The 467,278-nt window shown below is 42.2% G+C and overlaps 6 protein-coding genes, 2 long non-coding RNA genes, 1 other non-coding gene and 1 pseudogene across 10 annotated transcripts; 7 read left to right on the forward strand and 3 right to left on the reverse strand.

Moving 5' to 3' along the window:
* Nucleotides 1–21,728: 21,728 nt before the first annotated feature.
* On the reverse strand, nucleotides 21,729–271,375 carry LAMA3 (laminin subunit alpha 3). 2 transcript variants are annotated; one of them, XM_028523555.2, is made up of 75 exons: nucleotides 270,877–271,375; nucleotides 241,855–242,007; nucleotides 210,129–210,246; nucleotides 209,301–209,419; nucleotides 207,913–208,083; nucleotides 205,168–205,259; nucleotides 201,888–202,003; nucleotides 199,061–199,179; nucleotides 186,107–186,197; nucleotides 184,040–184,171; nucleotides 182,602–182,664; nucleotides 174,660–174,794; nucleotides 161,589–161,726; nucleotides 156,226–156,272; nucleotides 155,200–155,299; nucleotides 154,479–154,531; nucleotides 154,151–154,256; nucleotides 153,332–153,431; nucleotides 150,253–150,409; nucleotides 147,938–148,070; nucleotides 145,057–145,199; nucleotides 142,838–142,935; nucleotides 142,218–142,371; nucleotides 135,004–135,164; nucleotides 131,844–131,952; nucleotides 130,029–130,126; nucleotides 129,005–129,149; nucleotides 127,274–127,400; nucleotides 127,051–127,190; nucleotides 125,375–125,490; nucleotides 123,984–124,195; nucleotides 122,827–123,034; nucleotides 113,179–113,323; nucleotides 112,059–112,199; nucleotides 110,582–110,743; nucleotides 107,754–107,852; nucleotides 105,427–105,510; nucleotides 99,855–100,085; nucleotides 95,782–95,895; nucleotides 90,604–90,713; nucleotides 88,086–88,166; nucleotides 81,195–81,301; nucleotides 78,285–78,335; nucleotides 77,232–77,383; nucleotides 73,492–73,602; nucleotides 73,269–73,380; nucleotides 72,888–73,055; nucleotides 71,729–71,925; nucleotides 70,430–70,546; nucleotides 69,596–69,750; nucleotides 69,152–69,293; nucleotides 68,203–68,305; nucleotides 66,299–66,415; nucleotides 66,036–66,215; nucleotides 65,391–65,533; nucleotides 61,773–61,943; nucleotides 60,204–60,355; nucleotides 59,884–60,046; nucleotides 56,818–56,951; nucleotides 55,831–55,975; nucleotides 52,970–53,089; nucleotides 52,422–52,555; nucleotides 46,328–46,445; nucleotides 45,812–45,952; nucleotides 43,389–43,528; nucleotides 42,678–42,809; nucleotides 41,139–41,292; nucleotides 37,373–37,542; nucleotides 34,124–34,307; nucleotides 32,014–32,154; nucleotides 29,007–29,166; nucleotides 28,774–28,904; nucleotides 26,880–26,973; nucleotides 24,842–24,961; nucleotides 21,729–24,099 (listed from the first exon to the last, which is right to left on the reverse strand). In XM_028523555.2, exons 1-75 carry the CDS (start codon nucleotides 271,147–271,149, stop codon nucleotides 23,954–23,956), a joined length of 9,999 nt encoding a protein of 3,332 aa, XP_028379356.1. In that variant the 5' UTR covers nucleotides 271,150–271,375; the 3' UTR covers nucleotides 21,729–23,953. The 2 variants fall into 2 exon arrangements, with proteins under 2 accessions (XP_028379356.1, XP_035865101.1); XM_036009208.1 differs by lacking the exons at nucleotides 99,855–100,085; nucleotides 105,427–105,510; nucleotides 107,754–107,852; ... (33 more) ...; nucleotides 241,855–242,007; nucleotides 270,877–271,375 and adding an exon at nucleotides 98,506–98,856 and having other exon boundaries at nucleotides 23,954–24,099.
* Nucleotides 50,838–50,944, forward strand: LOC114507110. Its single transcript, XR_003685388.1, has one exon. It is a non-coding gene; the product is annotated as a U6 spliceosomal RNA (small nuclear RNA).
* Nucleotides 81,628–81,728, forward strand: LOC114507209 (annotated as a pseudogene).
* LOC118496696 lies at nucleotides 204,021–209,101 on the forward strand. Its single transcript, XR_004899253.1, has 2 exons — nucleotides 204,021–204,252; nucleotides 208,796–209,101. It is a non-coding gene; the product is annotated as an uncharacterized LOC118496696 (long non-coding RNA).
* Nucleotides 271,376–297,641: 26,266 nt separating the features above from the next.
* On the forward strand, nucleotides 297,642–348,031 carry ANKRD29 (ankyrin repeat domain 29). The gene is made up of 11 exons (XM_028524153.2): nucleotides 297,642–297,778; nucleotides 298,074–298,320; nucleotides 308,101–308,211; nucleotides 318,787–318,885; nucleotides 322,453–322,551; nucleotides 325,367–325,465; nucleotides 332,170–332,268; nucleotides 337,695–337,793; nucleotides 339,324–339,419; nucleotides 341,603–341,701; nucleotides 345,868–348,031. The coding sequence occupies exons 1-11, from the start codon at nucleotides 297,642–297,644 to the stop codon at nucleotides 345,949–345,951; spliced, it is 1,269 nt and encodes a 422-aa protein (XP_028379954.2). The 3' UTR covers nucleotides 345,952–348,031.
* A 14,424-nt stretch (nucleotides 348,032–362,455) lies between these two features.
* Nucleotides 362,456–406,486, forward strand: NPC1 (NPC intracellular cholesterol transporter 1). Its single transcript, XM_036009442.1, is given in 26 exon segments — nucleotides 362,456–362,678; nucleotides 368,972–369,016; nucleotides 369,019–369,088; nucleotides 369,838–369,948; nucleotides 372,129–372,304; nucleotides 380,888–381,055; nucleotides 381,646–381,895; nucleotides 383,725–383,798; nucleotides 384,275–384,645; nucleotides 385,819–386,045; nucleotides 388,799–388,899; nucleotides 391,240–391,342; nucleotides 393,657–393,846; nucleotides 394,299–394,481; nucleotides 395,260–395,374; nucleotides 397,079–397,206; nucleotides 397,303–397,443; nucleotides 398,492–398,581; nucleotides 399,018–399,208; nucleotides 399,792–399,907; nucleotides 400,552–400,681; nucleotides 402,032–402,232; nucleotides 403,137–403,368; nucleotides 404,086–404,199; nucleotides 405,129–405,291; nucleotides 405,946–406,486. Coding segments are annotated over 26 exon segments (3,996 nt in total). The 3' UTR covers nucleotides 406,029–406,486.
* LOC114506260 (DNA-binding protein inhibitor ID-2-like) lies at nucleotides 376,674–377,283 on the forward strand. The gene has a single exon (XM_036009209.1). It carries the CDS (start codon nucleotides 376,774–376,776, stop codon nucleotides 377,176–377,178), a length of 405 nt encoding a protein of 134 aa, XP_035865102.1. The 5' UTR covers nucleotides 376,674–376,773; the 3' UTR covers nucleotides 377,179–377,283.
* RMC1 (regulator of MON1-CCZ1) lies at nucleotides 406,346–427,539 on the reverse strand. The gene is made up of 20 exons (XM_028523854.2): nucleotides 427,216–427,539; nucleotides 426,494–426,570; nucleotides 423,662–423,746; nucleotides 422,792–422,848; nucleotides 421,653–421,739; nucleotides 417,844–417,984; nucleotides 417,444–417,547; nucleotides 416,096–416,185; nucleotides 415,899–416,004; nucleotides 415,055–415,166; nucleotides 412,438–412,482; nucleotides 412,149–412,202; nucleotides 410,850–410,978; nucleotides 410,216–410,322; nucleotides 408,601–408,720; nucleotides 408,268–408,345; nucleotides 407,816–407,920; nucleotides 407,652–407,720; nucleotides 407,348–407,573; nucleotides 406,346–406,587 (listed from the first exon to the last, which is right to left on the reverse strand). Exons 1-20 carry the CDS (start codon nucleotides 427,315–427,317, stop codon nucleotides 406,508–406,510), a joined length of 1,974 nt encoding a protein of 657 aa, XP_028379655.1. The 5' UTR covers nucleotides 427,318–427,539; the 3' UTR covers nucleotides 406,346–406,507.
* LOC118496697 lies at nucleotides 419,156–425,873 on the forward strand. Its single transcript, XR_004899254.1, has 2 exons — nucleotides 419,156–419,426; nucleotides 425,624–425,873. It is a non-coding gene; the product is annotated as an uncharacterized LOC118496697 (long non-coding RNA).
* Nucleotides 427,540–438,193: 10,654 nt separating the features above from the next.
* On the reverse strand, nucleotides 438,194–459,341 carry RIOK3 (RIO kinase 3). The gene is made up of 13 exons (XM_028523904.1): nucleotides 459,086–459,341; nucleotides 453,735–453,850; nucleotides 452,986–453,131; nucleotides 452,785–452,892; nucleotides 452,484–452,593; nucleotides 450,896–451,039; nucleotides 450,165–450,292; nucleotides 444,951–445,148; nucleotides 443,602–443,761; nucleotides 441,934–442,014; nucleotides 441,756–441,845; nucleotides 440,830–440,937; nucleotides 438,194–439,866 (listed from the first exon to the last, which is right to left on the reverse strand). The coding sequence occupies exons 1-13, from the start codon at nucleotides 459,146–459,148 to the stop codon at nucleotides 439,759–439,761; spliced, it is 1,560 nt and encodes a 519-aa protein (XP_028379705.1). The 5' UTR covers nucleotides 459,149–459,341; the 3' UTR covers nucleotides 438,194–439,758.
* Between the last annotated feature and the right edge of the window lie 7,937 nt (nucleotides 459,342–467,278).

Below are 467,278 nucleotides of genomic sequence, written 5' to 3' on the forward strand. Positions count from 1 at the left end.
ATGCAACAGGTGAAAAAGGGAAATTATTGGCGTTGGCAGCTGGCACTGGGAGAGGGGTCCCACTGGATGGAGGAGGGGAAGAAACTTCTGAAGAAGACTCCTCTTGCTTCTCAACTTCCTATTTCTAATTCCTTCTCCAGCATGTCCTGCAGGGGTCCACCTGCCCTGAGAATGGATGGAGTTCCAGAATGACTACATTCCTTGCTCTTATTCTTGGTCAAATCTCAGATCCTGATAGAGAAATCCACTGTTTTGCATCAGTATGTTTGTTTAAAAGTAATTTTTAATACTGCGTCCTGGGGATATATAGTCATCCCTTTGAAATCAGAGATACTTCCCCTAGTTCTGACTGTAAAATGGCAGACGCTGTTAAAACAAAACAAAACAAAACAAAACAAAACAAAACAAAACAGTTATATGTAACTCTGAGCTGTCCGTGAGTTGGGAACTTAGGCTGCCAGGAAAATTCTTCCTGTCTGATGAGGGGGGCACGACCTGGGGAGTCGTCTGCATGATGTGTGTGGTCTCTCTCTCCCGAGAGAGGGCCGGGAGGCCAGTTTTCTCTCTTATACAAAGAGGCCATGTGGACTGTGATATGGAGCTGCTATTCTTCATATTCTAGGGATACAAACAGACCTTTACAGCATAGGAGTGTTTGAAATAAACATAGGTACATACTAACTATAAGGAAGTAAAGCATATTAGTAACTATTACAATACATAACATCCTTATCAATTAAGAGTGAAGATGGGCAGAGTGCAATTTTAGGAGATGTAGGCAGAAAAGGACTTCCTGAGAAGGGACTTTTAAGCAGAGCCCTTTGTGATGTAAGAGAGCAAAGCCATCACGAAGGTGTGAGGGGAGAGGGGAGCCAGGCTTGGTGTGGGCCCTTTGCTGCAGACTCTGGGGAGGGTATTAGCATAAGGCACATTGTGTGCAAATTCGCCTGAACAGAGAAACTGTCTTCTCTAGGAGATTTACCATCTCGGCTGCTTGTCACTGTCTCCTCTGTCACTGCTCTGCCGTCAGCAGGCAGGCTTCCTGGCAGGGAAACATGGAGAACAGGTGCTGGGATGCAGAAGGGCCGGACTTGCATAAAGAGGAGAAGCTGGAGTGGGACTTGGCCTGGCTCAAAGTTGCCACAGTTATGGGTCCTGGGAGGGTTCCAAACACACTGCAGTGAGATGGAAAGGCAGCAAAGACGAGCTTCACATATTTCAAAATTCCATTCCCGGTTCTGGGGCAGACCCTCCGTCCCCTTCCCTCCCTCCACCCCACGTTCACTCCTCCTTCCCATCTTTCCCATAGGAACACACGATGATGTAAACCCTGCCCTTCTTCGTGGTGCTCTTTCAGCACTGGTGTGCGCAGTGACTCCAAGCAGAGCATTTTAATGCTCAGCTTTCCCCTGCTTCTGGACTTGCTCTTGAACCTGCTGCCAGCTTTAGTCCTTCAGGTACCAGAAGCTGACAGGGAGGCATGGAAACTAGCTGCCTGTCCCCTGCCCTGGTGACTGAGGATGGTGACTGTGGATGGTGGTGCAGGGACTTACCCTCTAATTCCATGCAGACTTAAAGTCTTCTTTGAACAACCTTTTGCTTTTCGAGCCCATACTTCTCAAAAATGCAATGTGTGAGCCTGTGTTGGGTTGCTGCAGTGAACAGCTTTGACTATATCCAGGGCTCCCCTGCAGGAGCTTTTTCCATCCCTAATGCTGAGCAGCTGCAGACAGCTGCCCACCCATCACCCACTCAGGGACTCAACTGCAGAAGTCCTGCGTCACAGAAGCATTAGAGCGGAGCCCCGAGAGCTATTTATAGAAATCTTTCTCTTATAGCAGATACATGGACACAAAAGAATTTCTGAGCCAGAACTAGTTTCCCTGTCACTTATGGCTTCCAACAGCCCTTCGTTATTAATTCCCCTGAAACATATAACCTGCACCCTTCAGACTTCAGCAGGGCTCAGTTGTGCCGTGAGCGGCTCTGGCATGGTCTCCACCTCTGGATCTGCCACAATGTCTGGAAATCCACCCTGCCTTGTAAATTACTGTCCAGCTCCCACATAGTGGTTAGAACACTCTTACAGATGCAGTAACACATTCTTGAGGATCTGAAAACAGGAGGAAGGTAAATAACTGAACAATTGTGTGTTGGTAGACATACACATAGTGGAATCTGCAAAGCTCTCTGTAGAAAATGTTTTTGATAATAGTTCTTTCTAATACAGATGGCATTATAGGTGATATTCTTTCCCAAACAGTATCAGTTTAATAAGTGTAGTAATATTGTACTAATAGTAATTAGTATTAGTACTACTTATAAAGGTAGTAATAATACTACAGGCAATAATAATACAGGTAATGTCATTTCATTAACAGTATCAATTTCATCATTAGGCAACACAGACTAGTATATTTTCAAAAGATCTTAGCTCATTAAAATAGCTCAGCTCCATTTCATTTTAATGTTTCTTTATGACATTGAATTCCTTCCAAATAGCATTAATCATGGTGATATTTTTGGTGAAATAATCATGGTAATTATTTCAACATCTTGAAATAATCAATCAATCAAATATGTAATTTAAAATGATCACATAATTCTTAAATTACCAGAAGTCACGAGCATGTTAGTTATTCATTTGAGAAAGGTACAGATTTTTACAGCTCACAGATTTGCCTAGAACCCTGGAGTTTCAGAAATTGTAGTTGACCCCTGACCTGATTCCAGAACCACAGAAGACGAGGTACAGGGGTGCAGTGGGGTGGGGAACATGAGAACTACAAAGGTCAGTAGAAAGTGTGTCCACTACCCTAATCTGAGTGCCTGACTAAACAACACCTGACACAAGGACTTGGCTATAGGTAATTATTATCCTGGAAAGTAAGAGTTAGGGAGAGACTGGGAAGCAATATACATATAAATAATTAGGGGGAAAGAGTGTTTTTGTTATCAGTTGTGGTTTGTGGTTAATTGTAAGTTAACACAAACACAGTGGCTTGACACAACAAACGACGCACAATGTAACTCTATCATCTCGCAGTTCTGTGGAGCAGAAGTCCGAATCGGGTCTCACTGGGCTGCAACCACAGCCTCAGAAAGGCTGCGTTCCCCTCTGCGGGCTCTCAGGGGCGATGCTCATCCCTCTGCTTTTGTTTCTAGAGGCTGCCTGCACTCTTTGGCCTGTGGCCCTTCCCTCCATCTTCAAAGCTGGCAACGCCACACCTCTCTGACCCTTCTTCTGTCCTCGCAGTGCTTCCTGACCACAGCTGGGAAGAATCCCCTGCCTTTGAAACCCCGCATGATTCGATTGGGTCCACCTGGCCCATTTTGGCTATTCTCCCCAACTCAAGGGCTTTCAGTTAATCCCACTGGCAAACTCCCTTTTGCCAGGAAAGGTAACATGTACAGGTTCTGGGATTAGGATGTGGCATCTTCAGGGGCCATTATTCTGTCTATAGGAGGGGGCAGCAGACAATAGGCAGAGGTAGGGGAGGCTCTCTTCTTCTGGTATGCTGAGGAGCACACAGACCGCCTCTACTGCCCACCTGAAGTAAAGAGGCCACAGAATTGATCTACCAGCTCCTGTGCCCATTGGTTGAGGGTTTCTCCTGGAGATATCTCACCTGGACCTTCAGGCTGTACCTGTACGTGGCAAGTGGGCTCCGGTGGGTTGGGACACAGAGCACACGGGACCCTGACAGCACAAAGTGAGAAGAGCTTGTGAGGGAGGGTCTCCCATGCCTGCTCTGAAAACAGAGTTAGCCGAGCAGATGCAAAGTGGGCAGCAGGCACCTGCTCCGTCCATGGAATGATGGCCCTGGTGACCTGAGAATCACTTAGGCCTGGAACTTGAATAATGGAGCTCAAACCAAGCTCCACCCCCTGCTGGGAAGCCTTCCCAAGGGTTCAGCCCAAGGGATCATTTAGGAAATGAAGGTTTCCTAAACCTTTGTTTTTCCATTTGTTAGAGGAACCCAGTGCGTTCAGGTGGTATGTGGGAGCTCACCGACTGTGAGAGAGTATGCACGACCCCAGACCCCGGGGTGAATCGTGACTGGTCTAAATCAATCCGTTGTGGTCACTTCATTCTCCCTGGGGAGCAACTGGCACAAAAGTGGACACTAGATACAATGAGATCCAAGAAACAGTCTGCTTTCTGGTGAGAAGAAAGCCTTTTGCCTTTCTTCACATTTTTCGTGCTTCAGACAGCATGAATGAGCCACCTGGACTGGCAACGCCTTTCTGAGATGATAAAACAGCAAGCGTGATGATGAAAGTCCAGCCGAGCAGAAGCTCTGAAGGCCTGAGGCCTTGATGTTGTCGTGAAGCAGCTGAGCCAAACTTTCACGGAAGAAAAACGAACCTGTACTTTTTTAAATGCTATGACCAATCTAGTTTTCTGCTTCTTGTGGCCGAACAGGTTCTTAGCTGAGTTAGGCAGTCCAGAAGCGACGTTTAGCACAAGGCCTGAGGGTCACATGTGAAAAGAGCCAGGGCGAAGCGTTCAGGAAGAAGCGGGTTGGTGAGGAGAATCGGGGTCTGATGGCTGGAGGGTGGGCTGGGTGAGGGGGGGAGGGGTCTGAGTCGTCCTAGGAAGAAAGCAAAACTACACAATGTCTGTACTCAGGGGACTTGCGTGTGGCCACAGGGGACTGTAAATCCCATGTTCTGGAATGTAGAAACAGAAAACTTTAAGACCTCATATTTGCATAGGTCTATTAAAATAGAGTTATTAAAAATGATGCTGAAGCCAGAAACTGCGGGCCTGTAATAAGCAGTTGTTAGCAAAGAAGCTTGGGAAGCAAGGAGACTGCTGACTCGGTTGTCTTTTGAGGAGACAAGCTCTCAACACTAAACCTTTGACAGCTAATTGTTAAGAAGAGAGGTGAGCAGGATTTATAGGTCACTGGACTTGGAGATGCTTAGTATATAAATCCTAACTCCTGCTGGGTGAAGGCCCCATTGTGTCAGAGTGACTTGTTTTGTATTTGGGACTGTGGAAAAGTCCTGGCTAGGTTGCTAAAAGCAATGCTAGAGACATCAGGACTCTAAAAGTGTGATGCCATCTCTTTTAGAATGAAACCATCAATCCTAAAGCAACATATTAATTGAAAGGAGAACATTACACTCAACCCACTACTTATAATTCCTCAGGGTCTTGAGTTCTTTTTATTTATTTTTTCCTAAGAAAATATTGGGTTGGCCAAAAAGTCTATTTAGTTAATTTCTGTGAAATAAAAGACACATTTTTCATTTTTACCAATAACTTTACTGATTTGGATATTTTGAGTATATTGGCTGTCTCCTGATGTTGGCTTCTAGTGCATAGAGGTCAGGGGTGCTGCTAAACATCTTCCAATGCATAAGACAGCCCCACAGCAAAGAATTATTTGGCCAAAATGTCAATAGTACCAAGAAACTTCTCAAACCACTTTGACACAATCAATCAGTCACAGCACATTCTCCATGCATAAATCTTTTTTTTTCTGCATTTCAGTTGCATTTTTACCTTCCTTGAAAAAAATAAAGCATGATATGCCAAAAACATTGCATAATTTCTTTCACCCTCAATATTAAAATGGCTACACAAAAATTCAGCAATTTTGATAAGTTTTAAAAAAATACATGCTGATATGACAGCTGTCATAGTACAGACAAAATTGTTTCAAATGATGTTAAAGACAACTAAACTCTACTAGAGCCATTTATGGAAAAAACTAAATGAAATTTATGGCCAGTTCAACATCAAGCCTTTGGATTTTGCCTTTCAGGCCTGATTGAAATAAATGACTCTCCTAACACATCCATTGTAAAAAAAATGCCTCTAAATTTGTTTCTTAATGAAGAATTTTCTTGACTCGGATGATCTATTTGATGTGTTAAAAAAGAATACATGTACCTCACCTTGGCTGCAACATGGTGATGTACGAGGGAGTCAAGGCTGATGCAGGGAGCACAGTTAGGAGCTCAGAGGAAAGACGGACAGCCTGGTAGAGATGGGGGTCCGGGGAGGGCAGTGAAGTCACGGACGCATAGGCAGATCTGAGATGCATGTAGGAGACAGACCTGAAAGGACAGGATGGAGGAACCAAAGGTGATGCATCGGGTTTTAGCCTAAGCAACAAGCTAGACCGTGATGCAATTTTCTGAAACTGAAATTCAGGAGATGAAGAGCTTTGCATGAATAAATGGTTTAGATCTGGGCACATTCGATCCAAGCAGAACTACCAAACAGGCAGTTGGATGTACTTAAGTCTGGGGTTCATCACAGAATACAGCGAGTGCACCGTGGAGGGAGCTCATGTGGGGCCCTGGGGCACTCTTATGTTTATAGAAGTTTGATACCAAAAAGAATAATGCCAACCAAGTTTTCTGGCCTGCTATACTCTAGCCTCTTTTGGAAGCCCTGCAAATGCAAAATTTCACTTAGACGCACCCTGTTGTAGAAACCCGTCACTCTATAATTCTCAAAAGATACTCTGTGGTTGCGAAAGTTCAAATAATGGAAGCTCCTGCCAACAGTGACAACCAGGTGTCAACCCCAGACAACAGCCAAGCCCTATTAACGGTGTGACTCAGATTGTTAAAAGCGGGCTCTGTTTGGGCAACTAAGGCTCCTTTGAAAAGCAGGCCTTTGAAGGAAGACGTGGGCTTGGATCGCAGACCGCTGCAACGCGGTGTTTTCCTATTTGTGCGCAGAGGTCACTCCAAGCCATGAGTGGGATCAGGGCTGTGCGGAAGGGCTGAGCTCACTTGTGTGCTAGCTGTTCTTTGTCGTGTTGGGGTGAGGGAGCCTCCAAGGAAACGCACGGTGCTTTGTGTGCCAGCCCAGAACAGGGTGAGTAAGGTTGTTTTGGAGAGGAATTACTATTTTCAGCTGAAGTCTTTTGCTTAATTATCTGTTATAAGTATGCTAATTTGGTCAGCTGTCTCTAAGTGGACAACTTTACCCCTAATTTAAAAGCTTCCGACTATGATGGAAGAATACTTTCTGGAGGAAGCAAGAACACCCACCCACCAGAGGGGAAGTGTGACTTTGTTTTAATTTGTTATTCGCAAGCTTCTCTAACCCCCTTTTCATGAATGTGCAAATCAAGGCCCTGCAGATATGGTAGGCAGTGACAGAGACAAGTGAAGACAGGTGGGTACAAAGGGTCACCAAGGTGAACAGCCCTGGGTGCTAGCAAAGGACAAGAGTGAGAAAACAAGAACCTAGGCCCCTGGGGTTTAATCCCACAGTGTACTGCTGGTCAGGGGGTTCAGAACTTCCCCTGACCTTTCCTCCCCTGACGAGCTGCTAGTCATGCAGGTTAGACCCCCCTTTGAGGGGACCGAACAAGGGGGCTGGCGAGAGAACAACCCTTCAGCATCAAGCCCCCAGTCCAAGGAGGTTCTGACCGGCATCGAATGCATCTAGACCTGAGCTGTTTCAGCTCCAGGCCCAGAAAGTCAGCCAAACCACACAAGCGATGCCACCAGGACCAGCTGCAATGACCGATGACCCCTTGCCCTGGCACCCACCAATCAGTGGAGACCACGACCCTAAAAAAGCCTACCTGGAAAGCTAATAAATATTCTATTGAAATCCTCCCCTGGCACCTCCCCTAAAACCTCCACCCTTAGAAGCCCTTTGGACAGAGGACCCACAGCTTGGCCTTTCCCCTCTTCTCCTGTCCCACGCCCCGAGTTACCTTTCCCTGCCTCTGTCCTAAGCTCCAAGGGTCCTTCTTTGCCTCTGTAACTTGTTTCCTGAGCCCACTTCTACCACACACTTCTACTTCTTGGGCTTTCTAAATAAAATTTCTCCTATAGTTTTAGTCTTGGCTCTGAATTGTTTCCAAGCCAGAACTCAAGTGCCGAGGCTGCTGAACCGAGGACCGGTCTGACTCCACCAGTCCAACCCCTGGTGCTGGTCTCACCGCAGCCGACACAGATGTCCTGACACACCTTCCCACCACCCCAGTGCCATCAGAACTGAGTGGGAAATGGATGGCCATCTGGGTGTCAGAGAGGATTGGTGGATTAGGCTGGCAGTCCTTCTTCATACCCTTGGAATATACTCTTGAGGCCTTCATTTGTCTTCGAGCACACAATACTAATAATAAATAAGATGTGATGTTTCCCTCTTGAGGTTCAGCGCTCTTAACTCAGGTTAGTGCAGGAGTGATCCTGGATGTGTGTATTAAAATGTAGGTCTTATGTATACATGTATGGTGAGACCAGCAGATAAAAGGCACATGCTCACAAGTGAGTCTTTCACTGCCTCCAGCAATTGACCCTGGGTGGGGCTATCCCTCCAACATCAGTAAGCCTCTCCTCACCCAGGTCAAAGCGTCAGAAACACACGGTTAATACAATATAAATCATAGTTCTCTGAGGACTGGACATATTACCTTGGGTCTTCCTCTCGAGTCTCAGTTTACCCTCCTAGGTGAAGTAATAATACCTTGTACTCAAGGCAATCGTTGAGATTAAATGAGATTGTAGACGAGAGGTTGGCACAGTGTCCGGCACCTGCCAGGTGCTCAATGAATGGCACGCACGTTTATTCAGTGGTGGCTGGACCGTGCGTTCTAGCTGCAGAAGTTGGCACTGCCCTGGTTACATGGTTTGAGGGTGGTTTCATGGCACTGAGGGAGGCAGGACACCTGTGCCTCTTGAGCAGCATTCTCCTGGTTAGAAAGGAGTCCCTCCCCATCATTTTTTCTTTTTAATCATTTTCAATACCCAAAGAGGTGCTTTGCACATAGGTTGTAGTGTCAGTTTTATGAATCCATAGGTTGCACTGAATCCCTTTACCTTGGGGAAATTTTGGACGTGAGAGAGTAAGTGGTTTCCTTAACTTGCACCAACTGGATGAGTAGTTAAGACTTTTCTGAAAGTCTTCCACTGATTGATTAATGGATCAATTCCCCCTTAACCTTTGGTAATAAAAGACATGATGCCAGTGAGGGTGAGGTCTGGAAATCTTTCCATTTTAGTTCATATCCCACTTGTGCCATTTCTTTCCTTCCTCAGTGAGTGTTCATGATGCCCGAGGTGCAGGGAGGAAGCAATTTACATAAAGGAATTTAATGGAAGGGAGCAGAACTGATGAAGCTCAGGGAGCCTCACATTTTTCTTGTGCTGTGCCCAGTGTTCGCTCTCATTTTAGGTTTCTCTCCACTTTTGTGAGTGTGCAAATGAAAATACCAAAAGAAGAAAATGACGCCTGAGGCCAGAGAGAGGCTGCCCTGGAGAGTAATTAGTTGCCTATTTTAAATTTCCTTTTCCTTTGACCTGAGGGCTCTATGCAGCTCATAATTATTCTGCAGTGTTTTCAGACCAAAGGGATGTTATATCTCGGGTTTGTGGAACAATTCACAGCACAACAATAGTGTGGATAATGAGGACTTAAAATATTCCCCTATCAGCTGACCCTATCTCTCAGCTGTCATCTTTCTCTGCAGTCCCAGCTTCTCCTGGTTCAAGGTCAGAAGCAGGTCAGTTTCAGGTACAGAGAGCTGCTCTTTTAAAAAGGCCGTGATTGTCCCAAACCTAGTCCTTACTACCCACCTTCACGTACCCTCCAGCTTGTTTCCAGTTTGTGTCCCAGTTCTATAACCCAATGGCCAGCATGGTGCAGGGGAAACACATGTGCTGTGAAGTCAGAGGACCTGGTTTTGAACTTGGGCAAACTGCTTAAGCTTTCTGAGCCTGAGCTTCTTGGTCTGTGGGATGGGGTCAGTGGCACCCAGTCAGGTATGTTTCTGAAAGAGATGAGGTCAGAGTGCAACTCCTGACTTGCCCAAGCCTCCCCTGGGGCTGCAGTGGCTTCTCTTGGTGTGTGGAGCACAGAGGCCTTTCCCGGCCAATGTACCCTCCCCTATACCAGGCACAGCTGGGACTGAAACCCTTGAACAACTTCTACCCAGGGAAAGTGGGCTGAATCCATTATACAAATAAATATGCCCGGTTGGAAAACCTGCCCAAGATTATAGCGCCAATCTGTGATAGGGCCAGGCCTCCAGTTTGTTGGCTGAACCCAAAACTTACATTCTTTCCTCTATAGCAGGGGCATGAAACCCAAAGAAACCCACTTTAGTAGTTGAGAGATTAGTGAGAACTCAACAACGAACAAGCATGAACAGCAACAATGAAATGAAAACGTTCCAGCTGACGCTGGAGAAGGGCTTTTCCTGAAGGGCTTTTGGCCTCTGGGCCCTTCAGTGTGGATGGATCATCATGGTGAGTGGTCCGCCCGACCCATCTGCTCCTGGGACTTGTTGGATCCTGTATTGTAGCACCCACTACAACTCTGATCTGTGGTCCCTCAGAAAAGACCAACCTCTTGTCACAAAAACGAATGACCAAGGGATCAGACAGGGTAGCATCCAGCATACTCCTGATGCGCTCAGGATGGAGTCAGCCAAGCTGTGGCTTAATGAGGCTGGCAGAGTGCCTCCCATCACCAGGTGTGGGAAAGCGGCTTCAGTGATGAGAAACCTGACAGCTGGCTCGCTGAGCCACCTTGTTGTGCAGCCACCTCCTCCTCCTCCACTGTCTCCATCCCGTATCCAGCCTTGATTGCTCCAGCTCTCAGGGTCGTGCCTGGGGACAGCTCCCATAAGCTATCTGGTCATAGGCTTTCAATGTCCCTGAGGTAAAAGCAGAGCTTTTGATGTGCAGCAGCTTTTAGCAACTGGGCAAATACTTTGCAAAAATAAAAAAATAAAAAAAATAATGCCTGCAGCAGGCAGCATAGCATGATCAAGACCAGAGGAAGACAAGGGGTCAGCTTCCTCTTCCCTGAACCAGAGTAAGGGTCAGCCTGTGGTAGGGCTAGAGGAGACACGAAATGGTGCTGTAAATGGTAACACACTAGGCAATCAGACCCTAGGAGTTGTTTTTGCAAAAGGTTCAACCACATCCTGTGCAAGACAACCAGTGGCGGAGGTGATTGAACGAGGTCAGAAGCAGCTGATGTTATTCAGAGGGCTGCAGGTTCCTGGACTGCATCCCTCGTCTGAGGCAAGGAGACAATTTAGTGGCCCTCGGCCTCCCATGATTGAAACATAACTGGGAAGGGCACATTCGGTACACACACTTTCCTGGTCACATACCTCCTCTCTCCGTTTTCCCACCACCCTTATCGGAACTCCCACTCTGTGTGGTGAGTTGGTAAGTCCATAAGGTGTGTTGGTGTGTAGCTTTTCGGACCCACTGCCAACTACGTGGGAGCAAGCAAACACTGTCTTGGTCCTGGTGCCTTTTCCTGCTTGTGTTCCCTGCTAGTGCCATGAGCAGCACCCACATTTCAATCAGGCTGAAGTACCTGCCACCCCACAGGTAAGAGAAACTCAGGACCATACTGGTCAGGTGTGATCACCTGAGTCCAGGGATCAATGTGTCTGCCTGTGACTGATGGCCCATCCACTCCTCCCTGTCTACCTAAAACAATGTTGGAGTTCTTCAACCTCAAGACTTCGCAGACATTCAAAAGGTTTTGTTGAAAAGGCCACTTTAAAACGGAAGCTATGCATGTGTACTGTAGTTAAGGAAACATGTATAAAACAAAGTCAAAAGGGTTTCAGTGGCCATCTTATACACTTCCAGCTTCTCCTCACCAACGGACTGGAGAGGACTTGTCCGTGACCGGGGTTAAGATCAAGGCTTCTCCGTCCCGGCTGCACATTAGAATCACCTGGGCTGCTTCAAACAGGACCAGTGCCTGACTCTGCACAAGGTCAGGGCTCTGGGGGTGAGGGATGGACACCTGTACTGCAAAGAACTGCCCAGATGCTTCTGCTGCAGTGCATAGGCTGAGAACCACTGGCTGAGGTGAACCAACCAGGCTTTATATTAAAAAGGGTAAATGACTTAAGTCTTGGCACCTGCAACATGGAAAATGAAAATAGAAGAAAAAAAAGAAAGGAATTCACAGGCTTTAGTCTTTATCTCTTCACCCATCTCAATGCTAATCATGTGACTCATTGACACTGGAAACCTACCTGGTTGCGAAATGATGACCACAGTAAGTTTAGTTAACATCCCCCACCTCCTACACACACACACACACACACACACACACACACATGCACAGAGAAAACATTTTGTTTCCTTGTGATGAGAACTTAAGATCTACTCTCAACAACTCTCAAAAATCATTTCATAACATATATGTGTCAAATCATTAGGTTGTACACCTTAAACTTATAAGGTGCTGTATGTCAATTATAACCCAGTAAACTGGGAAAAAAGGTAATAAAAAAACTACCAAAATATATCCCATTGTAGGGTAAATGGAATTAGTCAGGCTCCCTCACCCAGATATCTGGGCAACTAAGATAAGCAGTGTTCCCATAACCTTAAGTGGGCCCACATGCGCAGAAGCACTGTTACACAATCTCTTGGCACTCTGCCGGCTTTGTTTGCATTTAGTATATAAGGAGTTAGTAGTGGCTTCCCGCTGGGGGACACATGGCTTGCAGTGTGTGTGGATTGCCCACCTATGAATAACGGTATGTCAGGCATCCCAATGGTTCCATGTATATTCTTCCATCTGCCTGAATCCAGAGTGGACCTGCCAGGCCTTGACAGGCTGCAACACACCCGTAATTAACCCCAAGTTCTCCTCAGTAACCACTGTACATGTACTCGGCAAGTTGACCGACCCTCACCCTGACCACAATGCTCACTGACAATTTCCTCGCTCTCCTTAAGCCTCCTCCTCTGAACAACCTGGTCTTAATTCACTGGGCAAGTGGAGGTTCTCTTAAGTTCCCCACCCAACAGTGTTCTCTCTCTGCCCCTACCCTCACCTCTCTCTTCGGGGTTTAGGGCAAAAGGGCTCCTCTTTTCAAGGCAAATCCCTTCAAGAGTCTCCGAGTCCATTCCCTGCCCCTGTACCTCTTCAGTGACATTGATTATCCTCCCTCTGCCCTTTACCTTTAACCTTTCCCTGTAAACCAACTTTTTCCCAGTATACAAAACACTCCATCCTACCTCTTAAATAAAAACAAAACAAAGCAGTCCACCTCATCCACATAGCCTCTAAGTGCTTTTTCCTTTTCATCATAATCAAGTTTTTGAAAGAGCAATTTCCATAAACTGCTGACACTTTCTCACTCCCATCCAATCCTCTTCAATCTACTATGAACCAACTTCTGGCCCTATCAAGCCAGTGAAATTTCCCTCACCTGAGGTACCACTTGCCTCTTGCTTGCTGAATCCAATGCCTCACTGCAGCGAGCAGGGATTACCATGCCCCCAGCACCATCTCTTCACTTGCACCTGCCTTCTTGTGGCCTTGCTCTCTGCACATGCTGCTCAGGATTCTTACCAGTTCCCCCAAGCCATTCTTGCTCCCTTCTCTGTGCCTTTGCACGTTTACTATAGTTAAGGAAACATGTAGTTTCCTTAAGGAAAAATGAAGTCTGCCTGTAATGCTCGTTCCCACATTCTTCATTTCTGAATTACATACAACCTAGCTTGGGTGCCTCTCCAATCTTTTATTGATGGGTAGAGTTATTTCCTAACTGAGATGCAAGCCAAAACCTGGCTTCCAGCATTGGACATCACTATGGTGACACTTCCTGTGTAACATTACATGTCCCCAGCTGTAGCAGCTCAGGGGCTTTGTCCTGCTCAGCATTCTACTGTAAGGCTGCATTAGACCCTTACTTAAATGTAGATTCTCTAGCCCTGGCTGGTGTGGCTCAGTTGGTGGGAGCATTGTCCCGTAGACCAAAAGGTCATGGATTCCATTCCCAGTCAGGGCACATACCTAAGTCTGCAGATTCCATCCCAGGTCAGGGAGAGTGTGGGAGGCAACTGATCAATGCTTCTCTCTCACATTAATGTTTCTCTTTCTCTGTCTCTCTTTCCCCACCTCCTCCTCTCTGTCTCCTCTTCTTCTCCATTCCCCCTCCTGCCTCCATTCCTCTTTCTCTAAAAGCAATGAAAAAAATTCCTTGGTGAGGATATAAATAAATAAATAAATAAATAAATGCAGATTACAAGAAAGATAACTGGTTGGATGCTAGTAATAGGATCATTTCCTAAGCAAACCTACCTAAAATGAAATGCGAAGTCCTATTTAATGCAAGTACTTATTCTATAATACTATATTCCCCACATTGCCTAATTTTGAGAATCATCTGGTATATTAATTAAAAATATGGATTCCATGCCCTTTCTGGTGTGGCTTGGTGGATTGAGTGCTGGCCTGCAACCAAAGGGTCACTGGTTCAATTCCCAGTCAGGGCATATACCTGGGTTGTAGGCCAGGTCCCTGGTAGGGGGCATGTGAGAGGCAACCACACGTTGATGTTTCTCTCCCTCTCTTTCTCACTCCCTTTTCCTCTTCCTCTCTCTCTAAAAATAAATACATAAAATCTTAAAAACAAAGCAAAACAAAACAGATTCCTGGATTCCTCTGATACCTACAGAATCAGAATCTCCAGGGCAGGGGCTCATCCTGATGCATGTGTTTTAGGATCTCATTATCTTCTGGAAGGAAGGAAGCCAATTACCTGCCAATTACCTATTGAAAGCACAACACTGTGCTGGCTGAACTGGAAAAACTAGGATGTTTGAGCAACATCTGAGATCAAGGCAAAACTAAAGGCTTGTTAAACCTTCTTCTCATGAGTGAGCTCCTAGCTGTTCCCATTCACTTTGCCCAGGATTGGATTTCTTCAAATGCACTATCATTTTGCACAAGGCACATAGGGGAAAAGAGAGGTGGGTTTTGTAGGTCCAGGTAACATTTTTCCATCCTAGTGCTGCACAGAATTGCAACTGTGATCCAAGTTTCAGGGCCTCTGGTTGAGTGGGGTCATTAATACTCAAAAAAAGGTTAAGTACAGTTGGAAAACTGTCTCCAGCCTACTGGATGTTTATGATATGACCCTCATTGCTTCATTATCAGGTGGGGCCCTATCCTGATGAAAGGCAGGATTTTAAATAGGTAATTTCTCTCGTCCTTACCCAGTGAACTCATGTGGGCCTCCGGCAGCAGGGGTGGAATATGTATTACAGGGTGTTATGTACTAAATGTTTGTGTGTCCCGCAAATCCATATATTGAAGGTCTAACCTCCGACATGACCTACTTGGAAAGGGAGACTTTATGAAAGAAATAAGGTTAAATGAGGTCACAAGAGTAGAATTCTAATTTGATAGGATCAATATTCTTGTATGGAGACATCAAATAGCTCTTTCTTTCTCCTGCTCCCCTGCCCCGCACGCGCTGAGCCCTTGTGAGGAAAGACGATGTGAGGACACAGCAACAAGGCAGTTGTCCACAAGACAGAAAGATCTCTCACCACAAACTGAATTGGTCAGAACCGTGGTCTTGAGCTTGTAGCTTCCAGAATTGTGAGAAAATACATTTCAGCCACCTCATCTGTGGTGGTCTGTCATGAAAACTCTGACTAAGACAGTTTTCCTGAAGCAGGAAACACGTGTCCGAGTTGGGGGACAAGAAACAGAGCTGCCATCAAGCTGGCAGCCTGTGTGTAGGGAGGTCTAAACACAATGAGGTCCCATTAGAGCACCACCCTTATCCTGGTTGGTGTTTTCTCGGAAGCACCCAGGCCACCAAGCTGACTGTCTCTATGCCGGATATGCAGCCAGGTTCCCAACTCGGGGCTGCATTTCATTTCCAATTTATAAGAACCCTATGTGTGTATTCATGATATATAGATAATAAAAATACACATGGCAAAACACAGCTATGTGAACACCATTATGGTTAAATTGTTGACCATATCTTATTAATTAGGACAGATTCCTAGAAGAATGCACGTTTAAAAATGTTATCTGTTGTCAAGTTGCTACATTCTTCCCCCCAAAAGATAACAATATGCAACCCTATTACTTATTTATATATTTAATTATTTAAACCTTTGTCAGTACTGTTGACAAAACCAATATATTTCATATGTTACATTTAATTGTTAATTAGATTGAGGATAGTTATATGCTTGGGGGAAGATCATTTTGCAAATTATTCTGTTCCTTGGCCATTTTACTCTTGGGGTATTTATATTTTTTATTAGTCTGTAAGAACTTTTAATTTGTATGAATATTAAAGCTTTCCCTTTTATATGTTACAAATATTTCCCCAGTGTTTTCATTTTAATTAAGTTCAATGCATTTCTTGTCATACAGAAGAAATATAATATTCTTATGTGATCACATCTATCAATATTTTCTTTATAATTTATTTATTTGGTGTCTTGTTTAGAAAAATACTCGACCTAAGAGTAGTGAACACTTCTAACATTTTCTTCTAGCACTTTTATAGTTTTATTTCATTGACTCTTTAACCCATCTGGAATTACTTTTGGTAGGGGATGTAAGGATCTATCTTTATCTAATTTTTCCAATGGTTAGCCCATTACTCACCTTCAAGGGGATGTATTATTACCTTAGATAAAAAATGGGGATGGTTTCAGTCGCCCCCCCCCCCCCCCAGATAAAAAAGCAAAAGAGGAGAATCACTGGAGAAGTGAGGAAAGGAGAAAGCTAATGCCAAAAAATGCAAGATGAAGCTCTTAGAAGTGAGCCACTGCTTGTTCCTAAGGGCTTCAACTCCTCTTTCCCCCAGTGTGGTTAGGAAGGGACGTGGCTGTCTTCACTTCATCTAAATGTTCCTACCAAGCAGTGAAGACATGGGGCTGAGGAGACTTAATTTCCAGTAATGACTTTGACACTCAGGAGCTGCATGATGCTTAGAATTTAGATAATCTTTCTTCTCTTTTTCACTCATTGATTAATTGAGAATGTATGTTTACCATATTTTTCAGACTATAAGATGCACATTTTCTCCCCCAAATTTGGGAGGAATAATGGTTGTTAATGCTGCTGTTGAGTTCTGTTTACATTTACATTGGTGAAATACTATGTTATTAAATATTTTACAACATTTTTGCTTACAGTTTTTTTTCCAATTTTCCTTCTCTGAAACCTAGGTGTGCCTTATGGTCCGAAAATATGGTGATTTATTTCTGTAAAGTGCTATTCAGATATAAGGTATCATGGGTACAAATGAACAATTTTATCCAAAAGATAGTCCCATTAGTAAACAAGTCAAAATTTACATCACAACCTGATTATTTAATTCTAGTAAAAAAAATGCACCCTCATAGGGCAGAGAATTTCTTGATATTGGTAGGCACAATGGACATGAAGATAATATTTGTTGTTTTTGTGACAAACAAGAACTAGCTATATCACAAGAATGGTATTGTCAAAACCTAGGACAAAATTTCTCTTTACTTCTCAAAGTAAAGTTTGGGGTCACCTGAAGCAGACCCTGATCAAGGATTTGAGTGCAGGTAGTTTATTTGGAAGGTGAAGAAAGTGGAGGAGGAATGAGTACAGCGAGGCACAAAAGAAAAGGCAGCCGATGAACCGAGCTTTTGGAGCCAGCCCCCACTCTGGGTGACTGGAAAGTAATTCTGCTGGAGAAACTCAGGGAGCCAGCGCAGAACGTTCACTTTCCAAGGGCCTGGGAGCAAGACGCCAATTCCCAAGAGTCTGCCTGCCTGCCGCACAAGTGAACGCAGCTGACTTCAGCAGCCTCAGGCCTCAAAGAAATGCCAGTGCTGGCCCTTTGGAGGTCAGGGAGGTGAGCCCTGAAGTGGTGAGAAGTGAAGGGAGAGAAGCTGGCAACTTGCTGTGTCGACTACAAAGATTTTTGTCTTCATTTGAAATATATCTTACACAGCAATGATCTACAATGTAAAAACGAATTTACTTTCTCCATTGTTTTCTTAGAATGGCAAATCAGGAAAAGTGATAAACATAGTCACAAAGTAGAATAGGAAATTTTTTTAGATCCTTAGCTTTCATACTTTTGGACATCTGAATTCCTTCCTAGAAATAACTGAAATCATGAGAATATCCAACTTCTTGTACTTCGCCATGTTTTATACTGTTGTTAATAGTGATACCAACAATGATATCAACAATGATATAACATCTTTATAGCCATCATTTCATTTAACTTTGAGAGAAGCCTTGAGAAGGCACATAGTTTTTTTGTTTCTCAAACTTCTAGAATATTCTAAACCACAGGACAGAAAGCTTGCATGCTTGACACTCAACTGAAATTATGGGCCCAAGGGAGCAAGCAGTGTCCCAGATTCAAGTGACTTCAAAGAGCAAAAGTTTTTCTGAAAGTGGGGTGGCTTTCCTGAGGATCTTTCCTCTTTTCTTGGACTAGTGGGAAGAGATGGATTATGGGAAACAGTGAAGCAGGAGACAAACCCCACTGGGATCTGGGTTTATCAGGAGCTGTCACAGCAGCAGCTAGATTTGGGGTTTAGGCGGTGACCCAGGAAGAGAAGTCCCATGAGGCACGTCAGACCCTGGCAGAGGCCTCCCCTGAACCAAGGACATTGCAAAAATATGACACTGACAATCTTATTCTCTTTTGACAGCACTACAGTTGAATGATAGATATGCTCAGTCCCTTATTTTTCAGAACACAGACTTCTCTCAGAAAGAGTATTTCCTGTAGGAAAAGTAATTACCCGCTGAGAGTTGCCTTTTGTACAGACATGCCAGCCTACATCGTTGGACATCCAGGTCCATTATGACTTTCCAGAAATGCATGCTGCCTAAGTATGAAATGATTAGTTGCTGATTAATTTGCAAAAGCTTTTTTGAGCTAGGAATGGTTTAATCAGTAAGTGTGTGTGCTCTGCTATCTGTGTGCATTCATGAAGACTGAAGTGCTGCAGAAAGTTCCAGTTCTTTACCCTCTGAAACTCCTACTTCTCATGTATTCTCATTTTGTCAAGGACTCTATGTAGAGTATAGTAGACCACACATTCAAAATTTATGGGGAATGAAATCTTTGGCAATGGAAAGGTACACTTTACATTCTGGGGTCACAGGAGTCTTTATGAGCAATGGAGAAGATAACATTTTCAGTAAACAGTATTCATCATCTCAGGACTCTCTCCTCTACTCTGGGAGAAGAATCACCTCCATCCCCAGCATGATTAGCAGGGATACTCTAATCTTATCTGTTTTCCACATTCAGGCATGCAGGCCTCATGCTGGAATTTTTACACAGAGGAATTAAGTTATATTGTTTGGCAAATTAAAAAAACTGGAACTATGACACATCTGTCACCTACTACCACCACTCTTACCACTATCACTGATGTTGAAACAAAAAAGAGTTCTTTTAGATTTCTCTGTGGGGGAGCAGGGTGCTGAGAGGCATGGAGGCTTCAGTGTTTACCCATTTAAACCACAAAAGACTCCAAATAGCCAAAGAAATCTTAAAAAAAAAGAACAAAGTGCAAGGTGTCATGCTCCCTGGCATCAAGCTATACTACAAAGCTAAAATAACCAAAACAGTATGTCACTGGCATTAAAAACAGATATATAGATCAATGCAATAGAATAGAAAGCCCAGAAATAAGTCCTCATGTATATGGCCTATTAATATATGACAAAGGAGACAAGGACATACAATGGGGTAAAGACAGTCTCTTCATAAGTAGTGCTGCAAAAAGAATGAAACTAGACCACTTTCTTACATCATATACAAAACTAAACTCAAAATGAATTAAAGACTTAAATGTTACACCTGAAACCATAAAACTCCTCAAAGAAAACATAGGCAGTAAACTCTTTGATATAGCTCTTAGTAATATCTTTTTTGAGATTTCTCCTTGACCAAGAGAAACAAAAGATAAAATAAACAAATGGGACTACCTCAAACTAAAAAGATTTTGCACAATGAAGAAAACTATCAACAAAATAAAAAGACAACCTACCAAATGGAGAAGATATTTGCTAATGATACATACAATAAGGAGTTAATATTCAAAGTTTATAAGGAACTCATACAACTTAACACCAAAACCCAAGTAATCTAATTACAAAAGTGGTCAGAGGACCTGAATAGACTCTTGTCCAAAGAGGACATAAAGATGGCCAATAGACATATGCAAAGATGCTCAATGTTACTAACCATCAGGGAAATGCAAATTAAAACCACAGTTGAAATCTCACTTTACACCTGTCAGAATGGCTATCATCAATGAATCAACAAATAACAAGTGCTGGTGAAAATAAGGAGAAAAGGGAAGCCTCGTGCACTATTGATGGGAGTACAGCCTGGTGCAGCCACTGTGGAAAACAGTATGGAGATTCCTCAAAACATTAAAAATATACCTGTGATATGGTTCAGCAACTCCACATCTGAGTATTTATCAAAAGAAAACAAAATACTAATTTGAAGTTACATTCACCCCTATGTTCATTGAGGCATTTCTAGTAATAGCCATTCCAAGATATGGAAACAATCTAAGTGTCTATCAATAGGAAATAGATAGAGAAGATGTAGTAAAAACACACACACAATGGAATAAAAGAGAAAGAAATCTTGTATTTGTGACAAAATGGATGGACCTAGAGGGTTATTATGCTAAGTGCATAAGGCAGAGGAAGACATTGTAATTTCACTTACATGTGCAACCTAAAAAAATGAACAAACAAAACACAAACATACTCATGGAGAACAAGCTGATGGTTGCCAAACAGGAGGGCGTGGGGAAGGTGGGAGTTTAAAATAAATAGATAAATAGATGATAGATAGATAGATGATAGATAGATAGATAGATAGATCACACTGCAGTATGGCGCGCGCATGTGCACACACACACACACACATACAAAAATAAACCCTGGAAATCTTACCTGAGCGAATCCTTATGAAAGCTTCAATCACAGAGAAAGCAAACTTACTGGGGGAGGAGGTTGAAGCTGCTAGCCAGGGGTATGACTGAGGTTCGGCGCCTGCTCTGAGAGCCCAGTACACCCTGCAGACCCTCAGAAGAGGGCCTGGCTCCTTTCTGAAAGCACATCCCAGGCCTGGCATTGGTTTGGAGCTTTCAAAGAGTGACATGTTTTGCAAACCTGGCTGGCTGTGGCTCAGCGCTGGTTCTTAAGACAAATGATAAAACTGCCTACTCTGTAGAGGCAGTTTTGGAAATTGCCCATCAGAGCCCATCAGCTGACCACGCACTTCCAGGTGGTGTGATTCTGGATGAGCTGAGCCTGGAGCAAGGTGCAGTGCCATGCCAGCCTGCTCCAACAGGTGCAGCCTGTCTTGAAGACTATAGGAAGCTCTTGGTGAGTTTACATGTAGTGGCATCAGTGGCTACAGCCAGTTTAAAAAGACATAAGTGTAAGTGAATATAACCTATTAGGAAACAATTTGGCAATGGCTAACTACAAATATAAAAACATTATGTGCTTTGGCCTCGTAGTGTTACTTCTAAGAACTTAGCCAAGAAAAATAAATAAGTTTACATTCTATGACATTCATTTTAGGAGGTTGGTTAAACACATTATGGTAAATTCATTTGATGGATTACTCTACACTCAAAGACCTAAGAAATAGGCACCATGTAGTTTTTTGAAACCACATAAAATATATATAGTATAATTGTGATTTTGTAAGAAAACACAAAGAATAATAGACATATAATTAAATATAAACAGATTTCTGAGTGATTAAATTTTGGGTGATTTTATGCTTCTTTACATATTCCAATTTTTCTATAATTTACATATACACCATTTGTATTCAATAAGAATGTTATTTAAAAATCCTTCCACTCATACCCTGGCTCTAAATCACCATTCCTAAGAAAGCTGGCCCTTCTGGAGCTAGCACAGTGCGGGGCAGGGGGCGGGGGGGCGCTGGAAGAGAGGAGTGAGGGTGGTTGGGAGAGGGGAGGTTGGGCTGGGGGTTTTGCAGGCTGCACTGTGTGGGGCATGGGAGCAGAAAGGAGCCCAGTCAAAGTTCTGGGTGGGGAAGTGAGGCCACTTCCTGTCTGGGAGAAGGGCATGTCAGCATGCCCTGCCCAGGACCACTGCTCTCTGCCATGGAGTTACTGTGAGTGTGGCAAAAACTCAACAACCCTGAGAACTGATGAGTGAGGTCAAGGGGTGCCCAGAGGGAGGTTGAAGCAGCCCAGGAAGGCACACAATTGCTTCCTGGTCACTTGGTGCCCCTGGAGAGACTGTTGCCCAGGGAGAGGGGCTGAAAGCTTTCTTACAACCCAGGTCCCACTCCTCTGGACCAAAATGAAATCAACCTTGGACATGTCATGACCTGGCCAGTCGGCCCCCAGAGAGCTCACAGCCCCTCCGTAGACTGTCACCCTGAGGTCGGCACAGAAGGTACCAGTGCTGATATTTGTACACGCTTGACAGTTTACAAATAATTCCCATGCTAGTTCCATAGAGGAGCTGTAAACATTCCATTCAGAGAACACACGTTTGCAATCTGAGAAGAGCCATGGTGAGGGCTTTCTCTTTCCCCAACTGTAATTCCATCTGTGACACTCTCTTCTGCCTTCTGGTGGCTGAGATTACAGTCAGCAGAGGCAGACAGACAGCTGTTTCTCAAGCTACTACAAAGTGATGGGAAAACCATGGTATTAGTGAAGAATTATTTGCCCCTTTATAGTGAATCTGGAAAGTGCTGATAAATAATCAGCACTAATGAATACTTTGTAGATTCAGTTAAGGCAACACCAGGAACCCAAAAGAGAGAATCACCTGTTTAGTGCAGACCTGCCAAAGACAGGTGAAATAGATGCTCTTCGTGCAGACTTAGTGTCTGAGTGGTAATCACCTGGTGAAATTTTCACCTGAAAATCAGTGTTTTCTGAAAAGACATGACTCAAGGTCATACATGACCCAGCATAGCTCTCTAAAGTCCACCAGCTAGCCTCTGCTGAACAGTCCCTGTGATGGGGACCTGCAACTTCCCCAGGGGAACATTTGTGTTCGCACAGACATGTATGTCAGAAAGCACGCCCACAAGACTGCAGTGTGAGGGCCATAAAAGAGCACTGAGTTGAAGGGAAGATGGCTCAGCCTCAGAAGTGGTGGGCACAGAGCTGTAAGAACACCCCCTGGGACTACGATGTTCAAATTTCAGAATTATGTGTTATTTCCTCCTGATGAGCAAACACTGTGTAGAAGATACAGACTATGAGTACTTACATAGTCTTCTTTATTAGGGAGAGTAATGCTGGGTAATAATATTAGCCTAGAACATGGTTCATTATTTTGTAGATAAAACTAGCAGCGATTCATCCTTCCCATTGACTACTGTTAGCTTGCCATACAAAGCTTTAATTATAGTATGTATATCCATCTCAGCTTCCCTACTAGATAGTTTTAGCTCTTAGGGAATTGGTCATCGCAAGCTAGAGTTGACTGATAGCAGATTGTATGTGGGAAGCCAAGTGGATTAAAGGTTTATTAGATTGGTTTATTTGCTATTGTATGAATATTACGTGTTTCCCAACTTGGACTGCATATTCCTTCAGGGCAGGAATTACTTCTTATACCTGACTATAGACCCAACACCAAGCACACACACTACCTACCAGTATATGCTCAATAGTTATTCGTAGAAAACTGTGTTGCAGGGGGCACACGTACATTGAACAGGTGGCGAAGAATTATCATGATTAACAAAGACCATCAAGTCACTGGCTTTATGTTAATAAAACATCATAAATTAAAGAGTACACTGCATTAATTTAACCTCATAAATTATAACCCCTTAACAGATATAAAATTTTTGTATTTTTAAAGTGCTTTAAAAGATATTTATTTTTAACCAGTGGAAAATAATGTTCTTTAAAAGACATTTCATTTTTAGTGAAAAATAATATTACCAAAAGCATATAACAATTTGTTCATTGTCAAGAAATGGGATTTTTATATAAAACACAGATGTTGCAGTGAATGCCAAAATGATGGTTATGGGTGGTCGAAGTTCAAAACTAGATTTGCTATTAAATCCACCCTCATGGTGTCTTAAGTCAAGAATGACCTTGAGCAGGGAGAGGGAGGTGTGTTGGGAATCAGTGCCTTTCAAGGTGAATTTCCTCACTGTGTAACTGGTTTGAGTCAGTGGTTGGGACAGCCATTCAGATTCACAGTCCCCTGAACTTCCACAGCTTCAGTGACAGGAATGGGGATGTGGTTGACTTGAATATTCTTTAGGCAGCCGAAAAATGATTTCCAGACAGGGAGCTTCAGGGTCTTCAAATTGGCTGAAAGAGCAAAAGGAGAGGCATTCATAATTCGTACTGTCAAATGAGTGCTCCCAATCTAAAAACTAGAGTTAAAGGGACCCAGAGTCTCAGCTGACCCAGTCATTTCCTCCATTTAAACAGGTACCCAACGCCCCACCCACTGCGATAAATCAGCACAAGGCAATTGTTCAAATTCTTCAAAGAAGGAGATTCCACAGCCCAAATCAGTAGATAATAACTCTGAATGCAAGTGCTTTTTATGGGTCATGGAAGACCCGTGAAATTAATGATTGAACTATTTGGAGGGACACAAAATGATGAAGATTGACAAGACTCTTTTCAGGCAAAATTCCAGTCTTGAACTTGTCTCATCTCAACCTGCCTGACTATCCCACTCTGGCCCCACGAATCTTAATAACTCACCAGGAAAACTTAATGCCTGGAGAGGAGAGGCCAGCTTCTCAGCCCCCTTCCTGATTCTTTGCTGATATCAGGCTTCTTGGTTAAGAGAGGCTTGTAAATTATAGACATGGGACAGGAGGAAGCAGCAGCAATGTGGCCTGGGCTACCATGAAATGTGCCCATTGCTGCAGCTGGGTGTCCCCATGTGCTGGAGCAAAGGGCCTCAGCATTCCCACTGTACAGTCAATGGTGGCATTCCCGATGACCCAAGGCTGGGGTAGCGTATTCTTTGGTTTAAACTGGAAATGTTAAGAACTGACAAGGGACAACATGGTATGGAAGTCATGACGAGAGTTACCTGGGACACCTCCTATGAATAGTGGCTCCTGAGTGCCAGCAGGTGGGAAGGGGAGCCGTCCAGCTGTGTAGCTATTGTCTGCATCCAGCTCCAGCTGCAGGATGTGTTGCTTTATGGTGACTGCAGGGGAAGCAAGCTGGTCAGGTGGTGCCTGAGGAGAGCCCTGCCCACTGTCCAATGCCTACACTAGTGTGCAACCACTAGCTTCTTTGAACTCATTCCTGTCAGACCGGTGGGGCACTGTTCTCAGGAATTCAGTCAACCAGACATACATTCAGTTCATTTCTCCACACCAGGTGGTGTTTAGGCGCTCCCACATTTATTACAGAATTTAATCCTTAAACTTTATGAGAGAGGTATTATCACTCCTATTTCCCACATGAGAGACTGACTCTCAGGCATTAAGGAGCTTGACAAGATGGCTTGGTCATAAGTTGTATGGTCTCCTGGTCTCCTGTCCAGGGTCTCCTGTCAGGCCCTGGTCTCCTGTCACCAGAAGCCATGCTTATGTCACGTGATCTCAGCTTCTTCCCAAGAGGACACTGACTTCAGGAAACTAACTCCAAAGACAGTTGCTTTTGTGCCTCTAAGTAATTCTGCCCATGTTAATAGTCTTCACTGACAGCAAAGTTGTTAGCTTTCAAATTAGGCAAGAAAGGGCTAGTTTTTTACAAAGATATTTTAGCCAGTATAGGTTAATATATCTCCAAACTTGTGCCCACAAATTCTTCATAACACAGCAGAGAGCAGGCCCAGAGAAAGGCTGCACCTGCGCTCTGTCCAGTGGTTTGTCTCAATCATTTGCATTCATACTAAACGGGTATTTAAAAAAACCCAACACTGAACTTCAACAATAGTAAGAGCAAATATTTACTGAGCACTTACTACATATTGGACATTGCTAAACACTTTACGTACACTATTCCACTTAGTTTCCACAACCCTGGGAAGTATATACTCTTTTTATCTCCATTGTACAGATGAGGAAACAGACTATGAAAAGCAATTAAGTAGTAGCTTGCTCAAGGTCCCACAGGAAAGGCCTGGGATTGAGATTTGACCACTGTTCTTTTTGACTTCAGACTCACAATCTAAGTCACAGCGTAATACTAACAAACACAGCTTATCAGTTTCGTGGGCTCAAAAAACAAAAATGTCAGTATGTTGTGGAGAACTGGAGGCAGCACCCAGGAATTACATAAACATGGTGGGGGTGAGAAGGGACATGTCCTCGCCATGTTGTGGACCCTGAGAAGAAAGAGTCATTTGATGTGCAGCCTAAGAAGGAATTTATTTGCTGACATGGACTCCTCATGGTCAACCAAGGGCCCAAAGTTTATGACTAATAAGGGCCTAGAGGCCATCTGCTGACAGGGCTCCTTGCATACCCCGCATACTGAGAAGAACCTCAGACTGAACCCTCAGCTTCCTGTGCAAGCAGAGGGGTCCAGCTTCTTGACTTCTCTGGGCCATACATTAAATACATTGTGACACATAATCACAAAAAAAATCATAATGTTTTAAGTAAGTTTACGATTTTGTGTTGGGCCACATTCATAGACATCCTAGGCCGCAGGTTGGACACCCCATATGTCCTGATTGTTTGCGTCGTTTGAGTCAACCATGGCAGGTTTCATCTATTGACCAATGGACTAAGATCTGCCTTACCCAATCAGATCTATACAAATTGTATCCTCATTTGTGTCTGTATTTGACCAATCAGAACCTCAAAGTTTAGAGACATCATTTGCATAAAATTGGGAACTTTCATTATAAAAGATTGCTTCCCCTCTGTCTCAGGGGAACACAATTTAGGTTGCTACCTGAATTTATGTCTCCAGGGCTGCAGCTCCTTTTGCTCAATAAAAGCTTTTTTATTCTTTATTATACTCTAAAATTAATTTTGGTTTATAGTTTTAATCTGGTGGGCTGACCTTGGTCAGACACTAATGGATTCATGAACGCAGGCTGCATTTGGGACATTCAAGTCATATGAACAGGGAGATTGTTTCAGTGAAGAGGCTACCAGACGTCATACCTGCCACTGAGTGCCATTGTCCATCACACAGAGACTGCTTTGGTGTGACCGATGTCAAGATGCCACCTGCCTCACTGTCCATAGATGCCATGACCTGCAACACACATTGCATTTTCCAATTTCCTATAGAAAGACAGGTGGAGCCAACTGCCTCTGGCCTCTTCCCTCCCCAACCCTTCCACCCTGACAGCCCAAGAGCACTTTAGGTACAAGTCCCCCCGCCTACACCGAGTGATCACATGGGGTCCAGGACTTTGCAGGAATCCTTCTGCTGCATCCTTCAAAGCAAGCAAGCTGCACACTTAGAGTTCTGCCTGAAGTTGGTGCTAAAGGCAATAAGCTCTTCCTTCTGCATCAGAACTCCTCCCATGTCTGGTCCTACTTGGAGGTTACTGATTAGCATGGAAGATCTCCTTAGTCATTAGATGTGACAGTGGCTTGGTTTAGAAGGACATGTAAAATTTGGAAGGCAAAAGTGCTGGCTGAGGCTTACATACTGCTGCTAGGGCCAGCCCATTAAAATAAGGCCATCAACGCATGACTTATAGAAGGGTTGGGATTCACGGAATCCTACAAACTAACTGGATTGGCACAAGTCATGTGTCAGGGGTCAGGCACTCAGCGTGTTACTGTGTAAAATCTTGCATTCTCATTCTCTGGGCCAGGATTCCCCAAGCGCCGAATGAAGGTGAATGAAATGAGAGGACTAAGTGTTGACAAGTAATTTATATTTAATGTGCATGTAGCTAGACAGTGCAGCCTATTCTCAGGGAACTTTCTAGCTAAACAATGTGACTTCTGTTATGGAGGTCATCAGGCCTTGATTTCGACTTCTGTGATTATTTCCCCTCCAGAAGCTCTCACTGGAGACTGTCCCCAACCCCCCCCCCCTCCCCCAAAAGCCAGCCTTCTCCCAACCCCTGGCAAGCAGATAGCTGCTCGCATCTCTGGCTGCTCAGAGGCCTGCTCAGACTTAAATGCTGAAACTTTTTTTTAATAAAGTGTTCTTCTAGGAGTTTGGATGATTTTATTTTCTTCTGGGTGTTTTCCCCTCCCATTTAATAAAGTGTGGAAGGATGCAGGTGGAAGAAAATTGCACATTATCGATCTTTGCCTTGAGGCCTTAATTAAGAGAGGCTTCCTAGAAAAATTTGGTTTTAAAGAGATTTTTGTGAAGAGAAAAGCAATATAAGTGGGTCATGAAAATAAGATATTGAGGGAGCCTGTGAGCAATGGGACGGATGGAGCTGTAGAAATAGACCCCGGATAAGGAATCCATGAACCGCAAAGGAAGCCAGTGGAGACCTGGTGGCCAGTGTGGCTGCAGGACCAGGGGGCCCGGTAAGCTGTGCAGAGAGGACGGAGGGAATCTGAAACAGATTCAGTGGACAGGGCATGGGCACAGGTGTGACATGGTGTAAACATCGGGTGAGAAAAGGTGTGCCATGAATTCTGGCACTGCCCTTAGGAATAAAAGTAGAGATGAGACAAGGGGGAGGGGTGGAAGAGAAAAATGACCACTTATGGAGTAAATGGCAGCTTCTATTCTCCTGATAGATGCCCTAAGATACAAGCATTATTATCTACACTCTAAAGATAAAGAAATTGAGTCTCAAAGAGGTAAAGTAGCTTCCCTAAGGTCATACTGCTAAGTGGTGCAGCTGGAATTCAGCCCAGCTTGTTTGAGTTTTCCTACTTTTAAAGATGAAGAACAGAAATTATGATATGGTTACATTAGTTGCTAAAGGGAAGGGGTGAGTCAGCCCTAAAGTCAGGTCTCTTAAATACAAGCTTGGATTCACTGTCATTACTTCCCCTAGTATGGTCTCCAGAAGCAGAACCTGCTTCTAATGTAAATTTGCACGCTCTTCCACATCATCATGCTGCTACGCACCTTCCCTGCTTCCATGTAAACACACAGGTGCCTCCCGGGTTGACTGCCGACATGTATTAGCATTCCGGTAAGACTTCTTGGACGAATGCTGAAAAGGAGCTTAAATTCTGGCCCCAACAACACAGAGTTAGCTTCAAAAGAAAAAAAAATGAACAGTTAAAACATCATAAGTCAAGAAAAAGGATGGAGTTCTTCAGACTCAAAGATATAAACTCTTCCAAACTGCTTCTTACCTAGTTTGATGTGACCCTCTTCTTGGGAGAAATAAATGCCTTTCTCCAAAGAGTCAGTCAAGCAGGGAGACACCCCAAAGCTTTCAGAGGGGGTGTCTAGTGGTTTTGAATCCAACTGAAAGTTCCTTAGGCATCCCACAAAGTTCTTTTGGGGAAGACTCTGCAACAATGCAGAAGAGAGAACAAACTTCATTACCTGCAACTTTCAGATGCCAAGGTTAAGGGCGGGGGCAGTTGTCTGCTAAAGGCAGAAGGTTGGGGATTCATTCCTTCTGTTTCAAAGGGTCATGTGAGCTTGCCTTCCACTTGGCTCCCTGCGCACAGTACCAGGAACAACCTGGATACCAGACATCTTGGTGGGCTGTCAGAGTTTGAAGGTGCTATGTGTGCAGAGAGCAGGCTGGTGGAGGTTGCCTGCGAGTGCTGGAACAAGGACAGGTGGGTGCCCTGACTCTGGGCCACGCAGATGGAGCCGCAACAGGGGAAGTTCCACATCACACGTCACATATCTCACCCTCTCTTTGCAGGTACAAACCACTTCTTAGGGTTTCATGAGCTCATGTGGTTGCTTAATGCAGGGCAGCTGACTGAAGAAAGAGGCCAAAATATTCCCCAAACGGTAAAGTATAAAAAGGTTCCCTACACCACTGGGCTCCTTGAATGCACTGGAATTACTATGAGACACCGTGTGCAGCGTTGGTGGGTTTGCGTGAAGCCCAGCCTGCCCGACACGCAGGTGGGCCTGAAACAGCAACCCTCCCCCGGGTCCTAGGGATGCACTTCTGAGTCCTGGGCTCCCTGAAATCATGCACCAGATATCCTCTACACATGCATTTTCCTAGGGAGTGAGACTGTAGCTTTCATAAAATTCTCAGAAAAGGTGAAGAATCACTGAATTAAATCCCTAAACTCCCTTCTAGAATCAATCCCTTTAGGACCCTGGAAGCCTACGTGACAGATGCAAGGCGTGATCATTTTAAGAGAATAAGGGGATATTAGAGCGGCATGTGGTGTCAGTGTCGACGATAAAGTAATGATTGGGCTTCCTGTGAAATTTTTAGTCTCTTCAGATTTTCCATCGTGTACAATACTAATGAGCCTGTAGCTCAGACCCAGCTCCGACTCTCCAAAACAGGCCATCGCCTGACACTGAGACTCACAGGGGTGTCCAACCTTTCGGTGTCTCTGCGCCACACTGGAAGAAGAGGAGTTGTCTTGGGCCACACGTTAAATACATCATGACACATAATCACAAAAACCCTCAACATTTTAAGTAAATTTAGGATTTTGTGTCACGCCACAGGCCAGACACCCCCACAGGTCTAGAGGCTGGGGCTGCAGGCTTCAGTGTCCAGCGGCACGCCAGTTTGGCGGCATGGTGGTTGGATTGCATGTGGCCTGCCCTTCAGCAGGATTTGGAGGACGGTGACCCAGTGATAATCTTTCAGGGTGAGGGAAGGCTGCAAAAAGGACCTTGGCTTGTAAGAATGCTATAAATGGGGTTCTACAGACTGTCCAAGATATCAGGGTGCTGGGTGTGAGGTATCCAGGTCAAAAGAATACCCGGATTGTGCCCCCCATCAGCTGCCCCGCCCTGTGGTCTCTGAGAGGGAAATAGGTACAGAGGCTTCAGGAAAGCAAACAGCAACACTGAGTATCCCCCTTAGCAATTAATATGTTGTACATATATATATATATATATGTGTTATATAATCTATTGTGTTATATATTATTTATGATATAAATATTATTATATATAATAAAGAAAACCAATACTTTATGACTTGCTGGGGCTTTGACCCGAACCCCAGTGCAAAACTCAAGGGGGCCAGGCTGAGCCCTGTGGGGACATCCTGGCCTAGGCAAGGTCAGCCTGAATGCACAGAATCCACGCTGGCGGAAACGACCTGCTTTAATTATGCCCATTCCCAGGCTCAAATTTGGGTCTTGGCCCTTCCTCCACCACTGCAAGCAAACATCGCACCGGAATGGGCCACCACCCATGGAGAAAGAGGCAAGAGGGGCTGAGCACATGGCCGTGCATTTAGGTAGAGGGCAGTTCCTAGGCCTGAGCTGCTGACAGAACCATCTTAGTCAACTTTGTCAGGGAAAAAAGCAAATCTGAGAGAACTGAGAGTGGGTACAGCTTCCCCAAGCAAACTAGGTGCAATCTGTGCTCTGGCAGCGTGGGGAGGGCACTGCAGAGCTCAACCTTAGATCCGTGGATCCATCAGTGCCATTGAACTTGAAAGATCCAGGGACATACCCCTCCTTCTTGGGAAATGAATGGGCTTGTGACTTTCCCTTAGCCCAAAGTTCCCCCCCAGTTTTGTTCTTGATATAATTTTATTTTAGACACCAAATAACATTAAAACACATATTCAGGGCAAGGAACAAATTTCTGTTTTGTGCAAATATGTTTTAAATGACTCCCGATCACTTGTCAGGCTGCTTTTTCTCCACATGAAGGGAGTGCAGGCAACACTGTCTAGCCAGACTTTTTAAATACTTTGATTTTCACATGTTTATTTTGGTGGTTACCTACTATTTATGGTTAAGAATAGTGGGTTTCCATTTAGGAGAGAGAAAAGGAGATCCTTTAGAAACAAATTCAAATTAAACAGTGGGTTCATTGAGAGCAAACTATTAAATGAATGTCTCACTGGGTATGGCAAAGATGGTGAAGGTGGCGTAACCTGCTAAAGTCTGAAAAATCCCCATCTACAATGTAAAACCTACGTTTCTGCATTCCCTAGAGGAGAATCTAAGAGAGCCACATCTCTAAAGCCACAGAGAAGCCCGGGGCTCACTCCTTCAGGGCCTGCCCGTGTCTTAAGCTGCACCTTTAAAATGAAAGTCTGGGAATGGGGAGGGTGTTATGGACATTAATTAGGTTATTTTAAAAATCATTTAGAGTATTTTGATAGTCCTGAATACCTTGTATAATTATAATGATTATGTTATAAACTGAATTATTTATCCATGGCTCTGAAGCATAACCACTCACCTTCGGTTTCCCTGAAGGAGATGATCCCAGGTAAATTGGTGTGCTGAGGCTGAAGGTGGAATTTCCAGGCCAACTCGCCTCCCAGGCCCTCAGACCATCTACAACCAAGCGCCACTTCTCTCCATCTTGCCCGAAGGCCACCTTAAGAGTAAGGACAATAAGTTAATCACATTTTTGCCTTTGACAATTGCTGCTGTCACAGGAAATTTTTAAAAAGTGTTTTTATGTTCCTTCAAGTAGCTTTTAAAAATCAGAGCTTTTTCTCTCTAGGGTTGTCATCATCATCGTCATTGTCATCATCATCATTTTGTAGTGTTATATTAGATATTAAACAAGTAAGCCAAACATGTGAGCAGGACAAGAAAAAGACCCAAGGTTGCTCAAAAGTGAACTAATAAAGATATAGTTAATCTGAAAACTTATAAAAAAACATAAACAATTGAGGAACTAACAGAACATAAATATACATACACCCATGTAACCAAGGGGAGTAGTAGCTTATGCAGACCTAGGAGCGGGGCGGGGAGTCACATGCTCCCTTGAGCGGGGCTCCTAGAGGAAGGGGCCAGTGGCTACTTCTCTGTCAACAAGACGAGCAAGTGTTGTAAACTCTCTGCTAAAAGTCAAGATATCTGGGCTCCATGGTGGACCTGGTGGCTATGAGACTGTTCATTAATGGCTCCCCAGTTTATACACTCAGCTGCCACCTCTGGCCCCTACCCTCTCCCCACATGTCTGACAGGCAGCTCGGCTTGAGGATGCTCACGTCGGAAGTCTGGCTTTGACCCAGCTCTACACTGCTCCTTCCCCGGCCACATCCACGTCCTCCCCATCTTTTTCATCTCAGCAAAAGTTTCACCATTGACCCGATTGCTGGTTCTAATTAATTTCAGGACTCAATATTGCCTCTTCTTTCTCTCACACTCTACATACAATCTACATGGATGGTCCACTTCTCTCTATCTCCACCACAGTCTCTCAAAGCAAAGGCGCTAGCATCCATCTGATCTACCTACCTCTACTTTTACCCTCTTTTAGTCTCTTCAGCTAAGGAGAGTTTTGAAAATATAAATCTGTTCATGCAATGGCCCATTTTTTTTTTTTTGGTTTTAGACTCTTCAAAAGCTTCAGAGACACTCAGAATAAAACTTAAAATCCTCACCCTGGTCTTCAAAGCTTACATTATGTGGGCCCTGCCTTGCTTTTGAATCCCATTTCTTATCCTTTCTTCTCTGTTTGCTTAGCTAACTCCTACCTCAGGGTCTTTGCACCTGCTGTTCCCTCTGCCTGAAACACCCTCCCTATAACTTCACGTGGCTGTCACATCCCAGAGGAGGCCTTTTTTCACTACCCTATGTAAAACAGTCTCTCTACTCAGTTACTTCCTTAGTTTGCTTTACTATTTTCTCAACGCACTTACCAGTGCCTGACATTATAGCTGGTGGAGGTGTTGTTTATATGCTCCAGGATGGCAACTCATTAAATACTTGTTAACTGAGTACAACCTGTCAAATGACTTAAGTTTTCTGAGTTTTAGTTCCCTTATCAGAAAAAAAATGCAGGTCCCTTCTTGCCTTAAACTGTACTTCTTTAAATCTGGGATGTCTGAAGGTAACAGCTAAGATGCTAGAGATGTGGCTTGTTTTTTTTTTAATCCTTGTCCAAGGATACATTTATTTATTTAAGAATTCGAGAGAGGGGGGTGGAGAGAGAGAGATATATCAGCTGTCTCTCATTCAAAACCTGACCGGGGATCACACCTACAACCTAGGTATGTGCCTTGACCAGGAATCAAACCCACAGCCTTTTGGTGCACGGGACGATGCTTCAATTAACCTAGCCACCCAACCAGCACAAGATGTGGGTCTTTCTACTTGTGCTATGGGGAAAGCTCACAGAGGGGACTGGAGACCTGGAAATTGCTCTGAAAGAGAGAAATGGTCCAGGAGACTGGGGTGGGAGCAGGCAAGGTGAGTGAGACACCCCAGAGAGACACGGAGGGGACTGAAGGAGCAGTGAGGAAAGCCATCTTGGTGTTGAAGATGGCTTCCAGGCACAGCGTGCACAGCGGTCTCCAGCACTGAGGTTCCAGCACCGCCCCTGCGCTCACCGTGTGCCACTTCCCGTCGTTGCACTTCCTTTTGCTTTTGAGCCTCAGTTTTTTCTCTTCTACTCCCAAAGCAAGGACCAGCCGTCCCTTTGAGAGATAAAGAGCCAGAAAGGAGTTCTTGGTGCCCGTGTAAAACACAAGCCCTCTGGAGGATGTCGTCTTCATGTCCACAGCAAACTGTGGCCTGCAGGGGAAAGACAGCAACAGGCAAGGAAGGAAAATAGAGGTTTTTAGTGTTTTAAAATCTTCAAAGCTGGGAGAGAGGGTGAGGGGCAAACTCCCCAACTCCCAGTATTTAAATAAACAGGCATGTGCTGATTAAATGACCTATTGAGGAACTTTTTAAAAATCCTCACCTGAGGATATGTTTATTGATTTTAGAGAGAGAAGGAGAGAGAAAGGAAGGGAGAGAGAAACATTGATGTGAGAGAGACACACTGATCGGCTGCCTCCCATACATGCATGCCTCAACTGGGGATGAAACCCGAAACCTATGTGTACGTGCCCCAACTGCCAATTGAACCCACAGCCTTTTGGTGTAGGGGATGACACCCCAGCTGAGCAACCTGGCCAGGGCTCTGGGAACTCTAAAAAGTCATTATAGTCAGCTGTTAAAAGCTGACTGTGTTGTATAAGTTCCTCGCTGAGTCAGGCAATAATGTGGAAGTTCCACACCAAGCTTAGCTAACAGGGTAAGTCCCAGCACATGGCAAGGAGGAAGATGCCTGACTTTAAAAAAAAAGAACAACATTAAAAAAATTACAGTAGCACTGGACAGGTGGCTCAGTTGGTTGGAGTGTTGTCCTTTACACCAAAAGGTTGTGAGTTCAATTTCTGATCGGGGTACTTCCTAGGTTGTGGGTTTGATCCCTGTTCAAGACATGTATGGGAGGCAACCAATTGATGTTTCTTTCTCTCTTTCTCTCCCCTTTTCTCTCTCTCTATAAACAGATTCTCAGGTGAGGTTTAAAAAAAGTATGCTAAAATACACATAACATAAAACTTACCATCTTAACCATTTTAAAGTGTTCAGTTCAGAGTATTAAGTACACTCACACCATTGTACAGCGCATTTCCAGAACTCCTTGCATTTTGCAAAACCGAAACGCTGTACCCATTAAACAACTCTGTTCTTCCTCATCCCCTGGCCCTTGGCAACCACCATTCCATATCCTGTCCCTGAACTTCACCGCTCCCAGCACCCGCTGCGAGTGAAACCATGCAGTGGCTTTGTGAGCAGCTTATCTCACTAAGCAGCTCCCCCTCACGTACTCTTTACACCCTGTGAACAGGCGTTCCATTTTGTACCCATACAAGGAGAAGGTGTAAGGAGGAGTTGGGGGATAATTTGAATAACGAGGATTTGATTTAAGCATCGGGTAAGCATTTTCTTTCTGTAAGACACATTTAACACTGAGGCACAGGGGTGGAGTTCTACCTTCACCCACCCACCTTTGTTTCTCGGACCTTAATACTCCACCTCTGATAAAACAGGAATTAAGCAAGCATCATACAGTAAAAGCAGAGAAGCAAAGTTAATATTCATTTGCATGGTGGTTACATATCATATATACACCTGGCTAAACAGGCTTTACTTCCAATGAAAGCTCACATTCATTTGTCTATCCATCCACTTATTTATTCATTCATTTAACAAACATTTAACGAGTGTGTAGTATGTATAAGGCACTGTGGTGGAGACAGAGAATGCAGTAATGGATGTCTCACTCCTTGAGCAGTTTATGGCACACAGGTGCACTGCAACAGGTGCCCAAGGCACAGCAGGAAGGCGTGGCGGGAGATACAGGTGTTAACAGGCTGCCAGCACCCATTCCTCGTGGTCCATGTCTAAGTGCACACCCGACAGAGGGCAGGAACCAGGTCCACCCTGCTTAAAGCTTCATCCCCAGTGCCTAGCACTCAGTAGGCACTTAAGAATTAGTTACTAAATTGAATTAAATGGTATATGGAAAATTTGGAGGCAGAACAAGGAAGCAAAAGAAAGAAAATCACATTAACTTCTCTTTGCTTTTTAATTCTGTGAGGCTGAGCAAACAATGAGATGCACTTTAATTCTTCAATTAGCAAGTCTCCTTAAGGGTAATGTTCTTCATGGTTTTTTAAAATCTATATTTGTTAAATTAAACCAACCAGATGGTGACACACCTCAATATTTCTTGTGGTGTACCTGCATTAGCACGGAGGTTTGGAAAAACGAGAGTTAGGCAGTTTAAGGGAGGACAGAACTTGCTACAGAATTTAAGTACTTTACATATGTGGGCTTGGTTAGTAGACTTGACATTTGCTCTCCAGAATTATTCCTTAGAGCAACTTTCAGAAAAGACTAACTGATTAACACCCAAAAAAGGCGGCGGCAGGAAGCCTGACTCTCGGAGCTGCACTGTAGTCTGAGGCCCTTCCCACCCACCCCTCCCTTCCCCTCGCCTCTCACCGTTGGCAGGCTCCTATCTCAGCTAAAGGCTCTCCTTGCCTGCTCCTGCTTCCTGCCCCCTCCCCCTTTATCTTCCACAGGAACAATGAATCTCCTGCACATCTAACCCCATCCTGACATCTCCAGCCTAGAGGAAGTGGCATATGGCCCAGGCTCACACAGCCAGCAAGGGGCTGAGCAGGGACTGAAAGCCAGGTCTCTTGGACCCCCTGGAAATTCTGCTCCTACAGGTAAGTCATAAAGGAGTTTTTGGCACATTTTCATTTCGGCCTCTTTCAAATCACATGAAAATGACAAACCTTGTTTTTCTATTTTTCTGACAGAATTAATGTCTGTGCTCCTTCCTTCTTCCCCAAAAGAGATGCAACTTGTTAGCACAAAAAGTCCAAATGTATCCTATAAAAATGATCTATCTTGCAGAGAGTCTACTGAAAAGAATGATTTTCCTCTGATTATGGAATGCAGGAGAAGAAAGGTGGTTTGTCATGGAAATAAATAGCAGCTTTGGAAAGAATTATCAGCCTTATTTTTAGAACACTGTCAGTTCTAAAGCAGAGCTGAGCCGACTGTTCCAGCCCTGAAGCCGCACGTCACGTGTGCCTTCCAGCTGCCGGGCGGGAGCCTGCTCCAGCAACCATGCTGCGTGTCCTGTGCAGGCCGGCACCTCTTTTCATGAAAGCGGCGGTGCCACCATCATCAGTGACAGGTGTAGAGTTTCATGCCAGCTAGCCTGACCTGGGGTAAAATTATAGAGTTAGGTTCTGAGTTGGCGTGGGGGCAGGAAAACTAAATAATACCTTGGTTTTAGCAACTCCTGGGGAAGCATGAATATCAAGTGGCTGGTGGGACTGTCCCCAAACCTGAGGGCTCCATGACTGGCATGGGTCCTGGGAGGTGATAGGCAAGACTGAGTATTCTGCCACAGCTGCATGCTCCTTGGGGAGGCCACTGGTGTGTCCTGCATTGGCTGTGTGGGAAAGAAGCACAAAATTAGGGCTGCTAATTGTCATGGGGAAGAATGGAGAACACTTATCTTGCTAAGTGCTTAGCAGTTTTTACCTTGGATCCTAAGAGAGGAATTCAATACAGATGAATTCATCCTTGGGAAGAAGGGTGTCATACCCATTCTACAGAAGTTTGCTCTCTTTCCTGATAGCGCTGCACTTGGAACCAGCCATGTCCAGAGCCCCTCTCCACCTTGGGGCTTCATTGGAACCACAGTGTCCCCTGAGAGCCAGCATTTGGTCGGCAGCACCTAAACAGGCAGCCGGTGGGATGTGGAGCTGCCAACCTGCCACCTCCCCTGGGCCACTCACTCAGGCTTTAGCAGGGGGGCAGTGAGAGGATCAGGAGAGCAGGGTACCAAAACTGCGGGTGCTCACAATCTATCCTCACTTTCATCAAACTTGACCCAACCACAGCAGTCTGAGCTCGACAATGCTTTGAACTTATGAACGGGACTGAGTTTTAATGCACAAAACAACCATAATAAGTATCAGATGTAACTAGAAAAACTGTTGGAAGAAGTGAAGACTCGCCAGCCCTCCCCTGCTTTTCTCCACTGCAAAGCCTAGATTTCAATGACATGTCCATGCCTTTCCCGGGCAGATCAGTGCTTCTGGTGCTGGGCATTGCCATGTAAGATTATGTCACCCTCGGCTGTGCAGGACAGAGCCCAGATGGCCATGCGGGAGCAGGACCCAGTCCTGACGTGCCATGCCTCAAGCCCTCCTGCGTCCATTAATATGACACAGGGGTAGCCCCCTTACTGGTTAGACCATTTTGCAGTGGGTTTTCTGGAGCTAGCAGCTGAAGGCTTCCCAACAGATTCAGATTCCTTCAAGACCAGGTTTTCCTCCCCAACCCCATTCCTAGATAAGATTCTCAGAATGCAGATCAGTTTCTTAAAACATTCTATGCTTGCACATTGCTGAGTGGAGATGTTTGATCACTCAAAAGTTAAGTGAATTGCTTAAAACGAGAGCCAGTTCTGGACCCGACTGCAGCTGAGGATCTGGAGCTCTGTCACAAAAGCATTCCTTTTAATGGCTTCATGTTAATTACAGGAAAATGTCAACATTAGATCAGGCCACCCAAGATATGTCTGATTTGCTTTGAGTGTGATTCTAAGCTTACCTCCCCCAGTCTCTTTTCTCCACCAGATTTGCCCTGTTCACCAAGTTTCTTAAGTCTGCAGATGCCACATGGGAAGAGCATGTGAAGGTGAAGAGCACATGCTTTGGGACTCCACAGCCCTAAGCTTCAATTCCGAATCTACTATTCACTGACAAGACAAGTCTTTCTTAACTTCTCTGAGACTCAACTTCCTGACTTGTAAAGTTGGCATTTTATTCTGCTCCCAAAGGGGCGTGGTGAGGACGAAAGAGATGGTATGAAGACTTGTGATGATCACACAGAATGTGCACAAAACGTCTTTTACCTGTGAGTTCCGCCCACACCCCGCCTCCCCACTTTGGACCCCTGCTCCTGTGGCAACAACACTCACTTGTCTGAATTAAACCCATACCCCAGACCCAGTTCATGCATCACCTCCTCCAAAAAGACCTCCCTGATCTCTGCAGCAGAAGCATTTCTGCTACACCATGTTGCAGATTTTGTCCCTTTCACTTAGTTTATTAATATGAATAATAGTAATAGCTAATATTTATTGCATGCTTATCACATGCCAGGCACATTTTTATGTGTTCTATGTTTCTTACCTCATTTAATCCTCACAGCACCATGAGATAGTACTATTATACATCCTCATTTATGTTGCAGGAAATAGACCCACAGGGAGGTTAAATCACTCAAGGTCATATGCCTGGTAAGTGATAACACCTGATACAAACCCAGGGTGTCGGACCCAAAGTCATAGGACACAAAGCTCTGTTGACTTCTCTCTGTTACTGGGCTTGGCAAGGCAGAATCAATGTCTTATTCCACCTAATCTTGGGGCTTGCACAAAATAGGGGAAATTTAAGTACAGCATATTTACTGGAGTCTCCCCCATCAAGCAGGAGATACCATGCAAGGCCCACTCAGAGACACCTGACAGTCTCCTGCCAGCTTTCTGTACCCGAATGTCCTGCAGGCACCTGCCGCTAAATATGCCACAAAGTTCACTCATCCTCTTTCCCTCCAAATACTTGTCCTATCCTCTTTCCACAATGGCATCTCCATCCATCCAGTACCCATACCAGACTACATGCCTCGGAATTGTATTAACTCCTGCCTCTCCCTTGCCACCCACATTCAATTACTCTGTCATGTATATTTTATCTTTTAAATAGCTTTGAATCCATTTCCGTCTCTTGGTCTCCATCACCACTGTACTAATTTAGTCTCTCAGTAATTTTCAGCCTCACGGTAAAAAAAAAAAAAAAAGAATATATGACTTCATTCCCGATGGGGCAGGTCTAAAGATAATCTTTCCATAACTGTGAAATGATAACCCTTTGGGATTTATGAAGTATATTCCTTCTTAATAGCATAAAACATTTCTTATTTTGTACTATCTATTAAACTCCCCCAAGTCATTGTACAGCAGGGAAATATTGGCAGACAAGCAGTGTGTGGCTGACATTAAGTGAAAAGCGTGCTGTACAGAAGCAGATTGGTTTTAAGAGCACGCAGGCTCTGGAGTTAGGCTGCCTGGGTTTGAATTCCAGCTCTACCCTCCATCTGCGGGAGCTTAGGCATGTTGCTTGCCCTTCTAAACCACAACATCCTTTTCTGTGAGAGGTGGCTGGTAATAGCACTTCTCTCACAAGGTTACTTGTGGATTTAGTGAGAAAATCCTCTTAAAGAGCTTAGGGCAATGCCTGGCACATTGAGGTGCTCAGCGTTTTTTATTAATCATGTTAATTGTAACCTTAGACATGGGGTGTTCACACCATCGACCTCAGGCAGGACAAGGAATTCTTTAAGTCCTAACCCTGTGTTCAATTCCTTACGATGTTTCTGCTGCTCCAAACAAGGAATTTTGTTTCCTTTCAGCCCCTTTTAGCACTGCACATTAGTATCACCTCGGGGAACTTGACTGACTTTTGCCATCTGGACCACTTGACTTAACTGGGTGGGATTCAACCTGAGTGTTGGGATTTTAAAAGCTCTTTGAATGTTCACAAGTGCAGTCAAGGTCAGGCCACACTGGTCTCAGCAAGGCCTGGGTACATTGTGCATCTGTCACAGAGGCGGGACAGAGAGGTGTCTGTGGGGAGCAGGTAGGGGCATGGGCCCTGAATTCTAGAGACAATTACTCTACCTGCTGGAAGTGTCAAAAGAGAAAGACATCAGCTATAGAAATTTGGGAACAGAAGTCAAGACTCAGTCTGTTCTGTGTCTGCAAAAATTGCCAAATTTTCATTGATACAAAATAAAACCTAAAAAGAAAACCGCCTTGACATTTTGGCATAATCTAACTGTGGATAAGCCATTGATCCCACTTCCTGCAGGCACTGAGCATCTTAGGGTCAGGTGATCCACACCCTGCCCACCCCTCCCCCAACCTCTCCCATGAGATGGTGAGAGGCAAAACCCAGGGTAAGGTTTGGCACTTACCTTGTTGATATTGAAAGTCATGGCTCTGTTATACCTTGTAGAACCTTCAAGCAACATTAGAAAAGGTGGTTTGTTTAAGCTGCAGCCTCCCAGGGACACATCTTTCTGCATAGATTTAGTGGTCAAATCTAGGACTTCAGGATGCTGTGATAACCTGGAATGAGGGAAGAAAAAAAAGCCACTGCCAAACTTGGACACATCAAGGAAGACACGCTGGCAGGGAGAGATTGTTCTGAAAACACATTCTCACTGCCAGGGTTTCTGGGTACCCTTTCCTTCAACTGCCCCTTTACCTGGGAGCACCACTGGCTCCTCACAGAGGATGAGCATGCGCTCTGCCCACCTGTGTACTCCCTAAAATACCCAGCACTGCTCCTTGCCTGCAGGAGGGCTTGAGAAACTCCTCTTTTTCTTTTCCCTTTGCTTTTTCTTTCTGAATGGTCAGGGTTGTGGCAAAGCCAGAATACTGCAGTTCTTTCTTTAGAACAGGTGTCATGTAGAAATATGACAACAAAATATGCAAAGAGGAGAAATGCAGGCACTGGATGATCTACAGCAATGATTTTCAACATTTTTCATCTCATGACACATATACACTAGTTACTAAAATTCTGCAGCACACCAAAAAATGTCCAACCAAAAATAGGTATCATTTTAATTCATTCACACTGAATGGCTATTGTTGTGTTGGCTATTGCCATTTTGTTATTTGTTTGTTTGTTTGTTTGTTTGACAACCTAAGGGAAAAAGAGGTCAGTAGGTCTGACTAAGTGGTCAGGTATTGCATGTTTTACAAGTTCTTGTGGCACACCAGTGTGCCACACAGGTTGAAGGTTGCTGGTTTAGAATGATGGTGAACATAAGGAAACCTCAGAAGTAAGTTTAGGAAAGGGTTTTTCTTGCTGCATTTGAATAGGGAAGTACTACAGATACATCTGCTTTTTCTCATGATTGTTGTCTGAGCCTTGAGGGGCAATAGAAGCTCCCAAGCTCCCAACAGGCTGCCTGAGGTTCATGACCAGTCCTGGGCTCTCCCTCTGTCCTGGGGAGGGTTTTGCCTCTTATTTAAAAATAATCATTTTATATCACAAGGACAGAACATTAAAGCATTTGCATGCAAGCCTCTGGCTCTACTCTCTCTGGAATGTCAACGCTGTGGCGGTTTAGTCTCTTAGAATTGCACTGGTCCACACAATCCCTGGCTTGAGAACAGGGAGAGCTGATTAAATCTAACTGTGCAACCTTGATTAAAATGAAGTAATATTTCAGTGTGAATATTTTTCAGAAACATAATCTGAAACTTAATGCTGTAACACCTTTTCCAAGGTTACATGCCAAAGCTGCTTCTACAAAGGAAGGCTGGGCCCAAGTGTTTTTTTTTTCTTTTTCTTTTTTCGTTGTTGTGAGTTTGTTTTTAATGTGTGTGTCATGCCAGAGAAGTTATTCTCTGAACGTGTGTGGCAATCCAACCCCATAACAACCAATGACGCCATCTGCACTGGCAGGCCGTTCTCATCACACAGAGAAAAGGGCTCGCACCTCAGGAAAAAAACATTGCTGATACAGCCCTCAAAACTATTCCCACCCAGACGCAGAGAGTGCTGGGAACTTGAAGAGCCTTGTAGCCTTTGGTTACTTTTCAGAAGCTGGTCATCAATGAGAAGCCGGAGTCTGAAAGAGGAGGGAAGAAAACAAAGGTGAGAAGCGCAGGGGAGAGGAAAAGGTTGTCTCCTGTGGTCAACTTAACTGTCTTCAGTGCAGACTCAGTGTCTTTTACATACAGCAACTCAGTGAACTGGACTTATTTTTAAAGAGCATTTACAGTTTTTCCATGCATTTCTTTTTGCACACATTTTTATTAAAGTCTCCTACACATTCAGAAAGTGCATACATTGAAATTGTATGGCTCAGTGAGTTCTGCAATGTGAATACAGCAACATCACCAGCGCCTGGATGGAGAACTAACCAGCGCTCCAGGGACTGTGCTGGCACAGGGAGCTGCGGAGCTTCCACTCTCACTACGTCCCTTTTCCTCTCCCATTTGGAATATATCACAATGTATGTATCTGTCCAGTGTTGATTATTTCTTAATGAGGAAGCTGATATAGAACCAGGAAGAAGGCCCAGACTTACTAGTAAAATAGTGTCAGTCTCCAGGACAAATATTTCACAAGAAAGATACTAGAAACTACCATTAAACTAAATAAAATAAAATCCTTAGAGCTCTGGCAGACTTGCCATTCTACTCACCCAGAGTTGTCTGTTATAACAGACACGAAGTGCAGTAACCCGTCCATGTATGTCTGTGGAGATTTTAAAATCGGGCCACTGCTGTCCCTGGTGCTGAGTTCAATGTGACCGTCTTCCAGGGTGACGTGGAGGAGGCTCGTCTGAAATCATTGCAGGGTGTTCCCATCAACACAATGAATTTGCATTTAAGGATTGTGAATGTATCAGTCCTGAATTTACAATCAAAACTGTGTATAAAACAGTTAGGGTGTTTTGACCCAAATATTTTGACTTTGGTATTTGGATCTAAAGATTATTTTTAAATATTTTAAGTCCATGTTCATGAATATAAAAATCTTATGCAGATTATTTCAACACTGGTGGATTTGTCAAAAGCATTTTATGGACCTACATTCATAAAGCAATTTAGTTTCTCCATTAATTATGCAAAACAGTTAAACCATTTTTAAATTTTTCTATTTTCACTTTAATTTTGCTAAAGTTATTTTCATTAGATCAATTCTTTCCAGAATAAACTTTAGAATGAAGACTTGACCCATCATTTTTTTCACATGTGATTATAATAATGAACTCTTATGTTCAGGCATTATGAATTTTTAATTTTTTGGTCATAATTTCTAGGAAGTTAAATTTTCCTATGTCAAACTCTGCAGATCTAAATTCTGGCAAGATAATTTGATTGCTTCTGTCAATTCTTAATTTTAAAAAATCATGGTAGTTTTAGCAATTGTCATTTTAATTTTGTTGATGTTTCCTCTACCAAGTACAATTTTTGCAGTTTTCAGGAAGATGTAACTCTTCAGTGGGGTTTTAATTTAAAACAGTTTTTATAGTGATGGCTGCACCCATGTCACTTTCATTTTATGTTGATTTTTTTCCATTGGCAATATTCATCGTGAATTAGGTAAAAGAATGCTGACTGATACGTATTTCTTAGCTAACCCATTATGAAGTTGAGGGCCATGTTCCTAGGATATTTCTAGGATTCCTGCATAGCCTGGTATTCACCTCATCTTTTACTAAGTCAATTAAATCTGCCATCTGCTTATGATCATTTTGTATGTTATGTACCAAGTGTCCCTACCCTTGGCAGAAGAAACAAGTGTTCCGTGTCAAAAGAGTAGATCAAAACATCCTGTTTTGATGGAAGAGCCATTCTCACAATCTAAATGTTGGCATGTGCCTTCCTTGCACTGGTTTTTGAAAAAAGTTCTCTGAAGGCTGATAGCAAAGATGTCAAGAGAGAAAAGGCTTCCTTTTCTTATATATATACGTGTGTGTGTATATATGTGTATTAAATCTTCACCTGAGGACATGTTTATTGATTTGAGAGACAGAGGCAGAGACAGACAGACAGACATAGATGTGGGAAAGAAAGATTGATCAGTTACCTCCCACATGCTTCCTGACCTGGGATCAAACCCACAGCCTAGGTGTGTGCCCTGACAAGAGATCGAACCCACAACCTTTTAGTGTATGGGTCGATGCTCCAACCAACTGAACCACCTGGCCAGGGGAGGAAAGGCTTTCTAATATGACACATTCACAGAGTCAGCTACCATCCTTCCTTTCCACAAATACTAGATGTCTGTTGTGCTCGAAATCCTGAAGAAACAAATGTAAGAATGGCAGTATGCTATTTCTACTTCTCTTTTTAAATCCCACATGTTCCACAAGGGGATTTCTAAGTATCAGTTGACTCCCAAGCCTATGTAACTGCACTAGCTAAATCCTCTTAAATTATAGAGGGTATCTCTTTGCTAAAGAGATTTTCTGTGGCTCTGTCATACATGAGCAAAGAACAAGGGACCTTCTTTTCTCCCATTTCTCAGATGTAAATATTGTCCAACTAGCTGCTGCAAAAAAATGAGGGCTATCTTTTGTGATATCAAAAAAGAATAATGGGGATACATTCTGATTTTTTCATTAGATCTAAAACTTTAAGCTACATTATTATTTATAACAGTTATAATTTACTTTGACTCAAAATATAAATCTAAAACGAATGAAAATAAGCCCATGAATACACACAAATTCAATTCTGTGAACTATAATATACTTTCTAAGCCTGATTTCCTTTAGGACCTAACCTGGGATGAATATTTCAACTTCCAATTTATGTTCCAAATCTCTCTATTGTATAGATGGCAAACATAAGTCCCGGGGCCAAATCCGGCCCTCCACCTTGTTTTATCTGGCCCAGCACCTTGTTTCTACCTGGTGGCAGCGCTGAACTCTCCCTTAACTGTTAAGGAGGAGTTACATGTATACAGCCCTAATATTACATTCGGCCCTTTGAAGGCAACCCCAAGGCTGATGTGGCCCCCAGTGAAAATGAGTTTGACACTCCTGCTCTATTGTTTCTGACATCAAACTTTGAGTTAAGTTTAAATCTTGTTCAATATTCATGCCATGTTTCATACCCCTGCCAGATGACTTAATAATGTGCCTCTGGGTTGAAAGGTCTGAAACCCAAAGGAGGCCTGGAACTGGCTGGGCAATGAAGAGTCCAAATAGGTGAAGCTCAATTGTCCTCCCCTGGAGAATGAGGCAGACCGCACGAGCTGAAATGCAAACACAGTAAATTACTAGCATTGCAATCATTTCATGGCTTAAAATCCAACCTTATTCTATGTCTTCTCACAACAACTGATTAATGTGGTTCACGACATCTCCTGAAGAAACTGATTTTGCTTTTCTGAATGATAATTATCAATCATCTATAGGTTTCTATGTGTATACTTGGTATTCCTTCTTTCTTACAAATTTCATATGCAAACCTAAAGAGGTTTTGCAAGCATGTGGGGAGTGTGTATGAGCCAGCTCTCAGTAACAGTTCTGTGCTACCAGAAAAGAGTCCGAAGTCAATGTGTTAATGAATACCAAAAACAAGTTGGTTGGGGAGCACTCCCTCGTACGGCTTTGAACTCTTCACTTACCTCCCAGTCTTCCGAGCACTTCTTTGTTACTCCCACAGTATCATTCAACCTCACTACGCCACTGGTTTTCTTCAGATTCTTCATGCAGCCTCGGAAAGCAGGTGTAGAAATGTTGAATCTGATTTGGGGCACACAGAAAGGACAGGGATGTACCAGACCAGGCTTACCTGAGACCTGGAGCTGAAACACCCCACTTCGCTACTTCTTACCCATAAACAAGTGTGTGCTTTAGGGTTACCTGTTCTCATGGGATTTCTATAAAGTTACTTATTTTGTGATGCTGGGAAAATCTACTTTCTTTCTGTGTGATTCTGCATTCTCCGCTTTAAAAACAAACACTGTAGTGTTGACAGAAGGATGGCCAGTGTCCCCCAAAGGTATAGAGACAGAGAAGATACACAATATCTCAAATTGCTCCCCATCCTGTGCCCATGCAGGAGTCATGGCAATATGTGGTGAAGAGAAAGTATATTAATAAATCAATATACTATAAATATTCATAAGCATATATTAATAACTTAATAAGTAATTTATTAGAGTCAGGAATGCTCTAGAAAATTTTTGCTCTTTTTTTCTGTCCACCTTTGAGTTAGCCACTTTTAAGTTAGCCTTTCCCCTGTCTGTTTCTAAGTTAAACTTAGAAGAAACAAACTGTTACTTTTTGGTTCTAGACAATTATAAAAAATGTGGCTTGATATTTAACCAGTGCCAAGCTGGGACAGAGGAAGCACTGTCTGGCCTCATATGCTGTGTCCACCACCTCCTAAGGGGTTGTTGTGAGGATTAAACTAGCCAATACTCAAGCAATGCCTGCAACCAGATGTGGATGTGGTCATGAACGCTCAGGAGGTGCTTCTCAGAGGCGAGAGAGGCCTGCTCTGGAGCCATGGGCTCTGGAGCCAGACTCCCTGGGCTCAAGTCCTGTCTCTGCTGCCTGACCAGGTGACCTACCTTTGCCGTGTCTCCATTTTCCCACGTATGCAATGGGATATGTAATCTGTTTCCCAGGGTTGTCAGGAGTTTAAATGAGTTAATATGGGTAACACACTCAAATGGCACTCAGTATGGAGCAGGGACTCAAAATGTGATGGCAGACTCAGTAACTCTTCCCATAATACAACAATTATAAGGAGAACCATCTCTAAAGCAGCTCTTCCCATGCAGCTGCCTTGGCGTTTCCCTTTTGATTTGACTTCTGGCTCTGTTTGATGGTGAATTCACATAAAACATTAACATGCATGAGCCAACTTGAGTCCAGGCAAATATTTGTGTTTCTTAAACAAATGATGTACTAAGAAGAACACATAGCTGATTTCATTATAAATCCCTAAGGCAGCTCACTTTTCTAAATGGAAGGGTGTCTGCATTCATTTTTATTCAATTCATTATAAACAGTTTAGCTACATGCAGTATGCATAAAATTAAATTTTATTAAAGGAAAAGGAAGAAATGAATCCTCACTGGAATTGCAGCATCAGCCTAATTATTGAATAAAGATGGCTTTTTCCCTCAGAAGAGGAGGAAAGTTCATATGGATTGCTGGAGCTTGTCTATTTATATGAACATTTAGATCCACCCTCTTTCATTTCAGTGTGCTTTAGGCACATCAACATCACCTGAGGCCCTTCTTTCCAGAAAGTACAGGCTGGAGGAAAAAGACAGTGGTGGAAAGAAAGGGGGAAGAAAGGGCACTAACAGACACGGACGCATGTTCTGTGCACGGCTGTGCCATGCCGTCCTCACAATGACCTCTGAGGGATCTACTTTCTGATCTCACATTTCCTGAGCATGTACCACGTGCCTGGCACTGTGCTCACTGCTCTGAATCCCTCAACCACCCCGAGAGAGAGGCAGTTACTGTGCCCACATTACAGGTGTAGCAGGAGGCTAGGGGAGCCTGAGTAACCTGCCTGAAGTCATGCAGTGGGAAAGCGGCAGCACTGGGACCTGAGTGGTCAGTGGAACACACAAGCGTCACCTGAAGCCCTCAAGCCTCACACATGCACAGCTTGTGCACTCACAGCACTCGGAATGATCATGGCTCTTTCCTGCAGAATATTTATCTGCATCAGAGATGATGCGATGGTAGATTTATTCCACTATTCTTTGGGACATCCTTGTTACTCTGAGTCTTTGAGAGCGTAGAGTTCCACATTTACTCCAGGATGCAGGGACTACACACACTTGCTAGAGGAATGGGACTGCAGAGGGGTACAAGCTGAGGTATTCATGGGCTGGTACTTTGGGCTGTGTATGCACACCATGGACCCCACTCGGTTCACAAAGGCTCAGCCAGGTGCCAGCCTGCTGGAGGCAGATTTCAGAGGGCAGTAAGAGCAAAATGTAATCCTAAAGCCAGGGCTGGGTGCTTAGGAAAATGTCCAAGACATCCTTGACTGATTTTACTTTTCAAATTATTTTCATTTTAAATGTTTTATTATTATATTCAATAATGTTTTATTATTACACTCAATGTGTCAGTCCTCGGGAAAAGCTTCTTGTTGGTTCGGGACTCTCTGGCACTGTCAGAGATGGTTCTCCCTTCTCATGGGAAACAAGTGGGGTTAACAGGTTGCGGCTCCTGACTAGAATCCTAAAGGCAGCATTGCAAGCACTGGGTCCTACTCCCAGAAGACACACTACACTGAAAGGAGAAAACAGAACACCCACAAAATCTCTTGGTCAGAGCTGCTTTATTTAGAGATTACTCTAGCTTGCTTTTCTCCACATTAGATTTAAGCACTTCCTACTGCCTGTAAGAGCCTTCCATTCATGCCAGGGCTCGGAATGAACCCCTCTATGCCCACCTGCCCCCAGAGGCCCATGTCACAGGGACTTTCAGGACTCTCTGGACTATCAAGGAGGACCAGAAAGTGTTGAATATATTGCCTAGCATTTTATTTGTGGGGGAGTAAAAGGCCAGTGAGATCTTTCGACTGGCCTCTATGTCCTGCATTTTCCATGTTCTTATGATTTGAATTTAAAAAATCAAAGTGTAAATTTGCCCAGAAAAAGGAAGTTGTCCCTTGTTTGGAAGACCTTAGGACAGGTTACTACAACAAGCGTATATGTGTATACTGATGCATATGCATACCTACATCCATCTGTGTGTTGCTTTAATGGATAGAGATGATGACAAGGGAAAGGAAGGCTGAGTGCCGACTTAACCCAAGGTCAGGCAGCTCTTTGATGGCTGAGCCCAAAACAGAACCATTTCTTTGGATTTTCACCCAATACCTTTTCCTGGTCAACTTTGCTTGCCTGGCCCCTACATGGCTGTCTGGGGGCCTTCTGCCCTCAGACTAGTGCAAACCACTGACCAATGTACTTCCTCTGAGAATTCCTCACTGCTCTGGGTGAGCCCACCTGCCTCATAACCTCAGTACCCAGCTGTACCCAAGCCTGATTCACACCCTCTTCTTCTTGGACTTCTCTTCAGAGGTCTAGACCTTATGTCTAACCCCGTCTTGGCTTCTTCACTTGCTAGCTCAGGACAAACTCAGCACCCTGCTCCTCCCTCCCTGCTCTCCATCTGCCCAAGTGCTAGGTCACAAACCATGTGCAGTTCTTGAGCACTTTTCTCCTTTACTCCCCAAAGCCAAGCCACCATTCAGTACTGCCCACTCACTGTCCTAAATATGTTGGGAATCCACTCCTATTTCCTTACCTGCATTGCCATTCCCCTGGTCAGGCCACCCTCTTCTCTTACCACCGTTAATACACTCATCTTCCAACCACTCCACCTGCCTCTGCTCTTTCCCCTTTTCATCCAATTTCTACCTCAAACCAGAGTGAGCTACAGAGAACCCAGATTTAATCATGTCCTTTCTCTGCTGAAGTCCTCCCAATGGCTCCTTACTATGACTTTAAAGATCCTCAGTGGTCTGGCCCCTGCTTTCCACACCAGCGCTGTGGGGCAGCCCTGGCCTGCTTCACAGTGTCCTCCAGCTCTCTGAAAGCTCACACTTTCTCTAGTGTGTGGCTCTTCACATAAGCTGACTGCTAGCGTCTTTCAGGTCTACCCAGAGGCCAATTTCCTGAGGCCCCCAACTGGATTAGATTCCCTTCCCAGGACCCCCAGCATCCTGAGCTTCCCCTCTTGTGGCATTGGTCACATTTCTACTATCTCCTTTCACCACAGTTGTGGCTCTGCCCTGGTCATCACTGTCTTCCCAACACCCACCACACTGCCTGATGTCACGGGACACTCAATGAGTAATGAACAAATAAATCATAACCTCAGATGTACACAATAGTTCCACCTTAAGTTTCTCTATTTTATTAGATTTAATTGAATAAAATCAAGATTATTGACCCTTCCTCACTAGCTATTCATGATTGAATTGCTATTTAATATTGATGATATTAAATATTAATATCACCTTTTGGCTCCTAATTTCTTCATCTGTAAAATTCAGAGATTACATACCATGACCTACAAGGTCTTTTCCAGTTCAACAATCTAAGGAGTGAAAAATTTCACTCCAAACTCTATTAAAGTGCTAAAATTGTGCTCACTTCAGCAGCACATATACTAAAATTGGAACGTTACAGAGAAGATTAGCATGGCCCCTACGCAAGGATGCCACGCAAATTTGTGAAAGCGCTAAAATTTCTCACCTGCATTTTTATTTTTGGGGATGACCCTGAAAACACTGAAACAAAGATTAGTGCCTCCTTGCTAAGGATGGAGAGATGCTCAAATGCATAAGGACTGTAGAAGGAAAAATACCTTTGGGTAACACCTTGTAATTCATATAAAGTAGTCCTTCCAACTGATTGATAAATTGGAACAAAGTTAACTAGCCTCAGATCTCATTTAAGTAATTATAATCAAACATTCTGGGGTTCCCTTAACTAGACACTAACCCGCCCAGGGTATCTTCTTTCCGTGCACTACCATCAGCTCTCTTAAACCCTTTTTGGAAGATATAAACAAAATGTAAACGTTTTTCTTAAGTACATTCTCAAAGTGTTTTTTCCTCATTCAGATTAAGCTTTACTTCCTTTTAAGTGAATTTAATTCATTCATGTATTCATTAGTCTGGGAAACAGGTTTGCATGTATTCTATGCTCAGTAACATGCAGAGGGGCAGGTGGTACAGGTGTGCCTTACATTCTAGAAATACCCACCAAAGGCAGCAACCCCAGTCCAGCTTCTGGTGCCCAGGGACTGCTTCTCCAGCATGGGGTTGCCCATGCTGTCTTACATTACCTTTTTTTTTTTAATCCTCACCTAAGGATATGTTTTTTATTAATGAGAAAGAGAGAGAGAGAGAGAGAGAGAGAGAGAAAAGAGAAGAGAAGAGAAGAGAAGAGAAGAGAAGAGAAGAGAAGAGAAGAGAAGAGAAGAGAAGAGGAGAGAAGAGAGGAACATTGATGTGAGAGAGAAACATTGATTGGTTGCCTCCTATACGTGCCCCAACCAGGGACCAAATCTGCAATCTCTGTGTGTGCCCTGACTGGGAATCAAACCTGTAACCTTTCAGTGCACAGGATGACCCTCCAACGAACTGAGCCATCTGGCTAGGGCATCTCTCACACTACCTTTAAGGACCCAGGGCCACAGCCTCCATTCTAATTGGCAGCATTGTCACCACCATCTATGTTCCTGTGGCTTCTCTCCTCCCAAGAATGATGGTGGGGGGGGGGGGCACCCTCACTACCCCATCTAGTATTTATAGCCTGTTTTGCTCTATTGTCTAACACTGTTAATACTGAAAAGCCAACTTTTTGTGTTTATTATCAGTGGAATTTAAAAAATGCGAACTAATCAGTAGTGATCCTAACCACTAAGAGATGCAATCTGCTTCCTTAAAAAATATATATAACATCTAGCCCTGGCTGGTGTAGCTCAGTAAATTGAGTGCAGGCTGCAAACCAAAGCATCGCAGGTTCGATTCCCAGTCAGGGCATATGCCTGGGTTGCAGGCCACGGCCCCCAGCAACCACACATTGATGTTTCTCTCTCTCTCTCTTTCTCTCTCCCTTCCCTCTCTAAAAATAAATAAATAAAATCTTAAAAAAAATAAAGGCACATACAGGATATTTAAAAAAAAAAAATATATATATATATATATATATAACATCTTACTTTTCCCTGATTGAAAGTGGAATTCCTCCTAGATAATATGTGTCGAAATCAAATATTTCCCCTTCAATTGTAATGTGTTTAGAATTCACACTTATCCACATACTTCTGCTGGCGTTTCTAATTCGGATCTGAATCTGAAATACAAGGGACAAAATTCAGTGAGCAATGGGAAATACAGGAATCCTGTTCACAATGCTTCAGAGTGACTGTATTTTTGTCTTCCTTCAAATTTATTTATATACATGACATAGCACTTCTGCATTATAAAAATGTAACATTAAAACATTTAATATTTATATTAATATTTAAAAATTAATATTTACATATTTAAAGCATTAATAGAAAAATTTGCATTTGAAATTGTGTTTTACATATGCCATATACACGTTAACATATTTCATGCCCAAATGTTCAAATTTTAAAAGGACATGTCTCTCAGTTAATAATTACAAGTTCATCTGGTAATAGAAAAGTGTTTTGGGCACTGGCTTAATTTGAAAGGACTAAGGATATTCAACAGTTTAAGTAGACAGACTCAAAAGATATACCAAATGATCATTCCCATCGTTTATGATGTCTCCAACTCCTCTTTCCTTTGGTGGCTCTGAATTCAGTTTGTATTGCACCAGGAGACGGCCTTCTTCTACATTTAGAGAGACGAAGTGATCCTGGAGCAGGGAAACAATGTCGATTACCAGGGGACTCAACAGAGGAAGAGCTGCCACTGGCTCTCAGCTGCTCTCAGGTTACAGACTGTTCTCAGCTCCAGCTGCCTCCTTAATTAAAAGGGACAACAGTGCTGCAATATCCAACTGCTGGGATGGGTACGATGGTTAAGTGTTATGAATCTTGGCAAGCATCATATACAGTGATTGGCACATAGGGAGGATGCAATAAATGCTAGCTACTATGGCTTTGTTTCATAGGAATCTATAACCAGCATGTGCAAATGGAAACCAAAAAGATACAGATCATTAATGTCATGAGGAAACATGACCACTTCTCTTGGGAAAATGTATGGTTTTACTCCAACCCCAGGCATTTTCCACCATCTGTTTTCTGACTTATTGTTATGTCTCAGTCTCATTTGCTGGCTCACTCCCCTCTGACCTTCAATTTAAGTGTTAGGGGTTTTTTGGGGATCCCACACAGGACCTCTTCCCTTCCACCACTGTCTCCGTCTCACAATCACAGACACTCCTGTGGCTCCAATTCAGGTGTGCCCATGAAGCCCAGATGTTTTTCCCCAGCCTGGCCCTGCCTTTGCAGCACCAAGTCTTACATCTGATTACCTTACTGTTGTTGCTGGCATGACTCACAGATCCTCAAACTCAGAAATACTCTAACACAACTTATGATATGTGTGCCTATCGCCTGCTGCCAAGCCTGTCTCTCTGCCCTTCACACTGCTCTCTCTCCTTTCTCTCACTACTAATCACTTTCTGAGCCGGCCACGAACCCACTAGAAGTCATTCTTGATTCTTCCCCTCCCTCTCCCATCCAGTCAAATCTTGTCATTTCTTAGCTTTCTCTCCATTTCAGGCTACCTAGTCTCAGCCACTGTCCTTCAGGGGGCTTGCACAGCAATGACGCACTGCCCCTCCATGTTCACTCTGTGCCCTCTCCAATCCATTTTCTATTCTGTCACCAGAGCAGTCTTTTGAAAATGCCTGTGTGAGCAACATTACCCTTTTTTGCCCTCAGGATAAACCCCTAACTCCCCATCAGATGCCCTGAGCCCATGACCACCCCTCCAGTTCAATTTCTCTGTGATCCCTCTGGCTCTTTGTGTCCCAGCCATGTGGGACACCATTCCATCCCCCATGCTCCCTGCCCTTCCCATGCCTTAGTTTCCTTCTTGCCCCTCCCACCACATGGATCACCTTTCTGCCCTCTCCGATTTACATACTGTCTCATACTTGTCCTCTAGCTCTCAGATAAAGCATCCTTTGTTTAAGAAGTCTTTTCTGTTACACATCTTCATTTCACCTCAAACTTTCCCTCTATATGGCTCATCACTATTATGATGATGTTAGTTGACCAATTAATGAGCATAAATCTGTTTAATATTTGTCTTCCCATCTAGCACACAAGGTCCTCGGGGGCAGGAATCATGTCTGTCTTGGTTGTTTTGTATCCTCATCATGGTGTAAGACACATACTTGAACCATCATCTCCCGTAGGGCTTGAAGATTTGCTTTTATACCATTACCTGTTGATAAGAATGCCTCTCTTTGAAGTCTACTGCCAGAGTCCTCATCTAAAAGAAAAATCAGTCCTTAGCTAGATCCTAAACCTTGCCCTTAGGAGCCAGTTAGGGTTCATCAGACTCATAAATAACAGAATAACATGAACTCACAAGAGTAATCAGCCAACCTTCGTAACAGCGGCACTCTAGATCATTTTCTCTTATTTGGTTGTCAACAACATTTTGTAAGTTTTCTTCTCATCTAAGTAGTATTTCTGGTTCTTAGTCTCACATAACTTCAAAACGTAGTACAAAGAAGACCTCATTTTGGAAAACAGCTGCCTTGTCCTGAAGATGCTGTGTGACTTCTCAGCTCCGCATTCTTTAGTCAGGTCAGGACCTCCCCAAACCATCAGAAATGGTTTAGCCTTGGAATCTCCTGGAGAGTCCAGACCAACCCCAGAAAGAAGTGTTGGACCAGGTCTATGTCCTCACCCTTCAGGTAGAAGGGTCTGGTAAAATCCCAAGTGCCTTGTGAATTCCACGTTCTTAGACGGGAGATCCCCATTTCTCCAGAAATGCTACCTAATGAAGCACCTACAGAAGGGCTATTTACAGGAGCAGACAATGCCCAGCCCCTCTACCAGCAGATGGCACTAATAATCATCACAGAGCATAACTTTGGACTTTTCTAAACTAGAAGATTAAAGAATGGCCTCTAAAAATCTCAGCTGCTTGATAACAGAGAAGCTTTCACATCTTGGATAGTCAAGGGTCAAGCTGATAAAGACAATCTCACATAACCTGAGAAGAGTACGATGGAGGTGCAAACAGCCGAAGGACAAGCAGTCTAGCTCCCAGAGTCCCCAGGAAGTCTGTGTGTGTTTTTATGCAGAATAAGTACGTTTTTAGGCAAGTAGTATTTTTCAAAGAATGAAATTGACATTGAGAATTGAGTAGGAAAGGGGGTGATTTCTCCTGATTTTGGTGGCATGTTCTCGAATTCATTATTACTTGCCTTAGTAAGACACACATTCCCACAGCCAAAGAAAGTAGAATTGGGCCAAGGGGAAGGATGTGGGTAACATTTTGCCCTAGATCTGGAAGACATTGCACAATGTCTTCCAGATCTAGTTGGTTGTTTGTAATAACCCAGTTACCCCCAAATTGATCAATTGAATGGACATATTTGCTAATATTTAGATGTTTGTTATAGGTTACCTGGTTTTCTGCAAAGAACAGCAAACCTCTATCCACAGTGGTCTGAATCGTCTGTCCAAAGGTTGGAAAGTGGGCTCTTGGTTGAGTTGGAACTCGAGCATAGCCTGTACCTTCAAAATAATTTCTGTCTGATTCTTCCTTTCTCCTGTCAATATCAATCATTGTAAGTTAGAACACAGCAACAAAGGACTACCACACAATTGTGTTTACTGACACAAGATGCTGCTATCTGAAAAATGGAGCAAAACATATGCGATCTACTTGTCATTTCTTAAAAAGAAAACATCTTTAAAAGGTTAAAACAGCCAGCCATTTCTCCTGAATGTGCTCTTATGCTCTTATGATAATTAAACCCTAGTTCAATAACAATAATATTTGAGTCCCTTTTGGAAATATCTACTTAGAAAGATGTAGCCCAGCATCTGAAGAGCTTAAAATGTAAAAAAAAAAAAAGAAAAGAAAAGAAAAAAAAAGAAATTATTAACTTGAAATATAATAATTTTATTCTGACTAATAAATACACAGTCTGTTTCATATTAGAATATTCTAAATCTTTTAACTAGAGGGAAACTGAGGAGTTGAAGTCAGCAATTTTCATTAGATCAGATGTCAGAGTACCCAAAAAGTCATGGTGTACTTTGTGGAGCATTATTTTTTTAAAAATTACAGCAAATATATACTTTTGTACCTAAATCAGGTACCGTCGACACAGAGCATTTTGTGGTGGGGGATACCAAAAATTTAAGTCAGATTAGCTTTTTCTTTAAATTGAGAAAATCTACCAATCTAACATACAAATTAAGAAAAAGTTACCATTATTCGATTTTAAGGCTAGACTAGCACTGGTGCAGGTAAGCAAAATTTAAGAACTACTAGCTCAAATCAACCAGCGACACTGACAGCATGTCAATGGCCATCTTTTATTATGCATTATACCTGCAAGTTATAAAAATCACTTTATAGAGACAGTTTCCAGGCTTCATTTACCTTCTACAAGGCTCCACTTCAGTTGTATTGAGATTGAAAGTTTTTCTGAAGTTGTACAAGCTCAGAACATTTTCATTGAGGTCATCTAATTCAATACAACCTCTGTACAGAGGGAATCTAATCCTTTCAGGAGGCTGAAAAAAATGAAACAAAAAATCTAAATGAACAAAGGATAATGATCAGGTTGACCAAGAAACAGTATGAATCTGTCACTTTTAACCATGAAGATACCAATAGATGGTTAAGAATGTGGACCTTGGAACCAAATGCCCTGGCTTTACTATTTGTTAGCTATAAGACCTTGGGCAAGTTATTCAACCTCTTTGTCTCAGTTTCCTCATCTGTGAAGTGGGGATGATAATTAATGATGCTTTTTAAATTAATATACTTAGCATAAATTACTGAGCAAGGTAGTACTCAAGTGTGAGCTATTATCTCTAAATAAGTTTTAAGAATATATAGTCAGGCTTCTAGTCAAGATGGTGGTGTAGGCAGACATAGCCCACCTCTTCACATAATCACACCGAAATTACAACTACAATATAGAACAACCATCACTAAGAACCACTGGAAATCAAGTTAAATAGAAGTCTGACAACTACTGAATATAGGACCGCATCCATCCAGAGTGGTAGGAGGGCACAGACACAGCACGGGCTGGTCCCACATCCATGTGTGATGGATAAAAATTTGGGAGGAATATCTTGGGGGGAAGGAGTCCTAGCCCCACACCAGGCCTCCCAGTTCAGGGTTCCAGTGCCAGGAAGATAAGTCCCCACAACTTCTGACTGAAAAAAAAAAAAAGTGGGGATTGAGTCGGTGGAAGAAACTGCTGGAGCCCAAAGCAGCTCTTCTTAATGAACCTACACATGGACTCACCTACTCAGACTCCCTTCCTCTGAGCTCCAACACACGAGTAGCAGCTTGTAAGGCACAAGTGGCATATTGGGAGAAACTGAAGTGTCTGCATCAAGGCCAGCACAGGCCATTGTCTCTTTTCTAAACCCTCCCCCAACAGATCCAGCAAGCTGGTGCCATATCTGGGACTCCATCAATCTGGCTAACACTGTTTGACACGCATTGGAGATCTCCAGAGACTCTGCCCCACCCAACTTACAGGCCCACCCAAGCTGCTTTTCCATATGAATGGTGTGTCTTGGCTCATGCTTCATAACTTCCTAAATCATATCAAACAAGCAAAGCTGGCCTCAGTGAGCCCCAGGCCTGATGCTAGCAGCAGCCAGCCTAGATTCACACCTTCATTTTGCCTGGAAATCTCCAAGCCCAGCAGCCATCCTGATTGCTTTATAGCCCAGGCAGGGTGACCCTGGCAAAACACAGGTGGGGGCTGACCTTGGCCTGTACCTCCCAGGAAGCCCCAGGGCCAGCACACACAGTGGACAGCTGTAGACCATGTAGGAGAACCACAGGATGCAAAGCTGATCCTCCACGGAAGGTGGAAGTTGGTGGTAAGTGGTCATAGCCAATACTTGCAGCTGACTGGCCTGCATAAATCCTTCCCATGATCTGCAAACAGCAACAAGGCTCAACTACAAGAGGAGGGTGTTCTCAGTCCACATGAAGGGTGTATCTCAAGTACCCAGCTTGGGTGAAACGGAAGACTATGCCACTCGACCCTACAGAACACCTACTACATTAAGCCACAGTAGCAAGACATGGAGTCAAAGCAGCTCTACCTGATACATAGAAACAAACACAGAGAGACTGCCAAAATGAGGAGACAAAGAAACATGGCTCAAACGAAAGAACAGATCAAAACTTCAGAAAAAGAGCTAAACGAAATGGAGATGAGCAATCTGTCAGATGTAGAGTCCAAAACACTGGTTATAAGGATGCTCAAGGAACATAGTGCGGATCTCAATAGCATAAAAAAGATCCAGTCAGAAATGAAGGTTACACTAATTGAAATAAAGAACAATTTACAGGGAAACAACAGTACAGTTGATGAGGCTGAGAATCAAATCAATGATATGGAACATAAGGAAGCAAAAAACAACAACAACCAATCAGAACAACAACAAAAAAAAAGAATCCAAAAAAATGAGGATAGTATAAGCAGCCTCTGGGACAACTTCAAATGTACCAACATTCACATCATAGGGGTGCCAGAAGGAGAAGAGAAAGAGCAAGAAATTGGAAATCTATTTGAAAAAATAATGAAAGAAAACTTCCCTAATTTGGTAAAGGAAATAGATAAAATAGATGTACCAAAGGTTAAAGATAAAGAGGGAATCTTAAAAGCAGCAAGAGAAATGAAGTTAGTTACCTACACAGGAATTCCCGTAAGACTGTCAACTGACTTCTCAAAAGAATATTTGCAGGATAGAAGGGATTGAGAAGAAATATTCAAAGTCATGAAAAGCAGGAACCTATAGTCAAGATTGCTCTACCCAGCAAAAATATCATTTAGAATTAAAGGGCAGATAAAGGGCTTCCAGACAAGAAAAAACTAAAGGAGTTCATCATCACCAAACCATTATTACATGAAATGTTAAAGGGACTTAAGAAAAAGATTAAAAGAATGAACAATAAATGGCAAAAAATAAAAATCTATCAACAATTGAATCTAAAAAACAAACTAAGCAAACAAGAAGAACAGAGACAGAATCACAGATACAGAGAGCATTTTGATGGTTGCTAGATGGGAGGGGGATGTGGGGGAATGGGTGAAGAGGTAAGGAAATTAAGAAGTACAAATAGGTAGTTACAGAATAGCCATGGGGATGTAAAGTACAGTATAGGAAATGGAGTAGCTTAAGAACTTATACACATGAACCATGGACATGAACAATGGTGGAGGGACTTGCTGAGAGAGTGGGGGGTGCTGGGTAGAGGAGGAGCAAAGGGGGAAAAATTAGGACAACTGTAATAGCCTCATCAATAAAATATAATTTAAAATATATAAAATAAAATTACATGTAAAAGTGAAAAAGAAAGACTATATAGTCAAACCCATCTTTTATATGTGATAGGTAGACAAAAGAGGTCATCACACCATGTTTAAACTTAGATACTTTCACTCAATGAAATAACATTTGCACTTACTGTAAAGTCAGGTGGGTAACCTCCAACATAAAATACAACATTTTCAGGATCCAAATTGAGGAGTGTGTTGCTACTTCCACTTTCCATATCATGGAATCGAGGTGTAGCCGGTTTATTGGACGTGGCTTGGGAGGTGTAATTAAGTGTTGCAAACTGATAAATTCTGTTTCAAAACAGATAATAAAGTTATATAAAAATTTATGCAAAAATGAAAAAAATCAAAACCAACATTCTAAAAATGGGGTCCAGCAACATGTCCAACTGAAGTATGGTGAGTGTGAGTCAGATTAACAAAGAGCAGCAGTCTATCAGGCTTGTACCTCTGAAATTTCACCCGGTCCATAACCGCCTCCTGAGTTTCACTCTTGGTCAAGATCTGGTCCACCTGTAGTTCAGCCTCGCGTTCTCCCAGGTTGTAGATACACTTGAGCTGGCCATTTTCGACTGCCATGCCGATGTAGTCCCTAGAGGCCTGCAGGCATAAAGTCTACCTCAGAACACTGACACACACATTCTCTCGACTTCCCATCTGAAGGGAGTGCATTTCAAATAGCTAACGGGTTTTACACAAGAAGCCTTGGGCAGGAAGGATAAATGAGGTGTGTCCTTGTACAGAATAATACAGACAGAACACTTAACATTAAATAAAGTCTGAGATGTTGTTGCTCATGGTATAGTGCACTCATTTATTCTACAAATGTTTGCCAAGTGCCTCCTGTAAAGAGGAACCAGATATGGACTCTGGTGTCCATTAGGTTTTAGTCTGGTAAGAGAGATAAGCCATTTTTGTTTTCCCCGTACCATACAACATTCTCTGAACACTGAGTGCATGCCTCTGTTACAACACCTACCACCCTGTCTCATCACAGCTACATATGTATCTTTCTCCCATTAGAATACAAGCACTTTAAGGTGGATACAATTTTTTTAAATTATAGTAAAATATCCCATTTTTACTAGTTTTAAGTGTACACTAAGTACACTTAAGAAACAGATTTTTGTTTATTATAAATACAGGGTGTGGCACCTAGTAGGTATATGGTACAAATTTGTTGAAGGAATAAGTAATGTGCATTTTGTCATAGTACAAAGCAAAAGGTCTTACCATAAGAAAGCTACAAATACAGCACCAACACTTTGAAGCAGAAAGAATGATTATAATTGCATTGATTTTAGGAATCTAAATATGGCATCCACTAGTGACAACCAACCATTTCTTAATTGACAGAATTTTCAAGAAGTGTGTTTCAGATATTTCTTCTCCAAAAATTGTATCCTAACCCAATCTGTGATTAGCTTTTCCTTGGACAATTAGGATGAAGATGTGTATTTTGAGTGGAGGGATTAATGCTAAAATGAACTCTTTGAAAATGTCTGTGAGAGCAGTGGTTTGTGTAGCATTTAGAATTATCGAGATGCGGCAACTGGATTTCTGATTAATTAGGTAGGAGAGGCTTCCTCTGCTCTGGTCCTCATCCACAGACAGCCACCACCCCACAGGCTTGAGGAAGGGCTGGGGCTGGACATTCTAAGCAAGAGAAGAGGGTCACAGTTCTGTGAGGAAGAACTGTCAGTGTCCATGAACCCTGATACGGCTGCCCTTTGCGTGGGGAGAGAGGCCAATCTGTAACCCCAGGCACGTGTGTGCTCATGGATATGCATATGGTGCCCATGTGTCGGGCCCATCTGGTGAGGCCTCTAGACCTGCCAGCAGATACCAGCCTGTGATTGACAGAAGTCTTCTTGTGGCTCCATCAGAGGTGGGGACGTTTGTTGATGCATAGGTGGGATTTCCTCCTGCTATGCCAATGGCAGTGACACAGTGTTCTCATGCATTTCAAAAACTATATTCTGTTTTAAAATAAGAAAAATGTCCAAGCAATACTCACATCTTTATTTCCAAGGTACATCACAAACATATTTTCAGTTCTTCCATTTTCTCCTGACTGAGGTCTTTGGAGAAACAAAGAAAGAGATGTGTAGCCTTTCAACTCTTCCAAGTCATTGGGCAACCGGACTTCGACGCCAGATTTACCATTGAATCTCATGGGGACAGCGACCTATGAGCGACAAGAGCTATGGTGTTAGGCCCTGGCTGGCGTAGCTCAGTGGATTGAGCACGGGCTGTAAACTAAAGTGTTGCAGGTTCGATTCCCAGTCAGGGCACATGCCTAGGTTGCAGGCCATGACCCCCAGCAACCGCACATTGATGTTTCTCTCTCTCTATCTCCCTCCCTTCACTCTCTAAAAATAAATAAATAAAATCTTTAAAAAAAAAAGAGCTGTGGTGTTAACCATTCTACCTCGGGGAAAGTGGGTGTGTTCACAGTGGTAGCTTGCGACTTTGCAGCTACTCCTTTTCAGTGCATACCAGCCTTTCCCAAGCTGTCGTGATCAGAAACAAAGGAGTGTGGACGTCTCCCAGGCCTGGACTAAAAACTCACGAAACTGTTTCAGGAGCTGATAATCAAGCATTCGTTTTCTTCCTGTTTATCAGCCGGGGGTCTTTGAGAAGTTATTTAATTCTCTGTGCCAGAGATATTACCATTATTATACTCATAATTCCAACCCTGGAAGTTTTTACGCAGATGAGTTAACATATATGGAAGCACTTAGTGTGAAGTCTGGCATATAGTAAATATATAATACCTCAAGAAAAACATTTGTAATCTTCACCTGAGAATATGTTTATTGATCTAGGGGGAGAGAGAGAGGAAGAGAGAGAGAAACATCAAAGTGAGAGAGAAATATTGATTGGTTGCCTCCCATATACAGCCCAACCAGGGGTCAAACCCTCAACCTTTTGGAGCACAGGACAGTACTCCAACCAACTGAGACACCTGGCCAGGACAAGAAAAAATTTAATGGAACTTGTAAAGGAACTGTTTTCTATGAACATATTACATGTGATGGTTGCAGTTATTACAGGCATTCAGCCCTACAAATGAGTGTATCAAGGCCTCTAAAATAGTGCTTCCTAAACTCTTTAGTAAGGACCCTTATTTTTGTCTAATCCACCCTGGACCAAGTCTTTTTAAAAGATATATTGAAAATTAAATTAATATAAAAGTGAAATAAAGAAGGCATTTATTCCTCTGATCCCATGTTTGGATGTTGACGCAATTCAAAATTATTAAAAGTTTTGACACATCCCAATTTTATACTTGTGTGTAAAAGCCTGGTAACAAAAGCTCTCTGACTACAGCTGGTTTGTGGACCGGCTTTGGTAGCTCTGCATTAAAACACAGAAAAAAAAATATTCTCAAACAATCTAAAGAATGACACTCCTGGAATGATACCTATGCCAACTATAGATTTGACCTATGAAGCAATTAAGTATTTATGGAGGACCATGTGTATGCAAGGCACCGTGCAGTGGTGGTGGGGGTGCTTAGTGATGGGTGCGCCAGACTCTCTCAAGTGTTCGTGACTGAGCTCCCCTCACCCACGTGTCTGGCTCATTTCATGCTCATCTCTTCTTCTCACTCCCGAGCATACCCAGCCACATCCTGAGTACTGCCTGGCATGACCTTGTGCTTTTTTTGTCACCTGGAAAACTCCTACTTGTTAAAAATTAGTTTTAATTAAGCAAATATTTCAAGAATACAAGAAAGGATGGAGAGCACACCTGTATATGCAATACCATTCTAAGAAACTGAACACTGCTGATATAATTGAAGCCCCCTGGTACCCCACCTTGTCCCTGTTCCCCTCTCCCTTCTCAGAGGTCACCACTACCCTAAATTTGGATTCCCAGCCAGAGTCCCATGCATGTTTGAATATTGTTACTAAATATGCATTTGTCTATAAACTGTAACTAGTTTTATTTTTCATGTTTTAAATATTTTTATGAAAAATGGTATGATCAAATTGTGCATGCATTTTTACAACCAGTTTTCTTTGCCTCACTCTGTTTTTAGATTTATCCATGTTGATACACCGAGCTCTAGTGTACTCACATGTATTGTTGTATGGGCTTTCATTGTATAAATTTATCATAATTTCATCCATCTCCTATTGATGGGTATTTGAATTTTTCCAATTATCTTTTTGTTATTTAAGTTGTATTGCATTGAGTATTCTTGTATGTGTCCTTTTGTACTATCCTGAGCCTCTCCAGGTAGAAATGGTTATTTCTAAAACCTGCACAACACACCTATATCCACCCTCTTAGAGTAGTCTGTCACCAGCTGTCACTCAAGGCAGCTGGGGAGCAACCTGAGTCCAGGACTCCAGCTTAATAATAATCTCTGTGTCCTTGGCACCCAGGAGAGTGCTGTGTAAGCCAGGAGTTCAAAAGCACTTGCTGATTATTTTTTGTTCCCCACTTACATGATACTTTTAGCCAGGAACTGTTTTACATTAACTTATTTAATCCTAACACTCTCATGAGGTCTGTACTATCATTTACTCTGCTTACAGATGAAGCAACTGAGGCACAGCAAGAAGAAGGGGCTGGCCCAAGGTCTTGTAGCTTGTATGTGACAGAACTAAGATCAAACCGAAGGTGGCCTGGCTTGGTCTGACCAAAGCACCTAACAACAGAGAAAACAGATGATCCTTCCTGGCGTGGTTCACTAGCTCTTGACCACTGTGCTACTACACACTTCTGATTTTGCTGAATAGATTAGTGAATGAACATAGAAGAGCAAAAGCTAGAAACACATTCTTTTTCATTTGGTTTTCATAAAGCATGCAATGGGTACAAAGAGAGTACTGTCTTCCTAACTGTGCCTTGAACTCCTTGTTTTCCTGCTAAAGTTTTCATATTGACAACACTTCTCTTTCCTACAGAAAATGGGCAGAATTTCAGGCTCACAAGAAGTAACACGGAGCCTAGAGTCAATGACAGTGCCTCCCGGGCAGAGATATTCTGACTTGGATCTCTAACCCTCTATTTCCAAATATCTCACAGCAGGGCTGGCTAAAAACACAGGATATTTTATTAATTTTATATTGGGACAAAACAAATAATGGGAGAGAAGTATCAGAAATGCAAGTAAATTATGTCAGGTTAAAATGAGAAAGACTGATGGATCAGAGCTAGAATGAGGGAAAATTGCTGTAATTCTATGTTCAGAACACTGCCCTTCCTGGTAGGAACTATTCCTCCATCCTCGATAAAGGTGGACTCTACAGCTGCCAAGTTACAGTGAGAAAGTCGGTCCTGAGCAGTAGTATCATATCAGCACACTCTGATCACAGAACCCTTATTTAAACTTGTAGTTTTCCAGCTGGGGTCTGGAGGAAAACCTTCTTCCTGTCTGCATACACTCAGTGGGAAGGAAACTGCTTCAGGCCCCTGGCGTACCAGATCATTTAGGGGATGAAGGGGAAATGCACTTTTGAAGAACAGGAGGAGGTCAACTTTCACATTTTGAGCAACCAAAAAATTAGGGCAAGAAAGACAGCAGATTCTTGAGTAAATAAATGCCTTCCTTTTCTTTATGAATGTGGTGACTTATCAGAGAAGGAGCTTGGTGGCCTGGCAATGCGGGCACACCTACCTTGTTCGCGGCATCTCTGGCCTGCTGAATGAGCTCTCGGATGCGGTCCACGTTATCGGAGATGTTGCCCAGTGGCAACAGCTGTTGGTTGATACTTTCAATCTTGCTCAAAAGATCGGGCAGCTTGTTGGTTAATCTCTTTACTATTGGTGAGATTACAAAACAGAAATTTATAATTACAAGCTGAGAAAGGTTACATATAGATGTTCTCATTCACAGTACTTGTTAAGTAGTATGTTTGGGTCCCAAATGTTGAACAGAATGACTTGGAATCAGGTAATAGCTTTTCTAAACATGTCAGGGATTTTACTCAGCAATGTAGAAATCAAATCATCTTTTTTGAACACTATAGGAAAAATATATCTTTGTTTTCTAATCCTTAATTATCAATCATAATTTAATACCTCATGATCCAAGGACCTATACCTCCACTTTGTAAAATGGAAAGCTAACAGCAATGTTCATGGATCCTACCTGGTCCTTCTAACTAATAGAATATCCATATTCCTTGAATGTGGTATATGACACTGTTTTCTAATGTTTTAATTTCTAAGATCATACTTTATCATGGAAGAATTTAAACTGGCCAAAGCACATAACAATGGAGAAAGTGGGTCATCTTTCCTGGCCAAGAACACCTGCTACCTGAGTTATCCGCGTCGGTGAGAGCCTTGTTGAAGTCTTCACTCTGTGTTCTCCCATAGGTCTCCTTAATCCTTTCCACATCTGTCTGAATGGGGTTGAGCCCATCCAGAACCTCATCTGTGATGTCGTTGGCATTTCTGACCATGTTCCTTGCATTATCGATCATACCACTGATATCATCTAATGCACACACAAATAGGGAGGTGTTAAGTATCTAAACTATTCAACAGAAGAGGCCAAGTATGGGTTCAGGAAATGCTGACCTCTCTCTATCCCATGAAGATCATCACGGATGGTAGTAATATTGGTGTCTATCACCCCTTTCTGAATGGTCATAATTTTCAGAGTTTGCTGTAGCTTGTTCAGAGCTGGACTGATTTCTAAAACAAAAAATAAAGCATTAGGAGGCAATTACTCTATGAATTTTGATCCTGTGTTGATATTAGTGGCCCTTAAGTAGCTAGTGACTGCACAGCATTGAGCAGACCTACATTTAAGGGAACCTCCCACAGATGCCCACTGCTTGTGCCTACACCCACAGCTCCAGGGACCTCTGGTTACAGAGGTCAGGAGCACAACCTCCTAGGAATACACATGAAGGAAGGGAAAAGGTTAAAATAACAAAGGAGAGGGCTTAACTTCCACTCTGTTTAGGACTGAGGTCTCAGCTTAGTGAAGGAAAGGGGTATGTTTATCTTGTTCAATGCTGTGTCCTCAGACAAAGTGCTGTGTCTGGCACTAGTCAGGGCTTGGTATAAGTACCTATTTATTGAATGAGTGAGTGAATGACTGTGTGAATGAATGAACCACTGTATGAATGAGTGAACTCATGAATGAATAATACAGAAAGTATGCTTCTTCAGTCTCAGAGCATAAGAAAGAAGTGTTGTTACCAGAGCCTTACCTAAGCAAACACACATACAAGTAGACATGGTTCATTTCCAAACATTTAAGGAAATTCAATGAAAGCACCAGAACACACAGACATTCCCAGTTGATAATATTGGCACTTTGGGATCATGGAATATGATCAGTGAATACTTTAAGACCAAATTGATAATAGAAGGCTTAAATTATGATTCCGGAACTGGTTTAAATAACAATAGAGACAAAAACCATATGATCTCTCTTGTACATAAAATCTAAAAACAAAAAAAACTCACAGATACAGAGACTAGATTGGTGGTTGTCAGAGGTGGGGGTAGAAGGAATGGGTGGGGGGAGTCAAAAGGTAAAAAAAGATAGAGCTGGCAGAAAACAAAAGAAAAAAGTAACAATGTAGTTAGCATCCTAAACCTATTTAAAACATTGATCCTCATTTCTTAGCTCAAATTTTATAGACATTAGATGTCATACAAGAAAATTTTCATTGTTGAAATTTGTTAGGCAAATGATATATGCTAATATGTATTTTTAATATTTTATTTAAATTTTATAGAGAAAAGAAAGGAAGGAAGGGAGAGAGGGAGGGAGGAAGAAAGGAAGTTATTTAGTCATCAGTAGAAGGCATCTAATCACTCTGGAAGGACTAAGAAGCTGAGGGAGGACTGCTCTGCTGTGAATAACCATGAGGAACCAGAGAAAATCAAGAGACAACATTTTCAGAACACAGGAATTTGGTGAGATTGAGACAGCTTCTTTTTTAAAAAATTAAATATGTGAAAAATTTTCAATGATAAAATTGATGGTTAAAAAAATTCTCACACTTCTCAGTGGTGATGGTTTTTGGCACTTTTAGTTGCTAAGATTTCAGGACTTCAGAAATAGTGAATCAGTTACTCTGATGGCTGGAAACTAATGATCCTGACCTTAAATAAGAAATCAGAACTTCACAGACCTCTATGCAATGTGGTTTCCCAATGCCATGGTCACAAGTAGATTAAATTAAACAGCCCCTTGAAGACCAGGCCAAAACAGACTTTTTGCCCTCAAGATTTATTTATATTCATGTGGTTCCAGTTAATTCAGTATATGTTAGAATATTGGGTAGAAACATCAAATCTATGAAATAAACCATGGGTTTACAAATCTGCATCAGTGCCGAGATTTGGGAAGGGTGGGTTTTTTTTAGGACTGCCTTCCCTGGTCCTATAGGTTGTTTTCAAGACCCTAGGTATAATCTGATTACCAGCGGGGCAGTGGGGGTGGGGGTGTGTGCCCTGCGTACCTTGTTGTAGCTTCTTCTGTGTTATCTTGGCTTCATTTAACAGTTTATCACTGTCAGAACTCAGGGTTTTAGCTTTTCTTAGCAGATTTTCCTTTATCACTGTCTGAAAGCAAAGCATTTATCAGCCTTAAGTATGTGGTACAGTTTAGGAAACACAGAGTAAGATTGTATATCCTACTCTAAAGCCCCTTATCTATAATCTTTAAAGAATGAGGTTTGAAGGTGAGGAAGAGCTTTAAAGAGACTGTTCCTTAAAAGACAGAGTTAGGGACCTAGGTGGGCAGCTGTGGCTTGGGGAAGTAGAGCCATCTCTAGTGACAGACTGATGAATCATATGACACTTGTCTCATTTGTTCACTGTCACCTGTGCTCCCTTTGCAATAACTGAAGACAGAACTAAGTTGCTCTTAGGTTTTTAGTCTTTGGAGGATAAAAGTCTTCAACCTTCCAATAAGGCCTTTCCCCTAATTCTTTGATATTTGATATTTTGTTCTTTACTTTTAAATACAGGAATAGTATACGGTACATATAACATCCCACAGGACTCCACCAACATGCCTAAGTGTGGGACAAAGAACAGGAAAGAACTGGTTATCAAATTGTGCACAGACTTCTTGCTCTCCTTTGTAAATGTTAATACTTAATCACAGCCTGAACGCATCTCGATAAGAAGCAGGCTATAATATTTGTCTTGGTTCAAAATTGATAATTAATGTAATTTCTACCTGGTTGTACAAAATTTTAAAAATTATGCTACATCAGTCATGTAACTATAGAAATGGGCCTAATTTGGAGCAAGTTCAAGTCTATTCCATATAACAAGTTCTGATTTAAAGTAATGCTTTTTGTTTTATTATTAACTTTTGTCCCTCAACACGCAAAGAAAGAAAATAAAAAAGCGAGTCATCTCCAGAGCACAGCTTGAGAAGGCGCCTGTGCGGGTGCCCACCTGGTAGGCAGACTCAGATGCACTGCTGGCCTTGTCAGCAGCATCCTCGGCCGCTTTGATGGCGTTGAGGATGTTGTCATAGGCCATGGCCGCATCCACAGCACGGCGCACCAGCTCATCAGCACTGACGTTCTTCTTGATCCTGGAAGACATATAGAGGTTAAGTGCTCCAGCACCCCCCCCCCCCGCCCCCCCCCCCCCCCCCCCCGGCCTGTCACTGAGGCTGCGGATTCATTTGGCAAGAGAGACCGGAGGCTGTAGGCCCTGCAGCTTTGCCCCAAGGATGCAACTGGGAATCAGTCCCCTGTTGCAGGTGGGGTTTCAGACCTGGGTCCTGGGCCAGCCCTTCACCTCGTTCTGGAGACCTAGCCCACCCACCCACGCTGGAGGCTTTCACAGGAGGCCCCAGCAAGGCGAGGTTAGGCCTCCAGGGCCCACACTCACTCCTCCAGCTGCTTTGCCAGCTCCTGTAAGGACTGCGCATGCTCCTCTGCCTCCACCACCAGCGACGCTTTGTTGGTGGATTTGGAGAGTTCTGTCACTTTGTCACTTAGTTCGCGTCTTACTTCATGTACAGTGGCAGCTAATTTCTTATATTCCTATTTTTCCAAGTAAACAGAGACAGTGTCAGTTTAAGCAAAGTATGTACGTGCCATTTTCTTTTTTTTTTCCATTTTCTTGAACTGTCATTAATGACATGTTTCCAAGAAGCAGCAAGAAGAAATTTGTTTTCTAAGCCCCTTTACTGCACCAATTAATCTTTGATTACTTCAGACAGTGGTGCCGATAGCATTCTCCCAAGTTTACGCAGCATTTGAACATTTTCCTTACGGTGAGCGCTCCCTTCAATACATTTTATAATGGCATGCTGTTATCGTTAGTGTAAAGTTGTACTAAATTAAAACACTTCTTTCTTATTTAGAACTAGCGATCATAAAAGATATTTTCAAAATGCCCATTGGGTTAAGAAATATTGTCAATCTTTTATCAGTCCTTAAATGTTTTCTGCTAATAAAGGTATGCTCAATATTTTAAAAGTGGCACTTAAATTTCTTAAATTATGAAAGTACGGTTTGCTCATCGTACACAAACCAGACAATACAAACAGGCACAAAGAAGATACGTCACTCAAACCCTCATCCAAGGGAGCCCACCATGGGCACTTCGGTATATTTTCTTCCAACTAAAAGACATACACTGGAATACAAAAATAGGTCAGCCCGTCTCAGCTTCCTTGCAATGTTTTTCAGTTTTCTAGAGAACAAGGTTTGTCTCTACCTCCTGGCTTTTCTCCATCAGCTGCAGCAAAACATTGGTTTGCTGTAAGGAAGAGTCTGCAGTGGCTAGAGACTTGGTGAAATCACTCTGCAGGGAATTCATGTCTTTAACTTGTCTCTGGAGAGAATAAAAAGAACATCTGCTTGAGCTACAGAACACGTTATCAGCAGGCACAGGCATATTTATTGGACAATAGCATATAAGTAATTTCAGAGTCAGAACATTTTCCTGAACTTAAAGATCCTCCAGGCAACTACAGAATGAGGGGAAATCATTTCTTTCTGCAGTGCGGGTGTGGGGTCATAGTAGTGACCTCAGACTATGTGCCAATGAAGCAATAGTCACCATGGTTGAAGGTTTCTACACTGGGGTCATCCTGGACATTGAGGAGGCTATATAATTAAGCTCTGATCTGTGGAGAAGGATGATGGATTTGTAACTACATAAACCAGCACCAACCAGCAGCACATCCATATGCCACTCCCCATGAGGATGTAGGTGAACTTCAACAACAGGGCACATAGGACCTACAAATGCCAGGCTAGGAGGCGGTCAAAGTTCAGAGACCCAGAAAATTGGATCCTGCTCCCTTGCCTTGGCAAAATCAGGACTTCAACAGAGGTGTTACTATCGAAAGAGACTTTGGGAATAAAGTGTACTGCCATCTGCTAAGATATTATTTATTCTCTTTTACCAAGTTCTTTTGGGGAGTCAGTCCTATGTTATTCCACTTAGATCTTACTGTCATTTCATAACCTCTCACACTTTTGTTATTGGTTTAGTATACTATGTCCCTCATTCAAAAATATGTACTATAGAATTTTGAGCTCTAAATTCTGCCATTGCAGCTTTTGCATGAGGCTTATATTTAATTTGCTTCCTAAAAAGCAAGCAATGGCTTAAAATGCCCTTTGCTGGTGATTATGATAATGATGTTTACACATCTGGCACAAGAAGGTATTTAAAACATTATATACTTTGAATTCATAACAATATTAATTTAATTTCTCATCTACTTGGTAACATTATTCCATTAATATTCTGCCAGGGAAAGGGACCAATTTGCTTTGTTTTCTCTGTGGTTTAAGCTCAGAATCTTTTCTGGCAACTGAACAGTAGGAATAACCTTGGTTTTGCATCGATGCCTCATTCCTATTTGATTAGAGGGTTCACCAGACAGGGAGGTGCATACAGACTAGATGTACAGACAGGTCCCTATGCCATTTAATCAACAATGGAGGTCCATCTCTCTCATCCTTGTCATTAATGAAAGTGTACAGATCCCAAATGTGAATTCACCTTGAGGGATTCCAAAGTCCTTTCATTGTCTTGGTTGAGGCCAGTGGCCTTCTTTGCCTGGGCAGTTGCGTCCTGCAGCGCAGTACGAAGGTCAGTGACTTTGGCTTCATAGTCATTTAAAGAATCCTGTATGCTCTTCACAAGTCCATTGCTCTCTATCTGGTGGGTTTCCAGCCAGCTCCTGATCCGGTTCAGCACTGTAACACATCACTCTATGTTTTCCACTTAAGAGATGAGTGTGTTGCAGCTAAGTTATAAAAACTACAGAAGGAGAATTGAGTTTCTAATCCCTTCATGGTTTTCCTTTCATTTGCAAGGGGATAAGATAGGGAACTAACATTTATGTGTACCTGCTCTGTGCACTATACTTATTGCCTCATTTAACTTTTATGACAACCACATGAAAACAGCAATCATTCTCATGTTTCACATAAGGAAATAGAGATTCTGAGAAATTAGTTGACCACCTAAGATTGCATGACTAGTCAGCCTAGGGATTTGCACATGCTTTCCTACTGTTATTTCTATCTTGTTGCAGGTAAATGCTAAGGCTAATTTTAAATTTAAACAATACAAAGGCTAAAAGAAAACTGCTATTATCTGTAGCAGTTATCAACAATTGATAACATTATTTTACTAGAAAATAATGAATAATATTTGAACAACATGCACCAAACTCATATTTCTCAGTTTTGAGCTGATTTGGCACTTTCCTTAATTAAAACTTTAGCCATATTCAATTAATTTCTACTTCATAAATTTTTTTGTAATAATAATGCTAGAATCCATTTGTAATTTAAACCCCAATGGTGGTGAGATGACCATTCAAAAATGATATCATGAGAAAGTTGGAACTGAAAGAAGAATAAGATGCAAAATGCAGTAAAAATGCAAAAAGAGATATCAGCACCTAATATTTTAGGAGAAGAATCTTTCTTGCTTTCTTTTCTTTCCCCCCCCTTTTTTTTTTGCATGATGTTAAGATGTTACATTCTACACCCTTTGAGTAACTTGGTTGGCTACCTGTTGTCACCACATGATGCTCTCACAGTAATATACCCTGACATGAGGACAACCTCCACCCGTAACTGGGGACTCAAAATTATACTTTCAAACCAATTAGAATGGACTGGATGCAAGAGTCTGGGAACATCCTTACAGAGCTGAGCTTCTCTTTTTTCAGCTTCTGCTTCTCTAAGGTGCTTTCCAAAGTCACGGTTCCGCAGTTCCCTGATCATGCGCTCTGCTTCAGCCAACTTCCTGGGAAGATCACCAGAAGGCAAGTTGTTCCCTCCTCCATCTGTCCCAGAGATCTGCCTCAAGAGAACTGGAAACACGGAGTAGTTTATTAACCTGGGGGTTCTGGACACTAGCAGACTACTTAAGAAAAAGGCACATATTTTTATGGGAGGGTTTACATTAGTTTTTTAGTATCATTGCAGGATCTTCAAAATGTTGAACCCTTAAAGGAAAATTCTTTTGGTGTGTAAATAAAGGCTGTGCAATATAAAAAAATTAATTGGGTTGAGTAACTCCTTACTGTGCACATTTCGCATGACATTTTTAATCTTTGTGTCCAGCTCTTTTGCGCTCTGGGTCGTCCGATCAACGTTGTCGTACAATGTTTGTACTTTTCTGGAATTCGTTTGAACCTATATAAAAAAAATAAACAGATTAGCAACAAACTAAGTTAATGGCAGGAGGGAAATTAACAATATTTTGAAAGCAAAAAAAAAGTTAATGTTATTGACCTAACACATTACCTTTTCTTGCAAAGTGTCAAATTCACGATTCAAATTACTCAGTTCTTTTTCTAGGCCAGCCATTTTTGAGCCCTGATTTGAAATGGCAGAACGGTAGCTGAGCAGCTGATTCTGAAAGGCAAATACAAAGTTAATCTCACTTTAGAGTAGAAATCTGAGGTAAATTCTATCAACTTGGTAAACCTGGTGATGATATGAAAAGATTCACTTAGCAAGACCAATGCAGGTTCCACAGGGAAAAAAACATGGTTCTTTGAAATAGGCTACAGGAAGAGTCTACTTTCTGATTGAAATTGTGATATGGCTGTACAATAAAAGTAGCAAAACTAAAAACTGTGAAAAGACAAGAGATACTTTACTTGAATGAATGACCGGACCTTATAGAAATGAGAGTGATATCCCTTACCTGACGTATTAATTTCCAGATTCTATAATAAGTTCAGTTGTTTTAAGTTGTTATATTTAATCTTATAATGCTAAAAACAGTGCGTATGGCTATTTTATTGAAGGAACAATTAAATTCAAAAAATGTTAGAGCAGTAGGGGAACTCAGAGCTCATTTAACTGAATATCCTCAGATTACAAACGGCAAAGCAGAAGCCTGCAGAGGCTGGGTGACTTGTGCATGCCATGGCTGTGTAGCCAATCACTATTGCTTCAGACCAGCCCCTATCCTTTTTGGGGTACTAAGCTGCTTCATTTGAGAAGGTGACATTGCTGTACATAATATCTAGAATAGTCATTATTTTCAATTTTTTTGGAAAAAAATTGTTAATACCTTAAAATTTTTTATAAGAAAAACCATATCATTACCTCTTTTTGCCAGTGTTGGGTAAAAGAACACAGGTTTTGTAGCTCAGGTACAAACCCTAGGTTCACCCACTGAGCCTGACCTCCTTCATCAGTATATTGGAGATTGTAATATGAAGCTGCTGTATTGCTTATGGTAATAAGTGAGCTGATGTATTATAAAACATCATGCATACACAAGCGATAAAAATGTTAGTTCTCCTCTCACACTTAGTTTTTACTCAATTTTCACAGTGTTTTTGTGATATAGCAAGGAAATAGTCCTATTTTAATTTTACTCTAGAAGAACAGAGACACATCGTTTTGTCTAATGCTAGTGGAACACCTGGTTAAAAGGTACAGTGGGTAAAGCGTGGTCTCCAGAGTTTGATCTTAGATGGAATTCTAGAACAACCACATATTAGCTGTATAATTTTAGGTAAGTTATGTAGCTTTTCCATGCCTGTTAAAAAAACATCACCATTTCCCTACAGGATGTTGTAAGAGGTAAGTAAAGCTTTCAGCACAGAGCCTGGCACAGAGGGTGGGTACTGAAACTGCAGTGGCTTCGTTTCTTCTCAGAGCGTGTGGGCCTTTTCCCTTTTCCCTCTATACTAAGCATGTGAACCATGGATTAAAATGGTCCTTATGGGAGTGTTATTTTTTTGCTATGTATACTCAGCTATAGTCATTAATGAATTTAGAATATGTTCTTACTTCAAAAGCACTTATTAAACTTTCCCCAACACCTCTTTCTCTATGTCTAGTTCACAAAATTATTTTACTTCAATGAGTATATATTTTTTTCATTTCCATGGTTTTTTATTGGATCTTTTTATGTCTACCTCTTCTTGTTTGGCTTCTGGTTTTAAATTTCTTATGTCTTCTATAGGTTGTTGTTGTTCTTCAAAGTCATTTCAGATTGTCCCATGATTTGCATTTTCTCTAAAGGGAACTCATTGCTTGGCTGCTACTTCTGTTAGATGTCCTTCCCATTGATATTTGTCTGTTTCAAATATTTGCAACTCACTGGCATTGTTTGCGAGCTCATTCTGAGTGGGAGCGCTCCTCCCCTGCACTCTCTGTGTCCTGTCAAGTGGTCTTGTGGTTACCGCCACTCCAAGCCCAGACCTCCCAGTCTAGGACCAGATCTCATTTTGTCAGCTTAGGACTTGCACAGTGTGGTGTTGAGGACGTCACATTCCAGTACAGACCCTAGTCTGAGAATCTAGTCTAGGTCTCAGATGTCAATCGGTAGCTTTTCTAGGTTCTCCTATAGCCATTGGCCAACCATGAGCATTGGAAAGTTTCAGGGTTTTTTTTTCTTTTCAGCCTTAATTCATGTGAGGGGAGCCTGACTCTTGCCCTGTGGGGCACTTTAGACCATATTACTTCTCAGGACACCCTCTTCGCCACCTTCTTTACAAGAGAATATATGACATTCTCCCAGGTGGAACACATTCTGAGCATTGAAATTAATCGCAACACACTGCAAAGAACCAGAATCAAATAAAATATGTTCTCTGATGACAACAGCATTAAGTTAGTAATCAGTAACAGAAAGTTATCTGGAAAATACTCAATTTGGAAGTTAAACAACACACTTCTAAGTAACTCAGGGATCAAAGACGTCACAAAAAACTAGAAAATCTTTTGAATTGACTGAAAATAAAAACACAACACTTTAAAATGTGTGGGATGCTGCTAAAGTGGTGTTTGGGGGAAATACTTAGCATTAAATGCTTATAAATAAAAACAAGAAAGGCTTTGAATCTATAAAATGAGCTTTCCTCTTAAGGAACTAGAAAATACATAGCAATTTAAGCCCAAAGTAAGCAGAAGGTGGAAAAAAATACAGATGAAAACAGAAATCAGTAAAATTGAAAATAGAAAACAACAGAGAAAATCAATGAAATAAAAAAACATGAACAAACCTCTAGCCAGAACAATAAAGGAAAAAAAGAGGCAAACACAAATTATCAATATCTGTAATGAATGCGAGGGCATCACTACAAATGTTTCAGATATTAAACGGATAATGAGGGAAAATTATGGACAATTTTATGTCCATGCATTTGGTAACTCAGATGAAATGAAAAATTCTTTGAAAGACATGAATTACTAAATATCACTCAAGAAGAAATTGATAATGCAAATAGTCCCATACTTATTTTTAAAAACTGAATTTACAGTTAAAAAAAATAACTTCCAACAAAGAAAACCCTAGGCCCACATGGCTTCATTGGAAATTCATCAAACATTTAGTTTCAAACATTTCTCTATGAGAAAATTTACCCCAGGAACATTCAGTAAGGTGTGTTAACGTAGAAGAGTTATTCTTGTGTGTTTACTAATACTTCCCATTGGTAAAAATGTATTCTTCTAAGTGAAATAAGTCAAAAAGAGAAAGACAAATACTGTAGGATTTCACTTAAATGTGGAGTCTAAAGAGCAAAACAAATGAACAAATTCAACATGACAGAAAACAGACTCGTGGATACAGAGAACAAACTGGGGCTTGCCAGAGGGTGTGTAGGGGGTGGACAGAAAAGGTGACGAGGACTAAAGGGTACGAACTTTCAGTTATAAAACAGGGAAGTCACATGGAAGTCATAAACAACACACAGAAAGTAATAATACTGTAATAAGTTTGTATGGTGACAGAAAGTAACTAGACTTATCATGGTGATCACTTCAAAATGTATGTGAATATTGAATCACTTTCAGATGTTATACATCTGAAACTATTATAATATTGTAGGTCAAGTACACCTCAATTTAAAAGAATCTAACCTTCATTTAGATCAGAGGAAGGAGGAAAGCCAACCCTCCCAACAGCCTTAAGTGGAATCAACCTCTCCTTTCCGGCTGGAGGAATATTCATTCACACAGCATCTATTCAACACTTATCTAACCTGGGCCAGCTCCATCTGGACCCAAAGGCTACTTACTCTCAGGTCCTTGGTCTGGGTCTCCAAGTGCCCCATCTGTTCTAGAGTGTCCGCACTGACACTCAGGTCCTGTAGCTGAGACTTGACTTGGCGGAGCTCGTTGCCCATGGTGGCCAGGTCATTCAAGAGTGTCATAACACAGCTGTCACAATCTGTAGGGGCCACAATCAAAGGCAAGTGTTCTGCAGGCTGGAGCCACAGGAATGCAAATGGAGCACAAGCGCTATGCAGCCCAGTGAATTTGCACATGGACCACCACAGGCAAACATCACAACCCTAGACTTCTCAGGGAGGGGTGCACACTTTGAAAAAGGGAGATCTCCAAACAGGATGCATTTTAAAAAGAAGCGGTGGGGTGGGGGAAATGAGTGAAGGTGGTCAAAGGTACAAATGTTCAGTTGTAAGCTAAATAAGTCCTGGAGATGTAATGTTCAGCATGGTGACTACAGTTAACAATACTGTACTATATATTTGAAAATTGCTAAGAGGTTAGATCTTAAAAGTTCTCATGACAAGAAAATAAATTTCCAACTATGTGAGGTGATGGATGTTAACTAAACTTATTGTGATAATGAATTATTTTATAATATATATTATATATCAAATAATTTTCTTGTACACCTTAAACTAATACAATATTATGTGTTAATTATATCTCATTAAAACTGGAATGAAAGAAGAAATGGTGAGTCTAGACAATTAGTTGCTTATTTTACATGTGAGAAAGCTAATACTAGTTTTTAGTTATTTATTGCTATTTACCAGGCATTGTAACAAGAGATTTACAAGAATTTCCCCAACAACCCTGATGAAGTTGATACAGTTATTATGTCCATTTTGCAAATGATGAAACTCAGGCTGAAGGAGTAAGGTCACTTGCCCAAGGTCATACAACTCTTAGGTGATAGAGGCTAGGTTTGACCTTAAATAGTGGTCCTCCTACCTCCTCTCCAGCTGCTTTCCCAGGCTGGACACTGTGTATTCTAGCATGGGGCTCACGTATCTCAAATAAAACCATACAACTTGGGAAGGACAGGTGTTTTCTTTACTCACCATCACATTCTTCTCCGGGGCCGCTATCTTTGGGTTCCTGGTTTATGCAGTCTGACATGAGGGATAACCGGAGAAGACAGTGTAACTGAGCATATTCGTCATCTGCTTTTTGACTTGGCTTTCAGAAGAGCCAATTTTGCAAGATTTGAGTCACAAAACTATCCATCATCAGCAGCTCTTTCCTTTCCTATCTCCCAGCAGTCTCGCTGCAAAAACTTCTCTTGTGACCTCTCTGATTATATACTCAGTTTCTTCTCTATAAAGGGCTATGCTGTTCTTATAAAATCAAAACTCCTAATCATTAGGGTTGAGACTTTCTTCATTTGACAGCCTCCTATACAACTCTTAACATCTCTTCCAATACCATTTAAGAACATTCAGTAAACATCATTGACACCTCTGAACATCCCCTGTGCACCATAGTCCTGTGGTAGGTGCAGGAAATCTAAAGATACCACCACAAAAATCCCTGCTGTGCTGTGGTTTAATGGTCCCATGGGGAAGGCAGACAAGCTACACAATGGGGGAACAGATGCTGTGAGAGAGATATGCACACAATATTAGTGGACCCACACTGCCAACTGTTATAAATATAAGCCAAAATTTGAGGTTTTCCACTATAGCCAGGAAAGCCTACTGGTCATCCTTGCATACTGTTTACCCCCTTCCACTTCTCTTCACCCAGACAGTGCATTCTTACACTGACATATCCCCTCATTTCACTCTGTAAAATCACTGAACTTCACCATAAGAAAATGCTAAGGTTGAAAAGTTCCTAGACATGCTACAAGGAGGCTTTTGTGTTTGTTCTTCTCACCAGCAGGCAATATTCCACACTTTGTGTGTGTGTATTTTATTACACATTTACTTTTAATTGTAAAAAATAATATAAATTTACTATGGAAAACTTGGCAAAGTCAGAAAAATTAGATAAAAACATCACCCTCGATCCTACCACTAAAACACAATCAATGTCTCCTTTATATATATTTGTACACATTTTCATATAGTATATATAGTCATAACTTTCTCTTACTCATTTTTTAAAAAACCATTTACTCATTCTTTCCTGGATATATGGTTATGTCACTTTTATTTCCCCAATTAGATCATAAATGCCTTATAGCCAGGAAGGAAGTTTGGTTTCCTTTACAATCTCCCATAGCACCTGGAACAGTCTGGGGGTGGGGGCGACTTAAGTGCATGATTGACTTATCAGTGCAATTTTCTCAACAAGTCTGAGTTTTGACCACCAAGAAATCTATACACTATTAATTGAAAAAAAAGAAATAATGAAAAAGAAAAGGAAAAATCTCACAGGAACAACTGAGTCTCACATGTGAGCATTTTCTTCCATCTTTGGAATAATATTTACTGTCGTAACTTCACAGTGCTTGTTTTTGTTACTAGAGGAGGGAAAAGAGGGTTGCAAAGACATCGACCTCATGAGTAAGCCATGGTTTAGTGTTGAAGCATCTCCTTGAGTCCCTCCAAACACAGTAGAACTCAGTTCCTTTTAAAACAGTGATTTTATCTTTAAGCATTTGGCACTTCTTGATCATTTAAAATAGATCTCCCTCTAGCTTCCACTCTTTGGTATCTGTTCTATCCCTGATGCCACATAGAATTCAACCAACCCTTCTTCCTCCCACCAGCCTTTCAAACAGGTACTTTCCAAGACTTCTCTTCACTATCCTGGTTTATCAACCCTCCTCCATGTGACATGGTTCTAAGTTCCTTCATAGTCTCACCCTGTTTCTGAACAAACCATAACTTGTCTATCGCCTTCTAAAGATAAAAGCCTCACGTGAGGACTCACAGGAGCAGCATGCCAGAGACTGGAAGCCACCTGGTTTAAACACTAGAATTCAGTGAAGATAGTATGAGGTATCCTAGGATCCACATTACTCTCCTGAGCCATATTGAACTTATTGCTAAATAAAAACTTAGTCTTTTTATATCTCCTACTACTAAGTCATATCTCACTCATGACATACTTAAAGGTTGATTTTTTTCCCATTCAACTATAGGACCTTATGCTTATCCCTAACATAACATTGTCTGGTTAGAATCAGCCCATTATTCTAGGCTGTTGAGGCCCTTTTGAACACTAAACATGTCACAGGAGGCATTTGCTCTCTCTGGGTTTCATGTCATCTGATACTGTATTTCCACTCACATCAACAGTCTTGAGTTGATATTGAAGATGGAGCCAGGCTGAAGCCCTGAGACATGAAACTAGACACCTCATTCTAGATTGAGAATCCACCCATTTACTCTGCGTTCCTTCAGGAACAGTCACTTGACCAAATCTAATTCATACATCCAGGGTTTTGTTTACAACTATAAGATGAAAGACTTTAAGGGTTCAGCATTGCACTATATCAATGGCATTTTGCTGAGAAATCACATTAATATTCAAGGAAGAGATAGTCTTCCTTTCTCTTCCAAGTTGTTCCTAATGAATCCATACTATTCCCAGTAATTACCTTTTCCTTGATACGTAAAATCCACCTCAATTATACCGCCCACATCCTGGACATTTATTGCTATCAGAGAAAGAGTACTTTGACTTCAGATATGCACACAACGCTGCTGTGACAATAACCTTATGAAACAGAGCTCTTAGCAACACCGTCAAAATAGGGTATGAGGTTGTTTTGGCTATAATTAGTTGAGTTACACAAATAATTTACTTGAAGTAAGTTATAAAAACAACTAACTTAAAGTAAGTTATTCACCAGAGGTGAAAATACCACCTAAGCATTCCACAGTTTATCAAAATAAGAGGACATTTTGTTAGCTAGAATTGGGTATTATGCTTTTTGAAAATGTTTACTTGGGTTCTTCACTTGCTACTTTATACTAGTCTGATAAATGCAGATTAACAGAGGTATGAGTTGATCTTACCTCCAGTCAGGGGGTCACAACTTCCCAAATGACCATTGTTATTACAATTGCATGGCTGGCAGCTACCTCCAAATTTCTGGGGATTCCCGAAATATCCTGGTGCACACCTACACAAAAGACAGAAAAGAACTGAAATAACAAAGCATATAGAAGAAAACATAGGTACTAAATTTATGGACCTTGGTACTAGAGAATGTTTTATGAATTTGGCCCCAAAAAGCAAAGGAAGTAAAGGCAAAATAAATGAATGGGACTATTAAACAAAAAAAAACTTCTGCACAGCAAAAGAAACAGGCAACAAAACAAAAAGGCAAGCAACTGAATGGGAGTTGATATTTGCAAGCAACAGTTCTAACAAGAGATGACTATCCAAAATATATAAAGACCTCCTACAAATCAACACCAAACAAACAATCCAATTAAAAATTGGCAGATCACTTCTCAGCCTTTTAGCTAAGATCAAGTGTAGTATCTGTTCTTACCAGTTTGAAAATGGGTAGAAAACTTGAATAGACAGTTCTATCAAGAACACATATAAATGGCCAACAGATATAGGAAAAGATGCTCAGCCTCACTAGCTATTAGGCAAATTAAAGGTACAATGAGATACCACCTCACACCTGTTAGAATGGCTATTATCAACAAGACAGGTGTGAACAACTGTTGGAGAGGTTGTGGAGAAGAAAGGACCCTCATTCACTGCCGTGGGAATGTAGACTGGTACAGCTGCTATGGAGAAGAGCAGGGCAGTTCTTTAAAAAATTAAGAATAGAGTTACCTTATGACCCAGAAATCCCTCTTCTGTGTATCTATCCAAAAAACTTGAAAACATTTATTTGCAAAGATACATGCACTTTTATGTTCACCGCAGCTTTATTCACAGTGGCCAACAGATGGAGACAACCGAAGTGTCCCTTGATAGAGGACTGAACAGAGAAGATATGGTACCTGTATATAAGGGAATACTACTCAGCATAAGAAAAGATGAAATACTGCCATTGCAACAACATGCACAATTCTTGAGAATGTTATGCTATGTGAAATAAGTCAGAAAAAGCCAAATACCATATGATTTCACAAATATGCAGATATAAAACTGAAACTCATAGACAACAGATAGACAACCTCATGGTTCTTCCTTCCAGAGGGATGGGGGTGGGAGGGCAGTAGAAGGTAAAGGGGGCCGAATATACGGCGATGGGAAATGATTTGACTTTGAGTGGTGGGCACACAGTGCAACGTGCACATCATGTGTCACACTTACAACCTCTCTCACCTTACACACCAATGTCACCCCAGTACAGTTAATAACATAAAATTTAAAAAGTAAAGTGATTATAGGTAGGTAAAAATGCCAGTTTAATTTTTAAATGTCCCTGCTGAATGAGTATAAATAACTGATTCCATCACATCTTGCCCCTGAGAACATGTCATTTTAACACTCTAGAACAAGTGGGAAGCACATCGAAAGCCTCCCTGCTACAGGCAGGAGTGCCACGCTGTCTTGAGGAAAAGCATGTGTATAAACGTTTGAGTTATGATATGAAATAGCCGCTCTTCCCATGGAGTGCCACTTTGACATGGAACAACTGGGAGGTAATCTGCAGTTATTCGGACTTGGCAGATGTTTTCTCTAAGGTGAACAAGGAAAAGTATTCATAACAATTGTTTCCAAAGATAACAACTGAGCTTTCAGGCAAAAGTTCGATTTTTAGAAAACTGGAATTCGCTAGCTGAGTTTGATACTTTCTAATTCTTATTTTTTTTCTGATAAAATGAGTAGTGATATGGATGAATATGACTTTTTATATCATACAATAAAATATGTAGGTATTTGGAAGATCTATATGACTCATTGAATCAATGTTTTCAAATCATCAGTACATGATATTACATGCATGTGTAAAAGATCCATTCAAAGTGCAAGATAGGCAATAGGTTTTAATGTAATAGATTCCACATGGCAAATGACCTTTAAGAAAACACAGCTTGCCAAGTTTGGGTGTAGTATCAAAGGAAAATATCCACAATCATCTGAAAAAGCTCTAAGCATTACTTCTCTCATTTTCAACTACATATCAGTGTGATGCCAGATTTTCTTCATTTATTTTGACCAAAACATGTAGCCTCAACAGAATGAATGCAGTCCCTGTGCCCTGTTGAGTCTAGCCTCAACAGCTGGCCAGACTCCGCAGCTCCCAGCTCACCCAGTCCTCTGCCAGGACCCCTCACTCCTGCTTGTTGGAAAGGCTATGTCCCTTACACAGCACTTTTCATTGACTACTTGATCATCCAGTAACATTGGCTCTAAGTATTGTTATTATTGTCACTAATCTGGGGCACAGGTAACTCCCATTAACCTGGCTGGTAAGTGGCAGTCCAGAGACTCAAACCAAGGTAGGTCAGCTCTGGAATCCAGCCTCCCACCTATTATATTTCACTACTTCTGTGCTGGAACATTCTCCAGTTGAGGGAAATGCTGTATCTTCAATCCAGAGTTGGTTCTTTGGTTTGAGGTTAAACCATCTTCTCCAAACCAGCTAAAAAGACCTCTTGCCTCTTTATTAATTCCTTTAAACTAAAATTTATCCTTTTAATCTTTCCACTAAACCAAACTATGGGCTGAATATGTTCCCTGCCTACCCCCCCCAAAAAAATACTGAAAAGAGGAGAAACACTCAAAGAACTCATTGTTTATTTCACCCAATTTTCTCAACCTTTAGCTTCCTTTTGGAGATATTATAACCCTATCAGAGGAAGATAGAGTAGCTTTTCAAGAATGAATGTGTCTCAGTACAGAAATACTTATGGCTTGCGTGAGAGCATGATTGTGGGACGCAGGCGAGCTTGCTTCCTTCCTCCTTGACCCCAAGGAGGACAGACTCCTCAGCTAGCCCTACAGCCAAATGGCAAATCAACAAAATGCACACAGGAGCCAGTGGTTGGATCAACATGGAAATCAGTGGTGTCTAAGGCAGCCATGTGCCCCAGAGCAGGCTGTGAGCTGGGAAGCCTTTCCTACCCTCTCGCCCAGACTGGCTGCTCCCTCCCCTGCCCAGCTGCTGTATATACTCCTGCTTTTTCTTCATGCAGCCCATGTCGTCATCAATGCACAGTTATGGTTATGCTAGGACTGATGCCTGGTGCACAGTGGTTACTCAGTAAGTGTTCAACAAATGAAAGATTTTGACATTAAAGTGGCATTTACTTGTGAAAATATTTTTTAACATTTCAAAGAAACAATAGCTTGCTTTCTTGAAACATCAAATGTAATAAACATAAGCCAAGAGAAGACTTGTTAATTAAGAATTTCCCTTTTCAAATCAGCTGTCTGCCAGATGGGTGTCTCATCCAGCCTATTGTTGATTTCTGCTTCATTGATGTGAAGGACCATAAGGAAGACTGAATTAGGATGTCTCTCCCAAATCCCACAGCTTTTAAATCACAGAGCCTGGAAGATCTTCCCAAGTCCCATTGTCAACCCCACCCACCCTTTAAAAAATTTACTGGGGTGACATTGGTTAATACAATTATATAGGTTTTAAGTGTACAATTCTATGCTACATCATTTGTGTATTGCATTGTGTGCCTGCCACCAAAGTCAAATCTTCAATCATCATCAAAAGAAATCACCAACCAAACAACAAGGCGACCAACCAAATAAAAGATATTTGCAAACAACAGCTCAGACAAGGGGTTAATATCCAAAATATATAAAGAACTCATACAACTCAATACCAAAAAAAAATCCAATTAAAAAAATGAGCAGAGGACTTGAACAGACACTTCTCCCAAGAAGACAAACAAGTGACTAACAGATATGTGAAAAGATGCTCAAGTTCACTAGCTGTTAGGGAAATTCGAATCAAACCTACAATGAGACACCACTTCACCCCTGTTAGAATGGCTGTTATCAACAAGACAGGTAGTAACAAGTATTGGACAGGTTGCAGAGAAAAAGAAACCCTCATTCACCCACTGTTTGCTGTCCAGAATAGCTGTCTGTCCATCCCTCAACCTTCAAGGATGGTCGGATGTCTCTCCTACTGCAGCCTGACTCTGCCCAGTTATGTTCTCTCTCACTATCTTATTGGCCCGTTTGCGTGTTGTTCTACCACTAGACTATAAAAACCCTTGAGGGCAGAGTGTCTCTAGTGCTTAGCACAGCACTAAGTGTATACTGAGATCTCCATATACTTTCATCAAAGAAGAGAATGAATAATAGATTTGAGGCAAGTGTGGGCAATGTTTGCTGAAATGGAAAGCAGAAGAACCTTGAATTACTGCTTTTTACTATAATAGGAGAGTTCCAGACACTTGGCAGACAGTTCCAATAAAGCACCTCCCTTCCTCCTTGATGTGTATCTTCCTCCGGGCCCTTTCTTGCATTACTTCCCTTACCTGAGCCGCCTTGCAGCTTCACTGGCCCCAGTCACCCCTTTAACCTACTTAAGGCCCACGTAGTCCATAAAATGTTTTAGATAACCCCAGTCTAGAGAGGCCCTGTCTCACTATAAAATTCAGTTAAATTAAATTTCTGTTTTTTTTTTAATTTGGTAAAACTCTTCTAAAGTTTATCCAGAAAAATAACATGTCAGAAGGAACAAAAAAAATTGTTTAAATAAGGATTACAGGGGGACTCTTGCTCAATCAAATATTCACTCAAAGGCATTTTGTATTTCAGAAATGATACAGAAGTGATAATGGCACAAGAGCCAGATAAAATGTACAGAAACAAACTCAAGTTTATATGGACATTTTGTACACAGACATTGAGCTTTAGTGAATTTAACTAAAGGTACTTGGCAGAAGGGGCGAGTATGAGAGTGAGAGAGTAAGAGGGAACCCAGATGCGGTGTCTGTCCTGTCCCCATTCACTCCGAGAGCACGCAGCCCTCAGTGAGCATGGCATGAGGGATGGGGAGCTGCTCCTTCCCCAGCTGATCTAGTTTGCTTGCGCTTCTCCCACAGTGAACAGCTCCCCGTACTGAGTGGTCTGGCGTGTAACCAAGTACTATGTGTATCTCAGGTAACGTGGTGCCTGGATTATTCAGAGATGGGATATTGGGATAGTCAAGGTTATTTGCCTTACATGTTGATCCTAAATCTACCTACCGTGTGAGATGCAATACCAACATAAAGATTTAAAGGTAAGAAATAAAACCATAAAAGTACCAAAAGAGAATATGCATAAACATTATATCACCTCTCTGTGCAACACCAGTAACTGAAATCTGAAAGGATAATAGAATAGATAGAAATCTAGTAAAATATAACTGCTGCATGTCTAGAATTGACAAAAACAAAATAAAAAATATACAAACTGAGAAGAGTATTTGCAACTTAAAGTAGTAAGGATTAATTTCTTCTAAAAGATGTACAGGCCAATAAAAACAAACATTCCACTGGAAAAAAATGGATAAAAGACCTGGATAGCAGTTCAAAAAGTAAGATTTATGAATGGTTAATAAGCACAGGAAAAAACCCCACAATTTAATTATTAAACAAAGAAATGGAAATTAAAATGATAATAAATGTGTTCCTATTAAATTGGCAAGTATTTGAAAACTCGATCACTTTTAGCATCCGCCGGGGGCAGGCGGATGCATGCAACAGATGCAACTTTTCTGGAGGGCAATTTTGCAAAATGTGTCAAAAGCCTGAAAAACTTACTATCCTTTGACCCAAGGGGTCCACTTCTATAATTATGTCTTGAGGATTTATATACACAAAAATTTAGCTAAAAGGATCCACTCTTGGTTGTGCTTTGAACAGCAAACAGTAAAACTATCTCAAAAGCAATAGTAAGGGGGATGGGCCACTTCAGTGGAACTCTTGGTACTGACACAGTATTATCAATGAATACTTACTGATATGGAAAGATATTACCAACATATTATTAGGTGAGAAAACAAGTCAAACAGAAAGTAAAATAGAAATCTACTTTCATTTTTGAGGAGAAGTCTGTGCATACAGAAATAATCTGTAAAACCTACAATAGGCTTTCAACAGAGGTTTCCTGCAGGTCACAGGATTGTGACTGCAAGCGAGCAGGCCTGCAGTGGGCGGTGCAGGGGTGTGGCGAGCCTTGTGGGTTCTTTGCTCACCTGTGTTACGTCATTTTTATAAAAAGTATGTATAGATTTCATGATAAACTTATTTTAAATTTAAAAACATGTTGCCCATATGATTCATTTGTGATACTGTTACTTTTCCAAATATGTGTGTGCTGTCTTCCCCACTAGCTTGTAAGTACCTTCTACAGCCTTCACAGTACTTGGCAGTATCCTATGCATGGTAGCTAATCATGAAGTATTGTGTGGGAATATTGAGGTGTGTGTGTATAAGAGTGTCTACAGCTGTGGATGTGGATGTGTACATAGGAGTGTGTAGAGTTTGTGTGTGTGTACAGGCAAGTAGGAATATGTGTGGGGTAGGGGTATGTATATGTAGGGGCAGGAGTATGCAGGGATAAATTTATATGGAGGTAGGTGTATGTAGGGCCATGGATGAGGAGGAAAATGCTGAAATATGGAGGGAAAGGGGCATATAGGAATATGAAGAGAAAGGAGTATGTAGGAGTGTATGAGGATAGGGGTATATGTCGGGGAGTATATAGGGCTATGACATTATGACATATTGGACCTTATTCTCAAACTTCTGAAATGAACAGAACAGGAAAGAGAAAGAAGTTAATGATTTATTAAGTGAGCGGTCTTGGGTTTTTCCCAAGAGAACTTTTTTCAGCCTCAGTGAAACTAACAGCCCCACCCTCAGCTCTGAGCCACTACAGGGCAGAGCCCCACCCACAGCCCAGGTGCCTGCAGCCACCTGCAGAGCCCACCTCCACCTGTAAGATGGGGGTGGGGAGGAGGGAGGAGCAGCACCCACCTTTCACACTGGGCTCCTGTGTATCCAGGTTTACAGGAACACTGCACACTTCTCCCAGTCACAACACAGCCGGTGGCAAAACTTGAAGGAAGATAGAACAAAGCCCTTGTGAAAATATGAATTGATAGGCATTGTGCTCTTTTTTTTTTTTTTTTTCCACAAAGAACTGACTTGCGTTAAGTGAAAATAAAAACCAAGGATCTGGCTACTCTCCTTGTGAAGAAAATTTTGCCCATTGAGACTTGTAGAGGTAATGATGAATTATTTCAGCTAGCATTGGTAAATTTTGTTGAATAAGGACTGAAGGCATTTATTTTTGTTTTATTTTTGGCCTGAAGAAATACATTCCTTCCCATAAGATGGAACAGAGCAACCCACTCTGGAAGAGATGATTACAACAGGGTTTTTCCAGGAATCACAAGGAATAAAACAAGCCTGGGCAGAACAAAAGAACAGAGAGTTCTGATTCTTTAAGAAAATTTTCTGCTTGTTTATTCGAGTTCTTTTAAGCTGGGCACATTGCCTTCTGGGAAGAAAAGGCTGTGGAGAGGCCAGGCCCTCAGAGCCGGAGGGACTGAGGCCCAGAGCACAGCTGTCACCCATGTCCTGCTGTGGGCACAGGCATGGTGATTTCCACATTTTAAAAATCAAGTTGTGGAGCTTCAATTCCTTTTTTTTTAGTTCTGAACTGGTATCCATTGGAGAATCTTTTAAAAAAAAAATTCAATGAAGAGATCATGGAAAAGCCCTGTTGTCTTGTGAAATGTCTCTGTCTGCAGTGTAAACATTTCACTGATGTAAATCTGAGAAGAAATAATTCCATTTATCATTTGCTAGTAAAAAAAAAATATTTGGGGAAGCTTCTCTTGGCCTGTGAGGTGGATACAGAGTTACAGCTCTAAAGGATAGCTAGAAATTCGTCAGCAGTTAGTAATATTGCTAGAAGGAGAATTAGGTAAAGATAGGGCTTTACTGATAAATCTGAGGAACTGCGTGTCACTTCAACTGCGTGGAACCTGGACGCTGACCCTGATTATAACCATACACTTTGCCACCAAAGATGAAAAGCTTTTCTCAAACATCTGGTGGAAACCTCACTGCTTTCTGCTCTGTCTCACTTCTGTTCAAACAAGCCTGGGCTGGTGTCGAGGGATGGATCTCTTTACAAATAAAGCTGCAAGACTGGGCAGGCTTAAGGACTATCAAGTCCATAGATAGCAATGCAGGGTGAACGTTTCAAATATGCATCTCCAGAAAAGCCACATTTGGGCAAGTGACTTCTGGTAATTTTAAGACGTGGCCAACTTCTCTGCTACTTGGCTGATATCAATCAGCCTTGTGGTCCACACTTGTTCCAGAGCCTGTGTACTCCTGACACTTTATCAGGATCTTCCTGATTTTCTTGCTTCTCATAGTTACTTATTCTATTTTGCTTGGACCCAAGTGAACACGCCATGATGAGCAAGAATATAACAAGGTACCGAGCACAAACAGAATATGGGTTACTATGGGGGGAAATGGCGGCTTGCTACCTGGAAACCTGTCTGCTATATTGGAGGAATCTGAGCGACAACTCAGATCGCACCGCTCTGTGGCTCAGGACTGCCCCGTGGCTTCTCTCACACTACAGGGAAAATCCAGATGCCTTACTCCCGCATGTGAGGTCCTACAGGATCCAAACCCTGCCCGGCCAGCGCCATCTCCTGGCCCTCTCTCCCACACCGCACTCCAGCCACTCCTGCCTCTTCACTGTCCACAAACACAACACCACAGGGGCTCTGTCTTTTCCTTGCCTGGGACCCACATTGCTAGGACACTGCCATGGTTTACTCCATCTCATCATTCATTGGTCCCAGCCCAACGACGTCAGAAGACCCTCCTACCACCCTCTCTAAGGAATCTACTCACTCACTATCAATTACATAACCCTTTAATCAATTGTATAACTTATCTCTTTCTAAAAGCATACTTCTTATTTATTCGTGCACATATTTATTGAGTGTGACGACTCCCCCCTTCCATATTCTCCAGACAGAGTTCCATGAGTTGCGAGTCTTTGCCATTCTTCTCTACTCCGGTTGCCCCAGCATCTAGAGAGGGCTAAGTCCCAGCCCTGCAATGGGTGCTCAGTAAACACTTGTTTAGTCATTGAATGAATAGCAAAGGGAAGAGAAAAAGGAAAAACCCAGAAGCATACAACTTGGAAGACTACTTTTGTCTTGCACTTTTTGTTTGTTCTCTTTTTCTCTTTTTACATTGCTGCTTTATTGAGATAGAATTCCCATAGCACACAATTTACCAGTTGAAAGTGTACAAGTCAATGGCTTTTAGTATAGCCACAGAATTATGCAACCATTACCACAGTCAATTTTAGAACATTTTCATCTTCCCCTAAAGAAATCCATATCCCATACCTTTTAGCATTCATTTCCCATTTTCCCTACACCCCCACTCCAGTCCTAGGTAACCACCAACCTACTTCCTGTCTCTATAGATTATTTTCAAGCTTCCACAGTACCTGTTTGAATGAGGACATGGGCAGACGCTGCAGGACCCCTGGATGGCATTTCCATAGTAACCTTCTTTGCAGCGCTCACAGTGTTCCCCCGCAGTGTTATGCTGGCAATTCTTGGGACAGATAAACAGTATAATTAATAGCAGCCAACTGAACGTTTATTATAATTGAGATCATTGTCATTTTAATTACTCACACACTTATAACTCAAGTCCTCTGACTTGTATGGTGATAGCAGTTTTGCTAACCATATATTTCCCTGTGTATCCAGTTATTGTTGATGCAAAAAAGGACGTAAATGTCCTTCCACCAGCTATTTGGGGTTTAATGTTGGGAGGAGGCATGATGAAGTGGAGAGAGACCAGCTGGGTTCAAATCCCACTCCGTCATTTCATAGCTCTGGGACCTTGAGCAACTTCCTTCACCTCACTGAGCCTCAGTATCTTTTATAAGTCAACTTTGTTGGTGTATGATTCACATACAATTCCAATTTTCTAAAAAGGTATGCTAAGAATAATACCCACTTTCCAAGGTTGCTGGGAGAATTTTATCAAGTATAGTAGGACCTCAACAAATGTAAATCCCTTCCCATTTCTATTCCTTAGAATGGTTTCTATGAAAATTAACTTGATTTGACTTTGTAATTCACAATGATATACCAAAAAGCAATAAAATTGAAATAAGTTTTTAACACATGGCATTTGTTAAAACAACAAAAAGTTGCACTGTATCTGAAAAAAGCACTCGATTTAATTTTAATGTGTCAAACAAGAAAGACATTAATTTTATCTAAGCTTGTGTTTATGTGAATCTAATTATTTTCATTTACAAATCAATGTCTGATGAAAGTTGTTCTTCAGTCCGGCATTGGGATGATACAACTTTGCAACTAGCCAGAATACTGAGACAAAGCTGAGTAGATTGTGTCAAATTTATTTAGTTTGTGGAATTTTTAGCTCAGTATGATCTTTCTTGGCTTTATTCTAGTAATAAAGATTTTAATGCACAAAAATAGCCTGGCAAACACTGCTTACCAGAGGCATTTGATAATTCAGAGATACCTTGTGTTTAATTATACAACCTGAAATAAGCACACTTTTAAAAATGTGCTTATATATGTCATGTCTGTATGCAGAGACAGTGCTTGAGTAGGGTGTGAGTTTTAAGCAATGTCTGAAGTCGGGCTGGGAAAAACAGTATGTGTGTACATCCTAGGTGGGAGCGGCCCTGCTCTGAATAGCAAAGACTGTCCTTCAGTCATCAAGGTCCTCAGTTTGTTGAGCTTCAACAGGTCTGTCTTCCACAAACCTTTGAGTAACTGAGAATTACACAGTCCACCCCGATGTCAAAAGATCTTTTCTGGACATAAAATTGTGCTATATGCACAAGGGATTAGTAATTGTATCAGAAAATAGGCGGGCCTCTAAAGGAGGATACTGGTTACCTGTAAACATTTGATCATCACCAGAAAGCTCACCCCCGTCCTGAACCCGCTCCTCCTTCCCCAACTGTCACCACCGAGTGGGGTTTTCCCACTGGCACGCACACTGGAAACAGGTCCACACTGCAGTGTGTCCGATCCACAGCGGAGCCTCTCAGGGGTGTCAGGTGAGGTGCAGAAGGCTTCCTCCACCTTTTCTTTGCCTGGTGGTCCCAACTCTCTCAGATAGCATCCATCTTTTGAATTAATTAGTTTCTTCCCACGTTAGTTTCCTTTCTTTTATAACTCCAAATGACAATTTTAAAGAAGACATGCTTGAATAGGTATATTTTAGTCCTGTGACTATTTAGTTCTGAGCTGAAAATGCTAGAGAGGCAAGAACAGAGAGAAATAAGAAGTGCAGTGAGGTCATCTGTATTCTACTAAAAACACTGGATGCTGGGAGAGGGTCGTGCAAGGGAATCCGCACCTGTGTTGCTTGATAAAGTCCCATGAGCACGTCTGAAACAACCCCTCATCCTCAGGTGAGCGCATCTACCCTAGAATTTGTCTGTGTCAGTCCTGCAAGTCTGAGGCAGCTGCCTATCAGAAACCCTGTGCTTCATTATGAAAATGGATGTGTGGGTGAATGAATGAATCCACACCCACCTCCATAACTTATGCTGTCCTAGCTGCATTTGATACCAAACATCTACTGGGTGTTTATTCTATGCTCAACTATGCTAGATACAGGGATGCAAAAATGGATTGGTACCTGACTCGGGTAGCTAGAACCCTGTGAATAGACATATTCAATGCAATGTGAAAAGTATGATGACAAAGGTGTGCCAGCAGCCCATAAGTGCAAGAGGAGCCTTAGGAAAGGGCTTCTGGAGGTGATGATGCCTTCTGCATGGAGAATAGGAGAGGAGTTAGCTGGGTGGAAAAGTGAGGGAAGGCCTTCCATGTACAAGGATCCTCAGTGCTGCAGGAGCACAGCAGCATGTGCCGGCAACACGAAGCAGCTGGTGCTCTGAAGGGTGGAGTGCAAGGGGGGCGCATGCACCTGGAGAGGCAGCATCAGCTGTGAGTCTCACATAAATCAGTCTGCAGGAAGGAGAGAAGATGGGTTTAAATGGTGGGGAATAAAAAGAAGAAAAATAGAAGAAAGATGAGAAGAGAAAGGGGAAGATATATGGAACAGACAGGAAGATGAGGGGTGACTGAGTAGTAGACGGCAAGGGGAATGGGAGACAGGAGAAATGGTGGCGGGAGAGAAAGTGTGCAAGGAGAAGAAGGAGCGGCAGGGCCCCAGTGGGGGGAGGGCATTACCAATGGAGGTGGGGGGGTGCGGATCACCATCTTCACAGATCCCTTTGGCACCGAAAGAGCACCTCCTACTTCTGCCTCTCAACTGGACAAATAGTGCTTTCCAGCAAGGCATTGATATACTTTCTTTTCAAATTTTATTCTTGAAAAGACATGGAGATTTGAAAATGTGTGAAGGTCCCAGATTTTGGAAATTGATTTTGGATCTTGAGAGGCAAAGGTCACCATGCAGAGGAATCAGCCCTTTTGATAGCGTCCCCATCACTGTTCAGTGAGAATGAGGGGGAGTCCTTGGCGCCTATGCAACCGCCACATTGGAGAGCAGCATCCGCACCCAGTGCCTCTGCCCAGCAGTTCAATGAGTGCAGAGAAGGTCTCCGTGCCTCTGTGAGTGTACATGTATGTGAGCATCTGTGTGTGCATGCTTGTGTGCACGCACACAGTCTCCTCTAGACAGCAAGCCTCGTGAGAGTGGGGATTATCTCTGCTGGTTTTAACTTTGGCATTTAGCATGGCCCCTCCCACAAGAGCAAGTGCACAGTAAGGGTTTCCTGAATGAATAGTTTTTAGAGGTCACGTGGGCAGTAGGGACAAGTAAAGACAGAGCTAGAGAGAAAGGGAATGGGAGAGAAAGTCTTGTTTGGTTATACAGCCTGTGAACTATAACTCTCACTAGTGATCCTTCCACTGGGTGAAGGGACTACAGAGTAAACTCCCTTTGTTCTTTGGCAGCTTTTATAAAGTAGATTCAACATCTAGCAATGGTTCAGTGACAAGATAAATATCTGTATCTCATTAAAGCGTTTACCTGTGTTCCACACAACACACACAATCAAACAGAAAGTATTATAAAAGAATAGATATGAGGTGAAAAACATTATTTTTCAATGTCTTTAGTTCTTTTTGAACTCATAAGGTCAAAATCCTACCAAATATTCTATCCAGCTCTTCACAGTTTCCTGTCTTGGCCTGTCCTGTCTTGTAGAGGAAGCAGTTCCCTGGGACATGTTGACTTGGTTTAAGACAGTCTAGGAACCAAACTATTGAAACACTCCAGTTGCATTACACAATGCAAAGGAAATCCATGCCAGAAGAAGGTATTTCAAGCAGCACAACCTAAGTGGGGGGCTCTGAGTCTTGTGGGTACCCACACTGTTTCCCTTCCTTGGAACTGTCCATCCTCTAACTGGGGAGACCCTGGCTCCAGGGAGAGGGATTCTGATGAAAAAGAAGTCGGTAGAATAAAAAAAATATGTTCTGCTTTGTGATACAAAAGTTTCCTGAGAATCTAATTTTCTATGGGAGAATTTTCCAAAATTTTCCAGAAGAAGATTGTTTTCCAGCAGATAAGCCACAGACAGCAGGGACTCTGCTCGCCTGTTTTCCTACATCAGGCCACCTTGTCTCATCAGCCGTGAGGACATGCGCTGGACGGAGTGTGCACGTTACGCCTTTCTTAGCTTCTCCTTCTCCCCTGGTGGCCTTCTTGAGTGACTGCTCATCTGACAGCCACAAAACTCCCCTCCAATAACCTCCTGCCACCCGGCCAGAACTGGAGCCCATAGTAATGATGCTTACTTATTATATCCTGGCAAGAGTTAAGTCCCAGGATCCACCCATTGATATCATTGAGGGAAGTAGAGATTTAGAAGCTAAGGTATAAATGAATTGTTCAGACAGGTGTTCTCCTCTGGCGACTCATGTTGAAATGGAGGAAAAGTGAAGTGCAAAATCATTCAGTCTGATAACACTTTGCCTCCTGCATTTATTGGGTTGGCCAAAAAGTTCATTTAGTGTTTTCCGTAAAATGGCTCTAGTAAGGGTTCAGTTGTCTTTAACTTCATTTGAAACAATTTTGTTAGATTGTATTTTGACAGCTGTCATATTAGTGTTCATTTTTTAAAAACATCAAAATTGGTGAATTTTTATGTAGCCATTTTAATATTGAAGATGAAAGAAAACATGTATTTTGACATATTATGCTTTATTATTTCAAGAAAGGTAGAAGTGCAACTGAAACGCAAAAAAAGTTAGTGCAGTGTATGGAGAAGGTGCTGTGGCTGATCGAATTTGTCAAAAGTGGCTTGTGAAGTTTCATTCTGGAGGTTTCTTGCTGGATGGTGTTCCACAGTTGGGTAGACGAGTTCAAATTAATAATGATCAAATTGAGTCATTAGTTGAAAACAATCAATGTTATACCATGCGGGAAATAGCCAAAATACTCAAAATATCCAACTCAATAAAGTTTGTGAAAATGAAAAATGTGTCTTTATGGGAAAAACTAAACGAACTTTTTGGTCAACCCAATACATAGCAACCTCTACTTAGGGTTTGGTAGGAGGTGTGACATTTGATGTTTCAGGGCCTAGCAGCATGGGAAACAAGAAGACAGAGACTGCCTGCAGGTAGCATTACAGTATCAATTTACTCACAATACATGTTCCAGAGCCATCCTGGCATCGATTGGAATGTCCATTGCAATTGCAGGGAACACACCGTCCAGTATACGTGCCTTTGTTATCCCGATAGTATCCAGGGCTACAACCCTATTTTTCAAACAAAGTGTTTAGTCAAAACAAAGAAAGAAAAAGATTATCTAAAGCATGTAACAATTCTGATTGTCAAGCATTCGCTTCTTAAATCTTCTTTCCTTCAGTCTATGTGTGAACTTCTACTTTCCAACACTATGCGGGTCTCCTTGATTTTTTTCTTTTTTTTTTGTCAGGTTCTGGTGTGTGTGTGTGTGTGTGTGTGTGTGTGTGTATGTGTGCCTGAGTGGGAGACGTGAGGTGGGGAAACCAGAGGAAGGGGGAGTTTGGAGGGTGGGTGTGGACATGGCTCTCACACCAACTGTTTCCAGGGTGAGTGGACGGGGGCACCGGTGAAAGAACAAAGGGGATCAGGACCTCAGCCTTAGTGGGGAGGACCTCGAAGCAAATCCCTTCATGTTCAAGTTCTCTTTGGTAGCTGTTCCTTCTCCAAGTACAGGTTTGTGCTGGCGGGTACGGCAGTATGAGGGGAGGGTGGCGCAAGGGGTCTTCCCTGGGATCTACACAATCATGGCAGGCATGTGGAGTCCTTTCCCCTCCACTCAGCAGCCCAGGGGTACAACAGGGAAGCCCGGGGAGAGGAATGTGCCTGCCTTCACATACAGGACTTTTCGGGGGTATCTGGTTCTGGCTGCGCACACAGACACCCAGCTCCAGGAAATCCCCCTGTGGCCTTCTCTTGTTCAGTGTCGCTTTGATCATTTCTATCTCCAGTACATTGTCTGCTTCCAATGTAACATGAGTTATCATTTTTATATGGATGAGAATAATTATACCCTTTTGATGAACTGATGTACTTTTAAAAAGCACTCAGTAAAGAATGTCCCCAATAGAACAAAAGCAATTATTCTTACACTAGCCACTAAAAATTATTTGCATTTATGTCTTTAAACAGAATTACAGACATTTTCATTATTTCAGTAGAGTGAAACAGTGTGCTGGTTAAAATCAAATGTTGCCCCTAGTTTCTTTCACTCATCTCCTATTTGCCCTATCTTTAAAGAATTGGGAAAAATTAATATTTCAAGGTAAAGGGTCTTTTCTCCAATCCTCTTTAAATAGCACATATGCCTGTAAGACTCTGAAACTACAGGCTGGGGAAATCTTGAAATGAACTGTTCGTCCTGATTCATCTACAGTCACCAAGGTCTCTTGAGGTCAAGCTGGGAGAGGAAGAAACCAACGGGATGGCAAGGGGGCGGGAGAAAGCCTCCTGCACTCCCCAGAGTGGAGTATTCCCATTGCTGCGCTTCTTCCGAAGTCACCAGTGACTACAAATTGTGCACAATAACAAGACTATAATTTCCAATATACTTTTCCCTCTGCCACTAGAACTACGCTTAGGCAAAAGAATACATTGCAAAAAGTGAGATTACTTTATGTGTTATATGAATAGGCTTGTCTAAAGGAGAATCAAAGTATGAAAGGAATGCTCTTTAGCTTTGAAAACTAAACTGAGAGATACGTTTTAAATAAATTCAGCCAATGATGGTATGATCATATCTGCAAACAAACAATCTCTGCTAATAAGGGGAAAATACCCTATAATTATCACATATATCACATTACATACTTACACAATCGTATTTGGTAGAGAACAAATTATCCAAATAAGTAAGTATATCAGGTTCATTTGTGACAACACACCCAAGTATGTAAAAGCCTTAATTAAACATGCTTTGGGGGGAAGGGTAGTCTAACCTGAAAGTAAAATCAAAAGTTGCTTTTGATTTGAATCAGAAGAAGTAGTCTGCAGGCGTTATGTGTCATGTCACTCTCAGATAAAACATTTGTCAGTTGCTGAAATATAATCACTTTCTCACCTCTCTAAAGCACACAAACTCCCCATTTTACATGAAATTCAGTTCAAGTATTCAGACTGCATTAAAAACTCACTGTATTAAATAACAGTGAATGTATCCTAATATATTATTTCAGTAGAAGGGTTTTGCAGCTAATCATTTTTTCAGGATAACTTGTCCGATAAATTTTTATAGTACAAATGATAAAATTGTGTCTCTATCAGGTTTCCAAGGCTATTCCAGCAGCCAGACATACGACCTGTGTCTCTGTGAGCATACATGTAAGATCCAGGAAGTTTAAAGAGAACTTTAAAGTTTAAAGTTCTAACAGAATGTGCAAGTGTTTAATGCCTGACAAATTGAAGCACATCTGATAGGTCTTTAACAGACTCGATCTCATCAGTTTTTAACACATGGATTTCACTGATGTTAATGTCTTACTTTATGGATAATTTTTCTTCCAGGCAGAATTTGAAAGCCTATAGACATTGTACTTTTTTGTCTTGAGGCTTGGGCTACTCTCCAAAGGGCACAAAGTTTCATAGCATATTAACATCCCACAAGAATTCAAACCCTGTGCCGTCTCGGCATTTCCAGGTGGGCTGATGTTTATAGGGCTGTGGTTAACAACTCAAGAGAGCAATCTGTTAGGTGCTGCAATAAACACTGCCAGTCAGGGGGAGGGGGAGACCATCGGCCCCTCCCCCGGCCCACGCCTGACTCCATTCATCACCCTAACTTAAAATGTCACAAAGCTGAGAACCCCTCCCCATCATCCCACACCAAAGTTTAAAAGCGGCATTACCTGGCTGGGTTTAAACTCCACATAACTTGATTGTAGGTTACTTTGACCAGGAGGCTGAAGAAAGGCTACCCTTTGCTGCTGTGAATCGTATCCCAGACACTGCCCCAGGGCTGCCCCAAAGATCCACAGCCATCCCGCGTTCCGGGCTGACCACCTCACTGCTGGGGGCATCCTGGTCTCTGGGTGTCCTGCCGGCTGCACACAAACCTCTGCCTCTTCCTCTTATACCAGCCCTTCCTGCTCAGAGCCCAGGCCCGCCTGACTCAGGTAAGGCAGGCTGTCTGCGGCAGAGGCCCCACCTGTAAACTTCACCCATGAGTCAGCCGGTGAGAGAGCATACATAACAGTTCCACAGGGAAGCGCACCGCTCTGTAATCCCTGTGAGGTGGGGCGGGCAGCCCCTTCCTCCCACCTCGCCCCACAGAGAGCTGCACTGGCCGATTAGAGAAGCTGTAAATCACAGGCTGAGTCATGGGCAAAGAACATGCCCTGGGCAGCAGGGTGGTAATCCAGAGGTTCCACTCTTTCCCTTGGGCTATGTGTTTTATTTAATCAGGCTAGAAAAGACATAGAAGGCAGGCAGAATATTGTAGGCACCTATAGGCTAAATGTTGCAAGATATTTCTGTGGTCTCCAGAAAACCACTGCAGGTAAGATATTTGTAGATTAAAAAAAAAAAACTTATGTGGAGATCACCTTGGGATTTTCTGCTAACAGGGAGTCAGGAGAGAGGATGAAGGATGTCTATGGAATACACAGAATGATACTCATTTCCTAATTATTATACTAACCATTGTGATTTTCTCATCTCTTTAGGAAGAGAACAGATTTACAGCCTGAGATATGAGACTATTTCATTCCATGACACATTTAAATCACTTGAGGACAAGTCAGTTTGACTGGATTTCAAGTGAGGACCTTTTGTGAGCTAGAAAACTGGACTTTGATTTCTCATCAAAGAACTATATACCATGGACTATACCTGTATTTGGGGGAGGGGGGCTATGGGAGGGAGACCATGGGTTAGGGAAAGGCATGAAAACCCCGGGTCAGCTACTGGGAAAGCAGCAGCTCAGACACTGGGGTGCCAGCTGACAGGCTCTTTTCAACTTCTGGGAAAGTCCTGAATTTTACAACCCCCGGGGATCTGTCAGCCTCCTGTGCCTTTCTTTGGATTCTGAGACATTGTGATTTCTTTTCATGTTTAATGCCTGAAGGTGGCCCCGGTGGAGAAAAGCTAGAGCCCAGCAGAAACTTGGGCGATGGATCCAGTGTCCCGCCCCACCCGGGATGCCGGACGGCAGGCAGGAGTCCTTGGGCAAAGTTTGTGGAGCAGGAGAACTTCCTACCTGACATGAGTCACCAGTGTAGTCGGGGGGGCAGGCACACGTCTCTACATGGTGCGCTCTGCGTCCACTCCCCATGTCTGAGGCCTCCTCCAGCCCCACCCCACTCAGGGTGAGCCGCTGCGTCTCCGTGAAGTAGAGGCCCCGCAGGCGCATGTCCTCCAGTCTAGACAGCACCGTCATCAGCTCCTCCCGAGCCACCGGGGCACCGCTGCTGGCGTGTCTGAAGTTCCCCTGCACAGGAAGACAGAGAGCAAGGTCTCCCTTGGGCCGGCTCACTTCCAGGGGTTTCAAAGAGGCAGATACCCAGGACGAGTCCAGGAAAAGGCATATAAAATACATGACAGAAAATAAAATAACATAAGTTAAGTATAAGCTAGTGGGTTTACATTCAGAAGTCCAGATGACCTGGGTTATTCCCAAGAAGAGAGAGTACCATGTGAAAGGGGGAAAAATGAAGGTAGGAAATAAGAAACAATAAAATGAAATAAAACCTTTCAGTGCTGTGCTTGTTCTAAAATGCACTGTGCAAGCACGCAGTGAGTGAGAAAGAAATGGGAACAAAAGGTATATGGAAACTAACTGAGTCATGCAGCTGACATCCTTAAACATGCATAATTGTGTCAGAAGGTACAACCTTTAATTGAACACACATTTGTATTGTTTTCCTTTTCATTCTGGTAAAAACATAACATAAAAGTGATCACTGTAACCATTTTTCATTGTATACTACAATACTGTTGACTATATGTACATTGTTTTAACAGAGACCCCTAGAACTTCATCATCTTGCAAGACTGCAACTCTATACCTATTAAAAAAAACTACCACTACGTTCCTCCCCCACCTCTGCCACCCCGGACCCTGGCCACTACCACGGTGCTTTCTGTTTCTGCGAGTCCGAGTGCTTTAAATACCTCTTACGAGTGAAATCATGCAGCATTTTGTTTTTGTGACTGGCTTATGTCACTCAGCACAATGTCCTCAAATTTCACTCATGTTCTAGCCTGTGACAGGCGTTTCTTTCTGTTTAAGGTGCGATAATAGTCCAGTGTGTGTGCCACCTGTTCTTTATCCATTCATCTGTCAATAGACATTTCAGTTTTTGCCTCTTGGCTAATATGAGTAAGTGTTGTAATAAACATGAGTATGCAAATGACTTCAAAATCCTGTTTTCAATTCTTTTGGATATATACCCAGAAAAGAGACTGCTAGGTCAAATGGTAATTCTATTTTTTAAATTTTTTGAGGAAACTCAAAATTGTTTTCCCCAGAAACTGCAGTGTTATAGGTTCACCAACAGTGTACACATTCCAATTTCTCCCCATCCTTGTTAATCCTTACTAGTTTATGCTTTTTTAATTAAAAAATTTTATAGTGGCCATATTCATGAGTGTGAGGTAGTGTCTTGTAGATTTGATTTGCATTTCTCCAATGATTTAGTGAGGTCAAGCATCTTTTCACATAAAAGCTAGTACTTAAACTTCAGATTCTGTTGCCTCCTTTGAAGAGTTTTCACATCTCCTTAATGGGCATAATGATAATACCTCATCTCTTAGGACTATCATGAGGATTAAAGTCAATTAATGATATAATATGTACAAAGTATTCAGCACAGTGCCTAGCATATAGTTGATATTTAATAAATGGTAATTATTAACACATACATGTAATATTTATATAATTTCAATTTATATTTTAACGCCTTAAGGTATATTTTATATACAATAACATTGCCTCATTTTAAGTGTACAACTTTTGGTAAACTTATAGAAGCATGAAAGCATTACAATGTAATTTTAGAACACTTTCATGCTCCCAAGAGAATCCCGTGGCCATTTGTAGTTACGACCCTTTCCCACCTCTAGCCTGAGGCAATTGCTAAGCTACATTCTGTCCCTACAGACTTGCCTATGCTGAACAATTCACATAAATGCCAACTTCATTCCAGCAGTTGGCTTCCATTTGCTTCATTTCTTCCCCTCTCCTTTGTGCTACTATCATACAACTCACATTTTCATACACTGTATGATCACCAATACAGATTAATAATTATTTCCTATACAGTTGTCTTTTAAATCAGATAGGAGAAAAAAGAGTATGAACAACAGATATATTTATATTGCCTTTTATATATACCTATGTAGCTACCTTTACCAGTGCTCTGTTTCGTATGTGGATTTAAGTTATTGTCTAGTGTCCTTTCATTTCAGTCTGAAGGATTCCCGTTAGTATTTCTGGTAAGGGTGGTTGGCTATTTGATGAATTCTCTCAGTTTTGTTTGTAACAGGATGTCTTTATTTCTTCTTTATTGTTGAAGGACATTTTGCTGGACATATAGTTCTCTGTTGACAGTGTAGTTCTTTCTGCACTTTGAAAATGTTGTCCTACTGTCTTCTGACTTCTGTGGTTTCTGGTAAATAGTCAGCTATTACTTCTACTGAGGATCCTTGCATGTGATACAATGCTTCTCTCATGCTGCTTTCAAGATTCTCTGTCTTTTGTCTTTCAGCATCTTGACTACAATGTTTCTGTATGTGGATTTCTTGCATTTATCACACTTGGAGTTTGTTGGGGTTGGGTGTGTAGATTAATGATTTTCATCAAATTTGGAAGTTTTCAATCATTATTTCTTCAAACATTTTTTCCCCTTTCTCTCCCTCCTCTCCTACAGCACTCCCATTATGCACAGGTGGGTACATTTGTTCTGAATATCTCTAAGAGTCTGTTTGTTTTACCTCATCCTTTTTCCTTTCTGTTACTCAGATGGATGATCTCAACTGACCTTCTTCAAGTTTTCTGATTCTCTCTTTTTCACAATCAAACCTGTTGCTGAGCCCTTGTCTTACTCAGCTCTGGCTGCCAAAATAGAATACTATAGACGAGGTAGCTTAATAAACAGATATTTATTTTCTCAGAGTTCTGAAGGCTAGAAATCCCACATGAAAGCACCAGCCAATTTGGCTCCTGGTAAGAACTCTCTCCTTGGCTTAGAGATGGTCACCTTCTCACTGTGTCCTTACATGGCAGAGAGACAAAGTGAGATTCTTGATGTCTCCTCTTATAAGGACATACTACAGGCCATATATAATACTACTGGACCAGGGCTCCACCCTTATGAGCTCATTTAACTTTAATTATTTCCTTACTCCAAATACAGCCACACTGGGGCATCAAGCATTCAACATTTGAATTAATTTGGGGTGTGTGTGTGGGGGGGAGGTGTACAATTAAGTCCATAGCAGCCCTTATAATGAATTCTTCATTTCAGTTATTATATTTTTCAACTCCAGAATTTCTATTTGATTTTTTAATATAATTTCTATTTTATAAATTGATATTCTCTATTTGGTAAGACATTGCTCTCATATATTCCTTAGTTCTTTAGACATGGTATCCTTTAGTTTTGGGGGCTTACTTAGAGATACTGTTGATTTGTTGCTCCCCCCCTTTCCAGTATATAAACCATATTTTCTAACTTCTTTACATGTTTCATAGCTTTTTTGTTGAAAAGTGGATATTTAAAATTATAAAATTTGACAGCTCTGGAAATCATGCCCCACCTTTGCAGGATTTGTTGCTCTTGCTGTTTGTGTATTTATTTACTGACTTTCCTAAACTAATTCCATGAAGTCTGTAATCTTTGTACTGTGTGGCCATGAGAGTTAGCTTAGTAATCAGCTAATGATTGAACAGAAATTTTTGCAAATGCCTGGAAATAAAAAGCCTCCTAAGCTTTGCAAAAGGACTCTGTGGGCCTGTTGGGGGGACCCTACACAATACTCAACCAGGCAGCTGATGACTCTGCTTTAGCCGTCATTTCTTGTTTGCACATAGCCTCTAGGTCAGCCCCAGGCGAGGATGTAGGCCTTCTCAGGTCTTTCCTGAGAATGCATACAGCCCCGAGTATGTGAATCCTTCTATGTTTCCAGGATTCTGTGGCATCTTTTCAAAGCATATGGATATCATATTCCCCAAGTTTTTATTTTAAGCTTTGATCATATTCCCCAAGTTTTTATTTTAAGCTTTGTGATTTGCCTATTGTTTACTCCAACTATTATCCACCATCCCAGGCAGCCAGGAAGTGAAACAATTGCCTGTAAATGTTTCCAACACTCCCCAGAAGAGGATTTTCATGTCAGGAGAGTTCTGAGTCAGGTCAAATAAAGACAGGCTTAGAAGTGGGATCATCCAGAAACCCCCCAGACAGGTCCAGTCATGACAATTCTCTGGAAATGAGGCTTTGCAGAGCTCTAATACCAGGCTACTGGCTTTTACCTTGATGCTGGACTATTGATTTTCAAGATTATTGTGAAGCTGTGGAGGGTGAGGAGATGGAAATAGAGCAGGTTGAATACCAGCCACAAAGCTTGTTGTTCTTTCCAAGATTCATCTTTTTTTTTTTCTTACATAAATGCTTTCCAGATTGTTGCAAGCCTTTGGTTAATTTCCAGAGTTCTGAAATAGTTGACTTTGACCGTTTAGGCCAGTTTCCCCCTCACTTTTATGGAGGAGAGAATTTTAGGAGGTTCTTACTCCACCATTTTGCTGGCATCACCTCTTTCGTATAAATGAATCACATGGTATGTGGTCTTTTGTGCCTTGCTTCTTTCACTCAGTATCATGTTTTTGAGCTTCACCATGTTGTGGTAGGTATCAATACTTTGTTTCATTTATTGCCAAGTAGTTTTCCATTGTATGATGGATCTGTACAGCATAGTTAAATTATGTCTGCAAGCCCTGACTGGTGTGGCTTAGTGGGTTGGTTGTTGTCCTGTAGACCGAAAGGTTGCTGGTTTGACTCCAGCCAGGGCACATGCCTGGGTTTTGGGCCAGGTCCCCAGCTGGGTCTGTGCAAGAGGCAACTGATTGATATTTCTCTTGCACATCGATTTTTTTCTACTTTTATTTCTCTCTCCCTTCTCCTCTCTCCAAAAATAAATAAAATCTTTTTTAAAATGTCTGCAAGTTCAAGATACTTGAAAAAGTAATACCTTGAAGTCTTCAAGTTCAAGGAATTTGAAAAAAACACCACCTTGAAGTATTGAAAGTATTTAGGAATACACATGGAACATTATTTTAAAGGAACAGTTGTTACCAAGTAGGTGTAATATAATATTTTGTGATTCAATGAGCTCTCCTTTGCTTATCCATATTACTCATTTCTTTGATGTTAGATGTATTTTTAGCTTTCCATCCATTCATGCCGAGCAGTTGTTGGACACTCGTCAGGCCCCAGGCACTGCAGGGGCACTTAGGACGAGAGGGAGTGACAATCATCACACTTAGACGCTCACGGGGAGTATCAGATAAGGATACTTAACTATAAGACAGGAGAGGCAGTCCCCAGTGCCACAAAAATAGTACAAACAAAGCCCTGTGAGTTTGAAGTGCTATCTATTTTATATTTTAAATTTATATATAGAAATTATATTTATATTAATGTGATTAATATAATTAGTACTTTAAATTCATAAAATGTTAAAAACTCCTCTCAATTGTTTGAGAGGAGTAAGTGGTAGAACAAAGAGGCCCCTCAGGGACCCTTCCTTACGTCCCTCCTTTTGGTACACACCTCCACCACCTGCACCCGGCCGTGATGCAGTCGGTCCGGCCGGGGGCCACTTGGCTCCTCGTGGATGATGGACATGCGCTGACCCTGTTTAAAGAAATCCACAAATGCTTTAATGCTGTGGCTGGGGTATTTTGAAGTTCACAGTTGAGCTAAGAACAAATTTGTATGACTCTGCATTATACAAAATGCCTGATTCTAAACAGTTCTTTTGGGGAATAAATTGACTGGCAAGAGGATTAGTGATGGAAGCAGAGTAATATTGCCTGATACGGTGTATTTCACAAGTAGGGAACCCCCAAATTCTCCTGACTGAAAGTGGCTAAAGAGATAGAAAAAATTTTCTAAACAATGCCTGTAGTCAACACATGAGGAACTGTCTCCATTACCACCGACAGGAGCTGACAGTGGTAGCAAGAAAGTGCTTTGGTGGGTGGGATGGACAGGAAGGTTAGCAGGGCCCTCACCCCACCCTGTGCAGCCTGCAGGGCCGGGGAGCTGCAGGGCTGGCCCCTGGAGGGGGATTTGGCCCCATAGCCCTCACCTTCTGGGACCCAGCCTCGCTCACTCAGCCTCTGCACCGCCCTCCCTATTACAGAGGCTCTTGAGTGTCTCCTAACAGGGCACAATGGGGAAGTCAGCACCCACCATCAGCACCCCCACTCCAAACACACACACACACACACACACACACACACACACACACACACATGCCCCAGCATTGCTGGTGTAGTACCAAACCTGAAAGGAATTCATTAGAGCCAGTGGTGCAGAAAAAGGAGCATTATCTGTGATCACAAACCATTTAAAACCTTAACTTAAGAAACATGATCCAATGGGCTGTTAATTACAGCAGTTTGGAATGAAGCAGCAGAGTAATGTTTCATGAGTCTAAATTTTTTTTCTATGTTTGAAGGTAAAATTAAGGGGACATTTTGATCATCACTTCTCCATGAATTCTAACAGTTTGCATAATAAGCCCTTTGGCAGTAAAATATAGGTATACCAATGGCCTGAAGTTGAAATACTCTGCAAAAAAAAAAAAAAAAGAAAAAAGAAACTGAAATACAGCACTACCATGATGGTATTTTTCTTGTTGGGCTATTTTTACTTTGACTGTAACTCTAAAAAGGTTGGTGCTTCATTTCTAAGGTGTTTTATAAAGATTCCTTTTGAGCTTTTAAAACAATAGTTCAGTAAATTTTGTTGCGAGTATACACAGCTCATACCTGGCAGTGTCTGAACGTGAAAGTCCCACCAAAATGTGAGGCCCTTGCCTGTGCTGAGATTGTGAGACTTACTAGCCCCTACTGCACAGGGAATGACACAGAAACACTTCAGGATGCTGGAATTGTGTCACATTGATCACAACACACAAACCAAAAGCAGAGTCAAGTTTAGGCTAAGGCATCTCAAGTACATTGGAGGCGACTCAGTACAGGACATGACATTGCCCCTTCCCTCAGGAATTTCCTAGATTGCAGTTCTACACTATGTGTTGGTACATAGTGTGCGATGTCACTTTTCTTCTAAAAAAAAAAACCAAAGTGGCTTCTCACTATCTACATCAGGCCAAATTGCTTATCATAGCATTAAACACCCTTCTTCCTACCCTGCCAGGCTTGTCTTTGATGACCCGGCACACAATGCTAATACAGCCAGGTTGGACTGCTTACCCGGTAAGCACTGCCCCTCTGCCTCAGTTTACCTCATTCTTGGCCACTGGAAGGGTGTTTCTTCTCTCATGCCAATGCTTAAAGGCCCGGCTCAAAGCTAACCTTTTCCATGAAGCCTTCTGAGGGTCTCTCAACTACGTAAGTCTCCACTTGGACCCCAGATCCCACACAGCCCTGTTTGGACTTCGCCCCACATGCTTACTGTTCTGTGGATTGTAGCTTTTTGCATATTTCTCTTCTTATCTCCCCTTTTGATGACACCCGTTTTGAGGACAGGGGATACCTGTCCCTTATGAGCCTAGAAACGTGGTCTTATAAACAGGAAGGGCTCAAAAACATTTCTGAAACTAAATTGAAAGATAGAAACATAAAAAAAAAGTTCATTTAAAAGTTCATTTAACATGAGAAGCAAGGGTGAGATACTAAGTACATTGGGAGGGGACAAAAGAGAAACCATTTGGGCCTGGGACAGTCAGGGGCAGAGGGCCCTGAGGAGGTATTACATGTTCTAAACTTCTATTTTAGTTTCTGCAAAATATCAGAAATGGCTTAACCTAAACGTTTCATAGGCCCCTTATCAAACCATCCTAAAATCGAATCAGCACCAACTGCAACTGTTGCTTCCTGTTACTCGGGTCATGTTCTGATACCTACGCTGAGCCGCACATCCGGCTGCTTTTCTAGAAGAACCATATCACCAGGTAGGCCGAAGGACTTGATTTGGTAGGTGAGGTAGCCACCATATGAGGAAACCTAAAATTAAAATGACATCATCAATAGCACAAACATTCAAAGAGACTACGGCAGCATTAGCCCACATAGGAAGTTCACAGGTACCTAGACCTGGAAAGATACACCATCCACCTGTTAACAGAGGTCATCCTTAGAGAGTGGATTGAAGATGGCATCTTAATGTTCTACGTTATGCTATTTTATATCCATTAAAATGTTTAACATGAACATGATTGAGTTTTACAAGCAAAGAATAATTCTATTATAAAGAAAAATAATAGCCACACAGAAACAAATAAGACCATTTTATTCCAGACAACTACTAAACCAAAGCATTTATTTAGTCCACAGCTATTCTAAGAAATCTAGGCTATTGGTTTCTTATTTAACTGAGAGAATTGCTTAATATCTATCAGTTGCAAAATGAACTTCTAAAAATACATTTTCCAAAGAAACTTCCCCTGAGAGCAGACAGTAAGTATTTCCTAAGTGAGTATGCATTCTCCTGAGCACAAGGCCATGTCTCACTACTCCGTCGAGGACACAGACCTTCTCTCAAGGCACATGAGCAACACGATGGTGATGGAGACACGGAGGTGAATGGTCATGGTTTTCTGGCAGCACCTTCACCCCTGGTTCTGCTGCCTCCCACCTTTAAAGGAAAAACCAGCCAAGAAGGAAGGACTGACTAAGGGATGGAAATCAGAGGCAACAGTGACAGCAGAGCATGCAAGACAAAATGCCCCTACAGGAGAATGCAAACAACTTGCAGCAGGGAATGAGCAGCATTTCTGGGCTCCCAATCCACTGAGGTTTTTCCCTAGAATCTAGACCTCAACAAAGCTTTACAGAGTTATGATCTTAGAGTCTGGAAGAATTCTAAGGTAACATGGTGAATCTTCTTACTCAGTAGAGTTGACCCTCAAACAGCATGGGGATTAGGGGTGCTGACAGCCCTTCCTGCATAGTTGAAAATCTGTGTATGACTTCTATCTCTCCAAAACCTGAACTACTGATAGCCTACTGTTCACCAGAAGCCTTACTGACCTAGATTTTGGACTGATAACACATATTTTGTATGTTATGTGTATTATATACTATATTCTTATAATAATGTAAGCCAGAGAAAAAGAAATTAGGAAAAAAGCTATTAAGAAAATCATAAGGAAGAGAACATACATTTATAGTATGGTATATATTTATTGATAATATAAGTTTATGTCATCTGTTTACCAGATGAAAAAAATCTACATATAAGTGGACACCCACAGTTCAAATCCATGTTGTTCAAGGGTCAACTATATTGCCTTCTTGATAGCTAAGGTAATTTTTAAAAATATGTCCCCATATTCTCTGATATCTTTTTTTTTATGAGGTGGAACTTAATTCCCTCCTCTTGAGTGTGGGCTGAACTTAGTGACTAGCTTCTATGAACAGGATATGGCAGCAGTGAGGATATTGTCATTTCTGAAATTAGGTTATAAAAAGACTATGGCTTGTGTTTTGAATCTATCTATCTATTTATCTATCTATCATCTATCTCTATTAGCTGTTTTAGAGGAAACCAACTGTCGGGTCATGGGGACCCTCAGGTAACCTATAGAGAGAGAGCTTAATGTGAAGAAGAACGGAGAGTTCCAATTTACAGCCAACAAGGAACAGAGACCTGCTGACAACCATGTGAGTGAGCTTGGCAGTGGATCCTCCCATCCCAGATGACCACAGCCCTGGCTGACGTTTTGACTGCACTCTCATGAGAGACTTTGAGCTATCTGCTCCTGGGCTCCTGATCTGTAGAAACTATGCAAGACCATAATTGTGTGTTGTGTTAAGATTCAAAGTTGTGGGGTAATTTAGTACACAGCAATAGCTAACCAGTACACGGGCCCACTATGTAGAGGTGAAGAGGAATATTATGTGAGACAGAAGTGGGGTTATGTGAGAGAAGCAACGGTCCCCATACTCAAAGGTCAAAACCCATAGTCCAGCAACCAAAAGTCAGAATTAGAGACCTCAGGCCAACAGGGCCCTAGTGTTTAGTCATTCTGAAGGTGAGATATGGCATTACTTGAGCTGGCCATATGAAACCCATCCCTTCTTGACAGGTCTGCCCTATGCCACCAGGTGTGCATGTCACCCGATGCTGTTTCTACAGGCAGACCACACTTCTGTCCTCATGAATGAGAGCAGCTGGCCAGGCTCTGGAACAACAATTTATGCAGCAAAGGAAAAGCAACTAGTGCGTGAGCTCCCTAAGGAGTGTCTAACTAACCGCACGTGATTCTGCTAATGAAAGCCGAACTGGCACAGAATCTTGTGCTTCTTTAAATAAGCTTATGAGTCACCTTTCAGCTTTTGTTTTTCTGACAAGAAGCCTTTCTTCCTCTTTAAAACAAAGAATTCTCAGCATGGACATTTAAAAGTATACATGTCCCATTTTCAACAGATATTATTTAAATGGTTATTTCCTTTGGCATTAAGTAAAAAAAAACAAACAAGAAAAACATAGTGCATGACTTCCTTTGCTAATGAGCTAGTGCGTGTGGGGTCCATGCATTTCTTCTGGTCTCAGCCCCTCCCAGTGAGGGGCAGTGTCTCCACTACAATTGCAGTTAACCTAATTTCTTCAGTTTTAGTAACCTGAACTTCCTGTGTGTGCTTTCTTCCAGACACTCGGTGAATGGTGCTCTTACCCATGCATTGCGGGAGGAGGCCTGCAAGGGTGTAGAAGAACAACAAGACGTCGTTACCTTGTCCCCCAGGTAGGAAGGAGGGGCGACCCAGGTTGCACTGTGAACAGTTGAGGGCAGCTCCTGGAGGTCAGCAACCACGCTGCTGCTGCCAGGGTTGAAGGACACAGGGATGTCTGTTCCATCTGCTGTCTCCAGGCGCCAGCCCATCATATCCACAAACTGGAACGCAAAAGCAAGGGATGGAAACGTGCGCCGGTGACTTCTTTGGTGATGGCTGGATTATACAGAATTGAAGGAGCCATAGGGCAGCCACCTTGCCTCAAAGGCTTCCTCCTGGCTTGACCTCAGTATTCTCAGAGGGCAGAGACCCTGTGGATTTATCTTTGTATCCCAGCACACACCCTGGTTCTTGACTTCTAGCAACTGTCCAATAAATGTTCTAATACATAATTAAGTATATGAATAACTCTAAGTATATGAAAGTATATGAAATGCTCTAAAACATAATTAAGTATATGAATAACAGCTAGTCCAGTGAGCACATTTTAATGGTGAGCTCCTTAAATATAAAGTATGATATGAGATACGGTGGTCTGCTTTCATTATTTTGCTCTAAGCAGAGCATCATAATTAAGTATTTCACTGACCACAAAGGAAGCCAGGAGTTAAATTATGAGAGGAAGAAAAAGAAGGAACTGACAAGGCACAGATTAGAAATAATGCTTCCAGTTTCCCCTGGAGGTAAAGAGAGGAGACTTCGGAGTAGATTTACAAACTAATTTTTTTTCTAATTACAAGCCTACACTAGTCTTAGGAGGCAGGCAATAAAATATGTAAAATCATCTTTGTTTGAATAGTTGTTGGATATAAGCCATTGCTCACAGAAAGAAAGCAAGCACTAGACTACTGGTTCATTGAATAATGAAAGAAACAACAGTTTTGGTTTCATGGAATTAGTTTAAAAAGCAGCCAGAGAAAAGATATGGTAAAATACATGAGAGGGGAAGTAAAACAGGAACAGGAAGAAGATAAGCAGATGAGAAGCAAGGGGGACGAACAATAAAGTCCATTTATTTAACAAGTGTTTATTGAGCATCTACTGTGTTCCGGATGCTGCTGTAGACCCTGGGAATGAATCAGGAGCTCACATTCTAGTGGTGGAGGAAGGTGGATAATAAACAAAATTTAGAACCAAATGTATGATACAGCAGGGAGTGCTAAATGTTGTTGAGTACACTATGCAAGAAGGGCAAGTGCACAGAGAATGACCAGGGCAAGCTGTTTTGTTGGGAGAGGTGAAGGAAGGCCCCTGTGAGCATCAGACACTCGAGCAGAGACCTGACAACCTGAGGGACAGAGCATGAGGACATCTGTGGGAAGAACACTAAAGGCTGAGGAACAGCAAGGACCATGCTTAAACTTTTAACAAAGTAATATACAAAAGCTTCCATGACCTTTATGTTTTACGCCAATTCATTCCTTCCTCATTTGGAGGTACTAAATAAAAACAGAAAGACTCTCACTCCTTGCATACCTTAGCTCTTCTTTTATGTGTACTGTGACAGTGATTATTTATTCCAAAACAAAAGCAGCTGGTACAGCCCTTGGGATTTGCTGGGTCCAGGTAGAACGAGCCTTCTCTACACACATTACATTCTGCACCTGCCACATTCTCCTATTAAAAAACATGAAGCAAAAGATCATTCCTTCTAAAGTTTCCCTGATTGCAATTAGCAACTTGCACAAATGTAACACCAATACAAGATGTTAGGACATGGATGCTAACAGACATTAAGACACATAATTGTCAAGCTTTTTTTTTTTATTTCAATCATTGTTCAAGTACAGTTTTCTCCCCCCTACTCCCATTCCAGCCCATCCACCCAACCCTCAATTGTCAAGCTTTTAAAAAAATATTCCATTTATTTATTTTTAGAGACGGGGAAGGGATGGAGCAAGAGAAACATTAACCGGTTGTCTCTCACACACTCCCAGCAGGGGAGCTGGCCTGCCACCCAGGCATGTGCCCTGACCAGGAATCAAACCAGCGACCTTTCAGTTCACAGGCCACTGCTAAGTCCACTGAGCCACACCAGCCATGGCATAATTATTAAGCTTTTATACCATATTAATTGTTTAAACTTTCATACCACACACAAACAGACTTCTTAAGTTTTTTAAGATTCCCCTTGGTATCTTGAAGGTAGGGAATCAACACCAGAAGGACTCACAATATGACAGGATCCATGCATCCCACTTACTGCCCCCTCAAAACATCTGCTAGGACTCGGAGCTCTCCTACCACCTGGAAAAACCCCAGGTAGCAGAGACGGGCCAGGAATAGGCCTCTAGAGAACCTTTGAATCTCTTGAAAGTGTAGATAGAGGTTTGTGCTGGTTTTTCTGGAGAGGGTCTGTACTTGTCATCAGATTTTTAAGGAGAGCTACAGCCTCTCTAAAGGATGAGAGGGTTGAGAGGAGCCTTCCCTTCTAACTTTTTCCATCAAATGAGAAAGACTATAAAATGCTGCACACATTGTGAAAATCTGTTATGAGTAGTCACATTTCCCATATATTCTTCTATGTTGACTCCATATGAAGAACTTCCACACTGATCACTGGCTGATGTCCTTGGCATTGGATGTTCATTCTTACCTTGCAGAGGCAAGCCCCGGTCTCCGGGTCACAGACTCCTGGCTTTGTCCCATCTCTGTTGCAGTGGCAGGGCATGCACTCAGGGAAGTGGTAAAACCCAGACATACATCGGTCACACTGCCGCCCTGTGATTCTGGGCTTGCACCTACACCCAAAGCAAAGAAAGCAAAGTTCCTGTTACCTTCAAAAGTTCTAAAGTCCACTTCCTCTGCAGCGGACCAGTTGCTGTACAAAGCCAGCTGAACAGACAGTGTCTGCCTGAGGGGCACTTACAGTCAGAGGCAGAATGGAAGAAGCAGATAAAAGACTTAAACAAAGCAGGTCAAGATGACTATGTTCTTGAGGATGAAGGGGGTTGAAAAGCGCAAACCTCCAGTTACAAAATAAGTAAGTCAAGGAGACTTAATATATAGGATGGTGATCATAGCTAATAATACCATATATTTGCAGGGAGAAAGTCTTAAAAATTCTCATCATAAAAAAAATCTGTTACTGTGTGTGGTGACGAGGGTTTACTAGACTTACTGTAGTGACCATTTTACAATATGTACAAGTATCAAATCATCATGTTGTGCTCCTGAATGTAATACAATGTTTTATGTCAGCCACACCTCAGTTGAAAAAAAAGATTACCATCATGGGCAGGGCACTCAGAGAGTCAGGCTTCGAGCTAGGCTCTGGGGGTGCAGGACAGACATGGCCTGTGAGCCTCAGCAGTGAGGTGGAAGTGTGAACATCACACGGGGTCAAACAGGGGGTCAGAGGAACAGCACTGACCCAGCCTCCCTAGGGAAGGTGATGCCTGAGCTGCACCTAAAAGTTCAAGGGTCATGGGGTTGGATATAGGGTGGGCATTCAGGACAGAAGGAACAGAGCAAGATGCTGCTTGGAGTGTGCAGGGAACACAAGTGCGGTATTGCCGGGGCAGAAGTACCAGCAGGGGATACTGAACCATGAGCCTGATGAGGTGGGTGGGAACCAGTAGACAATCACTGGCGTGGACCTAAGCTCTGAGGAAGGCCCTGGCAGTGAGCTCCGAGCCACCAGCAGGTACATGCACCTGAAGCATGAGGCTGGGTGAGAAAACAAAGGCCTGATGGAGTGAGAGGAACAGTGGGCTGTGAGCAGAACTGAGAAGCCCAGCACTGGAGAGGTGGGGAGAGGGAGAGGGGGTGGGTCCCATCCTTTGGTAGCTTGGGTGCTGAGCTCCACAGCTGAAGTCAGGTGGGATCTACTCACTGACCCTTTCTGGTGGGTCTAAGAAAGCATCAGCAAGTGTGCTTTTTGGTGACACATAGTGAATACAATTTAATATGAAATATTTCATTAACGTACCACCAAGTGTAAGTGATCCCCCATCTCTTAATTCCCATTAAAACATCTTGCCACAGTGCCCATGCCAAAAAAGATAAATATAACTTAATATGACTGAGTAACCTTGCCTTTGGCAAATAGTTGTTTATAATCAGATAAAGGATTTTGTATTGGATTAAGAGCACAGACTCGGGGACCAGGTGGCCTGGGTTTGAATCCCACCTCAGCTACTTACTGGATGTAGAACCCTGAGCAAATCAATTTCTTTACAACTGAGTTTCTTCCCCAGTGAAAACGGACATCACAATACCTACTCCACAGGATTCTTGTGAGAATACAGTAAAATAAAATATATAAAACCTTTAGAATAATCCCATGTGCACATGTAAGTATTTGATTCTATTATTCCTGTTATGACATTGGCCAAGGGGAGCAGACAGGTGTCCCTGTATCCCACTCATCACACCTAAAAAAGCAAAGTCAGTTTTCCCTGCAAGGTCTCCTGACAGGTCCAATGTCATGTCTCTTCTTCCCAGACCCATCTCCATCACCTTCTTCCCCCTGTGGGAGAAGAAGGTGCCTGTGGGGATTACTTTCACAAAGAAACATGTAGTCTCCGGAGAACATCTATAGCAATGTAGGTAGGAGGTGTAAATGTTCTGCTCAGAGTGACGAGCCTAGTGCAGTGGATGATAAACTTTGGAACAGGGTAAGGGACCTTTCTGGAAGCTGGATAAATTATGGGCCATCTTCTCAAAAAAGAATTTATCACCCACTCACAGATTATACAGTCTCTCTGTCTCTCTGTCTCTCTCTCTCTCTGTCTCTCTCTCTCTCTCACTCTCATTAACACACACAATTTTTGCATTCACTCCCAGAGGGTTCCTGGACCTGGGGTAATAATATCTGCTCTCTTGGGAATCACAGAATAAATGCAATCAGACAGTCCAGCAAAGAAAAAATGGACTATTCCCAGATGATTCCTTATTCCTGGAGGAAGCAGTGAGTGTACAGCATGAGAACTCTGGCACCTAGAGATGGGACACCAGAGAGACAATCAGGGTTGGAGAAAGGTTTTCATGTGAAGAGAGATGTCATTGAGGTGGTGCTGTGCCTGCACACAGGGTGGCACTCACCACACCACATTGTCACTGTTGGTTAATACAGACTCTCTCACCAGGCTGTGACCCGGGACAAGCACTATTAGTAGGTGTGTGTACCTTCTGCACAGGGCACAGCATCTGAACTCAAGTAGTTACTAGATACAGTCTGAGCAATAAAGCACTTATATCTATAGAATTTAAGGCAACAATAATAATAATTCACAAGGAACTGAAGGAGCTGTTTCATCATGGTTTAAGACACATGCCAGAAGATAAAAATCATAAACATATATGCATTTACCAGCATTGTCTTAAGTTTTGTAGGCTACTAATAGTTCTATATATTCATGACAAAATTATAAGGAAAATCCAGTGTGATTTTGTATTAATACATTCCTCTTTGACTAAAGGGATGGAGAGAGGGAGAGACTACAAACTACAAAGCAGGAAAAGGTAGGTATTAGGTGACCATCGGTATCGCTCAAACATGAAGTGGGAAAAGAACTTAGCGGGTGGCAGCAGGTAGCAGAGAGCCATGGAAAGGAAGGCGGATAATATATATCTTGCCAGAAGTTGATGTCTGACTGACTTTATGAACAAGGCGTTGGTTCTAAGATATACTGGAAGTTCAGGCTTTGAGGACTGGGAGGAGGCTGTCAACATTAAGCAGAAATTTTTTAAACACCCAAAGAGACAAGTGACTTAAAAGGCAAGACAATGGCATGGGTTTCAGATGCAGGGTAAGAGTTGTAGGATTTTGGAGTTGTAGAGCCCTTAAAGACCATCTCATCTAACATTTCATTATACATATGGGGGACAGGAGCTCAAAGGCTCAGAGGACTTGCCCAAGGCCACCCGAGTAAAGCCAGTAAGAGAGCCCAGGTGGAACTGATTCACAGTGGAGGTGGGATACGACAGGCCTCAAGGATCAGGACTGGAGCTCTGCCTGTGGGAACCAGCCAGAGTGGGGGTGGCTGATGCCTGGAGAATAAGGGGCTGGGGGGTTCAAGGGGACAAAGTGTGGAGGGAGAAAGGCAGACTATCAGCTAATACTTATTGGTGCTCGTGTGTGTCACGTACTGTTTAAGGTTTTCTGCAGGGGATATTTAATCCTGCAAAGAACTTCAAGAAGGAGGTGCCTCCACTCTCTATTTCACAGATGAAGAAATAAGGCACAGAGGGCAGTAACAGGATGCCATCACCTAGACAGTGAGTGGCGGTGGCAGGTGCAACCTTGTGCAAACACCCTACACATGTCTGCTGTGTCTGGGGCAGGAGGGGGTTGAACCAGTGAAACAGCCAGAGAAGAATCATTCAGAGAGATAAGAGAAAGATACTGTTATTACCAAAGAGGAAAGGTGACAAAGGGAATGAGGTGAGAGCTTGACGCTGCATTGTAAGGCAGCATCCCATCCACCCTGCTCGCCCCACAGGCAGTGTCCCAGCGCCTGCATGCTGCCCGGAGTTCACCATTCCTCTTATTCCACGGGGTGAATCCAAGGATTTGCTTCTCTAAGTTGTTAGAGCTTGTGGATTTACACCTAGCTGGAAGCACTTCTGTTCCATGAACACCAAGTCTACGGCCTTTTCTGGTATTTTGTTTCTCCACCTAACATTTAGTAAATCTGTGTGGACTGGCTGCAATAGAGGTCACCCAAACAGGCTTTTCTATTATCACTGCTCTTCTGAAAAGGCACATTTGTGCAGGTGACTTCACTGAATATCCAGGTGAACTGCATCTCCTTTAATCAGTCTTACAATAACCTGAAAGTGGTTGACATCATGATAGTTTTTAAAGGCAGTGATTACTAGTTTCCCTGTATCTGCTACTGATTGGCAAAATCTGAGAATACTCTAGTTCTTTTGTTTGTTCAAAATATCTGATGGCTTACTTCCTCTTCCATTATTATTTTTTAGTTGATTTTAGAGAGAGAAGACAGAGAGAAAGAGAGAGAGAGAATCATTGATATATTGTTCTACTTATTGATGTGTTATTGGTTGATTCTTGTATGTGTCCTGGACAGGGGTTGAACCTGCAACCTTGGCGTATCATGGTGATGCTCTAACTAACTGACCTACCTGACCAGGGTCCCTTCTCTTCCATTATTAAAAGCCTATGTATATGTACTTCTTTTCTTTGCAATTATATCTGATTAAATTATTGTGTTGCTATAAAACATGAAATTTTGATTAATATAAGCATCTTTAAGACTTCAAACTAGAGTTGGCCAAAATAATAGACTTTTTTGCATTTAATAGAATACAATTTTGCAATATTTTCTGTGATACAATCAGAGATTGAAGAAGAAATATAATCAGAATTTTAAATTTAGGTGGGATATTAGAGATAATTTCACCAAACTTCACTTTACAGATTAGGAAACTGAGGCCCAGGAAGGTAAAGTGACTTGCCCAGGGTCTCCTGACTAATTCATGATAAGGGTGAACTGAGAACTCAGTTTTATGGCTCCAACTTTACTTATTCCCAATTACCTCTAAAATTACAATACCAGTTTTCATTAAGATGGAGTACTGTAGATTGCTGCAATTATTTTTGTAATTCATTTTAAAGTAGTTAACCTTTATAACAGATTGATTTTCTTTTAGTATGTTTAACACCTATTGTCAAATAAAATTTGAAAATTCTAATTATTAAGCTTTGCAATTTCTGATAATTTGTACAACTGCAAGACTGTTGTATAACTAAAAAGCAAGTGTTTTGTTGTTTTTGTGAACTCCAGGTATCTTTGATTATTTCTTTTATATAAATTTTAGGTTCTTCTCTTCTAGACACATTCTTCATTTCCCTTAGGAATCTTTCTGTGTGCAAAAAGTATTCTTTCCTCTAATATTGTCTAAAGAAATAGTGCTTTTAGGCAATCAAAAGCTTTTTCACCATGAACACTGGAATTATCACGAGCCATTTCTGGTCATAGTCATGCAGCTAACTGGAAGCTTTTCTTGCATTATCTGCCAAGGGTCCATTTCAAAACAAATCCACTTTGATTTCGAATGAATATGTCATTCCATTAGGGTATTAAGCAACCACATCTTGGTTTAAGTGTGATGCAGGGTGATGAGGTTCCATTCCTAGGATGCTCTCTTGGGTTTGGGCAAAACTACATGATAGGTCTCGGTCCTGAGTTAGGAATTTTTCAGACTACTAACTGTCATTGGTTAGTGAAGTTTGTTAAACACTTCTTACAATTTCTACCTAAAATACTATGATAAATCTCTCCATCATAGATGGGTCCTTAACTGATTTTACAATTTGTAATGCATTCTTGGTTGTTTTTTACTATGGCAGCAGCATTGAGACGCTATGTATGAGGCTCTGTTCCCAGCAATGTATTCTACTGCACCAGCTACTTCTTTTAAAATTCTCCCACTTGTTCTCACACAGTGAATTCTATTGCATCTCTTCCTGCTGAAAAACTGCTTCACCATCTCCTTGGTTCCTGTGTCAACTAGGATTAAACACCGGTACTTCCTCTAGGACTCACACCTAGCTTTTCCTCCTGTGTGTCTGCACCTTCTCCTTGGGATCATCATTCACTTTAACCTATGCACTTGGTTTCTAACCCTCCCTCCCAGCCCCACACTCTTCACTTGGGTGTTCAACTTTCAAAAGAAAAACTCAAGGAGTCATTCTGGAAAAGCAAAACTTGGTTGTAACTCCTTACATTTATTTTGAGGCTTAGTAAGTTTTTATTCTTCATTATATATGGGAGCACTATAGTGTTTTTAGTATTTAGGGCTCTAAGTATCTTAATGCAGCTGTGATTGGGGCCGCTGCAGAATCCTGGGCTCTACTTGGCCAGGACTTCCATTTCCCAATAACCCTTCCATGTACTCCTGTTTATCTTGTTCTCCTGTTCTTCCATCTTCTTCTTCTTCTTTTTTTTTTTTTTTTGCAAGGTTATGCATTGCTTAGTCTGCTGTTCAAATGGAATCTTGTCCTTTCAGCCTTCCTTACACCCAGATTCCTGCTATAACACCCTTGAGTAAGTAAAGGACTTTAACATCCTCCCTCCCCCACTTACCCTGCTTATTTGTCAGACTTTTCTTTCTTTTGAAGGATTTGTACAAATCTATTTTGCATAAAGACATTGAATTATTTTCTTTGATTTGTTCTTCAAATATACTAATGTGAAAGCCATTGTTCCTAATTCAATCTGCCTCCTTTTTATAACACCTGGATTTCCTTTTCTGAAGGCATTTTTAACTCTACAGTTTCCTCCAGTCTGATGGGTGTGCTAGGGAGCTTTGAGGGGCATGTGTGAGTGTGTGTGTGTGTGTGTGTGTGTGTGTTGGAAAGAGAAACTGCAGAAGCATGTCAATAGCAACAGACTGGCTTGGTTGACTGTCTTCCAGCTGTTGTCTAACCCTCTCTCCCCTGAGCCCCTTTTCAAGCCCAAGATGGCAGGTCATGTCAATGCTGCTCTCTTAGCTTCATGGAGAGGAACATTCAATTCTTCTTTTCCTTGTGGATGTTCCCATGGAGAGCCACACATTTTATTCACAAATACTCTGGAGGTCTGGTGTCAAATGTTTATGGCTGATTATCACTTTCCTGCCAATAAAAGGGTTTTGTTTTTCAAGAAAGGGACATGGAAAGAATGAGAACATAAAAAGAGAGGTCAGTGGTAAGGGAGTGATGGAAAATAATTGTGAAACATTTGCTATTTGAGGGGAGAAGGCTCTTGTAGATGTAGAAAAGATGAAGAGCATAGTGACGGTGTTGGCCAGGACAGAAAAAAATGATACCCTTTGGTGAAAGAGTGGAAGAAAAAAAGAGGTAATAGGAGCACAGACAGCTTTGTGACATGAAGAGTAGGGAGATGCTGAGGGAAACATCGAATAGCCCAGCTGAAATGGGGCAGCGTGGCCACATGACGGACCAAAACTACAAGGTTCTGCCACTTTTTCAGCTATTTTTTGGACCAAGAGTTGAAACAGAGGAATGGAGGCAATTTTCCCTGGAGAAGCAAATCTAGATCAATAATGAAGTCAGAGGACCACATACAACTTCTCTCTGCTTTCTATTAAGTTAGTCAACTCATGATTGGCACATATCAGTCCTTTGAGCTTCCCATAGGGTCACAAGATGCTTCTCCAGTCACAAGATGCAAGCAACCCCGGGGCGCAGGGCATCCTTTTGTTCTGCAGCATTCCCCAGGTCCTGGGAAGCCTGTACTTCCACACCAGGGGCCATTCTCCTCAATCATCAGTGACTTACTGGAAATAAGTTACACCTCTTCACTGGCCCATAGGTGCGTTCAGGTACACAGTGCAGAGTATTGAGTAATGAACTAAGTGCCTATCTTCCTTCCAGAGAACAGCTTAAGCACTGAAAGGAACAAAACCTAATATATGTTAATAAATTGTGATGAAAACTAGATATCACCTCAAAATTCTTTGTGCAAGTCACATTCAGCTTGTGCTCATAGTTTGAGAAGAATAAGCAAGTGAGTTGGCTCAGGAAGGATTCACACTTGTGGGTTTAAAGACTTGGAATGTTTCATGACTCAAGTTTTCGCTCAGTTTCCTTCCTGGTGGTAAAAGGAGTCGTTAGGCACTGGGCAGCAATTAAGGTGTGGTTGAGGGATCTTTCGTAGGATATGTGAACCCTGCTGTAGAGAGTTGAATTTTGTCCCCCAAAAGATATGTTCATGTTTCAATCCCTACTGCCTGAGAATGTGGCTTTATTGGAATTGGAAATAGTTTCTTTTCAGATGTAGTCAAGTTAAGAGGAGGTTATACTGGAATAAGGTGGACCCTAATCCTGTGTGACTGGTGGCCTTATAAGAAGAGAGAATAATGCCATGTGGCAGCAGAGGCAGAGATTGGAGGGATGCATCTACAGGACAAGGAAAGCCAAGGACTGCTGAGAGCAAGGCATGGGACAGGCTCTCCCCTAGAGCCTTTAGAAAAAGCATGACACAGACAAGACCTTGATTTTGGACTTTTAGCATTTAGAACTGTGAGAGAATAAATTTCTGTTGTTTTGAGCCACCCAGTTGGTGGTAATTTTTTACAGAAGCCACAGAAAACACTACAACTGCCCTCAAGTGCCAGCAGCAGAAGCCCCTCCTGGCTCTCACACCTCAACCACAGGGACACTGATCCAGAAACATCCATGTGCCTCGGTGTGTGGGCAGGGAGAGGGAGTAAGCATAGGGTGGGTGGTGAACCATACACTTTCTCCTGCCTGCTGCCATACTGGCCCAGATTTTAGAAGCTCTGGCTACGTAGCCCACTATGTAATTATTTCCAGCCTCTTCCTCTAGGACGCTGGATCCTGTTCTTCGTTCCTATCGCTACTCTCCAGTCCTGCTATCAGGCTGATCACCTAGAATCATGTGACGCTGGCTTCTAGTGTTCAGTGCAGAGCCTGACCTGCACCTGTCTGAGCCAGTGTTTGCCATTAGTCTCGTAGCAATTGTGCACTGGACTTATCAGGGTTCCTGGGGGCAGCCCCATCCTCAGGCAGGCTCTCCAGCGTGTACCTGCCCACCCTGTCTCCCTTCCGACTCCCAAACAATGCCCACTGAACCCCCACACTGGCTCAGACAGGTGTAGGTCAGGCTCTGCACTGAAAACTAGAAGCCACCATCACATAATTCTAGGTGATCAGCCTGACCTCAGCAGCACTGGAGAGTACTGATAGAGGGTAAAGAATAGGATCAGGTCTCCTAGAAGAAGCTGGAAAGAATTACATGGTGGATTATGTAGCAGAGAAACTGAGCCAGTAAGGCAGTAGGCAGGAGAAGTAATACAGTTCACCACCCCTTCCAGCTGGCCTGAGTTAGGGAGGCAGGCCTGACGGTGTCAGTCTTTGTCATGCACTGTCCTTCACGAAGACTGGCAGCTAACCCCAGAATAAGGTTTGGAGCCCATCCCTGAGTATGAATGGATAGGGGCCCATGACAAGGTGACACAGTAGAAGAAAGTGATAACTTCAAGTAGACATTTTGACACATACGATGAGAATGATACTGGGGTGAATAGGCAAGGCAGTTTGTGGCCTCAGGCGACTGGCCATCTGCCCACCCAGCCTCCACTGGGTTAGCTGAGGGGACAAGTTACTCCACACGTGTAACCCATTCTGACTGGGCTGAACAGGGACAGCCCTCAAACCCATGAGAAGTGGGAAGTAATGACCAGTGTGTGGGCAGATGACATGTCCCTTCCCATAACAGGAACAACAGGTCCATCCACCTGAGCTCACCTGCACTGCCCATGGTCCCGGGTGCACTCCGGGGAGCCAGCCCCAGCAGCAGTGCCCCTCCTGGAGCAGTTGCAGCCTTCGCAGCCAGCCAGGGGGTGGAAGCTGAAGGAGTGTGCATCACACACCTCACACTGGGGCCTGACCGTGCGGGGCGGGCACAGGCACTTCCCTGTCATCTCCTCACAAAGGCGCCGGCCACAGTTGCATGCTGCCCGGGGGATAAAGAGATGCAGTGTAAGAGTTAGATGCTGTATGGCGACCTATAGCAGGACTGTACCAACTGCCAGGGTTTCCAGAAGCTCCAAAGGGTCTGGGAGAATGTCTTACTTTTCCTTTGTTAGGGCCAACTACTGATCATAGTTGACATAAAGGTCTTTTTTTAGGGCCAAGAGCAACCACATCCAATGTTGCTGGTGGGTACAGGGTATGATGCAGTATGTGAACACCATACTGGCTCCATGGCTGCTACTCAAAGGAACCCACCGAGCTGCCCATATGTGCCACTCTAACGTGAGGCCTCTCGTCCATCAGAGGTTCTGCTCCTCACAGGCTCCCTGACATGTCTCCATATCACCCAGTGCACTGAGCCTGGGGTCAGGGCTCGACTCAGCAGTAGGGTCCCCTTAGGGAAGGGCTGGTCTCCATGTGGGGATTCTGTCTACACCACACCTGCCCCCCTCATGGCTGCCATGGAGCCTGAGCTGACCCTACATCTCAGGCAGCAGGACGGTTCTTAGATAAAGGTCCATAGGCTTCTTCTTCAGTGGGGAGTATGCGCTCTGACCCTGCCTTTCTTCCCATTGCAACTTTGGTGGTATTGCAAAATCTGAAAAGGCTTCCTCTAGGAAGGAGATTAAGCTGTCCATTATTTTGATGCTTAAAGCTACTTACACTCACCAGCTTTCCCAAGTGCATGGGTCACATCCCCCGAGAAAACAAATATTTACCTTGCTACTCAGAGTGTGGTCCATAGACCAGCAGCTTGGACACAATGAGTAGTGATTAGACACACAGACCCTCAGGCCACAGTCCAGGCCTCCTGAATCAGAAATTGCATTTCTACAGGATCCCCAGGTGAGTCTCCAGCCCAGTGAAATTGGAGAAGCCCTGTCCCAGATGGGCATCCTTCACCTGGGAGGGCCCGAGGATACACTTACGCTTGCAGTGTGGGAATCCGTAGTAGCCGGTTTGACAGCGGGTACACTGCTGACCAATGACGCCTGGCCGGCATGGGCACTGCCCACCCTCTGGGCTGCAGTGATGGCCAAGGGCCCCTGTGGGGTGGCACTCACAGGGCATGGCACCCTTGTGGTAAAGGGCCACCAGGGACCTGGCAGAGTCCTTACAGAATCCAGAGGCTGTCTGGGGGCTGTGGAGGCAAAAACAACCCATGGTTCTATCCCAGGAGGTGGGCCCAGAAACAGTCCCCACCTTCCCCTTCCCACCTACTCCACCAAGCAGGTCCTTAGGGAGGGACTGTGACTCTAGAGTCTGGGGAAACTGATAGAACACCCCAACCCGGCACTCACAGCCAGTGGCACCCCTTCCCCCCCCGCACTGGTCCACTCCAGAACACCTCACAAGACTGGTGGTGGGGACTTGGGTGGCTGGAATAAAAGGGTAAAAATTTACCTGTAGAATGAATTGTATGATATGAGAATTATATATCAGTAAAGCAGTTACAAAAAAATTATACCTCCACGTGTAAAGATACACCAATAACAATAATGAGGGAGAGCCAGTGAATTGCCAACATTTATTGAGTGTTGCATGCTAGAAGCTTTTCCTTCATCTCACTGTACCTCACAACCACCAGTTAGGCCTAAGACCCATTTCACAGACAAGGCAACTGAGGCTACCAGAGGTTAAGCAACATTCCGAAGGCCACAGAATTATAGAGTGGCCGAGCAGGCATTCAAATCCATAGCTATTTGACTTCAGGGCCTTTGCTCCTAATATTTCCTATACAGGTGGCTTCTGCCTATCAGGCTGCCTGGAGCACCTGGGTTCCTCAGAAAACCCACAGTGGGCCGGTGGGTCTGCAGAAGAGAACAGGAGCTGATTCAGGGCTGCACTTGGCTCTTAGCACTCAAGGACTCAGGTGAGAAGATGGGGAGGCCCGCCTTTCTGCGACACTCCTCGCTTAGCCAGATGACAAAGCAGAGTAGGACTCAGGGCTGGTTTGGCTCCCAGTGGAGGCACCCCGTGTGGTTGGTATCTTTAGGAATCTGAGATGGACAGCAGGAAGCAGCAAAGAGGAAGAGAAACCCCTGAGCAGCCCGAAAATCCCAGTTTGGAGAGTGAACCTCTGTTGAGACCATAGTTGAGAGCTGGGATCTTGCCCAGTTGTGCACGACGAGGTCTGTTGTTGGACAACGTGTGCAGAGGAGAGCACCCCCTTCCCCAGGCCTGGGACCCCCCGCCACTTTGTCAGGCACAGAGAGGAAGAAGACAGGCCCAAGATCCAGCAGCTCCCTCAGCCTTGCTCTGGGCAGGAATGCGGGAGAACCTCATGTATTCCAGGGCCTTTCCACAAAGTAATACTTACTCAATATAAAAACTATTTCCTCCACAATTGGTGATAAACTCAAATGACTTGTCCACTGAGTTTTTGTGAAGTATCTGGTAATCGTAATTCTCCGCAGGCACCAGTAGAACACGGACCTACAGGGAACGGTGACCATGTCTTTGGATTTCCAACCACAGGGAGCACCTGCCCTTATTCTTTATACTCTCTGTACTGAGATCAATGTTCTCTATTGATAAGCCCAAGACCAAATGAAATAGGATTCATGAAAAAAGAAACACAAGAACACTCCTACACTAGTATTAAAGGCTCAATCTGTGATCCCACGTAGGAAGTGATCATGTGTGCAGGGCAAAGCCCTTGGAGCACCTGCTCAGCGAGCAGCAGCCCGGGATGCTGGGCAGGGATGGGAGAGCTGGGGGTTGAGCAGGGGCCTGTCCAGATGTCCAGAATCCCATGGGGTCCATGCCTGGGATGCCCCTGGATCTACAGGGATTGCTGTTTTGTATTTTTAAAGGTGAGCAAACCAAAATGGCAGAACCAATGGTGAAACTCATACCATAGTTTAACCCTGAAGTATATATCATATCAGACACTGTATTGTGAATTATTATTGTAGCCCCATTTTTTTAAAGTCCTTCCTGGTTCTCTGAGCCTATATAAATGAGACTGTGTTAATAACAAATGCTGTAGGAAATTTCAAATGTCTTTGTCAACTGTTCATTTATGAACCAACAGAGAGACTATTGGTTTCACGTTATTCATTCAATAGACATTTGCCAACAACCATGTACCAGTTGGTGCTCTAGGCACGGGGGAGACAAAATAAATAAAGTCAGCCCCCTGTCCTTAGGAAGATGTCATTCTCAAAGAGAGATGGAGGCAAGAGCAAGGACTAGTGGGCCACAGAGCAGGGCCTGGGCAATGCTGCCTGGCTCTGTGGAAGGTTTTATGGGCATTAGATGACTGTGATTCCATCAACCAAAGTAATAAACAAGGTAGAGGCACCTGGGCCTGTGCAGGTAACACAGGGAAGGGGTACCTGGGCCTGTGCAGGTAGCAGGCTAGGCTTGATGCACTTGTGAGATCTCTGATGACAGAGATATGCAGTAGACAGTCCTGTGTTGGGTCTGGAGCCCAGGAAAAATCAGAGATGAATTCACAGATGTGGGTGTCACTCTCACAGAGGACAGAATAGAATCAGCAGGCACAGAGGATGTCACTCAAAGAGAAATAATAGAACAAGGAGCTCAGGATTCTACCCGAGGGACGGCAACCTATGGGGGCAGTAGGAAAGAGAAATCACAGAAGAAGCACTCGAGAAAGTGGGGGAAAAGACAAGAGAATGCAGCTATGGAAGGCACAAAAAGAAAGTTTTAAGAACAAAGGCATCAAATGCTTCAGACAGAGACCAGTCAGAGGCGAGTGAAGTGGGGCTGATAGACTGTGAGGCACTCACTCACCAGGGCTTCTTGCAGGGGAGTTTCTTCCTATTTACGTCTCTGTTATTCCAGTTTTGCTTGATTTTAATTGTCACATACTTTTTTTGGTAAATGATAATTGTCAAATTTAAACACTTTTCTATAAATATGTCTTCAATTTCTTGGAGGAATTATTGTCTTGAGCCAAACAGACACACAGAATGGCTGATCAAGGCAGTCATGTGAAGAGCAAGCTGAGGGACAAGCAGAACTCACCAATATTAAGGACTTTCCTTCTGGGACCTTCACAGTCACAACCACCTCAGGCTCCGAGATGTCAAACTCAACCTGGTCTTCAGCAATCACTTGGTCCTGGCAGCCAAGCACATGGGGGCAAAAAGAGGCACGGAACACACCTGGGCAGAAAGAAGAGGTCCTGTCAGAGCACTGCGAGGCCTAGACAGGCAGGCCGCCATGGCGCCACCTCCCTGCAGCTCACCTGGCCGCAGCTGCCCTCTGTCCACAGACACCTGTGCAGGAAATGTCGGGTGCACTGGTTGATAAAAATGGACGACGATGACATATCGGCCCCGACGCTGCACGAGTCCTCTCAGAGTCACTTGGTTCTAGGAGAAAAGGGAGGAAAAACAAATACTCAAGTTGCAGAGCTATGAATAATTAGATTCACAGGATATTTTGAGGTTAAAAACCAAAACCTGAGGTATTACAGGTGAAGTAAAAACCTTCCCTGGAATGTTTACAACAGTTGTGTTTGTACAAACACAGAAACAGTCCAAATGTTCCTCAGTCGCAGAACAGATAAACCAACTGTGGTTCAACCATAATGGTTGGAGAGAGTGGAATTTGGTACAGTCACTTTGGGACACTGGCAGTTTTGCCAAGGTTGAGTATATAACTGAGTAATTGCAGTTCTAAATACCTACCCAAGAGAAATGCACGTTTGTCAAAAGGCAGTTCAGGAACGTTCACAGTATTCAAGTACTACTTGTAACCATGTAATAAAGAGTCAGACTCCACTTTGCATGTTTGCCCACTGACGGTTTGCAGGACCATCATTACCTTCTTCCCTTTTGCCCCACACCTGGATGAGCCAATCAGAAAGCCCAGGCGCTCATCCCTTGGCACAGGCAGGAAGTTCAAACCACACAAATTCTAGCCCACTGGGGAGGGATCCCTTCCTCTGAACTCCTCGCCCCTCCCCTCACACCCACCCAATCACACTGAAAACCCAAGTCACACCACTCCAGTTCAGGATTGAGCGTGAGCCCTGCTGTCCTCAGAAGGTCTATATGAGCAACAAGTCCTTTCAGATCGTCAAAACAAAACAAAACAAAACAAAGCAAAACAAAAAAACCTACAAAAATAACAACAGAAGTTTATCCTTATCTTTCAGAGGAGAACTGTGACTCATGGAGGGCAGGGAACTTACTGAAAGCCATATGTTACCATACCTAGTAACAAAACCAAGACTAGAGCTCTGTTGTCTTGATTTCAATTCATTTTCCTCTACTATTTTCAGTTTCTTTTCCCATATGAGACTTTACTAAATTTTCTCTCTCAGATCTGTTAATTTCCTAATTGAGTCAATGAAAATGGACACAAACTATCTCTAGTGTTATAAGGATATAGCAAAACAAATGTTGTCTTGTGACTTTGTTTACAGTGGAAAAAAATGCTCTAGATTTTTATGCTCTAGATCTTTATGCTCTAGATGATTAATCAACAAATATTGATTGAGAATTTTCTTTCTGTAAGGCATTGTGCTTGTGCAGCTGGTAATATAAAAAAATTTGTTAGCCACAGCAGCTAATCTAAAAGTGCTTACACTCCAACTTGGGAAGATAATAAACTCAACAATGTTAAATAGCAATAGCCCATGAAAATATGAAGTATCACAAGATGGGCCATGAGAAACCGCCAATGCTTCAGACAGAGAAGCAGGAGGGAAAGAGAGCATCAGGAAGATGTGGTCGCAGACAGGATTAACCAGCTGCCTGCACATCTGGAATCCTCCATCTGAATTCACTGGGAGGATTGTTAAAACATAGGTCCCTGGGCCCCTCCTTCAGCTTCTGATTCAGTAGTTTTGAGGAGGGGCTAGCGAATCTGCATTTCTAACATATTCCCAGGTGATGCAGAAGCTGCTGGTCCAGGGCCACAATTTGAGAACCACTGGTTTAGAAACAACACATTTGGAGGAGTGTCCTACCTGAGGTGCCTTCAAGGTGACACCAGTAACAACACCAGCAGAAGGTGAAGGATCCTGGGGCAGGAGAGGGGGAGATCCATTGCGTGGGACATCCAAAATCAATGCTGCTGGAGGAGTTTTGGGGGACAGAGAGAGGCAAGCAGCCCTGAAAAATAGAATATTTTAAAATATTATTTTAAAAGTAACCTAAAAGGGAGAGCCACCCATTGGTGAAGATATAGACATTCAGCATAAGACTGTGAGGTTCAGAAGGGTCCAGTCTTGGGGGAACTAGAGGCTGGGGCTATCTTTATACTGGCCAGTGCGTTCCAGCGCCTTCTCAATACCATGAGCTAAAACAGAAAGAAAAACCCTTAATTTTGAGGGAAGGTAAACTGTATAGAAACTTCCTGAAACTTTCCTTTCCAGAACCAAAATTCATTGTTAACTGAGACCAATGCAATGGAACATTATTATTCACACCTGTAAACATCACCGTTGACATAAAACTGTGTAAAAACAAAAGAGCAAATACACGCCATGGCTTTAGGCACATCCTGAGTCCATTGCCTTGGTAGTCCACAGTTTTAGCCATGGGCACATATTTTGACTGTGTTTATAAATTATTTTTGAGTCTACATCACAGCAACTCTACCAAATCTCAGTAAGTGTTGATTAGCTAATTCTCATAACACAGTTTGAGGAGGGTCATTATTTTCATGGCTTTTTAAATGAAGAGCCTCAGACACAGGATTAAAGGATCAGGACAAAGTGAGCTCAAAATAGAACCCACAGTAACTGCCCACAGGAGCGAGGCAAAACTGTCTCCCCCAGGCGCTGCTGTGTCAGCTTCCTGACATTAGAGGATTCTGGAAAGACTTCTGGGATAAATGATATGCCTGTTTGTTTTTTTAAATTCATCATTGGCCTTTAGCACCTTGACCTATGGTGACTTCTGAGGTCAAGTATATACCTGAAGATTTACAAGCATTATAGTATCACTCAGAGCATAATAAATAAGGGACTGAGGAAGAAAATATATTACCTTTGATTAACAAATGGCCCATAACTGGCAATGCATTTTACTTGAGGTTTTAAATATTCAGTTGAGAATTCTTCAATGGGTATGATACAAATTTGATGCTGTCAAACAAATACAATGCAAAAAGGTAAATTGCAGTTATCAGCAAAACCAAGGGTATGGTGAAACACATGCTTTAAAAAAAGCCATTAAGTAAAAGCTTCATCTAGAAAAACTATACTTATTATTTTAAAGTAGTAAAAACTGCATGATGCTATTCCCCACGGCACCCTTATGTGCAACAAACCCTTCTTACTGTTATTCAAGGCCAGTGACTAAAGTGCTCTTGGAATAATTACATAAGTAAACAAAATCATATGAAAGTTCAAAAACAATTCTTTGTCAGTGACTTTTGGTACCTTTTTTTCTTTCCTGCCCTGAGCGCTGAGGCTGGCTTTCCAGACCTCTTGGTGGGCGGGGTTGGGAGGGGGGGGGATGAGGGGAGCTGGGGGCAGCCAGGGAGCCTGTTATTTGGAGTGAGGGCTGCTCCTGCTGCAAATTATCCTTCTTAACAGGACATGACTCACATCTCAGGTACATTTGGGTTTCGTTGAAGAAACTGTCCCCAGGGCTAGTTTTTGAGTCATACAAGAAACTCAGTTTTTAATTTACTAATATATTACATTTTAAATCAAGACTGAATTACATAAATCTATTCAGAGTAGGAACAAACATTTTTACTGAGCATCAACTATAAGTCAGGAACCGAGACTGGGGGGATCCTGCAAGACCATGAAAGATAACATCCCTGCCCTCATGGAGCTTATAATTCTACCAGCCTTGACTCTCAATGATACTTGACTGTTTCAAAAAGGACAAACTTGTTCTTCAAAGATGAAGATTCAGCCCCGTTATAACTTCCAAAGATGAAAAAGTTAAGATTCAATTGGATGGTTATGTTTAAAAAGATATTTGTAATTTTAAAAATATAATCCTAAATTATTATATACCTTAGAGAGTAATTTAAAAATTTTGAATTCCAGGTACTTTTTAGAGAAACCTCGAAGGTTTTAATACTGTCAGGCATAAATGCTTAAAACACATTAGAACAGGCTGCCTGGCATTTCCCAGGGTGTGACGTGTGCTTGATATTAGCAGTAACAGGAAGTTCCTTCATACTTAGATAATCTTATGCTCCCTGAGATATTTGTTGTAAATCTGACCACCCCTCCCTAGCCCAGGTCTCACTGTCTCTGTTTATCATAATCCTCAACATTTAAGTTGTGCTACTAAAAGGGTGGCCATGAAACATACTTAATTTGCGAAACTTGGCATTTTTAATCTTAAGAGTATATATCAAATTAACTGAAGAATGCTCTTTTTGAAATAGAGTAACAATAGTCTGGGAAAAATACCAGATGATTATAACCTTTAAAATGCTGAAGGAATTTGCCAGCAACTTAATAGTTATAATAAGTAGTAAAATGAGAAAGAATATAGAGTAACAAATGCATTTCTCGACACCAGCAATAATAATAAACTAGGTAATATAATGCCAAAAGTTATTTCATTCATAATAGTAACAAGGAATAAAAATTAATGAAGTAGGTTTTGTGAGATGTGCTCAGATTTGATGATTAAACTTTATTGGCTGTTAGAAAGATGCCTCAAACAAAGAAGAGGCAAGATAGATTTCTAGGTGGGAAGAATAAACATCACAGAACTGGCAATTCTTCACAGGGTTAATTTTGCAAGTATAAGAAAAACTCAGTCAAAGTTTTACAAGCTTTTTAAAAACATCGGTATCAACTGAATGCTTCTCAAATCCAACAGGCATACCAGAAGGAAGTGGGCCAGGCGTGCTTTGAGCCGAATGTCTGCATCTGCTAACAGCTCAAGAATGGCGATGCGGCTCCTGCCGTCAGTCACCGCGCTCCGGCAGAGGACGCTGCAAGAGGAAACAGTCTTCTTAGCCTGGCTCCACTTGTCCCCCTTACTTTGTGTCTTCCTGTGGGGTGGCTGATTGCTCTTTGGTTTCTCCTGTTGTACTCCAGTGGGCAATGTGAATTTTCCTGCATGATGCGTTTGACTGGGTGCAGCTCACGATTAGCATGGGAAAAGAACCTCCCACGGTGGTCCCAGGTGCACCTCTCAGGGCCAAACTCCTTGCCTACCTTTTCCACTGGCTTAATGCAATATGTATTCAATACTTTGCTTAGTCATCGGAAGACAGGGCCTCGGGGTCAATTATATCTGGTTTTTAAGATGCAGTGTTCTTGAAAATTTACTAATATCCTTGGTACTATTGGTAATTAAAGCTGCCCATTGGCCTAGCAACCACCATCTCATGCCACATCAGTGTGTGTGGCTTGCCTTACATGACAAGGTGGATACCCAGAGTTTGCCTCTGGAAGCCTACTCTGTTCCTCCTCACCCTTCCTTCCTCATTTCTATGAGTGGTGCACCTTCCCTCCATCCCATTAGGTCACATACAGAGTTTAGGAACATTTAAAAGATCACAGTTTTGAGCCAAGAATATATTGTAATGGTAAAACCCATAAAGGAAATATTTCTTGAATAATATTTCTGACTTCATACTCGATAGCAACTTTTCTGTCTGTAAATATAATTTGGACTGAGTGACATACTAAAACAAAATGACCATCTCTGGGAAATGCAGGCTGTGGCAAAAGCAGGTTTACAGTTGTTTGTATGGAAAGTAATACAATAATTAATAATAATGCAAGAATAAACTCTGTGTTTCATGTACTCACAACTGTAAAGCTACTTTTGCCTACCCTATATTTGAAATAATTTATGCAATGACTTTTGGGGTGAGGATTAAAATAAGATAGCATATAAGGAGCCAAACACAGTTTGTGGCACAAATTAGAAACTCAACAAACAGTCATTTTCTTTTCCTTTTTGCTCATGTGTGTGGAGGTATGAATGTTATCAGCTAAAATGCATTCCTTTTGGATTCAAGCATAATCCTGGGAGTTAAATGTGTTAAGTGATTCACTTAGATTTAGATTATCCTTATCCTCTGTTAAATTCTTACTAAGACTAGACTAACAGTAATAACTGAATTGATTTAATCATTAATTATCACCTCTCTTATGGAAGGCAGACTGGATTTGTCACAGGACTGTGTGGAAAGATGGTATTCCCACTGGAGCCACTACTTTTCTCACTTGAGACATGCTGGTGGTAAAGGTTCAGATCTCAGTAGGAGATGCTGCAATGTTGAAAGGGCCTGTCATTTGAAATAGGTTGTTATGGGTCAAATATTTTCCAATTTCATATTTTTGGACTCCAGCATATGTAGCCCGTTCATTTTTACTAGTCTGCATGACAGGCCAAACCGAGAACAAGGAAATATTTTAGACAAGTGAATAAATACCATGGGACCTTCCTGGGAGTGGTTAAATACCATGCAAGTGATTCCTGGTCTAATACAATACTGTCTTGGAACCCATATCATGGAGACTGGTATGGAGAACTTTGGTGTTGTCATGTCCACAGCCAAAATGACCTGCTGAGTATCCTGCAATGTGTTGTTCAGACAAAGGTAAGGAAACAACGCTTGTGGGATCCTGGAAGGGTGTCCTTTCTTCCTTTGGTTTTGAAACCACTCCTCTGCTTGGCATAGACACCCTTATCCTCTTCTGAAATAATTCAGAGAGTTACCAGGAACGCTTCCTTGTGTCCTCTTAGCCTTCTCTACTTTGTATCTCATGGAGTAGGGATCAGGCCATGTGACCCAGGAAGAGAGCTGATCTAGAGGGTGGATGTGGACAGACAGGGTGTGAAGAAGCCTTGCCTCAGGCCCCGTGGCCAACAGTCACCAGAATTCATGCAGAGAGGTGACCCGCCCATCTGGGAGTGTACATTCCAGTGGTTGCTGATGTCACCTGTAGATGAAACTAGTATTTGCAAATAATGAAAGAAGACTCAAGGGAACTTTTTTGGCTCATCTGGTGCTCCAATTAAAAATTCAAATACGATTGTATTCTTTGTTTCTTAAATCATTACCCCAGAGAAAGGGTTAGATTAGATTTTTAAAAAAGATTTTTAAAAGAAGAAAGCCTTCATAGTTTCTTTTTCAGGGTTGCTGAGAGTGTGATGTTAATCCAATAACCATTTCATCAAGTCTCATAAAAATTTCCATTCTAAGCTACTAAAAGTAACTATTTCCATAAGTTCTTTCATTTGCAAAACAGGGAAAATATCCAACTACTTCAGGTCATCTTGGGTTCGACAATAAGCAAGATGAAAGCAGAGACAACAAAATGTTCAAGGCCTTGGCCATGAACTGGGTGGGCTCATTGCCATCCTCCACCCGCTGCCTCTGAGTTCCAGTGCCTAAATGGCAAGTAGAACGTACAGTGAATTTCACATGGAAACATCCTTTGCACTGATTCTTTAATTAAAGCATACTCTGAACATTTGCCTATATTTTGAAATATTATGCCAAGAAAACCAGAAAACAATAATAAATCCTTGTCAGAGCTCTTGGAAAAGCTGAACATCAGAATGAAATGTTAAAATCCTTTGTCAAATTATTTTTCACCTGACAATCATCAAACAGTCATTATCTCCAGTCCTGAAGGGCGCACTGGGGAGGCAAGGAGACAGAGAGTGAGACTTTTCCCTGCCCCACACACCCATGTACTCTGCAAGCATCTGAAGTGAGAACACTGAGTCCATTACACCACTCAGGGGTGTCAGAGAATAAAATATAAAGGCTGTGCTGCTTCACATAAATCTGAGCCAAAATGTTCAAGAAAACTCAACATTTTCAAGACACTGCCTACAAAGAAACCTCTCCCTACCCACACTGGGTAATGATGTTGGATCACTCCACTAGGCACCTGCTTCTTTTCAAGATCAGCTTCAGAAAGAAAACAACTTTCCAATCCAGATAAAAACCCAAGTTTCCAAAGCAGAGCTCCTGACTGTTGGGTTCCAGAGGAAAACCCAGGGCAGGACCGATTACCTGTACTTGCAGCTGTAGATGTTCACCTGGCCATCCAGGACAGACCCAGGGCTCTCCACGTGCACGTCAACCACAGACAGCTGGTCCGCTTCTGTAAAATACTCGACCACAACCACGTAGTGCCCAACCTGTGGGACCCGCAGCTGCAGGTGCAGTTCCACCTGTGAGAGAGCACGAACAGACAGACGTGAGATGTACTGGATGCGTTCCCATGGGCAATGGTGAAAACAGGGCTGAGTAGACACCTGGAAATAGTTTTCTATGTCATCATTGTAAGGCAGGTGACCCTATAGGTAGGGATGCCAGATAAAGTACAGGATGCTCCATTAAACATGAAATTCAGATAAACAACACATAATTATTTATTATCTTCAATTCAAATTTAACAGGGCATCTAGTATTTTTGTTTTGTAAATCTGGCAACCCCACATTTAGGAGCTTCTACTCTTTCTACTCATACATTTGCCTTGCTTCTCAAGGTAAAAGATACTTCACAAGTTGAGGTAAAAAGAAATTTCCAGTGGGAGATAAGAGGAATGGAAGTATGCCTTGAGGCTCGTTAACTGCTCTTTAATTTAAAAAGAAACTTTTAATTATACCGATGCAAATAATGTAAAGGGATACACACAGTCTCCTCCTGGGTAATGATAAACAAGAGCTCGGCTTTCATACCCCCAAACTATTGCCTATGTCTGGAAATGCATGTGTATGTGCTTTAAAAAAAATAAAAAGAAAAACTGTTATCAGAACAGGCGTTTATGGCTGTTTTTGCACCATCATGGCAGAGCTGAGTGGTTGCGACAGAGACTGTAGGGCCCGCAGAGCCAAAGCACTTACTGTCTAGCCCTTTACAGAAAAAGCAGGCCTGTCCCTGACATCACCTATTGTCTAAGAACTTAAGAAGTTGGAATGTGGAATCGTGCTGCCTCTGGCTGAGTGACCTAGAGCAGTGTGCCTCAGAGTCCTCCTGAGTGGAAACGAGGACAACAATAGCACCCGCCTCTTAAAAGCACATGAGGATTAAATGAATGCACACATGAAGAGTGTTTAGAACAGTGCTTGGCATGTCGTGAGCACTATATAAACAGCAATGATTATAACTGTGATTATTGCTTTTTGCCATGACTTGCTTTATTTCCTCAGTAGTATTTCATGTGTCTATAGTAGTACATACAGACACACTTCACTTTTCTAATGGCTGCCTATCATTCCATAACGTAAATGTAAAATAATTTGCATAACTAATCCCATATTCATGGACACTCAGGCTGTCTCTCATTTTCCCTCTAACACAGACAATGTTATATGATCACCCATATATATGTATACATATACATATACATCTCATTATGCTAGTACAGCTGTAAGATTCCTAGAAATAGAACTTGTGGGTCAAACATATGTGCATAGTTAATGCCTGAGCCAACATTAACACCACATTCCTTAGCAGTTTAACCCACTTCAGCTCATAAGCTCAGGCCCAGCCAGTGTTGCCACATTTAATTAAAATCCGCCAGCCTCTTGCCCTCGGGAAACTCACATTTACTCTTCTCCCTGCACAGCTCTGAACCACACCACAGCCATTTTCCACAGTGATTTTTCTATCACTTAAATAATAGAAAGACTTCCCTCGGGGGGGGAATGTGGATCACCCACACCACTTTTCCATGTTATAGAGTGAAGTACGATGCTGCCATTCGTCTGTCCCCGTCCGTGTGGAGAGGTTATTCGAAGCATTTCTCCCCCGGGCATCTCCAAACAAGGGCTTGTCTGTCTTTACCCCCGACACAGGCCAATGACGTATTGAGTTTTCTCCCAGAAGTCATTATTGGCTGCCAGTTCTGTCATAGCAGTATTATAAATTCCTATTACTTTTTCCACTCTGAGTCCTATGGGTATGGTTTTTGGAAGACTTGTAGGAAGGGTTTTGAATATATTTGATGGTAAAAGTGGGTTTTGAGAAACTCAGAGGAAAGACATAAAAGATGGCAAAGAGAAACTTTACTGTTTGCTGGTTATTATCAGTTATTTATTTTTTAAAAAAGGGAACTTAAAGAAAACCAGTGTCAACCTGGTGGAATCATTCCAATTTTATGGTGCGGAACTGCCCTTACCTAGTTATCAGTGTTTCAGGATAAAGGCATAAAAGGTGGGCGTATCAAATGTGCTGCGTACGCAAAGACATCTAGCATGTCTGATGTCACAGTGAGGACTCAGAATGATTTGGTCAACATATGCTTGGTAAACACTTGTTCTGTGCCAGCCTATCACAGGGTGATGGTATACAAAGGGAAACAAGACAGACTGGGTGTCTGCCCTCAGACAGACTCTAATCAAATAATTATATAACTGGGTAAATACAATGTTATATTACACATATGAGAAATGCTTGGAAGAGGTGCTAAGAGGGGTGCAAGAGCTAGTCAGAGAGATGAGGAGAGAGGGAACACTTCCTAAAGAAGCAGTAACTTAGCTGAGTGCTGGAGGACAAGGCCACGTGGGGAGAGAAGAGCATTCAGACAAAGGGAAACAGCCCACAGTGGGAGGTTACCCAACAGCATGCAGTGCTGTAGGGCAGCTTCTGAGGTCAGTCCGAGAGAGTGAAGGCAGGCCACAGAGGTGAGGAACAGAGCGCAAGGGGAGGTTTGATAAAATGAGGAGGTAAGAGTGGCAGCCTTATATATAGGCCATTAAATTTTCTTGTCCCTATCCTAAGAGCAATAAGATGTTATTAGAATGTATGTGTGAGAGTCAGTGATGACTCAATATTTCTATCAAAACGAGCATGCTGCCCATAGTGTGGAGAATGGATTGGTAGGTACAATGGGCAAGAACTAATGTGGGTGAGCTAACCAGGAGGCTACTGCCAAGATCCTTATAAAAGATAATGGTGTATTGAATAAGAAAGACAAATAAAGACAAGTGGAGATATTCAAGAAAAGCCCATCTTAGAACTTTCTGGTTAAACATGATGAATCAAACATACATATTTATTAATCTTTCCTCTCAGAACTCCACAAAAGTAAGAGTCAAATTTTTAAAATCATAAGCCCTTAAGGAGAAAGGGAATAGGAAAGAGGAAAAGAACAGACCAGAGAAATCAACAAAAAATTTTGCAAGCTAGAAAGTAAATGATGTTAATTAAGTACATCAGAAAGAGCTGAAACCTAAGTATCTCTGTGGGGTGAGGGGGGAGTAAAAGAAAATATTAAAGAAGTCTCCCAAAGTATAAAACAAGATAAATAAATTGGAAAGGTGGATTAAAGATAAAGAAATAAATTATCAAAGAAATAACTCAAGAAAATTTCCCAGAATGATGGACAGAAGTTTCCAGGCCAAAATTGTCTGTTGGGAGCCCCACACCCTGATTGACGCACCACCTGTATGGAGGCACATCCTTGTGAAACTTCAGAAAATAAGAAACAGATGACCCCAAAAGCTTAAAAAAAAAAAAGCAGGTGGCATCCATGGAATTGGAAATCAGAATGTAGTATGTCAACAGCAACATTTGACACTAGAAGTCATTGGGGAAATGTCATTGAATTGTGGAGAAAAATTATTTTTAATCTAGAATTTTATGTCTGACCAAAGTAAAAAATCAAGATTGAGAGTAGAATAGAGAAGTAGTATTTTCAGATATATGAGGTCTCCAAAAAAATGTACCTCCTATGTGTATTTTCTCAGGAAACCATTGAAGGGTATCTACCAAAATGAGAAAGCAAGTTGAGAGAGAGAGAGAGAAAGCTCCAAGGTTCAGGAAAGAGAGGACCTGGTACAATGAGATGAAAAGAGTGTCTGGGATGGCGGTGTGGTGGCGAGACCCTTCAGGAAATGGCTGTGCCTTGCTACATCCAGAGGCTACATCCAGAGACTACATCCAGAGTAAAGAAGAGCGATGAAGGACTCCAGGAGAGCTGTCTCCAAGGAGAAATGGAGGAGAGAAAGGGAAGCAAGGAAAGGAAGGAGGAAGGAAGGGAGAATATGTGATGTATTTGAATTGAGGTAAAATTTATGCTCTATCTGAAGGTCTGGGAGGAAAGCGTGAAAATACAATTTCTAGACAACAACAGAAAGTTGGACATGGGTTTACAATGGGTAACTAAGCATTTTAAAGTCATGTCAAGTACAAAAAGAAAACAGAATGCTAATTAACTTTAGGCTTCATTGGAAAAATTTATACTGTATTCTGCCATGTATAATGTCACTTTTTGCCAATTTTTTAGGGAAAAATAAGGATATACATTATACATAAATATGATAATTACATATACATAATATATACATACTAATGTCTAATAATGGGTATAATAATTCTGTGTATAATGCGCTAAAAAACGTAGGTGTGTATTATACACGGCAAAATATGGTACTTTAAGAAGAAATGTTTAGTGGTACAAGTGACCACTAAAAGATCAGAAAACAATCTTGACTTACCAAACACTTAGGGAGACAGAGTAAACTGTATCACTCAAACAGAAATCCAAAAAAAATTTTGAAAAAAAAAAGAAATGAAAAGCTAGTAAACAAAATAAGATGATAAAAATAAGGCCAAGTATGCCAGCAGTCACCACAAACATAAATGGATTAAAGTCACACTGTAAACCAGAAGTGATCAGATTATAATATTAAAAATTCTACTTCTGTATTTCTTTACAAGAGACAGAGGTGTACAACAGGTGTGGTCTGACTCGCAAAGAGGAACTATCCAGTTCTCTTCCTCCAAGAAAATGAAGAAGGGAGACGCAGGTGGCAGTGAACGCCAGCACTAGGAGGTCACCGTGAAATGGTACCAGAGCAGCCTTCCTGATGAGTGTGTGAGACAGCTGTCCGCAGGAAAAGGAGGCCACTCGTAGCAGCTCAGGTGACCAGACAAGTACACGGAGAGAAGGGGAGGCCTCTGTCAGAACCAGGGAGCTCTACCCCTCACAGGTTTCTGGGAGACCTGAAGCCACTCGGTGCCTGCCCTTGGAGCCCTCCCAGTCCTCTCTGTCCGTTAGAAAGCCAGCAAATGGCAGGGAAGAACGGTCTGGCCCAGTCTTGTTGGCTGTGGCCTCTTCCTCCACACTCTGGGGCTGATCGGGTGTTGTTCCTGCCTCCCCACTCCCTACTCTCTTTGTCTTTTTGTAAACAGAAAATGGAAATTAAAAAGTTGTTTCACACACACACAAAAAGAAAGGAAAACCAACTAAAAACCCTCACAGCCCTTCATGTGAGCTGGATTTGGTGGGTTGCTTTTCTTTTCAGCCCACAATCCTAACAAGAACACATGAAGAGCAATATGGCTAACCACTCCTGAGCAGTCGCTGTGGGCTGGGCGCCCCAACAAGAGCCCCTCAGAGACGACCTTATTTAAAAGTGCCTATAAGGTAGCTACTACTCTTATCTGCATTTTGAATACTAGGAAATTTAGGCCCAAGGAGGTTTCCCAGCTAGTTATGGTGTCTCAACCACCCAAACGAAGGGAGGATGACTACATTGTTCCAGGTGGCTTATCACAGCCCAAAGTTAGACATTATAATGAACCAGATTTTGGCTTAATATGAAAAAGGACTTTGTAATAACTGTGGTTTATTTAAAAATGGAATAGGCTAGTCTTCCATCTATGTTAAGTATTTCAACAGAGCTAAATTAATAGCTTACAAGGATATATAAAAAGGAATCCTTCAGAGGTAGGGGAATCAGATGATTTCTAAGACCTCATCTAACACCATTGGTCTCTGAATTTTAGCACAATGATTAATTAGTGTATCCAATAGAATTTTCTGTGATGGCAAAAATATTCTATAATCTGTCCAATGGGTGGCCATTAGACACATGATTACCGAGCACTTGAAATGTGACTAATGCAACCAAGGAACTGAATGTTTAACTTTACTTACATTTAATTGACTCAAATGTATATAGCCACACAGGGCTAGCGACCACTGCATTAGACAGCACGAGTCTATAAGCATTTGGATCAAACTGTAAAAAGGACTGCTCAATAAAACTGGACAGCTCAGGGCTTAGTTTTATGCATCATACAAACACAACAGCTCAGTGCTGTGGCTCTGGGCTAAGTCAGAGGCAAGGACACTTCCTCATGAATCATCAGCATCACTTCCTGGGGGTTACCCCTTCCTGACTATACCTTCTGCTGTCTGGAGAACACATGCACACATGTATGAATGTATGTGCACATGTATGTGTGTATGTAGATATACACATATGTGTATACATGCAGCATGAAGTAGAGAAGGATACAGTGAACTAATTTAATATTAGAATAGAGTGGAGGATCATTTCATTATTTCTTCATGCATATCTATATTGCTTTACTTATAAGTATTAACTATTTTTGTAAAATAAAAATTCTAATAAAATAAAATAAAATGAGGAAGGAACTTAAGAATATCCTTAAAATCCCAAAACTGCTACCTTGAAAATGTTAGGAATGTACTTTTCAAAAAGGTACACATCTAAATGTTCAGGGAGAATTAATATCATATATAGTTTCGTTCCACAGATTTAAGCCCCCGAAGGAACATTTTCCTCAAAGACACAGAACAGAGAATGCTGTGGGAAGGAATGAAAATACAATGAAGTTTTTGTTCAGGACTTCATTTTGAAATGTTGCACTATGTGTTCTTACTGTTATTGTTGATAAACAGTACTTCTAACTCAAATCTTAAATTAGTATAGTCTAAAGTTGTTGTGAGGCTCCTGAAGTAAAAGGATGCCGAGACCTGCAGTAACCTGTCCTCTGAGCTACGAGGGAGGCGCCTTGGGGTGCAGCACTTCCAGGGGCTGAGCTCAAGGAACTCAGTTGTTACAAATTGCCTGGCCTAAGGGGTTGAACAGTCAGGGAGCACTGTGTCCTTTTACGGTAAGCCTAAAGCCGTAGGGTAAGCCGTAGTTTCTGGAGGCCTTTTAGAGAGATCCTGCCCTGAATCAGGTAGGACAGGATGCCCCCCTACAAGTCCAGGGAATCAAAAGGGAAGGATTCTGTGGTTGCCCATGTTTAGGAAGTGCTCCAAGACAAATGACCATAGCTCAGTGTGGTATACCACCCAGCCCTAACCCAAATCAGAGAACTTTGTACACCTTTAATTAACATGTCTGAGAAGTCCTTCCAGGTTCCCCTGAATATGAGAAGCAATCGAAGCCAAGGATTTTCAGCAGACACAGATCGGAAGGTAGTGATAGCTTTGACAGTAAACAAAAGGCTGCCCCACCTCTCTCCCGCTGAGGTCCGCCATGACTGGGTGTGCGGGGGTGGGCTGCCTCACTGCCAAGGGTCTTGGCTCCCCATCAAGCAGGAAGTGTCTGGCCTCACAAGCCAGGGCACAGGGGAATCGGGTCACTGGCAAATGCTGGTAGAGCAAGCAACTTCAATAACAACAAAACACAACAGTTACAACTGAGAACAAAACATAGAGCATCAAAGTGCATCCCCGATGACCCTTATCCAGTCCATTCATTCATCATTCTTCCAACGCACTCTTACTGAGTGCCCACTACAGGAATCAGGAGCAAGTCTCTGTCCACATGAGGAACGGAAGGAACAGAGCTACTCCCCTCACTGGAAGCATGGCCTCGAGGGTATTACTTGGGCATGCCTCAGCATTTCCACATGCTAGAGGGTGGGAGTCACACTTAAGCACCAGCTACTGTGTACAAAGTGCTTTGTAGTTCTTGGTGAGAGTTGGTTGACTGCTACAGAGAAAACAAATCACAATTAAATAATCATCCAAGCACCCTGCTGCAGCTGTGACCCTAAGACCTATTGCAAACCCTTGTACCAAAGTCTCCTGAATCAGAGGACCCCCATGACACACTCGCTGCCCATACTCACTTCTCGTGGGGAGGTCCTGTGTGGGCACATGGCTCTCTGACGGGCAGCTGCAGCGCAGAGGCCTCATAGTAGTCTCTGGGGAGCAGCACCAGGTAGTCCTAGGAAATAAAGGCCAGAAGGACAATTACTCACTTTGATGGCAGCCCTATTTTAGAAATAAAATAGTCAAACCTGCTAGCTAATTTAACACCTAGGTGAAGCTCACCAGTTAAACTGTCCACATCAGCTGCTTGTTTGGCCCCTGATGCCCCAGAACACCCAGAGCCACTCACACAGGTACTGTGAGCATGGGAGATGAGTGCCTTGGGGTGAACCTGCTCATTTTCAAATCTCAGGGGAAATTTTACTGTCTCCTCTGGGTTGTTTTTAATTCAAAAATAAACAAAGGTGATCAGAGTCCACTGATAACATGTTCCTTTGAAACACTGGTGCCTTCCTCACTACCAAACACCAAGTGGCGTTTCATGTGCTGTGGCTTTGCATTCCCACACCAGAGCAGCGCTCGCCGGGCTTGGTGGGAAAGGTTGTGTTTTGTGATCCTGGTGAATCATAGACTAAAACTGGCCTGCTGCCTGTCTTTGGATATGAGAGGAAGAACATGTTCCACTGAGAGTGCCAAGCAAAGCCCACAACATAAATTCAGCCAGCGGCTCTCCAGGACAGAGAACAGCTAGATCTCCGAGCGGCGGATGGTTTGACAGTTGTGTGGCAATCCTGATATCACCACCAGTTTGCAGAGGGCAGGAGAGAGGGAATCTTCACAACTGTGGAGAGACTCGTACGTAGGACATGAAGCTTTTTCTCTCTCAGAGCCCTTAATTTGTCTAAAATGGAGAAGAGGAGGAATGTATGGGAAGGAGAAAGTAGCAGATGGTGATTCAGGGGGCATAGTGGTCCAGCTCAACGGTCTTTATATCTGAATGGGCTTTATTTCAATAATTGCTATTGTTCTATTAGTAAGTTTTCCTTAGGTTGGGAGTATATCTCCTCTTTATTTAGTTCCATAGATCCTAGAACAGTGAAGGTTGATAATAGGTCCTCAATAAAACATTTTTAGAGAAAACAGGATCATAATATGGAAGGACACATATGAATTACTGCACAATCACACTGACTAAATGTCATGCAAATCTTCCATGCCCAGATATTAACTTTAATGGTAATTTTCATCTTTCCATTAGTCCAACTTTGTGTACCCATTATTGACCTCAATGAAAGTTTCCTTTTCCTCATTTCCAGCATCTGTGAAACATTTGTAAACTTTTTTAAAACAACAAAGCTTTCTACCAAGAAGATGCAAAACAAACAAGAACGGAATGGACAGCAGAAACCTTCACGTTATCTGTGTGGGAACCCAGATTTGGAAAGTACCCACAAGGATAAGCAGTGCCCCCAAGGTATGGGAAAAGCAACTGGGGGTGGCTGGCAGTTAAGGGACTTGCAGGAGCTTTATGAACATTGCCAATCAAAGGGGTTGCCCCCAAAGGGAAAATTTTATGTTTTCCCCTCTTAGTGCATGAAACCAAGTACTGCCGAAGACTTTATTTTGTAAAGACCCTACTATAGCAAAAGCAGACATCAAAGAGCAGTATCTCAGCAGTTTTCATCCTTTCGACTCCGCATGGCTCTCTGTCCATTCTATTGATGTTCAAGGACATGGTCTTCACTTGATGGAGACTTCCTTGACCATGGCCATCTGCTTGGTGAGACTCTCACCTGCACTTAAGGCAGAAGGCAGGCGAGAATGTCATGAAGGAGCACTGGCTCCTCCAGTTTCTTTCTTCTCTTTTCACCAGCAAGAACTTCACTGATTTTAGGATCGTTTTTTCTCTGGCTTCCTCTGATTTGTTCTGCACAATTCTCAGTGAGGCTAGTTTTTTTAGATGTCCTTCTGATTCGTGAAGAAAAATCCCAAAGAAACTTTTGAAAGGCTGGGGCATATGCTCATTAAGGTTTTGCATTTATTTTGATACGTCAAGTCATTTTGAGTTATAATTTTGTATGTTTTCTGTCTGTGAGAAGCTGGCTGGAAGACTACAGAAGACAATTCTAGGCTGGTTCCTATGTTATGATGTCACATGAGGGCAACTGTCACCATAGGTTCCTGTGTCTAAAAGGGAACCAGCTATAGGTTTTGATATCTTATAGGCACTGTGGCTCACTGCAGATGGGACCATCTGGGACAGAGGGGAGAATCTCCACTTAGAACTATCACTTACCAGGAGGACACCTTCTGCCTTAATACAAGCAATCCATGTCCCTGGTTCCAGTGAAAATGAATCTGCAAAACCATTTCCAGGGACAGTGACAAAGGCTGGATCCTTACTTGGCAGGAAGATAATCTTTTTGCTTTGAGCAATGCCTATCAGAAATAAAAAGAATTGTTTAGGGCATTTTTCTATTACTTAGTGTTATGATTTTAGATAATCAGTTTTGAACATTCAGTTCACATCTGAAAAAGTATAGGGCAGTTTACTGATCATATGTACAGAACTTATTTTTTAATTGTATGAATGCATATGTGCAAAATAGACTAGAAAAGTTGATAAGATATTAGCAGTGGCTATCTATGCTGGGATTATAAATCACTTTTTAATTTGTTAAATGATTAAGTATGTTACTACAAATAAACTTCTTAGAAAAGCTCTTGGCACATTTTTTAATTGTCAAAAGAAATATAATTACAATTCACAAGGAAAAATAAAATAGATAAACACAGTAAACACTCAATATCACAAGCAGTTGAATGAATGAAAATGAAAATAGGGACCTTGTATAATTTTTGCCTATCGAGGAGGAGAGTCCTTCAGTGGCAACAGGCCATGGTGAGCACGCAGCCAGCAGTGTGGCAACACTCAGGTAGAAGGGGAAGTGCTACCACTATTCTTAAAACCATTTTAACAATTTCAAAGCTCTTAAAAACTTTCTTACCAATCAGCCCAATGATTCCACTCCTAAAATCTATCCTGTGGAAGTGTTTTAAAAAGTAGATAGAAACTTACAGGTGAAGATTGTCACCACTGCATGACAGTAAATAGAAAAAGAAGTGGCAACGCACTCAGTATCTAACAATGGAGGAAAGAAAGTCACTTAAGGTGTAACTGTTAGGTGGGATAATACAGGGCTATTCAGTGATGTGGGGGAAGTTTATGAAGCAGGATAAAAAACTGGAGATCGAGTATGATCTCAGGTAAGTTTAAAAAACAGGCATGAGAAAAGCACCTGGTAGGAAATGTACCAAATATCACAGATGGTTTCCTTGATTGGAGGGGGGTAGGGTGGTATTTACTTCTGTAGTCTCTAAGTATTCAATATATTACATTTGATATTACATTATTTTTCCTTATTTTACATTATTTTGTTTATATGTAATTCAAAATTTTTAATTTCTATTGGAGAACATGAATTCATTTTGAAAATTTTCAAAAAAGGATCCAAAATGTTTTCTTCTGCATTAAACAAATAAAGGACCAGCCCTGGCCAGGTAGCTTAGTTGGTTAGAGCATCATCCAGATACACCAAGGTTGCGGGTTCAAGCCCCAGTCAGGGTACACACAATAATCAACCAGTGAATGCATAGATAAGTGAAACAACAAGTCAATGTTTCTCTCTGTCTGTCTCTCTTTCTCTCTCTTCCTTCCCCTCTCTCTAAAAATCAATAAATTAAAAATAAAAAACAAATAAACCTTCTGTAGAAGGTTCAGAAACAAACAAAACTGTTGTATCTGAGTCCAGTGAGACTTTTTCTTCAGGAGAAATGCTTATTCCAAGCCCTTGTATTCACTCTCCTGTTCTACTAACATAGGCCCACTATGTATCAGGCCTAGAACTAGGTTCCAGAGATAAGGCAGTGAACATAGCATTGACTTTGCATCTCCACAGGGGACAGGGGAGGTGAAGGGCTACCGATCAGAAAACAGAAGAACACGGTACAGTGTGGACAGTGGTAATCGGCAGAAGGGACAGGTTACCACAGGAATACATACCTGGGGCTCCTGACTCAGACATGGGGGCTCAGGAAGGGTGTTCCAGGAGAAAACGAACCAAAATATATTCCAACTGTCCGAGTTAACAGAGGGAAAATTGCTGATGAAATTGCCATGTCGGAAGCAGTGGGGTCTATTGAAAAGAGTCTGGGATCTGGAAACTGAGACTTATCTACTAAGTCCAGCCGAGTGCTTAGGCACTTTACCTACCACACCTCTCAGCCCTGTCTCCTCTTCAACCCTCTTTAGTTCACAAGCTCTTATCATGCAGGGAAATGATTGTCAAATCCTCTGTAAATGATAAAGCAAGCCTGCTAGGTCCCCCAGTTGGTTACCAGTGAACCAACCTCTAGCCTCAGGAGCTCGGCTGACACAATTTGGAAGTGTCATTTCTTCTCCCAAGTCTGAATCTGCTTTGGATGCTAAACACAGATACAGAGACTTCTACCCTGAATTAGATTTCCATTGGCCCATTTGGTTACTGTGTAGGATTCCTCCTGCTTCCTGGAATCTTCTCCCAGGACAGGCAGAAGCCCTAACCCCTCACAGACATGACTGCCAGGCCTCCTCTCGGATGGGACGGTGGTGAGGTCTGCCCGCAGACAGCCCTTCCCTTCAGCCCTCGGCACCCTTGGCACCCTCGGCCCTGAATGAGGTCAGTGTGCTCCTCTCTGGAGCACTCATGGGCTTCATCTTAAAATTCCTATCCCCAAACATTTCCTTGAACTAACTTTGGTGTGCCCAAAACAATGGGAGAATCTAGACCAGGGAGCCCAAGTCTTGCAAACACCACCACAAAGGTGACACCCGCTTTACCACGAATGAGTTATAGATGAGCTCTGCCCAGTGGTGACATGTAATCCATGGAGTCCAGCCAAGGTTATTATACTGATTTAAAATGAGAGTGAATGATATATTTAAGAGCAAAATGTGAATAAGCAGAATGTTTAGGAATCGAAAAGGTCGCACAGGACAGGGCACCTAGAGCCCTGTTCTAATCAGACCACGAACCTGGCGTAACGTTTGCTCCAGAGGTGACTTTGTGAAAACTGGAGAAAATGTTTCACTAGTTAATCATTTCTTAATGAAAAAAGAGACTTGAAAATCTACCAACCTGTCTTAGCCCAGGATGGGTAAATAGTTAGATGGCCAGCTACCGCTTCAGTCCCAGGGTTAACATATCTCAAAATAACACGAAACGAAGAGAGACTGGACTTCCCCACATTCATTGTGATCCTTACTTCATTCTGAAAAATACCAAAACCCGTAAAGTACAGAAGAGACAACCAGTTAAAAGAAATGCTGGCCCAACAGTGCCGTTATTCAAGTTTCACCACTGGGCTTACAGTGTACACACAGACAAATACACACACATTCGCACCCACTCAACAAGCACCAGGGAACCAGCTCTGTGGAAGATGGAATCAAGCAGGCCTAACAATAAATTAAAATCACTTACAATTACAGTTACAGTGAAAATGCACTCCCTCAGCAACTGAGATCCTCTTTTGACCTTTTTGGAATCAGGCAGACAGAGCAGAACATAGATGGACTAGTTAGATGGAAAGCCACAGTGACAGAGGCAACCACCAGCCGCTGGGAGAAAGAAAAAGGTGGAAGGAAGAAAGGGACACATATAATTTACCACCACCACCCTCATAGAGAGACCACTCCAGGGTCCACTTCACATACAAAAATTCTAAGTGGTCACAGAAATCATTGGCTAAGGAAAGGTTACAGATCCCAAACACATTAGTGAAGAAATCTGAATGTGCCTAAATATGCTCACTAAGTCACATGACATTTATCTCAATCCCCCTCCGAGAAGAACAGGGGCTTCTTAGACTGCTGTGTGGGAGGCGGCCCTGTTGTTCACTAGTCCTAGTATATCCACAAAGGTCTGCAAGAGCTGCTGAGCCCATCATGTTGAAGGAAAAAGTAGATTATTGTAAGTCCGAACTACAGACTACGTGTTCAAATCCAGCTTTCTACGGTCCAAGGAAAGGTCATGAAACTTGGAAATTTCCCAGTCAGTGGTTCTTTTGGTTTCTCCCCTGGCTCCTTTGGTTAAAATGCAGGAGATGCTGTTACAAGGTATCTGTGACATAAAAGACGGAATGGGTAGCATCCCTTGTCCTGGGAGCTGGAGCTGCAGACGAACCACACTGAGGACCTCTAGCTGGCCCTCTCAGTTTGGCTAATTTCATAATTAAATAGTAGTTCCAAGTAACAAAATAAAAATGCAAAAATGAATTGGGAACAGTGTAAAGTTAGTAGTGATTTGAGGAATACCAAGGTCCTCTAACTAAAATTACTTAGAGAATTCATCACTAAAAAGTCACTCTTTAGTGTTAACCAACTAGTCTTTCAAAATCTAGACACCTGTGGGGAGGTGCTGTACATATTAGGTTCTTAGTCATTCACATCCTGTTATGACTCAGTGGAATCCACTGCTTTTTTTCTGAGTAATGATGTAAGAGCAGGGAACCGACTGAAGAAACTGAACTGCCGTATCTGGGAAGGAGAACACAGTGAGGGGTCCTATGATCCTCAGGACTGCTTGGATCCTCCAGATGGGGAGTTTGGGCCAGGCAAGAGCAGTGTTAGTTAGCATCAGTGGGGGCTGATGGGCCCAGCTTCTCTAAGAGCAAGTGAGAAACAGCAAGGATGGTTCTGGATCCGCAAGGACATGGGGTCGCCATGGTCATGAGATTGCCTCTTTTGTTCTGAATTTCTCCACTGAGAAACAGCTTCAGAGACCCACGTCAAAGAGACGTTCTGAGAACAAAAATACTTCAATGACTGTATGGACATTTTTCATGATAAATATTAAGTTCTAAAAGTAAAGTGTAAATTGCTTACTTATTCCAATACAAAGCCAAGAGAGATGCATAGAGCAGAGAAGAATGAAGGAAAGGAGAAATGTAGGAAGGAAAAATTAAATAACGCTGACTAAAACTCCTCATTTTTCTTAGTTTCTATTTAGATATAGTAATTCAGAGTTTTAAAAAGTAAAAACTAAAATCATTGGCCAAAAATTAGCAACAGAAGCTTTATTGGAATTATTTAAGTCAACTTATTTTTATTTTCCACAAATGGCCTAAAGAAAAAAATGTCCCTTGTGTTAAAATATGGCCTAATTTTGTTTGGAAAATTTCTTGTAAAAGTATCCAGAGATAAGCACCATTTTTTTAATCCCCTCATTTTCTTATTTGGTAACCAAATTAAAGTAACAAGAAACTGTGAAAGTGATATGTATGTTTATCAGTTAGAATCCACCCTTACCCCAAACCCCATTTATAGACTTTTTTCCCAGGAGAAGAATAATCCTGGACTCACTGTGGGGACATGCACCCTTTGGGGAGGCCCACTGAGAGCGCGGTGGGTAGGGGCACAGACTGCCCTGCCTCTTTCCTCCTGTCCACCAACCTGTAGAGAGGTCATCTGGGCATATCCCCGCCAGCTAAACTCAGGAAACTCCAGGGCATCGTAGCCGAATCGAAGCTCTCTCCCATTAGGTGTAGTGCCCTCTTCAATCTCATACTTCATGTGATGCAAATCCGGGAAATAGTAGTTGTTTTCAGGTCTTTCATAAATAAAAAGTAAACACAGGTACAGCAAGTTGGGTCCATTGATAATCTGAATATCCTTCAATCCCAGTAGCTACTGCTAAAAGAACTCCCACCAAACTGACAGAGTGCATTACACAAGGGAATTGACAGAGGTCCACAGCTTTTTCTCTAAACTATTGCTTTCGCTTATGCGAATGTTCACAGAAAGCATAGGCCGCACCTACTCATTCCAGGCAGAAAAATGAGGTAGCACAACCCCTGGTGGCAGCATCCTTCAGAACATTCTCAACTCGGGCATCTCTCCATTGCCAACAACTTGGCAAAGTCAAATTAGGTAATTTACTCTATATCCATTCACTCACTAACACAGTCATGCTCACTCACTACACAAACATCACTGTCTATGTGTCAGGAAGTGTTGCTAAGCACTACAGATACAATAGTGAACACAACATAAAATATTTTATATGCTAAGTTTACAGATTAGATTCACTTATATTTATATATAATTTTGATCATTGGAATGACTTTTCTAGGCTTTGTTTTCTCTTAAATTATATGCCTATAAATGGATTCCTTTCAAGAGCCCAATAATGGCAATCACAGAGAAGGATCTAAAATACTCCAACACTTGTGTGACATTTTTAAATTCAAACTAATTACTTGAATGACACATTTTGGCAATTCAGTCACAAACTAATCACACTTCGTGGATTTAAAGCCATAAGGATCATTTAGTAAAAGGAAATAAAAGGGCCTGCTCCCATATTGGAAGTAGAATTAGGAATGCTTACAATTTTTCTGGAGGTAATTTACAAAGATCCTGAAAAATGTTTACACCCCTTGACTTAGTAAGTCTACTTCCAGGAATATATCTAAAGAATGACTTTATATACAGTGGTCAAAGAAGGAACATAAAAGAATATTTATAGTAGTGAAAACTTGGAAACAACGTCAATGTTGTTTTGTACAAAAATGTAAAATAATTATGAAAGAATTAATTATGAAATATCATGTAACCAGTAATATCTTTGAAGATTAGTTATAGTGGAAAATGTTCATCATATCACATGACTTAATACAAATTATGTAAAAAATATAATACTAATTTTTATTCATAGAAACTATAAAAATAGACAAAGATAATAAAAGAGGTCCTCTCTGGGTGGTGGAATGGAGATTGTTCCTTGACTGTTTGCTTTCAGGTACTTGCAAAAATTTTACAGTGAACATACAGGGTGGGCTTATACTTGTTCAAATGAAAATTACACAGTAATTAATAACTAACAATACAAGAATAAACTATGTTCTGCATACTCACAACTGTAGACCTACTTTTGCCACAACCTGTATGTTACATTTTCTATCATAAAGCTATTTAGAAAAAAAATGAATGTAAATGCTTCCTAACCTTGTAAGAAAAACTAAAAATGCTCAGGTAATATAAACGTTAGAGAGGCACTTAGGACAAAAGGACACAGACTTACCGACCTAGAGGCAAGGTGGTACGGTGTCTATGTTGCTGGTTTGTTACCCTTTTATTTCAGATATCATTTACCACTAAATCAAAGGGCATGTTCTAAATTTTATATATAGGTATAGGCTGTAACGTAAAACATCAGTATGTTTGCTTCAAGGTGAACAGTGTCATTCCCATTCACTTGCATTATTTTGACCCAAAAATTAGCCAGTCATCTACATAGCTGGAAGGAGAAAAAGCTTAAGCTGGTTCAGCAGGAGACAAGCTCGCTTTATAAACATGAGGCTGGAAAGAGGTAAAGCATGGGTGGAAAATGTTTCTGAACCTATTTACAAAGCTCCCCTGGACCATCGTGAGCCAGCTAGTCTGCAGGAAAACAAATCTCCAGATGTACCCTCCTTCTCATAGCTTTTATTATGCAACCCAGCAGTGACTGCCACTTGGAAAGGTACAGCAGAGGTAATGCAGTCAATGATGTTGCAATAACTGTGTCAGGGGAACACTGTAATGTAGATGATTGTCTAACCACTATGCTGTGCACCTGAAACCAATACAAAATAATACTGAATGTAAACTGTAATTGGAAAAACATAAAAGAAATGCCTGAAGAAAGCACAGCTGGGCTGCTCTGACTTCAGAATTCAAATGCTGGAAATAAGAAAGGAAAGGGCAGGCACCACACTAAACACACACAATTTATCTTAACTGCCTGAAAGATTTATTATGTGTTGAAAATGCAGAAATATTGAAGGTGCTTGAGATTTTGAAGTCATTGAATTTCATGGCTTTTCCAGTGTTTGATTAAAAGTCAGAATATTAAAATTAGTTTTTTCCCCCCTGAGGGAAAATTACAGATGGGCATGATTTCAAATATGTATATAAATCGCTGCCCTACTTGCTATAGTGCTTCTGGGGCTCAGTCTCCACTTCGCTCCCCTCCTCCTTCAGTTCATTTTAACTGGCTTCTGTGTGAGATGAAAGGCTTTTCCCACTTCTGAGGTTTTCTGACCCCTCACCCTGCCACGTGCAGCATGCCTGGCCTCTCCGGGCCCTCCCTCATGGGTCCCAAGGGAGAAGCAGGACACGACTCTCCTTGGTGCAGGGGCCCACCGTCTGCTGGGCTCCTCCATGCTCTGACTTCTACATGCAGGCTCAGCCATGGGACCCCACCATGTGTGTCCCACTCTAGCTGCTCCCACCTGACTTTTTGTACCTGTGGGAACTTCCTAGTGAAGCTGCTCCATGACCTATAAAGTGGAACAGTTTTTCTGGGCCACCTTACCTCCTGCTTTAATTGGACTCACTGACAAGTGTCCACATTTCAAATGACAGTACAGGTTCCACTGCCCTTGGTCCTCAGGACCGTGTCTCTCCTCCCGAGCATGGTCAGCACAGACAGGACTCTGGGAGAGTCTCGCACCAAGTCAGTGTGGGGAGAGACCTCCCGCAGACTCACCGCTGGCATGCCGTGCCCACGACGTGTTCTCGGCACTGGCACACTCCGGAGGGCCTGCTGCACATGGGGGAGACTGCCCCACCAATGTCGCACTGACACCCTGAAAGCCAGGAAACAGCATGGTTACTCGTCAAAGCATGTCCCTGCTGGATGCTTCCCCTGCCTCCAGGAGGAGTGGAAATCGGTAAGCCCACGGTCGCTGGGCCTTCTTTCCCCTGCTGTGTTATATCTGTCAGGTGTTTGAAATACATTTGAACCTCCCCAAATGAGATGGCAGGATTCCCCAAAAGCCCACCACCAAGTTGGAGGTGACTTGTAGGCCAGCTCCAACACGGTTGTCCAAAGTTAGGGACAGTAGCCGAGGAGCTAAAAAGGAGTTAGCAACAGTGTTGTTATAAACAGTGTGTGCTAACAGGAGGCTTGGGACAGACATGAGCAGCTTTATGGAGACCTGCTCCCATAGCTTTATTGTTTAAAACAGTATAATCTCTAAAAATCTGGTGTAAGCTGATTTGATAATACAAAATATAGCTTTAAAATAACCAAGAATTGATGTTATTTACAATGACTCCCCCACCCCAATTATTTTTTCTTAATAATTAAACCCACAGTGTGCTGGCGGAAGAGAAGTGGAAGCAACTTCATTTGCAATCACTAATCATGTCAGCTGAAAGTCCGGCCCAATGTCCTGGACAAAATGTTTGAATCCGGTCCCCTCAGAAGGTCTGTATGGAGACAATGGATCCACGCTAGAGGTCATCCTGGCAAACTTTGTCCATCAGCACTTTTGCTTCACTCAGGACCCACCAACGTATTTACCTTGACACCCAAAGTAATTGCTCTTGTCCAAAGCAAAATATCCGTCTTCACATGTGTCACAGGAATCGCCACCAACATGGGACTTGCAGTGACAGTCACCATCTCGCTGCAAAATGAGCCAGATGACAAAATTGGATTAAGGTTACAGAGTTTGCTAAGCTTCAAGATTTAAAACTGGCTCACTGTGCAAAATGAAGCCAGGATCTAAAAACATCCAAAAAGATGACCACACATAGTACAATTACAGAGGCATTAATATTAAGACCCTCCCTCAGAAACTCCACAATCAATTGCTACTGGTACCCTATGAAAAAGTGGCTCATGTTACCTGCCCACACTCTCCGATTCCGCTCACTGTTCCCGCCACATGGCACTGGCATTCTGTGAAGATAAGAGAGCATCCCTGGACCTTGGTCACATAAAGGACAGTTTCCCAGCACTGGGAACACGCCGCACCTGCGACACTACACGGGCAGTCACTTCCTAGCATGCTTCCGCAGAAGGTAGTTTGCACTGCTGAAGCAGAACAGCCAGAGCAATACTAGCACCTATGAGGAGTAATGGCTGGTTTACGACCATAGTCACTCAAAAGTGCACCACCATGGGATTCTTAAATGATTCTAATGTCAAGGTCATTGCTGATATGTTTACATGAAAATTTACTGTATTTAAGGATATTCTCTCCCTTAGCCACTGTCAGTTTGATGTTTTTGATTCCTATCCTGGCTTTGGTCTATGCATAAGATGAAAATAAAATTAAACTAGAAAGAGTGGATTATAAAAACAAGCCAATAAAAACCATTTATCAAGTAGCTGCTGCCTTCCTGAAGACCACAATGCATATGGAAACAGGATATAAATCTCTTGCTAAAACTTTGAAAATGACAGAAGTTCTGCCAAAGGGGGAGAAAAACATCAAAACATTTATACAAAATTTCAGACAAACTGAACTTATTAAACAAATAGCTCTTTTGTGGGTTAAGTCACTGAATGGAGAAACTTACAAGGAAGCTCCAGCATAGTAAATTATTATGTACAAGAAACTTTACCTGAACATCCGGTGGGGTTTTCTTTGGCCAGATTCCAATATAATGGCTTACAGATATTGCAGGTAGGACTTTCAACATGAAGCTTGCACTGGCAATACCCCTTTAAAAGAAAATCAAACCAAGATTTGACCTCTCAGAATTAAGATATGTTTTCAAACATGTGTTCTGAACAAAGCTTGTCACAGAAATATATTTTGATGATGAAAAGTAAATTAAGTGTATTCAAGGGGAACAAAAGTACTGGATTGATTTCAACAGTCCGCCGCTTACTGCTCTGGTTTTATTATTCATCTATTTGGTATACACATAATCCATATTTCTGGTTAAAACAAAATTGGAAAGTACAGAAAAAAATTAAAAAATCACTGTGATTTACAACACTGTTATTGTTGATTTTGTTACAGCCTGGACCACATAGGAAAATACCTGAAAATAGTTAACATGTGAGGATCAGTAGAAAAGTATGTTTATCTGAAAGTCATGTGATGCCTAGCAGTCGAGCCTCATTGAAACACCAAAGGACTCACAGGGAGGATGCAGAACCTCTCTCCCCTGTGCCCCAGGTGTGGTGACCCTGCATCCCCAGGCCCAGGGGCTAAAAAGACAGATAATTTCTAAAGTGCTTAGCAAATGAATCTTGGAGTAATATTAAATAATTACAATTACTCTGTACACAGACAGCTTTATTTACCATGAAATTAGCCTCAATTTTCTTAATTTTAATAATGTTTTTCAGGCTAATGTGTTGGGCTCCACGGTGGCAACACCTTCAGAGTAACCAACAATAACAGTTAAAACCTAGGATTCTAGAATTCAAACTTTAAACAAACCATATTCTTTTGTTTTTGAAAAAGATCACAATATCACATATGCATCTTGAAAATGAGCAACAACCTCTTTAAGCAATTTGGCCTCAGGCCTTACTTCAGTTTCCTTTTAATTTCAGGAAGCTCCCAAATGTGTTAGTCTTGCAAAAGTATCAGAAGAATAATTAGAATTGCAACCTTTTAATAATTCTGTACTTACCAAACTGGAATCAAGGGTACCGGCTAGGTCACAGGAACTGCTGGAGCCTGTACATAATCCAGAAATGTGTTAAACATCTGGGGTGTTAACACTTATTTGTTTGTCTCTTTGTCTTCATGTTTTGAGTTTTAAAAGTTTTACTTGTTGTTGAACTTTAAACACTTTTTTTCATCAATCCTCATTTGAGGTTGTGTTTATTGATTTCAGAGAAAGAGAGAAACATGGATCGGTTGCCTCCCAGACACACCTCAACCTGGGATTGAACCTGCAGCCTAGGTAAGTGCCCCAACTGGTACCAAACCTGCAAACTTTGGGTGTATGGGAGGACATGACAACCACCTGAGTCACCCAGCCAGGCAGGCAAGTTTTACGTGTCTTTAAAAATAGACTCCCGGCCAAGATGGAGGCGTAGGTAGACACTGTGCCTCCTTGTACAACCAAGATAGGGACAACAAGAATTTAGAAACAGAATAACAAGCAGAACTGACAGAAAATTGAACTGTATGGAAGTCGGACAACCAAGGAGTTAAAATAGACACTTCAGACCGGTAGGAGGAGCAGAGTCAAGCCGCTGGGCGGAGAAAGGTCTTGGAACCAAGAGCATTGGGACTGGCATAACTGCAACAGGCGGACCCTGGGCATGCAAGCAGAAGCTGGCAGACCCCAGCCGAGGAGTGGCAACAAGCAGACGCAGCAAAGTGGCGATTGTGAAGCAAGGCACTGCACACAAGGCAGCTGGCTGACCAGGCAGTCCCAGGGTCCCAGTGCCCGGGAAATAGAGCCTCAGGGCACTGATTAAAAACACCTGGGGGGGGAGGGGCGGTTGAGGTGCAGGGAGAGACACCCAGCCTCACAGGACAGGTCGTTGGAAAGACCCATGGGGTGCACAAGCCCACCCACACAGGAATTAGCACCAGAAAGGCCCAGTTTGTTTGGGGGAAACAGCGGAAGGGATTGAAATCTGATGGAAAGCAGAGCAAGCATCACTGTTCCCTCTCAGACCCTGCCCCCACATACAGCATCACAACCCAGCTACCCGGGTGCCCCGCCCTGGTGAACACCTAAGGCTCCGCCCCCATGTGTAACAGGTGTGACAAAAAAAAAAAAAGATGGTTCAAACAGAAGAACAAATGAAAGCCCTACAACCAGTACTTTTAAGCAACTGAGAGGTAGCCAACCTATCAGATGCACAATTCAAAACACTGGTGATCAGGATGCTCACAGAGCTGGTTGACTTTGGTCACAAATTAGATGAAAAAATGAAGGCTACAATAAGTGAAATGAAGAAAAATGCACAGGGAACCAATAGTGATGGGAAGAAAACTGGGACTAAAATCAATGAAGTAGACCAGAAGGAAGAAAGAAACAACCACACAGAAAAGAATGAAGAAATAAGAATTCAAAAAAACGAGGAGAGGCTTAGGAACCTCTGGTACATCTTTAAACATTCCAACATCTGAATTATAGGGGTACCAGAAGGAGAAGAGGAGAGCAACAAGTGGAAAACTTATCTGAACAAATAATAAAGGAGAACTTCCCCAACCTGGCAAAGGAAGTAGATTTCCAAGAAGTCCAGGAAGCTCAGAGAGTCCCAAAGAAGTTGGACCCAAGGAGGAACACACCAAGGCACATCATAATTACATTAGCCAAGGTAAAAATGAAGGAGAGAATCCTAGAAGCAGCAAGAGATAAGGAGACAATAACCTCCAAAGGAGTTCCCATCAGACTGTCAGCTGATTTCTCAAAAGAGACCTTATAGGCAAGAAGGGGCTAGAAAGAAGTATTCCAAGTCATGAAAGTCAAGGACTTCCATCCAAGATTGCTCTAGCCAGCAAAGCTTTCATTTAGAATGGAAAAGCAGATAAAGTACTTCTCAGATAAGGTCAAGTTAAAGGAGTTCATCATCACCAAGCCCTTATTTTATGAAATGTTAAAGAGACTTATCTAAGAAAAGAAGATTTTAAAAAACCATGTATAGTAAAAGGATAGCAAACTCACAATTATTAACAACCACACCTAAAGCAAAACCAAAAGAAACTAAGCAAACAACTAGAACAGGAACAGAACCACAGAAATGGAGATCACATGGAGGGTTAGCAACAGGGCAGTGGGAGGAGGAGAGAGGGGGAAGAAGTATGGAGAATAAGTAGCATAGATGATAGGTAGGAAGTAGACAGGGGAGGGCAAGAGTAATATGGGAAATGTAGAAGCTAAAGAACTTATGACACATGGACATGAACTAAAGGGGGGGAATGTGGGTAGGAGAGGGTGTGCAGGGTGGAGGGGAATGAAGGGGGAGTAATGGAACAATTGTAATAGCATAATCAATAAAATATATTTTTAAAAAATAAAAAATAAAAATAGTGCATCGACATTTATATTTTTTGATATATGGGTGACAAGGAGGACATTGCATGTAACTCAGAAAAAGACTCCCCAAATAACCTTTATGGTCTTAATTCCTAAATCACCCCCTTTACCACTGAACAACTCTAATCCCTTCCCACTACTAAAAGTTCATTTTTTAAATTTTACTTTTGATTACAGTTTACATTCAATATTATTTTGTATTGATTTCAGGTATACAGTATAGTGGTTAGACACTCATATACTTTACAAAATACCCCCCCAACATTCCCAGTACCCACCCAGCACCACACACAGTTATCACAATATCATTGACTATATTCTCTATGCTGCACTTTATATCTTATGACTGTTTTATAACTACGACTTTGTGCTTCTCAGTACCCTTTACCTTTTGCACCCAGTGCCTTCCACCCTTGGCTACCATCCATCTGTTCTCTGTTTCTATGACTCTGTTTCTATTTTGTTTGTTCATTTATATTGTTCTTTAGATTCCACATGTAAGTGAAATCATAAGGTATTTGTCTTTCTCTGACTGACTTGTTTTACTTATCATAATACCCTCTAGGTCTATCCAGGGTTTTGCATGTGACAAGATTTTCTTATTTTTTATGGCCAAGTAATATTCCATTGTACATATGCACCACAACTTCTTTATCCATTTTCTACTGATGGGTATTTGCATTCTGTCCATATCTTGGCTATTGTAAATAATGCTGCAATGAACCTAGGGTTCAAAAAACCCTGAATAGCTGCACCAATCTTGATAAAGTAGAACAAGGCTGAAGATATCATCCTACATGATATCAAACTATACTACAAGTCTATACTTATCAAAACAACATGGTACTGGCATATGAATGGGCATGTAGATCAATGAAACAGAATAGAGCCTAGAAATAAAACTATGACTATATTATCAATTAACACTTGACAAATGAGGCAAGAACATGCAATGGGATAAAGACAGTCTCTTCAATAAATAGTGTTGGAAAAATTGGACCAATAAATGCAAAAAATAAAACTAGCCTACCTTCTTATACCATATACAAGAATAAACTCAAAATGAACTAAGAGTTAAATATAAGGCTTGACACCATAAAACTCCTGAAAGAAAACATGAGCACTACAATCTTTGATACTTCTTGTAGCAATACATTCTTCTATCTCCTTGGACAACAGAAACAGAAGAAAAAATAAATAAATGGGGCTACGTCAAACTAAAAAGTTTTTGCACAGCAAAGGAAATAGCCAACAAAATGAAAAGACAACCTACTTAATGGGAGAAGATATTCACCAGTAATACATCAGATAAGGGTTAATATCCAAAATTTATAAAAGTTCATTTCTAACTGGTGACATAGGAAGAGACTGGGGGAGAAAAAATAATAAAATTTTGAGCATCTTTAACATTGTCCAGAAGAGGGCAATATTGTACTGAGGCTTTTTAACTGTCCAATTAAAAAGTTCCAGAATCTGTTAAGCACATTTTTTAGTTAACCAAAACCTAAGTCTCTAAGTATCACACAATTCCCTTGTTCCTCACCTGTTCTACAATTATTTCTAAAAATAGTTTGTTTTGCTGCTTTAGTCAGTATAATATTACGAGTCCAGTATAATCTCTCTTCAATCAGTTGGGAGCTTACAGTCTCTCAGTCTATTATATAGCATCAGAAGGCCTGGCTGCTATGGCTCAGTGGATTGGGGGCCAGCCTGTGAACCAAAAACTCAATTTTTCTCTCTCTTCCTTTTTTCCTCCCTCCTTTTCTTTTCTCCTCACCTTCTTCTGTAATAGTCAATACAACCTTCTCACTCTTTGCAGTTTTCTAGCTTCGGTTCCTCCCCATCTGACCAATGTTGCTGCCTAGCCCTGAAGAAATCGTCCCAGCTGCCCAGCCCCAGTGCCTGCTGACACACACTTCCCAGAGCACCCCCTTCCACTCCGGGCCCCAGACAGCCTCGCCCGCTGGGTACCTTCAGGCCTTCTCAAAGGCAAGCAGCGCCCTATGACGGCTGGCTACAATTTCCACCAGAAAAAACCCCCGTCTCTTGAGGATTTTGGTGAGTAAGGTTCTAGAGTCCAGTTTGAGCCATGGCCCTGTCTTCAGATGTCTTTGAATGCAGAGCTCCAAGCACTGTCAGGAGCCAGAAGGGGTCTGAGAAAACCACGTCCTCTTGATGGGAAGTCTAATTCGGCTGTTCACAAACACTTTTCAACTGCCTTCTGAAAGCCACAGTCAGGAGCTACTTACACCTGGAGGCTGCGAGCACCTGGAGCACAGTGAGATTGTATCTCATGTCCGTGGAGCATAGTATGCCCCATAAGATGGAGCATCTTATGTCTGTGACCTGGACCCCAGAGCACGCAGACTCTCAATCTCTCATCAATTGAGGAATGAATACCGAAAACTCACAGCAATGTTTCCTCCTTGGCTCACTCTTTCCAAACCAAATAGACTCTGGTTCACCCCAGCCCCCTGCTCCTCACACCCGTGCTGACGTGTGATGACAGAGTTCCCCAGGAGGCCAGTGGTGGGCAAAGAGAGAGGGGCAGAAACCCAGCAGAGGTCCTGCTCAGCCTGCCCACAAGAGGACCTGTTGGAGCACCCTTGGGGTGTTACAAAGCAGCCAGCATCAGTGCCACAGCTCGGACCCCAGGAGAAGCTGGGATGCCTTGGGAAAGGGGGAAAGGAATGCTGGGCTTCTCTAAAAGGGGTCATCTTCATCACACAGAGAATTAACATGTGAATCAAGAAACACAAATTTATAACACATGGGAATGTTTTAAACTTTAGGAATCAATCATTTTTTGATGACCTAGAGAATGTATATCTGAAAATGCATTTGCATTTTCGATAACCAAGCAGATTAGTGTCAAACATAGATGCGACCGGTGCTGGGTCTGTGGGATTTGCATGCTTCTCTGTGAGGCTGTCTGCACACCCTTCAGAGAGGACCCCTGCCCACCCCCGGCAACATTCAGACGTCTTCCCTACCTTGGCAGTGGGGGAAATCATAGGCTCCTGAGAGACACCTGTCACACTGCCGTCCTGTGATCCCCGGCTTGCATTCGCACTGTCCAGTCACTGGGTTGCAGGGCGTCCGGTAGGAGCCAAGGGCTGAACACTGGCAGGCTGGATGAAAAGACCTCCGTCAGACACAGGGTGGTGGGGTAGGACCTGGATAAGAATGGGGGTGGGGCTGGAAAGACCCAAATGCAAGTTCTAGCTTCACCACTTAGTAGACCTGGAACCTGAAACAATCTGGCCAAATGCCCTAAGCCTCAGTTTCATCTTCCTTAAGTGGGAATAGTCCTAGTGCCTACTTGACAGCATTAAACAAGATCATACCTAAAAGAACTGGGACAACGTCTGTCTCATAGTGAGCACTCAATGATGCGCATGAGTTTTGATTTTGCTGTTGTCAACTTCATATTCAGCAAGATTGCTGGTTGTGGATGAGGGTTGGCAAATGCCTCCTGCATGTAGTAACTGGTGCTCGTCAGAGAAGGAAGAAGGGAACAACCGATGGGGGTGTGACTCACTGGAGGGGACACATTAATTCCACACCCCACCAGGGATCAAGTGTAAACCATTCCAATCCAGATCAGCCTCTTACTGTCCCCCCTTTTTTCCCTGTCCACCTCTCTCCACACCTGATTTCTTAAGGTCTAGTGTGGTTGAATAATCACAGGAAAAGTGACACAGGCAGGGTTGGGAATGGATGGGAAAGGCATCCCAGTTTCCTCACTCCCACCTCGAGAAGGGGAACTAGACATATGTGGATGGAGAGAACAGACTCTGGCTGTTCCGCTCTCTGCTCCCTTTGCCCTGGGTTGGGCTCCTGCCAGTCTATGCAGCTAACCCCCGACAGGGCTGCAGTTACTCAGCTTCACTCCCATTCGCACTGCAAGGACCCTGCTCCTTCCTGCAGAGGGGAGAGCGGGGAACATGGCCCACTGATTTCCTGAGCGGGACGGTTTCCCATCTTAAGAACAGGAAGGAACTGAGAGATTGCCTTGTTGATTTCTACTGTTACATAATGAAGTTCAGAAACTAAGTGACAGTTCCAAAGTCACCAATTAGTCTGTAGCTATGGGTTTTAGTCTCTGGGGCAGGCGCATCTGGATTCAAGTACCAGCTCTGCCACTTAGCTGTGCAATCATGAGCAAGCAGCTCAGCCCCCCTAAGCCTCAGTTTCTTCTTCTGTAAACTGGAGCTGATGACAGTACCATGCCACAAGGTCATTAGAGAATCACCAGTTTCAAGGCATGAAAAGCACTGAGCATGGAGCTTGGTGTAAAGGAAGTGCTCAGTACATGTTCACTCTTGTTACCATCGTTACTGTGACCACTCAGTGCCCGGTGCTTGGGGAGATGCTCCGTGCATGACCTCAGGCTGCATTAATGGGATCAGTGGGTTAGTATACCTGACTTCCAAATTCATATTCAGGGCATGCAGTCAAAAAAACCCCACAAAAAACCACAACCTTGTTTGCCAGGTTTCAAAGACTCCACACCTGTTGAGGTCTTGGGGAAGAAAAGAAAGGTTCACGAGGTAAACTGTACATTCCGGTGATTTATTTGCAAGTGTCTTCAGGGTGTGTCCAGCCCCACGTCACCAAGCCTGGGAGCCCAGAGCTCCTCTGGCGATGAGACCAGGCCACTTTCCCTCTCTTTGACGGGGCTTGGCCCAGACTCCCCAGTTTTCTCATTTGCCAATCACCTGGGACTTCAGTGGACTAGGCGTCTCACTCAGAGAGGCACAGTTACGTAGTGGCAGGCCCATTTACCACCACGCCACCCTATTTTCTATTCATCCCTCCAGCAGACTTGGATTAAATGCGTACTGTTCATCAGCGCCATGGTTAGGTGTTGGGGTGGAGGTAAGTATGAAAAGCACACATCCCTGATCTCAGAGACCTAAAAATCCAGAAGAGGGGTTAGAGAATTATTGACACTGTATGATGCAACCTCCCCACCCCTCCCCACACCAAGACACTATAAGGGAGATGAGGAAAGTCGGCCGGCCCTTGGCAGACAGCAGCACAGGCCTCAGATCTCCTGCTGCCGTCTGGGTCAGTGTTCTCTCATGGCTCCACGCTCCACCAGGCCTGTGCTTACCAGGGGACAGTTTACCAAGGAAATGTTCTTGGATGGTTAATTTTAGGTGTTAATTGCCTGGGCTACGGGGACTCCAATGGTTGGCCAACATCAGTCTAGATGTTATTGTAAAGGTGTTTTGTTTAAAGATGTGATTAACATTTAAATCAGCTGACCTTGAGTAAAGCCCATTACCCTCCACCACATGGGTGGGCCTCATCCAATCAGTTGAAGGCAAGAAGAAGTTAGAAGAAAAGATTGAGGTCCCAATCTTTTGCCTTGGGACTGCCTTGGGACTCAAGTGGCAACATCACCTTTCCCCTGGATCTGTAGCCGGCTGGTCTGCTTGCAGGCTTTGGACTTCCAGCTCCCACAGTCATGTGAGCCAATTCCTTAAAGTAACTCTGTATTGTGCACTCAGAGATACACACACTCACACACATCCTATTGGTTCTGCTTTTTCTTGAGAAGCCTGACTAACACAGGCTCTGTCTGCTGTTTCTGCCCTGAAGGAAAGTGAATGCAGAGAGAAAAGCACTCACTGGGCAGGGCAGAGCAGAGCTACAGAGACCCGGAGCACCATGATGGCAGCTCTGGCCAGAACAATGTGGGTGCCATCTACATTAACCCCTAGGGCCTCAGGAGTTGTCTGGGAAGCCTCAGGAGATGCAGTTACGCTCCACAACTGGAAACAAAGACCCAGGCTTAAATGCAGGTTCATTGCTCTAAACTGTGAATTGCTCAATCTGGCATCGCCCTCCTCACTTCAACCCATCTGTCAGTGAGAGCTGCCAAACCCCAAACCTAAACCCCAATGCTGGCAGCCCTTTTCTCACTCTTGGAAATACTATAAGGCTTTACAAATATTTTAACTCTGCTCTTTGTTTTGGTTCAAGCCCTTTGAAGTTTCTGGAGTATTTTACTTCTCATCTACTCAATTGTTTCTGATCTAAGATATTTTTATTCCCCAAAAGTACTTGAAAATAATGATGAAAAGGTCCATGGTGTCAGGGAGCTTGTCTGTGCTGTTCCCCAATGTCTTCCAGCATCGAGCACAGTCCTGTTCCCTCATGCATGCCAAATGGATATTTGTTAAATGAAAGAATAAATAACAGTTGAAATCCTTCTACCAGTCCAGCCCATATAGCTTCTTTGTAGGTGTTCTCTCATTGAATCTTGCAATGCTGCTAGGAAATAAGTATTGCCATGAGTAACACCATTCTCTTCTCCATCCGTCAACAAGTGAATTACAAGGTAAACAGAGCTCCTCATTGTGTCAGGGATGCTCTGATTGCCCATGATTTTGGAGTGTGTCCTTCCATTGGGAAAGCAGGCAGGTACATTCTCCAGTCAAAGCCACAAAGCCAACAGTCAGTGTCATGATACTTAGCACCATCTACCTCTCTGGATAATGGACTGAGGGTAGATTCAATCTACAGAAAATCCTAAGGCTTCTTCCAACCAACCACCTCAATGTTCTCCTACATAAAAACTGAGTTAGAAAGTGAAGGGCCAGTTCGAGGCAAAACTGCACAGAATTTGGCTTCAGATGTCCCCCACACCCAGCTCTTCAGGTCTGATGTGTCTCCTCGGAAAGGCTGGGAGGGTTGTTCCGGGAGCTTCCCCAGCCAGGAGCCCTCCCAACAGCTCCATCTGCCATCAGCTGGTGCATTTGGCCTCTTCTCTGGGCTCTTTGTCTGATTCATGAGAATATGCTCACAGATAGGTTAATCTTGGGCTGGCAACATATTTATAGGAGTTTTCTAAGAAATGGCACATCACCACAACTCAAAGACCACAGCAAACTCTGACAGGGACAGTTCTGGGCCCTGGGTCAGGGGCTGATGTGGCTGATGTTTAGGGGCAGCTGCACTTTGCCCTCCTTCTGTTTCTAGTCATGGAGATCCCATTGTTCCCACCCTCAGAGCCTCTGTTCTAGCCAGCTGCACCAGTGGAGGTGCAAGGGAAGAAGGGGAGAAGAGGGAGGGGAAGAAAAAAGACAAAGGAGAGGAAGCCAGGAATGAGGGGTGAGGAGAAGGAAAAGACAGGGTGGCATGGGAAGGAGAAAAGGGAAGAGTCAACCCCCTGAATGACAAAGTTAACCTAGAGTCGCAGTTGCATTCCATGGTTGACAATAAAGAGCTGAACCAGACATCAACATAATTACAAATTACAGGTACATGTAGACGATTCTCCAATGTGGCCTCATATTTTACACCTATAAGAAAGTACAAAGCATGGGAGTGAGTCAAAATTAAAATGGCAGAATATGGCCTAGTGCTAAGAGAAGTCTGGAATAAATTAAGATAAAGCAAAACACGAATGCAGGACTGCAGCTGGCACGAACACTTAGAAAGGTTTTAAAATTCCTTTCCTAAAAAAAAATTCCTTTCCTCGAAGATTTTAAAAAATCTTTAAAGCAATACAGAGCAGAGCCATAAGAACATTTTTTTTTTTTTTGGCTAGAATATACTGAATCATGTGATGTAGCATTTGGAGTCATATTGATTTGACTCTAAAATTCAATAGCAATCCACTGCATCGAAAAAAGATCATAAACTAAAATGTTGGATCAGACCTTGATGCTAGATCAAGTTCAGATTTCAGTGAGTGTGAGCTTCAGCCACTAGCTTCAAAGCCACCCCCCAAAGAAACAACTTTAAATGATCACAAAAGCTGTTAGAGAAAGGCGAGAGCAAGAGAAGTGAGACCATCACAGATGGATGTTGGAGCATCCCACACTCCTCTGGAACCTGACAGTTCGAATTTGAACCAACAAACTGTGTGGTTATTCCTCCAACCATGCCAGGCGTAAGGCAGACTGTGTGTTTCTTGTAAAACTCAGAAAACAGCTCGAAGGTGGTGGGGGGCTTCCCCGAGGCTGGGTGTGCTTAGTGATGCCCACAAACACCAGACGTGAGGTGAACTGATGCCCACTGAATTCCAAAACCTGAACCATGCTTTCTCCCTCCTGCATCCACACTTTGGGTGGAGCTTAGGAACAGGTGGAAAGTGAAAGGGAGAAAGTAGGGTGCACAATGTACCTGCACTCTCTCTGCCCCACCCAGTGAGCCTTTCCCTCCACTTGAATGGAACCCAGCAGAGGCTGACCCCACACATTCACCCCAGGAGCTGAGAGTGCCGGCTGCCCCTCCTCTAGCCCCTCTTGCACTGCTGTGAGCACAGCTCCTCCCGCTCATGCTTCCTTGTTCCCTTGTCCACCTTCCGGCCAGAGAGGTCAGATGGCTTTGGGAGACCTTTGGAAGCAGAGGTCTAAACTAACTCTAACTAAAAATACAAATGAGATGATAAAGTCCTATTGTTTAAAAATCTGGACTCCAATCACTTAGCACTGGGAACAGTGCATGACCTGCATGCACAGCAACCAATTAAAGAGCTTCTCAGGCCAAGGGTCATCTCTTTAGGAAGAAAAATGCTACAGTTACATCTCAGAGGCGTTCCTCATCTCTCATAGGACTGGTCACTTTGGAGAACTAAACTTTTTCAGAATGCCGAGGATTTCACTGACATGCAGTTTTGCCGCTGCTTTTTGGTTGTGGCACCCTAATTTTGCCATGGGGGAACCGCTCTCCCCCTCGCTCCATCCACTCTGTTCAGACAATGCTGACTCCACTCTCTAGTTCCCGGATGTGGGGAGACTCAGGCTTGGCTGTCAGAGCACTGGATTCCAGGGCCCACGTTTGATTCAGGAGCATGTGATCCAACCACAGCCAGGACCACCTGGGAACTTAACCCTAACCGTAACCCTAACCCTAACTCCCTTCCGCTAGACTTGCACCTAGAAGGAGGACAGTATCAGGCTGCTGAAGCAGCCATAACAAAATAGTGCACACTGGTGGCTTCAGCAACAGGCGTTTATTTTCTCACAGTTGGAGAGGGGTTCGGAAGTCCCAGATAAGATACTGGCCAGTTCAGTTCCTAGTAAGAACTCTCTTCCTGGCTTTCTTCTGTGCCCTCACAAGGGAGCGAGAGAGCAATAGAGAGGTGGGAGGGGGAGGGAGGGAGCACAAAGCTACTTGGAAGGATAATCATAAGGACACTAATCCTGTCAGGTCACTGCTCATTTAACCTTAATTTCTTCCTTACTCCAAGTGCATTCACATTGAGAATCAGGACTTTTAACTTATGAATCTCAAGAAGGCATAATTCAGTCCATAGCAATGTATGCCTAAGAACTGTTGGCTATTTTTTTACCACCACCTGAGGCCTAAGAATAAAGCCAATGTATACGTGTATACAATATCAGAGTTAACAGTGGAGAAAAGCAGACTGACCACTCTCTTTTGAGCCTCTGGATCAATCTGTTCCTGAAATCAAACAAGCTGAACTGTTCCATTACATCCAATAAGTTATTTTTGCCTTAAACTAGTTTAGGTCATTTTCTGTCCCATGAATCTGTAGATCTTAACCAACTTTTTAACCACCAAAATGTTCTCTTTCAAAAAATAGTACCAAATACTTACCAAATAGTACTCTGACTGAAATGTACTATATACTTTCCTGCCTTCTGAAACAGGTATTTATCATTACAGAGCCATCATTACATGGCTCATTTACTTATTCTAATAGTGACTGCCTTCCCTATTAGCACCTTCTTGAGTTGGGCGGATTACTTGCCCTTCACTAAGGGGCCTCAGACTGCTGCCCTCCCTAACTTTCACGTCTGCTTGCCTATTCCCCCCTCACCGTACTGTCTTGCCTTGATAACTCCCCCTCCTTTCTCATTTTATGTTGCTATCTCTCCCTGGGTTTGGCTTGGAAAACACATAACCAAACTTAGTACAATTTTCTTTTTTTAAGGGAGCAATCTGAGAGTGGGCCTATGGGTTCGTTTAGTTGTAAAACACACATCTTTTCGGTGTGCTTTTCGACTTTACAGAGGCCAGAGGGACCGGGGGCTCTTACTGCTTGGTTCTCACTTCTGCCCAAGACACATGAGCCAGATACCCACATTCTAGCTCGGCAGAATGATAACACTCCTCAGTTTAAAGAAGTATAGCACACATTTACAAACGGGGAATTTTTTTTCTCTGAAAAAAAAATGGTTAAAGCTTGGGGTTTGTTATAGAAATCTGTGTTTAAATAAGCAGAGCATTCAAGATGGTCACAGTTCCTAGAAACCAATCAGCACCATGGCGTCCTTTTAAGGAAACTGTGGTAAATTAGGCCACGTGGGGATGCAATTGAGTGTTTTAGAACTAGCATATCGAACAAACTCCTGCTATAATCTGAATCCTATGGCCCTTTTCAACCTTATTCAGTGTGGGTGATTGTTCCCCTGCACCCTGATGGAACCTGCAGTAAATTCTAGGGCTTTGCAGCACACTCTTGGGGAAGAGAGCAATATAAACTCAGTACAAGGTCAAATCTCCCCTCCCCCAGCTCAGACCCGATTCCAGACAAAAGCCCCCAGTGGGAAGAGGTGGTGGTGGTGGTAAGGGAGTGGGTATCCTTTCTACACTGTCGGCTTCAACCTCACATTGTCCCAGAGTGAGGGTGGGGTGGGGTGGGGTGGAGGGCCCTGGAAGAAGAGAGAAGGGAAAAGATTGTCTTCTTGGACCAGCCCTGAAGACATCTGAAGCTGAGTCTCCTTCCGGGGTGCTCTCTCCTGCCACCCCCTGCCCCCAGTGACAGTTGCCTCTCTATTCCTGTTGCCCCTGTGACTTTCCTCAGCTCAGTTTCTCAGACCTGGGTAATAGAGTAACCAAGTCTTCTATTTTCTGTCTTCTGATGCTTTGTTATCTCAGGGGCCTTGCTGACTCCAGAGGGGCTGCCCCTTCCTGGGTTACCCCAGGTTCCGGAGTGCCCAGAGAGTGCACATTCCAAATGCAAACCAACCAGTTCAGATCCCACCTCCTTCCTCTACTGGCTCCCTCACTGGGGCCACTAACCCACTGGCCCTGATCATCCAGAGCCAAGTGCCAGACAACTAGGCACAACCCCTGGGCCCCAGCACCCACTAAATTATTCAGCTAGTCAGCCCTAAGCCTGCTCATGCTGCCTCGCCCATTCCTTCCTGCAGAAACCACAGCCCAGGCTCCTGCCCACAGTCCCTCTGTCTCCCTGGGCCCCCAGGGCCTGCTCCCTGCTCTTGGAAACTAGCAGCTTTCTCCTGATCTGTAGAGCCTTGCTGAACCTCAAATTTTCTATCAATATACTACCTTTTTAAAAGATTTTATTTATTTATTTTTAGAGAGAGGGGAGGGGAGAGAGAAAAGGAGGGTGAGAAACATCAATTGGTTCCACGTGCCCCAACTGGGGACCCACCCGCAACCTAGGCACGTGCCCTGACCTGGAATGTCAGTTTTATTGGGCAAGGTCTCCTGGTGCCTCTGGGGAGACAGCATCCAAGACACCCCACCCAGCCTCTCCCACAGCTGTGGAAACACCCATTCCCCAGGCCATGCTCAACACAGCAATGTCCTCCCAGCCCGGACACAGACAAGAGCCACCCAGTTCTCAGCCTTCCAGTTTTCTAAGCCGAAGCCTGGCCCCAGGCACCTCTGTCCTGCTTGAAGCAGGAAAGGTCTGAGGTGCAGGGTAAACACCCGCTCTCCTCGTGGGAAGGGTTGGCAGCACAGAGTGCCTCTCCCCCCTTCTCTAACCTTCCCCCATTACTTTGGGTGTGAACGTCTAGAGCGTTAAGAAACACGTCTCCCAGTATTTCCCTTGCTCTAGAATTTTCTATCATAGTTTAGGGCTAATTCTGCAATTTAAACATTTTTAAAAGGAGTGATACGGTAGTTTTAAAAACATTTCCTTTGAATTTGTTTTAAACATCAGAAAGGTTTTCTTTGATATTCATATGAAGAAGCTGAGAGGATTCTAATTTGAAAGACTGACCCCAAAGAAAAGGCAAATTATCACAGACATTTGCAAAATCCCAATTATCTTGTTAGTTCTGCCCCTCCTCCCTGCAAACAACCCCAAACTGAATTTACTTATCAAGTTCGAAGGTTTTAAAAAGGTAACTGGCTGCTGCTTCCAATTCCTAGGTAGCTGGTCACTAAGGTCACACTGGGTCCCCATGCCCTTGAGTCAGGGGTGTAAAGACAATGGGACAGTGGCTTGTATACCCCCCCTCCTTCTTGCTGGGTTGAAGGCAGCAGAGTAAAGACAAGATTAGGCTTGAAGATAAATCCAGGAATGCATCTCACACTAGTTCCTTGTCCTGCCCTAGCAATCACATGTAAAAATAAAACAGAGTGGTTTCTCACCTCTTGAACAGGTTTGAGAAGCAATTAGTCCTGTGTACATGTCATAGGACTATCTTCAGGCAAATTTAGGTTTATCAGGTTATTGCTGGAATTTACATATCAACAGTTTCCAGGGCAAAGAGAGATACTAAATGCACCCAAATGCTCCCTGACTTCAGGCTATAACTATTTGAAAGTCTGAAGCCACAAGGCCAAGCAGCAGAATAAAATAAAAGTGACAAACTTCTCAGAACCACAGACCAATTCCTCTAGATTGTTTAACACAGTAGCTGTCAAACTCTTTTTAGCCACACCCACACGGAGAAATACATTTTGTACTGCAGCTCAATAAACACATACATGCACACACAGAGGTGGAGGGAAAGGAGAGAGTGAAATAAGTATTTATAGCTATTTATAAAAAACCATGAATAAGAACTCCACAAAACATCTCTTTCCATCACTACTTGTGTTGCACCCTAATATTCTGTTCTATTTCACTTTAATGCTGGTCTATACCCACTAATTTATTGCCCCATCCAATACTGGAAGTGACCTGCAGTTTGTAAAACTTGGCGTGGAGGCAAGTGCTCAGGCTTTTTGATGTGCTGAGGGGCTTTGGGGAGGAGAACACAATCCCTGCAGTAAACCAGGCTGGGAGTCAAGAAAACCAGTGCTGCTCCTTGCCCTGCAACGATGTAGCCTCCACTTTTTCTCTTGGGTCTCTGAACAGTTGCTGTGAAATAAGTAATTTCAATTACTTTTAACTCTAAAATTCTAAAGCATGTTGTTTTATCACTGTTGTGAAAGATGCCAGGAGAGGTGGGGGGTCAGACTTCCACAGAGATGGACGGATGTGTCTACAGAGGAAGCACCCTACTTTAATTTTTCCTCTCTTCTGCAGTGTTTGTTTTTTAAACCGGTTTGTTGATATAATTCCTGTACTATACAACTCATTCATTTAAAATGTATGATTCCATGTTTTTAAAAGATATATTCACAGGGTTGTGCAACCATCAGCGCACAATCTAATTTTAAAAACACTTTTGTCCCCCCAAAGAAGCCCACGTCCACTGCAGCCGATCCCCATGCCCACTTGTCTGTCACCCACCCCCACCCCAGCCTGAAGCAACTGCTAATCTACCCTGTGAATTTGTCTGAGTTTCCTGAACTTCCTGGAAGTCTATTTCCTTTGCCAGATTAGGGAAGTTCTCCTTCATTATTTTTTCAAGTAAATTTTCAATTTCTTGCTCTTCCCCTTCTTCTGGTGTCCCTATGATTTGGATGTTGGAATGTTTAAAGTTGTCCTGGAGGTCTAAGACTCTCATTCTTTTGAATTCTTGTTTCTTCATCCTGTTCTGGTAGAATGTTTATTCCTTTCTTCTCCAAATTGTTGATTTGAGTCCCAGTTTCCTTCCCTTCACTGTTGGTTTCCTTTATTTCACTTTTCATAGCCTTCACTTTTTCTTCTATTTTGTGACCATATTCAACCAATTCTGTGAGCATCTTGATTACCAGTGTTTTGAACTGTGCACCGGATAGGTTAGCTATCTCTTTGTTGCTTAGTTGTATATTTTCTGGGACTTTGATCTATTCTTTTATTTGGGCCTTTTTTTTTCTGTCTCAGCACACCTGTTACATAGTAAGGGGCAGAGCCTTAGGTGTTCACCAGGGCAAGGCAACCCAAACTGCTGCTTTGCAGTGCTGTATGTGGGGAAAAGGTTCAAGAGGGAACAATGAGGCCCACTCATCTCTCTGCCTGCTTCCAGTCCCCTCCACCACTACCATAAGCAAATTGGGCCCTTCTGGTTCTGATTCCAGGGTGGGTGGGTCTCTCCAACGAACTCTCCTGTGAGGAGGGGAGTTTCTCCCGCCACCTCAATACCCACAGGTTTCTTTCAGTCAAAGGTTTTGAGGCTATTTCCCCGAGCCAGAACCCTGGGTTGCATGGTCTGTCTTGCTCCCCAATTGTTTCTCCCAGTCTAGCCACACGTGAATGTGGGACTGCCCACTCCAGTCCTCCTTCTGCTGCCTTGCTGCAAGTCCTCTCTGCCCCAGCAGCCCATCTCCACCCCTCCTACCAGCCTGGATGAACGTTCCTTCTTTAACTCCTTGGTTGTCAGACTTCCATACAGTTCCGTTTTCTGGCAGTTCTGGTTGTTTTTGTTTTTAAATTTGCTGGTGTGCTTCTTTTGGTTGTGCTAGGAAGCACAATGTATCCACCTATGCCTCCATCTTGGCTAGAAGTCAATTCTGAAGCCAAGGAACAAGAAGACAAGACTCCCCATTTCTGTCCTCACCCTCCCACCAGCTAGGTGAACAAATCTCTGTTCAGAAACTGCTGCGAGTTTCTGTTGTCCCAGAGAGGCGAAGGCTGAGAAGTGGGGCAGAGGATAGAGGTCCATAGACAGGGTGTGCCAAGGGGCCAGGAGGAAAAGGAGGAGCTTGGGGTGTGGCATGCAGACATCTATGCAGAGAGATAACTGGGACTGGGGCTCTCAAAATGACGCAGAGGGTAAAATGGGCAGAAGAAGGAGGGTTAAGGAATAATAGCTTCCATATAAGTGAGGACTCCCCGACTCTGGGAACTTCATGTGTCAGTGCATATGTAACCTGCACAGCACACTACAGGGCAGGCACTATTATTTGGAAACTGAGGAACCGAGGGATTAAGTCAGTTGCCCAAGTTGACAGCCAGTGCAAACCTTGCTCTTGGCCACCTTGTCCCCCAGCTTCGGGGAAGCTTCTTCCTGCTGCCGTCTCACACACACTGCTCCTTATTGTGGCTGATTGTGCCGACCTTGTGGATGCTCAACAGCAATACTAACCTCTTCCTGTGTCCAGAGGCTGGGAAACTAGAAATAGTACTTTCCAGGGTCTCCTGGAGTTAGATTCTGGATGACTGGAATCCAACGGGTTTTGCAATTAAGAAGTATTTGAATAGAAATGGAGGGGGAAGTAAGGCAGAGGCTGCCTTCTTGTGTGTTTGGCTGACTTGTTGAGTGTCTCTGCAGCTGTGCCCTGTCCGGCTTCCTGGGCAGATGGGTTAGCACCTGACTATTTATAGGAAGCCCCTGTCCTTGTGTGTATAATACCTGCAGAGGTGTAAAGTTCCTGCCCTGAGCCCTGACTGATAACCTTCTCTTCTTCCTCCTTCCCTTCCCAACATCAACCGCTGGGGGAAGAACAGTGGCAGGCAGTGGGAAGGAGGCAAGGGAGAAGGACTTTGGCAAATTGACTCAGACATTTGCTCCCTCACCCACCATTTACAGCACACCTGTTATGCTCTGCGGACTGGGCCAGCCACCTCCTACTCCTACCCTCTGTCCCCTTCAGTCACTCTCACCAGGACTGGTACACACCAGTGGGGAGGGAGGAGTCTGTGAGTTTGTGTATGCTGTCCCGTTCCCTGGAATGCCCTGCCTCCTCCCCTTGTCTACCTATCAGGTTCTGAAATACTGCTCAGATACCACCTTCTCTCCAGAGCCAGGGTTCGCACGCACAGAGGCAGCTGACTCCGAAGCCCATGTGTCTGACCACCAGGGAAGAGGCAGGGGAGGGCTGGAAAACAGGAGAGGGGTGACACGGCCCAAGGAGGAGGACGTTCCCATATGATGCACATATCTAAGTCAAGGGCTTATTTATGAAACAGCAGGCCACACGGCTATGCCAGAAACAGTCTCTGCATTTCCTTAGGAGGAAGTTTATCTTCGGGGACTGATAATCACCATGTAGCATTGCCCACTTACCTTGGCAAATAGGGAATGAATAGAAACCCAAGCGACAGGCATCACACCGAGGGCCCTCAACCCCAGGGCGGCACAAGCATCTTCCACGGTCATCACATATTTCGGGCAGAACTCCTTCCAAGTTACAATCACACCCTGTGAAGGAGAAGAGACTTTTGAGGGGTCTCCCCAGCCCTTCGTCAGTTTCTCCCTCCCCCCAGGTTTCCTTCATGAAAACACAGACTATGATACATCTATGGCTTAATAGACATCCTTAACTCTGAAGACGACACCTGAAAGGGAAATAAAACAAATATTCAGGAAAAGTCAGAGATGCCACTAAGACATCCAGGGAGAGCATTAGTTTGCAAAACATCTTTTGAAAAGGCTTAACATCTACTCTTGTGAAAATGCTTCCCCTCACCCCAACTCTGAGCTTTGTAGTGTAAAAAACTTCAATTTAATAGATCCCCAGCTAATGACATTCTTTTCATTAAATTTTTATTTATTGATTTTCAGAAAGAGAGAGAAACATCAATTTGTCATTCCACTTATTCATGTATTCATTGGTTGATTCTTACTGTGTTCTGATGGGGGATGGAACCCACAACCCTGTATATCAAGATGATACTCTAACCAACTGAGCTACCTGGCCAGGGCCTAATGACAACCTTGAATTAAACATACTTCTACCTCTCATTTTTTTTAGAAGAAAAGAAACAAGTGTAAATTCAGCTCAATCACATGCAGTACATGGCTTTGTGGGGGATTCACCCAGACTGTGTCACTTAACCCTCCAGGCATGAGCCTGTCCAGCAAGTCAGGACACTTTTAAGCCCGCAAAGAAGTGCTTTCCCACCTCAAGACCTTCCTCTGCCTGGAACGCCTTTCCCTGGTTCTTTCTCAGTCCAAAGTCAACCCCAACCAATCTGTGCAAGCAGCTCCCCCTTCCTCTCCTATACTCTCTCTCAGCTGTTTTGTCTTTCATAACACTTTCATTACTGAAATCCCTGTGAGCCTCACGACTTGCTTTGACCAACAGAATGAAGTGAGCATGCTGGTGTAGGATTTCTGAGCCCGAGCCAAAACAGTCTCTGTGGTTTCCATTCTGCCCTCTGGGAACCCTGAGACAGCCATGGGAAGCACCCAGCCTAGCCTCCTCAGGGAGAAAGGCCACATGGGAGAGATGCCCAGCTGTCCCCAGGAGACCCTCCAGCAAGTCCAGCAGAGACTGCCCAGATAGCCCCCCACATTGCGAGAAGTAACTCCTGTCATTTTAAGCCACTAATTTTTGGGGTGATTTGTTATACAGCAATAGGTAAGTGAAACACCTCTAGGACTGAACACTTAGTGAGGGGTCACCTCGGGGCTGCCAGTGCCATCATACAGTATTTCTCAATGAATAAATATTTCTCAAAAAGACAGGCTCTTGCTTGACTTCTTTATAAATGGATTAAAAAAAAAAAAAACCCCAAGCAAGAGCTCTGTAAGATAGGTAAGCATTTTATAGCTGAGGAAAAAAAGATGCTCAGAAAGGTTAATTAACTTGCTCAAGGTCACACAGCCAGAAAAGTGGGGTCACGATATGAACACAGGTGTTTCTGACTCTCAAGCCCGTGCTAAAATTACAAGCTGATAACTGACTTTAAAAGCCATGTTCAAGGTGTGTCCTAGATTAGTTTACATATTCAAGACAATCTCACATTTAAACCATCTACATTTCTATCAGAAACTTTAGCATCTAAATCTGCAACATGGTCCCATAAGGAAGATCCTAAAATACTCAAAGATTTGACTGGATTCAATCGCCAAAGTTCTCAAGGAAGGGAGGTCTCATGCATTTTGAAAAGATTTTCTAAAAAGATTAAAATAACAGGTCATTTTAAAAGTTTTGTCAAATCCTAGTCTTTCTTCATTGTCCTAAACCCTTAACTTTTCAGATGAAAGATTAATAAGAAAGCTGTGGAATTATTTTCTCTGAAAAAATAATGAAGAAAAAGGAGCAGGGTACATCAGAACACCTTTATAGTCTTTGCATAATCTCTGCCTTGTCCATCTTTCAAACAGGCAGTCACCTAATCTGACCAAAAGAACACCGGACATGTTCAAGGGCACATTCATCACAAGAGAAGCCTTGGCACCCAGGCTGGCGTGAGCACCGCCCTGACCGCTCACCACACTGCCGTCCAAGGCCCCAAAGCCCTGGCCCTGTCGGCACAGAATGCTGCAGAGAGAGGGAAAGTGTTACTGTCAAACGCAGTCTTGGCATTAACCAGGCATTCAAATTCAGTAAGAAACTTGAACTTCACATTGCCACTGAGGTCCAAGGAATCCTGATTTACAATTATTTGTAAACAGAAAGAAAACATCTGGTACCTATGCATTTTAAAAATTCTGTTTCTAAAACTCTACTTTTCAACAATTCCTCTTCCTTATCTAGAAAGCAGTCCCACACAGTGCCAGAGCCAGAACCCTCTGAGGTCCCTCCCCTTCCCTTGTCACCAAGTCACGGTGATTACATCTCCGGAAAGTCCCTGGAAAGCTGCTCTCCTTCCAGAGCCTCCCCTCAGACCTCATCCCTGTCTGCCTGGATTGTTTGCCCTCCTCTGCACAAGGCTGTCTGGCTCCTGTCTTGCCCCTTCCAGTTCACTGTCCACCCTGGTGTCGAGAGTGACCTTTCTTCTCATATCATTTTCCAGTTTAAATTCCTCAAAGGTGACCCAATGCCTTCAGGACACAATCCAAAGTCCTTGACATGTATGACACAATAGACCCTTCAAAACCTTCCAGACTGCCGGCAGCCCAAGTGGCATCTTTGTGCAAACTAGAACAGGTGTCCCTTCCTTAAGGTGCTTTCCTGACACCTGTGGTAAAATTGTCATAAACATATACGTCCGCAGTGCCCTCAGTGGACGTGACGCCCCTCAGACGCAGTGCAGTGTGCACTGGAACCTGCACACTTGTGCCTGGCTGCCCAGTCTGCTCGTTTCCTAACCCTCTCCTCCCCCTACCCCTTCATTCCCTTCTTCCCCTTCCCCACGATTCAGTCCCAGTGAGCCACCTGCTGCCCCCTCTCCTATTCCCATGCCTTCTCTCAGTGGCCCCTCTCCCTGCTAACTCCTTCACGCTCTAAGGCTCAGCTCACATGCCTCCTCCTCCTGCTCTGGGGAAGCCCTTCCAGAACCTCTACGGACCTTCCTCCTTCCCTCCTTTCCTTCCCTCTCTTTTCCCCTCCCTCCCTCCCCCCTCCCCCCTCCTCCCTCCCTTCCCCCCACCCTTTCCTGCCATCACGCCTTCTGTAAGGGACTGTATGGATGTCACTCTTGTATGCCCTCACAGCTTCGTGTTCTCGCCTGACCATCGTATTAACTCCTCCTGTCATAATCATAACTGTTTGCCTGTGTGTCTCCTGCAGGACTGGAGCTTCCAGGGCGCAGGGGCTATGCAGCAGGCAGGACTGTGCCTTGTCAGTGCCCAGTCAGTTCCTAGTACAGAACAGGCACTTCATAGACGTTTAGTGAATGACGAATATGCTAAATATTCAAGACTAGAATTCTTTTCAGGAAACACCATTCCTTGAATTCTATTTTATTGGCATCCACACAGAGCTTCAAAACTGAGATGCCAGAACTTGCATGCCCCTCTCTAAGCCTTACCTGGCAGGTCTCCGCATCAACAATGACGGCCCCACCTTGCTGGGCAGATAAAGTGCCCAGCCTGGGGAGGAACAGAGCCAGAAAAGCACCCCCAGCGGCCATCTCACCAGCCTCAGAGTTCTCATCCTTTGTCCCAACCACACTGACCTCAAAACTTCAGCAATTGCAAGTAGCTCCTAACAAAATGATCAGGGGAATCACACCATTTTCATATTAGTCGAAAAACCTCCTGGACATTCTTCAGGCCAAATGGGCCACTTTAGAGAATCATCCTTAGATTGTATGTCTCCTAAAGTGAGCACCCGGAGTCTTTCTGCAGATGCTGACTTTGCTTTTTGCTGTTCTTCATTGGAACTTGGAGGAACAGGAGTGTGTGTGCACCTGCAGGCTGGTGTCCCTCTAGAGGGCATGTTTTGCATATGCCTTCACATTCAAAAGGAGCCCTTAAAGATGTGTCTATCGATGCATTGCGATATGATACGAAGATATTGATACACTGGTTTCCTAAAAAAAATCTTAAGTGGATATAACTAATCACTTGGACCCAGAAAGTCCTAATAATATTCGTGGTCATGAAATACAATGAAAAACTCTCAAACATTCTGATCTGTAATATTGTTCTGTTCTGCTTCAAAGCTTCAGTGTCTGAAATTGACTGTATAGATTTTCTAGAGTAGTGGTTCCCCACCATTGCCTGGGTGTGGGATCCCAAGCCCAGAGATTCTGATATAATCCCAGGATCTGTAAACTATGGTCTGAGTGCCAAACCCACCCCTGCTTTAGCAAATAAAGTTTTATTGGAACACAGCCAACCAAGTTCATTCACTTACGTATTAGCTATAGCTGCTTGTACAACAGCAAAGTTGAGTATTGCAAGTTTGCCTACAAAGCTGAAAATATTTACTACCTGAACCTTTACAGAAAAGTTTTCCAAGCACTAAATGGGAATTTTTACCAACTAGAGGAGTGGTTTTTGATGACAGACATATATCAGCATCATCTGGAAAACTTGCTCAAAATATAAGCCTAGGCTTCAACTCTGAAAATCTAGATTTAGATCTGGGGTGATACACAGGAAGTTATATCCCATAAAACTAAGGGCTTCTAAAACACAGCCCTGTTTAAGAACCACTGTATTAGAAGACATGAACACATCCATGGACCTAAAAGAACTGAAATTCTCAGGGTTGAAGGGTGCTCGGTATTACCCAGTACTGTGTATCTTCTGGCTGCTGAGATGTTTGTGCTTCTAGGGTTCCCTGCCAGGAGTTAGGCCTCAAACAGGGTGTTTTTAAAATGCATTAATAAAAGACCAAATTGAAATGGATAGCTGTACGTTCAAATTCCCAAATAAATCTAACTGCACTAATTAAACTTCTTTTCCTCGAGGCTGTGTTCTAAGGCTTCACTAATATTTTGTAACAGACGTCTGAACTTCCCTTCAAGTTCAATTAACTTTTCTTTTTCCTGAAGTCACCACCAGTCTACTTGGGGAGAAAAAAATTGGATAACAAAGGGATTACTGTAGACAGACAGTAAGTGGGAGATCTAAAACATTCTCGTGGCAGATGACCAGAGAAGTGTGTTGTAATCAAAGCTCAAAAGCTGAGTTCTGTCTAGTCAATTAACGAACATTTAACGAAGCACTTGATTATGCCCCATTCTGGGCAGGACACTGTGGTGGGTCCAGGGAGGATGGGAAACCGAGTCAAGCAGAGCTGCTGTCCCCCGGCAACCAAGGGCCTGACAAAACTTAAGACGATACATACCCCACATAATAGCACCTGGTGCTGTGGTTTGATCTGGCACAGGCAGAGCAGAAGTAGGAAACAGCACAGGAAGGTAAACTGGGTTGTGTTGCACCTCACCTCCGGTGAGCCCTTTGTGCCGCCCCCAATCCTATGACACTCTCCGGGCCAATTCAGTCCCCCACGGTGTAGGATGGCTTTTTCATATCCTCTCTCTCCTCAACTCCAAGTCCTCCTCCCCATCCTCACTTTCTGCCTCTGGCTTTGATTCTTATTTCACAGAGAGAAAAAGGAACAGCCAGAAGAGAGTGCCCACAGGCCCCCATGACCTCACCCACCCGCCTCTCCCCTAGCCCGTACACATCGCCTTCTCTTCTACAGCCTTTCCGGCTTCAGTAAACTGCAACATCTTCCTTGTTTGCCCCCTCCAGTGTCCTGTCGTTCTCTCGTATGTCACTTCTGGTCCAGCAATTCTCTGGCAAGTCCCATTGGCTCTATCTCCAGATTAAATGCACTATCTGTCCACTTCTTGTCACTCCACTGAGACCTCCTAGGCCTGAGCCACCATCCTCTCTTCCTCATAAACTATCACAACAGCTTCCCATGATGTCTCCCTGCCCATCCTCTCCCCCTGCAAGCGGTTTCCAACACAGCAGCCACAAAGGTACTTACCCAATGTCACTTCTCAGTGCAAACCTCTCTGTGGCTCCCGTCTCCTTCAGAGGAGAAGGCTGAGCCTCTGCAGTGGCTGACAAGGGCCTACTGTCTGGCCCCTGAGCTGCCCCCCTTACCTGTCTCCCCTTTGCTCACTCAGCCTTCACACATCTGGTCTCCCTTTTGTTCAGCAAACACCCCCAGTGTGTCCCTGCCCCAATCGCTTTCTTCACACTTGCTCTCTCCTGTGTCTGGACGATTCCTCCCAGACGCCTGCAGAGCTCACCCCCACCCACTCAGGGCCCTCCTGATTATCTTTTCGGTGAGGCCTTCTCTATTTAAATCAGCAAACCTCACATCCCCTAACCTCTCTCTCTGCTTTATTTTTTCCACAACAGGCATGACCAAGGCTGTCTCTAGCTCATACTCTGAGCTACCATATTGGTGCGGAACCTGAACTGCTCTGCCAAGGAGATCTCTCCAGAGGCCATCTTCTTGTCTGGTCACAAGTGCCCCTTCTCTGCCCACCCAGGCCCCAGACACGCCTGAAGGAGCAGTACGTGTGCTCTTATACACCTGCCATTTCCTGCACACCTGGAGGGGAGCATCTGGACATCCTGGGGGACGAGAAGCGACATCAGTGGGTGACTCAGATGGTCACGGGCTGTGTGCATGTGATGTTGGTGCGGGTGTGCCCTTCTGAGTGTGTACATCCCTGTGTGTGCCATTGTGGGGTTTAGGTAGGAAACTTCCTACAGCTCCAGAATCTAACCTAAAGGCCTGCATATTCCCATATGGGCTAGTTTATACCTGCAATGTGAATGACTTTCCCGTAAAAGTAATGGCCTTGTATAGGACCAGCCCCATGTATCATAATCTAGCATATTAGAGATTTTATTTGTTTAGCGGTTTGTATACTGCATATTATTGTATGAGTTCCCCAACTGGAATATAAGCTCTAAGGGAGCTGGAAATGCTAACCCCCCACAGCCAGAATGTCACTGTGTATATAATTGGCCATCATAAAATACTTGCAGAATGAGAAATTTGGTAGGTGTGGCACCCATACCTCTCCACCCCAAAGGCTGCTTCCTACACACCTCTGCCACTGTCTGCCCAGAAGAGTTTTCAGGCTGCAGGAGCACCTCAGCCTTCCTGCAGGCCAAGCTGGAGATGCCACAGAGTTAATGCCGCAGAGGCAGCCCTCCATCAGTAGCAGGCAATTGAAATTATCCCTTCAGTCCAGAAAATGCTGAGTAAATTCTATGTTCAGAGGGATGGGGCTCCAGGTGCTGCAGTAGGACCTTGCTTGCTAATATATCTGTATAACAGCTTCTATTACTCCCTGACTCACTCCCTTATTCAGGCCCCCAACCCTGGACCATGGACCACTACCAGTCTGTGGCTTGTAAGAAACTGGGCCGCATAGTGGGAGAGGAGCTTGAATGTAATGCACTCAAATCATCTGGAAACCATCCCCCACCCTGGTCTGTGGAAAAATTGCTTCCATGAAACCAGTCCCTGGTGCCAAAAAGGTTGGGGACTGCTGCTTATTGGTGTTTCCTGGGATCGCCTCCAAACGAACCGCTGGCTCTCCTTTCTCAGGGCTTCTTCACGGGGAGCCCAAAGAAGACAGTGAGCACTGATCTCGACTGAAGTTTTGAGCAGCCACAGATTTATAGTCCAAGCTCTCCTTCATTTCCTTAATCAAGCAGTGCCTTGCAAAACACAGATTGGTGTAGAAAATGATGGGGGGAAGTGTGAGGGGCTCAAACAGGGGACACCTCAAGACATCTTGCCATTCTTCCTGAACTTGGACATAGCCGTGTGCGCAGGAAGTAGAATAGGAGACTAGGGGGGCATAATATCTTCACTGAAGTTCAATAAAAAAGAGAGGTTACTTACCTCTTATATCTCCAGCTATTGGATCTTCTGGACTTGGAGTAGAGACAGGAAAAATGGGAATTCCTAGAAAAATAGTTTATTAAAAGCTCAGAGGATTAAGGAGACAGTACAATAAAATATTAAATTGCACTAACTAGGAAGAAGCCCTCTCTAATTTAGTGAAAAGTAGCTTGTGGAGACTAACTTAAAAAAGACAATATTGCTACATTTAAAATGCAGCTAGTAATTGAAACCAGACTGGTCAGACACTCTTACTTGCATATTAACAAACAGATAGATTTTGCACTCGCAATAGCCAAGTCCCAGGCTAAGCAGGATGACTTGACTTCTTTAACAACTTTATGGGTTTTTAATGTAAAATTGAGACTAGCTTTTTAAAAGTGTTTTCTTTCAAGATTCCCACCCCCTCAAATTTTGTTTACACCATAACATTACTTCAGGTTTCATTTCTCCACTAAAAAGGAAAATACAGTTTCTACTCAGCCTCCATCCAACAACTGCACATTCTAAGTTGATTAAGTCCTGATTTGGTGTTACTGTGTTCTGGCTTAAAATTGGTTCGCTTAAACATCAGATGATCATATAATTTGTTCTTCACACCAGGACACTTGGCAGTGAAAGTAGCACTAGTTTAATAACTACCCTGGGACAGTGTGAGCCTGCACCCATAGCCACCAAGTCATCGGTGACCTGCCCCCACTTTTCCCCACAACTCAATGTGCTCTTCCTGTGGTTGCAGGGTCGTGAGTGTGGGAATGGGCAAGAACTCATGCAGCACTGGGGGCTCTTGTCCTAACATCAGACTGCAGTGTTTATCTTGTGGCTGAATGTCCAGACCATGGCTCTAACCACAATTTGCATAATCGATTTCATAGATGCTTCTGCCTCATGTTCTATGGTATTTCTAACAGATACTTATTTTTTTTTTTCCAAGATGCTGAGACCTTCACTAAGATCACTGCAGTGGGGTGAGGTGGGGGCCTGTGATAATGTGGCCTACTGTACCTTGGAAAAGAGGAAACACATCCTCCTGGTCACCCAAAACATGGCACGCACTACATGTATGCAAACAAACATCTACAAGCCATGACATCAGTTCTAGGTTCATGAAGAAAAATCACAGACGTGGATTACTAAGGTGAAATTGCCAATATTTGACTCTTTCAGCCCAATGAGATGGCAATGTCTATGGTACAACCTAACACTTTGGACATAAAGAAGACTATAAAACATACTTGTATCAATTTTATGTTACAAACTTTAAAAAACACTTTCATGTAAATACAATCTACCTGGCCCCATTGGTACCCCTCTCCACCCCTCCACCACCTGCCATGTCCTCAGCCATTAATGCACAAAGCCCATGTCCTCAGCTATTAATGCAAAAAGCCCAACTATGCACCAAGAAGGGATGCCCTACTTTTGCAGTGGTACTTACTCACGCAAAAAGGGAAATTATAGTATCCAACAGCACACTTCTCACAGTTGTCTCCGTGGAAATTTGGCTTGCAGGTACAACGGCCCGAGCCCTGCTCACAGTCATCCGCATGCTCAGGGTTACAGCTGCAAGCTTAGAGAAATTTCAGGTTTCAAAGGATTAGTCTGCTGCACTTACTAAAGCAAATATGTCCCGATACTTCTCAGGCAATGTTTAATACTTCGTCATTGGTCTAGAGTTGTTCTTCAAAGGGTACATCCTGTTTTTCACTTCATACATAGTTCCCATTGGCTGAACCCCATGGGCCCACAGAGATGAGCTTTAATGAACATCCACACTGAGATGTTCTCAAGAATGTAGTTGATTATGCTGAGTTCTGCCCAGCTCATCACAGAAGAGGGAAAACCTTCGTCAACTACAATCAGAGGAGCTGGTGGCTGTGTGCTGTAGGGGCTGGCCGGTCTGCTGGGCACAGCCTCTCCTGCCCAACTGTGATGTCCACATCATGGTCATCATCACACAGCTGTGGTGTGAACTCACATGGGGTGCCTAGACGTGGATATATAACCTGCAGACAGCACAGCAAGATTGTGCCCATAATCCAAATGCTAGATTCAAGCGATGTGGCTTACTGAAGGCAGTTTTTGCAACCAACACAATTATTAGGTTTGCATTTCAGAGGGACATACTTGGGGTATAAGAGGTTTGGTGAACCCCTCACTTGGGAGCCTCCCTTGACCTGGCAAATCCTCACCTTGTATAGCAAAAATATTGTCATAGCCCAGCGAGGCACATGTCCCATGAGGAACTGGGAGACTGGAGAAGCTGTGAGCTGTCAACGACCCTCCAGCTCTTTCACCTCAGCCCAGCTTCTCCTGGTGTCCTTTGCTTAATTTGTTTAGGATTTTTGTGTCCTGTGGATTCTTTATGCTAAGCCTCTAATATCTCCCTGACACCACTTCAATGGCAAAAAAAGAAACTAGAGAAGTGATGGAAAACTGAGGTTCCTAACAAGGTATGACTGCATTCACGATGTCTATCTTCTTTTGCCAATGCCTATTTTGTGTGGGCGCAAGAAAATGTTGGACATGTTACTTCGTAGGATGATGTGGAAGAGGGAAGGAAAATGGGAACATGCTTAATGACTTACTGTCCTAGAGAAAGACAGGTCAGAGTCCACCCATACAATACTTTGGACTTTGGTGCTCTCAAATCTTAATGATATGACGAATGAATTTTGGAAATGGTGGGGCACTGAGTTTTTTCCAACCATGGCAGCCAGAGAACCGTGGAGGCCAAAAAACAGGAAGGAACCCAATGGGATACACATACAGGACAAAGTCCCCAATCAGACCTCTGACTGATAATTCCACAGGAAAGAACCAGCAGAATTTTTCTTTACAATGGATGCAGGATAGCACGGTGACTCCAGACAGAAGTAAACTACTTCCTGGATCCACCAGTGGATCCCTTAGTGGTTTTGTCACCTGGGCCAAAATTTGTAACTACTCAGACCCTTTGGTTTCCCCGTTTCCAAAAATTAGAATAATAATACAATGTCCTAAATTTATTGTGAGAAATAAATAAGACCTTGTGAAAATATGTAGGCAAGACCTTGCATATAGCAAATGCTTGATAAATCGTAGCTGTTTTAAATATTGGGACTATTATTAAATCCTTGTAAAATCTTTACTAATCTTGATGCTACTGCTGAAAATTTTTGAAATAATCAGAGATCATAGAAACACGTCACAACAACAGGAGACGGAGGGACTCACATTTGCTGCAGGCCCAGTGTGTGACAGGCCCAATGCTTAGTGTTTTCCTAGGGGCTCTGGGGGGCATTTCACTTAATCTTAGGGAGTATATCACCATTTCTACTTATATATAAGAAGTCTGAGGCTTAGCAAGATTCTGTACCTGCCTGAGGTCACACAGTAAGGAGTGAACCAATAATATGGAGAAACCAGGAAAGTCGGGAACTACTAACTGACAGGGATTTAGCCTGGTGACCTCCCCAAAGCAGCACACACAGTGTCAGGCACACCAGGTTGAAATGAAACTTACGGATGCAGCCGTGGGGGGCATCGACTGGAATGCCATGAGGGCGGTAATAACCCTTAGCACACTTTTCACAGTTTATACCAGCCGTGTTATGCTAGAAAGAAAGAAAAGAAATTTAGAAGTATAGTACTGAAGAAATCTTTATTCTGCTGCGCTATTCATCCAGGGAAATAATTCTGTTGTATGCACCTGTAGTTTTAATCTCACACACACACACACACACACACACACACACACAATTGATCTTGACCTTCGGTCTGCAAGACTTACCACAGGATACTGGTTTACGTTTGGCTCTGGAATTTTTTTCTCATTGGAAGAAGAAGTAAGTAAGAGTAAGTACCATGACCTGGAAAACCCAGGTTTTCCCCACATCACACAATTTGCTTGATGAAGTACCTGACACTTGAGTGAGAAAAAAAAGCTCAAGAGGACCACCCTTTAAAGTTTTATTCAGAAGAAGTGTGGATAATAAATCACCCTTAGTTTTACCCAAGGAATAAAAGGTCATGTATGTATTTTTACCATCTCTGCTTTTGGAAGAAATCACATACACAGATCTTCTTCTCTTGCCATTCTAATTTTATCTGTACTTTAGTCATGAAACTATTTCCTAAACATTTCTGTTACATGAACAGAAAGTGTAGGCATGAGTTTCATACACAGAGCTCATTTTAAAGTATAATAGTAAGCAGTTTTTTATATTTCATGATTAATCCTTTTAATTGCCACAAATCAAATTACCCAACATGCATCACCAGTTTCCAAGAACTGTACTCCATGGGTCCAGCTCAATTCTGCCTCTCTCGCTCTCTAATTTGGAAGCAGTTAGGAGGACAGTGTTCTTTCACTAATGAAAGGAAAGGCAATTGGAAGTCAAAAGAACAAATATAACACACTTGGATGCAAAAAGAGTCTGCATAGAATCACAGAGGGGAGAACAAAGGCGCTTTCTGTATCCTCTCCCCCTTTTTAGATGATTTTATTAATTACAGACTTTTATTTATTACCACTCCTTGTCCTGTGGGTGAAAATCTGAATTCACTTTAACATTGAAGTCTAAAACCACACTGGCCACTTCTCTGACTTAACATTTACATGCATAAACATTCTGGGCAAATGAGAAACAGCTGTCGTCCACCCTTCTTCCCATCAAATGCCAATAAACCTCTCTGTTGCTTGCCACTGTGACTTATAATAAACAGAGGACATCAGGTTAGCCTTGGCTCCCCAATTTTTCCCAGTGGAATAGGAAATGAAAAGTTCTCTGAAGTGGGCAGCCCAGGCTCTCCCCTCTTACACAAAGCTTGGTCAATGAAGCACCTGCCACAGAGAAGTTACATTTTTAAGACACAAACAACAGCAACAAGTGACCAAAAGAAAACAAAAAATCACCCCGAAGATGGAATAATGCCTGTGGTTTGCCTTCAGATCTCAGGTGGTTGTCCGGAACCCACATGGAGCCCTGAAGGTGATAACACACCCTTTATCTATGGACACCCAAGGTCATGGTTGGACCGAGGTCAGATTGAGACCTACAGACAGTGGCTCCCTAATTTCTATATTGGAAGCAATGAAGAAGCAATCTCATTGGGAGGGGTGAGTACTTGAATTTACATTTACAGGACACTAAACAAGATGGGAAAACCTCAGCTGCCCAAGTTCATAAGTAGGAATGGGCACTAATGGGATCTATGCCAGAGATGAGCCTATCACCACCCACACCCCCTCCTTTGCCACCTCCTAGAGAAGCTAGGAATGCTCACCTAGAAACCCAGCCCTGCTCTGATCATTCTTCAGTTTTAATTCCTCTAAGCAAAACTTCCAAGGTGCTTTGCAATCTTCAGGCTAAAACCCATCTCTGTCTCTCTCCATTCCTTGACCACACCCACAACACTACAGCTGACTTCCATTTCTGTGGACCTCAAGCACGTGGGAAGTACACTTTTCCACACGCTCCTGAAAAGCCTGGGTCTGATTTTCCTTCCTAAGGCCAACACAATCTGGCCTCTGCTACCTCTCTGACTTGTCTACCCCTGCCCACTCCTCTCTGGCCACACAGAGCCCCTTGCTCCCTCTCAAGGCCCTTTGCCCTGCATCCCCTCTGCCTGGAACACTCTCTCCCAGACAAATGCCTCACTCATTCTCTTGCTTCTTTCAGGTCTTCACTCAAATGCCAAATCCCAGGGAACTGGCCACCCTATTTAAAATGTCACATCCCCAAGGCAATACTTAAAATAGTAAACACACGAACTAAAATCAAATCAATTCCACATGAGAACATGGTCATCTCTGGCAAGTGACTGCCCTGCAGAATAATAATCTGGCTCCTTCACATGCTGGCTGCCTGACTGCGTAAAAGTCTCCAGGCCCAGCCTGCCTATGATGTTCCCACTACCTGTTCCCAGCCAGAGCTCATGGTAGATAGTTATCATTTGTCCATTACTAGCACCACACAGAAAAGACGGGGGACAGTCAGGCTAACTGGTGCTGTTGACTGAATGTCTGTGACCCCCAAACCCCCCAATTCATATATTGAAACCCAATCCCTGATGTGATGGTATTTGAAGATGGGGTGTTTGGGAGGGAGGGAGGTCATGAGGGTGGGGCCCTCCTGATAAGGCTAGTGCCCTTATGAGAAGAGAGAGAATTTCTGCACCATATGAAGGATACGACTAGAGGGCAGTCATCTGCACATCAAAAAGCGAGCCCTCCCCAAACACTGGACCTTCCAGCACCTTGATCTTGGACTTCCCAGCCTCCAGAACTGTGAGAAATAACTATTTATTATTTAATCCACACACACTATGGTGTATTTATTCAGGTAGCGTGAATTGACTCAGACAGCTGGGTTTCTGGTAGACAACTGCTGTGAGGTACATGTTCTACCAGCAAATTCAGACTTCACCTTGAAGCATCACCCTGTGGCCCACCCAGGCCACTGGCCTTGCTGTAGCAGCACTCTCTGCCCTCCACTCCTTGTCAAGACTCCCCATGTCCCTGTGTACACGGCATAAAATAGGGTGATACTTTTTCTGAAAATGAAGAGCCAACTGTCCCAACATCATATATGTAATGTCCACCCTTGTCTTCTACTAAAAATGCCAATTTTACTGTAAACCAAACTTTCACATCTGCAAGAATATGTTTCTAGCTTCTCTATTAGAGTTTATTGAACTATTTACTCCTGCATTGAGTCCATACTCAGTACAGATTCATGGTATGTTTTGATATCTCTGAATGCAACTTTCCTCCATAATTATGCACCTATTCTCATATATTATTTTATCAATAAGAACTTTAGATTCATTCAGTCAATCTTCATTAAAAATGTCCTATGGGATTGCCAATATTTTGTTGAGGATTTTAGCATGTATGTTCATCAGAGATACTGGCCTGTAGTTTCTTTCTTTGTTGTGTCTTTGTCTGGTTTTGGAATTAGGATGATACTGGCCTCGTAAAAAAGAGTTTGGGAGACTTCCCTCTTCTTGAACTTTTTAGAATATATTGAGAAGGTTAGGAGTTAGTTCTTTAAATGTTTGGTAAAATTCACCTGTGAAGCCAGGGCTTTTATGTGCCCGGAGTTTTTTTTATTACTACTTCAATTTCACTAGTTGTTATTGGTCTATTTGGGCTTTCTGCCTCTTCTTGATTCAGTTTTGGAAGATTGTATGTTTCCAGAAATCAGTCCATTTCACAGCATATAGCTGTCCGTAATGATTTCTTACAATCCTTTACATTTCTATGGTATTGGTTATATCTTCTTTCACCTCTGATTTTATTTATTTGGGTCCTCTCTGTTTTTTTCTTAATGAGTCTAGTTGGAAGTTTGTCGATTCTGTTTATCTTTTCAAAGAACCAACTCCTAAATTCATCTTTTGAATTGATTTTTTTAGTTTCTATGTCATTTAATTCTGCTCTGATCTTGATTATTTCCTTCCCTCTACTCACTCTGGGATTTGTTTGTTGTGGTTTCTCTAGTTCTTGTAGATGTGGGGTTAGGTTGTTCATTAATAAATCAACAAAAAGCAAGTGCTGGCAAGGATGTAGAGAAAGAGAACCCTAGTGCACTGTTGGTGGGAATGCAGACTGGTGCAGCCACTGTGGAAAGCAGTATGGAATTTCCTCAAAAAAACTAAAAATGGAGCTGCTTTTTGACCCAGTGATTCCACTGCTGTGAATATACCCTAAGAATCCTGAAACAGCAATTCAAAAGAACTTATGCACCCCAATGTTCATAGCAGCACAACTTACAATAGCCTAGTGCTGGAAACAACCTGAGAGCCCATCAGTAAATGAGTGGATCAAAAAACTGTGGTACATTTACACAACAGAAACTACACAGCAGAAAGAAAGGAGCTCCTACCCTTCACAACAGCATGGATGGAACTGGAGAGTATTATGCTAAGTGAAATAAGCCAGGTGGTAAAAGACAAATACCATATGATCTCACTTATAAGAGGAACTTAATGAACAGAAGAAACTAATGAGCAAAATAGTACCAGAGGCATGGAAACAAAACAAAGAATAGACTGACAGCAACCAGAGGGGAGTGGGTAGTGAGATAAGGGTAAAAGAAAGGGAAGGGACTAGTCGAGGAACAGGTATAAAGGACCCATGGACATGGACAGCAGGGTGGGGATGGACTGTGGGAGCAGGGGGTGGGCTGGGTGGAGTGGGGCAAAGGGGGGAAAACTGGGACAACTGTAATAGAGTAACAATAAAGTATTTTTTTAAATTAAAATTAAAAATTTCCTATGGGATTCTGACTGCAATTGTACTGAATTGATAGACTGTTTTTTAAAAATTGTATTTTTATAATATTGAGTCTGGAGACACATTATGGCTTTCCATATTGGTCTTCTTTTATAAACTCCAATAAAGTTTTATAGATTTGAATGCAGCTTCACACTTAATTTCTTCTATCTGTTGCCTCTTGGAGTATCTCCAAATCATCCACAAATCACAATTGTGTTCTCCTACATGAGTGTGTTTCTGTTTTATATCTTTCTAGAATCTCTTGAAAATTTTGGTCTGTTAATAATACTCTTTCTTATTTTCATCCTGTTGTGCATTCTAGGAGAGGGTATTTTGCTTATTTATTATCTTTTGTGTCATATTGTGGGATTTGTTGCAGGAGGGAATCTAGCCATATGAGCTTCATCTGTTTCTTGGTCCCATCTCTCAGCTTTGTGTGGTGTGTGTGGATGGGGCAGGGAGACCACCAGTTTGGATATAGTGAAACCAATACATCAAGGACACAAACAGCTAGGGAGCAAGCTCAAGACTTAGATCAAAAGTCGTGTCTCCACAGAAGGAGCTAAAGACTCTGTTTCAGTTAATGAAGGCAAATTGTCTTCAAGCATCGTCTCAAACGAATTGGGCAATCTTTAATCTTAGTTAAGAACATCAATATTTCATTAAAGGGAAAGATATTGGGGAGTCACTGACAAAAATGTTGTGTCCCTTGCCTTCTTTTTTTCATTGCTCTTTACCCCCCAAATTTTATTGTAAAATATTTAAAGTTGTATAGTGAACACCTACATATGCCCTATGTAGAAGCTACCATGAACATTTTACTATATTTGTGTTATCACATAATTATCCATTTACTCTTTCCCTATCCATTCACCAGTCCATCTTATTTTTTATGCATTTCAAAATAAATTGTCGATATCAGTCACTTTTCCCCAAAAGTTTAGCATGCATATAATTAACTACAGTTCAAAGTTTACCTACAGTTTTTTTGGTGAACAAGTACAGATCTCTTAATTGTACATCAGTGAGTTGTGACAAATACATACATCTGTGAACCCCAAGTCTCTGTCTAGATATAGAGCAATACCATCACCTCGGAAAGTTTCCCATGATCCTTCCTAGTCGATCACCATCACCAACTTCCCAGAGCCAACCAGAGTTCTGATTTTCCCACTATTAATTAGTTTCTCTTGTTCCAGAATTTCACTTAAATGGCTTTCATACTATATGCATTCTATTTTGAAAGTTTCTTTGTTTAGATTCTTGCATGTTGTTGCATGCATCACTAGTTTGTTCCTCTCTATTGTTCATTGGTATTCCATTGTTTAAATATGTCAAACTTTGTTCCTCCATTCTATTATTGATAGGCACCTGGGCTACTCCAAGTTGGGTGCTATTGTGCTTAAAGCTACTAAAAACTTTTTGTAAATATACATTTCCACTTCTTGTAGATAAATGCCTATGAGTGAAACTTGTGAGTCATAGAGTAGGTGTTTGTGTTAATTTTATTTTAAAAACTGCTAAAACATTTCCCAAAGCAGTTGTATCATTTTTTCATTCACACCAACAATGCATGATAGCACAGTTGTTCCACACTCTCACTCAAATTGGTGGTAAGTAGTAATTTTAATTTGCATTTCTCTAATAACTAATAATGTTAAGCCATTTGTTGAGTGCTTATTTGTCATTCATATGTCTACTTTTGTGAGCTAGCTGTTCAAATCCTCTGTGTAGCCCTGGCTAGTGTGACTCAGTGGATTGAGTGCTGGCCTGCAAACCAAAGGGTCGTTGATTCGATTCCCAGTCAGGATTGCAGGCCAGGTCCTCAACAAGGGGCACATGAGAGTCAATCACACATTGATGTTTCTTTCCCTTTTTTTCTCACACCCTCCCCTTCTCTAAAATAAATAAACGAAATCTTTAAAAAAATTTTTTGTGTATTTTACTGGATTATTTGTCTTTTCATTATTGAGATGTGGGTGTTCTTTATATATCCTAGATACCAACCACTTGTCAGATTTATGTTTTGTAATATTTTTTCTCTATCTGTAGCTTGCCTATTTATTTTCTTAATAGTATCTTTTTTGAGCACAAATTTGTAATTCTGATGAAACTTAATTTGTCAGTTTTTTATGGTTATTGCTTTCCATAACCTAAGAAAACTTATCATCCTTTGAATCACAAAGATATTCTCCTATATTTTTCTCTAAAGGTTTATAGTTTTAGCTTTAATTTAGTTTTTTGTATGATTTGAGCTAGGGGTCAAAGTTTATTTTTCCCATATAAATATCCAGTTATTTCATAACCTTTTGTTGAAAGGACTTTCTCCTCACCCTACCACCCATTGGATTGCTTTGGTATTTTTTATCAAGAAACAAATGTCTATATAAGTATGGATCTGTTTCTGTGCTCCCTATTCTGTTCTATTGATCTGTCTGTCCTATCTTGACATCACACTGTTTGGATTACTACAGCTTTATAGTTAGTCATAAAGTAAGATAATATAATTTCTCTAACATCATTATACTTCTTCAAGATGACTTTGGATATTCTAGATCATTTATATAACCATATAAACTTTAGAATCCACTTGTCAATTTCTAAAAAACAACCCTGCATTGAATCTTTAAAACAATTTGGGGAGAATTGATACCTTAATAGTGAGTCTTCCAATATATAAATACGTTATATCTTTTCATTTATTTAGGTCTTTCTAAATTTCTCTCAGCAATGTTATTTAGCTTTAATATAGAGGTCTTGCATATATTTTGTTCAATTTATTCCTAAGAATTTTATGTTTTTGACACTATTTTAAACTGAATATTTGTTTCATTTTCCTGTTGCTTGCTACTAATAGATGAAATACAATTATCTTCAATATAATGTCCTTGTATCCTGCAGTTCACTTTTTAGTTATAGTAGTTGTTTTGTTATTCCTTAGGATTTTCTACATAAATAATAGTATCATCTGTAAATATAAATACTTCTACTTTTTCCTTCCCCATTTTAATGCCTTTTATTTCCTTTTCTTGCCTTAATGCAATAGTTAGAGCCTCCAGAGTGCTGTATGAAAGAAGTGGTGAAAAGCAATCTTCCTTGCCTGTTCCTGAACTTTAGAAGGAAACAGTTAAATAGTTCACCAATAAAATGATGATAGTTATAGGTTTTTCATAAATGCTCTATCAAATTGCAGGATTTCATTTCTATTACTAGATTGCTAACATTTTTATCATAAAATGGGTATTTGTTTTGTCTAATGATATTTTACAAGGTTCTTCTCTTTTATTCAAATATGATTACACATATTGACTTTTGAATGCTCTACCAACCTCGCTTCCCTAAGATAAACCTTACTTGTTGAAATGCATTATCTTTATAATATATTGCTGAATGCTATTTTCCAGTATTTTGTTAAATATTTTTTAATCTATGATGTTCATAAAAGATATAGGTCTTATTTTATGTAATGTCTGTTGGATTTGGTGTTAAGATTATGCTGACCTCATCAAATAAATTGGGAAGTGTTCTTCCCTCTGTTTTCCAAAAGAATTTATATAAGGTTGGTGTTATAGCTTCCTTAAATGTTTAACAGAATTTGGCAGTAAAATTATCTGGGCCTGGAACTTTCTTTAATGGAAATTTTTTATAATAAACTCAATGTTTATAGATATAGGACTATTCAGATGTTCTGCTTTAATGTCTTATCAGTTTTATTAAATAGTAGTTTTCAAAACATCTTTCCATTTAATCTCAGTTGGCATAAGTTTGTTCACAGTATTCTTGTATTTTCTTCAATGTCTATAATAATTCTAATGATAAACCCACTTTTGTATATGACATACTGGTAATTTGTAACCTCCTTCTTTTTCCCTGACCAGTGCAGCTGGGAGCTGATTGATTTTGTGGACCTTTACAAAAGGCCAGCTTTTGGTTTTGTTAAGGTTCTTTATTGTTTGTGTGTTTTCTCTTTTGTTGAATTCTGCTCTTATCTTTACTATTTTCTTCCTTCTACTTACTTTGGATTTATTTTGCTCTTCTTTTACTAGCTTCTTAAGGTAGAACTTTGGGTCATTGACTTTAGACTTTGTATCCTGACATAAACATATAGAGCTGTGAATTTCCCTTTAAGTTGCTTTAGCTCTAACCCACAAGTTGTGATGTGTTGTGTTTTTATTATTACTTAATTTAAAATCTTCCTAATTTCCCTCAAGATTCTTTCTTTGATAAAGATTATTTAAAAGTGTGTTGTTTCAAATGTCAGAGTTTTCCTAGTGATCTGTCTCAGTAAACTATTATCATAAAATTGTCTATTTTTCCTTTTAATTTTGTCTAATTTTGCTTTATGCATTCTAAACCTCTGTTATTACAATAGCAATGTTTCCCTGATGAAATTGATCTTTTAATTGTGATGAAATATCTCTAATTTATCTCTATTACAGCTTTTTTGCACTAAAATCTATTTTATGTGACAGTAATATCGCCACTATATCTATCCTTCTATTGTTTATTATTTATTGAAAACATTTTTCCACTCATTTACTTTCAACCTATGTCTACATAGTTAAAATGCACCTCATATGCAGAATATATCAAGTTGAGTCTTGCTTTCTTATCCATTATTACAACTTCTGCTTTTGAATTAGAGTGTTTAGTTCATTAACATTTCATCTATGTATGGACAAGAATGGAAATAGGTCTGTCATTTTTAAATTTATTTTCTATTTTCTCCATTTTGTGTGTGTGTGTGTGTGTGTGTGTGTGTATTTCATCCTTCTGTTCATTCTTTTGGATCCTCCCTTTTTTTGATTATTTGTATTTGGATTATTTGGATTATTTTGGATTATTTGGATTAAAAACTATAGTACATTTAAATTTACCTATTAGCCTTTTCACTATGCCTCTTTGCATTAGTTTTGTTAGTTAATTGCTTTAGGGATTATAATATACATCCTTAACTTCTCACAGTCTGTTTAGGGTTAATATAGTACCACTGCATGAACAGTGTAGAAACCTTATACTCTTATATGTCCTTGCTATTTATACTATAGTTTCATATGTATATATATTATATCTACACACATTATAAATCCCACAATATAATGTCATAAAGCAAATGTCTTTAGTTTAAGAATCCCTAAATTTTTTAAACTTTTAATACTTCTTGATATTTACCTAGACATGTATAATCTAATACTCTTCATTTCTTCCTGAGGATCTGAGTTTCCATCTGGTATCATAGATCTTTAACTTAAAAAAACTTGCTTTAGCATTTCTGGCTTTATTTTATTTTATTTTTATTTTTAAAAATTTTATTTTAATCATTGTTCAAGTACAGTTTTCTCCCTTTTACTCCCATTCCAGCCCACCCACCCAACCCTCCCCACTTCCCTCCCATTACCACCCTCCCCCTAGTTTTTGTCCATGTGTCCTTTAAATTTGTTCCTGTAAACCCTTCCCATTCTCCCCTGAAATTCCCTCTTCTCTCCCCTCTGGTCACTGTCAGTCTGTCCCCTATTCTGGCTTTATTTTATTGATGAAATATTTTTTTTTGTTTTCCTTCTTGAAGGATATTTTTGCTAAATACAAAATTCTGAGTCCACAATTTTTTTCTTCTAGCACTTTAAAGGTATTGCTCCACTATCTTGTGGCCTTCATAGCTTCTAATGAGATGTCCACAAACATTGTTATGTGTTGTTTTCTGCCTACTCTCAAGATTTTCACTTTGTCTTTGGTTTTCAGCAGTTTGATTGTTAGGCCTAGAGGTGATTTTCTTTGTATTTATCCACCTGTGAGTTCACTAAATCTCTTGAATAATATTCAATTACAGAACTTAAGGAATTTTCTGCCATTGTATCTTCTTCTTTTTCTTTTTTCCCTTCATCCTTTCTCCTCTATTCTGGGATTTCAATTACATGTGTGTCAGACCCTTTGCTATAATCTCTGTTCATTTTTTAAAATCTCTTTCTTTTTCTTTCTCAGACTGGATAATTACTATCAATTTATCTTCAGGTTTGCTGACTCTTCTATTTTCTTCATCCTGCTATTGGACCTATAAAGTGAATTTTTAATTTAATATATTGTATGTTTTAGTTCTGGAATTTTCATTTGGTTCCTTTCATCATTTTTATTTCTCTGCTGATATTTATTGTCTCTTAATTGTGCACACGTTTTAATTACATCTGTGTGCATAGTTGTAACAGCAGCTCAAAAATCCTTAACTGTTAACATCAACATCTGGGTTATCTCAGCATTGATTGATTTTCAGGTCTTTATTGATTTCTTTTCTCATGAGAACAGGGCACTTTCTTTTGGTTCTTCAAATGTCAATAAATTTTGAATTGTATCCTGGACATTATAAATATTATATTATAGAGACTCTGGAGTCTGTAATATTTCTCTAAAGAATATTTCATTTTGTTTTGAGACAATTGATTTTACTTAAACTGCAAACTCTGACTCTAGAGTGGTAACTGAAATCTCAAATAAATTATTGCAGTCTTACCTGAAATCCATCCTGTGGTGAATAGTTCAGGGGCCAGTCATAAACTTGAGAAGAATTTATACACCAATTTAGGAATTTACTCTCAATTTCTTTTTCCCTGGACCCCCCACTCGCTTTCCAAAAGTTGTGATTGTCCCAAGCTCTGCCCTCTTGTTCTTCAAGCCCTATTTCTGAAGGAATTTTAGCCAAACCACATGGCACCAACTTTGACCTGCCTGTTGGCTAAAAGTTAAAAAAAAAAAAAAGTAACTCCCCCTAAGCTGATCTCGTTATCCAATGGCAGCTCTTCTCCAGTGTCTTCCTGCTTATGTTTATTCCCCAGTGCCTTCAGATCATTGTGTTGGAAAGGGGGTCTGTTTTGTTTTTTGTTTTTGTATTTTGCCTATAGTCTGTAGTTGTTTTCAGGGAGGTTTGGGTCCTGTTGGAGCTACTAAACTATAACAGAAGCAAAGCTCTTTCCTTGCTCTTTGATTATGAATACAATATAAAAGTTAATTATTCTTAAATTTAAAAATGGCTAAATGATATAGTTTATGTTTCATATATATATATACACACACACACATATATATAACTTAAATAAAGGCATTTTAAAATTAAATTAGAAAAAAGTACAATGACTCTAACAGAACTTCAATAATTCATATACAAAAGAAAAATGCTTTGCAGAGCCATTATGAAAAAGACTAAATCGATGTTGTTCTGGAACAGCAAAGCACAAAACACAATATCATTGAGAGAAACAAAAGGAGGAACAATGTATTTTAAAGACACAGTGAAGGGGCTTGACCCTTCATCTGCACAAGCATTCCACCTACATCTCAGTCCAAAGCTTCTGCAATTTTAATTTGCATACAAATTACCTGAGGATCTTGGAGTACGTAGCTGTAAAAAGATCCTTGGATCTTTCACTTATACATGAAACCCTGTGATTTTCCCTGATACATGAAACTATGTGACCTATATTTTACTTGTATTTTAATTATCTGGAAAGACAGAGGATATAAAAGGTGTAGAGTGACAGACAGGTGGAGAATGGTGGGGCTCTCTAAGCATGTCTGGTCCTGGTTCGAGAAACATGGGCAGTTCATGAAAAGAATAGCTCTTTAACAAAGCATCACTCTAAAAGCACACAAGACTGAGTGACAATACAGACCATTTTCATGGACATTATACCCTCTTCAGTCATACTCTCCTCTTGGCTAATTTCCAGTGGACCCAATATATACTGTCCTATATAAAAGATGAAAAATCAGTGTTTCATATTTGATGTCAATGGCAGACATTGTTAATTAATCCTGATGTACTTTCTCAGTGAGTCTAGATTCAAAATCTGTCTGAACACGGGATTTAGGACCAGCACTGAGGCTGACACTTATTTTCCTCTAATTGTAGAGCCTTTATACCCTAAGGGAGACAGTAGTCAGGATAACAGCCAGGAACTCTCCTCTCTAGTTAGGCAAAGACTTAACTGAAGAACCTAATCAACAGAGTATGGGCAAACATGCATCAGTCCATTCTCCCTTCAATCCCTAAACTACAGCCAGCTAACAACTTTTGTGTACAAAAGTGGAGAAATGATTTCAGAAAATGCTTTCAAATGCTTATAACTTTCTTGACATCTTTTTGGGGAGTAGGGCTTAATGAATGTCTATTTCCTACCGTGACATATCCATTTGACTTAGATAGTGCCTCACCTGACAATTTATGCATACACCTCCACCTGCATAGATGCCTTGGGTATTCAAGCTTGCCTGCTGCTTCTCGACTTCTGCATCGTAGTAACAGTCGATGGCGTGGCCATGGCAGTTGCATGCTGAAAAGGGCATTCTAATTAATATTGCTTCATGACTACAAGACACTTAGTAAATTCTCCCAGAGAATATTACTGCTTATTGAGCTACAATAAAGTCCTTTTTGGAACAGCAGGAACACTCTAGGTGGAAAATTTTAGGGACTTTGACATAAAGTTCAATCTATAAATATATGCAATTTGTAGCTTCTTTCATTTGATATTAAGTGGGAGAGGTTAAGTTATCACGCACGAAGAGAACATCACTATTACCACTAATACTACTATTAACGAGAATAATTGAGTTCCTGGTACACTGTAAAAAGTGCTTTATGTGCAATATCTCAATTGGTGCAATAACTCTCTAAGGCAGATACTGTTATTCCCTTAGGTGAGATGTGGAGGCTGAGGCTTAGAGATGTTAAGGGATGTGCCTCCAGGTGCATGGCTCATAAATAAGAGAGGCAGAATCCTGAATTGTCTTTGTTTGACTCCAAAGCCTATTCTCTAAGCCCATATTTTAAGCCTTTCATCTCAGCACTATTTATAGCAATAAATTGGTAATAATCTTAATGTTCAATTATAGAGAATGGCAAAGCAAATAATAGTATTATTGTTTGACTTTCTGTTCCAAAAAGTCAAGAACTGCTTGAGTTTCATTTACAATAGAGCACATTCTCCAGAACATAGCAGGAACTCAACAGTTAACACTTTTTGGATACGCTTAGATCCACAGGATGACAATATTATGTGCCATCAAAAAGGATACCAAAGGGTTTTTAATAATTGGGGAATATCTAAAAATATCAAGTGAAAAATATCAGGATGTAAAATTGTATAATACCCTATTGAATATTTAAAGTAAGTGTGAGAAAACACTAAACTACCTAAAAGATATTAATAGTGGTCTTCTTTGGGTAGTAGAATGATTGGAGATTCCCCTTTTTAAAAAATAATTTTTAAGTTTTCTACAAGTAATGTATAATAGTTTTAAAATTAGAAAATCTAATTTAAAACCCACTTACGATTTTCATCATTGCCAAGATGAAAAAAATCTTACTTGAATAAAATTCTTATTCCCTTTTATGCAAAATATCTGTTCATTACATTCTGTCTAGATCAACTTTTCCAAGTCTTTCTAGCAATTTCTATGTTTTAATCAAGTTCCCAAATAAACCTATTAAGAAAGAAGATTGAGTTAGACTTCCAAGTTGTCCTGTTTTTAAAAGGCTGAGAACTTTCTTATTTTCATTTCCTCAGTGGTACCATGATTTAAAAAAGAAAAAATTCCAGGCATTTATGTTTACTACCCCAGTCATTTCTTAAGAAGTCTGTTTATTCTGACTTTAACTAGTTCAAATGGAATTTAGAAAGTACCTAACAAATAGATCTTCATTCCACATGCTGTTTTTGTAACTTTTAACCATTCAGACAACTGTAAAAATATTAAGAGGAAGTTAGTTAACACTTTTTATGTTGTAAGAGTAAAGCACGTCATTCTCTGAAATTCAGTTTCATTAATTTGAAAAACTAACCAAATTGTTAATGTTGGAGTTCATGTGATAACACTAATTCAATCAAGGTGTCCTAAACCCGACTCACCCCCTGATTATTACCTTTCCCTCTTTCTAGTCCCCTCATCCGGGGGTGAGGAATGGGGACATTACTGAGAAAGTCCTTCTTCACTTGACCATAAAGTGAGAACAGCTGTTCAGGGAACACCCCTGGACCTGGAGATGCACCCGAGCACTCCCCAGGGGCGGGGGGAGCACCAGCACCTTCCAACTGTGTCAGCATCTGTCACCACACTCTTGGAGCCCCTCACTGGAAATGCCTTTGAGTAAGTTTGCTGATCACAGAGATCGTCAGTTTTATTTCTTAATAGTTACAAAAATATTTGGTCAAAAAGTGTAAAGCACAGATTCTTTCTTACCCACCTAGTTCTACAAACCTAGATCCAAACACCTTTTGGTCATTTCAAAAAAAGCAAATCCATCTTCAATCCATATACTAAGGATATTCAGGGGAAAAAAGGGACAAAGTCTCTAAAACCAATAACTAAACTTTACAAAAATGTTTTCAAGAATTGGAATAAATATGTGGCTTCCTAAGAAGAGCAGTTTAAAAGAAAACCCTCGGTTGGATGTCACAGGGCTTGTTTGTAAAAATAACAGTTTCCTTACTTCACATTGCACCCGTAATTAACAGCAGCCTCTCATCTTTTTTCCTTCCTTCTCTGACCCCTTCTGTCTGCACCTGCCTGCATCCCACTACAGCGCCCCTCCCACCACTGTCACCTGCCAATGCTTCCAGCTCTCTGCTTAGCCACCAATCTCACCACCTGTTCTAGACCTCGGTCCTCAAAATAGTTAGGATTCCGATCCAGTATCACATCCCAATGAATGATAGGGTTTGACATTTAATAGTGGCTGCATCATATTTTGAATAGGTAAAAAGAGAGGCCAATTTATGTTAAAGCACTCAGCCCAATCCTTGCATATTGTGATTGCTATTATGATTTTTCTTCTTATATTTATATCTGAATTTACAGTGGGGCACTTATACCCCTAGTCTGTGAGGTATTCATTACAATAGAAAGACCTGTGTCCCTAAGATTGACATGATCCCACTCTCTTCACAAGCAGGAAAAAACACAGCATCAGTCCTCAGGTAGAAATGGGAGGAAACGCTGGGAGGGGCCTCATTTCCCAGCACCCCTCCCCCATGCTCACCTTCACACTCATTGCTCTGCTCCCACGTGGCAGGCTGCCAGCGCCGCTGACTGTACCCAGTGCAGCAGTGATCACAGGTCTCCCCGCAGGTGTGGTGTTGGCACTCACACCGAAACCTGGGCAAGGGGTGAGGCAGTCTCGGTTATTGGAAGGTTTTAATTAAGATCATTTGTTACTGTATGAAAAACTGACAGTCACCATGGTCACCCATGGTACCATATATAGAGTAATTATGAGAACGAAGCACTTTGCATATATTATTTCAAGTCTTCCCCCCATCCTACTTATTATCTCTGTTTTACAGATGTTGACATTAAGATTCAGAGATACAAAAACACTTGCCAAAGGTCAGTCCATGATAACTGAGAGCCAGATTTCAAACCTGTTTGTCTGACTCCGAAGTCCCAGCTCTTTCTTCACTACCATACCACATTACAACACACCAACACATTAGCAACCAGGGCTGAGTTTGCTGAGATGTGTGGAGTGTCGCCTCTTCACAAAGATCTGGAGTCATCCCGTGAGAATGGTCTACTCAGATACCTTGCTCCTGACCTGGGGCCATCACAGAGATTCACCGGGCCCAAGAGACAGTTATCAATGAGACCTCAGAGGACCTGTCCCAGGAGCCCGCGCCAGCTCCAACCGACCGCTTCATCCTAGAGCCCAAAGCTGAGATTGCTCAGCAAGGCACGGGGGTAAAAGTCTTTAAAAACCTACCTTCAAAAATGTATACATCTGCCTAAAAACTTTTCAAAATTATAGTGAAATTGTTGTAGCCATGGCATTGGATTAGAACTCCAAGCTCTGAGCTCCCACTCATCTGAGCTTGAAAGAGGATTCACAAGAAGTAAAAGAAAGAAGAAAATTGCATCAAATATATTATTCTTTTTGGTAAAGCACAATGCTTTAAGTGTGATCCAGTTAAATGGTATATATGTATATGTAAATATCTAAATAAAGAAGTAAATTTCATAAATAAGATACAGAGGAATAAAGGGGGAAAAGGCTCTTGGCTGTGCCTGTGAGGATTCCCTTAATTCTACAGTGGGGAGGTGGGAAGGCAAATAGTTACATGCCTAGTAGTAGGTGTCATCCCTCTCAGCTCAGCTGCCTGAGAAAGCAAATGGACATAAATGTAACTGGCAGCAAAGGACAGCTGGAGTCCAAATGGGATTTTGTAAGAGATGATTGCAGTTCATTGCCAATGACATCTTTGCATAAACTGGACTAAAATAATTATTTAGGGAAGATGGCTTGAAGAACATACAGTGTAACTGCTCTTATACAGAGATAAAAATTGAGCATAGCAAAAAAAAAAGCTGGGTACTTGTCTGAATCATATTGGCACCCCCAAATAATTGCTCGTTCTGACTTTAGTGTAGAAAACTGAAACTTGCACCTACCTTAAGGACTCTCTTACAGGCACTGACTAGGGAATCCTCTTCCTGATGGCCACTCTGCCCCGCCCCAGGGAAATGTGTTTCCTCATTCTGATGTTAACAGTCATGCTTCTCCTGAGCAACTGGTTACTTTTTAGATTATGATCATAGTGAAATATGAAACTGAGCAGTTTTCTCTTTTTGATCGGACTTCTAGGGAGCTCAGAATCAATTACATGATCAATCCCCCATTTCCATGCATCCAAGTCAGCATGGTACGCATGCTTAATTAAGCCCCCTTCTGCCAGTTCTTCTTGATTAGCAACTAACTTTTCTGATTGTCCAGCCTTGGCTTCCTTCATTAAGTCACTGCATCCCCTTAAGTATAAGACATTTTTCCTATTCATGGATGTGGATTTTAGCAGCATTTGTGCAAGCCAGCTGGTTGGTCAGAAGCAAACAAACACGTAGGAAGAGGCAAGGCAGCTGTGCTGGTGTAGACGGGTGGCAAACTGAACCCCTCACCAAGGCATGGAGAGATGGCCTCTCCACTCGCATGCACCCAGCAGCAACTCCTCCAGGTCTGCAGAGTCGACAGGGCGTGGCAGTCCTTCCGAGAGGGGAAACTCAGACTCCTCTGTTGACTTTACTCTCCCATGTGGAGCCGTTTAGTCTCAGGGTCAGGAACAACAGATCAACCTGCTTGCTTCCCTCTCTCTAACTTGGACCTGACTTCTAGTCACCAGGGTGATGGGTTAATCATTAATAAAAAAGTCCTTGCCAGTAAAAGGCGAGCAGGTTGTGGGATTCACACTGTTATCTCAAACAGCACCACCTGATCCCTGAAGGAGGAGTGACAAACTCAGGGACTGTTGCTGGTCCAGAATAAGGGCCCCACAAAGCACCCGCATAAGCTGGGAGCTGGCACCTCTGCCTGAACACAAAACCAGGCCTAACAATGCACACACCTGAATCTGACTGAAGTAAAATGTGTCTCTGGTAAATGCTATTCATGGGGAAACATAGACTTTAAATGAAACATTGAGAGAAAATGATTACTGTATCTAGCATTCCAGTAACTTCTAGTCCTTAAATGTATCTCTCGTGGTGGTAACACAAATGTATGCAATTGCTGAACACTTAATATTTAAAATCTATGCATCTAATTTTATGTGAAATACACTTCAATTAAAAACCAAACTGGGTACAACCATGTTCGTAGCCAAAAGGTAACAGTAACCTAAGTGTTTATTGACAGATGAATGGGTAAATAAAATGTGGTACATCCATAATGAAATATTATTCAGCATCAAAAATGAAGGAACTACTGACACATGCTACCAGGTGGATGGACCTTGAGGACATTATGCTGAGTGTAATAAGCCAGTTATAAAAAGACACGTACTGTATGATTCCACTTATATAAGGTACCTAGAGTAGTCAAAACCACAGAGGCAGAGAATAGTGTGGTGGTTGTCAGCAGCTTGGGGAGGAGGGAATGGGGAGTTGCTTAACCAGTATAGAATTTCATTTTTGCAAGATGTTCTGGAGATTGGCTGTACCACAATGTGAATACACTTAACATTACTGAACTGTGCACTTAAACATGGTTAAGATTCTAAACTTTGTATTATGTGTATTTTACCAAAATAAAAAGTGGGAGGAAAGGATTTGAACCTATATACCCCGATCCCACTAGATCCAGGATGACTAACACATATTATTTCTCTTGGCAACACTAATCAATTATTTGTGCCTGCCTGCAGCACTGTCTGGCTGGGGTGAGGGTTGATGGGGGTTGGGGCAGGGAATTAGAGATATTTAATGGGATGCAAACATTCACTGAAACAATTAGACTTATTCATAGCAAGGCTAACGAATCTGTACAGTGTACTTACAGTTTTTCAGGATTGTTTGCATTGCACACTTCAGCATGGCCATTGCAAGCACACCGCCCACCGATGCTGATGTCCTTTATGCTGTAATAATACTATGCAACAGAAAACACAATGTGTCCATATTATACAAAAGCAACAAAGACTTTGCTTTATTAATCCTTAATGAATATCTATACTGGGCCTGCTTTGCTTTCATTATGTTATCTTTTTTAAGATATTCATTTACTTATTTTTAGAGAGAGGGGTAAGAAGGAAGAAAGAGAGGGAGAGAAACATCAGTCACCGCCAACCAAGGACCTGGCCCGAAGTCCAGGCATGTACTCCAGCCCGGGAATCGAATCAGCAGCCTTTTTTGGTTTACAGAACAGCACTCAACCCACTGAGCCACACCTGAGCCTACCTCAACTCCAAGGGAGCCACATTTGGATGTAATTTGTCTTATAAAAATAAATGCATCCCTCAATCAAATTTAATAGCATAATGCTGAATTTGTACCTTTTTAAAACCAAATGCTTTAAATGCATGGAGGGAAATTGCCTTGGGAAAGAATTATACCCTTTAGTCTTTTGGAAAGAGATTAAGTGTTTCCTAGCTTATTTTTTAAATGTAAATCTGGGTTTCATAAGTTAAATGTATTTATTCACGAAAAATAAATTTTCAAATACAAAATTTTGCCCATGCACGTGCAGGTTTTGCCAAGGGAGAGAGTGTTTACAAAGATGCAGTGCTGATACAGTGCTCTGAGGCTGGGAGGTGCCATCAGCAATTGCTGAAGCCTTGCTAACTCAAGGTTAATAAGGCCAAACACCGAAGTTCAGGCTCCAAAAGGCCAGACAGATCAAGCTTCAGATATAGCTGAGGATCCCCGAAGCCAGGCCACAAATACAGGTGGGCCATCGCAGGGACAGGGCGCCATCTCTGGTGAGTTGCAGGCCTCTGTGCTAGTGCCAACAGGTGGCACTGTGTGCCAGGTCCCTGACTTCTCAGGCTTGGAGGGAGATGCACAGGGTTCAGTGAGTACTTTGGGGGGTTTAGAATAACCTTTCTGTCATGAACACACCTGCCAGTGAGAAAGTCTTTGAATTCACAAGGATAAGAGGGTTTTGTATCTTTTTGCTATTGCTGCTGAGATCAGTCATCTTAAAGTGCCTTATTCACGTGATATTGAGGTTCCGTTCTGATTTCCTCTTTAAAAACTGTTGAAGTGTCTAAGCTTCCTGGCAACATCTTACTTAGTCTGAAGGCATCTACAACCTTTCTTGTTAATATGGATAAATTCAATATTCAAGGGCTTTCTGTGATATGTTAACACTCAGAGGCTTCTCGGCTGATCACCATGGAAGTTTCTCTTTGCATATGTGTTACAGGTGGCAGCAGCAAAAGAGAGAAGCACGTGATCAGCTTTCACCCCACAGCACTGCTGTTCCTCCATTTAAAGATGCAACTTAGATTTGGGGATTCGAGATTATATGTTGTGCGCTCCATTAAAATTGCTTAATAGAGAAGACTGCATTCACCTAAGTGAAAAGAAATATATATACATAACAGTATAAATCTTTCAACCCCCCACAAGATAAATTTTTAAAAATATGGTGAGCTACATTTGTAGCAGAGCTACTAAACACCTAGAGAATGGAAACATAGTCAGGCCAGTTTATCGGAAAGCCCGCCCTTCCTTGTAACTTCCATCCTGGGATCCAGGACAGTTCCCACATACAGTAGGTAAGAGTTCTGACAGTGCAGGAAATGCAGAAGACAAGCCACCTACACCCAAGATAACAGGACTTTTTGAAATCCTTAAAACTGTAGCAAAACTTACTTTTATCTCTTCCTTTTCCAGCTCTCTAATATTACTTACATAAGAAGGCAAACTCTATAAGGTGCATAGGTCACCTTCCATTCACCCTTCCAGGTCCATTCTCTACCTTTCTCCACCCTGCTCTTGGCCCTGAGGCTGAACTTTATGGGCTGCAACATGGGTCTCTTACTCTCTGGCTTTCTAGTGGGTTTGGTCACAGCAGGAAATCAGAGGGCAGGAGAACAGAGAGCTCGGAGTATTTGTTCTGATAGTCCCCTCCATGCCCAGGAGACAGGGCACTCTCCTGCCGCTAAGTGAGAGATGTCCAGGCTATACATCCAACATAGTGGGAGCACCAGTGCTCACCAATATCTATGTCGCCTCGGCTTTGGCTAGATTACATTTCCCAGCCTCCTGCATCTAGGCGGGGCTATACGATCAGTTCCTGCCAATGGAAGTGACCTGTGTGGCTGGAAACATGTAGGTCTCCTCTGCCCTCTCTCTCTTCCGTCATCTTCTGACCAGATGTAGGGGACCCAGGGAAGACCCTGAGGTCCCACAGGCTGCACATTTAAATTTAAAAAGCCGTGTTCACTGAATGACTTTGTGGAGCCAGTCCTACCTGCTGAGCACATTAGACTGTCACATGAGCAAAAAATGAACCTTTATTTTGTTAAGCCTCTGAGACTTGGGGACTGTTTGTCATTATATCAGACTAATACCACACTGGCTGTCATCCTTTGCCTTTCATCTTCTTTGAATGTAGTCATTTTTCCTCAACAAGCAAACTTCTAATTTATGTCTAGTATTTCAGACAAAAACAACTCCTATGACAACACCATTACTTGCTGTAAATATTACTTGAATGAGTTCAAGGCAGTTAATTTGATAAGCAAAATAAAAAGTTCAAAAAGTTGCTGCCTAGGCACCCACACAGCACGACTCACCCTCCGAGTAACAGTTGGGTCTCGCTGTGCTTTGGAGATAAGGTGTCCGAGAAGGGTGTTGGTTCGGAGGAAACGCAAGCGTATGTTTGTGGCCTTGGTGAAGTCCCTCAGAGTGTGGGAGAAAGTAAAATTTTTTGCACCAGGACGGCCATTTATCAAAGACACCACAACCTAAAATAGCAACATACACACAGACACACAGAGGGAGAAAAAGTCCTTTCATCAAAATGCAGCAGTAAGTAACTATAAATAACTCATACATCCCAAAGCAGTAGGCTTCCTTGAGCCATTTGATGTTTGTAGGTGGTGTTGGGTCTTGTTTATGTCTAAAAACATTGCTAGTTCATCTTCTCTTCGAATTCTGGCAATCTGTCCTGAAACCTGAGTTCTCAGAAGACGTTAGTTATCATTTCCTTTCAAGCCCTTTGATCTATCAGTATAGTTGTGGGGCTGTAATGCTATGAAATGTTGAAAATAGAATGTTAAAATATATAAATATAAGGAAACAACTTTTTGTCAAGCTGCATCAAAGAAACAAAACTAAGGTAATCAAAACCTTAGTGATGTTTAAAAAAGAGTCTCTGCATTTAAAGTTGACAGTGAAGGAGATAAAATAGCTATACAAAACCAAGGTTTTATTTAAAGCTTGAGGTAGTGAAGTTCAAGTCCCAACCATCTGAGACACGAACCACTCACCACTCACTGCAAGATACAGGATAGAGCTACTCAAGATCTTTCCACCTACAGAGGGGGAGGCAGACACCCTTTTAAAAAGCTTACTTGAAATTCACTTCAAGCTCATTACGGCCTCACCATTTCTTCTCTGATTGGAATTCTTCTCTGATTTTGCCCACCTCTGTTTCCTCATTGCCTCTAACAACAGCCTGAGCAACTTCACAGGGGCAAAAATACAGCCCTAAAGGACAACAATTTATTTTTTCCCAGATGCTGCTCACCCTGCCCAAGGGATCACGGATTAGTGCTGCCACGTCCCTTCGTTGAGTTGCTCTTGCTGGGATAATGGGTCTGGGAAGCAGTGGGAGGGGCTTCATGTCAATCACCAGCAACCCACTTTCTCCATTCTCCACCCGAAAAGAGAGTTCAAGATCTATGGGCCTTGAATTTAGAACTCCGACTTCCAGAGAATTAGAGACCTCAAATAGAATTTCCAATGTTAACTATACCTCAACTTAAAAAGAAAGAATTTTGCAATTCAACTCATTCTGGGAGTCTTCAATGTGATTCTTTTACCCTTTAGCCCCAAGTACTGGTCTCCATTGTAACCTCTGTCAGATCTCCTTGAAAGTACGAGCTTCACAATTATGAAAATTTTGATACCCATGTTCATTTCTGAGTCTCATCTCTCATGACCACCCAAGTTTACCTACCTCACCATTTTCCAAAGGTATAATCCGGGAGTATTCAGTGGTGCAAAGCACATCATCATCTCGGGCGACAGCGATATTTGCCACCTGCCCAAATTGTTCCCAACAGTCTCCTTTAGAATCTAGAAAGGAAACATTTAATGCTATCAAATAAAATACTATAGCCTTGATGTAAATCTCTTAAGAAATCTTATGTTTCCCTAAGAAACTACATGAATAGGGAAAGAACAGAGAAGTATTGAAGATTTTTAGACAAAAGCTTAGACTGAGGTTTTTACATCATGAAAGAAAATACCAAACCACTTGACTTTCAAAAGCAATGTTTGGAGATGTGGTTCTACATCCTCACTGATGAAGCAAATTTACCCTCCAAGGAGCATTCACGGAAAACCCAATGCCCTTGTAAGTGAAATTCCTGTCTGGCTCAGGTTCATCACAGGGTTCATCACACTGACATCCTTCATTAGTGAAGATGACAGCGTCAAGGTAAGGTATATGAAATGCAGGATCCATAAATGAAAGCTGGTTTCTAATTCTGCATAAAAGGAAAGGATTGCAGCTATGGCTCAGTTACAGGCACACTGTTTCTCCCCAAATCACGGCAAGAACTGTTAACACAAGGGCATTTCAACCTCAGTTCTGCATGTATATACTTGTGATTAATGCACACACGCTTGAGAAATAGGGCTGTTCTAAGGGGAACCCAGAAAGTTAAAACTGACCAATCCCTAACTAGCCACATGGAGAGACAACTTTCCTAGTTAAATCCAAAGTCTTAATCTGTTGCAAATAATTAAAGTCCCTTATAACATGGTAGGCAAGGTTACTTACGAGCAAAATACTGCCAAGGTGAGTAGGTGCTCCCAAAGTCTAGAGATCTTTCCAAGACCCAAAGATCAGGACGAGGAGAATTTGCAAACTTGATTAAAATATAGGCCACGTGGAAAAGCTGATAAAGCAAAGGAGATACAATTATTGAAGTCACCTCGTCTGTCTACGACCTTGACTGTCTCTATGTGATGCTGATTCCCAAGTCAACACATATAGCCACACTTCTCCCAAGATCCAGATTCCATTCCTACCTGTCTGTTCAACATCTCTGCCTGGGTTCAGTTTCTCAAGCTTATTACATCCAAACCAAAATTACCACTTTTCAAATCTACACATTAATATTTGTCACATCTTAATCATTATACCTTTGAATTTCAACTAGCTGACACAGCATTTTACAGTCTGTACATTCAGAGAATTCTGATGTCAAGCAGCAGTCATTGTCAAGTAGCCTCCCCCCACGCAAAACCTGTTCATTTAATAATTTCTGATTTAATCATTACTATGTTCTGGGTACTATGATAAGTCCCTCTCACACATTCTTGCCTTTAGGCCTCACAATAATGAGGATGAGGGAAATGTTACTTAGTTAAGTAACCTGCCCACATGTTGCAGGTGTAAAAATCCTGAACTATGTGTATCCTACTCACTGGCCATTAGCTATGCCACAGACCTAATTGGTACTGAATATGTGACCTCTTTCACCTTAGGGGAAATGAATCGTCAGAAAGCTCCAAATGTCATTATTTCCAAATATTCAAAGTTTCCATTATAGGGACCCTAGAGGCGGGAAGCTGTATTTTGAATAATACATCTCGAGGGTTATTTGAATGCAATGGTTTTCCAAAGGTGCACTTGCTGAAAATCCAAATAAATGAAATAGCCCCAATAGCTCAGAAGACCACTCTCTGTTTCTCTTTGTCAGGTTCTGAGATAATGTGTGATCCCTTTGATGCAACACAGCAAAAATTCCATGCAACACAGCAAAAATTCCAAATCTAGCAGCAGATGGAGACACCGTGGTGGCCACTCCACTTGTTAGATGAGCCTGCCACCCAGGCCTAATTTAATAAGCCCTTTGATTCCACCAACTCATCTTCCAGCACCTATCAGAGAGGGCATTCCACTTTAAAATATTTCCCTCTCCCACTGGCTGGTGTGGCTCAGTTGATTGGAGTATCATCCCATAAACCAAAAGGCCATGGGTTCAATACCCAGTCAGCGCACATGCCTAGGCTGCAAGTTTGGTCCCTGGTCAGAGTGTGTTAAGACAGGCAACTGATCAATGTTTCTCTCTCACTTAGATGTTTCTCTCCCTCTCTTCCCCTCTGTCAATAAACATGTCTTTGGGTAAGGATAAAAATAAATAAAATAAAATGAAAAAAAATTTTCCCCTCCATTTTTGTCTTAGGAACCTGTTTATGTGCCCTGACCACTGGAAGGCTGCATTTCTTTTTTTTCCTGAGCCCACGGGCACTAACACTGCATGTGTTCTGGACCATCTCCACTGCTGTGGGACTTGTAGCCAGTTCTTGCCAAGTGCTCCAGCTCTACGGTAAATCTCTGAGATGAGCAGATTCAAGTGTCACTGCGAGTCAGCATGAGTGCTGTCCAAAGTGGGTTTACAGCTGGCTCATGCATGTTAAACCAACAGTTATGGGTTTATTCTCTTGTGCTTGATAATTTAAAATTACATGCTTTTTAAATGGCTCCTTCTGCTAAACTCCTATTATCAGTTACTTATGTTTGCTCTTTGATCATTCATAATATTTCAAAGCTTGCATGACCCACACTTGAGATTCACTGATGTCAAAAAAGGCCCTTTATGAAGCTGGAAATCACTAGACGATGGAGTCACTGGAAGCAGAAAAGCAATGGCAGAGTTGTGTATTTTCAGAGAAATAACATCTACACACACACACACACACATTTAAAAGAATCACTGAAAGTAAGTTTCAGACACCATTATGGCAGCATGTTTCTTCCAAGAACACAGACATTTCTCTTTCATAAACTCAACACTTTGACACTTGATAAATTTTACCATTAATACAAAAATCTTATCTAATGCACTGTCCATATTCAAATTTTCCTGATTCTCCTAATAACAGCTGTTGTATACTTCCAATTCAGGATCCAGACAAGGATTATATACAGCATTTACTTCTGAAGTCTCTCTTGTCTATTTTAATCAAGAGTAGTCCTTCCACGGTTTTGTCTCACCTGCCATTGACAATAGAATGAGTCCAGGTCTTTTCTATCACAGCATGTTCTGCAACCTGACTTTGCCTGATCACCTTCTCAGGATCTGGTTCAGGGTGAGCATTTTGGCAGGACTACTACCTGTGTGACGTGTCCTTCTCATGCCATCGTGCCAGGGGGCATATGAAGCCAGGCTGTCCTCTGATCAGTGATGCTATGTCTGACCGCTTGTCTAAGAAGACGTCTGCTATATTTCCCCATTATGAAGTCACCTTTTCAATTTTGTCATTAATAAGGAATCCACGGAGAGACATTTTGAAACATTTTTACTATCTAAATTATAAACTTTTCCCACTATCCATGTAAAAATATAAATACAAGTCATGAAAAATAAGTCCCAAATAAGGGACCAAATGATTACATTTCTTGTGTGGCTGATGTCCTTTGAAAAATTTATCTAATGAGCTAATTTCATAGAAATGCTTTAATTGAGGAGGAAAGATGCAGATCAAGTGAAATTAAACTCCGTTTTAGTAATCTCATTTGAAAACATTTCACAAAATGAAGTACAATTCTCACAACACAGTCAAGGTCAGTGATGAAAATACAACTCAGCTGAAAAAGCATCCTGTTAATCCTGGTCCAAAGAGCACATCTGCCAATAGCTCGGCGAGGGCATTTCTTTCCTGTGGGTTTATCACCACTATTTACTATAAAACCCAGACCCTGGGCCCATCAAAAAGCGTGTGTGGGGAGGAAAGTCACTTTGTCCCCCAGTCCCTCTCACTGTTTCCTAAAAGCCCCTGGTCACCTGCAAGGAGAGAAGGTAGATCACCCCAGAAACGTACAGGAAACTTGCATTATACCTTCTATAATATTCCAGTCTCCTCCACTTGGCCAATATCTTTCTGCCTAAAGATTATTATCATTGCTGACCTGCACTCATAATGGCCCTGCCCTACTTTTGCTTGTCATATCTATTTCTTACCTTGTGTCAGCCTTTCACCCAGGGTAAGAAACTTGACTCCACAATCTCTTTTTGAGAAGAAACCCACTACACTCCTGACAAGACCAGGCCATTATATGTTTCCTCAGTGTTTTGTTTCATAGGTCCTCCTCCTAGCCTTGGAGTAGCACAGATTTCCACTATTTATCCCACATGACAGCCTGCCCAGGATTTCAATATCAACACCGCATTCCCATAGGCTTTTTTAAAAAAAGGTGTTAAGATTCAAGTCAGCAGGAGTCAGAGATTTAGGGTAGAACCTGGGAGGGAGAGGAGAATTGGAGTTTCTCATCTCTCGTTTCCTCATTGAAAATAACCACAATATCCTGAGAAATAAAATCCCTAAACCAAAATTGACTCTAAAGATTTGGATCACTCCAACAACTTGGAAAATGACAAGCCACTATTTTTAATGGAAAATTTCAATAAAAATAATCAAAACAGGGGGAAAGGTAAAACATATGCACCTATATTTTGTTACTGATAAATTCCTAACTCGGGAGAAAAAAGTGATGGATGACACATAGCATGATTGTCACTACCTGTGGATGTGAATCATTATTCCTTAAAGTGGACTCCAAAGTGCAGGACTTCAGACTGAAATGTATTATTCAAGAGCATTTTAGCCGTGACTAGCAACTTATAAATAGGTTTGGTGGTGATTTAAAATAAGCTGAAGCCCACTGGGATTCAAGACCTCAGCTCTATTTTATATCAAGTCTTATATTTTATCCTACTCTCTGCAGTTACTCTCACTGTCAGGGATTTCTTTTTTTTTTTGTCCAGAGCCTGATTCTCCTTGCAAAACTCAGTTTTTCACATTCATGCTTTTTTGCTAATTTATAAGAAAATTAGGTATAACATTTGGTTCACCCACTGGACTAACAAGTAGCCTAAGAATTTGCTGACAAACCATACAGGACAGTGGAAATTACATAGTCATGTTCTTCCAAGGCAAGGAGATTTAAGTAATTCAGCTTTAATAACCAGTGACCAAGCTCTCTGCATCCTCCTCCCCTGTGTTCTTCTAGACTCAGTAATCACTAAAAATAAATTGATTTCTATAGGTGACTTACACCCACGTAGGCTTCAATGAAATATTTCTCAGTGATGATTTGTTCTAAATCAGCTCCCAAATGATGTTATCATTTTTTCATAAATAATTTCACACCTTCTATAATGTTCCAATCTCCTCCCCTTGGCCAATATCTTTCTACCTAAAGATTATTATCATTTCTAGCCCTGGCTGGCATAGCTCAGTGGATTGAGCGCGGGCTGGGAACTAAAGTGTCCCAGGTTCGATTCCCAGCCAGGGTACATTCCTGGGTTGCAGGCCATAACCCCCAGCAACCGCACATTGATGTTTCTCTCCCTCTCTCTCTCTCTCTCTCTCCCTTCCCTCTCTAAAAATAAATAAATAAATAAAATCTTTAAAAAAAAGAAATAAAAAAGGGCAATTAATACAGGTCATATATTTCAAAAAAAAAAGATTATTATCATTTCTGACCTGCACTCATAATGGCCCTGCCCTACTTTTGCTTGTTGTATCTGTTCCTTTCTTCCTCTGTCACATCTTCCTTAACTTCAGCATCATGACTTTTACCAAGGCTACGTCAGAATTTTAATGGAGGCTAAAATTATCCTCTTGTCTGCACATGTCTGTAGGGCATAATGACGATCACTTAAATTGACTCAGCTATTTTCTATCAGTCAGCATATATTTTGAGGGGGGAAGGGAATGAGCTTTAAGCTGAAGTGTCATTTGCAATCAGCTGGGTCACAGATTAAATATTCTTTTTTAGAATTTGCTCTTTGATCAAAAGCTGTCTTTACTCTCTGAACTAAATCCCTTAGTATGGTAGGTCTCAAAGGGGGTGGTATCACCCTCTGGTGTATGTTATTGGTTGTCACAATAACAAGACCAACAAGGAGACAGACCATGTATTTCAGAGGGGTCAGCCTGGACCCTGCGACATACCACAGCTAGTTCTGAGTGAGGAGGCTGCTCTCTGGGTGCTTGGCTCTGACTGATACAAGGGACTTGCACTGCCATGCAGGGTGATGCCAGAGTGGGGAGGTGTTTGCCTTCAGTTGGTGAGACTTTTGAGGATCTGAATGCCATTTCCACTTTAAGGATCTTGCTGGGAACAGACTGGACCTCCACCTTTAAAAGTGGAACATGCCAGCTTTTCTGGCACCCTCAGCAGGTAAGGCAGCGGAGGCACATGACCTGGACCTGCAAATCACAAATCAGATGTCTCCTGCCCAGATTTTGCATGTGGAACGAATGGTACTAAAAGACAAGGACACTGAAGAATTCTTTGTAGCAGCAACAAAGACAGCAGCAGCGCCTGGCTTCTGGGGACAGTGGCTGATCCCAGCAGAAGTTACTGAGTACAGAGTAGGGCTCAGGGCTGCCTGTGTCACCAGCACCAGCCAGCGTCAGCTGTAGGTGTGTCCTCACAGAGGACCCACGGTTCTCACGGTGCAGCCTTCCTTGCTTCTGTCCACCCTCAAAGGAGACTTTTTCTCTTTCACTGGTAAAGTCAAAGCTACCAAAAGGAACTCCCTTGCCTTGCCTTTCCTTCCCAAATTAACAAGCACATTTGTACATCCTCTCCCTCTTCCCTCTGGTCCAGTGGAACGAGGAGCCTCTTCTGTCCAAAGCCAATGCCTCTCTCTGTGCTCCGGATCCCATTCCCCTCCTGCCTCTGTTGGATCTTTACCATCAGCTTTTAAATGTCTCTTCCAACCTAAAGACAAGCCCTCCTCTAGCTCCACCCTAGCTCCTTCTCCCCATCACAGCCACACTTGGCGTGCTGGCCTGGCTCCTCCCTCCCCACCTCTCACTCACCCTCACATCTATCTCTTCAGCCCAGTTGTCTCACCTCACTCCACACTCTGCTTCCCACCACTGACCCCAATGTATTGGGTTGGCTAAGAAGTTCATTTGGTTTTTTTCCATAAGATGGCTCTAGTAGCACTTAGTTATCTTTAACTCAATCAAAACAATTTTGTTAGATTGTGTTGTGACAGCTTGGTCATACCAGTGTACATCTTTTAAAATCTTATCAAAATTGGTAAATTTTTGTGTAGCCATTTTAATATTGAAGATGGAAGGAAATATGTAACATTGTTGGCATATTATGCTTTATTATTTCAATAAAGGTAAAAATGCAACAGAAACACACACAAAAAAAGATTTGTGTGGTGTATGGAGAAGGTGCCGTGACTGATCAAACATGTCAAAGTGGTTTGCGAAGTTTTGTGCTAGAGATTTCTCACTGGGCAATGCTCTAAGGTCGGGTAGAGCAGTTAAAGTTGATAGCGATCAAATTGAAATGTTAACTGAGAACAGTCAAAGTTGTACCATGCAGGAGATAGCTGACATACTCAAAATATCCAAATCAATAAAGTTATTGGTAAAAATGAAAATGTGTCTTTTATTTTATGAAAGAAAAACTAATAGAGTTTTTGCCAACCCAATATATCTGTAGCCCAGACTCCTCCCATCAACTTCTGACCTGTGTTTCCAGCTGGTTACTTAATCTGTACTTTGCATCCATGTCACCTCGACATAACCCAATGGAAGCCCGACCTCAACCCCCTGGAGCCTGCCAACCCCTATTTAACCTGAAGGTCTCAGCATAGCCTTCACTCTGGTTAGTTGTGTGTATTTTATGTTTCCTGGAGCACTGTGCTTTTCTTTTAAACCGCTCATCACGGGAGGAATTAAACATTCATAGTTCAAGTGCACATGGCCTTGGTGATACAGTGCATGTGCCCGGTTCTCTCGCCCACTCATGAACCACGAAAGGAATACCTTGGCTACACATAGCTGGAGGCCAGGGTAGGGTCTGCACTTTGCCTGGATGAGGGTGATGCTGGAAGTTAGCCCAAACCCTACGGATTGCTATTACTTGGCATAAAATGGGACAATTCATAGTTACCATTGCTGTGATGCAACCGTGAACCCCCAGCTGAACTCTCAGAACTAAATATGAGATGAACTCTTATGTCCCAAAGGCTCTAACATAAATGCTCTGGCTTCCACGAGGACCCCTATCAGGCACCCCTCATAGCAGACAAATGTGTGAAAAAGAGCAATGCTGCAGCATAGGGGGTGCCTGGGTGTGAAGGGTCAAAGCGGGACATGCTGAGCAAAGGCAGCTGGGCAGCAGAGTGAAGTGGGCCTGATCGGTAATAGGAGGACTGGGTTTTGTGCCCAGCTCAGCTACCATTGGGAGTCAGGTGACTGTGGGTGAGAGAACTGAAATTTCTGAGCCTCAGTCCCTGAAATCCTCCTCTGGGTAAGACTGTTAGTTTCAAGGGCATGGATGCATGCTTGCCCCAGAGCACTCAGTAGTGTGACATGAGCCCAGGGAGTGGGTGGGGCAGCCAGACTGATCCACCACGGCAGGTTCAGGTTAGACTGGGAGCATGGAGGTGGATGCACAGCATACTCCCACTCTGCTTAGTGGTGGAGAAGGGGAGGGGGCGGGGGGACACCTTCCATGCTGGTAGGAACACCCGACTAGAGGGAAACTATCACTTTGCCTCTGAGTAGGGACTCAGATCTGGGTCTTACAATGGCACATATGGTGATTGGCTGGCATGCTAAAAAGAAGAGTCTGGGGTTGGAGGGTAGGTGGAGCCCCAAAGTTCCATTATCCCCAACCCACACAATGCCTCACTTTCCATAGACCCATCTCCATCCCTCCAACTCTCTTATTCCCTGGTTTTCCTTATGCCTTTCCCCAGTCTGAGGCACCTCTTCTCCCTGCACCCCAGAGGCTACAGTAAGGGAAAGGATTAAATAATGTTTATACTATTCCATCTTGTAAATGTAGAATATGACAGCTACTATAGCTACACAAGGGTTTTAACACATAGCTTAGGTCACCCCTATTTATAGCATTTCTCTGGGGGAAATACAATATGAGTTCTAAATATCTGGTGCACACCTCATTTATGCCTATATATGACTTTGCCCAGGACAATATCCTATTACATACAACAATGTGAAAGTTCATCTCACAGTGATCATACCAACCACATTGCTGTCAGAGCAAGGAAGGAGATGCACATGTAGCAAATATGATGACCCTTCGTAAACACAAAGAGCATGAATACAGAAGACATCAAGCTAGATGTTATAGCACACTCATGTAAATTATATATATATACGCACTCACACACACACGGATATATACATACATATACACACGGACAACACTTCATATTTTATGGGAAGTGTATCATAATGGTTGAGAAGGCAAGGCCTGGTGCCAGAATTTCTTGCTCCAGTTTCTGAGCTGTGAAACCTGGGTGATTTCCTTCATTTCTGTGTTCCTTAGGACCCTCATCTGTGAAAGGGAATAATAGCAGTACTTAATGTGGAAGTTTTTGAAAGGCCCTGATAAAAAGCATCTCTCATCTCTATCTGGTTCTCAACCTGCTGAGAAGGCAAAGGTGATGAGGACAAAATATTGCCTTTATCTCCAGTGATGCTGACAGTGGAGATCTCGAGCTGGGTCTGCTGACGGTGAGTGCTAGACTAGAGTGGCCCACGTGGCTCTGGCAGGAGAAGCAAGGAAGAGTTCATCTATGCCCTGCACTTGAGTGACAGGGGCAGAGCCGGGCGTGCCCTGTTCTTGATGCTACATGCACCATCCAGAAGAAGAGGGACAGAGAGAGGCCAGGAGCACCATCCAGTGGAACCCACTCCACAGAGACAGAAATGTCAGTGACCGTGCACCCCACAGTGTTGGGGTGAGGGATTAAAGAGTCAAGGCCCAGAGAGCACCTGGCGCAGGGCCTGGCCCGTGTGGGGATTCAGTCCCGTGGAAGTGAGCACACCTCAAAGGCAGAAGCCTGTTTCAGGTTAAGTAGCAAAAGACGTTAGGGCAGATGCATATGGAGGGGAAAGGAGCAGGAGAGGGGATCTAGGATGAAGGGGAAATATGAAAATAAAGCAACAGTGGCATAGGTCATAACATGCTCTGAGCTGAAAATTGTGATCAGCGCATCTCCTAGAAACAGGGACCATATCTGTAAAATTTTCTAACACCTACTTCCTAATGAAATGCATCAGTACAAAACTAAATGCAGCATCAGCCTCTACTAGTCACAAATATACATTGCCACTTATTCTGGCCAACCAATTTGGCAAAAGTCCCAAGGAACCATTGGAAATGTCCATCAGCACCTTCTCAGGCCAGCAGCAGGAGTTCAGAGAGAAGGGGAGACAACAGTGCTCAGGACCAGTCTTTGAAATGCAAACACCTGTGAGCACATGCACCCAAGAATGAATGGCAGCCCTGACTGAGATTTTGTTTTTTATTCATTCCTACTGGCTAAGAGAGGAAGGCACCTTAACTGCCTGAGTTGCAGAACGAAAGGACTGCTTCCACTTGAATTGCAATTCAACTAATGGTGTTCAGGGAATAATGAATCACCCCAAATTTGGGAAATTTTTCTGAGCTTAAAAATATCCATTTGGCAAGCTGAATCTTGCTCCTGCTGGCTACTCATATCCTAGGTTTTGCTTTACAAGGCCTGTCCAGAAAGTATCCAGCCATGTACTATGGAAAACAATTTATTGAAGAAGATACAAAGTACAAGAAACACTGTACATAAGACAATGATGCCTCAGTCCCCTTCAAAGTAGGCACCTTGGGACCTCACACAGTTCTCCCAATTGCCATCAGCTGTCCTGTAGTATTATCCTGAATATCATCGAATGGTCTGAAATCTCTTCTCTTGCAAAGGTGATTTCAGTTTTGGGAAAAGCTAGAGGTTACAGGGTGCCAAATCTGGTCTGTAGGGGAGCTGAGTCACCTGGGTGATTTGATGTTTTGCTAAAAAACTCTGCATAAGATACATGAGCGGGCCCGTTGTCAGGATGAAGCTGCCAATCACCAGTTGCCCATATCTGAATCATCCAAATGGTTTCCGTGGAGGCAAAATTTGATGCAGATTTGTTGCTCTTCTTGCTTGGTCATTTTGAATATGATGGCCACACAGTACACATGCTCACGCAATGGCATCTACCACCTCCACTGACTAGGACAGTGAAGTTGTCGTTGTTCATGCATGAGCATTCCAGTCCACTTTCCTTAGCTGCCAGGTTACATGGATATCACACAAACCATTCGCATTATATTTACAATGGTTGGACTTTTTTTGGACAGACCTGATATATCTCCATGACCTTGTAACCTCTGGCAAGACCTTTCCATAAGCCCAACCCAGGACTGGTCCCTTCTTGAAGCTTCTGGTGCAGACGGGAGCACAAAGACCTGCACATGGCCACATGGAGTTACATCTCATCATTATGGTTGGGTCAGAATCTAAGTTTCTGTTTGGGGAGTCTTAAAAGGAAATCCTTGTTTTCCTTTCCTTTTTGCCCTACAGCTAAAGACTTGAGGATGGTCAGAGTCCCATGCATTAAAACAGAGCCTGTGTCAATCATGACAGGCTGGTTGCATTGCAGTGACAATCAACACCTAAATAGCAGTCTTTCAAATAGTACATGTGTTGGTATCTCATCCACGCTACAAGTCCACGGTTGGGGGGGAGCGCTCTGCTCCGTGCCCTCCTCACAAAGTGACACACACCAGTGGAGCCTCTGCTCTCTGGAACATCACTGAGGCAGGAAACGTGGTTCATCATGCACTGACCAGGCCCCACGCCAGGCTTTCCTTCAAAGAGACAGGAAGTTCTAGTGAGTGAGGACTGCAGTTGTGCCCATGCTTAGAGGACCCCATTTCATATCGGTTTGGCCCCACTCTCCAGCCAGGTCAGAAAGTGACGGTGGTAGAAGTTACAATTTCTGAGGTGTTGGGATCTTTTCCCCCATACTATTCACACTGTACATAGAGGACAAACGTGGCCAGAAGAAGACATGCTCAATTCTGGACATTGAGCCAAGCCAGGTGTCAAAATGGCAGTGCTCACAAACTTAAGTGTGCATCAGGCACACCCGGGGAGCGTGCTAACACATTCAGGATATAATTCAGGACAGGATATGGTTCAGAAAACTCTAAGTCAGTAGGTCTGCAGTAAGGCCTGGAACCAGGGCCAGCTGAAATGTGCAGGCTGTGCAGAACTTAGAGCAAAATGAAGATGCAGGGGCCCTTATACAAAGGCAGGAAAAAAGTGCCTTTAAATTTTCTAAAAGATATTTTTCTCTTTCTTCCAGTTCCTCTCTTGACTCATCATGGTATTTTTTGTTTGCTATTTAATGTTGCACTCCCAAGGGCAAGGGGATTCTTGCCGGGTAAATAAAGACCCTCACAGGTACCAGGGGACCCCAGCCTGCTACTGGTTGTGTATATGCCAGGATTCCCTCCCAAAAGCTGATTGGTTGACATAGCACAGCACAACATGCCCTGGCCAGGAGCAAGGAGGTCTATCTCCCCTCACCATGGGCCCATTGCCCTAACCCACAAAGACAGGTGACTCCTGAAGGACCAAACCTCTGCACTGGGATGTGCTTGGTGCCTGGATGCAGGCTCATCCTTGTCAAGTCGCCCATCACTCTGCTAGCTTGGGACAGGGTGAAGCTGCCATGCCCCTTCTCTGCATGATGTGCAGGCAGCCAACCTTCCCTGCACCTGCTCCCAGACGCCCACCCAGGGCATAAGGGCAGCAAGGTGGAGGAGGATTGGAGGGATCGTGGTACCAGGACTTGGGGAAAGCAGGTGGCTGAGAACATGTCTGGAAAAGAGAATGAGTTCCATTGTCCCATTGGACTTGACTCACGAAACACAAATTCAAATGTAAAATTATTGAGAATTCTAAGACAGCATTAAGTTCCAAGCATGGGTTTTCCTTCTGAGCTCAGTAATTAAAAGACTAACTTTGAGAAACACTGACCGAGAGATAGTGTCACCCAGGGGAAGCAGGTCATCAAGACAGATCCCAGCACTAAGGAGCAGGACAAAAGCTGGAGACTCTGATGGTCAGCTCTGCTCCAATGGGAAGTTGCCCTGTGTTTTAGAATTCGATAATCAGGGTCCCAGTCACAAACTATAGGCTTTCAGATAACTAGTAAAAATAAACCATCAACCAAAAAAACAGTACTCTAAGATATAGACAAATGATAGACCAGTAATTCTCAACTTTTTTTGTCTAATGGCACACACAAACTAATTACTAAAATTCTGGAGCATACCAAAAATATATATTTTTTGCTGATCTGACAAAAAATAGGTATTATTTGATTCATTTATACTGGACAGCTATTGTTGTGTTGGCTGTTGTCATTTTTTTATTTTTCCATCTAAGGGAAAAAGAAGTCAGTTTCCCTCACTGAATAGTCATGTATTACATGTTTTTAAAATTTTTCATGGTATGCCAGTTGAAAATTGCTGTGATAGACTGAAAGGGGTCACCAACCACTCCCATTTGCCTGGACTCTCCTCGTTGTAGTGTTGAAAATTCTGCATCTCAGTCTCTGGCAAACAGGGGCAATTGGTCACACCATGACCAGGGCCTAGCATTGGCCCCAAAACCTTTTTGTCTTTGAGATACTAATGGAAAGGCCACTTCCTTGTGAAATGCTCTGAAAGCATCCCAAAGCAGAGGAAATGCCTCCCTCTGTGGTGGTTAAACTTATCAGGGTGTACGCTAGTCGTTTATTCACTCACTTGACTCCACAAAAGAATGTGAAATCCCAGGAGACAGGGAGAGGTCCTGTCGCAGAAAAGAAGGGTGGAGAGGACCGGGCTGCTAGGGTGTGATTGATGCAGGGGCCTGAAAGGAGTGGGGCATCAAGACAGCTCAAGACCAGCCAAGTGCTGCTCACTGGGCTGGAAACCCAAGGCTGCTCTGTGACCTGGGCTGCAGCTTAGTCCAAGGACCTGGGGCTCCATCTGCTGGGACTAGGGTCCTGAGCCAGAGAAAATGCAAGGCCAAGCAATAGGAAAACTGGGCATGTGATTACAGTGGCAGGTAGGAGGAGAAAAAGGTGGCACTGGTAAGATATTGTCAAGTAGGATTATTATAAAATAATAGTGAGGAGAAGGATGAGGAAAAGAAAGCTAGCATTTTTTGAGGATTTAGCATGTGCCAGGTACTCATGCTTACATGTCTCTGTAGCCTTTACAATAACCCCAGTGTATTGGTAATGTATTATCTCTACTTCACAGATGCAAAACAGAAGTTTGGGGAAGGAGTAGAACATGTCTTCATCACAGTGCAAGTAGGTAACAAAGCAAGAACCCAGCCCACATCTATCTGATTCCAAAGCCTGGGCTCTGATGCAATCAGCGATCCTGCTGTCAGGAATGGCCACGGGGCCAGAGAGGGCTGAAGTGGGGGAGTCTGGTCCTTTCCTCAAAGAGTCTTTGCTCCCTGGGTGGTTCTGCCAGGGCCAGAAGTCACTGCACAGCCTGATTTTCAGTCCCCATGTATACCATGCTCAAGAAAGCCAGAAACAGAGAACATGAAGAGCTACCTGGCTGCAAGGACATTTTGCCCCATCTCCAGCCTGTGTGTTCCTAGCACAGTGTCCGTTACCACTCATAAGGCCCTTAGGGAGATTCTGTTGGCTCCTCTGGGACCTCATCCTCTTGTGTCAGGGTTCTCACTTCTTCATCACTGACTATCCTGCTTCTGCCTCAGCCTTTGCCTTGCTGTTCACTTCTCAGTGAGGCCTGTTGGTGAGCAGGGAGTTCCACCACAGTGTGGCCCAGAGGCCAGGAGTTGTGGTATCACTGGGGAGCATCTTAGAAATTCAGAACCTCCAGGCACACCTGCCACCTTCTGAATCAAAGTCATCATTTGAATAGATAATCCAAATGTATGTAAAATTTTGAGAAGCACTGGCCCAGCTCATAATACACGTGTGTTTTTTCCATTAATGGGCACGTTATCAGCGTTGCTCTTTCTCCTTAAGAAACTAGGTCTATAGTGAATTTTAAGTCAATATATTACCTCTCCCAAGAGCATTAGCCTTTTCAAACTTTAGCCTCAGCTAAAGAAATTCCAGGGGCTTTTGAACAGCCTGCTCTACATCCTGAAATTACACTGTGCCAACAGCTGCCAGATCATCTCTGTGGAGAGTTTTTCCTGAAATAGAGTATATGTTCTCTCCATACCATAATTACAGACCAGCATGGGGGAACAAAATAAGTATCTTCAGGTAGCTAAATTACAGTCCATGTGTGCACATCTGTCTTCTATAGGATAATACATTGAGCAAGAAATTTCAGCCTAGAACATCCTTTATTAAACTCCAATTGTTCTCCAAAATAAGCAATATCTCTTAACGAGAGCACAAATCATGGCTAGGAAGGGGCACAGTGTGGGTGGGAGGGGTCCTGAAAGAATGCCTCGAGGGGACATTATGAGTCATGATATGAATGCTTAGGGTGAATCCCCATATACTTAGAAATAAACCCACTCTCAGCTACCAACACACATGTTATTATCCTACTGTCACTGGAAATGTTTAGGAGCAAAAGAAAAAATATATGGGAGTGGGACAGTATAATAACTAATGAGCCCTTATAATTAAAAAGATGTATTTGCTCTGGGAGGAGGAAACATATCAAATCAGTTTTAAAAGGGAACAGCTGAGTATTGTAAAAGAAAAATTATAACCTGGTGTGCTCTTCGGACGGCCTTTGATGCTTGGCCATTACACTTGATGTTGTTAAGAGCTTCTGTGTGGCAACCCACTCAGAAAAAAGAAAAATTGAAAACTAGGCCACAGTCAGCTTACAAAAGCTTGAGTGTTTTCTACAGAATCACCCTGTGCTTCTCAAAAGGACTCAGAAATGTCACTTAATGCTATAAAGTGAGAAATATTTTATATGAATATACAAATCTTTCAGACTTAGGATAACCATGAAGTAAGGCAAAACACACCTGGACAGTTTATTCTGAGTGGCAACCAAACACATCGTATGACTGGAGTACAATCAGTGATTATATTGGACCGTTGTTCCATCAACACGTTGCAGGTATTCATCCACATCCCCTTTAAGGTGGGGAGGTATTCACAGCCCTAAATCCCAAAGGATGTAAAAAAAAACACACCAATATGGAATCACCAAAAATCAAAAGCAAACAAACCAAAGGCATAGAAGGAAAATTATCGGTAGAGTGAAACATCGAGCCCGCGGTGAAGTTCGCACAGAGCACACACAGTGCTCGCACGCCTGCGCGGCAGAGTCCCAAAACTGCTTCCAGCAGCCAGTATCAAGAGGGAGACATGATCACAGTGTTATTTTGCTTGTTAATGCCCCAAAGAAGCAAAGTATGGTCCTTCACAGGCGACACTGTGGAAGGTGATGGCCGATATCCTGAGAGAGGGCAGCTGTTGCAGCCACGTGGGCCACAGGAGTTTTACTGAGCCCAAGCTCAGACAGGATGGGAGCAGGCTGAGCGCGATCCCTGCACAGCAGCCAAGGCCTGCCCTGTGGCAGCACTGCCTGGTGTGGAGGCTCCATTCACCCCACGCTTGTCTGGGACCATTAGTAGGAGGTTATATAGCCCTGGGAGGCTCCATAGCACCTCTGAGCTTCGGGTTCCTCTTCTGTGAAATGGGACCCACCTTGTAAGGTTGTGATGAAGATAAAATGAGTTAACAGTTGAATGGTACTTAGAACAGTTTCTAGAATGGTAAATATGTCAGCATTAAATTCACATTGCAGCTGCCATAATAACCCTTAGGTTTTCTATTCTAAATTATTTATCTTGTGAAGTAAGATATCATTTATCTTATTCATCTCATGAAGCAGATGTTGAAGAATTTTCTAAGACTTATAAGCTTATCTACCACAAAGAAGGAACAATATACCTTCTTCCTACCACCCATTTTTCTAAATGTTTAATACTCTAAATATGAATGACCAAAAATCCAATTTTTCATTATGTTTCAAGTTATAAGTGATAAATATCTTACTATCTATTGCATATGTATGGCTTTTGTTAGATATGTAAGGGACATATGTAAATTGGGCAGATATAATTAAGGAACTCTTGGTATCCTCATTCATTCATACATTAAGCATGCATTTACTGAATTATTTCTATATACTAGGCATTCTCCTAGGTGTTGGGGATACAGAAAGGAACAGAATGCTGTTTCTTATTTCATAGCTATAATTCATTTGGCTCCCTCCCTCCCTCTCTCTCTCTCATACACACACATGCACACAAATGTATGTTCACAGTATACATACTTTTTAAAATGTTCTACTTAGTCACCTCCTCAATATTTCTTTTTATTCTTTCCCAGATGACAATTAGGTAGGGCTTGGTGAGTTTCAACCAATTGAAAAGCATCCTTTGCAAGCCCAAGTACTGGCTGTCATTCAGAGCCCCAGTCAGAGACAGACGACTTACTAGAACACAGTAGTTGAGGAGAGTTCACTATAGCAGCTATTTACAAAGGAGTGAGCAGGGGTGAGGGGAGCATTCCTGTGATGGAGAAGCACCTCAGAGCTAAGAACACCTGAGAGTCTTTCCCACCTGAAGAGCAAGGAAAGAGAACAGATACTGGAGCCAGCTGGAGCTGGAGTTGTTAGAGCAAGTTAGCTGCCAGGAACCAAGACCCTTGATGTGAATGAGGTACTGAACTCTACAGTGGGGAGAGATGCCCCAGTCTTGCTTTCCTCCCTCCCTCTGAGCTGAGCATCTGTGTGTGCCAAACTCTGCCCTAAGCTGAGGGTCAGGGGTGAGTGGAGTCTGTCAGCCCTGCCCTTGAAAAATCCACTGCTGTGGGCAATAACAGTGCAGAGAGTGGATGAAGAGAGGGAGGGAGACTGTTTGGGCTGCAAGGGGACTTGGGGCTAACAGTCTTAAATGAGTAACAAACATAACTTGGCCTGCATAACTAGAGCTGAGCCAGGGAAGAGACTTGAGGTCCTAGAGAGAAGAGGCAGACTTTTCAGGATGGGGCACAATGGGCACCGATAGGTTTGAAGGAAAGTTAGAGTGTACCCTCTAGAGCAGCACTGCTCAGTGTGCTCTGCGGACTGTGTGCTCCTCATCTGTGATGAAACAAGGGCAGACACGGAGGGTAAGCATGTAGAAACTTTTGTAACAATTTGAAAGAACAGGTTAGCCAATCTAATTTTTTTAATGAGGCTTGTGTTTTGTATGCCTTTATCCTTTATTTTTCACTTCATTTTTCTAAGATTTAATTTTTATTGTACTTTACAAAGGTTCTGGTCTGTGACAGATTAGCACAGTTACAGATGGTTTGAGCACCGCTTCTTGAATCTTAATGTACAAGCAGTCCAGGTGGGGAGGCTTAAAAATGCAGGTTCTGATTGTCAATAGGTTCAGGTTGGGGCCCAGATTTTGCACTCCTGACAAGCTCCCAGGGAAAGCCAGTGCAGCTGGTCCAAAGACCACGCCCTGAGCTACAAGAAAGAGAACTGCCCAGGGGAAAAGCTAGCAGGGTTTGGGTGACGGGGATGTGAATGCACCCCTGGGTTGGGTGACAGTTTGTGTAGCTTTGGGGAAAGTAGGAGGCTAGCAGCACATGGACTGGAAGAAATGGACAAAGGAAGGAAGGAGAGCAGTGTCCAAGACTTAGTGGCTAACTGGCTAGAAAAAGTAAAAAAAATAGAGAGTTTAAACAAGGCTTTGTGTGAAAGCCATGGCAACCTACTAACAGGGACAAGCCGGGGCAGCCCAGGCAAGGTGTCAGACCCATCTGTCTAAATACCAGGCCTGTTCAGGTCCAGCCCTGCCCAGGCCTGAGCAGTGTTGGGGCCATGCCCTTGCCCTGCAACACAAGAATTTGCACAACAGCTGTGCCCAGCTGCCTGTTCTCATCTCCCTCTACAGTCAGGAGGCTGGACTCTTGCTTTCCAGAGCTCTGCCTCACCTGGGCCAGGCCCTGCACCCTAATGCTAACTGCCCCACTGCTCTGTCTGCCTGAACTTCTGAAATTTGTGCTGCTGTGCCTTCCTGGACTGGCAATTCAGATCCTGAAGCAAGAAGAGCACTACATCTCCTAGCTCCTGGCTCCCTGGCGCTGGCCTGCCCCCTACACCCCCAGGAGTGCACCTGGGACACTGCATGCATGTGCAGGTGTTCCAGGGATGGTGAGAGTCAGCTGAGCTAGGAGGATTGTGAGAGGCAAGGTATAGAACCAAATGTTCCATCCGGTTGTTCTGTGATATTGAGAAACTCTAAAGGTAAACAATCTCATCAACGAAGGTGCTTAAAACCTATGAAACAGTGCGTCACATGTGATGTATAATTGGGAACACCTAAGCTGTAGAATGTTTACATCCATGGTTTGAGAGTCAAGAAGAGGAGTGCAAATAGCACAGGAGCTGGCTCTTGATTTAGAGACAAGAAGCATGACACATCCGTATCCGCAGGCTACCCGAGCAAGGTGAACTTCATGCAGAAAAGCAGCAGGAGCTGCCAGGTGGGATGTGGGAAATAAAACCCAGCCCTCTAGTCTGGGGAGAGATGCAGGAATTCTGGGGAGAGATCACACTGCCTGCATTTGAAGCCCCTTGGGCCAGGGCTGGTGTACCCTGGTGGAACCTGGTCCCCTTCCAGAGCCCTGACACTCCCATCTGGCTTGGCCAAGCATGGCTGTGCTCTGGGGACAGAAGGGGCAGCCAGGGACACCCATCCTGAAGGCTGGCAGTGGCCACAGAAAGGGTGGAGGTTTGATAGTGGTTTTAGTTTTTCCCTAAAGGAAGGAACACAACGGGAGAGTGGAAGGTGAAAAAGCAAATGTGAAGAGAATCACAGGAATGAGAAAAGGGAAAGAAGAGGCATCAGGAAGAAAAGAATAGAGTTCGATGACATAGAAAGTCTCCAGGGCCCCTGGGTGTGAGGAGGGGCCAGGGCTGTGCAGGGCGGAGGTGGGCGCCCTGGAACACAGTGGGCAGAGGAGGGGAGGCACCGGGTGAGGACTCCTCAAATCCATATTTAACTCAGACTCTCTTTGGAACCTGTGAAGAATACACAAAATTCGGTTTTTCCTTATGTATGCTTGCCATTAATACACTAGGAGAACGGCCATGATTTAAAGCCAAAATATGCCTAAAATGACAAAAGTTCACAAAGGAAGAAACAGAAAATAGTTTTCAAGGTAAGCTAAGGAATCAAATAGGTTTTTTTAAAAAAATCTACTTCCATTTACAGGGTATTTTCTGATTCTGTTGACATTTGAAGATCACCAGCAGGCAGACCTCACTCCAGGGGGAAACAGTGGGAAGGCTTTCTGGGGGGCTGGGGCGCGGACAGAGGCCATCTGGAAACCTCTCTGTAAGCTTTTCAATCAATATCTCATATCCCACCAGAAACAAGTTTTCCTTTTGTCCTCTGTGCATTGAATTCTTCCTTTTTCCAAAAAGAAAAGATTTCCCAATGAGCTTTATTGTATTTCTACATCTGAAAGTAATATATGCTCATTAAAAAAAAGAAATACAGACCTGAGAGCTAACATGGATTGAGTTCATAGAATGTGTGAAGCATAATTTTAAGTTTTTTTCTGTCTTATCTCATTAATTCCTGACAACAACCCTAGGAGGGCGGAACTAGATTCATCCCCAGATTTTATGGGAAGAAACTAACCCCAAGATATTAATTAGAGGCTCCAGCCTCACATGGCTGTAGAGCTGTGGAGCCAGATTTGTACCTAGGTAATAACCTAGACACATCGATCTGAGTTACAGTGTAAATGGAACTTTTTTATTGTTGTTCAGTTACAGTTGTCCCACCTTTTCCCCGCTGCTCACCCCTCCTCCATCTCTCCCCACTCCCACAGTCAGCCCCTCCCCACTGTTCATGCCCTGAGTCCTCTATTCATGTTCTTTTGCTTGACCCTTCCCCTTCTTTCCCCCTGCTTCCCCCTCCCCTCTGGTCACTGTCAGTTTGTTCTTTATTTCCAAGGCCCTGGTTCCATTTTGCTTGCTTGTTTTGTTTGCAGAAGAAAGAAAAACCACCAATAATCCCACCATGCAGAGAAATGTCATGTAAAATACTCTCATTATTTTAGATTCTTTCTTGACTTTTGTCTTTGCTTATACAAAGAAAATGTAATGATGCCATACTATATATACAGTTTCCATATAATTTGATTTTTTTCTTAATGATTTACACTGACATGTGTTGTGTCAATAAAGATCCTTCTTTGGCTTCATTCTAGTGGCTGCCAATTAATCCACTGCATGAACAATCCCTTTTTACTGGACAGGAGACTGAGTCCCACGTTATGTTATTTTGAGCAATGCTATAAGAGGATAGACTTGCTCAAACATTCTGAGCAATTATCTCATTGTTTCCTTAGGCTAAATTCTTGGAAGTAGTAATTCTATGACAAAGACAGATAGTAATGTTTACTAAAATCTTTTATTTTAGAAAAGATAAGGCAGCTGAAGCTCATTGGAACCCTAGATGGGGAAAAAGTAAGGGTGGGTGTCAGTGATGATTTTTCTAAGTAATAATGAGGTTATTCCACACTTGCCTAGTACGGCACAAAAGTCTAAGCCCATCCACACGCACTGTTCACAAGCGTCTCTAGCCCTAGGCAGTGCCGTCCTCCCCGGACTCACAGGTGCAGGCCAGGGCCTGCCATGCCCACCATCAGACCCTGGAATGCCCTGACCCCAGCCTCCCCACGTCCTGTGCCTTGGTGTCTCTCTCAGCATGACCAACTTCATGTAACCAAAGGCTGGCACAGCAACCGGAGCCCTCTCCAAGGAGACAGCAACCTTCCTTCCTGGACCATTTTCCACACAACTCATTATCAATGCCATGGCATGCCCTCTCCCTTCCCTCTTCTTAGCGGCATGGCCAGCCCTCCGAGAAGTAGGCTCAGCCTTTTCTAAAACATGCCCAGGGCTCTGATTCTGTCTATTTTTCTCTTGTAAGCATGAGCCATGATCCTGCAAGTTCTCAGAAAAACCTCATGTGCATGTTTGTCATCTAGCTCTGTGAAACACACACGATGTGAGCTGACTCAATGGTGTGGGGGGGCAGTTCCCTTCAGTGCCTCTCCCTAGGCTACAGTCTTTGCCTTCCCATGGGCTGCCCAACTCTGGCTATCACCCTTCCTGGCAAGAAAGACCCCTCTGACAACTTTATGGTGTGACATATGTGGATGCCAGTCCTGACAGTGTGACCCAGGGTTACCTGATAGGAGTCATCCGGGAGGTCATAGTGATATCTGTTTATCACATTATCGTATTAACTTCTACCTATAGAGATTTTGAAAGAAAATTCTAGAAGAAAAGTGTTTCTGCTTCGTAGTACAATTTCTATCCTTAATTCTCTTTTTTGGGTTTTACGTTGTCTGCCTACAGCTTGCTGAATGTTTTGCAAGGAAACATATTTAACTCACTTTGTGTTATATTTTCTATGCTTGTGGTGTTGGTTCTATGGAAATTAGTAGATGTAAATGTTAGGGATCTTTAAAAAATACAGCAGAGCTGTTCATGGTAATAGCAAGACATATAATTCAATGACATAATATGAAAAAAAAAGTTCTGGAATTTTTCTTTCCATTTGATTCAGTATATGCTGAGGACTTTTTCCAGGACTTTTAAGTCCCATGGATACAAAAAAGAATACTATATGCACAGCCCTTGACCTTGAGGAGCTCCATGTACTAAGTGTTCACAACATGATGCAGATGTAGTGGGGGCCTCAGAGTAAACAGAAACAGCAGGGTGCAGGGGAGCAGACTGCTAAGGAGGGTTTCCAGCAGGCAATTCCTGAGTTATCTTGGGAAGGAGGTAGCCAGATTGGGAAGGGTGGGAAGGTACCCCAAGAGCCATGAGCAATAAAACAAGACCGCAAATTATGGAGTATTTAGAGAATTAGAAGTAGGTTCCTACTGATGTAGCATGGAGTCTATAGAAGAAAGCGACACCTAGAGAAGAGACTGGTGAAAAGGTGGGAGCTAGATTGTGAAGAGGCACATATGACATGCTAAGAAACTTCAAGTTTATTCTGAAAGTAATGGAGACCCACTAAAGGATGTTAATAACAGGGACAAGGACTTGTCCAAATTTTTGCTTCACTCTGGAAGCAATGAAAAGACCGCCAACCTCAACTGTTTCTAATTTTTCTCATCACACCATTAGTGATTCTGTTCCTCCCAGGCTGACTACAAACCAAGGTGAGCCAAGAGTAGACACTGTGAAGTGAGTTAGAAGATGAGTGAACTAATCACAGGAAGAGCTGTCAAGGTCCAAACTAAGGTAGCATGGTATCAATGGAGAGGGGAGGCCAGACTCCAAGATGTGAAGGAGCAAGATGTAATGATTAACTAGATAGTAAGGAGGGGTGGGAAGGAAAATGGAGGGCTATGAGAGAGACTCAGCGAGTGGTGTGCTAGTTAGTAAACTGGCTCCTGGAAAAAAGAAGCCCTGATCGGTAATATTTGCCAATTTCTGTGGTGTAAATGTTCCCACCGTGGTGGATGTCATTAGATACAGAGCTGGGAAAAGATGCACAGAATCAGCTCTCTCACCTGGTAGGAGCCACCAGCAGCACACCACTGAAAAGACTGCTTTGCAGGTTGGAAAGCTTGCTTCCTCTGCTTGAGTAACAGACTATATTTCCTAGCCTCCTCTGCACTTAGGTAGGGCCGTGTGGCTGAGCTTTAGCCAACAGAATAAGAACTTCCAAAATAAGGCTATACCACTTCTAGCCTTGCCCATAAAAAATTTCCCACACATAATCTTCCATTTTCTTTTCTCACTCCCCCTGCCTGGCCTGGGAACAACCCTGAGGTCAACCTAAGGAACCATGTGTTGAAGATAGTGGAGCCAAAATTCAAAGAGTCTAAGTCTTTGAATTATTGTTTGGAGGGAGCTGTCTGGCCAGGATCAGTTATATCTGGACTGTTTGCATGAATGAGAATTAAACTTGCATTGCATTTTGCTACTAGAGTCTGAATTTATTTATAATGCATGGAGTAAATGGTGGCTTGAAGAGTGGTAGATGATTAAAAATATATCAATTTAAGGGGAAAAGTACTGAAAAAGAGCCAGTATGACCAGAAAATATTGTTCTTAGGTCAGGAACTATTTCTCAGACATTATTTCCTAAAATAGTGTTTAAAGATCTTGGAATTTATTTATTAACATGTATTACAAATGCTGTTTGGGATAATGGTTCAGAGAAGCAAACAAATTGACATCTCAGGGATTTGTCTGTTGCTCTGGATCCACTCAGCTTCCTTGAGTATTTTGCATATAAAAAGATTATGACTGTCAGATTGCCAGATTCTTCCTAAAGTGCAAGTTCCTTAAAAGGCACTTCAAAGGCCTTTTAAGTTACTATAATAGCCCTGGCTGGGTGGCTCAGTGGATTGAGTGCCGGCCTGTGAACTAAAGGGTTGCTGGTTTGGTTCCCAGTCAGGGCACATACCTGGGTTCTGGACCAGGTCCCCAGTTACTATAATAGCATAAGGATAAAAATTGCATCCCCACTGGCCCAGAAAATTTTATTGGTCTTTATTTTTTTACCCACTCATGAATTATTTGTTTTCAAGAGTTGAATTTCATATTATATGTTCATTAATAGAATATTTATTAATTACAAATTTGCTTGAATAAGATCTGTATCTTTCAACTGTGTGATAGCTGTAACATACTTAAGTGGTGTTGCAAAGAGACCCAAGTGTCACAAATAGAACCAGCCACCTCAGTGAATTATAATGAGTCAAGGCTGGTTCACTCCCACCGGAAATCTTGTCTCACAGCAATATGCTTCTGCTGATACAATACCCTGGAGAAATTCAGGCCGACCCTGAGTCATCCTTGGTTCTGTGCACATTTACTCAGCAACTATTCATTGAGCATCTTCTTTGATACTGAACACTGTGCACGATGTTGGGAGGACATTCATGTAGTGAATAAAAGAAGACAGTCCCTGGCTTCCTAAAGTTTGTAGTCTAGAGAATTCCTGAGGAATCTACAAGACTGGGTCAAATCCAAAAGTCACCCACTTTCTGGATGGAGCTCTATCTACCCAGGGACCCAAATGAGTCAGACTCCCAGTGACCTGGTCTGCCAGGCATCCCTAGAACCAATTTAATCCCCAAACCCCAACAGCCCAGAAAGAATCAGACATTGTCTTCCTCCCATCTGAGTCAGAACTGACAAGGGCTACAAAGAATGTTCTGTATTTGTCGACCAGAGTCATAAAGTGGAAGAGGACCAGGAAAAAAAAATCCCAGAAGGCACCTGCATACTAAATTCACTCGCAGATGCTTAGAGCCTATATTCACATCTAGCCCCTGGGGAGTTCACGAAAAAATAGATTAATGGGAAATTTCTCTGGGCCCCATTTTTTCTTTAAAAGATGTAATACTGTTTCCTTAGTTACTCTGAATCTGAGATCTTAAGAAACATTTTCTGAATTTTAAACAATGTTTTTGTAGTGTTTGATCGTATGAATACCTAGGGGGGTTCAGAGTGTCTTAGTTTGGGTCCTCTCTGAAGCCAACCCTGAGACAAAGACTTGTGGATAGGTAGTATATTTGGTATGTGACCTCAAGAATGACAATTTGGGAGAGAGTGGGGGACACAGAAGAGGGAGAAAAGCCAATGAGTGATGTGTTAATAAGCAGACTCCTGCCTGAGCAAGAAGGGCTTAGTTCTGATGGAAGCACTCAGAATTATGAAGAATGCACATCAGAACTGTGCACAGAGAGGCAGGAAAATGGAGGATTTTCCCTCCAACTCCTGGCCCTCCTGGGCTGAGGGTTGCCCCTGAGGGCACTATTCCTGCACTTCCTGGCTGCTGTCTGCACAGACTAAAAAGACCTCTCAGTCAGGAAGCAGAGAGTCAGGTGTCGGTCCTTGAGATGGAATATGTGAAGGGGCAAGGGCACGGGGACTGTCACCAGGGCTGCCTACACAGAGAGGACCAGGGGGCTGTAGGCAGGCCTTGGCATCACAGCTCTTGCCTCTAACATGGCCCAAAGGACTGTCGCATCTGCTGTCTTGCACTCCAGCCCAGCCCCTTTCCCCACCAATCCTGCAGAACTGGAATCACTGTGCCTTTCCTCTTCACACCTCAGCAGGAACTGATGAGGCAGGCTTGCTCTGCCCTGCATCCTGTCATGCCCTGAGCTGGTTCTCCAATTCCTTCCCACCCGAGAGTCAGCCCCTCCCTGCCCCCCTGCCACCTTGACTTCAGGGGACAGTGAGAACCCCTGCCACACCCACTCCCACATGTTTTTCCTTACACCTCATCCTGGAGGAGGAAAAGTGAAGGTAAACATAGGGAGTCCGCAGAGTAAGATTCATTCCACTTCTGAAGGGAAGCCAGGAGCGTGTCTAGAGCCTGATCTCGCACTAGGAGCTCTGTCATGGCCCGCCAGGAGTCTGAGAAGAGACAAATGTCCCCTACATTCCAGAAACTCTCCTCTAAAAACGGACATCTGTATTTTGCTTTAAATGTCAATGTCAACTCATTATACCTGGCCAGACAAAATGGAAGTTTCCCAGTAGACAGGTTTTTATTCTATAGCCTGAAACTGATGAGTAAAGTATAATCAAGTGAACTTGAACAGCTTTGGAAAACAGCCTCTAACGAGTAGCAGAAACTTCCTACATTTGCCACCTTGTAAGGGGGAAAGCTGTCCTTCAAGATAAAGTCTTGAAGATAATTTTCTATCTGTCAAACTGTGCTGGCCAAGAAAAATAACAATAAAAAGATCCTAGTCCAAAAGGAGGCAGAAAAAGGTGATCCCTCACGACAACTTAGCTGTCAGACTGACTACAGCACTTCAAAATCAAATTTCCGTTCTCAGTAGCTGGAATAAAGTGATTTGGTAATAACAAGTTTATGGCCTCTATTTTCTTTCCCAGCCATGCATCGGTAGCAACACTTCTCTAAATATAAGGTCTTTAGGTCACTATTCAATTATAAAATCTAACCACTCAGTTATACTTTCATGGTTAATTCCAGCAAAAAGAAGAAAACAGAAATCCCACCAATGGGGCATAAAACATGGATCTTATGAGACAAAACATGCTTGTTAAAGCACCTGTTGCACCAACACAAAGAGGAAAGAAACACTTCAGTCTGATATCATTTGTATTGCTGTTCCTGTTTTTAGAGCATTTTCTATCTATAGTGCTGTATACAGTGTTTTCTAGAGGAACAAAAGTTGTAAGGGTTTTAATAATGAGCATTTATTAAAGTTCACTTGTTTTATTAAATAAAAATTTATTTAAAATCCACTGGCCTAAAGAGGTTTATAAATGAGGCAGTTAACTTGTTTAAACCTCACAGCAGTCCTGTGAGGTGAGCTTTAGATTCATCTCACTTTATAAATGAGGAAAGGACAGCAGAGAGCAGTTAAGTCTGTTGCTCAGGGCCACAGAGTGAGTAAATGCGCATGGAGGTTCAAACGGACCAGAGGCCCACACTCCCACATACTCATAGAGCAGCCTCCTCCACCAGGACAGAGGTGGGTGGACATAAAGTCTTTGTGAAGACGTTTGCCATGGCTAATGTCTGCTGGCAACCAGCAAATTATTAGATTGTTCCTATGCTGTTGTTCTCATTCAACTGTCTTAACTGGAGATTTTTTAGTACAACAAAGTGTGCTTTTAAAGGTAGATTTAAAAACATAGATTTAAGGGAAAAAGAGTAAGTCTAGCAGGTACTAGTAAGTTCAATACACATCATTTTGATAGGTTGAAATTTCCAGGTAACTACAGAAACCCTCAGTTAAATAACTGATATAATAGGTAAATCCTAGTCATTATAGCAAAATCTCTACTGAATTAATGCTGGAGGTGAGCCATTAAAAGAATAAGAACAATTCATAGTTGAAATTGGGTTTACAAAATCTTTCAAATCATGAGAGGTTTACCTGAATTATCTCAGATGCAAATTGACAGTGAAAATATTCTCAGGAGAGGTCTAATTTAACACAATATATGGGCTGAAAAGTTAGAGAGCCCTTCTATCACCAAACTATTCCCAACCAAAATGATGATAACACATTCTTTCAAAGAAATCTCAGTATCATTCAACTCCCAGCCTGTGGGATGCATTTCCTTTTTTTATTGCTTTTGAGCAGTATTTCACATGCAAACTGTATTCTGTGCACAGCTGTAGCCAGAAAGATTAGTATAGACATTAGTATTAGTTCAGGTGTCAGTACTGACAACACCTAGCAAACTCACATAACAGCAGCAGTCTTCTCTTCTTGTCCCTGTTACCATCTGTATAGCCCATTGCTCTCTCTCCCACTATGAATCAGTCTTCTCTTTACCTGAATTTCCAACAACTCTTCCCCTGTTTCTTTTCTCCCTGTTGCAATAAAACTCTTTAAATTAGATTTCTGTACTACAAGTCTCGATTCCTCTCACATTCTCTTTTAATCTCCCTACAGTCAGGTTTTCAACCCTGTCTCACCAAAGTCACCAGTGACCTCCACATATTGACAGACCCACCGGTGAATTATCAGTCATTATTGGTTCTATGTTACTTGACACAATATTTGACACAGTTATCCCCTTTCTGTTTTTTTCCTTGAAATACTCTCTTTCCATGAATTCTTTTTTATAGTTACATTGAGATATAATTTACATAACATACAATTCACCCATCTAAAATGCACAACCCAAAGGCTTTTTAGTATGTTCACAGAGTTGCCCAATCAATTATAATCAATTTCATCTCTCTTTCCCAAAACAAACTATTTCTTATGGTTACTACCCATTTCCTTCCAAAACTCCCAGCCCTAGGCAAACACTAATCTACTATTCTGTCTCAGTAGATTTGTCTATCTAGACACTGTGCGTACATGGAATCATAAGATGCGTAGTCTTGTGACTGTCTTCTTTCACATACAATAATGTTTTCAAGGTTCATTCATATTGTAGCATTCAGTAGAAATTCATTCCTTTATACTGCTCACTAACATTCCATTGTATGAATATACCACATTTGGTTTATTTATTCATCAGTTGAAGGACATTTGAGTTGTTATGACTAACGCAGCAATCATAAAAATGCTTCAATGAGTAAGTACAAATACTCCTTAAGTAAATGAAAATATACAAAATCTCAGCCAAGAAATAAGAAAAAAACACTTTAAAAGAACCAAGTGGAAATTATAGAACTGAAAAATAAAATAACTAAACTTAAACTCACTGGAAGAACTAGATATCAGAACAAATATAAAAGAGAAAAGACTCAATGAATTGAAAATAAGACAATACAATTACCTAATCTGAAAAATGCTAGGAAATCAACTGAAGAAAAAATTAATAGAGTCCCAGGGACCTGTGGAACAATAATAAAAGATCTAACAAGTATATCTTTAGAATCCCACAGGGTGAGAAGAGAGAGGGGCTGAAAGGATATTTAAAGAAATAATGACTGAAACCCTGCCATTTATGATAGCATGGATGGGCTTAGGGACATTAGGCTAAGAGAAATGAGCCAGATGAAAAAAGACAAATAATGTATAATCTCACTTACACGTATGTGGAATCTTTTAAAAAATGGTTGAACTCATACAAACAGACACAGCAGAAAGTAAAAATGGTGGTCACCAGGGGCTGGAGAGTAGAGGAACTGGAGAGATGCTAATCAAAGGGTACCATCCCTCTGTTATAAAATGAGAAAGTTTTGAAGATCCAATGTACAGCATAGTGACTGTAGTTAATAGTACCATATTGCATACTTGACTTTACTAAGAGTAAATCTTAGTGTTCTCACCACACACTCACAGAAAAGGTAAATATGTGAAATATGTGAGTGATAAGTGTGTTAATTTACCTCATTGTGGTAATCATCTCACAAATTATGTATCAAACCATCACGTTGTACACTTTAAATATACACAATTTTATTTGTCAATTATACTTCAACACAGGTGAGAAAGGAAGGAGAGAAGGAAGGAAGGAAGGAAGGAAGGAAGGAAGGAAGGACAGAAGGACGACTGCCCAAAGTTGGTGAAAGTTATAAACCTACAGATTCAAGAGGCTGGAAAATCCTAACAGGACGAATCCTAAAGAAATCCGCAACAAATGTCTGTCTGCAGCCCAGACAGCTTTCCAGACTCATATCTCCAAGTGCTTAGCCCACATCTCCACTTGGACGTCCAAATAATATTTCAATCTTAGCATGTCCAAAATAACTCCCATAGCCTCCAACATCTCGGTAAACAGCAGTTCCACTTGCTGAGACCAAAAGTCTTAGGAATCATCCCTGAACCCTGCATTCTTTCATAGTCCCCATTCAGTCCATTAGGAAGTTGTGGCAGCTCTATCTTCAAAGTATGCCTGGAATCCAAATGCCCACTTCCACCACCACCAGTGAATTATCGTGACAGTCTCCTGATGAGCTTCTACACTTGCTTCTCCATAATCCTCAAGAGAACAGCCAGAAAAATCCCTTTTAAATACAAATCCAGTCATATCATTCCTCTGCTTGAAACTCTGTAATGACTCTCATTTCATTTAAAAGCCCGAGTCCTCACATGGTCTATGGGGCCCTGTGAGATCTCGTCTTGTCTGTTATCTCCCAGAACACCTCTGCCACCACCTTCCCCTCCCTTACTTTGCTCAAGCCACTCTGGTCTCCATGCTATTGTACTTTCCAGACAGCCCCTACAGTAGAGACTTTTCAGGACTGACCCCTCTGCCTCAGTGACAGATTACATGACTAGCTCCTTCACCTGCTTCAAGTCCTTCCTCAATAAGCCCTCTCCTGACCATCCTAATTAAAACTGCAAATGATCCTTGCCTCTGGCACTCATGATCTTTTTACCATGATCTTCTTTTTCATTTTTCTAGAGCTTTTATCAGCTTCTAATATAGCATATTTATGTATTTATTATGTATATTTTGTTGGCTGTCTCCCAAGACAGATGTGTATATTTTGTTGGCTGTCTCCCAAGACAGAAGGGAGGAATCTTCATCTCTATTGTTCCCTCATGCATCCCAAATGCCTAGAACAGTGCCTGACACATAGAAGGAACTCAATAAATATCTGTTAAAGGAATAGGATAGAATAGATGGGAGGGACTCCCTGCCTGGCCTGAAAAGGGAAATAAGAAGGTGCATCAGTTCTCTGTTGTTGCTTAACAAATTACCACACACTTGCTGGCTTAAAATAACATCCATTTATTGTCTTGCCGTTCTGTAGGTCAGGAGTCTGGGCATGGCTTGACGAGGTTCTCTGCTCAGGGTCAAGGCTACAATCAAGCCATCAGCTAGATGATTGGACAGATCCATTTCCAAGTTGCCAGATGTTGTTGGCAAGATCCAGCTCCTTGTGGTTGTAGGGATACGGTCCCCACTTTTTTGCTGACTGTTGGCTGGAGCCACTCTCAGCTTCTAGAAACCAGCTTCTAGGCCCTTGCCAGCTCCACAGGCAGTTTGCAACATGGCAGTTTTCCCTTTCAATGTCAGCAGGAAACCTCATGCTTTGAATCTCTTCCTTTTAAGTAGGACTAAGAGCTTCCCTAATTAGAAGAGGTCCCCCAGGATAAAATCCCTTTTGATCAACTGACTTGGGACCTGAAACACATCTGCAAAATCTCTTCATCTTTGTCAGATAATACCAACTCATCACAGGCATGACATCTACCATATTTACAGTGCAGCCCACACTCAGAGGAGAGGATTATACCCAGCATGTACACTATGGGGTAGGCATCCTGGGCCATCCTGGCCTAGGAGTATGGGCCTGAAGTCATGTTCTGTTGTGAACCACCTGGCCAAACAGGGCCAACACTAGGGCAGTAAGTGTTCATGGAGTCGGAATTTCCAGGAAAGAGAATGCTGTAAAAATATCTTTGCCATACCTGTGTTCATAGCAGTGTTAATCACAGCAGCCTAAAGGTAAAAACAACACAAGGGCCCACTGACAGATGAAGGGATAAGCAAAATGTGGCACACACATACAATGGAATATTATTTAGCCTTATTAAAAGAAATTCTGATAGATGGTACATACAACACGGATGGACCATGAAGACATTTTATGCTAAGTGAAAAAAAAAGCCAGTGACAAAATGACAGGCACTGCATGATTCCATTTATATGAGGCACCTAGAGAAGTCAAACTCACAAAGACACAAAGTAGGATGGTGATTCCCAGGGGCAGGAGAAGGGGAGCATGGGGAGTTAGTGTTTAGTGGGGAGAGTGTCAGCTGTACAAGATGAATAGGATTCTGGAGATCAGTTGCACAACAATTTGAATGTACTCAACACTATGCCATTTAAAAATGGTTAAGATGGCAAAATTTATGTTATATATGTTTTACCACAATTAAGAATGATAATAAAAATATCTTCACCAAATAAACTATTTATAATAATTTTTTAGCTCATTTACTACACAGGCATAATGTCTGCATTGCTTACAGGCACCATACTGGGTGTTGAGGGATGCAAACACTAATGTAACAGGCTTTACAATGATTAATGTATTAAAACTGAAGTTTGTATTTTAAAATAATTATTGTCATGTCAAAAATCACCACCGAAACAATGGTTTAAATGAATTTCCCTCGTTGCAGTTGGAAGTAGACCTTACCTGCCCTAGATCCAAGGTGATGTTGACTTGGTTGTACCGTGTGCCTGAGGAGAGGGGCGGGCTCTGCCACCAGCGTTCAGACCCATCGATTGCATTGGTGGCTGGATGTGCTTTCCTGGGGTCCTCAGAATTGCAGTAGTCACAGAACTGCCCCTGGTTTTAAAAAAAAAGAAAAGAAAGCTCTTTTTTATGTTCAAGTAATTTTGTCTTATCAATTTAATAAAAAAGATATCCAAAACAAAGACTGCTTTCTGAAGACAGTAGTAAGGCTTTCTCTTTCATTTAATCTTAAACCATATCACCTATTTATACTTCTGTGTGTCATGTTTCTCAGATACAGATTCTATTTAGCTTCCATCTTTCACAGCTTTGTGTTTCTTGTTCTGAATGAAACTGTAAGAAGGTACTGTTGTACTTGGGATGCAAAGATCTTTTCCTTCAGCAAATTCTTTTTATTGCTTATATGCTACTTGGTGCAAATTCTGTGTCGGACACTAGGATACAATCCCAATGGAGGTGTTAAATACAGTAATCCCCCTGACCTGCAGGGGATACCATCTAAGACCTCCAGTGGATGCCTGAAACCACACATAGTACTGAACTCTACTATGTTTTCTCCTATACATACCTATGATAAAGTTTAATTTATGAATTAGTCATAGTAAGGGACTTATAACATTAATATAAAACAGAGCAATTATAAAAAATACTGTAATAAAAATATGTGAATGTGGTCATTTTGTAGCAGGCAGTGAAATACAGGCATGAGCAGAGCAAGAACAATGGTCCAGGGGCAGAGGGTCACCAGGACAGAGACCCCTAGGTGCTTAGCCATGGGCAGAACTATAAGCCCTTGCATGACCTTTCCCTTAAGCATTAACTCCTGGAAGATGACATCTAGGCTTCAGCTGTGTTTCAGCTCCAGTACCAGAGAAGCAGCAGAATCAGATGGAGTAACATCATGGGTAACTTTAGGACCAGCTTGATTAATGACCCCCTGGTGCTGACCACTGGTGGAGACCATGAGGAGGCACACCTGGGAAGCTGATGAATATTCTATTGGGATTCTCCCCTGAGGCCTTCAGATAAAAGCCCTTGGTCTAGGAATCCTGCTGGGCTGTCTCTGTGGAGCATGCCTCCTGCCCACCCCCTCCAACCTCACAGCCTTTCCCCTCCCACTTCTCTCTCCAGGGTTCTCTTTCTCTCTCTCCCTCTCTGACCCCTTCCCCCTCCACCTTTCTCCTTCCCCTCTCTCTCCTTTGTCCCTCACTCCTAAGTTCCAAGGGCATTTGTTTGCAGTAACTTGTTTCCTCAGCCCATTTCTTGATGTGTCACTTCTTCTGTGAATTTCTAAGTAAACTTTCTTTTATAATCTGAATCTTGGCTCTGAATTCTTCTCTTAGCCAGAACGCAAGAACTGAAGTTGCTAAACTGCGGTTAACATCTGGTGTCATTTTTCCTACCACTAACAACTTGTTCCCGGAGATTCCTTGTTGAAGTCTTTGTAACAGGCTCAATGCTTTCTGACACAATATGCTGCCATCAATCATAACATGCTCTGTGTTCATGTCTTCCACAAGTTCAATACCTCTTTCAGCTTAACTAAGGGTTTATCACACACTGTGGCTATAACTTCCACAGTTTGAGATGCAAGAACAAAACTGGAACAAATTTCTTTTGCCTTCACAGATAGAAGATGGGTTCTCACCATAGATCTCAGCAATTTCACTATACAATTTTTTTCTTAAGTCGAGAACTTTCACCTTCTCACTTAGGAGAACTTTACAACTTCTCTTTGGCATCTGAATTGCCAGCATCACTATTCTTGCACTTCGGGGAATAATAGTCTTGGGGACTATTTTTAAGTAAAATAAGGGTTACATGAAAAAAAGCATGGTGGTACCTGGTACCTGAGGCTGTCGATCTGATAACCAAGATGGCGGCTACTAACTAACAGGCGGGAAGTGTCTACAACATAGAGGCACTGGACAAAGGAATGATTCACATGCTGGACAACATGGCACAAGATTTCATCCTGAGACTTAGAATAGCATGCAATTTAAAACTTATGAATTCTTTATTTCTCGAATGTTCCATTTAATATCATCAGATTATAGTTGACTGCAGATAACTGAAACCACAGAAAGCAAAACTGCGGATAAGGGGGAGCTACTACATACAAATAACCATGAGGGAAGTGGGGGTACTTTTACCCCGTATAGACTGCTGGGTCAAAGACAATAGATACTCTGTGGAGTTAGGAAAAGCAGGGTGGAAGAGGTGGATTTTAGGCTTCCTGGGAGGGCAGGACTTTCAGTGGCAGTGAGCAGCAAACAGCAGAGGTGTCCCTGTGGAGGAACAGAGGCCAGCTGATCTAGCTTAACAACAGTATATGTAATAAAAAGCAAATGGGAGAGATGTGCTGGGCTCTGGATACCAGAGTGAGAAGTCGGTAGTTAAGTCAGTTTGTACATAGGAATCCATGTCTACCTGGGGTGATTATCTGTTTGGTATTATCATCACTAACTTCTTACTGAACTACTCTTTTATGGGACGCAGAAATCACTTGTTTCTATTTTGTTTGTTTACTTGTTTGTAGCAGTGCAGAATTTTATAACCATTACAAACTAAAAAGCTGAACATAGGCCTTTCTAATATATTGTATATATTTTAACTGAGTCAAAGGATCATGCTTACCTGATGGTACTCTTCACATACTGAACTACTCTGCTCTCAAATTAAATTACCTTAAGGTATAGCCACCACATAGGAGGTGGGAAAGAAGCAAACTTATACCTACGGCCTTCCCTGAGAGCATTAGTTATCCAAGTTAGTGTCAACACTGACTTTTGGAAAGGTCACAGACATAAAAATATATAGTTAAAGATGAATATCTAGTCGTGAACTTTTCTTGAGTAATAAAAATGAACCAAACCATCTGTTTATTTCTGTACACATGTCATCAGAAAAAGCTTTGACAGCAAAGACTACCAGAAATAACTTCTAAAATCAATAATTCCAAAGTTAATGGTTGTTCTAGATTAACTGGGTATATTAGCCAAGGTTTAATTGATACTTCATTTTGCCATATAAAATGAAAGTTCTAATAAAGATTCCACAAGCTTAAGTTAAACAATACCAAGCTAAAGTATAACATATACTTTTTCCTTAAAAAATAAAAAAAGAAAATGTATTCTAAAAATAATTATGCACTTAAAAACTAATTTAAAAACTAATATTAGGAAGTCTAGCTTTTTAAAGTTACTGTTAATTGATCAGGGTGAGAGTTTTTATTCAAAAATTTATTAAAATATTCCTTCTCTTTTCTTTCGTTAAGTTTTTTCTTGGAGTTTTAGTGATTTTTCACCCTATACCTCAAATGTCACATTTACTGCAACTCAACTTATGTGAAGACTCAAAAAAATTCAGTAGTGCTTTGAAGGAAATTGGAGTGTGGATTTTAAAGTGAAAAAATCAGAAAAATAACTTCTAAAAATGTTAAAACCTCTATTCATCCTTCCAAATAATTTTTCCTGAGATCTTCATGGAGATTTAAGTATATGTAGAAATGCTGCATGGATGGGTAGGTTTGGGGTTGAAGAACCTTCTTAGGGAGGCCAACACTATGACCCGTCTCTGAAGGAAGGGACTTGGCACTGAGAAGCAGGATGTTAAGAGAAAATAACCTATTGCTGCTTTTTAAATGCAATCACTGACAAGAGTTTTCAAACTAAAATTTTTGGAGCAGAGGAGGAAAGAAGTCATGGGCCTTCTCAGAGGGCATATCATTGGGGCAGTCCTTTCCTCCCCGTGGGTATCACCAAGAGAGGCTACATTCATCTTTCTGTATCCACATCCTCCAGTAAACACGCAAGATAACTTGATTGCTCTGTGTGGATGCACAAAGGAAAGGTCTTATGTTTCTCTAAGTCTCAGCCACTTCTGATTCAATTTTCTGTTTTCAACAAGAATTGAAAGCGGCCCTGGCTCGCATAGCTCAGTGGATTGAGCTCGGGCTGAGAACCAAAGTGTCACAGGTTCGATTCCCAGTCAGGGTACATGCCTGGGTTGCAGGGCATGACGCCCAGCAACTGCATATTGATGTTTCTCTCTCTCTCTCTCTCCTTCCCTTCCCTCTCTAAAAATAAATGGATAAAATCTTTTAAAAAAAGAATTGAAAGTGGAAACTGGGCAAAAAGACAAGAATAAGGAGGACTCTGAAAAAGCTGAACAGAAGACAGATGACATTTGGTGTAGAGAAAATAAAGCTGGTATTATTGATAGATAATAAAATTATTTACATTAAAGCCCCAAATGATGCTACCAAGAAAAAATTGTGAAACTACTAGGAGAGTGTAGCAAGGTGGATGAATATAAGGTTAATTTACAAAGTCACTTCATTTCCATTCAACAGTAGCAAACAACAAGAAAATATAAATAAAGGAAAAACATCATTTATAATAGTATCAGAGAACATTAAGTATCTCAAAAGAATTTTAACAAATAAAATTTTAAACTTTATTAGGGAAAATGTAAATAAATAAATGAAGAGATATCATTTTCTTGAACAGAAAGATAATATTGAAAACTTGTTAGTTCTTCCCCAAATTGATCTATAAAGTCAACACAATTCCAATAAAAATCTCAATAGAGCTTCTTTTGAAACACAATAAGATAATTCTAAAATTCACTGAAACAGTAAAGGATCAAGAAAATCCTGAATGTTTTTGAAGAAGACCAGTGAAAATGACCCTTCAAGGTATTAGGGCTTATTATGGAGCTATCATAATTAAGACAGAGCAAGATGAGACAAGCAGACCTCTGGGACAGAAGACAGAAGCCAAAAACAGACCCATGCATTTTAGTATATAATGACTTAGTATACAACAAAGATGGTCTATGAGATCATTAGGAAAAGGAGGGACAATCTATATGCAATGAAAAGAATAAAATCAGATTCCTATTCAAACCACAAAAATTAACTTCAAATAAATTAAGAATTTAAATATCAGAAATCAAACTTTAAAGTCTCATGGTAAAAAATAAAGGTGAACTTAGAATAAGGAAACCTTTCTCAAACAAGATTCAGAAAGCATTATATTAAAAAGATAATATTAAATTAAGAATATTGACTATATTAAAATTAAGAACATTGGTTCATCAAAGATACCTTAAAGAGTGGAAAGAAAATTACAAACTGAAAGATATTCACAATACACAGTGGCAGATCATCTCCAATGATGGGTGCCATCCATTTATTTTCTCTCTACGTGCCTGCCACTTCACCCATCAAGAAGCAGAGGCTATTTACCTTGGAAGCAATGCTTTCCCCTTGAGCCCAAACTGACATTATTATTTGCTTTGTTGTAGTAGAATCATCACTCTGGGATTTTCAAGTCAAGCCTTAAGACAACTGGCAGATTCAGCTTTCTTCCTCTTGGAAGCCAGCCTCTAGGTAAGAAGTCCAACTACCCCCAAACTACAAATCTGTGAAAAAGCCCAAGGTGACCAAATGGAGAGGACACATTGAAGAGCACTGAGACATGTGACACATTAGTGAAGCCTTCTTCGACCATCTAGTCCATACTAACCAGCAGCTAAGTGCAAATGAGTTACCCCAACTGACAGCACATGAAACAGAAGAACCACCCAGCTGAACCCAGCCTCAGAATTGTGAGAAAAATATAATAATTTTCCATTGTTTTAAGCCACTAAATTTTGGGGTGATTTGTTACACAAGAATAACTAAACAAAGAATATAAAATCAGTAGAAAAGTCTTATCAGAAATATATACCAAACTCCTACAAATCAATAAGGGAAGTATAAACAGTTCAACAGAAAAATGAGCAAAAGTAGGAATAGGCATTTTATAGAAGAGGAAATACATGTCAATAAACATTTGAAGAAATGTTCACAATTCCCATCATTGCTGATCAAGGCAGACCACAGTGCTATACGATCAGTAGGATCAAACTGAAAGTTTGAGGAGAGCAAGCATTGGAAAGGATGTGGTAGGAGTATGAACTGGTACAGAGACTTTGAAAGCTGTCTTGACATTACCTCAAAAAGTCAAAAATTTACATTTCCTGTGATCCAGAAATTCTACTCTCAAGTTCATAACCCAAAAAGAAACTCTTGCACAAATTTGATGGTATCATGTTCAAGAAATCATGGTGTCATTCATAGCAGCACTGTTCACAAAAGCAAAACTCTGGAAATAACCTAATTTTTCAGCCACCAGAGTGTGAATAAATCAACAGTCACACAATGAATGAATATATGAACAATAATGAATAAATGAATATATACAATAACATGAAAACATATGATGAACCTTACCAACATAACATTAGATTTTTTTTTAAAAAGCATGATATACTTTTGATTCCCAGCCAGGGTACATTCCTGGGTTGCAGGCCATAACCCCCAGCAACCACACATTGATGTTTCTCTCTCTCTCTCCCTCTCTCTCTCTCTTTCTCTCCCCCTCCCCCTCCCTCCCTCCCTTCCCTCTCTAAAAATAAATAAATAAATCTTTTTTAAAAAGCATGATATACTTTTTTAATAAAGTTAAAAGCACTTACTTTTTGGAAATGTATATAGGTAAAACAAAAAACTATATAAAAGTAAAACAAAAGAAAAATGAATAAAGGATTCAGGATGATGGTTTCCCCAGACTGTGGGAAACAGAGTGATAGGAGGTGGGGAAACCATAACTTATTATCTAGGCCCTATTTTTGGCTTTGGTAGCAAGTTCATGAATGCTTGTCATTCTGTTTTAAATCCATCCATCCACATATATATTAAAGCAGACCATGCCAGGACCAATGATGATATCATGTCATAACTGAAGGTCATGAGCAATCTATAATCCAACTCTGCACCTGAGGTCCAATTTTTTTTTTAAATAACCACCAATAAGTACAAGCAGGATAAAAACTGATAGCAGTCTGAAATAAGGGGGGCAGAGAAAAAACAAAGCTCTTGTGTTCAATTATTCACCCATCTGTACAACAAACCTGCACTGATCAACTACACTGTACCCAGCCCTATTCCAGACAGAGATGAGAAAACTGAAAGAAAAACAGGACAAGGGACTCATGCTCTGAATTGTGCTAAGGCTAATATTAGTCTAGTCATATGGGAAACAGCAAATGTAATAGAAGGGACTAAAAAGACATGAGACAAGACCATTCAAATAAACAACTAAAAAGAGTTGCATTCCAAGGATGGAGGGCCCCAGAGGATCAGCCCATGTTTGCTCAGAGGTCCACGGAGTGACCTACACTTTCTCAGAAGGATGAGAAAAAATAGTTTCTCCTAGTTGCTAACAGTTTTCATGACTCTCCTTAACCAAAAGCCTCACATATATAATACTTTGTAGCTGTTTTCACAATATAAACGCTGTCTTGTTCTGAGACACTAGCGCCTGATCATAGCATTGCTCCCTAACATAACTTCTCTTTCATTGTTTGAACATTCACTCATTTATTCAACCTTTTCAAATGACCCTCCTCATGCAGAGTACAGCACTGAATGCTGGGGCAAAAACAAACAAACAAACAAACAAACAAACACTAAAAGTGGATCCTGCCCCTGAGTGGGAGAGAAGAGAAGTAACTTGAACATCACAGGTTATTAAAAAGCGCTGGGATCAGGATAGCAGGAGAGTGTTGGAACCCAGGGGTGGCATGCCACGCTTCACTTCCCAGCACCCTGAGGTTTATATCAAAGTATTCAAAACATAAAGACAAGTGAAGGCTTAAGGAAGTCAAACCACACAACCAGTATGTGCTGGAACCAGGAACTCTGTGTGGGCCTGGTGGTGTTTACTCACAGCCCCAAACACTTTTCCGCCTGGCCTGGCTGCTCTGTGGGCTACCTCAGAGAGCCCTGTCTCAGATCTGTGAGGCTGCACTAGAATAGCAATTATGTCATTTTCCAAACACCTGCCAATGACCAGATGTGTGGAGAGGGATCCCGCTCAAGAGAGAGCCCCGTCTGACAGAAGCTGAGATGTGGGCCCTTAATCGCAGGCACAAAACAGCTGGCACAATGAGCATTTAATCACCCTCATCCATCAACAGCCCCATTTCATATCAGCACATTTGTGCTGCCGTGAACCCTACTCCTAGCCATCACCCACCAAGGTTCCTGAGGTTATGTGCCTTGAAGGCACTGTCTCAAGTGCTAGAACCCAAGCCAGCTGGAGCCCTGATGTGAACATTCTGGAGTGTACCCATGCCAGTCTTGGAATTGCTCCTTTGCAAAGACCTTGTTCAGAACATTTTCCCTCTGAGAGGCACAGAAGCACTTCCAGTGTTTATCAAGATCAAGACTAAGGTTTGTAAATTTCCCGAAGACATATACCTCTGCACACAGAGGGGTGAAGGGCAATTACACAGCACAGGGATGTGCCTGGCTCTGTGGCCCCTGCACAGGTTTCACCCTGCAGCGGTGAAGCGTCGTGCCTCTGCTGTACTACTGGGTTCCTAAAAGTAGGGATTTAAGAGATCTACATTACAAGGGGTTCAAGGATGATTTCAAATATTTTTTAAAGGCAGATAAGCAAATGTCTGTGAAATTTATACATGTTACTCAAAAATTATGTCCATTCAGGCCTAATTCCAGAGGTTTTTTTCTTTTAATTCATTTCAAAGAGATGCATTTTGGAGTAGAATGATAGAGGTTCAAATCCTACCTCTACAAGTTACAGCTTCAAAATGTTAGTTGAATTTTTAGCCTCCCTTGAGCTCTGTTTGCTCTGTTAAAATGGGCTAATATGCCCCTTTTGGGTGGTTAAGTTGGTTGGAGTATCACCCCCATGCACCAAAGGTTGCGGGTTTGATCCCAGGTCAGGGCACATACCTAGGCTGAGGGTTCATTCCCTGGGCAGGGCATGTATGGGAGGCAACCAATCGAAGTCTCTGTCTCTGCCTCTGTCTCTCTCTCTCTTCCTCTTTCTCTAAAAATCAATGAAAACATATGCTTGGGTGAAAATTAAAAAATAATAGTAATAAATGGGCTAACACCACCAATCGTATGCGGTGGTTGGGAGATGTCATTGATAAGGTGATCAAACCGCCGTTGGAACTCCTGGGGTGTTTGTTTAAATGAGTGCTTTTTCGGACCCTGCTCTGGACCTACAGAATCAGCATCTCTGACGGAAGCCACGAATCAAAATATTTAGAAAGCACCCCTAGCAGTTCTTCCGGCCACTGCAGTCTGGAGACACAAAGACCACGGTGACAGGCATGTGCTGAGTGGGCCACGAGTGAAGGTTCTTGCAGCAGCAGCAGCCACGGAAGTAGCTGCACTGATGGCAGTGATAACAAAAGGAAACATCCATGTGCCAGACATGGCACCTTGCACTTGGCACATGCTGACTGTTGGTTTTCATGACATATCCATGAGGGGAGTACATTCATGAGATCCTTTTACAGATAGAAAGAGACACCAAAGAGCAATGTATGTTCTCCATCTGCCTGGGTACCATGTACCTGTGAGCCAGGCAGGTAAAGGAATGTGCTTTCAAACTTCTCCATCCACAGAGAACTGTGGGTTGTTGTTTTATTTTTTCCCTAAATTGGTATACTGTTCCCTCTTTCACTCTCCTAGAAGTCATTTCACACATTCCCCATGCTCCTCACACCTCCTCTGCCCCCTTTCCTTCTGCTGATAATTTACTGAATTTGCTCATCTTCCTATTCACACACCCGCCTTGCCCCCCCAGTGCTGTGGAGAAGCTGTCTGTGCTTCAAAGCCCCCACCCTGATTCCTGTCCCTCCTGCCGAAGGACTGTGCATCTGCAATCACACCCTCTAAACACACACTCTCCTGCATCTCAGTTTATCCTTCTATTGAATTATTCCCATCAGGAGATAAGCAAACGTGCTTAACATAAACAACTTCCCACTTCCACCTCACTCGGTCCACTCAACCCACACTCCCCCTCTTGCTGCCTATTCACTCCAAGGATGTTCCTGCCTCTGGGTCTTTGCACCTGCTGTTCCCTCTCCTGGAAACAGGCTTCTCCCAGACTCCAGCCCCTTTTCCAAGAGGTCATTCCTATTACCTCCATTTAAAGTAGCACTGTGGTCCACCATCTATTTCTATTGTCTTATCCTCTTTTTTCTTCTGAGGAGGAATCACTTATTGCTTGCTTCTTCCTGTCATCTTTATTGGCTTGTACGTGCCCTGAGCCAGGAATGTATTCACTGCCTAGAAAGGTATCTAACACAAGGTAGGCACTTAATATGTATTCATTTAGTTAATAAGTTAAAATGGCACAAACTGTTTTGTTACTCATTTCAAATAATATGCCAGGACGTAATAATAAAGCTGATTAGCGATGAGGTGATGAAATAATGGCAGATGTGGACTCTGTGTGTGTGTGTGTGTGTGTGTGTGTGTGTGTAATTTTACCTTTAATGTCAGATGCTGAACTCCTGATTTCAAGAAAAGCCAGCAGGAAATTGCTGACTGATACCTGTGTCACTGAACTCATCAGGAAGCACACTGTAACTGAATCGAGACTTGCTTTTTCTCCTCTACTGAAAATCTACTAGTTCCATCCCTCGAGGGCCTCCCAGAACCACCTGCCTGCTCTGTCTCAGAGGCACGACTCATGCTTAACTCAGCTCCCTGATCTTTAGCTGGAGCCTTCCCAGTTTCAGGGACTCTCTGGTACAACCTTCCTTGCTTATCTTTCCATCACAGACAAATCAAAGAAGAAAGAAAGAAAATGATGCTCACTCTTCTGGCCACAACACGCTTCTTCAGCATGAGTTCTTGCCATTCCACAAAGGTTTCCCAGGCAACTGTGCCTCCCTCTCCTAATCTACTCCACCCACCACACCTGGCCCCTGTGATCAATGCCTTGTTATTTTGACATTTTTACTGAAATAGGTTCCCCAACAACCTTTAATTAAAGTTACCTTTTTTTAAATACTGTGTTCCAAGTGCATATGGTTTACTTCATGTAGTCCTCAGAATCTTTTTAAACTAAAAGCTATTGTACAGATGATACAACTAAGGCTCAGAGAGGTTAAATAACTCACTCAAGGTCACATCCTTAGAAAGGGATGCTTTCAAAGGGAGCTCAATTAATTCCAAAGCCATGCTCTTAATTATGTTGCATCAACTGGTTCCATTTTGAAAGAATCCAAGAAGTTCTTTCTGTACATTTAAAAAAAATCTATATGTGTTGGTTTCCATATATTCTTCTCCCTTCTACTTCTCCCTCTATTCTCTTGTTCCTATGTGTTGTGTTGGCATCATACTGGCAGCAAGTGAGTCCAAGTGAGTCCAGTATGATGCCTGGCATGGAAGTGGTCTGCCCTAAAACTCAGGTTTATGAGGTTGGCCAGGCCACGTTTAGGCCTGGCCACTCCATGCCCCAAACCCAAAGCATTTCCTCTTTAGAGCTTTATCCCAAAGCCCAGACTTATGAAACAGGTGTGCTCTGAGAGCTTATTCATTCAACCATAGACTAACAACCTGCTAAGAGCCAGATACTGTCCTGACCTGACTTATTCCTCAAATGAAATTTCTTCCTCTCATTTCTTTTTGACATTATTTTAATCTCATTCAGAAATAATTATACTCATTTGCTGTTTTATTTTCCCATTGTCCCAATTTCCTCAACTCTTCTGTTCATCCTTTTGAATCTCCTCACTCCACTAAAATTCTTTTGAGGACCAGAAAGCATCTAAATACCTACCAAAAAATGAAGTATTCATAAACTCTGGAAAGGACACAGAGTTCTCATAGAGGGATAACATCCAAAATAGGAAACAACTCGTGCAGCACGGCTTTCTGAGTTCCTAGGACACACCAAGCATGTCCCGCCTTGTCCCTGTTGATCCTTCTGCTTCTGGAACACATCTGCCCACCCTCCTCATGGGGCTTACTTCCTCTCAACCCTCAGGTTTCTGCACATCAACACCTCCTTAGACAAGCTTCTCCATCTGCTCAACCTAGACAAGCTTCCCTTCATTAATTGCCATCATGAAATCCTGTTTATTCTCTCCAAGACACAATAACAATCTATAATTATTGCACATGTTCACTAATTGGTTGCAGTCTCCCCATAGCATGTTAGCTCCATGTAGGCAGGGACCTTTCCTGCCTTGTTTGGAACTGTATTCCCAGCTCACAATATCCACCTCCTCTGTGCTTGGCACATAGATGTCAATAAATATTACACACCAGTGTGTACACACGTGCATTTCCAGGTAGCAGTTATTTCCTTAGAAGATAAAAGTCTGCATTAGAGATCATCCATAAAAGACATTCTACCAGCTCCTGTCAAGCTTCCAGGTGTTGAGCTGGTGAATGAGGACAATGAGCCAATCGGAAAGTGGCATTTAAGACCTCATTCATTTACAGGGAGAGTGCAGGCAAGAAAAAGGTGTCCACTCCTCAGAGCTCTATTTTTCCCCTTGGAATGGCACTAGGCAAGGGTCAGATAACAGGAGAATTATCTCAACTGCCCAGGAGCCCCAAACAAAAGGCTCCTGGCTTTCTGTGGGCCCAGAGGGAGGGGATAAGGAGAAAAGGGACAGGAGTAGGAAGGCACTGAGGCAGAGTGGGGGAAAGTGCCTCAGTTGCAGTAACCCCAAAAGAGGTCTACTAAGACCTCTGTTGGAGGCCCCCAGCAAGTGCCCACATGTGTGGCCTCTGAAAGAGAGGTTCCTGGGCTAAGAACGCAGATAGATAGGTGCATGAACATGGCTGGTCCAGAGGGGACTGAATCCTTGGCTGTAACTCCTTCCAGCAAACCGCCATGCACTTACTGCACTTGCCACACACAAGGCTGGCATGGGGAGACCGTGTCTCCCATGAAGCCTGCCAGTCAGAGCCTCCCTCATTGCCTATGGTTGGACCTAAGAGATCACACATGCAATTTTGACCTAGAGACAGACTCCTTGCCCACCTCCTTAAAAGTCATTTCAGTGGTGTGGCACACTTGGCAAGGCTGTCATTTTCTACAGCCGATCTCAATCCTTTGTGTTGCACTATTACATGACCCTTTTATTTTATGAAGATGGAGAACCATTGGTTACAAAGATCTCAGTAATAGTTCTGAAGACCCTTGGTTTGTCAAGCAGTCCTGCTGTGATTTGTTTCAGCTATTATAAAATTCTCCTAAGTTATAGTGACAGTTGCTATATGTAAGAGCCAGAGAAAAACATCACCTCTGAACCAAGGCAAGTAAGTGATCAAAGAAAAATGAGGCTGCTGGTAAAACCAAGTGTGTGAGGAGTACAAAAAGTTATGTCAAAGCCAGCATGGTGCTCAGTGGAACCATGGATTCTAGCATTTCATCAGGTCCTAGCATTTCTATTAGAGAGAATGACTTCAGTAGCTGTATTTTTATTTAAAAGTCTATTAAGTTGACCTAAAGGATAAATCAACTAGTTTACGGCAATTTTACTAAGAGATTTTCCCAATGAGGTCTCCCAGCATTTTCTGCTAATTTTTGTGGTTCGTTAAAAACATTCAAAACCAATGTCACTTTAAAGATACATTAAATGACCAGCTCTCACAATGACATAGGAAAACTGCTTGGAAACAGGTGAAACACGTAGGAAAAATTGAAAGCCTGAAAGTACTGTGTTCTCATCAAATCGCTATGCAAATGCCATTAAGGGAATCTTTGCCACCAGTGTCTTCTGTGCACCCAAATCCTCAGCAATATTTAGCTGCTACAGAGCCGATCCCAGGACACAAGGAATCAGACTTTTCATTTAACTATCCCACTTGTCCTCCCCCTGATGCAGCCCCAGAGTCCTCACCACTGAGGGAATCATCCTACCACTGGGCTCTGTGCAAAAAAGGGATGGATCCAAGATGCATGGGTACCCATCATCCCCAAACTGCCACCATCCTTACTTTATGCCCCCATGACATGTTCTTCATTTGTAAGGATGACGCACTGTGGGTGATCCCTAAACAGATGTGCAGCCAAGGGCTCTCCTTCTATTTAAAGACTACATTTTGAGTTATCAGACTGCAGAGTCTCAAAAACAGAGACCCTACAAACTGCCCAGAGAGCCTCAGGTAGTGCCCCCATCCTCACTCTGCCATACACATATAATGCTCACTCACTGAATGGTCAAGAAATACTGCAGGCTGACTGAGAGATTGTGTATCTGATTGAAAGCTGAAGTTACTGCTGTGGACTGAATATTTGTGTCTCCCTCCCAAAAAAAATTCTTATGTTGAGACCTAACTGCCTAGATGATGGTATTAGAATGAGGGCTCCACTAGCATGAATGGAATTTGTGCCTGTTTAAAAGAGGCCCCACAGAGATGCCCCATCCCTCTCACCATGTGAGGACACACAAAAAGACCCCAGTCTAAGAAGTGGGTCCTCCGACACTGAACCTGCCCATACCTTGATTTGCTGGCCTCCAGAACTGTGACAATAAATTTCTGTTGTTTATAATCCACCCAGTCTACAGTATTTTGTTATGGCAGTCTGAACAGACTAAGATAGGGCTGCAAAAACAAAATACCATCAACTGGGTGGCATAGAACAGAAATTTATTGTCTCACAGGTCTGGAAGCTATGAGTCTGAGATCAAGCTGTCAGCAGCATTACGCTCCCTCGGAAACCTGTCAAGGAATGATCCTTCCTTGCCTCTTCCAGCTCTGGAGGCCAAGTCCTAGTCATTGGACTTAGCCACTGTATTAGACAGCTTTACTTTGAAATTCAACACATCCAAAGGCAGGTTGATGAAATTCAGGTTTTCTTTTTGTTGAACAGCACCTCCGTCAAGGTGTTGGTGTAGGAGGAAAACTCTATGATGGTGCTGCCCTTTGGATGTTTCTTCAAAGAGCACTAGGTAGCGTCTACAACAAGCTGCCACAGGGGAAACAGATGTGAGCAAGAAAGGTGGCCCCACCCTTAGCTCATGATCTAATAAGGATACAGACATGAAACTAAATGGCTCCAAGGGGATAAATGAAATTAGTGAGGTGGTGCAAAATTTGGCTGGAACTCTGGAGGGAGGAGTAGTTAGCGTGGCAGAGGCAGCATAGCACAGTAGGTAAGAATGTGAAATCAGCAGCCAGAGCAACTGGCTTTTCTATATGCTAGCTGTGTGATCTTGAAAAAAAATCACTTAACCTCCTCTCTGTGTTTCCTTATATTTAAAATGAACATGCTTGGGACTTTCAGCCAAGATGGAGGCATAGGTAGATATGCTTTGCTTCCTCACACAACCAAAAGAAGGACAACAGCAAATTTAAAAACAAAAAACAACCAGAACTACCAGAAGGTTGAACTGTATGGAAGTCCAACAATGAAGGAGTTAAAAACGAAACATTCATCCAGACTGGTAGGAGGGGCGGAGACAGGCAGCCAGGAAAGAGAGGATGCAAGGTAAGAGGGTAGCTGGTGGATGGAGTGGTCCCACAGTCGCATGTGGATAAAACGAGAGGAACAACAGGAGCGCAAGACAGACCACACAACCCACAGTTCCAGCACGGTGAACTAAAGCCTCAGAACCTCTGGCTATAAAACCTGTGGGAGTTGTGGTGGCAAGAGAAACTGCCAGTCTCACAGAAGAGTCTATTGGAGGGACCCATAGGGTCCTAGAATGTACACAAATCCACCCACTCAGGAATCAGTACCAGAAAGGTGCAATTCACTTGTGGGTAGCGGGGGAAGTGACTGAAAGCTGGCAGAGAGCCAAGTAAGTAGCATTGTCCCTTCTCTGACCCCTCCCCCCCACACCATGCCACAATGCAGAGAAGTGGGTTGTCCCATCCTGGCAAATACCTATGCCTCTACCCCTTACAACATAACAGGTACACCAAGACAAAGAAATATGGCCCAAATGAAAGAACAGAGCAAAACTCCAGAAAAAGAACTAAGCAATGAGGAGATAGCCAACCTACCAGATACACAGTTCAAAAACACTGGTAATCAGGATGCTCACAGAAATGGTCAAGTATGGTCACAAAATAGAGGAAGAAGTGAAGGCTGTGAAAAGTAAAATAAAGGAAAATATACAGGGAACCAACAGTGAAGGGAAGGAAACCAGGACTCAAATCAATGGTTTGGACCAGAAGGAAGAAATAAACATTCAACTGGAACGGAATGGAGAAACAAGAATTAAAAAAAAAAAAATGAGGACAGGCTTATAAACTGATGGGACAACTTTAAACATTCCAATATCTGAACCATAGAGGTGCCAGAAGGAGAAGAGGAAAAGCAAGAAATGGAAAACTTATTTGAACAAATAATGGGGAAAAATAAAGGGGAGAACTTCCCCAAACTGGCAAAGGAAATAGACTTCCAGGAGGTCCAGGAAGTCCAGGAAGCTCAGAGTCCCAAAGAAGTGGGACCCAAGGAAGCACACAGCAAGGCACATCATAATTACATTACCCAAGATTAAACAGAAGGAGAGAATCTTAAAAGAAGCAAGAGACAAGGAGACGGTTTTACCTACCAAGGAGTTCCCAGAAGACCATCAGCTGATTTCTCAAAAGAACCCTTGCAGATAAGAAGGGGCTGGAAAGAAGTATTCAAAGTCACGAAAGGCAAGGACCTATATTCAAGACTACTGTATCCAGCAAAGCTATCATTTAGAATAGAGGGGCAGAGAAAGTGCTTCCCAGATAAGGTCAAGTTAAAGGAGTTCATCATCACCAAGCCCTCATTATATGAAATGTTAAAGGGACTTATCTAAGAAAAAGAAGATGATCAAAAATATGAACAGTAAAATGATAACAAAATCATAACTATCAACAACTGAACCTAAAAAAAACAGAAACAAACTAAGCAAACAACTAGAACAGGAACAGAATCACAGAAATAGAGGTCACATGGAGGGTTATCAGTGGGGAGGTAGAGGGAGGGGAATGGGGGAAAATGTACAGGGAATAAGAAGCATAAATGGTAGGTACAAAAGAGACAGGACAAGGTTAAGAACAGTATGGGAAATGGAGAAGCCAAAGAACTTATATGTGCAACCCATGAACATTAACTAAAGGGGCAGGAATGCTGAAATAAAGAGTAATGCAGGGTGGAGGAGGATAAAGGGGAGAAAAAAATGAGACAACTGTAATAGCATAATCAATAAAATATACTTAAAAATAAATAAAATGAACATTCTCAGAGTACCTCTTTCATAAATTATTGTGAGGATTAAGAAGTCAGTATATGTAAGGTGCTTAAGAACAGTGCAAACATCAGTGTTCTATGTGTATTTTAAATTAATACCCTGCACTAAGCAGGGGAGCAAGTTCCCTGGTTACTAAGTTATTCTCCCTTTCACCACTTTACCTCCCTGATTTGGCATTACTCCTACACACAGTATGTACAGTATATGGTGCAACTTGAAGGCAATGGAGAATTACTTCTTCTCCCCACTTTTCACAGTTAAGGTGTATACAGATAAGCTAATTTAAACCCATATTTCCCTCCAACTAATATTCATTTATTATTCCACATCTGTTTTCTGAGCATCTAGAATGAGAAAACCACTGAGAGAAAACAATACACTCATGATATTGAGAAACTGGCAAGACACATGGGACTCAATGAGTTGGCTTTCCCCGGGGCAGGTTCCACCCTGTTGGCATGAGGTGTCTAATAAAGCCCTGCTGGCTCATACAAACAGCTCTATTTTGTGAGGCAGGAAAAGGCTCCCTGCCTCTGAGCAGATACAGCCTTGCCCAGGCTGGATTTCAGCCTCCACTTGCCGCTTGGCCAAGAACCCATGTACACAGCACAATCAGAGGCCGTTTCATTGACTGAGATCAGTGAGGTACCATGTAATAAATCCTTTCCTCACTAGGCAAATGATTCCAGAATGTCAAGCAAGAGTTAATATAGGTTTCATGAAAATCTAAATCTCAACCAGAAATAAATTTATGATCTGGAAGAATGTATATTACCACCCAAATTAACCTTAAAAAGTTAATACGTCCCTTCAAAAAATGTTACTTTAGCTGATAAGAAATGTGTCCCTACATAAATAATATCTAAACTAGTTATTAAATAGTATCAAAACAATTTAACATTGCTATTTTATAGAAAGCTATGGAAGTCTTTATGTTTATGGATTATTTAACATGCCAAATATGTTCAGCATATAATGTACATTTCATCATTAAAATAATTTTTACTCAAAATTTTTAAATAACAATTGTGACAAATCATTTTTGTAGCTTACCACTTTAGAAGTCATACCTAAGAATTTTTTCACTCTGTGAAAAAACTCATTCATTGGACACTGTGTACCAAGAAATATACTATATGATTTTTATCCTCCCATTCAACCTGTGAGATAGACATTATTATTAATCCTGTTTTATATATGAGGACATGGAGATTATGCAATTTTCCAAGGTCAGAGACCTGGTAGAGTTAGAATTCAAACTCATGTCTACAGAATTTCAGAGCCAGAGTTCTCCACCTCTAGTTGAGAATGATTTGATAATATGGACAATGAGGTAATACTATAGTTTCCCCCATTAGAGTTTCCCTAGCCTTTAAGGAAAATTAAGCTACAAATAAATGAGTCATGTACAGAAAGGTTATATTTGGGTCATCTAGCATAGTGCCTGGCATGTGAGAGCCACTTAATAAATGTTTGTGAATAAGTGAATGAGTTAAAAAAAATAAAGGCCTACAAAATGGAAGAAAATTAAGCACATGTAATGCTGTATGTAAAAAATTATAAAGAATTTACCAAAAAAATTATAGCAAAGTCATAGAATACAAAATCAATATTCAAAAATCAACTGCATTTCTAATGTGGATGTGTGCGCACACAGGGGCTAATTCAAAAATCAACTGCATTTCTAATGTGGATGTGTGCACACACAGGGGCTAGTAGATATACAAACACTTCCTAGCTCTGTCCACTGACAGGGTCTATAACAACGTGCCAGTAACGAATGAGCACAGCTCATACCCAGATCTTTGTTATACTACAGTCAATCAAAAAAGAAAAACAAAACAAAACAGAGCTCCTTAGAAAAATAGTTGGTTCCAAGGCCAGAGCAAAGCAAATAAAAATGACCCTGGAACATCTTGTGGAACCAAAAGTAAGGAAGCACTTAAAAAAAATGTGAAAGTATCATCAAAAGTGGCAGGGGAGGGAGCTTCAAAGATCTGTCTTCACAATGATGCAAAAATTAATCTGGCAAAAATTGTCAGAATAAAATTTTTCAGAACTCTCAAATCTGTTAAAAAACCTACAACAACCTATAATCAGTGAACTTGAAAATAAGTCCATTGAAATTAGTCTGCTTGAGGACAAGAAGAAACAAAGAATGAAGAAAAATAAACAAAGCCCACAGGACCTGTGGGAGAAAATAAAGTGGACCAACATATACATTACAAAAGCAGCAGCAGGAGAGAAGACAGAGAAAGAGAGAACAGGGTATTTGAGGAAATAATGGTTGAAACTTTCCAAATTTGATGAAGGGCATGAATTTACACATCCAAGAGATTCATCAAATTCCAAGATGGGTAAACTCAAAGAGATCTATACTAAAACACCTTATAATCAAACTGGGAAAAGACAAAGAGAAAATCTTGTAACAGCAAGACAGAAGCAATTCATTACACACACTGGTTCCTCAATAAGATTAACAGCCTATCATTGGAACCATGAAAGCCAGAGGCAGTAAGATGGCATTTATGTATGTATGTATTTATTTATTTTAACCCTTACCTGTGGGCATTTTGTCCATTGCTTTTAGAGAGAGGAAGGGAGAAAGATATTGATGCAACAGAGAAGCATCGATTGGTTGCCTCCCATATGCGTCCATACTGGGGATTGGTACCAGGATTGGGAATCATACACATCTAGACCAGGGGGTTGCACGCACCCACACCCAGACAGGGAATTGAACCCACAACCTAGGTATGTGCCCTGAGGGGGAATCAAACCAGCAACCCTTCAGTTATAGGACACACTCCAATCAACTGAGCCACGCTGGCCAGGGCAACAGATGACATTTAAAGTGCTCAAAGTAAAAAAAAAAAAAAAAAATCAGTCAAGAATTCTGTAAGTGGTAAGAATGAAATCTTAACCATTTGCAACACTATGGGTAGGCCTAGAGGGTATTATGCTAAGTAAAGTCAGTCAGTCAGAGAAAGACAATACCAAATGATTCCACTTACATGTGGATTCTAAAGAACAAACTAAACAAACAAAATTGAAACAGACTCATTTATACAAAGAACAGATCAACGGTTGGTAGAGGGAAGGAGGGCTAGGGCACTGGGTAAAAAAACTGAAGGGATTAAGAAGTACAACTAGGTAGTTACAAAATAGTCACAGGGATACAAAGCACAGCATAGAGAATATATTCAATAATGTTGTAATAGCTATGTATGGTCCGGGTTGCTCATGAAAATATCAGGGGAAACACTGTAAAGCATATGATTGTCTAACCACTATGCTGTATACCTGAAATGAGTACAAAATAATACTGATATAAACTATAATTGAAATTTTTTTAAAGGAATTCTACAAGTGGTAAAATTATCCTTCAAAAGTAAGGGAGAAATCAGAACATCCCCAAGGAAACAAAAGCTGCAGAAGTTTGTTGCTGGTAGACCTGATTTATAAGAAATGCTAAGGGCAGTCCTTCAAATTAAAATTAAAGGACACTAAACAGTAACTAAAGCCATGCAGGGAAATAAAGAACACTAGCAGGGCTAACCATTTAGATAAATATGAAAGCCAGCATTATTGTATTTTTCTACATGATTTAAAAGACAAATGCATAGAACAGTAATTATACTACATTTAGGATGTTAATTGTAATCGGCAGTGTAACCACTAAGAAAATAACTAAAGATATATAGAAAAGGAGATCAAAATGACACATTAGAAGAAAAAAATAAGTACAAAGGAAGATAGTACTAGAGGAATCGAGGGACCAAAATGATATAAGACAGAGAAAACAAATATCAAAATGACAGAAGTAAGCCCTTCTTTATCAATAAATGGATTAAACTTACCAATTAAAAGGCAGAGGTTGGAAGAATGGACTTTTAAAAATGATCCAAATATATGCTATCTGTAAGATATTCACTTTAGATCCAAAAACATAAATAAGTTGAAAGTGAAAGGATAAGAAACAATTTTCCAAGCAAACAGGAACAAAAGGAGAGCTGAGGTGGCTATACTAGTGTCAGACAAAACAGAGGGTCAGAAAGGGTATATACAGTTCAGACTTTAGAATTGAAATTGTTACAAGAGATAAAGATGGACATTACACATTGACAAAAGACCCAATTCATCAAGAAGATAGAGCAATTTAAATATAGCTGCACCAAACAAAGGAGCCTCAAGTATATGGGGAGAAGAATTTGAGAGAACTGAAGGAAGAAACAAATCTACAATGATAGTTGGAGATGTCAATACCCTACTTTGAGTAATGACAGTTTCTCAAAAACTTAAACATAAACTTACTGTATGATCTAGCAATTTGACTTGTAGTAGGAATCAACCCCAGAAAACTGAAAACCTATGTCCACACAAAGATTTGTTTGGGATTGTTCATAGCAGCATTGCATAGAATAGCCAAAACCTAGAAACAGTGCAGATGTCCATCGACTAGTGAATGGGTAAAGAAAATGAGGTAAAGCCATATAATGGAATACTATTTTCTACAATAAAAAGAAAGAAGCTACCAACTCATGCAACAATATGAACTTCAAAATCATTATGCTAAGTGAGAGAAATCAGACACAAAAGACCATATATGTTGTATCGTTCCACTTATATGAATTTCCAGAAGTGGCAAATCTTTAGAGACAGAAATCAGCCCAGTGAAGATGTATCCAGAGACTGATTGCACAGGCACAAGAGAGCTTTTGGGGCCAAAGATAACATGCTAAAATGAGATTCTAGTGTTAACTGCACTCTATAAATTTAGTGAAATTTATTGAATTTACACTTACAGTAGATGCATGTTTTGGTATTTAAATTATGCCTCAATAAAGCTATTTAAAATGGCTCACATGCTTTAATTTAGTTTTGGTAAAATAAAAAGATGTGAAGAAAACGTGTAGTTTTTCACATTCATAGGTACCCTAAAGATGCAAAACACACAGCTATCTTTCTGTAATAATTTAGGTACCAGTTTTTATAAGCAAAGGGCTGAAATCAATAATATTTTGTCCTCTCCTTTCCCTATGACTATATATTTCTTTTTCACAGATTAAATAATCCACACTCAATGTCACAGGTAATTCAGAACATGAAGTATTGGGTTGGTCAAAAAATATGTTTTTTTGTGTGTGGTTTTTTTCTGTAAAATGGCTCTAGTAGCACTTAGTTGTCCTTAACGTCATTGGAAACAATTTTGTTAGATTGTATTGTGACAGCTGCCATATCAGCATGCATTTTAAAAAAACTTATCAAAATTGGTAAATTTTTGTATAGTCATTTTAATATTGAAGATGGAAGAAAATAAGTGACATTTTCAGCATATTGTGCTTTATTATTTCAAGAAAGTTAAAAATGCACCCGAAACACACACAAAATAGATTTGTGCAATATATGGAGATGGTATTGTGACTGATCGAATGTGTCAAAAGAGGTTTGAAAAGTTTCATGCTGGAGATTTCTCGTTGGACAATGCTTCACAGTCAGGTAGACCAGCTGAAGTTGATAGCGATGAAATCAAGACATTAATGGAGAACAATTAGCATTATACCACACAGGAGATTGCCAAAATACTCAAAATATCCAAATCAATTAAGTTATTGGTGAAAATGAAAAATGTGTCTTCTATTTTATGGACAAATCTAAACAGACTTTTTGGCCAACCCAATAGAATCCTGTACTTCAAGAACTAAACATTGCCAGTTCCAGCTGTTCACCAGCAATCCTGAAAGGCCTTCAGCTCCAGTAGCCTGTGATTGGTTGAGGAACAAAGTGCAGAGATGCTGGGTGAATTTGGCTTTTCAAAGGAGAACATTTATGTCTGTCTACCTCAAATGATTTGTACATAAACATTCATTGCTAATCCTTGGCTAATGCCACAAACACAGAACAACTATTAGGAAAATTCTTTTTAACAAAGAATCCCTCATTCATCCTTAAATTGATGACTATAAGTCATTGGCTTGAAGTCGCAACATAACTCATCATTAATCATCACTACACATGCATCAGTGGACATAGTAAAACTCTCAGATTTCCCAGTCCTTATCCAAGATTTTCACATCACTTTCACAAAGGAAAAGGCCCATGCTGAAGTTAACAAATGGTTCTCTTTCACGATAGTTCTATAAACAGAACCGCAGTGAAGCTGAGTTTCCTGTTTATGGCGATTAGTCCAAGTTACACAAACAAGCAAGGGAGACTGCACTCTCACTCTTAGCCATAACTCATGTGTGTGTGCTTCTCCATCAGTATCGTTCAGGTTACATACACGTTCCCATGCACACAGCAAAGGGTAATTAAGGAACATGTAAAAGATGTGTTGAACTGTCAATGTACAAAATCAAGACCATTAATTTGGTAGATATGTGCATTTCATTCCTTGTGAGTATAGTGTTTGTGACAAGCAAAACAAAACAATAGATTATATTTTAGACACAGCCCTCCACTTATTTACAGCCTTAAACTGTACCTTCGTTCTACCAACTTTTGGGGGGGGGTATTTTTTAAAATATATTTTATTGATTATGCTGTTACAGTTCTCCCATTTTTTCCCTTTGCTCCCCCTGCCCTGAACCCCACTGCCACCAGCATTTTCCCACCTTAGTTCATGTCCATGGGTCAAACATATAAGTCCTTCAGCTTCTCCATTTCCCATTCTATTCTTAACCTCCTCTGTCTATTTTATACCTACAATTTATGCTTCTTATTTCCTATACCTTTTCCCCCATTCTTCCCCCATCCCCCTCTCTGCTGATAACCCTCCATGTAATCTCCATTTCTGTGAATCTGTTCCTGTTCTAGTTGTTTGCTTAGTTTGTTTTTGTTTTTGTAGGTTTGTTTGTGGATAGTTGTGAGTTTGTTATCATTTTACTGTTCATATTTTTGGTCATCTTCTTTTTCTTAGATAAGTCTCTTTAATGTTTCATATAATAAGGGCTTAGTGATGATGAACTCCTTTAACTTGACCTTATCTGGGAAGCACTTTGTCTGCCCCTCCATTCTAAATTATAGCTTTGCTGGATAGAGTAATCCTAGATGTAGGTCCTTGCCTTTCATGACTTTGAATACTTCTTTCCAGCCCCTTCTTATCTGCAAGGTTTCTTTTGAGAAATCAGCTGATGGTCTTATGGGAACTCCTTGGTAGGTAAAACCGTCTCCTTGTCTCTTAATGCTTTTAAGATTCTCTCCTTCTGTTTAATCTTGGGTAATGTAATTATGATGTGCCCTTGCTGTGTGTTTCCTTGGGTCCCACTTCTTTGGGGCTCTCTGAGCTTCTTGGACTTCCTGGAAGTCTATTTCCTTTGCCAGTTTGGGGAAGTTTTTCCCATTAGTTTTTCCCCATTATTTGTTCAAATAAGATTTTAATTTCTTGCTTTTCCTCTTCTCTTTCTGGCACCCCTATGCTTCAGATGTTGGAATGTTTAAAGTTGTCCTGGAGGTTTGTAAGCCTTTCCTCATTTTTTGAAATTCTTGTGTCTTCATTCTACTCTGGTTTAACTTTTATTTCTTCCTTCTGGTCCAAACTGTTGATTTGAGTCCTGGTTTCCTTCCTTCACTGTTGGTTCCCTGTATATTTTCCTTTATTTCACTTTGTGTAGCCTTCACTTCTTCCTCTATTCTGTGACCATACTCAACCATTTCTGTGAGGATCCTGATTACCAGTGTTTTTGAACTGTGTATCTGATAGGTTGGCTATCTCTTCGCCACTTAGTTATAATTTTTCTGGAGCTTTGATCTGTTCTTTCATTTGGGCCACACTTTTTTTTTTGTCTTAGTGCGCCTGTTACATAGTAAAGGGAAGTGCCTTGGGTATTCACCAGTGCAGGGAAACCTACTTCTCTGGGTTATGGCACTGTATATGGAGGAGGGGTCCGAGAGGGAGCAATGCCTCTTGCTCAGCTCTCAGCTGGCTTTTAGTCACTTCCCCATCTACCTACAAGCAAATTCGGGCTTTTCTGGTGCTGATTCCCAGGTAGGTGAATTTGTGTGCATTCTAGGACCCTGTGGGTCTCTCCTGTGAGGCTGGGAGTTTCTCCTGCTGCCTCAACCCCCACAGGTTTTTTCAGTCAGAGGTTTTGAGCCCTTATTTCCCCATGCTGGAACCCTGGTTGTGTGGTCTGTCTTGCTCCCCAGTTGTTCCTCCTGTTTATCAACACACAAATGTGGAACCACCCAGTCCCCTAGCGATCACCTTATTGCCAGTCCTCTCAGCCCAGCTGCCCGTCTCTGCTCCTCCTACCAGCCTGGATGAATGTTACTTCTTTAATTACTTGGTTGTCAGATTTCCATGTAGTTCAATTTTGTGGCAGTTCTGGTTATTTTTTGTTTTTAAGTTTGTTCTTGTACTTCTTTTGGTTGTTTGAGGAGGCAAAGTATATCTATGTATGCCTCCACGTTGGCTGGAACACATGTAAACCAGAAAGACAGGATCCCCAAATGAGAGAGCTCTCGAATGCCAAAAACTTAATGTCTGAGCAGTAACAGGTATATATAATCTCATTTCATGAATATTAAGTCCAGGGAAACCACAGAGAATATTTTTCACACAACGAACTATGTTCAGACTTTTAAAACAGCCTACCAGTTGACACATGCTACCTTTTAAGTATCAGCATTGTTACAGAGTATGGACCATAAACTGAGGTTTTATTGTAAGATATGATTTTATTCATTTTTTATATTTTTTGCAAAATCTTTCTGACCTGAAATTCTCAAGCCTAACTGGCCCCAAAGACTTATTTTTAGGAAGTTCAAAGAAATACAATTATTTTAGTTAACTCTTCTTCATTTCCCATCTTGAGCAGACGCAAGACTACCATCACTCAGGCACAGCCAACTGAATAATCATAATTGCTCTTCCCTTCTCCCACCCATCACCCACCACCCCTCACTTCTCTGAATGGCAGGTCTGTATAAGCAGCTGCCAAAACTGGCTATCACAGTGTCTAATAGTCTGGCCTCTGGAACTGGGCTTCCCCTTCTGGCCTCTGACACATTTTTCATTACACGAGAACCACTCACACCAACAATTGGCACCTTTTCCCATGCCCTCATCTCTGAAAGCAAAAAGCACTATTCAGCAGAGCTCTTGTTCATCTCTCATTTTCAGAGAAGCACAAAACTTAATTCCTGATGGCACTTTTTTCTACAAGATACACCCTGGCCTAGAACACTTCCTACTCTATCTAGGACTTTGAACCCAGTTTTAATGACCTATTCTGGAAATTCAATCAATAACAGGAAACATGACTTTTCTGGATCTCCAAAAACAATAGTATCAAACTATGAACACAATAAAAATACCAGTTGGGGGAAAAGGGATAGCCCATTCCTAGGCAGATCTGGAGGAGAGGAGTTGGTTGAAGTTTTCTTCAATTTCTCCCTTCTCCTTGCCTCTACTGTCCCCATAATTAAAACAGTTCTCTCCAAAGTTGGGTATGCCAGGTAACCCAGTGGGTGCAAGAAGTGAATATTGAGTTCTCTTTACACTTATCTTACTTAAAAATAAGAAATTTAATCTTACTAATATTTAATATACAGATTGCTTTGGGATCTTCACTCAGTCCACAAGTCGGCTGATCACAAGTCACCAATGGTCCTGAATGTCTGTCCAAGGGAAGAGGAGGGGTTTCACCACACTATCATCTGGCCACAATGCTCAAAGCTTACATGTGCCCAGTTAAGTATACATGGGGATTCTATTCTTCTGAATAGAATGGTTATGATCTTGTATTGAAATGGGGAGTGACTAAGAAAGTCTTTTGACTACACAGGCTGGTTATCTCATGGTAAATTACTTAAAGACCTTTTAAATTTAAAGATGATGCTTGTTTCACAAAAATTCTAAATTTGCTGACTTTTCTGGGATGACAAATGGCTGCCGGTAATATACTACCTGACAGATATTTACAAAACAATGGAGGCACTTGCTCTGTTCTGTCAAAAATCAAAGTTGCTTTAACAATGCATAAAAAAGCAAATACTGTTCTTTAAAATATGTATGCTTTGGAAAGAGCAGTTTTGAAAAATATATGTTTGGAAATGTTTCATCTTCTATTGCTAAAAATATGGAAATATTACTCTAAAGGTTCTCATAGTTGCACATTTTTTTAAAACATGGAAACAGAATTGTATAACATTCTAATATTTTCCAAAAGAGGATTTGCAGTGTGTTTTGAACCTATTGTTTGAAACATTAAAATACAATACCTTCCTACCAGGAAGTACTGAATGCCACTTGAAAAGCAAACATTTACTGGCCAAGTTTCTACTTTAAAAGATTTTAGAATAATTGAAGGATGGGGCAAAAATATGAGTACCATGATTTAGTGAAGTCAGATAGCATGAGACCTGTGCAGTCACACAGGGTCCCACTCTTAGAATGTCCCCTCACTTAATTTAATGCTCTATCACCATCTTGAAAGTCTTAATTTTTTAACAAGAGGTTTCACATTTTCATTCTACACCAGACTTCATAAACTATGTAGTTGATTCTGGGGCTCAGTCAAGGCAATTTTTCCATTTGAATCTACATATTTTTTGAGATATCTTTTCAGCTGTGACAATCACTAAATTCTAGTTTTAATATAAAACCACTTTGAATTGTTTCATAAGTGCTAAACTAAACGCATCAAAAATAATTACCGACATTGTTACTTTTGTATATTTGTATATTTATAGTTATACGCAATCACAGGTAATATATTCAGAGAAAGCAAAATTATTTTGGTCTTTTAATAAATAAAATGAAAAGTACTTTCATCGTTATTTTCCTTTTACATTTCTATATTTGTATGTTTAAAGTACACACAATATATTAATAAAGTAACACATGCGTGTAATTTATAAATAAATCAACATGCATCAGCATTGCATGTTTCAACAATTTGTCATTTATACAAGTGCAGAGTCAAAAGAGTTTCTAACACTCTCAATGATTATCTTTCACTTTTGGAGCCAAGCTCCAAAACTACTCCCTCTTCCGGCAACACTTTCCTATTTCTCAGCAATAATTCCGAGCAGCTGAAGAGAGCAAGTACGGCTTAGTGTAAAGCGCCTTTAGGAATTAGGACTAGGTTCAAATCCAGCTGCCCTGCTTTAGGATGTAGGCACGTTTCTTAACCTGCTCACCTGATCCAGTTCCCAGCGCTGTCGTTAGGATCTTGTGTAAAGACCTGGCACACCGTCATTAACAGGCTCATTAAGCACCACAATCTCCATCATTTACACCTGGCGTTAGCGGTGAGCGCCTCTTTGGACTCTGAGCACCCAATCTATCTATTTCAAGTCTTATTTGGTCTAATGACTCTCGGTGGTGACACCTTAGGCAGGGGGTGAAGTACATCTTCTCATTGACATCGGAGTGATACTACTGATAAAACCTAAAAGTTCCCTCTTAAAATATACCGTGCAAGCTAACTGCCACCAGCTTCTCGGAAGGAAGCAGGGGAGGTGAAGTGCCTTGAAAGAGGGACGCCAGTGAAGGCCAGGGGAACTCACGCCGAGCCTGGCTGACGAACGGAGTCCGATCTGGACAGCAGTTCACTGCATCCCTCGAGCGCAGCCTCGGACTTTCTCCTCAGCTCGCCCACACCTGACCTCGGCCTTCATCCACCTGGCGCGCTTTACCCATCCCCGCCTCGGGCAGCGCGTTGGCAGCGCTCCCAAAGGATCACTCGAGGGACCCCGCGCGCACCCCCAGGGTCGCCAGCCCGCGCGGGAGTTGAGGGAGCCCTTCCCGGTCGCCGGGGTTCACTAGCACCGGCGGGGAAAGGAGGGGCCGATTCCTTCGCCCCTTGTGGCTGACCGCGCGGGGAGGGAGCCCGTCCCCGGTTCCCCGCCGCCCCTCACCGTCTCCCCGGACTTCACCTGGATAGTGTGGCCTCCGCCCGGGGCGGTGGGCCCCCCTACCAACTTGCAGTAGAGTTCGGGCCGGGGCCGCGTGCCTCCGGGCTCTGGCTCCCCGCAGGTGGCGGTGGCCCAAATCCTCGCCGCCTCGGCCAGGTTAAAGTAGGGTGGGTGCAGGCTGAGCCCGGCCGCGGCCGAGAGTCCCCGAGCAGCCGCGCACACAGCGGGCAGCAGGAGCAGCAGCTGCGGGGCTGGCCGCGGTACCCAGCCCGGAGCCCGCGCGGCCGCTGCCATCCCGCTGCGCACGGCCCTCCCTCTCGGCTGCCCGCGGAGGGGCTGCGGGGGAAAAGGCTCCGCGGGCCAGACAGCACAGTCCTCCCGTGGACTCGCGAGCGCAGCCCTGGAGCCCGCGGCGCGGGGACAGCTTGTCTCCTGTGGAATCTGCAGCGGCGGGAACTGGCACCGCGGGATCAGGAACTGACAGCGCCCAGCCTCGGGCCAGCAGACGGCGTCTCTGCTAGCGCTCCGAGCGCTGCAAACTTCGCGGGCGGGGAAGGCGAAAGGCGTTCCCGGGCTCCCACCCCGTTGGCTCAAGCCGGGGCCCTGGACAGCCCCAACTTCCCATGGCCAAAACAAAATCAGGTATTTCTCCTTTCTAGGTACTCACGGCCTCAGGCCAGCAAGAAAAGCCAGCTCTGAACCTCTGACAAGGGAGAAGGAGGCTTGCGATGAGTTTGAATGAGACAATAGAGAAAGGGCCACTGCCTGAAGAACTTAAAAACATTGCTATTTCCCATACAAGCCTCAACTGACCGAAGACAAATCCTGTCAATTCTTAAACACCTTGCACCTGTGGCACTGCAGCCATACACCGAGTCTGGGAGCAAAGGAGCTCACTGGGAATTGTGAGTAGCAGAAGGAACACATTTAAGAGACAGCCAATAGTGGAAGTTGTAGTTCGCCAAACTGGACAGGCGCTCTGGAGGAAATCCTTTTAGATGCCCAATCTGCTAAAGTGTACAGATAAACTGGGAGATGTTAGAGTGAAATACTCCAGCTGTCAAGGTGACCTCAAGGTACAGGATACTCCCATAGGGGCTGAGGCGTGGTCTCCAACGCAGGAACACCTCACAGAAACACAGCCCCCGCAGGCAGGCCTTCTTGAAGAAATGCGAGGAGGGTGTCATAGCTGTGGGCGGTATGAGCAGAAGTGCCCCTCCAGGGAACAGGACTGGAGGTTTGAAGCATGGAGCAAAACACCAAAAGAGGAAGCCATAAACACTGATATATTGACGGCCTAAGAGATAAAAGTGTTTAAATAAAAAAGCACCTTAACTAAACAAAAAAAATGGAAAATAGATGACAGAGGAGGTAATGTATAGCATTAAAAGACATAGGATTAATGACTTTAATATATAATCTGCTTTTACAAAACAATTAGGAAAAGCTGAACACTCATGGCTCAAAAACCTAACACAATTCACAGAAAATAAGTTTTAAGATAATAAACACAAGAAAAAATATTCGACCTTTCTGGAAATTGAAATGCAAGCAAAGCACCAATGAGATTCATCTTTCACCTTTCAAACTACCAAAGATGTTTTTAAATAAAAACTAAAGTTGAAGAGAAGTCAGTGAATCAAGTATCACACCCTTGGTAGAAGTGAAAACCTTGTAACCTCTCAGGAAGGTGATTTTCGCAGTGCTTACCAAATGACTGCAGTGCACATCTGTTTTGCCCTAACAATTCCACTTCAGAGATTTACATATCATACAGGAAATAATTCAGGGAGTTTGCAAAGATTTAATGGCAATTAGTTATCAGAGCTATTTATAATTTTTTTAAGTTTAAAAGAATATAAATGTCCAATAATAAGAGGTAATTAAATATAAATTGTGGCATATTGACATAGAGAAATATTATGGAGTCATTAAAGTGATCTCATAGAAGTATATACTTCTATAATATCATATAAGTCTACATAGAAATTATGTACTTCCCTAAGATGTTCACAATATTTTAACATAAAAAGGATATAAAGTCATATATGTACAAAAATTAATTGCATTTCTAAAAACTAGCAATAAATGATCCAAAAAGTGAAATTAAGAGTAATTCCATTTACAAAGAATAAAAAAGGACAAAATTCTTAGGAATAAATTTAACAAAACAAGTGCAAGACTTGTACAATGAAAACTATAAAACATTTTTTAAAGTTAATTAAAGGAAGATTAAAACAAGTGGAAAGACATGCTATATTCATGGATTGGGAGATAATAGTTTAGATGGCAATATTCCCAAAAGCAACCTACATATTCAACACAATTCTTATGAAATTTTTTTTCCAGAAATTGATAAGCTGATTCTAAAATTTATGTGGAACTGCAGAGGACCCAGAATAGCCAAAACAATCGTAACAGAAAAAGAACAAAATTGGAAGATTTGCACTTTCTGATTTCAAAGCTTAATACAAACCTACAGTAATCAAGACAGTATGGTACTGGCATAAGAATAAACATACAGTTCACTGAAATAGTTTTGGAAGTTCATAAATAACCCCTTACATAAATGGTCACTTCATTTTGACCACTTTGAATATTGCCAAGAAATGGTGCTGGGACAACTGGCTATCCACATGCAAAAGAATCAAGCTGGATGCCTACCTCATACCATATATAAAAATTAACTCACAGTGTATTAAAGATCTAAATGTAACCACTAACACTATGAAAGTGTTAGTTAAAAACATAGCAGTAAATCTTTCTGTCATTGATATAGGCAGTGCTTTCTTACATATGAAATCAAAGGCATACAAAAGAAAAAAATAAAAATAAATTGAACCTCATTAAATTTGAAAACTTTTATGCTTCAAAGAACACCATAAAAATAAAATGAAAAGACGACCCAAAGAAAATATTTTCAAATCATATACTGATAAGAGACTCAAATTCAGATTTAACTCAATCATAAAAAATAATTAAATGATGGACAAGGAATTTTAATAGACATTTCTTCAGAGGAGATATAAAAGTGGCCAATAAGCACATAGAAAGATGGTCAATGTCATTAGTCATTAGGAAGATGCAAATCAACACCACAATGAGATGTTACTTCACACTGATTTTAGGGTGACTATAATCTAAAAGATAATAAGTGTTGGTGGGGATGTGGAGGAATGGGAATGCTTATACATTGCTGGCAGAAATGAACATAATGCAGACACTTTGAGAAATAATTCAGTTCCTCAAAAACTTAAACATAATGTTACCATGTCTTCTTCAATAAATGCCTCTATTTTTCATATTACATAGCTGGATACATTCTGGACAGGCCTTGTCTATATTAAATATAAAAAGTATATGTGAATATGTGTATGAGTGCATGCATGCACAAGCACAGAGAGAGAGAGTGTATGTGTGTGTGTGTGTGTGTGTGTGTGTGAAAGCAGACTCATGGAGATTTTGAAAGTTATCCAATAGGATGGTCAAGAGTGGATATATGGGATGGAGAAAAGAAAATTTTGTTTATTTTTTTTTTGCTTGTCTGTATATTTTTAACTTTTCCAATAATGAAACTGCATTGCTTTGCCCTATAGGAACTTTTATACTTGAATAAATCAACTGAATGAATACCCAGGACTATCTGGACTAGTCCTGCCTGAGGTAGTATGGTCCTATCTAACTTGACAAAAGAAGACTGTGAGAAAACAAAAAAGATAGATTTATATATTTTTTATAAAGTCCTTCCAGATACAAGATTATTTGAAGGAAAATATTCAACAAAGAGCTAAGATTCCAAAATTATTTTATTAATATGCAAATGTGAAAGCAAAGCCTAAATTAAAGAAACTATTCCGTACCTAGCCCGTAACTTTTCCACAATATCAGACCATTTTACTGAGTGTCCTGATATCAGAATTGTCAGCAGCAAAACCATCCACCTGTGGATTCAAATCAAAGCATCTTCCTCAAGAACTTTTATTTTGCTCCAAAAGCAACAATTAGCAGCATGACATACAAATTTACTATCTTGTAAATGACCATATTTTTCTTTGATATGTTTTATTACATTCCATAGTCAGAAAATGTGCGATATCACTGACTCACATAGTCTTTGCATTTCAAAAGCTAACTTTGTGATGCCAAGGTGCGATAAGTGTGTTTGCCCACCGAGAGCAGCTTTAAAGATGGTCAAATAAAAGCTAACTATGTAAAGTTAATATGTGCTAGTAAAGTTCTCTCTCTAAAGATTATGTATCCAAAACAAACATCCTGAGGTTACCTACCAGCCACAATCCTAGATATCAGAGATATAATGAGAATAATGATACTTTGCTTGGGGGCAGGGAGAAATGCCTCTCTTAAGTTTTAACGAAGAAATGTATGAGCAGGTGCTTTTAAACATTAAAACACTTGTATTTTAAAGGCAAGATGGGCTCTTGTGTCTTCATGGGGAAAGATGATGCTTGGAGAAATAAATGACTTGTGCTTGTTTTAAGAAAAATAGGAATAATTAAGGACCAAGGACTTCTGACATTCTTCTAGAAAGACTCTACAGGACAGAGGGAAAAGCTACCCCTGGGTTTAGGCCCGTCTGAGGGGTGAAAGTGGCAGAAGTGCCCCAAGCACAAGAGCAGCTCTTGGTTTGTTTAGCCCTAGAGGAGATGGGTGCGACAGACATGCATAGTTGGCTATAAACAAACCCCAAACTAACACAAGTGAATTTGGGGTTTGGCCGGCCTCCCAATACTTTAGAAGTGATTCATGCATAGTTATGTCCTTCAGATTTCAAGATGGAAATGCAACTTGCCATGCTATTGTTGAAAAGAATTTCTCTGGAGTTCAGAACCTAGACATGCAAGGGCGATAAACTCCCTGTGTCACTTAAAGGAGCACAAGCCATGAGTATGTTAGTCCAATCACTGTACTAAAGGAACATTATTGAGTTTGATCATTATTAAGTCAAAACATGGATTGTCTCCTTCTGCTTCCGTTCTCCCCCCTCTCCAATATGGCAGCTTTTTCTCTGTTCTCCCATGCCCTCCTAGGAATATGAACTGTCGTCATAAACCCTGGGTCCTGCTTATCATTATTCTTTTTTACATTTTTTAATTCATTATCTCTTCTCGGCCTTTTGCCTAAGATCATGTGTAATTCTTTTATTTATTGATTTTAGATGGAGGAGGAAAAGAGAGTGAGAGCATTGATTTGTTATTCCCCTCATTTATGAATTCACTGGTGAATTCATTGGTTGATTCTTGTATTGCCCTGACTAGGAATACGGCCCACCAATTTGGCATTTTGGGATTGTGTTCTAATCAATTGAGCTCCTGGGCCAGGGATTAGTATTATTCTTAGAATTGTATTGCTCAGTACAACAACTTACCATTAGCTTGGTTTCATTTGAGACAGGTTGTGATTTTCCTCTTGTGATTTTCCTCTTTCACCGCCACTTCATAGAGAAAACAATGACAATGATGTCATTCTAGGCCAATAACAGTATGTGGATCACCAACAGCAATGAAAAGAATACACACAAAACGGAAACACAAAAGGTGCTTCTACTTCTTGGAATACCACACTCCTGGTGGGGCCTCCCCTTGAACACCAGAGGGAACTAGAAAATGAGTATAGTTCTGTCACCCAACTGGTTAGTTTCATTGCAAACACTAAGGTCAAGAGCATCTTTTGGAACCCAAACATTCTATCATATACTTTTATATACTTACGTCACTCTTCTCCCATGACCTTTACTTTGAATGAATTTCACAAAATATATTTGCTAACAAATGCTTTCCATATTATCAAAGATCTATATAGCTGCTAATATAAGCTTTTTATTAGCATGAGTTAATGAGTGTAACCATGCTGAGTTTAAATCATTCCAAGTCCAAAGTGAGGAAAGTGTGCTTCCTTTAGTCTGTGTTGCCATACTCTAAAGGCAGAGTTTTTATTAGTCACTTTGAAAACTGAGATTTGCCCCTAGATCTCCCTGAACCTCTTCAATAGGAAAATACAAATTTAATACCACCCACTTTTATTTATAGATAAGAAGTCAAGGTTAAGGGCTAGCCCAAGTCCTCATTACCATGACATGGTATCCAGAATCCAGAACCCAGGTGTGTGCCTGCCTGGCATTACAGCACAACTCACCCCACTCCCTGTCAGTGTGGCTCCAGGCCCCCTGCTCCATGCCCCTAGATCTAAGGGCTCCTTGGAAAGTAGTGATGCTCCTTTGGCACATGGCCTGTGTCTTGGTTCAATTTCTTGAACCAAGCTCAGAATCCTCAGTGTTGGCCAAACCAGAGTGGAATTCTCAGTAGCCAGAGTTTCTGCTCATGGAAGGCAGATTCCATCTTTGGTTGGAACTCTGACACTGGTACTTCCCATTACAGCACTCCCTGGTAGTTCTGCCAAAGACCCTATGAAGAATTTGCATTCCAATTGCATGAATTTCCCCTCCAACTCTTGCTTCACACACCCCAGTTTGGCCTTTATGTGAAATATGTAGTTGGGCAGAGCAGGTAATTTGATATATTTGTTAACAAGAACGATTCTTTTTTTCTACTCCAGGTATGTGTTACTACAAGCAGTAGTACTAGAATAAAAGAAAGCCTACACCTCTAATAGTACCTTTTCTTTACAATGAAATTATTACCATCAGCCCAGAGATAATTCTGAAAGGTAAGTGGGTAAAGACCATTATTCTCATTTTGTGGATGAGTAAAAATAAAGCATAAATAGCCCTGGCTGGTGTGGCTCAGTGGATTGAGTGCCAGCCTGAGAACCAAAGGGTTGCCAACTGGATTCTCAATCTAGAGCACATACTTGGGTTGCAAGCCAGGTCCCCAGTAGGGGGCGCATGAGAGGCAATCACAAGTTCATGTTTCTCTCCCTTTCTTTCCCCCTCCCTTCACCTCTCTAAAAATAAATAAATAAAATCTTTAAAAAAAGAAATTAAATTATCTTGCTCAGGCCTAGTGGGGATTTAAGAAATGGAGATTTCATTCTCTTGACATGAAGGTTATTCATTTATCTGGCAGAGATTTTGAGTGAAAATTAGAAAGCAGACTCTAAAATATTTTCTTGCATCATTTTCAGATGTTCTCCCTTTTGGTCACCCCCAAGTTTATAGATTTGAATCCTGTGACCACAGGATTATCTCAATGACCACAAGAGTTATCACTACTGGCAGCAATAAAACATGTCACTAGCTAGTGTTCAGTCACACTACCATTTGTTCCTATGTCCAAAATATATCACTTCAGAGACATGTGTTTTGGTAAGAATTTGCCCAGGAGGCCCAGTAAAGGGCTATTTCACAATAAAGGAGAGAAACTCTTGAAGAGAGAAGCTGGCTCAAGAATTTCTTTTTTCTTTGCATCCTTTACAATTTCAACAAAAGTGCCTTATGCAAAGCAGTGGGTTGGTAATTACTTGAAAAATTCAGATTGAGCTCTGAGCATAGGCCTAATAATTTTTAAAATATAATCACTGTAATCTCTCATCCCTTAATGCTCTTTAATAACCCTCTTAATGCTGAGTAGTTTACAGAATAAATGGGGGGTGCTAAAGTCAATGCCTTCTTCTTAAGAAAGGTTGGGTAGATTCAGCTTGCTCATTTCTGGGCATATTTACACTAGAGTTATAGAGCACCTGCTTGTATTTGTGGGACCAACCAGTTACATCCTTATCTCATACAGTGTGCTTTTCATAGAAGTAAATTCTGAAGAGGATTCTGAGCGTGGCTGGTTAGACAGCAAGGCCCTATAAAATAACCGGAAAATACGAGTAAACCACGGGCATAGTCCTGGGGGTGTGGGAGGAGATGAGAGAGGGAGAGAGTCAATTGTATGAAAATAATATGAAGACATGAGGAAAAGAAATACCAAAGAGTCATAAGGACTATCAACATAATTTGGTCTTATGTGATAGCAAAGACTAGCTGCCTACCAAGGATTGATGCTCCCCTTGCATAGTGTTTAGTTGCTCTGGGAAGTGTCTGCCTGCCTGAGGAATATATTTTCTACCCTACTTGCATTTAAGTGGGGTCATGTGATTGCTTTTGAGCCAATAAAAAGTGAGGAATAGTAGTCATTAAAAACCTTTTGTGTGATGCTTCGTGCTCTCTCTTGTCTTGCCTGGAGGAAAAGGGCTCCAAGGCCTGAGGAGATGGAGATCCACAGGACAGAAGGAGCCTGGGTTGCATATGGAAGGCTGGCCCACACACACCTGCACTAGACTATTACTTGAATGAGAAATAAACTTTCATTGAGTTAAGCCACCTTTATTTGGGGGATTAGCTGTTAAAGTTGTTGGTGTTAAACTTAACTAGCACATCTGATTGAACTATTATTATTACACTATTTTTACATGTATGGGAGCAGAAAGAAGACCCTAATAATGAAGTGTTCAATGGTAAATAAGAAGATAACCAAGACCCTAAAACTAAGCTATCATGTGGTCATAAATCTTGACAAACCTCCAGTTTTCTCATCTCACAATCTAGGTAGGCTTATTGTTATACTTTTAAATTATGTCAGGGGGACTTCTGGTCACAATAGCAGGAAAGGTAAACACAGCTCACCTCCTCACACACCCACATCAAAATTACAACTAAAGTATAGAACAACTGTCATTCTGAACCGTGAACATCAGAAACTGAGCTGAAGGAAAGTCTGACAACTTTTATTATGGAATAAAAGAAACCACATCCATCAAGACTGGTAGAAGTGGTGGGGACATGGAATGGGCTGGTCCCACATCCATGTGTGATGAATGAAAATTTGTGAGAGGTATCTCAGGAGTGAAAAGTCCCAGCCCCACATCAGGACTCTCAGCCCAAGGTACTAGTGGCAGCAAAATAAGCCCCCATAACTTCTGGCTGCCAAAGCCAGCAGGGATTGAGTTGGTGAGAGAAACTGCTGGAGCCCCAAGCCTTCCTCTTAAAGAACCAGCACATGGACTTACTCAGATTCACTCCCTCTGAGCTCCAGCACTGGGGTAGCAGCTTGAAAGGTATAGTGGCATATGGGAAGAAATTGAAGTGTCTGGCATCAAGGTAAGAACTGGGGAACAGTTATTTCCCAGACAAAAAGGTGAGCAGAATCCTCCCATTGACCTGTCAACATCAATCAAAGCTCAACTACAAGAAGAGGGTATGCTCAGCCCACACAAAGGATGTACCTCGAGTACCCAGCTTGGGTGAAATGGGAGGTTGTGCCACTGGACCCTACAGGACACCTACTACATGAGGCCACACTATCAAGACATGGAGTCATAGCAGCTCTATCTAATACATAGACACAAACACAGGGAGGCTTCCAAAATGAGGAGACCAAATATTCTCCAAATGAAAGAACAGATCAAACCTCAGAAAAAGAACAAAACAAAATGGAAATAAGCAATCTATCAGATACAGAGTTTAAAACACTGGTTATAAGGGGCTCAAGGAATTTAGTGAGGACCTCAACAGCATTAAAAGATCCAGTCAGGCCTGGGGTGGTATGGTTCAGTAGATTGAGTTCCAGCCTGTGAATCAAAGGGTCACTGGTTCAAATCCCAATCAGCACATATGCCTGGGTTGTGGGCCAGTTCCCTGTAGGGGGCATGTAAGAAGCAATTACACATAATGTTTCTCTCCCTTTCTTTCTCCCTCCCTTCCCCTGTCTCTAAAAATAAATTAAAAAAAAAAATAAAAATCCAGTCAGAAACAAAGGATACACTAATAGAAATAAAGAACAATTTACAGGGAAACAATAGTGGAGTGGATAAAGCTGAAATCATATCAATGATCTGGAACATCAGAAAGCAAAAAACAATCAATCAGAGCAACAAGGAAAAAAAGAAACCAAAAAAATGAAGATAGCGTAAGCAACCTGTGGGAAAATTTCAAGAGGTCCAACATTCACATCATAGGGTGCTAGAAGGAGAAGAAAAAGAGTGAGAAATTGGAAATCTATTTGAAAAAATAGTGGAAGAAAACTTCCTTAATTTGGTGAAGGAAATAGACATCCAAGTCCAGGAAGCACAGAGAGTCCTAAACAAGGTGGATGCAAAGAGACCCACTCCAAGACACATCATAATTAAAATGCCAAAGGTTAAAGGTAAAGAAAGAAGCTTAAAAGCAGCAGAAGAAAAGAAGTTACTTGCCTACAGGGGAGTTTCCATAAAACTGTCTGCTCAAAAGAAACTTTGCAGGCTAGAAGGGATTAGCAAGAAATATGAATATTTCATGAAAAGCAGGGACATACAGCCAAGGTTGCTCTACCAGCAAAGATATCATTTAGAATCAAAGTGCAGATAAAGAGCTTCCCCAAAAACAAAAATTTAAAGGAGTTCATTATCATCAAACCATTATTATATGAAATGTTAAAGGGACTTATTTAAGAAAAATAAGATCAAAACTATGAACAATAAAATGGCAATAAATATATATCTATCAACAACTGTATCTAAAAAAAAATCTAAGCAAACAAGAAGAACAGAGACAGAATTATGGACACAGAGAGTGTTTGGTGGTTGCCAGATAGGAATGGGGTGTGGGGGAATGGGTGAAAAAGTGAGGATATTCAGAAGTACAAATGGGTAGTTACAGAATAGCCATGGGATATAAAGTACAGTTTAGGAAATGGAGTAGCCAAAGAACTTATACACATGACCCATAGACATGAACAATGAATGGTGTGGGGACTGCCTGAGGGAATGGGGATTGCTGGGTGGAGAAAGGCAAGGGCGGGGGGAATTGGGACAACTGTAATAGCATAATCAATAAAATATCATTTAAAAATAAAATAAGTTACTTTGGAATATTGAACTGGGTTTACTTGGATTTATCTTGAGTAATAACATTAGACACCTGTTTCGTTCAACTCTTGGCCTGCTGTTTGCACTTTTTTTGTACTTAGTATGCCTCAAAGTATTTTCCTATTGACTTTGAAGGACAAAGTTCTTTTAGCTATTGCCATTTGTGTGGTCCAGTAAATAAAATAATATTAGATCTAGTACCTTGAAACTACCCATTATTAAAGAAACCTTTTAAGCCCTGGCTGGTGTAGCTCAGTGGATTGAGCACGGGCTGCGAACCAAAGTGTCTCAGGTTCGATTCCCAGCCAGGGTACATGCCTGGGTTGCAGGCCATGGCCCCCAGTAACCGCACATTGATGTTTCTCTCTCTCTCTCTCCCTCCCTTCCCTCTCTAAAAATAAATAAATAAAAATCTTTAAAAAAAAGAAATCTTTTAAAACTATTCATTAGTCAAAAAACTATGTAAATAGGTATTATTTTTTTTGAAATCCCACTGACTATACACCCTTAATTCCCTTTCTCAAAAAAAATAGATCTTCCACTTAGGATATAACTCATATTCAAAATATATGCAGTAGAACTGGACCAACCATGCCCCCCTCCTTGGGCAATCCATTTCCATCAGTGACAACACCAACCTGTCCAGTATCCCAGAGATAAGATTTCTGTGAAAGTAGCATACACCTGATTGACAGGTACTTGACAATCATTAATCACCTTACCCTTTCCTTTTTTTCTATCAGACTCGAAAAAAGTGGATTTCTCATCAACTGTTTTTTTCCATTTAAATGAGATTGATTCACACATTTATCCACCCTCCTGCTATCTCCACCTTAGTCCAGAGCATCATCAACCCTGTGAGGATCAACTTCCCAGCTGCTCTCTCTGCCTCAGTGTCTCTCACTTACAGTCTGCCCCACCACTACATGTCAGATCAAGGTGTTGCCACAACTTCCCACTGCTTCCCATGTCCACCCAAGCTCTACTGCTCCACAGCCTCTGGATTTGAGCTCACCCTCTTAAGTGAACTTATTTGTCCCTACTCTGAGTACCCATCTTCTCATGATCAGGGCTGCACCCTTATGCCAAATAAGCTACTAAATTCTGCCCACTTTATTTCTTTAGTTCTCAAGTTAGTCACCTCAACTCCATTTCCATGGCCCCAGCCTTAATTTAAAGTCATATTATATTACACCTGAATTGTTACAATATCTTCTAACTCCCCCTAGTCTTGTCCTCATCTAACCTACCCTCCACACCGCTGCCAGAGGGATTTTCTAGAGCTGAGCTATCTAACATGATAGCCAAGAGCCACGTGTGGCTATCCATATTTAAATTTAGAAATTAAGCATTTTGCTCCTTAGTCACACCAGCTGTATTTCTAGTGTTCAACAGCCACCTGTGGTTAATGATTATCACATTAAACAGAGAAGATTATAAAACATCTTCATCATCATAGGAAGCTCTACTAGGCAGAGCTATTATTCAAATGTAAATGTTATTATATCTTCACTCTGCTTTACATCATGTAATGTTTATCACTTAAGAACTCAGCAGGGTGGCTTATCAGCAGTCTCTAGCCTTCCTTTCTGCCCTGTCTCCTACATTTGCCTATATTGTACCCTCTTCTCCAGCCTTTTCAAAAAATTTTCCATTCCTCAATGTGTCTCTACCATGACTTTGCATGTGGTTATATCTTCTGTCAGGAATAATTTTCACCTCAGCAACCTATATAACCCCAGTTAATTCTTCAAAATTTACCTTGGGCATCACCTTATTTGGCAAGCTTGCCCTAGCCTTGCCCAGAACTCTCCCTTTGCTCTCAGAGTTAGTCACGCCTGTCACAGTGCACACACAGCATACTAGCCATGCCCCTACTATAGCATTTAGATCTGCCCACTTATTCTCCTATGAGTGCTTTTGGGGCAGGCACCCAGTTTAATTTATTTTTTTATCCCCAGGGTCTAACAGAGTGTCTGGAACATAAGTAGGTGTTGAATTAGTGTTATTTCTTCCTTGCTCTTTGCTGTTCCAAATGCCATCATATTCCCCATCATTCAGCATAACTATTCAGCTGTCACCCCTCCCACTGCAGTTGAGTGCAGCGCCATGGACAGACTACAGATGGCTAAAGACAAAAAGAACCAGGTAGACGCTGCAAAACTGACTTGCAAGGCACCTGCCTTTTGAAAGGACAAGGACTCAGGTTTGAGAAAATCTAATCACCTTTCTTAAGTGGCTGATTTCTCTTGTGTTCGTTATTCATAAAGCCAGTGCTTTCCATCCCTGAGAGGAGGACCAGTAGAGCCAGATGGTAGCTATAGGCAAGTCTACATGCTCAGACTTGGATTATTAGCAGATTATTCTGACTCTTAGACCATGTTTCTATGTGTTGAAAGCCTCATCAGAACAATGTATAACTAAAAGTCTGAAATTTTTTACTACTTGTTTTCTGTATGGGACCATGTAGCACTTAGTTCCATTCTGCCTTATTTCATTTCCAATGTTATTTTTACTATTTGTGTTACCAGACAGGCCCCAGCCTGGAGCGGGTCTGTCTCAGGCCAACCTCTAGTGTGTGGGTTCTTGACTTCGTATAGGAAAGATTTCATAACATGAGTCCAGGTTTTTAAGAGCATGTTTATCAAGCCTGGAAACAGTGAAACAAGGAGGGACTTAGGGTAGAAGAAGTAACAAGAGAGAGCCTTGGCTGGGCTGCTTTGGCTCTCTAGAAAAGCTATAGGAAAGAAGTAAGCTCAGGTGGGCTGCCGTTATCTCACCTGGGAAGTCGGAGAAAAAGAGGGTGCTGGAGGCAAGATCAGAGGATAAGCCTGGGTCAAGCTGCCGCTGCCACTGCCCACTGCTCCCCTGGCTGCAAGGCTCCTTGAGACCCTTACAGTTTAGGAGGAAATAAGAAGTTAATCCCCAAGAAGGGACATGGACTTGCTCTAGCATAAGCCTGTGCTGTGTTTGTCCTGAAGGCTTCTTATCTTTTTTCTTCAGGTAAGAAACTTAGGGGAAGGTTTCAGCAGAATATTCATTAGTTTTCCAGGTGCATATTTAATATGCTGATGTGTCAACATGAGCACATAGGGGGATTTTGAGAATATTCGTTGGTCTGCTATAGTGTTACTTTTATCTTGAGTCTGTCTGGCTTTTAATGAGGTTTTTGTTATTTGCTCCCCTGACTTCATCTGTCCTTGGCTTTAGCTGGTATGAATGACATGAATTAGGTCTCTATTCTCTATTTCCCAGACCAGAAAGATTTAAGCTATGTGTTCTTTGGTTAGGGAGGGGAGGTGTAAACCATTCACTCTCAAGTGTCCTTGGAGAGGGCAGATAAGTTCTTGCGATTCACCAGCTACTAATAAGTTGCTCAAACTGCTTGGCCTTTGTTTAATTTTCTTGTCTCAGTTTCCCCATTCCACTTGTCCAGGAAATTCCCTAGCTTCTTATTATCTTGCTTCATTTGTATTCTCTGATTCCATTCAAGGTATCCTGAATACAAGAAAATGTGTCTTCCATGCCACTCTGCGTAGTGATAGTGACTTAATAGGTCCTCAATAAATATTTATGGATTGATCAGTTGACTTGTTTGGTCTAATCTGATGTGTTTTTACAGCACCACAGCATTTTAAAAATCCCCAGATACTGGTGCCATCTTGCAAAGCTCAAGAACATTCAGGTAAATTTTCCAAGTAACCTAATTCTGAACCTATATTTATTTAATTTAAAAATATTTTTTATTTAAAAGAATTTTAGTTTATGATGGACCATTACATTGGTGGCCTCCAATGAAGCATGCCTCTGAGAATTCCTGCTCTCATGAAGTTCCTTCCCACATTGAGCCTGAGTTTGGTCATGTGACTTGCTTTGGCAAATGAGACATTAGCAAGTGTGATGCAAAGAGAAATTTCATAAACACTTGTCATCTTGGAATTCTCCCTCTTGGAACCTAGAACCCATGCCATAAAGAAGACTGACCACCCTGCTAGAGAAAGAAGTTATTCAGAAAGAGGTCCTGGAATGTGTGAGGCCATGTGAGGCACGTAAGTAAAGCCAGCTTAGTCACTACAGCCCCTTTCAAGCCATCAGATGAAGGCACCTGTATGAGAGACCCCAAGGGAGACCAGAAGAATAGTCCTGATGATCCCAGCCCAGATTGTTGAATCGTGAGCAAATAGAGTGTTGTTTGAAGCCACTAGTTTTAGAGGTGGTTTATTATGCACAGTAGACAACCGCAACACTCAGAACTTCGTCTCTTCTTATTCGTGAATATGAATTGATATATACCACCTACTATTTGCAAGTTCCATTCTTAAATACCTTGAGTTAGATTTGAAGTGAAATATAGTGTAGAATACTCCTCTTTATTAGGGTAAAGAAGTTATTTTTACTTCTAGGAACTTCTGGAAAATTGAGATTTTAGACTTTCACATTTAGAATTTTTTTGCTATGTAGTTTATGTCTTTAAGACAAATTAAGTTTCTCTCTCCTTTTTCTCCTCTCTCTCTCCCTCTTTTTCCTGGCTTCTGCTCCTAGGCAAGTATCTAGGGAAAAGAAAAATTTGATCTCATAAGTTTCATGCCCTGTTTTTTACTCTTGCCAAAATACTCTGTTAACTTTATCCCAAGTCAAAAAAAAAAAAGTTCTTGCAAATATGCCACAGTGTCAAGAGCCATGCCAGAAAGTACAATTCTGTAAAAATAGATGTCCTAATTCTGTATCTATGTGAATTCCACACAGCCAGGCAATCCATTTGCAGCTCTCTTGTAAGCCATAGTTTTTCTCTGAAAGTAGGTTTTTGACCATTTGTGAGCCTCTCTTTCAAGGGTAGGTTGGCCTCATTTTTTCCCCTCAGTTTGGGTTTATAGTTTATATTTCCTTCCTTCATTCTTCATGTGCTTTTTATAGGTTGATCTTGAAGGAAGCATTTGTCCTTTATCTCTCAGTTGGGAAAAAAATGTGGTTTACCTTGAATCAAAGACTTTCTTTAATAATTTCATCAAGCATTGGAAATTCCAGTAATATGATAAGTTAAAATATTAAAGGTTGAAACAAAAAGCTACAAAAGCTAGTTTCTCAGTTGTTGAGATGGTTTCGGAATGGTCATAGCTGGTTTACATCAGTGCTACTCAATGCGTGGCCTGTGGCCCAGAGACAGCCCATGAAATGTTGCTGCAAGGAGAAAAGCACAAAAACTGTGAGTGTTTATAAACCTTTTCTAGCAATTTTATATTTTATATAAAGTTGTATAGTGTTATATAGACACAAAATTATGTCAGTGATTTCCAACCTTTTTCATTTTCATGGCACATATAAATCAATTACCAAAATTCTGCAGCAAAAATATATTTTCCTAATCTGAAAAGAAATATGTATAATCTTGATTCATTCACACGGAACAGCTATTGTTGTGTGGCCAGTGTCGTGTTTTTATTTGACAATCTAAGGGAAAAGAGGTCAGTGTCCCTAACTAAACAGTCAGGTATTGCATGTTTTAATTCTTGCAGTGTACCAGTGTGCCTGGCACAGCACACTGGTTGAAAATTGGTAAACTATGTGATTTTTCTTGTAACCCAATTTTATTGTACATTTAAAACATATTGGCCAGCAATTGACTGGATTTTTTAAAATGTTTTTTCTTCACAGATAGTTAAAGAAACACTAGTCTAACTGACCTCTCCAAATGACTTTCCCACCTCAGGCCTAAGACAGCTTGGACCCAGAGTGGGAAGTCAAAAAATGCATGTTGATAGCCCTGGCCAGTGTGGCTTATTGGTTGGAGTGTCTTCCCAAACACTAAAAGGCCATGGGTTCGGGTCCCGTAAGGGCATATGCCCAGGTTGCAGGCTCAGCCCCCAGGGTCTGTCACATCGGTGTTTCTCTCTCTCTCCCCTTCTCTCGTTCTTCCTTCCCTTCTCTCTAAAATCAATATCTATGGGTGAGGATTAAAAAAATACATGTTGATAGATTGATTGTTGGTTTATGCATAATTTCTAATCCTATGATACTTCAATATTATATTAAATCTTTACCACTCATTCGAATGTACATACAAATATGAGAAGTCAGAGTTTTGCAACCATTTTTATAAGGGCATGAAATAACCTGCCTAATTCTCTTGGCTTGGTATGAGTAATAAATTATACCCAAGTTTAGAGAGCTCAAAAGAAATGACACGTATGCTAAAGTTAAAATTAGCTTTCACTTATTCCATAAGAGCACCTACTGATTTAGCTGCCTTTGAGCAGAGAGATGAGTGTAAAGTGTAAGTCAACTCAATGTAAGGGCTAAATCATGACTCATTTGTTACAAATAATAAATACACTGTTGGGTTATAGCAGGTGAAAGCCACTCCTTACACTTAGTATAGGAAGTCAGACTCCCTGAAGTTGTGTATCTTCAAATTTGCTCTCTATCCTAGAGGGCCTTTGCTAACTCAGATTTCAGGTTAAATAGACCTGAACATATAGTAGGTATTACATTCTTCCTTCCCCGTGGCACATCAGCTTCCAGGAAGTCTTGCCACTGGTTTTGCTCTAGCATGTACCTCAGTCCCATTAATTGGATCATTGCCCACTTCCTGTGTGATTTTAGACAAGCTACTTAGGTTTCTATGTTTCGGATCCCTCACCTTGGAAAAAAATGAGGTCAAGGACACTCTGAAGGTTAAATGACATAATGAAACATGTCTGCTGCAGGGCTGGACTGACCCCTGTCGAAGCTCACTGTCATTTGCCCTTCACCTAGCCCCTGCTCCCCTCCCTGACCAAGCTTCCACTATGCCAGTAGTTAAGTCCCAGTTCCTCCACTGACTAGTTTCTGTGACTTTGTGACTTTGAGTCAGTTTTTTAACCTCTTTAACTCTCAGTTTCTTTCTCTGAAAAATTTTACCCGTTGCATGATATTTGAATGAAGTCACAGTTACAAAAGGTCTAATGCAATACCCACGCATAGTATGCTTCCTATTAAGCTAGCTTGTCAGTTTTAGGCCCAGTTCTGGAAAGGGGCCTTGACCCATTGTATCTGAACTTCTGTCCAGGCTCCTGCCTAGGATTCTAGTTTTCAGAACCTGGAAGCTTTCTTTGTTCTTGCCTTTAAACATCAGTTCTTAGTAATCACATTTCTGCATTTACCTGCTGACCTTCTCTACTGCCCCTGCTGCCCACATTTTACCTTGCCAGAACATTGGCATCTTGGAGGGCCTGTCAGGAGTCATATGGAAGCTTCCACTGACCTAAGACCCTCGGGTCAGCTAGTCTGCCTTGCCCATCGCCCCCTGTCTGCTGTGAGGCCCCTAGAACATTGGACCAGCATCCTGGCTTCTTCAGTTTCCCTCAGGAGCGTTCTGGATGCCCCACAGCGAGCCTGATGGAATTACTCAAGGCATTGGACCCATCCTGGGATTGGCACATCCCCATGGTGTCAGAATCCTGGCAACCAGACTGAAGGCAGATGCTATAAGAACAATTTTTTCTAGAAACCATGTTTGATTGTGGCTCTTCTGGGAGCTTCTGCCGACATTTCTCTTTCCAAAGAAGTCACTTGGCTTTCTCCCCCATACTCTTCCACTTGTTTATGGTTCCTTCTTCAGCTCCATTCCACTTGCTGGGGGAACTGGGATTCCTACACCTGTATAAAAGGCATCAAAGCCAGCAGTAACCTATGAAAGGCTGTGCCCTTGGTTTGATTTGAGTTGCACTTCAGGAGGTACAGAGAGTGGGGGTGGGGGCATCCTGTATAAGCATAAGGCCTCTTGTTTCAAAAAGAGGAGCATCAAAACTCCAGAGCATCACCTCCCTACACACACAACATACATATACATACACAAGGTATCAGTTAATTTAAAATACACACAGATATACACAAAAATGGAGTCATGGCCCATTAGCAATAACATTCTAGTTCCTCAGGCACCTTCCAGCCCCATACTGGGAACTAGTAACGAGAGTTCTTTTGGGTGAGGGGTGGGATGGCTTTACTAACTGATGCCATGACGGCTGTCCTACCAGGCACTAGCTGTCATGCAAAAACAGGATGACGTACTTTATCGTTGCCTGCTGGAGAGCCTGTTTTACAAGCTACATGTCTTAGACTCCTCAATAAGAACCATACATAAACTCCAAATCACATTAGAGAAAAAAGCATCAGAAGCTTTGGTCCCATAACTGAGAAGCTCACGTGTCCTCAGATTATCTGAGAATTCATTCATTCATTTAAAAATACTCAGTGAGTACCTATTATGTGCTAGAGGCAGGACTTAGCATTGGGGCTGCAAAGAGAATGATGTAAACATGGTATCTGACTCCATGTGGCTCATGGTCTGATGTTCAGTCTCCCTGAAGTTCCTATAACCCTTGCTCCCATCCTTCCTCTGAGCTGTAAGAAGCCCACCGAGGAACCCTTGCTGAAAGAATGAGACTCTTCCCACACTTGGTATTAGCAGTTTTTATGACACAGTTTGGCACATTACAACATAATGTCAAACAAGGGCCCCAAAAGGCAAATACTAACAAAAAATGTTCTATTCTGCATTTTTAACTGTGGAAGGAGGGAGTCTGTTTTCTCCACAAACAAAATTAAATTTGAAGTTCACTCCTGCTCCCATATAAGGCTGTGAGAGAATTTCCATAGCATGAGAGTCTTCTAGTCTATTTTCCCCAAGGACTAAACACAGCTTTTTTGGCTTCTTTTACATGATTTTTGGTCAGTAAAGATTAGCAAAACAAGTGTCAACTTCACAAATAATTTAGAACTGAGTCTTTGTGTGTCTGCTACATGTTTGCTCCTTATGGGTTTAGCCACTTGATATAACATGTGAGGGCTGAGATGTCAGCTGGTCAGCATCCAGGACCCTCAGTACATTCAAAGGTAATGCTCTTGCATGGGTATTTCAGAGCCTTGGTGGAATGCTAAAAGTAGCTTCAGTTAGGGTGCACCTCTCCTGGGCCCATCCATAACAGATGCTTTTATGCCCAAGGGCCAGATTAGTGATAGGGTGCTTTCCAATTACTAATTCAACTCTCTTTAAACAAATGTTAGAAGCTGAAGAAGCTGAGAGAGTTACACAACAATGCTAAACATTCTAGTGAAAAACAAACACTTGGGGCCAGATCTAGACAACTGGCTGGGAGATGAAGACTCCTGGGGCTGCCGTTTCTACTGAGGTGCTTAGACCACTGGATGGAAGATGAGTCTCCCAGAAATCCCGCCATGTATTGCTCAGAGTTCATCATGGCAAGTTTTAAACCACAAAGCATTTGATGGAGCAGTGCCAAAGGCAACTGGCCCCCAAGAGAACATCACTGACCCTGATCACAGAATGAAGGGAAGCTAACATTTTGTTAAATCGCTATAATGGTTAATAAAAGCAAAATTACTAGTGTGTACCAACAAGCAAAGAATGAAGGAGGTCTGGATAGCTATTAGCTACTTGGGGGAAAGTTGAGCCATTATGTGAAGTTCCTGTATGTCAGTGTGGTCCTCCTGCTCCTTGGGGAAAGTGGGTACTGTGGAATCTTTGCACAAAGCCAAGCACAAACGTGACTCCAAGGGCTAGGGTACTCCACCTGGGGGCCACAATGGAATGCCCTACCTGGAAAAAGAGACAGAGCACTTCCATAAGCAAGCAGAGTATATACACATCTGTAATCAACTCATCAATGAACAATAGAAAAAATTTAGCAAATTTGCTCCTAAAGAACATTCTTTTCAGAAGACATGATAAAGAAGAATATATTGTCAAGGGAGGATTCTTTTAAGGAATAGATCTAGGTATCAGAGGAAACGACGGAATCAACAGTGGTATTTACAATACACTAATTGCAACTAAGAGACCGTGCGAGGTAGATACAGCATACCAATAGCTTCTTTGTCACCCTTTAATATCAGATTCAAAATTTTAAAAATTATTTTCATCATAGTAATAATGGAATTTTTATGAGAAATAATTAATATAACATTGCATTAGTTTCAGGTGTATAATCCAATGATTTGATGTTTATATGTATTGCAAAATCATCACCACATTAAGTCCAGTTAACAGTCATCACCATACATGGTTACAATTTTTTCATCTGATAAGAACTTGATAAGCTTTATTCTCCTAGCTACTTTCAAATAGACACTGCCATATATTAAATATAGTCTCCATACTGTGCATTATAGCCCCATGCCTTACTCATCCTATAAACTGGAAATGTGTGCCTTTGGCTCCCATTTTGACCATCTCCTACCCTCCACCTCAGGTAGCCACCAATCTTTTGTCTGTATTGATAAGCTTGTTTTTTTTTTATTTTGTTTTGTTTTTTAGACTTTACAAGTAAGTGAGAGTGTACTATATTTATCTTTTCCTGTCTTATTTCACTTGGCATAATGCCCTTAAATGCTATCCATGTCATTTCAAATGGCAAGATTTTATCTTTTTTATGGATAAATAATACTTCTTTAAGTGTCCATATATACCACATGCTCTTTACCCATTCACCACCCATCAATGAACATGCAGTTTGTTTCCATGCCTCAGCTATTGCAAAGAATGCTTCAATAATTATAGGGCCGCATACTACTTTTCAAATTAGTGTTTTCATTCTCTTCATATAAATACCCAGAAGTGGAGTTGCTGGATCAGATAGTAGCTTTATTTTTAATTTTTTGAGTATCGTCCATACTGCTTTTCATAGTGGCTGCACAAATTTACATTTCCACCAAGAGTGCACAAGGGTTCTCTTTTCTCCTTAACAGTTTTTATTTCTTGTCTTAGTGAAATAGCCATTCTAACAGGTGTGACGTGATATCTCATTGTCGTTTTGATTTCATTTCCCTCATGATGAGCTATGTTGAGCCTCTCTTCATGTATCTGTTGGCCATCTGTATGTCTTCTTTGGAAAATGTCTATCCAGACCTCCTGCTCATTTTTTAATCAGATTATTTGTTTTTTTCTGAGTTATATGAGTTCCTTTTATATTTTGAATATTCGCTCTTTATCAGATATATGATTTGCACATATTTTCTCCCATTCAATAGGTTAAGAAATAGCATTAATTATAAACTTTTCTATTCATGCATTCACTAATTCATTCAGTTAACATTTTGTACATAATAACAGCAATGATAATAACAATGAAAGCTAATATTTAATGGGCAATTGCTTGTGTCAAACACAATGTTAAATGTTTTATACACATTAAGTTAATTTAATCATCACAACAACTCAGTGAGGAAGATTATATTATCTCCATTTTACAGATTAGGAAAACAAAGTTTAGAAAAATTAAATATTAGTTTGAATCATATAAAATTGCTAATATTTGCTTAATTTTGATCTGTTCAAATGACAAGTTCATATGATTTTGACCTAGAAAATTGGCAGTTTCTTACAATCCAACCCAACAACTTTTCCAAGATTAAGAAGTTAATAAGAGATCCAAGATCCTGCTCTTAATGACTCATCAATACAGCTTATTATGTGCTAGAAACCATGAAAGGTTCTGGGAATACAAATGTGGATGGATTTATTTGATGGATATCAACCATTGACACATAGTGCTTTTGAAACATGCTTGGTAATATTTCACAATTCTTTCAGCTTATGCTAGCTTGTCCTAGTTTCCATGTCAAATAAAATAAGCTAGTGAGTTCTAATTGTGGTTCAACTAAGAGTAACAATTAAGGATGATCAAAAATCACGCTAGTTTTTTTGGCAGGTTGGTTTTTGTTTTCTTATTTTTTTTTTGCAGTGGGTATTATTGTTGCTGTTGATGATGTTGTTCTAGTTTTTCTTGGTCTTCTCTGTATCACACCAGCCAGGTCAAATATCATGGTCTTGCGTGCATCCCACCTGGCTATGTGAGGACAAAAGTAATGTACTTGTGTCTTGGAATAGTTCTGCTCTTCCTTTGCTGGGGCTCTTGAACATAAGGTTCACAAAGCCAACTATGAGAAGTTTTGTGAGCAGGCCTACTCACCAGGTGTGCCACTGTCTGTAGCTGCTGAGCCATGCTCTGCATTCAGAGTAGAGAAGGCGCCAAGGCCAACAGCAGGGTTTCACCCAAGACTTGGAGGCTTAAAGCACGTGATTATTACCTTCCTTGGTTTGATGAGACCTTGGTCCTCACAGAGTGTACTATGTAGGACACACACTTCTGTTATTAAAGGAAATTAAGATTTCTAAATTATTTTGAGGATCTCATTAAAACCTCTTGAGGTATGCCCTGGAGTATAACATTTATTTTATTTGAACATTTAAAATCTAATAGTTGTTTCTGTGAAAGAAAAGTCACACAGTGAAGCCTAAACTTAGGTATTTGCCCAGTTGCTAGAAAACAACTGTTGTAGACTAGAGTCCCTGGGAAGCAGGTTCTGATGCAAAGTTTAGGGTATAAGTCATTTAGCAGAGCTTGGTTTTGACATTCATACTGTAGAAAGGAGGACAAGTAAGTAGGGTTGGGCATTTATTTAAGACATTAAAAGAATGCCTGGCAAGGGTATAAATAAGCAAGTAGGTAATAGAAAGCTTAGTGCATGTATGGTCTGCCTACACAATGTCATTGGAAGCATTCATAAAAGTCACAAATAATAATTTAACCAGGCTGGATAGAACTATAAAATTGGCAAAGCAATTCAGAAAAGCAATTTGTAAATATAAATTAGCAGCTTTCACAATGTTTATATGTTTTGGTTACAGAATTCTAGAAATTTATCCTAAAGAAATAATGAGAAGTGTGGATAAAATTTTGGTATGAAATAATTACTCTAGCATTAATTTTAATAGCAAAACTAAAAACAACTTAGATCTTATAATAGGAGAAAGGTTAAATAAGTTATAGTGTAGTATATCCAATTTTACAAAACTATATAAAATTGGCTGCTCCGATTTTAAATGCAGCCATTAAAAGCAGGGGTTTTAAAGAATTTTTAATGCCAGAGGAAATTGCTCACATTATCATGTTTAGTAAAAAAGCAAAATTTGCAGGATTCCAATATGTTATTATATGTTTGAAAAAGATCAAAGGTATGTTTATCAATTGATAACTCTGAAAAGTTGCATTACAGGTTATATTCCTTTATTTTTGGTTCTTTTTCTATTCTGGGTTTATCATCTGAAAAAAATTAATTTGGCTTGGCTAAAACTTCCACCTTAAGAATATCTGAATAGACAACAAAGGCAGAGAGATTGCCTACCAAAGGTAATAAGCAAAATCTAGGGATATCACATGGATACAGTGCTCCAGTCCCTCCTCTCCGCACACTGTCAGCAATTCATTTACCCTCAAGGATATTTTCTGTAACCCTAAGGTCAGAAAGTGCAGAACAGAAAACTTCATTCTGACATTTACTCAACAAACACATGAGAACAAACCTGGCAAGATAGCACAGCAGAGAGAGCGTCAGATCCTTAGAGGACAGTGTCCCAGACCCTGCAAAATAGCCCATTTCCTTGGAATCTCTCTTAGAAGCAAGAAAATCTTTCTGAAAGCCCCCAGCACAATTCCACTCTTGTCTCAAAGGTCAGAATTTATCACATGTCCACACCCAATCCAGAAACTATTACCAGCTGAGATCAGAGAGCTTTGGGCAGAAAAGGGGGCGAGGCTCCCTGAAGCACATCTCCAGGTAGAGTGTGATAGATGCCTGAGCAAAATTGGTGTTCTGATATGGAAAGGGAAAGGGCGATGGATGTTGAGGCAGATCATTCAGTGCTATGTTTGCTCTACTCCTCACTGCATGAAGCCTTGTCTACTGTAAATTTCAAAGGAGATGTGGGTAGGAAGGAGACAGGGAATGTGGTTAACTGGGTTGTCCAGAGTAGTTGGGGTGAAAGTGCCTGATGACAAGAGGAGGAGGGAGAGGGCTCAGTCACTAGCCTGACCTACTTCACAGTTCTGTCTAGCAAGTCCTGTTGGAGCATAAACTGGGACAGTACAAAACCAGGGCCAAACACATTCTAGTCTCTGATAGTGTGAACACAAGGTGATAATGAATACTGCCTCATTTGAGATGAACAGATGTCTCCGCATCTGAGCTGCAGATATCCTTGGAGAGGAGTGGTGGGCCTTATGATCCACTCGATATGAAGAACACAAACCCTTCAAAATCGACATTTAATATGTTATAACCACCTACCATCTCCAGCCATAAACTAACCCCTAAAGGAAACAAAAGACATAAGACACAAGGTCTGGCTTTGAAGAATTTAAACTCAGCTGAGTCAAAATAAGTGATTTTGAGAGCAATACCAGGCCTTCTGGAATGAAGGACTAAGGGATGTTGTGCAAAGTGGAATTATGGCGGGGCTCCTCAAGCACGGAGGGAGGTGGCTGGGGGGCAGGCTGCAGGAAGGAGACCTGAGCTGAGTAACCCCAGGTGGGTGAGGATTTGGGGTCGGGCAGGCAGAGGAGGGGAGAAGGAAGAGCCATAGGTTGGGAGGGAGGGTGATAACAAGGAGAATCCTTTGACAAGGATGGGGACAATGTTGGGGTAGTGAGAAATTAGTTGGGTGAGAAGGGTGGGGCTACAGGAATTTAACTCATGTGTTAGGCCTAGTGGGCCACTGTTAGGTTTGGGAGTGGGTCACTTTAGGAGTTGCCTGGCTGTGATCATGAGGGTTTTGTTCCTTTTAGAAGCTTTTTTGTTAAATGAGGACGAGCTTAACCTGGTGTGTGGGGTTGTATACAGGAGCATTCTTTCCTGTGACTTTGACAAGAGTCCCATCAGCGGCCTGGCCAGAGACACAGTGCCAAGAACAACTTCGAGCAGCAAGTGTGGTAGTGGAAAGGGAGTGGGTTTTGAAGCCAGACAGACTTAATTAAAGGTCTAGTTCATCACCCATTAGCAAATCACTTCATTTCATTTCTGAGAACCTTAGTATTTTTTTAATCTATGGAATATGCATAATCCCTACTTTACTGCATTTTTATAAGAAAACATCTAGTACATAGATAACCCTCAAAATGTTAATGCTTTCCCTTCCTTCTTCTTGTTTATCAAAACGATTAAAGCAGGTTCTGGCAGGGTAGCTCAGTTGGTTAGAGCAGTGTCCCAATATGCCAAGGTTGTGGATTCTGTCCCAGGTCTGAGTGCATACAAGAATCAACTAGTGAATGCAAAAATAAGTGAAACAACAAATCAATGTCTCTCTCTTTCAAAAACAAAACAAAAAAACCATTAAAGCAAAACCTCCAATGATTGATCTTGTCTAATAATGTTGTGTGGCAACTTTAGAACTGTCTTCCATAGATACAAGGCAAGGAAGGAGTTTTGAGTTGTTCTTGATTTAAAAACTGAACATTTCCATCAAATGTTGGTAGTTTTTATTTTAAATACAAAGTAATACAATTTATCTACAAAGGGTATTTTTACTGTTATTAACTTTTCTTTCTAGCAGTGGTTTTTAACTTACAAATTAAATATTCATTACAAATTCAACTGAGAAGAGGGAAGGAGGCGCAAACAATGGTGAGGGGGCAAATAAGTAGATTCCTATAGTGCAAAGGTGTGAGACATCCACTTTAGATTTGAATTTTCTAGAAAGGCCATTATTGTCTTTTATACATTAAAAATAATTTATTTTTTCATTAAAAATATATGACTCTCCCACTTTTACTTCCCGAAAACCAACCCTGGGCAGGCAGCAAGCAGTGTGTGCGAGCGAGTAGAGAGCTCCAGGGGTGCAGCACAAGGCCGAGAGGAGGAGGTGGTAGGTAGAATCAAAAGGAGGGCTCTGAGTATATTTCAAATTTGCCCCTCATCTTCAAAAAGAAAGACATCGCTTACTACTGGTTCGACCAAAAAACTTCTTCCCTGTATCGTTCCCCAAGAGGGTGAAAAACTTAACGGATCCTTAGAAAAAGACAGGAAAGAAAAGAAAAACTAGAAAGAAATAAAGAAAATGAAAACAGCTATTTAAAAGGGTGGTGGGATGATGGGTGAATTTTTGTCTCAAGTTTCATTGACATCTTCATCCTGTTCACGCTGTAATGAAGTCTGAGAGTCATCTAATGCAGACCACGCTCTTTGGAAGACGGGCAGTCGGGGGGCGGGGCGGGGTGGTGAGTGTGGGAGTATTCTGTGTGAACCTGCGGGTGACGGGGCCGGGGGTATTGGAGATTGTACGGTGTGTGGAGTTTGGAGTGTGTCAGCGAGTGTGTGAGTGTGTCGCCGAGTGTGTATGTGACGGGAATATGGGTGTGGGGGGGTGTATGAAAGTGCGTGAGGAGTGCAGGTCTGTGGATAGCGTTGTGTGTGTAGAACGTGGAGAGCGCACGGTGTGGTGTGCACAGTTTGGAGTGTGAGAGAGGGTGTGGATTGAGAGGAGTGGGTATGAGTGCGTGAGTGTGCAGTGGTACGCGTGCGTGAACCTGTTTGTGCGGAGAGAGCACAGGTCGTGCGGTGTTTGGTGAGTGAGGTAGGTACGCGGAGGGCGGGCTAGTGTGCGCAACTCCCTTTACACGCGTCCTGCCCTTCCCTACCCCTCCCCGCCCTCCACGCCCCGCCCTGTCTGCCGCGGTAACGGCGGCTCGGGGTGCGGCGCGGCGGAAGCCGCTGCTCTGCGGAACGCGGTGGAACAGGGGCGGGAGCGTTGGGGCGGGCGCCCCGAGCCGGAAGCGCGCTGGTCCCGCAGGGGCGGCCTCGGACGTGGGCAAGATGTCCTTCAAGGTAAGCGCCAGGGTTCCGGAAGTGAGTGCCAGGGCGGGCGACACACTGGCGGCGGCGGAACCGGCACTCAGAGACCGCCCGAGCCGCCGCGCGGGTCCGCTGGGTGGGGTGAGCCTGCAGGGTGGGGTGGGCGCCACTTGGGTGCCGGCTTGGGACAGGAGGAAGTGACCGGGCTGGGATGGCTCCTGTGGTTTGTGGTTTGGTTGCGTGCACTTTGCTAGAAAGGCTTTCGGTACTTACGGCTGCTGGTCCGAGGAGCCAGACCGCGGGGAACTGGGGCGGCGGGGACTGTCGCCAGGGTAACAGGCGGGGCGGGGACTTACTCGGTCAGCGCTATCTTGCAGCCCATCTCAGAAGGACGAGGCTGCGGCATGGATTCGGATTCTGTGACCTCCTTGCGGAATGCCAGCCACACAGCTGCCTCCTCCTCGCCAGAGCACTTTTCTTGGGTGCTGAAGCTGAGCACCAGCACAGGCTTCAGGGTCCAAAAGAGTCTTGAAAGAATTTATTAAAGTCATTCCGTTATATCTCCACATTTTAGGATGAAAGTGAGGTCAGCTGATTTCCCTCTATTGAAAAGTTTTAAATAAAAATAATAGTTAAAATGTTCTGAGCAGTTAAAATGTGATCAACTCTTATGCAAGGGTGTCACTGTTCATTTTCTGAATCTGCAAAAGACCCATGGATTGTACTTTCCTGGCGCGCGCTTGCGCGCTCGCGCGCGCTCGCTCTCTCTCTCTCTCTCTCTCTCTCTCTCTCTCTCTCTCTCTCTCCCTCTCTCCCTCTCTCTCCCTTTTTGTCAAGAAAATGAAAACAGGCTAAGTTGATTAGCTCCTCCAACAGTTTTGCAGCCAGTAAGTGAATGGTGTTAAAATCGAAACTCTAGTGTGTCTGGCTCCAAAGCCTCTGTAATCCCATCTCCTACTGTAGCTCATGTAAGTAGAGGAGTGACATGGTGAGATTTACATGTTGGAAAGATCTCTGGCTACAGTTTGGAGAGTGGAGCTGGGAGACCAAATAGGAGGATGTTGGATTCATCTTGTTAAATGGTACTGGACTAGAACACAGGTGGTGATGATGGAAGGATGTGGACAAAATGAGTGACTTTAAAATATTTAAATCCACAGAATTCAGTAATTGATATTATTCACACAGTTAGGGAAAGCCAGAGAGGTGAAGAGAAAACGTTCAGGTTGGGACATGTAAAGTTTAAGGATTAATGGAAGTCCAAGAAAAGATGTTGAATAGACTGGGAGTCCGGGAAGGTAGTCTGGGCCCCGGAGAGAGGTGAGACTTAGGAGTGGACAGTGTTATGTGGGAACTGAACCTATGGCAGTGAACATGATGACCCACAGGTGTGTAAAGGTGGAAAATAAGAGGATTGAGGACAAAATCTTGAATATCAAGACTTAAGAATGAGCAGAATTAGAGAAGCCCATTGAGAAAACTGAGCAGCAGCCACAGATGTATGAGAACATACAGAAGCTTGTGCCATCAATTCAGCCAAGAGTCTAGTTTTTTAATAACCCTGGAGAGGGACTCTTAAATACCACAGAGAAATGAAACAAATGAAGAATCGAAAAGTGTCCATTGAATTTTGTAACAAAACAGCCCCTGGTGACCTTGGTGAGAGCACTTTCAGTGAAGTGTGGGGTTCAGGAGCCAGACTGCAATAGCTTGAACAGAGAGTAGATGGAAACCATTAGTATAGAGAATTCTTTCAAAAAATTCTGCAAGAAACAGTGGCTGTAGCAGGGATGCAGACTTGGACAAGGGTCTGTTTGCTTTAAAATGGTAGAGACTTATGCATCCTTAAATGACGATAGGCATCTCAACAGTAAAAAGACAACTCAGTTTTAAAATGGGCAAAGGATATGAATACACAATTTTCCCAAGAAGATCTACAAATGGTCAATTAGGCCCTGAAAATATGCTCAGCATTATTAGTCATCAGGGAAATGCCAATCAAAACCAGACTGAGAAACCACTTCGCACCAACTAGGGCGACTGCAATCACCAAGACAGACAATGACAAGTGTTGGCAAAGATGTGGAGAAATCAGAACCCTAACAGCAAGTAAAATGATGCAGCAATATTTGGTCCTTCAAAAAGTTAAACATAAGAGTTATCACATGGCCCAGCAATTTCAGTCCTAGATATATACTCGAGAAATGAAAGCATATGTTCACACAAAAAGCTTATACACATGTTCATAGCAATATTATTTATAATAGTTCCAGGAACCAACCCAAATGTCCATCAACTGATGATAAAATGCACTATATATTCGTCAGCTTGGTCTGCAATAACAAAACACTATAAACTGGGTAGCTTAAAAAAACAGGAATTTTATATCTCACAGTGCTGGAGGCTGGGAAGTCCAAGATCAAGCTGCTGGCAGATTCGGTGTGTGGCAAGAGCCTTCTTCCTGGCTTGCAGACAACCACCTTCTCGCAACATTCTCAGGTGGGAGACAGGAAGCTCCAGTGTCTCTTCCTTTTCGTTTAAGTGCAGTAACCCTGCCATGGGGGCTCTACTCATGGTCTAATCTGCATTGAATTGCCTCCCAAAGGCCCCACCTTGTAGTACTATCACATTAGGGTTTAGAACTTCCACATATGAATTTGGTGGGAAAAAGTCATAAGCATTCAGTGCATAAGATACGTATCCATACAGTGGAATCATCGTTCACCCATAAAAAGGCTGAAGTACTGACATAAAACAACATGGAAGAAACTTGAAACATGTTAAGTGAAAGAAGCCAGACACAAAAGGCCACATACTGTATGATTCTATTTATATGACATGTTCAGGATAAGGAAACCCATAGAGACAGCAGGTAGATTTAGTGGTTGTAAGGGGCTGGGGAAGAAGGGACAAATGGGGAATGATCGTTAATAGGTATAAGGTTTTTCTTTGGAGTGATAAAAATGTTTTTGGAATAGTATGGTGATAGTTGTAAAACCTGGAGAGCACACTAAAAACTGTTGAATCACATGCTATAAAAGGATGAATTTTATAGTTTATAACTCATAGCTCAAAAAAAGTTTTAAAATGACAGCAGAGAGTTCTGAGAAGGCTTGGAGTAGAGGGGCTAACTGAGCTGAGAGGACAGAGAGTAAGCAGGCCTTTATTAATTGCAGAAATATACTAAACAGGTCAAGGAAAACCTTTTCCATTGGAGTTGAAGAAAGGAGGTGAGGTTGAGTGTGGATTTTGATGTTTTGTAAAGTTGAAAGCCAGGATGAGGTCTAAATTTGCATTAGGCAAAAAGGGAAGTGCCAAAACTTTCAGTGAAGAACAAAGAGTGATCAGGCAGCAACACCTACCAGGTGATATGAGGCAGAGGCTGAGAGAGTGGAGTGGCCTGAGGGTTGAACAAACCAGTGATTCCTACACCTGACTGCAAGGGCAGTGTCTGGAATCCTGGTGAGGAGGGCCCAACCCAGTTTCCCAGCCTAGGGCTGGTGTGGGGGAAGGTCCAGTCTCTGCCAGGGAGGGGTGCTGGCGAGCCTTCCACAAGGAGACAGAAGAAGCAAAGCACTCTGTCCTAGATTAAATGGAGTTGATTTTCCATGAAGCTCCAAAAGGAACAGAGGGAAGACTGGAGGGGGAGGGAACCGAGTCCCTTAGTGGACTAAGCCTGCCCTAGCCCACATCATATCAAACATATTAAAATGTACCCACAATCCATGATAATAATAGAGACTTTTATTTTTGGAAGGATTTTTATAATATTGCTTTTAAAGTTATTTAGTCATGAATATTTAATTTACATTTGTCCTTGGTTTTTCTGTCATTGCTATATATATAGTAATTCTCATGTAATGAGAAAATCAGACCTACAAGTTATTTTCATATTTCATCAATATTTTATGAATACCATTTTTAGCATTTATAAACAAGTTGACAAAATGGTATATTTTGTAGCTTTTTAATTAAATAAAAAGCTCTGATTTTGGAACCAACTGTTTAATTTTTCATAGGCCCCTGGAACACTCTAGGTCATAGGCCCTAGGTCTCCAAAGCCTTTGTTTAAAAGGCCCAGCCTTGCTGGCTGAGTGTGTGGGAGAATAAATAGAGCATCATAAATCACCATTGAGCTCTGCTTGATGACTCAGAGTCACTAAATGTAGGGCTATTTGCTGCTTCTGAACCACATGGACCCCCCTGCATCTATTTTTTACGCTTCCTCCATTATGCTGTCAGCAGTCATTTCTCCCTGCTAATCGGTTGACCTCCCTAAACCTCCTCTTTCACAATTGGAAACTCCTAATTTCATCTGGTTGGGAAAACAGACACGTGTTCTTTAGAATTATCCGTAAAGTAAAAGCAAACCCAGAATATAGATCTGAGCCTTTTTGTGAAATGACGTTCATGGATTTCATTACATCAACTTTTTACTTTATAAAAGCTATTTCACCTAATGAGTACTGATTCTTAAGGGCTGAGGTTGCCAAAAGTTTAACACAATTGTGGCGGGGGGCGGGGGGGGTTGGGTGGTAGACTGACATGTGAGTCTGACATGTAGAGGTGACATTGCTGGATAAAGAACACCATCGGGTCTTCCCTGAGCATGTGCTATCCAAGCAGGTAAAGCATCTCAGTACCATGTTTCGTCTTGGTGACAGAAATTGCGCATGCCTTGGCTGAAAGTACAGGAACTTGAATGTTTCATCCTTGTTCTGAAAGTATGTAAATTATCTCATAATCGGCTCCAATTCACCAACCAGCTGAAGTTACTTGGATGAGCCACAGTAAAATTACTTACAAACCCATTTTTTGAAACAGCTTTATTGAAATGGAGATCACATACATATGACTTACCCATTTAAAGTGTTCATTTCAGTCTTGGTATATTCACAGAGTTGTGCCAGCATCAGAACAATCAGTTTTAGAATATTTTAATCACCCCAAAAAGAAGTCCCATACTCATTAGCATTCATTCTCTATTACCCTAACTTCCCAGCTTTAGATACTGCTAATCTGCTTTCTCTCTCTATAGATTTGCCTATTCTGGTCATTTGTTTAAAAAAGACTTTAAGTATGGTCTTGATCAAATTGTGAATTGGGAAATTCCAGTGTTATATAATCCTGTTTCTAAGGCAGAATGCCTGGGGCAAATCATTTTATTCAGTTTCCTATCACTTACTGGAGTATAACAATACTGACAATGCAGGATTTAGGCTTCTTTAAAGATTATTGAACATTCAGAAATTTTCAAGTACTTAGCATAAAGGGACAGTGGGTTACAATAGCCACTAACACATCAAAAGCATCCTCCGCACATGGCTTCTCAGTCTGTCACTGTATCCTTATTTCATGGGGCTTTTAACATCGAAGAAATACATTATTGAACAAAGCTCATGTTCTCTTGATGAATTAATAGGATACAACTGAAACCCACATTCTTTTCAGCTTTAATTTTTTATTGTATTTCTTCCATTACCCTTTAGTACCTTTATATTCCCTCCCTCCACCCCACAATCACCACATTGCTGTCTGTGCCTATGAATCCTTTTTCCTTTTTGTACTTTTTAAAACTGATAGTTTTGAGCTCTACCCTCTCTTGGCTTTTAATTGAAATTCCAGTTCTGTACAAATAACAATTTCCCTGCTATGTTCCTCTATCCTTCCTTCCAGTACCTAATTTCTGGGCATGTGCTAGTGGAAAGCATTTATGAGCCACAATTCTAACAGTAAATGGGGGGGGGGGGGAGAGAAGAAAACATGGCATATGAGGAAGCCTATGTTCAGTTTTTCTCACAGGGTACTAAAGATACAAGACCGTAGACTCTGGACTCAAACAGATGTGAGTTTGAATCCTGGCCCTGTTACTTCCTCACTATATGACTGTGAGTAATTCATTTCTGGGCCTCAGTGTCCTCGTCTTAAAAATGAGAGTAATAATAACTCCTGATGGGGTGGTTCTGGGAATTAAACACATCAGAGCAGTAAAAGTGCTTAGCACGCTGGTTGGTGCACAGCAAGGTCTCAACATTGGCTGTCATTGCTGTTCTCCATAATATGGCAACCAACAAGCCTGAAGGAGGCACGCTGGCCTTATAGAGACAAGAACGATCAAGAAAGAGGTTAAATAATCATAGCATGATTGGTAAAGTGCTTTACAGTTTGTATGAAGCATTTTCTTATGCAGCATCTCCTTTAAAGACTAAAGGGCTCGCCCCTGGTCCACTCCACAGCATTTATGATTTCGTGCATATTGTACCCGACGAGGTTTGGAGTTACCCAGGCAACGTGATGGGTATAGACCCCAAAGAGAAGGAAAGTCAAGGGACTTTGCATCTTGGCAGAAGAGGAGCTTGGAATGAGGGCAGGAAGGAGGTCATGGGTCCATGCCTATTCCTTGCCGTCTACAGAAGGAGAATGCCACAGGAAGCGGAAGGGTGTGATGGCTAAAAGGGCAGTAGCAAGTGCCCACTTCGTTGAGCTGTGATGAGGATCAAATAAGCAACATACCAGGTGGTCCAGGATAAGCATTTAGCATTAGCTCAAGATTCCCGCCCTCCAATAATGTGTGGGCCACAGTGCCATAGGAGAACTTGCCCATGTCTTTGCTAGACCTCTCCACCTAGATGCCCCATAGGCACTTGGAACAGCATGTTCAAAGCTGAATTTATCATTTTTCCAGAAACCTGTCACTCACGTTACTTCAGACTTTCATGAATGGCACCACATCAACCAGGCACTCAAACCAGAAACCTAGGAGTCAACCCAGGCTCCTTCTCCCTCCTCTCCTGCACATGGATTCGCAGACCAAGACTATTCAGTTTAGCTCCTTAAAATTTCTCGTGTCTCATCCTGCCAGCCCACTCTTGTTGCCTCAGCTTGGGCCCTCATCTCTTGCTCTGTCTCTGCAGTGGTCTCCTTAGCCTTGTAGACACCAGTCTTACCTGGTTCCAGTCCTTAGTCCATTCTCCCCCAGGCTGCCACAGGACCTGTCTAAAACGCAAAACGGGTAGTCTTGCCCCATCTTAAGACCCTTGCTCTACTTTGCCATGCCCACCAGGATAAAGTGTACACTCTGTTAGCAAGTGCAACAGCAGCTTCTTCAGGGTGTGGCCCTGACTACCTGCCTTACAGCACCTCCTGCCCTCTCCTCACACCCTTCATCCAGCCTTTCCAAGGTAAAGATTGTTCCCAGATGCTGTGCAGCACCTCCGCGTCTTTGACTCACCACCCTGTCTGCCTGGGACACTTACCACCCAGGCCCCTACTCATCTTCCAAAACTCTTCCCAAGAATTCCTGCTCTTGGAGGCCATCCTTGGCCACCTTCCTCAGGGAGAATAGACCATTCTCTGCTCTCACCACCACCATCTGCGTTCCTACTCTAGCACCTATAATAACTTGGATGCCTCAACATGACTTATTCCACTGGGCCATAAAGCCATTTGTGAGCAGAGATCAGTGACTTGCACCTCTGATCCTAGCCCCTGGCCAGTTCCAGTGTCCCAGCATGTGCTAGTGACTAAGTAAACAAATTCACCCAGACAAGTATTTAATGTGCTGTGAGGACTGTGCATTTATAGCTAGATTTCTTGTATGTTTTCTATCAAAGTATATTCATGAGTATTGTCTCATTCAGTCCTCCAACAACATATGAATGAGGTACTATTATTATTATCCCCATTTTACTGGGGCAAAGAGAAGTTAAATCACCTACCCAGGGTCACAGAGCTGGGCAGTTGCAGGGTCAGAACTTGAACTCAACTCTTCCTTACCCAAAATTGAGTCATTCCTCCATCTCCCTATAAACCAAGCTCTTGAGGGAAAATGAAGTATTTACCGCTTTTCACAAAGCTGGCTTTCTAAAGCTTTATGGGAAACCAAGATGTGTAGCCTCAGCAGGAGAGGAATCCCTGAGGCCATTCTCAAGGCAGGAGAGGCTCCCTGCTGGAGGGCTCTTGACGACCATAGAAGACTGTGCTTTGTTGGTGGTTTTTGAAAGGTATTTGGGGTTAATGCAAAACAAAAACATTGAAAATTATTTACAATTTATTACTCCCAAGATTTCATGTTTCTGGAGAAGCCGGCAGAGAGGTTCCATGGTGCATATTAGATTCTCTTCCTAGATTCCCTCCCAAACTTCATTTTGGCCTTGTGCAATTTCTCTATTGAAAGGGTGTTGTTTCATACTTTATTCTACAAGTCAACCCTGCCTTACTCTTACTTCACCCTGTTAGTAATGACCCTAATGTGACACCCAGCCTGGTACAAAAGCCACAAACGCTGGGTGAGAGCACCACCAGCTCCAAAGCTCTGGGACAGCAAAATTGACAACTTCAGGGAGAGCATATTGTTCACCTGGAATTTGAGGTGATTTGTTTTCATCATAACTGAGCCAGGAAACTATTCAAAGTATGTTTGAAATCTGCTTATCACTCTCTGCTTTGCCATGCTCGCATCCAAGAATGCACAAGAGTACTCAGTTGTGCATGTGATGAAGGTTCTGGAATGAAATCCTCACACACCTCCCCACTGTTGCTGTGCTTTCATTTACGTGGCTCCATGGAGTAGCTTAAATGGTTGGGATTTTCTTTTTAACTTAGCATAGGTAGATTAGGTATTATGTTGAATACCGTAGCCATATACTTAAAAGGCACTGCATAAAAGGTTTTTTCGGTCAGGCAAGTGTTTTAAGCCCACCAAAAAGCTTTTTGTTAAACAACTTGAATACTAGAACATTTTCTGAGACCAGCAAAATTCTTTATTTAGTATCAAGACTGAGTTTAACTTTGCCTGCTGATTCTAACTTTGTAAAGTAAAGGAGAGATAGGGAGAAACGAGTGTTATAAGCATTTGTGATATATTGGGCCTTGCAGTTAACCTGCATCATTTAATCTTTATCTTAAACTATAAGACAGGTAGTGTAGTCTCTGTGTAAGCAAAAGGAATCGGAGACCCGCCGGAACCAAGTCCATAGTGCAGGGCTTGGCTTGAAACCCAGAGCTGTCTGGTTCTTCCAAGCCTGTCCTCCCCACTCTGCCCCAACCGTGACTGTTATGTGCAAATCTGAATCGATGCTTTAGAGAAGGAACTTTTGCTGCAGGCAGCTCTGCCGCTCTCCTTGAGTTTTCCTGCTCTGTTCCTTCCCTAGGTCTGGTTCCAACATTAACTTTGCAACTTTAAAATAACCCAGCATGAGGGATCCATATGGGGACACGTAACAACTTTTTCTGCCCAGAATTCCTGGTTCTTAACTGGAACCTGTGGCAGGTTCCAGCTGACACGAAGAAAACTAGGTGGAGAGAAAGGGAGGCACTTACCCAGACAGCTGGAATTGAGTAGAAACTGTTGAGGGCACAGAACAGATGCTAGTAAACTCCTTTGGGAGGTCAGAATTGGGAGCAGTTTTCTCTGCGTAAAGGTGAAAAGAGATTTGGGAACATTTGAGAGAGGAAATAACCATTTAAATACAGCCTTGGCCTTGAAGGATGGGGAAAAACTCTTTTCAAGCAGAGAGGAAACTGAACAAACACAGAGGCAGGAAAGTGAGTGCATTGGTGGGAAATAGGGTATTAATAGTGTTGTATTATCAACAACTTGTGCTTCATAATCAGCACTGGGGCTCAGTTATCTGCTACAAAACAGTACATTCCGTAACCAAGTGCATTATAGTTATCTGCTGTTGGAGGAGCAATCTGGCAAATGATATGGCACATCTGGAAATTCTGCCTTTTAAGTGGTATATGTTTGCGCAGAAGTGGTCATGTTAACTAATGTTGATTTCAAGATCCTGTTTTCTTTTGCTTCTGCAGAAGGAAACTCCACTTGCCAATGCCGCATTCTGGGCAGCGAGGAGAGGAAACCTGGCTCTGCTCAGGCTGCTGCTGAACAGCGGTCGGGTGGACGTGGACTGCAGGGACAGTGTACGGATGGACTTATTTGGTATACGCATGCCAAGGACACGCCATGTCCCCCGTTGCCATGAGAGCACCTCCTGAACACATTTCCCTTAACTGCTTATCTACTCTTTCATGTGTTTGCTTGCTTTATCCTTTTCAAAAAGTCCAAGGCACCACAGTGAACTTAAAAATGTATTGGGAAAACTATTACATGCATAAAACCACAGGAGGCCACAATAGGGAAAGAGACACTTTACCAGGAATCTGAATTGGCAGATTCCAAGAAGAAGCGGGTGTTTAGTCAGAGAATTCAAACCAGCTGCTTTCACGAAAAGGTGGAGATAATTTAGAGTGGAGGAAGGCTGCTGTGGAGGTGGGAGTTAGGTTTTTTCCTACAAGGATGAGAGAACAGAAAGGGAGCCTCCCTCAGATTCCTCCCGTCTCATTACCTTTGCAAACATCAATACGCTAATTGGCAATTAAGGAGAACTAAAAATAGATACTACTGCCCACTGGAGGCCTGGACTAAGAGAGCCCCTCCCTCCCCAGCTAGAGGTAATGATTTCTCTGTACTCAGCGTGACTTCTCCACATCTTTGGGGACAAGGAGGACCTCAGAGGAGAGAAGGGGAGAACAGATGTTTTGATTTTAGGATTTAAATAAAAATGTTTTTCAAAGGAGCCTTATTGTTTTCCTGAAAACAGGATGTGCCATTTCCAGCTTTTATTGCACAAATGTGGTCATTGAGATCAGCCACCAGCCACAGGGAGCTACCAGCGTGTGCTCCAGTGCACCCTCTGGGGGCATCAGTGCAGGGAACTTGGGTTTGCACCTCCAGGTCCACTCATGCCCTTCTTCAGCTTCCCCAGCACCTGAACTGTATGGTCTGTCCCAGTGGGCTTACTTCCTTCTTAACTTCCGGTTGGGTTTGGCCAATGGGAGCATTGGCAGGAGTCAGAGGGTGGAAGGATAGGGATGTTGGGGAGCCCAGTGCACCCTCCCCAACCCCGCCCTCTCTGGTAGCAGCATCCTGGGAGCCACTACGTTCCCCCTCCTGCCTGCAGGCCTAGGCTGGCTGTGGAGCCCACTGTTTAGTTCCCAGGGCTACACTGTTCTTTACAGTATCCCTACTCCCAGGGCACAGCTTTATAAATAGTCTCTTTGTTCAACTTTCTTCCAGTTATCTCAGTTTCAATGTGCCATCTGTTCCTTGCCAGGACCCAGACTGATAGGGGGTCTTGGGCATCTGGGCCCTGGCCATCCCTTCCTTACTTGGCCCCACTGGGCAGTAGCACCACAGTGGGTGAAACTGAAGCAGGGACACTGGTTTTCATCGTGGCCTCATCCACCAACCAGGTCATTTTCCCCTCTTTTCTGGAACACACCTTTTTTAGACACCTCCATGACTTTCTCCTGGCTTTTGGCTTCCCAGGGTCACCACATAGTGCCACACACATCCTGCCCCCCAGACAGCAGCCCACACTCTCAGCCCCCCAGTGCCCTTTTCCCCATCAGAGCTCACCTCCGACCACCACCCCCTTTCCCCCTGGGGTTCACACTTGGTCTCTGCTGGGTAACCCAGTAGCTATTTTGATCCAAAAAATTACTTCTATAAATAGATACTAATGTATTTTTAGGTTACTCCTTGTTTAAAAGAAAAAGTTAACTTTCTGAGGGGCTTTCAAGAAAGATGATTCCTTAACACAAAGGAGCAAGTCTAAATGATGGTAATTTCATACGCTCTTTTATTTTGAAAGGGCATCTACGATTGGTGGTGACTGAGAGGCAGGAAGATGTTTGGGACAGTGCAGGCCCTCGTTTCCTCCAGATTGCACTGGGTGGGTTCCTGCCTCCTCCACATGCCACCTGAACATGGAGTCTGGGTTCCAGGATCATTCTTCTTGTGAATGATCTCTAGGCTAGTGTTGCCCTCGACAGTAGGGCCAAGCCCAGGATGCCCTAGGATACCAGGAGAGCTGATGCAATGCAAGGAGGGGCCCCAGGCCTTTGCTGGGAACTGCTCCTAACCTCAGGTATGACCTGTTCAAACTCTTCCAATAAACAGCTTTGTAAAGACAAATATGCATCATCTCTAGGCCACACACGATGGGAAACACTTTGATTTGCTAACACTCATTCATTCACCTTCAGTTTCTAGATTAATGCTGTCTTTAATGATGTTTACAGCTTTCTCTTTGCTCATCTCTCTGACACTTTCACCACAAAGATGTGTGATGGCAAGTTTATTTTAGTCTTTTTAGACATACGAATGTATGCAGTTCACCATCTTGTTGGATGCAGTTCACTATCTTGTTGGTTGTGGTCTTCTCTACATTTATATGCATTGTGTCCTCTGTTCAAAATCAGCTCATTTTAAAAGATACATTTCCACATCAGGTAACTAAACAAAGTAACCTTAATTATTAGAGAATTAAAAGCAATCAGGCTAATAGGTTTTGAATATAAAGGAAATATTTTTTTTGTAGCTTAAGTCATCAACAGATATGACTTCTTTATCCTCTTTTTCCTTTATCTCAACCTTTCTCTCAATTGACTGTCATCTAAAATTGAAATACAATCTTTAAAGAAGCATTTTTGTTCTTTGTTTTATTCATCTTTCCTTACCGTAATACAGATGAGCCTAATTTGTTATTTTCTTTTTTAAGTATTCAAATTGGGTGCTCTGGGATTCCTCTGGCTCATGATTGATTTTTATTTTGAGACCAGTGTGACCAATGATAAAAATTTTTTCTCTCTCATGTAAAAAATATAGTTACAGCTTGTCGGTTTAGACTGGCTTTATTTATTTATTTATTTACTTTATTGTATTTTTTCCATTACCATTTAGTCCCCGTATATTCCCTCCCCACCAGCAATCACCAACACTGTTGTCCGTGTCCATGAGTCCTTTTTCCTTTTTGCTCAATCCCTGCACCCCCTAACCTCCCCTTAGCTCTATCCTGCTCTCTACCCATGAGTCTGTCTCTATTTTGTGTGTTCTGTTTATTGATTAGATTCCACATATGAGTGAAATCATATGGTATTTGTCTTTCTCTGACTGGCTTATTTCGCTTAGAATAATGTTCTCTAGGTTCATCCATATCGTCGCAAATGGTAAATTTTTCTTTTTATGGCTGAGTAGTATTCCACTGTGTAAATGTCCCATAGTTGTTTTATCTACTTATCTACTGATGGACACTTGGGCTGCTTCCATGGTCTTTCAAGTTAGTGTTTTGGGTTCCTTCAAATATATTCCCAGCAATGGGATTGCTGGGTCAAAAAGCAGTTCCATTTTTAATTTTTTGAGGTATCTCTATACTGCTTTCCACAGTGGCTGTACCAGTCTGTATTCCCACCAACAGTGCAAAAGATCTCCCCTTTCTCCACATCCTTACCAGCACTTGTTTGTTGATTTATTGATGATAGCCATTCTGACATGTGTGAGGTGATACCGCATTGTGGATTTAATTTGCACTACTCTGATGATTAGTGACATTGAGCATCTTTTCATTTGTCTATTGACCATCTGTATGTCTTCTTTGGATAAGGCCTCCTTTGCCCATTTTTTAATAGGGTTGTTTAGGGGGGTTTTTGGTGTTGAGTTTTGTAAGTACTTTTTAAATTTTGGATATTAATCTCTTATCAGATGTATCAGCAAATATGTTCTCTCATTCTGTGGGTTGCCTCTTTATTTTGTTGATGTTTTCCTTTGCTGTGCAAAAAGTTTTTAGTTTGCTATAGTCCCATTGGCTTATATTTACTTTTGTTTCCCTTTCCTGGGGAGATATATCCAAAAAAATATTGCTACAAGCAGTGTCTGAGATTTTACTGCCTATGTTTTCTTCTAGGATTTTTATGGTTTTGGGTCTAGCATTTAAGTCTGTAATCCATTTTGAATTTTTCTTGTCTGTGGTGTAAGAAAGTGGCCTAGTTTCATTTCTCTGCACATATCTGTCCAATTTTCCCAACACCATTTATTGAGTAAACTGTCTTTGGCCCATTGTATGTGTTTGCTTCCTCTGTCAAATATTAACTGACTATAAAGTCAATTAATAGGTTTATTTCTGGGCTCTCTATTCTGTTCCATTGATCTATGTGTGTTTTTATGACAGTACCAGGCTGTTTTGATTACTATGGCCTTGTAGTATAGTTTGTTATTAGGTAGTGTGATTCCTCCAACTTTGTTCTTTCTCATTATTGCTGCTGCAGTGTGGGGTCTTTTGTGGTTCCATACAAATATCTGAAATATTGGTTCTAGTTCTGTGAAATACATCATTGGGATCTAGATAGCAATTGCATTGAATCTATAGATTTCTTTGGGTAGTATGGACATTTTAATGATGTTAATTCTTCCTATCCATGAACACAGTATGTGCTTCCACTTAGCTTCAGTTTCTTTCTTGAGTGTCTTGTAATTTTCTGAATACAGGTCTTTTATATCCTTGGTTAGATATACTCCTAGGTATTTTATTCTTTTTATAGCAATTGTTAAGGGGATTGTTTTCTTAATTTCACTTTCTCTTAGTTCATTATAGGCATATAAAAATGCAACTGGTTTCTTGATATTAATTTTGTATCCTGCTACTTTGCTGAATTCATTTATCAGTTCTAGTAGTTTCTTGGTAGAATCTTTGGAGTTCTCTATGTACAATGTCAAGTTTTCTGCAAATAAAGACAGTTTCACTTCTCCTTTTCCAATTTGGATGCCTTTTAATTCTTCTTTTTTTATTTCTGTGGCTAGGACTTATGCTCCTATGTTGGATAAGAGAGGTGAAAGCAGACATCCCCGTCTTGTTCCCCATCTCAAGGCGAACGCTTGTAGGGTTTTTTTGCCCATTGCGTGTGATGCTGGCAGTGGATTTGTCCTACATGGCCTTTATTATGTTTAGGTATGTTCCCTCTGTTCCCACTTTGCTGAGAGTGTCTATCATAAATCAGTGCAGGATTTTATCAAATGCTTTCTCTTCATCTATTGCTATGACACTGTCAAGTGGTGAATCACATTTATTGATTTACAAATATTGTACCAACCTTGCATTCCCAAGTAAATCGCACTTAATCATGGTATATGGTCTTTTTGATGCATTGCTATATTTGTTTTGCTAATATTTTGTTGAGGATTTTAGCATCTATGTTCATCAGTAATATTGGCCTATAATTTTCTTTGTTTTTTAGTGTCTTTATCTGGTTTTGGAATTAGGAAAACACTGGGCTTGTAAAATTAGCTCAGGAGCCTTCCCTCCTTCTGAATTTTTTGAAATAGTATAAGAAGGAAGAGGTGTCAGTTCTTGGAACATTTGGTAAAATTCACCTGTGAAGCCATCTGGTCCAGGACTTTTGGTTGTTGGGAGTTTTTTTTTATTACTGTTTCAGTTTCACTAAGTGTAATCTGTCTATTCAGATTTTCTGATTCTTTCTGATTTATTTTAGAGAGTGTACGTTTCTAGGAATTTATCCATTTCTTACAGGTTGTTGAGTTTGTTGGCATATAGTTGTTTATAATGTTTTCTTATACAATCCTTTGCATTTCAGTGCTGTCAGTTGCTATTTCTCCTCTTTCATTTCTGATTTTATTTATTTGGATCCTCACTCTCTCTCTTTTTTTTTTTTTTTTTTTTTGAGTCCCGTTAAAGGTTTGTCGACCTTGTTTATCTTTCCAAAGAACCAGCTCTTGGATTCATTGATCTGTTGTATCATTTTTTAAGACTATTTTGTTTGTTTCTGCTCTTATCTTTATTATTTCCTTCTTTCTACTCACTTTGGGCTTTGTTTGTTGTTCATTTTCAAGTTCCTTTAAGTATAAAGTTAGATTGTTTGAGCTTTTTCTTGTTTGTTGGGGTAGGCCTGTAATGCTATCAATTTTCCTCTTAGGATTTCTTTCCCAGTGTCCCACAGATTTTGGATTGTTGTGTTCTCAACAAATTTTGGATTGTTGTTGGATTTCATTTGTTTCAAGATGTCTTTTGATTTCTTCCTTGATCTTGCTGTTGACCCACTCATTGTTTAATAACATGTTACTTAGCTTCAATGTCTTTGTGTGGTTTTTGGTGTTATTCTTGTGATTGATTTTTAACTTCATAGCATTGTGGTCAGAGAAGATGCTTGATATGATTTCAATCTTATTAAATTTATTGAGACTTGTTTTGTGTCCTAACATGTGGTCAATCCTAAAATACATTCTATGTGCATTGAAAAGTATGTATAATCTGCTACTTTTGGGTGAAATGCTCAGAAGATATCAATTAAATCCATTTCATCTAGTGTGTTAAGGCCACTGTCTCCTTGTTGATTTTCTGTCTAGAAGATCTATCCATTCCTGTCAAAGGGATGTTAAAATCTGCTGCTATGACTGTATTTCTGTCGATCTTTCCCTTTATGTCCATAAAATTAGCTTTACATACTTAGGTGCTTCTATGTTGGGTATGTAAATGTTTATTAGGGTTATATCCTCTTGTTGGATTGTTCCCATTATCATTAGGTAGTGTCCTTCTTTGTCTTTTACTATAGTTTTTTTTAAAAAAGTCTATTTTGTCGGACACAAACACTGCTGCCCCAGCTTTTTTCTCCCCCTTTCCATTTGGATGAAATATCTTTTTCCATCCCTTTACTTTTTTTCTGTGTGTATCTTTCAACCTGAGATGGGTCCCTTGGAAGCAACATATATGTGAGTCTTGTTTTCTTGTCCCTTCAACTATGCATTTGGTTGGAAGATTTAAGCCATTTACATTTAAAATGATTATTGACAGATACACAATTAGTGCCATTTTATTGTTAGACTATTTTTCTCTGTTTTTTCTTCTTTTAAAGTAATCCCATTAACATTTGTGGCAGTATTGATTTGGTGTTAATGAACTTATTTAGCTTTTTCTTGTCTGGGAAGTTCCTTATTACTTCTTCAATTTTAAATGATAGCCTTGCTGGGTAAAGTAGCCTTGGTTGAAGATCCTTGCTTTTCAACACCATGACTGTTTCACGCCACTCCCTTCTGGCCTGAAATGTTTCTGTTGAGAAATCAGATGACAGTCGGATTGGTGCTCCCTTGTATGTGACTACCAGCTTTTCTCTTGTGACTTTTAGGATTCTCTCCTTGTTTTTAAGCCTTGCCATTTAATTATGATGTGTCTTGCTGTAGGCCTCTTTGGGCCCAACTTGTTTGGGACTCTCTGAGCTTCCTGGATTTGTATGTCTTTTTCCTTCACCAGATGAGGGAAGTTTTAGGTCATTATTTCTTCAAGTGGGTTCTCAATCCCTTGCTCACTCTCTTCTTCTGGTATTCCCATCATGTACATGGTGTTACACTGCATGTTGTCTAAAATGCTTAAGCTTTCCTCATTTTTTAAAATTCATTTTTTTCTTTTTGCAGCTCTGCTTGGGTAGTTTTTTCTACCTTGTCTTCCAAATCACTGATTCATCTAACCTGTTTATTCCTTCCAGCATATTATTTATTCCAGATATTGAATTCTTTATTTCTGAGTGGTTCTTTTTTATGGTTTCTGTATCTTTTTTTCATGCTGTTGAGTATCCTTATAATCATTACTCTAAACTCTATCTGTCTGATAAATTGCTTGCCTCCATTTAATCTAGTTCTCCCAGAGAAGTCTCTTCTTCTTTAATTTGGGGCCTGTTTTTTTGTTTTCCCATTTTTGGCTGTCTCTTTGTGTTTGTTTCTGTGTATTAGGTAGATCTGCAAGGCTCTGGTACAGGTCCAAGTCAAACCCTGCCAAGTCAGACTCTGACTGGCCCTGGGCAACCTGTTTGGAGCTATCAGAGATCTACAGTTTGTTGCTTCCTCTGTTGGGCCTTGGTGTGTGCAGAAGGAACCAGACTTCACACCAAAGCCAGTTTTTCTGAGCCTTGGGCCTGGGGTAAAGTTAGCTAAAGTCTCAGCAGTCCCAGAGATCTGCCTTAGTTGTTAAATTTAATCAGTGATATAGCCTCAAGCTGTATTCAGCAGATGAGCTTAAGCTCCACAGGGTGGGGCAAAGTAGTTCCTGTAGGCGGAGCTATTGCTTCCCCCCCCCCCCGCCCCACCCCTGCCTGATGCCATTTGGAGAGGTGTGCTCTGCCTGAGAAGGATGGCCTCTACAGTGTGGGGAATGATTCGGCACAGGGATCCTAGAAACCGTTCCTTCAGTTCTCTTCCTAAAGCCACCAGCCTCCCAGAGTCTCATGCATCTCTAGTCCACTCTGCCCTCCCTCTGCTGGAGCCCAGGTAGGTGGCTGCAAATGAAATTTTGTGTGTTGGCCCTTTAAGAGCCTTTCTGAGTCTCCAGCCATCTCTCTTTGGCAGACAGAAACCTCACTGCTTTTCACAGCTTTATGCTATTTGGATTCCTTTTTCAGTTCTGGTGCTGAAAACCCCAAGCTGGGGAGTCCAGCTTGGGGTTTAGACCCCACACTTCACAGGCAGAACCCCCTAGCCACTGAAATATCCTCTGGAACTTCAGCTGCCACCCATGGGAGCCCAGCCAGCCCCTTGCACCTCCCCTGCACTTCCTACCAGTCACATTGTGGTGAAGTGGTTTCTTCTGTCTCTCTGTGGTTATAAGGCTTCTCTTCAGCTAGTGTTCAGTTGGTTTCTCAGGATGATTTCTCAACAATTTTTTTATAATTCCAGTTTGGTCCTGGGAGGAAGCAGTGTAGCTTCCACTTACTCATCTCTTATCTTGGGGTCTCCACATCTATATAGAAATTGCTCACATTCGAGAGGAAGTTGGTAATACCAACCTTGCTCCTCCAATCTTGGAAAATATGGAGGAAGAAGTTCAACTGAATAATGAATGGTACAGCCCTGGCTGGGTAGCTCTGTTGGTTAGAGTATTGTTCCAATATTCCAAGGTTGCAGATTCAGTCCCTGGTTAGGGCAAATACAAAATCAACCAATGAATACATAAATAAGTAGAACAACAAATCAGTGTTTCTCATTCTCTCTCTGTTTAAAATCAATTTAAGAAAAAATAATGGAAAGGGCAAACTACATGAAGGTCTTACATTGAAATACCAGATACAGTCACTCGGGGCAGAGAAATTATCATAGAGCACTCCTATGAAGCTGTTAGCTTTTCTTTCTTTTTTTTTTTTTTAATGACATCCAATCTTCCATTCTAAAATTATTCTTTGAATTCCTATTTCATGTGTATGTTTTAATTTTATCTTTATTGTACCTTTTCCCATTACCATTTAGTTCCTTTACCCCTCCCAGCAATCACCACACTGTTGTCCATGTCCATGTGTCCTATTTCCTTTTTGCTCAATCCCTCTACCCCCTAAACCCACCCCCCAACTAGCTGTCATCTGCTCTCCATCTATGAGTCTGTCTGTGTTTTGCCTCTTAGTTCAGTTTGTTCATTAGATTCCACATATGAGTAAAATCATATGGTATTTGTCTTTCTCTGACTGGAAGCCATTAGCTTTTATTGATTCTACCTGTATTTTTTATTAATAGCAAACAAGACTTCCAAAAAGTAGCACTGTCATTCACAGAAGTCAACAAAAGCCAGATGACACTTACTGAACTATTATAATATTGTTTTAATATCTAACATTTGCTGAATTGGTATCTAACATTGCTATGCTAAGTCCATTGCCTGAATTATCTCTTGTTCCCATTTAATTTAATCAGGCAGACATTTTAATTACTCCTCATTTTACAGACAAGGAGAATGAGCCTTTGAAATGTTAGGTAACCTGCCCAGGGTCATACTGTTGGACTGCTGAGCTCTACTGTCTCACTGCAAAATCCCACAGATGTAAATAGCACAACGCTCCAGAGTCACATTCCCCCCATCCTAGAGAGCCTTCCTCACTGCAGAACTGTCTCTTGTCATCCACTCCCGGAAGGCAAGTTGCTAAATGTGCAGGTGTAGTGGTTCAGATTACAATCCCAAGCCCTTGGAAACAACTATAAATTAAACTACAAAAGACCACTTGGATTGGAGGGGTTCATATCAGATGGTCCACCTCAAGTCCCTGAATCTGAAAGCTGCAAGAGACCTTGGTGATCACCTTGTCCAACCCCTCATTTTAAAGATGAGGTAAATGAGCCCCAGGAATTATAAGCAACTTGCCGTAGTTGCGCTGTTGGTTAATGACAAAGATGACAAAGGTCAGCTTGGACCCCAGGGCTCCTGACTCTTACTTCTGTCATCTCTTCTTTCATCACCGTGCCTTTAGTCTCTGTTGGAATCAGTTTGAAGATAAAGACTTCTAAACCCAGAAAACCAACTGGTACTATTTAACCTATTTTCTGTATTAATGCAGTGTTTCAGCTCATGAACATTTAATAATATGAATCACAAAATGAGATAATTACATCACTGGTGCTTTAAAATTCAGTAACCATGGTTCACTTGGACTATATTTCTGAAGTTACTGGGAGAAGTAAATTTTTAAATTGAAAATTCCAGCTTCAGCAATTGTCACTTTGCCCTTTCCCCACCTAGTCTGCATTATAGGTTAGTCACACGACACTTCTCTCACTGTGGGGAGTTTTGTGCTTGGACGTGCCCCAGGTGGAGCTGACGTCTCTGCAGCCTCTCCTCCAGGACCCTTCTCTGACACACGGCGGCCTGACTGCTCATCTGTCTCTCCTCCCTCCAGTATGGCACCACGCTCCTCATGGTCGCCTCCTATGCTGGTCACATAGACTGTGTGAGGGAACTCGTTCTCCAAGGAGCAGACATCAATCTCCAGAGAGAGGTAGGTCAAGTTTTGCACTTGAATAAGAAGGACCCAGGTGATAGATGCTTGAAGTTCTCACAATAGTGAATTGTTTAAAAGGGCAAGAGTCGTGATTGCTCTTCTCCTATATGACACTGAAGCCCAGGCCACAGGCTTTATTGTGCCTAAAATAAGGCCCAGGAACTGACCGTTGACTGTACATCAGTTGAACACATCTTCTCAGGCACATGTTGCATCCTGAGGTAACCTGACCTTTAACCATATCCCTTAACACTCAAACGTTTCATCCCAAGCTTAAATCAGTTCTTCCCTTGGGATGAGATGCTATAGAATTCATAGGATTTTCATAGAGATCATTATAGTTTTAGAAGGATTGCATCACCAACCTGTTCTTAATGAGTCTCACTTGCTACACTATCTCAATCATCCCCACTAAACCATATTTTCAAAGGACTTCTCTGACTGGCTGTATAATAAGCTCTGCCCCCAAAATGTATGTGGTGAGTGTTGGACTAAAATGTGAGTCGGCTCCCACCCTTTATTCAAGGGCAATCTTAAGAGTTCCATATGGCCCAAGAATGCATCCTTGGTCCAATGTAGAAAAACAGTGGGGGCTAGGACATTTTAACATGCTTTGGGATTCAGGTCTGAGGAGGGGCCATTTATTTCCAAGACAAAGTAGAGGTTGGAAGACTAACGTTAATGGAGACACATGCACAGGCCAGGCCACACTGACGCAGAACCAGACTGGAGCACTTGGTTTTTCTTGCTCCACTCTGACCGAAAGGCCTGCCGGATAAGCTGTTTCAGAAAGGACAACTCATTAACCAAACTTTCATGGAGCAGTACACCTCATCTTCCAGGCTGGACTGCCACCCTGTGGGGAGCAATTAAGATGCACCATACGGAAGGGCTAGATGTTCCACAGGGCATCTAGAAATTTTATCTCCCCTCTTGGTGTTGCCTTGGCCGTGGGCCATGGGAGAGTGACGCTCACTGGATAGAGCCTGGAGTCTGGTTCTCATTGCCCTGGATCAGCAGGCCTGGTCTGTTGAGGGGAGCAGTACAAAGAGACTACAGCAAATCCTGCCAGTCTTCTCACAGGCAGATTTTCCTGAGCAATTTTCATAACACTGGATCATTGTTTTAGGTCATTTGCACTTCAGCAGCTGATTTTCTCCTTGGAAGAAAATGTTTGGGCCCATTTAGAATTATAGTTTAAAATTACCCCAGTCTTTTTATTTTTGCTCTCTGCTTTACAATCTTTAACTTTAAAGAGACAGATTTTTCTCTAATAAAAACAATATGATCTAGCTCTTCTTACTCAAAAGCTTACTCCTTAAAGGCGAGTTCAATGTGCACAAAAATATCTTCACAACACCTAAGAAAGCTGGGAGGAGAAGAGAATTATTTTTTTATTTCCAGTCAATGTATGGTTGGTTCCAGTTGCCCAGCTATTGTTCTTGAAGAGGTAAACTATTGTGCATTGAACAAAGTGGCCCTTGAAGACTTACCAAAGTGTGCCCCATCTGGAGGTAACCTGTGTGGCTCAAATGGTGATTCTGTGTAAGTTCCCGGTGGTCCCTGAGGCCTTGGAAGTCTGGGACAATAGACCTGCTAAGCCAAAGAGGCCCCAACCTCACCTTCCGTGTTTTGGAATCTGAGAGTGCGTAGCAGTGCTGAGGAACTCCTATAGCAAACTTCTACCTTGGTTCATCTGTAGTCGATTTGCAATATTAGAATATTTGTTTCCTGAAAGAGTACCTGCCACTGTTTTCTTAGGCCAGCTGTCTAGACACACAGGGCTTGCTAGAGAGACACACTAGAAGCTGTGGTCCTGGAAGACCATTGCTCTGGAGATCCAGCACTACTGGCTGAGTAAAACTGTCAGGCGTAGAAGCCACACGTGCAGTTGTTACGAGGCCCCGGGTTTCAGGAGCAATCTTGAGAGCCTGGGAAACTAACCTTAATGGTTACTTTATTCACATTCCTTTAAGACCTTTATTTGCATTCCAGACTGAAGTCTAGCTCCTGTCATCCAGATTGCTATATTCACATGCACAATGATTAGTCAAAAAAGCTTATTGAAAAACAAATCCTTTCTCTTAATGAAGAAGCAACACCTAGAAATTACCTGTAGTAGTCTGTAAAATTAATATTTATAAAGAAGATGAGAGTTTCCCTATTCTAGCCAAGTTTCTCCATCCATACCTTATCACATCTCAAGGTTTCTGGAACCCAGCATCCTCCACTGTAAGAAAGCCACGAGCAGTTGTTTCCCACCTGCTTCCCTGAGAACCAAGGAGAAAAATCACTTCTGCATCACAGGCAGAAAGGTTCTGTGAATTGTCACACACGGTGCCTTGCTGGGGCAGAGTCCAGTGGGGCACAGCCTGAGGTAGAGGGTGTGTCTGGGAAGGCGCTGGCATATGTCCTGCCACAGACGTGGGCTCCCTGACCCTGTCACCGACACACACATGCATATGTGCACACACCCTTAAGAGCAAGACTCAGAGTGATCAGTGATCCATGGGACATGCTCTCCCTGGCTTCTCACACCCAGATGAGAACCTAGCACCTTAATACTCCCGGTTGGTTTTCTCTTTGCTCTGTCTGAGAAAGTGTGGTCTTAGCTTCATTCCGTACTCAAAGCACAGGAATGAAGCTCAGTTTTATATGAAAAGTACCATATATACAACCCACATCAGTGGAATGGTGATTTTGCTCAGACTACACAATGGTTTGGGTACCAATTTTTTAGTACGTTTATAAAAATGCCTGTGAAGAAAGAATGCTAAAAAATGTGTCTCAGGGTATCAGTGATATGTTTAAAATTAGAATCAGACTACTTCTTGTTAATATGTCCTATTTGGGGAAATATTTGGAACCCCTTTGCAAGAATTACCTAGATTCTTTCTTGCACAAGTAGCTTTATACCCTGGGGCGATAAATTTTGTAACCAGACCGCTACCAGAATTCTTCCACCGTGAATGAAGGCCTGTGCTCCCCAACTACTGTACCAAGCGTGCTAGTTTCCCATGGCTGCTGTAACAACAGAAATTTATATCCTCACAGTTCTGAAAAACAGAAAACTCAAGGTGTTCACAGGGTCACACTCCCTCTGGAGGCTCCAGAGAAGAGTTTATGCATTACCTCTTCTGCCTTCTGATAACTGCTGGCATTCTCCAACTTGTGGCCCCATCACTCTGATCTTTGCCTCTGGTCACATTGCCTGTGCCTCTTCTCTGTGTTAAGCACACTCTGCCTCACTCTTATCAGACACTTTTCATTGGATTTAGGGCCCACCCAGATAAATTCCTTTCAAAATCCTTAATCACATCTTTTCCCAAACAAGTAATATTCACAAGTTCTGGGAATTAGAATGAATGCATGTCTTTTGGAAGTCTACCATTTATTCCCCTACACCAAAAATAAAGTTTTCCTTTCAGCTTGTCACTTCTCTGATCAAAGAATAATCATCAGTTTAAATATAACCCCTTCCTAGGCCTGAAGCTTTATATGCAAGGATGTTGTTTTGTAATGTAACCAAATGTCTTTTGAAACCAGCTGCTATCTCTCCCCCAGTCAGGTACAACTGCTCTGTTCTTCGCTGCCCAGCAAGGCCACAATGATGTCGTGAGATTTCTCTTTGAATTTGGAGCATCCACTGAGTTTAGGACCAAAGTAAGAGGACTTTGTTGATTCATACACCATTGAAAATTTTTAGCAATCATGAGTATTCGTTTCTGTTCATCTATAAGAAAAATTTGTGCTTCCATTTTTACAAGACTTTCAAGCTTAGGAAGGTGGGTTTCATGAGGTTCCTTGTAAAGGTTCAGAACTCTTCCTAGAGATTCAGTTCAGAACACGACATTTTTTATTCTGGGCACACAACTGGACAATTTTATGAGGAATTACTTAGACTCTATTTCGCACTTGCGGCTTTCTTCTCTGGGACACTAAATTGTGTTACCAGTATGGATACGGCAGCAGGTGCTTTAAGCTTTCCCTCTTTTCATGTGCTGTTTTTGCTTCAAGATTAATCCCAGTGCTCTAATAGGAAATGTTGAAGTATGAAACCAATCCTAGTGAATCTCAGAGATTCTAAGGAGGGTGCTTTGGCTGGCAGTTTACCTTCAGAGATGTCCTCACTGAAATATATGATATATGATTACAGTTTCTATAGCTGGGCAAGAGAAGTCATTGAGCCTTCATATTGGGCATGTGGATAAGAAAACAGACTGTAGAAAGATCAACTTTGTGTTCACAGTATGATTTTAAGTGATAGTATTTTGTAGTAGGAAAAATTTGAACTGCTGTAACTTTTTTGTGATTGTCAACTATTTCTGGCCTAATCATAACAAAAAAATTCCTGAATATTTGCCCCAGTGGAAACTTTTAGGTTTTCTTAGCTCATTGTATTTGGTACTTCAGTATCAAGGGAGTTTCCACTGGGTTTTTTAAAATTGAAATGGAAGTTATTACATAGATCTGAATACCAGGTTTCTATCTTTTCTGAAACCTGCTGTTAGACTGTGTACATGCTCCAGACATGCTGAATGTAATGTACAAAATATGTATATGTTTTTATATTAATATCATTTTATTTTTCATCTATAAAGTGATACAACTAAAAGTAAAGTTGTACAAACCTAAGTCTCAACTCTTTGAACTACATCAAAATGATCTTGTTTTGCCATATGGCTGCTCCAGTCTTCTTGGTTAGCAAGTTAGTGCTGGTGTAAAGCTTTTGTGCATGAGCCAGTTTGGGTTGTCCCAGAAATCTGTGGAGCAAGGGGCCCCGGCTGAGCCATTGCACATGTTTCCATTAGGTCAGCTGCAGGTGCCCAGGAGCTTTCCAGGGGAAGAAGAGAGTATCGGGGAGGCTTTCAGTTTTAATATGATCCAATCATCAGAACTGGCTTTGTGTCAACAATTGTTATCATTGTTTTTAAATTTATATCCCCCCAAATATGTGTTTTTAAAGTAACAGTCGTCAGCTCTTCTATGACAGTCATTGTATTTAATCTGTTCTCTAAACTCTTTAGGCAAAGAGCTAAGAAAATTGGTAGAACAAAACTTGGAAATATGGGTACCCATGGCTGCTATTATGCAGTTTCGTGGTGTTTACCCTCCCCCCCACACCCCCCCACCACCTGAGCCTTTCAGTCTCTCTCCTCCATTCCTCACCTTTCAAAACCCAGCTCTCCCCCACCACTCAACCACATGCCTCCCCTTGTGAATGCAGGAGCTCTTACAGCAGTGTTTCTTCAGGTGAGGCCCACCTACCACTGACTCACCACAGACACCTGACATGACTAGTCAGAAGGCCTATTTCTGGGCCTCACCGCAGACCCACTGAATCTGAGGATGGGGCTCTGAGGGGTAGGTATGTTGAGTAAAAACCCTATGCCCATATATAAAACCCACATGATCTCATACTTACAATTTGTATTTTAGAACCAGCTTACATGTTCTCGCATTATTTATGATTAGCTCAAATGTCCACATACCAGTTCACAGAGCCAAACAAACAACAATTCTAGTTGGAAAAAGATAATGCAGTAGCTTCAGCCCCTGAGAAAAACCATTAAGGATTTCAGCTGACCACAAACTCAATGAGTCAGTAGTGTGATGTGGTTGACATGAAAGCTAACTCAAATTTGGGCTGCAGAAATAAAAGTAGAGTAAATGGAACCAAGGAGTGTCCCACTCCGAGTCGGACCACACCCACTTTACACTGCTTTGTTGAGTTGAGTTCCAAGACCCACATTTTAAAGAGACCAGGGCAGATTGGCACATGTTCAAAGGAAAATACTAAGTAGGATCGTTAAGAGACACATGGAATATGCTGTAATTATCCACTCTTAATGGACACAGATCTTGTTTCATGAAGGCAATGGCCCCTGAGGGTTGCCCTATAAAAGGACCTTAATCTCAGAGGCCCACCACGGGGCGGAACCACAGGGAGGCTTGTCAAGAGGGTCTCTGGCCAGAAGCCAAGGAGGCTCCTCTGTCAATTCCAAGAGAGACCTGACTGGTGCAGACTTTATGTTCTTTGTTTCCTTTATTGAGAGGCAAAGAGAAGAGTCTGCATTTGACATAGGAAATTTCTTTTTCATTGTTGTTGTTTTTCAATTACAGTTAACCTACAATGGTATATTAGTTTCATGTATATAATATGATGGTCATACATAATAACTTAGGAAGTGATCGTTTTGATGAGTCTAGTAGACATGGGACATTTCTAAATTCATCACAATGACTTAGTCAACTGTAACAGATCTCAAGCAAGTCATTGAAGTGTACAAAAAGTGGAGTCCTTAAGATGAGCTGTCATGACAATAAAGAAAACATAAAAGGAACAAAAGAGGAAATGTGAATTTGTGATTATCTGTGGAGAATTCTTTTCCAAAGTTCTCACTATATGAAGAGCATCTCTGTGGTAAGATTTGTGCCTGCACTGTTTCTAACGTGTTTATACTTTGCATGCCCATAGGACGGGGGCACTGCCCTGTTGGCCGCCAGTCAGTATGGGCACAGGCAGGTGGTGGACACCTTGCTGAAGCACGGAGCCAACATCCATGACCAGCTCTATGTGAGTGCGTTTCATTCACTGTGGGTCCCTCTTCACACAGACCATTATTCCCGGTCTGTTCCCTCTTCACACAGACCATTGCAGTCTAAGTTTGGATACCAGAGGTGCCAGTTTCAAAATTATTTCAATGAACAATAGGACTTTAATCTGAGACATCAAGGAAAAAAATACATATAGACAACCAGGTAGTCTTTTTCTGTGGAGAAACTGCATAATCTTACTTACCCATTTTTGTTCTGCCCTTTTAAATTTCTTACACATGAAATATTTCCTCTACCTGTGCAATTAGGGTCTTCAAAAATCATGTGATACATACTCATTCATAGCATGACAAGCCCAGTGTATGGGCTTGCTGAAAATCAAAATAAACAAATTCTGTTGTGGGTTTATTTGCAAGGAAGAGCACACAAAAGGAGAAATGAGGTTATTTGGGAGAAGGTTGAGGTTGGGTGATGAAGACGTGAGAGATGCACGCACACATTGTCCTTTAAAAGGCATCCACTGCTAGTGTGCTGCCAGTCGGCAATTAGCACATTACCCAAGCACTCTTTTAATTGATTGTCACTGTAATACTACAGGACTCATGGCACATGTGATTCCATTTTTATAGGAAAACACAAATTATGGGGAGATGAAGTGACTTGAGTGTCCTAGTGAGGAGTTGGAGGAATTCCTTTTTCCAATTACCTAGGAACCATATTTTAGGCTGTCCTACCTGCAGGCTTTGCCCTAGACAGCCCTTGTGTCCGGGGCACAGTATACTTTCGTAGACATGTAATGAGATGTGTAGGTGTGAACTTTTTCATTTGAACACCCTTTCCAGCATTTACACGGTTAACTCTGAAAAATCACAGACCTCTTTGAAGTACATGGCAACTAGCCTTACCTTCTGTACTTCAAACTCTGTGATACTATGAGCCTGCAGCATTCTCAGCTGAATGACTGAAGTACTTGATAATGGTCTAAAGGAGTCATTTTCATCTCTGGCTGCCCATTGGAATCACCTAGAAAGCTTTAAAAAAAATACCGCTTTCCAGCTCCTCACCCACCACCCAGCCCAGAGTCTCTAAGGGCACAGCATGAGCAACAGGGGTTCTGACATGTGGGCCAGGCTAACAAATACAGGTCTACAGCTGTTTCTTTGGCTGCATATAGGTGCAGTATATCTGAGAGCGTGTGTGAGTAAATGTATGTGTAGGCTGACTAGGAAGAGCCCAAGTCTTTGGGAAAAGAAAATGAGTTGTGGTGTTGTGATTTTCATAGCTTTGGCAGTCAGCAGTCCAAGTGGATGGTGAGCATAGAATTGATCCTGTTAGATAATATGCTTCCATAAGGTTCATCACGGTGGCACAAAATCTTAGAACTGTAGAGTTTAGGGAGAGCCCATTTTCATTGTAAATTTATCTCTATTATAAGGTGGCAAGAAATTTCATGCGCCAGAACTTAAATTTTCTATCAAGACTTTTACCCTTACCCAAAGAGTCCAGTGTAAATGTTTTAATGAAAAACAGTTGAACTATGGAGAATCCCTATCACTGATCCCTGAAAACTTCTAGGAACAGAAGTTTGTAATGCACATAAAAACCCAAAGCACAGATACTCGTTTTAGAAACTTCCTAAGAGTTATGAGCTGCTAAACTCATGGAAGACTTCCTGTGGCAACACAGTAAGGAGCAGCTGAAAATTTTCATTCCCATATCAAACACCTGTTTAAAACTCTGTACAGGCTAATTAATTTTTTAATGATTGCCTTGAGGGGAGTCTGGCAGGTCAGCTGACTCCCACTGGAAATCCAGCACCCTCCACATGGTTGGACTTGCAGGGAAAGGTGCTTTGTATTTTAAACCTGTGGTAATTGTTCCTGATGGGAGGGCAGTAATTAGCTGGGATTGCCCGGGTTTTCCACTGCTGTTGGAGAGTAACGAAGCTCACCGTGTCCTGTCTGTGGGAAATGAACAGCGACGGAGGATACATGCCCTCAGCTGACCGGAGTGTTGTTGAAACTGCCCAATGACATGCCTTTGAGAAAAAAGAAATGACCAGAAGATGTAGATACCCAGTTAAAAAGAAAATTGAAAAAAAAAAGCACTTGCTTTGGGCTTTTATGAAAGATTGCTTAGTTGCATATATAGGTGTTATGGGTGTCTGCTGGGCTGGCATGGGGCAAGTTCATGGATATTCTTACTAAAGTAGTTATTCTGAAAGTGTCTTATGCTTTAAAGCTTGGAGAAACTGCACATTGGGGAGACATGGATAAGGGGACAAGAATGAGAAGGGAGTAAGAAAGATCTAGTTAAAAGGACACTCTTGGACTTCCAGCAAAATGGAGGCATAGGTGGACACACCGTACATCCACACACAACCAAGATTGGAACAACAACAATTTAGAGGCAGAATAACACCCAGAACTGATAGAAAATGTATCTCAATGGAAGTCGGACAGCCAAGAAGTTGAAATAGACCTGTTTATCCAGGCTGGTAGGAGAGGCGGAGACAAGCAGCCAGGCACGGGTTGCAGCACAGAGAATAGGGAGAATCGGGCGCATAAGGCAACTAGGAGTGAGTAAGGCATCTGGGGTGCACAAGATCGCAGCAAGTGGACCCTGAGTACGCAAGCGGCAGCTGGCAGACCAAGTGAGGTGGCGATTGTGGAGCAGGGCAGAGCACGCAACCAAGGATCCCAGGGAAGGGACTGAGGTCCCACGGAGAACGGAGCTACTGCCGTTGTTCCCTCTGGACCCCACCCTCACATACAACGTCACAATCTAGCCACTGGGGTGCCCAGCCCTGATGAACACCTAAGGCTCTGCCCCTCACCATAACAGGAGTGACCAGGCCAAAAAAAAAAAGAGAGAGAGAGAGAGAGACATGGCTCAAACAGAAGAACAAATCAGTGCCCCAAAACTCATCCTTTTGAACGACCAAGAGATAGCTAACCTATCAGATGCACAGTTCCAAACACTGGTGATCAGGAAGCTCACAGAATTGGTTGATTTTGGTCACAAATTAGTTGAACAAATGCAGGTTACCATAAAAGAAATGAAGGAAAATGCATAGGGAACCAATAGTGATGGGAAGGAAACTGGGACTCAAAACAGTAGAGTGGACCAGAAGGAAGAAAGAAACAACCAAACAGGAAAGAATGGAGAAATAAGAATTCAAAAAAAAACAAGGAGAAGCTTAGGAATCTTCAGGACATCTTTAAACATTCCAACATCTGAATTATAGGGGTACCAGCAGGGGAAGAGGTAGAGCAACAGATTGAAAACATATTTGAACAAATAATAAAGGAGAATTTCCCTGTTCTGGCAAAGGAAATAGACTTCCAGGAAGCTCAGAGAGTCCCAAAGAAGTTGGACCCAAGAAGAAACAGACCAAGGCACATCATAATTACATTAGCCAAGGTAAAAATGAAGGAGAGAATCCTAGAAGCAGCAAGAGATAAGGGGACAGTAAGCTACAAAGGAGTTCCCATCAGACTGTCAGCTGATTTCTCAAAAGAGACCTTACAGGCAAGAAGGGGCTGGAAAGAAGTATTCCAAGTCATGAGGGACAAGGACCTACATCCCAGATTACTCTATCCAGCAAAGCTTTCATTTAGAATGGAAGGGGAGATAAAGTGCTTCTCAGATAAGGTCAAGTTAAAGGAGTTCATCATCACCAAGCCCTTATTTTATGAAATGTTAAAGGGACTTATCTAAGAAAAGAAGATTTAAAAAAAAACATGTATAGTAAAAGGACAGCAAACTCACAATTATTAACAACCACACCTAAAGCAAAACCAAAAGAAACTAAGCAAACAACTAGAACAGGAACAGAACTACAGAAATGGAGATCACATGGAGGGTTAGCAACAGGGGAGTGGGAGGAGGAGAGAGGGGGAAAAGGTACAGAGAATAAGTAGCATAGAGTGTAGGTAGGAAATAGACAGGGGGTGGGCAAGAATAGTATGAGAAATGTAGAAGCTGAAGAACTTATAAGTATGACACATAGACATGAACTAAAGAGGGGGGAGTGGGTGGGAGAGGGTGTGCAGGGTGGAGGGGAGTGAAGGGGGGAAATGGGACAACTGTAATAGCATAATCAATAAAATATATTTAAAAAATAAAAGGACACTCTTTACTCCTGAACCATAAAAGCACACTAAATAGATTTTTGTTCTGCTTTTTATTAATAGACTTTTTCATGTTTAAAAATTTTATTGATTATGCTATTACAATTGTCCTGATTTTTCCCTCTTTGCCCCACCTCCACACAATACCCCCACTCCCTCAGGCAATCCCCACACCATTTATTGTTCATGTCCATGGGTCATGCCTGTAAGTTCTTTGGCTACTCCATTTCCTATACTGTACTTTACATCCCCATGGCTATTCTGTAACTACCTATTTGTACTTCTTAATCCCCTCACCTCTTCACCCATTCCCCCACACCCTATTCCCATCTGGCAACCAACAAAACACTCTTTGTGTCCATGATTCTGTCTCTGTCCTTCTTGTTTGTTTAGTTTGTGTGTTTAGTTTGGACTTGCATGTCTATTTTCTTCACCAAAATTAGGTAAATTTTCTTTCTTTAATTTTTCAAGTAGAGTTCCAATTTTTTGCTCTTTTTTTTTCTCCTTCTGGCACCCCTATGATATGAATGTTGGACCTCTTGAAGTTGTTCCAGAGGCTGCTTATACTATACTCATGTTTTAGGATTCTTCTCTTCTTGTTGTTGTTCTGATTTGTTGTTTTTTGCTTCCTTATGTTCCAAATCATTGATTTGAATATCAGCTTCATCTACTCTATTGTTATTTCTCTGTAAATGGTTCTTTATTTTAATTAGTGTATCTTTTATTTCTGACTGGATCTTTTTTTATGCTGCTTAGGTCCTCACTAAGTTCCTTACACATCCTTATAACCAGTGTTTTGAACTCTGCGTCTAATGGATTGCTTATCTCCATTTCATTTAGCTCTTTTTCTGGAGTTTTGATCTATTCTTTCATTTGGTCCATGTGTCTTTTCCTCCTTTTTTTGGCTACCTCCCTGTGTTTGTTTCTATGTATTAGGTAGAGCTGCTTTGACTCCATGTCTCAGTACTGTGGCCTAATGTAGTAGGTGTCCTATAGGGTCCAGTGACACAGCCTCTCCTACCACCCAAGCTGGGTACTTTGTGTGAACTAAGTATATCCCCCTCTTGTAGTTGAGCCTTAGTTGTTGTTGGCAGATCAATTGGAGGGATTTACTCAGACCAGTCAGCTGTAAGGACTGGCTGTGACCACTGACCACCAACCTCCTCCCTCTGTGGAGGGTCAGCTGTTCAGGGGCAAGGTGGTGGTGCTCTGAGGTGGTCTGTAGCTGTCCACTGGGTGTGCTGGCCCTGGGGTTTCCTGAGTGATACAGGCCAAGGTCAGCCCCAACCTGTGTTTTGCCTGGGGCCACCGTGCCTGAGCTATAAAGCTTCTGAGATGGCTTCTACATGTGCTGGGCTTGTAGATTTCCAGGCAAGTCAAGTTGTGAATCAGTGCTGTGCCTGAGGTTCAGTGAGGCCAGCTGTTGCTTATTCCAGAGGATTTAGGAAGTTGTGAAGCAGAAGCCAAAACCAGTCATTCATATGGAAAAGCAACTTGGCTGGGGTGGAGTCTTTGGGGATCTCTAAGGTTGGTCAAACAGCGTTAGCTAGGTGGATGGAGTCTCAGATATGGCACCAGCTTGCTGGCTCTGTGAGGGGGGGCTTTAGAAAAGGAACTATGGCCTCTGCTCTCCTTGGTGCCAGACACTTCAGTCTGTCCCTAATATGCCACTGGTGCCTTTCAAGCTGCTACCTGTTATTGGAGGTCAGAGGGAGTGAGTCTGTGTGTGGGTCCTTTAAGAGGAATTGCTTGGGGCTCCAGGAGTTTCTCCCACTGATTCAATCCCCACTGGTTTTTGCAGCCAGAAGTTGTGGGGACTTACCTTCTTGGTACCAGGAACCCTGGCCTGGGGCCCTCACTCCCGTGATATCCTTTCCGAATTTTTATCCACCAAAAGTGGGTGTGTGATCAGCGCATTCCACATCTGCAGTCCTCCAACCAGTTTGGATGGTTGTGGTTTCTTTAATTCCGTACTTGTTGACTTCCACTCCAAACTCAATTTCTGATGGTTCTAAGGGATGGTTTTCTGTATTTTAGTTGTAATTTTGATGTGGTGGTATAAAGAGGGGAGCCATGTCTGCCTACGCTGCCATGTTGACCGGAGTTATAGACTACTTTTTGTTTGTTTTTTTAACTAAGGTTCTGCTTTTAACTGACAGAAGGATTGAAATGGAAAATTGTATTAAATGAATGCATTTTTAAATCTAATTAAAACGTGGATGGACTCAGATTATGCAACAAAAGCAGAGAGCAGCCAATGAGAAGTCTATACACATGAGAGAAAAATGTGACTGGATATTTGGAAAACCTAGATGCTACCACCAACCAGATGTATCATAAGCTCTAGGATCAAGATTTTGTGAAGTCATTATATACATTATAACTTATCCTTATAAAACTGTCTGTTTTAAACGAAGTCAGTCTGACTTTGTGTGATCTTTTAGAATCATTCTTCAAAAAATAAAACATTAACTACGCATATGAAGGGGGTGGAAATGGATAATTGGGTTGAATATGTGTAATTTAAGAGATCATTTAAAATAAATGTGAAAGATGATTCTTTTAACACGTTAACTTTGCTGTCTCTCAGGATGGAGCTACTGCACTCTTCCTAGCCGCCCAAGGCGGTTACTTGGATGTTACTCGATTACTGTTGTCTTCAGGAGCTAAGGTCAACCAGCCGAGGCAGGTAATGCACGGAGTAGTGGGTGGGAGGGCCAGCTCACCTGCAGCAGCATTCACCCGGGCAGCCCATCAGCTCTGAGTGTCTTTAAATCCTTTTGCTTCTGTGACACAGGTTAATCTTTGATTAGGGTTTCTTCTGTTCTTTGCTTTGGGCTTTCCTGAAATCAGGCTGACATCACCTTTTACTATTTTTAAAACTTGGGTGTTTGGTGTCTGAGGTCAAGTACACACTCTGCCACCTCCTGTTCAAATAAATTATGGCTGCACTAAAGTAATGAGAGTAGGCTCGCCTGGGACACGGGCAAACAGAGGAGTGTCAGGTGGCCTTGCCCCGGCCCAGTCCCTGCTCTGATGTGCTGCCTTACCTCTCACCCCCACTTCTCTCACCAAGCAGAGGAGGCACTGCCATCATCACTGGGTTCCACACCTTCATCTCTCACCATTATAATGTGATTAAGGCTTCATTTGCCAACATCTGGTAAACCAGTTAACTGATACTTAAAGGAACAGAACTGCAAGATAATATAGGCCTCACTTAGAAATGGTGAAAAACCATCCAAATATAAGGCATTTTCGCTTCTCTTACATAGGAACAATTTCTGCCCTAATTAATTTGTTTTTAACAGAACATTTCAGGTTATGGTAACTTTATTTAAAGGTAGTTTGCTAGGGAAAAGTCAAACCGAATTCTTACCAGTAAATGACCCCCAGGCAGGTTCCCACTGTGCTGTGACCTGCTTTGACAGTACCTGTGTGCTCACATAATGAATACCTATCAGAACTTTAAGGTTGATCCGAGTTCTTGACCACAGGTTTTTTCACTCTATAAAAGTCCAGGTGTATGAGGAACCCATGAAAAGAAAGAGCCATTGGGCAGAGTGGGTTTGAGGTCAGGAATCCTGAGTTCTAGGTCCAGCTCTGCCAATAGCTAGCTGTGTGGTTTTGAGCAAATGAATCAGCCTCTCTGGACCTCTCTTCCTTCATCTGGAGTTTAGAAGGCTGGCTAGGCTGATCTCAAGCTCCTACATTTTTGATGATTGCTTTATTTAATGTTCAGTCAATATTTCTTGAGAACTTAACATGTGCCAGACACTGCTATGAATGTAAGACTATATTTTTAGCATTTTAAAGATATTTTTAGGCTTAGATTGCCTCAGGAGTATTTCTGGAAAACAAAACTTTCTGAGAAGTTCCTGCTGGAATTGACATTTGGGGATTTGAATTTAAGATTTCTTGTTGGTCTTTCTTATTTTGAAATTGTGATTTATTCTTAATCAGAGGCCTCATTTTACTAACTAAAAAGAATTGGTTACATTTAGATTGTGTAAGTTTGATTTAGAGGTCATCACTGAGGATACCACTGTGAATTTAGAAAGGAGAGATTATCGAGTCTGTCTGTCTGTGTCTGTGTCTCTCTCTCCCTCTGTACGTCCTTCTAAAATAATTTCTGGTGTTTTGACAAATCTGTTTGTAAAACACATTGTATTATTCATATGCCTAAGGAACTGTTTGTAAAAGCCATGTTGATGTAAGGTTATATTTCAAAGGTTGCCTGGACTGTGTCCATTTAAACCTAAATTGGGTCACGCGGTGATGACATTGAAACCCAGAAGTTATGAGGGCACCTGCCCTGCCCCGGACTGAAACCACCCGTCACTGGACAACACCCAACCAATGGAGCCACGCTGGCCAGCACTGAGCTGTTTTAGATAAAGAGGTTAAGAGTCACAGAGATCATTTAAATTCATAGTCAGTCTAAAAACTCATTTGCCATTCTTTTTATGGGTCCTCACCAAATAGAGTTGATATGAGTCAAATCTACTTTTTGAATAATGAAAGATGTAATTTTCTCTACAACACTAGCATTTTTCACAGAAAAGACATTATTGAAATATTTCTCAGTGAGAAACAATGTTAGTCTAAGTTTAGCATTTGACCCAATGTTATTTTCTTGAAAGTTGCGTGTGGAGTCACACATTTCCTGGAGAAAGCAGAAGTGGGATGTTGGGAACACCCTTCGAGGCCTGTACATTTCTGATACAAAACCCATTCACTTATTCTTTAACAGCCCTCATTATCATCCCCCTTACGCTGAGCCGAAGTCTCCCTGTGGTTCTCAACCCCTCAGTCTTCTTTTTCCTTGGTGCAAAATGAGTCTAATCATTTTCCACATGGTTTGTACACAGAGTAAATGATAGCTGTCATGACCACACGAATCTTATCCTGCCTCAAGCTAAATGTTCTATTTTCTTGTTGTTAAAAAAGTCCTTTACAGGCTATAACTTCCACTTTGTGGTGACTTATTCTGTTTCATATACTTTGAAGTTATATATGTTTGTCAAGAAGTATTCAAAAACTTATATAAATATTTTAAATGCTTCTTTTTCTACTCCAATTCCCTCCAAAACTTTACAATAAGGAGCTGAAGTGACCTAGTTTCCATCATTCTCATTGTGAAGTCATCTTCACAATGAAGATCCTGACCATTATAAGGACAATTAAGAGAAAACAGAAGTTGAGGTATACAGAAGAGGAAAACCTCTCTTATTCATAAACTAGATGATCAACTTATAAATAATTTGATTTGGCATAATGCTGTAACTCATAGTCGACTCCCTGGGTTCAAAAACCAGATTTGGAGAAATTATCAGCAGTAATGAAACACACAGGTGTTCCCAAATCTCATTATACCAGTCGTTCCTGCCTGCTGATCTGTTGTCTCACGGGGAGAGTGGAGGAATCAAACTCAATAAAGCATATGGAGGTGCTTTGTAAATGAATTACAAATTAAGGTACTTACTGTTTTTCATGATAAATAATATTCAGATTCAGTTACAATAAATATCAGTTACAATAATATTCAGATTCAATAAAAAAAAATTTATTTATTTTTAGAGAGAGGGGAAGAGAAGGAGAAAGAGAGGGAGAGAAACATCAGTTGTGGTTGCCTCTCACATGCCCCAAACTGAGGACTTGGCCCACAACCCAGGCATGTGCCCTGACTGGGAATTGAACTGGCAACTTTTTGGTTCGCAGGCCAGCACTCAGTCCACTGAGCTACACCAGCCAGGGCTTAGTTACCATTTTCTAAGGATCTGTTAGCCGGTACTTGTGCTCAGCACCTGTTTCCTCATTCATGAGTATCTCTGTGAGGCCAATATTTTTGTGGAAGCGTACAGACACTGAGACAGAGTAGTAATTTGCCCAAGGTCAACCAGGAAATGGTGACATCTTTTTCCACCTACCAGGACTATTGCAATTAAGGTGATAATTGAGTGTTAGCATTACTGTTATGATATTAATAGTTGTTCCCAATATAGCACCTCTTAGCACTTTTCTACATATTAGTGTCAATTAATAGAATTTTACTAAAAACAAGCCTTCAGAAAGCATCAAACAGGCCCCTGACAGCCTTTCCTTGGCTGCCCTCTGGTGGTGATGTCAACAAAGAACAAGTGAACCCAGAGCAGATAAGGAGGGAGAAGTGCGTCAGCATCTGAGCCCTGGAAAACCCTCTGTGCAGCCCAGACCCCCTCTCCTGCCTCCCGGGGCCCCACCCACACCCCTCGGGTCATGCCTGCTGGATTTCTCGCCCTGCCGAACTAGCCACTCCTGTCCAAGCCACTATGACTGTAAATAATTGTTGGGTCATTGAATGAATGGATGGGTCTCCTGAATGGGGAGAATCCAATTAAATAAGGAATGGAGAAGTGCTTTGTAAACTAAAAGTATGAATTAAGGATGTACTTACGTTGCTAATGATAAATAATACTCAGATGGAAGCCTGTTTCTCAGAGGTCCTTGTACAAGGATGAAGTAGGGAAATGGTGTCTCCAGGTCTTTTCCATGCCTTGTTCCAGCTGCTCTTTCCCAAGACATCAAGGTGCCACTGTCCTCCTACTGTGTCCCCAGTGCCCGCAGATCCTTCTAGGCTCCTGGTTTGCCACCATCCACCACCCTGCTCAAACATCCTTGTCCCCTGTCCCTCTGCCAGGACAGCACTAGGCAGGGATCCCGTGCCTGCTATGACTAGTACACTGGCGTAGAAATTGCACACTCCAGCAGAAAAAACTCCTGCAACTGAATCGTCTTGTTTTTCAGCCCCTATTCTCACTGATGAGTAAGCCAGTCTTATCTGACCAAAACAGCCTCCTTGGGCCGTATTATCTTAATTACCCCAGAGGTTAAGTTTAGTCAGTTCTGGATCCTCCTCCCTCCTCTTGCCCTACTCAGAGGTCAGACTGTCACCTGGCATTGGGATAGGGGTGGGGGTGCTCGTGTTGTGTGCTGACTTGTCCAGCCTCCGGTCCCTGAGTGTCCTGTGCCAGTCCCAGCACACACTGGCCCTGCCATCGTCTCTGTTGGTGAGAACAGGACACTCTGTGGCCCTATCTCCTAAGCTCCAGGCATAATCCAGGCCACCGTTTACCTAGCCCTTCCAATTTCCCACAGGCAGGCGGGGACCCCTGGGCGCCTAGCTTCCCAGCGGATGTGGACCAGGAGTACTGGGGTGCAGACAACTCCCACCGTCATTGGGAGACCCCAGCACCAGCCAAAACACAGAGCTTCTCTAAGGGACTTGTAGTTTCCCTGGGTTCTATCCCAAGAACAGGAGAAAATCCTTCCCTATCTATAATTCACCATAATTTATCTGGGTGTTTCTACCACCCCTAGCTTACCCAAGCCAGATTCACCCCCTGGGGGGTAGGAGAGGGGACACATGGACCCTCAGTCCCTACCCACTCCCTCTCTAGTGCATCCGGCCAGCAGAGGAGGGCTTCCTACTTTCCTTTTTGTCCTGCAGGAACCACCCTGCTGTCAAGGCTTTCTCTGTCCTGCGGATGTGTTGCCTTTTCTCCTCAGAGCAGTACAGCTCAGGCTCCTGGCCTGGTGTTTGCAGGAAAAGGGTCGCTGGGGAAATAACACACAGGAAGTATTACCCCAATGTCATCTCACTATAACTAGCTACTGTGAAGCACCTCGCAGAAAAGACAGTAGCCCTAAAAATTATGTGGCCTGGCGAGTTCCGGACATGAGAATAGAGGACTGGGAGAAGTGTCGTTGTCCAACCCTCAGAGCCCACCTTGCTCTTCTGGGGGACTGAAGGGCGCCCACTGCACACACAGGGCGCCAGTCTCAGGGGAAATAAAGACAGGCTGGCTTCTCCTACCCAGGTTGGAGGAACCAGTCCTGCCACTCTCTGTGGCGACAGATCCTGACATAACATAGCTGTTTTATCGGCTGAAATCAAGCTGTTTTAGCAGCCTTGGCAATCACTCAAGCAGTCCAGGTACTGCCAGTTGCCGGTCTGTGTAACCGGGTTGAAATCACCTGCATCGTTTGTTGGTGAGGAGTTCTTCCCGGGTGTTAACTTGCTGCTGTGGGGATGCTGTGTGGTCTGCTGGGGTCCCAGGTGTGCTCTCGCTGCAGGATGGAACAGCGCCTCTGTGGATCGCGTCTCAGATGGGCCACAGCGACGTGGTGAGGGTGATGCTGCTGCGTGGAGCCGACCGGGACGCCGCCCGCGACGTGAGTTTGAGCAACAGTGGTGCAGCCCAGGGGCTCCGGGTGAAAACACATGCACTGAAGCTCTGAAACTGAACTCAGCTTGGTCTGTAACTGAGCTGGGTTTTCTCCCAACCTTCACCTACTGTTTAGTGGGAAAACGGGAAAATTATGAATCCGTTGAAACTTAGCAAGTGCTGCTCAGTCTCTCTACGGAAAAAAGCTGTGTTATTGCTTGGACATGCTTGTCCCCCACCTTACCCCCCAGCAGACTTTGGGATAAACTGAGATGGGGGATGTAAGAGCCTGGGCCTGGGGCTTTCCTTGGGAGGATGTCCCTGGCGGCTACATGCACAGCTGCCACTGCATTTCCTGCTGGCACTGAGCCGCAGTGCAGCTGGCTGAGTATGGAGGTCGGGTATCTGTGGTTTGGGGTTCTGCAGTGCTCCAGGCTGGGCCCCCCTCACCTGGTTCCCCCAGATACAGGTTTCTGCTCCACATCCCCGTTGGCCTCCACTTAACCCCTGTTAGTGTCACCTAACTCTGCCTCCGTGTGCCCCACAACAGGCCATACCCCATACGAATTCAGAGCAAGTTGTCACCCCCGCCCCTCCCTCCCTCCCTTCCTTCCTTCCTTCCATAGTGTCTGGACTTTTGTCCTTGGTGGTACTCCTGCTTATGTGGCCCATCTTCTCTTTCCAAGTCAGAGATCAAAAAGAGGAAGTCAGAAGGCACGTTCCTGGCCGCTTCAACTCCCCTCTCCCACTCCCTTTCTTCTTCCCACAGACCCTGAAGCCAGAAAAGAAAAATCCTCTTTCCCACTCTTTCTTCCTGCTGCAGCTAAGCAGGATGGGTGGAGTCTTTCCTTTACTACAGGAGGATTCTGTGAGCTCTAGCCTCCAAATACAGCACTTGCTCTGTTAAAGCGAAAGAGAAAAGCATTTGGAAAATCTCTTCTCAGAGAGGCCAAAAAGTGATGACAGAAGTGGAATGCTAATGTCTGAACATGTTTTTGCATTCTTGTAAAAAAGAGATTTCAATTTATCTATCCTCTTCCTCCTCTGCCCTCACCTCCACCACCACAGGCAAATAGGTAAGTGAGGGAAGATTAGGGTGAGGTTACTTACAAGAGAAGACAAAATGAAAAACATTTAAAATTTTAGAATACTCAGTACAGTTCAAGAATTCTTTAAATCAATGCAAACGGTTCGATAATTAACTTCTGCTAAGTCACGAATGCAGAGAATACCTCTTTAGTCCATCTATGTCCTAAAAATATGCTCTTGAAATTACCCTTGTCCCTTACCCAGTATTCTCAGTGACTGGAAGAGTGTGAATTCCCAAATGGCAGGGTCCTAAGATAATATAAGAAGTCACCTATTTTGCCTGGTACTCTTTTACACAGAGTTAACTGCTTAATGTGCTCTAAAGTGCTCCTAGATTAAGAGACAGTGCAAGTCTGTGCATATTCCCAGTTCTCAACTCACAGTTCGGTTTTCAGCCAACTCCCACAAACTGTTAATGGGCAACTTTTGTTTACCTCTGTCTGCCAAGGATGGTACAACAGCATTACTGAAAGCAGCCAACAAAGGCTATAATGATGTTATAGAGGAGTTGCTGAAATTCTCACCTACCCTTGGTATTTTGAAGGTAAGCGCTAACGTGAAATTTTGCCAATCTTGTAAAAGAAAGAAGTTAGAAATTCAGACTTCTGTACTTGGGACTGAGGTAGAATCTGGGTGTAATTCACATGGTTAGTTGTATGCTTGAAAGAACATACCTATGACTTCTTAATGTTGGAGATTTGTGGGTAGTGGTAAAAATGAGAAGGTGGTAAAAAGAATGAACCAGAGTATGTTGGAACCTCGTTTTTCAGAAAAAAAAAATATTAGACATTGGTAATGAAATTGCCACATTGGAAAGTCAGCCATGTGGGTACGTCATTGGAGGGTTTGTTTGGGGATCCAAGGGATCCACAAATCCTAAAACACATGGTATTTGTCCCACAAAACATGAGGGACACGTGCCCATATTCCTTCTCTTCATTTTCTGGAGCAAAGAACCACATCGTTAACGTAGGTGAGATAAAGTCAGCCTCCAGCACCTGGACACCTCAAAGCATATGTCACTCTGGGGAGCTGGGTCTTCCGGAAAGCAGGGCCCCAAACTCTTCAGTTTTGATCAGTTGGGATTAAAATGTTTCTAAACTGTAGTCTATACGAGGGTTGGCAATCTGGTTCAACAAAGGGTCAGGTAGTGAATATTTTAGGCTTTGTAGGCCATACGGTCTTCGATGCGACTGCCCAGCAGACCCATTGTAGCGCAGAATCAGGCACGGAAGACACCTTGTATGAAAACAGTGTGGCTGCGTCCCAGTGAAGCTGTATTTATGGACATTGTGTCTCTCGAGTCTACTATTGACACATCACAGAATATTTTCCTTCATTTGATTTTTTAAAAATTCTTAGCTGGCCAGGACATACAAAGGCAGGCAGCAGATCAGATTTGGCCCTCGGACCGTAGTTTGCTGACCCCTGCTGCACAGTCTTCTGTTTCTTAAATAGAGGACACCAAGCCCATCCTGAACTCAGAAGGTGGCTTAGCACTTTCTGAACTGCACCCTCAGGGTTTACTGATGTGTATAAAGGTCTTGCCCTTGAGTGACCCCAGCAGCGTTTTGGACTTTCTGATTCTGATCTTTATAGCTCTAGGCTCCGTTCCCGCTGTCAGCTGTTGTCAGGGCGCCACCTCCTCTCCCCTGTCCCAGTGAGCTACTTCTAATCTTCCACAAGCTTGGAAGCCAGAAAGCTGCACTTGTTAATAATGTTTGTAAAGGAAAAATGGTCTGTGAGAGTGAACTTCCTATAAATAAAAGGAATGAGCTTCAGAAATGGACTTTGCAATATCCAGTCTCATTTCAAACAGCTCTTTTTGGCCTGGTTTTGATTTTTGGCCATATTTCACACAGGGGCAATGGATACCCTACGTATTATAAAGCAAACATGGAAAAATGCTACTTTGATGGAGTTTTTCCCTGGGCATGATATTTTGCTCTTTTACAAAATAAGAAAGTGTTTTTTATTATAATAGTTAGTTTGGAAACTAAGCTTGCATTTAGGTGCTGTACAAAGATCTATGAATCTCCTGGAACAGATGTCATATGATTACCATTGTATATCAGGTTTGTGATATTCTCTTCTCTCCCCTTCCATCATCTGCCTACATGGTTGCACCTAGCCACTTCCTTCTTTCAGTAAATATTTGCAGTAAATTTCATGAAATGTCAGCAACTTATCCACAAGGCCCTTCTATGTTCAGAAATGCCCCAACTCAGGGCTCAGGGGGCGTTCATCACCCCTCGTCCTCTTACTCTCATGCCCTGTAACTCCACAGCTGCTTTCCTGCCTACCTGGGTGAGCAGAGCGCATGTAGCAGGTCAGCCCAGTGGCTAGTCAGCCATTCCTCCAGTCTTGCTCGAAATGACACACCAAAAGCACAGTCTATATATGTAGGAAAAATGTGTTTGACAGAGTATTGGTGTTTTTTCCACAGCAAGTTCTAAAGTATTATAAAACTGGCCAGTGATCATGAGGTCACGTGCACCCTAGGGCAGGTTTCTTATTTCCCCTGGAGAAGAACACTGGCATTGTGCACAGTGACCAACTACTGTGTGCCTGAGGCCACTATGGTAGATACTGATGTGACTGCGAACACAAGGAAGAGTAAGGCTCCCACGTTACAGTTTCATCATTCAGGCTGGTTTATGATGACAGCCAAGCTGAGTGTTGCTGGCTGTGAGCTCACTCCTCACACACATTGTCATATTCTCTTAGAATGGGACGTCGGCCCTCCACGCGGCAGTGCTCAGCGGAAATATTAAAACAGTCGCGCTGCTCCTGGAAGCAGGGGCAGACCCCGCCCTGAGAAACAAGGTACTGGCCTTACCTTATGCATCTTTTTACTCCATTAGGCACCTATGTAAACAGGTAAAGCAGTGTCTGCCATAACCAAGGCAGTTTCCCTGGCTCCCATCACTGTCCTCCTACTTCAGCCTAGTAATGGCATTCAAGGTTGGCATTAGGCTGTGAGTGAGCAGTATGTGTAGACCCAGAGAATGACACTGGAATCCTGTAGCATCAGTGGATTTTCAGCTGACAGTGGTGCAGAGAGGCAGTAGTGTGGGAAGCAGGGTTGTGAGTGTTCTGTCATCAAAGGAGTGTCCTAAAATGTCAGCGCTCTGTGGTTTATCTCCACCCTCCATGAATCAAATATTCACATGTCAAGAATTGCTAGTGCTCTATTTGGTGTCTCTGCGGGGAAAGGGTTACTTTTATGTTGTTAACAGGACTTTGTGCCACTGTTACAAAACCAGCCCATATTTTTTTATAGCTCAAAGTCTTTAGTTTACAGTTATTCCAAATTTGGGAGTGGAAGATGCACAGTAGCCATAGGGGGAAAATGCCATTGTATTTCCTCTTCTTCAGCAGCTGCAGAAGCAGTCAAATGCACAGACGGGGGTGGGGGCGGGGGCTACAGCCTGGGAGAGGTCTGAGAAAACATGAAACTACTAACTTTTGAAGGAGGAAGTAAGGTGGGGCTTATTAATAGTGCAACTTATGAAAAACAATTTTTATTTTATATTAACCTATTTGAATTTTTATGAACATCAGTTGCTGTGATAGACTTTATTGATATGAACAACAGAAACAGAGTACATCACGACATTTTGAAAAGAAACTATTAAGAAGTACAATTAAGCAACATGCCAAGGCCCTCTTCCATTCCACTTAACATGTGGAATTATTACTTCTTCGTTCCTACCATTGAGCTGTTTGAAGATGACCTTTCTGCTTGTCTCTTCCCAGGATACTTAGATTTATTTTCCATTAGTGGGCCTGGCTGAGTGATAAGGCAGCTGAAATGCAATTGCGTGTCTTATCTTTAGACCTTGGACAGACACCCTAAAGGAGGGAGTCATGGTTGCTGATCCATCCAGCACTGGATTGAGGCAAGGGGACAACATTAGCACCTGTATATAGAAACTGAAAATAATGCAATTCCTTGTGTGTTTCCTGGGATCTCTGCGGTGCTGGCTATGGGGACTTTCCAGTGACGGGAGTACTGGGCTTTGGGCCCTCCCTAGAGCTGCTTGAATATATAGCTTTGAGGCAGATACCTGAGGAGAGGGCAACCAGTGGCCCCAGTAGCCACCCCCACGCTGTAGCCATCCCCATGGGCGCAGGGGTCCTGTTTTCCCGATTCCCCCAACTGAGGACGCAGAACACATCTCCCGGGAGCAGTAGGGCAGTCGCATGGAGTGCTGCTGTACCGTGGTGAGTGTGGACCGCGGTCCTGCTCCGTGTCGGGTAAGATGGCCGTCAGGGGCTAGCCTAGGCACTCCTCAGTCTCACTGCCTCAGTAGCCCAAGAATTCAGTGGGGGCCACCGGGAGATAAGAGGAGTGAGACCAGGTTTTTAAAACTATCTGGTTGACACTCAGAACAGTGATGTCACTGACAAAAAAGAAACTGAGAACATAGCTTGAAAGTATAAGGCTTATTTAATGATAAAGGACATGGGCATTCATGGAGTTAGTCACACACCTTGCTGTCACACACACACACTGTAACTTGACAGGCTTGTGGGCAGAAGTACAGCACCTAGATTCCCTCTTCTTCCTGGCTGTAGAGGACCCTCTGCCTGCCTGCCAGCCTGCTCACCAAGGACCAAAAACCAATGCAAAAACAGTTCGTTTTTCCTGACTGGACTCCATTTACCAGGAGCCTTTTTCTGCAGGCTCAGGCATTAGACCTGTTCGACACCCACTCCTGCAGGAACTAAGCTAATAGTAGGATTTGACCCTATCGAGGGACCTGGGGTGTATAGTAGCATAGCGTGGTGATTTCCTGTCTGATTCAGTCTTGCATCAGTTCTTCATGATGAGCTGAGCTACAGGCACAGGACATGCTGCACAGCAGGCCACGTGTGGTAAACTCACAACTCCCCACAAGTCCTTGCATAATTCCCAACAAGTGAGGTCCTAGCCAGCAGGTGGGGGTCAGGGAACAGTATCCACCTAGAAGGTGGGGGCTGCGGGAGCTTCACCTAGGGTCAGGGTCCCAGGTAAAGCAGCTGGGGTTCCAGGCTCTGCAGCCAGAAAAAAAAATATGTGAGTCAGGTAACATCTATAGCAAAGCCTTCTCTCCTATTCTGCGTACCTTTCTACACTTTAAATGTCTCCCCTGAAATCCCAAGAATGTTCTTTTTATTCGTCTGTAACAACAGTTCTCAAAGTGTGGTCCACGGACCCCTGAGGGTCTTCAAGTCCCTTTTAGGAAGTCTAAGGTCAAAACAGTGTTCTTAATACAAGGGTGTTATTTGCCCTTTCCGCTGTGCTGACGTTGGAAAAGCACATCAAAGCAGAGGTGGCAAACTGTACTGGTAAATGATTTTACAAACCTTTGTGAGTTCTTTTACAAATATTGTAAATTATTTTACAAAAATACAGGTTTTACTTAAGAACCTCTTTGATGAGTCAATAAACAATTTTAATTTTATGAAATCTTGACCCGTGCTACATATAGCACATACATATTTTTTATATTTGTGACAGAGTGGGAAGTATACAGAAAGTACTTCTGCTCACTGAATGCAGTTGTTGTCCAAAAAAAAAAATTGTGCAACTGTTGCAATTGCAAAGTGAACCAGTTGCGTTGTTCATTGAATATCATTTTGACTTGAAGGAATGACCTATACCCACCATGTAAGCCTAACAGCTTCCTAGCACTTAAAGACTTGTTGCTGCTGTTGTTGAATCAGCGGTAATACTGATGAATGTGACCTTCTGATGTTATGTAATGAAACGTGTCAACATTTGGAATCTCTGCACAAGCCAGGGAACTAATATTTTCTAACTGACCAGTGCATGATGTTATAAATCATGCATGGGTTAAAAAAATGCGCCTGTACCTAGATAGACCTGTGGATTTTAATGTAACAGAATACAAAAAGTTCATTGATACGGTTTCAAATTCCACATTGTGGTTACCTTTAAGCAACTACCCCTTGTCCTGTGCTGGTGTTGCATCAGACAAGAATATCTACAGTGATCTGAAAGGCGATCAAAATGCTCCTCTCTCTTGTGACTTACCTACCCGTATGAAGCTGAGTTTTCTTCCCATGCTTCAAAGCAAAGCAAAACAACATGTCACAATAGATTGGATACAGAAGCAAATACAAGAATCCAATTGTCTTCTAACAAGCATTATAGAAATATGAAAAACTATTAACAATGCCACTCTTCTCACAAACTGTGTTTTTGAAAATTTGGTTATTTTTTTATAAATATGTCAGTTATGTTAACCTGTAATGGGCTAGTTATTTTAATAAATTAACAAATATATATTTTTTCAGTTTTTGTTTCTAACAAGTTAACAACAAAAGCTCATTGGGGTCCTCAATAATTTTTAAGAGTGTGAAAAGATCCTGAGACCAAAAGGTGTGGGAACCACCGCCCCATACATTTACTGCGCGTGGTTGGGACACGCTCATTAAATACACGTGTACGGAATGTGTGTCTCAGCAGCGCTATGGAAAGAAAGGACATACAATGAGACCGGTAATGTGGGAAGTAGTGGCCACCGAAGCTGCTCTGCCCCAGGTATCCCTGCCTTCTCATCGAAAGATACCTGTCCTGAGTCTCAGTTCCTATCACGCAGCCTGCCTCATATAATAAACTAATTAAATATAAGGTATCAAATTTAATGTTACCAGTATTTCTTGAGCACAAACCAGATATGCCAGGCACTGTGCTGGAAATGAGAACACGCAGATGAATAAGACACGCACCCTGGCATCCAGGAGGTTACAGTCTAGTAAGAGATACGCTAGGTACAGCAGTAACCCAAACAATGAGGGAAGAAAATAACTGGTTATATTTTTACATTTAAAAGAGACCTCGAATGACTTGATACAAAATAGAGAGTCCAGTGGGGTTTTTTGCCAGTGGAGAAGCAAGTTTGGGTCACAGCCCCCTCCTGGAGCCCCTAAAACCACACCAACTACAGGAGTTCACTAATGCCCATCTTATCTCCTTTCAGGCCAATAAACTTCCTGCAGAACTAACCAAAAATGAACGCATATTGCGCCTCCTCCGAAGTAAAGAAGGACACAGGAAGAGCTAACTTAGATGCATATTTGACTGAAAGGTAGAAATCTTAACCACATTGTCCAACTAGAAATTGCTTTCAAATAGTGTTGGAAATTCTTTGAAGACAGAAAATGCTCCAAATCCCCTGGGTCCCTGCCCAAAAAGAGCTGTGCTTTGTCCTGAAGCAAGAACAGAGCAGCTCAGGGACCCCTTCCCTCGTTCGCATGGGCTTCTCACACTGGTCTGTGGCCCCGCTACGGCGGGGCCTGGCGGTTCCGTGGGTTCCACAGAAACTCATTTTAAACTGTACTAACTTGGGTTTCTCTAATTGTTAATAGTTAAACTCTTAATTGTCAAACCTTCCAAGAGCTTTAAGTAAGAAGACAGAAATATTGCAAGCCTTTAAAAGACTGAAAGTCTGACCTTCAGTGAATCAATGCACTTTTGCTTTTGTGTTAAATGTAAGTGTGCTAAAACATACCTCCATTCTGCTTTACACATAAACGTGTGTCATTCCAGTGTAAAATGTTTTCTTCTACCCAAGGATTATAGCCATGGTTACTAAGACTTAATGAAGTGTAAAGTTGCATTATTAAAAAGCCATTTCTGACATTCCACCATGTGCTTTTCAAAGATGGACTGTTGCACTATAAAAAAGGCAAATTGCGCATTTGTGAGTTGATCTTCATCTTATTCCTAATGTGTAAAAATTGTTCTTATCTGTTGTCCATAGTGTGGGTGTGGTAATACACAAGTGGCAAATTTGGAAATTCAGAAAATTACAAACCACACGAAATGTAGGCTTCTTTCTTTGAGCTTTTACTTTAGTTCTATTATTGGGAATCTACTTCCTGTGCCATAACTAAGTAATTTAACATGCTGCAGAATCTCGAGCTTCCAGATCACATTGCCTGATACAGTGACTTCGAGGCCCTTAGATAAAATGTGATGTGTGCAAGGACAGTATGTCACTATCACTGTTGAAGGGTATAAGTATTAAAAGACTGTTATTAGAATTTAGTAAGTGTTCATCTATGCATGCATTGATTGATTCCAAGAAAGAAACCTGGGTTTTACTGAAATACACCCTTGAGAGGGGGTGTCAAAATTTGTAATCAATGCACTTTACAACCAGTGGTGTCTACCTGCCTCAGTCGGTGCCTCACTGCACGAGCAAAGATTAACCCTTTTGTTTGTAACCTGCCGTATTAAACACTGATGGCATTTCTGTTACCAAAAAACACATTTTTCATTTTCTTGTCCATGTTCTGCTCTAGTTTGCAGCCAGGGCTCGATGTAATTACATGTAAAAATGGAGGGAAATGTAATCCCAAAAGACTTTTTTAACCATCTTGCAGTGTCACTAAAAGCAGTTTCTTTAAGTCAGTAAATAATAGAATTTTACTGACTTAATTTTAATTTTGAAATTAGAAGACATTCTCTTAAAGTTTATTATGATCAATAAAATAATCAACCAAAATCAGTTTATTTCGGTCAGTGTCACAAGCAGAGCCAGTAATGACAACCCACAGTCCCCAGAGACCCCTACAGCCTAACTCTCGGGGCAGCACACCTGCAGTCTCATTTCAGAACAGAAACTCAGGAAGCTGTCTAGATTGCTAGAACACCTGTATACAAAAATTTTAGTCGCTGAAAGGCAGTGCTAATTGCCTCATTGACTTTCTTTTATTCAGCAGAATTGTACAATTACACATCCCCCCCACGGGAATTTCACAAAGTTATATTTATTTTAAAGAGGAAAATAATGTGGCCTTAAATGTTTTATATGTTTTTCCATTAGTTAGAGCGCTTAGGCCAAAAACGGTTGCCCAACACCGATCAAAATCACAACAGTTTTATAGGTACTGATAGCAAAGTTCCAAAAGTAAAAAATGGGATGAAATTACACTCATAATGTTGTTTTCACTAAAATATGTTTTCCTTGGCCTATTCATTAGATCATTTTATGTGGGTAATGTTCTTGATCAACGTTAGGGCATTAAAAATGAATCTGGTAGCTTTAACAATATGGAGGCCTTCTCCGGAAGAGGTCTCTAGGGTAGAAGGCTATGATATTAGACATAGAAGGTAATATGATTATATAAGTCAATCACCAAAGACTGAAAAAAGGTCTGTTATTTAATGTTAAATTGCATTCATTTTGCACACAGGTAGATTTTTACTTTATGCTAATCTAATTCACAATTCAATGAGCTCTGTTTTCTAAGACTTAGAACTAGCAATTCTTTTTTTTAAATTTTATTTTAATCATTGTTCAAGTACTGTTTTCTCCCTTTTACTCCCATTCCGGCCCACAGAACTAGCAATTCTTATGCAAATTATTTGCTTAATTGAACCACTAAAGTTTTTCATTATGTCCATTTGTTTGATGAAATATTCCAGGTTGTTATAATTCAAAATAAAGTTAATATACTCCCAGTTTGCCTTTGCTGCTTTTTTCTGTTTGTTTTTCATCAGAAGTCATTTCTGTGATTTTTAATAAAATGGAATTTTAGAGTTAATGATTCAGCTCTGTAAGCTTTATGTTACTTCTGAACCTATGATTTCTTTATTTCTACTGTGGGTGACTTTTGTAATGATCCCAAAAGGTTTTTTATTCAGGCAAAAATCCCTGGGAGTCACAGATTATACTAAAAATAGAATTCTTACTTGCACATCGTGATGATTTGATGCAGGCATACCTCATTCTGTTGCACTTCATAGATGCTGAGTCTTCTACAAATGGAAGGCAAGACTCTTTATCGGCAAAAAGATTACGACTCGCTTTCTGGCGGTAGTCTGAACAGAACCTGCAGTAGCTCCAAGGTCTGCCTGTGTAGCTTGTGAAAGGGCCCCCGTCTAGTTAACTGACACATTCATCACCTCACATACTGATTTCAAGTGTGGCAGAGAGAGTGCCTTAATTTCTATTTTTGTTGTCTGTGATGCTCCTGGCTGTCCAGGCCTTTACATTGGCTTTTTCTTCTGAAATAGCTGGTGTTTTTGCACAGCTTCTTGTTTTGGAAACAAATCTTTGCAGTGGTAACATCAGGAATCTGAAGAACTCCATGGCCATCCTGGCCTCCCCTCGCATCCCGTCTTCTGCAAACACAAGACAGCTCTGTCTCATTGCCCCACACTGGCACACCTACTCAGAGAACAACAGCACCCCCAAATGCCAGGCTACTTGGAATCTGACTGAGATGCCTGTGTTTCAGGGTCGGCCCACCCTGCAGATTACAGGAGTGAGAAGCTGAGGTCCTAATTTCATAACAGAATGGCTTTGGTGCTAGAACAGACTGAGCCTCACACCTGGAGTGTGCAGATTATTAATAATAACAATAGAAACAGCAGATTACATTGTTGAAGTATTGTTTTGTGCTAAGCATTTTACATAGATAATTTTATAAAGTTTATAAGCATTTTCTCATTTAGCCCTGCCAACAACCCTCTGAAATAGGCATGTCTTGCAGCGGAGGTAGCTAGGTTTGAAAGATCACTTCCCCCATAGTGGTGGCTTGGTGCTGTCCTCCAGCCCTTGGGTTTTGCTGTTTTTAGTGTGGCAGAGTGGCAGAGAGTTGTGCCCAGACGGAGTCACAGTTCTAGCATGAAGGAGATAACAGTGGAGAATACAGAGCAAATTCTTCAAGATGGAGATAGAGCTCATGATAGTTTTGGTGATTAATTGAACACAGAGGGTAAGGAAAAGAAAGGAGAGTAGGAATCATACTAAGGTATGTCGGGGACTCAAAGACCACCCCCAGGTTCAGTGATTTGCAGCAAGAGGATATACAGCGAAATCAGCAAAGGGAAAGGGAAATGAAGATAGAGGAGATTGGGTGCGAGCTTTCAAGAGTCCTACCAGTGGGGTCACAGGACAAGCTTAATTCCTCTAGCGACAAATTGTGACAACGTTGTGAAGTCTTATCTCCTGGGGATGCTCATCAGAGACTCACTCAGGCTTTTAATTGAGATCTGGTCATACAGGCACCCTCCGTCTAGCATTCACCAAAACTCCAGACTTCCAGAGGAAAACAGGCTTTCGGCACAAACCATACTCTGTAAACAGTGCAGGCACGGTAAGCCAATGTCATTTAGGGGAAGTTTTGTATCAGTGTTTGATGGCCAAGTCCCCAGGCATGCTCACTCTTGTGAGCAACAGTTTCTAAGGATAACAGTGTCAGGTCTGCCATATTAACTTTTTTCTGCAAACAAGATTTATGTGTGGACAGTACCAATAACTGTGTGAGGTAATAGGGAAGGACAGAGGAGTCTGGGGTAAAGAGAGAGAGAGAGAGAGCACTTTGGACATGTTTAGTTTGAAGAATGTGTGAAACAGATTCCACAAAGCAATTGTAAACAGCAGCTAATGTGTAGGACAAGCTCGTTAGCTGATTTGGGGCATCATCTGTGTAGAAGTGATGGTTGAAGTCATTGGATGAAAGAGGGAGACTCTGGTGAGAGAAGAGAACTGAGAAGGAACTTTCAAGCAAAAAGGGAAGTCAGCAAAAATGAAATGAAATGGACAGGAGTGGACAGTGGGACATACATACATCATCAAGGAAGGAGAAAATTCTGAGGAGAGAGTGGGCAACGAGCCCCTTGGAGAAGCGGGGCCATAGAACACGAGGGCTGGCCGTACAACACAAACTCCGGACTGACGTCTGCCCTGCGACTTTGGCCGTGGTGAGCGTGCTCAGTCCCCACAGAACTCTAGCACAGGCTAAGGATGACCGGTCCTGGCAACTGGTCAGGACCTAAAGTTACTGTTAAATTAAAGTAAATGGTTGTCTCGAAATAATTCTAGTTGTCATTGGTGGAACTGTATTTGTGAAGCCACTGCTAACACTTTCTAGGAATCGTTGGCAGCTCTCAGAATGCATCGCCTCTGCTTTCTCACCAGTAAAGAAAGTGCTTTGTGCCACAGTATAAAGATGCAAGATCCGTGTGGTCCAATGTCAATGGGCCTGTTAATGTCGTACTACCTTACTGGTAAAATGAGAGAGAAGGTGTTTATCTATATTGGGTGACTGGTTCTAATCAGTGGGATTAGTGCGTGGAAGCACGTTGACAGGGCCACACCTTGTTCGGGGTTTTCATGCCATCAGCTCATGCCCTTGTACTTACCTGTGCTTCAAAAAATGGAGGAAAACAATAAACAAACAAACAAACAAACAGCAAATTATATGCTGTTTTAGCAAAATTAGAATGATTTATTTCACACTCAGCTAGAGGAAGTCTCTACTTAACCTACCAAACACAATGAGATGTACTGGTAAGACAAACAGGCATTTTCTCCAGGTTCTCTGACCGCTATACTTAGCCCTTAGTTAAATGATTTATACATTAGTGGGTCTGGGAAGTCTTAGAATCTTTTCCTGGTGCTCTTACCCTTTTTAGCAATACTTTAAGATAATTTTAAACTATGAGTGAAGTCATGTTTTTAACAATTAGAAGTTATTAAAGACCTTCAGTTCTCAGATGCCTTGTCAGCTTTATCAGAAAGAAGTACTTCTCCCTTCTTTGATGTCTTCTTCCCTCCCTCACTTGGATTGAACCCTCTAATTTTTAATGACAAATGCTGTTATTCTTCCCCCTTCCTGCAGTTGGACTTGTAAGAATGGCCTTAGAAAGAAAGTCTTCAGTTTACAAAAGCTGGATGCCCTATATTGGGAAAGATTAGACCCAAAACCACCCCAGGCAAAGGCAGTTGTGCCATGACTGAATTCTCTGAAGAAGGAAACACCATTGCGAACCTGACTGCTTTCAGGTTATCCCCATGCCAGCAGCATCATATCTGAGTGGAAATTCCACCACAGCACACGACTGGATTAGTGACCAAATCAAGTGCCCTCTCTAGGGTGAACATTTTACTGTAAGTTTGACCGACAATGCCTTGTTGCTGAGTCAGTCAGAACCACTGGCAGTGAAGACATCAGTGAAATTTAGCTCACTTAAGTGTGGAGTTTTAAAAGTCTACTGTAGAACCCAAAAGAATTGAGTGCGTATTTCAAACAAAAGACATCTACAAGAATGTTCATAACCCCAAAATAACCAAAACTGGAAACAAGCCAAATGTCTGCCATGTGGTTTTATATCATGGACTACTACTCAGCAATGAAAAAAGGGTGACCAACTGCTATGAGCAATGTGAATGATTCTCCCGTCCACACATTCCACAGCGTTGAGTGAAGAAACTGGACACAAAAGAGAAGGCTTCTGTTGACATGAAGTTCAAGAGCAGGCAAAATCAATTTGTGGTGATAGAAGTCAGAATAGTGGCTACCTCCGGGTTGGAGGAAAGTGATGATATTGGGAAAATGCATGAGGGAGCCTTCTGGAGTGCCAAAAACAGACTGTGCTTCCTCTGGGTAGTGGCTACATGGATCTGTGGTGACCAGCCTCCAAGGAGGCCCCCAGTGCTCCCCTCTGCTGGTAGTCTTGTCCCTGTGTGGCCCCCCTCCTACACTGTATCAGGCCTGGCTGTGTGTGATCAATATGAATGTGGAAAAAATGACAGCATTTCACTTTTGAGGCTAGATCAGAAAAGATATTGTAACTGCCTCTTCTCTCTTAGACCTCACTCTGGAGGAAGCCAACAGCCATCTTGAGGACACTTGGAGACCAAGGAGACTGAAGACACCGAGCAGTCCTATGGAGAAGCTCACAGGGAGAGGCATGGAGACCTCCTGCCAGCAACATCATGGAGGCAGACCCTGCAGCCCCAGTCAAGCATTCAGATGATGGCAGCAGGAATGTTCACTGCATTATTGTTTCCAATAACAAAAGTGACAAACCAAATGTCCAACAGTAGATTGATGAAATAAATGATGTCATGGATCAAAAACTGTTAACATGAATATATCTAGCCTTCCCCTCCATCTGCTAAGTAAAATGAATTTTGTCTTGGGTCAATGTTCTCATCTCTCTCTCTAAAAGAAATGTTTAACAGCGTTGAGACTTCTGTAATGCAGTGTCAAGAGGAATGCGGAGGCACAGAAAGATGCAAAGCTTTGTGGAATCCAGAAAAGCTCAGGACTGTGAAGAAGCATAGGGGAAAAGAAACGTAAATTTATGCAGTATTACTGGAAACATATAAACTCTTCAATGTATCAGAAATGTAACTTGAGACAAGTTATTTTGAAATACTTGTTGGTTGGTGAATATATTTCATTGGCTTAGGCACTGGTCTGAGACTGGCCTGCATTGTTGGCTTCAGAAATGTTACATATGTATAATGAAATACAACAGAGCTCGTAAAAAAAACTAGATTGCTAATAAAGCATCTTGCTGAATATAAAAAAGCAAGTTGCAAAATATATACTTCCCACTGGTTTAAAAAGTCTGTTATATTTACATATATGTTTTCAAATATAGAATTTTCTGGAGGATATTTCTGCACACTTACAGAGATGCATGTGTCTAATAATTTCACTTTCCCTCATTTTGTCCTTTGTTTTTATGCGGTCAACGTTGAATGGTGCATCTAATGATAGTGGTATTAAGCGTAATTTAAGCACACAAGCAAAAAGTCTTTCTTAGGATCTCCACCATGTTAAAACAGTTTTCACAGAAAGAGAAAATGTGCCACACTGTGCCACAGACTATCCATAACAATGGAATTATAAATAATTTTTTAAATTCTTATCTTTCAATTTTTGTGTATTTTCAAAGTTTCTACCATAAGCATAGAAAAATAAATAATGTCACTTAGAAACAGGAGAATTTATTTTAAAAATATACCTTAGGGTATATTTTTATACAATGTTTTTGGGCATTGTTAAGCTGTACGAAAGACAAACTAGAAAAAATACATATACAGTTAAAAGATCTTTGTTACTGTTTAGTGACTGGTGAACATACTTTGTGGGCATCAGAATTTCTGCCCATACCAGAAATGTTTTATATGGTACTTGAAATTTCCTTTACTCACGTCAATTATCTTGTAAAATTTTTTTTCCATAAGGATTTTTTTTTTAAATTGAAAGGTTAATTAACCCATCAGGATCCAGGAAATACTGGGTTGGACAAAAGCCCATTCGTTTTTTCCATACAATGGCTCTAATAGTGCTTAGTCGTCTTGAACTTCATTCCAAACAATTTTGTTAGATTGTATTGGGACAGCTGTCATATCAGCATGTATTAAAAAAACTTTATCAAAATTGGTGAATTTTTGTGCAGCCATTTTAGTATTGAAGATGGAAGAAGATATGCGACATTTTCAGCGTGTTATGCCTTATTATTTCAAGAAAGGTAAAAACACAATTGAAATGCATAAAAAAGATTTGTGTAGTACATGGAGAAGGTGCATGACTGATTGAGCATGTCAAAAGTAGTTTGCAAAGTTTCTTGGTACTATTAACATTTTGACCAAATAATTTTTTGCTGTGGGGCTGTCATATGCATTGGAAGATGTTTAGCAGCACCCCTGGCCTACACCCACTAGAAGCCAATAACAGGATAGCCGACATACTAAAAATATCCAAATCAATAAAGGTATTGGTGAAAGTGAAAAGTATGTCTTTTATGGAAAAAATGTAACGACTTTTTGGCCAACTCAATGCATAACAACTGTAGTTCTTCAATTTGAGTGTGTATTAGAACCACCTGGAAGGATTGTTAAAACAAAAGTCTGGGCTCATCCCCAGTGTTTCTGATTCAGTGTGTGCAGGATGGAGCCCCATAAGCTTGCTTTTCTAACAAGTCACAGACAAGGCGGAGTACACCTGCATATCGCATAGTAACTGACCACCAGTGGAACCAACAGGGAGCAGAACTCACAGTTGGATGAGAGCCAGGAGGTCGTCATGGAACACCTCTAGGAAGAAATCCCTGCAGTTTTAGTGCCCAGCCAGCCAGGTGGACATCTCAGGGCTGAGTACGTGGGGAGGCAAGACAGTAACTGAATCAACCACTGTGTGGAGTAGGGATGGGAATGTCATTCGCATCATGGGTCTACATAGGACTAAGTTTAGCATTGCTACAAGTGGATCCTTAGTTTTTCATTGTAAGTTGACGTCCACTGTGGGGAGAAGAGATCCTTACCTCCATTTCTTTAATTTCAAAATGAAAATAACAGGTGCTTAGCAGTGGTCTCAATAATTTAAATCTGAGGAGTGATGTTACCAGAAATGTATAGAATAAGAAATATGTGCAAATCAGAAAAGATTATAATAAGAAGAGGCAATACAAAAGAAGAGAGAAAAAACACCAAGAGGCTTCTCCTTTCTCTTTGTTTCCTGACTTCACCTAGAACTTAAAAAGGAACTCAGGCCCCAACCCACAAACAGGAGTCAGGTTCTCTGCTACGCTTGGCACCACCGGTAGATGGAGCGTTTGTAGCGCTTTTGGGGATGTGGGCTGAGCGAAAGAAAACCCGGACATGGTGACTCAGGGGCTTCGGCCCCGCCGCGCTCCGCTGCTCGGGCGTCGGGCGTTGGGCGTTGGGCGTTGGGTTCGGTACACCACCAGGTATCAGGCCACTGCGTTGCACCTGCCGTTTTCGATAGAAGTGGTCAGGCCCGGATTCCTTTTGGGGGAGTGGGTTTGGGTGCAGAACTTGCCCACAATGTTACTCGGAGCTAAGTAACATAAACATGTATTCCGCTGAAGAATGGGGTCTCGCTATGAAAAAACAATCTCCAAGAACTCACATTTGCTAAAACCTTCTCGCCCGCCATCTTCAAACAAAAAGACAAATGGGAGAGAAGTGAATTTAAAGCTTAAAAACCACGCTTTTGGCACAACTCCAGAAATATCCTCCCAGTCTGGATTCCAGAAGTTAAACTGCCCTGGTCTGGGAGCCCTGACCCCAGTGCCAGGCGCCCCCAATGGGGCCAGGGCGGAATACTGCAGAGCTGGTACTCCAGGGGATCGCTGTAGCACCCTCAGGCCCCACCAGCGTCGGGCCTTGCAAAGGCCACAGCTAGGCCCCGCCCCTGGCCGCCCCGTCCCGCCCCGTCCCGCCCAGGACGGGCGTGGGCTAGCGGGCAGCGACACCGCCCAGAAGGGGAGGAGATGGCAACGCCTTCTTCTTTCCTGATCTGCGCGCGCAGCCCGTCGCCGCTGGGTCCTGTTCGCTCTGTCCTCCAGTGCCCGGTTCTGAAAGAGTCGGTGACTCTGCCCCCGGCCAAGTGGAGCCAGCTGAGCTTCCGCAGAGGTCCCAGCCCCGCGCCGCGGAAGAATGAGTGCGCGAGGCCTGACACTGGGCCTGCTCTTGTTGCTGCTGTGCCCGGCACAGGTGAGCGGCACCAGGGACTGGGTGGGCTGTGGGCGATGTGGCCGCGCAGCCAGTCCTGGAGAACGGCGGGCCGTGCAGCGGCTGTGGCTCGCGGGCCCCGCAAGGCGCCCAGGTCCCGCAAGGCTCCCAGGTCCAGCTGGTGCTGGGCAAGTTGCTCTAACGGTGGAGTCTCTGGAGAACCCCATCTCTCTGGTTTCTCTCTCCGACTGCGCACTTTCTTTCCCCGGTGGTCTGGGAGAGGATGGTAATTGGGAACTACTGGTTTGGCCTGTTTAGAGCTCTTTTCAGCTGTGTTCGCCTAATTTCCAGATTGAGGATGTGGGATTAGAAGGAAGAGGGAAAATGGGTAGAGAAGAATAGCGATCTTATTTAGCTGGTTTTTTTTTTCTTGTGTCAACATCAGAAACGTCCAAACCTGTAGGAATTTTTATGAGTTTATTTAGGCCAAACTGACCACAGTTGCTGGAAAGTAAAATCTCAACAGATTGCGAAAATGCTTAGGGATAATGGCAGTCTCGCACCTTATTTTATGCATTACAATCAAGAGGAGGCATAAGGAGGGTTACCATGAAATTCATTGGTGATAGATTGGGTATGCTGGAGAAAGCAAAGAGGAGGAAGTATCTGGGATAGGATAAAAAACTAAAATGAAGAGACAAATACATCTTTACATTGGTGGGTATAGGCTAGTTAACATTTTTTAATTAAAAATGTTTATTGATTTGAAAGAGGAAGGGAGAGAAACATCGGTATGAGAAAAACATCAATTGGTTGCCTCCCATAGGCACCCCAAATGGGATATAATCCACAACCTAAGAATGTGCCCTCACTGGGGGCCGAATGAACCCCCAACCATTTAGTGTACAGGATGACACTCCAGCTGAGCCACACTGACAAGAGCAACAACTACCATTTATAGCACAGAGATGTTATTTGGGGGCGGGAGACAAGATAACAATGAGTGGTTCCATGCTCTAGGTCAAGATTGTTTTCTGAGGGGTGGAGATTGCTCAGATGTTCCAAAGGAATGTTATCTTAGATGAAAAAAAAATAGGCTCAGTTAAGGTCAAGATTGACCTTTGTCAAGGAAGATAACTGGCCTAGGACAGGACTACCCACCATGACTTGCTTTCAGTTAAGTTTTAATGACCATCCTTGGTGGTTACTCTCAGTCTCTGAGTCTGTAAGGACCCCCGTACAGGCCTCCCCTGAGCCTGCCAGGTTTCAGCTGTGGCCCCTTTTTCCACCCACACTTAATTCTGCTTTAATTCTGCCATATACATAGGAACTCTTAGTAGATTTGTTATTTCCTCTTCTGTCCTAAAAATAAAGTGTAAGGGCAGGTAAAGAAGGGAAATGACTCCTCAGTCACCAAATCGGAACAGTCACCTTGGTCTTCTAAAGAGTTCAAGTTGCTTCTTCTCGACTCCTTTCACATCTTTGGAGACTGAGGCCAACCTGGGGGTAATTGACATTCCCCTTGACACAGTTCTAGCTAGCCACAGGATGGGGCCTGACACTCAGTGGCCTGACTCCCTGGGTCAGCTTTGCCTTGTGCACAAGTGCCTCATTGCTATTTGTGTGTCTACAGTTTCCTATTTGAAAACTGGGGGTCGAGAGGGATGGATAAGGATATAGTGCTGATTAAACCACATCAGGATGAAGGAGTGATCTCTGGGAATGCTGTGCCTACTCACAGGTGTGTCATCAATGAGAGGGTCAATGAATCACAGGAAGGCTGGCTTTCCCAGGACTAGAAAAACGTCTCCTTGAACTTCTTTGCAGTTCTCAGAAGTGGATAGGAGATGCTGACCCAGTAAGGGTCCAAGAGCCAGAAGAGCTGTGGCTCTCTCCTGTATGTGTGTGTGGGGATCCCCAGCAGTGTGGGGTTCTGGCGCCTGGTTGGGAGGGAGGCGGAGGGAAGCAAGGTTCAGGAAGGTACTTTGGAAAGAGGTGAGCAGCTGGACCACTCACTAGCCCTGGCTTTGGGCACACTTCTCTTTCAAACCTCAGTTCTTTCTGAAGATAAACAATACCTCATAGGATTATTAGGGTTATTAAGTGACATGATACATGGAGATACCTCATCACTTCAGTAAAAACTCACGAAATAGTAGCAATTATGTGCCTTAAAAAATACAGCTGTTTAACTTCCCTAGAGTTTTAGCTCACGATTTCATAGACAGGCTTCACAATAGACGTAGTTATTTTTTTCATTTACATCTGAAATCCTTTGACCTGGAGCTGGTATCCAGGCCGATGGCCACAGAGTTATCTCCTCCTAGGATTTTTGGGATAGGTTAGAGGTTGGTCACAAGTCTCTTGCAAAACATCTGGAAGCCTTGGACAGGCCTGTTCAGCTTAACTGGAAAAACTCCTATTGTTATTTTATAAATGACCTCCCTCATGCCTGCAGATGCTTTCAGAACACCTGGACAAATTGGGGGTGGAGTGGGGAGGAAGGCTGTTGTGGGTGTAGCCTTGGTCTCCGCTTGCCTTGTCCTTGTTCATCAGCAGCAGCTGGGCAGAAGGGCTCTGGGAAAGGTCCGGAGCAAACTGGACCCATATAGCCACCTTCCCCCTTGTATTTGGGCCTTGCAGACCCAGCCTCAGACAGAACATGGAATGGGCTGACTTGGGCCCCTGGTATTTTGGGAGGAAAACAAAAAAAAAACAAAAAATCCTTCTGTCTTCCTTGTCTAGGGCATTAATGTGTAGAATAAAAAGAGTAAAATAGAAAAAAACTGTTTTGAGAATTTTTACCTAGGAGAGCCACTCATCTGGGTTTAGTTTGAGCACTAATAAAGTCCTTTGAAGGTCTGAAATACATTTAGGAGGGATTTTTGCTTTACTTAATTTTTAGTTTTTGCAGATGATGATATTAACATTACTAGACCACAGGATTTTTTTAAAACCTTGTGGTCATCCAAATAATATGTGCAGTTTTGAGAAATTGTATCTATCTCCTGACTGTACTTTTTGTGAGTAAACTTTGTTTTAAGGAACTTGGAATGGAGTGATGTTTGGGTAGGAATTAAGCCATTAAAATGGCTTTTCCTGAGATCTGGAATGGTTTACTTTTTTGGCCTGAAAGTGATGAAGAATAACCACCTGAAAAGGTAGTGGATGTGGGCAGTCTTGCCCGTATTCACATTTCTCCTTGATTGATGCTGCGATCAGATATTCTACTAACATAAGTAAGTAGAGGAAAAATAGGTTTTCTATTTTAGCGAGTGGGCAGGGAGAAAACCACTGGCTGAATGGGTCTTTGTGTTCCTTCAGTGTTTATCCAACGGCCCAGAACAAAGAATCAAAGAGTCCCGCTGGGCAGGAAGACAGTATGGTCTCTCTTCTTTCTAAAAGGGGTGCTTTTCGGGGTATTTTAAGGATGACACATTACCTACTGCAGAAGCCTAGATCCGACCATCTTTGGTCTGATCTCAGGGCCCCTTTCTGCCCCTGTACCCGCAGCTCTGTGAGGGGCATCAGCCATCCAGCTAAATAAGCTACTTGGTCCCAAAACCGTGCACATCTTCCAAGGCCCAGTTCAAATGTTCCATCATTCATGACATTGGTTATCCCGTTCCCCCAATGAAATTTACCATTTATGCCTTCTCTCTGATGTTCTAAATCTTTGTTTAAACTTCTGCAGCAGCATTTATTGCCTGGCAAGAGGCTTGTCAAGTAAAAAGACCTGGATGTGGGTTCTGATTCCTCCTCCCACCAAGAGTCATGTTGGGCAAGCCCGTGGTCCCCTGGAGCTTCGGTGTCCTCCCCTATAAAAGGGATTGACAGCGATGCCCGCTTCTCAGGCTGCTTGTGGAAAGACAGTGAAATACTGCAGAATGCAGGCTCCTGAGGGCAAGAACTATATTTTGCCACCTCCATTATGGCTGGGACTCGTACTTTTCTGAATCTCCAAATCATTGGGCCTCCGTGGGCTCAGGTGAGAGGATAGGATGGAGGAGGAATTCAGGGGCCAGCGGAGATCAGAGCTGGATTTGCACTTGGTTTCTGGGTGATAATCAATGACCAACTGTGGCCAGACAGGTTTTCCTGTGCTTGGACTATGCCTCTTATTTTTAGTCTTTGGAATATTTGCTTTGGTAAGAAAACATTTTTAAAAAGCAGAAACAAACAAACAAACCAAAAAAAAAAAAAAAACCCGCTCACTGATCCAAGTGTGCTGTTGGGGAATTTGGGGAATTTGAGAGTGAAGCTTTAAAATTTGTTCTTTATCTGATGATTTCCCCTAAGGCCACAGAGGAACTCAAATCATTGCCCTTCAGTGATTTCACAAATACAAAGTGTTTGCCATAGACACAGTATAGGGTACAAAAGCATGTCAAAAGATTAAACGACATAGAAAGCAGTCTGCAGACTGTAACCTGCTGTATAAATGTTAGTAGTTTCTATCCCTGTCCTATTCATAGTTGATGGGAAGTGTAACTATGTTTTAAAAATTACAGTGCAACCTGTGCTATAGTAAAACAAGGGCAAAAGTTATGGGGAGTCCATTTTTTAGCCGACCCTCGGAGGGTGGACTAATGCTTACCAGATGGACAAGAGGAAAACTGGAGAGAATGGAGGAGGGAAGTTACCTGTTACTAAAAACCTGTGTACTTGAAAAGGATGAATTTTATGGTATTTAAATAATCTCAATAGGGCTATTTAAAAATGACATTCTAGTTTACAAGAAACTAAAGAAAAAGGAGTTACCTCATTTTTGCATAGTACTTCCATTGCTAGTACACTTCTGATTTTATTTTTGGTGATTGAATTATTGTTTTCATTAAAACATTTTTTATTATTTCCTACCTATAGTATAAATCCCCTTAAAAGTGATTTTTAAAGGGCAGGTAATTGAGGCTGTACTGTTATGAAGAAATTAACAACTGTCCTCCTTCTCATCTCTCTCCTCAGTCTCTTTAAAATTTATTTAATCTTAAGTATTTTTTCCATTACCATTTAGTCCGCTTGTACTCCCCTCCCCCCAGCAATCACCACACTGTTGTCCATGAGTCCTTTTTCCTTTCCGCTCAATCCCTCCACCCCCAAACACCATACCCCTGCCCCCGCCTTAGCTGTCAGTCTGCTCTCTGCCTACTAGTCTGTCTTCATTTTCCTTGTTAGTTGCGTTTGTTCATTAGGTTCCACTTATGAGTGAAATCATACGGTATTTGTCTTTCTCTGACTGGTTTATTTCACTTAGCATAATGTTCTTCAGGTCCATCCATACTGTCGCAAAGGGTACAATTTTCTTCTTTGTTACCCCCGGGTAGTATTCCATGGCGTAAATGTCCCAGAACATCCATCAGTAGGTGAGTGGATAAAACAACTGATCTTGTCTTGATCTCACAGCACACCCTGTAAGATAGATGAGGTGCTGTTTTTCCTGTTTTACAGATATGGATATTGGCGCTCAGATTTGTCACGTAACTAGTAAATAGCAGACTGGGGGCTTGGGTCACTGCGTTCTGACTTCTGTGCTCTGTTCAAATTCAAACTATGGCTATCAGTTTATTCATATTTAGCCAGCCAAGTAGAATGTGTGTTCAACAAATGTTCCCCTTGGCCAGTCAGGCACCTCACTCAAGGCATGTTTGTAGCTTCAGTGGGGTTTCTTCCAAAGCTAGTGAGTGATGCACCAGGGATGGATTTAGCCTGCCGGCCTGACCTATTGCTCTGCTGCCACACTGTGAGAATATCCCGCAGGAAAAAACCTGCAGACAGGATACACTTACGTCTTCTTTCACAGTTTTATTTTAGTTTTTTACCTTGGATTATTTTTCAAACTGTGGATGTTAGAGCTCAGCGATGTTTGATACTAACTAGTAGTATGACCTTGGATGAGTCACTTAAACTGCAGACTACTTTATCCGTAAAGGAAGACTAGCCAAGCCCATTTAACTAAAGATGTATGACTTAAACACCCACCTACAGGTGTGCCTGATGCTCACACAAGTCATTCTTTGTGCTGTGGGTATGTTCACCCCAAGTCATCTGTAAAACAGAGTCCCTAAGATTTCCTTCAGTAAAAGTCAGGCCAGCCCAGCCTCCAACCCAATGACCTGTCATATTTGTTTGATCCCCTCGCTGGAGCTGGAGCTGGGTGTGTCTCTAGGTTCTGCTGTGAGCTTTATGCGGTCAGGACAACGGCAGAGGTGGCAGGACCCAGCCTGTTCTCCACTTGCAGTGGGGTGGCCAAGTGCAGGTCTGAGGTTGAGGACAGTCAGCTGTACTGAGAAAGTGAGTCCTGATCTGCTGGCTGCTTAGAGACAGGCATAAAAAGATGTAGATGGTGCTCATTCCTACAAGTGAGCGCATCGATGTAGAAAGAGAAACACTTGTGGAGGACTGTAATGGATGGAACAGCCCATCTCTGATGCATGGTCGGTCTGCGGATACATCGTTTGTACCAGCTGAGCTGGAGTTTGCACAGTGCAGCAGCCTGGGGGTGGGATGGCGGACAGGATGGGCAGTGCTTGACTTGGTGTTCCACATTCTGATTCTCATCTCTGGTTTGGCCACTGATGAGCCATGTGACCTCAGAGAATCTTCTCTGAGCCTTGATTTCCTTACCTGTATAATGCTGCATTACTATGCCATAGCGGGGTCTGAGAAATAAAGGAGGCAATGAGGGAGAAATCAAGTAACTTGGTGTCTTACTGAATGTGTTCAGTGAACATTTGAACATGAGTTACTTAATGCTTTATTCCGCAGGATTTTCTAAGGGCAGCCTGAGTGTAGGGTTCTGCTGCTGATGTTCAGAGCTTCTCCACATAAGTAAGGTGCGCTCTCATGCAGTCCCCGTCACAGTCTGTTTGGCTGTTGCTATAGTTGCTGACATACAGCAGAAGGGGCATTTTTTAGCCTCTTCTAAACTATTCCTGTCATTATTGCAAGAAGCTGTCCTATCCTGTATATACCATTTAATATATACCCAATAATTAAACTCTGAACCATGTTGTGAAATATCCACATGACCTAACCTTTAAAAGTGGATGGTCTAGCCCTGTAACTACTATACTGTGAGCTAAAGCTAAAACAACTAGCAGTTACCATTTTTGAACTTCTTACATAATCCATCTTGACTCCTTCAATTCATGGTGAGTTTGTCATGGTTTTGGAACTGGTGGAAACTGGATGAGGTACTGCAGGGAATTTCGGAAGAAGTATAACATCTGGCCTCAGCACTTTAGGATTTGATGGTCTTTTAAGGGAGTCAAGACAAAAGCAAGAAAATATTCTTCCAGCCACATATACAACTTTGTAATTCTCATAAACAGAAATTCTGCTTGGTCCTTGGGCAGGAGCTGGCAAAGTGTGGTCCGACCAGAGGCTGTCGTTATGCATGACGTCGGCCTGGGACATGCCCACGCTCTCCATTCATCAATGGTCTGTGCTTCCTTTTGAGCTACAAACGGGCAGAGCTGAGCATTTACCAGAGACCTCATGGCTCACAAGCCTGCGATATTTACTGGTTGGCCTCTGAGGAAAAGTTTGCCCACCCCCAGGGCAGGCATGACGCTCAGCGGAGCTCTGGGCACAGAACACCTGCTGACATGAGCGGTAAAGACCGATCCCCTCAGCGCCAGCCAGGTGCTGCCTGGGGCTGACCTGCCTCTGCCCCAGGACAGCTCCCCTGGTCCGGGGAGCGGCTGGACTGGAACCAGATGAAAGGAGTCAGAGTTAAGTTTAGTGGAGGACAGGAGTCTTAGGAGAGGCTTGTAAGAGGGAGGATGTTTAAAGACGGGGAGGACCGACACCTGTGGGGAAGACAGTGGGCTGGAGATTCAGAGAGATACAGTTAAGGGCAGGTCAGGTAGAGCCAAAGCCACCTGGGGAGGGTGGTCCAAGGTTTATTTGTGAAAAAGCTATTTAAAAGTCACTGCAACTCATATGTGTTTGTAGGTATACACCTCTGAAGGCTTGCCTGTGGGAGAATTAAAAGCCTACAAGACATAATATCAAAAGTAGCTCTGGTTAAATCTGAGAAATGTTGGGGGAATGGAGAAATGAGGAGTTTCTAATGTTATTTCTCAAAAGCAGTGAGAGAAAAGTAGGTAGTTAACTATAGGGGAGTTCCCATAACACTGTCAGCTGATTTGTCAAAAGAAGCTCTGCAGGCTAGAAGGGACTGGCAGGAAATATTCAAAGTCATGATAAGCACGGACCTACAGCCAAATTGCTCTCTCCACCCAGCAAAGACATCATTTAGAATCAAAGGGCAAATAAAGAGCTTCCCAGACAAGGAAAACTCCTTTAGTTTTAAAGGAGTTCATCCTCACCAAACCATTATTACATGAAATGTTAAAGGGACTTATTTAGAAAAAGAAGATCAAAACTGGGAACCATAAAATGGCAATAAATACATATCTATCAAAAATTAAATCTAAAAAGCAAACTAAGCCAACAAGAGGAAGTGAGACAGAATCGTGGATACAAACAGTGTTTTGATGGTTGCCAGATGGGAGGAGGGGTGTTTAGGAGAAGGATGAAGAGGTGAGGGGACTAGGAAGTACAAATAGGCAGTTATAGAGTAGCCATGGGGATGTAAAGTGCAGTATAGGAAAAGGAGTAGCCACGAACTTATACACATGACCCACGGACATGAACAAGGATGTGGGGTTTGCCTGTAGGAGTGTGGGGCGCTGGTGGAGGGGGGCAAAAGGGGAAAAATCAGGACAACTGTAATAGCAATCAATAAAACATAATTAAAAATAAAACCATTTACTTTTAACATTTTAGGAATTGGCAACATTTTCATATACTTAAGAAAGATTATTCTTATGATTATGAGTAGTTCTTAAGATTGGTCGGTGACCACGTGATAAACTGAATAAGTAGTATTCTTTAGAGTTGGACCTGTAAGTGGGATTTAACAAGTCCGGTTATCAGAGACTCTGGGTAGTCAAGTGACACTCGGGCTCAGACATCGGTGTGTTTTCTTTCACTGCTGGGCACCATACTTCCTTCCCCAAGTCAGTATTACTTATTGACGTGAAATCAGTACTAGGTACTCTTGTAGATACTAAAGGCAACTTTCATCCAGACACCTTACTTCTGTTACCAGGTGCTTTGCTTAGAAATGAAGCCAGTGGCCCATATGTGAGCCCTTGACCGCCCGGTGTACGCTTGCTGTTGCCCTCAGGTGCTGCCCTGACAATCCAGGGATCTTAAAGTGCATCTGTCCTCTTGCTCAGGTGTTGTGATTTGGAGACTAAAAAATCTAATTGCTCCGATGCCAGCTGGGTTCTTGGCGGGAGGTGGAGATGAGGATGGCCCAGCCAGTGGGCCGGCAAGGAGTGACCCTCAGTCCCGTGAGAGGAGTAGGAGCTCCGGGTTCCGAGTCAGCCAGGGTTTTGGTGGGGTCTGGCTCTGTCATTTCTTAGATGTGGCCTCAGATAAGTCACCTTACCTGCATAATTCTGTCTCCTCTTCTGTAAAATAGTGTTATTTTGGTACCAGCCCAAAGTACCAAAGTACCTCTTCGATCAGAGGATTGAAGGAGCTAATAAAAGCATACTTAACAAGTGCCTGGACGCTGGGCTGGGCTTGCGTGGGTCAGGAAGGCACACGGGGAGGTGAGGGTTGGAGAGGGGCCCTGAGGTACCAAGGAGTGTGTGTAGTGTAGGGGAGGGAGGCAGGACCCATGTGAACTGCGCAGAGACAGTGAAGTCCCACCTAGTGCGGGACAGAAGGAAGGAAGGGTGGGAGGTGAGTGTGCAGCAGAGCCAGGTAAGGCTTCTGGAACTTGTCTCAGGCCATGGGAACAGTGTATCATAGGTTTCTGAGAATCAGAAAACCTTGCAGCTGTGGCTCAGAAAGAGCCAAGCAGCAGCTGTGCCTAGGAGACACTGCCGAGGTCAGGATGGAAGGTGCCAAGATGGACAAAGAGTGGCTGTGGGCTCAGCAGGGAACGAGTTTGAGGAGGAAGAGGCGCAGGAGACTGCACCTGGGAGCCTCCCTGGGAGGTGGATCTATAAGGTGCAGAGGCTTAGACGCGGATGAACAGAGACAGGGCAATGGTGGAGGCTTCAGAGAAAGATCAGTTTCCCTTTGAGCCACCTGCGGTTGCTGAGCATCTGTGGAGAGAAGTTGGAGGTGGTTTGACTGAGAGGGAGAATGAAATTAGAGCAGCTTTTATAGGCAGGAGCAGGTGAAGGGACCAACAGAGAGTTGAGGTTGAAAATGTGGAAGAGGAGGAGGCCAGGTGGTGGAGGGGTTGTGGCGGGTGGTGGAGGAAGCTCGGGAGCACTGCAGCCGAGGGGCGTCTCACTGTCTGGATGGAGGTGAGAAGAGGGAGCTGAAGGTCGAGAGAGACTTGAGACAGAAGAGACGCAGCCCCAGCCCAGGGCAGCTGTCTGAATGCGTGCACACCCATGTATGCCCCACACAAGGTGGGGAGTGCGGAGGGGCTCTGATGTTAGAGTGAGGACCTTAATTACGCAGTAGATCATATTTTATTAAGACTGTTCCCTGAACCTAGAATGTCCCCGTTGGAGTCCCCATTCCTGGTTCTGCCACTCTTGGACAAGTTACTTAGCTTCACTGTGCCGCGCCCCGTCACCTGTGAAGTGAGCATGATAATAGCACCTACCTCATCAGCCCACTCTGAGAATTTATTAGGTTGATATGCAAAAAGCAGTTCAAGCCATGCCTAGCACATACAGGTGGCTTGGAAGTACTTTGGGCCCCACCGGCTTAGGGCTGCTGCCTTAGGCAGGATGCCTTTGAGAAGCAAACCTAAGAACTTGGAGGCAAGCCCAGTTTCCTGGGCCCAGAGGAACCTCGGGCACTTTAACTTCTTCAGGCCTCTGGGACCCCTGTGCTGAGGTCCCAAACAGCTGAAGACCTTACTGGTAGTTCCTGACGTTGGATGGTACGGTGCTCTACCGTTTACCAGTACTGCCATGCAGTGCCTTCACTGGGTCTTCACACCACATCCAGGCAACAGCAGCAGTGATGAGCAACAGCTCACAGGCAGGAAAACTGCTCAGCAAGCTTCAGGCGCCTGCTCCAGCTGCGATTGTCCGATTGTCTGTGATGAGCACATTTATTTCGAGCTCTCCCCTCCCCCCTCTCTCCTACCAGATGGGCAGAAACTTTGCTTTGAAATAACGACATAGATTGTAAAGGATGGTCTTTGTGAACAGGGACCAAAGAGCACTGAGTCATTTTTATTTTCTCTTATGGCACCGAGTGCGGAGAAAGGGGAATTCAGACTCCAGACGCCCATCCTGCTAGTCATGCCTGAGTCGTGATTGTGGTTTGTTGTTGACTGGACTTCTGCCACTTCAGTGGGTGACGGGCCGAGTGCTGCCCTGCTCCCACCCAAGGCCCAGACTTGCTCATCCTGTTGTCTGTTGAGAATAATGTGAGGTCTAGGGAGGGGGTTCCTCCTATTAAATTGCATGCCAATAACAGCATCACTGTCTCCTTAATCAGCTTTTTGCCTTTTCAGACTTCAGTAGATGGATGGTGACCTTTTAGTTGGAAACCCACAGTCTTGGGAAGAACAAATAGTTGCCCTAGAATTGCTAGGTTTATGGAAATAATTGTGATTCTTTTTGCATAAAAATGGAATTATGTGGCATCTTGCCAAAGATTTGGTATGTGGTGGTGTCGAATACTTGTCACTTTCTCATTTGTATGATTTCCCTGTCTTGTGGCCTAAACATACGACTTCAAATGAATCAAGATAGGGTAAGTGGTAACTTCTGTTGTGAAATACCTGAAGAGTGAATTCAGAGACGAATGGTATTGACCCCTTAGGCTCCCTCCACAGGCACCCCTTAGCCACCTGCTTGTTTTCTCTTTCGTGTTTTTGGGGCTTCAGGGCCTGTTGTGGGATTTGTACCCCACAGGGGGGGACCGACAGGGACTGACTCAGCTCCTTATGTGTGTGTGAGTTGTGTGCACTGCCCTGGTGAGAACTCCTGCACTCGGGTACCTCTGTGCAGATTCTTCAAACTGCTTTCGTACCAGGTATCATGGGAGCCTGGTTACTTCTCCATGTCCTCTGTTTCCCCAGGGGACAGGTGACTGCAAGATTGGTGCAAGCCTGTGGCCCCGGCCAGCTTGGCAGAGACGGGTGGCCACGCCACTCTGACACAGTGATTCACGCTGCACCCCCCTCCCTCCTGAGGGTTCTGACAGCCTTGTGACTCTCACATGAGGGCTCCGAGTGGCTCTTGAAAATCTTTATATAAGAGGTTTTAAATTTTTCTCTTAAGATCAGTGAGGTGATTTTCCTTACCATTAGCACATTACTTTCTACTTATCTTAAGGATAAGGTGTTCATTCTTGCTGCTGTTTCTTACTGGGGGTCTCTTGGTGTTTGTGTGTTCTTCATGTTGGTTGTGATGCACTGCTAACCTACATGTGTATGGAAAGGTTCTGTCGTTCCTTAGAGCTCATGGTTCCTTATTCAGATGTGCAGAAATAGTATCTTAGTAATCGCCAGCTCATATGCTGTCTTGCTTTCCTCAATGCTGATTCTTAGTAATTCTTACATGGAACTGCAGCTTTCTCTTAGAAAAGTCAACTGGCAGGAAGTAGAGATTGTAATAAATTTAAGTAGTTCCTGTTACCTACTTCACACACTCACTGGCAAGTACTTTTGCAGTATTTGGTTTATTTTAATTATATTTTAAAAATGTTAAACTCACCATTGCCTATGGTTGTTACCCTCATTTGCAAGTAACATTGGAAGTTTCTATAAAGGTGCTTGAGTGGATGTTTTTTGCTATTGAAATTTGTTGTACCCTTGAGACACCATTGAAATGAGTTTTGTGTTGACTTTCTGTAGGCATTTCACAGTCCTGTGTTTGGTATGGAGAATGTGGAATTGCATCTGAGATAAGAGGTACAATTGCAAATATTCTGGGGCACCAAAAACATTGCCAAAGGATGGGTATGACTTAGTTGCAGGTAAGTTCACTGTATGGGCATTGGAACATACCATGCTAATCAGAAATCCTCTGTAATTATGTCTTAAATGTTATTGTGAGGTGATGGGTGGTGAAACACTAATAGCTTAAATCTTATCCCAAATTTACATGTAGCACATGATGGCAGAGAGGGGGAATATACTAACGCCAGAGGCTTAGTTTTTCTGGAGCTGACTTGATGCCTTACTGAAAAGCCCATGCCCTTTGGCTGCTACTGGGATTCTGTTTTCTGTTGTCCCTTTTACCAGCACTGCTACACGGGGATATTAGGAAAAAATTGTGAAAACCAAGGTGAACAGCCTGCTTCTAGAGGCTGAAATAATCTAAAATCAAATTCACGCAGTAGCAGGGTCCCCGATGCATCCTTGCTCCTTCATCAGAATTATTAAAGGCATCGACTCTCCCGGAGTGACTAATGGAAATAGGCAGTAAATGACATTCTGGGTTAGACTTTCAAAAAAAAAACAACCTAAGAAGAGGTTAAATGCTTGGTCAGGGGAGGAGAGTGAGCTTCTAAATAAGAGAAAATTGTGAAATGACTATACTTTTGTGATTCCCTAGTTTAGATAGAGTAAATTGAGAGCCTTTTGAAAGAACTCTGCAAGAACTTTGCAAATAGATGTCTTATTCTTGGTTTCTAAGAAGGATTATGTGAATAAAATTGTCTTATTCATTGAAGGATGTTTGTCCTTATGCCACTCTGATATCCGTGCTTTCTCACCCAAAAGGAACTCTGCCCAGGCTTCTTCTTCGACAATGTCAGTCTCTGTTGTGATGTTCAGCAGCTCCGGACACTGAAAGACAACCTGCAGCTCCCTCTGCAGTTTCTGTCCAGGTAGGCTGACTGCCAGGCAGACAAAATGGGTTTGAGGTACAGCAGGTCCTCGAATGATGTCATTTCGCCGTAATGTTGCTGAGACGCCATGGGAACTTAGCTCTCGTTTGTGTCGGTTACTCCACGGAAAAGTCGGTGTCATTATCTGTGTTTCCGTTCAAAGTCTTATTAGAGCCTAACCCTGGCACGAAGCAAGACCTCACCTCACTTATTAACCAGTAACATTCTGATTTTCTTTAAAAGTTTCAGGTTTTATTTGAAGAAAGCAATCTTATGACTTCTGAGAAATAATCAATAATTTCTGATAAAGTAATAATTATCAGACTTATTTTTCTTCCTAGCTACATTCCGAGTTCATACTTGTTTCTTCTCTGAGATGTCTTCACCCCAAAGAGTAGCCGCACTGGGAGCTGGGTCCTTTCAGACCTGAGCCTCTTTGCCCGGGGGTGGTTCTGCTCAGGTCTCCGACCCACGACCCTCATCCGTGGAACCCTCTGTGTCTCCCTCCTTGCTCCACCTTCCCTGGTTTGCACACGGTTCTCTCTTCCTTGGGTGACCTGATGTGCCGGAGGCCCCGTCCTCAGTCGAGCTGGACTTTGGTTACTGTTAACAAGATTGTTCTGGTGTAGTCGGCCGGTTTTGTCAGAGTCTGTTTGCTGTTGAATGGGGCTCCATGACCAGGGCAGTGAAAACGGTTACATAAGAGATGTTCTTATCTAAGCTGACACAGCAGTTCTCATTGTGCAAAAAAACAAGCTGATGGCGGTCTTCAGAACAGCACACTGTGGTACTTTCTACGTTTTTCACACATAAGCACCCTGATGAAGGTAGATAGAGGACATATGACAAGGGGGAAATGCTTCTCTGTGCAGATATTCCTGCCAGTACCACTGCAGGTGACAGGGCCCAAGTCGGCATCCACGGAGGAATCCCTGCTCCCTCCCAGAGGTTGAAATTGCAATTGCAATGCAACAGCATGCAATGTGATAACAGACCGAACATTAAGAATCTGACTGGGCCAGCATACCCTGTGGAAGGCTAGTGGGTGTTTGATGAGCCAGACTGGAGCCACCATTCAATGGAAATACATTTCTGTAGCACCTGCTCTAGGTGAGGCATTGCGGACGTCAGAAGATAACCACGTTTTCTCCATGTTGTCAGGGGTACCAAAGCTTGATCCGTAACAGCAAATAATGAGAAGCTCATGTATGGAATATCATGCAGCTGTCAAGCTGATGATTATGGAGACTAAATGTAGTAACATGGAAGGAAGTTTATAATTCATGGAAAGTATTAGAAAGCTGTGCACCCCAAGAGTGATTTTTGTTATAAATGGTATATTTGTCATTCCTGTCTTGGTCACAGTAAAGCACAAGATACCTGAAAGAGAGTCAGTGTGTGCATCTGCTCCTTCACTAAACCAGAGGCTTCAAAGGTTGGGACCACACGCTCCTTGTTCCATATCCTCGTGTACCTTGTGTGGCGTCTGAACTGGATTAGAGCAATCGATCTCATTGGTTGTGTTCCAACACCACATGTCTAATGAAGCAATGGTTTTTGCAGATAGCTGTGAATCAAAGAGGAGAGACAGTTCTTTTGCATATGACTAGTCAGCATTAGGAGCTTAAACTTCGAACCTGAAGTACAGCAGACAGCTTGGGGTGCTGCTGAAGCGCATGCTGCCAGAGACCTCCGCTGCCTGTTCTGTTTTTCTCTTCAAGTCACAGGAAATGCTCTTGTGTTAGAGAGGGCCTAGGATTATCTGGAGCTTGGAAGAGGGTCCTTCAGAAGGTTTTAAGATGACCATTCTATGTGAAAATCTCATCCTTCCCTTTGTTTTTCCTAATCAGAATCTTCACCAAGAAGCTTCTAAGTCCCTTTGCTTCAAGTCAAAGAAAACATTTCTCTAAATTATAAAGTGTAGAATTCAGAGAATGTTTTTCCCTTTCTGAAATTACATCTGGACAACATAAAAGTAGTAATTAGGGTAGTTTTTAGAGAGATGTCTCTACTTTAAACGGGCGGTTTTAGGTTTAGAATTGCTGGGTTTTGATATGTGCTCAAGGCAATTCATTCATCATCTTACAATAAACTTGAAATATGCTCTATCTATTTTAAGTCACTCTCCTGTTGGTCTTATTATCTGTGACATCATACCAAATATGGTTATTTTTCTTTAGATGTCCATCGTGTTTTTATAACCTAATGAACCTGTTTTGTGAGCTGACATGTAGCCCTCGACAAAGTCAGTTTCTAAACGTTACAGAAACTGAAGATTATCTTGATCCTGTTACCACACATGACGAAAACAAACGTAAAAGAATTACAGTACTATGTTGGAGAGAGTTTGCCAATGGTAAGTAAATTTTTAATTACTCCTCTTTTACAGCTGATATCAGGGCAGTGGGTGAAGTTGTTCCTTTTATAGTCCTGTCAACTGCGTGCAAGTGACAATTTTTAGTTCCATTGGCCGTGAAATATGAATTATTTTTTGCTTGTATCCTACGACTTGAACTACAACCTGTAAAAGTCTCCTTAAAGAGGAGATTTGCTTTAAACTTCTTCCTAACTAAGATTCCATGTGGGGATTTTTAGTGTGTGCCATTTCACTTCTGTCCATTTTAGAACCCAGTGGAGCTGTGGTTCTGTGGGGAACTGAATTGTGGAACTTGCATGAATTACTATAAGACTGAGGAGAGGGGGTGGAAGGGTCCTGGGTGGCCAAGGCGAGGAGATTTGACTCTGAAGGAACAGATCACCGTAAGAGAAAGGAAGCAGGTATAACAAACAAGGAAGAGGGTACCTCAACTACTAGAAATAATAGAACAACCTGAAAAGACCACATGATGTTTGTCGAAAATCACTGAAATGAGTTATGAAAGAGTAAGATACTAGGGCAAAGAATGAACAGATTAGAAATAGAACCAACTGAATCTACTAATGAGAACAGTCATCTAATAGACTAAAAGACAAGCAGCAGACCAGGACACAGCTAAACAAAGAATGTGCCCAGGAATAATCGACAAGAGTAAGAATGTGACAAAGTTGTTGATTAGAAGAGGAACATACAATTTTAATTGTAATGATCAATTTAGGAAAAAATTTAATAGGTAAAAGGTCCTGTTCACAAAAGCAACAAAAAGTAGAAGACCTAGGAATCGGTTTGCCACATGATGTGACATACAGACAACCTGGTGGACAGAGAGATCATTCTGTCTAGAAACACAAACCGTGCACGGGAAAGTTTGGTACCAACCTGATGGGAGTGTTGTTCTAAACCGTGAAGGGAAGGTGGCTCGTTGATAGATGGAGTGAAAAAAAACTGATTGTTTCTGTTCATCTAATGTATGTTTCCCCATATTATACTAAAAATGTATGGATTAAAATACTGATTTTGGGAATTTTAAAAAATATATATAGAATGTCTTTATGACTTAAGGTGAGGGGGAAGCATTTTAGACAAGAGGAAAAGCAGAAACCATAAGTGAAAAAGTTTTATAAATATGAATGATTGCCCTGGCTTGGCATGGGTCAATGGATTGAGCACTGGCCTATGAACCAAAAGGTTGCCGATTCGATTTGGTCAGGCCCGTGCCTGGGTGGTGGGCCAGGTCCACACTTGGGGGTGTGCAAGAGCAACCAATTGAATGTTTTTCTCTCTCTATTTTCTCCTTCCCTTCCCCCTCCTCCTCTCTCTGAAAATAAATAAGTGCAATCTTAAAAATAAATAAATAAATATAAATGATTAGTATCTAGAGCAATCAGTGAAATGTAGATTAAAACAGTAAGCTACCATTTGAAATATAAGATTTGTCACAAATTATAAAATTACTCAATTCCAAATATGGGTGAGGATGTAGAGCAATAGGAATGCCAATAACTTGGTGCAAGTGTTTGAAAACCATCTGAAAAGTAATTTCTCAATGCCTGGCAAAGCTAAAGGTAAACGTACCCTCATCCCAGAAGTGCCAGCAGCAGAATTCTTAGTGTATGTAAACAGGAGAGCTGTGTAAGAACATTGTTTGTAGCATTCTGTGATTGTGAAAAACTTGAAGACATAAGAGAATGAGAAGACAGACAAAGACTGGGAGAAAATATTTGCAAAACACCCTATTCATAAAGGGCTATTACCCAAAGTATAGGAAGAACTTAAAACTCAACAATAAGAAAAGAGACAATGTGGTTGAAAAATGGACAAAAGACCTGAACAGACACCTACCAAAGAAGACATATGCATAGCAAATGAGCAAATGAAAAGATGCCCCACATCATATGTCATTAGGGAATTCCAAATTAAGACAACAATAAGATACGACAACACACTATTTCATGGCCGGAACCCAGAACACCGACAGCACCACGTGCTGGCAAGCCTGTGGAGCCCCGGGAGCCTCTCACACGTTGCAGGTGAGAATGCGTAATAGTACAGCCACTCTGGAAAACCGTTTGGTAGTTTCTTAGAAAACTAAAAATACCGTTACGTCTGATCCAGCAATCATGTTCCTTGGTATTTATCCTGCAGCATTGAAGATGCATGTCCACGCAAAAACCTGCACATGGACGTTTATAGAAGCTGTATTCGTAATTGCCAGAACTTGGAAGAAACCCAGGTGTCCCCCAGTAGGTGAATGAGGAAACTGTGGCACATCCAGACAGCGGGATATTCTTCAGCACTAAAAGAAGTGTAGACATGGAGACACTTTAGATTCATATTACTAAGTGAAGGAAGCCACCTGAAAAGGCTACATATTGTCGATTCCAACTGCATGTGACACTCTGGAAAAGTCAGAACTATGGAGACAGTAGAAGGTTCAGTGGCAGCTGGGGTGTGGGGGAGAGAGGGATGATGACAAGGAGGAGCTCTGGGGCTCTTGAGGGCCCTGAAAGTACTGTTTCATGTTATAGTGGTGGATACGTGCAATTATACACTCGCCAGAACACGTGGAATGCATTGTACAACACCCGGAGGGAATGCCAGTGTACGCCATGGACTCTGGGTGACAGTACTGTGGCAGCGCAGGTTCAGCACAAGTAACAAATGTCCCACTTTGGTGTGGTTGATAGTGGGGTGGCGGTGCTCATGTGCAGGCAGGGGTCATATGGGAGCCCAGTACTTTCTGCTTGTTTCACTGTGAACCTAAAGTTGCTCTAAATAATAAAGTCCTTTTTTAAAAAACAAATGAAAATATCAGATACACTAAATGCTAATTAAGAGAATGGATAATATATTGGAGTTTAGTTGTAGTCTATAATGGAATACTTAAAACTGTTCAAAAATATGAGAGTTATGGCAGTCACATGAATGACTTAAAAATACTGACTGAAAATGTTATAGAATAGTACTACAGTTCTGTTACATTAAACAGTACTACATATTTATTGATATAATGTGGTGTAAAAGTACACAAACGTGCATGGGAAAGGTAAACAACAAATTCAGGATTGTGGTTACCCTGCGGAAGGAAGGATAATCATAGGAAGGGATAGTTGGAAGGCTTCAGTTGTATGTATAGTGTTTTGTTTGTTTTTTCACTGTTGAGGCAAATGCTGTAAAATAGAAAGATTGATAGAGTGGGGGAGTGAGTAAGTGGGAATTGCATTCTCCACATTTTCTGTGTGCTTGAAGGGTTTAATAAAAACCTAAAAAACAAATGGTAAGCTGGGAGATGTGATAGAATCACCCAGAAAACAGCAGGGTTATAAAGATCATTGAAGAAGTGAAACATGGGCCCTGGGTGGCGGGGCTCAGTGGATTGAGTGCTGGCCTATGAACTGAAAGGTCACCAGTTTGATTCCCAGTCAAGGCAATGTCTGGGTTGCAGGCCAGGTCCTTGTTGGGGGCATTCAAGAGGCAACCAATGGAAACATTAGTGTTTTTCTCCCTCTCTTCCCCTGTCTCTAAAAAAAAAGTAAGTAAATCTTTTTTTTTTTAAGATTTTATTTATTTATTTTTAGAGAGGGAAGGGAGGGAGAGAGAGAGAGACAGATAGAGAGAGAGAGAGAGAGACATCAATGTGCAGTTGCTGGGGGTTCTGGCCTGCAACCCAGGAATGTACCCTGGCTGGGAATCAGTAAATCTTTAAAAAAAATTTTTTTTAAAGTGACATGGGGTAAAGTGAGGAACTCCAGAAAAAGACAAGAAAGATAATTGGGGAGAGACAATAAGCAAAAGGATAATAGCTGAGGATTTTCCAGAATGGATGAGAGGTGAATCCTAGGACTTAGGAAAAGAAAATGGCCTGGCTGGTACACCTCAGTGGATTGAGCACAGGCCTGCAAGCCAAAGGGTCACCAGTTGGATTCCCAGTCGGGGCACATGCCTGGGTTGCAAGCCAGGTCCCTGGTAGGGGGCGGGCGAGAGGCAACCATGCATTGATGATTCTCTGCCTCTCTGTCTCCCTCCCTTCCCCTCTCTCTAAAAATAAACAAAATCTTAAAAAACAAAACAACAACAACAAATAATTCCATTTATAATAGTATCAAAGAGAATGAAATGCTTAGGAATAAATTTTAACAAGAGAAGTATAAAACTTACACTCTTTAAAACTATAAAACATTATTTAAAGAAATTAAAAAGGATCTTAAAAATGGAATGCCATCCCATCTTCTTGGCTCAGAAGACTTAATATTGTTAAGATGGCAGTATCACCCAAATCGATCTGCATATTCAGTATAGTCCCTATCAGAATCCCAACTGACTTTTATGTAGAAATCAATTCTGAGTCGAGCCTGGTGCTGAGCGCTGGGAACTCAGCAGGCGGCAGCGGCCTGATCTCCAGGGCAGCCCGCTTCCTCCAGGTCTCTCCTTCCTTCCCCGAGGTCAGCATGAAAGCTTTCAGTCCCATGAGGTTCGTTAGGAAAAACAGCCTTTCAGACCACAGCCTGGGCATCTCCTGGAGCAAAACCCCGGTGGATGACCCAATGAGCCTGCTCTACAACAGGAACGACTGCTACTCCAAGCTCAAGGAGATGGTGCCCAGCATCCCCCAGAACAAGAAGGTGAGCAAGACGGAAATCCTGCAGCACGTCATCGATTACATCTTGGACCTGCAGATCGCCCTGGACTCGCACCCTACCATTGTCTGCCTGCACCACCCGTGTCCCGGCCAGAGCCAGGCATCCAGGACGCCGCTGACCACTCTGAACACAGACATCAGCATCCTGTCCTTGCAGGCTTCTGAATTCCCTTCTGAGTTCATGTCAAATGACAACAAAGCACTCTGTGGCTGAGTAAATGGTGTTCATGACTTTCCCCCCTTTGCACAACAACAAATCCACAGGAACTTATTTTTCAACCATTTCACGAGGAGGACAACAAGTTGAATGGACCCCTTTGGTCCTTTGAATGGAAGCAGAACTAAGAAGGATCAGATCCTCCTCCCCAGGGAGCTTCTGACCTGGCTGGACTGTGATAGTTATTTATGAAAAAGACTTTTAATGCTCTTTCTGCAGTTGGAAGGTTTTCTTTATATACTGTTCCCACCATGGGGAGCAAAAACGTGAAAGTCACAAGGAATTGCCCAATTTTAGCAGACTTTGCCTTTGACAAAGGTGGAGCGCGAATACCAGAAGGATCCAGTATTCAGTTACTTAATGAAGTCTTTCAGTCAGAAATGACCTTTTGGATGCAAGCCTGCTGAATGCTGTGTATATATTTATATATAAATATATATATATATTGAGTGAAACCCTGTGAACTCTGTAATTAGAGTTTTCTTGTATAGCGGCAGAGATGTCTATTTCTGCATACAAAGTGTAATGATGTACTTATGCTAAACTTTTTATAAAAGTTTAGTTGTAAACTTAACCTTTTATACAGAATAAATCAAGTGTGTTTAAGAAAGAAAGAAAGAAAGAAAGAAAGAAAGAAAGAAAGAAAGAAAGAAAGAAAGAAATCGACAGGCTGATTGTAAAATTCACATGGACTTGCAAGGGACCAGGACTAGCTAAAACTATTGTGAAAAAGGACTAAATAGGAGGCCTCACACATTCCAGCTTCAGATTTTACTACCAACCAATGAATATCAAAACAGCTTGGTACTGGAATAAGAGTAAACATATAGAACAATGAGATAGAATTGAAAATACAATTCACCTTGAACAAGGCAGTTTTGAACTGCGTGGGTCCACTTATATGTGGATTTTTTCAATTGACCCATGCAGCTTAATTGACTGCAGTTCAGTTGATTGTTGCAATTCAAGTTCATGTTGTTCAGGGGTCAGCTCTGCAGTTGGGAATCCTCACGGTTAGAGGGCCAACTGTGTGGGAGGTGCCAGCAAATCCTATACTGTTCAGGAGTCAACTGTAAACCTGTGTCTGTGGTCATCTGATTTTTGACAAGGTTGCCAAGACCATTCAGTGGGGAAAGAATAGTCTTTCAACAAGCAGTATTTGAACAACTGGATAGCCACATGCAGGAGAATAAAGTTGGAGCCCTAGCCAGTGTAGCTCAGTTGGTTGGAACATTGTCCTGTAAACTGGAAGGTCACAAGTTCAATTCCTGGTCAAGGAATATACCTAGGTTGTGGGTTCAGTCCCAAGTAAGGGCGCATACAAGAGGCAACTGATCAGTGTTTCTCTTTCACATTGATGTTTCCTTCTCTCTCTCTTTGCCTTTCCCTCTCTCTAAAATCAGTAAGTATGTCTTTGGGTGAGGATAAAAAAAAAAAACAAAATGAAGCTGGACACTTACCTCATACTATATACAAAAATTAACTTAAAATTGATCAAAGGCCTATATGTAAGAGCTAAAACTAGAAAAATCTCAAAAGAAAACAAGGATAACTCTTCATGACCTCAGATTTGGCAATACAGTCTTGAATGTGACACCAAAAATGTGGCAACAAAAAAAACTAAAGTAAAAACCTTTTGTGCTTCAAAGGACACCATCAAGAAAAGGCAAAAATATATGCAAATCATGTATTTAATAAGGAACTTGTATCTAGAATGTATATAGAACTCTAACAACCCAGTAATAAATAGAAAGCAAATAAAAATGGGTGAAAGATATAAACGGACATTTCTCCAAGGACAAATGGCCAATAAGCTTATGAAAAGATGCTTGAAATCATTAGGCATCCGAAAGTGCAAATCAAAACCACGATGAGATGCCACTTCCCACCTGCCAGGAAGGCTGGAATCAACGAGTCAGTGACAACAAGTGTGGACAAGGATGTAGGGAAGTCCGAACCTTCCTCTCCTGCTGGTGGGGATACAAAATGGTACAGTCACTTGGGAAAACAGTCTGGCAGTTTCTGAAACAATTATACACAGTTACCATATGACCCAGCAATTCCACAAGAGAAATGAAAACATGTCTTCACAAAAGCTGTACATAAATATTTATAGCAGCATTATTCATGATAGCCAAAAGTGGAAAAACCCAGATATCTATCAACTGATACATAAACAAAATGTGGTGTGTTCTCATGACAGAGTATCATTTGGACCTGAAAGGGAATGCAGTGCTGACACACGCTGCAGCGTGGATGGGCTGTGAAAGAAGGCAGTCACAAAAGACTGCGAGTACATACTGCATGATTCCGTGTGTGTGACGTGTCTGGAACAGGCAAATCTATAGAGACAGAAGTAGATTAGTGGTTGCTTAGGGCCTGGTGGGGCAGAGGGAGATAAGGGACCATTAGCTAAAGGGTTCAGGGTTTCTTATTTTAAGGTGATAAGAATGCCAAGGTTCTGAGTTTTAAAATTAACTGTGGTAATGGTTGCACATATCTGTAAATAAGCTAAAATCCATTAAACTCCAATTTTAAATGATGAATTATGTGGTCTCTGAATTACATTTCAGTAAAGCTATTTTTAAAAGAAATCTGTATCTAAAAATAGCTTAAAGAAACTGTAAAACTCCAAAGACAAAGATCTTAAAAGCAGGTACAAAAAAATACAAATCACAAGATTTGTAATACAAATTACAAAAGAATGACAATTGCAAATTTTCTTACCAGCAACAGTGGAGGCCAGAAGACAATGGAATAATCACAGTTCTAAAGAAAATAACTGTCACTCTAGCTCAGTTGTCTTTCAAGAGTAAGGGTAAGCCCTGGCATGTGTGGCTCAGTGGATTGAGTGCCTGCTGGCCTGTGAACCAAAGGGTCGCTGGTTCAATTCCCAGTCAGGGCACATGCCTGACTTGCAGGCCAGGTCCCCAGTAGGGAGCATGCAAGAGGCAACCACACATTGATGTTTCTCTTCCTTTCTTTGTCGCTCCCCTCTCTCCAAAAATAAATAAATAAAATCTTTAAAAAATTTTTTTAAAAAAGAGTGAGGGTGAAACACAATTTTATAGGTATCTCCTTTAGGAGAAGAAGATCCTGGGAAGTTTCTAACAAGTAGGGGCTAGTAAATAAATGTTAACATAGGACCCATTACCACTACTTCCTTCTGTGTAAAATGCCATGGATGTTATTATCCTCATTTAGTGCACTGTCTTTATGTGTACTAAAAATAAAACAGAAAGAAGAGTAGTGGGTTCATTCTCATGTGACCTCTGCCCTGAAACCAGTTCTCTCTGTAAGTTCCCTTCATTCTCCAGCTGTATAGTTTCCTGCCACAGAAGTTTTCTGGAACCAGCTTTGTTCTCTGAACAGGCACTAAGGTTCTTAGCTTCTCCTTCCTCAGTCTTAGTACAGTAGGAGTAATACTTCTCCCAGATGTTGTGGGCTACACGGGATAACATAAGCCTTTCCCACCTATTTCTTATGTTTGTTGCTTGGAGTCTGGCCTAGTCGGCGTGATAAGCTGGTTTCAGGGGTAATCTCCTTTTCCGCCCTTAGTGTCCCCTGTCACCCCATTCCTGTCCCTAACTGCTGATTGCACTGCACGGGGGTCTCTGAGTTCACATACAAGAGGCCTTTGTGACATCTCTCCCAGTGAATTAAAGCAGCGTGATGTTTCCGTCCTCTCCCCTGCTTCCTCTGCTAGCGATGTACAACGCCTGCAGGGATGTGGAGGCCCCCTCCAGTAATGACAAAGCCCTGGGACTCCTGTGTGGGAGGGACGCCGAGGCCTGCAACGCCACCAACTGGATCGAGTACATGTTCAATAAGAACAACGGTCAGGCACCTTTCACCATCACGCCCATTTTTTCAGGTAGGTGCAGGGACTCCTGGGGGTGTGTATTTGTCCTGTTTTTTAAAGCCCAGGAGCCTTCAACTGCCATATGAAGATAAATTCAGGTAACTAGCTCCTGGAACGTCCCTCCAGTGAGAGAGGTGAGTAGAGCCTTTATCCGGCCCCGGGTTAATTTAGGGTCTAGGATGGGAATAGGGGAGGGAGAAGAATTGCCTTCAGCTATTGCCACATTTTCAAAAGAATAACCTGGGTTTTTTATTTAAAAAGTAGAAGGCCAAATGTCGTTACAAAAGCCTTTTTAGGAACTCTGAAATAGTGTAACACTAGCTCCTCAATAAAAATGACATGATTGAAGCTTTTCCTCGGCAAGGGATGTTCCCAAACCTCAGTGACAAAACCTAGCTGTGCTCAGTTACTGAGGTCACTTAAAATTTTACAGGGTTAAGTGGCAATACATCATTTGATCGAATAGAAACCTACAGGCCTATTGACTCTTCCAGTCGTGTTCTGTATCTCCTTGTGCTTATCACTGGATTTGGATGTGATTCAGTACAAACTTACAGTGTTTTCTACATCGAGACATTCACTCAGCACAATCCTCGCTGCAGATCTCCCCACCCACGGGATGGAGCCCATGAACAACGCCACCAAGGGCTGTGCCGAGGCCGTGGACGAGGTCACCGGGCCCTGCAGCTGCCAGGACTGCTCTGCCGTGTGTGGCCCCAAGCCCCAGCCCCCGCCCCCGCCCCTTCCCTGGAGAATCTGGGGCCTGGACGCCATGTATGTTGTCATGTGGCTCACCTACATGGCGTTTCTGCTCGTGTTTTTTGGAGCATTTTTTGCCGTGTGGTGCTACAGGTAAGCTATTTTGTTTGTCCTTCAGAGTAAGAAGGAAAATATTACTCAAGTTGCACTTCCAGTTTTTACTTGGCAGACCTTGGTTAATTAGAACAGGAAACAATTATCTGTATTAAAGCCATTTCATAAATTGCTTATGTCCTGCAACTAGTAAATAATCAAAGCCCTGTTCTGACAATGAAGCATTTAAAGTTGGTTTCATTGATTTATTCAAAATGATGTGAATTAAAGCACCATATAGTAACCACCCATTCTTTAACAGAAAGTCTGAGGGGCCAAATATGGTTCAAGTCTATTTAAATGCAATACTATGGTCCCTTTAGATCTTGATTTAGGATGGTATATTTTATTTAACTTTTTATTTTAAAATAATTTGAGACTTAACAAAAAGGTACAGAAATAGTTGTACATATAATACTTAATGTATATGTGTTGGATAAATATACAAGGTCTGTCCAGGAAGTATCCAGCCATGTAATATGGAAAATAGAGACGTTAATTGAAGAAGATGAAAGAAGGGGAGTGGGCTGTCATTGCCCTACAATGTAGGGCAATGACAGCCCACTCCCCTTCAAAGTAGGCACCTTGAGGCCTCACCCCGTTCTCCCAATTGCCATCAGTTGCCCTGTTGCATTTTACTGAAATCTCATTGATGATCTGAAATCGCTTCCTTTCAAAGATGATTTTAGTTTTGGGAAAAGCCAGAAGTTTGAGAGCGCCAAATCTGGGCTGTAGGGGGCTGAGTCACCTGGGTGATTTGATGTTTCCTCAAAAAACTCTGCATAAGACATGATGCATGAATGGGCACCTTGTTGTCATGATGAAGCTACCAATCACCAGTTGCCCATAGCTGTGGCCTCCTGAATCATCCAAATAGTTTCTATGGAAGAGTGTTCAAGCTTTATGCAAAATTTGATGCAGATTCGTTGCTCTACTTTCTCAGTCATTTTGAATGCGATGGCCACACAGTACACATGCTCAGTAAGTGGCATCTACTGCCGCCACCGACTAGCACGGTGAAGTCATCAGTGTTCACGCATGTGCATCCCAGTCTACTCTCCTTCCCTGCCAGGTTACATCGATGTCACACAAACCATTCTCATTATATTAACAATGGTTGGACTTTTTCCAGACAGACCTCATATATACATATACCCAGCTTCCCCTCTGTTACAGCCTACATAACCCATAGTGTATAATTATCAAAACCATGATTATTAGCTAAACTAAGGACTATATGAAAATTTCACCAGTTTCTTCCCTGGTGCCCCTTTCCTTTTTCAGGATCCCGTATCGCATCCACTTGTGCTTTATTAGTCTTCCTCTGACCTGTTCCTCAGTCTCTCCATTTCTTTTATGGCCTGGACACTTTTGATGAGTACTGGTCCATTATCTTGTAGAATGTCCCTCAATGTGGTTTTATCTGATACTTTCTCATGATTAGATTGAAGTTATGGGTTTTTGACCAGGAAGGTCACAGGAGCGATGCTGCATCTCTCCTGGTCTGCCCTATCAGGAGGCATGGGACGTCTGCATGCCTCCTTGCTGGTGATGTGAGCCTTGATCACGTGGTTAAGATGGCATCTTTCTTCCAGGTTTCTCTGCTGTGAAGTTACTATTCTTGCTTTGTGGGAATAGTAGCTCCCCTAAATATCTTAGGGGAGATGTGTTGAGACTGTGCTAACACTGTGAACTCGGGTGAAATAAAGTGACAGGGAAGAAGAAAACAGGCTGAGGAAGTAAGCTTTTAAGGGGTTATGAGAGTGTCAGAAGAGCAGCCTTGTTATAATGAAATACACTGATACTACTTACATGCTTTTATTTTTCAGAAAACGGTATTTTGTCTCCGAGTACACCCCCATCGATAGCAATATCGCTTTCCCTGCATTTGTCCATGACAAAGGTAGGCACACTCGTACTAACAGGGTTAGGGTTATGTTGGCATGTGTGTTCATTTCCTCAACTAATGTGTATGCGCCTGTTCTGGGAGAGACAGTGCTGGTGCTGAGAATGCAGTTGTAATTAAGACAGACAGGTCCTGCATTGTGTACTTACAGGCTAGTTGGGGTGGCAGACCAGAACCAAGCCATTAGTAACAGCAGTAGAATAATGAAGGACTGGGATGGAGCTGTGGAGGCGCTAACCTGGCAGGCCGAGAGCAGGAATAGCAGGGAAGGCTGATGGGGGCTGCTAAGAAGGGTGGCCTCCAGAGCAGTTAGGTAGTTGAGGGCGTGGGATGAGGGGAATCTCACGCACATCCCTAGAGGGTACAGGCGGGATTCCTGCTGGGGCAGAAGTAGCTAATGCTTTCCTTGTTCCAACTTTCAGGAATGGCTTGCCTTCTAACCTCCACCCTCTCTTCCTCTCCCACCCTTTTAGGGGAGGTGCCCTGCTGCAACCCGCTTGGCGAGCTGTTTGAGGGCTGTTTGAGGCAGCTTTTCACACAGTGGGGCTCCTTCTGTGTCCAAAACCCCGGCTGCGTCATTTTCTTCTCCTTGGTCTTCATTGCTGCCTGTTCCTTAGGCCTGATGTTTGTCCAAGTCACGACCAACCCAGTTGACCTCTGGTCAGCTCCCGGCAGCCAGGCGCGCCTGGAAAAAGAGTACTTCGACACCCACTTTGGGCCTTTTTTCCGCACAGAGCAGCTTATTATCCGGGCCCCCCACACCCACACACACACCTACCAGCCATACCCCTCCGGATCCGACGTGCCCTTTGGACCTCCACTGAACCTGGAGATTTTGCACCAGGTAATCTCTTTGCAGAACTCCGTTCCGGGCACACAGCGGTTTGTTGGCTTTTACATGTCGACCAGTTCGGCTGGGTGTGAGTTTGGGGCTGAATGTAGCAGTACATTTTGAATATCTTAATGGAAAAATAGTGAATTTTCAGGAAAGTGAATAGCAGGTGTTGAACTTAATGAACAGTTTGTTATAGTCTGCTTTTGTGTTTGTTGCATATGACAGGTCTTGCTTCTTTCTAGAAGTCAGGATGGACATTTTTCACTTTTGAAGCAAAATGTATTTATAGTTCACCTTAGGAACTTATGGAGTCTCTTTCCCTTGGTGGTTGTAAAGGAATATGCTAGAACCCAAAGGACTGAAGTCACAGTCCTTCGTGCTATCCTGGGGACCTGGGGAGGCACTGCTGGTCGTCGCTGATCTGCCTGAAGAAGGGAGGGTGTCGTTTCCTGCATTTGCTGAGAGCCGTGTTTGGGGCGAGATCCGCCCTGTTCTCCCCTGGCACACTTGCCCTGGAGAAATGTTTTCGTGCATTAACTGCCTCCCACTTCTTTTTAAACAAACGGTTGCACATCCACATGGCTTTTTCTTTAAATGTGGATCTTGCCTGCAGAAAGTCTGATGTCTTGAAAAACATCAGTGTAGTCCCAAGACTTCAGTAGAATCTTTTCCCCACCAGTGACTGCCTGGAGCTTTTTCCCAACTTGTTGCAGAAGGTGCCAAGCAGTTACTCGTCTCCAAGAGTGCGTTCTCTATTAGAAAACACGAGAACATGCATAAATAATCCTAGAACGGAGCAAGGCAGCAAGTGGCTTGTTTTTGGTGAGGGGGAGTGTCAGGAAGACAAGGCATATTGCACCAGTGTCCCCTCTGGCCCTGCTGGTCACTGCTGGGGGCGGGGGGCGGGGAGTGGGTGGCGATGTCCATGTGTCCTGCACTGAGATGTGGCCTGGCGCTGGTGTCACCTCCCCATCTCTCTGGACACGTCGAATAGGGTCTCCATCCCAGTTTGCTGTCCTCTAAGACTGGGCTTTGGCATCACCAGATACTTTACCCCATATTATGCCTTCATCCTCTCCCTGTCCAAGGAAGAGCTTTCCCCAAATACTTTGTATCTTGTGATCCCTCAGGGCAATAATGGTTAGTAGAAATGATGTGTTTCTGGCTTTGTATCTTCTTCAGGTTCTTGACTTACAAACAGCCATCGAAAACATTACTGCATCTTACAACAACGAGACGGTGACACTGCAAGACATCTGCCTGGCCCCGCTCTCACCGTATAACAAGAACTGCACCATCATGAGTGTGTTGAATTACTTCCAGAACAGCCACTCCATGCTGGACCACCAAATAGGGGACCCCTTCTACACATACGCAGATTACCACACGCACTTCCTGTACTGTGTACGGTACGTGGCCGGGCCGTTGCTTGCTCATCCCACCAGTATTTGTGCACTTGCTGTTGCTACACACCTTATAGGTGCTGGAGCCCAGCCATGAGCAAGTGAAGGACACGTTCTAATGGAGGGAGGCAGCCGGTGAACAGACAGGTCCGGGCTCGGGCTCTAAGGCCAGGTGGAGACAGGCACTAAGGAGACAGTAAAGCCAAGCAAGAAGATAGAGGGTGGGGGTAGGGCAGGGGCAGGGTCCTGCTTTAGAGGTAGGGAGCCCTGCTTGAAGGGAAAGGCCAGGGAGAGCCTGTGAGTATCGGAGGAAAAAGTGTTCTAAGTAGAGGGAGTAGTAGGTACAAAGGCCCTGGGTGGAGCTTTTGTGACGTTTAGTGGAGGCACAGCAGGTACCTCCTGGCCTTTACCTCGTGCTGGATTGATAGTATGTTTCATCTATCACAGCAACCCCTAAGTTTCTTGAGCTGGATTTAAAAAAAAAATAGCAATAGTTCTTTTTCTTATCTTTCAAATGCAAATTTATATTTTGACATGTACTTGGTTTTAAAATGTGCAGCGCCCCCTCGCATAGTTGGGGGCAGGATTGGAGTGCAGGTTAAATTGAGGGTGGGAAGCTGCTTCCTGCAGTCTCGTCGGGCAGACTGTGTTTATGATTCAATTAGTCACAGAGAAGCTGTGCTCAGTGACCTGTGAGGTGACCCGAGGCTTGTCTGTGGCTCACGACGGGCGGGCCTGCGGTCACTGAACTCCCTGCCCTTTGGACTCACCTGGCCTAGAAATGGTGCAGCCGGTCACACCATCACCATGGCTGTTTCTTCATCATGGGAATTATTCTTTGTCACCTTTGAGTCACTGCTCAACTAACAGCATCTCAAGAGTTGAATGCATGGACTTCTGGGCGGGTTTGATGGCCTTAAGTTCTGTCTGTTTTTGTTATTAGAATATGACCCTTTAGGTGGCTGGGCTGTGTTTACTCTGTTTCAAGGAGGGCACCTCTGGAAATACCCTATAAAACAAAAAGTGTATGTCTAAATGCCCTAAACCAGCATTTTCCACTGGATGGATGGAACAGGGGAGCAGTGAATAGTTTGATGAAAAAATAATATTATATAATTTTTTTAATCCTTACCCGAGAACATTTTTTTCATTGCTTTTAGAGAGAGGGAGGAAAGAGAGAGAAAGAAACATCAAAGTAAGAGAAAATCATCAGCTGGTTGCCTTATTGTATGAGCCCTGACCAGGGATCTAACCTCCAAGCTGGATATGTGCCCTGACAGGGAATCGAACCTACAACCTTTTGGTATATGGGACCATGCTCCAACCAACTGAGCCACACCGGCCAGGGCAATAATTTTTATATTTAAAGAAAAGCAACTATTTACTTTCTCTTGTACAAAATAAAAGTCAACAAAATTTTTTGGTGGGGGAGATGCACGAGACTTGTGTTTTATCTAAGTGGGGCATGGTTCAACTTGGTCTGGGAACATGGCTGTCAGCAGCTCCTGTCCTGTGTGGCAGGGATGTGTGCTTGGTGTGTGCTCACCTTGCGTGTCTCCAGCTGCCAGTGCCCTCCTCACCTCCAGAGGTCCTGCCAGAACAGCGACCCCAACCACCCATACCTACGCCTTTCCCTCCATGTTGTGGGACAGCATCAACATCTGCCAGTTACTCAGACTTGAGGCTGTGACCCTGAATTCCTCATGTAATTTTTGTGGTTTTTAACCTCTGGATGAGGTCTGTGGTGTGGAGGCAGAGTCAGGCTGTGGGAGAAGGGACTCAGATTCTGGCTGCACCCTGTAGTCTGTTTGCCCCAAGCAGTTGACCTGATCTCAGGGACGTGACCCCATTGTCCCTCAGCTCTCAAGGGTGGGGGTTCAGACTGTTTTTGAGAACTTCCCCAAGTGCCCAGCAGAGTCCTGGCTTAGGATCTGCCTGAAATGCTGGTTCCCCTCACTGATCACCTGCCTTCACTGCTCTCCTGGTTGTCCCTGGCCTGGGCCATTGCACAGACCTCCTGACTGGCCTCCCCATGTCCCTCTCTTTCCCACTTGCAGACCGTCTTCCGCTTTGCCACCGGAGTTCTGTTTGTAAAACAGCCCGTGGCCCCTTTCCCCCAGTCTCTAACTATTCCCCAGTGTCTGCAGGATGAAAAATCCAAACTACTTAGCATGGCACTTAGTCCTTTTCTCATGTCTGTCACCTTCAAGGTCCATCCCCTCTCTCGGAAGCCCCTCCCTCGTGGGTGCCCCCTGTTCTGGACACTGGACACAGGACTTGTTGTCCCTCGAACTGCTGCCCTCTTGCTGTCCCCTGTCCCCCATGCCTGTTCTTGCTCTTTCCTCACTGCCCGCCACGGGCACCCTTGCACGGAACACCCACACTTCTCCCTGCCCCCGCAGGTGAACGCTCCCTCAGCCTTAGAGACCTGGTTCTGTGCATGTCTTTTCCTTTCGGTGGCAGTTGCCCCCTGATATTGGCAGCTCCTCCTCTGTGTAACAAGCAGCAAGTGATGTGAGTCACTCCATTCTGTATTTGCTTGCCTCTCAGTGATTCTGAGCTTCCAAAGGCAAGTGCTGAACTGTGTTGTATTATTCACCAAAGGAACCTCACGTTGTGCTTAGAATATGAAAATATTTTGTTGAATACGTGAATGAAAAACAGGATAGCCGTACTAACTGTTAGTTGTATAAACACTTGGGTCTCTGATGCCCTGAGGCTCATTCTAATTGGGAGCTGTTTTCTGCACTTGCCGGCAGGGCACCCGCCTCCCTGAATGACACCAGTGTGCTCCACGATCCTTGTCTGGGGACATTCGGTGGACCCGTGTTCCCCTGGCTCGTGTTAGGCGGCTATGATGGTAAGTGAGAGAAACTTTTGCTTTTCCTATTAAATTAAGAAGTTTTGGTTCTGTTACTAACCGTCAAGTGGTAATCATAGAGGTTTCATAAATTGAGCTCTATTGTTTATTTCCTGACTCTTAAATCTCAAATATAATGGGTTTTTTTTCTGGATTTAAAAAAAGGATGATGTTAGCCATTTTTTAAAAGATTTTATTGATTTATTTTTAGAGAGAAGGGAAGGGAGGGAGAAAGAGAGGGAGGAAAACATCGATGTGTGAGAGATACATTGATTGGTTGCCTCTCACACGCCCCCAACTGGGGACCTGGCCCACAACCCAGGCATGTGCCCTGACTGGGAATAGAACCAATGACCTTTTGGTTTGCAGGCCATTGGTCAATCCACTGAGCCACACCAGCCAGGGCTGTTAGCCGTTTTTTTAGGTCACACTTGAGGAAGCTGTCAAAAGCTAAGAATGCGTCCCCAGAATAGTACAATTGAGTACATCCACATAAGATGTTGTGCAGCTTCAAGGAGCTCCTGAAACTTGGAGGTTCATCTGTAGAACCCCTATGGAAGCCTCGGACCCTGGGTTAAGCCCATCTGTATTGGGGAAGAGATACTGTGTGAAACATGGGGGAAAAGAAAGTTGGGGGATTTTCTTCCTTCTACACTAACTGCTTAAGAACTCAGGCACTTCTGTGGTGGGAGGAGCAGTTGGTTTGCTGTTGACTGGGTCCTGCAACACCATGGAACAGGCTGTACGAGGTACAGCGGAGCCATGATTCATGTGACAACTTTGACACCTGAAGCCTAATTGCAGGCAGCTCAGCAGGTCTCGCTACACCCTAATGAAGAGGCCAAATAAATGCTTTCCCCAAGGAGTCATGATCTGTATTCAGGTTTCACTCCGCCTCATGTAATTCAGTGCCCTTGCTACCTGGTGTGGGGAAATGGCAGCACCATGAGGCAGTCCCAGACATCGCGATGAACTTCGATCTCGGCCTTACTCCTTCCACCAAAGTAAATTCCACGTGGATCACAGATGGAAACATAAGAAGTGACACTATTAAAGGGCTAGGAGAAAATACAGGAGGAATTTTTTAGAATAATTTTCAAATGGAGAAGGCATTTCTGAGCAAGATAAAACTCAGAAGCCACAAAAGGATATACTAATGAATTTGACAACATGAGAATTTTAAATTCCTTTGTAGAGAACAAACATCATCAAGTTTGAAGAAAACAAAAGCAACAACTGAAAAAAATTAGTATACGTAACAGGATTTCTTTTCTTTTCTTTTTTTTAATTATCACCCAGGGTTGGTGAGGGTTTATTGGTTTTATAGAGAGAGGAAGGAACAGAGAGAAACATCCATCAGTCACCTCTTGCACACACCCTGATGGGGGATGGAACCCACAGCCTTTTTGGTGGGTGGGACAGCACGCCAGCCAACCGAGCCACTTGGCCAGGGCAGCATTTCTTTATTCCATAAAGAGTTCTTGTGAAAAAAAGAACAGGTCAACAACCCAGAAGCAAAGCCACACAAAAGTTAACAAAAGAAGAAATACAAATGGCTTTTAATTATATAAGAGAATTGCTCACGCTCACTCCTGATTAGTGAAGTGCATCTCAGTCCCACCTTTCCAACTAACAGCTCCGCAGGGGTCTGAGCGTGGGGAAACCAGTGTGGGTGAAAGCACAGGAGCTGCCAGGGTGGCAGGAGAGTGAATTGTTCCTGGCATTGAAACCCCAGTAAAAGGCAGGGATTTTTGTCTCTCTTGTTCACTGATGTATCCATGGTACTGAAATAATGCCTGGCACAAAAGTAGGTCTCAGAAAGAAACTATTTTGTTGAATGAAAAAATGGGATAGCCTTTTTGGTGAGCAATTTGGGAAAATCTATCAAAATTAGAAATGCACAAGCTTTTTGATTCAGAGATTGTACTTGTAAGAATTGATTCAACAAATATGTATTTTACACATTAAAAATATAAGGTTATTTCATGTGGTAATTTTGTTTATAGTTTTCAAAATTATAAAAATATCCATCAGTGGGAGATTGGCTAAATTATACTAGAAAATATAATACAGCAGAAAAAAGAATAAGGAAGCTCCTTATGTACTAAAATGGAACAGACTGAAGACAAATTTAAAAGCATAATGTACAGCAGAGCACATTACTATTTGTATAAAAGGAAAGGGGAGGAATATACATGTGTTTGCTTGTGCGTCTGTGGGTGTGTGGTCTGCAGCCCCAGTGAGAAACCAGTCACCTGGCTGTCTGGTAATTTTCCCCTTGTGTTATTCTGATTTTCTGCATGCTTATAATCCTTTTGATGTCACATTTTTCCTTTCTAGATCAAAACTACAATAACGCCACAGCCCTCGTGATCACCTTCCCTGTCATTAATTACTATAATGATACCGAGAAGCTCCAGAGGGCCCAGGCCTGGGAAAGAGAGTGAGTTGCTCACCGGGTCTAAACTGCCCGTCTGCATTTGTGGGAAGCTGGGCACTAGCAAAGCACAAACTTCATTCAGCCAAACTAACCAACATCAGACCTGAGTTATGTCGTTTCACTTGGTACTAGTGATGTCAAGAAGAAATCTGTAAATAAATTTACCTATAAACATTGTTTGAACAGATCTCCCTACACAAGAATGCAAAAGTATATATGCGGAAATCTGTCTTGCATCATTTTCTAAGGACAAACAACAGGAGCTAGCTGAATGCACATTATTAGTAAGGGCTAAATACAGTAGAAAATTATGCAGCATTGAAGAGTGGTGCAGCATGTTTAAGCTTAGGTATGCTGTGCGTGCTGTCCACGCCTAGAAAAAATACTCTGGAAATTTGTCAGTGTGTTCACAGGCTGGAGGGGGTGGGGAGAGCGCTGAGGGGGACAGGGGACTCGGACTTTTTCCTTTATAATGTACTTTAAGTACATTTTTTAAAAGAAACAGCTTTATTGAGATATAATTCATATATGATACATTTCACTTATTTATTTAAAGTATACAATTTAATAGCTTTTAGTGTATTCACAGGTGTGTGGAGCCATCACCACAGCCAATTTTGGAACATTTTCTTTGCCTCAGAAAGCAGCTCCATACCATTTAGCTGTTGGCACCAGCCTCCCCCACCCCTGCTCTCAGCCTCCCACCTCCCAGCCCTGCACAACCCCAAGTCTACTTTCTGTCTCCGTGCCTTTTCTTATTCTGGACTTTTAAAATATGAATGGAATCAGATATGTGGAATTTTGTATGTCTGGCATCTTTAACCTCGCCTGATGTTTTCAAGGTTTACCCAAGTTGTAGCGTGTATCGGCCCTTCATTCCTTTTTATGGCTGAGTGATGTTTTGTCCTTTGGATGTGCCACATTTCATTTATCCATTCATCCGCTAAAGCGCAGTTAGGTTGTTTCTGCCTTTTGACTATTATGAATGATGCTGCTGTAGACATTCCTATACAAGTTTGTGTGTGAACTCAGTGTTTCCATCTGTCTTGGGTATGCACTAGGACTGGAATTGATAGGTCATACGGTAACTGTTTGAGAAACTGCCAGACTTTCCCAAAGTGACTACACCATTTCACATCCCCACTGGCAGTGTGTGGAGTTTCAGATTCTCCATTTCAGCTAGTTTCCCTTATGGGTGTGCAGTGGTATTTCCCTGCAACCTTTTTTTTTTGCATTTCCCTGATGACTAATGAATTCCACCATCTTTTCATGCTCTTATTGGCCATTTGTATAACTTCCTTGGAGAAATGTTTATTCAAATCCCTTACTCATTTTAAGCTGGGTTATTTGTATTTTTATTATTAAACCATAAGAATTCTTTTATATTCCACAATTCCCTTATCAAATATATGATTTCCAAATATTTTCTCCCTATCTTGGCTTTCATTTTTTTTTATGTTCTTTATGGTATCCTCTGAGACACAAAATTTTTAATTTTGATGAAGTCCAATTTATCTATTCTTTCATTGCTTGTACTTTCTTTGTGTCATAGCTAAGAAACCTAATCCAAGGACATGGAGATTCACACCTATGTTTTTCTAAGAGTTTTATTGTTTTAGCTCTAACATTTAGGTCTTTGACCCATTTGAGTTCTTTTTGCATACAGTGTGAGGTAAAGGTCTGATACTCATTTTGTTTGTGGCTATCCAGTTGTTCCTGACCATTTATTGAAAAGATTATTCTTTTCCCCATTTGCCATCCTGTTGAAAATTAGGTGACCACAGATACATGGTTTATTTCTGGACTCTTAGTTCTCTTTCTTTAATCTGAATATTTATCCTTGTTTTGTAGTAAGTTTAAAATCAGGACATGTGAATCCTCCTACTTTGTTCTTGAAAATGAAGTTTTTAGCTCTTCTAGGCCCCTTGCATTTCCATATGAATTTTAGAATCAACTTTCCTTTCTACAAAGAAGTCAGTTGGGATTCCGATAGGGGTTGCATTGAATTTGTAGATCAACTTTTAAAATTTTATTTCATAAGCATGTATCTTTATTGTGATGTATAGTACTTCATTTAGAAACCCTTTTTAGTTAAAAAGAATGAGACCATGAACCAGTTTTCGAACTTTCTAAACCGATGTAAACAGTGGAAAACTCAGCCTATCTAGAACTGTCTCACCTTCCAGGCTGTCATGGGGAAGGTCTGAGTGCAGATAAAGGTTAGGTAAGGGCAGCTTTGTGTCATAGAAGTTGGGAATAAGTTCCTCACTTAGCTGTCACTAAGTTTTAACTAAAGATATAAAATTCTTCTTATCAGGTTTATTAATTTTGTGAAGAACTACAAGAATCCAAATCTCACCATTTCTTTCACCACTGAACGAAGCATCGAAGACGAACTGAACCGTGAAAGTAGAGGTGACGTCTTCACTGTGATGATCAGCTATGCGGTCATGTTCCTCTACGTTTCCATGGCCTTGGGGCACATCAGAAGCTGCAGCCGGCTTCTGGTGAGTGCGGGCGGGATGTGCACGCAGTGTGGACAGTGTGGACGTCTGTGTTGTTAGAAATGTCATCATACCACGTATATAGTATTTTCGCCTCCCCTTGGTTTATTATGTTCAGAGCTGCCTTCAGCTCCCCTGTGATTTAGTTGTGTATGACATTTCCTATTTCCTGCATCTGTTTTCTTCAGTTCCAACTTTTTGGTTTGTCTTCAACTTAAAATACATTTCACATAGTTTAGTTTTTTCTAATTCATCTACCTCATCATCTAAGAATGGAAGCTTATAAGATACATTGCTTAGGAAGACCTAGATGATTTTTTCATCTCTCTTCTCAAAGTGGGAATTGCACTTTGAGGTGCAGATTGGCACACGCCTGTGAAGAGGCAGAAATGAGGACCTCTTGGTAACAGAACAAGAGACACCTAACCAGCGGTTGTCTGTGTCGCCTCTCGCAGGTGGACTCTAAGATCTCCCTGGGCATCTCAGGCGTCCTCATTGTGTTGAGCTCGGTGGCGTGCTCGTTGGGCATCTTCAGCTACCTCGGGATTCCCCTCACCCTCATCGTGATTGAAGTCATCCCATTCCTGGTGCTGGCTGTCGGGGTGGACAACATCTTCATCCTGGTCCAGACCTACCAGGTACGTTTTCCTAGTCTTGCAGAATGTGGCAGCTGACAGGTGCCGAGCTCCACTAGTGGCTGTTTGGCTCCATGCAGAGTGTTTGCGCATGTGGAAGGTGAGGACAGGTTGTTTCCTCCCCTCTGTGGTGTTTGCTTGTGCCCATCCCTTGTTCTGGACATTTTGGGATCAAGAAGTTCACACCTCTCTCTGGTTGATGGAATAGGAAGAAAGTGAGAGTTTGGCTTTAGTATGTTTGCAACATATGTGCAAAAAGGGCTAACACACTGTGTAAAATATTTTTGGAGCGACTGCTATTAAAATGATTCTCCACATTAGCGCAGAAGAAGGAACGATTTGTCAAAGGTGCCCTAAAAGGCCAAAAGGTCAACACAGGACCTGCTGATGTGGAAAATGGTCTGTCAATTGGTTGTCACATGATCTCTGTCCAGCAGCTCTTACCTGCATGGTAACTCAGTGGCTTGCAAGAGGCATGTCATTGAATGGTCCAGCCACTTGTATTCATGGAATTCAGCCACATGGAATACAGCAGCCTGTACTCCATGCATTTTCCTCATAAAATGATCCAGTCTTTCCTTGAGCCTTGCACCTATTACCTAGCTCAGGGGGTCAGAAATGCTATACATGAACTAGCATGAGATGTCACGGGTCCCTCACCAAAGTTTATATACAATAAGTAGATGCCACTAATCATTTTCTTTACTGTTAACACAGAGAAGCAGAGAAGTGGTGTTGTTATTGAGATATTTTAATGTAGCATGTTTAATTTTTTTTTAAGAGAGACGAACGTCTTCAAGGAGAAACCCTGGACCAGCAGCTGGGCAGGGTCCTCGGAGAAGTGGCTCCTAGTATGTTCCTGTCGTCCTTTTCAGAGACGGTCGCATTTTTCTTAGGTAATTGCTGTTTGAATTCTATTGATCTTACAGTTGGCTGAGCCTGGGAATAGAAGGAGCCTGGGGTCTGAAGGGACTCCTTTGTGGTTTTCCTTTTTTAAGCTTCATTCTGTAATTGGAAAGTAAGAGAGTGGATCACAAGAAAAATTGGTGGCAATACCTTGGGTGTCATTTAGCAGTGTCCTCTTTCTCACATTGTTTCAGGACAGTATTGACGTTTAGGGTCCAGACACCTAGGACTCCTCTGCCATTATCGCTCTCCGGCACTGATTGTGAATGCTGGTATTTGAAAATAGCATTCTTACATGGCCACAGGGTCCTTTCAAAAGAACACTAAGCAGCAGCTGCAAAATCCACAGGCCTTCGCCTGCAAGGTGCTTGGCGCCATTCTCTTCAGCAGTCTTCCTCCCCCATGCTCACAGTTCACTGGGGAAGCAGCTGCGCCGATGAGCAGAGGTGCCTGGATCTGAGCTCAAAACAAGGAGACAGCATGAGCTGGAACAGATAGCAGTACTTCTGTGTATTTTTCATACGGAGAAATCCACCAGTCTTACCAGCAGGGCTGTGCCTGCCCTCATCTCTGACGTGTAATGAGAGAAAACTGACTGCCTCCTCTGGAGGAGGCCAGATTAGAATCACCCAGTGACCGCAGAGAAGACACACTCCCCACGGGTCACAAACAGAAATGCCTACTCGGCCACCCGTCACCACAGGGCCACTGTAGGAGCATCACAAGTGGTGGCCTTTCAACACAGACCCACCAGTAGCGTATTATTTTTCATTTCCATGAAGCAATGTGCCTTGAAACCTGTGGCTCTCACATTTCCTTTTAATGGGTACAGGTGCAAAAAAAGTTATTTCCTCTTTTTACCTCTATTGTGAGAAAACCGGTGCACGTGTGATGATAACAGCAGCGGACACTGTGCTGTGAGGTGGGAGTGACTTTGGGAGGACAGAGAGGGTGGCGGGGACTGCGGCCACAGAGTGCACAGGTCCTGGCTCAGAAGGGCAGTGGCATGGCGCTGGCCTGGCTCTGTTGGGTCCAATTTTTTCTGAAGCAACCCTGTGAATCAAAATCTCATTGTTAAATATTGGCTCCTTATTTTATTTAAAAAATATTTTTTAATCCTAAAAGGGTTTATGGAGTGTGGGCCTAACAGGCTACCTCTGGCCCATGAGCTGCCGATTCTCATTGTGAGTCTTAGCCTAGTTTTTGACTCGGAGAACCCCCATTTGATCGTAAATCAGCTGAGACTGATACTGTTGATACACTAGCAGATGGAAAATGCAGTCCCACTCTTGGAGTGAAGCATAGAAGGTACGATAAGAAATGGACAATATTAGTGGTTCTCAAATTTTAATGTACCTAGATTTGCCCAGAGAGTCTATTAAATACACAAATTGGGGTTGAATTCCCACTGTCTTGATTAAGTAGGAGGAGGCCGGGGCCCAGCAGCCACATCTTTAACTCCCCAAGTGGTTCTGGTGCTGGCACCATTCTGAAAAACACCGGGCTACAGATCCTCCTCCAGTTCTGGTGTGACCTCCACAGATTTTGCAGCATCCTTTGTGGGGGTGGGGGAGTGGGATCTGCTCCTAGGTCTGGCCTGTTCCGGCTCCTTGTGTTCCTGTGGACCCGGCTCGTGAGACTCGAGAGAGCCCTCTGCTGGAAGTGGGAGTGATGGCCACTTTCCTCTCTCACAGGAGGCTTGTCCATGATGCCCGCCGTTCACACGTTCTCTCTGTTTGCCGGAATGGCAGTCTTCATTGACTTCCTTCTTCAGATTACCTGTTTTGTGAGCCTCTTGGGCTTAGACATTAGGCGTCAAGAGGTAAGTTGTTATCAGAGTTACAGCCTGTTTCATTTGAGTCTGGAGTCTAGCGGAAGCAGCTAGAGGGCACGACCTTTGTTCCTCTTCGTCCCTTAGAAAAACCGGCTGGACATCCTCTGCTGTGTCAGAGGCGCTGAAGATGGAACCAGCATCCAGGCCTCAGAGAGCTGCTTGTTTCACTTCTTCAGAAACACCTACTCTCCATTTCTGCTTAAGGACTGGATGCGGCCGATCGTGGTATGAACTCCCCTGTAGTTTTTCGTGGTTTTCTCCCCAGCGTGGGTTTTGCCACCCGCCTTCCGTGAGCCACATAGCTGGAGGAGGAGATTCTGACAACTGTTAGCTATGTATACAACAACACAGGTGCAGATGCATACAAATATATAAACTATGTTTACCTACTTTTTAGCAGACAGTATAAGCCATAATTTGTTTTAAGTTTTTTATTTTGAAATAATTGCAGATTCATAGAAAATTGAGAAGGCAGTACAGAGAGGACCCAGGTACCTTTTGCCCAGTTTCTCCTGCGGCCTCACGTAATTGCAGTTCCATGTCAGAACCGGGAACCTGACCTTGGCACCATGTGCAGGTCCAGCTCTGTGCCATGTTATCCTGTGTGACGATCCACCACCATGGTGGTCTCCCTCATGCTGTCCCTCTGCGGTGTGCCCCCTCCTGCCCCCACACCACCCGTGACCCCTAATCCTAGCAACCCAGCAAGAAGTTTGTATAGGTTATGTGCCGGATGTAGCTGACAGCGATCATCTATCATTTCTCTAGTAAAAGCAACATAAATACGTAACATTTTTGAACAATGATTAAAATTTAAAAAATAAATAAATAAAAAATAAATACATAACATTTATTCAGCAGTTACCGGTGATATCAGGTATTGTGCTAAATATTGGGTACTGTCTTGGAAATATTGGGCTAAAATTTAGATTATACCTAGATTTTTCTCATTTAATTTACAAAACTATCTGGTGTTATAAGTCTTATCTTTCCTGATTTACTGATGAGGAAGTAGAAGCTGAGAGAGGTCAAGTGACTGCCCCAGGGTCACTCCACTTGTAAGTGGAAAGGCCAGCATTTGAACCCAAGGGGTCAGACCCCAGACACTCGGACCTCAGCCACTACCCCATACTCCTCGTTTACTTAGTGTGTCATTTGAACTGGCTCTTCAGTTTAGAAAAGTCTCATTTTTCATGTGCTTAAGACTTGGTTTATGCTGTTCGGCTCGTTACAGCTCCGGGCAATCACTCTCCCACCTCGCTTTTCATTCCAGATAGCAGTGTTTGTGGGGGTTCTCTCGTTCAGCATCGCTGTCCTGAACAAAGTGGAAATTGGATTGGATCAGTCTCTTTCGATGCCAGAAGTAAGACACTTTTTAAATTTTAACTTCTTTAGCCAATGGTGAATAAATTTTCAAAACACGCATATAGATATTTCAGGTCAGTGCATGCACGTAAGTGCAAGTGCCGAGGGCTCTCCCACACAGTGAGCTTGGCCGCAGGGCGCTGCCAACATGGGCCTCGGCGTTCTGAGCCCTCAGACCACTCTCTGGGGCATAGCCCCAGCACGTGAGCGACCAGCTTTTACCTGGCGAGGTGCCCTCCTAATGGTGGAACCGAGTGGGGGAGCACCCTGGGCTCCAGGGCGGTGGGGGATGGGGAACTGGCTGTGTCGGGAATCCTGAATCTGGGCTGGCAGCATGTGGGCCAGGAGCCTCCTGGCCCTCCTGGCTGTTAGCCATGTGCACCTCACTTCGGCACCACAGAACGTTCACTTTGTCCTGTTGGATCTTCTTTCAGGACTCCTACGTGATGGATTACTTCAAGTCCCTCAGTCAGTACCTGCATGCAGGCCCGCCTGTCTACTTTGTCCTGGAGGAAGGGCACGACTACACTTCTTTGAAGGGGCAGAACATGGTGTGCGGGGGCATGGGCTGCAACAACGACTCGCTGGTGCAGCAGATATACGAAGCGGCCGAGCTGGACAACTAGTCAGTACCCGCTCTTCCTGTACCACAGCAGACGCAGCCAGAGGGGCTCTCGGCCAGAGGCAGCTCGGCCGGAAATTTTTCACTGAAGATAGATTTTCTTGGAAAATTTGTTTTTCAGAATGTATGCTGAATCTAGCTTTCTCTGAGCAAACCTTTAAAGGACTAATTTACCGCCTTATACTCTGAAGGTTTTTTCCATGAAGTGCTAATGTAACTTGTCTTTTGACTGAGTAGCAGTATAAAATCTAGAAAGGAAGTTAGATTTCAAGAAAAAGGCCTGGAACTAAGGCCTTCCTCCTGCCCTGGCCGTTGTGGCTCTGTTCATTGGAACATTATCCCGTAACTGAAAGTCTGTGAGTTCAGTTCCCAGTCAGGGTACATACCTTGGTTGCAGGTTCAATCCCTGGTCAGGATGCATTTGGGAGGCAACCATTCGGTGTTTCCCTTTTACATAGATGTCTCTCTCTCCCTTCCTCTCTAAAATCAGGGACAAAAATGTTCTCGAGTAAGCATTACAAAACATTTTAAAAAGGCTTCCTCCTTGTAGGACAAGTCAGTAACTATATCCTCTCCTTTTCACTAGTACCCGAATAGGCTTTGCTCCCTCATCTTGGATTGATGATTACTTCGACTGGATTAAGCCACAGTCTTCTTGCTGTAGAGTCTACAATAGCACTGATCGGTTCTGCAATGCTTCAGGTACTTTCATCTCCTTTTCCAAGTCTTTCCCTTCTTTCTGAAAAATTTTAACATTATAGTTTAAAGACCATTTGCAGTTCACCTCTATTTACACCTGTTCACACGCCAACACCGGGTCGGCCGTCCCTTCCGTCCCTTCCTCGCTCACTCACCCCAGAGACTGCCGCCCTGTTCCTGGCCCCGCCCCTTCCGGGCTGCACGCTGAGTTGGGGGGCTCTGGTTGTCAGAGTTTTGGGGTTTCTCATCTTTTCCTGATGACACCAGTTGCCTCTCGATTGGTCTCTGGCAGTAGTTTCTCACAGGTGCTCATCACTGTTGCCTGTGGTTTCATAGGAGTGTTGAGGTCATCCTAGAGTTTTCTTGATAAAAACATGAAAACCCTGGGCTCTGGTAATACCTGTTGAGGTCATCCTTCAAGCAGGAAACATGTTTCAGGGAAGAAAATTTTTGTTGCCTGCCTAAAATGAAGATAGTATGTCAAAAATATTAGACTATGGAAATGACACCTATCCGAAGCTTTTGGATAAGGAAAACGATTCAGGAAAGGAATTCATCTAATTTCTTCAACAATATTTTTAAATGTTTTTAAGTAAAATATCATCACCCATCCTTTTCTCCTTGGCCTCTCTCCTCATTTCTGCTAGTGGCTGACCCTGCCTGTGTCCGATGTCGGCCCCTGACTCCAGAGGGCAAACAGAGGCCTCAGGGTGCAGACTTCATGAGATTCCTGCCCATGTTCCTCTCTGATAACCCAAACCCCAAGTGTGGCAAAGGGTAAGTGCCGCCGAGCCCTTCAGGTATGCCCCCGGTTCTGTCGGCACTGGGAAGCCAGGAGAGGGCTTGGACGTAGAAACAGCGGTATGGGAAAGGTTCCCTTTTCTACCCCCTCCTCACCCTTTCCTGATTCTTCCATGAGAGCAAAGAAACCTCTAAAACACCTTTAAAGAAAACTGCATTATTTCCAACTGATGACATCCTGGCGTGAGCATCTGTTTCTCAGGCTTCCCTCTGCTTATGCGGGCCCTCCTGGCCATGGCAGTGGGTGCAGAGTTCTACATGGGTTACTAGTGGGGCGGAGGGGCAGGAGGAACACGCAGCATTTCAGAATGTGAAGTGGTCTGTTCAGCTGTGTTCGTGGATCAGTGAGACAGCATCTCTGCTCTGGGAATGGCATTCTAGGTTGAGGTTTAGATTGTTTTGGCTCCACTGTTCTTCTCACCAGCCTGTTCAAATAGCCAGGCAGCCAGTTACCTACGGAAGCAGAATATCTGGCCCAGAAATAAGACTCACGGGGGTGGGGGGATTCAGAAGCTTTTATAGGAGAAAGATGAACATCCACATGTGTGTCAGGTAAAGCCTGGACATCCCTGTTTTTTCATAAGAACACATCATTTGACCTGAGTCCCATCATTTATTAGTCACATACATCACGTCTGTGTTTTGAGAGCTATGCTAAGCACCGTGGGAAGACTATCCCTAAAAATAAAATAGAAATGAATGTTGCATCTTGGCGTGTTTGCAGACTGAATGTTTTGGCCTACATAAAACAAGTCCAAGCGAATTCTGCTTTTATGAAGCAATACCCACCGCTTCGGGGGAGCCTCCTACGTGCCAGTACCATGCTAGGCACCTCACAGCATTATGTCACTAACTCACCATGCAGCCCTGTGAGTAGGTGGTGGTACACCCACTCGGAGAAGGCAACACCGCAGCCCCAGCTAAGTTACTTTGCCGAGGGCCCCGTGGCCTATACATGGCCGAGGCCAATCTGGAGGCCGAGCTCATGACTGTCTCACTCAGGGCCCTTGCCCTTCCCCACTTCCTGTTACACAACACTGCTGTGCAAACTCTGTACAAAAACACTTGGATTGTGAGCAGAGCCGGACATAGAAACAATAGCAAGTATACACCAACAAAACCAAGAGCAGTAAAGAAAAGCCAGTGTAGGAGAGAATAAGCTAAAATCTATTGTTCCCTTTCAGAGGGCCTTCCCTGCCACTGAAATTTAGAGCTGGGTGTGACCTCCAAGCCCAGGGTCAGATGACAAGTCACGTAGCCTTGAGTGCTCAGATCCCACAGGTTTTTGCAAAGTACCTTCTTTCTGACGCCACCGTCTTCTCTCAGGGGACATGCTGCTTACGGGTCGGCAGTTAACATCCTTGACAACGACACAGGCGTCGGAGCCACATACTTCATGACGTATCACACCATGCTTCCGACCTCTGCCGACTTCATTGATGCCATGAAAAAAGCCCGCCTCATTGCTGATAACATCACCAGAACCATGAGCCAGGGAGGAAGTAATTACCGTGTGTTCCCGTACAGGTACAGACGAGGGCGTCCAAGGGAAGGGCCCACACCCTGGGGGTCCCTTGGTGGGTTGCTGTTGCTCAGTTTTCATGCTGATAACCTTTCCGTTTCAAGCACCAACCAAGGGTGTGCGGGAAGATGGTGGCTGGGCAGGGAGGGCCAGAATCTGGTGCACCGACTGAGGTCTGAGTGCTGGAGAGAGAAAACTTGGCCTCTGGGCTGGAGCTCACACTCTAAAGGAGACTCACTGCAAAACAGCACCCGGGGGCTGGGGGTGGTGGGAGCGGCAGGGGGCTGCCTGGAGACTGGGCCTCATGAAGGGGGCCAAGTGGACATTCCTGGGCAGTAACTGAGGGGACCCCTGACTGCTGAGTATTTGGGACAGTGCCTTTATGGAGATTTTTCTTTGTTGCTTATTGAGTTTTTTTATTTATAAAAATAAATATTACTTATAGAATACTGAATTTGAAAAATACAGAAAAGTAGAAGAAACAAGCGAGCTTTTTTTCCTTACCGCTATGATCTCACTTAAAGGACTCCTGACCTGTTCTGGCTAGTGGGGTCCGAATTCCTAGAGAGAGCTGATTAACTTTGCAGAAAAAGAAAGAAATTCTCAGGCTCTTCACAGACCCCATTTGGCCTGAGGTAATTCTCAGGGTAGATCAGGACTTTTTTCTTTCAAAATACCATGAAATATTCTCTGTAACTGCCTATACATAGAATAGACTGGGATTATGAACAAAAACTTTATATGAAATACTCCCGTGGGTGTCAGCGGTCAGTCACAGGCCCAGCTGAGTCACTGTGGGAGTCTTGCTGAAAAACGGAGGCTGCCTGCAAGGCACGTCTGCCGAAGGGTGCAGGGAGGAGCTCCCGAAGTGAGAACGTGCGCTAACGCAGTCTTCTCCCTCCGCCCCAGTGTGTTCTATGTCTTCTACGAACAGTACCTGACCATTATTGACGACACCATCTTTAACCTTTGTGTGTCCCTGGGAGCCATCTTTTTGGTGACCGTGGTTCTCCTGGGCTGTGAACTGTGGTCTGCGGTGATCATGTGTGTCACCATCGCCATGATCCTGGTCAACATGTTTGGCGTCATGTGGCTGTGGGGCATCAGCCTGAACGCGGTTTCCCTGGTCAACTTGGTCATGGTGAGTCCTGGCCCACTCGGTTTGCCCCTAATGCCTGTGTCACATTCCTGTGAATCGTTTCTGGGGATAACAGACAAAGTCCTGCCCTTGCTCATCGGACACATGGAGAGGTGGGGCTGAGGGCTGGATGGAGCTGGGGCTGGATGTTACACTAACAGTGAAAATGTGATTTCATGTTCTAACTTGGGCATCCTGCCTTTATTATTCTAAAGGGTTTGCAAAAAAATGTTTTAGTCTAATAACAGCAAGGTGGCCACATTTCATTTAGAAAAATTGCCCCATCCCTGATGGAATTCTCTGACCGTTATCTTTTGCTTCCCATGCAATTGTCAGATGCGTTTTAATGATTAGTCTTAAAGATGTGAGCATTCAAGAAGGTATAACAGAAAACAGAAACAGTACGCCCGTACTTCAGACATGACCGCTGCTTCAGGGGGAGTGGCACTGAGGCTCAACTGCAGAAACAATGACAGTGTGTCGGGTTACCCTTAAGAGGTTCCTGCAGCGTCCCCTGATAAAAGCAAAATGTGTTGTGTAAACTGGAGCACTGGGTGCTGCTCCCAGAGGGCTCCACGAGTTCCTGACACTGACATTGGTGGGGTGGGGGCTTTATAGTGCATGGCAAAGAGGACATAGGGCCCCTCTCCCTGGTAAAGGGGTGGCTGCTTATGGTTTCAGCTGGAAAAGGCCAGTTGTAAAGGAAGCACTTGCTTTCAGAGTTGTGGCATCTCCGTGGAGTTCTGCAGCCACATAACGAGAGCGTTCACCGTGAGCGCAAAGGGGAGCCGCGTGGAACGTGCAGAAGAGGCGCTCTCCCACATGGGCAGTTCTGTAAGTAACTCTGGCAGAAATCTCAGTGTAAAGTGACCAGCTCAGCAAGCGCGTGTTTCTCAGAAGGAACTTAAAAATTCAGTAGGAAAAAGGCACTGTCCCAAATAATGACTTTGTATCCTTTGGTAAGATTTCAGGCAATTCATGAAATAGTTATATCCTGAAATCACCAGAACTGTTCTGTTGGTAAATCCTTTTGTAGGCGGGAGTATGGCCAAAGCAGGTGGGACAGAGAAGTGGGATTTGAGAGAGCCGGAAGTCTTTCCATTTAAAACACGGGCCAGCCCTGACTGGTGTGGCTTAATGGAGTGAGCACTGGTCTGCAAACCAAAAGGTCACCAGTTCAATTCCCAGTCAGGGCACATGCTGGGGTTAGAAGCCAGGTCCCTAGTTGAGGGTGGGTGAGAGGCAGCCAGTCGATGTGATCTCTCACATATTGATGTTTCTTTCCCTCTCCTCCCCTCCCTCTAATAATAAATAAAATCTTAAAAAATATAAAACACAGGCCAGATATATGTGTTGAAAAAGCAAGAGCACAGTGAGCAATTTGTAGTTGATGTCTGGAGAATCTCTTTAGTTCAGCTACATCCTAGTCCAGCCAATCAACTAACTATTGTTACAGAGGAACAACTAAAACTGCTTCATAACAATTCTATACTTAAAGTAGTTTTCATCTGAGAACAGAGAAGTATGTTTAGAGACAGAACAGTATCTACACAGAATATATAGCTTTTATCCTTATAATACCTTTTGTTTCAGACTCATAAGCAGCAAATACAAGTTTAAGCAGAACATAATGCTGCCTAGCAGTAACTCTGAAAGCCAAGGTTCAGTCCCCAGTGACTTTTGACCTTAACTATTAATACCTTTATTAGGAAATGGTCCATTATACTTGATCAAAGCAGTTTCTAATGCCATCTTTCTCTTAGGTATTCAGTGGAATCACACTTACTAAATTTGGAGGGATTGTGGTGTTGGCCTTTGCCAAGTCTCAAATTTTCCAGATATTTTACTTCAGGATGTATTTAGCTATGGTGTTACTGGGAGCCACTCATGGACTGATATTCCTTCCTGTCTTACTCAGTTACATAGGTAAGCATTCAAATATTTGAATAAGTGGGATGGAGGAAGTATGTTACTAAAGAAATGATGTCTTGGAGCAGTCTTTTGAAGTACTTGAATTTGTAGTGATCGGTCATTTGAATAAAAAATGTATATGAGAAAAAATAGTTCTACCCAGGGCTTCATGACCATCGAAACCATTTCATTAGGAAACTGGTAACACTTTTCTGGATGCCTGATTTGTCTGCAGAAGGTGGCCCTCAAGTCCAACTGTGAATGACTTTGAATGGCAGGGGCCCAGGCAGCTAGTTCCCCTTGCTGAGATGAATGACCTTGAGTGACTGGACAGCCAGATCACAACCCAGCAGAGCTGAAGTTTTCATTTCCCCAGTTCACTGCTCTGGCAGAACACTGCCTCTGCCCCTCGGCTCTTACTTTGAGTCTGTCCTTATGATCTCTTTTGGCCACTTCAGCTTCCATAATGACTTATGGTTCAAAGAGCAGTACTAATTTACATGATTTATAGCTTTGTGACTAAGTTGAAGCATAGAAATATTGATAAAATGAGGGTTTTTGGTTTTTTCAATGTCTGGGAGATGGAAAGGGTTAGTTCTGTTACAGTGCAAACTACTCCCCTTTCTCTCAAAGTAATGATACAAAAGTTATTCCTTTTATCCTTCACAGGACCATCAATAAATAAAGCCAAATATCTGGCCGCTCAAGAGCGATATAAAGGCACAGAGAGAGAACAACTCCTAAATTTCTAACCCCCTTAGAGGGTTGGGGGACTTGGAACTGTGTCTGCAGGCCAGTCATCTGTGGACAGCTGTTGCATGGTCAAGGGTGAGCTGAACACTGGGTGTTACCAGAGCGGCAGCTTTGACTAGAAAACTCAGGAATGCAACTGACTTGTAAAGCACTGTTACTAAACCTGAAGGCAGCCCAGGACACTGAAGCGTCCTCCAGTTCTCCAGGAATGAAACCTAGTTCTTCAGCAAGCAGAAGGCTGACACGAGGACCCTGCGGGTGTAACCTGCTGGCACTTTTTTGAAGGCCAATCAGTGCAATGTTTCTCCTTTTTTTAGGAGTAAGCCATCTCATGAATTCTATACCATATTTTTAGTGACATTTCGGGATGTTGCAGATACACTTTATTATAACATTTTGTAGTTCAAAGAGCTTTATTAATGCAATAAATTAACTTTGTACACATTTTTTATATATATAAAAAAGCTAGCAAGTGATTTCAGAACGTTGTAGGCCTCATTAGAGCTTGGTCTCCAAAAACCTGTTTGAAAAAAGCAACGTGTTCTTCACAGTGTTCCCCTACAAAGGAAAACGGATGTACTCCATTAGACGTGGCACAAAAAGAAGGAGAGAATGAACACTCTGCAGCTCATAGATGTGTATGATGGGTTTTAACTTATTTTCTTTCATAAAATATTTTGTTTTCCTAAGCTTTTGAGTTATCCTTTCTATTTACATAGCTCATGCCATTGCAAAACTGCTCAGGCACCCTCCCGACCCCTGGCAAACCCCCATCTGCCCCGAGAGACAAGTGGAACAGCTAACCTGTCACTGTACTACGGGCCCCTGACACTGTACAGTAAGCTAGAAGAAGTTGGTAGACCTGAAATAAAATTCTATGTTCCTTCCCCATCCTTAAGATTTCATAACTCTGGGAATAAGAGTGATTTGCCAATGTTTCTGTCCTAAACCTAAAATATTAACAAGCCCCAGGCTATTTAAAACCCTTGGCCACCAGTTCCTAAATCTTCAAAAAGGGACATTCCAAGAGCCGCTGTCAGACATATAAGCTGTTCAGACTGTCTACATTGGCCCTGAATATGTTTCTCCTCCCCAAACACTTCAACTTCCAAAGTGTAATTCAGATCCACTAACACACTGACTTCACTCATACTACAAATAACAGGCTAAGGGTTAGGCAGGCTGTTATGACTTTCCTTTAAAAACTGAAGTCAGTGGTCCTCCTAACCAAAAGGCTTCCCTTCCACCAGCTGCCAGTGTCCTGTTGCTACCGAGTCTGCAGTTGCTCCAGGTCTCTTCACTGCTGCCACATCCTCACCTGGTGTGAAATTAGGGTTCCCTCGCAAACGCTGGTTTCGCTGTTCAAAAAACCGGAATATGGTGTAGAAAAGCATGTTGTCTTCAGTCTGCTTTGCAGCATCTAAGAATTTTCGTGCAGAAATGTTGTCATGGCCACCAATGCCCCGGATGAACCTCAAGGCAGCTAACACTTGGTGTTTGGAAAGAAGAACCTCTACTATTTCATCATTTGCTGTCGAAAGTCGCTAGAAAGAGAAAAGTCCAGATAAACGCAAGCAACAGGAACAGATATTTGTTCAGCTGGAAACTTGGCCGCACCTTACCTTCAGCATATCCAGAGACAGCTGATGAGCGGGAGGATAAAAACTCTCTAGAGACAACAACAAACAGGCCTGAAAGATAGATTTTCAGACTGTTCAGCGTAAGATGTGGGAAGGGTAAACTGTTAAGTTTTTAATCACAGAGGCAAAAATCTGGCAACACCTACCAAAGGCTTTGAGTCACTAAGGACGTGGTACTGCAAGAACTGATGCAGCATATAAAAGAGGTTGTGCTGGACAAGTGTCTTGATGACAAGTTCGTGCAGGTAATGCTGAGGACAGACAGAAGGAAAGGCGTTTTCAAACCGCTCAACTACAACAGACTGGCAGCTGGGTCTGTCGAGGACTGCAGCTCCTCTAACGGACGAGTCAAAGTTCCCGTTATTAAGAGAAGTGGGTCAGTGTGCAGGTGAAAGAAGCCCCTGGACGTAAGACCACCTACTCTAACTAAGAACAACACGGCAATGTCAGAAAAGCCGCTCAGAACTCAAGTCAGGCTGGCAGACCCTTTCAGCATATAACACATAGTCAACTTAGTTGAGATACTGTCAGTGCTGTTACTTTTTAAAAACATTCTCTGCTCCTCTATCTTGGGACCACAATACTGATTGGAAGGTACCTGTACGGGAATCTGAAACTGGTTGAGAGAGCGAATATATTCCATCAGGACAGCTATCACAAATTTATGAGGCATCTCCTACGCAGAAAACAAAAGTGGTCTTAGAACCATCAAAGGAGCTTACATGTAATACCTTACTTCTCCCCCTCCCCCTTTTCCTCCTTTTTAAATTGGCCCCATGCTGTTTGCCTGGTTTTGCACAAATCCCCCCAAAACCTCCCCCATATTATCAGAACTAGATCCTCACCCAAAGTAATCCTATTATTCAATTCTAGTTTTCCTGAATTCCCCTCAAATGAGCTTTGTTTTGAGACTCTTCCGGCCATCACTTGCCTTCTTTTCTGTGAATGCCGACAGGACATGGGTGTACATGTCAGACTGGTCCACCACAGCCTGGGTCCGCGCTGGCCTTCTGAGGAGCGGGCTGCTCCGGCTCTGCCCCGCTTCCACCGCCTGGGCAAGAAATATCAGTGTGATCTTAGTCATCTTCTCGGCAACGCTGCGTTCGCAGTAAATCCAAAAAGACTCAATTTCTAGATACTGTGAACCTCAAATCTGAGCAGGCATGACACTTATTTCACAACTTAGACAAAGCTATTTTTCCTGTGCTCTGTGGGAAAGAGTCTAGGAATAGAAAGCCAAGAGCTGATCATCTTGAAAAGAATGTTCATGTTGGATGGAACTAAAAAGCCTAAGTCATAGTTTCCTCTTAAGGGACATCACACTGTTTTTAACCTCTTAAAAGTAACTCTCTTAATTTTATTAACCACAGACTATCTGGCTTTTGTTATCTAATAAAACGAAATGGCTTGCTGTATCTTTGTTTTATGAAGCCTTGATCCTACATTACTCGAACACTTGTATGATGAGTCTGTATCTAGATTTTTTTTTAAAGGTGTAAGTAAGGCTCCCCAAATATTATTGAATAGGAGAGCTCTGAGAGGATCCTGACTACTTCACCTAACTTCTGAAGCAGTTGAGATTCAATGCAGATTCTGCGGGTGCTGTCGGGGTGGCCTGAGAAACCCCCATTTCTAAGAAGCGCCAGGTGCTCCAGTGTTGCAGATGGTGGACCACACTCTTCACTGGCAAGGGTTTATGAAACCTAACAGCCACAGAGAAGGGACACACAGAAACTGCCATTTGGGATCAGACCTATTGATACCCAAGCCCAGTACACAAGCAGCAGGACTGAGAGAAGGATCTAGGAGAGCTCAGCCTTCCCACTTCCCTGAACCACGTCTGACAGAAGGCAAGGACCCATGGGCTCCAAGGTCACCAGCCACCTTTGGCAACCTGCATCGGTCCTGTTATCCTCGAGTAGCTGCAGGTGAGGGGAGCTCTGGATTTTTTGTTGTTGTTTAAAACCACTTCCATTTTTAGCTTTAGGTAATCAGATCCTTTAAGTCATTCCACTTGTCCTAAACTTTTTCTTTCTAGCTTCAGATGATAGGACGCAGTAACATTACAGCAAACCTCGTAATAAGCCATGTTAGGGTTCCCTAGCCCTTCACAACAAACATGTGAGCCCCCTGTATGAAAGCACAGTGCAAATATTTAATCATCGCTGATAGGATACTGACTAAATTCCATGATAAGTCTTATTTTTATAGCCATTACATCCTAACAGGAAAGAAGAAAAGACAAGTGATTCTATTTCTAATTAAGTGTAGGTTCTGAGTTGGCAGAATCATGTATAAAAACAATGCAAAGATGAGACCAGTTTCATCTATAAAAAGGTAAGACCAAGGATATATCTACACGTAAGATCGAACATTAACAACAAACAAACAAACAAACAAAGGGTGAAGGCATTTAGTGAGATGCAGCCTCAAGCTGGATGCTCGGACTCTGATTGTACTGCTCCCCACTATGGCCACATCCCATCAGAATCATGAATGAAAATTACTTAGAAACACACAGGGGTAGGGAGGGACATGTAACTTACCATCATATAACTCTGCTCAGCATCCAGGTACTTTTTATACTCATGACTGAGTTTGTCAAAAACAGTGGCTATCACAGGCAGTGCTGCTCTGTCTGCCTCACTCAGCACTGGAAAGAATCAACGTTGGCAGAGGTCAACCAACCACGTCAACTTCAGAGCTTGTCACTATGATAAAAAAACTAAACCCAAAAGGCTACTCAGCAGTGCAAATATATACCTTCAAAGGGCATTCACAGACATGGTTCTCGTTTAGAGACCTGAAGCCCACAACTCACTGGCCCTTTCTGGTTACTTGAAAACAGGAGCTATGACATATCCCTAGAAGAGTCTCAGTCAGTGGCTTGGATTCTGAAAAACGTTTTAAAACTACGGATGGTAGGCCTGACCCTCATGTGTGCCCAGGTTCAAGTTTGCTTTTACCTGGAACCATCCTACTTACTATTTAGTCTTTTCTACCAAAGTCCCTACAAGTCATTTTTATGTTTATTAGCCTTTCCAGAGGCTTATATAACCCAAGCTTTAAATGAAGAATGGGGCTACAGACCAGACACAAAAAGGCATCCCAGCTCCCAGTGAAAGGTGTTAGGCAGTACCTGCTCGAGTCAGACCAACGGGAAAGGGTTTATCCACTCACTCTGTGAACAGACAGACAGGATGACCAGCTTGCATTCCTTTCGCTGCAGAAGGAAGTCCATCAGTCTTCCTTTATCTGGCAAGAGGTTCACTATGGGCTGAAGTTTCACTTGGAGGTTCCAGAGGTAACCTGGATTTAAGAGACAGGAAATGTAATCATATGACTCAAACCAGAACAAAAGCCCAAAAGTACTGCAAAGTAGTCAATGGCTTTTTCTTGCAAATCAAAGCATAGTCTAGGACATTCAGGACCTGCCTGACAACAGAAGGACGGACGGCCAAATTACTGTGTGCCCGGCTGAAGTAACCCTCTCATTCAGAGGTGTATCAATGGGTATCTCCCTAAGTATGGGGGCAACAAGCTCTTAAATCAACTCAGAGCAGCTCCTTCCCCACACTTAGCCCCCTTTTATCCTTAAAGGTGGAAAAGATGTTAACATGTGGCATTAACTTCAGTACTGTACTCCTGTCTCTCCTGCCCTGGCTCATTAGTCAAAAGTTATTCCAAAGGAATTTCATAGTTCATCCATTCATCAATCCAGGAATTTCCTGAACACCCACACTGCCAGGTATGCAGACACCTTTCTCCGCTGGGGATCCACAAGAGAATTAAATGGTACACTAAGAATGATGTGAGTGATTCCTTTCTCAATTCCTTTCTCAATTCTCCCATGGCTGGTACAGAGCTTGTACCATTCTGGGTGGACAGGAGAGAAGTGAATTCATTATAGACTGTGGGTGCTGCCTAGGTCATTAGGAGTGATTCCTTAAGAATCCCTGGGGGCAAGACAGGAAAATACTCAGGTGGCTAAAGACTAACGTGGAAAGCACTCTAACAGAGAAAGATGCAAGGCATTAGAGGATCACCAAGCAAGAAACAACTCAAATCCCAAGGGAGGCCTCCCTAGCACAGTGCGAACGGGAGCACGGCCCCAGGCACATGCAGAACAGAAAGGGGTGCAGGCACAAGTGGGTGTGCTGGCCGGGGACAAGAAGGGGGCCCTGCTTCCAGTGCTGTGGGGTCTGCCTTTTCAGAATGGACAGACATGACGTAGTCTAAAGCAGGGGGACTGTAATTCTTAGTTGTTTTAATTATAAAAGTAGTATTAGTATATGTTCATGATAAAATATACACATAGTAGAGAAAAGAGGATAAAGTGAAAAATAATCCCACTCCCAGGTTGAAAGGAGAGGTCATTTCCCAGAGATTCACCTTGAAAACATCACTGGCTACCAACGTCATCCAAAGTCAACAAGCACTACTTTTTCTCTAACATGACAGTCATCCCCTCCGACCCACCTTGGCTTGCGCTGATAATGATGTCAGGTTGAAAGACAATCCAGGATGAAGAATCTACCTGTTATAGGAAATTCTAAACCAGAAGAGATGAAAACAAAAGGCAAACCCAGCTCCAATTAGCACTTGCCTCTGCCCATGTGCTGAGGCTGCTCCAAACGCCCGCCCCTCCGTGGTTAGGAAACCTCCCCCTTTGGCTCCTGAGGGCAGGGCTTCGGGAGCCTCTCAGACACCAGGGTGAGGGGCAACCGCTGCCCTCTGTGCACAGCACCAAGGCCTTTGTCAAGGATACAGAGCTTACACGGGACCGGAGACTGGCTGGTCACAGAAGCAGGACCTACAATGAAGAAAACATAAATGTACAACGACTGAGGATGCAACCAGAAATGCTGCCAATACTAGTACTTAAGCTGTGAAATGTAATACTTTTTTACACCCTTCAGTAAATGTTTATCCAGCTGCAGTTGAACAAGGAAGAAGTGAACTGGGATGTCCCGCTGACAGCGCACAGGGAGGAAACAGGAAGTTGAGAACAAGCCAAGAAACCATCCTCCCCAAAAGAAGAAAGCATGTTATTCAGTGTTGTTTCTGGTGACCAAAGATGAGTCATCATCATTTACACACACACATCAAAGAACTAGGTAATGTACCTGGATGATTCAAAATTAAATACTCAGATAATTCACTGAGAATATTTCAAATACAAGTGTTGTGGTTTAATTAGCTCAGTTACAGAATTTACATAATTAAATAATGAGTGCAGTTCTCCACTGCACACAGCAGTGGCTCCAGGCACAGAGCCCTGGTCTGGGAAGCAGAGCAGCAGCCCTCATGACAGGGACGCGTAACTCCCAGAACAGTCACGTGTCAGGCAGGCAGCCTACAGTGAACTTGAGAAACGCAGCCCTGTAAAGGAAATATGATCCTCAGTTCTGTTCCAACTACCCAGGTACAATCAAAACACCGGTTTTAATCAGCTGGTTGGAAAAGGTGGGAGAAGAAAGCTGAAGAAGAAAGGAGCCCCTCAGATAAGCTGGGGCAAAGAACACTTGCATTTGGAACCTAACAGCAGAGGTTTTAGGTGTGGAACCCAACGCTGGCTGCCCATCACAGTCTGAAATGCTCTCCGGTGAGAGCCACATGGCTCTGGTTTTTAAAGCCCCTAGGTGGTCCTAATGTGGAGTCAGTGAGAACCAGGGGTCAAAGAGGCCAAAAACAGGGGGAGAAATGAGGGCCACTGGCACTCCCCAGAGCTGCTGAATGCGCAGGGCGGGCCAGACACAAAGATGCTACAAGCCTGCAAGGGGCTTACAGTCTAGCAGGTAACACAAAACAAAAAGGCATTAACCTTAATATATGCTTTACCAGCCCACAATGTAGAAGCCCAGAGATTCGATGGACTCCTGAAATTTGTATTAATCTTAGCCTTGGACATAATTTTGACCATACCTGGCATTAGCTTTATTATAACTAACCACTTAGAATCTGACTGCCTTCTAACTTGTCCTAAACAATAAGAGTTTTAAATGTTTAAGAGTTATTTTTCTCCCAATTCACCAGCAGTTACCTTAATGACAAGCAAGCAGCAGATACAAGGTAAAACACCTGATACAATCTATTATTTTACAGGCATACCTCCAACATATCATAGGTCTGATTCCCAAGTCTCCCCCCACCTCTGCCGGGTGGAGGGGAGCGGGAAGGAAACAAGTTGGGGGGTAGCAGGAAGCAAGTGGTAATCTTTCTGCCGCTGGAAGGCCTTGCCTTCAATTTTAGGGGAAAAAAAAAGTGCAACACCCATTAAGCGCAATAAAGCCCACTGCAATAAAACTAAGCACGCCAGTAATGCTAGTATTATTACTGAGGAAAAAAGGAGCTGGAAAAAAAACACAGAAGGTGAAAAGGCCAATCCAAACGTGGGAACTACCTCCTTCCTTACAAGCTCTGCCAGGGAGTTACGAAGCTTCTGGCTGACCCAACAAGCCTGGAAGGGCAGGCCAGAGGCGGTGCTCCTGCTGAACCATCACCTGCAGCCTGCTCCGCATTGTCTCTGTGACAGGTACAAGGGCATCCTGACTGCGGGCCGGGCCAACCCACCAATGCTATCTGACCATTCCCTTTAAGATGAATACATTGCTACTGAAGTTCCGATGTGTACCTTTTATGGTTTACACACTGAAACTTCAACTAACTTATTCTGCACTACAATCTCCTTTAAGAGAGAGCTGGATATTATCTGAAATCGACTAGGCACAAGCTAAAGGAATTAAATGGTTTCTTCCCCCTTTCCTGAAATCCTGACCTTCCTTCTCAAACTTCCCACTTGCACCTCTTCAGCTAGAACTGATCTGGAACAACCTGTGAGGATGCTCTGCCTGTGGAGTAGCCTTCCCTCTGAGCCACTACTTCACCAATAAACGCTTTCACTTTAAACTCTTAAAAAAAAAATCTGAGAACCACAGCCTTAAATACTTACTGTGACCATCGATCAGTCAGGAGAGAAGGCATATTTATCATAACTATGACATAAAACATAAGAAAGATAAGGAAAAGTGACCCCACATTCTAATAGCCACAGTGGCCAAATTTAATCTCAGGGCTAGAGCACAGGTCATCACAAAATGTCACGGGCTTATTCAACATTTAAAAAGCTTTCAGCTTCAATGGGTAATCACAACTCTCCATTTTAAAGCTCAGAGAACAGAAATCATTCTTTTCTTAAGAAGAAGATCCATTTATCTTATAAAACATGTTTCACAACAACACAATTTTAGCTGATAGAACTGGTTAAAAATATTTTAAAAAGAACAGCCACTCCCAAAAGCAAACAGATCCGGGACCCTCGGCACATCCTCCTCAGTCCCATTTTGAACGTCGTGACCCCCAACAACACAGTGACTCCCCTTTACCTGCCATGGGGATCTGATAGGGCTGAATCGATCGAGCAGGCAGCACTGGGTGATGGAAGGTGACGGTGCCGTCGGACTCTCCCCTTAACTTGATATCAAATATGACTGACGTCTGGGGTGGACAAACAGATCAGACTCTGAAGCCGGCACAGATCACAGGTCAGTTCAACACTTTCATTACCTCGTATCTTGCTATTTCAGGTTTGTTTAAAAAGTCTCTTTGCTTCCCATCCCTACTGTCTAGTTCTTCCTTGAGGAATAATTTGGCATGACATTACAACTTTCTTTTACATTTTTATATACTCTAACAAATATTCCTGACGTTTACAACATGCTTCCTTTAAAGGGCTCTAAGTGATTTAAGCAGATCTTTTTCAGTGACAACATTTTCATTAGTCAGAGACATGGGCGTCACCCCCCTCCTACAGACACACGGCAGAGAAGTAGCTTGTCTACTGCCATCCTAGTTCTTTCTCTTGGGCCACAGAGCCTCAAAGCCATTATCACCTGCACTCACAAAGGAAGTACAGAGCCCATGTAACACGGTGGCTCTGCAGGGAATTCCCAGTTTAGTTGATTCAACCACATAATTGCTCCAAGTCAAATCTCCTCATATGTTATTATCTGAAATAGTTTTTAATTATCTTTAATCAACTGATATGAAATCACTGTTTTTTCTAAGCCATCTAAAATACCAAACCCATTTTTATCTAGAATTCCAAAACCTTCAGCATTAAAAAGCACTTTCTAGTCTGTGCTCAGAATGTTTTGCCGATCTTCACAACTCTTTTAAGCAACCCTGACTTGTGCTAATGCAGACCAGACAACCACACACGGCTCACACCTCTGTGTCCTGATGATGAACGACCACCAGGTTATCCACCACATTCAGGGCAAACTTCCCCGTCCGACTTAACTTCAGTATGTGCGTCTTTTTACAGGCACCTTCTCTGTAGGATAGCAAAGAGGTCAAAACATAGGTCAACAAGCTTTGGTTTAGATGTAAAACCGAAGGAAGAGGAAAGAGAGCATTAAGTGTACCGTGGTAGATGATACAGGACGACCTCCGCTCCTGCGCTGTTGGAGGTCCGCGAGTGATGCCTCAGGAAGAGAACATAGAGCTGTCCGTAGCTGATTAGAGAACAGAGAGGCATGTCACACTTGCAGTCTGAAACTCCTCCATTCTCAGTGCTGAATTATAAGGCTACAGTTAAGTCAATTATGAAACAGTTACTTAATGCAATATTTGGCAGCCAATGAAATTCTTTGCAAAGCAAGTGTAGTTAGTGGGGAAAAAAACCTATTATAAAGTATATGCAAAGGGGGATACAAAACTAATTATAGCTTGATCATAATATTTTAGAAGAAAAATACAAACTTATAGATAATATCCAAAAACTAGAAATACACGCTGTTGTTAATAATTATCCTTGAGTAATAAGCGAGGTCCCATTTTCTTTTCCTCTAACTTTCTGTATTTTCCAAGTTTTGTACAGTGAATAAATTCCTTAATGACAGGGAAATATAATCACTCTTCCCTTTTATGCCTCATCTAACCAATGTGGTTAGAACAGTTCCTGCGCGCACATGTTCATTTCAGTGGCTAACACCGTGCTAGTAACTGTCACAGGCGTGAGGAGCAGACCAAGGGAAGGGGGTGGGTCCCACCTCCGCTCTGCCCAGGATTGCTCTAGTTTCGTTTTCTAAACCAAGAAGCCACAGATTTCCTTTGAAAAAATGAGGTAGGGGTCATTGTAACTACTAAAGGTTTTTTAAGTTTAGAAACCATTAGGATATAGAAGGAACAGAAGTAATTTAGAAGCAAAATTTTGATAACTGTTGATTAGAATTATAGTGGGGGGTTGTATTAGTTTCTATTTTAGTGTTTGAACTTTTCATAACAAAACTTAAAAATTAAGAAATTAGCATTCCCAACTGAAAATATACCTTCTTACATAAGTAATTCAGTTTCATGTTTGTTAGATAAAAAGAAAACTTTAAAACTATGTTCTCATTTAGAACAATTAGAATATATTTTAGCAAAAAAAAAGTTGATAAACTTTAACTCACAGAATACAAGAAAAATTCTAAAACTAAGATACACCCAAGAAATAAATTGGTTCAATGTTCTCATTTTATTACATTAGAATGGTAAAAAAACTTTCCTAAGACCACAAAACTAGTAAAATCAAAAAAGAATGCCAAGAAGATGGCATTCATAAAATCTATAGTCATAAGATCTACATACTAAAGAGGAGGGGGAAGTCCCTATTTGTGTGGTCCAAGGCTACCTAAGGAAAGGGCAGCCCTGGAGTATTTACAATGCGCTTCTACTACTTGTATCACTAAAAGCAATTACAAAAGGAAGTCTGTCAAAAGATAAACATACATCGTTGCCATCGCAATATCTCTCTCAGAAAGATTCAGTTTAGTGGATTTAGGCGCAGCTGGTAATTCAATCTCAAACTTGGGCAGTTTTGACATAGTGCCAGCCTGTTGGGGGGAAAGAAAGTTTTAGGAAAAGTTTATTAAACCCCTTTGATGTTTTGCATTCCCTACATAAAATGATCGAGGATATACACACTCTATGTGCTTTACTCACAGGACTGTCCCCACAGAATGAGTCATTCTTGGAGGTGTGGGGATAGGACATTGCGCCCTCTAGTGATCAGATGTGGCAAGATTATCATCTTTGGAAGAAGTCCCTTTGAAGTACGTGGTACTTTCAGATGTTAAAGGAACAGGGCAGAAAGGGAAAAAATTTTTTTAAAAAGGAGGCTCACACTTACCCTAAAATAAAAAGGCTGCAGCACGTTTCCAAGGACTGTGGTGGACAGCAGAATCACAGCGCTCTCAGGACAGTACATGTACCAATTCACATTGATATTCTGGCTCTTCAGGAGTTTCAGATTTCGTTTCTCTGGTAATACCTGAAGCAAAGTTCAAGACAAAGAATCTTCATTTAAATAATAGCAAAATGTCAAAAGGATATAAATTTTAAAAAATAAGCAGAAAAAAACAGTAAGTTAAACTAAAAGTTATTTTTTATTTATTACAGCTACCACTTATCGATGCTGGTGCTCAGTGCTTTACAAACCTTAGCTCATACGCTCTCGTCAGAACTCTGAGATGCTGGCATATTAGTATCTGATAGAAGAGAAAGGACCAGAGAGGGGAAACAACCTGCCTCACCAGTTACAGTTACAGTCTGGGGCAGGCCATTTCTCCACAAGACCCAGGTCTGAAGCTGCACATTCTCAGGCACCTTCCACCAAACAGCAAAAAGCGGCAACACTGTCACTCATGGGGGACGCCTGGCAGCCCCGGAGCACTACTCCAGCCTCAGCCTGACCTGCAGCATTAGCCTTCGGCTGGTCCCACCTCGATTCCAGTTCCCACTGAGTCTGGGAGCAGCTCCCTTCTTCTAACAGACATGTTCTTGAGACTCTGCATGCAAACTCAGTATTTTAAAAATCAAGGCAAATATTAAACACACTTTAAATGTTCTGCTACATTAAGGAACACTGTACAGAGCCCCCAAGACACTGAGCTCACAGAACACTAAACTGGAGACCTGACGAGGAAGTCTGGGTCGGGCAGCAGGAGTTTCTTGGTAAGGCAGGCATGATAAAGGGATATGCTAGAGTTCTCTTTCTAACATTTTTTTGTTTGCTTGCCTGTTTGGGGGAGCTGTGATTTTATTTACTTTTCCTAACTTACTTCTTGAAGTTCTGAAGACCATCCAGATGCTGACACTTTCCCACTACAGAGAACAGAACACATCCTTACAGACGACAGCCCCGGAACCCTTCCCCAAAGCAGTCTGTCCCTTCCCTTTCCATGCTGTCACATGGGTGGTTCCATTTCTCTGTGTGTGGGATTACTGTGAAGTTTGTTTTCCTTCTGCTGCTCATGGCAGAGGTTTAATGACAGCCCTACAGTAAAGCACTACAGCACTAACTTCTCGGGTTTGCTTACAAAGGTGTATTTTCTCCATCCATAGATTCTAAAGTATACTGCTTTCTATATGTCAACAGAATTCAAACCTGAAAGAGTCCTAACATCCCCTACATTAGCTCCACTTAGAGATCTCAGAAGCATTCTCAACAGGTCAGGCAGTTGGAACATATCATTGGGCTGGCCAAAAAGTTCGTGTAGTTTTTTTCTACATGATGACTCTAGTAGCGCTTAGTTGCCTTTAACTTCATTTGAAACAATTTTCTTGGATTGTATTGTGACAACTGTCATATCAGCATGAATTTTCTAAAACACTTATCAGAACTGGTGCATTTTTGTGCAGCCATTTTAATATTGAAGATGGAACAAGATACGCAACATTTTTAGCACATTATGCTTTATTATTTCAAGAAAGGTAAAAACGCTGCTGAAACACAAGAAAAGATTTGTGCAGTGTACGGAGAAGGTGCTGTGACTGAGCAAATGTGTCAAAAATGGTTTGCGAAATTTCTTGGTACTACTGACATTTGGCCAAATAATTCTTTGCTGTGGGGCTGTCTCATGCATTGCAAGATGTTTCGTAGCACCCATGGCCTCTACCCACTAGAAGCCAATACTGAGAGATAGCCAACATACTCGAAATATCCAGATCAATCAAGTTATTGGTGAAAATGAAAAAATGTGTCTTTTATTTTACAGAAAAAAACTAAACAGACTTTTTGGTCAGCTCAATAAAAAGATGAAGAGGCAGGGGCATCCAAGTAAACAATCAAGAGAGTGAAAAGGCAGCCTATAGAATGGGAGAAAATATTTGCCAATCATCTACCTGCTAAAGGGTTAGCATCCAGAGTATCTAAAGAATTCCAACAACTCAACAACAAAAATAGCATAGCCAATTAAAAAATGGGCAAAGGACTTGATAAGACATTTCTCCAGAGCGCATGCAAAGGGCCAAGAAGCCATGAAAAGATGTTCAGTATCACTAATCATCACAGAAGTGCAATGAAAACCATAATGAGACACCATCTCACAGCCAGAAGGATGGCTATCATTGATTTTAAAAAAAAAAACACAACTAGTGCTGGTGAGGATGTGAAGAAATTGGAACCCTTGGTGCACTGCTGGTGGGAATGTAAAATGGCATAACTGCTATGGAAAACCGTATGACAATACCTAAAAAAAATTAAAAACACAATTACCATACGATCCAACAGTCTCATTTCTGGGCATACACCCAAAAGACCTGAAGACAAAGGGTCTCTTCAAGCAGGATCTTGAAGAGATACTTACACGGCCACATCCAGACCCACATTATTCACAAGAGCCAAAGGTGAAAGCAACCCAAGTGTCCATCAATGTATGAGTGGAAAAATGTGGTATATACAAACAATGGAATATTATTTGGCTTTGAAAAGGAAATTGTGACATATACTACAACATGGATGAAACTTGAGTACCTATAATAAATGAAATAAGCCAGTCACTAAGTATAATTACTGTATGATTCTATTTATATGAGTTACTTAGATTAGCCAAATTAACATAAAGTAAAATGGTGGTTACCAGGGGCTGCGGGAGGGAGGAAAGAGGAGTTGTTTAATGGGCAGGGAGTTTCAGTTTTGCAAGATGAAAAAGTTCTGGAAACCTGCTTTACAACAATGTGAACATACTAAACAGTACTGAAATGCACACTTAAAAACAGATGGTAAATTTCGTAATATGTTTTTTACCACAATAAAAAATTTTCCTTTAAGATGAAGAGGCAGTTCACTAAAGAGGAAATACAAATGGATGACACACAAATTGAAAACGTGCTTACCTCCCTAATGATGAAAAGGTAAAACAGAATGCCTTTCCACCCCTTAGACTGACGAGTGTCTACAGACTGACAACACCCAGTTCCGGCAGAGGTGTGAAAAATGGAGAGTCCTACAGTGCTTATAAAAGTGCAAGCATGTTCCCTGGAGACTGTTTACAAATGCAAAAACTGAAAACAAGCCAAATGTTCATCAATAAGGAATTGGTTAAATAAACTAGTACATCCACACAGTAGAACACAACTCAGTCAGAATAAAATGCGGGAAGATGTCCAAGACATACTGCTAGGCGAAAAAAGGCAGTCGCAAAGGTACCCAAAACCTTTGTGTATAGAAAAAATAGAGGAATATGCACCAAACTGGTTTTTTAAAAAGATTTTATTTATTTATTTTTAGAGAGGGGAAGAGAGGGAGAAAGAGAGGGAGAGAAACATTGATGTGTAAGAGATACATCTATCACTTGCCTCTCACATGGCCCCAACCAGGGACCTTGCCCACAACCCAGGCATGTGCCCTGACTGGGAACCAAACTGGCCTTTCGGTTTGCAGGCCAGTGCTCAATCCACTGAGCCACACCAGCCAGGGCCACAGTGTTTATATGAATTATTCCTAGGGATTATGGGAAACTTTTACTTTCCATATAACTTGGTAATGTTTGAACATTTTATAAAAAACATGTATTACTTATAATTAGAAAAAAAGAATTAAAACCCAACCAAGAGACTAAAGTTCCAGAATCTCAAAATATCTATTTAGTGCTGAATTCACAAAGTTACCAAAATGCTATTACAGACTGTTCTCCAAACATAAGGGATAAATGATACCTGGTAAAATTCGATTCCTTGATCTGTAATGAAGACAATTTCAGTGGAACTGGTCCAGCAGAATCCTAGTATGTTGGCATTCTTGGTCTGAAAAGAATTATAGATTTTTTAAAATTAATAACAAAAACATATATATCAATCTCTTCAAAAGTTTACTCTGTATTAGTCTTTAATAAAAGTTACTTACTAATAAATCAAACTTCTTTTTAAAATCAGTGTTCCCAGAGTTTTACCTATAACCGCTCACTGAAGCTAATTCTTACAGTCAACCCGACAGAAGGAACTGCCTGAGCTTTGCAGAAAGGCACTCAGGTATCAACTTCTACCTTTAGGAACCGAAAGGCAGCTGACACTGTCTTAGTGAAACACGCTGTGAAAACTGCCATTATAAAAGTACAAAGACCTAAAGGTTCTCAGTGAGTGTTGACCAAAACGGGCTTGGGGGCCCCGAGCCTGAAGGCAGACAGGGCTAGGGCAGCCACCTGTACCGTACACAGAGGAACCGCATGACTGCAGAGAGGTCAGCTATCTGGCAGATGTGCCTTTCCTTATTGAGGAGCCCACGCTGAACTCCATTTAGCAAAACCATTACGAAGATGCCAAAAGCCATACCCTATCCACTAGTAGCTTCCGCTAGTTTCCAGGATACCACATTGCCACTTTTAGCTGAGCCTTCTCTAGCCTAGTTTATTATGCCCAGCAAATCTAATTAATATGGATTAGTATCCACACTGAGGGAAAGAAAGAGGAAGGACATGACAAGGGTAAATCAAAAAAAGAAAACATCACCAGGAAAGGAAAAACCTCCCCTTCCACAAACCTCCGGAGAGGCAGCTGTGAAAGGAATCCAGGGTTTGACCCAGAAGTGCCCGCCCAGGGGCAGCAAGAAGACAGCAGCCACCAAGTGCAGACACAGTGAGGTGTGCACCATCCACCATCCATTCAATCCTCCCGACTCCATCTTTAGACGCAGAAACAGGCTGAAAACCTGTCCAAAGGCACAGTGCCCACAGGCAGCACCTCCGAGCACAAGGCAGTCTGTCTTCCAGTCTGTGCTCAGTTACCACACTACCTGGTACCTCCATAACATAACCCACGCGGTTACACGCAGACCAGCTGTGAAAGGATACGGCCCATACCTTGCACTCTTGAGTGTATTCCAGCTGAGAACTATCTGGGATAAAATTAGAGAAATCCTGAACAAAGAAAAAAAGAGGAGAAATTTGCATCAGGCACCGACCCACTTTGGCACACAACAGACAAAAGAAAAAGACAATTAAATGTAAAAAGTGATAAAAAAATAACAAAAACCCAAAGACAGGAAAAATAAAAAGGCCAATTTGGCCAATCTGCTTCCTTAAAAGCAGCAGACTGACAATTCAATTTCTTAAAAAGAGTTAATCCAAATATTCAGTTAGGGTTTAGAAACTGATTTTGAAAATTCATTCTCCAAATGGTTGATTTCAAAGAAATGAGTTGCTCTACATTTTATAAAAGGCTTTCCAAAAATTTTAGCAATTAATATTGATGGAAGGAAAGAGGATTCTGCCTTTCTCAACGGCTTTTTCTCTACTTTACAAATGCAGTGACGAATATTTATAAGGCTAAAATGCCAACAGGCTGCTCCAACTCTGAATGGCTGTTCCTATTAGATTAAACATACAAAGATAAGAAAAATGAATAAATGGAGTTACCCCGTAAACATCATTCACAAAGTAGCCAAAGATATACTCAGGCAATCAATGATGCTAGCTATTGATCCATACAAAAGATGCCCGAGGCTCCAAATTAGTTTTTTTTAAAATTTAAGTCAAAAATAACAAACTAAGGTCATAAGTATTTACCAATTCAAATGTCTTTCTTCCAAAGTCCCAATACAACACAATTATAGCTTTCATGACATTAAAATAATAAACGGTTCCTTTAACACTGGATATTTGCAATTCATTCCCTTCCAAATGTACTTCTGATGTCCCTTTCTTTATACTGTATTTAAAGATGTATCTTACCACAGTCTTTGAGGTCCTCTGAACAGCTAATATCTTATTTTCTAAGGAAAACTTAATGCACTTCACTTCTCCTTTGTCTTCCATTCTTCAAAAAGAAAGAGTATGTGTTAAGAATTAAACTCTAGCTTCTATCATTTTGTGAGAAGAAAAAAGACAAGTTAAATATTCAGGAAGCAGCAAATCTTAGTTTAAAATTAAACTTATGCTTCTGAAGCTAACAGTAGAACCTCTTTTCAGAAAACAAAATCCAATCAGCAATAAACTGCTGGAAAAATTTACAGTATTGCAGATAACAAGTGATGGGAAATTGAGATCACATGCACTTTCAACTAAGAATTATTTCAGACAAATACATATATACAGGTATACCTTGTTTTATTGTCCTTCACTTTATTGTGCTTCATAGCTGTTGCTTTTTTTTTTTTTTTTTTTTTACAAATTGAAGGCAAGACCCTCCACCAGCAGAGAGATTACAGCTCACTTTTTGCAGTCGTCGGGAACCAAACCCACCATCTTTCTGAGGTATTCCAATACCCACAGTAACCTCCACAATCACTGCCTTCTCTCTCCATCCCTCTCACAGCAAAGCTTTCGAAACATTAGTGCCCTCTTTCCCATTTGCTACCTTACTGGCTCAAGATGGTCCCACCTAGAAGTCTCACAACCACCTCAAACAAAGGAAAATCAAGGGATGGACTACAGATGGGCATGAAGAAACTTTTGGGAATATGGAATGTTCATTATCTTCATTATGGTGATGGTTTCATGGATGTACACATATGTTAAATATGTTCACTTAATAATAATTACAACACAGTAAGGCTATTAACAATAAATAAAATGTTTTTAAAAGAGGGTAAATTCAGCATCTTCCCCCTCAAACCCAACGAAGCCCCCAAATCTGGACCGTCATGGGCTCACTCTCGCGTTGACCACCGAGCGACTGCAATACCAGCTACACTACCTTCAGTCTGGTCTTCACCATGCCTCATTCAGACTACAACCACCTCTCAGGGGTATCCTGCACTGTGACATGCTCCCAACCCGTTCAGCCTGAAGGCTACGACTCGCGTGATCTTTCCAAACACCAATACGATCATGCCATGCCCACCTTACAAAATTTCAATAACAAGATAAAGCCCTGATTCCGTAGCAGAATACATAAGGTTCCAACCAACCCCTGCCAGTGTCCACACCACCACCTCCCCTTCTTGCATGGACACCTGGTCATTAGTTACACAGATCTGGAGTTCCCCAAACACCATACTTGCTCACTTTACACTTGGTGTTCTCGCCACTGGGAAGGCCTCCTGTCTCCCCCACCTGGAATTTTCCCATTCAAGCTCTCCAGTTTTGTTCAAAGGCTACGTCTTCTCCAATCTCAAGATAAATGTCACACCTCATCCCTGTGTCCACATTCTTGGTACAGCACTTGGCACAGCACATGTGCCCCCTCACTTGTATCCCACACTGAAGTCTGCATTCCCCAAAAGGGTGCCAGGCTAACTCAAAGCCTTCACATGCCTGCCGCCTGGAAGGCCCTGCAACAGCGTCTGCCCAACAAATGATGTGATTCGTTTTCTACCTAAAAAACTGCTTCCTATCAGCAGGGGCCAACTGTAAACATTTTTTTAAAGACACCACTGAACTAAGGCCTATACCGTACTTTCCCCTTCTGTAATCACAGGAGTCAAGGTGACCAGACAGTTTATCAGCCAAATTGAGGTATTAGGTGAGCCAAAAAGCCCATTACATTTGTTCCATACAGCGGCTCTAACAGTGCTTGTCTTTAACTTCATTCAAACAGCTTTGTTAGACTGTACTGTGACAGCTGTCACATCAGCATGCATTTTTTAAAAAACTTATCAAAACTTATGAATTTTTGTGCAGCCATTTTAATACTGAAGATGGAAGGTGACACACAACATTTCCAGTGCATCATGCTGTATTATTTCAAGGAAGGTAAAAATACAACTGAAATGCAAAAAAAAATGTGTGTAGTGTACAGAGAAGGTGCTGTGACTGATTGAAAGTGTCAAAGTGGTTTGAGAAGCTTCTTGGCACTACTTACATTTTGGCCAAATAATTCTTTGCTGTGGGGCTGTCTTATGCATTGGAAGATGTTTGGCAGCACCCCTGGCCTCCACCCACTACAAGCCAATAACAGGAGATACCTGACATACTCATAATATCCAAATCAATAAAGTTATTAGTGAAAATGAAAACTGTGTCTTTTACTTTATGAAAAAAAACTAAACAGACTTTTTGGCCAACCCAATACTTCTGAAGGGAAAGGAGCTGCTATTCCACTTGTGTAAACTGGGACACCCAGTCACCTAAAGTAGTCAAAGCTGGGATTTTGTTAATATACATTATTGCCTGAAAAACACTGACCCAGTGATCTCCACCTTCCGAACACTCTGGGAAGACCTGGGCCTAATGAGGAAGTGAAGGTTTTCCTCCAGGAAGAAACAAGAAATGGGCAAATGAATAATGCACTGACCTACTAATTTCAAGTACCAGGAAGTAGGTGCCCTACTTGGGAATATACGGCTCCCAAATCAACAGGGAAGTACTCCACATGTTCACTCGGACCAGAAGTAGAGTCTGTGCCACGAAAACTGCACAGCAAGTGTCTGCTTCCCCTGCCCCCTACCGGGCAGGTATCTGCATGTGCACGCACGCGCGCGCACACACACACGCACACACACACACACACACCAGACCTCTTAAGGGATGCAAAGGACGAAACTTCAAAACCACCTCCTGAATGAGAAACAGATAAACGCCATTTACGTGCTGAAATTATTCTGAAAATGTTAATTCTGTTACCTAAATGAGATGGGACTCCTATCATCTGGGCCTTTAACTACCACCCCAGTAGCTCCACCAGATCGAACAGCAAACACCTGGGAGGGAAAAGAAGCAATGTTAATGGTCTGGGCAGTATACCAATCTACAAGTGAACACCCCTACGCACCCAACCCTTGGTTCAGCTAGACCAACACGGCACATACCAATCTGTGATGCTTGGTTTTCTGATAAATTATAAGAAACGAGAGTAGGAACCAAAAAGTTTACCATTCCAAACTGTGCATGAAGGGGTCAGAAGACCTCGAGGCTTTAAGTTTTAATCCAGTTTTGCAAACGCGCCGCTTAAGCATACCCTGCAACACTCCCCACATTGCTTTCCCCTCTGTCCAAAATTCCGAGAATAATACAACTCTTAATGCCTAAATCCTGGAAAAGGCTCCGGTAAAAGACCCGCCTGCTTACACCGGCCACGCCGGCCAAAGGGCGCCGGGTCAGTGGCACGGGCTGGGGGTCCACCCCGCTGTCACTGTGGAGAAGAAAGCCCGGGCCACGGTGGAGCCTGGTCCCTGGACCCACCCAACAGGAAGGCGTTGGCACGGGTGCTGAGCCGGCTCGCTAGGGGAGGCCCCAGGCCGGGTCCCCGCGCCCCGCCCGTGCGCGCAGGGCGACCTTGGGGCGCCGGGGTCGACGGGCAGGGCACGCCCAGGCGCAAGAGGAAGGAGGATGAGGGCCGTCCCGACCTGCTTGTTAGCCTCATCAAAAAAGACGCAGTTGACCGGGGTTGCCTTCTCGAAGTGCACCGGCCGTTCGCACAGCTCCAGGTAGTAGTCCTCCTCGCCCATGTCGGGCGCCGCGGAGGCGGCGGCAGTGGGGGGACCGGAGGTGGAAGCCAGCGTGACCAGAGCGAGCGGCGTCCGGCGCGAGGGCGCAAGGAGTTGAACCAGGCTATAGTCACTGCCTCTGTGGCGGCGGCGGCGGCAGCGGCGGCGGCGGCTGCGATCCCGCGGGCTCAGAGGCCGCTTCCTGGTGCCACACCCCCACGCTCTCCAGCACGTGACCCGCGGCCCTCCGCGATTAAACCCGCGACGGACGCTGGGCTGCGCGCAAAAAGCTCCTCCTCTTTGCGTGAGGGCGGGGTCCCGGGGCGGAGGCTGGTAGCCTCGGACCGGAAGCCAGGGCGGCGCGGAGGGCGGGCGGCGGCGCTTGTTTTCCAGAGCGTAGACTCTGCGACAGGTCCTGGGAGGTTTGCTTGGTCCGGTTGCTCGCGTGGGGCATGGCTACCCTTGATGTAGGGAAGGCTCATCCTCGCTCTCAAAGGGTTTACTGAGCCTGCCTGTGGCAGCGCTATAAACTTTACAATGCAAAGGAGATGAGTCTGTGGTCAGCACGAATGCTCCGAGAAGAATGTGGAACCGGAAGCCAAGTTTAGATTGCGGGTCAGACAGCCTCTTTTGAATGGCTTTGATATTTGAAGGCATGGATGGGAACTCATTCAAGGGACTGGGAGACGGAAGGGGGGGGGGGATCAGGAATTCTTCGGTGCCCATTCTCAATAAACAGACGGATTTTGGCACCATTCTGTAAGATACAGCAGCTTGAGAAGTTTGGTAGGGAAGGGGCAAAGACCATGAGCTGCTTTTTGGACATGAATCTAGGGAGAAGGACATCGATACAGATTTACAGGTCTGACGCTCACCAGAAGAGTGACTAGGCTAGAGGTAGAAATGAGCTGTTGAAAAATGTAGATGGTATTTGAAGCCATGGAATTGGGTGGGATGGCCTAAGACAGGGGCGTAAAGTGAAAATTGCAAAACCAATCTATAGAGGCCAGGAAGAGGCATCAGTAAAAGAGAACAAGCAGAGCCTGCCAGGGGAGTCCAGTAGAAAGAGAAAGGAGAGGGGGTTGCCTCCGAAGCTGAGTGAAAAGGCTTTCAGGTAGCTGGTGAGTCAGATAAGGAAAGCACTGAAGTGTTTCCCCGTTTTATCCCGGGGAAGACACAGGCACTCCATCTGGGATACCATCCCTGCAGGACTAGGCGGGCAGAGCCATACTGCCGAGGGTTGGACGTGAGAAAGGGGTGATAGCCAGCGAATGCTGATCTGGAGAGGTTTGTCTCTGAGGGGAGTAGTGGGATGGAGATAGTGATGACCTGGGATGGAAAGAGTGGATGTAGGAATAAAGGATTAGGTTGGTGTTTAAAATGAAAGCAGGAAAGAGGTGGTTCTGACTTTAGTGTGCTTAAGAATCATGCAAGTCTGGGGGGAGGCAGGAATCTGCAAAGGCCCAGGTACCTCTGAGGGGGAGTTGGAAGACCATGTTTATGAAGAATGGGCTGGGGCATCTTTGCATGGAGTAAGAATGGTTTGACAGGTAAAGATGGAAAAGCAGACATCCAAGCGAGGTGAGGTGGGGTGGGCCCCAGAGTACACATCGAGGGATTGGTCTTTGCTGTAACCATGTGGAGATGTATGCATAGCAAGGCAAGGACAGTCCTCTCCCTTCTCAAGAGATCATCAAGGAGATGTCATTTGTCATTGGATTTACATATCCAAAACAGAACTCTTGAACTTCCCTACTTCCCTGCCAAATTCTCAAGACTCGGTGTCTTTAGATAATGGTGCCAAGGTGTCCAAGAAAAGAGGAAAGAAAAAAACAAAACCTGCTCTGTGAGGTTTCTGTCATTTGGCTCCACAATACTACTTGCTTCCTGTCCTTGTCTCTGTCATCCACTCACCAGCATTACAGAACCTTCTGTTAGGCAGGACAGATAGCAAACCAAGGCAGGGAAGAGGAGGGAGACATGTTTCACCCACTGACTCAGCAGTCCCGAGCCTGGGCCGGTAATACTTCCAGGTGTTCCGACATCACAGGAGACACCATGCCAACACAGGAGAAGAAGGCCCGTCCTAGAAACTGAATCATCTCTACTATCTGGGAAAGAAAAACTTTGAAACTGCTTTCATCCCAAGGCCTGGAAGGCCAGAAAGGGCCCAGAGAGCCCAAAGGAAGAAACCCATTAACACCTTTAGATATTCATGCCATACCCCAAAACTGACGTCACCTTTACCTGTCAATCAATATGTAATTTTTTCACCCCCATCCCTGCCCATTGCATAAGCCCCCAGAACAAAGGACTGGCCACCAGGCCTCTTGTCCCATTCTCTTCCATGAGAACATAAACCCTTCTTGCACACAAACAGACTTGCTGATCTGTAGTTCTTTACTGCATTGGTAAGAAGAACTGAGTTTCTGGGAGTTTCTCCCAGAACACTTCCACCCACATCCTGCTGTCACCTATCAACACCCCTGTAGGTAACCCATCCCACACCCTCCCATCCCTCCAGATGCTCCCCTGGGACCTTTCTTTACCTTCTCTAGGACCCTCAGTCCTTTGTCCCATCTTCCCTGCCCAGTTCCTCTACCCTCTCGTTTCTTCCATTTCCTCATCTAGTTGTGATTCCATTTCCCTCCTTTCCAGTACTATTTTTGCCCTTACCCTTAATGTAGCTGCTCTTGTGTCCTTGGCACACTTGTCTGGCAGAGCCTCAAACCAGTGAAAAGTCATCAATCTCTAAATATATTTTTACTGGATGTGGAGTACAAAAGAAAGTTTAAGGTGTCCACCAGACATCCAAGTAGAGGTATCAATTAAGTGGATATAAAATAATTGGGAAATGTTTAATAATATAAGTACCTTCCCCCACTCATTTACTTCAGCACTGTGTTCATCCATCCATTCATCCATTCAAATATTCATTGCATACCTATTACCTAGTATATGCAATGCACAATTCTGGGTAGTGGGGTTCCAGTGAAAAAAACATGTAAAAACCCTATCTTGTTAGCACTTGTATTTTAACGGTGAGTGTTGCCTATATTATGACATAAAACTCAGAAAACAGTATATACTACAATAATTTTTATTTTAAATATAAAAACAAAGAGACCTAAAACATATGAGTGGGAGACTTCTACATTAAGAAAAAGAATAGTAACTATATTTTCAACAAGTGAACTTTGAAGGGATTTTAGATGCAAAAAAAAAAAAAAAAATCAAAACCCTATCCATTTTTTGGAGGAAAATGGGGGCAATTTGAGTGTAGACTGCATACTAGACAATGTATGAAATTACATTAATATGGGTGACTTCTTAAGTGACCCATCCTAAAAGTACTTAGGCATGAAGAGGCATCATGTCTGCAATGTCCAGTAAATGATTCTGAAAAACAACGAGGAACAGTATAAAGAGATAGGCAAATTTGGTGAAATGTTAACAGGTGAATCTAGGTGACTTTTCTGTGGGTTTAAGATTTTTTCAAAATAAAGCTGGGTAACTGAAATTTCAAGAAATAAAAGATTCACACCCATTAGGATAACTATTATAAAAAAGCAAAATATAACAAGTGTTAGCCCTGGCTGGCGTAGCTCAGTGGATTGAGCACGGGCTGGGAACTAAAGTGTCCCAGGTTCGATTCCCAGCCAGGGTACATTCCTTGGTTGCAAGCCATAACCCCCAGCAACCGCACATTGATGTTTCTCTCTCTCCCTCTTTCCCTCCCTCTCTCTCTCTCTCTCTTTCCCCCTTCCTTCCCTCCCTAAAAATGGATGAATAAAATCTTTAAAAAAAAAAAGAATTCTTTAATTTATGAAAAAAAAATATAACAAGTGTTGGTAAAATGTAGAGAAATTGGTACCCTTGTACATTGCTGTTGGGGACCTAAAATAGTGCAGCTGTAACCGGAAAAGACACCAGTGTTCGGACTGCCTGTCACTACCAAATCCAATAAGCAATGACAGTCATTGAATCTTTTATGGGCTCTTTATTCAGATGGCCGGCGATCTGAGAAGATGGCGGGTTCATACCCTAACAGACCATCTTCCCTTCTCTTTCCTGATCAGATCTTTTATAAGAGGGGTGGGGGAGGACAAGCAAGGTGCGGTGAGGGCTTTGAAATCAGGGAGGATTAGGTGAGTGAAGCTGCAGCCTTCCTGTTCTTGCAGTTAGCTGTTCCCAAGGTGGGGTGGGGGGGTTACACAAAAAAGCCTGGATGTCTCCAACTTGTCCCCAGGTGGTAATCTCTAGCCAATGCCCCAGGAGGTCAGCTGCTTTTCTCAGGAGCCAGGATGGGCCTTATCTGTAGTTTCTGAAACAAAAGCTTAACATACACATTACTTGCTAGACTTATGGCTTTTTACCTTAATCTAAAATTTTCCAAGTCTTGAGTCCCCTATCACAGTTCCTGTGAAAAACACTATGGAGATTCCTCAAAAAATTAAGCACAGAATTACCATATAATCCAGCAATTCCCCTTATGGGAATATACACACAAAAATTGAAAGTAGGGATTCAAGCAGATATTTGTATGTCAATGTTCATAACAGCATTATTCACAATACCCAAAAGGTGGAAGCAACCCAAGTGTTCATTGACTGATAAATGGATAAACAGAGTGTAGTATATGAAAGGTTTTCTTAGGCTCTTCCAAGGAATAAATGCTAATCAGCCACAAAGTTAGGCAGTATAGGGCTTTATTGGAGTTTGCGCACCCAGGCGAGGCTCCCTGCTCTGCACGGTGGGGCCGAGGAAGTCGCCCTGAGCAGGGAATATGGCGGGGTTTTATTTTGGTTGGCTCTCTTCGTGGGAGCTGGGGATTGGTCCCCTTTGAACAAAGCAGCAACATATCATTGGTGGTTCTCCTCGGGCTCAGGTTGCTATCGGATATCCGTTTTGGCAAAGCCCGCTGTTTCGGCTCCCTGGTTTGACGTCAGCCGTCTTTTCCAGGTTGTCGTTCAGTCACCATTTTGTCCTACCCCGCCCATCCTGACAGTATATCCATACAATGAAACATTATTCAGCCTTAAAAAGAACGAAATTCTAAACATGGATGAACCTTGAAGACATTATGCTAAGCCAAACACAAAATGACAGATGTTTGTGTGAGATACCTAGGGTAAACAAAGTCAGAGAAACAAAGTGGAATGGTGGTTACCAGGAGCTGGGGTAACGGAGAGTTGAGTGTTTAATGGGTGTGGAGTTCCAGTTCCGAGAGGTGACAAAGTTCTGGAGGTAGATTGTAGTGATGGTTGCATAACAATGCAGGTGTACTTAATTTAATATACTGAACTGTATATTTAAAAATGTTAAAAATGGTAAGTTTTATGATTTGTATATTTAGTCACAATTTTTATTTATTCATTTTTAGAGAGGGGTAAGGAGGGAGAGGGAAACATTGATGTGTGCTTGCTTCTCACATGCCCCCTACTGGGGACCTGGCCTGAAACCCAGGCATGTGCCCTGACTGGGAACTGAATAGGCAACCCTTTGGTTCGCAGGTCGGCACTTGGTCCACTGAACTACACCAGCTGGGGCACAATTTTAAAAAATAAAATTAAAAATGGAAAACACAACTTCACCACTCAAACCACAGAGCTTAGTCCCGTACCTGGGTGTCAAACACAGGTCTGTTTGATTGCTAAACCTCTGCCGTCAACTCCATTTTATACTGCCTGTTGTAACAACTCAGTACTTCTTTCCTTTTAGAAGACTGCCATCAGGTTCTGTATATTTTCCAGGCTAAACACTCAAATTCTTTGGCTAATCCACACAGAACATGATTTCCAGTCCAATTTTAATTGTTTTCCTTCAAATACATTTTCATGCCTGTAACCGTTAGAGAAGCAGTTCTCTCATTTGGGCCCCAGGATACCTTTTTACTCTAAAAAATGATAGATATTTACCATATTAAAAATTAAAACATTAAAATTTTAGAAACATTAAGGCATTTAAAAATAACAAAATCTATTACATAGTATAAAGAATGTGAGTGAAAAAATATGTATTTTCTGAAACTTGAGGAAAATTGTATTTTTGTAATTCTGCAAATCTCTAATGTCTGACTTAATAGAAGACAGCTGATTTCTCATATTTGACTTCTCATATTAATGCATTGAGATACCTTGCTATAGTTGAAATATATGAGGAAAAACTAGTATATTAATAGCCTTTTAAGATATTGTAGTTATTCTATACCAGTACTCAACAATTGCTAGTTTCTTAAAGGTTAGTTGCAATGTTGCATCTAAAACTGTTGATAAAACTTAGTACTGTTACACTAAAATCTATTGGTCTTTCTTGAACTTGGAATGGATCTCTTACCCATTATATTGGTTATCTGTTGCTCCAGTACAAATTACCTCCAAAGTTTAGTGGCTTACAGCCACAAACATTTACTATTTAACAGTTTTGTGCATCAGAGTTTGAGCACAGCTTCTCAGGGTAGTTTTGGCTCAGGGTCCCACATGAGTTGCAGTTATGGCAGGATCTGCTTCTAACCTCACTCATGGGACTATTTGCGAGTCTCAGTTCCCTATGTGGGTCTCTCCACAGGCTTCCTGAGTGTCCTCAAGACATGGCAGCTGGTTTTCCTCAGAGCAAGAGAGCAAGGTAAAGCCACAATGTCTTTTATGAACTAACCTCATAAATAACATACCACCACTTTTGCTATATTCTATTTATTAGATTTTGAGTACAGTCCACATTTAAGAGGAGGGGAATTAGCTTCTATCTTTGAAAAGAGAGGTATCAAAGAATTTGTGGATATATATATATAGACACACACACACATACATATATACATACATATACACACACTTTAATCCTCACCCAAGGATAAGTTTTTTTTTTTATTGATTTGAGAGAGAGAGAGAAACATCAATGTGAGAAACAGTGATCAGTTGCCTCCCGTACATGCCCCAATCAGGGATCAAACCCACAACCTAGGTATGTGCCCTGACCAGGAATTGAACCTTTATTTGGTGTACAGGATGACACTCCAACTGACTGAGTCACCTGGACAGGATCTGTTTTAAAACCAGAACACTCATGGATGATTTTATAACACTTTATGCACCAGTTGTTTGGAAAATATTTGTTCAACAAATTACATGGATCTTCTAAATGTTGATAATTTCATTATATGCTCTCAAAAAATCCTATGTCAATATTACCATGGATCTCAGTAGGTATCACTACATAACCATTAGAATGGCCAAAATAAAGAAACAGTGGTTAGACAAAATGCTGGTGAGGATGGGCAGGCACTCACACATTACAAGTGGGAGTATAAAATAGTATGGCCATTCAAGAAAATAGTTTGAGTTTCTTACAAAACTAAACATGCATTTATAATGAAACCCAACAATTGCACTCTATGTTTATGAAAAAAAATTGGTATATAAATACTCATAGCAGCTTTATTCATAAAAGCCCAAAACCAATAACAACCCAAATGACTCTCAATTGGTGAATGGTTGGACAAACTCAGGTACATTTCACAAACCTGGTAACTGGATCCTTCAGGGGTGTCCAGCCTGCAGGCTGCAGGCAACTCAGGATGGCTATGAATGCAGCCCCACACAAAATGTACTTAAATTTACTTAAAACTTTGAGATTATTTTTGTGTGATCACGTGTCACAATGTATTTAATGTGTGGCCCAAGACAACTCTTCTTCTTTCAGTGTGGCCCAGAGACACCAAAAGGTTGGCCACCCCTGCGTCGAGTCCTTGCTAAAAACATTGAGTAAACAAACTGGGTTGATGTTGAAGTCCTGAGCCTCCTGAATCTGGTATGACAGTGACTGGCTGGTAGGTGGCTCCGCAGCTAGTCTTATTTCAAGTTAGCGTAAGTCCCAATCCTACCTACTATATTTCCCTAATTAATGGTTTTTTAGAAATTCACATAAGCTCAAGTGATTACATAATTTTAATAATTCTATATTTACGACATACTGTCTTATCATATGCCTTCTCCCTTTTTTAAATTTTTATTTTATTTTAATCAGTGTTCAAATACAGTTTTCTCCTTTTTCTTCTCCCTCTTAAAAGTAGTATTGGAGTGGCCCCCTATGGATTTCTAATAGCTTCCCATTCTCCATCCTTTCTCAGCAATCATAGGCAATGTTCCCACAACTGCATCTGAAAATTTCCCAAATATCTTAGATATTTTTCAACCAAGCAAAATTCAGTGGAAGCAGTAGGATGCCCATCCACCAAACAAACTTTGTATTTATCTTGGGCTATGTATTAGTCTGCTTGGACTACTACTGTAACAGAATACCCAGATTGGGTGGCTTCCAACACAGAAATTAATTTCCTTATAGTTCTGGAGGATAGAAGTCCAAGATTAAAGCACCAGCAGGAGTGTATCTGGTGAAGCCTCTCTTGTTGGGGTGCACATGGCTGGTACCCTCCCATGACCTTTCCTTTGTGCTTACATAGAGAGATCTCTGGTGTCTCTCTCCTTATAAGGACACTAGTCCTATTGAATTAAGGCTCCACCCTTAATGATTTCGCTTACCCTTTATTACCTCCTTAAAGGCCTACTTCTAAAAACACTTATCATTTTAGAGGTTAAGGCTTCAATATATGAATTAGCAAGAGACACATTTGGGGGAACAGGGTTCAGTGTTTCACCATTTTTTAAATACAACTTCCAAAAGATGAAATAGAAGATGTGTAGTTGGTTTTGCTGCTTAATAACAATATATTAACACTTCAAGCAATGGATTTATGTTTCTGCTTCTTGCTTCAAATTTAACTTCTCAAATCCTTGACATTTTCTACGTTTTTTATAAATCTTGGTTCTTCTTGCGCTTTACCAAGATATTGTTCTTATACTATCAAGTATTCTAATTGATTATGTGTCCTTTCTGTCCCAGAAGGTATAGATTGAAAAGTATTCACAGAGCTATATAAATAGTAGCTCACTCACTAATTCTGTAATGAATACCCCATCTTCCCACTCCATCTGCTACTTTATCTTTAACTATATTTGATCTTAACTCTGGAAAAGCTAGCTATGTTTGGGAGAAAGTTGGAAAGCCTCAGGCAGCAAAAATAATGCTTTCCCAAATGTAACCTTTTAATATTTTTAAATTGGAAATCAAAGAATAAAAACAAGAAGCTTGCAAATGAATAAACTGGTATTTCCAAGTAGAAAATATACTTTGAAAACATAAATCATTCTTTAATTTTTATGAAATCACTTTAAAATTCAAATAGAAAAATATATATCTTCAAAAAATATGATGAGGCTTGAAAATCCAATCAGATGAGCTTTTCCCACCCAATGTCTTAAGTGCTAGAAAACTACTCAGAATTCTAAAAGGTAGACAGCAGTCTCTTCTGAGGCCCAGAGCCTAAATGAACCACAAAAGATGGACTGCCTATAACAAACCTCAGGGCCTCTATCTGCTTCACCTTCCTTGGGGAGGAGAGCAGGGATCTACCATGATCAACATTGTACCATCAGCTGCCTCACATCATCCTGTTTTCTGCTCAAAGATGGTTTTTGTTTTTTTTAAAAAAAGATAATAACAGCCCTGGCTGGTGCAGCTCTGTTGGTTGGAGAACCAAAAGGTTGTGGGTTCAATTCCCAGTCAGAGAATATGCCTAAGTTGTGTCTTCAGTCCCCAGTCAGGCATGTATAAGAGGCAACTAATCAATGTTTCTCTCTCACATTGATGTCTCTCCCTCCCTTGACTCCCTTGCCTCCCTCTAAAATCAGTAAGCATGTTCTTAGGTGAGGATGAAAGAAAAGAGAGACAGAATAACATATGATGAGGGGGGAGAAATGGCAGGGATGTACACCACACTATAAACAGTGGCTTTTAGAATACAAAGGACTTTCGCTTAGCATTTCTGAATTTTTGTAATATTTAATTCAAATGAGCATGCATGGCTTAGTTTTGTAAATCACTTTATAAAGAGGAAACTGATAATAAATTATCTTGCTGAGATAAGAATTTCCTAGAATCATCCCTATTTTGCTAACTTACTTTGTTATTCACTTTCATTAAAGTGAAGCAGCCATTGCCAGATGGCTCAGTTGGCTGGAACATCGTCCCCTGCACCAGAAGGTTGTGGATTTGATTCCTGGTCTGGGCACATGCCTAGGCTGTTGGTTCAATCCCCAGTCAGAGTGTGTCAGGAGGTAACCAACTGATGTCTCTGTCCCTCTTCCCCATCTTCCTCTCTCTCCCAAAATCAATGAACATATCCATATTTTATGTGTTTTCCCCCTTTGTATTTATTACTTACTTTTTTTTAAAAGATTTTATTCATTTATTCCTAGAGAGGGAAGAGAGGTAGAAAGAGAGAGAGAGAGAAACATCAATGTGCGGTTGCTGGGGGGCATGGCCTGCATCCCAGGCATGTGCCCTGACTGGGAATCAATCCTGCGACACTTTGGTTCACAGCCTGCGTTCAATCCACTGAGCTACGCCAGCCAGGCTTATTACTTACTTTAAAAAAATTTTTTTTTTAGAAAGAGAAAGAAACATCAATTTGGGTTCCACTTATTTATGCATTCATTAGTTGATTATTGTATGTGCCCTGACCAGGGATCAAACCTGCAACCTTGGTGTATTGTGACAACGCTCTAACCAACTGAGCTACCTGGCCAGGGAATGTATTTATTCTTTAGCAAACCGTTTTCCACTTTATTTTTTCCACTATGTGGAAAATTTACTCTCCAGCCTATAGGAAGGGAAAAACCTATTTGTAATGTTAAGTTGGTCATTTGAAAGTGAAATCTAAATAAGAGAAGTTGAGGAGAGAAAACTGCTTAAAATGGTACTGCTTAATTTTATGCAGGAGTAACTTGGTGCCAGGACATCAGTTAATATAAGAGCAGAAAGAAACCACACAAAGAACCAATTCTAAAATGATCTCTTCATTTTTAATTTCTTAAAAAGTGTATTCACAGCACACTCCAAGAATGCCACACAGCAATGGTTTGCTGCTCTTAGACAAACAGAGTATGTCAGAAAACAAAACAAAAAACTTTTTAAATGGTTAATGGTTTTTAAAAATTAGATCTCTGAAATTTCTGTAAAGCCAATAATCACCAGTCATTGAAATCTTTGTTTTGGAGTAGTAGACATTTCAGAAATGTAATTTAAGTATCTACCCCAAATCACACTTCTCTAAAATGCAGTGAAAGTTATACAACAGAAACAAAAATAAATATTTTTCTAGAAAAAACATATTTGGCATTTTTAAATAATGTTAAAGGAGAAGCTTTCAAGTGTAAATAATGTTTACATTTTTACTTTCTGTTAGCAGATTGGGTCTCCAGTGGTTCCAATCTGAAATTAATAGGAAGAATGATTACATCATAGTTAATGTACTTTTCTAGTACAGTGCTTGTTTTATTTAAGAAGTGGCATCCAGCCAGTACTAAAAATTATTAAGAGTGAGGTCAGATAGATTAAATTAGTTGGTTAATTTGGTACCCAACTTATTTCAAAGCTAGTGTTCATCATTTGACTATGAAATATTTCTAATTAGCTTGCTATATTTCTCTCAAAATAAATCAGTAAGTATGTAGCTTGAGTGAAATGTAAACTGAACTTTGTGTCATTGGCTTCATTAAAATATGTCAAACAAGGTTAAACCTTATATTTTGTCCTTCCAGGTAATTTACATTTTCATTATAAATGCAGAGCAACCACACCATGAGTTATATTCTATCCATTTCAACCTAAATGTGGAAATGCTGAAAGTTAAATTTTAAAAATTTGGATGGTTAAGATCTTATATATTTATCTTTCAGAAACTTACGATGCCTTTTCTTGGATATGACTATGGGAAAGAAGAATTCAGTTTATATTTATGATGTACCCATAAAAAGTATTTTGCTTATATCTTTCCATCAACCATTCTGAAACCAGATTTCCATGGACAACACCTACTAAAATAAGACACTTTCCTTTAGAATCATGGCCACACTCTGGAAAAAGAACTGAGAAGGGCTAATTTCAGGCCGGCTAACTGAGGAAAGATGAAACACAAAGCAGGGAGGTGATCAGAGCAAGTATGTTGTAATAAAAGCCTCCCTTGTAAACACATCTGTCCTTTCCTCCCATATTTGGAAATACTACCTAAGTTTTAAAAATTCTCATCAAAACATTTTATATCATGAATTCTGTAAAATCAGGTTGATTTCAACCAGATAACCTGTACCTGTTAAAGAATTATATTATCCTGTTCATAAGGTATGTAAGATTCATAAGATGAGAGGTAGTGACATTTTATTCTCTTGATGCCGAGCTAAAAATTCCACACTCTGGCATATGGGTTACAAGGGGAAAAAAGCACAGAGCACCATTGTACACGCCTCCTCACGTTTTGGTATTTTCCAGGCACCCGTAACTGCATTTGGCATTGGCAGCCAGAGATCACCGCTGTGCTAACACTGGAAGCAGTGGATGCTGGTACTGCTATTCATCATGTGGGACTGACGGACCTCCATCGTCTTTCAGAAATGAAGCCGCCTTCCTTCCATTCTTCTGAACATGATCTTCATTCATTTTCTCCAAAGCTTCTATCTACAAAATTAAAATCATTTAAAATGGAATCCATTTGTCAAAATACTATTTCACAGAAATCATACTTTAGATTGAGCCAGTATGCTTACTCTCTTAAAACAAGGTCACTCCTAATGATGCTGGCCTTGAATTAGAATTACAGTGTGTGGCACAGATTACAGTGTGTCACATACATATATTACAGCACGACACATACAAGTATGGTTCTTACTTGAATATATCACCAGGGTGAATATTTAGTTATCTTTATCAAGCTAGCAATTGGCATGTCTTACTGTGTACTCTATAAAGCTTCCAGGGAACAGAAGAAATTCATTACAGCATTCATTCAACAATGGTAACTCCTGTGACTGAACAACTGTACTGAGCTAGAAGCTAGATTTACCACCTTTCTAGTATTTCTCTTCTGGCCTAAGACTCCAGCTTGCCAAATTCAAGTCATACAGGGGAGTTCTGCAACAGATTCTGTAATTGTTCTCTGCTTTGGTATATTGTTGAATAATTGGCTGCTGTTTCACTTTTTAGTTTTTGTTCAATTTTAAGATATTTTCTCTGGAGGGAGATTTTTTTATGGTTCTATAGATCAATGTTATAATAACTGGCTATTTCTAATAATGGCCACTGCGAATTTTCTATGTTCAGTTACAAGCAGGGACCACATGTTACCAATTTTTGTATTACCCAGAGTGTTCAACAGTTAACTGCATAAAATGGGAGAAATACAGTGTACTGGAAATGTGTTATTTGTCTATCTCAACCAAACTGTGAACTCCTCAAAGAAGTGTTTTGCTATATCTATCTTAAGGTTTAAGCCTGGAAAGGACCAAAAATATCTCAAGAAAAGAACAATCTCAAATTAATTTTGTTTCTGAGGGGAGAGAAGGATAAAATTAGCTCTGGGTTTCAGTTATTTACAATATTTAGTACTCCATTACCAGCAAAGAGAAGAACAGCTAAGCTTACCTCAGCTAAGAAATCGGCTTCATTATCTGCTGAGATATTTAAACCTGAAACAGCATTGAAGAGTTCTCGTTCACTAAGGGCTTCCTTTACTCCCCCTTTCTGGAAAAACTAGTAAAAGAAATATAAGAAAGTCAGTAAGTGATATTAGCAAGGTATTGTAAACAGAAGGAACAGTAACTTGTAAGACCACTGAATTCCTCCCACAACTTTTAAACCACAAGTTTTCCTACTTCAAGTTCAACTATGCTTAGGTTCTACTTGTTCTTTGTCCTCTCTTACACATCCACAACTGTCTTCTGAGTTACGTTTGTCAGAGTCTACAGCTGGATTAAGTTTGCAACTTCTAATACTGTAAAAATGAGTGGTTTATAAAATTGTTGGCATATTTCGAATGTGTAGACTCGAAATGTTCACTAAATCCCATGAGTTTAAACTGTCAAAAAGGCACAGAAGTTAGTTCCAGTATGAAGTTACTCTATCATTCAGAAAGACAATTACTATCTGAAATCTATTGCTAACAATTTGTTTCTTTTGGAAACAGCAAACCACCCAACTCTGTGATTACTAAGTTTTACCTTCCCTAATGTGTTTACTCTGCCTCAAAGAACACTGGTCAGACACTGTACCAGTAAGACTACTGTGCTTTTTAATGGTAATAACAATGACAGTAAGCATGCAGGCTTCCTACGTGCAGCCTCTCTTTAAGCACTGTGCATATAATAAATGTCTACTGGACTATTTAAATGTTTGGAGCCACGATAAAAACTTACTTTATTGGAAATTTAATTCAATGGCCCAAATGTGAGGCATAAAATCAAATTCTTGCTAAAAATAAAATGTGACAAATTGATCTTTGTATCTTTATCTTGAAGGCAGCCAGTAACCAAATCCTTCCTTCAATTTCTAAGAATATCTTGCATGCCTACCTGTGAGACATTCCTACAGTCACGGAACAAGAACTCCAGGCCATGTGGATGGGTAGGTTCTACAGACTGACTGACATCGATCAACCAAACCTATTTAAATACAGAGCATGCAGTGGTTAACCTTCAGTAATTTACATCAAGTCATTTAATCTGAACATTAAAAAAATATGCTCCTTACCTTCCCAGCATGCCATAGCATGTTGTATTCGCTGAGGTCGGCATGTACGAGTGTGCACTCATTATATAACTGCTGCATCAACTGTGAGGAGGGAGGCAGACATTTAGGAAATGAAGAGACAACTCTTAAGTTACCAGTACAACTAAAATGTCTATGCTAACCAACAGTATCCAGAGAATCAAGACTAGGTTAAAGAGCTTACTTCCTCTTTGTATAGTCTAGGACCAGGTTTTTTTCAAGGTAGAGAGAGTGGTAAAAGAGTGAGATAATGAAGGGGATCAATGTGTGACACTCAAATTCCTTCTCCATGTGATAACAATGAGATCTGGGGGCCAAGAGGCAGACCTAGATTCTACATGAATAAGCAGACAGGTGTATATGGTCACTAATCAGGAGACTTAGGCTTACCCTTCATAAAAGGGCAAATGGCACATTGAAACCTCTATGGGATGTATATAATTCCAAGGTTAAAAAGTAGTCCCTGCCAGACATAGGAGGAAAAAGATATTGGTATTACATATTCATTATGGATGGTGAGCCCTAGCCTAGCCTTATAGTAGCTGTCAGTGTTAATGTTTGTTTCCCAGCCTTAACATAATCCAACAGAAAAAGTACATCACAACTGCATCTCTTTCCCAGCCACTCCACCACCAAAAAAGAAGCCAGAAAAGTAATCTGATTTTCCTTTGAATGTTGTCCTATAGGAGGCAAAGAAAGTTGGATTATCTCCCTAGCTGTATCTTAAAAGGTTCACTTGTGCCCTGACTGGGTGGCTCAGTTGGCTGGAGCATCGTCCCACACACCTAAGGTTGGGAGTTTGATTCCCAGTCACAGCACATATGTGGGTTGCAGGTTCCATCCCTGGTTGTGGTGCGTATGGGAGGCAACCAATCGATCTGCTTCTCCTCACACTGACATTTCTCTCCTCTCACTCCCCTCTCCAAAATCAATAAACATATTTTAAAAATGAACTTGTATAACACTTCTGTATCCATAACTGCTGAATGACATGAAAGGTCCATGCAGAGACTGTTTAAAAAGCATGTTTCTCCACTATCAGTTAAAACAATACAGAAAAATTACAATAATATTGGGAGCATTTTCTTAAGCTACAAAGACCTCAGATTTAACTCAGTAGCTGTCCTAGAGCATAAATGGCTTCCTCCTGATTCCTGACATGTGCCTTCCAACTCTAACACCTGCACAGATGGAGAAACCACTCCCTACCATCTTAGGTTTTCAGCTGAACTTTCCTACAATGAGTCCAAATGTGCTTCCCCTGAATTTCCCAAGAAGATAAATCCTTCACAGTTAGAGCAATATCATTCAAGAAAACAAAAATCAATTAGGCACTATAACTGCTAAATGCAGTAATGTCAAATTTTATTTAATAAAGCTTTTTCAATAATAGTGTCATGCTCCTATGTAACTGATGCTAACAACTGAGCCTTCACTTGCTTCCTAGGTTTATTTTTCTAAAATGACTCAAGACACACACAAAGTGGTATAAAGACAACTCTGATTCAAAGTTAACATTCCTTCACAAACTTCAGTTTGTTCTTATTATATCACCATAAAGCAGTACTATTTTATTTTAGGAAATGTTTTTAAAGTTTAGAGGAAATATTTGTAAAAGTTGGTGTGAATGCTTTCAAAAGCACAACTTACACGAAGGGTTTGGTAGTAGGCTTCTTTCATTTCTTCACTACTGAGCTTTACTTCTTTCAGTTTGGGGGCTGGAACTTGATCATGGCCAATAAAAGACATAACTAAAATGTGTTTCTTGAGTAGCACAACTTCTGGACAAGGAATCCCAGCTTTCTGCATTCTATACAGAAAGAAATTATCAATAATGTAAAGATCAGAAGGAGAGAATGTTTCACTTATTCAGAAAACATCTAACAAAGGCCTGCAATGATCTGGCACATTCTACCCTGGAACAGCAGGAATGCAAATGGGCTGGTGGGAACAACAGACAGGTGAGGAGATGATTACAGTGCAGGCTGGTGCATGAACTGGCAGAGGTGGGGAACATCAAGAAAGGCTTAGAAAAAGTGGGCAACTGGGAATTAGCCAGGTTAAGACAGGGTGGGGAAATGATACTCTAAGGTTGGAAGCAGCTTGTAGAAATGCATGTAGGCATTCAAGAGTACAGTCTATTTGAGGAATGTATATAAATCAACACAGCTGGATCCTAAATAGAAGGAAGGGCAATATGGGTGAAAAGGCTACAGTAACAGGTAGGCTCTACATCACAAAAGGACTTTGAACTTGACATCAAAGACTATAGGGGCCACTGAAAATTTTTCAGAAAGGCTGAGGTAGGACCTCAGTAGTACAGAAAAGAATAGAGGCCAGCAAAACCTCTTAGGAAATTATTCTATACGTAGAAGACCTACTAAGTAGAAGAATTTTGCTACTAATAAATATAGATATTACATTAGAAAGCAAACAACTTTAGAAGAAAATAAACTAAAATTAAGCTTTTAATAAGATTAAGATATGGGAAGGTTTTTTAATGAGTAAGATTATTACTCAGTTACTTGGTTAATAAAACATATTCCTTGATAAATTCTGCTTACACAATTCAGAAACAAATTAAAGCAAAATGCAATTTGACTGGTAAGATTCTACCCCCACTAAACTAACAAACATTACATGTAAAAAACATTTCTGAAACAAAAAAAGGGAAATCATTATTTATAATAAGCCTAATTGGAGGATGATAAAAGATAGCACTTAGATATATGACAAATTATCTTAGGCAGAAAATGACTTATTTCCCTGTAACTTTACCGAGAAAATAAAATGGCTTATTTATCCTAAAAATATAAATTCATACTTGTATGCATAAAGATGTTCCTTATAGAAAGCCTTATCAAACACTAGCATTTCAAGGCCTCCCATAATTTCTACAAATGAATTTAAAAGAAAGCATAGATTTTTTGCTTGGCTAACAGGCCTAGCACAAACAGATAATCACTCAAGATTGCTTCTAGCACAATGATTTTCTTTACCTTGTGAGATTGTGCATTTCTTTTTCTGCCCACATTCGGATGATCTTGCGTGGATTTAGTTTACTGAAGCGATCTTTAAACCTGAAGTCATCTTTAATATATTTGTCACGATTCTTAAACTCATTAAGGGTTGTTTTAAACACCTTGATGGCACATTCTGTAGGTATAAGTTTACTACATTCCTTTTCATCTTCCATGCTAAATGGAAGAAAAAAAATTAAGTCAGTATAAGTTGCCAGGTCACAAGGAAAACAATTTCAAATAAAGATTCTGTAATATATGAGTAGATTTACCTCCTCTGAGAATGACAAGTCTTGTTTTTGGTTACTTTTTTAGCTTTCAAGTTTTGAGTATTAATATAACCTTAGGTTCTGGTTTTTTAAATCAAACACACTTTCAAATAAACTGTCAATCAGTTTTCAACAATCCATAATATAATCTTCACTTAATGACTATGGAACCAAACTCAAGGAACAATGAAGACATACATACTTTCAAATAGGCTACAGCCTACCTGGGATGGTTCAGGGGTAAAATTCAATAAAAGCAACAAAACAGAACAGTTTTTTAAAGTTGTCTCTTTAACTGCTAGCAGTGAAAGGAGTGAAGGGGTCCCTGCCCTGTGAGTATGCAAGGAGGACCAGGGTAGAATAAAGGGGAAGTATATGAATAGACAGGTCCTTTTGGTTGGAAAGGCTAGGAGAGGTCTCATGGCACAGGTGACATCTGAAACAGAACCAAGACAATGGGTAGAATATGAACAGGTGCAGTCACAGTGGTAACAACAGGAGAGGTAGGAAACTACAGGACCTGTCTGAGAAGCAAACACTACAGTTAAGACTTGGCTGAAGAGAAGAAATTGCAGAAGTTAGAGCCAAAAGAACAGGATGGAGGCAGGTTTGTAGGGAGCCCTGATGGCCCCGGTAAGAAGCCTGGATGTATTCCCAAAGATAGCAGGAATCACCAAGGGCTTGACATACTTCACGACAGCAAGTCAATGACAACGTCAGGACCACAGGGAGCAGGAGCAGAGAGAGGTGTGGGGCCTGCTTAGCCTGCTAATGCAATGTGAGCCACTGAACGAGTTTGAATCATGGTGGTGGCCGTGGAATGACATGGAGGATGGGAGAAGAGACAACAATATTTAGCTTTTAAATATCTGAAGGAGTATTAATCTGGAAAGGAAAGGAACTGTATTTCCAGAAGGCAGAATCTGACTCAAACTCCCAACCCCCCCCCTCCTTCTGAACCGTATTTTCCCTGCTGACTCCTCCCACTCCAGTCAGCCGCAGATGATTCCAGTACTCCAACTGGTTCTAAGTAACTGCCTTCTCTTCCAGGGAAATTTCATTTAGCCCCATGGCCTTAAATAACCTCTCTATATGGATAACTCCTACATTTCTGTCCTCATTTCTGACTTTCTCCAGAACTTCAGGCCAATTTACATAATCCCAACTTGACACCACTTGGACATCTAGCAGGAATCTCCAAGTTAACATATCCAAAACAAAATTATTGATAACTGCACCTTAAACCTACCCTCCCTGACTCTTGCCTCAGTAAGTGGCACCACCTGGCTCTTCCAGCAAAGAATCTATCCTCCTGCACCCCACATCCAATCCATCAGCACATATTATTGACTCGTACTTTCAAAACACATACAAATGGTCTCCTTGTCTTCACTTTCACTACTACCTCCTTAGTTCAAACCACTGTTTTCTCTCATTTAAACTATTACAATAACTTTTTAAAAAGATTTTATTTATTTAGTTTTAGAGAGGGGAAGGGAGAGAGAAGGGGAGTGAAACATCAGTGTGTAGTTGCCTCTCACACACCCCAACTGGGGGCCTGGCCCAAAACCCAGGCATGTGCCCTGAATGGGAACTGAACCAGTGACCCTGAGGTTCGCAGGCCGGCACTCAGTCCACTGAGCCACACCAGCCAGGGCTACAATAACTTTTTTAACTGATTGTACTGCTTCTTCTCTTGCCCTGCTATAATTCGTTTTCCACATAGCAGTCTAAGTAATATTTTGAAAACAAAACACGTATCACCGCTCTGGTTCATACTACACTTAAATAAAGAGCAGGCTCCTTGCCCTGGCCTCAGAGTCTAACCTCTGCTGCTTACTTCTCCAGCTCCTCACTCTCCTTCACACACTATGCTCCAGAGCACTGGCTTTCCTACAGTCTCTCAAAGGTACCAAGCTTATACCTGTCTTAAGGCATAAGCACTAGCTGTCCTCTAGAATGTTCTTCCACCTGATCATTATACTGTATCCTAGATGTGTCATTCAAATCTTAGTTTAAATGTCACTATCAGAGAAGCCTTCACTGTCCTACTAATAAAAAGTAATCAACCAGTCACTAAGATATCACTCTATGTTAACTATCACAGCACCTATCTGATATTTTTTGTTATTTATTATTGTCTTGGAAGGGTGTTGGGGTGGGGAGGAAGCACATTCTATGAGAGCAGAGACCTTCCTTGTGCCTTCACTGCTATGTCCCCAGTTCCTGGAGGAGTACTTGGCACACGCTAGTCCCACAAATATTTGGTGAATTGATGAGTCAGTTTTCAGGGAGACAGATTAGAGATTCTATCAAGAAATGAAATTCCCAATAATTTAAAGATGTTATATACATCTTTGGATTTCGAGCTGATAGGCTGTCACTGGACTAGTTCAGCCATAAGGGAGATGAAGCCCTATCAGAAACACCACTGAAGAGATTCCTTACTTGGAAGGTCTCTAGGACAGATCCCAATTTACAATCTTCATCTTGTCATTCTCCTACTAAAAGACTTCCCGGTTTCTTAAAATTAACACATCTCTCTGCCTAGTTTTTAAGATCCTCCTTGTCAACTTCTGGTTTGCTTATATGGTTTTATATCCTATTACCTCTGAACACGTATCTTCTAAATCTCACTGCCTAAGCTTCAATTCTCCATTCTCAGCCCTTTAATTTTTTTTAAAAGAATTAAACATTATAAATAAAGCTGAAGTTCCCTTCAGTTACTACCCCAGGTAGTTTCATTCATTATTCCACCTCTTTACAGGCAATCACCAGCATGAACAGCATTTTCCTAGCCTTTTAAAAAAGATCCATATTACAAGCATCCACATATATAAGCATCTATTTTTAAAATTCCATATATAATTTTCTGTATAATTCATGCGTGTTGCTACGCCTGTGTTAATTTGTTATGTAGCCTTGGTACGATATACAATTTTTTTTAGTTTTTAATAAATAAAAGAGATCAAGAAACAGTGCTTGCTACATAGCCAGTTCAGAGGCCCAAATAGTGAGCAAATCTAGTACTTTCCATTCAGTGAGGCCTTCCACTATTAACAAAAAGGAACAAAAAGTGCGTATTGTCTTTGCCCCATCAATTTCATTGTTAGGAATTTAGCTTAAGGATATATTGGCAAAAGCATATCAAGGTAAATGTACAAGGATACTCCTATATAGTCACACAATAGAATGTACTACCATAAAAATGGGGTGATGTAAACCAGTAATATAGAAGGATCTAAGATATATTACTGAGAAACCAAGACTCTGAACATAGAGTATAATCTCTTTTATGTAAACAAAATAGGGATATACGCATAAAAATTTCTGGAACACTAGCATTAGAATTGTTAATAGTGGCTCTTTAAAAAAAAAAAAGATCTGTGGGCAAGAGTTGGTTAACATGAAGGCTACTTTCCATTTTAATCCTTCCTGTAAAGTTTTAATTTCTACCATGAGTTATCTTTTCATTTTAAATAATTTGTGCCATTCAGTTATATCTGCCTGGTCTTAGGGAACCCTCAAATTAAATTTGGAAAGAGGGAAACAAAGCTTAAAGTAAGCAAGAATAAATGTTTATTAAGATTAACATACCAAGTAATATCAAGTATGACCAACCTCATTTATCCCCACAAAAGTCCTATGAGGCAAGGGTCAATTTACAAATGAGGTTAAGTAACTTGCTCCAGATCACATAGCTGGAAAAATGTTGAACTATTTTATCCTAACAATCATTTTTAATCCTTTTCTTTTTCTAGTAAGCTTTGCTATGACTTCAGTGGTAAGTAATCAGATGATTTCATATTCCTGACATGTTCTCTAAACAGGCTCTACTTTTAAAAGTGTTCTTCTTCCTCATGCAGTTCTTTATTCACCAAACCCTGGTAACAACAGTGAAATGGGTAAGATCCAAACAGTATAACCTCTCTCACTGATATGTAGACTCTAATGAACAAACTGAACTAACAAGCAAAATCGAGACAGACTCGAAGAGAGCAACTATGCGGGAGTGTTTAGAGGGTGAAGGGATCAAGAAAAAAGGTAAAAAGACTCATGGACAGCCCTGGCTGGCGTAGCTCAGTGGATTGAGCACGGGCTGGGAACCAAAGTGTCCCAGGTTCGATTCCCAGCCAGGGTACATTCCTGGGTTGCGGGCCATAACCCCCAGCAACCGCACATTGATGTCTCTGTCTCTCTCTGTCTCTCTCTCTCCCTCCCTAAAAATAAATAAATAAATAAATAAATAATCTTAAAAAAAAAAAAAAAGACTCATGGACAAGGACAACGGTGTGGTGACTGTCGGGGGAGGAGGGATAAGGGGGTTAAATGGCACAGAAAATAATACAAAATAATAATAGCCTTCAAGTTATGAGTAAGAAAAAAATAGTAAATTAACTAAGATTAAATTAAAAATAAATAAATAGCATTAGATCTCTAAAAGATGTTTTCTTAAATAACGTAAGCTTTATTTTAAACCAGTATTTCTAAAAGTAAGGATCGGCGATATAAGGGGAGGAATCAATGGCTGATCCATGCATGTTTCCTTAGACCTGGTACCAAATGGCCCCACAGTAGAAAAACTTGGGTTTTGGGACAAACCCAGATTCAGATTTTGATCTAAAACTTACAGCTGCCTGTATGATATAGTATGATTACAATAAAGTAGAAAGTATTAACATATGCATAGAAAAAAAATTAAAGGAGTCTACACAAAATTAATGGTTACCTCCAGAGGGTGGGATTAAAATGATTGTGTTTTTCTTTCTACATTCTTATGCTGTCTAGATTTTACACAGTAACACTTTTCAAATTAATCTGCTTTCCATGCAGCATTAACTTTGATTTTGTGTAAATCCGTTCATATTGGGGAGAAGGGACTAAGCTTTTGTTAATACGATGGTATTGTAGTTTGTTCATTTACCTCCCTCCATATGCATGAAAGACAACAGATTCCTTCCCTGTACTAATGCAGCCAGTGATTGTGTCCAACATCCCAGAGTTGACCATTTTATACATAAGTAAACGTGTTTTAGGATCAACTGCTTTTTCCTGCAAGAGATAAGCACTATAAATAAAAATGTTCACCACATAAAATTTTCTGAGCCATTTCTAATATTAAACATTCAAAACATACACTTTTAAAATTTTTATTATTTACTTATAATAGGCTCTTAAGAGTAGTGTCAAGATACAACTCATTCCTATAACTTTAACTCTAATGTCCTTGGAAATGAATATCTAAAAGAATCATTAAAAGTCCAGCATTAGCTTAGTCAAAATCTTATCTTATCTCCAAAGTTTAAACAGCTTTACCAGTATACTTACTCATAATTTGTTTTTCTAAAAGTTTAAAAATTACTTTACTCTCAAGATATTAGCCATTATCTTCATTAATGTAAAATATTAAGAGACTTCCAAATTATTAATATGCCATAATTTCTTTAAAATCTTAGAACATTCAATATGCAATGTAAACTATACAGTTCAAATTATGACCACTGAAATATTAGTTTTAAATGAGTAATTAATAACCATTACATTAAATCTGAAAAGTCTAAAAAGCAAAGCTACTTGGGTTTTAGTTACATCTTTGATTTGGAAAACTAATCTCATGAAAGAAATAACAAAGAGAAAAAATGTAAGATTACTTACTGCAGTAGAATGTTCCTTTTTCTCATGGAGGCGGGCACTTCGACGTTCTTCTGAGTAGGCATGTTGTTTTAAAGCATTGAAAACATGGTTTGATAGTTTTAAATCCATTCCAATTCCATCTCCTACCTGAAACCCAGGTGCAAACTGAAAAAATGAAGAATTAGCATCTGAATATTTTAAAATGGGGCCAGTAAAAACAAAAAATGAGATCAGTCTTTACTTGAAACAGGTTTCCTACTCAATAAATCATCAGGCTATGAAAGCAGAACCCATAGATATTACAGAAAAAAAGATAAAATGACTCCTTAATAAATTCAACAGGAATGAGATCAAGGCTATTTAAGAAGCTGTAACCAAAAGGAAGACGTTTATTCTCTTCTTGTGCACAGAAGACAAGCAATCACATCTAAACACTAAGGTATTTCAGCATAAGCTTTGTACCTTGCTTTACGTAAGACAAAGGGCATTATATTTTGCAGACTACACCAAATCTTACCAAAGAAATATACTTTCATAATTAATTCTTTCTGAGGAGTGGGTTTGTATAGCAAGCTATGCCCACTTGAGGACAATTATGTTCTAGAGCTGCACTGTTCAACGTAATAGCCACTAGCCACATGAGGATATTTAAAGTCAAATTAATTAAAGTATTATAAAATAAATAATTCAGTTCCTCAGTTATATTTCAATTGTCAAATATGGCTAAAATATTAGATAGCATAGATAGAAAACAGAAAACATTTCTACTGTCACAGATGTTCTATTGGAAAGGGTTGTTCTAGAGTCAGATCTAGACTTTCTAGAATGTAATAATGTGTTTAGTTAACAAGTATTTATATTCTCAAGTTTACATGTTTTTTGTTAAATTTATTTATTTTTAGATAGAAGAGAAGGGAGGAAGAAAGAGAGGGGTAGAAACATCAATGTGTGGTTGCCTCTCACATGCCCCTACTGGGGACCTGGCTTATAACCCAGGCATGAGCCCTGACTGGGAATCAAACTGGCAACCCTTTGGTTTGCAGGTCGGCACTCAATCCACTGAGCCACACCAGTCAGGGCTCAAGTCTAAATAAATGTTTTATATTAACCAAAATACTTATGAAGGAGAACAAATGCTATTTTTTCCTTTTTCTATTTTTTAAATTACACTTTATTTCTGATTTTTCAGGGGTAGTTCAGACAGAAGAAAAAAAATTTTTAAGTATAAAAGGGGGTATAGTAGAAAGTATTTCTGTCTCCCATACCTATCCCCCAATCACCAATGTTATCTGTTATTGGGTAGGGGTACTATTTTATGAAAAGTAATATGCTAAAAAATAAATGTTACTTTCCTGAGAACAACCTCTTAATTTTAGAATCAATATAAATCAAACTATTTTTCTTAATATTATAGAATTTTATTCTGTGGCACATTATATTCTCATTATTGGCTAAAAGTTTTCATGACATTGCCATATTATCATCTAAAACATCTTTAGAAAAGACAAAGGATATTTTTAAAAATTTAAGATATTGTCTTCAGAATCCCATGTTTTTAACTTATTATAATATAACTCTCAATTCAGAGATAACCCTTTCTGTAACTTACATTTTCCATTCTGGCTGTATTCTTTCTCCCACATACTACTTCATCATGTTTGGTGGTGATGTCTTTTCCTTTTCCAGTAAAACCCTTTTTGGGAGTAGGAACTGGTTTTGCTGAAGGCAATCAAGACAAACCGAGTATGTAAAAATAGCAAAGACTAAATTGCTGAATTCAATATTGTCTGAAGAGATAACTAAATCTAACAGTAAATTACCAAACGTGACCCAAAGATGAATATAAAATATAAGGATTCATTGGAAAACTTAGTCTTCCTATGTTCCCATCAAAAAAAAAGCATTGATACCTGGTCTATAGGGATCATCGCGAGTATCCTGCCAGTCAACCTCATCTTCAGAGCTATCACTGTCTTCATAAGGATGTACTTTTCGATAATTTTCAAAGGAAATTGAAACTTAAAAGGCAAAAATAGATGAAGACTTATTTAGGAGCACTTTACAAGCATTTTGTACCACCCAATGCAGTTGTCACAATAAGGTCATAGTACCTTTGCTATCTCCATTGAATTTTTTTTCTTCACGCCTAAGCTGTGCATCATATTCTCTGTCAAATTCCATCTGTAGCATCTGAGCCAGCATTAGGTCGCTGGAAGTATCAGTGTTTTCTCCAGTAATAAATGGTCCTTCAGCAACACTATTCAAAATAAGGCAATATAAACTAATATACTGTGCTTATGGAAACAGATGCTACCAATGATGAGAGCAGGATGTGCTTTTTCACTATTAAAATTTGTACTAAAGAAACAATGGAAAAAACTTTACCAAAGCACTTTCTCCTGCCCAGCTGCCCTCTGATTAACGACAGAACCTGCGAGAGCACCAACTAGGGTTAAGAAAGCTGCAAGAGAAAGCTAAAAAGTTTAACTAAAATCCACACTATGACCCAGAATTCATTTCTTCTGTGTTCTAATCAAAGGAGAGATACCATCTATACAAAAAGATAACCTACAGACATCTGTTTAAAAAACTATTTGATAATTTGGAGACCATCTGGTTTGACTGTTGCAATAACTAAAACACAAAGAAACAGACAGGTCTGCCCACCATAACACGGAAAACTGATCACAGAATTAAGACCAAAACTCAATCAGTAGATTCCCAGTATGGTGCTCTTACTACTGCACTGCTTTTATAAATGTATTTCTTAATCATGTGTGATGACAATCACTAATCAAATCCTAAAATTTTGTTATAATAAGCTGCTAGACAAACTAGATTCTTTGTGAATTTTACTTACGCAACTTTAGGAAAAGTGGCAGCTTCTTCTTCTAATTGCAACTCTTTAGCCAACTGTTCACTCATTACATCAGCCAAAGAACAAGATATTGTATTTTGAGGGGTAGCCCATGGACACTATTGAAAAAAAAAAAAGACAATTCAATTCATAATACTGAAATTAAAATATTTTCCAAACTTAGAAATAAGGTTATCTTTTGAGAATCAAACCTGTTAAATCACCCCAAAGTAAAAATACCTCCCAGCTCAAATCTAACCAAGGATAAGTGTAAACTAAAACAATCCAAAGCACTTTCTAGCTTGTTTGATAAGTTTGTCCTTTTAGTTGAAGGGAAGTATCAAGTTATCACAATATCACCCCACCAGTCAATGAGTTCATGTAATGAAATGCCCTTTGTTCCAATTCCATGATTCCCCAAGCAACCTTCTTTTTATAATTTAGCTTCCAAAGAAGATTCTCTTAATAGGAATAGACTAAACCAACTGGCACAATTCAAAGCCCACTCAGAAGTTATACCACATTCTAATGTACAAAGTAAGTCTTTACATGTAAAATGTGTGTGTCAGTCTCTCTCAAGACATGCTAAAACAAAAATAATGTCAATATAAAAAAGCTACAGCAAAGTGATATTTTGTGAAACTCTTCTTAGGTGGCTATCCAGTCAGCCTTCCTCGATTATATCCATATCTTGGTCCTCTTGCAATAGAAAAAAAATTCTTAATTTTTGAGGGAGAAAGCTTTACTTGGCAGCAGCAAATGATTACATTTGCTAGTCTAGTGATTCAGGTCATCAACATTGAATAAGATGTCTAAATCTCTGGTGAACTTGCCCAGCTCCAAGCCCTTCCAAGATTCTACCCCAAGGTATCACCCTTCCATCACCAAACTACTTATAAGAGCCTCCTAACTAATCTCTCTGCTTCCAGTCCTGCTTGTTTCCAGTCAGCATTCCACAACACAATGGTTTTTCTAAAGTGCAGATTTGAATGGCCCAAATTCCTAACTTAAAGCTCTTTCATTGTTCTAATGTTTCCCACTGCCTTTCTGATAAAGTCCAAATTCATTCCTTAACTACCACCAAGTGTCTATTTTAGAATACAGTATATGATACTGTTTTAGCCAAACAAAACTGCTTAATCACGGTTAGCCAGTAATGGATCTCTAGCTGGACTAAGGGCTTGTTGGTGAGACTTTGAGAGACAGCTAGGCAAGAGACCCTAGTTCAGGTTCCAGAGCACTTGAGGTTCAGGAATTTACTTGGTTCAGGCTGTTAAAGTGGTAAGTGTGATAAATGACAGCTATCCCTAAGTGAATCAGAACCAAGTTTAATTGAGACTCACTGAGACAGTGAGGAGACGCACCCAGTTTCCAGCACATACCTAAACTAGCCTACTGTAGATTGACCTGGAAATAACAGGAAGACTTCCGCAAGGCCTGGTGTGATTTCATTTGCTCAGATCTTAACAGCAACTAAGCACTCTCCTGGTGAGGATTTTGAGGTCTGGAATCTTGAAGCTCTCTGTAATCTGGAGAATACAGCTAATCTTTTTGCCACAAGACTCTGCTGACTTCCTCCTAAATCCTCTACGTAAAACACATAATGCTGCCTAGAAATAAATGCTCAGTCTGATCGGTTTCAAAATCCGGGCTCCCAAGGGCAAATGACTGTATTCTCTAACTTAGAATTGCCAATCACATATTACAATAACTAATAGTAAAATAAAAAACAATAACTTGCTATATTTGAGTCATTTGGCTAAATACACAAAACATATAGATTACTTAAGTCACACAATAATTGAGCAGTTGCAATATCATCCCTATTTCATAGATTTAGAAACTGAGACACAGAAATTTTTCGTGTAGATAGAAGTGCTAAGATTTGAACCAAGGCAGTTGGACTTAAGAGACTGTTCTTAGCATTTTGCTGTACTGCTTCCCTAATCATCTTGGCTTGGGATTTAAGAAGCAAAGTGCTGTACTGCCTGCAGCCTAAAATCCAAATTCCTCAGCAATAAATGCCCTTCACAACTTGACCTAATTTAACTTTCCAGTCCCAAAAACCCTCATTACCCTATGTTCAAGGAGCACAATTACATGCCAAACATGGCGTACTTTCACCCTTCCACACCTTCATGCATGTTCTTCTCTCGATACTTTTTCTTCCTCATCTATTTCCCCAAATTAAATTACACCTCTTCCTTAAGGCTCAATTTCTATCCTTTCCTTTGTGTTTCCATACCACTGTGTACTGTTTGAGCAAGACCAGTCCTGCTCTCACAGGATTGGAGTTACCACATCAACCACAATACAACACTAGCCTCCTGAAAGGCAGGGTCTTCTCATTCTCAGAGCCCAGCATAGAGCTTCAGACACAGAGGCATTCAAGCACTTACTGAATGTATGCCAAAAGGAAACAGACACTGTAGGTATTTCATGAAACTGTCACATTGTGCCTAGCCTGTAGAGATCTGGTGCCTTTCTACACCCCTACTAAAGTCCCTTTTCCACCCTGAAGTTGGCCCCTTTGCCTACCCACTTCAGGTGTTTCTAGCCTTTTACCAAGGTCACTTAATTCCACTAATGTGTAAAATTAACTGATAATTCCTTAGTATAGGCAAAAATGATAGGGAGTAACTATAATTTTGAGACACAAATTTATTTACTTCCAAAATAAACTGAATCAGAGAGGGAAACATAGAGAGCTCGGCGGGCAACAAGACACCCTGCCCAATCCCACAGTTCTCGCCCCTCAGACCCTTAGACTCTAGAGCTGGACTTCCCTGTACCTCTGCTGACCAGCTCAGTTAGGACACCTCCCTTGGGTGAGGGTAAATAAGTAAACACTTCGAAAGGCTGCCAGCTCCCATACTTGGATGACATCCAAACTCTTCAAACCAGCAGTAAAAAGCCCTCCATAAAACTTGTCAAGCTGTGGGGGACAACCCACCACAGGCACAAGGGGTTTACCACCCCAAGGCCGGGCTTAGAAAATTCACCAGGGCTGCTCCTAGGAATGGACGCCATGGAGTTTATGTAGGGGAATCCTCTGTCATCACCTTGCAACTCTCTTCAGTAAATCAGACACTCTTCGTAATCACAGAAACTTTATTACATGTTAAAATAGTAATAAACCTTAGAAGATAATCTCTATCTTTGCTGTCCAACATCACTTCCCACTATTCCCTTCATCAACATAAACTCGCCATTGCATCAAGACTGAAAACCCCACACAATCCTTTTCAGTTAGTTACTCTGCTCTAAATGACATCAAGCCTATAACCAGCTCTCTGATTCATTCTTTTCCTTTTGCTCAAGAACTCTGACACGCACCATGTTTTCCTTGCCTCTGGGAAACTGCTATCACGGAACTCTCCTCCTTGGAGTTCTTCTCTACTGCCATATTCTCCCAGACCTGGCTGGCTGCAAACTAGAGGGAAATAGTCCCCTTTTCCTTCCAGCTCCTAAAGATACATCCCTAGCTGCCAACCCACTTTTCTTTTTTAAAGCTTGTACTACAGACAACTATAGGGAAAGAATCAAGTAAAAGAAAAAACAGCAAATACGAAGGGGGCACATAAAAATCCAGTCCTCAACTTGACGCAAATCAAGAGAACGATAACCCACAGGAAGGTCCCTCATCAACCCGTGCAGCTAGAAGATACAATCTAGACAGAATATTTGAGTGGGTAATTTTACTTCTCAGGACAAGAGTCTCTGGAAAGTGTTATCTGGGCCTATAAAACAACACTAAAGTATTTTTTAACTTTAAACTTTAGACACAGTTTTCATTTCTAATGTTACAAATAGCATTAACAATATAAACAAAAGTTCCCTGAGGTCCTCAATGATTTTTGAGAATGTAAAGTTCTGACTGAAAAGTCTTGGGAATTGCTGGCCTTTATCCTTCTTTGCATTTTTCAAGACCTTCCTCAAAACTTCACTTCCTCCATGTATGCTTCTATAATCACTTTGGTCTTCCAAAAAGTTAGAGAAAGGACTAAATAAAATTTGCAACATCTTCGTAATTCTTTTGCCTGCAAAATGCTACCTTCCCAATAGAATATCAATAAACGTAGGAGTTTTTTGTTGTTGAATGATAAAAATAAAATTTGATGATGTATACTTAAATGAAAATGTGACTAATATCAAGCATTTTATTACTGAATTAGTTTTGTAAGTAAAATTTGTTCTGAGGTTAGGTAACCTGAGTAAAATGCATTTCATCTGGCATTTTCACAAGTTATTGTAGGTTCTTAAGTGGAGGAATTTAACATGTAACACATATTAATTACTGTCTACTGACGTCATCCTTTTAAGTCTACTGATCTTGGACTTGAAAATACGGCTTTAATAGAAAAAATACACAAAATAACATGTAGATGTAACCACAATTGCCAATGGAATACCTTAGATTCTCCCCACAGTTGTATGAGAACTTTCACAGAATTTTCCTTTACTTGGTAGCTAATTATTTCCCCTTTTTTCTGTTAAGATCTGGCCTGAAGATCCAATAAGATTAACAAATGACCTTTTACACGAAAAAAAAAAAAACCATGTTCTGTGTTAGCCTTTAAAGAACAATTATGAAGCTAAAAAAGTCGGATTCCTTCACAACTTTAATGTGAAGAACACAAAATCCCAATTGAAGCACTCTTATTTTCAAGCAAACCCTCAATAAAATGCATAGGTCTTTTCATCCCTCTAGTGAAAGTATCATGAAAAGGAGCAGACTGAAATCCAAAAACCAAATGTGAAATATGAAATAAACGTGAGTTAGCCATTGCAGGAGAAAGCTGAAATGTTAACAGCCCCAGGCTGACAAGAATTCATAACCGTTTTACAGTGTGTCGAGGGCACCTCACTATTAGCCTGGGTGGAGAGGAGGTGCTCCTGCATTTATCTTTCACTACTTGAAAAACAAGAAATTGCCTAAACAGGATAACCATACTTGTCAAGTGAAGCCAACAGCTGTCGCCGGCCCGGCTTCCTGTGTTATTGGGCTGACTCACTCGGCCCATCCAAAACAAGCCAGTGCTTGCTTTCCCGCAAACGTCACGGTCTCCGAACGAGTCCTGCCCACAAATACGCTATGGAGTTTCAGACAGCAAGGGGGCCGACCTAGAGAGAACCCAAGTCTCTGGCAGCCCGGGCCCCCCCACTCCCCGCCTCTCCTACCCCCACCCCGGCGGCCCTGCCGCCCGTCCCCCCTTCCTGGGGTCGCCGGGGTTTCACCCAGAACTTCCGAGTCGCCTGCCGGTCAGCCTAGGCATCTGCCATCCTCTCTGGGCTCTCCGACAGAACCAGCCCAAGTGACCACCGTAGATGCATTTGCCCCGACCCTCCCTCACCTTGCTGGATCCCCAGGCCGCTGCCGGCCCTGGTTCAGGGGATGACACTCCGACCAGATCCATGTGGGGAAAGAGGCCAGTGACGAGAACAGAGCAGAGAGATGAAGGGGCCGGGAAGCAGCCTCCGCCGAGGAGACAGGAGGCCGGGCAGGGGCGACTGGGGGCTCGGGCCGGAGCCGGAGCCGGAGCCGGAGTTGGAGCCGGAGTTGAGGTGACAGATGGCGGCGGCTGCCGCCGCCCGGAACTAAGCGTTTTCCGTTCCGCCTTCTCTGGTATGACCGTCGCTTCCAATTGGCTACCGCTTTGGGCTCCGCCTTAAGTCACCTCTGCCCTTTTCCGGAGGTTGCACTTCCGGCCGCTACTCCGGACTCTGGGCTCAGGGCTTGGAGCTCCAGGCAGCTAGTCCTGGTCCACCGTGTTGGGCCGGGCAGAGGCTGGGTGTGGTTACTTCTCCGGCCAGGCCGGTCGCTGACCGCGCGCAGTTTTCCCTTCCGCTCTCCTCGGCTGGGTGAGACATCCGCTGGCTGTAGCTATCTGAGTTGGACCGCGTGGACTATAAATAAACATGCAAAGGAAGTTCCTACGTTCTCTCATTTTTTCCCAAATCAATTATAAACTGCAGTGGAAAGGGAGACCGAAAGTAGCAGGTTTCGAGAGCGGAGGGAGACTGAGGAAGACGATCGGACTTTGTCCCTGCACTTTGTCCCTGCACTTTGTCCTTGGGAGGTGGGGCATGGAATGTGGAAATTTGTAAAATGCGTTATATAACATAGAGCATAAATAGGACTGCCTAATAAAATTTTTGATTCGGTATTTTGTAGAGAGGTTCTCATAAAGTGAGTAGTTAATAGTATCTAAGCATTACATTTCACTTACATATTCAATCACTGCTCAAAGTACTGTACTAACTCGTCAGTCCTCAAAATAATCCTGAGAGGTAAAGGCTATCGTTCATCCCTTTTTACCGATAATGAAGTGGAAGCACGGGGGCGCGGGGGGGGGGGGGGGGCGGTAATTTGCTCCAAGCCATACAGCAAGTAAGTAGTGAACCCAAGCAGTCTGGGTCTGGGGACTGGCTTTGCTAGACTGTATGTATGCCAACTATTCGGACATTCTACAAATAAGTACTCAATAACTTCTCCCTAAACTGCAGTTCTGAGCCAAGATCCCATGCTTGAGATCCCTGGTATACTGACCTTGGTGATTTTCATTAGCCCACAATCCTTCCAGTTCCAGATCATGTTCTGAATCTTCCCAAAACTCAAAACTAAAATAAGGCAAAACTATAGCTATATAATAGGATACATACAGACTTAAGCTTGGCAAATGTTGTCTATATTTGTGACTGTGTGGGAATTGTATTCTCTTTCAGTGTTTAAAGGATTGCAATCAGTGTTCAAAGATACAAATAATTGAGGACAAATGGTTGTAACCAGACGTTAAATGGACTCTCACTTCTGAATTAGAAACAGGAAAGATCAACCAAGAGATGTTATTGGAGCCTTTTATTATTTTTTTTTGTTTGTGGGGGTGTTTTTTGCCATACATATTTTTAAATTTATCTTTCAATTGCAGTTGACATACAATATCATATTACAGTTTACAAAATAGTGATTAGACATTTGTTTACCTTTCAAAGTGATTCCCCTGATATCTCTAGTGCCCATCTGACACCATATATAGTTATTACAATATTACTGACTACATTCCCTATGCTGTACTTTACACCTCTCTGACTCTTTTTAAAACTGGCAATTTGTACTTGGAGCCTCCAACTAAATGAGCCAAGAATTTCTAAAGAAAAAGATTGAAAGGAAAAGAGCAGATCAGGAAGAAGAGGTGAAGTTCAGTGCCTAACAAAAATGTGCCAAATACATCTCCATTAGGGAGACACACCAGGAAAGGACAAGAAGTTAAATGCAGAACTAAAAATCTGGATATTCATTTATTCAGCAAAAATCTGGATATTCATTTATTCAGCAAATTTTATTGAGTGCTTTCTTAAGTGCCTAACATTGGAGTCATGAATATGGATAAAAATAGGTCTCATGGACCTTGAGGACTGACACCTCATAAACCAAATACATTTAAGTATTAAAAATGCTCTGATAGCAACACATGGGAATGTAAAGGAGGAAGAGGTCAGATCCACCTGTAACAGTGAGAAATTGTAACCCTCCTCACCATTCTTTTGACATTGTTTCTGTAAATACAGACTCTGACTAATATGTAGCTTGTAGATGAACAGCTTGTTTGTATGAGAATCCTAGGAGCTAACTTCAAAAGATACAGACTCCAACCTTCAGGCATCCTAGCTCCAGGAGATTTGCTAACCTTTGACTCTGGAGCCAGGATGACACAAAACCAGGACGGGGTGAATCCAGGATGACTCAACCAGGATGACGCACACCAGACCATCACTTGCCTTATCAAAATGGACTGTGCTCGTCTGTCCACACGTAGAGAACTTTTCAACTCCCTCTCTTATCTCTTTGTTTTGTTCCTCTCTCCCTCCTGATTTAAACCTCTGTCTGCACTGAGATGTTAAGATGGGCTTTGATACAAGAGTTCCCCATCTTCCAGGTGGCCAGCACCTACACTTTCCGTACACCAGCCCCTGTCTCTCAAGTATTGGCTTTCAAAGCAGCAGGCAGCCAGATCTGTGTTTGGGTACACACCCAGATGTTCAGAAAAGTTTCCTTAAACTAGATGGCACTGATCTCAGTCTTGCAAGAAGAGCAGACATCAATGACATGGGCTGTAGGGCAAGAGGGTGCATCCACACACACAGGGGAGCTGTATATAGCACACCTTGGAAAGGGGCAAGTCGTTTGGCATGGGAAAACCTAGGATTCAACAGGGACAAAGTAAAAGACCCAGTTGGGAGTGCAGGGGAGGGCCAGATCCAAGAGATTTTAATGCTAAGGACTTCAGAGTTTAGATAATTAAGAATCATAAAAAGAACAATGTTTTCAGATTTGCTTACTAGAAAGATAATTCTGACAGCTGTATGAAGGGTGAATTGAAGGGTGAGGTTGGAGACTGAAAAACTGCCAGGCAATTGATGATGAGAGTTGTCTGAAATTCCACTGACACATTCTTTAAATGTGTTAATACTTTCAGTCTAATTTCAAGTTTCAGAAACTTTTAAAATTTCTTTAAGATGACTTTGTATATTCCAACTCTGTTACCAAGATTTTGTTTTTTGGTTTTGGTGCCTGACGCTGGTAGTACTAGGTGGGGGCAGAGCAGAATGGAAGGCAAAGTTTCTCAATGGAGATCAAGGAGCTGAGAGAACTTCTGCTTTCAATTGGTCGACTGGGTGGGTGGTGGTGTTTGAAGATCTGATTTGGAGGAAAGATGAAGATCATCTTAATTTTGGATATGTTACTTGTAAGTGTCCTATGGAACAGACAGCTATCAAAATTTGTAAATACACATTTATTTGCCTATTTTCTTTTTTCTTCATGAGAACAGGGAACATGTTTTGCTCACTGCGGTAAGCAATGTCTAGTATGGTGTCTGACATATAATGAGCACTCAATAAATATTTGTGAATGAGTGAACTGAAAGGATACAGTTGAAAATGGCTAACGGGGCTGGAGTGCATGAGAAATAAATAGAGCTGAAACAGAAATTTAGTAATCATCATCATAGCTACCATTTATCTAATGCTTGCTGTGTTATATTAAACATTTCAAATATATTGGCTCATTCAATTCTTAAGACAATTCTGAGAGATACTGCTAGCTCCATTTTATAGATCAGGAAACTGAAATTTGTCACACATAATGAATTATATGCTTTATACTGGTTATAAAAGAAAGCGAAAATGGAGATGTCTTTTAGGGAGAAAGTAGGGAGTTAAAGGACAAGAAATTTTGAAAAAATTGGAGAAATGGCATCATGGGTAAAGAACTGAGAGATTATGGGCTAAGTGTTGATGAAGATGTGGAGAAATTGGAACCTTTGCACATTGTTAATGAAAATGTAAAATAGTGCAGGTGCTGTGGAAAACAGTGGCTCCTCAAAAAGTTAACCACATAATTACCATATGATCCAGCACTTCCACACCTTGGTATATACCCAAGAGAACTGAAAACAGGTACTCAACCACATACTAGTATCTGAATGCTCATAGAGCCACTATTCACAATAGCTGAAAAGTGGAGACAGCCCAAATGTCCATCAGTAAATAAATAAATAAACAAAATGTGGTATATACCCCTCAAATTGATGTATTGAGATCCCAAACCCCAGTACCTCAGAATGTTACAATATTTGGAGATAAGGTCTTTAAAGAGGAGTCTAAATTAAATGGTTTAGAATGGGGCCCTAATCCAATATGACTCTTGTCCACACAAGAAGAGGAAAAGATACCGGGTGCCTGTGCATGCACAGAAGGACAACCGTGTGAAGGGGCAAGCAAGAAGGCAGCCATTTGCATGTCTAGGGGAAAGGTCTCAGAGGAAGCTAATCCCGTCAGCACCTCGATCTTGGACTTCCTGCCTCCAGAACTGTGAGATAATACATTTCTAATGTTTAAACCACTCAGTCTGTGGTATTTTGTTATGGTAACCTAAGAAAACTAATATAGGAATGAAGTACTGATACATGCTGCAATGTGGATAAACCTCAAAACAGTATGCTAAGTGAAAAAAGCCAGACACAAAAGGCACATGTTGTGTAGTTCACTTTATATAAAAAATGCAGAATAGGTAAATCTGTAAAGACAGAAAGCAGATTGGTGTTGGCCAGGTAATGGGGTGCAGAGGGGACAAATGAGAAGTGACTATTTAATGGGCAAGGGGCTTTTCTTTTGGGGTAATGAAATCTGGAACTTGATATAGGTCATAATTGCACAACATTGTGAATCTACTCAAGGCCACTGAATTCCACACTTTAAAATGATTAATTTTATGTTATGTGAATTTAACCTCAGAGAGAGAGAGAGAGAGAGAGAGAGAGAAAGCTCAAGCACTAGGGCTATTGAAGAGTTTTAGAGGTAGAGCAGAGTACACGCAAGTCATTCCCAAGTCAGAGGAAGCCACAGTGAAGGTATGGTGAGGAAGTGAGGATGAGGTTGGGAAACTTAACAGCCTAGGATAAAATGCCAGGATATTAGCTGGGTGATCCACATGGACCTTAAGATTGCCCAGCAAGCACTGGCCGGTGTGGCTTCATTGGTTGGAGAGTTGTCCCATAAAAGAAGGGTTGTGGGTTCAGTTCCTGGTCAGGGCACATATCTAGGTTGAGAGTCTAGTCCTGGTTTGGGCATGGACAATCCCCCATCCAGGCATGTATGGGAAGTAACCTATTGATGCTTCTCTCTCACATTGGTGTGTTTCTCTTTTCCTTCCTCTCTCTCTCAAAAGCAATGAAAAATTGTCCTTGGGTGAGATGAAAAATTTTTTTACTAAAAAAGAAATAAAAGATTGCCCAGTAAGATGTCAGGGCTTGGGGTGGGGTGGAAGAGTGTGAGCAGGTATAGAGCCTTCTGAAAATGTACGGATTGTAACCCAGAGGTCAGTAGATGCCATGGGTATCTACTTTAGAGATAGTGATAGTGGGATGGTCAGAGACACCAGAGGAGAACAGTTTACCTGTGGGAGCAGGGATAACATTTAGGAAGCTGTGCTGGAGAGAGTGAAAGATACTAATGACCCTTATTCCCTGTCCTGGATGCCAGAGGGAAATGAATAGTCTCAGACAACACTCAGTTTTTAGAGAATGGGGTCTTGGGGGGACAAGGGCATTTTTTCATCATGTGATGGAACTGCAGGTTAGTACAGTTTGTGGGTTAACAATTTTGATGGTTGTCTGTCTACAGTTAAGGTATGTACCTGATGTCACTAACTATGTGCTCCTTAAAAAAGAAGGAAATGTACAATACTGACACATCTTTTAGTTTGCATTCTATAAATATTTTTAGTGGGAAAAATATGTTTGGCCAAAACCAGGATATAGTTCTATGTTATTTCATGGTGAGTTCTTGAATGGGGTAATGGCAGTTTGCTGGTGAAACGGAATATGCAGGGTGTTTAGAAGACTTAGCTCCAGTTCTTACTCCCTTTCGTCTCTGTTGATAAACTCACCAGTGCTCAGCAGAGATGAGGCTATTCTAGAATTTGCACTAACTAAACATGTGGAATCAGCAGATTCTTTGGTTGCTAAAGGGAACAGAAATAAAGCTCTTTAGTCTTCATTATTGAGATTAATTAAGTCTAGTTTACAAGTAGCTGTTTCAAGCAATCAACAAATATTTATTAACTGCCTGGAAAACTCCTAAAGTCCTGTGGGAGAGAGAAAAAACTCTGTGAGATTATACTTGGAGAGATGTCACATTCACAGAGTGACATTAAACAATAATACAACACTTCTATCTCAGTAGAGTGCACGATTCATTGCCAAATGACAGCTATAGACAATGCTTCAGTATTCACTGTGAGTTGGAAAGGATTCATGGAGAAGTTGCCACCAAACTAGGGCATGAAGGCTAGAGAGAAGCTACACAGCTAGGAGAGGTGAAAGGAAGGATATAAGACTTGGCATAAGGGCAGGAAAGTCCATCAGGTATTTAGCGATGACTCAGTATCTTCACAGGGTTACCAGAGTGGAATGTTATGGACATGGGTCAGTTAGGTTCAGATGGGAGTTGACGGTTCTGAACCCTATGTATCATGGCCATTTTTAATAACAAATATTTTGTTTTACTCCCTTTATGGCACAATATTATTTAAAAAATTGATACGATGCTCTATCTGTAAAGGATAAATAAAAAAGAATATTTTTAGTAAAAATATGTATTTGGTTCCACTTCTATTGGGTATCTAAAGTAGTCAAACTCTTAGAAAATGCAATGGTGGTTGTCAGGGCTGGGGGAGTGGGAAAAGAACGGTGGAGTGGATGTAGGCTTTCTGTTTAGCAAGGTACAACGTTCTAGAGATCTGTTGCACAGCAATATGCATATATGGTAGGTAACACTATTGCACTGTGCATGCTAAAGTGGTTAATATGGTAAATTATGGAATTTTTAATACAATTAAATGTGAATTTGAATATGTAAATATATCTAAGAGTAGTTTTTTTTTTTCACTTGGTTTGCTTGGGATTCATTGTCCCTACTGTATCTGAGGATTCATGCCTTGTACTAGTTCTGGGGAGGGGGGAAAGTGTCTCTCCTACATTCTCCATATTTTCTATTTATGGAACTATTACTAAATATACGTTAGACCATCTCATTCTATCTTTCATGACTCCTAATTACTTTTTCACATTTTTCCTATCTTTGTCTCTTTGTGCTGTGTGCTTTTTACTGAAGTCATACATACAAAATTACAAGGAAATGTTACAACTAAAGCAAATATTTCCAAACTGAGTACATCACTGAACCAGCATCCATATCAGAAAACAGAGCATTTCCTGCACTGCAGAAATGCATCTCATGCCCTCTTCCAGTTACAACTGCCCTCAAGGGTACTCACTGTCCCCTTTGCCTTAGTTTTGAGGTAGATGCTTTCCATGGTATGTGGTTTTCCTAGGGGCTCTTTTTTTTTAAAGATTTTATTTATTTATTTTTAGAGAGAAGGGAAGGGAGGGAGAAAGAGAGAAAGAGAGAGAAACATTGATAGGTGGCCTCTTGCCCGTCCCCCGACCTGGGACCAAACCCGCAATGTAGGCAGGTGTCCTGACTGGGAATTGAACTGGTGACCCTTTGTCTTACAGGACTCCGCCCAACCAACTGGGCCACACAGGTTAGAGCTGGATACCTTTAAAATTTTTTTGCCTTATTGTCCTGCTAGAACCTCCAATACAATGTTTAATAGAAGTGACAAGAATAGTCATTCTTCTCTTGTTCAGGAACCTTAGGGAGGAAAGCATTGTCTTCTGTTGTTAAGTATAATGTTAACTGTAATGTTTTCATTAAGTTGCAGAAGCTACCTTTTATTCCTAGGATTTTGTAAGTTTTTTTTCTTTTTTTAAATCATGGAAGGGTGTTGAATTTTGTCAAATGCCATATCTGTTTTTATTGTGATGATGATGTGGTTTTTGTCCTTTATTTTATTGATATGGTGTATTACATTGATTCTTGGATGTTAAACCAACCCTGCATTCCTGGAATAAGTCACACTTGATTATGTGTATACTGCCCCCCTTTTTTTTCTGAGATCAACCTGGCTTTATTTTCCCCAT

The sequence above is a fragment of the Phyllostomus discolor genome, chromosome 9, assembly GCF_004126475.2.
Source record: "Phyllostomus discolor isolate MPI-MPIP mPhyDis1 chromosome 9, mPhyDis1.pri.v3, whole genome shotgun sequence".
In the NCBI taxonomy this organism is placed as follows: domain Eukaryota; kingdom Metazoa; phylum Chordata; class Mammalia; order Chiroptera; family Phyllostomidae; genus Phyllostomus; species Phyllostomus discolor.

Coding starts and splice junctions, on each gene's coding strand:
- RIOK3 (XM_028523904.1), bottom strand. CDS start 459,148: ATGGATCTGGTCGGAGTGTCATCCCCTGAACCAGGGCCGGCAGCGGCC. Junction 452,893..452,985: donor ATTCAATGGAGATAGCAAAG/GTACTATGACCT, acceptor TTGCCTTTTAAG/TTTCAATTTCCTTTGAAAAT. Junction 445,149..450,164: donor TTTCATGCATATGGAGGGAG/GTAAATGAACAA, acceptor TCTTCCATTTAG/CATGGAAGATGAAAAGGAAT.
- RMC1 (XM_028523854.2), bottom strand. CDS start 427,317: ATGGGCGAGGAGGACTACTACCTGGAGCTGTGCGAACGGCCGGTGCAC. Junction 426,571..427,215: donor TTGATGAGGCTAACAAGCAG/GTCGGGACGGCC, acceptor TTTCCCTCCCAG/GTGTTTGCTGTTCGATCTGG. Junction 421,740..422,791: donor AATACACTCAAGAGTGCAAG/GTATGGGCCGTA, acceptor AATTCTTTTCAG/ACCAAGAATGCCAACATACT.
- LOC114506260 (XM_036009209.1), top strand. CDS start 376,774: ATGAAAGCTTTCAGTCCCATGAGGTTCGTTAGGAAAAACAGCCTTTCA.
- LAMA3 (XM_028523555.2), bottom strand. CDS start 271,149: ATGGCAGCGGCCGCGCGGGCTCCGGGCTGGGTACCGCGGCCAGCCCCG. Junction 142,372..142,837: donor ACAGGACCTCCCCACGAGAA/GTGAGTATGGGC, acceptor TTGTTATTGAAG/TTGCTTGCTCTACCAGCATT. Junction 73,381..73,491: donor TTGACACTTTGCAAGAAAAG/GTAATGTGTTAG, acceptor TTTTTTATATAG/GTTCAAACGAATTCCAGAAA.
- ANKRD29 (XM_028524153.2), top strand. CDS start 297,642: ATGAAGTCTGAGAGTCATCTAATGCAGACCACGCTCTTTGGAAGACGG. Junction 318,886..322,452: donor ACATCAATCTCCAGAGAGAG/GTAGGTCAAGTT, acceptor TCTCTCCCCCAG/TCAGGTACAACTGCTCTGTT. Junction 322,552..325,366: donor CCACTGAGTTTAGGACCAAA/GTAAGAGGACTT, acceptor GCATGCCCATAG/GACGGGGGCACTGCCCTGTT.